Source organism: Schistocerca americana, chromosome X (genome assembly GCF_021461395.2).
Source record: "Schistocerca americana isolate TAMUIC-IGC-003095 chromosome X, iqSchAmer2.1, whole genome shotgun sequence".
NCBI lineage: Eukaryota > Metazoa > Arthropoda > Insecta > Orthoptera > Acrididae > Schistocerca > Schistocerca americana.
In genome coordinates, this window is record NC_060130.1 from 887,405,577 (window position 1) to 887,836,500 (window position 430,924).

Genomic DNA, 430,924 nt, shown 5'->3' on the forward strand with positions numbered 1-430,924 from the left:
GCTTAAAGCTCTTCCTTCAATATTCTTCTTATTTGTAAACTTCAAGAGAAACATGATGCACAGATGTCCGCATAAGTGTGTATTAAAAGCACTGATAGAGTCGAAAATTGTAGAACACACGGCTTCTGCGAGTGAAGCACCGTTGTGATTCTTTTGCCCGTTGCAGGTCACCAAATGATTCGAAATAGTAGACGGTATTTGCTTTTTTTATAACATATGGCACCCAGTGGGCGCTGGGAACCTCCAGCAACATCTAAATTCACAATACCACATTCATCAGTTTTCCACATAGTCTTCGACAGTGTATCCCACATAAACACACCACGGAATTTTGTAATGCTGATTTTTTTCTTAACAAATTTAAGTAGATAAGTGTTTGTGAGTGCACATCCTGGTAGACCTGCTAACGGGCTTTTTTTTCATTTGTGAATAGACCAAGTTCTTTCCAGTACGGTTTCAAGTATAGTCCTTTTCAATGTCTGCGGCTTCCATCATGTGCTTATGTCTACTTGCCTCTTCTAACTGCACTTGGGAATTTTGAACGTTCTTGACCAGCGAGGGACCCCACCGCCGAGAGAGCTTGAGACAGCTGGGTTGAGGAATGGAAGAAAACCATCTGACCTCTTTGATATTGGTGGAACTCGAGGTGGTTTAACCGATACTCTTCTTTTCTTCCCGCTCCTTTCTGTTTCAGAGCATTTTTAGCTGTATACATCGCTGTCAGGATACAGATCTTCAAACACTTTTGCTTCCCATTCTTTTTCTACATCTTCTTGTTCTTTAGCGCAAAACGTGTAGCGTTCATAGCTCGCTTGAAATTCTTCACTCCTAAACCCCACTCAATTTTCCCACTCATTGTTTTATCGATGCAAATTCTTCAATGCGTTGACCTATACCAATATCCTTAGACTTATCAGCTGAAATCTAGTCTGCAATGTGACAACTTGGGAGATCTTTACTTGCAGCGTACACAATGCTGTATTTCATACATGCTTCGTTGAGCAGATTAATCCCCTTATCACCTCGTGCCTAGTGTTTGAAGCTTTGTTCCTGGTCCACAGTAGTTATATCCCAGAATGTTTAATTCCACCGGTAGTTTGTCTAGAACACCACCACCTCCTCTTGTGCATTTTCTAGCATGCATGTTATGCTTCTGCGGTGGCTGTGGACTGCGCACCCCATTATATAGTAGATCTTTAGAATCTATCCAAATGATTTGTGCTCCAAGAAAACCAAGCCACTTGACCAACACTCTAGTTCCTCGATGTCTTATGACTCTCTTCACAAGAAACACATGCAGTTCAGAGCTTTTCTGCAACTCTTTGGTGTAGAAACAACCTCCAATTTCTTCACCTTTACTACCCTTCAAGATATAAGTTCTAAAGTTCGTTCTCTGCACCTTTGAAACTGTAAATATCCTTGTTGACCAGTTTCGTAAGTATGAGTCTTGTGTTTTGTGGTACATACGAAATCACTTACATTAAATTTCTGTTTGCGTGGATCCAGCGTTTTAATAAAAAAAAGTACACCGTATCCATGAGTTCATTATCAGGAACATCCATTGGTCTCATTTTTATTGTGCTATATTTGGTTCGATTATATTGTGAAATTATTACTGGGAGGATATCTGTCTATTTTTATGAGCCATGAAGATTAAAACGCATCCACATTTGACCTTTTATTGTTCTGGTCAGGCGTTCCACAATACTTGCCTTTAGGTGGGTGAATGTTGAGTAGTGATGTATTCTGTACCGCTGCATCTGCATCACAGTCTTGAAATACCTATAGTGAAAGTCTCCACCATGGTTGGTTTGGAGGTTGTCTGGGCATCGATGGGTCCCTGTCTGCAACAAACGCTCAAACACATATGCGATATTTCTCCCCATTTTTGCTTTAAGAGGTAATGACCAGAAAAATTTTGAGTGTGTATCAATAACCATTAAAATATGTTTGAATGCATTATTCTCATGTGAATATTCCCTCATATCTACAAATTGTGCCTGCCATATAAGCCATCCAAACCTTCAGTCATAAGATGCATATGAGGGTATTTTTTGCTTGCTGGTTTGTGCAGTTCTAGAACTACTGTCACCATACTTATTCGATGATACCTCTCTCTCTAAGCTCAGAGATTACTTATGTCAATAGTGGAAGCTATTTCTGGATGGAGTTCGCATAGCACTGTGAGACAAAGATGAGGAGCAAGCAAGGGGCTGACCAGCTATTCCTAAAACCAGGAAACGAGCAGAGCAACATCGCAATCCAGACATCAAGGCCGAGGCGTTGCCATGCACCGAGCAGTCCAATGCCAGAGACCCCTACAACCTTCGTAGACATATGTAGTGTGAGTGCAGGCAAAGTGTGTGTTTATTTCTCAGCCATGTGCATATGTTAATGCGTTGCTCAAATATATGTTGCAACTATTTCATAAAGTGTGCAAGCATAACTAAATCTTATTCCACAGGCTAACACAAGATACACATTTGCATTATGTTCACACTTTAACGTTTAGAACCAATGAACCACGTTTACTGTAATTCTAATTTTTGCTGTGACAGTGTGTACCATAAACGGTATAGTGACAGTGCTACAGACAACAGGTGTGTTGTTTGAACCACAATCAGACGTGGTAGTTTCAATAAATAATGCTAAGCTTGTAGTTAAATACAATCTGAGTCAGATTCAACAACGATTCAGTTCTTTTACGAAACAAATTGGTTTACTAGTTCAGTCAACGATAATGACACAATTTTGGAAACGGCAACGTCTTGGTATAACATTTGGATCATAGCCAAAATGCAGCAAGAGTCCACATCTGCTAATTATGAACAAGAGATTAACAGTTCCTTAAGCCTTTTGTACATTTGGTACTTTATCCAGGCGAGATCTATCGTACATTAAAGACAAAATTTGAGCTGTTGAACAACAGTCTAGTACGAATTCAATTAACCTCTCTAATGAAATACCGTAAGTGTATTAAGAATCATTACCAACCATACAGTTTTTATTGAGCAGACTGAAAAGCACACTTTTCAACACAATTCGTGATGAGATGAATGCAACCATCTGTGAATTGTTTGAAGGATTAAATGCTGCGAGTGCTCACTTAGATTTAAACACTCTATTGTTATGAATTACTGAGCATCTATCAAATGCTAGAAATGATGCTATTAATTTAATAACAGCTCTAGAAAGTAGTTTGAATACTTGTTTAAGCAGTGTATTGTTGCATCCAGACCAGTTCTTACAGATCCTACTACTTACTGAATGTAAGTTAGGCGCAACATCTACTATGATTTCCCCTGTAATTCTTATAATTTATATGCTTACTAAACATTAACTATAACACACTCTTTAATAACTGAAGATGAATTAACTGTTATCATTTCTATACCCATTACTACATCAAAGCATAATTTGGAGATGTATAAGATTTTACATATTCTGTCATGTGGCAGCAGGCTGGCCTTCTTGCCATATATTAGCTACAGGATTATTTACTGATCAGCAAGGATTGAAGGTATTTTTTACCTTTGAATGAGCATGGTCTGCAGATATGTAAACATAGTCATAAGTTAATTTGCCCAGAATTGGCAGTATTCTTATACAGCAGAGTGTACAACTGTGAGAAAGGATTTTTTATGGAAAAACGTCTAGAGATATTCTTTCGCCATCTTCCCGCTCACGTTTATATCTACGAAGGCATTTGGAGGGACTATTTTAGTATTTGGCTTGATACGCGTTGTCCATACTTTCTATTTGGTTCTTGGAAGCATATATACAGGATGGTCAGAAACAGCCTGAAAAGCCTGTCAGCGTGTTGCAGGGTAGGATGTGCTGAGAATTAATTGTTAAGAAAACAATTCGGTGCATTGCGCCGTTTCCTAGTTAATTAGCACTGAAGTTAGCTAGTCAAGACCTTTCACGTGGAAATCCAGTCGGCCTGCCAAAGACGGTGTAGGCAAACGTGTTGTTCATTTGTTTTCCTCAATCTGAACACGAGAACGATACAAAAATTGGTCATGAGACGGTTGTAAGAGTCGAACCCGAGCCAAAGGCTGAGCAGCCTAATGCGCTATCATCTACACTATGAGAACAATTGACACTAATTGTGTTAGCCTGATTGGCTAACTTCAATGCTAATTAACTCTGAAACGGCGTAACTTATCGATTTTTTTTCTTAACATTTATTTCTCAGCACAACCTACCCTGTAACGTCCTTACAAGCTTTTCAGTCTGTTTGTGATTACGCTGTAGAATTTGTCTCCCAGTCGTCCGTCCATTGATCGCGACCTCAATGGTGCAGCTGTGTGTTGCACTGTTAACTGATTGCAACGTTGAGACAGTGTTTCTTTCCCCTCACATAGATAGCATTCTTTTGGAAGCAATGTCATAGTTCAACTGATTCTGATCACAGTTCCATACAGAACCCATCTTCAGCAACACCTGTTTAAGCTCTTTGAATCATCTCTTCTTTGTCGTCTTTATCTTTTCCTGTTTGGAGGATAGTTATACGACGTGATGTTATCCTAGTATCCTTTTTCAAATTAGTAATAAGTCCAACTGATCCTATAAAGTTTGTACATTTGAAATTTCTGGCTACATCCAATGCTCAAAGTTTTTTTAATTTTTTTATTTTGTTCTGCCTTACGGCAGGTCGTGTCTTGGAGGAAGCCTCGTCAGATAGGTCCACCGCATGAGCGTCTAGGGAAGTGATTCCAGTGGTGGTTTCCCGTTGCCTTCCACTGGCTCAAAGTTGTAAATGCCAATAATATACGGAAGACCAGCTCACGCTAATCAGACCTCGCCATTACAAGCTGCTTGATGACACTGAAGTGCAGTGAATGATTTCCTTCGAAAACAGTATCGGCCGGCCGGAGTGGCCGTGCGGTTCTAGGCGCTACAGTCTGGAGCCGAGCGACCGCTACGGTCGCAGGTTCGAATCCTGCCTCGGGCATGGATGTGTGTGATGTCCTTAGGTTTAATGAGTTCTAAGTTCTAGGCGACTGATGACCTCAGAAGTTAAGTCACGTAGTGCTCAGAGCGATTTGAACCATTTGAACCAAAACAGCAACGCCTTCTTTTTTCTTTGCCACATAGTCCAGTACGCATTTAATGTTGCTTTTAGCCTTCATTTTAGGGTACATTTTCAGGAGCTTGTCAAATGCGTTGAATCCTCTGACATAATAATCATCAGCGTGTCCTCACCAAACATAGCGATGACGCTTTAGCCGCGCGGAATGGTCGCATGGTTCGCGGCGCAATGTCACGGATTGCGCGGCCCCTCCCGCCGGTGGTTCGAGCCCTCCCTCGGGCATGGATGTGTGTGCTGTTCTTAGCATAAGTTAGTTCAAGTTAGATTAAATAGTGTGCAAGTCTAGTAACCGATGACCTCAGCAGTTTGGTCCCTTAGGAATTCCCACACATCTGATCTGAACATTTTTGATGACAATTTCGACCTTAAGCTTCTTATCAGGAAAAGGCTCGAATTCGCTTTCACTGCTTCCATCGATTCTTCTCGAACTTGCCATATTACTAACGCTTGCAGTGACGTGTTCCTCATCATCATTACAGCATCGAAATTATGCATTAGTGTTACTACAGTATCCGTTTTTAACCGATGATAATATTTTTGCGTTATAATAGATACCAGAAACCATGCGAATGATTCATCTTCTACACAAATACCACCTTCACGAAGAAGAGTTTCACATAATTTCATCTCAACCAATCGTACTACATTAGCAGGGTTGCTTACCAGTTACCGACACATCTGATGCTTCACGACACAGATACACTATGTGATCAAAAGTATCCGGACACCTGGGTGAAAATGACTTTACAAGTTCGCGGCGCCCTCCATCGGCGATGCTGGAATTCAGTATGGTGTTGGCCCACCCTTAGCCTTGATGACAGCTTCCACCCTCGCAGGCATACGTTCTATCAGGTGTTGGAAGGTTTCTTGGGGAATGACAGCCCATTCTTCACGGAGTGCTGCACTGAGGAGAGATATCGATGTCGGTCCGTGACGCCTGACACGAAGTCGGTGTTGCAAGGCATCCCATAGTTGTTCTATAGGATTCAGGTCAGGACTCTGTGCAGGCCAGTCCATTACAGTGTATTTATTGTTGTGTAACCAGTCCGCCACAGGCCGTGCATTGTGAACAGATGGTCGATCGAGTTGAAAGATGCAATTGCCATCCCCGAATTGTTCTTCAATAGTGGGAGGCAAGAAGGTGCTTAAAACATCAATGTAGGCGCGTGCTGTGATAGTGCCACGCAAAACAACAAGGGGTGCAAGCCACCTCCATGAAAACATGACCACACCATAACACCACCGCCTCCGAATTTTACTGTTGGCACTACACACGCTGGCAGATGACGTTCACCGGACATTCGCCATACCCACACCCCGCCATCAGATCGCAACATTGTGTACCGTGATTCGTCACTCCAAACAATGTTTTTCCATTGTTCAATCGTCCAATGTTTACGCTCCTTACACCAAGCGAGGCGTCGTTTGGCATTTACCGGCGTGATTTGTGGCTTATGAGCAGCCGCTCGACCATGAAATCCAAGTTTTCTCACCTCCCGCCTAACTGTCATAGTACTTGCAGTAGATCCTGATGCAGTCTGGAATTCCTGTGTGATGGTCTGGATACATGTCTACCTATTACACATTACGACCCTCTTCAACTGTCGGCGGTCTCTGTCAGTCAACAGACGAGGTTGGCCTGTACGCTTCTGTGCTGTACGTGTCCCTCCACGCTTCCACTTCACTATCACATCGGAAACAGTTGACCTAGAGATGTTTAGGAGCGTGGAGATCTCGCATACAGACGTATGACATCGCCTGGCCACGTTTGAAATCCGTGAGTTCTGCTCTCTCACGACGTTTTATGACTACTGAGGTCGCTGATATGGAGTACCTGACAGTAGGTGGCAGCACAATGCACCTAATACGAAAAACGTATGTTTTTGGGGATGTTCAGATACTTTTGATCACATAGTGTAACTTCACAAAACGCAACTTCACTTACGAATACACGCTGCAGCATCTCTACTGGTCTCGACTGACGTAGCGATAGGCAAACGTCGAGTTTGGCGTGGCCTACTCACCGGCCTCTAATGGACGACTGCAGAGCTTTGCAGATAAACGAATGTCACTGGTGCAATAAGGGATAGTGAAATGATCCGTCACGGGACTGTGTTGTAATTGTGTTTGTTCTAGCCCAAACACAGGGTGTCCCACTCGAAAGAGGCCTCACAAACAAACGTTTGATTAAATTACACTTAAAGGCTTTGCATAAAAATCAGAAATGAATGAACATGTTATATCCTGTTCATCGGGAAATAATGATGAATCACAAAAGGTGCTGGAACTGACTGCCCTCGAGTTACATGCGCAGTTTAATACGACGCTGCAGGTCCTCGAATGGTGCTGCCAGAGCTTCTGGTGTCACTACCCGGATTTCACGGACAATGTTCTCGCGTAAATCTTCCAAGTTGTGTGGTTTGTTCCTGTAGACCTTGTCCTTCAGGCCCCCCAGAGGAAGAAGTCTACATCTACATCTACATGGTTACTCTGCAATTCACACTTAAGTGTCTGGCAGAGGGTTCATTGAACTATTTTCATACTACTTCTCTCCTATTCCACTCTCGAATGGCGCGTGGGAAAAAGGAATACCTAAATCTTTCCGTTCGATCTCTGATTCTCTATTTTATTATGATGATCATTTCTCCCTACGTAGGTGAGTGTCAACAAAATATTTTCGCATTCGGAAGAGAAAGTTGGTGATTGAAATTTCATAAATACACTCCTGGAAATTGAAATAAGAACACCGTGAATTCATTGTCCCAGGAAGGGGAAACTTTATTGACACATTCCTGGGGTCAGATACATCACATGATCACACTGACAGAACCACAGGCACATAGACACAGGCAACAGAGCATGCACAATGTCGGCACTAGTACAGTGTATATCCACCTTTCGCAGCAATGCAGGCTGCTATTCTCCCATCGAGACGATCGTAGAGATGCTGGATGTAGTCCTGTGGAACGGCTTGCCATGCCATTTCCACCTGGCGCCTCAGCTGGACCAGCGTTCGTGCTGGACGTGCAGACCGCGTGAGACGACGCTTCATCCAGTCCCAAACATGCTCAATGGGGGACAGATCCAGAGATCTTGCTGGCCAGGGTAGTTGACTTACACCTTCTAGAGCACGTTGGGTGGCACGGGATACATGCGGATGTGCATTGTCCTGTTGGAACAGCAAGTTCCCTTGCCGGTCTAGGAATGGTAGAACGATGGGTTCGATGATGGTTTGGATGTACCGTGCACTATTCAGTGTCCCCTCGACGATCACCAGTGGTGTACGGCCAGTGTAGGAGATCGCTCCCCACACCATGATGCCGGGTGTTGGCCCTGTGTGCCTCGGTCGTATGCAGTCCTGATTGTAGCGCTCACCTGCACGGCGCCAAACACGCATACGACCATCATTGGCACCAAGGCAGAAGCGACTCTCATCGCTGAAGACAACATGTCTCCATTCGTCCCTCCATTCACGCCTGTCGCGACACCACTGGAGGCGGGCTGCACGATGTTGGGGCGTGAGCGGAAGACGGCCTAACGGTGTGCGGGACCGTAGCCCAGCTTCATGGAGACGGTTGCGAATGGTCCTCGCCGATACCCCAGGAGCAACAGTGTCCCTAATTTGCTGGGAAGTGGCGGTGCGGTCCCCTACGGCACTGCGTAGGATCCTACGGTCTTGGCGTGCATCCGTGCGTCGCTGTGGTCCGGTCCCAGGTCGACGGGCACGTGCACCTTCCGCCGACCACTGGCGACAACATCGATGTACTGTGGAGACCTCACGCCCCACGTGTTGAGCAATTCGGCGGTACGTCCACCCGGCCTCCCGCATGCCCACTATACGCCCTCGCTCAAAGTCCGTCAACTGCACATACGGTTCACGTCCACGCTGTCGCGGCGTGCTACCAGTGTTAAAGACTGCGATGGAGCTCCGTATGCCACGGCAAACTGGCTGACACTGACGGCGGCGGTGCACAAATGCTGCGCAGCTAGCGCCATTCGACGGCCAACACCGCGATTCCTGGTGTGTCCGCTGTGCCGTGCGTGTGATCATTGCTTGTACAGCCCTCTCGCAGTGTCCGGAGCAAGTATGGTGGGTCTGACACACCGGTTTCAATGTGTTCTTTTTTCTATTTCCAGGAGTGTATATCTCGCCGCAAAGAAAACCACCTTTGTTTCAGTGACTGCCACCCCAACTCGCGTATCATATCAGTGACACTCTCACCCCTGTTGTGCGATAACACGAAACGAGCTGCCCTTCTTTGCACTTTTTCGATGTCCTCTGTCAATCCTACCTGGTAAGGATCCCACACCGCGCAGCAATATTCCAGCAGAGGAATATTTAGGCTGCCTCTTTAGTGGGTTTGTAGCATCTTCTAAGTGTTCTGCCAACAAAGCGCAGTCAGGTGGTGTTAAATCAGCTGACGTTGGGCTCACAGTCCTTACGAAATCACTCTGCTGGGCAAAAATGATTCGACTCCAGCCATGGTCACACTATTCTGCCGAGGAGTTCCTTGAAAAATTAAGCTGATTCGTATGTTACATTATTGATTGCGTTTACTTGAGGTTATGGTTTGACTTCTTTGGATTCATAAACATTTTATTTTATCTGTTATTACTTTTATGTTGTAATTGTATGCACTGACATGTTCCATGACCTTGAAGATTTGCTCCTCAATTTGGTCCAACAGAACTAGATGAGTAAATAAAAATAAATAAATAAAATCATGTAGCACGTTGCGCCATCTTGTTGGTACCAACGAGGGTAAGTTCTTCATTGTCCAACTGCTCCACAAATTCCCGAAACATTTCGATGTAATCTGCACTTGTGACAGTAGACTCGAAAGAAATTATTCTGGTGATGCAACACTGTGATACTGCACAGAACACTCCAATCTTTTGTGAATGCAGGGTTTGCTGCACCAGTGGACGTGGTTTTCATTACACCACTAACATGTATTCTGAGAGTTCACATAGCTAGAGAGTTGGACCCATGCCTCATCACTGAACCATGTGTATTGCAATATTCCTGGCCTCTGAGTAAAAAATTGCTGAAATCACACTTTAAATGTGATGCGTTTGTCTTTGTAATTGACATTCAGTTCCTGAACAACTGCAAAACCTGTATCAATATTTTTTTTTCCGATAATGGCGGATATACACCGCCGTGAAGGTCCAGTACCATTCTACTGCCATCCATCTTGTTCACTAACTCTTGTATGCGGCATTTAGACGGTATATGCTGGTCACCAAAGTTTTCAACAAACATTCGCTGACATGTCAAATTCAATATTGTAATCTAATATTGTTTCAAAAGATACACGCACTCTTCGACGGAATAGGGATACATTGTCACTTACCACCGAACACTGAGCACCAGCCACAGCGACGGGTGGAAACACACTGTTGCATCAAACGACGTTGCATAGTGCAGTTTTGCCACGTCCAACGTCACAAATTGCATGGTGCAATTTCAGCCGAATTACTATACATTTTTGTGGGGCCTCTTTCGAGTGGGACACCCTGTACTTTCCGTGGGAGTAAGGTATCAAGTCAATTGCTTGCATCTTGTAAATTTGCCCTTCAAAAGGCAGGCCAGTTGCTGCAGCCTGGCAGTTCTGGAGCGAGCTATTTTCATCCTGACTCCTGATGTATGAACACAGCAGGGGTAGCAGTCTCACGAAATGACAACAATGAGAAAATTAAAGAAATTAGAACTACCACAGACGTTTACCATCATTCTTCCCATGTGCCACTCGCGAATGGAACAAGGAATGAGGGAAACGGCAGTGGTAACAGATGCTCCTTCTGTCACATACAGTAAGGTGGCTTGTGGAGTGTACATGCAGATGTGATGTACAGGTTTTTTTGTGTAATATTGGATCACAGGCATTCGAGATCAGTTATGGGTTGCTTGGGCCTTGGAATGTGAGGTTTCTCAGTGTGACGCATGTGTAGTGGATGGAGATTACTAGCTGTTATTCTATCCTATTTTCTTGCAAGTATCTCAGGATTGGAACATAATACTATATCGGATTTACGTGATTTTGGCTCATCATATAAAGTCTAGTGACCGATTTTAACCGCTGCAAAACACTTTTTATTTATAAAGGTTACAAGTTTATAATTTCTTTCTGGACTTGTTAACTGCGATTTAAATAATAGAATGTATACCGCAGAGACAGGCTGGACAGTGAAGGGGGAGGCGTGTTTATAGCTATAAGAAGTGCAATAGTATCGAAGGAAATTGACGGAGATCCGAAATGTGAAATGATTTGGGTGAAGGTCACGGTTAAAGCAGGCTCAGACATGGTAATTCGATGTCTCTATAGGCCCCCTGGCTCAGCAGCTGTTATGGCTGAGCACCTGAAGGATAATTTGGAAAATATTTCTAGTAGATTTCCCCACCATGTTATAGCTCTGGGTGGCGATTTTAATTTGCCGGATATGGACTGGGAGACTCAAACGTTCATAACGGGTGGCAGGGACAAAGAATTCAGTGAAATTTTTTTAAGTGCTTTATCTGAAAACTACCTTGAGCAGTTAAACAGAGGACCGACTCGTGGCGATAACATATTGGGCCTTCTGTTGACAAACAGACCCGAACTATTTGAAACAGTTAACGCAGAACAGGGAATCAGCGATCATAAAGCGGTTACAGCATCGATGAGTTCAGCCGTAAATAGAAATATTAAAAAAGGTAGGAAGATTTTTCTGTTTAGCAAAAGTGACAAAAAGCAGATTATAGAGTACCTGACGGTTCGACACAAAAGTTTTGTCTCAAGTACAGATAGTGTTGAGGATCAGTGGACAAAGTTCAAAACCATCGTACAATATGCGTTAGATGAGTATGTGCCAAGCAAGATCGTAAGAGATGGAAAAGAGCCACCGTGGTACAACAACCGAGTTAGAAAACTGCTGCGGAAGCTAAGGGAACTTCACAGCAAATATAAACATAGCCAAAGCCTTGCAGACAAACAAAAATTACGCGAAGCGAAATGTAATGTGAGGAGGGCTATGCGAGAGGCGTTCAATGAATTCGAACGTAAAGTTCTGTGTACTGACTTGGCAGAAAATCCAAGGAAATTTTGGTCTTATGTCAAAGCGGTAGGTGGATCAAAACAAAATGTCCAGACACTCTGTGACCAAGTTGGTACTGAAACAGAGGATGACAGACTAAAGGCCGAAATACTAAATGTCTTTTCCAAAGCTGTTTCACAGAGGAAGACTGCACTGTAGTTCCTTTTCTAGATTGTCGTACAGATGACAAAATGGTAGATATCGAAATAGACGACAGAGGGATAGAAAAACAATTAAAATCGCTCAAAAGAAGAAAGGCCGCTGGACCTGATGGGATACCAGTTCGATTTTACACAGAGTACGCGAAGGAATTTGCCCCCCTTCTTGCAGCGGTGTACCATAGGTCTCTAGAAGAGCGTAGCGTTCCAAAGGATTGGAAAAGGGCACAGGTCATCCCCGTTTTCAAGAAGGGACGTCGAACAGATGTGCAGAACTATAGACCTATATCTCTAACGTCGATCAGTTGTAGAATTTTGGAACACGTATTATGTTCGAGTATAATGACTTTTCTGGAGACTAGAAATCTACTCTGTAGGAATCAGCATGGGTTTCGAAAAGGACGGTCGTGTGAAACCCAGCTCGCGCTATTCGTCCACGAGACTCAGAGGGCCATAGACACGGGTTCACAGGTAGATACCGTGTTTCTTGACTTCCGCAAGGCGTTCGATACAGTTCCCCACAGTCGTTTAATGAACAAAGTAAGAGCATATGGACTATCAGACCAATTGTGTGATTGGATTGAAGAATTCCTAGATAACGGAACGCAGCATGTTATTCTTAATGGAGAGAAAAAAAATGGTTCAAATGGCTCTGAGCACTATGGGACTTAACATCTGAGGTCATCAGTCCCCTAGAACTTAGATCTACTTAAACCTAACTAACCTAAGGACATCACACACATCCATGCCCGAGCCAGGATTCGAACCTGCGACCGTAGCGGTCGCGCGGTTCCGGACTGAAGCGCCTAGAACCGCTCGACCAAAGCGGCCGGCAATGGAGAGAAGTCTTCCGAAGTAAGAGTGATTTCAGGTGTGCCGCAGGGGAGTGTCATAGGACCGTTGCTATTCACAATATACATAAATGACCTTGTGGATGACATCGGGAGTTCACTGAGGCTTTTTGCAGATGATGCTGCGGTGTATCGAGAGTTTGTAACAATGGAAAATTGTACTGAAATGCAGGAGGATCTGCAGCGAATTGACGCATGGTGCAGGGAATGGCAATTGAATCTCAATGTAGACAAGTGTAATGTGCTGCGAATACATAGAAAGATAGATCCCTTATCATTTAGCTACAAAATAGCAGGTCAGCAAGTGGAAGCAGTTAATTCCATAAATTATCTGGGAGTACGCATTAGGAGTGATTTAAAATGGAATGATCATATAAAGTTGATCGTCGGTAAAGCAGATGCCAGACTGAGATTCATTGGAAGAATCCTAAGGAAATGCAATTCGAAAACAAAGGAAGTAGGTTACAGTACGCTTGTTCGCCCACTGCTTGAATATTGCTCACCAGTGAGGGATCCGTACCAGAAAGGGTTGATAGAAGAGATAGAGAAGATCCAACGGAGAGCAGCGCGCTCCGTTACAGGATCATTTAGTAATCGCGAAAGCGTTACGGAGATGATAGATAAACTCCAGTGGAAGACTCTGCAGGAGAGACGCTCAGTAGCTCGGTACGGGCTTTTGTCAAAGTTTCGAGAACATACCTTCACCGAAGAGTCAAGCAGTGTATTGCTCCCTCCTACGTATATCTCGCGAAGAGACCATGAGGATAAAATCAGAGAGATTAGAGCCCACACAGAAGCATACCGACAATCCTTCTTTCCACGAACAATACGAGACTGCAATAGAAGGGAGAGCCGATAGAGGTACTCAAGGTACCCTCCGCCACACACCGTCAGGTGGCTTGCGGAGTGTGGATGTAGATGTAGATGTAGAATGTAGCTGGAGTTGTCTATCATAAATATTCTAGACGATCCATTGAATGTCTTTGGTCTTAAACTGTTTGTTTCCTAAAATATTTCATTACCAGTGTCACTAGTTATTTCATTAAACTGTAGCGGACAGCCAAATTCACAAAGCAGACTTAAAGTGTCTCCCACACCACACGATAAATTGTTCAAGTTGTTAATGTGCATTAACACACTTCCCAATCAAACTTTACAGTCCTACTCACAGAAAACTTTTATCTCATGATGGACTCGTGAAGTATTGAAAGTCCCAAAACTTCCACTATGCATTCACTATCCTCTCAAAAATCAGTCACAAAAACGTTACCGAAACTCGCAATCGTGAGACCGAAGTGGTTACTGTGGTTTGCGCATTAAACACTGGTAAGTGTAACTGGTGGGAATTCCACCCCAGTCGTTCTTGGTGCAGTGCATTAGTTGGAAGATATTTTTTAGTACTCACAGCACTTCAAAATTTTCCACATCGCCTCGTACTGAACGTCATTGTTTGGTTGACATTTCCTGTATGCCGTTTCTTCTGCTGTCCTCTTGCCTCCTTGTAGTCATGATCTGACGTATGGAGCAGAATCCAGAAAATCAAGCGGTGGTCCCACTCATTTTATAAAAACAAGATTACTTGCACGTTCTAAATGAATATGAATACTGTTTTTTTCTTTGTTAACTCTTTATCCATGTCACTTGATCGCCTTTCGCACTCAGAGGTGGAAACTGCAACTGCAAGATAATTTGCATTAACAGTTTCAAATCAAAGGGCATCACATTTGTCTCTATGCAGGGTGGTCGGAAACAGTCAAAAAACTTTTAAGGGTGTTGCAGGGCAGGTAATGCTGAGAAATAATTGTTAAGAAAAAAATCGATACCTTTCGCTGTTTCCAAGTTAATGCGTTGAAGTTGTGCATGCACGGAAATTAAAGCGGCCGCCAGATACAATTATTGTCAGTTGTTCTCATAGATGATAGATGATAGATCACGAGACTGCTCAGCCTGTGGCTCGTGTTCGATCGCTACTACCGTCCTATGTCCAATTTTTTTATCGTTCTCTTGATCGGTTTTAGGAAACCAAACGCAGAACACGTTTGGTAACACTGTCACCGTCGGGCCAATTGACTCTGCATCCGTAAGGGCCTGATTGGCTAACTTCAATCCTAATTAGCTTGGAAACGGCGCAAGGCATCGATTTTGTTTCTTAACCATTATTTTCTCAGCTCAGCCTAACATGTAACACCTTTACAAGATTTTCATACTGTTTCTGAGCACCTTGTATATTCCCCGAATCCATGTATGTATTTCCTCTTGTCTGTTAACTGCATCATACAGATTGCTTATCCTTCTGTCACCTTTAGTAATGTATGTTTCTTCAGGCCAATGAGCCGCAGTCACAGTTTTCAAGTCTTCGTACAGTGCTTCCAATTATTCATCGGATTTGACGTCTAAAGATGTAAGGTGTGAAGCTTGGCTCACATTTTGCACTAACCGCTCCTTTAGATTTTCTGCCAGGCTCCTCAAGAATTGTCCACTGTGAATTTCATTTACTTCGCTATTACATTGTAGAGTTTTGTCTTTCAATTACTGAGATTTCTCTGTACTGTTAGCTTGCTTGAAATATGGACCTGAATAATTTATCTTTGATTCTGCAAAACGTATTGTGCGCTTAATTGCACTGTCTGTATCTGGGAGTGTGACCTCTCGTTACTGTAGACACAAGGATAATTCGGAAAATTCTGTTAGAGTATCTTACAGTAGACCTTTATTTTTAATAAACCCATTACTAGTCAGAATTTTGCATAGACCATTGTACTTGCTACTTTCCTTGCCATCTCTTTTGCGAGAATCTGCAGATCGTGCAAAGTGCTTTACTAAGAGCCTGTAACTCTCTCACACTGCTCTGACATTTCTTAAGCTCGAAGCTGCCCATCCTATGATGAATATATTTCCAACCTTGGATAATGCCTGTCCTAAAGCAGCTACACATTCTTCAAGTTATAGCTGACTTTTTGGAGGCAAGCTGCTTGTAGTAAACAATTTACCAAAAAAAAAATGAAAATTGGCAACACCCTCCACTACTCTCGGCGTATCATTAATAGCTAAGTCCAAAATTGTATGATTTGAGCATTGTCAATGTGAAGAAATAGTTGTTTTTTTTTCATTTGTGTGACAACACTTTTTTCCTTACCAAGCATTATGGAGGCCCCATCACAGGAAAACCCCACTACATCTGCTTTAAGGGGAGTTACATTTAGATAATGTGAATCGAAATTCTTTAGCAGAGCTTCTTTTGTTGAAAATGTTGTTGTGTCAATTAACTCTATAAAATCCCAAAATAATGTTTGCACTGGCCCATTAATGCGATTGGCCCATCTCAAACAACTTACAAGGAGAGATTTATTACTTATAGTAGTAGATTCATTTATATATAAGTGGGTGAAATAGGTGATGAAAGGTGTTTTGAAAGCATTGTACATGGGCAGGGAAGGGGGAAGAAAGGTGTTGCAAACGGCTTGCGGCGACAATGGTCGAGCGGTCGGGGCTTGTAAGTGGGCATCCAGGACTGCCGTTAAATGATAGAACAGGAAATTATGAAAAATAAAGAGACTATATTTCGATGTACGGTATATAAGGGGCGCGCCTAGGGTCGGAAGTTGCCAGGTTTAGGCCAGTCTAGAAGGTCGAACAACTAAATAAGTGGGCAACGGAAGGGGAGGCGGTTCATGTTAACTGATGTTGGTGGCCGGTCATGGAACGCAGAGCCAAAGCTCTGTCTCCCAAGAAAGACGTCTGTTCTGCTCGAGGTCCGGATCACAAAAGAGAGAGGCAACTGCGTTCTGCACTGCAGAATCCTCCAGAGTCCACGCACGTGACCTGTATCCCATGCACACTATTGAGTGAAGCCGATGGCGTGAATTCGCTAGCAGTTTCAGCAGAGGGCTCAAGGTGTCTCTTGTCAGCAGCTTTTACTGGACAGAACTGCCTCGGTTGTGAAAGACACGCAACTTGTGTCACGTAGCTACAGCGGAAGTTGCTCTGGGAGAAAACTCATAATGATTTGACTGGGCCTTTGAAACAAATGTTTTGAACCAATTTCCTAACGTATTACTTTACTGACTGCCACCCTGTACAGTATGTCACTATTAAGGAAATTCTGAAGGAAGAACTAAGGAAACGTATTTGGTTTCTCAGTATGAGATAAAAAAATTCGTGCTTCATCAGTTTTGGGAATTCAACCACTAATGGAACGAAATAGTTAATGAATATATTTTTGAAGATAAATCGTTAGTGATAACCTACTAAAATATTTTAAGGCTCCATCTATGAAAATTGGTATTTGATTTCTTCTTTAGAATTTTAAAAATACGTGTTTCACTATTTTTGGAAATATGACCCATTAAGGGGTGAAATAGAGGCTGAAAAGTTTTATGAAAGTATTTCATTATCAGAACAGAATCGCTCCTTGGTTAGAAGTACCTTCGGAAAAAACAATCTTCTATGACCTTAATTAGCCGGAAAAGTTTAGAATGTGTTACAGGTTGTGAAGTAAATCAGAGAAAGCGTTTTAACAGTCACCACAACAAATCTGTGTTGTTAGAATTGCACAGAAAAAGAAACAGATCTTTAATACATTGCGGAAAAGAAATCACAACAACACGAAGGAGTTGTGCGACACAAACGAAAGTTAGTAGGTTTGTTTCTACACCTGAAATATGGTGTCTATTCAAATTTCTTGCCAGTCACATAAGACAGGTACTAGTTGCGCCACTATGAGAATGCGAATAAGGTTTGCTTTAAATTCGCGCTGTAACGGTCGTGAACGTCGGTTACCTTTGAGATTAAATTTGGTGAGTTGATGTTAGTCAAGAATGCTTTTGAGGTGACAAAGATGGCATTATCAACACCTCACTGAGTATGAACTACGTCGTGTAATAGGCCTATGAGAAACTGGATGTTCCTTCTACGACACTGCAGAAAGACTTTTCAGGAATGTAACCACTGGCGGCGATGGTCACGAGAATGTATGGTGGCAACAAGATGGGACTCTGGGTGGCTACGTGGCTTTACAGGTAGGGACGATCGTCGTGTTCGGCGTATCCCTGCATTTGCAGCAGTAATTGAGCAGTATTGGGCATCACAGTGACACAACGAACTTGTAAAAATCGACTACTTCGAGGACAGCTCCGAGCCTGACAGCCTGCAGTGTGCATTCCACTGACCCCAAGCAACCTCCATTTGCTACTTCAGTGGTGTCAAACGACAGCTCATTGGAAGGCAAGGCGAATATCTTTTGTGTTTTCTGATTAAAGTTGTTTCTGTGTCGGTGCCAGTGATGGCCATGTGTCGGTTAGAAGGAAGCCAGTTGAGGGCCTGCAACCAACCTGTGTGCGACGTGGCTGCATTGGACCTATACTGGAATTATGATCTGGGGTACAATTTCGTATGACAATAGGAGCACTCTCTTGGTTATCCCAAGCACCCGGAATGCAAATCTGTACGTCAATCTGTTGATTCGGCCTGTTGCGCTGACATTCATGAACAGCACTCCAGGAGGTGTTTTCCAACTGGGTAACGCTCGCCCACATATCGCTGTTGTAACACAACGTGCTCTACAGAGTATCTACCGGGTGATCAAAAAGTCAGTATAAATTTGAAAACTGAATACATCACGGAATAATGTAGATAGAGAGGTACAAATTGACACACATGGGGTTTTATTACAACCAAGAAAATACAAACGTTCAAAAAATGTCCGACAGATGGCGCTTCATCTGACCAGAATAGCAATAATTAGCATAACGAAGTAAGACAAAGCAAAGATGATGTTCTTTACAGGAAATGCTCAATATGTCCACCATCATTCGTCAACAATAGCTGTAGTCGAGGAATTATGTTGTGAACAGCACTGTAAAGCATGTCCGGAGTTATGATGAGGCATTGGCGTCGGATGTTGTCTTTCAGCATCCCTAGAGATGTCAGTCGATCACGATACACTTGCGACTTCAGGTAACCCCAAAGCTAATAATCGCTCGGACTGAGGTCTGGGGACCTGGGAGGCCAAGCATGACGAAAGTGGCGGCTGAGCACACGATCATCACCAAACGACGCGAGCAAGAGATCTTTCGCGCGTCTGGCAATATGGGGTGGAGCGCCATCCTGCATAAACATCGTACGTTCCAGCATATGTTTATCAGCCAGGCTAGGGATGATGCGATCCTGTTACATATCGGCGTATCTCTCACCTGTCACGGTAGCAGTTTTGCTGTCCAGCGCATTTTGTCAGACATTTTGTGAACTTCGTTTTTTTTTGTTCTAATAAAACCCCATGTCATTCCAAGCATGTGTGTCAATTTTTACCTCTCTATCTACATTATTCCGTGGTTTATTAAGTTTTCAAATTTATACTGACTTTTTGATCACCCTGTACATACTGACTTGGGCCTCTCGATCAACTGATCTGTCTTAAATCGAACTCATATGGGACATCACCGGGCGACAGCTCCAGCGTCATCCACAACCAGCATTAGCCATCCCTGCAACAGGCATTGAACTCCATACCACAAACTAATATCTGGCACCTGAACAGCGCAATGCATGCACGTTTGCATGCTTGCATTCAACATTCTGGTGGTTACACCGGTTATTAATATACCAGCGTTTCATATTTAAAACGGTTTATCTCACAATTTCATTCACCTGTGATCTTGCAATGTTGATCAGTTAAATGTGATACATAGACAAAGAAATTTCATTATTCTACATTAATTATTTTTTGGTGTTGCGATTTTTTTCCCTCTGTGTACATTACTTTTTCAGTATGCGTCATATATGTTTATAAATTATTTTGTTGCAATTGCTACACAAATTAATCAGTATTGATAACAAAATAGATACCACGTTTAAGTCCGATTCCATACACAGGAATATCTATTTGACGTGGGAAAGTGATGGTAATAACTAGGGACCCCCTTATCCGATTATTCTCTTTCTTTTTTTTGTTGACTCGCTACATAAAACTAAATTAAATCCGTTAGAAAACTTTAATTACGCAAAGAATGACAGCAACCATGAAAGAGTCACTGACTTTTTTGTAATGTGTAGATTCGCACATGAGCGATGGGCAGAAAAACATACGACTTCGGTTGAAGAAAAACAGAAAAAAACTGTGCAGAACATGCAAATCAACTGGATTACAAATAGACTGCTAAGGGAACAATGATATGTAAACAAACCTTTGTAATATTGTCTACGTTCGCCCAGAATGAGTGTGAAGTTCAATTGTTGCATTGCAGGGGTATGTCAAGTAAATGCACTCAAAAGTTAATTACTTTAGAAAAACGTTTGTAGACACATCTTAGTGACAACAAATGGCTGTAAATTAGCCAGAAGGAGCAAAATATGATCATTTTATGTGAGGAACATGTTTCCAGGGATATTCACTTGTAAAGGGTGGGACTGTTAATTTACAATACAAACTGCAAAGGTTATGGATTGCAGGTGTTCATCCAGTCAAATAGAATAATACAAACCAATATCACTAGGAGGGACATTGACCCTACTATTGCAATGAAAATCAAGTATTGTAAAGAACTGGAAAAAGGTAAATTTATCAGAGGTACCATTAGAACTACCATTAAGACATATAGTGACTAGACAGGCGATCAAAGGGTGGCAAGAAAAAGACTAGAAGATGATGTGGAGCAGGTGACTGATGAACAGCAAAAGGAAAAGGATGGTGAGAGACGAGTCCAACACTTAATCCTAACTATAGCAATAGTTATAGCTTACTGTTGCTCGCATTGCCCATGTTGTAGACACATACATAAATTTTTACAGACTCTTTTGGCGATAAAAAATTGTTGACAGTCAGTATTTGCTGAGGGTACTGTAGTTAATATAACCGAGATTACTCGATTAAGAAGAACAGATGACATACTCATTAATGACAGACATACTCATGAAGAAGATTAAGTGCACGTAAAAGATAGAAGGTAAAAAAAAAAGTAAATGTAGATATCATGCACCTAGATTATGAGAAACATTGTCTAAAACCAGATGCATTTGTAAATTATAAAGTGCTCATAGATCATTTTGGGTGAGGGGGATGGGGGGGGGGTGACTTTTCAATGTTCCTGCAATAAAACTGAAGAAGTCTGCACACAATACAAGGAGGACAACTGAGTTTCTGATATGTATCTGGCAACAGTTACTGTCTTGAGTTGTCTGGCTGTTAAAGAAGAAGAAACAGTGTAGAGATTGTGTCTAGTAGCTACGAGTAATAGTTAATAGTTTCTGTATGTGAGAATACAGGACGGAACAAGCACTGTCTCGCACTTGTCACCTTGTGTGATTAAAGTATCTGACTGCATAAATTGCAATGCGTAATAGTTAACATTTTCTTTCTGTAAGAATATAAAGAAGAACAAGTCCTTTCTCACACTTGTCTCAAATTGAGGTTAAAGTATTTGATTTTGTATTGTTTGAATGAGATGTAGGCAGAGTTCTCTGATAGCGAAAGGCAGAACTTAGGAACCAGGTCTAGGGGTATGGCAGAAGAAAAAAAAATAGTGTGAAAATTGATCAATAGATGGAGCTGTACGTGTCAGAATACGTAAATGAAAACACCTGTCATACGCACGACCAACTGAATTTGGCATAAACACGCTGGGTATACGGGTTTTGCTCCTTTCGCGTCTGCAATGTTCGCCAATGCAGGATCGCGCTCTGCTTGTAAAGCTGTATTACAAGAATGATGACTATGCACACGTCGCTCTGCAGAAGTTCTGGACATTGAATGGTTTGAAAAAAAGTGTTAGTCCAATGACTGCCGTGGGTCTGGAGAAAGTAATTCGGAAATTCCAAAAGATGTCAGTGGAAGCAGTGGCCACAGCAATGCAAGAGGAGGAGACGAATGGTGATGTGCAAACGTGTAGTGCATGCAGAATTGCCCGAACATTGGACATACCCGTGACTATGGTGAGTAAAATCCTATGAAACATCCTTCTTTGCTATCCATTCAAAATTACCCATGTGCATGAGTTGCTTCCTGTTGACCTACCAGCAAGAGAGAACCTTGCTTTAGAATTTCTTACTAGCATGCAAGTGGACAAGAACTGGCCATGGAAGCCCACTTCCATCTGACAGGGTATGTCAATACACAGAATTGTCGAATATAGGCAACGGAAAATCCACTCGCAAATCAACCAGTACCACTTCATACTGAAAAGGTCACTGTGTGGTGTGGGTTTACGGCATCATTTATCATAGGGCCATATTTTTTCGTAGAGACAGGTGCTTCCGGTCCTGTTATCTGTACCATCACTGGTAAACGCTATGAGTGTCTTTTGGGCAACCACGTCATTCCAGCTCACCAACAGCGTGGATGGGATCATTTTTATGCAAGATAGTGCACCTCCGCACATTGCAAATCCAGTTAAGCAGCTGCTGAAGCACCATTTCGGAAATGTTAGAATTATCAGCCGCCATTTTCCAACAGCCTGGCCTTCCCGATCACCTGATCGTAATCAGTGTGACTTCTGGCTGTGGGGCTAGCTGAAAGAGGTGTTCAGTGTTCCGATTCCAAACTTAGCTGCACTGAAGGCACGCATTGTGCAACACATTCTGAACGTGGCCCCAGAAACAGTTCGATCAGTTGTGGAACATGCTGCTTCTCGATTTCAACTTGTTGCAGAAAACAATAGACAGCATACTGAACATGTTTTGCACCAGTCACACGGAAATTAATAATCCGATCAGATATTGATTGATGCTTTTTATACGGTTTTTGGCGTCAGGACAATTAAAAACCGATGCGATTGATGGTACTTAATCGGTTTTTGGCATCAGGCCAACTAAAAACCAATTTTTCCCATCCGATGTGGTATGACCACGCTGTGGTGAATGGGCTTACGTAACTAACAGTATCACACCTGTACATCATGCACACTGAGTAGTACAGTTTGTTTAACGTCAAACGTACACCTTACCCATTGTTGTATGGTTCATTTGTTATTTGTAGTCGACCACTATTAAATTGCGATGCTTACAGTGCCATCTATTGTTACATTTTGTAACTATTTATTTTTCTTCTGCCATACGTTTTCCCCCTTCTCCGATAATATTCCGTTGCAATTTAGCGTCATTCTGACCAGTGGTATTATTTCTACAGCAATTTGAAAGTTTAACTTTAATTATAATCATCCTGTACTCTGTACTCTTCCAATCACATGTTACATATGACCTTCTCAACTGGGGACACAGCTCATACATTACCAAAATTCTGAAAAAAATAGGAAACAGCGTCAGCGTTACATGTAGAGTACGAAACTGGTCCCACACAGTACTGTCGACCTCTCTTCAAAAGGCTATCTTTATTGACTATTGTAGACATGGAGGTAAGAATAAAGGGAGATGGCGCTACGTATCCCAGCCGTACTACGTTTTTAAGCCATAGGGGCGTGGCTCGCTGCCATGACACTCTGACCAAAACATTGGCAGTGTGCTATAGTGCTGTGTGTATTTACAGTCGCTAATTGCACCATATACGTATGTAACGTCATCAAATTGGTTGTTTCAAAGTTTTTGTTTAAAATAAATTCTCGCAAAGGCGAAATCTCATGTTTCTTCCAATTAAAAATAGTTTTTAGTGCAATATTACGAATAGCTGGTATATGCCAGTCTTCGATGTAAACGATACAATTTTGTTAATTTAGTAATAAAAGTGAATCATAAACTTGTGTTCTTTCTTTAGTTAATCTTACGATCGTCAGATACAACAATCCGATTGGACGAATCAGTTGCAGATTTTCGACAAGTGACAATGTCTTTTCCTCTTTTCTTGACATACAAACCAATACTTTTCGATTGTTTGACTTCAGAATGATGTATTGTAGCAGCTATTTACTAATGTGTAACAGTCTGGTTGCTGTTCTGACCACCACACATATCTAAAGAGCTAACCAAATGCTCTGTTTTTGTTGTTAATTATTTAAACAATGAAGAAGCAGATAAATAAGTCTGATAAAATAACTCAGTGTGAGTTAATGTTTAGCCAACAACTTGTCACATTGTGCACAACTTTATTCTGTTGTCTAATGGAACAGAACTGTGGAGAATCGCAAGAAATATAAATTAGGAGTTTGTTAGCCACAAAAAAAGATACTTTCAGTTTGGATAACATTGACCCTGAGGACGAAAACAAAACTCTTTGCCATACAATTCATGTACACATCAACAAATGCCCACATTTCTTCTCTTAAGTGGTATGCAGCAGCTCTTGTATGAGCCTAGTGCACTTTTTTTTGCTAACTAACAAATCAATTGCGGCAGCAGCACTTGCTACCTGACAAGTTTGTTAGCCAAGGCTGTATGGCAGTGTTCCAATTTCCATCTGTTATGGGAGTAATTTTAATACTAGTAAGGAGTTATTGTTTACTTACCTTAGGTTCCAATTTCTTATTTTGGTATTACAGAAATTTCTTAATAGGGAAATAGTGTCCCATGTTTTTAGGTAACTTAGGTATAAACCATTTTACATTGAGCTTCATTTACGTCGTTCCATATTTTATAATTTTCAGTCTTTTAAATCCAGTCCTTTCTTGTCATGCTGGCAGGTATTTATTGTGGTACAAAATGAAATGATGAAGGAATTAAGACAGAGCTCATGGACCAAAACCTTATATCAGAGTTTGAGAAGTGTGGAATGTCTCAATAAGTAAGCGGAAGCTTCATTGCTTACCACTGACAAAGTTTTGTTAACATTGAAACTAGGTTTTGCTTTTGAAATCATTGTCCTAATAAAAGTGTTGGGTATATATTCCTTATTCATTCATAAAAAGTGTGGTAACTGGGAATGAAATAAAGTATAAACATTAGGTACTATATTCAGAATTGTATTCCAGCAAAAAAGCTTTTCTTGATCTGTTGTTATCCACTTTATGTCGAGTTGCCTGTTATTGGTATACAGAAAAATTTTACAATGTGACTGTTTTCAGTTGACTGTCTTTTTTAAAAGATTGTGGAATTTAAAAATAACACAGTTTTAGGTAAAAAAACATTTTTATATTTTATTTATAAAATTATATTTATTTTATTTTATTTTTATAATATTTATAAAGTATTATTATACTATTATATACACATCACGACTTAAATGTACTAAAAAATGTGTGTCCATTATGAAACAAGATTTCATCAAACAATAGAACTGAAACTATTACGGATGGAACTATGAAACTAAACCGTTTGTGGCAAACACTCTCTTGAACCTAGGAGTTTTCCAAACCTAACTGAAAACAGTATTATTGAAACCAAGCATCAAAAACCCAGAAGCATGAGCACTGTTACACAAGACCCTATTTAGATACTGGTAATAACACTGTGCTTACCTGATATTCCTCTGAAAAACCTTCGAAGTGCTCAGCAGTATAGTGCCACAAAAACAAGGTTAATCAAACGAACTTCAGAGAGATAGTAGAACGGTAATTAGGCTACTAACAAACAGACACAAAACATGACATGTTGCAACACTTCTGCAAAACAACACTACTTGATTTCGATATCAGAATCACAAAAAAAGTTAAGTTCTCGCAGGTAGCCACAATTGCATCCTGCATTCCCTCATAAATGAAGACTCCACTGTTAATGCATCGAGACTGATCGATCTTCACCAAAGTTCGTGAACTGACAAAGTTATCACAAGTCAATAAACTAACTCCTATGGATTGTATAATGTTGTATGGTGGCTCAAATGACACTTACAAAAATGAAACTCCTATTGCTTGTTGAGAATGGAAGATATGTCTCAGTCTCCTGACTCATGCAAATGTAATACTATTTAGCATTTCACATAGATATGATTTATCACAGTGGTCCTGCATAACCAGGAAAGTAGTCCACAAACATAAGAAAATATGCAATCCTTTACAAAATACGTCTTACTACAGATATAAATGTTGTGGGCTGTAGTTTCCGTTCAACACATGGGTTACATTTCAATGGATTAGGGGAGAGACTGCTAGCAAATTTAGTGCTCAATGAAGTAGAAAATAACCGATAATGCACACCTGCGAACACTAATATCTCTCTTCGATTTTTTGAGGGTAAACTACTGCCAGAGTAGATCACGAAAAAATTTAATTTGTAATGACCAACAAGCAAAAACCGTAACATACTGCACAATGATGGGAATGCATTTCAATGTGCCAAAAATGAGACAATTCCATTTCTCATTAATATGCTGTCGCTTGCGATGGCAACTTAATTAACAACGCTGGCTAGAACAAACTATAGTATACTCTGCCAAACAATGACTAAATAGTTCAAAAAGAAATGTGTGTCCATTTTGGAAGCACACAGATCACAAGTTATTGCAAAACTAGTATTGCATACTGGTATGGTGGTGTATGAATCAGATGCAAACACTCTACATATAAAGTATTTATAAATGTTTGTTTGTGGAAGGTATACTTGAAAGGTATTACACACACATGAAATTATGATTGTCTGACTCCATCACACACTGGGAACAAATTTTCATAAACTGAATATGCAAGTACTATTAGTTTCAAGATACAGACAACACAAACTTTTGTAGCTGGTTATAAAAACACAGACATAACAGAAATGAAGAATGTGCATCATTTATTAAATACAATAAGGTGACATTTTCGGTTTGCCTCAAGATAATGACTGCTTGATACTAGATACGTCAAACACTCGATCTCTGTGTATAAATATCAGTTACTGACCTTTAAAGAGTACCAGTTTTGTATAAGTTGTCCTGATTTTATTTTCATGTAATGCTTCAGTTATTCTCTTGGCAGCATGTTTTTATAGTGTCAGGAGGTAACAAACTGGAAAGCAGTGGGGTTGTTATTCCAACCACCACGACTTCGATGGCACTAAGAAACATTTCCAAGTGGTTCTGATAACATTTGTACAGAGGTAGGAACTTCTGTAGAGGAGCATGAGTTGGTGTTCCCACTAATTTGCTATACATGTGTAAAACACTGGATATAAACACCAGGAATCCAACAAATCCTGTCTTTCTATTTGTGTCAACGACTTTGATTGCTTGACGATTTGGACTGACAGTGAGTTCCTTTATGTATCTCTGTGCCTTTAAGAGAAATCCCTCTATAGCACTAAAATTTTCTGTATCTAATGCCTGCTTGAAACCACTTTGTAAAAGTGTTTTGGAATTGCAGACATCAAAGAGACAGTTGAAAATGCGTATAAATTTTACTGCTGTAGATGCCTGTTCAAAACCCGGGAGTGTCATATCACAACAGCACTGTATGGCATCTGTCAAGTAATTGCTAAGCAGCTGAGTAGCCAGTTTCACCTTCATTTTATTTTTTTTAAAAATTAAGGTGACTGACAGTAATCTTGTTGCCGAGGTGGAGCCCTTCCTTGACCTGCAATTTGTGTAATAGTTCCAAAAAGTACCAAGAAATGACACCACCTTGCCCATTCCAAAGAAATTTTTATCTCCTAAAGCATTGCTCACAAGTTTCAGCATATGTGGAGGGTCCTGGAAAAATGACGTCTCATGATCATTCCCTTCAACTGAAAAAGTACTTCTCAAAGTTTTACAATTGAGATCGAGCCTAAATATCTAGACATTTACAAATTGCTAACTGAACCATCACATGTGAGTGAAACAACTTTCACACCACTTGAATTGGCAAGATCAACGCACTGTCTAACTAACTCGGCTTTTTGCTCGCCAGTTATACCAGCATTCAAGAAATATCAAACTGGGAGCTTCCAGGAAGCATTAATAGCCACAAGTATGAGCACAAATGCTTCTTTGGCAATGGGCAAGTTATCTGTGTCTACAGATAACCCCATGTCGATATAACCATAATAGCATGTATCATCAAATTCTACATGTTGCCTGAAGCCAATTTCATCAACTACCAAGCTACATAGAGTCGGAAACTTTGTTTTGGGGTGATAAGCTTCTGCCTTAATTACCTTAAACGCCTCGGATGTGAATCCAGGTGCTCCACCTACACATTAGTACCACTTCGATAACGTTCTGGGGTGTGGCAAACATGTATTAAAACAGCGCCTAACATATTTATATGCCCTGTGGGGATAAAAATGCAGCGTCAAGGCAAAGGAGCACAGTTCTGGGCTGTATGTCCTAGGTACAGCTTGTACACTAGCTTTCACAGTTTTCCGCTGCAGCAAGTCTCTCTGCATTCCAGGTATACTTTCATCCACAAGATGCTTGTATTTCTGTACCTTAACGACAGCACTCAAAGAAGCCACTTAATTCTTAAGTCGTCTCTTAGACTGCTGAAGAATTTTTAGTTGTTTTTTGTACTGTTCAGTTACTGTTAAGAGTCGTTCACAGTTCTTCTTCAGTTCAGCACTTTTAGAGGATGCCTGACTAAGTTCTAGTGGTCCTGCTGTGTACGTAGGAACAGGAGCAGGAACTACCTCAGCCTGCACTCTGCTGACGGTAGCCAAAACTGAAGATGGAAAGGAAGAGCTCTCATTCCGCACTGGTGGCTTTCTTTTCTTGTCTCCCTAAAGAAAATAAACAGCTGGGAAACATTAAAGGGACCACACCGTGGTTCAGGTCGAAAAAAAATTGATTTTCGGTTTTCATCATATTTCGATAGATTAAGGTTTTATTTAAGTACTCTGATTAGGATTTTGCTGAAAAAAACTTTTTTCGAAGGTGTAAAGAGCATTTTCCTACCACTTGTGTTTATGTGCCATGTCCACTTTTCTACTTTTCTGCATATATTTTAGGCCTTTATATCTCCTACATTACACGTTAGGGATTATTTTTTTACTCCCGAGTGTGTTGGCTATCCTTGGAAAGCGACGGTCGGTATTCTTTTGTTTCTGCAGTTTGTAAACAATATGCTTTCAAACAAGCGGTTAGTTTTGTTCAAGTGTGATTGCGAGTAGTTGTTATAATTACGTTTGCAGTGCTTGTTTACGTGTGTTTTGCTGTGTTTATCGAAGATGACGAAATGTAAAAGCATTTTCAAGAAACGACAATTTAGAGGAAACAAGTTGAGAAAGCTTTCTGTACAAGAGGTTGTGTCGCCTGGTAACGATGTTTCTAATTGTAATTCTTCACCAAGTGCATCATCAAAGATGCTCTCACCATTGCAAGAGAGTTACAACGAATTTACTGTAAGTGACAAGGGGTGCAGTAACATTATTTTAAATCTGAGAATATTATCAGACATAATTTCCAAATTTGTACAATGTAGACAGTGTGGTGGGTCACAGAGTGTGAAAATTTGTGAGAGCGCCAGTGGGACAAAAGACCTAGGAATTGCTTTGGATCTAATTTGCACTAAATGCTCAGCTGTGATTTCATTTATGAGTTCTTCAAAACTAGATTCAAGTGGCCCTTATGAAATCGATACTAGATTAGTTTATGCCTTACGACCCAATGGCAAGGGCATGGCTGCAGCGAGAACATTTTGTTCAGTGATGAACTTACTTCAACCATCAAATAAATTTGAAAAACTGACTGCAATATTAGAGAAAGCTGTATGTGAGGTCAGTGAGGAAAGCATGAAACTGGCTGCTAGGGAAGCAGTTGAAGAAAGTGATGGAAGTTCGGATATTGCAGTTGCATTTGACGGAAGTTGGCAGAAAAGAGGACATACTTCTCTGAATGGAGAAGTGACTGACAGGAGTGTAGACACCGATAAAGTGTTAGATGTGGAGATAATGCCTAAATATTGCAAATGTTGTAAAGTCAATGAACATAAAGAACACAACTGTGTGGCTAATTTTAGGGGAACAAGTGGTGGGATGGAAGTTCATGGAGTACAACAAATATTTCATCACTCTGTAGAAACAAGAGGCATATGGTGCACCAAATATTTGGGTGATGGTGACAGTAAGGCATACAACAATGTGGTGAACTCTAAGCCATATGGAGATGCCATTATTAGCAAAATAGAATGTGCAGGCCATGTTTTTACGTTTGGGAACAAGGCTGAGAAAACTAACCGTTGATACGAGAGGAAAAAAATTCGAAGATTGAAAACTGTTGACCGGACAGGGTCGGTTAACTAAAACCGAAATAGAAAGCTTGTAGGTATACAATGGGCAGGCGATTAGGAGAAATAAAGAAAACCTGGAGGCAATGAAGAGAGATGTTTGGGACATATTCTTCCATGAGTCCTCTATTGATGATAAGCCATGTCATGGATTGTGTCCATCAGGAGAAAATTCGTGGTGCAAATACAATAGGGCTCAGGTAACTGGAGAATCTTATTCTCACCAGTATTCTGTTCCTGCTGCTGTTATTACAGCAATTAAACCTATTTTCAGAGACTTGGCTCATACTGAACTAAGGAAATGTATGCATGGGCAGATACAGAACCCAAATGAATGTTTCAACAGCATAATTCGAAACTGCCTTCCTAAAACTGTATTTGTAGGCATGCATACAAAGAAACTAGGAGTTCATGATGCTGTTATTTCATTCAGTTGTGGTAATATTCGAAAGTGTTGTGTACCAAAACAGCTGGGAATTAATCCTGGTGAAAATACGATTGCTGGGCTGCATCTAATATGGCCAAGAAAGCAAGACAAACATCCAGGAAGGTGAAAAAGAAACTGGAAAACCCGCTAGAGGCCAAAGAAGGGCCATCATATGCAGCAGGACAGTTTTAATTAACTGTAAATAACAAATTTCAAAGGTTTCTTCTTTAAAGTCAATTTCCCGCCAACTAAAATTTTCAGTACATATGCCCCATTATATCAGAAACTATCATAGGTAAATGAAATGACATTTTCAGAGACTCTGCATAACATAAAAAGCCACCTCTGGTACTACATTCATTAATATTCACCCATTAGGAAGTTCACAAAAAATATTTTCTGCAGAAAAACTTAATATTTTTTGTTAATAAATTTAAAAAAGTTTTTCTTAAAAACTATAAAATGGATAAAGTAGATTTTAGTACAGTTGACTCTATTAGCATCATGTAACATACAGTAAAAATATTAAGGTACTGCATCAAATAGTTTTTTTCCGAAATGGGTCAAATACTTGTCTAATTTAACATGGGTTATATAGGTAGAGTGTGGTCCCTTTAAGATCTGTGTTTTTTAATAGATGGTTGAAGGTGTTACAGTCTTTGTCATGAACAGCACGCTACAGCCCACTAAATACTCCTATTCTTAGTCCTTTCCAGAAATATAAGTTCTATTTTTCAGCATCTATTTATCTTATTCATAAAATACTCATTACTCTGTCAAAAACCATTGTTGCATTCAGCAGAAAATTTGAGATTTCTCCCATGCGCAAAGCTACAATTAATACACACTTAATGAAAAAATGTAAACTCTGAACATGTAAAATATTTATACTGGGGTGTCTTGTTTAACTATCACATTGTATCGCTATGGGTACTTTCAGTAAACAAGCTCTTAATATAACTTGTCCAACAGTTAATGATATAAAATTGTGTGTTATATCGAAATTTGCGTTAGTGGTTGGTGTATATTCAATGTTCCACGGTAGTGGATAATGTTAACAAGAAGGTAGTCTTCTTTCTTGGCTCTACAGCTCATGGTGAGCCTTGGCCTCTTCTACAATTTCCTTCCATTTCTCTTGATCCTTTGCCAATACTCTCCAGTTTCTATATCCCATCTTCCTAAAATCTTCGATTACTCCATCTTCCCACCTGGCTCTTGGTCGACCACGTCCTCTCTACCCTCCTGGCTTTCCTTGTAGTATTCTTTTCGGTTCTTCTGTATCATTCATGTGAGTCACATGTCCCGTCCACCTCAGTATGGATGATTTCACTATTCTTCTGATGGGTTGTTCTTTGTATATGATATACAACTCATGGTTGTACCTTCTCCTCCATCTTCCTCTTTCACAGATTGGGCTGATAATTCGTCTAAGCACCTTTCTTTCAAATACATCCAGTGTTTCAATATATTTAGTGGTCAATGTCCAGGCTTCAGAGGCATATGTAAGCACTGGTCATATAAGTGATTTATAGATAGTTAATTTAGTAGTATGAGTCAGAAGCCTTGAGGATAGAAGTTTTGTTGGGGCAAAATAGGCTCTATTGGCTAGTATTAATCTCTGCTTAATTTCATAGGAGGTATCACTTAGATGCATAACTATTGAGCCCAGGTACTTGAAATGTTCAACTCTCTCAAACGTATAATTGCCCATTGTTATTGCATTTGGCATATTTTCTCAATATGCCATATATTTTGTTTTTTGTTCATTAACAATTAACCCCATCTTCCTAGTCTGTTCGAGAGGTGTAAATGTCTTTTCCATTGCTTTTTGGGTTCTTGCTATTATATCTACGTCATCCGTGTTGGCCAGTATCTGCACTGATTTATAGAAGATCGTTCCCCTATCCAGAAGGTTTGCATTTCTCATCACCTTCTCCAGGGTGGCATTAAAGAGAAGACATGCCAATGCATCCCCTTGCTGCACTGCGCTTTTAATACTCAATGTATTGGACATCATTCCTCCTATTCTTACACTACCTTGTGTTTCGCTCATTGTCATTCTCGCCAGCCTTACCAACTTAATCGAGATTCCCAGTTCATCTAGAGCTTGATATAACTGCTCTCTATTTATGCTAATCATAAGCTGCTTTGAAATCTATAAAGAGGTGCTGCGTGCCAACCCTGTATTCGTTTGTTTTTTTCCAGGATTTGTCTTAAGGTGAATATTTGATCTATAGTTGACTTCCCGGGAAGGAATCCGCATTCGTACGGCCCCATTTCCCTCTGTATGATTGGGAGTATTCTGTCAAATAGTATATTAGAGAATATTTTGTATCCCAAATTAAGTAGTGTGATCCCTCTGTAATTGCCACACTCCATCTTATCTCCTTTCTTATATATGGGACATACGATACCCTCTTTCCATTGTTGGGGCATTTTCTCCTCTTCCCGTATTCTGATGACCATTTTCACAAGGCTTCGTTCCAGCTCTCTGCCTCCTTGCTTAAACAGTTCTGCTTGAATACCATCTGTCCCTGCCGCCTTGTCATTTTTCAATTTCTTCATGGCAGTTTTCACTTCTTCTGTATTTGGTGGAATAGTGTTGTTGTCTGGGTCCTCTTCCCCATTCGTTTCTGTTGGATTCCGTGGTATAGTTATCCTAGGGTTGAGGAGACTATCAAAATACCTGCACCATCTTTTGCATATTCCCTTCTCTTCACTTATTATATTCCCTGTCTCACATTTTATTAAGCTTGTTTTACGACCAAAAGGCTTCTGTGCCGCATTCACATCTCTATAGAATTTTCTTATCTCATTTTTGCTTCTCATGAGCTCCATTTCTTTGACACTTGCTTTCATTCATTCCCTCTTTTTTCTTTGGTGAGTCCTCATTTCAATCCTCCGGTTTTTTTTGTATTTTTCTACTATCCTCCTCATACAGTGTGATCGCAGTGTCCTTCTATATGTTTTGCTCTTTTCTTCAGTTACTATTTCGCATTCAGTATCAAACCATGATGGTCTTACTTGTCTTGTCCGAATTGCAAGTATCTCTCTTGCCGATGTCTCCACCGCCTTTTTTATCGCTTCCCACTGATCTTCGATATTATTATATTCTCCAGCGTTTTCCAGAATCCGAGTTATCTTCTCCTGATACTGTTCTCTAACTTCCACTGTTTCTAAAGTTGTTATATTATATTTCTGTGCCCTGGGTCGGGCTACTTTCGCTGTGTTAGATATCCTTGCCCTCACCGGTGCCCATACCAGAAAATGATCTGTAACTATGTTTGGGCCTCTGAGACTCCTCACGTCCCATAGGTCCGATTTGTGTCTCAAATCTAATGACACAAGGTCGATCTGGTTTACTGTCTTTCCATTGGTGAGTTCCATGTTCCCTTATGTATTTCTTTATGTGAGAACTGTGTTGATCCAATTACCATATTTCTAGATGTTGCACTCCAAGGCTCATAAATACATCATGGTTGTGATACGTACAGTAACATTTCAGTTATGTTACACTACTGTGAAACACTGTTCAATGACACCAGTATTTATGGAAATACATTGATTGATAAATCTACACAGTGTCCTGTTCAGGCCTATACATTACGCCAGTTAAATTAATATTCGCTTTTAATTTGGTACATGATGAAGACAGAAAGTGAGTTACTCAACACTTCACTTATCGGCGATCTGTACGTATTATACTGAAACGTGAACTTGAAATCTAAGAATTTAAATCTTTGAAATAACATACCTTTTGCAAATGTTTTGGGTGTGTAGAAAAAACAAATGGTACAGCATTTTCTGTACTGTTGAAAGAGAAGTTTGGTCAATGTCCTCTTCTCGAAATGCTTAGAACATATAGTGCTCTATTTAGACGCATGCCAATTCTTCCTCCTCATGGCATTCTCCCACAGAGCTTTCCGATTTTCATCTTTAGGAAATATAAAATCATAACCCCCCCCCATGAACCATGGACCTTGTCGTTGGTGGGGAGGCTTCCATGCCTCAGCGATACAGATAGCTGTACCGTAGGTGCAACCACAACGGAGGGGTATCTGTTGAGGGGCCAGACAAACACGTGGTTCCTGAAGAGGGGCAGCAGCCTTTTCAGTAGTTGCAGGGGCAACAGTTTGGATGATTGAGTGATCTGGCCTTGTAACACTAACCAAAACGGCCTTGCTGTGCTGGTACTATGAACGGCTGAAAGCAAGGGGAAACTACAGCTATATTTTTTCCCGAGGGCATGCAGCTTTACTTTATGGTTAAATGACGATGGCGTCCTCTTGGGTAAAATATTCCGGAGGTAAAATAGTCCCCCATTCGGATCTCCGGGTGGGGACTACTCAATAGGACGTCGTTATCATGAGAAAGAAAACTGGCGTTCTATGGATCGGAGCGTGGAATGTCAGATCCCTTAATTGGGCTGGTATTTCAGAAAATTTAGAAAGGGAAATGGATAGGTTAAAGTTAGATATAGTGGGAATTAGTGAAGTTCGGTAGCAGGAGAAACAAGACTTTTGGTCAGGCGAATACAGGATTATAAATACAAAATCAAATAGTGGTAATGCAGGAGTAGGTTTAATAATGAATAAAAAAACAGGAGTGCGGGTAAGCTACTACAAACAGCATAGTGAACGCATTATTGTGGCCAAGATAGGCACAAAGCCCACGCATACTACAGTAGTACAAGTTTATATGCCAACTAGCTCTGCAGATGATGAAGAAATTGAAGAAACGTATGATGAAATAAAAGAAATTATTCAGATAGTGAAGGGAGACGAAAATTTAATAGTCATGGGTGACTGGAATTCAGTAGTGGGAAAAGGGAGAGAAGGAAACGTAGTAGGTCAATATGAATTGGGGGGAAGAAATGAAAGAGGAAGCCGCCTGGTAGAATTTTGCACAGAGTACAACTTAATCATAGCTAACACTTGGTTCAAGAATCATAAAAGAAGGCTGTATTCATGGAAGAATCCTGGAGATACTAAAAGGTATCAGATAGATTATATAATGGTAAGACAGAGATTTAGGAACCAGGTTTTAAATTGTAAGACGTTGCCAGGGGCAGATGTGGACTCTAATCACGATGTATTGGTTATGAACTGTAGATTAAAACTGAAGAAAGTGCAAAAAGGTGGGAATTTAAGGAGATGGGACCTGGATAAACTGAAAGAACCAAGGATTGTACAGAGCTACAGGGAGAGCATAAGGGAACAATTGACAGGAATGGGGGAAAGAAATACAGTAGAAGAAGAATGGGAAGCTTTGAGGGATGAAGTAGTGAAGGCAGCAGAGGATCAAGTAGGGAAAAAGACAAGGGCTACTAGAAATCCTTGGGTAACAGAAGAAATATTGAATTTTATTGATGAAAGGAGAAAATATAAAAATGCAGTAAATGAAGCAGCCAAAAAGGAATACAAACGTCTAAAAAATGGGATCGACAGGAAGTGCAAAATGGCTAAACAGGGATGGCTAGAGGACAAATGTAAGGATGTAGAGGCTTATCTCACAAGGGGTAAGATAGATACAGTCTACAGGAAAATTAAAGAGACCTTTGGAGAAAAGAGAACCACTTGTATGAATATCAAGAGCTCAGATGGAAATCCAGTTCTAAGCGAAGAAGGGAAAGCAGAAAGGTGGAAGGAGTATATAGAGGGTCTATATAAGGGCGATGTTCTTGAGGACAATATTATGGAAATGGAAGAGGATGTAGATGAAGATGAAATGGGAGATATGATATTGTGTGAAGAGTTTGACAGGGCACTGAAAGACCTGAGTCGAAACAAGGCCCCGGGAGTATACAACATTCCATTAGAACTACTGACAGCCTTGGGAGAGCCAATCCTGACAAAACTCTACCATCTGGTGAGCAAGATATATGAGACAGGCGAAATACCCTCAGACTTCAAGAAGAATATAATAATTCCAATCCCAAAGAAAGCAGGTGTTGACAGATGTGAAAATTAACGAACTATAAGTTTAATAAGTCACAGCTGCAAAATACTAACGCGAATTCTTTACAGACGAATGGAGAAACTAGTAGTAACTGACCTCAGGGAAGATCAGTTTGGATTCCATAGAAATACTGGAACACGTGAGGCAATACTGACCCTACGACTTATCTTAGAAGAAAGATTAAGGAAAGGCAAACCTACGTTTCTAGCATTTGTAGACTTAGAGAAAGCTTTTGACAATGTTGACTGGAATACTCTCTTTCAAATTCTGAAGGTGGCAAGGGTGAAATACAGGGAGCGAAAGGCTATTTACAATTTGTACAGAAACCTAAGGGCAGTTATAAGAGTCGAGGGACACAAAACGGAAGCAGTGGTTGGGAAGGGAGTGAGACAGGGTTGTAGCCTATCCCCGATGTTATACAATCTGTATATTGAGCAAGCAGCAAAGGAAACAAAAGAAAAATTTGGAATAGGTATTAAAATCGATGGAGAAGAAATAAAAACTTTGAGGTTCGCCGATGACATTGTAATTCTGTCAGAGACAGCAAAGGATTTGGAAGAACATTTGAACGGAATGGATAGTGTCTTGAAAGGTGGATATAAGATGAACATCAACAAAAGCAAAACGAGGATAATGGAATGTAGTCGAATTAAGTCGGGTGATGCTGAGGGAATTAGATTAGGAAATGGGACACTTAAAGTAGTAAAGGAGTTTTGCTATTTGGGGAGCAAAATAATTGATGATGGTCGAAGTAGAGAGGATATAAAATGTATACTGGCAATGGCAAGGAAAGCGTTTCTGAAGAAGAGAAATTTGTTAACATCGAGTATAGATTTAAGTGTCAGGAAGTCGTTTCAGAAAGTATTTGTATGGAGTGTAGCCATGTATGGAAGTGAAACATGGACGATAAATAGTTTGGACAAGAAGAGAATAGAATCTTTTGAAATGTGGTGCTACAGAAGAATGCTGAAGATTAGATGGGCAGATCACATAACTAATGAGGAGGTATTGAACAGAATTGGGGAGAAGAGAAATTTGTGGCTCAACTTGACTAGAAGAAGGGATCGCTTGGTAGGACACATTCTGAGACATCAAGGGATCACCAATTTAGTATTGGAGGGCAGCGTGGAGGGTAAAAAACGTAGAGGGAGACCAAGAGATGAATACACTAAGCAGATTCAGAAGGATGTAGGCTGCAGTAGCTACTGGGAGATGAAGAAGCTTGCACAGGATAGAGTAACATGGAGAGCTGCATCAAACCAGTCTCAGGACTGACAACAACAACAACAACAACAACAACAACAAAATCATAAAAGAGAAAAGTACGCTATAGTACAAGTAAAGATGTTGTACACGTTCTTTCACAATGAAGTTGTAAAATCACACTTAGCAAGACAACTTACACATGAACTGTTATTCCCTTCGATTTCGCGTCACAATCAAAACGATTCGTACACCTGAACACCACACAAGTCACCATAATAGCGCAAAATCCTTCCAAAAACGAGCGACAAGCCTATGCACACAAGCTTAGAGCACCAATGTTTTGGTCGGATTAAGGCTACCCTCAGCTTCACATATCTTCGCAGCAGTGACGTCACGGCGTCTCCCTTTATTCTTATCTCCATGGTTGTAGAGCTACACATAATACGTCTGTGTACTATTTGTGAAGATCAGCGGCAGATGAAAACTGACAAGCGTAGTGTAAGTAGTCTCTTTAGTAGATGTGTTGCATCTTCTAATTGTTCTGCCAATAAAATACAGTCTTTGGTCGACTTCTCGGTAACATATTCCATATGACCATTCCAAATTATATGGATGTGACCATTCCAAATAGTATGGTCCGTAATTGTAATCCCTAGATATTTAGCTGAATTGACAGCCTTTAGATTTATGTGATTTGTCATGTAACTAAAATTGAATGAAATCGTTCTAGTACTCATACAGAGGACCTAATGCTTTTTGTTATTTAGAGTCAATTGCCCTGTTCCACACCATACAGTTATCTTGTCTAAATCATTTTACAATTGGTTTTGGTCTCCTGATAAGTTTACCAAATGACGGCATCATCTGCAAACAATCCAAGAGGGCTCCTCAGGTTGTCTCCTAAATAATTTATTTGGTTAGGAACAGCAGGGAGACCGAAACACTACCTTAGAGAACACTTGATATCACTTCTGTTTTACTCGATGACTTTACAGTTAGAACGAGCTGTAACGAACTGTGACCTTTCTGGCAGGAAATCACGAATACAGTAGCACAACTGAAACGATACTCCAAAGGCATGCTATTTGATTAGAAGCAGCTTGTGAGAAATGGTGTCAAAAAATCTAGAAGTATGGAATCAATTCCAGATTCCTTGTTGATAGCACTCATTACTTCTGTTTCACAAGAACGATATTTCGTGAATATGTGCTGACTATACGTCGATAGATCTTTTTCTTCTAGGTAATTCATAATGTTCGATCACAGCATATATTCCAAAATCCTACTGCAATTCAACATCAGCGATATGTATCTGTAATTCAGCGAATTACACTCCTGGAAATTGAAATAAGAACACCGTGAATTCATTGTCCCAGGAAGGGGAAACTTTATTGACACATTCCTGGGGTCAGATACATCACATGATCACACTGACAGAACCACAGGCACATAGACACAGGCAACAGAGCATGCACAATGTCGGCACTAGTACAGTGTATATCCACCTTTCGCAGCAATGCAGGCTGCTATTCTCCCATGGAGACGATCGTAGAGATGCTGGATGTAGTCCTGTGGAACGGCTTGCCATGCCATTTCCACCTGGCGCCTCAGTTGGACCAGCGTTCGTGCTGGACGTGCAGACCGCGTGAGACGACGCTTCATCCAGTCCCAAACATGCTCAATGGGGGACAGATCCGGAGATCTTGCTGGGCAGGGTAGTTGACTTACACCTTCTAGAGCACGTTGGGTGGCACGGGATACATGCGGACGTGCATTGTCCTGTTGGAACAGCAAGTTCCCTTGCCGGTCTAGGAATGGTAGAACGATGGGTTCGATGACGGTTTGGATGTACCGTGCACTATTCAGTGTCCCCTCGACGATCACCAGTGGTGTACGGCCAGTGTAGGAGATCGCTCCCCACACCATGATGCCGGGTGTTGGCCCTGTGTGCCTCGGTCGTATGCAGTCCTGATTGTGGCGCTCACCTGCACGGCGCCAAACACGCATACGACCATCATTGGCACCAAGGCAGAAGCGACTCTCATCGCTGAAGACGACACGTCTCCATTCGTCCCTCCATTCACGCCTGTCGCGACACCACTGGAGGCGGGCTGCACGATGTTGGGGCGTGAGCGGAAGACGGCCTAGCGGTGTGCGGGACCGTAGCCCAGCTTTATGGAGACGGTTGCGAATGGTCCTCGCCGATACCCCAGGAGCAACAGTGTCCCTAATTTGCTGGGAAGTGGCGGTGCGGTCCCCTACGGCACTGCGTAGGATCCTACGGTCTTGGCGTGCATCCGTGCGTCGCTGCAGTCCGGTCCCAGGTCGACGGGCACGTGCACCTTCCGCCGACCACTGGCGACAACATCGATGTACTGTGGAGACCTCACGCCCCACGTGTTGAACAATTCGGCGGTACGTCCACCCGGCCTCCCGCATGCCCACTATACGCCCTCGCTCAAAGTCCGTCAACTGCACATACAGTTCACGTCCACACTGTCGCGGCATGCTACCAGTGTTAAAGACTGCGATGGAGCTCCGTATGCCACGGCAAACTGGCTGACACTGACGGCGGCGGTGCACAAATGCTGCGCAGCTAGCGCCATTCGACGGCCAACACCGCGGTTCCTGGTGTGTCCGCTGTGCCGTGCGTGTGATCATTGCTTGTACAGCCCTCTCGCAGTGTCCGGAGCAAGTATGGTGGGTCTGACACACTGGTGTCAATGTGTTCTTTTTTCCATTTCCAGGAGTGTATTTCTGTTTCTTTTGTTGTGTAATGGTGTGACATGTTCAACTTTCCAGTCATTAGGTTTGGACTTCACATTGAGCCACCAGTTGTATATGATTGTTAAGCATAGAGCTGTTACATCAGCATACTCTGAAAGGAAGCTATATGAGATACAGACCATGATACAAAAGTCAGAGTATATTATCAGAATTAAGGAACTAGGAATGATAGTAGAGTTTATAAATGGCCAAAGCAAAATTCATAACGAATGTTCTTGAGAAAGGTCTTCTGAGACAAAGCTGAGAACTGAAAGAATCCAAAAAGTGTTGTTTAGACATTTCATAGTACCAACATTTATTTAATCAAGATAAATGTGTCAAACAATATTAAGAAAGCAATACTTCATCTCTCTATATTGTTTTCTTTAACTACTGAATAACATCAAAGAACTGTGTTTTTAATCAATAGAGCTGACAATTTCACTAAAAGAAACGGTATGTTTAATGAAAACCGTTTAATCTCTTTAGATTTCCATACAGTGTAGGCTATTTCTTTTGCCAGGTAAGATAAAACCTTTTTTTCTTCGTTATCCTAGCCCTTATGCTACATTCCCAATGTGTCACATAAACTAAGCAAGTAATACAGTAAAGCTTCAGAAAACACAAAGCCAAAGTCCTCTACGATAGCATGAAGGAGTGCCTCTAGAATAGCTTAACTGCCCAATATTAGCGGACGACGACACTGCCTGTCCATGACCGTCAACTTCAAAACTTTTTCCTAAGTTTCCTTTGATGATGATGTCCTGGTGTGTTCTGTGGTGCCATTGATGGTTTGTCTGCAAGCTGCCATTTGAAATGCATTGTGTTAATCACAGAAAGCTCGCTTTCATGGCCACTATTTGTGGTAAATGCTGTTTGATGTGTTTGTATGCGTAGTGTATTAACTTTTAGTCGGCATAAACAGTAGAAGTCGGTAGATGTCAGAAGGGTTCGACCAACAGTCATTTATTTTTTAGACACAGCCAATATTAGGTACGGTAACTGACCAAACTGTGTGAGGTAGTCAGAGTCGTCTGCTTTGTTGTTTTGCACTTCACTGTTCTGGGTGCTTTGCTTTTGTGTGTGTGTGTGTGTGTGTGTGTGTGTGTGTGCAATATGTTATCAAAATGAGTGCTAAAGTACGTGGCACTTCTCAGGAGTCTCCTGCAATGTCTGTTGGTAGGCCCACTGTTAGAACGAAATCAGTACTACGTAACAACGCTGAAAAAATTATTTTGCTTGTGACTGAATGCTGCAGAAGGGCAGCAGAAAGAATAACTTCGCTTCATCTAGAAATCTTCCTTGGGAGCTGGTACATACACAGGACAAGGCATGCATAGCATTGGATTGTTCAAACAGTTTCCAAGAATCATCCTGGCAAATCACTGAAAACGCATGGGAAGAATTGATAAGTTTCCATTTTAGATATTTTGTTTGGGATCGCTTTGAAAGAGCCCTCTATTTTTTTGCGCGTATTGTACCTTTCATTACTGCTGTTTTTCTTTGTATGGAAACACATGTTATTGTATTATTTCGAAGCACATTCAAATACCATACAGCTCCACAGTCGACGACATTATCGTTAGTACATCACATCAGACGTAAATAAGGAAGAATTAGGCAAGTAAACATAAGATCATTACAGTGAAAGTGAATGACCACATGATCTGAAATGTTTTAAAAAAGTGTGGATGCCTTGTCTCAGTGGTAACACCGGTTCCCGTCAGATCACTGAAGTTAAGCGCTGTCAGGCTTGGCTAGCACTTACTGTCCAGCTCTGCCGTACTGTTCGCAAGTGGGATGCACTCAGCCCTTGCCAGGCTAACTGAGGAGCTACTTCATTGAGAAGTAGCGGCACCGTCTCGAAAACACAGTGGACAGGAGAGCGGTGTGCTGACCACATGCCACTCCATATCTGCATGCAGTGAAGCCCAAGGGCTGAGGACGGCTCAGCGCTGGGCGGTACCATTGGGCCTCCAAGGCCTGTTCAGTCGGCGCTTGTTAGTTTTGTGGCAGCTTCAATAAATGTAAAAAATAACTTGCCATTTATTGCAGCATAAATTTTGTATCTATTTCAAACTGTTTCCTTTCCTTGCGATAAGTGTACTTAATTGCTTTGTTTAGAATCTTTATTAACAATGTTAAGGCATAAGACAATTTCGGTTTCGTTTAAAACAGCATTTGCAGTGATTTTTACCTCTGTGCGTGACCTCTGGTCTCACGGAAATATCAAGTGTAGTTTGTAATGTGAGCACTGAAGAGGGTAGGCATGCCTAATCCCCACCACATGGCTCCTCACACCACGTTAGTCTGTGTAGTGGCTGGGCATGCTTCCTCTCCTCCCTGCTTATCCTTATGAACGTCAGCTATCTTACAGTTAACACACTGTATGTGTTTTCGCTAGAAAATAAATATCAATGTTTTGAAATGTTGTTTCACTTCTCAGCACATTAGCGGACAATACTGATCAGGAACATATGTTATGAAGTTTGCTTTGGCTATTAAGAAAATTTATCGTTGTTAGTTCCTCAGTTTCGATGCTATATTCTGACGTTTTGTACCACGAATGTCATTACCTCCGTTTCACCATTCAGTACTGGGCTAAGCGAATTGACATGATGACAATGTGAATACATCTTGATGTAGCAATGCCGTGGTGTGACGTGTCGTGACAGCTAGTGTGAATTGGCCTTAAATACCAAGCGAGGTAGCGCACTGGTTATTATACTAGTCTCACGCTCCAAAGGGCGACGATTCAAATTCGTGTCTGGCAATCCAGATTTAGGTTTCCTGTGATTTGTCTAAATCACTCCAGGGCACAGCCAGATTGACGCCGCATCTAATGACCTTGATGTCGATGGGAAGGTAAACCCTAATCTTCTCTTTTTGCTCACATAAATTTTCTTTATGAGATGCTAGGTGAACCAGACGGCTGGCATAATTATTAACAGATAGATTTGGAAATATGTAATTATCTTTTGAGGCTCAGACTCCTCATATAACATAGAAAAATACTTGTATGAAGAGAACACTGTCTCCACATGAGAGGCTGGCAGTGACGTTAAGATTCATGGCAACAGGAAGAAGCTACAAGGCTCTAGAATTTTCAAATGCAGTTTTGAAACAAGCTTTGAGTGAAATCATACCCAACAGTTGTGGAAGCTCTTTACTCTGTCCTGAAGGAGGATTTCTTGAAGGCAAGTAATGTGTCTCAGTTCTGTAATATATCAATTGTGAGAAAGTACAGATAACGTTTGTACGCTTTTATACAAGTTTGGAACTTAGTATTTCCTAAGAAATTTTAGGTGTGGTCAATGAACTACAGTTTAGATTGTTTTGGAGTCCCAATTTCAAATTCGCTGCCTGAAGTCTACAAACAGCCTATTATAAATCGTTGGGACAGAATATGAAAGTCTGTTGTGAACTCTAGACAGGGATTTTTAGTCTGTCTGGAATGTTTTACTTCTAGTACTGTGGTAATGAATAATAAAGTTCACCTCTAAATCACTTTTGTTACGAACCACATAATATATTAGGATTTCGTTGCTTTGCTGAGCTCTTTGTGGTAAACAGTCAGCAACGATTTTTTTTATCATTTCCCTGTTTGCCATAGTGTCAACCACTAGTATTTTTCCTATTAAAAAATTATAATCACCGCCTTCTTATCTCTTTCTCTGAATTCCTTGCTCTTAATTTTTTTCAAAAACGTGTGTTACATTTCAATAAATTCAATGCTGGTAATGAACAGATGTGCGTATGTCATTTTAAAATTCACTGTGCACACATAGACTAGAAACTCCAGACTGAAGAAACAGCCACCTCAAACGCGTTAAGTGCGCCATATTTGCAGTGATCTTCTGTTCATATGCTACAGTTTATCTGCGCAGATCACTTTGGTGACCACAGTTTTGAGCAGTTTTGCTCACTGCAACTTCCACGTTTGTGGACATCTTATATCTGCATAACGAGCGAGCTGTCTCTGCAGATGTTATGTGCGCAGTCATTTGCGAAGGCAGAGTGTTGCGTATGGACAGCCCTTAAGAGAGCACGATTAGGTCAACTACTTATGTTTGCAGTCAACGCCACTGCCACCCCTCCCGTTCCCTCTAGCATCAAAACTTCCTTCTCGAGAAACTGTGACACTGGCGTGCTGTTCGATCCCGCCTCGTTCCATTAATATCAAATGTAAATTGCGCGATTTGTAATACATTGTGGAGTTTTTTGACGTTCCGTTCCGTCAAGTGTGAATCGATATAAATACAGTTCAAAGATGTTTATGTGTCGCTGTAGTTCTGTGTGGAAGTATGGCATTGGTGTAGAGCGGTGATGTAACTTGTATCTAGAGACAGCACCTCTATGGCCGATCAGGTGAGCCGATCGGTTGTGCTCGGCTGGACTCGGATGTACAGGTCATAGCGGATTCCTGGTAGCAGATAGCGAAAGCTTAAATTCGCCTTTAGGACAAGGAGATGTTTCATTCACTCTGCGTGGAATTCAAAACTCGAATTTTTAATCCCATGTAAGATGTGACAATCTTCACAATGCGTCGAAGTGCCTAAGCCGCTTATGCAGCTCCCACAACTGAAAACGTAGTTAAGTTTCTCTCCCCAAACTAAAAGTAACTTTTCATCAGAAAAGTGTTCCAGTTCTTATAATCTTAACTGACTAATTATGTAAGTTTGTGAGCATAGAGAACTACGCAGATACGTTGGTCTGAATCCTGTGTTTATCACCGATGTCTGCACAAACATCATTGGCACCGGTTTCCTTCATTAACCTGGAGCTGTATTTGATCTTTAAATACAGAGCTTTATGTACTTCTCTCGAGAAGTTCATATCCAACTACGGCAGTTCACGAGTAGCTACATATTTTATGTATCATTTGTTTTAGCGGATTGAATTTGCCAATAGGGCAAAGACTATTGTAATTATATTTAACAATTCTGGAGGTGGGGAAGTATTTATTAATATAGTGGACTGGATTGGACATTCACATACAGGTGACAGGTTTTGTGATATATGAGTCAAGAATTTTTATTCATCATTGATCATTTTACAATGAAACAGGCTTCATCATGTTGTATAATATAGGTTGTAGTAATAAATAGGGATATATAATAACAAAATAAACTAATGGCAATTTACTGTAGTATATACAGGGTGTTTCAGAAATGACCGGTATATTTGAAATGGCAATAAAAACTCGTCTCATGTGCCAGAGTTTACACCTCTATCCATACAAAATTCAAATGCGGCAACCCCTCAGCGCCGCTACCATTGCTGCACGAGAGACATTCGCTAACGATATAGTGCACAGGATTGATGACGGCGATATGCGTGTGGGCAGCATTTGGTTTACTGACGAAGCTTATTTTTACCTGGACGGCTTCGTCAAGAAACAGAACTGGCGCATATGGGGAACCGAAAAGCCCCATGTTGCAGTCACATCGTCCCTGCATCCTCAAAAAGTACTGGTCTGGGCCGCCATTTCTTCCAAAGGAATCATTGGCCCATTTTTCAGATCCGAAACGATTACTGCATCACGCTATCTGGACTTTCTTCGTGAATTTGTGGCGGTACAAACTGCCTTAGACGACACTGCGAACACCTCGTGGTTTATGCAAGATGGTGCCCGGCCACATCGCACGGCCGACGTCTTTAATTTCCTGAATGAATATTTCGATGATCGTGTGATTGCTTTGGGCTATCTGAAACATACAGGAGGCGGCGTTGATTGGCCTCCCTATTCGCCAGACATGAACCCCTGTGACTTCTTTATGTGGGGACACTTGAAAGACCAGGTGTACCGCCAGAATCCAGAAACAATTGAACAGCTGAAGCAGTACATCTCATCTGCATGTGAAGCCATTCCGCCAGACACGTTGTCAAAGGTTTCGGGTAATTTCATTCAGAGACTACGCCATATTATTGCTACGCATGGTGGATATGTGGAAAATATCGTACTATAGAGTTTCCCAGACCGCAGCGCCATCTGTTGTTGAGAATTGTAACTACTGTAATTTCGAAAGTTTGTCTGCCTGAAAATGTACTGTTGTCCCAAGCATATTGCAACAAACGGTGTATTTCTATCGCTGCTCGTTTAGTTTTTATTGCCGTTTCAAATATACCGGTCATTTTTGAAACACCCTGTATGTTAAGCACCACAACACAAAAATACGCTATAGGAAGATTTATAAGAGCTAGTGCCCATAAGTTATCCTATGATGTAGTATGATACAAACGCTGTGCAATAAAATTGGATAGAATATACAGGACATAATTATACAAAACATAAACACACGATACAATGCTACAGTAGACTATGGGAAAATTTGTTAAATGCTAATATCGTCCTCAGGCATCTCAAAGAATTCTTTAATATGGTAAAATGGGTGATCTGATAACCAGCTGCACCATTTAATTAAAAAAAAATTGACCCATAGACTGAACATAGATTGGTAATTTGTTGAAAATTTTGAGTGGGTTCCTTTGTGAGAATTTTCAGTTGTTGCTGATCTGTGCCTTGGTATATCTAAATTAGCCTTAGCTCTGGTGATGTGTTCATGAGTTTCTTCCATAGCAGCAAATTCTGAAATATTATTTTTAACATAGAGCACAAACATTAATTATTATAAATTTATAATTGTGAGTATTCTGAGCCTAGAAAATTGGAGGCTGACAGCACTTCATGCGCCCTGTTTCACACGTTATACATATCACTTTTTTTTGTATCTTTAATATGCTAGTTTGCTTCACAAGACTATTTTAGATCTACACAATACCAGTGTTTCTGTACTTTTTATAAGTGTGATAAAATTTTCTACGTCACTACTACTGAGACTATATATATATATATATATATATATATATATATATATTCTCGTTAAAGGTACACTCTGTTGCAGGAATTCATGATTATCACATTAAGACTACTTTAGTGCAACAGTGTGAGTTTAGAAAAGGAAAAAAACTGCCTCTGCTGTCTGATTGCCATTAGTGTTTTCCTGACAAATAAAAAGTAAATGAAGATTGTCACTGCTAATGACAGTGAGTTAAAAAAGTAAAGCAAATTGTCAAAGCACATTTTTTTATGTGGAGTACCGTTATAAATATATGTTGTTGTAAACGTTTAAAGGTCTCAGAAATGAGGTATTTAAATTGCACATACAGCAAATGAGAGATTTTGTGTTAGATTCTTCGTACGCTACTGGCTACTAAAACTGCTATACCACGAAGATGACGTGCTACAGACGCGAAATGTAACCGACAGGAAGAAGATGCTGTGATATGCAAATGATTAGCTTTTCAGAGCATTCGCACAAGGTTGGCGCCGGTGGCGACACCTACAACGTGCTGACATGAGGAAAGTTTCCAACCGATTTCTCATACACAAACAGCAGTTGACCGCCGTTACCTGGTGAAACGTTGTTGTGATGCCTCGTGTAAAGGAGGAAAAATGCGTGCCATCACGTTTCCGACTTTGATAAAGGTCGGATTGTAGCCTATCGCGATTGCGGTTTATCGTATCGCGACATTGCTGCTCCCGTTGGTCGAGATCCAATGACTGTTAGCAGAATATGGAGTCGGTGGGTTCAGGAGGGAAATACGGAACGCCGTGCTGGATCCCAACGGCTGCGTATCACTAGCAGTCGAGATGACAGGCATCTTATCCGCATGGCTGTAACGGATCGTGGAGCCACGTCTCGATCCCTAAGTCAACAGATGTGGACGTTTTGAAGACAACAACCATCTGCACGAATCGTTCGACGACGATTGCAACAGAATGGACTATCAGCTCGGAGGCCATGGCTGCGCTTACCCTTGACGCTGCATCACAGACAGGAGCGCCTGCGATGATGAACTCTACGACGCACCTGGGTGCATGAATGGCAAAACGTCATTTTTTCGGATGAATCCAGGTTCTGTTTACAGCATCATGATGGTCGCATCCGTGTTTGGCGGCATCGCAGTGAACGTACATTGGAAGCTTGTATTCGTCATCGCCATACTGGCGTATCACCCGGGGTGATGGTATGGGGTGCCATTGTTTACACGTCTCAGTCACCTCTTGTTGGCATTGACGCACTTTGAACAGTGGACGTTAAATTTCAGATGTGTTACGACCCATGGCTCTACCCTTCATTCTATCCCTGTGAAACCCTACATTTCAGCAGGATAATGCACGACCGCATGTTGCAGGTGCTGTACGGGCCTTTCTGGATACAGAAAATGTTCGACTGCTGCCCTGGCCAGCACATTCTCCAGATCTCTTACCAATTGAAAACGTCTGGTCAGTGGTGTCCGAACAACTGGCTCGTCACGATCCGCCAGTCACTACTCTTGATGAACTGTGGTATCGTGTTGGAGCTGCATGGGCAGCTGTACCTGTACAGGTCATCAGTCCCCTAGAACTTAGAACTAACCTTAGGATGTCACACACATCCATGTCCGAGGCAGGATTCGAACCTGCGGCCGTAGCGGTCGCGCGGTTCCAGACTGAAGCTCCTAGAACCGCTCGGCACCCCGGCCGGCCAAGCTCTGTTTGACTCAATGCCCAGGCGTATCAAGGCCGTTATTACGGCCAGAGGTGGTTGCTCTGGGTACTGATTTCTCAGAATCTATGCACCCAAATTGCGAGAAAATGTAATCACATGTCAGTTCTAGTATAATATATTTGTCCAATGAATACCTGTTTATCATCTGCATTTCTTCTTGGTGTAGCAATTTTAATGGCCAGGAGTGAATAAATATTTTTTCCATCAGTTTAGATTTTGATGAAATTTTGTATATGGTACACACATGAGAAGCCTAATATTTGGTATGTGGGAAGAAGAACGTTGTGGCAACATCATTCTTTCCATAATTTTAGCGGATAGTAAAGCGTGAGACATTCAAGCTTACAAGTCAGGAAGAATGATCTTGGAATGTAATCTAGTAACGTCATACAGGTTTAGGGGAAACCTGTATTCCTCAGCTTCTCAAATGATTTTCATTCTCTTAAAGTAATGAAAAAAGTTTGAAAGTGTTGTTAATTTTTACGAACATTTTGATTATCGTGCTTGTATCTTGGACATTTTGATGATATAAGCTTTTATTACTACCCTATGTTGAAGTGCTCAAATTGCAACTATATTCTTCTATTTTCCAAATGAAAGTTGTACTAAGATAAACAAACGCACACTAACCTGAACACGTGACCAGTACATAGCAAGCTGGAGCCAATGAGCATTCGCTTTCTGTCATAGCGCAAGGGGCTGCAAATCCGAGCCTAGCCGAGCGCAACCGATCGGCTCACACGATCGGCATTCGGCACAAACATTTGCTGTCCCTAGACAAAAGTGGTGATGTAGAGGTACTCTGTTACAATCACTTTGAAACTGTACAAGGTGTGTGTGCGTTTGTTTATTCAAGTGACGAATTTGCCGGCGCACAATTGGTTCATTATTTTCGTACAAAATGGCACAAAATTCGTGTTTACATAGAAATGAAATACGGGAAAATCATAGAACTAACAATAGTGAAGGAAAGGCACCATTCCTTATTGGGGTCGCTGGGGGAACGGCGAGCGGCAAAGTGAGTCCTAGTGACACACTAATCTTTTGATCAATAAATAGAATATTTGCTTTCTATGTGTATTGTTTAAAATTATGTTAGGTCAGTAATGAAGTACTGGTTGGTATTTCAAAGCTGTAGTGAATTACGAACACTGTACAAGAAGACAGTGTGCTATTTGAGAAAACAATATAAGCTTTTAAATTGTTTTTAACGTTCGCTCTCAGTCTGCGGTATCTCGTGTAGCAGTTTCACCCTGAATTCCATTTCTTTGGCAGAGTGGTGCTGATGGACTATGGAATTGGTAAGGAAGGTCGTTTTCATTTGCCCCTTCGCGTTTGATTTCTGCATATCAAATAGTGCTTGCAACTCGTGGTCGTTTGGTTGCCGTGTAATAGAACTGCAACTAACTAAAGCAAAATCCATGCATAAGATTGGAAATGGACCCAGATATCAGCAACATAACCGTAGCCTGACAGCGCGTTATGTAGCCACAGACTCAGTTCATCACCATGTAAATTATGTAGTGATTGACTGCAAAATCAACAAACAAATATTTTTCTTTGTTGATTATAGAGTAATATCATGTGTGTGTCAAAATCAGTTGTGATAAATATATGTATATTCAGGAGTGACATGTAGCAAAAGTTACACGACTTGCGGAAGTTCTACTTCTACGTCTGCGTTCATTAATGTGTAAGGGCAAACCATATATTTTATATGCGTCCATCTGAATTACTTGTTTTGCCGTCCCCCTTTTGCTTTCTGTTTTAACTTCCCGCATTTTTACGCCATTTTCCACTTTAAATCACCATTTTATCGCCTGTTTTTTCTTGTTTCTTTCTTCTTCCTTTTTTTAACAAAAAGTCTGTAGGCTGTAGAGCAGCGTAGTAAGCTGCTGCCAGCCCGCCCCCTTCGGGGGGGGGGGGGGGGGAAATTGAAAATCAATAAAGAAAAGAAAAAAAAAATTACTTGTTACGTGATCAAAAGAGAAATGTCTTTCGTCGATGAGATTATACTGTAAACATTTTGTTGAAAGAGCTCAGAGCAGTTGTATATTTCATTTTTTAATATTGATCATATGAGAGAATTGATTTGTAGAGCATTAGATATTAACTAATGATCGAGTTTTGGAAATTAGAGTATTATACTCTCTGCAGTGGCTGATAGGAGTGAATATAAACGGGAAATGCTTTCATGATCGCTGTAGCACCATAATGTGAAAGATAGCCGTCAGTTGTGCTCTGTTATGAAATTTGTCATTCCATGGTGTGTGTGTGTGTGTGTGTGTGTGTGTGTGTGTGTGTGTGTGTGTGTGAGATCATTGGATGCATACACTGAAACATATGTCCGTTCTATACCTGATGTGAGCTATTGAAGCTTATACTACGTTATTGTGGTGGTGGAATGACGAAATTGAGTTCTCACACACAGACAAATTTTATCCTTGTAGGAAATGGGCAGAATCATACGTTAATTTCAATATTTTCGCCCCCTTTACTTGAGGCACATCTGCTTGTTAAATGAATCTTTTCCCATTGGCATTTAACTTTGTATCTTGACGAATCATCAGACTTTAAAATAGGTTACTGAATGGAGTTTTTCAGTCAGTCACATTATATGAAGTTTCATTCAAAATCTCAGTACACCAGCTAAGTCCCCATTTTCTATAGGGATGTGATGTTAATACCTCCTCTTAAATCAGGAAACAGCTGCATATACTGTAGTGATTATGCTAACTTTGATTACCTGTTTGGGTAAGGATTGGTGACTTCTTAACTACCACCTTATGCATGTTCTTGATGCCTGAAAACTAACTTTGGTTCTGTTAAGAAAACATCATTTTACATTGACAAACTAATCAAAATGAAAGAATTGCTGAACATATTTCTGTTCCAGAATAAACTGCATTGAGCTTTTGGTAGCTCGTTCTTTACTTCCACTCATTGCCATAAACAAGATTCTGGGGGAAGATCTCCATTCAGCATATCGTGATATGTTGATTCGATAGTTTACTATCATTTGTTTGTACAAATAATTGTTTGTCTCAAGGAAATAAGTATTTTTGTTTTTTAATTACAGTATGAGGTTCAAGGTAATACTGCATAGAGCAACAGTTTATCGGATTGTAATAAACTCAAATGTTGCAGTTATCAGCACTTACAATGTGTGGGATTCCTGTAGGGAAACAGAATATTTTCTTAAAACAATTTGAGTCTTTTGTAAATTGTTTTCCTTATAATAAGAACTATTATTAGTTTGTGTGGCTTAATGTTAAATTTGTTACTGAAAATAACAGGACTGATTTGCACACTCAGTGAACACAGGTCACCGTCAAGTCTCTCACTGAGATTAATTTCATTGACAAGACCATAAGCCACAGCATAACCGTAAAGCAGATTTTAAATGATTTTTCTGACAATGACGGGCATTTATTTATCAAAGGTTTTTCCCTACATAACAGTTAGTCAATTTCTGTGATATCACTTACAAAGATCTTAAGTTTCCAAAATTATTTACAGGACATCAATTGGGGTCCAGTCTACAATTTTGAAAATGTAGACAAGTCGAATCTTTTTTATAGGATTTTCATTTCCTTGTTTCAATAAATCTTTCCCAAAAATATAAATGTTTTTATAAACTACTTCGCTCCCACTAATAAATGTTTGGTTACTCAAGGCATCGAAACTCCATGGAAAGGAAAGTGATAGCCGTTTACCTCATTTAGAGACTGCTGAGTATGTGAGAGAAAAGCACTCTACAGAGTATACTGAAACATTCTAAAAAGCTTCAGAGAAAGGCAAAGAGCATGACTATTAAGTTTGAGATTGATACTTCCAATAATAAAATTAAGACCATATGGGGTATAATAAAAAGAGCGATAGGAAGAATTTAAGTGAAGTCGGACCTAATGGGATCGTTTTAAATAAATCTGAAGTAGTAGCAGAGATTTTCAACACTCATTTCCCGTAAACTGCATCCCAAATTGGATTTAGGGGCTCTGTTGATGAGGCAGTGGGAGGGCACCAAAAAGTGGGTCTCGCAAATACCAACCTTAGTCAAATATCTCCTGTCACTGAAAATGAAGAGAGGATAATCAAGGAAATGGACAAATAAAATCTCCGCTGATACTGACGAAATATCCATCAGAATTGTGTTATTACCCGATAAGTGATAGACTGTGCCATATTTTTAATGAATCGTTGCAACAAGAAGTATGCTGTTATTAAAACACTTTATAAACAGGGTGGTAAAGTCAAATTTTCCTTTTAATATGCTTCTAAAAAATTCTAGAAACAATTGTCCATAGAAGGCGAGCTAGGTAACCACCTCAACTCCAGTAATTCATTGAACAAAAGCCAAATTGAACAGACCTTATTCTCATTTACCACCCAAGTCTTGGACTCTGTTAATAAAGGTGTAAGTGGGACAGCTGTCAACTGTGGAATCTCACAGGGCTTTGTGTTTGGGTAGCTCATGGTAGTAAACCCTATTAATGACCTTCTAGTGTGTACCAACTTCAAGACTCATTTTGCAGTTGTCAGTGGTGAAAGTTAGTTATTTTCATGTTCCATGTATTATTTGCATGATAAATTGTAACGAAGTGAAATGACTCATTTAACATACAAATCGCAACTTAATTTTTAAATATGGGTAATTTATTTAAATACTGACAGATGTGACTTAGTAATTTCTACCCACCACCTTTTACACATGACAAGTAATAGAAATTCTTCAGCAGAATAGAAGGCGCTGTCGGGGAGAAACTTTTTTTTTTTTAGTTTGTTTTCAAATATTACTTTGCCATCTGTCAGACACTTTATCACTGCATAAGTTATCAAAAATTTTAGTTGCAGCATTGTGCTCCTCTTTTTGTGCTAAAGACAATGTTAACATGGAGTAATGGATGTAATTTTCCTTCTGGTATTGTAATTATGTACATCATTGTTCGTTTTCAACTACAGTGGATTGTTCACAACAAATTTTGTGAGTGAATACATATACTGTGAAGCAGTAGTCATAATGCCCAACTCAAAATGATCACGGGTATGCACCACATATTACTCTTACAGCACATTTTTGAGCAATGAAGACTGTCTTTCTTAAAGATGAGTTACCCCAGAACATAACTGCATATGACATTATTGAATGAAAAATGAAATATTTCAGCTTAGTGAGTAGTCTCTTCCCAAGATTTGCAATGATTCTGAGTAGCAATGTGGCTGAACTACTTTGTTTTAGGAGTTCCAAGATGTATTTTTTTTCCAGTTCAAATTCTCATCCAATAAGAATTTGGAAGTTTCCACCCTATCTATTATTTTCTCGTGTGTTACACTTCTCATTGGAGCAGTATCCCTACTTGTGCAGAAGTGAATATGTTGCCATTTTAAAATTGAGGGTGAGATCATTTGCAGAAAATCAGTCAATGATACTTTTAAGAAAATTGTTTACTATTTCTTCTGTTTCTGTATGTGTGCATGGATTGATTACATTACTACTGTCATATGCAAAAAGAGCTAATTCTGACCAAGCAAGGTGGCACAGTGGTTGGCACACTGGGCTCGCATTTGGTTGAAACTCATATCTGACAATCTTGATTTAGGTTTTCCATGATTTCTCTGGAGTGCTTCAGGCAAACGCCAGGATGGTCCCTTTGAAAGGGCATGGCCGACTTCCTTCCCTAATCCGATGGGACTGATGAACTCACTGTTTGGTCCCCTCCTTCATATCAGCCAACTAACCAATTAATTCTGCTTGTTGTTTATTAGATGTCAGATTCCACCTGTCTGCTTTGACCCATGGCATCATCAAAAGGTGGACACCACTACTTTCAGCGTATCCAATATGATGACAATGACGTCACTTCATACACACACCAAAAAATGTGAAAAATATAAAAATTACACAGTAATGTCTCACTCCAAAAATAAAATGAAACTGGACAACTGTCAAAAACTGTGCGATTAGGATGGGGAAGAGGTAAATATACAACAATTTAAAAAAACGCAGAACGCTCCCAAAACAAACAATATATAAAAAACAAAATTACAGTATTTCGCTACACCAACAAAAAGACAAGAATTGGACATTTCCCGTGACCTATATAGCTCAACTGCAGATCTCGATTCCAAAAATCCAACACTTACAACTACGAAAAGTAGAACCAAAACCCAAACATAGGGCATCACTAAATCAGTTAAAACACCTACCACAAATGCGCAAAACATCACAATTACTATAGAATAAACCCAAAACAAAAATTACTTACTGAAACCAGCAGCCTTCAATATCATCTAGGTTGCTGACGCACACACACACACACACACACACACACACACACACACACACACACACACACGCCCCAACAACAACAACAACAACAAAAAAGAACTTCTAAACCACACACAAACTACCACCCATAAACTAACCCCAAACCACCCTCATCACCCTCCCACCTCAAAGAAAAACCAGAAACAAACAAAAAACACAAAAATAAACCAAAATCAATCATGCCTTACAAAACAACAAAAACTGGTCCTCTACAACATAATCTCAAAACAATCCCCCCCCCCCCCCCCACTCCCCTCCCACAAACTGCCCCATTAACTCCATAACCAATACCCCCTCCCCCAACACCCAGACAAACCCAACCCTCTTAACTCACCACACCCTCGGCCTGTACATCCTCCTCACAGCCCTCAAAAAAATGCGAAAAATACAATAATCTTCGAGGACACTCTTCTGCCAGCAATACTCAACTAAATGACATTGCAGATGGGAAGAGTGCCTCTTCCTCCTCCCTATAACTGATTTGGGGGGGGGGGGGGGATATGATGGATTTTGGTCCAAAAATATTCAATTTTTCGAAAGTATTATTTTCTTGATCTACACGGTTTAATCTATGTTGTGTGTGAATTTTATCGTGAGAGCACCTGCAGAAATGTTTTTAAATTGTTAAATTGATTAACTCTGCACTGGTGGCCACTATCACCTTTTCCAACATTTGCTAATCTGCTTGCTTCAACGGAATTTTTGTCAGTGTAAAGGCTATTTTCTTTCGATGTCTTTGGATGAAATCTGTATCTCTGGCTGACATTTCGATATTTGCCTGAAAACTTTCTTGCATGTGGTTTATTTACATTTTGACAATACTAACACACATTAGTAGGTGGAAGGTTGAATTCGCAAACCTTTACATGGAAGTCTACATTAATGCATAATGGGTGGTGGAAAAAACTGTGTTTAGGGGGAAAAAAGGGCCACTTGAAATGAAGAACATAAGCTATCAGCATACAGGGAAGGAGGTAATTTATTGTGTGGTTTTCTGAACATGCCTCCATCTTGTGCAAGGTTTGAAAAAATAAATGAAGAAATGTCTGATGCTATATGCGATACTGTCAAAGTATCTATGAAAAAAGTTGTGGAGGAATTGGTGGAAGTAAACCAAAAAGAAATAATCCTGGGGTAGATATTCATGACAGTGAATCTCTTACAAATGCTACTGAACTGTGTGTTTCTGTAGATGAGACCTGCAAAGGGGTCACACATCTCTGTATGGAGATGCATCTGTTATTGGTATTGTCTCAGGTAAAGTTTTAGATGTAGAAATTATGTCTAAATACTGCCACCAGTGTGCAACAAGGAAAATGTTCAACAATGGAGACAGTGAGAAACTGTGGCAAGAAAAGCATGCAGTAGCATGCTCTAAAAATTATAGTGGCTCAAGTGGGGGCATGGAGGTTGCTGCAGTTGTGAGGATGTTCTACAGATCTTAGGACCAGTGTGCTGTTAGATATACTACATACCTTGGTGATGGGGACTCCTCTTCGTTCAAAGCTGTAAGAGATAAAAATCTGTACAATACAACAATAGAAAAGTTGGAATGTGTTGGCCACATCCAAAAGTGGCTTCGTGGTAGGCATCATTCCTTGCTGAAAGAGAGGAGAAAGGTGAAGTACTTGAGGATGGAAAACCACTAGTAGGAAAAGGCAGGCTTACTCAGAAAGAAATTGATTCTCTTCAGTTATTTTATGGGAGAGCTATCAGGAGTAGCACACACAATTTAGAGGCAGTGAGCCATGCTGTGTGGGCAATTTTTTTCCACAATCTATCCACTGACTAAACACCATGCACAATCTATGTCTGAAAGACGATTGGTGTTAGTTCAACAACAGAAATGAGACGTATTTACATAAACACTCGTTACCAGAACCTGTTATGAATGCAATTAAGCCCATGTTCAGGTTTCTTGCAAAACCTAATTTATTGAGAAAGTGTCTTCATGAAGAGACACAAAATGCAAAAATAATTTAATTTGGATTAGATGCTCAAAAAGGACATTCTGTGGACTTGAAGTACTCAAAATAGGTGTCTATGGTGCAGTTCTATGTTGCAATAACGGAAATAATGACAGAATTGAAGTGCTGAAGAGAATTCGTGTCGATCCTGGTTTGTTTACAACAAAAGCATTTTACACCATTGACGAGAGCAGGGTCAAGATAGCTTACAGATCATAGTCTTACCTGCAAATACAGGCCATGCAGATTCGAAGAGGAGAGAAACTAGGGGGATGAGGCGTATCAGTATGGAGGATTTTAAAATTGAGATAAGCTAATTACATGTAGAAGTATGAGGAGAAAATCTTTGAACCTCATTTTCTCTGTTTTACAATATTAGAAACCTTTTTTCAAAAAGTATGTTCGCTAATGCTATCAAATTTTCAGGAACTGTTCGCAGCTTGTAGCTGTCTCCCTGGAACTAAAAAATATGAGATCCTGCAATTGCATTCTGATTTGTAGTTGATTGTATGTGGGGAAAAAAGTTAATTTTGGATGTGCAAAATTAAAAACTCTGTTAATGGTACAGTTTGTACCTTAAATTAATAACGGTAGTTCAGTGGTCTTATAACCTTCTCAGGACAGTACAATGAAATTTTCAGATTAATTGCATGATTAGAATTTGAGTTGTGGCTTTTTATAAAAAGACAATGGAAAAAATTAAAAAATTCAGATTTCTGGCAAAATATTAATCATGCATATCTTATTGTATTTTTCCATTAAAATGCAACTCTTTTGCTTTACACATGCAAAATTTTAGATTTGTACATTAATAAACATGGCTTTAATGATTGTTTAAATAAATGCTTACATTTTGCATTACACTCCCCCCCCCCCCCTTAATTGCCCCCAAAAACCCCTCTATCCTGATAGCAAAAGTCTCAGTTTCATAATCTTTATACTCAATATTGTGATTAACTACTAAATGACCATAACCCCTCTTCCCCAAATCCCCACAGGAAAAAATGCATCAAAAACTATAGAGCTACCCTCCTCAATACATTCCTCAATCAAACCCACCAATTCCTTCTTAGTACAACCCTCCAAACCCCTAAAAACACAATCAGCATACCCACCTCCGAAATAACAGCACCCTACACCCACTAACCAACCTGAGAACTATCCCTCCCATACTTCCCCTTACCAAACTGTGATTCATTAATCTCAGCAACCACCCCCAGCCCATCGAACTTCCCTTTTCACTTAACGTACTCGGAACAAACTGCTCGACAAAATGGAAACCAATCCAACACTCAACTCTCACTTATACAAGTCTCATGCGCACAAAAACTGATAAGAGGACCGATAACAAAAATGATAAGTGAGCAAAAAAACACTCTCTCATGGCCACCCTGATTTCTCGAACCAGGTACTGTGTCCACCGCCAGATATTATCCCGCTGACATTGCCACGTACATGCAACCTGAGTCCAAGACACCAAAACTCTTGTAAGCCTCATATTATTGCCACAAATGTTGCACCTAAAATATTCCGCAATATAATTTAAAAGTAGGCATCATATCTTCACCAATCTCTACACGCAATGATGTGCTAGTGAATTTCCCCGTCATACCCATACTTTAAAAGAAAAAAAAAAGGCAAAAAAATTACACTTCTTTCTCCACAACAAACACCAAACCAAGAAGACCTAACAAAAAAAACTTAATAATTCACTGGAAACACTTCCAAACTACATTACTGCACCAACTACGTACACTCAAAGTGATGTTAGCACTATCATAACCAAACCTCAAATTAACCCAATACATGGTACACTCAACACATACACATACACCAACACAATAACGCGACATCTACAACACAACCAACTCAAAAACTCCATGTCATAGTGATGTCTCACACACACCGCCCACCATTACGTCACTGGTCAAAGCAGATGGGTGAAATCGGATGCTTCCATTGACGCAGATCATTTACATATATGATCATCAATAGTGGACCTAAGACTGAGCCTCGGAGGATTCCGTACATGATGTCTCCCCAGTCAGGCTAATGTCCATGGACTACATATGTTGAATTACAGAGTACAGCTTCATGCAATCTTTTGGTTAGATATGACATTATCCACTGGTTGGCTATACAGTCAATCCTATAAAAATTCAATTTATCAGAGAATATTGTGATTCACACAGTCAAATGCTTTAGATAGGTCAGTGCAAATACCAACTGGCACTATTTTATTAGTTAGTGCTTGTAAAATTTGATGAATGAACATGTAAATGATGTTCTCATTGGAACAACTCTTCTAAAATCCAAACTGTGATATGCAGGGGATATTATTGTTATTCAGGTAAAGTACTATTGTAGAATACATCACATTGTCTAAAATTTTGGAAAATGTCAGCAGTGAAACAGATCAGTAATTAGGGACATCTCTCCCATCACAGAAGAAATGATAAACAAAGTTATTAAGAGTATTATTGACTTGTTTTCTGCAAATGGTCTCACCCTCAGTTTTAAAAAGACACAACATATTCAACTGTGCACATCTAGGGGTATGGCACCAATGATAACTGCAACACATGGCGAGGAAATTATAAACAGTGTGGAAACTTCAAAATTCTTGTGTGTCCATGTTGATGAGAATTTAAATTGGAAGAAGCACATTTTGGAACTCCTAAAACAACTTAGTTTAGCCACATTTGCACTTAGAATCATTGCAAATCTTGAAGAGAGACAAAGTGGAAAATTGACATACTTTGCAAACATGTCCTCACTCAGTAATGTTGTATGAAGTAATGTTCTGGTGTAACTCATCTCTATGAAAGTAAGTCTTCATTGCTGAAAAAGTGCTGTAAGAATATTATGTAGTGCTCACCTACGATGATATTGCCAGCATCTGTTTAAGGAGTTGGGCATTGTGACTACTGTTTTAAAGTATATTTACTGCATTGTGAAGTTCGTTGTAAATAATCCACTACAGTTCAAAAAGAACAATGTTGTACATCACTATGTTACCAGAAGGAAAAATGACATTCATTATTCCACATCAAGGTTGTCTTCAGCACAAAAAGGGGTGGACAGTGCTGCAACAAAATTTTTTGATCACTTAGCCAGTGACATAAAATGTCTGGCAGCACATTAAAATTTGAAAAGAAACTTGAGTTTCTTTCTGGGAAAAAACCTTATGAATGTCCAGGATGTAACCATATGTACAAATTAATTTGTGATGTGAATTTAAAATGGCTTGTTTCACATCATTACAATCTGTTGTGCAAAGTGATCCATGGAATATGAAAGTAACTAACTCATCTTTCTTATGGAGGGGTCTGACAATGGCGTATTTCAGTTTCTCGGGAAAAATGTGTTTAGTTAGTGATGCACCATATATTTCGGATGAGACAGGACATGTTATATGGGAACAAATGTTTAGTAGTCTATTGGAAACACTATCAAAATCAGATGACCGCTATGGTTAACAATGTTGCCAGCAATAACCTTCAGAAAATTGCAAATGCTGTCTATAGTGAAGTTGTCACACTATCTGAATGCAGGCAACCACATTTTATTCATATCCAAGTGAGCTGGAAATTACAGGAATTGTTTAACATTAAATGTAATGATCAGAACCTCATATGTATGGAATCTTCAGAGTTTCTGGGTGTACATCTTGATGGTGTTATCTTTTGGGTTAATTCTCCTCATGCCCTAACACCATTCAGGAAGCAAAAGAGAATAATCAGAACAATAATAAAAAATAGAAGTTCATTTAAGCCTTTGTTAGAGATTTAAATATTCTTCCTCTTTCTTGCATTTACATTTTAGAAATTGTGTTTGTAATAAAATGTGTGATGAAGAAGGAGAATGTGTCTATTGAAAACACAACTCCCATTAGAAAAAGAAATGTGTGTGTAACTTGGACGAATAACGAGAATAATCTATCATTTGCAGTTAAATGAAACTTCCTGGCAAATTAAAACTGTGTGATGGACTGAGACTCGAACTCGGGATCTTTGCCTTTCACAGGCGAGTGCTCTACCAACTGAGCTACCCAAGCATGACTCACGCCCCGTCCTCGCAGCTTTACTTCTGACAGTACCTCGTCTCATACCTTACAAACTTTACAGAAGCTCTCGGGGTGTGAGTCATGCTTGGGTAGCTCAGTTGGTAGAGCACTTGCCTGCAAAAGGCGAAGGTCCCGAGTTCGAGTCTCGGTCCGGCACACAGTTTTAATCTGCCAGGAAGTTTCATATCAGCGCACACTCTGCTGCAGAGTGAAACTCTCATTTGCTGTTAAATGTTCAGCAATATAATTATCATGAAAGTTGTTTGCTGATTTGGAATGGTTAAATAGAAATAACATAATGCCAGCACACATTTGAATGTGGCCCACACAATTATTTAAATTCAACAAAAGTTAATGCTATTTACTAGAATCCATTGTCAGCTAAGAATTTGTGTTTATTGGTTGTTCTCAATTTATCAGAGTTTCAGTTTTTGTTTAAATATCTGTTAACCCCCTCATATTTTTCCATATTGTTTTCATTATTTTATTAGCATTGTGTCAGTTGTCTTTTGTATTGTACTGTGCTCGTGTTGACCAAACTGTTCTTCATTTTATATTTCTTATATCCCATGTACCTTGTAATGTCATTTGAAATAATCTTTGTAAAATGTGTTTTTTGGGTTTTTGTCCATCCTAACAAACAACTCTCTAACTGTATACATGTGGTTTGAGACAGATAAATAAATACCAGTTCTCTAAGTTTACCCAACAGTGTTTTGTGAGGATTGTAACCTCTGTCTTCAAGATGTTGCAGTTTATGCTCTTAGACATTGTGCTGTCCTTCAATATACCAAGAGGAAATACTGTCTGAAGTTGGTCTGCATTTTTTTCCCCCTCTCCAATCATACCGCTCCTTTACTTTTCCTATAGACTAAAGCAGTGTCATAAAAGTTTGCTCCTACCCTAGTCCAATATGAGAATTGTTTGTGCATGTTGAAACCATTAGCAATCCAATTACATTTGCTTTGGGTACACCCAGTGTTATTTTAGTTTCTGTAGAACATCGGCAAACTAGTGTAACATACTGGATTTCATCAGGCAAAACAGAGCAAGGTGGGGCAGTGGTTGGCACACTGGACTTGCATTCGGGAGGATGACTGTTCAAACCTGTGTCCAGCCAACCTGATTTAGGTTTTCTTTGATTTCCCTAAATTGCTTCAGGCAAATTCTGGAATGGTTTCTTAGAAAGTGCATGGCCAGCTTCCTTCCTCATGCTTCCATAATCCAATGGGATCGATGACCCTGCTGTTTGGTCACATCCCCCAAATAAACTGACCAACCATCAGTCAAAAATTCCTCAAGAGAGCATCACATATACATTGATGAACCAAAACATTACTGCTGGTCCGCTTCTGGAATACATTACAGCAACTGTTGTGTGTGACCTTGATTTGACTTTTCCTTGGTAGGTTTCTGGAGGTGTGGGGAACCAAATGATTACACCCAGGTCACACAGTTCCTAGAAATTAGAGGCCTATGATAATGTGGACACAGAACTGGTGCGACCCACATTTGTTACATTGGGTCCAGATCAGGCAAATTTGGTAGTCGAGACATCGTGAGTTCATTATTGTGCTTCTCAAACCACTATAGCAAGATTTTCGCCTTTGATATCGACAGTTATGCCACTGGAAGATGCCATTGTTGTCTGGGAAGACATCAAACATAAATGGGTGCAGGTGGCTTGCTATAATGTTCACACAATCCACTACGATAATGATTGGATGTTGTTGTTTGGTCAACAAGAGAACATGTTGGGGTCACCTGCTGAGAAGCCCGATATTCAATAGTGTGCGCTGAATGCTGTTCTCCAAAGCATTTGTGCCCACACAAGTATCATACTCTGTCATCAGATCTGCCACATATTGCCACCTATGCTGCTTTACATAATGGAGAAGCCACCTACATCCATGTTTTTTGATGAGGTATGGACATCCAGTGCCGTGTTGCTTGATAGAAATTTTACCAACAAACCACTTTCCGTGTAGTCTCTCAACACTAGCACACGAATAGCTGACGAGCTGCACCATTTCAAATATGCTCATTTGCAGGCACTCGGCCATAATAATCAGCCCCTTGTCAAACTTACTTTGACAGTGTTTTTCCTCATCTGCAGCCCATATTGTTGCTACAATGATTTCCCAGTCATATCTGCCCCACTTATATAGGTTTCTTGGTATTTTGGACAAAGGTATCATATGAAAACACACAATGCTCTGTTGTTCACTATTTCATTGCTTTTGATATGACACAGTCCCAAAGTAAGTGATGTATTCACTGTCTACATTCCACCGCTGACAGTGGTGTACTGAGTCGTCTAAAATGTCCATTTCCTGTAGGTCACCCTGTGTATCTCTGACTGCCTCCAAAGTAAACTGAAGACACTGAGTAACACTCTAATTGTCAGCATGTGACTGTGTATAAACCAGCTGACATACTTCAGCACCACAGTTAGATAACCAGTTGACCATCTCCAGTGTCTTTGATTTGTAGCTTTGATCCAGTATGGAGCAGATTAGGTGTACAGTCATGACTCTGGATATCCTTGGTTAGTGTCACTGTTATGGCTGTGTGGTGACATGGAGTGAAGCATGCTACAATACTTTGGTGTAACCAACCGTCCTAGTTCTACTAGGTGGTCATCTTAAGACCCGCCATAAATCTCTTGGAGGCTCATTCTGATTGTCCCTTGATGGTCAGATTGTATAAAAGTGGGATACTCCAAACTAAGACAAACAAAAAAGGTAAATCTGCCAACAGCATAAATGTTGGTTTGAACAACGCAGTGCTTTACTAGGCATGATCAATTTGGGGGGGTACACTATTACTTTCCTCGGACCGATGAACTGACTTACTTAGCTAGTTTAATGTGGAATCCAAACCACTTGGAAATTTTCACATGGTCAGAGGAGAAAGAAGTGATGAGTGACAGATTGACCTTGAAATCCTTAGATCCATAATCTGGTACTTTACCACTGATTCACCGAGGAATGTGACAGATATAAAGAGTATTATCTGAAAAACACAATGCTCCCATATGTCACACACAGTACGTGATCAAAAGTATCCATACACCTAGCTGAAAATGACTGATAAGTTCGTTGCACCCTCCATCAGTAATGCTGAAATTGTGTTGGCCCACCCTTAGCCTTGATGACAGCTTCCACTCTTGCAGGCATACATTCAATCAGGTGCTGGAAGGTTTCTTTGGGAATGGCAGTCCATTCTTCACGGAGTGCTGCACTGAGGAGAGGTATCGATGACGGTCGGTGAGGCCTGGCACGAAGTTGGCGTTCCAAAACGTCTCAAAGGTGTTCTATAGGATTCAGGTCGGGAGTCTGTGCAGGTCAGTCCATTACAGGAATGTTATTGTTGTGTAACCACTCCGCCACAGGCCGTGCATTAAGAACAGGTGCGCGATCATGTTGAAAGATGCAATCGCCATCCCCAAATTGCTCTTCAACAGTGGGAAGGAAGAAGGTGCTTAAAACATCAGTGTAGGCCTGTGCTGTGATACTGCCACACAAAACAACAAGGGGTGCCAGTCCTCTACATGAAAAACACGACCACACCATAACACCACTGCCTCTGAATTTTACTGTTGGAGCTACACACGCTGGCAGATGACATTCACCGAGCATTCGGCATACCCACACCCTGCCATCGGATCGCCATGTTGTGTACCGTGATTCATCACTCCGCACAATGCTCTTCCTCTGTTCAATTGTCCAATGTTTACACTCCTTATACCAGTCGAGGTGTCATTTGGCACTTACCGGCAAGATGTGTGGCTTACGAGCAGCCGCTCGACCATGAGATCCAAGTGTTCTCACCTCCCGTCTAACTGTCATAGTACTTGCAGTGGATCCTGATGCTGTTTGGAATTCCTGTGTGATGGTCTGGATAGATATCTGCCTATTACACATTATGACTCTCTTCAACTGTCGGCGGTCTCTGTCAATCAAGAGACGAGATCGGGCTGTACGCTTTTATGCTGTAGGTGTCCCTTTACATTTCCAGTTCACTATCACATTGGGAACAGTGGACCTCAGGATGTTTAGGAGTGTGGAAATCTTGCGTACAGACGTTTGACACAAGTGACACCCAATCACCTGACCACGTTTGAATTCCATGTGTTCTCCAGAGTGCTCCATTCTGCTCTATCATGATGTCTAATGACTACTGAGGTCGCTGATATTGAGTACCTAGCAGTAGGTGGCAGCACATTGCACCTAATATGAAAAGCATATGTTTTTGGAGGTGTCTGGATACTTTTGATCACATAGTGTATGACTTGCAAACTTGTGCTAGGGTTTTCAACTGTCCCTCTTCATTTTTCTGTAATCACTCTTGCCACAAGTTCGTGTAAGAAAGGTAGTTTTGCATGTTGGTTTTATACAATGTTATGTTGAAATTGACAACATTATTTATTCTGCTGTGTGGAACTGTATTATTATGATCTTTTTCTGGTTAGGTGATGGTCAGTTTGAAGGAAACCAATAAAGAATTGTAGTGGAAATTTCATTTGTAATTTATTCTGTTGGTGCATCTCTGTTGATGTCGGTAATGCATGAGTCATCATCAAAGAAATTTTTTTCTCCTTATGACTGTATTATCAGAAGAACTAGTGGCCCCAGTATTGAACCCTGTACAGAACAATAATGATTATTTTACACTTGGAAAATAGTTCTTTGTGTAAGCTGTTGATGTTGTGATTTCAGAGCATTATTCTGGTTCCAGTCTACAAAGTTGGAAGCCAGAGTCTAAATATCACATTATCTATCATACACACTTCTTTCATTTTTTGTGGACTGGTGTGCTAACATGTCACTTGGTATGAGAATATTTATTCTCTATACTTCATTACACACCCTGTAACTGCGCACAGTTCTCCATACTATTACTTTTGTATTCAGCCCTGTGATTGGTTTGCAGCAGTATGCAGTTCCACACTTACTGTAACAACACCTAACAATAATATTTCTTGATAGATGTAAGTAATAGTTCCTGATTGAAAATGATGTAAATCCAAGCACTACTACTTCATTATGCATGCTGCAAAGGCCACTAAAGTCATGTGGTGGTGGAAACCACCAGTTCATCAGCTGATACACTATTCAACACAAGGCTAAGTCGGTCCAGGTAAACGGCTGCAGTGGTTGTTGTAAACTTGTAGAGATAAGTTGGATAATAACAACCGAGAGTGTCCTGGGCTGCCTCATACTTGTCACAACAGAAGGTAATGTAACTGTCATGTGATATTGTTGACTTTGCCACAGCTGGTGCACTTGCCAAATGTGGGTAATTTGACACATATCAGTATATGAGTATATTCCATTTCCACATTTGGTGAGGTTACTATAGCTCTCTGCGCTTCAACTATTATCTAGGGCTACTACTTGCTCGGACTGTGTGAGGGAGGACAACAAGGTAGAAGCAGCCAGGAGCTGGGTGATATCATGAAGGAAGGCTCCTGAGGGGCTCCGAGATTGCCAGTGATGATGGTGGTGGCATTGGATCCGGAGCGTCTTGCTTAGGTTCAGAGATTTCGAGGAGTGGAGCATCCTGTGGGACGTGGCAGGTCCTGTGGTCAACTATCAGTTAAACTGTATCAGTGTTCATGGGTGTGTCCCTCAGCTCTTGGGAAGAGATGACACTCTGACCTCAGAGTAATGAAACCTACAATGTAGTTGTGATGGTGGTGACGGTGTACTCCAGATGAGGAAGGATACTAACTAGAGTGCCAAAATCGGAGTTGGTTGCACTACCGTTGTAGCATCCCAGGTGTTGGTGGCTACACCACCATCTAGTTCCCCTGCTGTTTAGCCATGGACCCAAGATCAACTCCACATTCCACTGACGTGTGTGCCTCCACTGGGACACCTACTTGAAACACTGTTGCTGTGTCTGCTTCATGTTCCGATGGTGGACACATGAGATCCAGGTGCATCTTGTGATAGCGTGAGAGCTTTGCTGGGATTCAGTGGTTGATTAATGTGGAATAGAAAGAACATAGGAAGGTGTTTAGTGCTTAACCTAATTTTAACAGACTCTAATGTTTTTGACATGTGAACTTTCAGTGTTTCCATCAAGCCCATTTGAGGTAGGATGAAAAGGGAATGTGGCAAGATGTGGGGTGTAAAACCTTTCGAAATCAGTTGCTATAAATTGGTGACCGTTGTCTGTCACCATTATGTGGGATGCATCCTCAGTTGCGAAGATCTGCCCCAGACTCCCACCATGGTCGATGTTGTTATCTGCTGGAGGCAAATGACATATAGGAGGTGGGAGAGGAACTCCACGACAGTTAACCACATGGACCCCATGAAAGAATCCATGAAATCAGTGTGAACTAGATATCACTGCTGTGTCAGCACTGGCCATGGAGAGAATGAATGGGTGGTGTCAACTGATATGCCTGACAAACCCTGTCTAACCACTTGTGCAGCAACATCATCCATACAAGGTTAGTAGATGTGGCAGGCCAGTTGCTTCACCCTGGAAATCCCCCAGTGGAATTGATGCAGGAGTTGGAGCACCCGATGTTGCAGGGAGGATGGCACCACCACCTGGTAATGTTCACTATCTTCTGTATGGAGTATCACACTTCGCTGAACCTGAAGTTTGTGCTGCTGATAAAAGATGAAGGCCAAGCAGCTCTTCACAGGGAGTTTGGTAGTCCAACCTGACCAGACTGAATGTAAGACCCTGTGAAGAAGCAGATCGTGTCTAGAAGTTGTAGAAATGTCCTAGGGATTTATAGAGGACTCATTGAGCAATAGCTCAAGTTGGCTGTCCAACTGAAAACGAACTGTCTCCTCGTGGTAAAATTCAGGATCCAAAGTGCCAGAGGGTGAGAAAGTGCATCTGCATTAGAATGATGAGTAGAAGTGCAATAGTGACTGGGGTACTAAAAGTTTGTAAAAGAGAGACCCATTGATGAAGATGAAGTTCCATGTGCTCTGGTAGTTTAGCATTAGGATGGTTTGTGGTGAAGGTGAGATTTGTGACCATACAAAAAAAAGTGAAATTTATGGGCACCTAAGATCTACTTCTAGATAAGTACTCTGCAAGCCACCATATGGTGCAGTGTGAAGGATACCCTGTACCATTATGTGTCATTTCTGTTCCTATTCAACTTGCAAATAGGGCAAGGGAAAATGACTGTCTATATGCCTTTGTATGAATCCTAATTTCTCATATCTTAGCTTTGTAGCCCTTACGTAAAATGTATGTTGGCAACAGTAGAATCAGTCTGCAGTCAGCTTCAAATGTCGGTTCTCTAAATTTTCTCAATAGTGTTCTTCGTAAAGATCATCACCTTCCCTCCAAGGATTCCCATTTGAGTTCCCAAAGCATCTCCGTAATACCGGCATGTTGTTCTTACCTATCGGGAACAAATCTAGCTGTCCGCCTGTGAATTGCTTCATTGTCTTCCTTTAATCCAACGTGGTGCACATAGCACTCACTTGAGCAGTAGTCAAAAATAGGTTGCACTAGTGCTTTATATATGGTCTCCTTTACATGTGAACCACACTTTCCCAAATTTCTTGCAGTAAACCGAAGTCAACCATTCACCTTCCCTACTGCAGTCCTTAGATGCTCATTCCATTTCATATCGCTTTGCAACATCATGCCCAGATATTTAAACAACGTGACTGTGTCAACTGCCATTCATCACACCAACTAGAAATTTTGTCTGGGTCATCTTGTATCCTCCTACTCACTGAACATAGACACTTTACCATACACCATAGTATCAACAGCAGACAACCACAGATTGTTGCTGCTACACTCCTGATGATACCCTTGGCTCTGATGAACACTCGTCATCAAGGACAACATACTGGGTTCTGTTACTTCACAAATCTTCAAGCCAGTCAAGTGTCTGGGAACCGGTTCCTGGATATGCTCATACCTTTGTTAACAGGTTGCAGTGGGGAACTATATCAAATGCTTTTCAAAATCTGGAAATAGGTAATCTGCCTGTTGCCCTTTATCCATAGTTCACAGTACATCATGTGAGGAAAGGGCTAGCAGAGTTTCACATTCATGATGTGTTCTAGAACTGTACTGATTCGTGGAACGTAGCTTTTTGATCTCAAGAAAATTTAGTATATTGGAACTTGGAATATGTTAAATAATTGTGTAGCAAACTGATGTTAAGTATACTGGTCTGTAATTTTGCAGTTCTATTCTTTTACTCTTATTATATGTAGGAGTCACCTGCGCTTTTTCCAGTCACTTGGGACTTTGCTCTGGGTGAGATATTCCTGATAAATGCAAGCTAAGTAAGGGGCCAATGCTGTAGAGCACTCTCTGCAAAACCAAATTGGAATTCCGTCTGGACCTGATGACTTATTTGTTTTCAGCTCTTTCAGTTGTTTGTCTATGCAAGAGATACCTCATACTCTGTTGTCCATATGAGGCTCTGCGTTATGGTCAGACAACAGTATGTTTGTGTGATTATCCTGAGTGAATGATGTGTTAAACATAAAATTTAAAACATTGGCTTTCCTTTTGCTATCTTGTACTGGCACACCAGACTGGTCAATGAATGACTGGATGGTAGCCTTAGACCTGCTTAGCGATTTTTTACATAGGACCAGATTTTTCTCGGGTTCTCAGCTAGATCTTTTTCTGAGGTATGACTGTGATAGTTGTTGTATACTTTGTTCATAGATCTTTTTACAGAGTCACAAATCTCTACAAACCTATGCCTGCTGTCAGACAAACACTTCCTTTTCAACCGAGCGAGGTGGCGCAGTGGTAGCACACTGGACTCGCATTCGGGAGGACGACGGTTCAATCCCTCGTCCGGCCATCCTGATTTAGGTTTTCCGTGATTTCCCTAAATCGGTCCAGGCAAATGCTGGGATGGTTCCTTTGAAAGGGCACGGCCGACTTCCTTCCCCATCCTTCTCTTATCCGATGAGACCGATGACCTCGCTGTTTGGTCTCTTCCCCCAAAACAACCCAACCCAACTTCCTTTTCAATCTGTGAACAGTGTTCTTGAATTGGAGGATGTGTCTTCGACATAAATGCAATATGGCCTCTTCATCCCATCCTCTGACTTATCCCTAATGCTGTTTAGGGTCGTATCTGTTGCCAAAAACAGTGACAAGTGGGGCTGTAAGACAGGAAGCAGTGTGCTGATTAGAGGGCTGTTTTTATCTTCTGAAAAGCCAAATGTTACTCTTCTGGCTAATGAAGAGACTTCCTTTTTATAGGGATGATTTAGTGAGTAGGCTATGGAGAATGTCTGGGGAATAAATCACACATAGTAATTCACTTTTCCTAGAAATACTTGAAGGTGATTTATAGGTGTAGCCATAGGCATAGTATTAAAAGGCCCTACATATTCTTTGGTCATCTGAAGGCCCTGTTTGCTTAGAATCTAGCGTAAATAAGTAACTGCTGCTTGAAAGAGGGTGCATTTATAAGAGTTACTCTTAAGGCCTGTGTGTGCAAGGTCCGTAAAAACTGGATGTAGATTGCACAAATGTTTCCTATCATGTGACCAGTAACCAGTGTTTTGTTAAGATAATTCACACAAGGAACTTCTGTAATATGGCCGGGATGCTGGCTTCACCAAAAAGCAGCCTGTTATAGTAATCCAGTCCAAATGGTGTTTCAAACCTAAAATATTCGTCAAGTTTTCATCAAGAGGCAACTGAAAATATGGATCCACTAGACCAACTTTAGAAAAGAGTTTTCCTTCTGAAACTTCAAAAAAAGTTCATCTGGTTGAGGCAAGGGATAAGAATCAATGTCTGCCTGAGTATTAGTAGTTTTCTGAAAGTCTCCACACAAGTGAAGACCATCACTAATGGTGGAGCCCCGGAAACAGGGGACAATACTTGTTCTAATCCATGTAGTTCAGTCTTGACCTTATCCTTAATTGCTGACAGAAACAGGCAAACTATGCAAAATCTCAAATTTGATACTGGCTCAAGATCGTGTGGGCTTGAAAGTCAGTCACCTTCCCCCAACCTGACTCAAACAGCAGTGCAAATAGCATAAAAGTGTAATGGTGGCTTTACATGGTACTGACAAGCCTATGGAGTGCACTTCATGATGTAATGAAAAAGCCAAGGCAGAATAGTGTCGAGGTCAATAGTGTTCTTGGTTGATGGATCTGTCAAACCAAAAATAATGTTTGAGACATCTGATCATAAGTGACTGTCAGTTGCATATGACCTACGAGTGGCACCTCATGGTGGCTCGCAACTTCGACTGCACGAGGGAGTTAGCACCCACACTAAAGTACATAGACAGATTAATGACTGAGACGGAGATGCTAGTATTAAAAAAAAGTTAGTGGAATGTCATACATAGTTGCATGTAGCAAACTTTTATGTGGTGCCAGTACATGATCAGTGCCTGCGATATTATTCATTTTGAGTTGGCTGTGACTGATGCCTGATACCTGTCATGCTATGGCATACTTCTGCAGTGTGATCTGTCAGTAAACACTTATCAAACTCATCCTCATAATGTGGACATTCTTATCTGGAATGCAAGGAAAAACAGTCTGGGCAACTTGAAAACAGTATATTGCTACAGTATCTCAAAAGCATGTGCAATTTGTTGCACTTGGCCAGGGAAGGGTTAGAATGTCGTTAAGCTAGTGTGCTAGTATGGGGATAACCTTATCTGGGGTAAGTGAATCACTGTGACATGTATTAAACTTTCTCCATGTGATTTACCGTATACAAGTGTGAATTTACGTTTTCTACTCATTCCCTGTAAATCTGCAGTCTCAGATTTATGAGTTACAGCGTCTGACTTGCGGTGGTGAAAAAATTCTAGTCTCTTTGCTACTACAGGCATTTTGTTGCAAAAGTGGTCTGATAGTAAAGAGAGTATGTCAGACAATGAATCGCAGATAGATTGGACAGTGAGGCCAGCTTTTGAACCATAAGAAAAGCAATAAACAAACAGAATGGAAACTAATTTTAGGATCTAACAAGAACAATGTGGTTTCACAACTGGTACATCGTGTATGGACATTAGTTTCAAATTTCGAAATGTTTTGGAAAAATGTAGGAAAATCAAAAAGAAATGGATTAGATTTCATAGATTTAGAAAAGGCGTATGATACCGTTCTGAGGGAATTGCTTTGGAAAGCATTACATATGGCAGATGTGTAGGATCCCATAATTAAAATAATACAAGATAAAAGCTGGTAATATACTTTAACAGAAATTTAGCACAGGAAAAAAAAAAAAAAAAACAATGGCTGTCCCACGATGCCAGTGCTATTCAGTGGTCTTATAAATGGGGTTAGAGATTGCAGATTGATCATACTGCACCATTTACTGTTTGCTGATGACCAAGCCATCATAAACACAACTGGGGAGTATGCAAATGTGTGCAATCAGCTAGCAATGGAATATAAAAACTGTCATTTGCAGATAAGTTATAAAAAAAAAGAGTGTCTTACTAATGATCTGGATGAACTGTACTTGGAGGGGAAATTAAAAAGGTCAAAAATTTTTGCTACCAAGTGTCCATTTTAGAGAAAGGGAGAAATTCAAATTTAGAAATTAATAAAAGAATTAATAGTGGAAGCAAGGTCATTGTGTTGCTCAGTTCAATCTTATGGACCTGGAAAGTGCTGAATAGAACAAAAAAGCTCATACTCAAGTTGATATTGGAGAGTATAGTACTTTTTGGGACATAGACCTAGACAACTAATCAAAAACATGTAGGAGAGGGGACTGAAGTGTTAAAGATGATGGAAATGTAAGAAGCAATATGTGACATGATGGATTGAAAAAAAGACATACAAGATGAATGTAGGAAACAAGAATAGCAAAACTGATACAGGGGTGGGAATTTCAGGCAAGAACATGACTACCGATGAGAACCCGGCTTCAAAATGTATAGATAACAATGAGATTTCGTGCAGAAGAAGATACACTAGATGGAAGTACATGGAGGAACATCTTGAAGAGGTGGTGTTGAGTACTTGTGTCAATAACTTCCAAGCATATTGTTATGTTGTAGAGATATCTCAGTATTGAGGAAAGGCTCAATTGAAAAATCCTGTGGGATTGTAGACAACGAAAAGCCCGCTGACCATCAGGACATTTGATATCACCTGTGTGAAGGTACAGTGTGATTCGTTTTAGATATACTTCCCAGTATTCTTGAGCCGAGACAAGTGGCTGAAATACTGTGATGGCTGGCCATACCTGTTGCTACTACAGCATTAAATTCAGTTCTTGATAAATGCTTTATAGTGGTTTAGCTGTCGCTGTGAAAGCTCAAGAAATTTTGCATCCGTAGTTGCACTTGGTAAATCAAAAATGGGACCACCTCATTGCCAATATTGTAATGCTCGCAAATAAACTTTCTATAACAACAGATCAAAATCGTCCATTATTCCACAAAACCAAAAAAACAACTGTACTTGATATAAATAATTCTAGCAATAGTTCCTGATTGAAATTAATATAAGCCCAAGCACTGCTAATTCATTATGCACGAATACATGTTGGTGGTAACTATGTGCTCATCAGCCAACACACTGTCTGACACAAGTCTAAGTTGTCCAGGTAAACAGCAGCACCTGTTGTAATTCGCGTATAAAGTCAGATAACAGCAACTGAGAGCGAGTCCACCAATGGGCAGCCTTACATTTGCCTGTTATGGATATTCATGTGACCGGCTTGGGATCATCAGCTTTCCCACCCCTGCTGTCCTCTCTGGACATGGGAAATGTTACACACATCAGTATGTGCATGTCTTCCATTTACACATCCAGTGGGATTACTAAACTCTTCATATCTGCACACCCCATGTCATCACAACCTGCTGCATATATGATATCGTTGATTGTCCCTGATGATTCCTTCCACTTTAATAGCTCCTTGAAAGATTGTTTCAGTGATGATATGTCATATGTCTTAAAATGCGCCCTTCAACTTTACTTCTGATTTTTTTGGATGTGCTTCCTGAGTGATCTAATCTCAGGAGAGATTGTGTTTTTAAACTCACATTATTCAGTACCTTGAACATTATAAAATGTTATTTACCATTCCGCAAAAGCAAAATAGGTTGGCTTATTCATTTGTCTTTTCTTCTCGATAAGTAGTCTCAGTGCCAGCATCACCTTTCTTGCTCATAATCTTCTTCAGAATCCAGTCTGGTAATTACCCAACATATCCTCCACATTATTTTCAACAGTCCTCTGTATTAAAATTGTCACCACATTGTCATAACAATGTCCATACTGCCAAGGATGCCTCTGCTAATGCCATTCTTTAAATCTGCATGCACATTTAATTTAATTTGCAATTTGTGTCACCTGCAGATATTTTCTTATTGTGAGCTAGATACTCAGTATCATTAATTCTTCTCATATGTTGCTTTTTTCCTGTGGTTTTAGCCACTAATATACCTGAGTATAGTTAGCTTGGTGGCTCATTAGTAAGTGCCAGGCAATGGACCCAAATGTCTGAGGTTTGACCATAGTCAGTTCTAGGATTTTTTATCTGACACTTACCTTTTTTTCCACCTCTAGCAATGTTTGTTTCTGTGAAAAATGCTCTTTTGCAACATAGTTCAGAGAGTGCATGTTAAACTGTGTAACTGACTGGGTAAGGTAGATCAAAGATCACAAGAAGGCAAGTGCATGCCATGTCCACAATGACCATGACTAGTAATGCAGTTTAGTGTTCCAATCAGGCTAAGTGCGACTTTACTTTATAGTTCATAATTTTTGTTTAATTTTTGTCAGATTATTATTATTATTATTATTATTGAGGAAGAGTGTGTGTTAGTTTGTGTTGTTTTCTATACAATTTTGAAAATTTTTAGTCTACAGTGTGTAAAAGGATCATGGAGAAGTTGGGGCAGGTTGATATGGACCAGAAGCAACGACAGGTTGTCACTATCAGCCAAGATAGCTTTTACCGAATTTTAACAGCAGAGGAAAAGGCAAAGGCTCAGAAGGGCTTGTACAATTTTGATCATCCAGGTATTTCCATTTACAAATTATGATAAGATGAACTTTTTGTAAGAAATAACCTGATTCATTTTGTTGTTACTGCACTAATATGTGCTTTCTTTTTTTAAGATGCTTTCGACAATGACTTGATCTTGCAAACTCTGCGTGATATACTGTCTGGAAAGAAGTGTGAAATACCAGAATATGACTACAAAACTAATTCAAGGTTGGTTTAAATTAGTATTTTTATATTTAGAAGAGATTAGTAAAATATTTTTCATATCTGCAATAATCCTGAATTGGTCCAGAACTGGTTCACATTATGAAATCAAATTTTTACACAAAACTAATAAATGTTCAGGTGCACATGGGCCATATATCTTTTAATATATATGTGGTACATCAATATATTTATACTATGTAACAAGAAACGTTGTTAACAAAATCCTTGATGTTCTTGACAGATTCACTATAAATTTTTACACACTACTGCAAAAATGTTCAAACGGATACAGGCTACATATTTTTTTAGTATATAGGGAATAAAAATGTGTTACCAAAAATTTTGAAAAGTTCTTGTCTGATTTATTTAAATGTTAACAATGTTAACAGTATATTCTAATATTTTTCCCACGTGGAATGTTTCCCCATATATATATATTTTCTAGTAGATACAGTGTATGGACGTCCAAATTTTATTAGAGTATCATGTGAAAATTTGAAGTAAATAGGTAAAGAACATTTTGAGATTTTTGCAAACATCCTTTCCTCCTCCTATGTTATGTTAAACAATATATATTGAAAAATATGTAGCCTCTGTTCATCTGAATATTGAGTTAAGTAGCATGTAAAAATTTAAAGTTATCAGTCTGGCACTTTTCAACATTTTTTTGTAACAATGTTAAACAATGCCTTGTCTTTATATTGTAGTATAGATATATCTATATACGTTTAAAATGTACAGCCTGTGCTTGTCCAATAGTTTATTAGAGTACTGTGTGAAAATGTGAAGTAAACTGGTCAAGATTGTTTGAGATTTTTACTAACAATGTTTCCTCTTCATGTAACATACAGATATTTATATACTGTGTGTATAAATAAACTGTAGGCTGTGTCCGACCAAATCTTTATTATAATATGTAAAAATTAGATGTAAATTGGTCTTGGTAACAACATTAAAGTAGGAGTTGTCTTCATTTAGAAGTGTAGATTTTATATATATGTATATTGGGATACCAAATTTATTAAAAAACGCATACCCTATGTCTGTCCAAACATTTATTTGAGTATTGTGTAAAAATTTGAAGGAAATCAGTTGAGCACTTTTAGAGATTTTTGGTAATATCGTTAAATTATGCCTTGTCTTTATGTAGTAGTATAGATATGGACAGTGTCTGTTCTACAGAGTAGTGCCCCCTATCCATTAATCCACTTGCTTGCTGCTGAACTGTATGCACAACAGTATCTGAACCCTTGTGAGTATACAGTTAGGTTGTGAGCAAGTGGATTAATGGATAGGGCACCACTCTGTAGTGTCGCATGTTGGGTGTGCTCGAATAGCCAAGACGGTTAAGACGACCACTCGAATAAAGCAGGAAATCTGGGTTTGACTCCCGGTCCTGCACAAATTTTTATCTGTAGCCATTGGGTTTGCTCAGTGTCCTGGTCTAGCACAAATTTTCATCTGTCACCATAGTGTTTGTTCAGTGCCCCAGTCAACTAAATGTAGGATATTTCTTTCGTCATATATTGCATACAGCTGCTGATCGAATCAGTGATGTATGTTATTTCGAACATGCATGTCTGAAAGCACAGACACCATCCATGTACAGTAAAATTACTATTAGCTAATCTTGTTACATGAATTGTCAGTTAACATGCAAAAATTTCTTTACTGTTCATAATTTTTTTTTTTAACATTTCCTTATAATGCACATTCATTCCTTGGCATTTAATTTTTATTATGTTACATGTATAACAACGTTTTTTATGTATATTGTACCTAATATTTGCATTTGAAGTTGTGTACTGTAGTATAGGAAGAGCTGTAAAATATCAAGAAGTTAAACAAGTCATCTATCTTACTCCTTTTACATTTTCATGCTCTATGTTTTCCATGTCTTCTTTCAAATCTTTGTCTGCTGCAGGGATACACTAAACACATTGCGGACAAATGGGAAAAGCATGCTTTAGGAATTGTACATAGCTACAAATGGAAATGAGAATCTGTTTTGTTGGCTCAGTTATGTCATATTTTTTGTATATTTACATGTGTTTCCAACAACCATCAATAAAAGCATTGATACTTCAAGAATTTAATCTCTCAACATTATGCAGCAGATATTATCATAAATTTTTTTGTGTTAAAACACTGCAGGTCTTTGCTATGTGACATACTTGTCATTGAATCTTAACTCTCTTAATTTACTTCAGTGCATGAAAATTGTACTTACTTCATGTGATCGAGCTTCTTTTGTAGGTTGCCATTATGCTCTGCTGATTTTCATCAGTCAGATTATCCTTCTTACTGCCTGTCCGTCAGAATGAAGCCTATAAAGTTTCCCTCACTTCTTAGCTTGAAAAGTACAGCCAAAAGCACAGCACTATGGCGTTATTCAACATGAAACTTGCAAAAATACTCGATGATTACTATGTTAAGTAAGTAGTGTACAGGCCCAATATGGGGGAAAAATCACGTCTTGATTTCATTTAATCCTGAAGTGCAGGTGACGGCAAGCAGCAGGGAAAAGGATTCCCGTACGATCCTGATACAGAGCTTCAACAATGTCCATGGCTCCCCAACCTAGATGGTATTCCCTTACAACAACATTTGGGTATCCGTACCACAATGAAGTCTCCTCCATTGTCTGAGCCCCCATACACTTGTCTGGGGCTCCTCCCATGACTAGGACCACATCCTTCCTCCCTTCTCCCCCACCCCCTCCCCCACTTTCATACATCCACAGCTCCCCTCCCACGGGTACAACCCTTATCTATGTCTTCCTAATCTGCACTTCCTTGACTGCGACACATCCCCCACTAGTCTGTTTACCCTAACCAATTTCCGTGATTTGTCAGCACCCACAACCAATTTGTGGATACACCCCCATCACCTGTGCCTTCACACCTCACCCATACCCCCATCCCTCACCTGTGCCCCACACGAAAGACAATTCCGATTCCAGTTACGTAGTATACAATCATATGCTATTAAGGGGAGTAAGTGAGGGGCAGTTGTGCATTGGCGAGGGGGGCCTAGGCGAGGGGTGGCTTAGGGAGGAGGGGGATTTGGCAAAAAGGGGGGGGGGCTTAGGTGAGAGGGCGGTGGGCTATGGGAGATGGGGGCTTAGGTGACAGGAGTCTTAGATGAGGATCGAGTTGGGGTATAGGCGAGAGGGGTGGCACAGGCAAGGGAGGGTGTGAAAGGGGGGGGGCATAAGCTAAGGGAATAAGGGAACATAAGAAATGACAAGACTCTAAAAGTATTGTTAAATCGTGTACTTATGACATTTCTGTGCAGCTTGGAACTGACAAATGTGCAAAACTGTGTGCACTTAGAGAGAATCTTGTGGAGGCAGAACACATTTGCTTAGATAGAATCTAATAAAATTGTGTTGTTATAGCAAAAACAATGAAGAAAAAAAGCAATGCCATTATGAAAAAAAAACCCTGGATTGAAACTCTCAAGCCTGTAGGAAATAATGCTGGAATCAGAAGGGCAGCAGTCAAATTACCACAAAACTGTCTTTGGCGTTTATAGGGGTCAACATGACCTAAAAAATAAAATTGTTGGATATGTTTATGCATCACTTGTACTGTTCCTATGTTTTAAAAGATAATTAAAAAAAAAAAACTCCAAAAGGCAAAAGCAAGCAGAGAGTTGTAAACAAACTTTCCAGAAATGAAATAACAGAACAGCTTTAGATGCTACACTCTAGAGAGATGTAGATAATCAAATGATGATTCAGTTCATTTGTTCTAGTCCTGTCCTAGCACCACTCATTCCCACCTTTCCTCATTCAACTTGACATCAATTGCTACTTTTTATTTCTTTTTTATGTGGTTTCTGTCACCTTTGTCCTTTCTTTTTACAGATGTGAAGATAAATTCATCACTATATATCCTGCAGATGTAGTTTTGTTTGAAGGAATCCTTGTATTTTATTTTCCTGAAATTCGAGAATTATTTCACATGAAATTGTTTGTTGACACGGACTCAGACACTAGATTGGCTCGTAGAGGTGAGTAGCTGATTAAAATGTAATGTGGTTGCACATGCATGTGGGGTCCCGAGATTTGCTCTTCTGAAATTTTTATTTCTGATATGGCTTCGTCTTTGAAAAATTACATACAAGTATGAATGAAATTTTCATCCTGCAACGTAGTGTGCACTGATTTTGAAACTTCCTGGTAGATTAAAACTGTGTGCCAGGCCGAGACTCGAACTCGGGACCTTTGCTTTTCGCAGGCAAGTGCTCTACCAACTGAGCTATGCAAGTACGACTCACGACCCGTCCTCACAATTTTACTTCCGCCAGTACCTCGTCTCCTATCTTCCAAACTTCACAGCACTACTGGAAGAAAGGATATTGCAGAGACATGGCTTAGCCACAGCCTGGGGGATGTTTCCAGAATGAAATTTTCACTCTGCAGGCAGTGTGTGCGCTGATTTTGAAACTTCCTGGCAGATTACGAGGCAGGAGATGAGGTACTAGTGGAAGTAAAATTGTGAGGACAGGTCGTGAGTCGTACTTGGGGAGCTCAGTTGGTAGATCACTTGCCCGTGAAAGGCAAAGGTCCCGAGTTCGAGTCTCGGTCCGGCACACAGTTTTAATCTGCCAGGAAGTTTCTACACACAAGTAGGAAAGTTGATATTAAATACTGTATCTACTTTCTTGTTTATTCTCTGTTTGTTTCTTACACTTATATCTAGTTTCTCTTAGTTTGCCTCACACTGTATTTTTTACAGTCTTTTCCCCTGTCAGTTTTTCAGTTGCAAACAATAAGGTGACATAAGTGCTAAATGATTTATTGTACAGGCTAGGGGAAAATTTATTATATTTTGTATTGCTTCTCTCCATCCATCCCTTCTAAGTTTCTGCAGTATTAAGTTTCCTCTTAATTTAAACTGTTTTCTGTCTCTGCTCTGTTTGTGTAGATCATATAATTTTTTCTGATATAACAACCATGATTTCCTGTATTTTGTAGATATACGTTGTCAACTGGTATACCTGGTCCACATTTATGACTTGTATTAATTGTTTATTATTTGTCAGTTCTGTTTGTTGATGTGTCTACTTGTGCCTAAGTGTTCATTCAGATGATTCTGAATGTGTCATCCATTTTGATGTATCATTTGTTGTGGTGTGACCTATTTTATTTACTCATGGTAGATTCACCGAGCAAGGTGAATTTACGGTAAAATACTAGACGGCATTTGAAAGGACCAGAGTACAAGTTCTAGTCCGACCATCCAGAATTTGGTTTGTTTTCAACGGTTTCTTTATATCACTTTGTCTTAATGACCATTTCGTCATTGGGGTGTTAATGCACAATATCTTTGTCTTTGAAAGAGAGTGAAAATCATAGTGTCTCATTTACTTAGTCGTGTTATGCATCTGTGGATTGATGTGAATTGCTGCATCATAAACCAGTCTTTCTTGATTCAAATGAAATATATTTGTCCATTCACTGTAACAGTGTTTCTGAATTGTCACAAGGAATTTTAGGCACTAAATCTTTTGTGCTATTTGTACTGTACATTGGCTTCCTTCAGTAATGCTTGTATGAAAATTTGTTAATGTACTGTTTGTTGCACGTTCACCGAATTATAATATCTGTTTCTCCCAGATAGTGTTTCCATCCATATTTACACCAAAAAATGTGAAGTCTTAGTCATATTAATATTAATAATTGGTATTAGACTATTTGGTGTGCAGAACTAACAGTGGTGTGCCGCACACCACCCAAAACAAAAAAGAGGGAGTCAATTTGCAGCGAGTAACTTAATAAGTTCTTGAAAAACATTATCACTTTAACAACAATGTTGGTTTTTCTGCCTCTTAACGCAGTCACTCATAACACTTGGCATCTCAGCAAGTACCACCTGTACTTTATGTGCATGAAGATCGTATATAAAAAATAAAGGGTGGACCAAAAGTTGAACCTCGTTGGACTGTATACATTCACTGTAATATTCTTGCCTTTGTTCATTGTTTAACTTATTCAGCACCAATTCTTATATACTTATGTTAACCTTGATTACCTGTTAAACATTGCGACCATAAAAATTGTAGATTTTTAGACTATTATCATGAGCTATACAATCAAATGCTTTGGACAGCTCACAGAACATACCACCTGATGATATTTGGGTGTTTCATGTTTGATATTTTGTGAGTAAGTGTATAAACGGATGGTATTTTCAATCCATTGCACCTCTGGAACTCAATTTGTTACATAGTAAGGAGACTGTTTCTCTTTACATGTAACTCTACTCTTGAGATAAATCACTTTCTTGAATAATGTGGGTAATATGTCTGCAAGGAAATTGATTGATAATTTTTAGATATTGCTCATTTATTTTTCTTAATATTTTTTAAAAAAGAAAAACAGTAACTTTATTAAATAAGAAACAGTACATTTGTTAATCTGTCACCAATAATTCTGTGTTGGCAATTCACCACATGTATCACTAAGAACATGAATTATGAGACTATTGAAAATACACTTCTCGGGTTTGCTGCACTCAGCAGCAGTGACAGCAGAAACCATCACCACCTGAAGCTGTCGAGTAGTTGTGTTGATGAAATATTGTGCAATTTACACAATACGATCTGGCAGCAAACCTGAGAAGTGTATTTGCGACAGATCTGTCGGAAAAGCCTGGAAAGTGACAATGACAGTACTGTTCAAAGATCCGTCAGTCCCATGTGACATTTTATTGTTTAGAACTGTTAAAAGTCTAGTTTCACTGAAGAATGCCTGTGTTACTCAGTTACTTACAAATTTTGTGAAATGACATTTTTAGTACATTTCCTTGCCTTTTCACTCGAACTATTTGATCTTGTATATGCTCCTACACATAGAAAATTGCTATTAATGGCACTTTATCTTGTGTGTTTGATGTTTTTCCTGGATCTCATTTTCCAGTACTTCACAGGATTTTAATGTTGTTTTAAACACATTATTTTTTGTCATCATATGTATGATAACTTTTCATAATATTTACAGTTCTAGTAACAAGGATGTAATATAGGCTCTAAACTTGCCCTGCCACTGATAAAAATTCCCCTTTTCTGTTTGCAATGTATTTTAATCCTTTTAGTTTGCATGATTTTTTCACTCCTTTCATTTATTGTGTAATTTGTGTGTGTGTGTGTTTTTAAGTGACTTACAAAAACTGACACACAATTATAATGGAATGTATTGAGTCCACTTAATTTCAGATAGGCTTGTCTTTCCTGATATACCGCATGCCATTTTACTGCACTGTATGCAGGTATCAGCAATAAGATTCACTGTTTTTGCCTAGATATGTCTTAGTTACCTGGTGCTACAGTCTGCATTTTCAGTAGTTGTCTGTCATGGTCAGATGGTGTACTAACAACAAGGTAAACATTATTGTTCTTTTTCCTTCTTAGCCTGAACACTGTATATGGGAGTGTTATCAACAAGAACTCTTTCTTTTTGTACACTAGTTTCAGGAGTCACAGTTGCCATAATATTTTCACTGTCAAATAACAGTGGCAGCTAATTTTTTTCTTCAGAATCTCTTAATGAATTTACATTGAATGACCACAAACTGTTAATCGCTTTCTCTTGTCTGACAATTAGCTCAATGATGAATTTATGTTTATCATAAATAGCCCCTAGTTTCTCAGTAATTATCTTTACACTATTGCAGTTACTGTGAAACTGTACACTTTGAACCTATAGTATCTGATTATTTTCTAGTGAATAGAAAACTCGCTTCCAGAAAACAGTTTGGAACAATATTTTTTAGTTTGACATGAAAATATTTTCTGTAGTGTTTTGGAGAGGTCTTGCTCAGTTGTGATACTGGTATACCTCTTTCATTAACAGTAAATTGAAACTGATTCACGGGAATGAAATGGTGTCAATGGGAATGAAATTGGTGAGAATCCAATGATGTAAAATGATTTTTTTTTAAAAGTGAAAACTCTCCAGAAATGCTTCATCTGCTATGTAATGAATATCATGCATGACAAATGAACATTTGTATGTGACAGGAACTCAAATCCAAATTTCCTGCTATTCTTGAGTTGTCACCATAACTATTTGCTATCTAAGCACAGATCCAGGCATCACACAAATTTTCATTGTCATTGATGTTTTTTTCTGTTACGGTTGAACACTGTACTACAGCCAGACGTTTTGGGAGAGCATGTGGATGTAGTGTTCAAAAGTAACAGAAGGAAACATCAGTGACCATGAAAATTGGAGTGTATTGTTGGAGGCGTGTGTAGATAGCCCCACAGTTAAGGAAATTGCTCACAGAAAGTGAGAAACCTTTGTTTAAGATTCAGTCTAACACAAAATTTCATTTGTTATGACATGTTCTTTAGTTGTAGGATGCTAAATGTGATCTTCCATGATGGTGAAACTCCTAGCATGGATGTTCTAAAAAAGAATTGTCTCCTGCTGCACCATGGTGCAAAAAATTGAAAGCAAAATAGGATCTCAAAGGTCTTGTATGGTCTTGGATACTGATCAGTGGAAATGTAGCTTGCAGGTGAGCAGCTTATTTCTCATTTGATATTGGTACATTTGTTATGGTGCAGGATCAGTTTTTATCATTCACAAGTCTTAATCTCCTTCTATATCAGTCCATATCTCAGATGGTGGGTCTTGAGATTTGTCACTGTTTATTTAAAAAGAAGCAGATACATTGTTTTGAGAGATGGATGTGGGTAGAGGTTTATGTTGTTATTCCCATACAAACAGAAATCGTGCAGTTTGTAGGTCAGTGGAGGTATGTTGATTGTCATGTTAGTCAAATTAATGTAGAGCATTTTTAGCTGCTTGAGCAGAGTTATTATGAATTTGGACGACTCTGTCACATTGAGGTCCCCATGTTTGCTAGATTGAGTGAATGGGGCCATCTAAAATGATTTCATACACCTTACCATTTTGTAGATAGTTTTCGTCACTTAACTCTTTCTTCAACTTTGGAAATTGTTTGTAAATTCAAAAACTACCCAGCTGCCGCTCAGTTTGGGCCCATGTTACATTGTAGGTCTGGCTGCACATGTCAACTCAAACACCAGAGGAAGGCAAAGGCACGCCACAGGCCAAGCCTAGGAAAGCACTGTGGTGTTCAAACCAACGATCATTGCGAGGACAGTTTTAATTAGATCTTACCAGTTGCTTCTGCATTTCCTCTGGTAACAATGATATGGCAGACCAAAGCCTTATAAAACCACCACCATACTCTGTAGTTGTGGGAAGACAATCTAGAATCTAGATTATTCATGTCCAGTTGTGGTCTTTGTGTAGAAACACGTCCTGCAGTAGATAACTTTGTAAAATTCAACTTGAACCACTTTGTTTTTTGTCAATTGTTAAACCAAGTTTTATTTGGATCCACTTCTTTGCACTTATCTGGTGCATTAATAAGGTTGCCAATAGCGGTTACTTAATGTATCTGACACATCTTTACTGCCTCTTAGTGAGTACACAGCTGTTTGTCATCATAGAAATAGTGGAGCCCTTGATGGAGGGTGGGCAACATGTTCACATTTTTTGAGACATTGTTGATGTGGGCAGAAATATCAGTGTACCCTTTAAATGATTATAAGTTGTCCGCATGAGTGTAGTACTTCCAGCCTTAAATTATGCAATAAATAGTGTGCTGTAGTATGTCAGAAGTCTATAACCACTTACAGCCCTCCAGTATGTACAGGGTGTACCTACTGCTCACGGGAAAAGACTGCCGACACCCTCACCCTCCTCTAGCAGTATTTGCAGCTTGTATGTTTAATTCCCATCACTGCCATTGGTTATGATTCATCAACTGAGCTGTATTAGGAATTTTTGTTTGTGCTTTTCTGCTTGTACTCTTTCAAGTTGGCAGAAGTTTATTTTTCTTCCACTGTCGTGTATGGCAGACACAATTTTCCCATGAACTCAGTACATTGTCATTACACTAGATATACCAGCTCTCGGTACCATAGAAATTGCACCAACTGACTGTTTGCTGTTAACAGAAATCTGTAAGGTCTTACATGAAAGTGGATATACTCTGCATTGTAATGAGCTCAGATGTTACAGTACAAATGGAAAACAGTGCTTTGCAAATAAATCAGATCACAAGGTCTGGGTGTCAGGTGTTTGTATCAGGCTGTTCATATTATTTGTCTGTTCCCAGCATGCAGTATATGAACTAAATATAACAGGCTGACCACCTGTATGGATTTTGTCAAAAGTGATTTGCATCTGAAACTTCTTGGCAAATTGAAACTGTGTGCCAGGTCTGGATTGGAACCCAAAACCTTATTGACTAAGCTATCTGGACATGATTTAGGACCCATCCTCAGAGCTGCACTTCTTCCTGTACCTCTGTCCTACTTTCCAAAGCCCACAGAAGTTTCCTCGCATATCTTATAAGACAAGCACTCCTAGAGTAATGGATGTCACAACCAGGGGATTGTTTCCAGAATGAATCTTTCATTGTGCAGTGGCGTGTGCACCGTTTTGACTCTTCCTAGAAGATTAAAACTGTGTGCTGAACTGTGGCTTGAACCTGAACCCTTGCCTTCTGCTGACAATACTCTTACCAATTGAGCTATTGAGACCCAGCTCACTGATCTCTCTCACAATGTCATTGCTGTACGTGATGAAATATTTGTATGTGCAAGTCCAACAAAAGGGACATAACTTTAATAGATACTCTCACATGTACTTGAATTGTAATTAAAGTGGAACCCTCACTTTAATTTGAACACAGTATAGTTCAGTCTGGCATGTTAAAATAAGTAAGAACTTGGAAAACCTGATTATAAGCAAGTCAATGGGAATGGAGATCTTTTTTTCATCTAGTGCACCAAAATAATCGTAACTATATTATACTTAATATCCTGGCATGGGAGGATACAGAAGCATCAGAGAATTTGAATTATGTTAAACTTCTTCAGGATTTTATGTTCATTATTATATTTTGCAGATTCTGTTTCCACTTTGATGCATAATGCCACGCTTTGTGTATGGTATTATCTCAATAGATAAGCAAACATGATTGTATATGAAAGTACAGCATGACAGTGTGAATTAAACTATTCGGTACATTGCAAATTTGCAAATAAGTCAGGGCAACTGATTTAAAGTGAGTAAGTATCGAGTATACCGCTGTACGGTTAACAAAATTTGGCAGACTGAGTATACGAAATCAAATTGAATTAAAATATATAAATTTGGGTTGTGGGAAAGGGAAACTAGTAAACTTTTAAGTGTGATAAGTATTTGGCATTGAAGTATTTGAATAATAATTGTATTATTATAAATTTTAATTTACTATTGTATTTAGATAATTAAAAGTATTAATTTCACAAATGTTGTGAAAGAATCATTGACTGTGGAATAAGAAATTTCACATCTAAAATTTGAAATAGTATTTACAAAATGCAATTTTCTCTACAAGAAATGTTGGTAGCGTTCTCCACCAGTTTGTTAACGTACCTGTGCACAGTACTGCATATTTTTGAATTACTTCTGTTGTTACTTGTGTGTGTTCTGTGGTAATGACTGTTTGCAGCTTTCCTAATGTTTGAGAATATTGTCTAACATTTTCTCATTAAACCACTATTGACTTGTACCCTAATTTTCTCGTTGTGTGCATGCCTTATCTTTGACTCATGAGTGTAATTGATGCCTCAGAAATTTGATATCTGACTTACACTGTATCTTGAATATATGTTCTACACGTCGTTAGTGATGAAGATTACATCACTAATCTCCTCCCCATTGCCATGAAGAAAGTTGTTATCTGAGTTGTAATCAGTGTGAGCCTAGTGACGTACCACTTTCTAATATTGCACTGCATACATTTCCTTTCAGAGATAACAGTCTTACAGATTTTTTGACTTCCTCAGTATCATGTTGTTAAGTGACAGCACTTTTTCTCCTGACGTGGATGGTCAAACTGTTCAGTGAGTGTCGACTTCATTGATGGTTTCATAAAATTTTCCTATTTACATTTCGTATTTACATTATTTACACACAGTACCTGTGAATTTCCTTTTTGTACCCCTCCAAGGCAGTTTATTGCACAGACTGTCAGCTCCTTCCTGACATCACATGTGCATCCCTGTAGTTGGTCAGTTGAGACATATGGGCAGGAAATAGTGTTCTAAGTAATGACATCTGTGACTAACTTTATTTTTGGTAGCTAGACAAGCGAAAGACTTTGCTTGAACTGTAATTAAAAAAAAAAAAAAAAAAAAAAACCACACATCATTCCATTCCTAAATTTCCTCTGCTCTGCAGTTACTTTTAGGCATTCTGTTTTAGCACAGTCACATGTGTCTTGCTCAAGAATGTGTGTATACTTTTCTTGATTTGGCAATGCTCTATTGACAGTTGACCGTGTATTATACTTCACATAAGATCAAAAGAAACAGTACAGAAGCAAAAGGCTGTAATCATTTTTGGAAGCTGCCATATTCCAAGCTTACAAAACCAGATATTCGTTGCTTTTCATATGATGTTACTAAATTAGTGCAGGACAAAGGTAGCATCTTCATCACCTATTCTTAACAAAACTGGTGCAGTGTATTCACCCCCCTCCCCCTGCGCTTTTCCTCTAATGGCATTCAGGTAAGTAAAACAATTGTTGCAGTAGTTATGGGCCACAAAGAACCTGTTAGTCAGTTGTCACCCAGCCAGGGGATGAAAAAGTGAATAATAATAATAATAATAATAATAATAAAAAAAGGCATGTGCAAACTGAGGTGGTCAGTATGTCTCATTCACCCATAACTTGTGGAAGATGAGAGGAAAATTGCTATAAAATAAACAAATGAGGCTGATGTCTGTGACAAGCAACCTAGTCATCTGTATTCTTATGCTACAGAGTTGAACTGTTTTTGATGACAATATTTGCAGAGTGAAGGGTTATCAAGGTGTGAATGTCGATGCAAATAGGTTTCCAGTGTTCCATGCTGCAAAATGTGTGTGAAAAATTATCTTAGAGAGAACACTGATAATTATTTTTCTCCCCATTGTGTTGCATTAATGATGTTGTACAGATATGAGAGAAATGGAGTAAATTAGAGCTGGAGGTAGCTTTTTTCTGGCTGGCAATATATAAAATAATTTCATTTTTAGATTGGCTTATTTCACAAAATTATGCCATTGGTAGTGAAGATAAGTTCGTTACAACATAACTGTATTAAATTGCTATCTGATACGCATGGAAACCAATTTTCTTTCTATTGCTTATATTAATCATTACTGTTTATTACATAATAAAACTTTTATGTACATGTTTTTTTTACAGTGCCAAGAGACATCAATGAACGAGGAAGAGATTTGGAACAGGTGTTGAATCAGTACATGAATTTCGTGAAACCTGCATTTGAAGAATTTTGTTCCCCTGTAAGCAAAAAAAAAAATTCTATTTTTGTGTTCATTTATTGATACACTTGATGCATTCCATTCAGCTAATTCGTGTTAGTCAGATACTTATGCCTGGTGTGTGTGTGTGTGTGTGTGTGTGTGTGTGTGTGTGTGTGTGTGTGTGTTTCAACCATAAGCTTGGCTTGCAGCAGTACGCCATACCTCTTTTCAGTCTGCCTTCCTCTTCATTTCTGCATGTATAATGCATATCACATCCTTCATAATCTGCCTAAAGTCAGTTAACAAGGTGAATTGGTATACTTGTGAAACCCAGCATGCTCTTTTCATTTGCAAGAACCAAAGGGCAGTAGATCATGGCACTCAGGTGCATGCTTTATTCCTTAACTTCCAGAATGTCTTCAGTACAAAGTAATACAAGTGTATTGCAGTTTCAAATACTTTGGCTTGTGTTCTTTCATAGAGGTACCTTTCTAGACAACGCTGTTGAAATTTTTTAAAACCTTGTACAGGTGTTAAATCTTCATAGCTTTTACAGCCAGTTACTAATTTTTTAGCCCATTTCTGTATTGTTGATTAGGCATTTGTTCCTTTTCTAAACACATTTTCCATGTAGTTTTAATTCTAAGATAGCTTTAGTGGAAAAAGGGTCAATGATGTGTACTGCTTAAATGAAAGTGCGTTATATGAATGCAGCATCAAGTTGCTTTCACAGTGTGAGGTGCTCTAGAGCAGAATAGTATGCTCCATTCTAAAAATATTTTCATGAATGTGATTATGCCAACATTGTATAGTCTGTCTGTAAACTCAAGAGCGAGCAGCGCTTTTGGTGGGGGAAGTGGCATTTTCCCGGAAGAACGCTGCCACTGGACTACAGGGGCACCCAAAATCTGTTGCCTGTTATCTGTCTAGCGGTGTAGATCGGCGTGCAGTGATATACGTCGTTTCAGTTCGTGGGATCGTAGTTGCCTGTGTCAGAGTTAACTTTGTGTACTTACTGATATACTTCGATAACCAGAAGTGATGGATAATAGTCTAGCATTGCAAGAAAATGAGTAGAATACTAAGAAGAGGAGGTATTTGTTGAGTAACGAGCGTTCGATCGCCTCTAATATTATTACAGCGTGTATTGAAGAGGTGACCCAAAAAGAACTTTTGGCTAATATTAACAGTCCCAATCAAAGGGCTTCAATTTATGCAAACGTCAGCATTACCCAATAGGACGCATAAGAAAGGAACGCAAAAATAAGCCGCATGGTTTACGGGAATCACCATGAAGGAAAACTAATAATTTTGGGAGGAAATCCATCGTTGTAGACAGTTTCAAAATCACGTAAAACCTTTGATGCTTATGGAACACTAAATCTCTCTCTCTCTCTCTCTCTCTCTCTCTCTCTCTCTCTCTCTCTCTCTCTCTCTGTCTGTCACTATTCACCTGATTCTAAGACATATTGCTCAAAACATGTGCGCACTAGCTATTCTAAACACTGGTGAAATTTCCTTCGAAAAATGTACACAGATTGTGGACTTCTAAGCAAAAAGCTTGAGTGTACGTTCACACTGCCTGCGACGCGACGCGGCGCATAATGGTCAAAGCGATGCAATGCGATGGAGCGTTCACATTGCGCGCGCGATCTGCTCAGCAATTGAGCAGTCTCGGCACGATGTCATGTTTCCTCAACCCAGTAAATTCTTTTTTATTAAAAAACAGTGCTCTGAGAATTCAATGCAGTCGTGAATGGGTGCATGAAATCTACAAGGAGAGGAGGGCTTTAGGAGAATTTCATCATTTGTGCAGTGACTTGAGAAAAGATGAGGATAAATTTTGGAGTTATTTCAGAGTGAGTACAGAGACATTTGATTATATAGTGTCGTCTGTTTCAAATAGATTACAGAAGCAAAACACAAATTTCAGAATGGCTATTACCCCTGAAGAGAAAGTTATGATCACCATCAGGTAAGTACACAATATTAAGTTTACAGCAATCATTTTATTATGAAAAATTTACAAATTGTGATAGATTCAAACTTCCTTTTAATAAATTTTGACGTAGTTGACAATGAGAACTAAAATACATCACAGTTCACTCACTTAAGTATCAAAGTTTTCAGAATCTTGGTGGCTTGAAATAACAATGTCATCAGGTTGAATTTCAGAAATGACTATTTCATTCTGCAGATTTCCAGCAATTAAGATTTCAACTGGATTTTCAGGTGCATAGGGTGACATCAACGAATGTGCCATGGAATTGGTTGATTGTTCCAGTTCTTCCAAAAGAACCTGCTGAATTTTTATCCTGGCTCTCAACTGAGCTGCTGGTGATAGTTTTCGCATTGCTGGCAGCAAACTCACTACAAAATGATAGCTGTCATCTTGCGTTTCTGATTTCTACATTTGTCGCTCAATTAGCTTCAACTTTTGCTTCTCTATATTTAGCAACTCAGAGTTTGTCGATTTCTTGGATCTCTTGTTTTGGTTTGTGTGTAGGATGGGTGAGGGAGGAGGCATCGAAACGCTACCCTCTGAACTTACAGACAGTTGGTTGGTTTCATCAGGTGATTCAGGTGATACACACTCTCTCTCTCTCTCTCTCTCTCTCTCTCTCTCTCTCTCTGTAAAAGCTGGTGAAAATGGTACGTCGTCATGTGCATTGTCATGTTGCGCTGCTGTTCTTTTACTGTGATGAACATTAGTCTTCGTCTTCCGTGGTGTCATTATGTCAGTCAGGAAGGTCATTAGCTCGTACCACAGCCAATTGGATTGACTTCAGAGCGGAAAGTGTCACGTAGGTTCTTCCATTTATACTTCAGTACCTCGCCTGAAAATATAGACGTGAAAATATGTGTAAATAATTAAGTACACTCTATACTTAATACATTTTTTGTCCTTAGCACATTAACTGCAAATCCTACGGAGATCCTACACATCCTTCAATTACGCTCATTTCATTCTTTTTCAGATATTTGTTGGTTGGGATGTCTTTCCATGCACTGTCACAGTCGTTTCGGATGGGTCTAACTATAGTCGCACAATGTGTGCATGAAACATGCGCCACAATATGTGAAATTCTGAGCCCTGTACACCTACCTTCTCCTACAATACCACTGCTTCAAACCGCTGCAAAACACATGTATACCAACTGGAGTTTTCCGAATTGTGTGGGGCCATTGATGGTAAGCATGTTCGGGTTAAATGTCCCCCTCATTCTTGGACAATGTATTACAATTACAAAAAATATTTTTTGCTTGCTTTACTAGCTGTAGCCGATGCTAACTGCAGATTAATAGCAGTTGACATTGGAGGCTATGGCAAGCAATCAGATTGTGGCACATTTAGAGCAAGTAACTTGTACAATAATATTTTGAATGAAACTGAAAGCTGGCTTCCACCGAAAGAACTACCAGGTACTTCAGTAAAAGCCCCATTAGTGTTGGTTGGAGATCAAGCCTTTTCATTACTGGAAAACTTAATGCGCCCTTTCGCTGGACTGTCACTGACTGAGGAAGAGAGGTTATTTAACAGGAGGCTATCGAGGGCTAGAACGGCGGTGGAACGCACTTTCGGAATTATGGCCAGCAAGTGGCGTCTTCTCCGAAATGGAATTGAAACTTCTGTAGAACATGCAGACATTGTTATTCAGTTCATCTGTGTCTTGTACAATATAATAATCGATAAATATGGGCCTCACATTTCCCTTCAATTGTCTATTGACCAGGACATAACAGAACACAGTGCTTTAGCAGCATGCTTCCAAAATGACGGAGGAAACAGTAGTGCTTCAAGAAGAGCGAGGAGTGTCAGAGAGGCCTTCAAAAAGTATGTCAGCAGTCATTAATGCAAATATATTTCATGTCGAAATTATCAAATACTGTAACCACTGTGACCGTCATTTCATTATCAAAATACTGTAATAGTATCTATACACAATTAAAATTAGAAAATAAATGAAGTTGTTTGTGTTACTTATTTCTTGGAGTCTTGTAGCTATTTATTTTACTTTTTTGTACTTACTGTCTGTTCCACAATCTTCAGCTATTTCATTCCATGCTTGACGAACAAAATCCCTATTGTGGTAATATTTATTTTTCTGGTCCCACAACACGGGGCGTTCACTCGCATTGTTAATTAGTCTTTCGACGTCCGACGCAAGCGCAAACAAGCAATCGCTCCAAACACTCGTGCGAAACGCAAACTTGGTTGCGACCACAGCGGAGTAATCGCATCGCACCGCATCACATCGCTCGGCCTAGCCTGCAGTCTAAACGGGCACCGCTCTGTTGCCACTGTTAAACCAAGCCTGCCCATTGTCACGCGATTTGAGTGCTTCATCGCTCCACTCGGCTTGCATCGTATCACATCGCGGGCAGTGTAAATTTAGCCTGACATACGAAGTGCGTTTGCATATTAATTTTTATTTTTTGGTAAGATCTTTATTTGTTAATCTACAGCAATGTAATCCTCTTCAGAATATTCTGCATTACATAATATACACTTATGCCAGTGCTTGTTCTAATTCCCGAAACACTTTAGGAACTGATCCTTCGGGTTAGTTTGTAGGTCTCTTAACTGTGCATTTTTGATCCAATCCGTGATTGTAAAACCACTGTCCTTAAAGGCCTGCTTTGAAATGTTTATACCACTTGTCTGCCCTTGGTGTACCCATAAGAGGCTCACCAAAAGCAATATTTAACATTTCTAAAAATTTCATACACTTTATTCCATTCTTATAGCAGAATTTAATACAGATTCTCTAATTTATTTTTATACAAAACAAATAAACGTTCATGCTACCAAAACACATGTAACCTTTCTGACAGCTGACAACAGAGTGAATACCCAATATTGATAACATTGTACACATACTTTTGAGGCATGTTTACAAAGACAGTGACAAAAAGTTAGTGCAAATCGGACTAATGCAACACACAAAATCATAAATTTCTGCTTACTTTTTAAACACTCTTCGTGTTGCAAGAATTATTAAGTTTCAATGCAGCCCTTCAAAGAAAACTTCTACCTTTTAGTAGAAAAACAAAGTAAGAACAAGCCTTAAATTCTACAGACTGATTACATTATATGGGGTTCGTTTTACGAATAGCAATGGAGGAACATACATTCACATGAACAGGCATTTGGTTCTATGTTTGTAGTAGAATCCTGACTTCCGTTCTTATGTTAATATTATTTACTCTATAATGTTGTGTTTCGGAAGAAGCTATCTTTTTTTTTTTGTGCTCCTTATGGTCTTATTGCATTTGTACAAAAATAAACGCAGCCGAGATGTTATCTATCTGTATGTGGCGTCGCCACAGATTCAAAGCGCGCGCCACGGCAGGGCCGGTACTACGCTGTGAAACAGCCTGTAAAAGCGCCTTGTGACGTAGCTGGGTTGGCAGAGTGTGGACTCACTCGCTCACTCTTCACGTTACCGACAGACTATAATGGTAACTGAATTCATCAAATTCAAGCAACACAAATATATTAAATTGTTGAATCATTTCAGCAAACTGATACTTGAGGAATAGTATTGGTCAAATTCTTCATTTGTTGTACATGGTATCAACAGCTGCTGTATAAATTGTTCCCTAATACTGGTACCATGTATGAAACTACTGAAATGCATTTTTTTGTCACATTACATATTTCATTTTATTAAGTTAAAACACTGCCAGTGGAAGGATTGTCTCCTCCATTTCTTACTTATGGTGGGGATACTATGTCTGCATGGATGTTTCAGTAGACTTTCCACCCTAGTGCAGTACATGGAAAAATTAAAGAAAATGGGAAAGCAGGCCGGTGAACAGTGAAACAGTACAGAGCTGACAATGAAGTTCAGTAGTAAAGTAATATTTTTCGGGTGACCAGTAAAGCATCATCGGTAGCTGGGAGTGTGGGGAAGGACCTTCTTCCTGCTCCTTGCCCCATGCAGATATTCTTCTGATTGCCTACTGTGGGTGTGCTACAAAAATACTTTATATACATTACCATTTCAGATGTTAAATTATTAGATTTTCTACCACAGAAAGAGGAGGTTTTCTCCTTGTTGACTTACTTTTCTGTAAACTTGAAAGAGAGTTGCTGACAAATATTGCTTTCTAGTATTTTTTTAAGCTAATTAAGCATCTGGTTTGGCAGGTGGCATGTTAAAACTATTTGCTAGGTGAGGTGTAGAACCACATTTGATTCCCAATTTAGAACCCCATTTTAACTGATCTCGAATGATAAACACAGAATATACTCTAAGACTGAAATAATCACTTCTTAATAATGCAACTGTTTTCAACTTGCACATGGTAACTTTAATATACTTGTATGTTTATTGTTCTCATGAATGTACTTTTATCTTTTTTCAGACAAAGAAGTATGCAGATGTCATTATCCCCCGTGGAGCTGATAACACTGGTAAGTACTTTGTAATTTTTTATAAAATAATTCATTTTATTAAATTTTTACTTTTACAAAGCAGGAATTAAATTATTGTAGTGAGCTGTGTTTCTGTTTTACTGTAGTTAATACTTTTTCTATTTATGATTTTTAATGGATAATGGTACTCATTTAAAATTACCACTTCTTTTGGAGGACATTGTTTCTAGGAAGCTGAAACTCATTAGTTAAGAAAATTTTGTAAAACATGCATTGAAAGTTGCTCATTTTGACATATTCAGATATTTTTTGAGTACATATCATATGAAAGTATAATAGTAAGTAATGAATTGTGTGAAGCATGTGAAGGAGATTTATATGCAAGACTTCCTCTTCAGCACCAGGTTGATAGCTGTACTGCAATTTTCTCTCTCTCTTATGTGTAATAGTTACACAACCTCTGAAGTAAAGAAAGTTACTGATTTAGTATTTTTTGTTGAAATAACTAGTGAGTCATAGACTCCATGTTTAATATTGCACAACCATTTTGTCATGATGAATAACATCACCAGAAGTTTCTGTTCTGCACGTAATTGGTTTGATGATTGCCTGAAGGAAGATAATGTGAAGTTACAAGTTACATGTGTTTGAGTGTTGTTGTATTTAAGCTGTGTTGGATACACAAGAAATTAAAAGAATTTATGAAAATATTGATACTCTTATATTATGTAATAATCCTCTTATTTTTCATTGTTGTGAAGGTTATGAATTTAATTTTTATCAGAGAAAGTACTGTATCTTCCCGAAACTACTATAATAACTATAGAACCCATTTCTTCCTGAAGTCTATTCCCAGAATTTGTCATTGTTAGCATTTGATTTTTTGAAAAGATAACATCTGTATTGGTTATTTGTGTGGTATTCAGTTTTTAACACAGGCACGAACATATTCTTTTTATGAGGATTTAATTTGGCTTCACCAGTGTCTTTGTGGTGAAAATTCTTGTGCACAGATTCGCTGTAATTAACAGGACATATTTCCCAATAATACACGAGTCCATCAACTTTAGACTGTCTTTTCAGTTAGAGCATGTTGTGCGTTATAAGATGTATGCATGCATTTCTAGTTAGAAGAAATATTTTAAATTTGTTCTTAATGCATGTTTTTGTGAATATGATTCTGGCATAACTTGTCTTTTTAAGTATTTATATTTTTCATCACGTTTTGAATTCGACTTCTCACTTAGTTGCAGCTTTTTCAGTTAACTTTTTTGGATTTGCTGATTTGTGCTATTTCTTGTTCTTAATTGCTTTTTGTAGCCACTTAATGCTTTAAATTCCAGCATTGACAGTAATGATTTCTGCTTTTGTAATCATAAGTGGGTTATGTATTGGCATGACCATTTCTGCATGCATACCACTTATGGTTTTGGTGGTCGTTAGTGGCTACAACAGCAGCACGTGTGTTTGTAGTGTCTTAAATAAAGACTTGTCTTCATCTTTTCGTTTGAAAAAAAGATGAGGTACTGATGTGCTTTCCAGCCAGTTTTCTTTGTGTCAGCATAAATGTTGTTGTAATCACCATTTTCACTATTATATGATGTGTATTCAAACATATGTAGCAGAATTTGTATTTTATAAAATGTCTATAATTCAGTTAGACTGCTTGACTCCTTTAAATGGTCAGTTGTTGACCACATTAGAACGTACCTAATGAGTGAGATTCAAATTAAAGCTGTGTATCCACAGTTGTCAACTGCTTTGTGTAACTGTGGTTGTAAATTCCCTCCATGAAAAATAACAATAATGGATTTCTGGGAAAGTTGAATTAAAGTTTTAATAAGTATTTCCCTCTCTCCCTGTGTATGAGTGTGTATATCTGGGGAAGGGGGGGCCAGTGGTGTAATTTGTGGAAGGGGAAGGATGGTTGTTCAGCAAGTAAATTGCAGCAGATTGTGGCAGATAATGTTATCATTATTTTATAAGCAAGTGCATATAAAGTACTGTATAACCATTTTGTGTGCTATGTAACTGTTGGTGCATCAAAGTTGAAAGACACGGTGTAGTAATGGACCTACTTTTTACAGGTGTTACGGTGATATCTAGGTCCATGTACATCATTATCATCAACTGCTTGTCACTTACACTAATTCAATAAGATGATGATAACAGTACACAGCTATTGAATATTGAAAGTTCCAGGGTATAATCAAGTACTGGCATGGTCAGAAAGCTATGTTAAACATTGTTTACCATTGCCTTCTGCATTTCTTACATGGCCTAACATTTACACAACCACTGTAGCAGACCTTTTGCTGAGCTAAGGATTCAAAATCTGAATGTTTGTAATGTTGTTAGCCAGGTCACAGCAATTTGCAAGATTGTAGAATAGATCTGTGGTGCTTATAAAACCCTAAAACCCACTTGTAACAAACTCTCAGGTCCATCAAACGTATTAACAGTAGAATAACAGGTTCAAATGTTCATATGAAATAAACTTTTCTGAAACGTGATTTATTTCATTATATTCAAAAACAGAAAATTATTCTGATTTGTACATAAATCTCTGGCAATCCAACACTTTTGAGGTCAGTGATAAGTTTTTTAACTGCAAAATTTGACCTTTAACCACTAAAACTCTGTTTTTATTTTCTCCATGTTATTATTTTTCTTTTTACCTCTTAATCATCATTTATATCATTTCACTCCCCTTTCATTTCACTGACAAACTTTTAAAAAGTTTCACAGGCTGCCTAATTAACTTGAATATGGTGTCAACAAAAATCTCTTGAAAATACCACCAGATTCAGTTTTCATAGCAGATTTTAACAACATTCTTCCCAATTTTTTTTATTTAAATAAGGAAATTGTTTCATTTTGTGCTCTTTATTCTTTTGGAAACATGTTTGTTTTGTTAGAATACATTTGGGAGCCATGATATCGTCCAATTGATTTCATCTGTTTTCTATCACACATTTAGAACAGGCAGACATGAATAAAATAAATAAATAAAAATGAATTAGGTGCTTCACATGATTGCCTACCAGCCTTTTAAGAGCAGCATTTGCTTGTGTTGTATTTTGAGAGCAAAATGTTGAGTAAGTGTGTGGAATTAGTTTTTTTCCCCGATACTGTCGTAGTCAAAATGCCTGGATTCCTAATAAGCACACAATTTGAACTAATTGTAGACATATGATGCGGTAAGTTCATTTTGTCACGTCAGTAATTTTTTATGTGCCTTCTTTCTGAAGTGTGGCTACCACTACTCCGCGTACTTTACTGTTAGTTCCCTTTGCATGGTTATCAATCTTTATTTTGTATGCTGGAATGGAGAACTATATTTTGTGTACAGCTGTGTAATTTGCTGTTTTGCTTGTACTTTAGTAGTTCATGTTCTGATCCTTGTTTATTATCTTATTCTTATGCTCTATTTGTATCATTGAAATGTTTTGATTTGCATTGTTTGATGCCAAGGGAAGAACTGTAGGTTTTGTCTTTTCTTGCCAACTACTAATTAATTAGTGGACCAGCCTATCTGTTAAGCACTTTTTGTTTCTGCAACTCTTTAGTTTCTTTTATGAAGTAATCAGGGTTAGAAATTTTGGCCATTTCCTTGAAGAAAAAAAAGTGTTAAATATTTTGTAGCCCTCTGAGAAGTGTATAAAAACTGAAAAGTGCATTAAGGAAATTCATTTAATGTTCCATTAGTAAATTGAGAAGAATCTCTTCTCTTGTCTTTTTTTATCATAATCAGCTGGCTTTCAAAAGCAGTGCTCTTCCAATTGAGTGACATGACCATTCTCTGTGGACAGACTTAAAGCTTCAGGTAGCTACTGGCTCCTCTCTGCTCATTCCAAATATATCTTTAGCATATATTCCACCTATAATTAAACAACACAATCCCTGAATTTACACAGTTTTTGTGCCCTCACTGTTTTCTAAATGTTTTATAAGTAATGGACAATGTTTCGCAGAGTATGTTTAAAGCTGTTGTAAAAATAAATCTATCACATGTTTTCGTTATCTCTTGAAATAAACCACTGAACACGTATGTTAGAGATGTCTTAATTAGGTAAAGAAGCATTAATAATCTTGACTTTTCTATGACAATGTTTTTGTTTCTTTTTGGCTATAAATATGTTGACTTATGTGATGCATATCTTGTTGACATTATGGTTGAAAGCTCGGACTATAGCTTTTCTATTTGCCTCATGTGCTTCATTTAGTTGCGGTGGTTATGGGAGGCTAGAACCAGAATTTTAGTAACTATAGCCACTGCATTAATTGAAAGCATCAACAAAAATAATTTAAAGTTTCAATAGGCATTTCTTAAGACTTTATTATTAGAGAATTTATCAGTTAATGTAATAATGGGATGAATGCATTTGGCAGTTCCTTTAAATTGTAGGAAAATTTCTCAAGCTGGACTGAAAATTAAATGCTGACTAATTCCATCATTTCCAATGTTAAAATTGTTGAAACATAAAACTTCATTGAGCTTAAAGAATCAAATAGTGTAGGTTGTATGTGTTTGATTTAAGGGTATATATTTTTAAGTGCAAAAACATTTCAGAGCTGTTTTTTTTTTCCTACCGTGGTGGTAACAAGAAAGTAGCAGGCTGTCACAAAAACCACTTCAGATGAGATGTTCAGTATTCAATAATTTGTATTTTTACATAATTTTGCTTTTTGTGTGTGCTTTTATGTGAGAAAATTTCTTTGGGTAGCAAAATGTCAACAAGGAGTAACTACTGGTATGTACCCAAGTAGAGAAAACAATAAATAACTGTTATAATTGTTTTAAAATTTCATCTTGGGAAGTATTGCAGTTGTTTTATTGATCATATATTGTTTATATAATGTGTGTGCAAGTGTGACTGTGCGTGTTTCTTCTAGCTGTCACCACTTCTCAATTGCTAAAGTACAGTTTTTAATAAATGTAGTTAGAAAAGAAATGTGTTATTTACAGTTTTTGCAAGGTTTTGTCACAGTGTTACTCTAGAAATGTCAAATAATTCTAGCAGCAGGAATTTATTCATTACACAGTAATGTTTAAAGTGAAGGTATGTATCTACAGTTGACATGTTGTCTGTGTGGTCAGACAGTGAACATTCAGGAGAAATACGGTGCCAGACTTCACACAGGATCATTAAAATTTCTACTTGTTTGTAATTACTGAGAAATATGATACATCAAGGAAGATGAAAATAGATATCTAAGCTCTGAAAATGAAGCCAGACACATCTTGTTAGTTGTATATTATACACATGTTCCCCCACATACACTGAAAGTCATATAAGCACCAGCTTCTTGATTAATGGTAAATTTATTACCGATAGTGAATTGGAGAGGTGCTACCCATGGAAAATTGTAGCAGAACTCAATACAACAGATGATATATAACTATTTTAAACAAACTAAGGCCAAATGTGCTTACTCCAGTTCACATAGTGCTATGAACCAATAATTGTATTAAAAAATACACTGAGCCTTTTGTTGTAAAAGATAATCTCATTAACATAGGTACAGTTCACCAACGAAATTAACACATTCTGCTCAAAAAACAGCATTACAATATCACACGTCTTTAGGTGGATTTTTTAAAAATGTAAAGTACGTAACTGTAGTAAGGGAATTTGAGGACGGAATCTCTTCTGAAACAGTGGTGCCAAAAGAATATTCTTGTGAAACTATGCGATTTATTCCTTAAAATTGATTATACTTTCACAAATGCCAGAATCTCATGCTGTTTGAGTCTTCTTGAAAAGGAAAGTTCAGAATTTGCTCATGATTACTAACCATTGGCTGATACAGTTAACAACCGTAACAGCTACTAGCCGTATTTATCCAAACATCACAACACTATGACTGGGTGATCAAAGTAAATAATCTCAGATGCCAAATGGATAAATGACTCATAACTATAGTGACACTGTTTGATAACAATGGATCGTATGAGTAAAATGAGAATATATTTTATTCTCAGAATTTCAGAGAACGTTCTCAGGTTCGCATGAATAAAGCAAGTCAGAGAATTTACTTCTCCTGAGAATGTTCTGAGCTTGAGTAAAAGGGTGGGGGAAACTGCTCAACGCAAAGAACATTCTCCACTTTCGAATGAATAAAGTGAGAGAAATTTCTCACAAGAGGAAAATATTGTCCATTCTCTGAAATGAGCTCTGTAGCATACTTCGAGCAGAGTAAGTTCTGTTAAGGTTAAGTTTTACTGAGTTTGTTTAGTAAAAATGGCAGAATTTGTGTTGCTCGGAACACAAAAAAGATATATGTAGCCTGAAGAAATACTGAAGAGAGAAACTGCAGAAGATTACAGGTTTAAAGTTTATACAGGTTTCACAGTAAAAATATTATTTGGCTGGTGAATTCTTTTCTTGAAAATTGTGAAAGAATGGGTGCCAGCCTTTCAAGCCAAGTGAAAATGATAACATTTTTGTGCTGTTTTAGCAGACTGGTGTAGAAGAATAATTATTAGGTATACACCAGACAACTGTGTCACAAAAATTTTCAGATATTGTTCATCATATTTTCTCACAGCTTAAATTTTATACTTTGTTATAATAGAAATATGTAAGTGAACCACAAAAATTAATAACAGTTTTATGACAAACCTAGAGATCCATTTCTCATAATGAAACAGCTTGGGCAACTGCTTAATTACTTGATGCACGAGCATCATATGTAACCAAAATTATCACATCTTAGAAAACTCTGATGAGGTCCTGGTTTGGAATAGATGAAAGTGTGATGTATTCTTAAGATTTATTTTGTGTAATGTGGTCACGTGACTTCTGGAAGATCTGCAAAATATCCAGCTATGACAGCTATAATCTCTTAATTGGAAACACAATATTTTCTAGTCACAAGATTCTTTAGGCATGAAAATAGGTGGAAATTGATGTTCGATATGTGGTTATTGGTTGGCTGATCCAACTATTAATACTTCAGTTTCCAAAAGACTAGATAGGTGCATTTTCCTTGTGCGGGATGCATTTTTCCAGTTCTTTGCTCTTATATTTTTTCATACAGTTTTTACAAAAGACTTGGACAATGCTATAGTTTTGCCTTGTGAATGGTAATCAGTAAGAAGAGTCCTTTTTTGTGTCCCAGAAAACAGATAACAATTTTTTCAGGTATATTAAATAAACTTGGCTTTTTTGGTTCAAGCCCACCAGTCTACACTCAATGAGTTTATTGCAAGCACACTGGACAAGAAAATTTGGGTAACCCATGAGACATTGTTTTAATATTGCCAGAACACTGCCTCCAGCTCTGAAAGTGCCTCAATTCACTGAGTAACTGTGTCCATGTGTTTATTTGGATATGCAGTATTCAGCTGAAACCACTCGTTGATGATCAGATCTAGAGCTATTGAACTGTGAGGATTTCAATTGCTACATTGCACCCACTGTTCCATATAGTCCCAGACACTTTCTGTGGGATTGTGCTCGGGTGATTTAGTGGGCCAGTTCAGCTGTGATAAGGTTCCCGTGTATTTGTCAAACTGGGAATGTAGCATCTAGCCCTGTTAATATGATTGCCAAGTTAGAAGATGGGATTGATCACAGCAAACTCATCGTGTAGATGTAGATGACAGGGCAACACTTAGACACTGAGAATGTTGAAATAATTTTCCAGTTCATTTTCGTGGTAATCTCAACCAGACACCTTTCATCATTTGAAAAGAGGCAAAATTGACTCATTACACCACGCTACACACCTTCAGTTGACTACTGTTCAGTATCTTTGTTGTTTAACCCATTGAAGACAGTGTTATTTGCTGTTGTGATAAATGGCCTTTTGTGAGGGTCCAAAGTTCAAATGTCCATTGTATGCAGTTTCCTTTGAGCATTTGCTTGAAAACTGGTTGAGATAGACCTGCATTCACTGGCAGCAGCATTTCCTGTTAGGTCGATTGTGATCGACAAGGTGTGACACTAATCTCTGGTCCCTTTCGGTTAGGATCTTTGTATGATCATTGTTCTTATGCCTTGTTCCATGGCATTGAGAGGTACGTCATTACATGTAAGACATGTTGGACAGTATGCATTGGTACATCATTGACGGTGTGGTCACGGTCATCTCCAAACACGATAGCTCCTGTCTGCTCTTCTGTCACACCTCCCTGTAGACCCATTGTACTGGACTGATTACATACAACCGACTAGCAGATTTCACTGCCATAATTGATGTCTGCAGTGGAGGGTCACGTGGTCACCTGCTGCTACTGTTACACTGTCTACAGAGTTCTGTTTTCTGGGGCTGGAAGTTTTATCGTGGTGGTAATCTAGTAAAATTACTGTACTCTGTCTGACAACAGTGTTTCAGACTTCCTCAGTGTGTTTGACCAATACTGGTAGTTAAATATTTCCATCTATTATGTAATGGAAATTCTTATTCTTGAAGGTGTGATTAAAGCAAAAGTGTATGCATTAGAGAACATACAGAAGGTGACACCACTAACAACACATTCATTGTGGCTCTCATTTAGAGATTCTCTATTGAAAGAAATGAATGTATTTTTTGTAATACTGAACATGACTGAATTCAAAGACTGTTTCACTGATGATCGGATAGGCCTACCCCGTTCTTCAAGGATGTTTCCTCTCACCTCTGAGTTCCCTAGATATTTTATATTTTATATGCCTCATTCAGTTTCTCATGTTAAGTTTCATGTTTACTAGAAGCAGCAATGTGAAAATTGTTATTGAATATATTGGTAACAAATTGAAATAACTTTAGATACCAGGTATAAATGTGGTTGTAGCTGAGAGCAAAGTCTGTTTCAAAGGTGTGATTCACTGTAAGTGCTATAATCCAAAGAGGCTCAGAAACTGTGCTCTTCAAATTTTTTGCCTCTTTGATCAACAAATTGGTCATGCGTTTCCTCACATTCCATATTATGGCAAGATAACAACTGAATGTTTTATCATCCTAATTTCCCATCTACATTTTGAATAGTGATCAATTTGGCAAAAGTTCTGAAAGTATGTACCAGTGGTTCAAGCTGTAGCAGCCATACAATCTTTCGACTTGCTCGGGAACTGCATAAAATGGAAATGCACAACATGGACAGTTATACCAATTAGGAAGGATTTTTCAACAGGTACAAAACAGAAATAACTGCAGCAATATGAATTGTGTGCCTTTCAATCTAATGTGCATGCGATGAATCTATCCTTCCATGAAAAGAGGTTAGTGAAAATGCTGTGCACATTTTTTGACCCTGAAACCCAACTGTCTACTGGTTGCAGAAAGAAATTATTCTACAAGGTGTACAACTTTGCTTCCACCGTTTTTTCCCCAACATTTGTGGATTTGTGAGGTAGCCATACAGTTGGTAGAAGCAAGTACGCAGATGGGTTATAGAAGTTAAAGTTGTGAATTTCTACAGAGTTGGAAAAGGAAGAAGCTTCTCTTTTATAATGAAATGTCAGCACTCAGCTTGTGGGTAATGCTAGGAACAGAAAGAGAGAAGTACAGTATTCCATAGTTTCGGAGAGGTGTAATGGGAAGATACATTTTATAATGCCAAATGAAAAGAATTCAGGGTTTGTGGTTTGTTGTGGAAAAAATAAAGAGGGGAAGAAGGGAGACTTCTCTACTGTGATGAGACAAGTAAGATTAAGCATGGATTCCACTGTGGAAACTGCTCCAAGAGACACCTCATGGAAAAAAGCGTAATGGAATAAAACCAAGTTAGTGTTACCTGTAACCCACAACAAATAATAAAATCTTCAGGTGAACTTGTGTATGTTACTTCAGCAGCAGTAAGCAGTCCATGGGAGTGAAAAGTGATAACTGTCAAAAATCAAGGAACAGACTTTTTGTAAACCTTTAATAACTTTGGATGAGGTGCTGTTGGTGTTAAATGCTTCAAAACAAAGATTTTTGTGACTGCAAAGTATTCCAGTTAAAAATTTGTTAGAAACACAAACAACATAATTTCAAAAATACATATAAACGAAACTATATGCAGACCAAGTTGACATGACACAACTTGTACCAATACAACTAAAACAAAACATCATTGATATCATCCTTGTCTCAGTACAAATACCTGAACTTGTCCACATCAAAGTGGTTTCACGAAACTGCAAAGTCAAGATAAATCATGAAAAAAATGTAACGCAAAGCTGCAGTTTATCATTTCAGCTTCTTGACATAATTGTCAAAGAAACAGGAACATAAGAAATAAATAATTGAACCAGAAGTAAAAATACAATGGGAATGGGAACCATGGATCATCTGTATCAACTTGTTAAGAAAATGAACATCAAGACTTAGAATCTCATAGATAATTCGTTCATTAAAGACAGAGCATTACTTCAAATTAAGAATGGATTAAGAAATCACTTTTGATTTTTCAAAGAAACCATACCAGCAGCTGCCCTGAGGGTTTGGGGAAACTGCAGAGAACCTGAATCTGGGTAACTAGATGAATTTTTGAATGCTTCGCATCCTGAATGATTCTCGTTCTCTGACTACTGTGTCAGCTGATTCAGTCCTGCTTAAAAATGTAGGTGTAAAAATATAAATGGGCTGGACTGTTTGCTTAACACAGAATTCAGCATAAGGAATGTAATATCAAATTGCTGAATGCTTAACTCAGTGAATATACAGTACAAAATTTGACAGAGTTGCTCTTTAAATAGGAAAATCATATTTGACAATTGGACCAGAGATCATGTCAAGGAGTAATATGACACACATGAAGAAAGCTTTCTTCAATAAAAAAGATTTTGTGCTGCCAGAAATTGGTGTGGAACTGAGGAAGAACTTTGTGAACTGCTTGAAGTGCATCATTGTATGGAAATGAAAGAGAGACAAGGATAAAAAAAGAGAAGAAACATGCTGGTACGTGAGGAAGTTAAAAATCAAGTGGAAAAACAAAGATAAACTGCTTTTGACAAGGAAGGTAATGAAACCAGAAAGGTTGGACATGTATACAGGGTGTATCATAATAAATGGTGTAAACACATACAGTTAAAAGTACACAATACTAGAAGCAAAAAAGTCTCAATAAACATAGGGTCGAAAATGCATACCTTAAGAGCTACAAGCAATTTTTCATCTTCGATACTGTGAAGCAAATCTCTTCTACTGCAAGCTCTTTGCTTTCCATATTTTGGGAAGTGGTAATATGGACCAAAACAAGAAAAAATGTCCAGTAAACATGTGCATGCCTTAAAAGTTATGAGCACTTCTTCATTACAAGAGTAGTGTTCCAAAGTACTGCAGATGAACAGGTGCTCATAGCTCTTAAGGTATGCATTTTAGAGCACATGTTTACTGGACATTTTGCTTGCAGTCGAAGAGATTTGCTTCACGGTATCGAAGATGAAAAATTGCTTGTAGCTCGGTATGCATTTTCCACCCTATGCTTACTGAGAATTTTTGTTTCAAGTATCATGTACTTTCAACTGTATGTGTTTACGCCATTAATTATGAAACACCCCCTATAGGGCATGACAAGCAGTAGAGAAAGGAAAATTTTAAAGAGCAAAAAGAAAGAACTATGTAACACAGTTTATTGATAGCTATTGTTGCAGAGAAGAAACGGGAATAGAAGACATTGTGAAACCTATCAAAATAATAATCATTATCCATAAAAATAAAATATCACACTTCTAGGCAGGAAAATTTACTGTGAAATGTTACACAATAGTTTTAATCTATAAAAAAAGAACTGCAAAACTATGTTTAAAGTGCTCGAATGTGCTGCAGGATTACACAGGTATTACAACTTTATATTTGTGAGCAAGCTGTTTTTACATTAATTTTGGGCCAACTTTATTCACACACTGATCCACTTGGTAAAAAATGCAGATTTTTCTTAATTGTTGTTGACTTTTACTTGCAACATACTTTTTAAAGAGAGATAGATGTGTAAATAAGGCCCTGTATAAGAAAATATTGAATATGACATTCACTGGAGAAAGTGTCATCTGCTACTTAACTTAAATTTTTTAGTTCAGTGTAACTGAAAATTTTAAAACATTTATGGAATCAGATGGAAGAATTCATTAAAACCACATACTTTCTCAACATTTTAAAATATGAGGGGCGTTCAGTAAATAATGCAACACTTCTTTTTTCTCAGCCAATTTTGGTTGAAAAATGTGGAATTTGTTGTGGGAACATTATGTAATATTCTCTCTTCAGCCTCTTTAGTTTCATGAAGTTCCAGTTGGTGGCGTTCCTGTACGTAGCCTCGAGAATGGTGTCTGTAACAGAGGTGCATTCCAAGCAGAGAGCTGTCATTGAGTTTCTTCCGGTACCTCGCCGATGTTCGTAGACACTTGGAGAATGTCTGTGGAGACGTGGCACTGGCAGTTAACAAAAGCAAGGTGTGTCATTAGGCGAGGCGGCTGTTCCCATCACATCGAGGTCGTGCACACTTGTCCAGTCTCTTGCGTGCTGGCCATCCACACACAGCTGTTACTACACTCATTTGAGGTGATCAATAGATCACGATCAAATACCTCTCTGCTCAGCTGGACATATCTGTTGGTAGTGCTGATACACCCATCCAGCAGTTGAGGTACTCAAAGGTGTGCACACTGGGTTCCTCATTACCTAACAGAAGACCACAAAGAGCAACAAAGGACCATCTGCGTGGGGTTGCTTGCGTGTTATGAGGCTGATCGTGACAACTTTTGTCGAACATTGTCACTGGCAATGGAACACGGGTTCGTCACTTCAAATCAGAAACAAAATGGCAATCCGTGGAGTGGTGCTACACCACCTCTCCTCCGAAGAAAAAGTTCAAAGCCGGAGCCTCAACCAGTAAAGTTGTGACAACAGTCTTCTGGAACTCTGAAGGGGTTATTCTGTTTGATGTCCTCCCTCACGGTGCAATGACCAACTCTGAAATGTATTGTACTACCCTCAGGAAGTTGAAGAAATGGCTTCAGTCTGTTCGTCGGCACAGAAATGCAAATGAACTTGTCCTCCATGACAATGCAAGTAAGGCCTCACGTCTGTGCACCTGAGAGGCACTCATAAAACTTCATTGGACTGTTCATCATCATCCATTGTACAGCCCATATCTCTCACCTTCAGACTTCTATCTGTTTGGACCAATAAAAGATGCACCATTGGGAGCAGTATGTGGAGGACGGGGAGGTTATTGATACAGCAGGAGGTTGGCTCTGATGTCAAACAATAGCATGGTACCATGCGGGCATATGGGCCCCCTCAGTGAGGTGGCAAAAGGCCATCACATTGAATGGAGATTATGTTGAAAAATTGGGTTTCATAGCCAAAAGATTGAGGAATAATAGAGACGTGTTGCTCCCCCACTATTACAAGATATATCACAGTTGACGAGTTCCGGAATAACCCGCAGACGCGCGCGCGTGTGTGTGTTTAAAAAAAAACTATGTGGCCTATGTTCCTCAGACATTTATTAGAGTACTGTGTAAAAATTTGAAGTAAATCGATCAAGAACGTTTTTAGATATTCGGTAACACTGTTAAACCATGACTTGTTTTTATAGAGTCGTTTAGATCAAATTATTTCCAGCAGATTTCCAGTATCAAAGGAGACAAATTTGACAATGCTAATGTATTTAATGCAAGTTCTTAGCTGAATGTATGGTTTCTAACATGATGTATTTTCTCTGGGGGTTATTCAGTAGCGAGGAACATTTGCATGCTGGTGTGTTTTCAGAGTTAATTACTGGTGCTATAGGATTGTCAGACTTGACAGTATTGAGTTCTGTTGTTATATAACAATATAATTAATTAAATACAGTTTTTGTCATAGCATTCTTTTAACAGAAAAGCAGATTTATTAAGCATTGAATTCTACCTAAATCATTATTTTTGAGTTTTATGTAGCTCTTCTCAGAAAAGAACTGTGCAGTATTAGCTATATAGTCTCCCTCAGATATGATGACTGATGGGTTGCCCGTTTGCCGAATCATTGTTGCACATTTCTCTTTAAGTTTGTTTTTTAACTGTAAGTAGTTTAGTTTGTGCATAATTTACAGTGGTGTGGAATTATTCTTTCAATATAATTTTGTTAATACTTCATGCTTTTACGATTTGCCAGTATGTGCTGACATTTAGGCACTGTTTAAGAGTCTTGAAGCTGTGTTTTAGGACTTTGCTTAGTAAATCTGATTCTTTCTCTTGAATTTGATTTTAGCTTTGTTAATTACCCTCTCATAAAATCTGTGTGATTTAGGCACAGCAGTATCATTAGCTTTAAGACAATTCAAATGGGTAATTGCTACTCTCTCTCTCTTAATCTAAAGTAAATTAAATTGTGAATATTACTGGTTACAACTGCAGTGAATTCTTCAATTCATTTCCAATGGGCGCTATATGTCAGCAAGCTGTAGATGAGAGTTTTAAACAGTTTGCTGACTTCATGTTTTTGTTTATACTGACGCTGGAATTCCTTTTGGAGCCATATCTTTTCCTCCTCCTTTTGACTATCTTTTTCACAGACAAATGTGACAGTTGTATATAATTGCTGTATGTCTTCCATTACATGTCATAATATATTTATATGATGAAAACTTATGTATTTTTAATGCATTCACATGCTTTAATATGTGTATTAATGTATGACACTAGTATGGTTCGTTAGTTGTTGAAAGCATTTCTTCACTAATGCCAAACTTATTTTTGAAAAGTCCCCTACTTCACGTATCTTATTTACTGTTGCTTCTTGGGAGAAAACAGTTCTTTCATGTCTTCTGCTGTTGAGTGTCACGTTTGGCAAAGTATTCATTTTTACCACTCCTCTTGTTCTAACTAGGAAACCAAGAAACACACAGTTGTAAAACAGCTATGGTTTATTAGGTCACAGAGTGACAACAACAAAAATACACTGCATGTAGTTACAAGTAATGAATACATTTGACAACAGAGAGCCCGGAAGCTTGTCTGTGGCCTTATAAAGATGCTGTCTCTGTCTGGTGTCAATGGAGTTGTGCTATGCGTGCGTGGCGGAGCATGTGACTGTGGCTGGTGACTGGGCTGCCCCTGGCGACTACTTCGGGTATCGGTGGGAGTGCCATTTGAATGTCGGGACACACTACACTTGCTGTAATGGCCCGATTCAGGTCCGCTGTAGGCGATAGGTGTAGTAACGAGTAGGTTACTACACTACTCCGTACTTGTAGGGGGAAGGACAGGTGCCACCGTTTGCGTTACTGTGACTGCACAGACGTCCTTCTTGTCCATTGCAGCATTTGGGTCAGCACCCAAAGTTGCAAGAAGTTTGTGATCCACAAGGACCAGTGCGTATGGACGAAAGCAATTGGGATGTGGTCACCCCCACCACCCGCGGATCCCAGGGTGACTAGTGGCCAGGACCGGTGACAGAGGGGCAGGAATCATATGGATGTCAGAGTACACAGCGAGGGGCATCAGTACAGGCAGTGCTGCGGTACGGGCAGTGACAGTGGCAGACTGGAGAGGAGAGGCTCTGGCGATGAACACACAGCTTCCTTCCCCACTGACGGTGGCGCCAGCTCAGCACAAACGATGAGTGATCTCTGTCTTGCAACTTTTGAATAGCCAATGTCTGATGGCTGCAGTTAGCTCATATTGTCCCACATTAAGATTAAGTCTGTGCCTAACTGGTGACAGCAGTATGCATGTCCTCTGAAAATGTTTGAATTTGGTGGAGGTGGCATTATAGAGTATGGACACTTATTAGCAATGAATTTACGGAAATTTGAACTATAGGTAATGTAATCCTCTAAGACAGCAACATCGGTGAGATGCTGAACTTTAGGCATATTGAACACTTTTGTGCATAGAATGAGATAGTTTGTGATGTGAAAATTATTCTGTACTGTAAAAGGTAAGCTAGAATGCAGCTATTGAGTATTTAGTATTAGGTCTGATTACAATAGGAAAGCTTTGGGCATAGGTAAAAAAATTGAAGTATGGTCAGTTATTGCCACCTTTAACTGGGATTGAGGTTGAGTCTCAGTCTTTGTGTTAGTTACCTGACAATTCTCTAGGTGTACCACAATGTGTGTATGCTCTTAATTTCTTTAGTCTCGTAACTGAGTTTCACGTTCATATGATAGTGCCAAAAACTGGATGTATCTTTAGTATGGCACATGGACAATAGGTGTCAGCAAAACTTTTTCTTGTTGCATATTAATCCAGATTGCATTACATTCAGTATTGTTAATATGGTTGTTCTGATTACTGTTTTTGCTCGTTGTAAAATATGTACTAATCCCCTTCATTTCCAGTAACTAGAATTAGTTTAATCTACTGAGCCACCTAGTTGAGGGCATATAGTTTTTTATTGGTAATGCAATGTGTAATGGTTCTGTGGGAAACTGATATTAAGTGTTTCAGAATGACATGGTGGGGCGGAAGATGCTAATTTACAATTGAGTGGTTGGAGCTGAAAATAAAAGTAAACGTTAGGGATGGCACATTCTGCTCTACAGTTGCTGAAACTGTCAATGCTTTTTCCAAGTGGCATGAATGGAACTGTCAGACACAAATTGGGTTTTGTTAGTATTTTATATAACTGTTTCCACAGATTCCATAAGAGGAGGAGAATGAGAATCGTAAGAAGTTTTTGCAAGCAAATTTGCTGACAAATCTTTGAGTGTAAATGAGATGAACATACGCACAATATATGTCGTGATTGAAGACAGGTGTGTGTGTGTGTGTGGTGGTTTTTTTTCCCACCCACTATAAGCGGTGGATTGAGAGTCGTTAATAATGTTATCATGTTCAACAAAATGAAAAATTAAAATGGGCAGTGATATTTGACTTCAATCTTAACAGCTGAAGACCAGTTTATATAGGGATATGTTTTTAGATATTGAGCAAACCCTGTAAATTCAAATGTTTTTGAACACCAGAAAGTTACGGCTACAATGATGCGGTGTCACAAATGTGATATAGACATATTGTAGATAATCAAGAACAGTTTCTCTTGTATGTTCGTGAAGACAACCACTCCCCTCTCCTCCCTACCATCTGTAACAGTACACTATACACCCTGTCTTCAGCACAAGAATTTTATTTGAGAAGTTAAAATGTGTTTTTTGGTATTACAGTTGTAGTCCTGAAAATACCATTTCAATCTGTTCCCAAAAAGTGATTCACTAGATAATTGCTCAAGACATCACAATTTCTAAGAATCTTAAATCTGCATAACTTGGCAACGCTGTTGATCATAGGGATAACAAATAAGTAGTCTCCATTTGTTGAAAAGTAGAGAAAACATGAATGTGATGCAGATCTGCAACAGAGATAGTCAAATGTTGGATGACCTTTGACATGAAATGAATGTGGCATTTTTCTACTTGGGCTTTATTTATTTTTTACATTTCTTTGTTCCAGAACTAGTTTTATCTTTTTAAGTCATTACTGAGTTAGAAAAAGGTGAAATTTTCATATATATGGCACCTTTTGCCAGCTGAACACTCAATAATGACTTAAAAAGTGGAAGCTAGTTGCATAATGAAGATAAACTTTAAATAAATACAGCCTAAGTGGAAAAATACTGCATTAATTTATTCTCTGTTGGTCTATTGTGGACAGGGGACATTGGCTAGTTAAGTAATTGTCAACTTCAATGAAATTTACCAACAGCTGTATAATTTAAGATGTTATTTTATCTTATGCCATCTTCAGATCCCATATGCATATCTCCAAATACACGAAAATGTCATATACAGCCATGAATCACTGGGTGTCGTGAATTCAGTCATTACAGTAGTGATTCATTCGTAGATTTGTGGCTGTGTTAGCCACTATGAAGATGATGATTGACTGTAATCGTTATCGCTTAATGTAGCAATGTCGTAGAAGTAGTGTATTCTATGGTATGTAGTGTTCAGTGTGTCGGTAGCAAAGGCAACTGCAAGAAGAGACTTCTGACTTTTCAGTTAGTCTTCTTGTAATGTCTCCATATGGCATTCTAACTGAGGAGAAAGTAGCAATATAGGCACTATGAAATAACCACACTACTTCATTTTTCTCTGTGACAGAACATGTTTTTGAAAGAGCATCTATGTAACACAAACCAGCAAGACAATAGTTAAGAATTGACAGTTTCGAGATTGTGCTGTAATATAAGAGACGTATCCTGCTAGAGTAATTTTTCTTTAAAGCATGAGCTGCTATGGACTACATTTATTTCAATTGTTTCTCCTTTCTTTTCTTCCACATTTCTCAATGTGTGTCTCTTCTTTCTTCTTTGCAAGTGACTCCAATCTTCTTCTTCATTTTTGAGGGAAATCTTTGTAGTTCAGTAATTTACTGATACGTGACAGCCCGTTCTACTCCAGGTGTTATCCAATCCAGCTAGAATGTGTTTATCAGTTCTTTAATTACAGTTACCTATGGAAGATAGTTGTATTAGTTAATGCCCTGTCTGTGTAGATTAACTGAGTAGTACTATTTTCAATCTTCTTTTGCACTGAGGGAATATGATGTTTTCTTCTTAATAACTACTATCAAAATGAGCTGACAGTTGATTGCATTATGCCATATACATATTATTGTCTCTGTGCTTCCAAAGGTCTTCTTGTGCAGCAGTAAAATGTAAAAATAGTATGAGTTTATCTTTGAGGTTTTAATCAATTTCCATATTTTCCATTTTGTGTACATCACAGTTATAGCTCTTGATTATGTCTTAATCTTTGTCTTTTATGTGCAATACTGCAACTGAATCTTTTTCTTGTCTTCTTTACAGAAGTGAATCATTTAATTGAGTGTTGTGGATAATTAGCTTTAAATTGGTGCAAAAAACAATGCATTATACTGTGAAATGGCCACCATGCAGCATGCTTGTGCAGTTTGTGCATTAACTCTTTGCAGTATGCACAACCTTAGGAAATTAATGGACCACTGTGCAAACTATTTCATGGCTGTTAGTTCGTGGGAAATAAAACAAAAAAGTTCAGTCTTTTTAATTACTAAAAATTATGTACAACTTGGATTTATTCACCAATATATTATGTTGCACTGGTGTGAGTGCTTAAAAGTGATACAGGCATCACTGGAATAACAGGGTGTACTTTCAGCATAGTTGAGGTAATCCAAATGTAATTTGAGTTTTCGTAGGAAAATAGTTGTGCTCCAGTGCTTTTGTCAAGTAGTATGTTAGTTCTTAGGCATCCTCAGACATTACCCATTTCTCAGTCCAGTAATGGTGTAGCACTTTCATTTCTGTAATATTTAAGTTACAACAAAACTTAATGCTCAAAGTTACTGGCAAGAAATAAACTTTTCTGGCAATTTGATAAAAAGATATGATGAACATTAGAATTTGCCACAAAGTAGCATAAAAGTTATGCATAATTTTATTTTGTAACTTGTAAACTGAACAGTAACAGATAGTATCATTGCCAGTGACCAGTATATGTGGAAAGTTATCTGATAATGAGCTGAAAATGACGTGTTTTTGGTTGAATTGCTCTCAAACTAAGGAAGAGCATTTACTGGCATTAGAAATTATATTTTTCAGTAAATGAAGTGCTTGAGTTCCACATGTTTCAAACAGCAGGACTCTAGGAATGCTGTTTTTGGTATGTTCAGTAACTTTGTGTAGTTTTCTATATTCTCGGTTTTCATGCAAATCTTATCCAGAGAAGTAATTAGGTAGCAGCTTGCTGTGTGAAATAATTTTTCTCTCTGGTAAAAACATCATTGTTTAGTGGTGATATCTCCTGCACTAAAACTAACTACTAAAATTTGTGACCACTTAAAAATTTTACTAAAATGTTTAGTTTTAAAATAACATCATTTAACTACTATATTTGTGTTTGGCTTTTTAGAAACTGCAGATAGTTTTGTTTTTAAATGGGTGAGATAAATAATTGGAAGCTAACATTGTACACAACATGTGTAATATTGGTTGGTCATGAATGATGGATGAGCATTTATGATGAAAAATATTAACTCAGAGCACACATTTTCTGGCAAAGTTGTTATGAAAATGTTAATCACACATATCTTGATTCTGTCAGTTGAAATATGTAGGATCAGTTAGAATTCTGGCAATGCCTGTGTGTGCACGCTCTAACTTCAGATTATCAATTATGGCACAGATGTTACTTCTTGTGGAAATAACTGTAAACATTACTTACTCAAAATGGGATTTTCAAATTCTAAAATGCTTTTCCATCAATACATATTTTCCCTGCATTTGCTGTCTTGTAAGTTAATGTGGGTTTTATCACAGCTGTATGTATTGCATCACACTTCACTGAACTGGTACATCAGATATATAATTTGTACTTTTGTCTGTTACATTTTAGATAAAATAACACTTTTCACCATATTATCAGTTAGCTTACAGATGCATGATTGCCACTTTTAATGTTGTGAATCTCCAGTTTGTGGTGCATGGCTACCCTGCTCCCCAGATCTAATGGGCTGCTTGTGCTGTTTTTGCGTTACAGTTGCCATTGACCTGATAGTTCACCACATCTGGGATATATTACATGGCGTGGTGAACCGAAGATGGGCTAGCTCTAGCTCAAGCTCAGAAAACCTTAGCAGGTAGATTTGCTGCATGATTTGAACATTCCAGGGCATATAACATATGAACCTTTGGCAGTGTCCATGTATAATGGTATCCAGCCATGCACTCAATAATATTTAAAAATGCTTTGGTTCTGCCACACGGACTTGGTATTTTACTGTGCCACAAAATTATTATAGTCAATAAAAGTTCTCAAAATAAATTATTTTTCAAGGATGTCACTTAACTGTTTGTTCAGTGTTACAAATGCATGTCTAGTGTGGCAGACACTATTCCTAACCTTATGTGAGGCAAGAATGTAAAATTGGGCTATACTAAGCAAAAAAGAAAAAAAAAAGAAAAAAAAGGGAATTGTACAAGATGCACAAGATTTGATCATGAATCTTGATCTATATGGTTCTCAGTATTCATTTCTTGCCTCATATAGACCTGCTGGGTGCTTTACTTTAGACTAAAAGTTATTTAATAAATCATTGAATAGTATTTCATCAACAAACTAGAAGCACATTATTGACTTTTGTCTTTTTGTTGTCTTATTTGTATTATTTAATTAAATATTCATATTTAATTACTGTGTCGTGGAACTGTGTCATTCTGTATATATTCCAGAAGCATAAAGCAAGTAAAGTTTTTGTATTAATGTGTATTTCTTGCACAAAAATACTTTTATTTGTTGTTCATGTTTAGTTACTCTTGTAGTATGGTACATAATTTAATTTTTGATGCTGCAGGAATATTATCAGGTAAACTAAACTATTTTAAATAGTAAGGCTGTGAAATGGTATCAGTATTTTACTGTGACTGATGAAATGTTACTTTGATAGCATATCTTGGAGAAAAGGTAATTTCAAGTTGTTTCAGAAGGTCAGCTGTATGTGTTATTATATGTACATTTGTAAAACGGAATGCTTTGAACGGTCCTCTTCCTGTACACTTGGGAACTATCCACTGATTATGTTGTGCAGGAGGGAAATATTGTTCTCAAGGACTGCCTCTCTTTCCATAAAAGTGTGAAAATGAAATGTTTATTAATTTCACTATTGTACTGTAGTATTGATATGAGAGGTTATCTGCAGGATTTCTTTGATGGGAAAAATCACATCTTGGATATGACTCTGTGAAAATCAGAATGATTTTCACTTGTAACATTTATTTCCTTTCTGAGATCTGTATGTTCTATATGATTCGTACCTGTTGTTTAAAATTGATGACACCATTATCTATACATAGATAATGCCAAACATTTACACTCTGCGAGTGTTTTGTGACAGTCTTCCTTTTAATAAATATGAACAATATCATAATTTGAGCCAGTTGCTAAGCACTAATAAGAACATGAAGAAAACCTTCTGTATATCGTCAAATCCTTCTTACATTGTGAGTTTATTAATGTTTACTGTTCTGCTTTCAGTCATAACGGTTTATTATTATTCAGATGCACATTAGTCAATTCATTCCGTGTTATGATATTTGTAATTGTGTGTGCCTGAAAATAACATTAGTATGGACATGTAGTAATACAATAGATGTCTGTTAAACTCCAAAGCCTACCTGAACGAGGTTTGCAATTTGTGTGTAGCAGAGGGAGATTAGTCATGTGTAAATAAATTGTAATCCATTGAGTGCACTATATTTGTGTGATTCATTATGAACTGTTTATAAGCTATCTAGTTTGTGTTTTGGATGTTATTGACACTAGGGGAAGAAGAAAAAATCAGAAACAGAAAATATTTGGTCCTAAGAAGTAAAAATTGCGCACCTCTAAATTCACTTAGCAATTACTGAAAAAAAAATCATACAGATTCTGCTACATTGTCTGTTTCTCTAAGTTATAAGTATTTGTGTAGGGAGGAAAAAAATACAAAGCTATAAAAGTTATTTTGCTGCAATAACTGCCTGTATCATCAGTATCTCATGGTTTTCACAATTTAAATGGTGCTCAGAATGCTGCAGAGATTTTTTAGAAACTTAAGGATCCTTCAGCTGTTATATCAGTGCTGAAGAAACAAATCAGAGCTGCAGTTCTTGTCACCATAACTTAAACAAATATTTGTGAGTATTCAGTATTTTTTATTGAGGTTTTGACATTCCACTTGTGAGACTGAGTTTTGATTTGGATGTACTTAAAATGTGGCTTTGTATTTTGAATAAACAAGTAAGAGCAAAATCTCATTTTTAATTTCCTTCCTGCCATCCCTGACTATGTGCTCAATAAACTCTGTCCATGAACTGTCTTTCTCCATCTTCCTGTACTCGTTCTGCTATTCCTTTTATTCCTTCTGTATTGTTTTTTTGTTGTGGTTTCCTTCCAGTGTTTGATCATTACGCACATGAAAGCGTTTTTTGCCCTCTATATGAAAGGCATAATTTGAGTATCTGACTGTGTGTGAAATGTTGCATGTCAAAAATACCAGCAACTTTTTTATATAATAGTTATATTACAGGTAGCAAATAAAAAGTAGTAATTTATTGGTTGTTGTTGGTATGATGAGTTAATGGTTTAAAATGTTGACTGAGAAACAGAGAGATTTTTCTTGAGGGGGGGGGGGGGGGAGGCAAAAATGTATGTGGAGACTCCTTAGTTAATTGGTATGAGCCCTATAATTTCATTTCATTGTATGGTGACAGCCATAGTAGGTCCTAAATGGTGGGGTAGGTCATAAAGTATACAATCTCCCATGCCTCTGAAAGTTATGTTTTATTAAGGGTACAATTTATTCAAGTTGTTGGAGAGGACTAAAATGTTGAAGTGGGTGCTTATGGCTATAATAGCTTCATATGATAAAACAATGGAAATATTGATAAATGATAATTGAATGCAATCATCTATTGTTAACAATGTTGTTTGTAATAGCAGTACTTTAGCATTACTATGTATGATGATGTAGAATGTGGGAGGTGGAAGGAGGAGAGAAAATGGATGAAGCAGAGCCAGTACAATGGACTGTAGAGAATATTCATTGAAAAAAGAGAGATAATTGGGAGATGGGGAGGGAGAGAACATCTTGTAACACATACTCTGTCTTTATTCCCTCTCTCAATTTATCATTGTGGTGCTTGCAGAGTGGTTGCATACTGGACTTGCATTTAGAAGAACCACTTATAAAATGCCACTCACTGACCTGTACCACACAAGGATAGTGTGGCGAACCTCCATCACCATAAGTTGAGACAAAATTGACTGTATTCTAGTTATGTGGTGGGTGCGTGTTTTATATGTTCAGCGATCTTGTTTTGATTGAATGATGATGTGAATAGTTCATAATGAAGTGCATACTATATTGCATGTGCAAATGCAAGAGCTTTCCAACATCAAACCAGAAATATTACAGATAGACAAAGAAGAAACTGTCTCGTTCACTATTGTTCCTATTAAAATTTGATTTGCTGTCTTCGTGTGAAGTGCTTAGTGTCCATTATACATTACTAACACCAGTTACCCAAGAGTAATTGTATGTATTAAAAGGCTTGCCACTTGTGCAGATTTGTACTAGTTCTTTTGGTGTAGAAGGAAAAGAATGGGTATTGATCCAGAATTGTGAAAAAATATTTTGTACCATCAGTTGAGGATGTGATAGCTCTGTGAAGGAGTTTTACAAGAAACAAATGTTCACCTCAGTAACTGGCAATAATGTATGTAATATAGCATGTTACAATCAAATTCTGATTTTGTGAAGGGTAGAACACCAAGAATCTTTTATATGTGAATGTCACCACAATAGATTTTGTGGTCACTTGTCTCACAAATCCTGTGTCTAGCCCGTTACACTTTTCTGTTTCCTACTTTTTGTTGTGACCTCATCCTCTCCATTCTGTGATAAAACCCTGGACTCACTGCCTGGAAGATGGCAGTTGAAATCTGTGTCTAGCCATCCAGATTTTTCTCCAGTTTCCTTAAATTGCTAAAGGCAAATGCCAGGATGATTCCTTGAAACGGCACTGTCGATGTTCTTCCCCATCCTTTCCCTATCTCTAATGACCTCCTCGGCAACAGGACATTGAACTGTAATCGTCCTTCCTGCCTTCATGTCACCTGTTTGAGTAATACAGTAGAAACACCCTTTGTACACTTCTCAATGGACAGACCCAAAAAAAGTGTAAATTGCAGGAAAGTGTAAAATACAGGACAGCATAGGAAACACAAGAAGTTGTAGATTTTGTGCTTGTTGTTCTCTTGTTTACGAAGACTGCCAACTTAAGTGTTCTAGCCAATATTGTGTTACAAGCTTTATTTGTAGTACTTTTATATTTATTATCATTAATGAATCTCACATTAGAAAACAAATGTCTTTTCAGAGTGGTTTCACGAGAGACTTTGTTTATGCCATTGCACACGATCAGAATGAAGAAGGAAATATGTGCTCGTGTTTGTGTGTGTCGAGATTTGGCCACTGCCTTTGCGATTATCCCTTTTCCACTGTGACACAGCTGGCTGCTGGCTTGTGATGTGTGGGTCATTGCTCTGATTCCTGCAGTTATTTATCTCTAAGCATTTGCAATTTCAGGAAGGTTCTGAGGCTTATTTATGTATGGAATATTGGAATTTACTGGAAAATTCAATGTATTTAGAATACACCTGAGGAAGGCAGGTCAGCTACAACTTTACATTAATGTGTGCACAGTACATATGTTTTCAGTGTGAAGTGTTTGCTCTTATTGACTAGCCTATTCTCATAACTAATATTTAATTCCAGATTCTACAAGACAATATTGGATAGGTTTACAGTGTGGTTGGGAAAAAGACCAGGAAATGTCTGTGAACCTACCAAGGGTGCTGCAGCACTTGCACATAATGGCATCATACCCTGTGATTCTGACAAGGGAACCTCCCCATCGCACCCCCTCAGATTTAGTTATAAGTTGGCACAGTGGATAGGCCTTGAAAAACTGAACACAGATCAATCGAGAAAACAGGAAGAAGTTGTGTGGAACTTGGAAAAAAATAAGCAAAATATACAAACTGAGTAGTCCGTGTGCAAGATAGGCAACATCAAGGATAGTGTGAGCCCAGGAGCGCCGTGGTCTCGTGGTTAGCGTGAGCAGCTGCGGAACGAGAGGTCCTTGGTTCAAGTCTTCCCTCGAGTGAAAAGTTTAATTTTTTATTTTCAGACAACTATTATCTGTCCGTTCGTCCGATGTGAGGTAGTATGGCGACGCTACACCTAAACAAACATCGTAACAAAACATATGTTTTCACAGAGCACAGGGAAAACTGTGCGACTGTGAAACTGTTGCATTCATTTGTTGCAGTTTATGTGACAAACTCTTATGTTTTCTTAACTTTTTTGGGAGTGATTATCATATCCACAAGAAAACCTAAATCGGACAAGGTAGAAGAGTCTTTTTACCCATTCGCCAAGTGTACAAGTTAGGTGGGTCGACAACATATTCCTGTCATGTGACGCACATGCCGTCACCAGTGTTGTATAGAATATAACAGACGTGTTTTCCTGTGGAGGAATCAGTTGACCTATGACCTTGCGATCAAATGTTTTCGGTTTCATTGGAGAGGCACGTCCTTTCGTCTACTAATCGCACGGTTTTGCGGTGCGGTCGCAAAACACAGACACTAAACTTATTACAGTGAACAGAGATGTCAATGAACGAACGGACAGATCATAACTTTGCGAAAATAAACCTTTCACTCGAGGGAAGACTTAAACCAAGGACCTCTCGTTCCGCAGCTGCTCGTGCTAACCACGGGACCACGGCGCTCCCGAGCTCACACTATCCTTGATGTTGCCTGTCTTGCACATGGACTACTCAGTTTGTATATTTTGCTTATTTTTTTCCAAGTTCCACACAACTTCTTCCTGTTTTGTCGATTGAACTGTGTTCAGTTTTTCAAGGCCTATGCACTGTGCCAACTTATAACTAAATCAGAGGGGGATGCGATGGGAGGTTTCCTTGTGAGGAACTTTGAGCATGTGTATTACTCGACAAAAGTGAACTGTAGATCTGGCTGTAGTGAGAACTAACTTAAACCTGTGACGAGATACAGCATATTCCAATTCAAAGTCGTGCACGTTAGCTCGCTGTGCAAGCATAAAAAGTGATCACAGAAAATATCAGTATGTGCAAGTGCGAGGGAATGTGTAAGTGAATGTTAACAAGTGAAAGTTAAATAAGTCAATGATGTGTAAATTAACGGAAGGAGGTACACCTTACTGAGTAGAACAAGATTTAGATATCTGTTCCAAATTGGAAGAAACAAAATGCACACAGTAAATATTTCATTACTGATATGGGTTTATGTATTATTAGGCAAAATTTTCTTTGAACAGTACCAGGAGTTTGCATAATCTTCACAGCCTTTGTCACGCAGAATTGCATTTCTGGGCTAGCAAAGAAGCTATGAGACAACTTGTTCCAGCTGTGGAATTTGGTTATAAAAGAGTCGTTATGTCTGATTGAGAGGCCATACTTGTGAAAAGGGCATATTACATTAATTTTTACACAGAAATAAAGCATCAGAATTAAAGCAACCAGTAGTTTATTTAGAAGAAATGTGGCTTCATATACATTACACTGTGAATAAATATTGGCTAAGAGGCACTGTGTGAAAGGTACTGCTGACAAAAATGCCAATCATTTTATCGTTGTGGTTCATATAGGCAAGTGATAGTTTTATTCTATGTTCACTTCTCTTATATAACAGCAAAACTTCGAGATATCATACAGAAATGGACGGAAAAGTTTTTTTAATACATATAGAGAAGAAAAACCAAACTCCTCTAACCTTCTATTTATTCCATTGGCAACATTTTGCAAAAAAATGATTCCCTTGCAACTGCTGCCATGCTATCTAGTCCTCAGTTCCGTAGAACTGCAAAAACTGTAAGATCTGGTTAAGCCTCTCACTTCAAAGCCAGAAAAAAAGGCCAATGCTTTTGCTGCTAATCAATAAAAGTTGTGTGTCACGTAGCTTTGTCCAAGCCATTCAATCTGATGCTACTTAGGTGGGGTATGCATCAGTCTTGCTGCTTTTATGTTCAAGCAGCTTTTAATTTGGCCTCACGAGATTGAGTGGACCTCGTTCCAGACCTTTACACTGTGCAAAATCTGGGGTTGTCACAGGGTATTGAACCCAGGACCTCCACACCACCAGTCAAAAATGCCGATTGCTAGAACAAGAGAGCTACTTACTTTAAATGTTGTGACATTAGCTTTTGATCCTGTGGAATTAGAACACTAGAAAAGTCGTAGGTCATGTTAAAAAAGTGTGCTGTAGTTACTGGAGAAGAGATACTTGGAAGATTTGAGGAAACAGAAAATGTAATAAAATTAGTCAGAATGGATACAAACAAAGTCAACATTATCAAGGAAACAAATTGATAAACACAGCTGAAAATTATAGTGATATTGCCAGGGAAGGTAGTCTTATGGATACTGCCACTTGCCATTGAAGTGTCATAAGCAGCATAGGTGAGATATACTATACATTTTGTTTCCATTTTTGTTCTAAATGGGCATGTCACTCAATGGCACATACAGACTTGTAGAATATGACAGTGCTCCACCTGTAAGACTACTAGAATGTATACGATTATTACATCTACTACCTGCTTTTTGGGCATAAACATGACTGAGTTTACCATGGCCATGTATTAAGTTTACTCTGCCTTTCTCCTTTGTCGTAATACAAAGGTGTTACCTGGCATTTGCAGTTTCGTGGAGATGGTGGTTAATAAGCAGTATACAGAGTGCCACAGGTTTACATATCTGTTATTTCCAATTCATACAGTGAAACAAATCTTAAAAACAAGCTTATTAAAGGTTGTATGAAATACTCTCGGTGTTTGTAACCTTTCCAATCAGAATAATATAGCATTCGATGGCCTACATCAGAACAATGGTCAGTCATCATGCTACCAAAATCCAAGTGGTCCTTGTCCGAAACAGTTTTAGCTCTGTGTATCACTGTATTTAAAATCATTTTAGGCTGGTCTTTGAAACGTCTGGGTACTGAGATACACTGATGTGACAATAGTCATGTGATACCTCTTAATACTATGTCAGACCTCCTCCTGCCCAGTGCAGTGCAGCAACTCAATGTGGCATGGACTCAACAGGTCGTTACAAGTCCCTTACAGAAATAATGAGCCATGCTACCTCTGTAGCTGTCCATAATTGCAAAAGTGTCTCCGATGCAAGATTTTGTGCATGAACTGACCTTTTGATTGTATCCCATGAATGTTCAATGGGATTCATGTCAGGTGATCTGGGTGTCCAAGTCATTGGCTCGAATTGTCAAGAATGTTCTTCAAACCAATTGTGGTTGCATATAAATTGCATCATTATTTGGAAACATGAGGTCCATGAATGGCTGCAAATGATCTCCTAGTAGTCGAACATTACTGTTTCCAGTCAATGATCGGTTCAGTTGGACCAGAGGAGCCAGTCTATTCAATGTTAACACAGCCCACACCATTATGGAGCCACCACCAGCTTGCACACTGCCTTGTTGGCAACTTGTGTCTGTGGCTTCTTAGGATCTCTGTCACACTCAAACGCTACCATCAGCTCTTACTAACTGAATTAAGGGCTCATGTAACCAGGCCACAGTTTTCCAGTCACCTAGGGTCCAATAGATATGGTCACAGGCCCAGGAGAGATTCTGCAGGCGATGTTATGTTGTTAGCAAAGCCACTCGCGTTGGCCGTCTGCAGTCATAGCCCATTAACACCAAATTTCACTGCACTGTCCTAATAGATACATTCATAGTATGTCTCACATTGATTTCTGATGTTATTTCATGGAATAATGTTTGTTTGTTAGCACTGACAATTCTACTCAAATACTGCTGCTGTTGATTCTTAAGTGCAAGCCGTTGACCACTGCATTGTCTGTGGTGAGAAGTAATGCCAGAAATTTGGTATTCTCACTACACTATTGACCCTGTGAATCTTGGAATATTAAATTCCCTTATGATTTCCAAATGGAATGTCCCATGCATCTAGCTTCTACCACCATTCCACATTCAAAGTATGTTAATTCCCATTGTGCGACTATAATCACATTGGGAACCTTTTCACATGAATCGCCTGAGTGCAAATGGCAGCTTCACCTATGCACTGCTCCTCTATACCTTGTGTACGCAATAGTACAAGCTGTACAACTTTGCGTCTGCCATTTCTTCCTAAACATTTGATGGTTTAATGAAACAAATTGATTACACATGTATCATTCAAAGTATTTTGCACCGTTGGCCACATTCTCCCATCTTTCGGGCAGTGTACGAATCTCGTGTCAAAAAAATTGTTCATCTTTTGAAGCGATCCACGAATCGATCCAATTTGTGACTTCTTCATGAGATCGGAAGTGTTGGTCAGCCAGGCCATGTGCCATTGGTCTAAACAGGTGATAGCCAGAGGGAGCAATGTCTGGAGAATATGGCGGGTGGGGTAGGACTTCCCATTTTAACGTTTCCAAGTATGTTTTGACTACTTTTCAACGTGGGGTTGAGCTTTGTTGTGCTGCAAAATCACTTTATCGTGCCTCTCGCTGTATTGTGGCCGTTTGTCTTTTAATGCTCTGCTCAAACACATTAATTGCATTCAATAATGAGCACCTGTGATTGTTTCACTTGGTTTTAACACCTCATAGTACACGACGCTGAGCTGGTCCCACCAAATGCAGAGCATGATCTTGGAGCCGTGCATATTCGGTTTGGCTGTCTATGTGGAAGCCTGACCAGGATATCCCCATGATTTTTTGTATTTAGGATTATCATAATGAACCCATTTTTCATCACTGGTCACAATACGATGCAAAAATCCCTTCTGTTTTTGCCTCTGAAGCAACTGTTCACAAACACACAAACGCCGTTCAATGTCTCTTGGTTTCAGCTCACATGGGACCTAATTTCCTTCTTTCTGAATCATGCCCATAGCCTTGAGACATTTTGAAATGGCTGGCTGCATCACTCCCACTAATCGTGCCAATTCTTCTTGAGTTTGATGCGAGTCTTCACTCAGCAATGTCTCCAATTCTGCATCTTCGAAAACATTCGTTCGTCCACCACTATGCCGGTCTATGACGTTAAAGTCACTGTTCTTGAAGTGTTGAAACCACTCATGACACGTTCTTTCACCAATGGCATCCTTACCTTATGTACTAGAGAGCATTCGGTGAGACTCAGCTGCTGTTTTCTTTATATTGAAACAAAACAGTAACACCTCCCACAAATGACAAGAATTAGGCTCGAAACTGACATTTTCAGTCAAGAATGACTTTATGATGCACACACAAATCAACTAACGTTTGAATGAGGTTATGTTGAATGAGGTGCAAGCTAACTGCCTGATGTCTGCGATCTGTTTCTTTCAACCGCTACTTACCGTTGCTGCCACCTATCGGCAAATGGCGGAAGCAAAGTTGTACACCTTGCATCACCATCCGTATATGTGCATATCACTATTCCATGACTTTTGTCATTTCAGTGTATTGTGTAATCAGGATTTTGTTAATGTAATGATAGTTGATAATTTGCCTTGTTAGCATTTTGTATAATGAAATCGCAACACGTGTCTTAGTTCTTTGATTTTGTGTGTGTGTTTATTCCCATCTAATAACCACTGACATCTGTTGGCCCCAAGGTTTTTTCCTTACCAGACATGGTTAGTACATTTTATTCCCCTCATTTTCTTAATCTCTGTTTGCTTCTTTGTCAGTTCTCGTGTTTATTGCTGTATTGAAGGGTTCAATAATCTAGTTATTTGTACTTTTACTGTGGCCAATTCTAAAAACTTGTGGTCCACCTATGCAAGGATACCTTGAAACCTAATGAATGTGGAAATTTTAATGTACACAGCCTATTGAACATTTGCAGAAGCTCCAAACTGGAGGATGAGGATTTTTCTTCCTTTACCTCAATGGCTCCAATTTTATGGTGCCAGTGAATTGTATTTCATACTTCCCTGCCTACTACATTCCTCAAGGAATGAAGTGCCCAGAGAATACATGGGAGCTGGATTTGTTGGCAGAGCTAAGAAAGAGCAAAGATGTCCTCCTCAAAAATTTGTTCTAACACATTTGGTGTCACCTGGACACCTTGGAGCCATATAAGATTTTATATTACATTATCATTTATAATAATTAGAAATATAGATGTCATTATTCAATAAAGCTTTCAAATAACATCAGCACAAGTGAAACCAAAGTTGATTGTTTTATTCAATACTGGACCCCAGACATATTCATTTTACCTCATTGAGGTTTTGTTTATTTAGCCAACATTTATTACTTGTCAGAAGTTCTTAATCGTTTAACATGCTTCCTACCTGTTAATAATCCCCATATTTCTTTTGACATAATATATTTTTTGACCAATAAACTCACATACACAATTTTAATAACATCAGGGGATAATTGGTTCACAAGTTTGCAATGTTGACACAAGCCAGTGTTTAAAAGTTTGTTGATGTTTTCACCATATTGCACCATTATGTGGTTCTGACATTAGGTTTTTTGTTGACGGTTGACCTCTGGTTTATGATCATTATTTTATTTTTTGTGGTGTTACTATTATCAATGGTTTTGATTTACAACTCACCACATTTGTGAAGAATTCTAAATGTTCTGTCTGTGACTTGTGGAGCATTCACATAGTTATGAGGATTCAAGTACTTATGCACCTTTTTTTAAAATTAGGTTGTTGTGTCATGAATAGTTATAGAAAACTTTATGAATTGGAGGATAACTTTTCCTGTAACTCATTTATTTTGTCAGTAATTCCATGTTTTGGAGGTTACTGTTCTTCCTTTATCTATTCTTTAGAATAGTCATATGTTCTGAAAGCAACTTTACTTCATCCAAGTACTGTAGCTCATACATGATCAACCACTCAGTTAGTCATATTTTCTGATTGGGATGGTTTGAGAAGATGTTTCTGGAGGTGTCAGTCTGTGTGAGAGTAATTTTCTGTGAAGTCGTCCCCCCCCCCCCCCCCCCCCCCCAAAAAAAAAAAAAAAACCTCCATCAGGTTTTGGAGTACCTATACGTCTAAAAATGGAATCTGTTCTGGTTTTCCAGTCTGTATTCTGTACTGTGTATAGCAATTTATACAGTTAAATGAAAATTCAGAGCACTCATTTCGTTCACGAGGCCATTATATGAAATTTTTATCTGTGTAACCAAAACTAGTATCTTTAAACTTCCTGGCAGGTTAAAACTGTCTGCTGGAGCAAAACTCCATTGTTGAACCTTGCCTTTTGTGTACAGTGCTCTTCCTGATTGAGCAATCTAGGCACAATTTGTGATCTACCCTCTCAGATTGAATTCTCCCAGTATCTCTTTCCCATTCTTTGAAGCATCATAGAAGTTTTTCTGTATGCATTGTGGGGCTAACATAACAAAACAGTGTGCATGCCATGTCAGAGTGAAAGATTCATTGTGGAAACAGTTCCTAAAATATGGCTAGGTCATTCCTCTGCGATATCCTGTCTTCCTGGAGTGCTAGACCCACAGGGTATGTGGGAGAAACTTCTGTGAAGCTTGGAAAGTAGTATAGTAATACTGGCATAATTGAAGCTGTGTTCATAAAAAGCAAGGTTTCAGTTGAGGATGTTGGTCTGACAAATTGTTTTAGATGTAATTCTGCTAAGTTTTTAAACAGTACATACCCCAGTACAGAGTGAAAGATTTGTTCTGGAAATATTTTGTGCTTAGTTGTCTGAAGGGTTAATTAGCCAAAAACAATCAAGTAGAAATTCATATCATGACTGGGTTCCTGTAACCATGCCATCAGTTTTCTCACAGAATTTGTTGCCTTATTGAAAGTAAATTGTGATGAGGCAGTGTCTGATTTGATATGTTCTTGTGTGAAAAAGTGCTATGACATCACCTGTTTCATGGGGCTCTAGTTTGTAAGTGGACAACATTAAAAGAGATGGTAATAAGCAGTTCAGCTGCTCTTGCCTATAGTAAAGTGTTCAAAATATTTATATTTCAAATCAATTAAAAACATAACATTTAAAAATCTTTCTCCATAGCCTCTGACGTTCTCTCTCTGAGTAAGAAATGAAACAGGAAGAAAGTTATGCTTTAGTCCATGGCATGTGTCGCAAAAATCATATGTCACCAAGAAAGTAAACAACAGCTGAGAAATCCTGCATTATATTATCAGAGACATTAGTGCTGTGTAAATGATGTGAGACTGCAGTTAAAAAATTGTCTGATAGCACATGTGTACACTGTCACATTTTGAAGGTATGAGAACCACCCAGAAAATAAAGAATGTTTTGCCATACCAAGATACTCTTTCACAGTAATACAGAAACTGAATTACACATTTTGGCACATACTTTGTCTACTTTTTGACATAGTTACCTTGGACATTAATGCACTAATCGTACCTTGGCACCAGTTTGCGTATACCCTCTCCATACCATGTGACCACCTGGCTATTCAACCAGGTCATGACAGCGTTATTCAAGTCCTCGTTATTTGCAAAGTGTTTACCAACAAGGTGCTTCCTCGGTTTTGGAAACAGGAAAGAGTCTGACAGTGCCAGGGTCCAGACTGTAAGCAGGATGCTCAAACATGTCCCACTGGAATGTCTCGTGCAGCCAGCCTGGATGGCCGAGCAGTTCTAGGCGCTACAGTCTGGAATTGCGCGACTGCTACGGTCACAGGTTCGAATCCTGCCTCGGGCATGGATGTGTGTGATGTCCTTAGGTTAGTTAGGTTTAAGTAGTTCTAAGTTCTAGGGGACTGATGACCTCAGAAGTTAAGTCCCATAGTGTTCATAGCCATTTGAACCATTTTGTCTCATGCAGCAAAGCTTGTGTCTGTCGGGCAGTAAGTGGACATGCATTGTTGTGCAACAGAACAATTCCATGTTAGAGCTCGCCTCTTCGAAGATTCTGGATAGTCTGGCAAAGACTTCAAGGGTAATACAGTATGTATCACTATTGATTGTTGTGTTGGGTGGCTTCTGAGGCGACTGGGGATGACACCACTCCATAAACTGTTGCTCCATTGTGGGGATGGTATGAGAAACCCATGTTTTGTCTCCTTTAAAAATCTGGTCAATGAATGCATTGGCGTCCCATTCGTAACACTCCAAGAACACTAATGCAATACCCATTCTTGTAGTTTTTTGGGAATCTGTGAGCATGTATGGCACCCACAGTGATTTTATTACACCTTCACCATAAGTAGTAACAAGTCTGCAGTGAATGTACAGGGTCTAATATTTCCCCCAGCAGAAAATTAATATTATCTCACACCTCACAGTTGGCAGGATTAAAAAATGGCACAGCCATGGTCACAGATATCTCTGCTCTTACCATGTGATGAGATCTGACTTACAACCACATGAGGCAACTGTCCATATCACACTGAACACTAGAAATCAATGAGTGGCTGCCACAAGACAGGTGCACAGACTGTATGTATATATGGTGATCTTTGGATGTTATATGTGCTGAAGTATTTGAGAAGATATTTACTCTTGTACTGTGTAAGGATGAAAGGTATGAAATCCAATGAGAATAAATTTCACTAGTCACTTAAAATATTTTTAATAATACAGTTTATGCAGATGATGAAAGGAGTTTGTGGTTACATGATCATTTGACGCATTTGGTTGCATGCTCTTGGAATTGATAGTCTATTGGGACATGTGACTGAAGAGATGTAGCTTGGTATGGCATGCTGAAAAGTTGGGTCTTCTTTTTGTAACATTAGTTTTATATGTGTAATGGTGAGTGAAGTTGGCGAAGGTCTTAGTGATGAAGTGCACACTTGATGTTAACATAGATAACATATCATTCAAAAAATAATACCTAGATTTCATAAAATACTGCATACAAAATGAAGGAAATGCTTTGATCAATGTTGTAACCATAGTGTCAAGACCATATTTAGTGTGTTGTACAGCAGCAAAGAAAATATGCTGACAACTCATGAATTATTTCCATGACAGTTCTTTGCCCCTTGTGCAATGGAACATTTCCTTTCATCATCAATAATGGATGAATAAATCCACCCTGGATTCTCTCCTCTAGTAGTTGAGTACATATCTGACTGCAATGTGGTGGGCCCAGTTCAATTCCCAGTGCTGCCAGTGTTTTTTCTTGGTGGGAAGACTGGAACAGGATCTACTCAGTATTGTGGTGCCAGCTGAGGAGCTACTAGAATGAATAGTGTCCCCAAGGCATGGGAAGCCAGCAGTGGTCTGGAGTGCAGTGTGCTGACCTCATGCCCAACCATACTGCATAAGAACGATGCCACATGGCAGAGGATGACACAGTGGCTGGTTGGCATTGTGCAGGCCTCTGGGCATGGTTGTGGATTTTAGTGTGTGTGTGTGTGTGTGTGTGTGTGTGTGTGTGTGTGTAGTTTAGCCTTGTATGGAAGTGAAACGTTGATGATAAATAGTTCAGATGAAAGCAGAATAGAAGCTTTTGAAATGTGTTGCAGAATAATGCTGATGATAAGGTGGGTAGGTCATGTAACCAATGAGGAGGTACTGTATAGAATTGGGGGTGACAAGAAATTTGTGCCATAACTTGGCTGAAAGAAGGGACTGGTTGATAGGACATGTTCTGGGACATCAGGGGATCACCAATTTAAGGGATCACCTATTTAGTATTGGTTGGAAGTTTGGGGGGGGGGGGGGGGGTGGGAATTGTAGGGGGAGACAAAGAGATGAATGCAATAAGTAGGTTCAATTGGATGTAATTTGCAGTAGTTATTCACAGGTGACGATGCTTGCACAGGACAGAATAGTGTGGAGAGCTGCTTCAAACCATTCTTCAGACTGAAGACCACAATAAAAATAATAAATAAACTGAAGCTGTTGCTACCATTGTTGATACACTAGAATAGAAAGTGTCACATTGTGTGCTTAGTGCAAAAAGTAAATGTGAATTTATGATTTTATCTTTTTTTCTTAAACATTGTAGCCGACTTGTGAATTGTTTCTTTTGCACAGTTGGGACAATAAGTATTAGAGAAAAGCATCAAATTTTCAAAATTTTACTAGTAGAGCACATTAAGTATTTTGTATGAAATCAACACCGATGAAGAGCACATGCGTATTATACAAATTCTAAGTTTCGTATCTTATCTTTCACAGATATTTAAATCAGTCCTTTTCCTTATGTATCAATGCATATTATAAAACTGGAGGAGAGAGTGAGAGTGTTTCAACCAGACTTGGTACACATGTCACTTACTTTGTGGAAATCATTGATGTGGTGGTAAGAACTAGCTACCTATTAAAGGGGTGGGGGGTGAAAAAGTAAAGTAGCCCATAACATGTGACTACCCATAGTTTAGTCATCCAGTATTTGAGAATGAGAGCACTTGCAACAAGCTTTACACATAATTTCAAACCTTTGCAGAATTTTTTCTTGCCACTGAACTCCCCACAAAACATAAAAGGAAAAAAGTTTATTATTTACTACATTTTTGCTCTTCATATAGTAAAACTGCTGCAGGAACCATGGTGTTTTAATGTATTACTTCTGTACTACTAACTGTATCTGCGACACATTTTGGAGACAGCATTCACATATATCACTGAATGTACCAGAAAAATTGTACCATTGTATGACACACAGTTCAGGAGATATAATGTCATAAACACTAAGATGCATGAAAAACAGCTGTATCATGGAAGAGGTTTAAATTTATTACTTCATTGCTACTAATTCTATACACAGCACTTTACAGAGGGAGTAAAGTATGATGATGTATGTCACATAGTGCAGGAGATGCGTCATAAACACTGTGGTGTAAGAAAAGCTGCCACATAATGCATGATGTATTTCTGTTCACACCACGTTTCATGTACAGTAACCACGTATATCACTGGATGTATCTGCAAAATTATGTCATTGTACAGTATATAATTAAGAAGACATGGTGCATAAACATTGAGCTGCGTGAAAATGAAACTGCAGGGCAAAGTTCACTAGAGATACAGCTTAAATACGTGTAGAAACACATGTGAAATATGTCTAAAATATATTTGAAAAGAACGTATATGGGTAAAGCCATGGGTGAAAAAGCTCATCCTAAACACCGGGAATGATTCCAATCAAATCTGGTACACGTATTAGTTACAGTCTGGAAAGAAATACTGTGTGTGTAAGAACCACTAACCTCTTTTTGGGGTGAGCATGGTAATGTGGAGAGAGAAGAGGTGAGGGAGGAGATGGACAGACAGTGGGAGGGGGAAATGGTCAGAGGGGGGGGGGGGGGAGGGAGCGGAGGAGATGGACAGAGACAGGGGGAGGAAGAAATAGGGGAGGAGGAATTGGATAGAAAAAGGGAAAGATGAGGAGATGGGCAGAGAGAGTGGGGTGGAGGAGATGAACAGAGAGGGGATGGAGGAGGAGATGAACAGAGAGGGGATGAAGGAGGAGATAGACAGAAAGAGGGTATAAGAGGAGGGGGGGGGGGGGAGAGTAGAAGCTGGACTAATAGAAGCTTAAAATAAATAATGCTGGGTACTCAGCTAAAGAGAGAGAGTGTGTGTGTGTGTGTGTGTGTGTGTGTGTGTGTGTGTGTGTGTGTGTGGTGGTTGACAGCTGAATATTAATCTGAAGTTTGGGGCTATTGCTCTTATATAACTTGTTGCCTGTGTAAAGCTAGGGCATCCAGTCTGGTACACTGAATTAGCATCAGACTCTTTCCCTTTTTCCAGGTTGTTAGGGAGAAGTCAGACATGCAATACTGAAGATGCATGTGACAATGCTAGTAATACATACATATTCACACACAAAGATGTGAATGTGTATATGTTAACTGTTGTTAATAACATACGCAATACACTCAAATGTTTGCTGACAGATAGGTAATAAATTTCTCAACATCCATACCTTTGTAAGCCATTGCATACACTTTTTCACTCCACATTAGCTTCTGCAGGTCAAATTTCTGCACAGATAATAAAAAAATGAGGTTGACTTAGTTTGAGAGGTACTCCTTTAATATTTCTCTTTTTTGTGATCCTCCACAGGAGTCCTACAATAATTACTGTCAATGATAGCTTGTGCATAATGAAATATTGGCTGAGGTTAGTGTGTGTCTGTTACGGGTAGTGTTTGACATCACGAAAGGCATATGACACCGTGTTGGGTGGCTGTGAGTCTTATGCCAAATCTCACTCCAGATAGGGTGCAGTACTTCATTCATTCAGTTTAGCTGAGGTAGATACATGGAATGAAATGTGCAAAAAATGTAGAACCATCCAGTAACACAAAATACCTGAAAGAAAACTTGTACAATACACTAAGAGGGAAAAAACTACATGAGCACCAAAATTGTAAGTACATAGAACTTAAAAATACAAAAAGCTGCATTTTCAGTCTCTTTTTCATCTCATTCAGGATGATAATCTCTGACTGAAGGAAGAAGGAAAATTATTGCTTGCTGTCCTGTCAAAAACAAATGTTTTAGAACCAAAGCACAAAAACAAATCTATTAGAATCAAAGCACAAACTCTTATTGGGGAAAGAAATCAGCTGTGCCCTTTTCAAAGGAATCATACTGGTATTTGCCTTTAGGAATGTAGGGAAACAACAGAAAAAGTAAATCTGGATGGCCACATGGTGATTTGAATTTTCATCCTACTGAATATGACTGGATACACCTAACAGCTTAATGAATGCTCACCTGTACTGACGGTCTGTGAGACCAGTGCCAGCTTTCGCATTTCACCCATGTTAGCTTCATTACTTAAATCTCCTCACAACAAAAAAGAAGAGAAGATTAAGGTTTAATGTACCATCGATAATCAGGTCATTAGTGATGAAGCATAAGGTTGAGTTGGTGAAGGAAATCAGTCGTTTCCTTTTCAAAGGAATCATCCTGCCATTTGCTGTATGTGATTTATGGAAATCACTGGAATCCTAAACCAAAACAACCTGGGGGGATTTGAGCAAACGTCCCCTATAATATGAGTCCAGTGTCTTCTGCACCACCTCGCTTATTTCCTCATAACAATGGAGGAATTCCACTTGCAAACACCCTTTCCTTTAATCTGATTGCTTAAAAATAGTGTGGTCCATAGTACAAAGTTTGAGGCACATTTGAACACTTCCTTAACTCATTGTCAAATACAAGACTAAATGACAGTCCACATACTTCTATTATTTGTATACACTTTGCAAGTGTTAGTTCTCAGTGAGACAATGACACTACCACATGTTCTGTATTATCCAGTGCAACAAAAATAGTTTCAATTTCATAGATGTGGAGTAGTATGGTTGTTCAGTTTACTTTTCAAGGAGGGCACAGTTTTTTTTTCTGCTAGCTTCAGGATCCTACTTATAACAACACAATGTCTTTACTTGTTCAAAAAATGATTACGATGTCACAGTGGTTACCTCTTTGACTGACAAAACTATATTGTCAATCGAGCAGCACCTTTTCCAGTGGCCTTTGTACTAGTACTAAGAGTTCTAATGCATTTTAATTGGCAATATTGCTCAAGTTGTCCACTGGCTAAGAACATTTGACAACCCCTATGTTTGTAGCATGGTATTTTGTCACCAGACGGCACATATGTGACAGAATGTACCAGTACTGCGAGCTCCCAGATGGCACAGTATTTTTGTCAGTTTCATCCTAAATGTGGGAAGACTTTCATGTGGACTTTATTTGTTCACTCATATAAAACATTTACAGGTATTTTTACATTGATTCACATAAAGTTTTTAGGCAGTGGAGTGTTTTAACAGCTTACAAGTATTATCCTATATATTTTAAAATAAATATATATATAAATACTAAACTACAGTAAGGAAACTTCATTTACTAAAAGCCAATAAGATTTTGTTCTGGAAATTTAAAGCAATGCCCAATGAATGATCAGAGCATTGGACTTGCAGGTATTATGTACAAATAACCAACCATTTAGATTTTCTATTGTTCCCATAAGTTGATTGTGGTGAATGTTGAGATGACTTGTTTTTAAGAGGATGTAGATAACTTCCTTCACCATCTTTGTCATGTCTGAGCTTGTTGCTCATCTCTAATTACCTCATTGTCAACAGAACGTTAAACTGTTATTTTCCCTCCTTGCCATAAATTTCTTCTACCAGCATACTCAGTCTGCATCCAAATGTTATTTCTATCTCTCTATACCGTGAGGAATACTGTGTTAAACTGGGTAGCAAAAATACTTGTAAAAATTGCAAGGGATTTGCATACCTTTGTAAAGTATTTCATTATCTGTACTTCTGCTCCTGTTACTACTACATGCTTACTTAAACAATTTATGAAATTTACACTGGTCAACCCATTAAGTTCTGTTATGTTCTGGATCTGACATCCCCAACTGTAGCCTAACTCACCCCACCCCCACCTCTGCTGCCACTCCACTCTTCTCACAAACATACCGTCTTGACTAATGTCACCGTTATTTGTCTGTACAAATTCCATATTGTAATACAAGGTGAATTTTACTCTTCCAACTTATGTTGTTTCCATTTCTGTTCATAATTTCAGCAGATTTCCACATATTCCCTGCCTCATATAAAGACTGACTTTAAAACTACATATTTTTTCCTGAATTATTTTAAATCTGTTGCCATTTCTGAAACTAATTCCTTCTGATAGATGACTAAGTATGACAAGCTCTCTTTTCTATGAGGTCTTTGCTCCAATAAATGCTTTTCATTTCAGGTATAAGTTATTTTTTTCATGCCATACAGTAGTTCCATGAACAGATAGATTGTGGGCTATTGTACTAACTTTAACATCTTTATGGTCCATATCAATAAATGCTGTCTAGTTATGCATACTTAAAAATTTCCTCTTCATGCACACTGTCAACCTCCACATTGCTGCAAATCGACTGCCATGTGCTGCTACTCATATTATTTTCTCTTCCACTGTGTCACCATCCAGGGAGCATGGCTGTTCTTTCGTCACCAGGTAACCCCATCTGTGTGCCCAACAGCAAATTGCAGTTGCACACCTTGCATGAATTTGTCCCATAAGCCCATCATTAATGCTGTGGGTTTTTTGGTTGGCTGATGTCATAAGTGTAACCACTAGGTTGATTTGTTTTTTGTGTGGTGGGCTTCACCCTCTCACTGTTATTGATCCATATTCATCTTTTTTGTATCGCCTAGGGCATGTTGTCTTGTCATTATGCCATAGCAGTCCCTTTTTCCACTGCCACCTCTGTTATTCACTAGTGACTTCATTTATTTAACTTGCATGCCCCTCAAGGGACACCATGTGGGTGTCTCACTGACATATTGATGTGTGCAAAGCTGTGTTTACAATCAGTGGTTGTTGCTGCATGAGTTTGTAGTAAAGGAACCTGCTCTGGTGATTCTGAGGTCTTGTATGAATCTACTTGAATTTGCATCAGGCTGTAGCCAGCCTCTTACCCTCTGTGTAAAACTCTTCCCTTGTCCATGCAGGTAAGTGTCACATTGCTGATAAAACAGAAGTAATTAAGACTTTTGCAACAGGGCTGGAGCTGTGGCAGCTCTAAATTCTGTGAGGATTCCTTGATGTCATATCCTCTTTTTCTATGGCAACATTGTTATTTTGTATGGCACAGTGGTTAAAGCACTAAACTCGCATTTGGGAGGACAACTATTAAAATCTAAATCTGGTCAGCCAGATTTAGGTTTTCTGTGATTTACCTAAATTGGCTGAGGCAAATGCTGGAATGGTTCTTTTGATAGGGCAGTGCCAGTCTCCTTCCCCATCTCTGAAAACAATCCAAGCTTGTACTCCACCTCTAATGCCCTCAATGCCAATGGCATGTTAAGCCCTAATTTTCATTCCTTTTTGGCTATTTTTTGAACAAACACTAACACAGAGTGTAGCCATTTGCATTTTGTTGTCCCCGTTGGTATAATGATACCTGTTGTCTGGACTCAGAGGTACTGGCAGAGAAAATTGAAATGACCAGCTTGGATTATCTTTTACAAATGGGGAACACAATCTGCAACATGTCTGAAGAATTGGCTGTGGAACTCTAATTTAGAACCGAGTGGAAGGCCTGAAACAGAAATTTCAACTATTCTGTGACAACCTAATAATAATTTCATAAACTTGGGCTGTAGGCTTGAAAAAATAGGATTTCCCAACTTGCCATCTGTTTTAAATTGTATAACTCTTTGCCTAGTCAGGATGAACATGCTACAGGTGACTCTAAAATACACGTATCAGATTCCAAACAATGATCCTGATTCATCTATGGAATTAACTGTAAACTTTAATGAAAGCTCGAGTTCATAAGTGTGTACACTACAAAGTCATAAACTAATAGTTGGAAAGATTTTAACCTCTGTACAATTTTTGTAAACAGAAAATTACAACATTGGAAGTGGAATCACAGAACTGACTGCATGTGAAATTTCTCTAAAACATTTTTCTATGATTTTAAAGTGCATTGCGAAAACTTTTCAGTAACTTCTATAGCAGGGGCCTATTGCACTGAACTATTTATCATTTTTTATTGATATCAACATGTGAAAAAGTGACTACATTAGTTATTGGTGACACACCTGAAATTCTCAGTTCTTCTTTAAACTGTTCAGTCACAAAGGAAAATCAAGGAAAACTGATGCTGTCCAAACAGATAATTCAGATACTCACCCATTACAGAACTATATTGCATTTGTTGATAACAAACACATATGACTTCTTTGGAATGTTCCCATACAGACTGAGATCAGTGATTGTGTTGCATTGTAGTAACAGTGATCACCAATGTATGAAATCATACAAAAATTAACATAAAGTTTACATGTTCAGTAAATTAAGTAAGCAGGCAATTTCTCAAATGAAATCTAGAATAATTTAATTGATGCAAAGAACAGGTAGAGAAACTATGGATCACAATTAGCACTTTGAGATTCAACCACTTTGAAAAATTTTGGGCCCCAAAATCCAGCTACTTATGCCATTATTTAAAATGTTACTGGCATGTCAGTGTTTGATATAGCTTAAAGAGCAATACACATTAAATAAGAAAAAATGCTCCAAAGTGTATTTTTTATCATTATTTTAGTTTTGTGATAAGCTACCAGTTTTACAGTGACAGAAAGTACAACTTGTGTGAGGTGAGTTCTTGAGCAATCTCTCAAAAAATTTGCTTTTGTACAGAAAAGCTGGAAAGTTTCTGGCTTGCAGAGAAGTATGTTGCAATAAGGATAATATCAGCTTGTGTCCTTTCTACTTGCTGTGCCAGTAGAGTGTTTCATCTTCTCTGAGCAAATCTTTCAGACCCATGCTGGATGCTGCTTCATCTCTGTTGCAGGAATTTTTTCTGAAAGTGTTGTCCTACAAGCCTATGGCTGATAGTTGCACTAGGAACAATTTCGTGGTGTGCCTTTTTGAAAGAGTCCTTCACTAATTTTGTCAGACTGTTTCCACTCATTTTTCTTCCAATCCAAAATCATTCAATTCTTCTTCTAGTTTCCAAATTTTCTTACTCAATATTTGGGGCAGAATTATGAAAAACATAGAAACATAACAAGTGCATGCAAGAATATCATGGTAAAGCAAGCACACAATGGCTCAGTCATTTGCAAAGCAGCTATTAAGTTTGCTTCTGCTTCTATCAAAATAATTCAACTATAAACTGACAGCAGAGGGCAGCAACTTTCAAGGCATGGGTAGTGACATGTTCATACCTTCTTGTCATATGAAAGCACTCCAGTTTTCCAGTGATTGGTGGCTCACAGGTTGTGAACAATGCCACCCCAAAACACTCTTGAGTGTGGTCATTTAAATGCAGTGCCATGGCCCAAGTTGCACTTGGAGTTTGTCACAAAAGTGTTAAGTGAATAGCTGATAAAGCTCTGGAAAACAAAGTAGAAATCAGAGTAGTCATAGTTGTCAGAAATCCATTATTGTATGCAAGCAATATTTGGTAGTGTCTTCAGAAACAATGCCTGTTCTACAGTAGGTGCAAAGCAGTGCATACCAGCACAGATAGCCAAGTGTTAATAAAAGTTTGGCTTCCAAAGGGCAATGCACAAATTTTTAAGTAATTGCTACGGCAGAATCCTATTGCAGGAAACTTGAACATTTTATCCTTTGTTATTCATGTCAACACCCAAAAAAGATATAACCAGGCAGTTATTGTTGACAAAACCAAAATTCCGAATTCTTCTCTACTCTGTTGTGTCACAAAGGAAAATCAAGAAAAGCTGATGCATTCAATTGAGGTGCTATTCCAAAGATTGATGATATAGATATCAATATTAATGATGTTGAACAACTGTTAAAATCACTTAAAATGTACAAGATCTCCACAGGTGGCAGAGTTCCTGTTAGGTTAAATATGGAGTAGAAAATTGATGACCTTTGTGCCAACCAACATGGATTCTGAGAACAGAAATCATGTGGATATACTGAGTGAGGTGGCGCAGTGGTTAGCACACTGGACTAGCATTTGGGAGGACAACGGTTCAATCCCGCATCCGGGCATCCTGATTTACGTTTTCCGTGATTTCCCTAAATCGCTCCAGGCAAATGCTGGGATGGTTCCTTTGAAATGACACAGCCGGCTTTCTTCCCCGTCTTTCCCTAATCCGATGAGACTGTCTGGTCTCCTCCCCCAACCAACCCAACCCAACCCCTCATGTGGATATGAACTCAAATATGATATGAGCAAAGCTATCAATGGGTGTAACTGATTGTGTTTTATGTGTGCTGATTCCCAAGAACCTTCTGATTCAGTGACATATGATAAAGAAAACATGTTTATTTTAAATGTGGAGTCACATTTAAGATTGTTTAGAGAACTTCTTGACAAACAGAATACAGCACATTATCCTAGTTGGAGAACTAGCCGTAGACCAAGTTGTAATATTAGGTTTTAAGTGGGAACTATGATGAAGGTGCTACTGTTTGTGTTATATGTGACTGACCTACTATCATATTAGCTGAAATATCAGACTTTTTGCAGATGGTACAATTGTTGTTGTTGTGATCTTCAGTCCAGAGACTGGTTTGATGCAGCTCTACATGCTACTCTATCCTGTGCAAGATTTTTCATCTCCCAATACCTACTGCAACCTACATCCTTCTGAATCTGCTTAGTGTATTCACCTCTTGGTCTCCCTCTACAATTTTTACCCTCCACGCTGCCCTCCAATACTAAATTGGTGATTCCTTGATGCCTCAGAACATGTTCTACCATCCGATCCCTTCTTCTAGTCAAGTTGTACCACAAATTTCTCTTCTCCCCATTTCTGTTCAATACCTCCTCATTAGTTATGTGATCTACCCATATAATCTTCAGCATTCTTCTGTAGCACCGCATTTTGAAAGCCTCTATTCTCTTCTTGTCCAAACTATTTATCGTCCTTGTTTCACTTCCATACATGGCTACACTACATAAAAATACTTTCAGAAACGACTTCCTGACACTTGAATCTATACTCGATGTTAACAAATTTCTCTTCTTCAGAAACGCTTTCCTTGCCATTGCCAGTCTATACTTTATATCCTATCTACTTCGACCATCATCAATTATTTTGCTCCCCAAATAGCAAGACTCATTTACTACTTTAAGTGTCTCATTTCCTAATATAATTCCCTCAGCATTACCTGATTTAATTAGGCTACATTCCATTATCCCTGTTTTGCTTTTGTTGATGTTCATATGGAACAATTATCAATGAGGAAATGTTATCAGGTAAAACTGTAGTTATATCAAGTTATGCCTTGACAAAAAATCATCCAGATATTAAGATAACCAGATGGGCAGAAGGAAAAATGAAATTGTAGTTGCCTTCAAGTTTGCAGTAAACAAATCATAACTGAATTAAATCATGAGATGCAGATTCTTAGGAGTAACACTTTGTATGTAATGTGGAATGATCGCATATGAGGAATCTGCAATTTGGCTATGGGGGATATCAGTCATCAGTCACTACATTCATTCACAACATGTTGCTGAAGTATTTAGAACCAATATCGAGTTGCGTAGCCCAGTCAACAAAGACCAAAAAAAAGGTTGATTGCAGGGGGGGGGGGGGGGGGGGGGAATTCATGCACTCACAAATTTTGGTACAATGGTGAGAGGGAGTGCCATGAACAACATACTAAAAATTCTGACTGAGTGTGAGTGAGGGGATGGGGAGCATTTAAAGATCAGTTTTTATGTTTTTCTTGAGTAAAAGTTAAACTACATTAAATTTCCTGCAAAAAAGGCCCTCTTCCGTTTTTCTTGAAGACTAATAGTTTCTGTGTTGCGTGGGATGGAAGCATTGCAGATCATTACACACACAACATGGCCATTTTACTATCATAACTATGAATGCACCATTTGATGTCAGCATGGAGTCTACCTTCAGTGTTTGTGTAGTTATTGAGACGCCAACATCAGTCAAGTGAATTTTATGTGTTGTTGTGCTGTATTTTTGTGTTAGGGTCACATACGAGCCCAAGGTGTGGTTTGTGCAACAGCATTGTACATAAAGTACCTTGCATTATTTTAAAATAAATGTCATGTATAGTTGTTAAAATACTGATCAAGGTATTAACCTCCATTATTGACCATTTATTATTAATTTTATAAAATTTTCAACCATCAGAATGGCTTATTCATGCTGCGGCATTTTGTCAGAAGAAATTTTTAAAAATATTGAACGATGATACAGAAACGGACAATATAAACTACAGTGACTTCAATGAGTCTGAAGAAACTTGTGTTGGTGGTTAGGATGATGATGTCAAGGGTGAGTTTAAGGGAGAGTTTAATTATAAAAGTGAAAAACCAGTCTCTAGGAAAGTTGTCTTTGGAGAGAATGGCCACAAGTGGTTCAGAAACCCTTTCTACTGAGCTAGTATGAGAACAAGGAATTAAAATTTGGTACACTGCTAATAAGGAACAAAAAATGAGGAGCTTAATGTTTCAAATGAAAATAATAATTTCAGATTACTTTTTCAGATGAAATCAAGTGCCAGTAAGAAGGGGTGTACAACATGTTTTTACAAATACAGAAAAGGGCAAACAAAGTGTGTGATTTGTTCTTGCAGTTTGTGTACAGAACCCTGACAAGTGATCTATGGTGAATGCAAAAATAACAGAGCCCGACTATCACAGAATTGTTTAAATGAACATAGATAAAGTATTTTGTGTCAGTTTATTTTTGAAGTTAAAAAGTATGTACCTTTTATACATTCGGTTAGTTTTGATTTGAGAGAAGGAGAGCTTAAACGTATGGGTTGAGTTTATAGCAGTTTCTGACAAAGAAACTACAGTAAACAGATTACAGATGTATAAGCTCATAAATGCTGGAGAAAAGTGTTTATATAACTCTATAGATCATTGAAAATAATGAAAAAAACATCAAAATAAAAAAAGTTGAAATACATTAATTTACTTCATATTTAAATGGGTCACCAACGATCCAACAGTGTGATTCATGCCATAAAAGTCTACTTGTGTATTACTATGGTTAAAAATAGGGTTTCAATGGTATAAAATTGATGTTAAGTGAAATGGATTAAGGACAAATATTAAATGTGTATACCACATCTAAGTGCAATAGAAACCTATTAAGGGATACATTGTGTTCTAGGGATGGACCAGCATAGAAAGTCAGCGTTTGAGGCTATAAGCATGAGGGAAAGTAGGTTGCCAGATTGTAGTCACGCACTTCCCTCCTTTGTAGGTCAGCGAACTGAAAAGCGAGCAGGCGAGTCCCCATTCTGTCTCCCCCACTATGTCACAAAAAACAACTACAGGGTGTTTCACAAAGTTATACCAACCCATCCACAGCACCCCTTATTTATCACTGGCAACACAACACAGAGACATGCTCTGGGTGTGTTTATTTTCCACAGTGTGTGTTAACAGTACATGGAATACAGATATGGGTTTTTAATAATACTAATGCAAGAAATGCATATGGACAGAATCTACATAAATCTCGGCACGCTGTTCTACACTGCTAGAGGGGAAATTGATTCTTAGTCATCCTGTAAGGCAGTTGTAATGTTCTTCTGGGTAAGGTGACTTCCCCCACCGTGAGCACTGCTTTTCAGTTTACAAACAGACTATATCTCCCCAGCATTTCCTGCCCAGTTCTCATACTTGAGTAAACAAAATAACTTCATTGAGCTCATGCTTATACAGTGGAGTGCTTATTTGCAGTTGTTACGAAGAAGATGTTCCTATAAACAATGGCTGAGAAGTGTTTAATTTGTAAGTGTGATGTTGTCAGTGACCTTTTCTGTTGTTTATCATTCACAGTGTATTGCAAAGCCATGTAACTATGTTATAGGCACTTTGTGGTGAATTAATGGATGACCAAAAAGTTACTGCACTTCTCTCACCACCAATAGTGTTACTGGTAGACTGCATAAATCTTTTCCATTAAGGAATTGTTGAGACTTGTAGAGTAGCCTTCACTGATAGGAGCCACTTACCACACATCCACAACATATTTGGCAAGGCAGATGTGAGTAAGTTTGATGTGAAGTATCATGTTCAAGTCTAGAACAGTAATATGCTGTAATACATTAGGTTGAAATATCTGAAGTTCCATAATACGTAGGTGACCTACTTCTGTTGAAGAGGGAGCCAGTTTAAGCCTCTTGGCCTCATCAGATGTTGGGAGAGCTGAGCCTGGGGTGAAGCATTTGATATCCCTAATGCTGCCAAAAGTATTCCATTCACTGACAGTGGAGACAATAGAATTGACGTTGTCGAATACATATTGACACAATGTTACACTTCAGGTATTATCTTCCGTGTGGTAGATGGCTGACAGCTCCAGCTGTTGAGCTTTTTGTGTTACATAACAACTCACTTAACAACTACAAATAAGTACTCACTTAAACTACAAATAACTCCACTATATAAGAACTAGCTCAGTAAACTTATTTAGTCTGCTCATATAAGAGAACTGGACAGGAAATGTTGGGAGGGTATAGTCTGTTTGTAAGCTGAAAAGTGAGTAGCACTTGTGATGGAGGAAGATGCCCTTCCTGGAAGAATGCTAGAGCTGCCATACAGGATGACTATGAATCAATTTTGCCTGTAGCTTGTTAATATTATTAGTAACTCATACCTGTATTCCATGTAATTTTAACACATTCTCTGGAAAATAAACACTTCCAGGACATGTCTGCGCAGTGCGTCACCGGTGATTCATAAAATGCACTGTGGAAGGGTTGGTATAACTTTGTCAGACACCATGTAGTTGCTTCTTGTGATGTAATGGTGTAGAAAGTTTGGAGAATCACCTGCTCACTCTTCACTTTGCAGACCAAAGAAGGGGGAAGTACATAGCCACAATTTTGTGACCTGCTTTCCCTCATGCTTCTACTCTCTCCCGTGGCCCCCTCCACTCTGTTACACACCCAGAACGTGATTTATCCCCTCGTACAGCTACACATTTAATATTTATTATTAACCCAGTTCATTTAACAATAAACATTTTTACCTATGGTTTTTTCATCCTTTGCAATGAAGAAATTATTAACTGTAGAGAAAAAATGGATAGGTCCTTTTTTGTAGGAAATTTAATGTAGTTTAATTTTATAATGGTAAAGATTTTTGCTAGCAGCCATAATTTTTGAGTTATTCAAGAATGACATAAAAAAGTGACCTTCAAATGCCTCCCTAACACCATGCTCACACCCAATCAGTCAGGATCTTTAGTGTGTTGTGCATGGCACTCCTTTCCACCACTTACATAAATTTGTGACTACATGAATTTTTTTCCCTAATTTTCCTTCACTGACTGGACTACCCCAACAGGAAATATCAACTGTATATAAAAATGACATTGTCAGTTGTCATATCCATGTTCGGCTAGTGGGATACAGCAGCAGAATTTTTGCAAAATTTGAACTGTTAGGTACATAAAGAAAAATGTTTTGATCTCCAAAAAGTATGCATATTAAATTCTAGAAACAATTTTTCAGTCTAAAAAACTGCTAGTATTCTTAAACACAACACATATTGGTCCCTTAGGAACTGCGAAAAGAGGATAACACTAATAACAGTTGACATAGAGCCATATAAAAATAGATTTTTCCCAGATTCCTTCAGTGAATGGAATGAGAGGAATGTTTCATATATTATACAATAAAAGTGCTCTCTACTGTGCATGATCTGCAGGGGATTGACATAGATGTATGTTGCACTTGATACTTTAAAATACCCTATGTAATGCATGCTTGTTATTTTTTCCTTTGAGTGAAACAAAGTGAGCAAAGTGAAGCTTTAATCTCCATCACCCAAGGGCCGCAAGTTGTGTGTTCACTACACAAACTTGTTTGGGTGTCTGTCATGTGGAAACTGACTTCAAAACCTTCCATGACACAGTCCTTCAAAAAAAATTTCATTAAACTTGCCATATCAAATTTCAATAAATTACCGAGCTTTCAGTGACTACCTCCATCATCATTGTCATGGGGAGTAAGTCTGACTCTCATTAAACTGGCGAGGGTCCTACTTTTATACGCAAAGGATGGCATCTGATTGGATCGATTACGTAATGATGACATCATGGAGGTGGTGTATAATGAGGTGACTCTGTCCATATATTATTAATATGTCCGCCGCTCGTGGTCTCGCGGTAGCGTTCTCGCTTCCCGAGCACGGGGTCCCGGGTTCGATTCCTGGCGGGGTCAGGGATTTTCACCTGCCTCGAGATGACTGGGTGATTGTGTTGTCCTCATCATTTCATCATCATCCAGGAAAGTGGCGAAATTGGACTGAGCAAAGATTGGATAATTGTACGGGCGCTGATAACCACGCAGTTGAGCGCCCCACAAACCAAACATCATCATCATCGTCATCCATATATTATGTCTGTGTGTTCTATCCAGTGATGCTTACAGTGCCAACACTTGTATTAGGTTGTAAACTATAGCAAGTGTCTGTCTGTGCCCTTTCTTTCTCAAGTACACACTTACATGCATAACTATCTTTGTTAGTTGGTATCTCTAATATCTATTGAAGTTTTTATCACATAGCATAATGCCCACTGCTTCTCTGATCAGCAAGTCCCAATAGTTTGAAGCGTGGGCCAGAATTCTAGTGTATTCAAACATAATCTTGTGTTTACTTAACAGGTTGTGCTCAGCCACCACTGATTTTTCCCCACATGACTTGCTGCCACAATCGTTAGGAATACTGGTATTATAAATCCCTGGCACACTCATTTGAGACTTCTATAACATGTTGCAACGTTTCCTTATTTCCCTGTGTGGGCAAAACACTGGTCTGATTCCGTGCCTGCTTAGGACTCTACCTATCTTATTGGTTGTCGCTCTGCAGAATGGAACCCACTCTATGTGTTTGGCCCTCATGGCTTTGTTGAATAGCATTGCATCTAGGTTTTCTTGAAAGCATTGACCTAACATCATGGACATAATATCTATTCCTTCTGAAAACTGTAATCAGATCATTCATCTCGGAGCTGAGGTGCTTCTTTTCCAAAATAGTTATGACTCTGAGTATCAAGGTGCTTGGCATTTCTCTCATCTGAGCAGGATTGTGAAAGATATGCCCATTGAGGTACATGTCTGTATGGATACATTTCCAATATACAGAATGGCCAAGTCATCCATCTATTTTTTGTTCAACCAACATACACTCCTGGAAATTGAAATAAGAACACCGTGAATTCATTGTCCCAGGAAGGGGAAACTTTATTGACACATTCCTGGGGTCAGATACTTCACATGATCACACTGACAGAACCACAGGCACATAGACACAGGCAACAGAGCATGCACAATGTCGGCACTAGTACAGTGTATATCCACCTTTCGCAGCAATGCAGGCTGCTATTCTCCCATGGAGACGATCGTAGAGATGCTGGATGTAGTCCTGTGGAACGGCTTGCCATGCCATTTCCACCTGGCGCCTCAGTTGGACCAGCGTTCGTGCTGGACGTGCAGACCGCGTGAGACGACGCTTCATCCAGTCCCAAACATGCTCAGTGGGGGACAGATCCGGAGATCTTGCTGGCCAGGGTAGTTGACTTACACCTTCTAGAGCACGTTGGGTGGCACGGGATACATGCGGACGTACATTGTCCTGTTGGAACAGCAAGTTCCCTTGCCGGTCTAGGAATGGTAGAACGATGGGTTCGATGACGGTTTGGATGTACCGTGCACTATTCAGTGTCCCCTCGACGATCACCAGTGGTGTACGGCCAGTGTAGGAGATCGCTCCCCACACCATGATGCTGGGTGTTGGCCCTGTGTGCCTCGGTCGTATGCAGTCCTGATTGTGGCGCTCACCTGCACGGCGCCAAACACGCATACGACCATCATTGGCACCAAGGCAGAAGCGACTCTCATCGCTGAAGACGACACGTCTCCATTCGTCCCTCCATTCACGCCTGTCGCGACACCACTGGAGGCGGGCTGCACGATGTTGGGGCGTGAGTGGAAGACGGCCTAACGGTGTGCGGGACCGTAGCCCAGCTTCATGGAGACGGTTGCGAATGGTCCTCGCCGATACCCCAGGAGCAACAGTGTCCCTAATTTGCTGGGAAGTGGCGGTGCGGTCCCCTACGGCACTGCGTAGGATCCTACGGTCTTGGCGTGCATCCGTGCGTCGCTGCGGTCCGGTCCCAGGTCGACGGGCACGTGCACCTTCCGCCGACCACTGGCGACAACATCGATGTACTGTGGAGACCTCATGCCCCACGTGTTGAGCAATTCGGCGGTACGTCCACCCGGCCTCCCGCATGCCCACTATACGCCCTCGCTCAAAGTCCGTCAACTGCACATACGGTTCACGTCCACGCTGTCGCGGCATGCTACCAGTGTTAAAGACTGCGATGGAGCTCCGTATGCCACGGCAAACTGGCTGACACTGACGGTGGCGGTGCACAAATGCTGCGCAGCTAGCGCCATTCGACGGCCAACACTGTGGTTCCTGGTGTGTCCGCTGTGCCGTGCGTGTGATCATTGCTTGTACAGCCCTCTCGCAGTGTCCAGAGCAAGTATGGTGGGTCTGACACACCGGTGTCAATGTGTTCTTTTTTCCATTTCCAGGAGTGTATCTAAAAAAGACAACCTTCTGACCTTCTCCATCTCTACAGTAAATCGTATGTTTGGATGCATGCTGTTCATGTGGTAGATCAATGGCTACAGTGCTTCCTAGTCATGTGGTCAAATTAAAAACATATCATTGACATATCTGAAGAAGCAGGATGGATGAAAGGGGAGACGCGGGGTGGGGGGGAGGGGGATGGGACGGCTTACTATTCAATGCTTGCTTGTTCTTCAAAATCCTCCATGGAAAATTTTGCTGTGGCCGGTGACTGTGCCGAACCTGTGGCATTTGCATCAGTCACTTCGTAATAATTTCCACCATACAAAAAATACATGGTCACTAGGGTGCTTCAAAATAATTCTAAGATTTCAGGAGGGAAATGAGCTGCCAGTAGTCTTAACATTTCTTCTACTAGTAGTTTTTTAAACAAGGAGATAATGTAAAGGCTAACCATGACTTCACCAGGCATGTCTTCATCTGGTTACAAACATTTTAGAATTTTTAATCTGGTGTCTGCAGTGGCCGACTATAGGTGACAATAATTCTGATAAACACTTAGCGACCCTGTATATGGAAGAGCTGACAGTGCTCATGATCGTCCTGAGTGCAACACCATCCTTGTGGACTTGGGCAGAGCATATAACCTGGGTAACCTAGGTGCTTTTGGCCTCAAATTCTTCACAAATTTGTCGGAGTTCTTTAATAGCTCTCCTGTCTTCTGGCTCTGTGTGGGCAAGGGAGCCTGTTTAAGAATCCGCTGAATGAAATCCTCCAATAATAGACACACTTTATTATGTTAATCAGTTGTACTGAGGATAACAATGGCATTTCCCTTGTCAACTGATAAGACAACTAATTCTTCACCTTTGGCCTACAACATCAATCCTTGTCTCTAAAACATGCTAATATTTGACTTTGGGACTTGGCTGTTGCTAAAATCATTTGTAGCAAACCGTACATCATCTGCTGCTTCCTGAGGAAGATGCCACACTGCTTGTTCAATCCTGCTGAAAATCTTTTCCGCTGGTAGTGTTTGTGGAGCTGGAGCAAAATTCAGGTCTTTAATCAACACTGAGATGGTGGCTTCATCAGTTTTCCTGTTGGAGAAATTGATTACAGTGTGGTGAATGCCACTGGACCCAGCAGTTCCTTCATCATGGTTAAGGTGCTCAAATTATTGGACTCTTTTGCTGTTGGCTTGTTCAAATATTTTCATTGATTTCAGCCAAAGTCATGTCTACTCATTCATGGTCCCTTGGTTGAAGAACTGTTGACAGAAATAGATGGCAACTATACAAGGAGCAAACGCTGACATCAAGTTTGTACCTCATTTGGTGTTGTTGTTGTTGTTGTTGTTGTGGTCTTCAGTCCTGAGACTGATTTGATGCAGCTCTCCATGCTACTCTATCCTGTGCAAGCTTCTTCATCTCCCCGTACCTACTGCAACCTACATCCTTCTGGATCTGCTTAGTGTATTCATCTGTTGGTCTCCCTCTATGATTTTTAAACCTCACGCTGTCCTCCAATATTAAATTGGTGGTCCCTTGATGCCTCAGAACATGTCCTACCAACTGATCTCTTCTTCTAGTCAAGTTGTGCCACAAACTCCTCTTCTCCCCAATTCTGTTCAATACCTCCTCATTAGTTATGTGGTCTACCCATCTAATCTTCAGCATTCTTCTGTAGCACCACATTTTGAAAGCTTCTATTCTCTTCTTGTCCAAACTATTTATCATCCATGTTTGACTTCCATACATGGCTTCACTCCATACAAATACTTTCAGAAACGACTTCCTGACACTTAAATATATACTTGATGTTAACAAATTTCTCTTCTTCAGAAATGCTTTCCTTGCCATTGCCAGTCTACATTTTATATCCTCTCTACTTCAACCATCATCAATTATTTTGCTCCCCAAATAGCAAAACTCCTTTACTACTTAAGTGTCTCATTTCCTAATCTAATTCCCTCATCATCACCCGACTTAATTTGACTACACTCCATTATCCTCGTTTTGCTTATGTTTGATGTTCATCTTATATCCTCCTTTCAAGACACTGTCCATTCTGTTCAACTGCTCTTCCAAGTCCTTTGCTGTCTCTGACAGAATTTCAATGTCATCGGTGAACCTCAAAGTTTTTATTTCTTCTCCATGGATTTTAATACCTACTCCAAATTTTTCTTTTGTTTCCTTTACTGCTTGCTCAATATACAGATTGAATAACATTGGGGATAGGCTACAACCCTGTCTCACTCCCTTCCCAACCACTGCTTCCCTTTGATGTGCCTTGACTCTTATAACTGCCATCTGGTTTCTGTACAAATTGTAAATAGTCTTTCGCTCCCTGTATTTTACCCCTGCCACCTTCAGAATTTGAAAGAGAGTATTCCAGTCAACATTGTCAAAAGCTTCCTCTAAGTCTACAAATGCTAGAAATGTAGGTTTGCCTTTCTTTAATCTTTCTTCTAAGATAAGTCATAGGGTTAGTATTGCCTCACGTGTTCCAATATTTCTATGGAATCCAAACTGATCTTTCCCAAATTCGGCTTCTACCAGTTTTTCCATTGTTCTGTAAAGATTTCATGTTAGTATTTTGCAGCTGTGACTTATTAAACTGATAGTTCGGTAATTTTCACATCTGTCAACACCTGCTTTCTTTGGGATTGGAATTATTATATTCTTCTTGAAGTCTGAGGGTATTTTGCCTGTCTCATACATCTTGCTCACCAGATGGTAGAGTTTTGTCAGGACTGGCTATCCCAAGGCTGTCAGTAGTTCTAATGGAATGTTGTCTACTCCCAGAATCTTCTTTCAACTCAGGTCTTTGAGTGCTTTGTCAAATTCTTCATGCAGTATCATATCTCCCATTTCATCTTCATCTACATCCTCTTCCATTTCCATAATATTGTCCTTAAGTACATCGCCCTTGTATAGATGCTCTATATACTCCTTCCACCTTTCTGCTTTCCCTTCTTTGCTTAGAACTGGGTTTCCATCTGAGCTCGTGATATTCATACAAGTAGTTCTCTTTTCTCCAAAGGCCTCTTTAATTTTCCTGTAGGCAGTATCTATCTTACCCCTAGTGAGATAAGCCTCTACATCCTTGCATTTGTCCTCTAGCCATCCCTGCTTAGCCATTTTGCACCTCCTTCATTTGATGTATCTTCTCCTTAATGATGGCATGGCTCATCTTCCATAAAATGTTGTTCTATGCAGCAGTTCTTATTGATGGTTGACAACTGCAAACTGTGGTATGGCCTTGTCATGACAGCATTATAGAAAAGTCAGATTATTCAGCAGCTGTCAATGTTCCAGGTGCAGCTTCTCCAGCTGCCAAACACTGAGCTCTTTATCTTTAATGTAGAGGAAACTTATATGGCTACAAAGTCATTTGCAATGGACTCCTTGGATAACAAGTCCTCGGTAAACTTGCCATGTGAAATTTCAATAAAGTCCTGAGCTTTCAGTGACTAACTCCATCATCGTCATGGGATCTGGAGGCCTCTGACTGTCATGAAACTGTTGAGGCTCCTACTTTTATATGCAAAGGATATCATCTGGTTAGCTGGATTATATCGTGATGACATCACAGAGATGGTGCGTAATGAGGTGACACCCTATACATCCATAGATTATGTTTGTGCTCTCTATCCAACATTGTTTGCAGCAACATGACTCATATCAGGTGGTAAACTATGAGAAGTAATCCTCTGTCTTCTTTCTTTATCAGGTGCGTGCTTCCATGCATTGCTAAGTGCTTAGCTGGTGTCTCTATTGAAACTTTTATCACATAGCCTGATTTGCACTGCTTCTCTAATCACATATTACATACGTTTTTAACAGAGTCAGACCCGAAAATTTCTTATGGCTACTTCCAGAATATTAAAAATACTTCATACTATCAGGTCTGCAAACTATCACATGGGTGCCGTTGTTCTCAAGTTGTCTTTAAAAGGTTACAACATTTGTTGATTTCAGTACACAAACCATTCAAGCTACACTGGCTGCACTCCAGCAATGAACTCTCATTGAAAGCCAGAGGCATTTTCTATTTTGCGTCACATATATCTGGGCGAGTATGAAATAAGCTGCCCAGTTAAATGCTGATTGATTTTTATTAGTTAAATGCCAAATGATACTCTTAACTCACAAATGATGTGTGTTAATGGATTAAAAAAGTGTGACTTTGGTCATACATGTTTCCTTTATTTTCATGATCATCACTGTATTGTACAGATTGTCAGCAGAGATGGGAATGCCCATTGTTGTCCTGTGCTACTTGCCCTTTGGTAATTTTGTTTATACCAGTTTTTTAGTTGCTTTTCATTGCAATGGATTGTTTTCATTCACATATGTTTCTCTTGTGCTTTACAAAGGAGATAATTAATTATTCCTTTTGATGTTAATAAACTGTGTAAAAGAAAAGAACCATTGTTCACTAGTGCAATTAGGATTTCTTACAAGGGAAACTCCCTAGCGCAGCCCCCCCCCCCCCCTCCCCCTCAGATTTAGTGGTAAGGTGGCTCAATGGATAGCCTGTCAAAAATTGCACACAAATCAAACATGAAAACAGGACGAAGGTGCACTGAACTGTGCAAAAAAGCAAAATAAAAATGGTGAATGATCCAAGCTTAACAAGTGCAAAATTGAAGTAATTTGAACAGCAGCGGCATCGTGGTTGAGTGTTGGTGCTATTGGACTGCCAGTCGGGTGAGCCATATTCAAAATTCCCTTGTATGATTTATTTTTATTTATTTCTTTATTTTTCACAACATTATAAATTGTTTGTCTAGTCATAGAAATGTTTGCTCTCTTTCTGTAGTCTTGGCAGTTGTCATACTATACATAGGTTATAGTATATGAGTCATGTGGTATGACTACATTACCGTCAAAGTAAATGTGGTGAGTAGTGAGAGCAGGCAAGATACCACAAAGACCCCTCACAGAGATGGAAACAACAAATAAACACATGTGAACTATGTTACAAAAAAGGAATTTGAGACTCCAAACTTCCAAAACTGGAACACAACTTCAAAAACATTAAAAACATATGTTTTGACAGAGCACAGAGAAACTGTGTAATTATGAAACTGTTGCGTTCATTTGTTGCAGCTTATGTGACAAACCATTATGTTTTTATCATTTCCTTGGGAGTGATCACATTCACATTCGTATGAACACCTAAATTGGGCGAGGAAGCATTTCTCACTCACCTACCAGACATACAAATTAGGTGTGTCGATAAGAGATTCGTGCCATACGACACACATACTGTTACTAATGCCATGTATGATGTACCAGACATGTTTCCTGGTAGAGGGTTCAGTTGACTTGTCATCTCGTCATCAAATGTTTGCAGCTTCCATTCGAAAGCAGCTTCCTTTCGACTGCTAATAGAGCAGTTGCACAAAATCAGCTGTCATTATAGGCCCCTACACCTCGCTGTTGCAAATGGATGTTACACCACAACACAGACACAAATTTGAATACAGAGAACAGCCAATGCTGGTGCTGCTGATTTGGGCTGCTCAATATTGCACTGTTTCTATTTTCCTTTTTTTTTTCACAGTTCAATACACCTTGTTCCTGTTTTCATGCTTGATCTGTGTTCATTTTTTGATGGGCTGTCCACTGGGGCCTCATACCATTAAATCTGAGGGGGGGGGGGGGGGGGGGTTTATCATGGGGAGTTTCCCTCATTAGATACAGAAAAACTGTATATGTGAGGAAGCACAAGAAATGACCCTGCTCTACTTCAATCATATAAAAATTGTTGAAATATGTTAAAAAAGTTGATCTCTGTGTGTTTTCAAAAATGAATTTTTCACACAAAAGAGTTAAATGTATATGGAATGTAGTAAAACAAGTCAGAAGTCAATAAATCATACTGAACTCATATTTGGGAGGATGGCAGCTCGAAGCCATATCCAGCCATCCACATTCCACTTTCCTGTGATTCCCCAGTAAATGCCAGGATGGTTCCTTTGAAAGGGCATGTCTTTCCCCCATCTGGACTTGTGCTGCATCTCAAGTGACCTCGCCATCAATTTATTTATTTGCACGTCAAGTTCCGTAGGACCAAATTGAGGAGCAAATCTCCAAGGTCATGGAACATGTCAGTACATAAACTTACAACATAAAAGTAATAACAGATAAAAATAAATGTTCATGAACCTTAAAAAAAGTCAGTCCATAAGTTTAAGTAAACGCTATCAGCAATACAATAAGAATCGGCTTAATTTTTCAAGGAACTCCTCAACAGAATAGAAGGAGTGACCCATGAGGAAACTCTTTAGTTTTGATTTGAAAGCGCGTGGATTACTGCTAAGATTTTTGAATTTGAGTGGCAGCTTATTGAAAATGGATGCAGCAGTATACTGCACACCTTTTTGCACAAGAGTTAAGGAAGTCCGATCCAAATCGAGGTTTGATTTCTGCCGAGTGTTAATCAAGTGGAAGCTGCTTATTCTTGGAAATAAAATAATATTGGTAACTAGAAATGACAATAAGGAATAAACATATTGTGAGGCCAATGTCAGAATACCCAGACTTGTGAACAGAGATTGACAAGAGGTTCGTGAACTCACACCACTTATTGCCCGAACCGCCCATTTCTGAGCTAAAAATATCCTTCTAGAATGGGAAGAGTTACCCCAAAACATAATACCATACGACATAAGTGAATGAAAATAAGCAAAGTAGACTAATTTACGTGTCAAAGTATCACTCTCTTTTGATATTGTTCGAATAGTGAAAATGGCAGTATTAAGTCTTTGAACAAGATACTGAACGTGGGCTTTCCACGGCAGCGTACTATCTATCTGAACACCTAGAAATTTGAACTGTTAAACCTTACTGTTCATTTCTTTCTTCACTAGGCCTCGTAACAAGATAATATCAATAATAATCAAAACTGAAATGTAATAAATGGCAATTGATAGGTGCCATGTATTTTCAATACCCAATTGTTAAACTTGATCGAGAAAATAGTTGAGTAGAAAAATTAGTATGGTTTTTAAAGGCAGCAATTTGCATAAAATTTAGTCTTCTGGAAGTCTTGTCTAGTTACTCATCTGATAATAAGCAAATTGTAAGCTATCCTAAAAATCTTACACTGATTGATTACATTTGCCTTGGAATTCTGTGGAACTGTTCACACAAATAAGTACCATCACTTCTTAAATATTTAAGGCATCATTAACTAAGGGAATTTCTCCCACGTAGAGTAAATATAAAGGTATGGTGAAAATTTCGTGGCTTGCCCATGATAGACTATTTCTTCATAAAAAATACCCTTGTTTTTTTAATGTAGTCTCCTTTTCGTTCAGCACATTATTCCATCATTTTACCAATGAGTATATTCCATTGTTGAAGTGTGATTCTGCAAGGGTTGCAAAATACCCATTTATGGCAGCTATAACCTCTTTCTACGACTTGAACCATTTTATGCCCACAACATTCCTTTAGAAATGTGTATGAGTGAAAAACATAATCTGATGAATAAGGAGTATGTTCAAACAATTCATAGTTAAAATCTTTCCATTTTACCAACTGTCAGGTTATCTTTTTGAGCAAGTACATTGTGCTGATGAAATATGATTACTTTTCTTCTGAAATCTAGGTCTCTTCCCTCATATTTTTTTCATCCTGTTGTTCCAAAAGGTCTTTCAAAAGACTTGGGTAATATTTGACAGTTATTGTTGTATACTTAAGCCTGTCTGGAAAACTTCCATGATGCACGCATTAATTATGGAAATGTCTAAATATATTAGTTATCTCACATGGGAAGAAAATAAGAATTTTATCAAACTTGCTTTGGAAAGTACATTTTGGAAACTGTACACTATCCACTAAGGAGCTATTAAACCTATATTATCTGCTACTAACAGAAAGGAAAGGTATTAACACACAGACATTGAAACCACGAAGAAATCAACACTTAGGGAATAGCCTGATAATTTTCTGTCCATTTCTCTGTTTTGGGGGCACAAGGACTTATTTACTGTATGTGAAGTCAGGAATTAAGAGGGATAGGTTGTTGTAAAACAAGTCCTGAGGCAATAAAGCTCAGCTGAGAATACAGACAGTGTGGTTCAAGTAGGCGTCTACAACTACATGTTTTGGTTGTCACAAACATTTATTTCAGTACACACACCATTCCAGAGTGAGAGATTCATTGGGAAGAAAGGTCAGAGATAAACACTGTAATAAGATTAATACTATTAGAAATGGATCACTACCTCTGTTTTACATAAATGAGTGTGTATCACAGAAAGCAATTAGTCTGAAGATCACAATTTAATATCCTGAAAAATTACTCAAGTAGATATCCTGGGGATCATTTTTATGACAGCTATGTGGTATGAGTAAGTTTACAGACTATTTATCCACAGTTCTATTTCTGTGTGGTTGTATTCTGACCAATTGTAGATGAGTACATTTTTCATTTTAAGAAATCCTTTAGTAATAGAAGTAAGAAAGTAACTCTTTCACATTATATAAGCTACTGTTTTCTGAATAAAATCTGTTCTACAGAATAATAGTAAGTAATATAAGCTACAACTTTCTAAATAAAAACTCTCCTATAGAACAGTAGTAATTGCAAGCAAGAAAAGCATTATACAGGGTGAGTCAGGAGGAAAGGTACAAGTTTTGATGCATAATAGTATTAGTGTATCTGAACAAAAAATGTCAGTTGGGCATATGCCCTTTTCCGAATGGTTTCTGAGATATAACACATTTAATGTACATTCTGTTTTATTTTCTGTATTTTCAAACATTGTCATTGTTTACAATGTAACACAGTACTGTAGAGGAAGTTGAGTCATACAATTTGATTGGGACATTTGTGGTCTCGTAAATCGGGAGTCTATCTGTAATTGGCCTACAAAATCTACCTAAGTTACAGCGCACGCTCGTTGTGCAAGATTTTGAATATTCTCCCACTCTCTTCACAAAATCTATTTGTCCTAGAGAAAAAAATGAAAAGGTCTTTTTTTGTAGGAAATCTGACATAGTTTAATTTTGTGCTGCAACACACTATTGTTGGAGGGAGTGGTTTTCGAGTTACTGAAGAGAAAATGTACAAAAGTGATATTAAATGTGTTCTATCTCAGAAACCATTCAGAATAAGGCAAATAGCCATATAAAGTTTTTTGTTCAGAATTATTAATACTGTCACCCCTCAAAGCATGGACCTTTCCTCCCGACTCACCCTGTATGTCACTATGTACATGATCAAAGATTTTGGTAGCGACATTATTCTCCCTGTTCTGAGCTAAAGTCACTCTTAACAGAGAGTAAAGAAGGTCAGTTTTTTCTTATACTGTTGTAATTATGGATGTCATTATCCTTTCTGAACTTTGGAAGGCACTTGTATCAACTTGGAAGAGAATATTTGTAATGTGATGCTGGAGTTAAATACTAAACTCCACAAACAGGTGTGTATATGATCACACATCATTCTTGCTGCACACTTTTGAGTGATGTTGCCTTAAAGAGTTACCGAAATTGTAATTCCATAGCAAATTATTAATAGCAAATTATTAGTGAAAGAAAATAAGCAAAGTATATTTACTAGTTGACCCAGAAGTAGTCCACTGCAACCATGGCTGAAACATTGGTTTCATGAGTAGTAGTTTGTTATAATAGGATGCAGTACCATACCTAGAAGACTATTATGTCAACTGACTCTGGCCACAGAAGCATACACAATTTTAAAAGTATATTAGTGCTTAGTTTATGTTTTTCACAAAAGTGAGGGGACTTAGTATCTAAAAAGGATCCATAGTACATTACTCTGTGTGTGTGTGTGTGTGTGTGTGTGTGTGTGTGTGTGTGAATATAAAGAATGTTTCTGTGATGATATGATCTTTCAAGACGCTGGAGAAGAGCAAATATATCAATTTAAGGTAGGGAATCCTGGTTGAGAAATGACTTAGTTGATTCTGTTGAAAGTTCTGTTATTAATGTGCTCAACGTGTGTAAGGTGCTACATTCACAGCAGTCGTTCAAAGTGGTGTTCCCCAGCACCTACACAGGTATGATATTCTTGCAAAAAGTTCTGTTGTACCAGTTTTAACAACCCAGTGCTCAAAAAATGTCCCAGATAGCAATAATTTTTGTGAGGTGATCCTCTTCAGCCTCAACAAGAGTTTCTTAGACAAGAATTTTCACATGAACCTGTGAGGAGAAGTCAAGTCGAATCAGATCATAAGAAGAAGCTGGCTATGAAATGGGACTGTGTTCATGATCAGTGTATGCAAAGTGAGTTGGGGCTCCATCATATTGGAATCAGAAACATGCAAGAAGATCACTTCCAAAAATACAAAACATACATCTCTTCAAAAACACTGCATGCCAGTGTAAGTAAGTGAGAAAATATGAGGCTGTTAACCGATCATTGACTATACCCAGAAGTTCACTGCAAATCTATTTGGAACACTGTTCACAATTACTGGATGTGAACTCTAAATGATCTATAACGACTTTGAAGCACTCTCTCTCTGGTGAAATGGGCTCCATTCGAGGAAAGTATATATGATGGAAAGTGAGGATAAACTCTTCTATGATGCAGCACTCATTAACTCAACACAATTCAAGGTATACAGTCATCAGAAGTTCAAGCTTGCACTTTCAGTGAATGGTAGAGGAGTAGCTGCTGTTCTTGCACTACTTTAGACTTACTGTTGTGCACAGTACCCAATTCACATGCAACTGTTTGAGTACTGACTGAAGGGTCCTCATCCACATGAGGGACCATTCTTCTGAACTGGGAGTTAGTACAGTTCTTTGTCCACCTTGGTCATTGTGTTGTAGTACCACTTGCCCTGTCTTCCTTATCTGTAAGTCTTTGGAACATGTCAGATGTCTCCCATGTAGATACTTCCTCTGATATGATCTGTCAGCTTCCTTACATTTGCTCATGTGCACATCAAAACCACGTCTTCTGGTGGTGTAACTGGGTGCAATGCTTTTCAGTTGGGCTACTGGACTTTTGCTTGAGTTTCTTGGCCACAACATACATTATGTACAGAGACATGATTTGTCAGCCCTCTCATATTAGTAACTATGTTTTGTTACACCATATTAACAGCAATGTGTAGGGTTTAATATTCAAGTGGCAAAGTTATCTTTCAAGATGTTTGGCTTCTTCAATTTGGACTCAGTCATTTACAGACCATATTTCCCTGTCCCAAATTGATACATTTGCTCTTCTCTCTTATCCATGCACATTTGTATCATCATCACAGAAATACCTTCATACAATGAAAATTCTGAAGACACTACTGTAGTTATAAATTCTTGAGCATACATTACTTATTTCTTACTGGTGTTGTACTCTTTTATATGCAAAACTTAACGTGCTGTTTTTTCTGAATGTTCATTTGCCAAAAAAGGCAATAATTATTTTATTTTGGTTGACTGATTTTAACAACCATATCATCCATAAGAAGAACTGATTCTATTTGTTGGAAAAGATAGATTGCTTCTTACCATAAAGATAACACACTAAGTTGCAGACAGGCACAATTAAAAGACACTTGCACATGAGCTTCAGACATAGCCTTCATCGGAAAAAGAGAAACATACACCATTCATTCACACAAGCAAGCACATCTTAAGCACACACTACTGGTAACTCCAGTGGTATGGACTAGAATGCAATTATCACATACATGGGATGGTAGCAGTAATCTGAAGGGGGCAGAGAAGGTGAAGGGGAAGGGATAGCAGTGTACGGGTGGGGGAAGAGAGGAGCACTGTCTGGTGGAGTGTGCAGGCACTAGACAGCATCAGGAGGTTGTGGGGCAGAAAGTTGGGGAAGACAGAGCAAAAAAGGAGAGGTACAGGGAAAAATGGGTGTGTGAATTGGCAGAAGGTAGCAAACAAAGAGTGTAGGAGACATGTACAGGGCTATTACAAATGATTGAAGCGATTTCATAAATTCACTGTAGCTCCATTCATTGACATATGGTCACGATACACTACAGATACATAGAAAAACTCATAAAGTTTTGTTCGGCTGAAGCCACACTTCAGGTTTCTGCCGCCAGAGCGCTCGAGAGCGCAGTGAGACAAAATGGCGACAGGAGCCGAGAAAGCGTATGTCGTGCTTGAAATGCACTCACATCAGTCAATCATAACAGTGCAACAACACTTCAGGACGAAGTTCAACAAAGACCCACCAACTACTAACTCCATTCGGCGATGGTATGCGCAGTTTAAAGTTTCTGGATGCCTCTGTAAGGGGAAATCAACGGGTCGGCCTGCAGTGAGCGAAGAAAAGGTTGCACGCGTGAGGGCAAGTTTCACGCGTAGCCCGCGGAAGTCGACGAATAAAGCGAGCAGGGAGTTAAACGTACCACAGCCGACGGTTTGGAAAATCTTATGGAAAAGGCTAAAGCAGAAGCATTTCTTAAACAGGAGATTGGAAAACCGATGGATCGGTCGTGGTGGAGATCATGATCAACAATTCATGTCATGGCCTCCACGCTCTCCCTACTTAACCCCATGCGATTTCTTTCTGTGGGGTTATGTGAAAGATTCAGTGTTTAAACCTCCTCTACCAAGAAACGTGCCAGAACTGCGAGCTCGAATCAACGATGCTTTCGAACTCATTGATGGGGACATGCTGCGCCGAGTGTGGGAGGAACTTGATTATTGGCTTGATGTCTGCCGAATCACTAAAGGGGCACATATCGAACATTTGTGCATGCCTAAAAAAACTTTTTGAGTTTTTGTATGTGTGTGCAAAGCATTGTGAAAATATCTCAAATAATAAAGTTATTGTAGAGCTGTGAAATCGCTTCAATCATTTGTAATAACCCTGTATTTGGAGGAAATGATAGGACAGAGGGGGTGGAAACTGTTGGGTGGAGGGTGTGGAGACAGTGCGTTACCATAGGTTGAGGCCGGGATAATTATGGGAGCAGAGAATGTGTTGTAAGGATGACTTCCATCTGTCCAGTTCAGAAAAGCTGGTGGTGGGGGGGAGGATCCAGATGGTTCGGCTAGTGAAGTAACCATTGAAATCAAGGCTGTTATGTACAGTTGCATGTTGTGCCACAGGATGGTCTACTTTGCTCTTGGTCACAGCTTGGCAGTGGTCATTCATCCTGTTGGACAGCTGGTTGATAGTCATGCCAATATAAAAAAGCTGATCAATGATTGCAGCAGAGCTAGTAAATGACACAGCTGCTTTCACAGGCGGCCTGGGCCCTGATGGGGCAGGATAAATCTGTGACAAGACTAGAATAGGGAGCGCTGGGTGAGTGGATTGGGTGATTCTTGCACCTGGATCTTCTGCAGAAATATGATCCTTTTGGAAAGGGGATCCATCCCTATGCCACTCCCAATCCCAGCCCATTGCCACAATGATCATATCCCTGTGGAAGACCGAGGTGCAAGACTTGCCCAATCCACCCATTCAGGTCTTCCTCTTCCAGTCCTGTCACAGGTTTATCTTACACCATTAGCATTTGGGCCACGTGTGAAAGCATCCATGTCATTTACGAGCTCTGCTTCAATCATTGCACAGTTTTTTTTTATTGGTATGACTACCAACCAGCTGTCCATCAAGATGAACGACCACTGCCAAACTTTGGCCAAGAGCAAAGCAGACCATCTTGTGGCACAGCATGCAGCTGAACATAACATCATTGATTTCCATGGCTGCTTCACAACCTGAGCCATCTGGATCCTGCCCTCCACCACCAATTTTTCTGAACTGTGCAGATGGGAGTTATCCTTACACATTTGCTATTCCTATAATTGTTCCGGCCTCGTTCTATGGATCTGTGGTAACATACTGTGCCCACACTCTTCACCCAACAATTTCCACCCCCTCTGTCCTATTATCACCTCCTCCACATTCCCATCTCCTACACTCTTTATTTGTCACCCTCTGCCAATTTCCCCACCCACCTTTCCCCACACCTCTCCTTTTTCACTCTGTTTTCCCCACCTCCCTGCCCCATAACCTCACAACACTGCACCTGTTGGCATTCTAGTCCCTGCACACTCTGCCAGATGGCACTACTCTCTTCCTCCCACACATACACTACCATCCCTTCCCCTTCCACTTCCCATCCCCTCCAGCCTGGTGCTACCACCCCATGTGATAGTTGCATTCTGGCCTGAGCTGCCATAGTTTGTGGTCATGTGTGCATGAGGTGTGCCTGCTTGTGTGAAGGAATGGGGTGTGTTTCTCTTTTTTCAACAAAGGCTGTGACTGAAAGCTTATGTGTAAGTGCCTTTAATTGTGCCTGTCAGCAGCTTAGTGTGTTATCTGTACAGTAAGTAGCAATCTATCTTTTCCTACATTGTTGACATTCCTACCTGGAGTTTCCATTGGTTCTAGAGGGAAACATTCCTTATGGGAAAAATATATCTAAAAACAAAGATGATGTGACTTACCAAACGAAAGTGCTGGCAGGTCGATAGACACACAAACAAACACAAACATACACACAAAATTCAAGCTTTTGCAACCAACGGTTGCTTCGTCAGGAAAGAGGGAAGGAGAGGGAAAGATGAAAGGATGTGGGTTTTAAGGGAGAGGGTAAGGAGTCATTCCAATCCCGGGAGCAGAAAGACTTACCTTAGCGGGAAAAAAGGACAGGTATACACTTGCACACACACACATATCCATCCGCACATACACAGACAGGGTCTGCTTGTGTCTGTGTATGTGCGGATGGATATGTGTGTGTGTGCGAGTGTATACCTGTCCTTTTTTCCCACTAAGTTAAGTCTTTCTGCTCCCGGGATTGGAATGACTCCTTACCCTCTCCCTTAAAACCCACATCCTTTCGTCTTTCCCTCTCCTTCCCTCTTTCCTGACGAAGCAACTGTTGGTTGCGAAATCTTGAATTTTGTGTGTATGTTTGTGTTTGTTTGTGTGTCTATCGACCTGCCAGCACTTTCGTTTGGTAAGTCACATCATCTTTGTATATATATAGAGGGTGCATTGTGAGCAGTTGTTGTTCAAAAGATATGTGGCGTGAATGGTGAAGAAGATGAAGGTTTATATATGGAGTAAGGAGAAGGAGGAGGTTTATAGGAACACATGAACTTCAAGTAAGTCTACAGGTGCAAGGGGGACTAGTGCAAACTTGGACATCATGTTCAAATTTACAACTACTCCTGCAGGTTTCACATTAATTACAAACTTTCGCTAACACTACTTGAGTTCCTAGGAACTGTTACAGTTCACACTTATTCTCCAATGCAGACTACTTACAAAATTATAATTTAGATATCTTTAATATTCACATATGTCTCTGAATTTTTTGACATGAAACAGTTTCTGATTAGATGTTAGGAGTTATAACAGATGGCACAGTTCATTCTAGTCAATTTTCCAAGACATTAGTGATATCCAAGATGCTGGGAACCACAAGTTTTCAAAATAAGTTCACAGGTGTGCTACACAGGTAAAGTTGCTATAGAAGAGTAACTGTTCAGACACAGCAGCTCAAATCTTTGTCTGACTCTTCAGATTTAGATTTTCCATGGTTTCTCCAATTTCTTTGGAAAAGGAATGAGTGATTTATTACCTCATCCTGGATTAGTTTGATTTGCTGCTCAGTCCGTAATGACCTATTTGTTGGATGGGCTGTAAGCTCTAATCTTCCTTCTCATACCAATCTCTTCATAGTTGGTGTCCTGATGCAGTGCTGCTCAATATCATTGGTGCAGTCTCTTCTCCATCTCTACTTTCCTGATAATGCCCTCTCCTTAGAAAATGGAAATAGTAGCCAGTGACAGGCATAAAATTTATTGAAATAAAAGTGCAACTTTGGTTTTCTGCTGAAGGATACTACTGTTGAAATACACAATGTGTTGTGTTTCTTGAAGTTTTCCCAGGAGATCCAATATTCCATCATCTGTGAGGCATACATCTGGCATATTATTAATTCTTTTACTGATATTTTGGATGACGATCTTACAGTCATTCACCTTGAGAATGACTGTAAGGGTGTCAGCGGAAATATTGGAACAAGAATTGATAATATGCCAGATGCACTTTTTCTGGAGGCAGCTGGTGTCCTATTATATGAATTCATATAATCAATTTGTCTTCTTGGGCAGTGAATCCACAACCTTCTGTGCTGATGCACATTTATGTTTGAAATCCGGTGGGAATCTAAAAATTAGCATGCGTAGAAGACATGGCCAGGGACTGCAGATAGTAGTGCTAGGTGGGAATATGTGTCGAGCAGGGAGCATGCTGAGATATTCCATGCGTTTGCAATAACCCTGTGTCTAGGTGGTACAGTTGTTAAAGCAACTGGCTAGTAAGCAGGAGATCCAGGTTCGAGTCCCAGTCCAACGCACATTTTCACTTGTTGGCGCTGAGTCCATATAAAATCCTGATGCAGCTGATATCATTAGTTCCTTTCCTTCTCTTTCCTTTCTTTTCTTCCCCCCTCCCTCTTCCCCCTTCCCTCCCTTCCACCTTCAGTTTACATAGTTGGTATCTTCTCAAAAATTACTGAATGGATACAAACCATTGACCATAATGTTTACTGAAGGTCAGCTAAACTTTTCAGTTGGGAGTCTCAAACCACTAAAAAAAATTTTTCTATAATTTTTCATGGTAATTGGCAGTTTACTTTGATTTAAACAACAACATTAGGCTTACCTTTTTTTTGGGTCTAATCCAGGATATATTTTTGAAATTACTTAGAAGTCTGAATAGTTTATTGAAACATTAAATTTGATTTATTAGGTTGTGTTTTTCACTGGAAGCAGTATAAAAAAAAATCAACTTTTCTGCAAGTTAACAATATTCCACTCACTGCAAAAGATACTGACTCGAAATTTGACCAGTTTCACCTGACACTTTAACAAAAATTAAAAGTTTAACTCGAATTCCGTCCTCCACACTGAAATACCTTGTAACAACCAGAACAATTATTTTCACCTCTGTTCGAGCTACTCATTTTTACTGTTACATAATTAATGTTTTCCAAAGAATGCAACAGATTATCAAATATAAATGGTGAAATAACGCAAACAATAATTACTTTAGTTTCGTTTCCATCAGATGAACATTTTGGATCACATAACTTTTTAACCTGTTTAGATTTTCAGTCTGATGTTTTGAAACTGAGTTTGTGTGTTACAGTGTGGCATGAAAATGTAGCTTCTTTAGGAACACACTCCAGATCAGCATCTTTGACATTCCAAAAAAATCTTTTATGTTTGCATTAATAGTACTTCTACGTTTACCTGTTTTCATGTGGTCTTTAATATCAACCTTCCTTTATGTGCAACACAAAATTCTCCAGTACATAGTGTGCAATAAACATGTTCATCGTCACTGCCAGTACACAATTTCAAAAATTTATATTCCTGTTGCACATTAACATTAAAAACACAGTTTCTTTTAGCCATTGCTAAATAATGGGGCAGAAAACAAGTAGAGGTAAAATGATCGAAAATGTTTAGACAAGTTAATTCTCACCCAAAAACAACAGAAACTCTTTGCCCCTGTTGTGTTGTGACATGACTAAGTGAAAAGTTGTAACAGAACAGGTAGCCATGCCTAGCTATTGATGTCAGTGATTGCTCCAAGGTAGGCTGAGAGAGGCACAGCCCTAACAGAATGTTTAAAAACATGATATTGAACATATAGGTCTAAAATAAAGCAAAATCCTCGCCAGTTGTAAAATTCTCAAACCCCAGACATATTCGCAACCCCAGACATTACCCAGGACAGCACTAACAGTCTAGGACTGCCTGGGCCAATCCCAAACATGTGGTGAGTCTAAACAAACACCATTTTCAGTAACATGGCCAATGTACTTGCATGAATAAAAGTTAATCTACCACTTTTTTATTGCATACTTGCAAAATTTTGAGTACTGGTTGTAACATTTGGAGTTCACATGCCTGAAGTTCACATGAGGACAATAACATGAAGATTGGTTTACAAATTTTGTGATAAGGTCTAGACTTTTGGTGTTGTAGTTGTTCACTGAACTGCCTGGGGTACTGCATCTTGCCACACCTAATAGTAGGTATTTCCTCTTGTGGGCAGAGAGACAGTGCAAGTGTGTGTGGATGCGTGTGGGTGGAGGGTGGGATTGGGAATCACACTCATCACTATACTGAGAGAAATTCCTTAGGACAGTTTGTATGGCCCATTGGTATCTCACATCCATGACACACCTTACCCAGTGGTTTCATTATGTACAGAACAATTCTTGTACTGAGCAAGAAATCTCATGGGCTCTTGATTTAATTCTTGAGCACACTGATGCAATTGTTACATCTAGTGCTTTGAATGCTGCACATATTCATTATAGTTATTTCTGGGTCCTTTGGCATTCTTTTGAGGAATTTGACATAGATTGCAAATTCATCCAATAATTAAATAAATCAGTCAATAAATACATAAATTCATGTGGTTATATCCCTAATGGTACGATGTGGTGAGCAGGCCACAGTGGCTGAGCGGTTCTAGGCACTTCAGTCCGGAACCACACAGCTGCTACAGCCCCAGTTTCGAATCCTGCCTCGGGCATGGATGTGTGTGATGTCCTTAGGTTAGTTAGGTTTAAGTAGTTCTAAGTTTAGCGGACTGATGATCTCAGATGTCAAGTTCCATAGTGCTTAGAGCCATTTGAACCATTTTTTGAATGATGTGGTGGGGGTTGTATACAAAAATGGCGTATTCCATGTAGCGATTCTCACCCTAATGAGTCCTTTTGATTTAGTGTTGTAGTTATTCCATCAGTGTGGAGTATTTACTCAAAGGAACTATTTGTCTGTGAATTGTGTACACTGGTCTGAATCTTTTGGAGCAGAAGGTACATAGCTGTTTCTGTGTCACACAACAGGTCACTTCCATGGTCACTTAGAAAAATTGAGGGTATTTCATACCACAATGTTTATTTTTTCCCACAAATGTTCAGGCAACTGTTCATGTAACTTGCTATAGCATGAGATCTGCTACTACATATTTTCTTAAAACTGTCTGGAAAGTGAGAATGTAGCATTTACACTTAGTGATTTTTAAGGATCCTATGATATACATTATCCGATCAAAAGTATACAGACATCTATAAGTGGACATTAATATGGGGTGTCTATGGTTTTGCTTTATGACAGCTTGAACTCCACTGGGAACTCTTTCGCTGAGGTGTCTGAATGTCTTTGGAGGAATGACAGCCCATTCTTACTCAAGAGTGAAAACCATAGAAGGTAGTGATGTTGGATGCTGGGGTCTGGAGCAAAGATGACATTCTGACTCATCCCAAATACATTCCATCAAGTTCATGTTAGGACTCTGGGCAGGCCAGATCATTTCACGAATGTTATTGTTCACAAACCATTTCCTCACAGATGCTGCTGTATGACAGGTTGGTATTTCATGTTGATACAAATAACTGTCATCATCTATAAAATGTTCCTTTACTGTACGCAGTACAAAATGCTGTAAAATGTGTTCATAATCTTCTGCACGTAGCGTTTTCTTAAATGCAGTAAGGGAACCACACCCTAACCATGAAAAACACCTCCATTCTGTAACACCACCTCCTACATAGTTCACTTTTGCCACTACACAAGATGGCAAGGTAACATTCTCCAGGAATTCACCAAACCCAAACCCAAACTCTTCCATCAAATTTCCACAGGGTATAGTGTAATTCATCACTCAAAGTTACTCATTTCCAGTCCTCCACTGTCCAGTGGCATCACTCATTTGACTTTTAACAATAACCCTCCACAATGCTTGACAGTCCCTATCTGTCGGTACATGAGTTCTGCTTGGTCTTGGTTTAACTGTAGTTGTTCCTTTGCATTTCTGTTTTACAATCACATCATCAACAATCAACTTGGGCAGTTTTAGAATGGGTGAAATGTCCATGATGGTTTTTGTTACTTAACTAACATACAGCGACTAGTTGATGTTTGAAGTCACTGAGCTCTCCTGATCAACCTATTCTGTTGTTGCTGCTTCTCTACTGACAATCAGATAGTGTACACTTCACATTTGTTGAAAGATGGTTTGAATATTGTGGACATGTTTGCTTGTAACATTTCTCACTCTATCCCATGTGTCATACTTCACAGGGTAACACAATTAAAGGATCACTTTTTCAAAAACCCCATAATTGTCCCCCACTGCAATGCAGGAGTTTGAAATTTGGCCCAAAGGTGCCTATAACCGTCTTCTGTGATGGTACAAAAGCATGCTACCCTGTGATGACACACTATGGCTCAGAGATGCTTTAAACAGCAAGGTGTCGCCACATGGGATAGAAAGGCCACAGCTCAGAAGATCGAGTGAGGTGTAAGGTGGGATAATGAAGTTACATTGGCACCAAATACCAGCACAAGTTTGCCCATCACCACTGTGGATCTGTCACACAAAAGGGAGGTCATCAGACCCCCTCTTAATGACATTTCACCCCTTCTTTTGATGCAAGTAGGGCTCTGGGGGTGGCATAAAGGGCATCAATGAAACTACCCCTTCCACTGTAGCATTGATTCCCACATGTTTTGCAGTCAAATATGACAGTTCACTGTGTGATAAGCAACAGACAAGGTTTTTGACAATCTTTGACATTGCTGATGCCTCCTGGACATTTCAACACTTCTGTAAGGACAATGTAGGTCTGCAACCCTATTGAACACAAGTGCACCCCTTTGGAGTGTAATGTGACCACAATTTTTGCTCTGGTATAAAGAGTGGAACCACTAGTGTCTGTTCAAAGCCATTTGAGAGAATCTGAATGTGATCCAAAGCAGCAAAGGGTGTTTATGCTTTTTCCGCCCTCCTGCTTTGCGCCCTCCTGTGGCATGGTCATCAGGGAGTGCGACATTGACAAATGTGTGAATAAAATAGCAAAGAGTCCATGTAAGACCCCTAATTCAGCAACAGTCTCAGTGTCATCTGCACACCTCTGTGAGCAATTGAAAAATGTGCCTGTACAGAAACAATCCGTGACAGATTCCTAGGCACCTGCAGGCTGGAAACCACTCAAGACATTTTACCTGAGTGGTGGTACACTGCTTCTGTAGCACATGTTTGTGGGCAAGTGGAATCTAAGGGGTGTCAAGGGATTTCCTCTCTCCAGGTGCCTAGGAATCCATCATGGGCTGTCTCTGTACAGGTGCATTTTTAAAGTGCTCAGTAAAAGTGCGCATGTAGCACCAGGGTGTTGCCAAAGTGGAGGGTCTTAGAGGGACTCTTTGCTGTTTGATTCATGCATGTTTCAATATCACAGCCCCCCCCCCCCCCCCCCCACAATCCCACGATAGGTAAGCACAAAACAGGAGGACTACAAAAGCATAAATACCTTTTGCTGCTTCAGGTCATGTTGAAATATCATCAGATGGTTTTGAAAAATCTGTAGCGGTTTCACCCTGTACGTAGAGTGAAAATTGTGGTTGTACTATATTCCAAAGTGGTATGATCATGTTTAGTGGGGTTGCAGGTCCATTATGTCCTTCGAGGAAGGTTGAATTGTCTGGGGCAGGGTGTGTCAGCAGTGTCAAAGGCTGTCAAGAACTTCGCCCTGTTGTTCGTCACATTGCAAACTGCCATTCTTGACAGTGAAATGTGTAGTAAACAACTCCCCCGGGGTGGTTTCATTGACGTCCTTATATGACACCTCCTGGGGCCTTTCCATGTTGATTCTGAGTGGCAGGTGTCTGAAATGTTTTTCTCAGCCATCGATAAGAAAACTGCATGATTTTAACACTAGGCATCGCGGTTCTGACCTCCATCACAGAGGCCTCAAAGGGAAGGTGGAATGTGATGCTCTCAATATACTTCAGCTTATCTCCTCACAAGTGGAGACAGCTTAGGTCTAGAATGAAACTTTCACTCTGCAGCGAAGAGTACTCTGGTTTGTAACTTTGTGACAGATTAAAAATGTTTGCCAGGCCAAGATTTGGACCCAGAAATTTGCCTTTCATGAGGAGTGCTCTTACTGACTCAGCTATCCAGGCATCAAAAATCTAATTCTGTCAGTACCTTTCCTGTGCTTTCCAAACTTCACAGAACCTGTCATGCATGCCTAGATGAATTAGTATTCTTGGAAGCAGTCTTCATCTCTGCGTAACTATCGAACCTGCATCCGTTTGAACCTGCTTGTTATAGTCGAGCCTCAGTCTCCCTCTGCAATTTTTATGCCACACACTTCCCACCAGTACCAAATTAAAGACTCCCTGATATCTGAGAATGTGCCCTATAACCCAGTCCCTTCTATTAGTTGAATTGCACCATAACTTCATTTACTCCTCAGTTTGATTCCCAAATATTCATCTAATATTCAGTGTTCTTTGTAGCATCACATTTCAAAAGCATCTATTCTCATCATGTCAGCACTGTTTATTGTCTATATTTCCAAAGGTCTCTTTAATTTTCATACAAATGGCACATATCTTTCCCATACCTGCTCTGCCATTTTGTGTATTATACCAGTCTCATTACCCGTTTGACTCATTACATTTTTATATCTCCTCTTTTCTTTAATTAAATTCTATATCTCACATTATCAGAGGATATCTACTGGGCCTTGTCTTTTTACCCATTTGATCCTCTGCTGCCTTTAATATTTCATCTCTCAGATCTGCCATTCGTCTTCTATTGTATTCTGCTCCCCTGTTTCAGTCATTCATTGTCTAATGCTCCTTTGAAACACATCCAGTGGTTCTTTCAATTTATTGAGGTCCCATCTTCTTAATTTCTTCAGTTTTTTCAGTTAATCTGCAGTCCACAACCAATAAATTGAGACCACATCTGCTCCTTGAAATGTATCGTAGCTTAAAATTTGATTTCAAATCATTCACTGTATGATTACGTAATCTATCTGAAACTTTCTGGTATCTCCAGGTCTCTACCATGTGTACAATTATCTTTCAAGATTCTTGAACTGTTGGTTAAATTGTGCTCTGTGCAAAATTCTACCAGCAGCTCTCCCTTTCATTGCTATTCCCCCGTCTGCATTCTCCTACTAATTTTCCATTCTTCCTTTCCCTACTACCGAATTTCAGTTGCAATTAAGATTTCATCTTCTTTAGCAATCTGATTGTTGGTTGTTTTTGGGGAAGGAGACCAGACAGCGTGGTCATCGGTCCATCGGATTAGGGAAGGATGGGGAAGGAAGTCGGCCGTGCCCTTTCTGAGGAACCATCCCGGCATTTACCTGGAGTGATTTAGGGAAATCACGGAAAACCTAAATCAGGATGGCCGGACGCGGGATTGAACCGTCGTCCTCCCGAATGCGAGTCCAGTGTCTAACCACTGCGCCACCTCGCTCGGTAGCAATCTGAATAATTTCTTTTATCTCACTGTACATTCTTTCAGTCTCTTCATCATTGCAGAGCTAGTAGGCCTGTATGCTTTGACTAATATGGTGGGTGTCAGCTTCGTGTCTTATCTCAGCTACACTAATGAGTTAACTGTGTCATTATCATGGAAAAATGGCTTAACCACAGCCAAGGCATGAAGCTTAGAAATTAGGAGACAGGTACAGGAAGAATTGAAGCAGTGAGGCTGAGTTGGGTATCGTGGCTGAGTAGCTTGGTTAGTAACAGCAAAGTTTCAGATTTGAGTCCCAGTACAACATGTACTTTGGTCCACATTGTTTTCCTCCTTGTGTAATTGTTTGACAGTTAATTGTGTGTTAAGAGGTGAGCTGAATGACTGGCAACTCTACTCATTCTTGTCCCAGATGTGTAGTTTTCAAAATCCCATTTGCCTGTCAGTGGGCTACCACGAATTTTGATGCATTGCCATGTGACGTATTGTGGCAACTACAAGTTCTCACATTCGTGACTACTTCCACTGTGTTGTATTGAATTTTAAATTAGTATACACAAAGTCACTGTAATTGACATATCATTGTGATATGGCATACTAATACTCAGTTCATATCTTATTCCATACAAGGATATGTATTCTACTTTTCCAATTGGTTGGCCAAATTTGATGTTACTTTGTGAACATTTGGCATGTGTTATCACAAAATCCATCATTTCAGTCCAGTTATCTAAAATATCAAATAGTGTCTTTATTCAGAAACATGTCCGATAATTTCTTTGAACACTACATAGGCGTCAGTGTATGTGCATATGGAGGGGCATGTGGTCAGCAAACCACTCTCCCGACCGTATGTCAGTTTACAAGACTGGAGCTGCTAGTTCTCAATCAAGTAGCTCCTCAATTTGCCTCACAAGGGCTGATTGCACACTGCTTGCCAACAGCGCTCGACAGACCGGATGGTCACCCATCCAAGTGTTAGCCCAGCCCGACAGCGCTTAACTTCGGTGATCTGATGGGGACCAGTGTTACCACTGCGGCAAGGCCGTTGGCCTACATCTGCACTGCTACTCTACAAATCATGCATAAGTGCTTGGCAGAGGGTTTCTCAGATTCACTTTCAGACTGTTTTCAAGATTGCACTCTTGAACAGTTTGGGGGGAAAAAAAGAACACTTAAATCTTACTGTGAGCTGTGATTTCTGTTATTTATTACATTTATCATTCCTCCGTGTTTAGGTGGGAGTTGAAAAAATGTTTTCACTTTCAGCAGAGAAAGATGGTAACTAGAATTTTGTGAAAACACATAGCTATAACAAAAAAGCACCTTCATTGTAATGATTGTCATTTCAACTCACCTATTCTATCAGTGACACTCTCCCCTATTACAAGATAATACAAAACAAACTCCTCTTCCTTGGACGTTTTCAATGTTCTCCAGCCGTTCTGTGTGGTAAGGATCTCATACCATGCAGGAATACTCCAGAAGAGGACAGACAAGTGTAGTGCGAGCAGACTCTTTAGCATATTTGTTGCATCTTCTAATTGTTCTGCCAGTGAAAAACAATCTTTGGTTTGTCTTCCCCATATCATTTTCTGTGTGATAGTTCCAGTTTAAATTGTTCTTTATTATTGTCCCTAGGTATTTAGTTGAATTGATAGACTAGATTTGTATGTTTTATCATTTAGCATAAATATAACAGATATCTTTTAGTACTCACATGGATGGCCTCACAAAATCAGTTGACACTTTTTGGATCAAACAGGTATATTGTCTAAATCATTTTACAATTAGTTTTGACTGTCTGACAACTTTACTAGATGGTAAATGACAATACAATCTGTGAACAGTCTCATAGGGCTGCCCAGATTGTCTCCTAACTTGCATATATACACTCCTGGAAATGGAAAAAAGAACACATTGACACCGGTGTGTCAGACCCACCATACTTGCTCCGGACACTGCGAGAGGGCTGTACAAGCAATGATCACACGCACGGCACAGCGGACACACCAGGAACCACGGTGTTGGCCGTCGAATGGCGCTAGCTGCGCAGCATTTGTGCACCGCCGCCGTCAGTGTCAGCCAGTTTGCCGTGGCATACGGAGCTCCATCGCAGTCTTTAACACTGGTAGCATGCCGCGACAGCGTGGACGTGAACCGTATGTGCAGTTGACGGACTTTGAGCGAGGGCGTATAGTGGGCATGCGGGAGGCCGGGTGGACGTACCGCCGAATTGCTCAACACGTGGGGCGTGAGGTCTCCACAGTACATTGATGTTGTCGTCAGTGGTCGGCGGAAGGTGCACGTGCCCGTCGACCAGGGACCGGACCGCAGCGACGCACGGATGCACGCCAAGACCGTAGGATCCTACGCAGTGCCGTAGGGGACCGCACCGCCACTTCCCAGCAAATTAGGGACACTGTTGCTCCTGGGGTATCGGCGAGGACCATTCGCAACCGTCTCCATAAAGCTGGGCTACGGTCCCGCACACCGTTAGGCTGTCTTCCGCTCACGCCCCAACATCGTGCAGCCCGCCTCCAGTGGTGTCGCGACAGGCGTGAATGGAGGGACGAATGGAGACGTGTCGTCTTCAGCGATGAGAGTCGCTTCTGCCTTGGTGCCAATGATGGTCGTATGCGTGTTTGGCGCCGTGCAGGTGAGCGCCACAATCAGGACTGCATACGACCGAGGCACACAGGGCCAACACCCGGCATCATGGTGTGGGGAGCGATCTCCTACACTGGCCGTACACCACTGGTGATCGTCGAGGGGACACTGAATAGTGCACGGTACATCCAAACCGTCATCGAACCCATCGTTCTACCATTCCTAGACCGGCAAGGGAACTTGCTGTTCCAACAGGACAATGCACGTCCGCATGTATCCCGTGCCACCCAACGTGCTCTAGAAGGTGTAAGTCAACTACGTCCCCCATTGAGCATGTTTGGGACTGGATGAAGCGTCGTCTCACGCGGTCTGCACGTCCAGCACGAACGCTGGTCCAACTGAGGCGCCAGGTGGAAATGGCATGGCAAGCCGTTCCACAGGACTACATCCAGCATCTCTACGATCGTCTCCATGGGAGAATAGCAGCCTGCATTGCTGCGAAAGCTGGATATATACTGTACTAGTGCCGACATTGTGCATGCTCTGTTGCCTGTGTCTATGTGCCTGTGGTTCTGTCAGTGTGATCATGTGATGTATCTGACCCCAGGAATGCGTCAATAAAGTTTCCCCTTCCTGGGACAATGAATTCACGGTGTTCTTATTTCAATTTCCAGGAGTGTAGATTAGAAACAGCAGAGGGCCTGTAACACTTCCTTTGGGAATGCAAGACAGTCTCACTTCATAACCTCCCATCAATTACTATAAACTGTGACCTTCCAGACAGTTGCATAACTGGGATAGTAAGACATGCAATTTGATTAGCAGCCACATGTAAGGAACAGTACCAAAAGCCTTTTGGAAATGTAGACATATGGAATCAACTCTAGATCCCCATCAGTAGCACTCATTGCACTATGTGTGAAGAGATCATTTCCTTAGAGGTATTTAATAATGATGGAACACAGTACACGTTTTGAAATCCTGCAAATTTATGTCAGTGATACAGGTCTATAATTCAGCATATTACTTCTATTTCTTGTGTGTTGATGTGACCTGAACAATTTTCTGGTCTTTAGATAAAAATCTTTCATCATGCAAGTGGTTGAACATGATTGCTAGAAACGGAATTGTTTCATCAGCGTACTCAAGAAGGAACCTAATCAGTACATATTCTGGATTGGAAGACTTGGTTTTGTTAAGTGACTTAAGTTGTTTCACTACACTGAGGGTATATACTTCTGAATCACTCATGTTGGCAGCTGTTCTTGATTTGAATTCTGGAATGTTTACTGCATATTCTTTTGTGAAGTGTCCATTTCTTTTTATGTTAAGTAACTGGAATAATTAGCACATGGAAAAAAAATAGATTTACAGCTGTTGAGATTATAGGAAACTTATGTTGACAGTAAAGGCCTCTCTAAGCACCATATCACAGTTTTCCTAAATTATACGTGATTCTCATCATATTAGTCAACAATTCCTGAGGGTATTTTCATTCTGTTGTTACAACTAGAAGAAAATGGATGGAGTGAAAATACCCTCAGGAATTATAAGCAACTATGGACAATAAGGTCACACAAATGAAGAATATTATTCAACAATTTGTAATCAGTACATAGCTAGTTCACATTTTTAGTATACACACCAGACTGCTATTTTTTACACACTTAAGAAAGTAATTGCTTTAATGTCACTTATGTTGGGGGGATATGGACAGATGCTTGAATTATCAGTTGTGTTTCCTGTCAGGGCTTGGCCATACAAAGTTCTATGGGTAACCATGGAAAACAAATATATCACTGAAAATACTATGAAATATTAATTACATAGGAATGACATGTCTGGATAACTGTGCGTATTAGGATGCCACTTTCAAGATTTGGGGAGACGCACCAGCCCCATATCAAATCTGTTCATCAAATTAATGATGACGGGCGGTATTCTGGCCAACCAATGAGGGCTGGTGTGCCGACCAGCCTGGGTATTGTTTTTAGGTGATTTCCTACATCTGACTACGTGAATACTGGGTTGGTACTCATGTTCTGCTTCAGTTACATGATTCACGAACACTTTAAAAACATTCTCACATTTTCACTTAGGATAGTGCAGATGGGGTACACAAATTATTCTGTCTGCTGAGGCAGGGTGCTGGGGTGGGGGGGGGGGGGGGGGAGGGGTGGCGGCAACAGGAAGGGCATCCATCACTCTCCACCACTAAAATTTTCAAATCCAGATTAACTTCCCAGCCCCAGAAAGGCAAGGAAAACGAAGAAGAAGATTCACTATGTAGGATTAAATTATTAGTCTATAGTTTTGAGACTGTAAACAGATTATTAACACTTTGGAGACTGAGGCCAAGCATAGTTTGGGACAGATTGCTGTGTTCAAATGACTGCACCCAAAATATGAAAAATAAATCTTGAAGCTTGGTCCTTTTTTTAGTATGTATAGCTCTAGAAGATGTATCAATTACACATGTGCCAGCAAAACTTTAAATAATGGCGCAATGACCAATCATTTTGGCGCAGTATTCCTCTAAGGTGCCAGTCTTCAAAATGTTAAAGAAGATGTATAAAAGAGAGTTGTTAAAAATAGTAATGCTATAAATTTATTGATGAGGCAGAGAGTTTAATGGGATAGGATCTATAGCTATCACAAACTGCCTGAATGATAATGTTTTATAACTCTGGCTGTTATTGGCTGAAGTAAAACTTCCCTTTATTTTGTTTCCATTACTGTACAGTTTTGGCTGTGGAGCCTCTTTCAAATGTAAATACATTCCATTCTTAGTGGTATACTGGGCCACTAGTGTACTAGATACACATGTTGCCATGAAGTATAATAGTGTGGCCTACCTTCTACAGTTACATTGTGATGTGTGAATAGATGAGTTTTTGAATTGACCCAAGTATGGTCATTCTGATGGATTGTACTTATGCATGTATGACATGGCTTCACAGCCATAACTGTACCATTATGGAAATGAAATTAAGGGGAGTTTTACTTTGTTGAATGAGAGCTAGTGTGGTAAAATGTTGTCATTCAAAGAAGGGCCTTCATTCTGTTATTCAGACAGGCAGCCAGTTATTCTACAGATAGTGGCTATATTTACATATCGTGTATGAACTTAAATTAAAGAGCTATATGAATTTTGGAAATTATTTGCTTACCACATGGCTACATAACATTGGATTACAACAGTTTATTAACTGGGGTTATGGCTTTTTACTATATAAATTGTTACTGGACATTTCAGGGGTGGTATTTTCACAGTTTTCTCAATTGAAAGTGTATGTGTGAGCTGAAAAGTAGACTGTGTATCTATCTCATAGTGCCACTGACAGGTGTCTTTAAGTAGAAGGGATATCTACCAGTAGCCATCATAAAGATGACATGGGCTTATTAAACAGCCAGCTGAGACACATAATGTGTCATACCTTTAAAAAAGCACCGGCTTGTAATGATATATGATACTTCACTTGAGAGAGAGAGAAAGAGGAGGAGAGAGAGGGGGGAGAGAGAGAGAGAGAGAGAGAGAGAGAGAGAGAGAGAGAGAGAGAGAGAGAGAGAGAGAGAATTTTGGTTCTAAACCAAAAAAACTACTGTCTTGAAGCATAGCATTTTGTTCAGGAGCCTCCCATGTGTGATGACGGTAGATGTGTTATGATGCACCCTTAGGCAAAAAATCATTCCACAGACTATTAAAAATTACTTTCCATTTAAAACTGGTAGAGGCATACAAATATTTAGGCACATTTTGACTACAATAAACAGTATTGTTAAAAGGTGTGCTCACTGGCTAACACGACAAAAACATAAACAAATAATAAAAGCATCTTCTCTCATTGTACTGCTAAACAGAAAATAAAATGGGAATGTGTAGGAATAAAATGTAACATTCTTCAATTTCCTGTACAAAATTACTTCACTGGGAAATATACGGTATTCAAGAAGGCCAATAAGTGTAGAACAAATTTTTCTGGTACGTTGCTTGGGGATGTTTTGAAATTGTGGTTATTTGCTGCAGTCTGCAAGATGGGACATCATTTTCATCTGTACATGTAAGACTTATACAACATTTCACATTCAGTTAGTAGTATTCTGACAAATTTGGCAAAGTACTTACTCTGAATTTTGATGATTCATATTATTATTTTCCAAAACTGTTGTGTCTACCTATACTAATCATCATTATAACAAAAAAAATTATACAGAGATCCACCATTCACATATCACTCTTTTATTCCAAATATTTCTTATGCTTTGATTTTATATGTAGTTTACAAAAAGTTACAAACAGAATTTCTTCGTGATCTAAAATGGACAATATGTACTCTGATTACACTTTATAATATGAATGCTTTACTGTTTACTTTTTTGTGTTGGACATAAGTACTGACTTGCTCCTTCTTTCTTCCAGTGGCCATTGACTTAATTGTGCAGCACATTCGAGACATACGTATCAACCGACGTGTTCCCAGCTCTTCAAGTCTCAATATTAAGAAGACTCAGACAACAGATGGTTATTTCACAAGACCTCACTGAAATTACTACAAAGACATTTTACAGACGTTATCTCTACTTGATCAACGTAATTAAGTTACAAATATTTTTGGTATTTTACATAACATATCATTCATTCTCCTTTTTTTTCATTTTGAGGAATTCCTCATTCAGATTATTTTAGAATCATTAAGTGTCTGTGTGTGTGTGTGTGTGTGTGTGTGTGTGTGTGTGTGTGAGAGAGAGAGAGAGAGAGAGAGAGAGAGAGAGAGAGAGAGAGAGAGAGAGATCTTGTGTATGTATTTGTCAAATAAGATCAAGATCTTGTAACATCTTACCATGTACATCTTCAAATCTTCAAGTCCTAAATGTGTACAAATTTTTGTTGTGGTTGAGAAGTTAGGAAGAAATGCCATTTTTTCCATTACATTCTTCGTTTGCCATGTTATTGCAAGTGCAATGAAAATAAGAATATATCAAACCAAAGATGATAGTTCCTTAATGTGTACTTACATTTTATTTATGCAATTCATTTACAACAACATCAGTAGCTGTTCTCTGCAAACCACTGTGTGCAGAATATACTTTTTATTGTATCATATGCACACTAATGGATGGAACATTGGAACAATAACTGTTTATTGCCTCTATTCAAGCTGTTATTAGTAAAAGTTTTTCTTCGTGATCCCTGTAATAACATTATGTCCTGGGTGGAGGATTCTGCTCTAAAATCAGCTCTTGGTGTTTCCTGACAACATTTTCATGAGACATTGTGCATTTTCATTTGAGGTCTATCAGTTCAGATTTTTCAGAAATCCAGACAATTCTATTTCTAATTACCCCACCAAGTGATGTGCACATTGCTAATTCTCTGGACTCATATTCAAGTGGAGGGTGTTGAAATCCCTATTTGACCATCCCAATTGTGGTTTTTCCATAGTTGCTTTACATTGCTTAAGGAAAATGCCAGTATGATCTTTTGATAAGTATTTGGTCAATTTATTTCTGTATCCTTGTCCAGTCTGACTGTTTACTCTGTCTCTAATGCTCTCCTGAGCAGGGTGTTAAATCTTAATCTACCTAGCTTCCTTCCCTCCATCTAATAACATCAGTCTTGACAGGATGTTAATAAACTTTTTTTTCCTCAAGTCAACGTACCTTTGACAATTAAAATGGTTCAAATGGCTCTGAGCACTATGCGACTTAACTTCTGAGGTCATCAGTCCCCTAGAACTTAGAACTACTTAAACCTAACTAACCTAAGGACATCAGAAACATCCATGCCCGAGACAGGATTCGAACCTGTGACCGTAGTGGTTGCGCGGTTCCAGACTGTAGTGCCTAGAACCGCTCGGCCACTCCGGCTGTTTTTGGCGATTCACACTGACCTTTGTACATTATTTCCCACTCTGTTCCAACATGGTATGGCCCCCACACATGTGAGCAGTATTTCAGTATATGCTGTTCAAATATTTTATAGCTAATCTCTTTTGCAAACAAACTGCATGTCTTCAGTATGCTACCACTTACACTGATCCTGTCATGTTTTTTACTTACCACTGTATCTTTGCTAATTCCAGATATTTAATGTGATGACTGACTGCAGTTGTGACTTATGAATTCATGTAATCAAAGTTTACTACAGTTTGTACAGTTTGATATATCACAAAGCAAACACATTTCAATGTTTAGAGTCAGTTACCCACTTCTGTATGGAACTGTAATCAATTCCAAACAGTGAAGGAGGGCTAGGATAGGGGGCAGCAGTTGTCTGACACCTCTCCTCTACAAAAAATGTACTTCAAAAACTGAACACACATCCTGCACTGCATCATACACTGATATATCAGTTCAACTCAGTATCCTAAGAAAGGCTACTGACTAGTAGCATGTGTACCCAGAATCATTTGTCTTGAAACCTCAAAACTATTTTGCCATCCACCATTAAATTAATATCAGTTGCGCCTCCCGCCCTTCACCCTATCACTTCATATCCTGACTGCACTCTTGTGTCCATAGCTGATAGGGTATTTGTGCAGTTTTTCTTGTCTAACATTTCCCTATAGATAACCAATTCTTTTTCTTTTTTTGTGCCTTTGTTTCAAATTGGCCCAGGGTTGGCATCGTTAATTTAAGAGGTGGCTGGATGCCCATTATGTACCACCCCTTTACTGCCCTGGATGGAATATGTATACCACAACACTCTCATGTAGTGTTATTCATGTGAAAGTGAGTGAAAGTTTTTGAAATGTTTGCGAATCATATAACTGAGGTACTTGGGTACAAGCCTGGTATTCACCTAATGGGACATGTAAAACTGTCTAAAAAGCACATGCAGACTGGCCAGCCCATTGACCCTCATCATATTCAGTCTGGGACTGGCACAACTGTCCATCCTGGAAGAGGCATTTCAAGATGCACAGCTACCTGGGCAGGTCTCCTCATAGATAATCACAAACTCTATAAAAATGAATCTCACATTTCAACTAATATTATCTATGAAGTCATTAAAAAATAACGTGAACTGTTATGGGTCACATCCAAAATCAGTTTTGTGTTCGTGGATGACCATGTCGAAGATAAGGTGATATTTTCTGTGTTTCAGGAAATCCTTAATCAAGTGTAAATTCAGCAAGATGTTTCATACAAATGTACCTTCTTCATTATGTATTAGTCCAAAGATGAATAAAAATCTTTTCAAATGTTGACTCTAGCAGTGGCCGTTAAGAGATCATGTATGAGCAGCATGAGTTGAGTTAAGCAACACATGAATGATATTTTTAGAAACCATGCTGATTCATCATGTGTGAACACAGAAGACATTCTTGATTAATGCTACAGGCAAATCTGATTGATGTAAGGTGAGCTGTATCAATTCTGTTGCCTTTTTTCTAGACTGCTGAGATCTCTGCTCTCGTCCAATTGCTAGAAACAGTTTTCTGCTCACAGGGTCTGGAGTAAATTATATTCAGGAGAAGACATAATTCAAGGGAAAGTTTTATGTAGAACTTCACAAGGATTTTGTTATAATCTTAGTAAGTTTTAGGGAAATCTTGTATTATGAGTATCTTTGCTACTGAAATTGTTATGTCATCTCTGCAATGTGGATGGTGGCAGTCTTTCTTGATTTCATCTAATGTATAGCAAGTGTTACTAGTTTGTCACTGTGTGTGGTTTTTAAAATATTGAAGATAAATATTTTTATTAAAATGGTTTAATTCTATAATGTTATCAAATTAGATGTGCCATATCAACAGTCTAGATCAGTTTTAGAATAGCTTGGATAACTGAACTATTCAGAAAGAAGTAATCTGCAACTGAAACACTAGTTACATTCCATAATGTTGATAAATGACCTGTGTAGTGTAACAAGGATGAATTTAGTCATTGGATAGATTCAGTTATCTGACTTAAGTGTTGCAATACATAATCAATTAAACATATAGTTCTTTTAAAATTAGGTGTTTTGTTAATCTTTACAAAAAGTGAGAGAGTAGTCCTCTTCACACATACACACACTTTAAGTGCCTTAATGAACTTTGCAAAGGATTTTGTAAATTGTGCAGTGGGAGTTGTAAATTGTTCAGTGAGAGTTGTGAATGTGTGGTAAAATGTGTTGTTTCCTTAAGTGTGCTTGAAAAGTAAAGCTTATGAGTGGCGATAAGGTGAGCTGTAAAGCTGATTGATAGCAGTATTAACTATATTATGTAAATAAAAAGCCATATTTGCTGTGATGTATTAAAAATGAGCCAAAGAAGCAGAGTAGTATTTATTTGAATGTAACTACAGCCAAGTCCTGTAGAGTGAGACTAATTTCCATAAAATTGCCCAGAAATATAACAAATGTTCTGTTTTGTACATTCACTGGAAATACTCTTAGGAAAACTAGTAATGTACATTTCCTGAACTAATTATCTAGTTTGTAATCAAGTAGAATGATATTAAGATGTGCAATGTGAAAGTAACTTTGCTGTTAACGTCATTTTCTCGCTGTGATAATATCCTTCTGAGGTACTACCATATTAATGTAAAATCTGTTCTATAATGTTATGAATGCATCATGTACAATGCTTGAAACCTGTGCAATTGATAAGAAAATTTTTGGGATGTACATGAGTCACATTTTTGGTATTTATAGAATTATTTTGCTTTTCTTTAGATTATTTTTAAATATCTGGCAGCAGTTTTAAGTATAAACTGAGACATAGGGATCACATTCAATTTGAGGAAGCCACATTCATGCAACCCTCCTAAAAAGCATCTAAAGAATAGTAACATGAGAGCTTACTGTAGATTTTTGTGTTGTGTCAGGAAAATGAAGTTTTTGTAACAGTTTGTGTGCTGTTTGTCAATTTCATTGTGTATACCCCAATTTGTGATACTTTTATATATTGTTCCATCTTTTGATTTGAATATTGTGTTAATAATTTAATGTTTTCTAATGTTAATAAGTTTGATGTTAAATTTATTACTGTTTTGAGTTTTATTGGATTAAAATTATGAAATATGCTTGTTACAAGCTGGTTTGCATTTCACTATATTTTTCAATTAGTTGGCTCCTATTGTAGTACCTTTTGGGATGAGTCTACAAGGCATACATAACAGCAAGATAAAATAAGCATACAGACATAGATGAGATTAAGGAAGAATTTTTTTGCATAATTCTATATGAATGAGCAACTATGACCAGCTGTTTTATAAACATTAATTTAGTGCTTATTGAAAGCATGTTCAATTCTGAGTGTAGATACATATTCTCACATATTACTCATGTTCTTCAATTGTGCGTGCACAGGTATGGTCACGAATTACTCAGCATTTTTTTGACAGCTATACTGCAATACACTACATAATTACCATAGTTCAGCATATATTTTATTAACTGAACATGTTCGCCACAATTGAGTTATTGACAACAAATATCACTGTGGGCCTGATGTTTTAACATAATTTTGTTCCAGATAATTTAGTAGTTTAGGCTACTAACAGTACATTTATATTCACTGTAAGCAGTTGTTGACAATTATTTCCTCTTGTGTAAGTGCAAATTAAGCACAGTACCACTGTGTTGTCAGTAGCAGTAATCCACTACAGACAATATAACTGAATTAGGAATTATTGCATCTTAACACGATACTGAACTAGGCACCTGGAACTGTTGACATTACTTCAGAATTATTAATGTTATATGAAGAATAACCATGACAAACATTGTTCTGTCTCATATGCAAGATATATGAGACAGGTGAAGTGCCTTCAGACTTCAAGAACAATTTGTTAATTCAAAAATCAAAAAAGTCAGGTGCTGACAGGAGTGAATATTACCGAACCATCAATTTAATAAGACATGGCTGTAAACATATGGATTAAATGGTAGAAGCCAACCTGGAGGAAGATCATTGTGGGTCCTGGAGAAATATAAATACACACAATGCAATACTGACACTACAACATACCAGAAGATAGTTTGAAGAAAGGCAAACCAACATTTATATAATTTGTAGATTTAGAAAAAGGTTTTGGCACTTTCAACTGGAACTAACTATTTGGAATTCTGAAGTTATAAGGACTAAAATAAAGGGAGAAGAAACTTTCAACTGTAAACAATATCTCTTGAAAGACAATGAAGGAAGACTTCATTGTAATATATGGTGGTGCAAATGAAGTCGCACACAACGATGGTTTGCACGCTGTTAATGCCCTAAAATCTGCCCTAAACCATCTAAATGACTCAAACGTCATTGTTCTCGATATTCCACACAGGTATGACCTGCCTCAATTCTCGTGTGTAAACAGGGCAGTAGCATATACAAACAGTCAATATGCAGAAATTTGCAACCGTTACGCAAATGTACAAATGGTTAACGTGCAACATTTTAGTAGAGATCTTTACACCACTCATGGGCTTCACCTCAATCAGCGCAGAAAAAGTCACTTAGCGTCCATTATTTGTGAAATCGTCGTAAATGCCAGGAACAACGTATACTCAAAACACACTCATTCGAAGAATGAGTGCTCCACAGCACAAGAAGACTGCAGGAATGGGTATAGACAGACGACATTGGACAAATGGCTGCTGAAAACACCAGGTAAAGCTGATTCTTCCCAGGCTCCCAGTACATGGAAACAGACCAACCTCAATAAATGGATAGTGAAAAATACCAAACTCACTCTGTCAACTGATATTTATTTTTTAGGGATAAATGTATAAGTGGTTCTGGTAGGGTGATACGTCCATCAAGCCTTCAACAATCCAAACTCACTTTCAAATTAATTCAGCAGAACTTTCAAAGTCTTGGCAATAAGCACAACGAGTTGTATACCATTGCAGCAATTGATAACCCTGATGTTTTAGTTATAAGTGAACACTGGTACACAGATGAGATAATTAGTGTATGTAAGCCACTTTCCATGAACTTTTGCTCTGCCTTCAGTAGAAAAGAGAAACGTGGTGGTGGGGTAGCTATCTTTGCAGCCAGTGGTAGTAATTATAGTATAATAGATGTAAGTGCTTTCAGCATTGAGGGTGTAATCGAACTAGCAGCAATTAATTATAAGCGAGGGAAAGAGAACTTAATTATTATAGGCCTATAGAGACCTCCATCTGGTAGCGTAGATAGTTTCTTTGATGTTCTTAATGACCTGCTTGTTGTCATTGACAGTAAACACTGCAATAAAAATGGCTGGGTTAACATAATACTAACTGGAGATATAAACATTGACTTGCTGTCCAATGACTCTGTATCTAAAAAACTAATGCTAATACTAGCTCAATTTAACTTAACATTTCTGATAAACGAGCCCTCTAGAGAGGTCAATAGTGTAAAATCATGCATTGACAACATTATAACTAACATGTCCCACTTTACATGCAGTGCATCAGTTCTGAAGCTTGCCATTTCTGAACACCACGCAGTACAGGTATTGATAGAAGCTGAAAATCTTCATGTCAATAGAAAAGAGAAACAATATGTGAAAAAAAGAATGACCAATGATGACAATGTTAAAGATTTCAACAGTTTGCTAAAAAGCTTACAATGGGGTGAAAAAAACAGCATTGCTTTCAGTGAGTTTTCATCAGATTTTTATTATTGCTTCAATGTCTCGTGTCCATAAATGACCTTTACAGTAAATGACTGCAAAAAGATACAAAAAATAACTGGATAAATCATGAAGTAAAAACAGCAAGAGAGAAACTTAGACTTATCCAATATGCAATGATAAATAATAACAATAATAATAGACTAAAGGTAGAATTTAAGAACTATCAGGATTACTATAAAGATCTTCTGTTAGAAACTAAAAGTAAATATGTAGCCACAATGTTAAGAAACTCTAATAACACAGGTTTAGCTGTTTGGAAAGTAATAAATAGCTTTAGGATATTGTAAGGACAGATCAACAAGTGATTTTACTATAAACCATAAAGGGCATATCATGAAATGTCAATGTCAGATTGCAAATGTTTTTAATGAGTACTTTTCTTCTGTTGGAAAATCTGTCAATGACCATTTTAAGAATCTTCAGCATAGATATAGGGGCATTCCAATCAAACAAAGCATATACTTGGCCCCAACCAATAACAAGGAAGTCAAAAACACAGTAATGTCATTAAAAATACAAAATCAGCAGGCTATGATGGATTGTCTATCAGTACACTGAAAAGATGCATAGACAACATATCTGATGCCATGGCCACAGCAGTAAATGATGTAATTGCATCAGGTTGTTTCCCAGATAGTCTAAAGACAGCACAAGTAACCCTGATTCACAAGAAAGGTGATAAATCTAAAATTGAAAACTACCGCCCCATCTCAATCTTACCTGCATTTTCTAAGGTAGTTGAGAAAGTTATTTATACTAGACTAATAACATTCCTGAGTCAACACAATTTAATATTTGAAAATCAGAATGGCTTTATGAAAAACAAGTCAACATCAGTAGCAGCAGCACAATTAATAGACAAAATAATAACAGCCATAGAGAACAAGGAGTATGTAACTGGAGTGTTCCTTGATCTAGAAAAAGCTTTTGATTGTGTCAACATCACCATATTACTTGACAAGCTGTGGAACCTGGGTATCAGAGGAACTGGCTATGAGCTAATAAAATCGTATATGAGCAATAGAAAACAATTTGTCTTGCTTAAAACAAACAGTGGGTCTTACAAATCTAAAATTACAGACATCAAATATGGAGTGCCTCAAGGTTCTGTCTTGGGACCCCTTCTTTTCTTGATTTATGTTAATGATATACAGTATTGTTCTCCTAACTGTACAAAAATATTGTATGCAGATGACACATCAATAGTGTGTAAACACAAAGACTATGAGAGTCTGGAGGTACAGTGCAACAGTGTAACTAATGAAATAGTCAAGTATTTTAATGAAAGCCATCTAAATGTAAGTGCTTCAAAGACTGCAATGATGGAATTTAAGACAAGGAAACAAATAGAATTTGACATGAAATTATCCATAGGAAATGCCATTGTAAAAAAGGAAAAATGGACAAAGTTCTTGGGAATTACAATCCAGGACAGCCTCAAATGGGACATGCATATTGATTCCTTAGCATGTAAGCTGTCGAAGAATGTGTTTGCTATAAATATGATTAGCAAATATTGTAAGGACATGGGTGTACTAAAAACTGCTTATCATGCCCTATTCTCATCAAACTTAAACTATGCTGTAGAAATATGGGGTGCAACAACTCAAGCCAACCTAAGTACATTATTAATACTACAGAAAAAAGTTATCAGAATTATTTGTGGTGCCAAACCTCGAGAATCATGTCAGAATCTGTTCCCAAAATTAGGTGTGCTTACCATTATAGGTGTGTACATATTGAAATTATATTGCTTGTGAAAACAAAAATCCAAATTTCAACTGTGACCTGCACCAGTATGATACAAGCCAAAAGTTCAGATACCATGTAAATAGCCACAGAACAGCTTTATATGAAAAAAATGCACTTCATACTGGGCTGAAGCTAGCCAATGCCCTACCAAAAAGTCTCACAATCCTTCCTACTAACAAATTAAAAGATCAGCTAAAAAGAATTCTAATTGAAAACCCTTTTTATTCCCTAGACGAGTATTATATCTGTATGAAAAGTGCTTCATAAGTATGTCAAGCTCATAGTTTTAAGTAACCTACAACTAATATAATGTTGATAGAAACAATATTTGTAATATCATTATTGTATACTACCAGACGTAAAATCCATCAAAATGTAAAATTTATTAATACAAACAAATCTTTAGTTTGTAATTTATAAACTGACGTATTCAGAAGAATAATCTGTATGATGTCCTGAAACTGTATTATTTCTAGGGATTGTATTTGATTATTCGATGTTGAATAAATATTATTATTATTATTATTATATACAACTTGAACTGAAAAAGCAATGCTGTTTTAAGAACTGAAGGAAATGAAACAGAGGCAGCAACATAGAAGGGAATGAGACAGGTTTGTAGCCTATTACCCGTTTCATTCCAACTGTAGATTGAGTAAGCAGTATAGGAAACCAAGGGGAATTTGGAAAATCAGTTAAAGTTAAGGGAGAAGCATTTAAAACTTGTAAGGTGGATATGAGTTTGAAAAACTAAGAGGTGGATGGCAAAGGTTTATGTTAAAAACAACAAAAACACACTGTAACCAGTCACTAAATTTTGTCAGTACCAGTCTTTACATGTTTCAGACACATAGATCTGTCTTCTTATGATGATATTGAGCTTTGGTTTGTCAACATAGTTCTTATGAAATATACTCATATTAAAATGTTCATTTTGTGATACAAATAATGTGCAACATATTTGGGGAGCTCAGTTTTATTGTATTGATGGAATAATAAAGACCTACATAGACTTTCAGCCATACTCAAACAAAACTATTGAAACAATTGTTTACCATGTACATTGCATTAACTGTTTACTGGTATATGAGACTGGCATCTCCCTGTTGTATAATCTGTCTGTATGGAATGGAAATTTTTATGGTGACTAGAAAGTAGTTTTCTGTGAGCTTGCTACGGAGAGATGTTGGCTGCAATGCTGTGACGAAATTGCTGCATGACTGCCATGACGCTGCTGTACAGCAGGCTGAGCACCCGCTTGTGCAAAAGGAAGTCTATGTGGTTGAATGCTGTCTCCGGCACACGTTCGATTGACACAACATTCTGTAACTCCTGCGCCAGCCGCATCACACCCTGCCAACACAGACCACCAAACATGTACATCATCGGTGTACTTCAGCTCCACTCATGTTGGTGAAACACATTCTGAAAATAATTTACAGTCTGGCACAATCTCTATAAGTGATCAGCACAGCTGACTACCATGTGGAGGACCTGGATTCAATTCCTCATACTGCAAGGGGTTTTTCTTGATGGGATGACTGGAATGGGGTGCACTCAGCGTTGTGACGCCCACTGAGGAGCTACTTGACTGAGTAGTAGCGGTTCCAAGTTCAAGAAACCTGAAAACGATTGGAGAGCAGTGTGCCAACCACGTGCCTCTCCATACTGTATTTGATGATGCCATTGGCAGAGAATGACATGGCGGTTGGTGAGGCCTGAACTTTAAATTTTTTACAATAAGTTCAACTGCAATATAAAATTACCAGTTTTGGTCGTCACTGGCCACCTTCAGGTCAGAAGACAGATGTAGTGGTTCTCACCCACCAGTGCAGAAACAGCATTGTAAAATCCACAATGGTGGGTGTAAACCACGGCAACTGCCTTATGATCTACAAATGACCAGTGACTGCTGAAACTGGTAATTCCATTTTGGAATTTATGCCACTGTGCTGGACGATAAATTATTTTCAAAACAATCAATCATTGGTTTCTCCTGTTCAATAAATGTCATTCTTTCTTAAATACTCTTTGATATTCAAGCAAATAGCATAACTCTCACAGACCATTGAAAGTATATGTGAATGATTGATTGTACCTAAAAGTAGCATATACTGCCATCACATGATTCCCTCTGAAAGGCATATATATATATATATATATATATATATATATATATATATATATATATATATATATATATAAAAAATAGAGAGTGCTGGCAGGTCGATAGGCACACAAACATACACATGAAATTCAAGCTTTCGCAACAAACTGTTGCCTCATCAGGAAAGAGGGAAGGAGAGGGAAAGACGAAAGGATGTGGGTTTTAAGGGAGAGGGTAAGGAGTCATTCCAATCCCGGGAGCGGAAAGACTTACCTTAGGGGGAAAAAAGGGGTATACACTCGCACACACACACATATCCATCCGCACATACACAGACACAAGCAGACATTTGTGTCAAATATATATATACGTTTATTAGAGCATTCAATGCTATTTATCTTCACTGCACCACACTCAAGAATTTCCAATGGTCCATGCACCTCCACATAAACTGTGTACAGTCACACGCTGCTATTGTTAATTCACCAGTAGCGTGGCTTTTGCTCATTTGCACATGCTTGAAGATGGTTGTTGCACAATAGTAGTTGGAAAAGTGCTGGAGGAGTCAGATTGCCCATCAGAGCACTGTGATAAAAGTTTTATTGTGATGATGATAAGTAATTAATTGTCAGTGGGTATACAAGTATGTCACAGAACAGAGCAGGTGAAACACTTCTGTGTTTATTTTGAAACAATTTATGCAGTAAATGACATACATTTGTGAATACCTGCCAGGGTCTTGCCTATGCCATGTCCATCAAACTGTGATTTGATACACAGAGATTAATCGTGAAGATATTACATTGTGTGACACGTGATGATCGCAAACTTATTATTGAGATATCTGAAGTTGAACTGAGTGGTTATCATGGTGGACAAAATGTTATTATGGTCACTAGACTTTTGTGACCTGACTGAGAGAGATATGTTTGTGTGTATATGACACTAGCAGGCGAACAGTGCATCCAAGTGGAATAACATTTCTGAATAGAAATCAAACTCTGCCAGACCTGTGCTACTTAGAATAGTAGAGTAATACTCATTCCCTCTGTGTTGAACCATTGCCTTGTATTTGAACAGTACAGCAGTAGTTAGCACACTGGACTCGCATTCAGTAGGGCAAAATTTCAAATCTGCATCCAGACACCCAGATTTAGGTTTTTTGTGACTTTCCTAAGTCGCTCCACACAAATGCCAGGATGATTCCTTTGAAAGGGCATGGCACATTCCTTTCCCCCATCCTTGAAACAATCTGAGCTTGTGCTCCATCTCTAATGACCTCGTTGTTGATGGGATTTTATATCATAGTATTCCTTCACACATTGAATGGTACACCATTAGCATCAGTAGCATCACAAGGAAAGAAGCAGCTGACCGTAAAACAAACAACAGGTTGGTGACTTAACCCGCCGTCATTAAGCATTCTTGTTGCCTACCTGTGCAGTTCAGAGCAAGAACGTGATTGATTTTGCATATACAGGTTATAAAAAACTAAGTCTATAAAATTTTAGAATTCTTAGAGGAGATTAAAAGCAACAATATCATTATGTGACAAAAATGTTACTGTGGCACCACTTCTGTGCTAGGGGCCCTGAAAGTTTTGACACTAGTGATATACAAAGATTGCATTCAAACTGCCGTGAGCTGGGAAATTATTTTATAGATCAGGTTACCTTCCATTCAGAAGGCTGTTGCAGGCAGCGACTGTTATATTGACTTGTAAATAATAGATTTCAGCTATCAGTTGTCCTTTTTAAATTTTATTGGCAGATCTAGATTTCAGCTAGAAACTAGCCATTCTCAATGCTAAGAAAGGATTTCTTTTCGAACAATATCACTAAACTTCATCATGTCATCAATGATAATAATGCAATCAGCAGCATCATCATATTTTTGTCAAAGGGTGATGTGTGAGTACATTACTAAATTTAAATATGGATGAATAGTCAGCTATTATCAATGTAGTTCCTTGTGTCACAGAAAGATAGCACATTCTACATCTACATTACTACTCTATAATTCACATCTAAGTGCTTGGCAGAGGCTTCACAGAACCACTTGCAGACTATTTCTCAACCATTCCACTCTCAAATAGCACATGTGAAAAATGAACATCTAAATCTTTCTGTGTGAGCTCTGATTTCTCTTGTTTTATTACAATGGTCATTTCTCCTTATATAGGTGGGACTCAACAAAACATTTTCTCATTCAGAGAAGAAATTGACAATTGAAATTTTATGAAAAGATCATACTGCAACAAAAAAATGACTTTGGTTTAATGATTGCCATCCCAGCTTATGTGTCATATCCATGACACTCTCTCCTCTGTTTTTGATAATACAAATTGAGGTGTCCTCCTTTTAATATTCAGGGAATAATGCTGTCAGAGCATGTGAACAGATGAGAAATAAATGACTGATAGCTGGAAATAGACTGTGGCATGAGGAGACAGGGTTCTAGGCATGTAAAAATAGTCTATAGTTTTGGGAACACAAATAAATGAATAATTGAAAGATTGAAAATCATTTGAGCATTGTGTACTTGAACTGAAGCTACTGCAAAAAATCATTATTTGCATCTACAGGGCATCTAGTGGAAATATGTATGTTTTAAAAACAATCTGGAGCTGTTTTTTTGATCCATTATGGATCGTGGGACGACGACTGGCATGAACTTCTTGATGCAATAATTTACCAACAGCCGTATGTATTGTAGAAATTTATTTTATTTTATGAACTTCTATGTGCTACCAGTTTCGGCATTACATTGATGCCATCTTCCGGCCCCACTCATCATAGTCGGAGCCATCCGTGAATGAATCGTCCTCTTGTTTTCTCTAATGTATCGTACCTGCTGTGTTTACTGGATGATGCTGTGTCAAGTTGTGCAGATAAATTATTATTATTGTCAGTAGACAAATGATAAATTTGAAAACTTCTCATTTTCACATGTAAATTTCAGCTCAGTCACTTCCAGACCAGATTTCCATTTCTTAAATTGCAACATTTTTTATTCATCATTCCTGAATGTACTTGTTAGCATCACAGAAAAACATCACTTTATTTGTTAAATTCACTATATGCTGCAGAGTTTGAATGCCGGACCTTGCCAAAAATAAATCATCAAAAAAGGCAAAATAAATTTTATGTTTTCAAGAAAGTCGTTCATTAGTGCTGACCCAGATCCTAGTAGGAATCGCAACTACAATTGCTTAGTAGTGGAAAGGCATTAGGACCAGATGGAATACCTATAAAATTCTGCAAAGATTATGTGAAAGAAGTCACCCCCCCCCCTCCCCTCCATTCTGGCAGTAGTTTACTGTAGATTGCTTGAGCAATGAAGGGTATGTTGTGACTGGAAAAAAGTGCAGGTCATTCCCAGTTTCGAGAAGGGATACAAGACAGATGCACATAATTATGGTCTTATATCGTTGACGTTAGACTGTTGTAGAATTATGGAGCATGTTTTATGCCCAAGAATTGTGACGTTCTTGGAGAAAGAAAATCTCCTCTATAAAGATCATCATGGATTCCGCAACCACGTAAAATGTGAACTTCAGCTCATGTGTTCCTCCATGAAATCCATAGCACAGTAGATGATGACATTCAGGTTGATGCTGTGTTCCTTGACATCAAGAAGGCATTTGACACCATCCCAAACTGCTGTTTAGAGAAAAAAGAAAATAAAAAAAGGAATATACAGAATATCGGGACAAATTTGCGACTGAATTCAAGACTTTCTGCAGACAAAACTCAACACACCACTCTTACCCGAACAATATCGACATACGTGAAGGTAATGTGTGGAGTACCCCTACGAGGTGTAATAGGACCGTTACTGTTTACAATATACATAAATGATCTAGTAGAATGCGTTGAGTTCTCAGATGATGCGGTTGTCTGTAAGAAAGTAACAACGCCAGAAACAGTATCGATTTGCAGAATGGCCTGCAGTGAATTGGTGAATGGCGCAGGCTTTGGCAGTTGACTCTGAACGTACAGAGTGCACCATATTGCTCATATACATGAAAAGAAATCCACTACTATACAAGTACACTACTGATGACAAATTGCTGGAAACAGTATAGAAGTAGTGCCTTAAAATATATAGGAGTAACTATCCAGAGCGGCCCTTAGTGGAATGACTAAGTAAAACAAATAACAGGAAAAGCAGATACCAGACTAAGAGTCATAAGAATAATCTTAAGAAAATACAGCTCATCGACGAAGGCAGTGGCTTACAAGGCGCTTTTTCGACCGATTCTTGAGTATTGTTCATCAATCTGAGATCCATACCATGTAGGACTGTTAGAAGAGATAGAGAAGGTCCAGCGAAGAGTGGCGCGTTTTGCCACAGGTTCTTTTAGTCGGGACGAGAGCGTAACAGAGATTAGCAGGAACTCCAGTGGCAGGCATTACAAGTGAGGCGTTGTGCATCACGGAGAGGTTTCCTATTGAAATTTCGAGTTACCACTTTCTGGGAAGAGTCGGACACATATTACTTCCTCCCCCATACGTCTCACGAAATTACCACTACAAGAAAATTCGAAAAATTAGAGCTAATACATATGCTTAACGATAATTATGAATGGTGCTATGGAGGCTTAGATTTGGATCCCCCAGGGACTGTCTGCGATCAAATGATATAGCTGTGATGGGATTTCGCAGCGTGGCGAATGCTCGTGTAGACATTTTGGTTGCTGAGACGACCCTCACTAACTACAACTTGAGGCCATTGAACCATGGAGTGCTCGCAAGGAACACAAGCAAAACACGCAGCATAAGAAGGAAGAGTAGGGTCTATCATCCCGTCGACGACGAGGTCATTACAGACTGAAAACAAGCAAGGCTTGGGGAGAGATGTGGAAGGAAATTTGCCACGCCCTTTCGATGGAACTATCCCAGCATTCGCTTTGAGAGATTTAGGGAAAATATAAATCTGGATGACAGAAAGGTGATTTGAACCGCCATCCTCCAGAATAAATATTCAATGTTTTAGCACTAAAATCTATTTGATTAGATGCCACGATCCATACAGATTGCGGTCTCAACCAGGACTGCTTCACTAAATACTGATTTCGATATGCAATACCGTTTCATTCCTTTGCAAATTTAATCGTTTCTTACACGCAGTGGCGATTCGTGGGTATTCATTCTGAGCGTTCACAAATTTTTAGATTCAGATAAATTTGAGAGCATCTGCTGTATATCAGTTATGCTTATCAACAAATTTACACAACTAAAGCCACTGCCAATAACAATGATAATAACAATAAGATGCATAACTTATCTGACAAAAGAAAAAAAAATGTTTTTGTGGATTTTTTTTTGTTTTGTATATAATTAAGTGCAGTTTAGGGCAATAACGAAATAATATGTAAGCTTTCGCGACTCTCGATTTCACATTTCTGTGTAAGTGGGAGTTCTCGTGCTCTTCCATTTTTTCAGACAATGTACAAGATACGAGCTGCAAATCAGATATTCTTACGCTGCCTCCATCCAACAACTTGTGCTAACTGTAGACTTCCTTATTAAATGTTCGCTTGTGGTCAAATTTATTTAATTTCGTCATTCTCTCGTTCAAAGGATCTGTTGTTGGCGGCCCTAGTTCCTTTGCGGCTAACTTTTTCTGGTACGATAATTTACTTTTCTATTCCCAGTATCAGATTTTCACTCTGCAACGGAGCGTGCGCTGACATGAAACTTCTTGGCAGATTAAGGTTGTGCGCCAGACCGAGGCTATGGACCTTTGCCTTCTGTAGGCAACTGTTCTACCGATTGAGAAGACTCACGACCCGTCCTCACAGCTTGGCTTTTCTGATGTTCAACATTGCACACGAAAGCCGATTCCCGCACAGTAAACAACCAACTGCAGATACAAAGTGCCATTTGTGGAAATGATTAAACTCAAGTAATAATGTTTACTCACATGCGCATTTGACCAGAATACAAAAATGAGGATCTGAAATCCATAAGGGCCTAAAGCACACCGCCATGGATCCCACATTTAAGTGAATAACAGAGAAACCAGTGTTACAACTTTTTGTGAATTATTATGTATGCAATGTGGGCCTACAGCACAGATAAACCTGACTCACCATAAGATCAAAATATTTCAGAAGCATGAATAAATGCTACAGTCTCATAATTGAGGGTAGCTTGCTTTAGCCCCCTATGATTCCCAGCGCCTCAAATGGATTTCTGTATGATAAAATTCGTGAACAACAAAGTATAACTCATTCAGAAACTCACAAAATAGGTTTACTGTCAGTACAACTTAACATATACTGACGTCCGATCTAATTTTACTACTCTATATAGTGAGTGAATTAGCTTATTTGAGGAGTGTGCTATCTAGCAGGATTTATGCCGACAAAATTCTGCTACAGTGTGCTGCCACCTATTGGCCCTGACGTAAACTTCTAGTTTAGTGGCAAGGGTTAGCTGTGCATATTGTTCATCAAATTCGTATGTATGTGGCGCGTAGGGCAATTACGTCACGCGAGTTGCGCATGCGCGAAAGCTACTTAACCCCCTCATGGCCCCAAGGCTCGTTTAACTACAAATAAACAGTTTTAATGTGGGTGTTGACTATTCATCCTCCAGATATGCTATTCATGGACTTTTTATTATAACTGGATAAAATATTTGTGATTATATCACAGTTTGTAGTGCAACAATTTGAAATTTTTGCAGTGGGGTCGGAAAATACCCCAGGTATACATCAATGTGATTTTCAGTGTTTTTTATACGTTTTGTTTCGAAAATAAATCTTGGCAACAATGCGCCTTATAAACCGACATTCATTGTACATTGTTGTAAAAAAGGACAGAAAATACAGTCACGTGCGTTGTTACGACAAAATCACTGTTTGTAATTGAGTTTTGTGGAAGGAAGACGTGCTGTTATAGTTTATTCGTTATGGATGGTGATATACGTTTTGCAAGGGGTACGGTCTCGAGCAGATTAGCAGATTTACGGAAGAGTGGTAGTGTTTATGGATCAATTTTTGGAAACGAGGATGACAGTGATGTTGACGGAGATATGGTAGAGAAAGATATACACATACATGTTGGAGATGAAGTGGATATGAGTGACTGTGAAGAAGATGATAATGGTATTCAGGTAACGAGTGCATCTACTTTTGTGGCTATAAATGGACAGATAACATATAACACAGTACCATCTGATGTGCGCAAGCACGTTTCAGGGAATGTACTACATGAAACTGCACATATTTCATGTCACCTTAGACCACAATTATAGACAAGGGCAGATTGTCTCTGAATTTTTATCACCAATGACATGCAGAGTGTAATAGTAATGCATACCAATAATCAGGCAAAAGATAAATTCTGTATCCAACGCATGAATGCTGGACTGAACTTGATTCTGAAGAGCTGCAGGCATTCTTTGGTCTACTAATAATAGCTGGCTTGCATAAGGCATGTGGAAAGCCTTTGAATTTTGGTCAGACGAGTATAGCTTACCTATTTTTCGAGCCAAAACGAGCTTTTCAAGATTTCGTGATATTTTGATATGCCTCCAGTTCGATGATAAACTCACAAGGGAAGAAAGAAAAGCTGCTTCTGGATCAAAAGCTGAACCTGTAAGGGCTGTGTTTGAAATGTTTGTTGATGCATGCATTTCATCTTATGTCTCTGGACCTTATATTACAGTTGATGAGCATCTGTCTACTTTCAGGGGACGGTGTCCATTAAAGGTGTACATTCCTTCGAAACCTGGAAAGTATGGGATAAAAGTGTGGGCTATTGCAGATTTTGAGACCAATTATGTCATAAATGCACAAGTGTATACGGGGAAATCTGCTGATGGAAGGAAAATAAATCAAAGGAAACGAGTGGTACATGATTTAGTTGATCAACTGAAGGGAAGTGGTAGGAACATTACCATTGATAACTTTTTTACAAGTTTTAATTTGGGACAAGAACGTCTTGCTAATAAATCTACACTTGTGGGAACCCTTCGGGCCAATCAAAAAGAGATATCAAATGAAATGTTGCCATCAATGCAGAGCCGTCCGTTATTGAGCACTTTTGGGTATGTACAGACTACTGTTTTAGCTTTGTATGTTGCTACACAAAATAAATCAGCCATTTTGCTGTCTAGACTGCGCCAAACATTTTATGTAAGTGAGCATGAGCACTAAAAACTTAAATAATAATATTCTACAACTCAACAAAGTCAGGAGTTGATATAGTTGGTAAGATGACTACACATTATTCAGTGAAATGTGGAACAAGAAGGTGGCCACTTGCTGTATTTTTTGATATAGTATATTTAGCTTGTCTCAATGCTTACATTCTGTACTGTAAATTTTTACACGATATGAGAAGTTAAAATGCAAGAAGAGAATTCCTCTCAGGACTAGGAAAAGAACTAGTCAGACCTCACATTGAAAGACGAATCCTGTCGATCCAGTGCAGAACACAATGCATTGGTTCAGCAATAATATTTTGAGGCTTCAGAGATCTTCTAAAGGAAAAACAATACGATAATCGGGAAGCCAATGCCCCAAATCTGAAAAGAAAATGTTACGATTCCTAGCCAAGGTCAAAGGACAAGAAAGTGAATCAACAATGTGATGGGTGTCACAAAATTGTCTGCAAAGAACAAGCTAGGATAATTGTATTGTGTAATGATTGTTCACCATATGACACGGAGAGCGAGTAGGAGTGTATTTCCAATAAAATTCCATGTAAGTGATATTACACATAACATTAATAAATTACAGTATTCCAGAATGAGATTTTCTCTCTGCAGCGGAGTGTGTGCTGATATGAAACTTCCTTACAGATTAAAACTGTGTGACGGACCGAGACTCGAACTCGGCACCTTTGCCTTTCGCGGTCAATTTTAAATTGGCTAAATGCATTCAGAACAGGGAATGTGTCATGTAAAAAGAGAACTGACAGAAGCCTTACAACACCAAAAAATGTCGAACGAGCCAGAGCAGCAGTACTGCAATCTCTGAAACGCCCAGCTCGGAAACACTCACTTGCTCTTGGCATTTCAAGACGTTCTCTCCATTGGATTATTCACAATGAACTGAATTTCACCCATCTAAACTGTGAGTGGTCCAGCAATTTTCAGTACAGGATTATGTAACACGGAGAACGTCTTGTGGAGACATGCATGCAACCATACCCCGTGGCGCAAATGTTCTTTTCCGAGGAGGCACATTTTCTTCTCAGTGGGTGTGTAAAGAAGCAGAATATGCGGTTCTGGAGCGACACGAAACCCAGGCAAATTCACCAGAGACCCCTGTACTCAGACCACGTCACTGTGTGGTGCGCCATATCACGAGTAGGCATCATTGGCCCTTACTTTTTCCAGGAAAATCGTCGTGCTGTAACTGTGAATTCGGATCGTTACTTAACTATACTGCAAGGGTCTTTCCAGCCGGCTTTTGAGGAAATGCAATTACAGGATACCTGGTTTCAACAAGACGGTGCCACTGCACACACAGCGGACATTACCATGAACTTTTTAAGGCAAACGTTTCGTAGAAGGCTTATCTCTTGGATGGAGGATCTCAAATGGTTCAAATGGCTCTGAGCACTATGGGACTTAACACCTGTGGTCATCAGTCCCCTAGAACTTAGAACTACTTAAACCTAACTAACCTAAGGACATCACACACATCCATGCCCGAGGCAGGATTCGAACCTGCGACCGTAGCAGCCGCGCGGTTCCGGACTGCGCGCCTAGAACCGCTAGACCACCGCGGCCGGCGGAGGATCTCAGCTGACCAGCACGATCATCAGACTTAGCCCAGTGCGATTTTTTTTTCTTTGAGCATACCTGAAGTCAAAGGTGTATTGCAACCGTTCCAACACCCTGGAAGTCCTTCAGAACAATACTAAGGCTGAAATTGCAAGAAGAGTGCATGCGAATTTCAGAAAACGACTGCGGCAGTGTGTGGTTTGTGAAGATAGACATTTGCCAAATACACTGTTTAAACCACGCAATTAGGTACTTCCGTTATTGTCAAATATGAGGAAAATAAGAATGTAAGTTTCTAAGTGTCCATTATTTTTTACCTCATTCCCAAATCAGCAATTTGCTGAGCTCCACCCTGTATTACTGCAATACTGGCCATTAAAATTGCTACACCAAGAAGAAATGCAGATGATAAATGGGTATTCATTGGACAAATATATTATACTAGAACTGACATGTGATTACATTTTCACGCAATTTGGGTGCATAGATCCTGAGAAATCAGTACCCAGAACAACCACCTCTGGCCGTAATAACGGCCTTGATACGCCTGGGTATTGAGTCAAACAGAGCTTCGATGGCGTGTACAGGTACAGCTGCCCATGCAGCTTCAACACGATACCACAGTTCATCAAGAGTAGTGACTGGCGTATTGTGACGAGCCAGTTTCTCGGCCACCATTGACCAGACGTTTTCAATTGGTGAGAGATCTGGAGAATGTGCTGGCCAGGGCAGCAGTCGAACATTTTCTGTATCCAGGAAGGCCCGTACAGGACCTGCAACATGCGGTCGTGCATTATCCTGCTGAAATGTAGGGTTTCGCAGTGATCGAATGAAGGGTAGAGCCACGGGTCGTAACACATCTGAAATGTAACGTCCACTGTTCAAAGTGCCGTCAATGCGAACAAGAGGTGACCGAGACGTGTAACCAAAGGCACCCCATACCATCACGCCGGGTGATACGCCAGTATGGCGATGACGAATACGCGCTTCCAATGCGCGTTTACCGCGATGTCGCCAAACACGGATGCGACCATCATGATGCTGTAAACAGAACCTGGATTCATCCGAAAAATGATGTTTTGCCATTTGTGCAAAAGGTTCGTCGTTGAGTACACCATCGCAGGCGCTCCTGTCTGTGATGCGACGTCAAGGGTAACAGCAGCCATGGTCTTCGAGCTGATAGTCCATTCTGCTGCAAACGTCGTCGAACTGTTCGTGCAGATGGTTGTTGTCTTGCAAACGTCCCCATCTGTTGACTCATGGTCGAGACATGGCTGCACAATCCGTTGCAGCCATGCGGATAAGATGCCTGTCATCTCGACTGCTAGTGATACGAGGCCGTTGGGATCCAGCACGGCGTTCCGTATTACCCTCCTGAACCCACCGATTCCATATTCTGCTAACAGTCATTGGATCTCGACCAACGCGAGCAGCAATGTCGCGATACCATAAACCGCAATCGCGATTGGCTACAATCCGACCTTTATCAAAGTCGGAAACTTGATGGTACGCACTTCTCCTCCTTATACGAGGCATCACAACAACGTTTCACCAGGCAACGCCGGTCAACTGCTGTTTGTGTATGAGAAATCGTTTGGAAACTTTCCTCATGTCAGCACGTTTTAGGTGCCGCCACCGGCGCCAACCTTGTGTGAATGCTCTGAAAAGCTAATCATTTGCATATCACAGCATCTTCTTCCTGTCGGTTAAATTTCGCGTCTGTAGTACGTGATCTTCGTGGTGTAGCAATTTTAATGGCCAGTAGTGTATTTGATGACGTCAGTGTACCAACGGATATCCTCTTTCATTTTGCTTTATGTTATGTCTTTATGTATTTGGTAAATATGTAGGCTAAATAACCCAGTATGGCAACTAAGGAGGTAAAAATCACGCATCTTGGAGAACAGAAGTTTCTCCGAAAAATCAGCGCTTGAACGTGGGCCAGAAACTTTTGAAGCAAGCGAGTCAGTCGGAAATATGAAAGTCAAGCGAGAAACAAAGACTGAAAGACTACCTTAGGGTGCAGCTCGTAGTCGTTGTCGGCGTAGTATAGAGCGAGCGGGGCGTCTATTCTCTGCAGGTGGTAAGCAGGTGGCCTCGTCAATCCGTAGCGGCGCAAGTTTTCCTCTGGGCCGCGGTCCATGGCTTCAAACCGACCTGTAGACAAACACAGCTTGTTGGTTTTAAGGAAGCCTAATCGTCTAGAAACTTGCAATAATGACATAAAGGATGAAGTAAAATTCTTAGCATTGTGCAAACTTCCAGCTCCAAGTCCTTGTTTTGAGTCGACTGGACGGCTTGATCTAGAGAGTTGAAGGGTCCTGTAACCAGTTACATTGCAACTCGCTAGACTTTCACCGTTGGGTTGGAACTTGTAGGTTCCCGAGGTGTGCACTACACATGAGAGGCTGTTACCAAGGTAGCTGACACTCTCTCTCTCTCTCTCTCTCTCTCTCTCTCTCTCTCTCCCTGTGTGTGTGTGTGTGTGTGTGTGTGTGGTGCACGCAGTTTTTTTTTAATATAGAGTTGGTAACACGGTGCGCTCCACATAACGATAGTTGTAAAAAAATCTGCAGTATTAGTTCTCTTCTCTATCTATACAAATTGAAGTTTTGGCTAACAGATGGATTGATTCACGAGGAAGATTCGTGTACATAATCTGCAAATAATTTTTGGAAACTGGCTCAACAATGGTGATTAAAGTCCGCTGACGCTGTGCAAACGATGGCATTACCATCTAGTGGTGCACTGCGAATTGGGCCTAGTGATCTAGTGTGAACCTGAAAACTGAAAGGTCATAGAGTCGAATCTGCATCAGACCAGGAAGTTTTCATTGTATTTTAACCTAGCGTTCACCTCTTAATGGTGTGGACATTTACCAGAAGCGAAACCCTTATCGGATTCCATGTTAAACTGTATGTCTAATTTTCGGAGAGCTGGATCCAGGGGAGGTAGCTCAGCATGTTTGGTCAGAGGTTAGCTGCCCTCTGTAATAAAAACAAGTGATGGAATGGATTGATAACGAACCTTAACGGATGTCAGGGGACGTCCGCCCCGAACAAATGCAACGAACAACACCGAACAAAGTAAGATAAAAAAAAAAGCTGCATACTGTGAGATTGGTAACTGGAAGGTAATGGGAACGAATTCTGGTCAGACCACGGATTTTTGTCTCTGTTTTTTAACATACCAATCACCTCTTAATGACATGGAGATTCGCCATAACATGTTTCGTATTCCACATTAAACTGTAGAGCGCCTCTTCCAAGTGGGATAACTCACTAGGGAGGCACAAGTCTTCGAAGTGAAATCCAGTCGAAAGACCTGCACCAGGACATTATTATTAGTTCTACCAGTATCTATATGTATATAAAGTACATACATGGTCCTTCTATACATAATATAAATTAAAGTGTCCCATGGCCCTTTCTTCCTATTTATGAATGATAATCTTAGGAACTACTGTAGGGATTTTGACGATGTAGTCATTAATATATACACTGATTCACAAGGAAGGTCGATGCATATACATAATTTACAAATATTTGGTGAAAATTGGCTGAACTGTGGTGAATTACAGTCCACCACCGCGTTTTTTCTGTCTGCATGTGAAGGTTAATTTCGGGAACTACTGTAGGGGTTATGACAATTGCTGTGTGGGGGAGGGGAGCATAGACTGTGGGGACTTCCCCATCGACAGGTTGAGTGGCTGTGGAGGCTTTGATGCGAGGCTCGCCTTGCGTTGTTAGTGGACTGTGGTCTGGCAATCTACCCATGCCTTTAGGTGCCACAGTATGCCAGCATGTGGTGGGTGCTGCTTAAATCGTTTAATTTATATGAAAGTGATAATAAGTCACCTAATGTTGTTCCCTGATTTTTAATCATAACTGTATGCAGTAGCCTCTAAACAAAATTACCAATATGATAGACAATTTGTCTATCCATGTGAAGCGAGGCAGGTCGCTTACATAAGATAGAAAGAAATGTCGTGTCGCCCTTCCTTCCACCCCTCCCCAATTAAGATCCTAGTAATCAAGCGGTGAAGCATTTGCAGTAGATTGACAGAGTTTGAAACGCTCCTAAAAGGCAGTGGGATATCCCATAATTGTAGGTACAGAAAGCTGGTCAAAACCTTATATTGATACCAGTGAGATTTTTGGGTATATATATATATATATATATATATATATATATATATATATATATATATATATATATGTCAAAAGATTACGATAATGGGAAGTGGAGGTGCTGTATTTGTTGCAATAGACAAGAAAAGCTAATCTACCAAAAGAGAAATTGAAGTTGCATGTGAAATTGTTTCAGCAAGTATTAGTATCAAGGGTGGATATAAACCTGAAATAGGATATTTCTATCTACAACCAGACTCAGTCCAGTATGTAACCGAACGCTTAGAGAAAACCTCAGTTTGCTAGCATGTGTGTTCTACAGTCATACTGTTATCATTGAGACTTTAATCATCCACATATCGACTGGAAGAATTACAGTTTTTTGAGTGGTGGACGTGGCAAGACATCCTGTGAAACAATATTAAATGCCTTCTCTAAAAAGTACATAGAACAGATAGTTCATAAGTCCACTCACAATGGAAATGTATTTGGAGATAATGGCAACAGTAAGCCCAATAATGGGGCTATGAGAATTCTGGTGCAGTCTGTATTGTTGCCAGCTTTTCCCTATCTCCATCCTTCTGATGTCTCAGGCTCATTGCTCTATGTATAAAATGGCAGGAAATTCGAAATTAATGGTGGGATATTCGAAAATAGCCCCACTGTGCCACAGTGTTTCCCCTTCCCCTGTGATGTCACTGTGGAAGCAGGACAGTTGTCCTGAGTGTAAAATGGCTGTAACTTTAAAAAAAATCCGAAATGGAGCATTGTCCAGTTTGTGTAAAATTCAAACCTGGCGAACCAGTATGGGTGTCTTGAGAATATGAGCACAGTGCCATGACATCACAATTTAAGATGGCTGACCTGGGAACATGAGGACAGTTTCTATAATGTCACATTCCAAGATGACGATCAAAGATGGAGGAGCTGAGCATATGAGCACAACTTCCATGATTATCAGGTCACTTGTCCTAAGTTTAAAATCATTAGTTTAAAATGGTGACAATCTAAGTTTAAACAATCTCCCACATCCCTCCATTGTCACAACTGGCCACTGTAAGTTTGTAATCCAAGAGTCCACTTCTCCTAAGTTTAAAATGATGGGATATTCAATTGAATCCTCCTGTTCTAAGTTTAAAGCAGTGGGAAATTCAAAAATTCACTTGTCCTGAGATCATAATGACAAGACATTCAAAAAGACATTTAAAATGATGGGAAGCTCACAGATTGTCAGAACTAGACCACTTGGCTGAACTTCAAAACTGTGTAGCTCATATATGTAGGAAACGAGGGTTGGTATACTGCTGCAAAGTAGAATAATTTTATTGTACATATAAATATTCTTTAAAATTCTACCAGCCAAGCTCAGATGAGAGAAGGCTAGCTCGGGGTCAGTATGCCATTCAGAATGTCAACAAGACATACTGTCAATGTAACAGTTATCAGGGCACTGTATGTGTTATATGACAATATAGGGCAGCAATAAGAATAAGAATAAGAATCTTTATTAGTCGTTCAGTATTTTCTTATACAATGAGCTTTGTCAATAAATTCAGTTACAGTATAAAGATGGTTATATTCTCATAACAATGTACATATAAATCATATGAATGTTAGTGTAGTACAACAGCAAACATTTGGAATTTTATATAGTGTTAATTTCACAATGAAAAAGAAAACATTATACAAATTTATATTAAGTGGGGAGTATTCATGTTGATGACACTATGTCACTATCATATACATGTTGATAACACTATGGCATTATCCTAAGATATTGATACAAATATAGAGCACTCAAAATAGATCTATGCCTATATGTTAGATATTGTTTTTCCAAATTTCGGTCCTACTACAGGCAGAGGTACCTTTCTCTATGTTAAAACAGCAAATCTGCCACATTAAAATATTTATATTCATCAACTGAGTAAAATGCTTTACCTTTGAGCCATTGACCCAATGTTGTCTTAAATTTATTTTTAGATACTGTTTGTACAATTTTAGGGAGCATATTAAACAGTTCGAGGCCTACATATTTATAACTATTATGTATCTTGGACAATCTAGAGTATGGCAGATCAATTGTGTGGTTTCTTCTTGTATATTTATTTATTGAATAAAGATCACTCCACTGGCCAGGTACTGGGCACAGCACAGTCCATGTGTATGGACTGTGCTGTGCCCAGCTGCAAATCCCTGAGCCACGTGTCAAAAGATATCGACAGGAATAGGCAACACACGTCAACACTTTGCATGCATTGCATTGCCTGCTGGGGAGCCTAGTACAGAATGGCTGAACCGTGGCAGCTGACACACTGCATGATGTCATTGGTGGGCACCAGTGCATGTCGGAGCTCGCCAACTGTACTGTCACATCATCAGTTTGGAATGGTAGCAGATGCCAGTCCCCTATTGTTCGTATGGGCTGTGTCCTCCTCCACAATTGGCACATCCTATAAAGCTACACGATTTTACATTCAAACGCACTCTAATTTTAGAACTGGACTGTTTTTGGCCTCTTAGTTGTCTGTCATGAGACAGTAGAAACATTCTAATGTAGGAAATCCATTTCCAGCGCATGACATATATTCAGCTGGCAATGTTTTAGTGTACACACTTATGCATACACACACACACACACACACACAAAATATCATATAGGGGCTGCAATGATCACAAACTTTTTGATATATGACAATATTATTCTTTAACTAACATTGATTTTTCTTGCTGTATGCAAAATTTGTCAGTACCTGTTTGCCACATAGTTCTAATTGGACAGTATGGATAGTGCAAGTGAAGATCCGCTTAATAGCGCCCTGGTATAACTTTTACACCCAATACGACATCAGTTCTGTGTGACACAAGTCCTTTATAGGTTTTTGCAAGTATATAGCATCAAATTTTTACGAAATTCACGTCTGTTTATGGTTCATCAATTGTGGTATGTTTCCATCATTCTGACAGAATGATCGTTGGTTGGCGAAAGTATAACTCAAGGTACTGACGTCTACTGCCTTCATGCATTTTGCAATGTACAGTGTGATCTGAGTTTCGAATGTAGATGCGAAACAGTGCATGCAGTTTTATTGTCGCCCAGTTACCCAGTGACAATTACTTTTCAAGATCATCATCTAAAGACACATGTAGATTATAGGAAATAGAGATTTTTGATGTTTAAACGCGCGCGCGTGCGCGTGTGTGTTGTAGTATGCAACATTGCATGACTCACACTGTCATCTACAGTGTTCTACACCACAGTTGGAGATGTTTTGACATGGGTGTAATAGTGTAGAAACGTTTTTTTATTTATTTAAACAACTATGGTGGACGTGAGCAGACTGCAACATTAGTCGATGTGCAGTTGCGAGGTCACCATTATTGTGGATGGAACACATCTGACAGTAGCAGAGCTGACTTGTGTCACACCACAATCCAACTTGGGAGTGTCTGTAGCCACATGCTGCGAATCTGCAGAAACGCCTTCTCCACTAGCACAACAACAGCAGATGCCTTATGATGCATCAGATACTTCTGCGCTGCCTGCTGGGCGAAATGTGCACCTTATTCACATTCTGACGCTGTGATTATTGTTCTGCAAAAGCTGTACCACAGACCACAGCTGCACCACAAATAGTCGATGTAGCTATCATACTGATCACACAAATACAGGGCTGTTAGTATCTCCCAGTCAAACCAGTGCAAACAATGCCATCAGACAACGATTTTGGTAGGTAGTGCTGGACTATGAATTGGAAGGTCGTGGTGTTTGATTCCACATGAGACAGTCATAGGATTTTGATCTGTTATTTACCACCTCTTTCAACTCTGGCAACGTCTATTTGTGTACAGTCAAAGGCTGTAATTATAAATTGTACAATATCTTGGAGTTTGGACGTAGTTAATGGGAAAATGATTAAAACTAAAGGCAGACAGAAGACACATCTTCTTGGGTGTACACCAGCAACGCTTCACCCATATGATTCCATAGAAAACTAAAGTTTCTGCCATTTGAACAAACAAATGGCTGTTAAATGTAATACATTACAGAACATTTTTCTATACTTTACACAACATAGAGGCATATGGCATAGGGTGCACTAGAGATACTGTTTGTTAGTGTGTGAAAAATACCTATCTGTACCATCGAGTTAGAAATCATAGCTCAATATCGTATTCTTTAGTCAGGAAGACGCATATCACAGAGCATTTTATGAAACTGGGAAGATGGTTACCTAATCATAAATGTCCATATCATGTCATTTTTATTTAAACATTTACAGTGTTGCCGCCACAGTGTGTAGTAGGATATGGTTATCCTTTTATTTATTTGGATTTTTATTTCAGTTGTGCAAACGCCTGCAGTACCTCCCAAGAGTGCATTCCTGCACTGGGTGCCTAGGTTGATATCACGATCAGCTGCCCCTCCCCCTCCCCTACACCACAACATATACCTCCGACCACTGAACATAATTAGGTGGACACATAGCTATTACTAATTATTAGAAAGTGACTTTATTCCTGACACTGTAAGTTTAGCTGTAAGACACCACTTCTCATCACATCACTGGCGTATTTCTAAAGCTACACGGTTTTACACTTATCCATTTTCCAATTTTAAATTGGTTAGCAGTCTACTCTGCTGTGAGGAACATGATGTAACAACTGTGAGCGTTATTTTCAGAAATATACACGACATAGCTAGTGCCGCTCACTACCTAATGCTGTGCACAAACATTCCACTGGCGTTACTGTCCCTCTGACTTTCATGATTCGAATGCTAACCACTATTAACACTACGTGCGGCTGTCTGCAGAATGGAATATCGGTCAGGTGAACCTTAAATAAGGCTGAAAAAATCTTATGGCATGGTTGGAAAGACCTAAATGAAATTGTCCTTTTGTGTGCAGTGGAAGGAAGGCGCTTGAGACATTCTAAAATCATTCTCTTTGAAACATAAATCTCATACAAGACCGTGCCATCAATTTGGGAATATCGTTCCAGTGTTTAGAGCTCATATCGAGAAAGTATGAGAACAGACATCGAATTCACAGATGTGGTGATAGTATCTTAACAAGTCGACGCAGCCCATAGAAAAGTATAAGAAATGCTAGGAGGGACTTAAATTTCATTCACTGCAAGAATGACTAATTCTCACAAAACCATGTTGGGTAAAGAGATGTATATAGAGAAATCGCAAAACTAGATATTATCAACATGTATATGGATGCTCATGAAGAGAAAGGTCTAAGAGATAGAATTTCTGGTAAAGCTTTCCACAGTTTCATCCAACAGATGACCATAATCGACCTCTTCTCTGAAGCTTAATTTTTTATTGCATGTTAGGCACAGGCTTAGACCTATAGCTGTCAGTATGTCTGATGCCATTATGGTGATGATGATAATCAGCAATGTTGGACCTAACAGACACTGAACCATACGCATTGCATATTTACTACAGACATATAGTGTTCCTACATCAAGTGTTATTAGAACATACACGGTTCATGGGGAAATCTCATCTGTTTATTCTGTATATACACTCCTGGAAATTGAAATAAGAACACCGTGAATTCATTGTCCCAGGAAGGGGAAACTTTATTGACACATTCCTGGGGTCAGATACATCACATGATCACACTGACAGAACCACAGGCACATAGACACAGGCAACAGAGCATGCACAATGTCGGCACTAGTAAGTGTATATCCACCTTTCGCAGCAATGCAGGCTGCTATTCTCCCATGGAGACGATCGTAGAGATGCTGGATGTAGTCCTGTGGAACGGCTTGCCATGCCATTTCCACCTGGCGCCTCAGTTGGACCAGCGTTCGTGCTGGACGTGCAGACCGCGTGAGACGACGCTTCATCCAGTCCCAAACATGCTCAATGGGGGACAGATCCGGAGATCTTGCTGGCCAGGATAGTTGACTTACACCTTCTAGAGCACGTTGGGTGGCACGGGATACATGCGGACGTGCATTGTCCTGTTGGAACAGCAAGTTCCCTTGCCGGTCTAGGAATGGTAGAACGATGGGATCGATGACGGTTTGGATGTACCGTGCACTATTCAGTGTCCCCTCGACGATCACCAGTGGTGTACGGCCAGTGTAGGAGATCGCTCCCCACACCATGATGCCGGGTGTTGGCCCTGTGTGCCTCGGTCGTATGCAGTCCTGATTGTGGCGCTCACCTGCACGGCGCCAAACACGCATACGACCATCATTGGCACCAAGGCAGAAGCGACTCTCATCGCTGAAGACGACACGTCTCCATTCGTCCCTCCATTCACGCCTGTCGCGACACCACTGGAGGCGGGCTGCACGATGTTGGGGCGTGAGCGGAAGACGGCCTAACGGTGTGCGGGACCGTATCCCAGCTTCATGGAGATGGTTGCGAATGGTCCTCGCCGATACCCCAGGAGCAACAGTGTCCCTAATTTGCTGGGAAGTGGCGGTGCGGTCCCCTACGGCACTGCGTAGGATCCTACGGTCTTGGCGTGCATCCGTGCGTCGCTGCGGTCCGGTCCCAGGTCGACGGGCACGTGCACCTTCCGCCGACCACTGGCGACAACATCGATGTACTGTGGAGACCTCACGCCCCACGTGTTGAGCAATTCGGCGGTACGTCCACCCGGCCTCCCGCATGCCCACTATACGCCCTCGCTCAAAGTCCGTCAACTGCACATACGGTTCACGTCCACGCTGTCGCGGCATGCTACCAGTGTTAAAGACTGCGATGGAGTTCCGTATGCCACGGCAAACTGGCTGACACTGACGGCGGCGGTGCACAAATGCTGCGCAGCTAGCGCCATTCGACGGCCAACACCGCGGTTCCTGGTGTGTCCGCTGTGCCGTGCGTGTGATCATTGCTTGTACAGCCCTCTCGCAGTGTCCGGAGCAAGTATGGTGGGTCTGACACACCGGTGTCAATGTGTTCTTTTTCCCATTTCCAGGAGTGTACATATAAACAGAGTGTATGTATGTATCTATGTCCATGATCTCCTCCTAAAGATTGGCACCGATTTCAACAAAATTAGGCACGCAAATAGCAAACTTCATGAGTATAAGCACTATGAGGTTTATAACCTCCTAGGAACAACAGGAGCATAGATACAGAGAGAAACGAGTTATTCCAGCTGCTGGTATACTGGCTGTCCTGCATGACAGGTCTGTTGTTTGGGAACTATATTGCCCTGCCTTATCGACCAGTTTTGCAGGGTGGCCTACACAACAAGGGCAAGAAATGCTTTTCCAGCCCTCAACACGAAGGCTGCCCTGATCAGCCAAGGGGCTACCAACAGCGTCCTCAATGACAGTTCAGTGAACATAGTTGCGTATGGGCCTTCACAGAAGGTGCCCAGTTCATGAACCTATGCTGACTGCTGTTCATCACCGACAGAGGCTGGAATTTGTACGCCAGCACCACAACTGGATGTCCACAGAGTGTCGACAGGTGGCCTTTACAGATGAATCACGTTTTATGCTCCATTGGACAGATGGGTGTTGGCATGTATGGCGTGAAACGTTTGAAAGCAAACACCTTGTAAAAAGGGAGCTTATGGTCTGGAGAATGTTTCCATGGTATTCCCTGGATGATCCTGTCATTTTGGCAGGCACACTAGATCAACACAACTATGTATCTATTCTTGGGACCATGTCCATTCTTACATATAGTTTGTTTTTCCTCAGAATGATGGCATCTACCAGCATGACAATGCAACAGGTCACACAGCTCACAGTGTACATGCATGGTTTCAAAAGCACCAGGATGAGTTTACCATACTCCCCTGGTGAACAAACTCCCTGAATTTAAACCCAGTTGTGAATATGCCTTGATCAGGCAGCTCGTGCTGTGGATTCTCAGCTGAGAAATTTAGTGCAACTGGCGACAGCACTGGAGTCGGCATGGCACCGCATCCCTGTCGGTATCTTCCAGAACCTCACTGACTCTCTTCCAGCATGTCTCACAGCAGTCCGCATTGCAAAAGATGGTTATTGAGGCTTTTGACAGGTGGTCACATTAATGTGACTAGACTGGCATATTTAGAGTTGCGTTGTGAGACGTGCGATCTCTTTTGATATGCCTAGTAGCAGTGAAATGTATCCACTCTCCATACAGGAAGTACACGCATGGTGTACAAATAACAGTACAACTCACAAAAATAGTGTGTACACTATCACATACCTATACACACATTGTGCACTCACGCACATGGTGTGCAAAAAGCAAAGTACTGACTCACATACCCAATATGAAATCACACACAGATGTGCTCAGAGATATATACACCTATACACACACTAAGATCAGTGGGTCATACTAGTCCACACACACACACACACACACACACACATACACACACACACACACACACTTTATTGCCTAAGTGAGGAGTGTGTGAGCAGTAGGGTTTTGATCCTACCAGCACAATTGTCTCAGTTATCATCATGTCATGACAGGCCACTTCTCATTTGCGATACACTGCATATGTCATTGCCTTCATGATTGAATACTGACTTGTTGCACTATAGCAGAGCGGGAGCCACAGTGCTGCCAACACTGCCACTCAGGCACTTCAAGTATTCTTCAACCCTGAAAGCCATTGATGCCACAAGCTGCACGTGGTGACACATGTGTTTGTACAGTATGCATACATTTTTGAGCAGAGACCTACAAACTTCAATATGAGCGACACATTTGCCTCATCTTACATAAGGTAACACTATTGTTGGCGCATGATATCCCATAAGAATTAACCACTGCATATCCAAATGTGTCAAATGCATCTGTGTGGAACCTTATTACTTCATATGGACTGCAACCTTTCACCCAATGGATGAAGCTGTGGTAACTTTGGATCTGTGAAATGAGTTTTCGCAAAGTCATGTGGAACCGGCACATGTGAAGTTTGGATAGCTCTTGTATCCACATACCAACATAAAGATGGGTCGTGAACTCTACCAAGACCAATCCATCTCCAGAGTGACAAAGTTCTTGTTGAAGATTGTGGCCCATTTAAAATTTGGCCTGGTGATATACTCTGATGCACCATGATGCCTCTCCCAATGGATAACTAAGTGAATTCTCTGACATTTTGTATAGTTTTGCCGAAAGTTGCATTATTCAAAAGTTTGTAAAAATCTTTCTCGAATGTACACATCCCAAGTGTCCCCTTCTCAGTGTTTAAATCAATATATCCCTTTAACCATGAATGCAGCTTGAAGGAAATAGCGTGAACGACTCTATCCAGTTTCAATGCCAGCTTGAGACGTTGTTGGATATACGATAATGTAGCATGTACCTTGCTTTTCCCTCCAGCATTGTCGTCAGCTTGGGGTGAGAACTGTTCTCTGGAAATCAGTGCTCTGGACACAGTGGCAAATTACTGTGTACCTCTAGGAGGTGCCCCTTTCAGAATTTGCCAGCATGTTTGATATTTTACCTACTATGGTGCTTTTCTTATCAGACAGCTATCGGAACACTTCAGTATGTAGAGGGTGTTGCATGTCTTCTCTGTATAAGTCGTTTACACCTAAGCACATGATGTAATGTAAATCATCAGACGCATTGAACTTTTCATGCTTTTGTGGATTGTTTACCTTGCCGTACCTGACAAAGCAAACCGTAAATACCTCGTTCAAAAAACAACACATAAACATTGGTCAAGAGTTCACTGTTGACAAGTGTCTTTTTCAACATAGCGTGTCCACAAAAGCCCTGACATGGTATAGTTGTAGGCAGGATCCAGATCTTATATTTCTGGGCATACACTCTGGTATCTTTCGAAAATATCTCCAAGTAAGCACACATCTGTGTTCATATAAAGTTTCGGATATTCCTTTAAATTTATATCGCTCCCCACAGCCTGTCAGAGGACTGAGAACAAATTCAAAGTTAGTGTACATGGCAAAGACTACTAGCTCCTTGTATAGATAGTTCTTGAACTATACGATTTTATTCTGCTCAATAGGCATTTCAACACATACCAGGTCTTTGTTAGAGCAATCCACGAGATACTGCGTTAATCGTTAACTCATTGGAAACGAGTTCAGACACGTAGGGCCGAAATGCCAGTTATGACCACGTCTACTCCTTTGGGGGAGAGAAGGTGGGACATAATTTTCATTCAGCAGTTGTGTTGTTTCTTACACTTATAGATTAATAATAAATCTGTATGTTTTGCATGCCAACCAGCGACTCAACAAAAGTAAAGTTGTCCAACATCTTTGTGTGCAACCAAACCTTCCTCTGTCTTGCAATCCGTCATGCCTTATACAAGGATAGATATATGCAGATTCTGCTTCTCAAATTTACTGATGCCATGAAGGCTGATGGGAAAATAATACCATTGTGTTTATAATACATACTAAAATCCACGGAAGATGTGTGGCTTGCTTATCATTTCTTTTGCAAGTCAGAAGTGCAGTACTGGTCGTTATTTCAGACGTCAATAATGCTCTCTTTTTTAGTTATATTTTCTGGAAGGCAGATATGTAGGGACCACCCATGTATTGGGACTTTATGAAGAGCTTTGCCTGAATCTCTTTGTTGGAATTCAGAGAGCTGGGTCTGTATTGGCTTCAGGATAAACTCATCAAACCACTCAGCAACAAAGGTGCCCCATGGTATCTTGCCATTATCGCCTCGCTTATGTATGAAGACATTCTTCGAGACACCCTCCTTAGGTAGTAGAGTGAATTCGCAGCGTATCGTAGCGCTGCACTTAATGGAAGGATACCATGGATCATTTCAGATCTTGAAAAGTTTCCTTCCTAGAACTTGTAGGCACACATTCATGAAAATAATTGGATTGGCCATATTACAGATGCGAGTAAGCAAGAGCCTGTCTCCAAGTGCACCTCAAATCACTGAAAACGTAATTTTGTGCAGCTTACCTGCACATCCTCATCTTCACTGTCGGAATGGACGAAGGGGCTGCTGTTATCTGATAGCTGATTGCCACTAATGCTATGTAGACTTCAACCCGATGGCCCAGGTGTCGGCAGTAGTGGTGCAGCTACTCACAGCAAATGGTTCAAATAGCTCTAAGAACCGCTCGCCCACCGCGGTCGGCTTTTTCTGTGTAGATCCTGCAATAAATCTACCTCGAAAATGACTTCGAACATTGTACGTGATTCATATGACGTGAATTTGAAGGTAGTGTATGCAATGAGTGCAATAGGAAAAGGAAAAAAGGCTGCTCAAACGTTTTGTGATTTGACGGACCTTCCTCCTCCTCCCAGTAGGTTCAGCACGTGGATAAAAACACTTTTAGGTGCCTTGACTGTTGTGTCTAAAGCATCTACGAATGTGCAGTAGAAAAAACTGTGAGTATTAATGGAACCAGGGACATCGCTGTTCCACTTTATGGGACATGGCAACGTCGCGGACATCGTGCCTTGAATGGTGTAGTAAGTGCTACTTTTCTGGAGAATGGAAAAGTTGTTGTTGTTGAGTGCTTATCTAAGTACTGCCACACCTGCCATGGTAACACTGAAGGACATATTGAACATCAGTGTTCTAAGAATTGTGATGGTTATAGTGGAGGTATGGAGTGTGATGGAGCTCTACAAATATTTCAGAGGTCGGTGCCCGTTTATAACATTAGCAATACGAAGTACCTAGGCGATGGGGACTCTAAAGCTTTCAATAAAATTAATGAGTTCAATGTTTACGGTGATACCTTGGTAAAAAACCTGGTGTTGTGGACATGTGCAAAAGAGGATGGGTGCTAGATTGAGGAAACTATGAAGAGAAATGAAAGGAAAGTTGCTATCTGATAGAAAATCTCTGCCTGGCTGAGGCAAATTGACGGAAACTGAAATAGACCTTCTTCAGAGTTATTATGTACTGGCCATTAGACGAACTGCACCTCTGAATGATGTTACAGCAATGAGAAAAGCTGTATGGGCCAGTTGTTCACAGATGACCACCCTGTTCACGGACTTTTCCCTAAAGGAGCAGATTCTTGGTGTGGTTACCGAAAAGCAAAAGAAAGTGGTGAAATATACCATCATAAGCATTCTCTTCCTGAGCCTGTTATGAACGAAATAAAACCAATTTTAGAGACCTGAATGACCCTGTTTTGCTTAGTAAATGTCTTCATGGAGGCACTCAGAATACAAATGAAAGTTTCAACCATTGCATATGGGAAAGATTACCCAAGAATGTTTTTATAGGACTAAATACATTAAAAGTTGGTGTATTAGATGCAGTGGTATGTTTCAGTGACGGAGTGATAGGAAAGTTGAACGTCCTGAGAAATTTAGGCATTAATGTGGTTCTAATATGGGAGATCAATTGCTTGCGTGTGACAGACAATGGGTGCGTGAAGCTGAAAGATTCGCTCTTCAAACTACCAAAGAAGCAGGAAGTGCTAAAAGGATTGCCAAGAGGTAGCTTGAAGATAAAGAAATGCTGCAGGATGAAGACTATGCTTCAGGAATGTTCTGAGGCAGAGTTTAATTGGACTCGTATCTTTATTTGCAATTTTTCGCAAGTTGTATTTTTCAGAATTCAGGTACAAATATTTCCTAAAGTTTATAAAGCATTGCTCTAATTTCTTTTCTGTAACTTGCAGTAGTCCATACTTATGTAGTAGGCCTAAGCTTTATTGCAGTATCAACTGATTATAGAAAAAATAACATTTTTATTAGGAAAAAATTGTAAAAATTAAAATGTAAGATGTCATATTTTTTATCCTTGTAATATACATAATAGGTGGAATTAAATAGGTCTAGTACCTCAGCCATCGTGTCATGTATATATCTGGTAAGAATTTGGTCTCCTTCAAATGTAAAACATTGGATTAAATGGTACCTCAATTTGAGGAAGCATTTTGGAAATAAAATTGCATCAATTTCTTTGCAATTTTTTAATAACCCTAACCAGTTTAAAAAATATTCAAAATTCTTCTAATTTGTTTAGAAAGTGTGCTGCATCACCTGATATCAACAAAAAATCTGTAAAATATATAAATTATAAACAGTGCCTGAAATAAATAGGTGCTGATTTTTACATAATATTGAGCCATAAAAGTACCCTGCATCCTTAAGTAACTTTGCAACGACAAAAAAAGTTGGCATTAAAGTAATTCCGTTCATTACAAGAGTAATTTACAGAATTCATCTCCTCAGGACTAGCAGGTGCTATATTTTACTTTTAGTATTTATTTTCAGAGGGATAAACTGACCATAATTTAGCTATTGCTCTCATCCTGATGCTGTATAGTCACTGTTTGTTTGGTGGGTAATAGTAAGTATCAAAATAATATCGCAGATACGAAGTTCAGAGAACTATATTATTTATATGTGTTGTTGGTAAAAAACCGAACCCCATACCCACTCAAGGCTGTAGAATTAAGTATGCCATTGCCTTGAACAATAGTTTCAGTATGGCTTACACGTGGTTATAAGTGGTCAATATTGCTATCAGTAATGTGTTTTCCCATTGTAGCTATAAGTCCAACCGGGTAACACAAACAATCAAAATCTATGTCTATGGCTTACTGCAAATGTGAAAATTAAGATACACTTAGGAGTCAAGTTCACGCGGCGAGGTCACACGACCCAATTAACCATCCTAATAGTAACAGTTTAAATACAGAATTATATATGCCTTTTCTTTTACACCCTGTATATACTGCAAGGCACCTTGTAATGATTTTGCTTCACACAGTGAACGAAAAAAAGTATCTTATTTATTTTCAATGGCACATAAGCCGAGCAATGTTGTGTCACCTGTAGGATGGCGAAATAAGGAGGTGTTTGAGGGAGACCGATGATTGGTGGAGACAGCGAGGAGGCCAATCTTCGTGTTTAAAGGAAATGGTCGTCGATATTACAGTAGCACAAAAACGTGCAAACAAAAAAGTAAATTAGACAGTTACAGTAAAGATGTGTAACTCAAATGTATGTAAGAAAACATAATTTACTAGAATGATATCGATTGAAAAAGATGTTTGGAATCCAGTCGAGGAAGGTAAATGGAACAGCCAACAGCCCACGTTCATCATAGCGTGGCAGTACAATGGGACCCCAGACATGGAGTAGCTGTTGTGGAAGATGAACGAATTGGGTCGTGAGCATGAGTGCTTTGGTGTCTTTACACAAACTTTCTTAGCAATCTAACCGAGCAAAAGAGGCTCATGATAGAAGACAGTATATGTGTTGTGATTCGAGTGTGAGTCAGCTGTGCAATTGTGTGCACTTTCGAAAACTGTTTCTGAGTACATACATCATATGGAACATTTGCAGCGAGAATAGTGCTTTTGCACTTGCTGCGAAGCACTGTGAACTATCTCTTAGCAACAGTATAAAGCCTATAATACGCTAAGGAACTGCAAAAACGACTCATGGTAGGCGCCAACACCTCGTTGAATAGGCCTTTTTTGTGTATCCATGATCTACTGTTCAAATGAGATAATACAACTGTTGACTGAACACTGAATGCATTTTTGAATGATTAAAACCAGTACTACCTATCCGCTCACGATTATCCCAAATAGTTATCTGCCTCAAAACTCATCCTAAAGTTCCTTTCCAATATACAGAATAAAAGGATGTCAAACAGTATGGGATTTGAGGGGACACAGTATGCAGTAATAGCTGTCGTAGAGGGTGCTATGTCGTCCATATTGCCATCACATTGGGAAGAAATTCTTGTGCAGCAATTGTTCAGCTAATACACAGTAACTGACTTAAAAGTAGAGGAACTCCAATTTCTATAAAACAGTTCCATATGAACACAACTAATTTTATTGCTGTAAAGGTGTCAACAGCTAAAACAAATACAGTCCACAAAACAAAACTGTTACGATATGCTCGGGTACTGTAGCGGTACCACCGTTTAAGATAGGAAAGTTAAATCTGGTGAAATATTTCTGAGCACACAAGTTACAGCCAGGCGTGGGCCTGTTGACAGTAAGTTACGCTACCAGCAGTTGCGAATTAGAATGGAGGCCACAGGGCCGTAGACCTGCTGAAAAGAGTAGATGCAGCGGTTTGCATGGCCAAAGTTACAGGTAGAAGGGGCCCACTGGACCAACCCGGGTGTTATGAATATATGACACGGAGTGGTGCGTTAGCAAAACAGAGGCGCACAGCCGCTAAAACAGAGGTTTTTTTTAACTTTATTGTTATTTTAACACCTGAACAATCAGGTAGGCTGGCAGCGGCATGCTACGCCGCTCTTCAGCCATAGTGGTGACAATAACAGTACAAGAACGGAGAATTTAAAATGAATAGAGTGATGGGCAAAAAATAGTGGTCACAGATACACAAAAAACACGGAGCCGTTCACACGCGACGAAAACGACACGGAAAACATGTTGACACGGCGCACATAGCACTGATGAATCCGACGGCACAAGTGAACGTAGAAGCGGGACGGCGGACACTAAAAACACAAAACGACGTCACACACACGAGACACAGATGGCGATGATCTCCGGCGCGCGAAAGTCCACGTAGCGTGTGCGAGTCCGGGGGCCTGCCAAGAGGGGAAGAAGGGTGAGGGCGGGTGGAGAGGGGAGAACAGAGATGCCAATGGCTGAGGAGATGGGAGGAGGAGTAGAAGGACAGGGGAGGGGAGGCCCGGGGGAGGAGTGGTGAGAAGGGGAGGAGGGATGGAGGGTGCCCAAAGGAACAGATACAGGAAGAGGGAGGGAGGATCAAAGTTGGTAGGAGGGGTATATGGAGGGCAGGAGGACATCATCAGGGAGGGGGAGCTGGCGGAAGCCACCTTGGGAAAGGGTAAGGTGGGTGGAGAGATGGAGACCGGGTGGGATGTGGGAATACAGGTGCGGCAGTGGGCGGGGGTGGGAGAGGATTGGGGAGACGAGCGCGTGAGGAGGATCGAGTTTACGGGAGGTGTACAGGATCCGTATCCTTTCAAAGAAAAGGAGGAGGTGGGGGAAGGGGATGAGATCGTACAGGAGCCGCGTAGGGGAGGGGAGACGGATGCGATAGGCGAGGCGCAGAGCATGGCGTTCAAGGATTTGGAGGGATTTGTAAAAAGTAGGGGGGGGGGGTGGAGATCCAAGCCGGATGGGCATAACAAAGGATAGGGCGGATGAGTGATTTATAGGTGTGGAGGATGGTGGAGGGGTCCAGACCCCACGTACGACCGGAGAGGAGCTTGAGGAGACTGAGTCGGGAGCGTGCCTTGGCTTGGATTGTCCGGAGGTGGGGAGTCCAGGAGAGGCGACGGTCGAGGGTGACGCCAAGGTACTTAAGGGTGGGAGTGAGGGCGGTAGGACGGCCATAGATGGTGATATAGAAATCAAGGAGGCTGAAGGAAGGGGTGGTTTTGCCTACAATGATCGCCTGGGTTTTGGAGGGATCTAAAACAGAGGCGCACAGCCGCGTATAAATAGGCGCCAGTTCACTAACAACAAGACAATCAAGTGTGACAGCACTCCTGGATGGCGGGGCGTGTCACACTACCGGCTACACGCAGCAGCAGATGGGGCGACAGCGTTCCAGTCCACTCCAGGTCGCTGGTTCGATCCTCTTAGGCCAACGCAGGGTCTGCAGCCATACAGCAGCGGTCCATGCCATGGCTCGCTACCGCGGGCAGTCTTGTTGGCTCCCAACACACACTGGAGGCATCCCAAGGCGAGGGCCGCAGATTTGGCTGTCGGATTGCAGGCGCCTGTTGTCGCCGCGATCCGAACCACGACGGCGAAGAAGCTCGCATCGGGCCACCTTGCGGCTTCCCGCGAGTGGCGCTGAGACAACGGGGACTGAGGCGCTGAGTCGGCTGCTGGTGCAGCCTGACGTTGTCACAACTCTGCGGCCGTACAAGGCCGACACACAGCAGTGCACTGTATGTGTCGATGAGGCAGCCGTTTCGTGCCAAGCTTATTTCGCAGACAGCGAAGTGGTGTCCTCAGCACTGTGGGACTCAGTGACACAGACCGAGAGGAACGGGGGCACTGTAGCTGGAAATAATAAATCACTTGGGAAACTCGGACGTGTTTTAATAGGGCGCATCCTGACACTCCATCCACGTCCAACATACCTTCTACAGTACCTTCAGTTAAGTACATCTCACACCAGTGGTATAGTAACACACACTGACAATAGCGACAACACCACATGTAGCTAACTTTTAGCAGTGTGTTTCTTCCCTTCCTATTGTAACGATTTTACTTATTGACCTTTTTGATTCTCTGTGATTGCTTACAATACTGCATATTGTTTTATATATTTGCTATAACACTTTTGTCTGTTAGAATTGCCGAGATGCTTCTGACCTGTATAAACAAATAAGAGCAAATCTTTGTAGTTATGCAGTAGTTGCATGGCAGCCTTTGGGCCTTCGGAATTTGGCCGAAGTAGCTACAGTTCTTGTCCCATTGATACCATAGTTATTTTTTACATTTTATTGTTTGTTGATGCATTGCAAGCATAACACAAATATAGCCGAGGTATGCCGAAAGTGGTTACACACTGAGTCACAGGCGGGTATACGACAAACATTTATTTATTTACTTAAACTGCGAATATTAGGACCATCAGGCCCTCTCTTACACCTAACCAGGTGTTCTACATAATTTACTTTGCATATATTACAGTAAGCATGTTACACTAAATTTCTAAAAATAGAAATTGTAAGAGTACAGATAAGAAAAACGTACACATATTTGATATTTGTACATGGTAAATACAACAATAATTAGAGATTACAATAAGATAGGTTTTTAATTATAAGTGCCAGCAGCAATGGGCATGGAGAAAGGAATGGACGAGAAAGGGAAAGATGAATGTGATATCACAGTTCAAGAATATAAGAGAGCAGAAGGTGGGTGACTCATTGGGAGAAGAAATGAAAAAGAAGCATAACTGGGAGAAGAGGGGTGCATTGGCTTTGCTTTCTGACAGAGGGGAAGTTGGGCTGTATACGTCAGTTTTGGTGAAGCGCTCTGACGATGACAGGATTTCCTCCACTTTTTGTTAAAAGTAGCAGTACTTCGAATTGTACGAAGAGTGCAAGGCAGGTGTTCCAGAGGCTGACAGCAGAGGCAGTGAAGGAGTTTGCCAATGTTTTTGTTTTACGTATTGGCACAGGTAGGGCAGGTGAGACCCTGCGCTTATATTATGATTGAACGAAAGATGTTTAAACTCTGAGGCGAAGTACTGGGGTGCTTGCGCACTAAGGAACATGTGCGGTTAGACATAGCATGTGGTAGTCCTATAACTTGTCTGGCCACAACCACCCTACTTGGATGTATAAAGCTCTGACTTATCAACGAATGTTGCAGATGTAACGTCACAAGCATTCACGGTTAGTTCTAACCATCTCATGCTTTCAGTACTTGTACCATGTTTAATCACATCACAATAGCGGTGGAATAGTTCGGACTATGCTTCTTTGCCATGAAGTGGGATATATTCCATGTACGAGAGAAAAATTAAATATGTGTGTTAAGACAGATGTTAAGCTATTAGATACGTTCTTGAGCGTGATTATGCTAATACAGTCGTTGTCTATTGCTTAAGAAACTCTCGTTATTGCTTTACTTGTTGTATTTATTATTACGTGTTTTAGATGGAAAGTCTCTCTCTCTCTCTCTCTCTATCTCTCTCTCTCTCTCTCTCTCTCTCTCTCTCTCTCTCTCACACACACACACACACACACACACACACACATAAATATAAAAAAAACCCCACACACACTCTCACAAAGAACGACACATTTAAACACAACAAAACACATACACACTCACACACAAAAGAAATGAATATATCAAACCACACACACAACATAAAAAGGACGAAAGATAAACACACAGCGACAAAAAATGGTTCAAATGGCTCTCAGCACTATGGGACTTAACATCTTAGGTCATCAGTCCCCTAGAACCTAGAACTACTTAAACCTAACCAACCTAAGGACATCACACACATCCATGCCCGAGGCAGGATTCGAACCTGCGACCGTAGCAGTCGCGCGGTTCTAGACTGTAGCGTCTAGAACCGCTCGGCCACCTCGGCCGGCACGCACAGCGACAGTTGGCAACACTACACACAGTAAACAGACACATGTTGAACACAAAATGCAAAGTGCAAGTGATGCGTGCGACGTGTTGAAACAAATTTGAATGAAGGACAGTCGGAAATCGGCCAACTGGAGCATGAAAACTAATGAACACAAGTCCAGGACTACACACATGGGCTAACAGCGCTAGAAATCGTAACGCCGAACGATAATTTCACATCACAAAATTTGTGCTGCAAAATTTATTCTAACCTAAAACAAAAGAGAAAACATGACAGAATTTAACATAGTAACAAAAAAAAAATGGCTCTAAGCACTATGGGACTTAACATCTGAGGTCATCAGTCCCCTAGACTTAGAAGTACTTAAACCTAACTAACCTAAAGTCATCACACACATCCACGACCGAGGAAGGATTCGAACCTGCGACCGTAGCAGCAGCGTGGTTCCGGACGGATGCGCCTAGAACCGCTCGGCCACAGCGACCGGCAACATAGTAACATATTGTAACTACCACATACTACATTTAGTATATGTATGAAAAGAGGCATGTATTACAGGCCACTGAAGTTGCTTCGCAAATAACAGAAGCGCAACACGTATGGCAATAAGCAAACTGTTTTCAATTAGTTGCATAGACGGAATTTACCTCCACGAATTTTGAAGCAACTACGGAACAACGGGGAACAGAAACAATGAAGAAATATATTGTCTTCGATTATGTGGGTATAAACAGATCTATTTTTCGTCTGTAAACAACACCTGACGCCAATACTGGAACATCCATTCTCCATGATTTCTTGCCCATCTCTAATGGAGTCCGTGGCAGTGCGGTGTACAATGGGGTGCACCATTTGGTGCTTGTCATGGTTATTGGGAATGGAGATTCGTATCACGCAATTGTATCCTAACAGTTTAATGCGATGGATGACGTCTTCGAACACCGAATTCGGTTCTGGGGCACTCAGGCCCACGTTTCCTTTGCCTAGAAAATCGTTGATATCGATCATTCTGTGCACCTGTCGAAAGTGGGCGTCCTGGATGGTGTAACCTGCCAATTGGAACTGATTCCCCAGCAGCAGTATATCACTTTGACACCAGTGTACATCTCAAGCAGCCTTCCTGGTTGAAAAGCCTTCTGTGTATAACGTTAAAAGATGCCCATTGTTTATTGACTGATCAAAAGGTTTAAACTTTCGCAACTGGTTCTTCGGTCGGACGCTCTTTCGTCCTGTAACATTGACGTTTCGTAGCCGTGAGCATCTTATTGAACAAAGCAGTTCTTAACATCCTCTAATTTCCCTGAACGCAAAATCGTCTGAAGTCTCACAAATATTAACTGAATTTAGTCCGTGGTTCTATAAAAAGAAAACTCGCAACAGGAATATAAGTGCTGGACTTCAGGTCGACCGATCAAGGAAACGATCTTTGCTAAATGATTCCCAGTATCTTTCCCTTACAGGGTACATGGAGATTGGTGATCGTAGGAGGACGGAAGGAGTGCTGGTATTCACTCTGGGGAGAAGTTTAACGAACTAAACTGATTAGTGTTACAGGAGGCTCTAAAATATTTCTGTTTGCTGATGACACTAGCTTGGTAGTAAAAGATGTTGTGTGCAACGTTGGTACTGTTTCAAACGGTGCAATTCATAACATAAGTTCATTGCTTGTAGAAAATAAACCAACGCTAAATCGCAGTAAGACTCAGTTTTTACAATTTCTAACACACAATTCAACAAAACCCGACGTTTTAATTTCACAGAATGGGCATATGATTAGTGAAGTTGAACAGTTCAAATTTCTAGGTGTTCAGATAAATAGTAAGCTGTCGTGGAAAGCTCTCGTTCAGGATCTTGTTCAAAGACTTAATACTGCCATCTTAACTATTCGAACGGTATCTGAAGTACGTGGTCGTTAGACACGAAAAGTAGTCTACTTTGCTTATTTTCATTTGCTTATGATGCATGGTATTATATTTTGGGATAACTCTTCACATTCTCGAAGGATATTTTTGGCTCATTGCCAGAAACGGGCGGTTCGGACAATAAGTGGTGTAAGTTCACGAAACTCTTGTCGATCCCTGTTCATTAGCATGGGTATTCTGACATTGGCCTCTCAATATTTATATTCTTTACTGTCGTTTCTTGTTAACAATATCAGCGTATTCCGAAGAATTAGCAGCTTTCACTCAGTTAATACTTCCTTGACTCTTGTGCAGAAAGGTGTGAAGTATACTGCTGCATTCATTTTCGATAAGCTACTTCAAAATTTCAAAAATCTGAGCAGAAATCCATGCGCTTTCAAATCGGAACTGAAGAGTTTTCTCATTGGTCACTCCTTCTGTTCTGTCGAGAAGTTCCTTCAAAATTAAGCTGATTCCCGTGTTATTTTGTTGATTTTGTTTACATAAGCTTACAGCTTGTTTTTTTGGGTTCATAAACATTTCATTTTGTCTGTTATTATTTTTATTTTGTACTTTCATGTATTGACACGTTCCATGACCTTGGAGATTTGATCCTCGATTTGGTCCTGCGGAACTAGACGTGTAAAATAAAAAACAAATATATAAATAAAATCCTGTCGTATTGCTGTTTCCAGTCTAACTATATGATCGGTTATGGATTGTCCCTTCCGGCCGGCCGGAGTGGCCGAGCGGTTCTAGGCGCTACAGTCTGGCACCGCGCAACCGCTACGGTCGCAGGTTCGAATCCTGCCTCGGGCATGGATGTGTGTGATGTCTTTAGGTTAGTTAGGATTGAGTAGTTCTAAGTTCCAGGGGACTGATGACCTCAGAAGTTAAGTCCCATAGTGCTCAGAGCCATTTGAACCATTTGTCCCTTCCGGAAATCCCAGCAATAGAGGAATAGAAGGGCCCATTATTCGAGAACCCAGCATAATGATTGTTAGTACAACTGTGGAAGCACTGATGCAGTCTGTATTGTTACCAGGTTTCCAATGACGCCGTTAATGACGTTATCACGTGCTGTTTCCAGATTTCCCTCTCTTCCCCTTCCCCATCCGCTGACATCATAGGCCAAATGCAATTTGACAGAGAGCTGCAGGTGATAGTGAAGGTACACAGCTGCCAGTTGGATTTTTGAAGAGCTCACGTTGATAACTGGTCTAAAAGGCAGTGACTAGGAAGTGCCAGGGTCATATGAAAGTGGTCACTATCACAAAATCGTTGTGTAGTGACTATTGTGGTGAAGCCACAAGATTGAGGGAAGAGATCGTAAGGTCGATTGTCGAAAAGGTGCCATAGGTGGTACTGAATTGAGGGGAGACACACAAAGGTTGGAAAGAAACTGGTCATTCAGAAGGCCCCTATCAGATGAAGTGATAATTCTCCATAGGGGTCGTGTGCAATGAAATCCCCAAGCAGGAGATAGGAGGAAAGGAGGGGGAGGGAGGAGAGGACTGTAGGATTAAGGTGATGTAGATAAGTACCCTGCACGGAGGTATATGAACGTTACAAATGATGATCACAGGAGTCGTTTGCAGTTGCACTGCTATTACTTCCTACGTGGTATGGAGGGGACTCCTCTCACTGGTGACATCTTTATAAACCAACGTATTTACCCCTCCAGATGCTCTTTGGAGCTAGTGTGATTCTGAAAGAGTGAACAGTTAATCTCGAAGAGCTGGAGAACGGTCATCAGCGAAGCGTGTTTCTTGGAGGGTGACATAGCTCACAGAACAAGAAGAAATCAATTGTTGCAGTTGTGGCAAGTGACAGTAATATCCACTGGAGTTCCATCATATCATCACACTGATAGTGTCTTGGTTAGATGTGAAGGGACTGGGAGGATAGGTCACATCCAAGGATCACTGTCTCTCACCAGTTGAGGTGGAGCAACATCAATAAGTGCACCAACATGGGGAGGGGAGAGGGGAGGAGAGATTTGGAGCCTCTGAAGTTATAAGAGACGCACTCTCCTGAGAGTTTTTCTTCTTCTCTTCCACAGCTATTGGCGGTTGAGATTATTGAAATGGCTTATACGTTGCGGATGGAGGCATGGAAGAAGAGCGGGCAGTCCTGGGACCCACAGGACCTACTGACTCGTGTCAGTTCTCCGATCTGTGCATTTCATGGGAGATGATTCCCGAGAGGGTAGACACCAGAGGAGGAGGATACTTCTCTGGAGCTGGGCAGCATAGGGAGAGTATCAGGCTGTGCCTATTTCTTGATAACAATTTAATATTATATGATTATCATTCAAGCACCAGGAGAGACTACACCAAGACAGATATGTAAATACTTACATTCTTCCATATTTTCCCCAATTTTAAGTATTAGTCACCCAGTTTTTCGTATTTTTCCATATTTTTTCCGTGTATTTCACAGTTTTACATATTTTTTAAAAATTTTCGTATTTTACATATTTTTCATAATTTTACTTATTTGTCCACATGCTTTCGATTTTTCCAGTTTTATAAAATCATGTAAAGTTCTCGATCAATCTCAATGCAACATGTGCATCAATTAATCATCATTGTTAAGTCACCACTTCATTACTTGCGCGTGTGTGATGTTATAGTGTGCGTGTTACAAACGAACAAAACGGTAGAAATAATGATGTCATGACACACACCCCTGGAAATGGAAAAAAGAACACATTGACACCGGTGTGTCAGACCCACCATACTTGCTCCGGACACTGCGAGAGGGCTGTACAAGCAATGATCACACGCACGGCACAGCGGACACACCAGGAACCGCGGTGTTGGCCGTCGAATGGCGCTAGCTGCGCAGCATTTGTGCACCGCCGCCGTCAGTGTCAGCCAGTTTGCCGTGGCATACGGAGCTCCATCGCAGTCTTTAACACTGGTACCATGCCGCGACAGCGTGGACGTGAACCGTATGTGCAGTTGACGGACTTTGAGCGAGGGCGTATAGTGGGCATGCGGGGGCCGGGTGGACGTACCGCCGAATTGCTCAACACGTGGGGCGTGAGGTCTCCACAGTACATCGATGTTGTCGCCAGTGGTCGGCGGAAGGTGCACGTGCCCGTCGACCTGGGACCGGACCACAGCGACGCACGGATGCACGCCAAGACCGTAGGATCCTACGCAGTGCCGTAGGGGACCGCACCGCCACTTCCCAGCAAATTAGGGACACTGTTGCTCCTGGGGTATCGGCGAGGACCATTCGTAACCATCTCCATGAAGCTGGGCTACGGTCCCGCACACCGTTAGGCCGTCTTCCGCTCACGCCCCAACATCGTGCAGCCCGCCTCCAGTGGTGTCGCGACAGGCGTGAATGGAGGGACGAATGGAGATGTGTCGTCTTCAGCGATGAGAGTCGCTTCTGCCTTGGTGCCAATGATGGTCGTATGCGTGTTTGGCACCGTGCAGGTGAGCGCCACAATCAGGACTGCATACGACCGAGGCACACAGGGCCAACACCCGGCATCATGGTGTGGGGAGCGATCTCCTACACTGGCCGTACGCCACTGGTGATCGTCGAGGGGACACTGAATAGTGCACGGTACATCCAAACCGTCATCGAACCCATCGTTCTACCATACCTAGACCGGCAAGGGAACTTGCTGTTCCAACAGGACAATGCACGTCCGCATGTATCCCGTGCCACCCAACGTGCTCTAGAAGGTGTAAGTCAACTACCCTGGCCAGCAAGATCTCCGGATCTGTCCCCCATTGAGCATGTTTGGGACTGGATGAAGCGTCGTCTCACGCGGTCTGCACGTCCAGCACGAATGCTGGTCCAACTGAGGCGCCAGGTGGAAATGGCATGGCAAGCCGTTCCACAGGACTACATCCAGCATCTCTACGATCGTCTCCATGGGAGAATAGCAGCCTGCATTGCTGCGAAAGGTGGATATACACTGTACTAGTGCCGACATTGTGCATGCTCTGTTGCCTGTGTCTATGTGCCTGTGGTTCTGTCAGTGTGATCATGTGATGTATCTGACCCCAGGAATGTGTCAATAAAGTTTCCCCTTCCTGGGACAATGAATTCACGGTGTTCTTATTTCAATTTCCAGGTGTGTATTAACGACATCACAGCAAGTTTTATAACTACAGTTTTACCGATTTCCAACGAAACCTGCTGTATTTGTAAGAAATATAAGGGCCACACACTGAGGCCATGGTGCTTCTTCCTCAGGGCTAGGCACTTGATTTATGCAAAGAATGCCATTCCGACAACACGTATGAGCTACGTGGGGCCTTGCGGTAGTGGACGCAGCGTTCAGTTAAGGCAGTTTCAGGATTTGAGACTAAATGGTGTTGATTCAGGCACATGCTGTATTATGATTTGCTGAGAACTCGTTGGAAATGGTATGGATAGAGTACTCGTCGTCGTAAAATCCGTCACACACTGCTATAACTCAGGACACGCTCTTAGGTAGCAATCCTCCTCGTTGAAGTCCTCGGACGTTCGTGTACATTTGCATAACACCCTTACCTCATCATCGAGTGTTATGTATCTGGGTCGACCTTCTAGTGCATGGTGTGTGAAACTCCCGGTTTCGCTAAGGCGCTGATGTAATCGGCTAAATATGCGCCTGTCGGGCTGCCTGCGGAGAGGAAAGGCTTCTTCATACAATTGTGCAGCCTCAAGGGCACTGCCATTCGCTTTGCCACATATGAAGTGCATTCAGCGTACTCTTCATTGGTGTAACCTCTGTCCATGGTGCCTTCACGTTCGTAACTAATTGTGAGGCCTGTACGGCACAATGCACAGAGGGGGAAAGGGAAGTTGTTGCGCATGTGTAAACAAACAGATAGTCTATCCAAAATCTTGAGATACCGCGGTATCCAGGGGCGTTTACAGTTCGTTCCCAAGTCGAATTAATGCGATGCCTCAGCAACGGTTGGTTTCCGGACTTACGTTTACTGGATGTTTTTAGCTACTTTTGGCCTGTACTTTCCATGTGTGAATCACTTCTCAAACAGCCTGTATGTCGAAAAGTATGTAAAATAGTGGAAAATACGGAAAAATACATAAACTATGGAAAAAATACGTAAAATTGTGGTAATTACGGATATATATGAAAAAATGCGTGAAAAAAATACGTACAACTGGGAAAAAGATGGAAGAATGTTAGTACTTACTTTCTGCCGGCGTGTGGTCTCCGCTGGTTCCTTAACTGAAGAAAATCACGTAATATTAAACTGTTCTTAGCAAAGAGACTTCGAGTGACGTGAATTACGTAATTTGTTATTAACAGACACAGCTTGATCCTCCCCCTATGGTTCCAGCTCCAGAGTGAAGCCATCCACTAAAGTGCTCCAGATATAAAAGATGAAGATGGGAAGGGGGTGCTTGAATATCAACCGTCCAGTCTTCGTATTAGTCCATGGGTGGTGGAAAGGGGAGTGGAGGGGAGTAGTTAGGGGCTCCCCTGGATGACACTGATCATTTGTCTGTGGTTCCTCGGGGGAGGTGACCTTCATTACAAGTCGGCGAAGTGTGCATCCTGACAATGGAAGTCCTTATCAGTGACCTCGAGATAAGGCCGTTATCTTGGCTTGGATGCCCACTGATAATCCATTGCTCATCAGTAACCGTGTTATCATATCAGTGGAAGTGATGCAACGTCTGATGTTTGTTGTCCCAGAGGGAACCTTTTTACACTACTTTCGCATAGTTGTTCATCTGCCCACATCATTACGTCCTGGTGGAAAATTAGTCCCTATACCCTGTTGTGGTTGTTGTGGGGTGTGATGGTAACAAGTAAATCACCAAGCTAGTTACAAGAGAGTAGCGCCAAGGACTGGGTACTATTTGCCATTTTAATTAAGATGGAACCAGTTCGTAATTCCCAAATGAAGAGTATTCATCAAATACGTTTACAACATTCTCCACGCACACACACACACACACACACACACACACACACACAAAATTGATTTAGTGGAAAGACAGGACTCTCCAACTGTTCTTGTGCAAACCAGGAAATGAGCAGAATAAATGTCTGCAAATGTCTGCAAGTTGCTTGGATTTGTGATCCTCCTATCGTGTAATCAAGGAGAGGAAGTTTCTGCGATGGTAACGACCAGCATTGAATTGCGGTCTGTCTGAAGAGACTATTGGAGCCTCGAAGTCACTGGCCGGTAGTTTTGGTCGTTTCATGACGCCAAATGTCTGTCATGATGCCACCTGCTGCCTATTCCGAACAAGGGCTTTACGCAGGGGCGCCACCCAGCCAGAGCCCAGTGCATAGGCCACCTGTCTTGATGAGCAGTACCAGTACCTGGAGTCCCAGTGCCAGAGAAGCACTTGCTCATTGGCTTACGCAGGAAGGTGAGAGCTCGGGCATCGACATTGCAATCCTTGCATCCCTGCGTGGTCAGGGAGGTACCACTGTAGAGGTACCTACAAACCCCCCCCCCCCCCCCCCCCCCCCCCCGCGTCCGCCCCCCAGACTGGCTACCGTGCTGAGTATTGGGGGACCTTCCCACATCGCTCGCACATGCTGTAAAAGTTTGGAAAAGGAGGTAGTCAAACACGGGTATGGGGACAAAATAATTTAAGCGAAAAATGTGTAAAGTAGGGGAACAAAGTGGGAAAAGCAACAGCTAACGTCCTACGAGTGTTAGTTGTGAACAGGTAATCTGTCCGAGAGGAAAAATACACTATGTGATCAAAAGTATCCGGGAGATGTCGTGAGAGAGCAGAATGGGGCACTCAGCGGAACTCAAGGACTTCGAACGTGGTCAGGTGATTGGGTGTCACTTGTGTCATACGTCTGTACGTGAGATTTCCATACTCCGAAACATCCCTAGGTCCACTGTTTTTGGTGTGATAGCGAAATGGAAAAGTGAAAGGACACGTACAGCACAAAAGCGTACAGGTCGACCTTGTCTGTTGACTTACAGAGACCACCGACAGTTGAAGAAAGTCGTAATCTATCCAGACTATCACACAGGAATTCCAAACTGCATCAGGATCCACTGTAAGTACTATGAGAGTTAGGCGGGAGGTGAGAAAACCTGGATTTCGTAGTCGGGCGGCTGCTCATAAGCCACACATCACGCCGGTAGATGCCAAACGACGCCTCGCTTGGTGTAAGGAGCCTAAATTGGAGGATTGAACAGTGGAAAAACGTTGTGTGGAGTGACGTATCACGGTACATAATGTGGCGATCTGATGGTAAGGTGTGGGTATGGGGAATGACCGGTGAACGTCATCTGCCAGCGTGTGTAGTGCCAACAGTAAAATCCGGAGGCGGTGGTGTTATGGTGTGGTCGTGTTTTTCATGGAAGGGGCTTGGACCCCTTGTTGTTTTGCGTGGCACTATCATAGCAAAGACATACATTGATGTTTTAAGCACGTTCTTGGATGGGGACTGCATCTTTCAACACGATCGAGCACCTGCTCATCATGCATGCCTGTGGCGGAGTGGTTGCATGACAATAATATTCCTCTAACGAACTGGCCTGCTCAGAGTCCTGACCTGAATCCTATAAAACACCTTTGGGATGTTTTGGAACGCCGACTTCGTGCCAAATCACCGACCGACATCGTTACCTCTCGTCAGTGCAGCACTCCTTGAAGTATGGGCTGCCATTCCCCAACAAACCTTCCAGAATCTGATTGAACGTATGCCTGCGAGAGTGGAATCTGTGGTCAAGGACAAGGGTTGGCCAACACCATTTTGAATTCCAGCATTACGGATGGCGGGCGCCAAGAACTTGTAAGTCATTTTTAGCCAGGTGTCCGGATACTTTTGATCACATAGTGTAGGAGCAAAGGTACGGTCAGAGAATAAAACTGCATCACAGGACAGGAATAAGCACCGCAATGACCTGGAGCCTCAAGCTCGCTACGCACATATTCATAGAAGAGTTGTGAGGCCCCACGTGATGAAAGGGGGGGGGGGGGGGCATAAATCGGGTTGCACATAGACAGTGATATCAATAAACTTTAGAATATTATTCGATTACAGAATCGATAGCGTTCATACCACTCGCCATTTATATCCGCACTCAGCTTATAACTACGTACCTGATCTAAACGGAAAGGGTGACGGAAGCTCGGCTGCATAATAGTAAAGTTAATCATATTCGAAGTCCAGTTACCCATGGAAGAGCAGATGGAACGACGTTACAACCCTATTGGGTGTGGTAGAAGATACTTTGAGTACCACTATCAGTTCGCCTATCTCTTTCTTTTTCTATTTCGTTCCAAATGTTGTGTGGGAAGAAATATTGTCCTGCATGAGCTCCAGTTTCTCTGATTTTTCCACCGCGTTCATTTTGCAAGATGTATGTGGAGTAATGATATGTTGCCTGTGTCTGGTTTTCCGTACAAATACTTTTTTGCTGTCGATCTCTTTAATTTGTTCCAAATACAAACTCATATGTGCATTACGGATGTTCCATTTTCAGTCCCCAACTGTTTACGTCCAATACCTTAAATTTATTCAAATTGGGGTTCAACGGCCAGTTCCCGCATCAACTGCCGATTATCTGCAGGTCATCATGCACATCAAACCGCACTTAACGACACACACACACACACACACACACACACACACACATACAATCGCGCGCGCGCGCGCGCGCCGGCCTCGGTGACCGTGCGGTTCTAGGCGCTTTAGTCCAGAACCGCGAGACTGCTACGGTCGCAGGTTCGAATCCTGCCTCGGGCATGGATGTCTGTGATGTCCTTAGGTTAGTTAGGTTTAAGTAGTTCTAAGTTCTAGGGGACTGATGACTGATGACCTCAGATGTTAAGTCTCATAGTGCTCAGAGCCATTTGAACCATTTGAACACACACACACACACACACACACACACACACACACACACACACACACATTTCCATGGTCTTCAGTTCAAAAACTGGTTTCATGCAGTTCTCCATGCTACTCCATCCTGTGCAAGCCTCTTCATCTCCCAGTTACTACTGCAACCTACATCCTTCTGAATCTGCTTTCTGTATTCACTTCTTGGTTTCCCTCTGCGATTTTTACCCTCCACGCTCCCCTCCAGTACTAAACTGGTGATCCCTTGATGCCTCAGAGTGTGTCTTACCAACCGATCGCTTCCTCTAGTCAACCTGTGCCACATATTTCTTTTCTTTCCAGTTCTATTCTGTACCTCCTCATTAATTACATGATCTGTCCATCTAATCTTCAGTATTTTTCTGTAGTACCCCATTTCAAGACCTTGTATTCTCTTCTTGTCTAGACTTTATCTTCCATGTTTCACTTCTATACAAGGCTACACTCCACACAAATACTTTCAGAAAACATTTCCTGACACTTAAATCTATACTCGATGTTAACACATTTCTCTTCTTCAGAAACGCTTTCCTTGCCTTTGCCAGCCAACATTTTATATCCTCTCTTCTTCGACTATCATCAATTATTTTGCTGCCCAAGTAGCGAAACTCATCTACTACTTTAAGTGTCTCATTTCCTAATCTGATTCCCTCAGCATCACCTAATCTAATTCGACTACATTCCATTATCCTCGTTCTGATTTTGTTGATTTTAATCTTAAATCATCCATTCAAAACACTGTCCATTCCGTTCAACTGCTCTTCCAAGTTCTTTGCTGTCTCTGACAGAATTACAACGTCGTCAGCAAACGTCAAAGTTTTTATTTCTTTTCCCTTGATTTTGATTCTTGCTTCAAATTTTTCTTTTGTTTCCTTGGCTGATTGCTCTATATACAGATCGATTAACATCGGGGACAGGCTACAACCGTGTCTCACTCCCTTCTCAATCACTGCTTTCCTTTCATGCTCCTCAACTCTTATAACTGCCACCTGGTTACTGTACAAATTGTAAATAGCCTTTTGTTCCCTGTATTTGACCCCTGCCATCTTTAGAATTTGAAAGAGAGTATTCCAGTCAACATTGACAAAAGTTTTCTCTAAGTTTATAAATGCTATAAACGTACATTTGCTTTTCTTTCCTTAACCTATCCTCCATGGGAAGTCGTAGGGTCAGTATTACCTCGCGCGTTCCCAGATTTCTCTGGAATCCAAACTGATCCTTCCCGAGGTCGGCCTCTAGCAGTTTTTCCATTCTTCTCTAAAGGATTCGTGTTAGTATGGCTTATTAAACCGATAGTTCGGTAATTTTCACACCTGTCAGCACCTGCTTTCTTTGAAACTGGAATTATTATATTCTTCTTCTTGAAGTCTGCGGGTATTTCGCCTTGCTCACCAGATGGAAGAGTTTTGTCATCGTTGGCTCTCCCAAGGCTATCAGTAGCTCTAACGGAATGTTGTCTCCTCCCGGTGCCTTATTTGGACTCTGATCTTTCAGTGTTCTGTCAAATTCTTCAAGCAGTATCATGTGTCCCATCCCATTTTCCTCTACGTCCTCTTCCATTTCCGTAATATTGCCCTCAAGTGCATCTTCCTTGTATAGACACTCTATATACTCCTTCCACGTTTCTGCTTTGCCTTCTTTGCTTAGGACTGGTTTTTCACCTGAGCTTTTGATACCCAAACAGGTGGTTCTCTTTTCTACAAAGGTCTCTTTAATTTTCCTCTAGGCGGCATCTATCTCATCTCTAGTGATATATGCTTCTATATTCCTACATTTGTCCTCCAGCCATTCCTGCTTAGCCAATTTGTACTTCCTGTCATTCTCATTTTTGAGACGTTTGTGTTCCCTTTCGCCTCCTACATTGACTGCATTTTTATATTTTCTCCTTTCATCAATTAAATTCATTCTACTGTACTCCTTTCCTCTGTTCTTGTCACTCGATCCCGAATGCTCCCTCGAAACTCTCTACAAACTCTGGTTCATTCAGTTTATCCAGGTCCCATCTCCTTAAATTCCTACCTTTTTGCAGTTTCTTCAATTTTAATCTACAATTCATAACCAATAAATTGTGGCCAGAGTCCACATCTGCCCCTGGATATGTTAGTATATATTATACCAGACTAAATTAATAAGTTATATTCTTGTCAGTGCGATACCTAATTTAGTTCTGTAATTTTTTTGACACTGAACATACGATATGAAATAGAATACCTGCAGTAAGATAATAGAAGATATATTGCCGGTCACAAATTATATAAGTTATTAAGAACTTGAGGAGGCAAGAGAAAAGGTAAACAATTGATTCAGTGTGGAATTAATCTCTTTAAAAAATTAGGTGACGTAATTTAGGTGTGATGCGTATTTGTACTACGGTGTCAGTACAGAAGCTGTGAGAGGAAAACATTGCCACTTACCTGACTTAATAATCTGTGCGAAGTGAGCAATAGTGTCCACAGACACGCCAGCAAACATGTGCGACAGGTAGAATGGCAGAGCCGACTGAAACGTGACAAGAAATGAGACATATAGTGTGACTCAGCACATGGTAAAATATAAAATTTTAAGGCCTGTGAAGAGGATAAAGAAGACTTGAAAAATACAAGAAATAGTTTATTAACTACTATAGTAAAATTACTTTAGGAAACTGATTTTGTCTCATTTTCCGCATACACTGACGCAAAAGGAATCGCAACACGAAGGAGTTGTGTGACATAAACGATAGTTGAAAGTTGAAAAAAAAGTGGCTCTGAGCACTATGGGACCTAACTTCTGAGGTCATCAGTCCCCTAGACTTACAACTACTTAAACCTAACTAACCTAAGGACATCACATATATCCATGCCCGAGGCAGGATTCGAACCTGCGACTGTAGCGGTCGCGCAGTTCCAGACTGTAGCGCCTAGAACCGCTCGGCCACCCCGGCCGGCGAAAGTTGAAAGATGGTGTCTATTCAAACTTCGTTACGTTCGCATAAGAGAGGCGCTAGTAGCGCCAGTATGAGGATGCAAGTCAACTAAACTACTAAACTCTTCCCGAACAGGCCATGAAGGCCCAACGGTACCGACCGGCCGCCGTGTCATCCTCAGACCACAGGAATCACTGGATGCGGATATGGAGGGGCATGTGGTTAGCACACCGCTCTCCCGGCCGTATGTCAGTTTCCGAGACCGGCGCCGCTACTTCTCAATCAAGTAGCTCCTCAGTTTGCCTCACAAGGGCTGAGTGGACCCCGCTTGCCAAAAGCGCTCGGCAGACCGTATGGTCACCCATCCAAGTGCCAGCCCAGACCGACAGCGCTTAATTTCAGTGATCTGACAGGAACCGGTGTTACCACTGCAGCAAGGCCGTTGGCGAGGGTGCAAGTCAGGTTTGCTTTAATTACACGCTGTAACAATCGTGAGCATTAGTTACCTTCGAGACTGAACTGATTTTAGCCAAGAATGCCTTTAGGAAGACAAAGACGCCATTATCGATATCTCACTGAGTTTCAAGGAGATAATGAAATGTAGCTACGAGAAGCTGGATATTCCTTTTGCAGTATTGCAGAAAGACTTGGCAGGAATTTAGACACTGTATATTATTGCTGGCAACTGTGATCACGAGAACGTATAGTCACCAGAAGACCGAGCTCTGGACGGCCACGTGGCACCACCGAAAGGGAAAATCATCGTGTTCGGGGTATAGGTCTGGCGCATTGTACTACATCTGCAGCAGCAATTTGAGCAGCAGCTACACCACAGTGTTTCACTGAGGAAGACCGCACTGTAGTTCCTTCTCTAGATTGTCGCCCAGACGACAAAATGGTAGATATCGAAATAGACGACAGAGGGATAGAGAAACAATTAAAATCGCTCAAAAGAGGAAAGGCCGCTGGACCTGATGGGATACCAGTCCGATTTTACACAGAGTACGCGAAGGAACTTGCCCCCCTTCTTGCAGCGGTGTACCGTAGGTCTCTAGTAGAGCGTAGCGTTCCAAAGGGTTGGAAAAGGGCACAGGTCATCCCCGTTTTCAAGAAGGGACGTCGAACAGATCTGCAGAACTATAGACCTATATCTCTAACGTCAATCAGTTCTAGAATTTTGGAACACGTATTATGTTCGAGTATAATGACTTTTCTGGAGACTAGAAATCTACTCTGTAGGGATCAGAACGGGTTTCGAAAAAGACGATCGTGTGAAACCCAGCTCGCGCTATTCGTCCACGAGACTCAGAGGGCCATAGACACGGGTTCCCAGGTAGATGCCGTGTTTCTTGACTTCCGCTAGGCGTTCGATACATTTCCCCACAGTCGTTTAATGAGCAAAGTAAGAGCATATGGACTATCAGACCAATTGTGTGATTGGATTGAAGAGTTCCTAGATAACAGAACGCAGCGTGTCATTCTCAGTGGAGAGAAGTCTTCCGAAGTAAGAGTGATTTCAGGTGTGCCGCAGGGGAGTGTCGTAGGACCGTTGCTATTCACAATATACATAAATGATCCTGTGGATGACATCGGAAGTTCACTGAGGCTTTTTGCGGATGATGCTGTGGTATACCGAGAGGTTGTAACAATGGAAAATTGTACTGAAATGCAGGAGGATCTGCAACGAATTGACGCATGGTGCAGGGAATGGCAATTGAATCTTAATGTAGACAAGTGTAATGTGCTGCGAATACATAGAAAGAATGATCCCTTATCATTTAGCTACAATATAGCAGGTCAGCAACTGGAAGCAGTTAATTCCATAAATTATCTGGGAGTACGCATTAGGAGTGATTTAAAATTGAATGATCATATAAAGTTGATCGTCGGTAAAGCAGATGCCAGACTGAGATTCATTGGAAGAATCCTAAGCAAATGCAATCCGAAAACAATGGAAGTAGGTTACAGTACGCTTGTTCGCCCACTGCTTGAATACTGCTCAGCAGTGTGGGATCCGTACCAGATAGGGTTGATAGAAGAGGTAGAGAAGATCCAACGGAGAAAGCGCGCTTCGTTACAGGATCATTTAGTAATCGCGAAAGCGTTACTGAGATGATAGATAAACTCTAGTGGAAGACTCTGCAGGAGAGACGCTCAGTAGCTCGGTACGGGCTTTTGTTGAAGTTTCGAGAACATACCTTCACCGAGGAGTCAAGCAGTATATTGCTCCCTCCTACGTATATCTCGCGAAGAGATCATGAGTATAAAATCAGAGAGATTAGAGCCCACACAGTGGCATACCGACAATTCTTCTTCCCACGAACAATACGAGGCTGGAACAGAAGGGAGAACCGATAGAGGTACTCAAGGTACCCTCCGCCACACACCGTCAGGTGGCTTGCGGAGTATGGATGTAGATGTAGATGTAGACACAACGAAATTTTAAGGACACCTCCGAGACAAACGTCCTGTTAGCGTTCATTCCACTGACCCAAACCACCGCCATTTTCGACCCCAGTGGTGTCAAGCGAGAGCTCATTGGATAAGGTCTGTTGTGATTTCTGATGGAAGTTGGTTCTGCCTCTGTGCAAATGAGGGCCGTGTGTTGGCTAGAAGGAGGTCAGTTTAGGGCCTGCAACCAACCCGTCTGCGTGCTAAACACACGGGACCTACACCTGGAGTTATGGTTTGGAGTGCCATTTCGTATGACAGAAGGCGCACTCTCGTGGTTATCCCACACACCCTGACTGCAAATCTGTACGTAAGTCTGGTGATTCGATCTGTTCTGCTGCCATTCATGAACATTATTCCAGGAGGTGTTTTCCAACTGGATAACGCTCGACCACATACCACTTTTACAATCCAACATGCTCTGCGGAGTGTTGGCATGTTTTCAGGCCTGCTAGATCACCAGATCTGTCTCCAACTGAGCGCATATGGTACATCATCGGACGACAACGCCAGCGTCATCCACAAAGAGCAATAACCGTCCCTGTATTGACCGCCCACGTGCAACAGGCATGGAACTCCATCCCACAAACCGACATTCAGCACTTTTACAACACAATGCATGCACGTTTTCATGCTTCCATTCAACATTCTGGCGGTTGGACCGTTTACAATTGTACCAGCACGCCACATCTGAATGGCTTGTCTCGCGGTCACATTAACCTGTGATCTTGCAAGTTTAGTTGCTTAAGTATGTTACCCAGACAAATGAATTCCGAAAATTTTGTTACTCAACTTTAATTACTTTTTTGTGTTGCGATTTTTTTTCCATCAGTGTATATTTGAAACTGTACTGTTTTGATTAACATACAAGACCTTTTAAATTTTGCCACGTCGTTTAGGCTCAAGCCAAGACAATATGTAATGAGTCAGTACATATGCTGTGTGTGTCAAATACAGTACAAAGATCACCCGTATTCCTTATTCTTGTGCGATTGTGCATTTAGGTTCTGGGTGTAGAGTATGAGGGAACTCACTGCCATTTCATATTTCCACTTAATGTTAAACATAAAAGATTTGATTTGGCGTCTCAGATGGCAAGAGTCAGAGACAAATTGAAAGGTTTGGAGTTCACTTTCCAGTCGGTCCAAGGATTTTTTCTGATACTTATCACTTCACTTCTACCAACGGTCACTCTGTGTGAAAAATGGAAAGTTGTACCTTGGTTCAGAGTCTATGTAAAATTGTAGGTCCCAGTATAACTGGCTGATTAAGTCAGTTTAAAGGTTGGAGGAAATTCAGGGCGTATCACACCCAATAGTCCCATGCTTAGTTAAGCATTAAGGTGATTAAGCAAACCTCTGGAGCTGAAGAAACCCTTAGCTTACCTTACCTGAAATATAATGATGGTACAAACTGACTTGTTACACCATGATTTGCCACTGAGCCAGGAGGCGAAACGTTCGCTTACTGCAGCGCCTCGTCACCGCCCGACCTGAACAGAAGTGGCATAACATACGGCTGCTAGTAGGAGCCCACCAAGATAGAAAGTCCTCAACAGGCTATAGGCTGCACTGAACAGCTTAACCTGGTCAGTCATAGACAAAATGGAAATGGAAAGGACCGTATGGCGTCAGTGGCCCCAGTCGGGAATCAGGTGGCGCAGTGGCTAGCACACAGGACTCGCATTCGGGAGGACGACGGTTCAATCCCGTGTCCGGCCATCCTGATTTAGGTTTTCCGTGGTTTCCCTAAATCGCTCCAGGCAAATGCCCGGATGGTTCCTTTGAAAGGGCACGGCCGGCTTCCTTCCCTAATCCGATGAGACCGATGACCTCGCTGTCTGGTCTCCTCTCTCAATCAACCGAACCGAACCGAACCAGTCGGGATTCGAACCCAGGCCCTCCTGCGTGGCATTCCAACGCGCTGACCGTTCAACTATTGGGGGGCGGACAGTCATAGACATTGCACTAGTGACTGACAGAACACAGCATACTCCCATTCCTATATAAGTATAGTCATTTTACCAATCAAACGTGAATCTAATACTATGAGCCAATGAAACTAACTGATGGGCCAACTCATAGGTGGTAATTGTAACCTGGAACGAAACGTGTGGCGGCCACAACAACAACTATAGTTGACAGAGTGACAAAGTATTTATGGAAGTAACAATAACATGTAATCAAAATTAAAAAAATAAGATACTAGCATAATATGACACTAATCTACCAACATGTAATGTAAGAATTACGCCTTCAATAGTAGTTTAAAAACATAAATTAAAAGCCACAGAGGATAACAGAAAAAATAGTATGCACACAATACCAATGCGCATATGAAGTGAGAAAAGCACTAACGTTTAAGACATACGACAACACAATTACAAAATTCATACTACTATGAATGGCTATGCCTGAACACTATGTCCGCAAAATTATGACATATTGTGTCAGATGTGAAATACGACGTTCGTAAGAAAAAAAAAAAAAAAAAAAGCTTTGTGTTCCGCCTAACGGCAGGTCTTGTCATGGGGAAGCCTCGTCAGAGAGGTCCACCACATGAGCGTCTATGGAAGTGATTCCAGTAGTGGTGTCCCGTTGCCTTCCACAACACCACACCCAGTCCCTGAGCGGAGAAAATCTCCGACCCAGCCGGGAATCGAACCCGGACCCCTTGGGGTGACAGGCCGCCCCGCTGACCCCCCCCCCCCCTTTTTTTACTCATTTTGTTCCATATAGTTCGTTGAGTTTCGTCTGGGCGGACGTCGTTGGTTCCTTAACTCAGTATTTTTTTTTTTATTACAGAGAGCACGCAACCCTCTGACCGAACACGCTGAGCTACCGTGCCGGCGATCCATTCAGCTATCGCTGCGGACATGCAAAAGAAAGGGTCAGCTAAATAAGCGATTGAATTTAGCCCAATTGGCATTTTCCAGATTTGTAAGCCGGCAGCCGTGTGATTGGGACCGTGAGCACATGGAGGATGTAGTGGGACAGTTTAAAGATCATATTAGTGCTCCACATCAAGATAAACTACGTAGGTTACATAGTAAGGAGCACCAGAGTGTTCATCAGGATGTCACTGAGTGTGGTTTTTAATTTTATCCTAGGATGCACAATGGAAATGAGCGTACGGCATTGTGGGCCGGAAGTCCCCCATTCGGAGAAGTTCGGCCGCCGAGGGCAAGTATTTATTGCATTCGACGCCACATTGGGCGACTTGCGCGTCGGAGATGGGGATGGAATGATGATGAGGACAACACAACACCCAGTCCCTGAGCGGAGAAAATCTCCTGCCCCAGCCGGGAATCGAACCCGGGCCCCTTGGGGTAGCATTCCGCCTCGCTGACCACTCAGCTAACGGGGCCGGACTAGAATGCACAACCTTTCTGATATTAGTTTTAAGGAGTAAGAAATACCTTTTTTATAGAAAGGACTGTCATACAACATCAATGATGTGATCAATCAACGACAGATTAATTCGTTGATTTCCCACATCGTCTCTGCGCTAGATGGTGTCAACCTAACTACGGCTCAACGCAGTGAAGTAGCTACTTGCGTTATTAAGGTAATTGGGGGTGGCCGTACAGACTACAATGGGTCTGGTTTAGTCAAGGAACGACTTTACAGTGACAAGGATGTTTCGGACCGTATTAACATAAAAACTCGATGAACATAAAGCGCTAATTGTTCAATCGGGCAATGGAAAAACAGCCGTTAGCTTAAGTGAAGATTAGTATGTGAATAAAGTGCATTCCTTCTTTGTAGATAACGGAATTGTTAGGTCTAATATAGATCCTACGAATAGATATTTGGCTACTTTAAAAAAGACCCTTAATAGAACCACTACCTTTCCAAATCCGTTCAAAAAGAAAAACATTGTTCCTACGAAACCAGTAGCACCAAGACTCCGAGCTTTGATTAAGCTACATAGAAACGACTTACCATCTGGTCCGATTGTTAACGCACGTAGTGGGGTTGGTCAAATACTGAGAAGTTGATTGCAAAGTACCTCGACAGCATTACCGCCACCCAATTTGCTTCAACATCCACAATAGGACACTTAATTGAAAAACTTTCTAGTTTAACCATCTCCCCAGGACCTCATCTGGTCTCCCTGGATGTCAAGAACGTGTATAACAGTATTCCAGCAAATCAGGGGCAGGATATTGTGAATTAGAATTTAAGAGCGCACAGCGGAAAATTCAGCAACGAAATCAATGATGTGCTCAAGTCGTTGGATTTGGTTCTAAGGTTCAATTACTTCAGATTTGGGGACGATATATTTTTACGAAAAACAAGGTCTTGCAATGGGGTCTCCCTAGTCACACTGTCTTGTCAATATACACTCCTGGAAATTGAAATAAGAACACCGTGAATTCATTGTCCCAGGGAGGGGAAACTTTATTGACACATTCCTGGGGTCAGATACATCACATGATCACACTGACAGAACCACAGGCACATAGACACAGGCAACAGAGCATGCACAATGTCGGCACTAGTACAGTGTATATCCACCTTTCGCAGCAATGCAGGCTGCCATTCTCCCATGGAGACGATCGTAGAGATGCTGGATGTAGTCCTGTGGAACGGCTTGCCATGCCATTTCCACCTGGCGCCTCAGTTGGACCAGCGTTCGTGCTGGACGTGCAGACCGCGTGAGACGACGCTTCATCCAGTCCCAAACATGCTCAATGGGGGACAGATCCGGAGGTCTTGCTGGCCAGGGTAGTTGACTTACACCTTCTAGAGCACGTTGGTTGGCACGGGATAAATGCGGACGTGCATTGTCCTGTTGGAACAGCAAGTTCCCTTGCCGGTCTAGGAATGGTAGAACGATGGGTTCGATGATGGTTTGGATGTACCGTGCACTATTCAGTGTCCCCTCGACGATCACCAGTGGTGTACGGCCAGTGTAGGAGATCGCTCCCCACACCATGATGCCAGGTGTTGGCCCTGTGTGCCTCGGTCGTATGCAGTCCTGATTGTGGCGCTCACCTGCACGGCGCCAAACACGCATACGACCATCATTGGCACTAAGGCAGAAGCGACTCTCATCGCTGAAGACGACACGTCTCCATTCGTCCCTCCATTCACGCCTGTCGCGACACCACTGGAGGCGGGCTGCACGATGTTGGGGCGTGAGCGGAAGACGGCCTAACGGTGTGCGGGACCGTAGCCCAGCTTCATGGAGACGGTTGCGAATGGTCCTCGCCGATACCCCAGGAGCAACAGTGTCCCTAATTTGCTGGGAAGTGGCGGTGCGGTCCCCTACGGCACTGCGTAGGATCCTACGGTCTTGGCGTGCATCCGTGCGTCGCTGCGGTCCGGTCCCAGGTCGACGGGCACGTGCACCTTCCGCCGACCACTGGCGACAACATCGATGTACTGTGGAGACCTCACGCCCCACGTGTTGAGCAATTCGGCGGTACGTCCACCCGGCCTCCCACATGCCCACTATACGCCCTCGCTCAAAGTCCGTCAACTGCACATACGGTTCACGTCCACGCTGTCGCGGCATGCTACCAGTGTTAAAGAGTGCGATGGAGCTCCGTATGCCACGGCAAACTGGCTGACACTGACGGCGGCGGTGCACAAATGCTGCGCAGCTAGCGCCATTCGACGGCCAACACCGCGGTTCCTGGTGTGTCCGCTGTGCCGTGCGTGTGATCATTGCTTGTACAGCCCTCTCGCAGTGTCCGGAGCAAGTATGGTGGGGCTGACACACCGGTGTCAATGTGTTCTTTTTTCCATTTCCAGGAGTGTATTCATGACAGTTTTTGAGTAGGGTGCTATGACTCAGTTTCCAATACACACTAGCAAGATCGTAGCCTGGTATAGGTACGTACACATCGTTGTCCTTCTTTTCAGTGGGGCACGCGAGGAATGTTGTCAGTTCGTGGACGAGTTAAATGGCGTACACGAAAGCACTCAATTTACTGCTCAGGACAATGAGGGAGGGGGGGGGGGGGGGGGGGGGGGAAACCATATCTGGATCTTAAGATTACCTTATGTGGTACTAAAGTTGGATTCGATATTTACAGAAAGACAATTACCACTGACACAGTGATTCATAGCTGCTCCAACTACCGTATCAAGTACAAAATGTCGACCTTCAGGTCGTTTCTATAAAGGTTCTATAGGTTCTATAAGTTCCATAGTGTCCCGTTGTCAAAGGAAGCCTTTGATAGAGAGTTTCGAATCGTATACTACATAGCCTACAAAAATGGCTATGACAGTGAGGTTTCCAATGGTATTAATCGGGGTATCCTCAGAGAATTAAAAAAAAAAAAAAAAAACCCAAAGGATAGCACCCTTATCAATGCCGATAGTCGGAAGGCCGCTGGTGTGGCGGATCATACAATTCCATATTTCGGCTATATTTCTGAAGAGATCGGCAGAAAGTTGAGGTCTAAAAATATTGATCCGGCTTTCTTCATTCCCAGTAACGTTGGTACAAAGTATAGGCACAGAGAACATGCCACTTGTTCCTAGCACCAGGTTTGAAGAACATCTTCAGGTTTCTAGCTCAAAATCTGCCTTGAGTACCTACCTCCGTGAGCGGAGGCATTCCGTCACAGATCTCACTAGTAACTGAAGAATTTTACATCGAGAAAACACGTGCCACACTTTAAGTATCCTGGAGGAGATAGAAATTATGAGATCCATTAGGCGTTTTCCACACCAAACCGTGAATGGACAAACTGAGTTGAGACACTGAGTTTGGCAAATTTCGACTAAGTAAGTTGACGTAACACTCTGTACTTTCTTCACTTTGTTCTCTTTGTTCCTCCTCGCCCTTCCCATTTTCCTCCCCCTCCCCTCCTCACCTCACTTCCCCCCAATTATGCATCCACCTTATTATCTTATATTTTCAACGTCTTCCTTTCAAGTATGTTTTAAAATTTTTATGCCGGCCGGAGTGGCCGAGCGGTTAAAGGCGCTACAGTCTGGAACCGCACGACCACTACGGTCGCAGGTTCGAATCCTGCCTCGGGCATGGATGTGTGTGATGTCCTTAGGTTAGTTGGGTTTAAGTAGTTCTAAGTTCTAGGGGACTTATGACCACAGCAGTTGAGTCTCATAGTGCTCAGAGCCATTTTTTAAAATTTTTATAAATTTCCGCAAGTTTTATTTACTCGTAATAAGTATCAAAATTCACTACAGTCTTGGATCCTTTTAACTGTCAAAGTGAAAAAGTCTTAAAACATTTTTACGAAACAATTATATTTTTTAGAATTTTAAAGTAGTAATCGTGCTTAAGGTTTTTTTTTTTTAAGTTTTAAGATTTTTTCAGTGGACTCTGCCGGCAGATCTGTTTCGTTGCCATAATATATGCACATGACGTTCATCTTTTACCCTCAAGCTTTAGCGTAACTTACGGGCGTTGTTAACAAAAAATATGTCAATTGTCACTATCATATTGATATTCTACAGATTGTTTTTCAAAAAAGCTTTTGTACTTTCTATCCCAATATTCCTTTTTCTAATTCACCATTTGTGTAATCCCCAAAAGACCATGAATCATTTGGTCGAGCCCGCGCATCATCAACACATGCTCGAACCCCCAGTGAGGACAGCTCAACCCGATAGGTCCCACTGCACCCCAAAGAAGTCACCGCAGGAACAGCAGCTCCGCTGCTTAAACTGCCTTTACACCTGGCATATGTAGCCAGAGTTAAAGAATAATAATAATAAAAAAACATGCTCGAACCGTCCACAGGCAAGTTGTTTACTTTCTTGCCGTCAGTATGACAGCACGCGGCGGCGTCCCTTGTGCGCCTTTCCGTATAGATCGGAGAATCGGTAACTGCGCTTTTCAGGTTCTGCTTTTCCGTCAATAGCTATTTACTGGACAATTTTGTCTAGGTGGACAATTTTGTCTAGGTAGAACATCCGTCCATTTTGTGGCAACCACTTCTTGGTTTTTCATTCTGGCTCAAAATTGGATCTTAATAGTTTTATTTTCTCCTTACCGATGGATCACTATGGTATTATTTGCTTACGACCCTTCCACTATATTGAAATCCGGCTGCTTTATTCTACGACATACCGCCTTTTAGCGGTGTTTTGTTCTGATGGGCAACGAATGGTGAGTAAAAAGGTTTCGAGCTTTTCCGCTCTAATGTTTTAGTCATGTGAGTACTAACATTTTGATATTCTCATGCAAAATGTTTTAATTTTTTATAAAAAAAGTTAAAATCTTAAAGTAATTTACCATACCAGTGTATATCTCAGGGTTGTTATTCCTTCTGGATTTATTGTTGTTCACCTGAACATCTGTAGAACCGGTAGTGATCCAATAATAAAGGACTAAATACAGCTGAAGCGGTTATTAATTCCCAAGATGACTACTCATAGCTCTTGTTACCCTACGCACAAGGTCGTCTGCAAAATTGATTTGCTGGAAACTGCAGTTCGGCAGTAGGCATTCATTGTGTGTCAGCACGTAGCTGTGTGGTGACGATGGAACTGTTAGGGTGGGAACACACACTCAGTTACAGGCCTCTGAATCTGTATTTTGCCAATAATCACCATCACTACATGCTTGTCACGACCAGAAAACAGTTGACTGATGGGGCCCAACCACTACCCCAAGGGAGGTAAGTCGTCCTGCTTGACCCGAACGAAATCGCTCTTTTGGTTCTCCCACGTTCCTTAACATGTCCATTTTCTGTGTTGTTACAGCTGATTTCGGTATTTAGTGGACTACCTGTACTGAATAAGCTTTTCTATAGCTTACCAACTGTACAATCTGCAAATGGGAATCTCAAGGATAAAGGGTTTAGGAAAGGCACAAAAGGGCTACACCCTTTACATCTCCTCCCAGTCGTCGAGAGGGTTCGTTATTCACCTAACCATTTACACTCAGGCTTTACTGGCAATTGGATCACAAATCTTCCAATATCACCACAATCCGTATGCTGCTGTAAGTATGCTTCAGAAAGTTTATCTTGCTTACACACAGTTTTAGTGGAGAGTTCCTCTAGCTGCCGGAATCTTTGCACTTTGGTGTCCAGAATGCAGTGGCAAAATATGTAGTGGCTAAAGAACAAGCCGCTTTGTATGTATTGAGGGGAATCACATCCGACAAAATCCAACCTAATTTTTTATTGACGTGCATAGAGAACATTAAGTCGCTTAATCAAAGACAAATTCAATTCCAAAAATCATGTTTACTCTTACAGGATTGTAGAACTTTGTATCGCAAGTAACAAAACGAATGGGATATTTCAGCCTCTTTTATCCGTGTACCTAGCTGCTAAATAGCTGTTGACTTTATTCACAATAACACAAATATGGGTACGAAGTCCTTGGATAAAATATCCTCAGCAAAATTTGACGTGGCAAGTTTATCGAAAACTTTTTCTCCGACAGCACAAGTGGTTATAATTTGAAAAATGCTTGCTGAGTGAGGAGGTGCAATTGTAACACAATGTAATTGCATTTGGCAGCTCAGTAGTTTAAGTCCCCAACCAGCCATCTAGATTTAGCTTTTCAAAAATGGTTCAAATGACTCTGAGCACTATGGGACTTAACTACTGTGGTCATCAGTCCCCTAGAACTTAGAACTACTTAAACCTAACTAACCTAAGGACATCACACACATCCATGCCCGAGGCAGGATTCGAACCTGCGACCGTAGCAGTCGCGCGGTTCCGGACTGCGCGCCTAGAACCGCTAGACCACCGCGGCCGGCTTTAGCTTTTCCATGACTTGCCTAAATTGCTGAAGTCTTAATGCCAGGAATGTTCGCTTCAAATATACACTGCTGGTTTCCTCCCCAGTTGGAGCGTGTGTTCAGTTTCAAGTGATTTCGTCATCGACGGGACGTTAAACACTAATCCACCTTTTATTTCTTCGAAAATTATTAAGCCTGAAAAACACTTCAACCTTAATGGTGTAGGACGCCGAAGCTACATTCACCATTCACAGGAAGTGACTGTTTACTGAGGTTTATCTTTAGTGTGTCTGCCATAACCGTGGATACAAAACCCAGTTGGCTCACACCGTCAAACACCGCCCAACAATTCTGAAATTTTCTCGGATATTCAGCCAGGCGTCGAAGTCCAAGTGATGAAGTATTTCAGCAAACTGACTTGCTGCCATCTTTAGGTGGGCCTGATGACTACTTGTCTTCCACTGTGCACCATGTCATACATCATCTCTCATTCCTCGTGGGTCCATAGTGTCTGGGCAGGTCTCTACTACTGTGGTGACTGGGGGAAGTACACTGCTGAGACCTGAACTGCGGTCCTCAGTCTGTGCGTCGACGCTACTGAACTCACTGAAGAGGTGCTTCTACGTGGCGTGCTTTAATCTCTTTTTTTGTCGTGGCCTGATTGGGACTTCCTCCATGCCACAGACCGCGGTCGTGCCTTGACCACGCTCAAGGCTTCCTCTCAGGCCTTACTTAGTTAGAAAGCACTGTCTTTATTTATTAGTTCGTCATGTAATCGGATCTCTACAGATTTTTTGAAAATTCACTCCCAAAATCTGTTGGCCTACTTTTTGGGAGAATATTCCTGAGCCGGCCGGAGTAGCCGAGTGGTTCTAGGCGCTACAGTCTGGAACAGCGCCACCGCTACGGTCGCAGGTTCGAATCCTGCCTCGGGCATGGATGTGTGTGATGTCCCTAGGTTAGTTAGGTTTAAGTAGTTCTAAGTTCTAGGGGACCGATGACCTCAGAAGTTAAGTCTCATAGTGCTCAGAGCAATTTGAACCAATATTCCTGAAATATAACGTAAAGTATGTATTTTTCTCGCCGTCCAAGACGAAACCGTTTATGAGGTCTCAAGGGCGACCTCTTAAAGCCAAGAGTTTAGCACATCCTATGCCAATATGGAAAAATCTACGCAGGTCAGACGATCCAGAGCGTCATGGCAAGGTGTGCATACCACGGACGTCACGCACATAAAGAATAACCCAACAATTCGGCTATCGCAGACGACTGCATTTCCACACGTCATATTATGAATTATGAGGGCACCTGTTGTTAAAACAGGCCAACAGATTCTGGTACTGTGTTTTAAAAGAATCTGTAGAGATCTGATTACGTGATGAACTAATAAATAAGGACAGTAGTTCCCAACTAAGTAAAAGTGCAGTTCCAATGTGGTGGCTGTAACGACACTACCGCCCCATTGGAGTCGCACCCTAAGGCCTGGCACCTCGCCTTGAGCGTGCTCAAAGCACAACCTATTCGCGCCACACCAACCGAAGAGCTGGACTTTCGCATGTCGGTTGAAGTATTCTGTCGATGCTGAACTCTTCTGACACGTGGCTGAAGATCTGGAAGACTTCCTCTTCCTCGCCTTCACTTGGTAGGTTTTCTTCCTCTGTGTTTCTTCTTAGTGTTAGGCTTCTGGTTTTCGAGGCTGCCCTGCGTCGTGAGCAAATTATTTGTATGAAGATTGCTGCATGCATTTTTTTCAGCTGGTTTTGTTCCACGTATTCCATGTAGGTTTTTTGATCAGTTGTGCTCTGCGTCTTCTGGCCAGCACAAGGTAGGTCGCCAGAGTGGATGGTGGCCGAGGCTTCTTATTAAAGGATTCTGCGCGGCTTCGGCTTTTTTTTTTTTTTTTATAGAAGGCGATGGCCTCCTGTTCGAACTTCCTGTGCAGCGGCAGGATGTCGGCGACCACCCGGGTGTCCTCCGTAGGGAAGTCGTTTTGCAGTGTCGGTTTTGTGGTGTCTGGAGACGCTCGAGTTTGGTTTGTGCCGTGTTGTCCCACACTACAGCCGTGTATTCGAGTAGTGGTCGAACTTCGGACTTGTATAGTGTGAGGTCAACGTGGGCAGGCAGCGCCGAAGTGGGATTTAGCAGTGAGTAGAGCAGCCGGAGTCTGCCCAATGCTTTGCCCCTGATATTCTCGATGTGGGGCCGCCACGTCAGGTGGCGGTCCAGGATGACGCCTAGGTATTTCGCTGTCCCACTCCACGGTACTGGGATGCCCCAGACGGAGACTGTAGGCGCCGGCCGCGCTGGTCTAGCGGTTCTAGGCGCTCAGTCCGGAACCGCGCGACTGCTACGGTCGCAGGTTCGAATCCTGCCTCGGGCATGGATGTGTGTGATGTCCTTAGGCTAGTTAGGTTTAGGTAGTTCTAAGTTCTAGGGGACTGATGACCACAGATGTTAAGTCCCATAGTGCTCAGAGCCATTTGAGACTGTAGGCACGTCCCTGAAGTGGCGCGTGACTTCTCACCGTCCGAAGAGCTGGAACAAGACGACGTACAAGGGCCATCACTGTAGCAGGTAGGGTACTGCCAGCGTACCTGTCCCGCGACCGCGTCTGGGCACAGCAGACCCGTGATCGACAGCGGGAGGGAGGTGTTATATGAGGCAGTGCGGGGCGGATGTTAAACAGTCATCAGGAATGCCTGAAACCGGAAACAAGGCAGTTTTCTGAAATGTCACAGTACTTGGAGGACGCCATCTGGCTTAATACCCGAGAACATAACACAGCTAGCTCTTTATTCCCATGGTGTAATAAGTGCTGTCGACAAGGTATCTCAGATCGATTCCATATTCCTAGATTTCCAGAAGGCTTTTGATACCGTTCCTCAGAAGCGACTGTTAATCAAATTGCGCGCATGTGGAGTATCGTCTCAGTTGTGTGGCTGGATTCGTGACTTCCTCTCAGAGAGGTCGCAGTTAGTAGTGATAGACGGTAAACCGCCCAGTAGAACAGAAGTGATAACTGGCGTTCCGCAAGGTAGTGTCATAGGCCCTCTGCTGTTCCTGATTTATATAAATGATCTAGGCGATAATCTGAGCCGCCCCCTTAGATTGTTTGTAGATGACGCTGTAACTTACTGTCTAGTAAAATCATCAGACGATCAATTCCAATTACAAAATGATCTAGAGAGAATTTCTGTATGGTGCGAAAAGTGGCAATTAGCACTAAACACAGAAAAATGTAATGTATTGCGAATACATAGAAAGAAGGATCCTTTATTGTATGGTTATATGATAGCGGAACAAACACTGGTAGCAGTTACATCTGTAAAATATCTGGGAGTATGCGTGCGGAACGATTTGAAGTGGAATGATCATATAAAATTAATTGTTGGTAAGGCGGGTGTCAGGTTGAGATTCATTGGGAGAGTCCTTAGAAAATGTAGTCCATCAACAGAGGAGGCGGCTTACAAAACACTCGTTCGACCTATAATTGAATATTGCTCATCAGTGTGGGATCCGTACCAGGTCGGGTTGACAGAAGAGACAGAGAAGATCCAAAGATGAGCTGCGCGTTTCGTCACAGGGTTATTTAGTAAGCGTGATAGCGTTACGGAGATGTTTATCAAACTCAAGTGGCAGACTCTGCAAGAGAGACGCTCTGCATCGCGGTGTAGCTTGCTGTCCAGGTTTCGAGAGGGTGCGTTTCTGGATGAGATAGCGAATATATTGCTTCCCCTACTTATACCCCCTAGGAGATCACGAATGTAAAATTAGAGAGATTCGAGCGCTCACGGAGGCTTTCCAGCAGTCGTTCTGCCCGCGAACCATACGTGACTTGTACAGGAAAGGGAGGTAATGACAGTGGCAAGTAAAGTGCCCTTCGCCACACACCGTTGGGTGGCTTGCGAGTATAAATGTAGATGTAGAAAAGTACGAGGTCATCCACATGGGTACTAAAAGAAATCCGATAAATTTTGGGTATACGATAAATCGCACAAATCTAAGGGCTGTCAACTCCACTAAATTCCTAGGAATTACGATTACGAGCAATTTAAATTGGAAAGACCACATAGATAATATTGTGGGGAAGGCGAAACAAAGACTGCGCTTTGTTGGCCGAACACTTAGAAGATGCGACTAACCCACTAAAGAAGCAGCCTACATTACACTTGTCCGTCCTCTGCTGAAATACAGCTGTGCAGTATGGGATCCTTGCCAGGTAAGATTGACGGAGGAACAATCTGAAAGTACTGAAATCCATTTAGATCGCATTAAAAGAACGAGTTTCGGAACATGGCTGTTGACAGGCACCATGCTATCGTCATTTGTGAACATATACTGATCCCCCCCCCCCCCCCCAAAATGAGCTGCACCCACTGTGGTGTCACCGCCAGACACCACACTTGCTAGGTGGTAGCCTTTAAATCGGTCGCGGTCCGGTAGTATACGTCGGACCCGCGTGTCGCCACTATCAGTGATTGCAGACCGAGCGCCGCCACACGGCAGGTCTAGAGAGACGTCCTAGCACTCGCCCCAGTTGTACAGCCGACTTTGCTAGCGATGGTTCACTGACAAATTACGCTCTCATTTGCCGAGACGATAGTTAGCATAGCCTTCAGCTACATCATTTGCTACGACCTAGCAAGGTGCCATTATCATTTGCTATTTATCTTGTGATGCATGTACCGTCAGACCGATGTTCACCAATTATAGATTAAAGTTAAGTATTCCAGAAGCTACGTACTTTTTTTACTAGACTCAACTCCTTTAACTGTTCCAGACCTCACGCCAGCCTGCGTGAGCTTAAACGCGTGCCTTTCGGCTACCTCACAGTGGCTTGGGTGTCTTGCCAAGTCACAACACCCACAATAAGGCAGATTGCGATCACTGTTGCCAGAAAGGTATATGGTATCACACATACGAAATGTTCGAAGGGACAATATTTATTACAATACAAACCCACAAAATGTACGTGTTGGTGCCGGCCGGGGTGGCCGAGCGGTTTTAGACGCTACAGTCTGGAACCGCGCGGCCGCTACGGTCGCAGGTTCGAATCCCGCCTCGGGCATGGATGTTTGTAATGTCTTTAGGTTAGTTAAGCTTAAGTAGTTCTAAGTTCTAGGGGACTGATGACCTCAGAAGTTAAGTCCCATAGTGCTCAGAGCCATTTGAACCATTTGTACGTGTTGGTTTAGTATCAGGCCCTGATTGTAGTGAGTACGGAAATCCAGACATCACGACATAGAGTTGTTCAGGTCTCGGCTGTAGTCCTGTGATACTCCATCCCATGCCAATTGAACCTGAGTGCACAGTTTCTGCAGGTGGAGTCCCCTATGATACGCTCCACGGTACCCCATACATTCTCGATTGGATAGAGATTTGGCTATGCACCTGGCCATGGCAGAGTATTCGGAGCTGCAAAATATGCTCGGGAGGTGGCAGCGGTATGAGGACGAGCCTTGCCCTACTGAAATAAAGCACGGGCAAAGGCTTTCATGTACAGCCGAGCTACCACTTGCAGGACACCCACAGTGTACCATGCCACTGTCACAGAGCCCATTGCAACCAGTAACGATGAACAAGAACCAAACCATATGGTTCTACACATTATCATCCCAGGCTGGGAGGACCTTTGATGGGAGACACAAACTGCTCTTCCCGGAATTCTCCGCGGCGCCTCCAGACACAGACCCAGTGCTCCTTGAATCCACGGCAGAAGTGAAACTCGTCACTAAATAAGACCCGCTGCCAGTCTTCAGGGCCCCATGTCTGTCGTTTCCGACACAAAGCGAGTCAGGCGCAATGTTGCAGGGATGCGAGTGGTATGCGTTGTAACATCCGGCATGCGGCGAGGCGAGCAATCGCTTGCCAATGGCACTAGCACTTGCGGGATGTTGCATAGAAGGCAGAACAGCCTACTGAATGGCCTCTATCATTGTCAGTGGGTCCGGTCACACGTGGTATACAATCCGTTGGTGCTCCCTCCTTGGGGCGCATGTTTGGCGTCCCGATCCTACATTACGAGGGCAGTTCAATAAGTAATGCAGCACTTTTTTTTCTGAAACAGGGGTTGTTTTATTCAGCATTGAAATACACCAGGTTATTCCCCAATCTTTTAGCTACACAACACTATTTTTCAACGAAATCTCCATTCAATGCTACGGCCTTACGCCACCTTGAAATGAGGGCCTGTATGCCTGCACGGTACCATTCCACTGGTCGATGTCGGAGCCAACGTCGTACTGCATCAATAACTTCTTCATCATCTGCGTAGTGCCTCCCACGGATTGCGTCCTTCATTGGGCCAAACATATGGAAATCCGACGGTGCGACATCGGGGCTGTAGGGTGCATGAGGAAGAACAGTCAACTGAAGTTTTGTGAGCTCCTCTCGGGTGCGAAGACTTGTGTGAGGTCTTGCGTTGTCATGAAGAAGGAGAAGTTCGTTCAGATTTTTGTGCCTACGAACACGCTGAAGTCGTTTCTTCAATTTCTGAAGAGTAGCACAATACACTTCAGGGTTGATCGTTTGACCATGGGGAAGGACATCGAACAGAATAACCCCTTCAGCGTCCCAGAAGACTGTAACCATGACTTTACCGGCTGAGGGTATGGCTTTAAACTTTTTCTTGGTAGGGGAGTGGGTGTGGCGCCAGTCCATTGATTGCCGTTTTGTTTCAGGTTCGAAGTGATGAACCCATATTTCATCGCCTGTAACAATCTTTGACAAGAAATTGTCACCCTCAGCCACATGACGAGCAAGCAATTCCGCACAGATGGTTCTCCTTTGCTCTTTATGGTGTTCGCTTAGACAACGAGGGACCCAGCGGGAACAAACCTTTGAATATCCCAACTGGTGAACAATTGTGACAGCACTACCAACAGAGATGTCAAGTTGAGCACTGAGTTGTTTGATGGTGATCCGTCGATCATCTCGAACGAGTGTGTTCGCACGCTCCGCCATTGCAGGAGTCACAGCTGTGCACGGGCGGCCCGCACGCGGGAGATCAGACACTCTTGCTTGACCTTGCGGCGATGATGACACACGCTTTGCCCAACGACTCACCGTGCTTTTGTCCACTGCCAGATCACCGTAGACATTCTGCAAGCGCCTATGAATATCTGAGATGCCCTGGTTTTCCGCCAAGAGAAACTCGATCACTGCCCGTTGTTTGCAACGCACATCCGTTACAGACGCCATTTTAACAGCTCCGTACAGCGCTGCCACCTGTCGGAAGTCAATGAAACTATACGAGACGAAGCGGGAATGTTTGAAAATATTCCACAAGAAATTTCCGGTTTTTTTCAACCAAAATTGGCCGAGATAAAAAATGTGTTGCATTACTTATTGAACTGCCCTCGTACATTGTGCACGCATGCTTTCCTGTACGCATTGCCGCCAACAACGGGCAGCGAGGTTGTGTGTATGACTGGTGTGGTGTGCAGTACGACGATAGGCCCACGCAGTCTTCCGCAGACACAAAATTCGGTGCCTCTCGTATTCACCTAATTCGGCAACCCGCTGTCGAACGTGTCACACGGGCATAGCGGTCGTTCAGGGGATGGTCTAGTGAGGCTACCCTCTGTCCTATGTCAACTGATGGACGCGACGTCACAACCCCAGCCATGCTTCATGAGTATGCGGCCGACTGTTCAATCAGTAATCAGTGGCATAACTGATTGTGTGTAACATACCCATCCCATTGCACTGGTTCGATCAGATCCTTCTTGGCACATCTCATTTATGAGGATCAGTGTACACCAATGCATGTTGCATTTTCTCATTTTTCCACATTTTCGTTCCATTTAAGTCGCTCACCGTTTCTTCATTTCATTTGGGTGCCAAAAGCCCGTTGTAGTGGGAGGGAGAGGGCAGGGGATTGCCGTGATTTCCCCACCTTGTTATGCCCCTGATGTGTCCTCAGAATCAGCATTAGCCACATGAATCCTTCTCATACTTATGAGTTACTACTTGTGAACCTAAGCTATTCGAGAGCCTCACTTTTGGTTTCCAAACACCTCATTAGTTGGATTAGTGTGGCGAACATAGGCCCAGGCATTCTTACCTTCCACCCAGGACGATCAGTGGGTCGCAAAACAGACAGAACTATCATCTGCCTGCGGCTGCTTCAGAAAGAATCATTTCATAGAGAGAAATATCAGGTCTAAGATCCTCTAAAATCTTGAAAGGGGATATAATCATTGGCCAGACCAAGGCAGACTGTTGGCAGCACCAACAAAACTTTTGCTTTGCTGGTTTGAATTATTTTGCGATTATCGTAACTTTTCAAGACAAGGTACCGAGAAAACGTGATCTCTGATGTGACAGACATATGCCTAAAAAGTTCCCTTGCTTCATTTCATAAAGACGAGTTGACGTAAATGAAATTTTGCAGATCATTGATTCAGTTATTGTTCATTAACAAGCTAAGATCTCTGTACAATGACATCGTAAATTTGCAAATTAGTAGTTGGTAACTATAGAGAACTGAGAGTGCAAACGAATTGGGTGACTCTACAGGTTGTGGTATTTGCAAGTGCTGCGTCAAATAACACTTCGTATCAAATTGTGTTAACTCCCAGAAATCCTCGAATTCCAGCATGTCCTTACTATGGTCAACGGATTCATCTTCAGTGTCAAACCTGTCTAGTGCAGTTTTAAAATTTGTCTGAATGTTATCCAGTTAGCTTAATTTCGTCTCAAACAATTCCATGTCATGGCTGTCTACAGCTTCCCAATGCGCGCGTAAACGATCATTGCAGCATCTCTGTTTGACCAATCCTGTCCTTTCACAAGAATTCATAATTGGAATGGGCAAATGGTTATAGGGAGCCAGCATCTGCACATAACGGGGGATGTCAGCTCACCGTGGCAGTCCATCTAGGAGCAGACGTCCTTGTCACCTTCCAGCTATTTGTACACACATCAAAAAAAGTTTTGTGTCACCCCGGTTGCCAGAACTACTGAAGACAGACGTTGACTGTGGATGTTGTATCACAGACACAGTCCCTTTGACTGTTCAGAGATGTCACTGAACCCGCCGAAAGATGTAAACAACCATGCATGAGCAGTGTCTATCAGACGAAAGGGGTCCGACAGCCGATCAGTTCCAGTCATTTCACCAGGAAGGAGGTAACGGCTCGTGTTGTCTGGAGTTCAACCACGCCTAGACGGTCAATACCGCGGTTCGATTGCGTCCGCATTGTTACTTTGTGCCAGGAAGGGCTCTCAACAAGGGAAGTGTCCAGGCATCTCGGACTGAACCAAAGCGATGTTGTTCGGCCATGGAGTAGATACAGAGAGACAGGAATTGTCGATGACATGCCTCGCTCAGACTTCCCAAGGGCTACTACTGCAGTTGATGACCCCTACCTATAGATTATGGCTCGGAGGAACCCTGACAGCAACGCCACTGTCTTTTCTTGCAGCCACAGGACGTCGTGTTACGACTCAAACTGTGCGCAATAGGCTGCATGACGCGAAACTTCATTCCCGATGTCCATGGCGAGGTCCATCATTGCAACCACGACACCATCCAGCGCGCTACAGATGGGCCCAGCAACATGCCAAATGGATCGCTCAGGGTTGGCATCACGTTCTCTTTCACCGATGAGTCTCATATATGCCTTCAACCAGACAATCGTCGGAGACGTGTTTGGAGGTGACCCGGTCAGGCTGAATGCATTAGACACACTGTACAGGTCCAGCCTTAGACACACTGTACAGCGAGTGCAGCAAGGTGGAGGTTCCCTGCTGTTTTGGGGTGGCATTATCTGGGACCGACGTACGCCGCTGGTGGTCATGGAAAGCGCCGTAACGGCTGTACGATGCGCGAATACCATCCTCCGACCGATAGTGCAACCATATCGGCTGCATATTGGCGAGGCATTCGTCTTCATGGACGACAATTCGCGCCCCCATCGTGCACATCTTGTGAATGACTTCCTTCAGGATAATGACATCGCTCGACTAGAGCGGCCAGCATGTTCTCCACACATGAAGCCTATCGAATATGCCTGGGATAGATTGAAAAGGGCTGTTTATGGACGACGTGACCCACCAACCACTCTGAGGGATCTATGCCGAATCGCCGTTGAGGAGTGGGACAATCTGGACCAACAGTGCCTTGATGAACTTGTGGATAGTATGCCACGACGAATACAGGCATGCATCAATGCAAGAGGACGTGTTACAATGTATTGGAGGTACCGGTGTGTACAGCAATCTGAACCACCACCTCTGAAGGTCTCGCTGTATGGTGGTATAACATGCAGTGTGTGGTTTTCATGGGCAATATAAAGGGTGTAAATGATGTTTATGTTGATCTCTATTCCAATATTCTGTACAGGTTTCGGAACCGAGGTGATGTAAATGTTTTTATGTATGTATATAGCTGTAAACAAAGCTCTAAGACCTGAACAGGCCTTAGAAGTCTCGATACTGCTAAGAAACGGAACTGAAGGCAAAAGTAAGTGCAATCCATTCGTGCAAAGATCTTCAGTTTAATAGCTGGGATTTTAAAGTGTTCACGCGGTTATCAACACAAAATCAAATGAGGTACTGCAAGAGTAGGTCTAGTGAGGAATAATAAAAGAGGAGTGCAGGTAAATTACTATGAACAGCATTGTGAATGCATCATCGTTTCAAAGATAAACACAGCTGTAGTACCAGTACATACGCCGGCTAGTTCCGCAAATGAACAAATTGAAAGAATGTTTGATGAACTAAAAGAAGTTATTCAGATCGTTAAGGAAGACGAAAATAAAATTGTTATGATGGACTGGAATGCAGTAGTAGGAAAAGAAGGTAAACGCAATTTAATCTTTGTCAACATTTGACCTAAGAATCATAAAACAAGGTTGTGTACATAATGATTCAGATGGATTACATACTGGTAAGTCAGACATTTCGAAACCACATTTTAAACTGAAAGACATTTACGAGGGCAGCTGCGGGCTATGACCGTAATTTATTGGTTATAAACTGCACATTAAAACTGAAGAAATGTCAGTGAGGCAGGAAATTAAAGAGATAAGACCTGGATGAACTGAAAGAAATAGAGGCTTTTAAGAGCTTCAAAACGAGAATTAGGCAACGACTGCCTGATATAAGGGAAAAGTATACAGAGGAAGGCAAATGGGTGGCTTTGAGAGATGAGAAACTGAAGGCAACAGAGGATAAAACAGTAAGAAATACAAGCCTGGATAACACATGAGATATTGATATTGATGAAATGGGAAAATATAAGAATGCAGCAAATGAAGCAAACAAAAAGAAATGCAGACGTCTAAGAAATGAAGTTGATAGTAAGTGCAAGATGGCAAAGATGGAATGTCTAGAGCGGAAAATCAAAGGTGTAGAATCATGCATCATGACTATGGAAAAGATAGATCCTACCTGTAAGGAAATTAAAGATACATTTGGAGATAAAAACAGCAGCTGTATGAATATAACAAACTCAGATGACAAACCAGGACTATACACAAAAAGAACACTGAAAGCTGAATGGACTGTACAAAAGAAACTAACTTGAAGACAATATTACGAAAAAGGAAATTTAAGTAGATGTAGATGAGGCAGGAGAGATGCGTAATATAGCTTGGCCAGTTCTGGCACAGAAGCAATGTAGATAGGCAACCAACACTACAAGCTAAAGGGCAACTGCAATGCAGAGACAAACACACAGCCTGCAAGATGCTGCAGATTTAATGACCACCAAACCCATCCCTCCTCTCTGATATCACAGCGGACCTATCCCAACTGTTCTAAGCATAGAATGGTACGAAAGTCAAACAGTAATGAAACTGTACAATTTCAAGGACACTCTGCATAGTTGCCAGATTTCTGATGACATCATCACTGTTGTCACCATGCACTGCTGCCAATTTTGCCCCCTCCAACAACTCAACTCCTCTAATATACGTCAACTGCCCTATGTATAAAATGGCAGGAAATTCAAATAACAGTCGGAAATTCAAAATAGCCTGGGTTCTCCCCCACTCTTGTGATGTCACAACTCAGAGCCCAATCATCCTAAGGGTAAATTTGTGGGAAATTCAAAACTGGGTAACTGTCCCATTGGTGGGAAATCCAAGATGGTGAGCCTGGAGATACGTGCACAGACCTATGATGTCACTGATCAAGCACGTTTATATGAAGTTAGAAGGTGAATCATGACCATAAAAATACGACATATCTATGTGACGTAAAAGCAACTACGTCGCATGTGATTAGTTGTAGTTTTCAACCGTATCTGGATTGAGGGTGAGTTCCCGTCGCAATGGCGGGAAAGCATCGTAATCCCCATGTTGAAACCTGGCAAGAACCCACTGGAGGTGGACAGCTACCGCCCCAGTAGCATCACCAACGTTCTTTGCAAGTTGCTCGAACGCATGGTGAGCTGGAGGTTGAGTTGGCTACTGGAGTCTCGGGGCCTTCTGGCTCCGTCTAAGGGTGGGCTCCATAAGGGCCGCTCTGCCGCCGATAATCTGGTGTGCCTGGAGTCTGCCATTCGTACGGCCTTTGCCCGCCGTCAGCATCTGATCGCCATCTTTTTTGACATGCGGAAGGCATACGATACAACATGGCGACATCACATCCTCTCTACGCTTCATGGTTGGGGTCTTAGGGGACCGCTCCCGATTTCCATACAAAATTTTCTGTCACTTTGCTCCTTCTGCGTGCAAGTTGCGGCCTCCCATAGTTCCTCCCGAGTTCAGGAGAAAGGGGTACCGTAAAGATCTGTCTTAAGTGTCTGCCTCTTTTTAATTGCAATTAATGGGCTCGCTGCAGTGGGAACGTCTGTCTCAGCTTCCTTGTATGCTGACGACTTCTGCCTATACTTTAGCTCCACTGGCATTGCAGCTGCTGAACGGCAGCTGCAGGGTGCTATCCCAAAGGCGCAGTCTTGGGCTGTAGCGGATGGCTTCCAGTTTTCGCTTGCCAACACCTGCGTTATGCATTTCTGCCGGCGACGCACTGTTCACCCTGAGCCACGGCTTTATCTTGACGGCGAACCTCTTGCTGTGGTGGAGACGCATCGGTTTTTGGGATTGGTTTTTGATACCCGGTTGACTTGGCTCCCTCATATTCGGCAGATGAAACAGATGTGCTGGCGCCACCTTAACGCTCTTCGTTGCTTGAGTCACACCAGCTGGGGTGCCGATCGGTGTACCCTTCTACTGCTGTACCAGGCGTTAATTCAGTCCCTTCTAGATTATGGGAGCCTGGCTTACGGTTCGGCATCACCTACCGCATTGCAGTTGCTTGACCCCATCCTTTATAGCAGGATACGACTCGCCACTGGAGCTTTCCGGACAAGCCCTGTCAACAGCATACTTGCGGAGTCAGGTGTCCCTCCATTGCGGTTCCGGCGCCAACGACTACTGGCCGCTTATGCTACACACGTTTGTAGCTTGCCCGGGCATCCCAATTATCGTATCCTGTTCCCTCAGTCGGTCGTCCAGCTTCCGAAACGGCGGCCCCGGTCAGGGTATATGATCGCGGTTCGCGTCAGAGCTCTTCTCTCTGTGCTTGAGGTTTTCCCTCTTCCACCTCTTTTGCGGTCCCCTCTGCGTGTACCCCCGTGGTGCGTGCCCCGCCCATGCCTTCGGCTCGATTTGGCACAGGGTCCAAAGGACTCAGTCCCTCATGAGGCCCTCCGCCGCCGCTTTCTTTCAATCCTTGCCGCGTCTCAAGGCTCTGGCGTCGTCTATACTGACGGTTCGATGGTTGCTGGTCTTGTCGGTTATGCTCTTATTCCGGGGGATTATTATGAACAAAACTCATTGCCGACGGGCTGCAGAGTTTTCACTGCCGAGCTGGTCGCCATCTCTCGCGCCCTAGAGTATATCCACTCCTGCTCAGATGAGTCATTCGTTATCTGTAGTGACTTCCTGAGCGGTTTACGAGCTATCGACCAGTGTTTCCCTCGCTCTCGTCTGGTGATGGCTATCCAGGAGTCCCTCCATACTCTTGCCCGTTGCGGCCGCTCTGAGGTCTTTGTGTGGACCCCAGGTCACGTCGGCATCTCGAGAAATGAACGTGTTGTCACGCTGGCCAAACAGGCTGTCGGTGCACCAGTTTTGGAGATTGGCCTTTCGGAGAGTGACCTCAGTTCAGTTTTGTGGCAGAAGGTACTTCGCACCTGGGATGAAGAATGACGCACCCTGCTTTCACCCAACAAACTTCGGGCCATCAAGGAGGCTACCGGTCGTGGTGCTCCTCCTTGCGGCTCTCTCGCAAGGATTCTGTTGTCCTCTGCCGGCTGCACATTGGCCACACCTGGATAACACACAGCTATTTATTGCGCCGCGAGGACCCACCTTTATGTCACTGCGGGTCAGCTTTGACGGTGGTCCACATCTTGTTGGACTGCCCACTTTTAACTCCGCTCAGGCAGATGTTTGCGCTGCGTGATACGCTTCCTGCACTTTTATCAGATGACGTTGCGATGGCAGATTTAGTTTTGAATTTTATTCGTGCAGGGGGTTTTTATCGCTTGATCTAAGTGTTTGTCTTTTTTGTGTTGATTCTGGCCTTTGGCCTACGATTTTAGACTGGGATTTTTAGTGCGTTTCATCGTGGTTGGCTTTTCCTTTTTTGTGTCTATGGTCGGCCAACCACTGTCACACTCGGTGTGATTTTAATTCCTTTTTTCTGGTCTCTGTCTGTTTCTTTCTTGTCCTGTGTCGTCTCTTGTCATCTCCATTGTTTGTTCTTATTCTCTGTGGGCGTTTCAAGTTCGTGGAAAAAGGGACCAATGGCCCTAGTAGTCTGGTCCCTTCAATCCCACAAACCAACCAACCAATCGGTTGTTGATGGCTTTTTCATGCACGACATTTCACGATGAAGAAATTCTGCTACCATCTGCAGGAGAGTGCAGTACGGTCTGATGAATGGATACAGAACACAGTGGTCCAGAGTGAGTGCCCCAGAGATGGCAAAGAGTAGATGACACAAGAGACTGCCAAATAATGAACACATGCTCGCAAAGTGCCACAATGCGCCATGGCACAGTGCAACGTGCTACTGCCGCCAGCCATCCACCAATCTTGTGGCCATAGTATCAGGTGCCCTCTGCCATCCCAATGCCCAGCCTACGGTCGTCAGCAGTGCAGTCAGGTGCCCAGCAGCAGCAGCTCTAGGCAGCAAGTCACCCTGGTGAGATGCACCACCTGCTCACATCTGTTACCTACACAAGCTGTTCTAGCCCGGAGCATTTGGGATTATTAATTTTGTATTTTATTTCATGCATAACTTTATCCATATCTTTGACTAGCTTCCACACACATACTCAAGTGGAATTTGCATATGTACATACAGTTTAGCAACGAGTTTCCCATCAGTTTTGTTACAGGCAGCTGCACCTCCACCAATGTCTTCGCCCACACTTGGACCATCACAAGTAGCTGCATCACTGACACCTGGATCCTTAACCTTGAGACATGAACCACCATCATCAGCCTTAACATATGGACGCGGTTTCTATAGGTTCAGTCTTCTGCCTGTTCTGATAGTGAGGATGGCATTAACGATCAGCGATGCCACACAGAATTGCTATCCTCAGTGATTAGAGGTGCACTTGTGGGTAGGATGTCATTTGCCTGCATCGATAATATGGTCAGGTATTACGAACCTATCCTTTTCCTAAACATGTGCCTACTCGTTATGGAAAGGGGAATTTTTCCAACATGTGGTAGCCCACCATTAAGTGTACCACTATACTATGCTGTGAGTTGATTCTCCTGCCTAAGGGTGGTGTCTCTAAAAACACCATAATTAATTAGCAGGGCGATAATGGCGTGATATTATGTGGCAGCCTAAATGCTGAGTGGTTTGAGAAATATACCCTGAATACATTACAGGCCAGGTCTCTGAATTTCAAGAAAGGGATTTTGTGGAAACGCTAGGTAGAGTGCTGTATTTGGGTGTTTACGGGCCTGAGATTGATTCTGATATGTGGGTGGGTTACCTTATATCCCACTTCCAAATGATATAGCTGATAGAAAGACGTTATTAACGTCAAAAACTACGATGATATTGCGTCGCTTCTGGCTTGAGTCTCTAGGGCATCAATAAATTTGAAAGCAGAATTCCATAAATCTAGTCATGTATACAGCCTGGGTGTATGCAAGTCAGTCGATGATGATGATAATGTGCAGAATGACACTAAGTGCGAGTCACTGGATCTCTTCATTTTATCAGATTTTCTGGCCAGTGTGAGATGCATAATCTCCTAGGGCGAAAAACAACACTTTTATTGGATCAAAAACATGTCCTACCTTTTATCCCCTCCAACTGAGTAAATGGATCATAAACGACATTTTGTTCCAGGTACCTGAAATCGTTTATTATGAGTAAGTGATTAACAGAGCATGTGGTAGATTGCTCTATGCAGGACTCGGTACATGTATAGATGCCCACTGAGGCGAATAAGTTTAAGAATTTTCTCCACGAGGAGTGAGTACCCTTTGCTGTACACGCTGACTAAGTGCCTTCTGGCTCCTTCTGTGACAGTGAGTCCGCTGTCTCACATACTATTCTCACAGAATGGCGTGTATCTTCTGAGAGAGTGTATCAAGTTGTATGTGCACATACCCGAGTAATTATCATTTTGGATCATATATCAGGAAAGATTCAGAAAGATGATTGCCAGGCAGAATACCGTGCTGCAGTCGGCAACACCTATATAAGACAACAAGAGTCTGCCGCAGTTGTTAGATAGGTTACTGCTGCTACAATGCCAAGTTATCAAGATTTAAGTGAGTCTGAATGTGGTGTTATAGTCGGCGGATGAGCGATGGGACACAACATCTCCGAGGTAGCGATGAAGTGGGGATTTTACCGTACGGGCATTTTCCTAATACTATTTTAACGAGATCGTATCATTTTTTGCCCTCAAATCTGGTCCATTCGTCTGGACTATGCATACCTTTGATGATCCTAGTAGTACGCCTCTGATTTTGTTGGGAATATTTCATCAGTCTCACACCGTAAGCACTCCAAACAAACCTCTAGGAGCGTAATGCCTGCAAGGTGTGTTTTTAGCAAGCTTACACGTGTTCACAAGATTTCTAAATCATTCTGATGACGACTGAAAACTGCAAACGTTCAGTAGCGTTCGAGATGTGTTTAGGCAAGAAAAATTTGTTTGCTATGTCGATGTGGCTCCCTCAACAAGGTCATTACAGGTGCCGGCCGGGTTGGCCGAGCGGTTCTAGGCGCTACAGTCGGATCCACGCGACCGCTAGGTCGCAGGTTCGAATCCTGCCTTGGGCATGGATGTGTGTGATGTCCTTAGGTTAGTTAAGTTTAAGTAGTTCTAAGTTCTAGGGGACTGATGACCTCAGATGTTAAGTCCCATAGTGCTCAGAGCCATTTGAACAATTTTTTTCATTACAGGTTTATACCCTCGTCGATGGGAGCTAATGATGCCAATGTAGGTGTTACGTTAAATTCCTATGGTCCTTCATATAAACAGAAAGTGACACTTACACAAATGCACCTAAAACTCCATTGATGCTTACAATAACTGCACAGTGTTCGGAATATGCATGGCTAGTGAATCGCAAAGAGAGGCAGAAAGATCAAGGATGAAGGTATGTAAGCATCAGGATGGAGGTCAACCGAAACGAAGAAAGAAGAGGAAATGGAAATACACAATGTTTCACATACTTACAGCAAATCATTAAATTTTTGCATCGAAATCATCGAATTCAGTCTCAAAATCAATCAGCAAGATGCTACAGGGAAATGGTGCACTTCACTTCACTTATTCGCTTCTTCATTTGACAGGCTCCAACGTCAATAGGGAATGCAACTTGATTTTTCAGTCTTATGTCGAAATCACTGAATTTTACGTTTGATGGGTTCTTCAGCGATTTGGAACCAACTTAACGCAACTGCGGTCCACATAGTCACACTTCTAAGATCATAGTTGATAGGTTAGCAGCAGTAGCATGAAAGCTTCCTACCTAAGTGTAGTAAATAGTTCTAGGTGTGACAGAGTAACCCATTTGATTGGTGAAAGTCCTGTCTTGCTATGTACCAGACGAATGGTGGTAAGTGTCACAGGTCTGCTATCGAAGATAAGTGGTGACACCGTTAATCCAGTTGGTGTTGCAGGAGACACGCAGTGAGTTAATCATTAGACATACAGGGTGTTTCAAAAATGACCGGTATATTTGAAACGGCAATAAAAACTAAAGGAGCAGCGATAGAAATACACCGTTTGTTGCAATATACTTGGGGCAACAGTACATTTTCAGGCAGACAAACTTTCGAAATTACAGTAGTTACAATTTTCAACAACAGATGGCGCTGCGGTCTGGGAAACTCTATAGTACGATATTTTCCACATATCCACCATGCGTAGCAATAATATGGCGTAGTCTCTGAATGAAATTACCGAAACCTTTGACAACGTGTCTGGCGGAATGGCTTCACATGCAGATGAGATGTACTGCTTCAGCTGTTCAATTGTTTCTGGATTCTGGCGGTACACCTGGTCTTTCAAGTGTCCCCACAGAAAGAAGTCACAGGGGTTCATGTCTGGCGAATAGGGAGGCCAATCCACGCCGCCTCCTGAATGTTTCGGATAGCCCAAAGCAATCACACGATCATCGAAATATTCATTCAGGAAGTTAAAGACGTCGGCCGTGCGATGTGGCCGGGCACCATCTTGCATAAACCACGAGGTGTTCGCAGTGTCGTCTAAGGCAGTTTGTACCGCCACAAATTCACGAAGAATGTCCAGATAGCGTGATGCAGTAATGGTTTCGGATCTGAAAAATGGGCCAATGATTCCTTTGGAAGAAATGGCGGCCCAGACCAGTACTTTTTGAGGATGTAGGGACGATGGGACTGCAACATGGGGCTTTTCGGTTCCCCATATGCGCCAGTTCTGTTTATTGACGAAGCCGTCCAGGTAAAAATAAGCTTCGTCAGTAAACCAAATGCTGCCCACATGCATATCGCCGTCATCAATCCTGTGCACTATATCGTTAGCGAATGTCTCTCGTGCAGCAATGGTAGCGGCGCTGAGGGGTTGCCGCGTTTGAATTTTGTATGGATAGAGGTGTAAACTCTGGCGCATGAGACGATTCGTGGACGTTGGCGTAATTTGGGCCGCAGCTGCAACACGGCGAACGGAAACCCGAGGCCGCTGTTGGATCACCTGCTGCACTAGCTGCGCGTTGCCCTCTGTGGTTGCCGTACGCAGTCGCCCTACCTTTCCAGCACGTTCATCCGTCACGTTCCCAGTCCGTTGAAATTTTTCAAACAGATCCTTTATTGTATCGCTTTTCGGTCCTTTGGTTACATTAAACCTCCGTTAAAAACTTCGTCTTGTTGCAACAACACTGTGTTCTAGGCGGTGGAATTCCAACACCAGAAAAATCCTCTGTTCTAAGGAATAAACCATGTTGTCTACAGCACACGCTTACAGCGGAAAGACGACGTACAGAATGGCGCACCCACAGACTGCATTGTCTTCTATATCATTCGCATCACTTGCAGCGCCATCTGTTGTTGAAAATTGTAACTACTGTAATTTCGAAAGTTTGTCCGCCTGAAAATGTACTGTTGTCCCAAGCATATTGCAACAAACGGTGTATTTCTATCGCTGCTCGTTTAGTTTTTATTGCCGTTTCAAATATACCGGTCATTTTTGAAACACCCTGTAGATGTCCCATGTTTCCACAGGGTTTCTAATTCGTTTCTGAAGACTGCAGGTGCGTTTTTCACCTGGTCATACTTTAATTTTTTAAACAATCACATCCCAAACACTTTTTTCTCTCTTTCACTAATGAACTGGTTAGTCCAACATCAGCTGAAAAAAATGTGTGAATTCTGAGTCTCTCTTTCTCTCTCTCTCTCTCTGACATTACATCAGCTGTACTATTAAATTTCACGCCCGTGTCCAATGTACGTAGTCCTATGAACATAGCTGGGCAAGGTAGCACAGTGGTTAGCACACTGGATTTGCATAATGATTCAAATTCATGTCCGACTATTCTGATTTGGGTTTTCTATGGTTTACCTAAATAGCTGCTGGCAAATGCCAGGACGTTTCTTTTCAATGGGCATGGCTGATTTCCTTCCCCATCGTTGAAACAATCTGAGCTTGTCATCGTAACTGCCGTCTGTGTCACGTCTGCTGTGCAGCGAGCTACGTTAATTTAAGTATTAACTGTATTTTTCTTACTTGTCACTTCTTCTTCCGTGTGTTTTTGCTTTTAGGAAGCTTTAATTGTCGAGTGCTAGTAATAGTGTTCCATAGATTTCGTGTTTATTTTGAATTCAGTCAGAGAGAGTCCCTTTAGTCAGCCACAGTGCCAATAGTGCTAGTGTTTGTTTTGAATACAGTCCAGAGACAGATAGTGCTACTTTCCTTGTTTTCTACAAGAAGTGTCTATGAACAACAGTTTAGTCAACTATCAGCCGCCTTTAGTGAATTAGTAGTCTAGTTAAAAGTTGATTAACTCTCTACAGTAAATTGATTTCTTAGGATGGATAGGATGTGTGGCTGCTGTGTACGGACGCAGGAGGAGCTGGCCACTGTTCGCGAACAGCTGAACGTGTTGATGGCCGCGGTCAGCCGTCTTCAGACTGCTGCCTCGGAGTGTAGCGGCAGTGGGGAGTCTGGTGCGTCGCATGGTACACCCCAGGTGTTACGTGCTTCACCCACGGTCCCTGCTGTCGAGACATCTTCGCGGGTACCCGGCGCGGTTCGGCCACCCTCTCCCCCCATGGGAGTGGCGGGTTCAACGGTGTTCGCGGTGCACGAGGCGGAGGGTCAATGTGGAGGATGGCCGTGTGGCGTTGCCCGCTGTGCCTGTGAGTGGACATGTGGCCGCTCCTTCAGCAAGGTCCGAGCAGGCACGCGGGGGGAGGGGTTTATTAGTGATTGGGAGCTCCAACGTTAGGCGGGTGATGGAGCCCCTTAGGGAAATAGCGGAAACGTCGGGGAAGAAGGCCAGTGTTCACTCTGTCTGCTTGTCGGGGGGTCTCATCTGAGATGTGGAGGAGGCCCTGCCGGCGGCGCCGTCTGCGTTCAGAGGCCATCTTCAGTTCGTACAGGCAGTTGGCGGAATTGGTGAAGGCGGAAAGCCTCGCTCGTGGGGTGGAATCTGAGCTAACTATTTGTAATATCGTTCCCAGAACCGATCGCGGTCCTCTGGTTTGGAGCCGAGTGGAAGGCTTAAACCAGAGGCTCAGACGATTCTGCGGACATCTGGGGTGCAAATTTCTCGACCTCCACTATTGGGTGGAGAAATGTAGGGTGCCCCTGAATAGGTCAGGCGTACACTACAGACAGGAAGCGGCTACAAGGGTAGCGGAGTACGTGTGGAGTGCACATGTGGGTTTTTTAGGTTAGAGTAGGGCTTCCCAAACTTTTCAGCTGGCGGACCTCTTCTTCAGTCAAAAATCCATGGCGGACCTCTAGTCAGTCAAGAGCACAGTCACTTTAAAATTCAGAGCGAAACCCATGGGAACTGAAAGCTTCTTAATACAGGTGCTATGTTCCCAATGATCACCCCCTCCCCCCCCACCCCCCACCCCCACGGAAGTATCAATAGTATTTGGTTTAGAGATGAATGAAAACATCTTGAAATTAACGATCCAGTTTGAATTCCCACTGTATCCAGACACTTACTAGTGGATTTACTCCCTTTGTTCAACACACTATAGCCTGATTAAAATTACTTGGTAATTGACATTTCACACGTTGGAGCTACCTTCCTCCAAGAGCAATCAACGTCACGTCCAAACTGTTCGCTGTTGACAAGCTGCCGCTTGTGGTCTGTTCACTTACACTGTTTTGGCTACTGTTGTACAAGGAGCATGCATATTTCGTAACAGTCGTGTGTGTGTGTGTGTGTGTGTGTGTGTGTGTGTGTGTGTGTGTGTGTGGTTTTTCGTGAAATCCGAAAAAAAATGTTCAAATGTATGTAAAGTCTATGGGACCTAACTGCTGATGTCATCAGTCCCTAGTCTTACACACTATTAACCTAACTTTAACTTCCGCTAAGGACAAAACACACACACACACACACATGCCCGAGGGAGGACTCGAACCTCCGGCGGGAGCGACCGTGCAATCCACTACGGCATGGCGCCTCATACTGCGCGGCCATTCCGCGCGGCTGTGAAGAAAAGAGGTAGACCCTTGATTCGGGATACAAACACATCACGAAAGAAAAGAGGCCAAAGAATTGCCTTTAAAGGACTAGTGTGACATCTGTTGTGCAATGTGTTGGAATACATTCACCCAGTTTACATGCGTTTCCAAAACCGGATTTCGTAAGCCGATGATCCATTTCCGCTTTTGGTTGGTCAGGTAAACACTTCAAAATCGATTCTGGAAATCTGCTTTCATGAAGACGTTTTCCAGTTACACAATCGATTTTCGTGCCCATGTAAACAGCTCGGAAAGTCTAGTTATTTTTACGTCTTTGGGTATCTACTGAACGGCAGCAGTCAGTCCATAGCCAGCAGCTAGCAGGCGGCGTTGCAACAGTGTACTGTGTTGGTAGCTGGCAACTGGCAGGCGGCGTGGCAACAGTTTAGCCACAGCTGACAACTTCAACTACTACTTGGACACTATATCGTGGCAGTCAGCCTCGACAGTAAACAAATTAGGAAAAGAAACAAACAGACTCTTATTTCTATATGAGAAGACAAAGCATTTCACAGAAAGTAAGACTTTTCTTCTCAAAGGAAACAATTCTGGCAGAGGTGGTTTACCTATTATAAGGTGGCACGTGAAGAGTCCTCATTTGTTTACGCTCGCAGCCAGTTGCCACAATATAGTGTCAAAGTAATAGTAAGTAATTGTAATTGAAGTATAGGCAGGCCGTATTTGTAACTGAGAGGACGGAATATATTATAAAGAAAATAAATTACCTTTAGAGATCATTTTAATTTTCGTAACAAAAATATCAATGCCAACAGAATTCAATTAATAATTATTTTGTAAATGATAGAAGACAGAAACAAAATTCCTACAGAGTTATAGTTCAGCTACGTTCACTGAGCATCTACGAAGAAAAATGCTTTCTTCTTTACTATAGATGAGTCTGTAGAAATAATAATGGAATCCTAATGTGATGGTTGAGGGTGCTTCTGCTAACACAATTTTGAAAAGTTGGGTTCAACTCTTGACAACTGGAGACGGATGTCTGGTTACGCATCTAGACACCTTCGGTACTTAGTTTTGTGGGCAGCATAGATTGAGAATCCAGATTCACACGTGTATGTTGTGGCAAACGGAGGAAGTGACCGTTTTGCCTTTTCAACAAGGAGGTAGTATTTTTTGTTATCCAAACGCATCCAAAAGTGTGAGTAAACGTCAATGTCAAAACTTGATTTCAAGGTAGGGTCTGTGGCTATTTCTATCAACAACTCATATTCATGTGATGATAGAATGTTCAGCTTTTTGGATATAGTGAATGGGTTGACCACCCATTCGTGTTTCTGCAGCTTCTCATCTTCAGCTGTTGGGAAATAATGCTCCAACAATGACATCAAGCTTCCGAAATGTTCCAGGATTTGATGAAACAAATTCCTTCCAAGCACCAATGTTTTGTTTTTCAAAAGGAAGAAGAGGAAAACACTCGACCTCCCCCTCCTCGACACTCTCTCCCCAAAAATTGATTTTCCTCTTGAATGCTCGAACTTTGTCGATAGCAGTGACCTTTGTTTCACTTTGCCCTTGGAGTGAAATATTCATTTCGTTCATTTTGGAGAAAATATCTGACAAATAGGCAAGTATACACTGCCAATTTTCGTCATTAATAAGGTCTGCTAATTTGGTGTTATGCTCCAAAAGGAAAGCTAAGACTTCCAATCTTAATTCGTACAACCGAGAGAGTGCATTCCCACATTAGAGCCACCTCACTTCTGTGTGGAAAAGCAGGGAACGATGAAGGTTTCCCATATCTTCACACAGTATTGTGAAAAGTCTTGACTTCAATGGCCTTGATTTTATGTAGTTAATGATTTGAATGGGTTCGTTTAAAACTTTCTTGAATGAAACAGGCATTTGTTTCGTAGCTAAAGCGTATCTGTGGAGAGCATAATGACTACTGCTGCAATTCTTAGCGTTTTCTTTTATTTTCGTTATTGCTCCGACTGTAGGACCCGTCATAGCTTTTGCACCATCTGTGCACACATCTATGCAATTAGACCATGAAACTTCGTTAGCCCTTAAAAAATCATCCAATAGACGGAATATTTCAGCACCTGTTGTGTTGGCAGGTAGTGGTCTGCATAATAAGAGGTCCTCCTCAAAACATCCACATTATTCATAACGGACAAAGGCCAATAAAATCACTAATCCTGCAACATCTGTGGATTCATCTATCTGTAGAGAAAATGAGTCAGGTTGGATGCGAGAAACAAGAGTGTCTTTCACATAATTTGACATGTCAACAATGCGTCTCTTGACAGCATTGTTTGAAAATGGCACCGAAGATACAATCCTTACTGCCTTTTCGTCTAGCATGCAAGAAACAATATCATTAACACACGGCTGTATGAGATTTTCTGCAATGGTATGAACTTTGCCTGTTTTTGCCACTCGATAACTAACCAAGAAAGAAGCTTTTAATGAATTTTCATTAATTGTTTTTGCATGAGTATCCATGCAATGCTGAGAAGCAGCTAGTTCAGCACTCTTCCTTTTGAAAAAATCGATGTCTTTAGCCTGGAAATCCTGGTGAGTACCTTCAAAATGACGGGGCAATTTAACTGGAACCGTGGAACTGTTCGGAAGGACTCGCGCAAAAATTACACACTGAGCTTTACCCTCCTTTATCTCCATAAAGCCCATTTCTAAATAGCTTTCGTTGTACTTACGCTTCTTGGTTATTCCACTTTCACAGGATATTGCAACCAATGAAGTACTTGCAGCGTTTTCACATAAGAAATCCGGCTATGGAGCTTCTTGTGATTGTTCTTCCTTTGGTCGTCCTCCCTCCTCATTCATTTCAGCTGGAAACTTTCCTTGTTGTGAAGGTGATGGAGAAACTCCACCCTTCTTCAGTGATCCTGACTTCAGCCACCGATCCATGTTAGAAGTAATAAACTGGTCAAAAATCGACTTATGAAATAGGTAGTGCACTGACAAAGCAAGTTTAACGTTTAATGATGCCTAGGGTCTCATACGTGCCAGCGAGCGCTGTGATTGGTCAACAAAGCTCGCCCCGCTCATGCGTAAAAGGTTTCAGCGCATCTAGCGCCGTGAGCCGGCGCACAAACGACCCCCGTATTGTTGCGAAACAGTCGATTAGAGAAGCCGCATTCTCCGGCACTAAACTGTGTGTGCGTTCTCACTTAGGAACCGCAAAGGCTACTTGGGAATACGACCTGAAGTAAAAGAACACATGTTTTTCACACACACACAAAAAAAAAAGTGATGAATTTGATTTTCACATTTTTATTCAATAATTTTACTCATTAGTTTACACGATTTGGTGAAAGGTGGCCGCGGACCCCCTAGAGAGAGCCGGCGGACCCCTAAGGGGTCCGTGGACCACACGTTGGGAAGCCCTGGGTTAGAGAATTCCCTCCGTAGGCCCGACAAGACGCCTCCTGAGACGCGGCAAGGTAGGAGTAGGCAAAATGCAACAGGGAATAACAGTATTAATCTGCTAATAGTAAACTGCAGGAGCGTCTACAGAAAGGTCCCAGAACTGCTCTCATTAATAAACGGTCACAGTGCCCACATAGTACTAGGGACAGAAAGTTGGATGAAACCAGATGTAAACAGTAATGAAATTCTAAACTCTGATTGGAATGTATACCGCAGGGACAGGATGGACAGTGAAGGGGGATGCGTGTTTATAGCGATAAGAAGTGCAATAGTATCGAAGGAAATTGACCGAGATCCGAAATGTGAAATAATTTGGGTGAAGGTCACGGTTAAAGCAGGCTCAGACATGGTATTTGGATGCCTCCATAGGCTCCCTGGCTCAGCGATAAGAAGTGCAATAGTATCGAAGGAAATTGACGGAGAACTGAAATGTGAAATAATTTGGGTGAAGGTCACGGTTAAAGCAGGCTCAGACATGGTAATTGGATGCCTCTATAGGCCCCCTGGCTCAGCAGCTGTTGTGGCTCAGCACCTGAAGGATAACTTGGAAAATATTTCGAGTAGATTTCCCCACCATGTTATAGTTCTGGGTGGAGATTTTAATTTGCCGGATATAGACTTAGAGACTCAAACGTTCATAACGGGTGGCAGGGACGAAGAATCCAGTGAAATTTTTTTAAGTGCTTTATCTGAAAACTACCTTGAGCAGTTAAACAGAGAACCGACTCGTGGCGATAACATATCAGACCTTCTGGTGACAAACAGACCCGAACTATTTGAAACAGTTAACGCAGAACAGGGAATCAGCGATCATAAAGCGGTTACTGCATCGATGATTTCAGCCGTAAATAGAAATATTTAAAAAAGTAGGAAGATTTTTCTGTTTAGCAAAAGTGACAAAAAGCAGTTTTCAGAGTACCTGATGGCTCAACACAAAAGTTTTGTCTCAAGTACAGATAGTGTTGGGGATCAGTGGACAAAGTTCAAAACCATCGTACAATATGACTTAGATGAATATGTGCAAAGCAAGATCGTAAGAGATGGAAAAGAGCCACCGTGGTACAACAACCGAGTTAGAAAACTGCTGCAGAAGCAAAGGGAACTTCACAGCAAACATAAACATAGCCAAAGCCTTGCAGACAAACAAAAATTATGCGAAGCGAAATCTAGTGTGAGGAGGGCTATGCGAGAGGCGTTCAATGAATTCCAAAGTAAAGTTCTATGTACTGACTTGGCAGAAAATCCTAAGAAATTTTGGTCTTATGTCAAAGCGGTAGGTGGATCAAAAGAAAATGTCCAGACACTCTGTGACCAAAATGGTACTGAAACAGAGGATGACATACTAAAGGCCGAAATACTAAATGTCTTTTTCCAAAGCTGTTTCACAGAGGAAGACTCCACTGTAGTTCCTTCTCTAGATTGTCGCACAGATGACAAAATGGTAAATATCGAAATAGACGACAGAGGGATAGAGAAACAATTAAAATCGCTCAAAAGAGGAAAGGCCGCTGGACCTGATGGGATACCAGTTCGATTTTACACAGAGTACGCGAAGGAACTTGCCCCCCTTCTTGCAGCGGTGTACCATAGGTCTCTAGAAGAGCGTAGCGTTCCAAAGGATTGGAAAAGGGCACAGGTCATCCCCGTTTTCAAGAAGGGACGTCGAACAGAGCTGCAGAACTATAGACCTATACCTCTAATGTCGATCAGTTCTAGAATTTTGGAACACGTATTATGTTCGAGTATAATGACTTTTCTGGAGACTAGAAATCTACTCTGTAGGAATCAGCATGGGTTTCGAAAAAGACGATCGTGTGAAACCCAGCTCGCTCTATTCGTCCACGAGACTCCGAGGGCCATAGAGATGGGTTCCCAGGTAGATGCCAAGTTTCTTGACTTCCGCAAGGCGTTCGATACAGTTCCCCACAGTCGTTTAATGAGCAAAGTAAGAGCATATGGACTATCAGACCAATTGTGTGATTAGATTGAAGAGTTCCTAGATAACAGAACGCAGCATGTCATTCTCACCCCCCCAGGGGGTCCACAACTCTTTTGTGGATACGTGCGTAGCGAGCACGGGACCCCGAGCTAATGTGGCCTTCCTTCCTTTCTGGGCTGCATACCTTCCCCTTCTGCATCCTTCCCTATTCCCCATCTTCACCCCTCCTCCCCTCACCTCTGGCTCTTTCCTTCCCTTTCTCCCCCTCTGGGAGTATGGTTTGTGCCTACGTCCGGAGACGGATGCTCGTAAATGTAACGCATTCTTCGCCTTCTCTGCTTGTATGTCTTCATCCTTCCTTTGTCCTTCTCTTTTCCTTACCTCTTCTCTTTACCCTTTTATCTGCTGCGGCGTTTGAGACCTCTCTTCTTTCCTTTCCCTTTCTTTGTTGTTCCCTTTCTCTTTCTTCCTCCCTGTGCGTGTCTGAAGGCCGACCCACACATTTTTGTGTGTAGCCGGTGACGGGGTAACGCGTAATTCCCCGCCCCAGGTAGACAGGTAGGACACGTACGTACCCCCTGATAACGGCCAGGCCCAGGGAGGGGTGATTACCCGAGCTGATACCTTCCGAAAGTGCCGATTGGTCCCTCCGTCCGTTTGTCGGGAGGTGTGACCTGAGGTGTGAACAATCACCTAAGGCGGGAGTGCCCTCAGAGAGGACCCCCACAAGGGAGGAGCGCGCCATCGGAGACGCCGGTAATCATGGGGGATTCTTCCGCAACTGGAGATTTAGCAGAACCCGATGAAGGGTGAGCCATAGAGTGGGCAGGCGAAAGTGGTGAGGTTGAATGGGCGATCTTTGCGCTGGCCGATCTGACGACCGTGGCACTAAAGGTGAGGTCGCAAGTCTGCGTGGCCGCCTCCTTTGTTGGCCGAGGAGAAGCAAGGACAGTGCTGTATTTTCCTGTCTGAGGCACGGTGGGCTGTCGACTGGCGAATAATTTTCGAGCAGCAAAGGTCGACACCTTTTCCTTCACTCTGATTTCCTGGATGAGCTTTTCGTCTTTAAAAACGGGGCAATCTCGAGAGGAAGCAGCGTGGTCACCCATACAGTTGATGCAGCGAGGGGATGGAGGTGAACAAGCACCCTCATGGGCATCCTTGCCACACGTAACACATTTGGCCGGATTGGAACAGGACTGGCTGGTGTGATTGAACCGCTGACACCGATAGCAACGCGTAGGGTTTGGGACGTAAGGGCGAACGGAAATTATCTCATAGCCTGGTTTGATTTTCGATGGGAGTTGAACTTTGTCAAATGTCAAGAAGACAGTGCGGGTTGGCGTGTCCCATCTACAGCACCACCTGGCGGAAATCGCCCTCGACCGTCTTCTGTGTCACCGAGGCACACTGCTGGCGGCCGATCAACCGGCCGACCGCTGGTGGCAGGAGCTGCTCCTGAACAACCTATGGATCAGGATCTTCTGCCTTCGGCTGAATGCCATTCCATGCTGTCGGTCGCAAGCTCTGAGCAGTCGTTGAGTTGACAGCAACCTTGGTCACATTCCTCCATTTTCTGTTCACCCTATGTCCATTATCCACTGGAATATCAGCGGCATTCGAGCCAATCGGGATGAATTGTCGATCCTTTTACGATCCTACTCGCCGGTCATCTTCTGTCTTCGGGAAACAAAGCTGCGTCCCCATGACCGCTTTGTTCTCCCCCATTTTCAATCTCCCCTCTGTTGAAGGCACTCCAGCCCATGGAGGACTCATGATTCTTCTCCATGACACTCTCCATTATCACCCAATCCACTTAAACACTTCCTTCCAAGCTGTCGCTGTCCGTCTCTTTCCCTTTCTGGATATACCTTTTCTCTTTGTACTGTATACATTCCATCGTCCACACCAATGGCACAAGCTAATCTCCTTCATCTTCTTGGTCAGCTTCCACCCCCCTATTTGCTGGTTGGGGACTTCAATGCCCACCACCCACTTTGGGGATCTCCACATCCTTGTCCACGTGGCTCACTGTTGCTAGACGTCTTCCACCAAGCGGATCTAGTTTGTCTCAACACTGGGGTCCCTACATTTTTGTCTGCCTCCACGACAAATTTCTCTCATTTGGACCTTTCGGTCGGTACTGTTCCCCTAGCTCGGCGCTTCGAATGGTTCGCCCTTGATGATACACACTCGAGTGACCACTTTCCATGTGTCCTTAGACTGCAGCCTCAACTGCCATATATGCGCCCGCGACGCTGGAAGTTTGCCCAAGCCGATTGGACACTTTTTTCGTCTCTAGCAACATTCGATGACCGTCACTTTCCCAGCGTCGACGATGAGGTCACACATATTACCGACGTTATTCTTACAGCTGCGGAACGTTCAATACCACGCACCCCCGAATTGCCCCGGCGCCCCCCAGTTCCTTGGTGGAACGAGGCGTGCCGTGACGCAATACGTGAGCGGCGACGTGCTCTTCGCGTTTTCCGCCACCACCCTACTTTGGCCAACTGTATCCGCTATAAGCAGTTCCGTGCGCGATGCCGTCGCGTCATCCGCGATAGCAAGAAGGCAAGCTGGAAATTCTTTATTAGCTCATTTAACACCTTGACTCCCTCCTCGGAAGTTTGGAGTCGACTTCGACGGTTATCAGGCACGCCTAGTTTCTCCCCGGTCTCTGGGCTCACTGTCGCGCATGATACATTAGTGGACCCCGTCGCAATTTCTAACTCATTGGGTCAGCACTTTGCTGAGATTTCGAGCTCTTCAAATTACCCGCCAGCGTTTCTCCCGAAGAAACGTGCAGCGGAAGTGCGACCTCTTGCTTTCTCCTCTCAAAATCGCGAAAGCTACAATACTGTTTTCTCCATGCGGGAACTCCAGCATGCACTCTCTTCTTCTCGCTCCTTCGCCCCAGGACCGGATGGTATTCACGTCCAAATGTTGCTGCATTTATCAACCCATAGTCTGCGTTACCTCCTTCGCCTTTATAATCGAATTTGGACCGACAGTACTTTTCCCAGACGATGGCGGGAAGCTATCGTCGTTCCTGTTCCGAAACCTGGAAAGGACAAACATCTCCCCTCTAGCTATCGCCCCATTTCTCTCACGAGTAGTGTATGTAAGGTTTTGGAGCGTATGGTGAATTGCCGTTTAGCTTGGTGGCTGGAGTCCCGCAGTCTTTTAACACCTGCCCAATGCGGATTCCGAAAGCATCGTTCTGCAGTTGACCATCTTGTTGCTCTCTCCACTTATATCATGAACAATTTTCTCCTGAAACGCCAAACAGTAGCAATATTTTTTGATCTGGAGAGAGCATACGATACCTGTTGGAGGACAGGCATCCTCCGCACACTGTTCTCTTGGGGCTTTCGAGGTCGGCTGCCCCTTTTTCTTCGCGAATTTATGGCAGAGCGCACATTTAGAGTGCGGGTGAACACTACTCTCTCCCGTACTTTCTCCCAAGAAAACGGGGTACCCCAGGGCTCCGTGCTGAGTGTTGTACTGTTTGCCATTGCCATAAATCCAATTATGGATTGTCTCCTTCCTGATGTCTCGGACTACCTCTTTGTGGACGATTTTGCGATCTACTACAGCTCTCAACGGACCAGCCTTCTTGAACGACGTCTTCAAGGATGTCTCGATCGCCTCCACTCTTGGAGCATCGAAACCGGCTTCCGTTTTTCTCCCAGTAAGACCGTTCGTGTTAATTTTTGGCGACGTATGGAGTTTCTTCCACCCTCCTTACATCTAGGACCTGTCAACCTTCCGTTTTCCGACGTCGCTAAATTCTTGGATCTTATGTTTGACAGAAAACTGTGCTGGTCCTCCCACGTTTCCTATCTTTCGGCTCGCTGTCTGCGATCCCTCAACACCCTCCGTGTCCTGAATGGTACCTCCTGGGGAGCGGACCGAGTGCTCCTTCTCCGCCTCTATCGCGCCTTAGTGCGCTCGAAATTGGACTATGGAAGCATAGTCTACTCCTCTGCTCGGCCGTCTATTCTTCGGCGTCTCGACTCTATCCACCACCGTGGATTACGTTTAGTGTCTGGAGCTTTTTACACCAGCCCTGTGGAAAGCCTTTATGCTGAGACTGCTGAACCTCCGCTGTCCAACCGGCGAGCAGTCCTTCTGAGTCGTTATGCTAGCTATCTGTCTTCCATGCCTGCTAATCCAGCCCATGACATTTTTTTCGACGCCTCCTTTGATGTAGGGTATGCAGTCCGCCCCTCCTCCCTACTACCACCGGGAGTCCGCTTCCGTCAACTGCTCCATTCTCTTTCCTTCCGCTTTCCTAAAACCTTCTTGACAACTTTGGGTACAGCACCGCCTTGGCTCCGTCCCCGGATCTGCCTGCTCCGTGACCTTTGTCAGTTTCCCAATGATGGTACCCCTTCACTTGTTTATCGTCGGGCATTTTCTGCTCTATGTGCACAAATGAAGGAAGCCACATTTATTTACACTGATGGCTCAAAAACATCGTTTGGTGTAGGGAGTGCCTATATTGTTGGCGACACCCCAAATCAATTTCGGCTTCCCGACCAGTGTTCGGTTTATACTGCGGAGCTTTACGCTGTTCTCCAGGCTGTCCACTACATCCGCCGCCATCAGCGGATACAGTATGTTATCTGTTCAGATTCTCTCAGCTCTCTCCTCAGTCTCCAAGCTCTTTACCCTGTCCACCCTCTGGTCCACCGGATTCAGGACTGTCTGCGCTTGCTCCATCTGGGGGGCGTCTCGGTGGCGTTCCTCTGGCTCCCGGGACACGTTGGTATCTATGGAAATGAGGCGGCCGATATAGCGGCCAAGGCTGCAGTCTCTCTTCTTCGGCCAACTATTCAATCGATTCCCTTCGCCGATCTACGGAGCGTTTTATGTCGTCGTGTTGTTCTTTTATGGCACGCACATTGGTCGACACTTCCCCATAATAAATTGCGGGACGTGAAAGCTCTTCCTTGTGCTTGGACCTCTTCCTCCCGAACGCGTCGACGGGAGGAGGTAATTTTAGCTAGACTCCGGATAGGGCACTGTCTTTTTAGCCATCGACATCTTTTAAGCGGCGATCCTCCCCCACTCTGTCCCCACTGCTCTCATCTGTGGACGGTAAGACACCTTTTAATTGAGTGCCCCTATTTTACTCCGTTACGCGCCCGTCTACAGCTGTCGCCTGATATATCGTCAATTTTAGCAGATGACACGCCTCGGCCGATCGCGTTCTCGAGTTTATTAGTGCCAGTGAAATGACGTCAGTCATTTGAAGCTTTTTTTGGGGACAACCAACCCCTTTCTGTAGTGGATTTTTAAGCCTTCCTTCTGCTTTTAGTTCCTCCAATTTTTTGAGTTTCGTTCCCATTGCTGCTGGTTTCCATATACGGTTTTTTACTGTTTCCTAAGTCACGGACCGGGCGCTAATGACCATAGCAGTTTTGCGCCCTAAAACAAAAAAAAATGTCATTCTGAATGGAGTCGTTTAATGAGCAAAGTAAGAGCATATGGACTATCAGACCAATTGTGTGATTGGATTGAAGAGTTCCTAGATAACAGAACGCAGTGTGTCATTCTCAGTGGAGAGAACTCTTCCGAAGTAATAGTGATTTCAGGTGCGCCGCAGGGGAGTGTCGTAGGACCGTTGCTATTCACAATATACATAAATGACCTTGTGGATGACATCTGAAGTTCACTGAGGCTTTTTGCGGATGATGCTGTGGTATATCGAGAGGTTGTAACAATGGAAAATTGTACTGAAATGCAGGAGGATCTGCAGCGAATTGACGCATGGTGCAGGGAATGTCAATTGAATCTCAATGTAGACAAATGTAATGTGCTGCGAACACATAGAAAGAAAGACCCCTTATCATTTAGCTACAATATAGCAGGTCAGCAACTGGAAACAGTTAATTCCATAAATTATCTGATAGTACGCATTAGGAGTGATTTAAAAAGGAGTGATCATATAAAGTTGATCGTCGGTAAAGCAGATGCCAGACTGAGATTCATTGGAAGAATCCTAAGGAAATGCAATCCAAAAACAAAGGAAGTAGGTTACAGCATGCTTGTTCGCCCACTGCTTGCATATTGCTCGCCAGTGTGGGATCCGTACCAGGTGGGGTTGATAGAAGAGATAGAGAAGATCCAACGGAGAGCAGCGCGCTTCGTTACAGGATCATTTAGTTATCGCGAAAGCGTTACGGAGATGATAGATAAACTCCAGTGGAAGGATAAACTCCAGTGGAAGACTCTGCAGGAGAGACGCTCAGTAGCTCGGTACGGGCTTTTGTTGAAGTTTCGAGAACATACCTTCACCGAGGAGTCAAGCAGTATATTGCTCCCTCCTACGTATATCTCGCGAAGAGACCATGAGGATAAAATCAGAGAGATTAGAGCCCACACAGAGGCATACCGACAATCCTTCTTTCCGGGAACAATACGAGACTGGAATAGAAGGGAGAACCGATAGAGGTACTCAAGGTACCCTCCGCCACACACCGTCAGGTGGCTTGCGGAGTATGGATGTAGATGTAGATGTAGCTTGTGCTCCATCCTTAATGACCTCAGTGTCGATGGGACATTAAATTCTAACCTTCCTTCTTCTTCTTCTTCCTCGTCGATATAGAGGCAACTTGAACTGTAAAATTTCTCTCCAGGTGTAGTCGCATGCTTTTGCACCTATTATGAAATGGACGTCTGAGGCAGTCAGTTTGAGAGTTCTCTACACAAAACTGTGTAACATTTATATGTTTTGGGAGGCATTATGTTAGAATTCTTGCTGAAGCATGGTGTATTTTGTTATGATTTTACTGTAACATGTAGCATTTTGTTACAATTTTACTGTAAAATGGAGTATTTTGTTATAACTTCGTTCCAACTCTTAAGTTTCTCTCTCTTTGACATTGCAGCAGTGGAACTGTTAAGTTTTGTCTCAAGTACAAAAACGTGCTGCATATTTTTGACATAGCAATAATTGGACTATACAGTCATGGTCTTCCACATCAAGAACTATTCCAATAGATATGTGTGAATGCTGTACTTGAGCAGTTAATGGCTTAAACTTGAGCTGCAGTTCTTCTACATGCTCCTGACCATAGGTAAATGTTTCGAGTTCGTCTTTGCGATATGTCACGACTGCCTCTTTATCTAGATTACTGAATATGTGAACCATTATAGGCCATTTGTACTTCAGTAAACTTAACTGCGTATTTTATTCAACATATCTGAGTTTTTTTATGAAATTAAACATAGTAGGGTATGGCAAAACTGACAGAAATCGACCTCAGCGAAGATTAGAATGGATTCTGGAGAAATAGAGGAACACGCGAGGCAATACTAACTTTACGACTTATCTTAGAAGATAAGTTAAGGAAAGGCAAACCTACGTTTATAGTATTTGCAGAATTAAAAAGAGCTTTTGAAAATTTTGACCGGAATTTTCTCTTTGAAATTCTGAAGGTAGCGGGCGGAAAATACAGGGAACGAAAGGCTACTTACAATTTATGCAGAAACCAGAAGACAGTTATAAGGGTCAAGGGGCACGAAAGGGAAGCAGTGGTTGAGAAGAGAGTGTGACAGTGTTGCAGCCTATCCCCTATGTTATTGACTCTGTCACTGAGCAAGTAGTAAAGGAAACGAAAGAAAATTTGGAGTCCGCATTAAAGTTCAGGGAGAAGAAATAAAAACTTTGAGGTTTGCTGCTGACATTGTAATTCTGTCATAGACAGCAAGGGACTTGGGAGAACGGTTGAACGGAATGGACAATGTCTTAAAAGGAGGATATAAGACGAATATTAACAAAAGCAAAAGAAGGATAATGGAATGTTATCGAATTAAATCAGGTGTTGCTGAGGGGATTAAATTAGGAAATGAGATACTTTAAGTAGTAGATGAGTTTTGCTATTTGCGCAGAAAAATAGCTGATGATGGCCAAAGTAGAGTCGATATAAAATGTAGACTGGCAATGGGAAGAACTGTGTTTAGGAATAGGGGAAATTTGTTAACATCGAATACAGATTTAAGCGTTAGGAAATATTTTCTGAAAGTATTTGTATGGTGTGTAGCCATGTATGATAGCGAAACATGGACGGTAAACAGTTTAGACAAGAAGAGAATAGAAGCTTTTGAGATGTGGTGCTACAGAAAAACGCTGAAGATTACATGGATAGATCATGTAATTAATGAGGAGGTACTAAATCTGACAGAAAGAAGGAATTGGTTGACAGGACACATTCTGAAGCATCAAGGGATCCCCAGTCTAGTATTGGAGGAAAGAGGGGGGGGGAGGGGTAGAAATCGTAGAGGGAGACCAAGAGATGAATGTAGTAACCTGATTCAGAAGGGTGTAAATCACAGTATTTGTTTAGAGTTGAAGAGACTTGAACAGGATAGAGTGGCATGGAGAGCTGAATCAAACCAGTCTTCAGACTGAAGACCAAAACAACAGTCAGATGTAAAAGTAAGTACACATCTACAAGTAATTCAGCACCATTGCCAAGAAGTGGTGCCGATGAATCGTTCTTACTGTATAATGAAGCACGATACATATGCATTTCGTAGCAAAGTATTCTGATGGCTAAGCTCTGTGAGTGCATGCCATGCTTTCCATAAAATCTATATACGTAAGGGTGCCACCTAAGACACTTGTCCACAGCACACTGGGTGGCTAGGCTAGCACACATCAAGTGTCTGAATATAGATGCCTATAAGTTAGTGCACTGCATGGTATTCTTGTTTTTGATGTATATTTTCACTGCTCTTCGGTCGTCATCAAACATATTATGTGATAATACAATAACACTGTCAGAGTTGAGTCAAACATTGCAGTTATTTGTGCTGAATTCTGGCGTAATTGGTTCCATTCATACTCTGATAGCACTACTTTCATGTCATTAAACTGTGGATTTCACAAAATTATCCCCGCATTGAATTCTCAATCTCATGACATGTCTACAACAACACTGTCACTTCGATTCTGTTTGTCCATTGCAGAAAATAGCAACCAATTCATAGGTGCACTATGCAATGCTAGTGGTTGAATGAGTGGTGCAGTTGTTGCTGATAGTGGAAACTCAAAGTCTGGACACAATCCTGTGTCCTACTTCGATATGTCAGGCGCTGCATTAGGGAGTCTTTGTGAGTGCTCAGTTGATTTCTGCTCGAATACATCAGGGAGCCATTGCATTGTGGGAGAAATAATAAATAAAAACCGTGAAAACACATGCACAATCAGAATGAGATTTTCACTCTGCAGCGGAGTGTGCGCTGATATGAAACTTCCTGGCATATTAAAACTGTGTGCCGGACTGAGACTCGAACTCGGGACGTTTGCCTTTTGCGGGCAAGTGCTCTACCATCTTAGCTACTCGAGCACGACTCATGCTCCGTCCTCACAGCCTTACTTAGAGCACTTACCAGCGAAAGGCAAAAGTCCCGACTTCTAGTCTCAGTCCGGCACACAGTTTTAATCTGCGAGTTACATACCCAACCATTCAGATAATAATAATAATAACAAACATTGAGAGGGGGGGTTCAGCATACAGTTGAGTGCATGAGTTAATTTTCTCTGTTTCTCTCTCTCTGATGACACTTCCTTATGGTAAGCCTTTCACTAGGGTATACTGAACGTGTACGCTGAGTTCGCCTGATGAGCAGCTGGTGCGGAGGAATAGTGGGAGCAGGTGATTGCAGTACCATGGAAACTGGAACAAATAGTTTGGGCTGCATTGTTATTCCCATGTCTGCCATCTAGGAGCGCCCTCTTTGATTCTTATGTCATTGATGACATTCCGGATCGCCGTCTACGACCGTGACATCGTAGGTCTGCCGTCTTGGATTTCCATCAGGAATTTTAAACTTTGTGGCCATTTTGGATTCTGCACTTAGCACAAGTGGCCTAGTTCCACTGTGACATTATAGGGAAAACCCCGACAGGACAGGTGAAAACTGACAGCCATGCCAATTGGGGCCAACTGTGGAATGTTTGTGAGCTCCAAACAGATTGTACAGTTGTTCCACCATGTATCACGATGGAAAAACACAGTAGGATACGACTGTATTGGAGCTAAGAGGTCTATGGTAAAAGTAGCGAACACTTGTGAATGCTATGATGTTGCTCCTATTAATAACTTCCACATCAGCACGATTGGTATGTTTATGACATAGAACTTGTACCGAACTGTTGTGGCGTGTCTGTGGTCTACCCTAAATCTCTCGTGGAACCCTACTGCTTACAGATTTTCAGTGTATTTTGCTATAACATAGTGGGTATTGGGTTTATTGTTATAATCCTCGCTGTGTCATAGGATTCTTTATTATAATTTCACTGTAAGTGCAACATTTTGCTACAATTTCACTGTGATATCGGGTATTTTGTTACAATTTCACTGTAACATCTAGATGTATAGTGTTAAGTGTAATGTAGTCTCCACTATGCAGCACATAAATTGTTCAGTTTTCCGTTATATTCCTACTACATATAAAATATTCAGTCTCAGCCTCATCCAATATATTTCAGAGCGGAATTCATATAATGGAACTCCCACAACCTTAAACATCTCTAAGTTTGATTACTGTCAGAAAAGTTTTACTAAAACCATACGTATTTCAGTATCCTACAACATAGCACGCCTTTAGAATTTCTCCAGGTCTGCACAGATGGTTGTTTCACATCACATCTCCTAACATCCGCTACTATAACCAGTAAAAGGCCTCTGTTACAAGTTGGGGTTGGGTTGTGGGTTGTTTTTGGGGAAGACCAGACAGCGAGGTCATCGGTCTCATCGGATTAGGGAAGGACGGGGAAGGAAGTCGGCCGTGCCCTTTCAAAGGAACCATACCGGCATGTGCCTGGAGCGATTTAGGGAAATCACGGAAAACCTAAATCAGGATGGCCAGACGCGGGATTGAACCGTCGTCCTCCCGAATGCGAGTCCAGTGTGCTAGCCACTGCGCCACCTCGCTCGGTCTCTGTTACAAGTGCCCTTGTTGGAAAAATCGTACTGGTATTCATAAAAATTATTTTGAAATTCGATGGGAGCATGTAATCTTCCAAATTGAAGCCCCACTACCCTACCAATCAATTACAAACAGGAAAACCATTAGCATATTGCTCACAACTACAGATTCCTCAACTGTCAGTATTGACAAATACGCTGGAAATATTACATGTGTTACATATAACATAAAACAATTATGTGAGGAATCGCTTAAAAACACTTGAAACACAGTAATAGCCTGAAAATTAGATTGTTTTCCGTTTATGGGAAGAACAACTGGAGTTTAACATTTTGTCTACACTGATATCAAATTTCCGTCACAACAAGACCTACCTACTGCAAAAATTCGTGTTAGTTAAAGGATAATACTATCATCTCAAAGATCTTTATGAATTATTATAGCGTATTTTCCCACTCAGTAACCCTTATAACTGACTGTGGTACAAGACTCAAATCTTTCTACTGTGGTTTGAGGAGGACTCACATTGATATCTTAGCCATCACATTCGTGTAAGCTGAATGCATCCAAGATGTTATTGGACAGCGGCACTGCAGCTTCAGTTTATTTATGGTAATTGTGTGTTGACATATGATACCAGATACCTCCAGAAAAATCCTCTGTAACGCAGCTTTACCAGCACGCTTGATCTGGCGACAATCCTAATTCGTTATGTGTAGTGCTTTGTACGTCATAACAGAAGAACCTCACTATTATGACGATCCATAACCTTGCTTAGCAAAACATTTCTCAAACAAGCATCATTTTTAGGGACTACACCTGCACCCTGCAGAAATTAATTAGAATCCTGTGGACACATGCGATGTCTGTGTCTACAGACTAACTCACTGCAAGTCTTCTGCAACTCTTCCAAATGGGGATACGACATAACAAGTTATCTTTGATCACTTTGATCACAAACCTGTGGCACTTATATATCTACTCTTCTTCTAGTATGTAGCGAGACGGGGCTGTCACCAAACAAAGGCGTTACTCTGTCACATCTAGAACTATCTGCAACACTTATAGGTATGAGACTTTCAGACTACTTCGAGGTAAACTACAAACTGTGATCTTCGAAATGCGACTATGTGTACCGCTATTGCTTTAGGTTAGATTCAAACTGCTCAAAAATCTATTCAACGTAAAAGTCCATGATTTCGATATAAAATTGAAAAATCTAGTAGCATTCCCTATTGATATTGGAATCTGTCAAATAAAGAAGCGAATGGGTGATGTGGTGTCACCGCCAGACACCACACTTGCTAGGTGGTAGCCTTTAAATCGGCCACGGTCCGTTAGTATACGTCGGACCTGCGTGTCGCCACTATCAGTGATTGCAGACCGAGCGCCGCCACACGGCAGGTCTAGAGAGACTTCCTAGCACTCGCCCCAGTTGTACAGCCGACTTTGCTAGCGATGGTTCACTGACAAATTACGCTCTCATTTGACGAGACGATAGTTAGCATAGCCTTCAGCTACGTCATTTGCTACGACCTAGCAAGGCGCCATTACCCGTTACTATTGATGCTGTAAAACATGTACCGTCAAGAGCGATGTTCACCAACTATGAGTTAAAGTTAAGTATTCCAGTAGTTACGTACGTTCTTTGCTCCTATAAATTCCTTGTCCTGTTCCAGACCTCACGCCAGCCTGCGTGAGCTTAAACGCGTGCCTTTCGGCTTCCTCATAGTGGCTTGGCTGTCTTGCCAAGCCACAACAGGTGATGCGAAGTACACCATATCTCTGAAGCATCCGATTGATTCTGAGACTGAGTTCAATGAATGAGACTCAAAAATTGACTGATTTGCTGGAGTTAAACAACAATGCACTTGTTTCAGTATGAAATTCAGTGATTTTATCATGAAACACAATGATTTTGATGCAAATTCACTTACTTCGACGTAAAATTAACTGATTTGCTGTGTATGTGCAGTATACTGTGTGTGTCTGTTTATTCTTCTATCGTTTTGGATGCCAGCATACAGTGGTTGGTTGTCATAACGGCTGCGCCAATTCGTGCAGAACAATGCGGTTCCGCTCAGTTCTAAAATTCGGTCGTGCTGAACACCTTAGAAATGCATCTGAAAGCGATGCATTCCAGATGGATAAGGGGCTAGAAACTGTCCAGTTCTAAAATTAGAGTAGTTTTGAGTACAAGATCATGTAGCTGCCATGGTAGGGCACATAGTCTGTATTGGACAATAGATATGTACCTGCATTCCAGACTGCAGCTATAGACATACCAGCACTGGCAGGGTTCTGCCTCTTGACCAAGTATTCAGATATCCATAATGTCATCCTGTGCCTGCTAATGGGTTGGAGCGGCAGTGAGACAGTGCTAAGTCATCAATTGGACAAGGTCGTACATGGTGATATGGAGCTGCAAGCCAGCCTCTGTCCATTCAGGAGAGGTGCCCACAAACTTTACCGGACTGAGCGGTGATGGTGTATGATCTGTGCAAGGACTGGTGCGGCATGTTTAAACAAATAAAATGCAGTGCGCATACCTCTCCTATTCCTGCCCACCACACACAACAATAAAAGTGTTTGACAATAACTAAAGTTGCACTGGTGAGCTACAAAGTTTTAAAGTTAGCACAAGTAGTCAAGTTCAGACAAAAAAATGGTTCAAATGGCTCTGAGTACTATGGGACTCAACTGCTGAGGTCATAAGTCCCCTGGAACTTAGAACTACTTAAACCTAACTAACCGAAGGACAACACACACATCCATGCCCGAGGCGGGATTCGAACCTGCGACCGTAGCGGTCGCGCGGTTCCAGACTGTAGCGCCAGAACCGCTCGGCCACCAGCGGCCGGGAAGTTCAGACAACCAGAGGGCTTCCGATAATTTTACACCTAGGGTAAGTGGATTTTTGAGTTTCTAGCTAAGGGTGGATGATGATTGTTAACTATAGCGCAAGCAGACTTAAACGTATGGTAAGTCAGCACCTGGGTTTCAAGTTTAGTATAGCTAAGGTGGGGTAATATGTTAAACTGTAATGTTACAAGGGTGAGGGAATTATTGAAATGTGCAGGTTGCACTGTGTCTAAACTTGAGGCAAATGAACTGTAAAGCCAGTGAAAAACACATGATTTGGGGATTTCCGTCATCTTACACTTAACATAGGATTATAAACTTAGAGCATATGGAAACTGATAATCATGCTGACTGTCCCAGCATCCTCATGTCCACCATTTTGGACTAAAGTGATCTGACAACCATGTAGACTATTGTAGTACGCCCAGGTCACCACTTTGGATCGCCAACTTGGATTGTGACATCACAAAGCCTGTCCTCTTAAATCCATGTCACCGTATCGCCTCCTTATGTCATAGGAGTAGTTCTAGCATGCCCAGATCACTATCTTGAATTGCCAATCTTGGATTATAATGTTATAAGACTTTTCTAGTATGCCCAGGTCGCCACCTTGAATTGTGAAATCATAGAGACTGTCCTAGTTGCTCAGGTTGCCACCTTGAATTTTTGAATTTTGCACCAACAGAACAATTTCCTATCTTCAATTTTTTGAATTTGCTACCAATTTACGTTCAAGCAACTGCCATACTCCCACAGAGACATCAGATAAGGATAATCCTCTAGTACAACTGAACTATCCTGAATTTCCCGCCATTTTATACATAGGGCATCTGGCTATGTCAGAAGTGTGGGGTTGTAGGAAGGGGGAATTCTGGGAACAGAGCAAGATGCCATAGGGGCAGGGGGAGGAGGGAAATCTGTCAACAGTAGAGAGGATTCCAGAACCCTCCTTGCCCCATTCCTACAGATGTCTCGATACTTTTGATCAAATTGTGTACATGTTGGTATTGGTGGCTTCTGTATATACACCACCTCTGGATGGTAAGGCTACTCTTCGGTTGTTACTGTCCTAAATGAATTGACTACTTATTTGCACAGTCATGCATCGTCTAACAGCTGTTAAAATATGAGCCAGTCATAAATACATTATTGCCCATGGATGTTGACTCCAGTGGAGGTGGTTTTCCCTGAGCTGAGTTACTCATGTTAGCCTGTATGCGGTAGCACATAAAAAGCCCACTCCTTCATGATCTTGGCAATGTTATGGCCTCAAATAAACATGATAATAGTGCACATCTTTCCATCCTATGCTCGACTGTGACGCCGGCGGCTAGTACATGACCTGACGACACCTTGTCATTTTTTATGTCCAGCTGTTCATTTTTGCGTGACGGCAAGAGTGTTCTCTCTAGAAAACATAAGGTGTCTAATATGATAACTCATGGTAACTAGAAGGATGGTGACTCAATAGTGCAGGGTCTTTCAAAAAAGATTCATTTGATTTCACAAGACTGTATCTTCTGCATGAAAGAAGATGAAAAACTGGCGTATTTTTTAACTTACAGATACAAAGTTTGATCTTCAAAAGAACCACTGGATTTAAAATGGATACATATTTCATATACACTCCTGGAAATTGAAATAAGAACACCGTGAATTCATTGTCCCAGGAAGGGGAAACTTTATTGACACATTCCTGGGGTCAGATACATCACATGATCACACTGACAGAACCACAGGCACATAGACACAGGCAACAGAGCATGCACAATGTCGGCACTAGTACAGTGTATATCCACCTTTCGCAGCAATGCAGGCTGCTATTCTCCCATGGAGACGATCGTAGAGATGCTGGATGTAGTCCTGTGGAACGGCTTGCCATGCCATTTCCACCTGGCGCCTCAGTTGGACCAGCGTTCGTGCTGGACGTGCAGACCGCGTGAGACGACGCTTCATCCAGTCCCAAACATGCTCAATGGGGGACAGATCCGGAGATCTTGCTGGCCAGGGTAGTTGACTTACACCTTCTAGAGCACGTTGGGTGGCACGGGATACATGCGGACGTGCATTGTCCTGTTGGAACAGCAAGTTCCCTTGCCGGTCTAGGAATGGTAGAACGATGGGTTCGATGACGGTTTGGATGTACCGTGCACTATTCAGTGTCCCCTCGACGATCACCAGTGGTGTACGGCCAGTGTAGGAGATCGCTCCCCACACCATGATGCCGGGTGTTGGCCCTGTGTGCCTCGGTCGTATGCAGTTCTGATTGTGGCGCTCACCTGCACGGCGCCAAACACGCATACGACCATCATTGGCACCAAGGCAGAAGCGACTCTCATCGCTGAAGACGACACGTCTCCATTCGTCCCTCCATTCACGCCTGTCGCGACACCACTGGAGGCGGGCTGCACGATGTTGGGGCGTGAGCGGAAGACGGCCTAACGGTGTGCGGGACCGTAGCACAGCTTCATGGAGACGGTTGCGAATGGTCCTCGCCGATACCCCAGGAGCAACAGTGTCCCTAATTTGCTGGGAAGTGGCGGTGCGGTCCCCTACGGCATTGCGTAGGATCCTACGGTCTTGGCGTGCATCCGTGCGTCGCTGCGGTCCGGTCCCAGGTCGACGGGCACGTGCACCTTCCGCCGACCACTGGCGACAACATCGATGTACTGTGGAGACCTCACGCCCCACGTGTTGAGCAATTCGGCGGTACGTCCACCCGGCCTCCCGCATGCCCACTATACGCCCTCGCTCAAAGTCCGTCAACTGCACATACGGTTCACGTCCACGCTGTCGCGGCATGCTACCAGTGTTAAAGACTGCGATGGAGCTCCGTATGCCACGGCAAACTGGCTGACACTGACGGCGGCGGTGCACAAATGCTGCGCAGCTAGCGCCATTCGACGGCCAACACCGCGGTTCCTGGTGTGTCCGCTGTGCCGTGCGTGTGATCATTGCTTGTACAGCCCTCTCGCAGTGTCCGGAGCAAGTATGGTGGGTCTGACACACCGGTGTCAATGTGTTCTTTTTTCCATTTCCAGGAGTGTACATGCTCATAAAATCTTGTGATACTTTTTACAATTACGTTTAGGATAAAATTTTCATTATAGTTTCAGATACGTTCAATGTACCGTCCGGTGGACACATGATAAACAGCCAGACGAAATTCGAGCTCATCGAACACCTTTTCGAGTGTGCTTGGAAGTACTGCATTCACTGGTGTTGCTGCCTGGCTTCGCAGTTCAGCAAGAGTTCTTCAAAGCGAGGCTCAAATATGGAGTTTCTAAATCGCCACCCCCAGAAAAAGAATATACCATGAGAACAGATGACTTCGAAAACCAATAATGCAATGTGTCTTTACCGCAAAAAATTACGTTTTGGCGGTTCACTTTTAGACTTAAATGGAACATAGTTTCATCAGGGAACACTGAATGTGAAAGGTGCTCAGAGAGCCAAAGTGATTAAGGCAACCGCTTATGACAAGCAGGAAATCCGGGTTCAGGTCCCTGTCCGGTGCAAATTTGTTACGAGCAGCTGATACCGAAACATATTCATAATATGTAAGTCCACTTCATAAAGGTAGTTCTTCTCTTCCATCCCCATGCCTGGAATGAATTTCCATAGTTGTACATGTTGTTATTGTAGCAAGTGAATCCTGTATGTCTCGAAACACTCACAAAACACGTCAGACAGACACAAAAGGAATGGATAACATTCAGCTGGCACGACGGGTGTATTTCTGTGGATGGTATGCAAAAGTGTTTAATACGCTCTATGTGGATTTCTCCTTTCACAAACAACCAGTGTGTTGAAACCGCTGGCGTCATCGGCGAATTCTTTCAGTTGCAGGAGTTCCGTACTATAACAGCTCAAACACTGAGAGCCAGGACCGCAGCACAGCAACCAAAACCTGGCCACAGTTACCAGCCAATACCCTGCCAGCTCAGCAGCATCAGCAGACACGGCTTCCACAACCAGTGCTTCCAAGTGAGGATCGTCATTTGGACTTCTGTCGCATGAGCTACCGGCCTACCGATTACGCCACACTAGGCAACTGACTTCGCTCCAGATGTTTCGATGTGGCCTCGATACATGGGGGTCTTTCGCAACTGTCAGAACGTGGAAGCAGGATTTAAACCAGCAGGATCAGCCCATCAACAAGTCGTCACAGCTGGGCCATCTGATGATGAATGACAATGCCTTTACCAGGCAGCGAAGCAGCGACCGCTGCGTGAATTGCCAACAAAGGCATAAAGACATCGCTTTGCTACCGCACCACCACTCTGCAGCCGTCAACCGCCATTCGCCAGCATGCTGTGGTTGCAGGGAAGTCGTTACCATCCACGTGATAAACGCATACGTCGGCATGCCCGTACCGGCGTACTTGGTCTGAGCATCACCTCCTGTAGTCTGCAGTCTGTCGGTTTCAGATGTGCTGAACCGTATGTGTTCGTGTTCATCGATAAAGTGTTGTGTCAACTGACTGGATGCCTTCTTCGCCTGCTCCATCACCAGCCCCAGCAGAGAACCACTCGCCCTCTCCTACCATGCAGTAAATCCCTGTTTCAGTACTCTCGACAAACGCACGCTGCACAGTTGTAATTGAGCTATACCTATTGAAAAGGAGAGCGCAAAAGTCTTCCGTTGCGCTGTTACCGCCATCCCGAATCGATGCACACTAGAAAATGAAGCAGCGAACGAGCGAGCTAGCTATCTGCACCATGGAGACTCCTACTGGGGACCGTATGAAGCGACAACATTTTCAACTGGCATCAAGGTAAACCTCTAGTTTCGATGCATAAGCTGAAGCACACCTCAGGTTTTTAACTTCATTCATGTAGATGATATTGCCTTGTGAAATGGGATGAATCTTTTCCCTGCATATTAAAAGATATACTAGTATGTTGCTAGCCAATATCCTTGACACAGTGGTAACACCGGTTCCCGTCAGCTCACCGAAGATAAGCGCTGCCGGGCTGGGCTAGCACGTGGATGGGTGCCCATCCGGCTTGCCGAGCGCTGTTGGCAAGTAGGGTGCAATCGGCCCTTGTGAGGCAAATTGAGGAGCTACTTGATTGAGAAGTAAACTGACATATGGCTGTGAGAACGGTGTGCTGACCTCATGCCCCTCCATATCTGCATCCAGTGAGGCCTGTGGGCTGAGGATGACATGGCGGCTTTAGATATTATACAACAACTTTTCATTTATACAACTCTTTTTTGTTACTTTGAACAGTGAATAAGGAATTGCATGGTCACGTACTACTAGTATTAATGCATATGCCGCAGTGCCTTTGAGGTAATTTTCTAATGATTCAAGTTCTATACATCTATCAGCCCTGATTTCACAGTTTCATTCTGCTTTGAGGACTCTGTTACGACAATGGGTGACAATCTTAAATTTCTGCAATCTGAGCAAGCATTAGAATTCATCTTTACAGTTTATAGTTTACAGTTGTTGAATTCACTTGAATCAAGTTTCATGTTCCCCTTCCTATCAGTGTGCAGCACTAGTATAATGAATCGAGGTGTTTCTATTTGAATAGCTGTTTTAAAGGCCCATGTTGCTCTAGATGTAGTTGGTAATATGGGATATTCAACGAGCTCCCATGAATCGAATGTTAACAACAGGTGAATATTAGCATTCAATACCCTTAGAAACTTCAATGATCCTCACCACTTACGGAAATATAAGGCTTTTTCCATACAAATTTCTCAAGCACAATTTGATTTTTTTCAGTATTAGTCTGTTCCTGAACAATGAATTATTATCCATTGGACTCTTTACTAGAATTAGTTCTTATTTTGCATTCATAATCTTAAGCAATATATGCATGCTAAAGTGCTTCTTGTCACTTATCGATCCATCTATGAACGATCCCGCATTTTGTAAACCAATCAACTCCGAATTTGATGCGGAAAAATATGTTTTAAGGGTTGATGTAATTACAGCATTCCTTGCACGGTCAGTTTCAAAACCATAGAGCTCATATCTTACTTCATGAAACAGGAATGCCAAAAGTATTATGTGTAGGTTGTGGGGTCGAAGTAGGGTCTCCATACTTTTTCACAAATTTTCCATCCAAGTTTAGACAGCCAAATATTCCTGGCATATAATTCATTTGTGACATTGAACTGGGGCTGTTAAATCGTGTGACGCCATTGTGTAGTTTCAAACCTATAGGTTTAAGGCACTTCTAATTCTCCTATATTACCACATGCTTCTGCTGTGAAGTGATGTACTGATTGCTGTGCGCATCAGTTTTATACGTTAGACCCATACTCCTCCTCCTGCTTCAAGTGTAGATCTATTAAGATTTCTTCACCTCAAAAGTCGACTAGATGCGTGTCTTGGTCTACAACATTCAACTTGAGATGGTCTAATTTCTAGACAAACACTGGAAGGTGTATGCCATGGACGGCCACTCAATGATTTTCTATCCTGGGCAACTGTAAGAAAGCACCTATAGACTGTGTGAATCAATTTCTCCTTGAGATATGAATTCGTTGCAACATTACACTTGACACGGATTATGTAACTAGCGGTATATCCACTGGTTGAGGTGACCTATAAAGAATGTAGCAACCAGTCGCTGAAACATAATTTATTTATCTTGTTGCAAATCGATTTCGACTGATATCAGTCATCATCGTTGCATTTTTCTAACCGATACATGCCATAAGTATAAGTACTGTCCTTAGCAGATTTCTGTCATGATCGCTGCACAGAAAGAGAACCTTACGGAGCCCAATTTTCAAGACTTATAAAATGTTTGAGATTTATGTCCCAAAATTTGACCCCTTGACAACCCTAGTAGTGGTCTTATTGAACCTTCAAGGTTAAAGTCTACCACCTGTTCTGTTGTTTCTATTTCCATTTTAAATCAGTTGAAGTTTATATGTAACTCAAACACTTTTACACATTATTTTATAAACGCACTTACATCATCAATATTGTATGAGCCAAGGGGTATTTCCAGAACATTACCATTTTGTAGATATAGTTTTATTGCCTCAGTGATAGGAATGCAGTTCTATGTTCACAACCCAATCAATGCAATACTCCATTACCCCTTGCTTACATCGGTTGGTGGAAACTAGTTCACAAATAGTTCTGAAGATCATTGCTTTAAAGTCAGAGCGTATGACATCACATCTAAACCTCAACTGATGCAGTGGTGTGCGTGGAGGCTTATTATCAAGAATGTCAGTGATCTGTGAAGAATATCTGTCTATTTATATGACCTGCATGGGTTAAAATAATCCCCATATGGGTTTTTATCCGTCCATTCAATTGTTCCATGATACTTAAATGTGCGTGAATGACGAGAAGGGCTGTATTTTGTACCACTCCGGTATTGTCTTCAAATATTTGTTATAAAACTCACCACCATGATCAGTTTGAAAGTTTACAGGACACCGATTCATCCCTGTCCGCAGCAGTTGGCTGGGGGGGGGGGGGGAGGTGGGTGGGAGAGGAGCCTATGTGTTTGCAACGTCCCGTTTGTGAGTTGTAATGAGCTTTTAATAACGGGAAGCGACTTATATTGATTTACTGTGTGCATTTTCGTTTAAGTTCTTAACGTTTTGCGTGTTTGTGTAGCTAGTAGTCACAGTTTCGCATTCTGATGACTGTGTAATGTATATTTCCGCCATTTGTATCGCGACACGCGGTTCTTTTCGTGTGTACAGCCAGTTACAGTTGTAGAACTCGTAAGTTGGTCGGCAGCGCATCGATCCGCAGCGGCAGTGTGTTGGTACCCATAGTTCCGCGCTTTGAAACTTTCTAGTCTGTAGTTTCGCCGTGTTTCATATGGATAGGGATTCTAATTGCTTCATTCAGATGCGAGCTGAGTTGGTGACCCTTCTCTCACAGCTCGAGGTGTTGCTGGCATTCGACATGCAGCTTGGGGCTGTTGCCAATGGGCACCACTGTGTGGGGCCGTATGTGGAGATACAAGATACATTCAGCACATCCCACCTACTCCCCGACTGGGCCGCAACTGCGACCACACTGATTACCACCCATTTTGAGGATGTGCCCTCATCCGTGGTCAAGAGAGAGATGGTTTCAGGGAAGTGGCAGGCAAGGAAAGACTTTCTGGGGGACCCATCGAAAGGCCTCGCTGGTCCGTCTGAAAAGCAGGTATCATGTGCTATATGTGATTAATAAAGATCCTAGGTGTGGTCGCCTGCCCTTTTCCAGAAGAAACGCCGGTCGGAGTGGCCGAGCGGTTCTAGGCGCTACAGTCTGGAACCGCGCGACCGCTACGGTCGCAGGTTCGAATCCTGCCTCGGGCATGGATGTGTGTGATGTTCTTAGGTTAGTTAGGTTTAAGTAGTTCTAAGTTCTAGGGGACTGATGACCTCAGAAGTTAAGTCCCATAGTACTCAGAGCCATTTGAACCAGAAGAAACCTCTCGACCTTTTCCAGAGGAAACCTCTCGGCCTGCAAGACCTGGCATTCACAGAAGGTTGGATCATTAGTAGCTGTGAACTCCAATGTTAGGTGCATAATGGAGCCTCTTAGGGATATGGCTGCCAACGAGGGGGAGCAATCCAGTGAGCCCTTTGTGTGAAGTCATTCGAATGCCATGAAGAACACAGGGTGCAGCCAACGGCAGGTTGTGGCTCATGTTGGTACTAACGATTTGTGCTGCTTTGGATCGGAAGAAATTATCTCTGGTTCTGAGCAGTCATCTGAAGTGGTAAAGAGTGCCAGCCTTGTTTGTGAGATAAAGGCATAGTTCACCATCTGTAGGACTGTCGACAGCGCCAATTGCAGACCTTTGGTGCAGAGCTGAGGGGACGGTCTCATCAGAGGTTCATAGAGTTATGCAGCACATTCCTCAACTTACGCCCTAAGATGGTGGAGTTTTGGGTTCTCGTTAATGGCAGGGATTAGGATGGGCTACACAGGTAGCAGGGACTGCGTGGAATGGACTAGGGGTTTTTAGATTAGAGGGTCTCGGGAAAGTACTGAATGGACTTCAGTTCCGAAGGATGCAGGACGAACACAGGACGAGGGCAGACATAATGACAATCAGTACTGTAGTTGTAAACTGTTGTAGCTGTGTTGGGAAAGAACCAGAGTTCCAAGCACTAATAGAAAGCACCAAAACTCAAATCTTTATTGGTACCGAAAAACGGCTAAAGCTGGAGATAAGTTCAGCCGAAATTTTGATAAAGGCCCTAACGGTATTCAGAATGGGAAGATTAAACACGGTTGGTTGCAACGTGTTTGTTGCTGACTGACGACTCCATGGAGTGCTGTGTGCACAACGACGATATATGTGAAATTAAAAGGAAAGTCAGCGTTGGCCGTAATATTGATGGCTTATTGATAGCAAAATCGATTTTCAATCACATAGTGATCATCTTCAGTGCTGTGGTGTACAAATTAAACTCATAGGCACTGGTATCAAGTTATCAGTAACCAAATCTAAAAAACGACCACAATAACTGACTTAGTTATTGTGATCGTTTCTCAGATTTGGTTACTGATAACTTGATACCAGTGCCTATGAGTTTAATTTGTACACCACAGCACGGAAGATGATCACTATGCGATTGAAAATCGTGTTTGTTACTGCTATAAGTAGTTGGTCTTGTAGCGAAATTTAAGCAGATAGACCCTGTGAGTTAGTACAGGTAGAGGTTTTACAATAATAAATTAGTAATTGATCCTTTTACCGACGGCCTGACTCAGACATTTGAGTTGCTCAAAAGCTCAAAGAAAACTTGAGTACCGTATCACATTGATACCCCATTCATACAGTTATAATTGACTGTGACTTCAATCTACCCTCGATATACTGGCGAAAATACGTGTTCAGAGAACGCGGTAAGTGTAAAACATCGTCAAAATTGTACTAAATACTTTCTCCGAAAATTGTTCATAGAAGGTAGTTCAGAAGCTCACTCGAATCGTAAATTGTTGGAAAAACATACTCGACTTGTTAGCAACAAATAATCCCGAGCAAATAAGGAGGATCATGATGGATACCGGCATTAGTGACCACAAGATCGTTGTGACGAGATTGATCTTTGCATCACCAAAATAGACCAAAAGTAAAAGCAAAATATTTCTATTTAAAAAAGCACATTCCTAAGAAACAGTTTCCACTCATTCCAGACTTTATAAGTGTAGACCGGATGTGGCTTGAATTCAGAGAAACAGCAACAGCAGAAATTAAGAGATTTATACCGAATAAGTTAATAAAAGATGATACGGATCCTCCATGGTACACAAAGCAAGTCAGACCACTGTTGCAGGAACAACGAAAAAAACATGTAAAATTTAAAAGAGCACCAAACCTGCAAGACTGGCGATGTTTTAATAAAGTCGAAACCTAGTACGGACTTCAATGCGAGATGCTTCCAGCAGCTTCCACAACGAAACTGTGTCTCGAAATTTGGAAGAAAATCCAAAGAAATTCTCGTCATATGTAAATTACTCCAGCGACAAGACACAGTCAGTACCTTAACTGTGCGATACCAACGGTAATATTGCTGATGACAGCACCATTACAGCGGAATTAGTAAAAATAGCTTCCCGAAAACTCTTCGCCAAAGAAGACGAAGTAAATATTCCAAAATTCGAATCAAGAACAACTGCCAATACGCGTAACTTAGAAGTAAATAACCTCCATTTAGCGCGAAGCAGCTGAAATCGCGTAATAAAGGCAAGTCTCCCTGACCAGAAGTAAACCAGTTAGTCCTTTCCGATTATGGTGATAAAATAGTCCCATACTTTGCAATCATATGCAACCGCTCATTAGACAAAAGATCCATACCTAAAGACTGGAAAGTTGCACAGTTCACAACAGTACTAAAAAAAAAAAAGTCAAATCTAAAGTCTGTCAGTTACTAAGTACCTACGAATTGGAACGATCACATAGATAATACTGTGGAGAAGACAAACAAAAGACTGAGTTTTACTGGCAGAACACTTAGAAGCCACAACAGGTCTGCTATAGAGGCTGCCTGCACTACGCTTGTCCATCCTCCGCTAGAGTATTGCTGTGTGGTATGGGATCCTTACTACATAGGATTGACGGAGATCAGCGAAAAACTGCAAAGAAGGGCAGCTCCTTTTGTGTTATATCGAAGTACGGAAGCTAGTGTCATGGATATGATAACCGAGATGGGGTGTCAATAATTAAAACAAATGTCTTTTTTGTTGATGCATGATCTTTTCAGCAACTTCCTCCTTTGAATGTGAAAATACTTTATTGCCACAAGCCTACATAGAGAGAAAATACCACTGTAATAAAATAAATCAGAGCTCATATGTAAAGATCTGAGTGTTCATTTTTTCTATACGCTGTTAAAGAGTGGAATGGTAGAAGAATTTCACGGTGGTTCGAAGAACCCTCTGCCAGGCACTTTAATGTGAACTGAAGAGTAGTCATGCGATGTAGATGTAGATGTACATTCTAAATGTAGATCTAGATGAACTGGTCCATCCCTATCCAACTTCCTTGCCAGTCTTTGTGTCACAGGTAAGGTTCAAGCAAATTTGGAATGTGTATAAATGACGATTAAAATATATTTTAACCCTCATTTGCTCGTGAATATTGATTTGTATCTACAGGATCTACCTGCCGTAAATCAATCATAACATGTTTACTTGTGAATGTTTTGCTAGCCAGTTTTTTGATTTCTTGAACTACCATCCCCACAGTTATTCAATATTTATTTATTTATTTATTTATTTAGCGTATGGCTCATAACATCACAGTAAAAATTACAGAAACAACACGATTTAAAAAGAATCACATATGTATAAACAGAGCAATAAATAACAGTTTGTATATAAGAACACCGCCAATTGTAAATTTACACTCACAGAAGAGCAATCACAAGCAGGCGTCCAGCTTAGATAATAAATAGTCGATTGCCTCTTGGGTCGCCATGAGGAAATCCTGTTGGTCACCCTCGTATGCCCTTAGTGGGCATTCCTGCACGATGTGTTTGACCGTCTGTCTCTCAGCGCCACAGTCGCAAGCGGCCGAAGGAAGTTTACCCCATCTGTGTAAGGAGTCGGCGCATCTCCCACAGTTGGTTCTGATGCGATTAAGAGTTGATCAAACTTTGCGAGGGCAATCAAATCCTTTTGGTTTACTAAAGATGCGTGGCATACTGTGGCAGTTTACTGCTGTTCTGCTCTCCCATTCCTCTTTCCATCGGTCGTTTATTTTAAAGTTGGTTTGGTGCAGAGCCTGTGCGGTCTTTAGTGGAGGATGCCTAGATCGGAGTCGGTTTCCTTGGATGTCGTGAGTATCTTCATGGATTTGTAATTGAGGGTTGGTCATGATTTTTTGAAATTCTCTAACCAGAGCGTGTTCACGGCGCAGTTTAGGTGGGGCTATGTTACTGAGAACGGGCAGCCACACTGTAGGAGTTGGCCTGATTGTGCCTGATATAATGCGCTTTGTTGCATTAAGTTGGCTATCTACCATGTGTGTGTGTTTGCTGTTGAGCCACACTGGGGCACAGTATTCTGCCACTGAATACACCAAGCCAAGTGCGGATGTTCTTAAGGTAGATGCTGTGGAGCCTTAAGTGGTGCCACAGAGCTTCTGCAATATGTTGTTGCGTGTTTTAAGTTTCGCTGCAGTTTTCGTCAGGTGTTCTTTGAATGTTAGTGTCCTATCTAGGGTAACCCCAAGATACTTTGGATGTTTGTTGTGATTTAGTAATTTCCCGTCTAGATAGACTTGTAGTTCTCTGTTGGCCATTTTGTTGTTCAAATGGAAGGCAGATACTTCCGTCTTTGTAGCACTAGGTTGTAGCCTCCATTTTCTAAAGTACTCACTGAGAATCCCTAGGTCACTCGTAAGGATATCTTCGGCAGTTTCTATATTTTTGTGGGCTGTTGCTAGAGCCCAGTCGTCAGCATAACCAAATTTGCGCGATCTGGTTGCAGGCATGTCAGCGATGTAAAGGCTGAAAAGAAGGGGCGCAAGGACAGAGCCTTGTGGGAGTCCATTATTGAGTTTCATCTGTTTACTTCTCTCATTCCCCATTATTAATTGGAAGGTTCTATTTGACAACATATCATCAATGAGGTTGGTTATCTTCTTGCAGGGAACGGCACAGATTAATTTGTACACGAGCCCCGGTTTCCGAACTGTATCATAGGCTGCTGTTAGGTCTATGAATGCTGCAGCTACTTTATGTTTCTTCTGGAACCCCGCCTCTATATATGTTGTCAGTGATAGGACTTGATCTGTACAGCAGCGATATAGACGGAATCCTGCTTGTTCGATAGGGATTTTTTTGAGTATAGTCTGGCCTATTCTGTTGAGGAGCAGTCTTTCTAGTAATTTATAGACCATACTGAGAAGGGCAATGGGGCGGTAACTCTCTGGTCTATCGCCTGGTTTACCAGGTTTCAGGACTGCGATGATCTTTGCTCGTTTAAGTGAGGGAGGAATGCTACCCACTTGGAGAATGTCCGTAAAGAACTTAGCCGGCCATTGTTTTGTGTAGGCTCCGACATGTATGAGGAACTCAGGGTGGATACCATCGAAACGCGGAGCTTTGCCTGATTTCACCTTCTTCAGGGCATTGGTAACCTCCTCGATGCGAATATCTGATGAATATTCTGAGTCCATTGCACGGATCCTTTTTAATGTTTTTAAGTCTTTCTTCACTTTTGTTGTGTGCTTTCTATTTCGTGGGGCTCTAGACGCAGAAACTATGCGGAATGCAACCTTGTTGGGAGATATTTCGTCCTTTCTATGTTCAGGTGGATTTGCGCCTCCAAGTTTACGCAGTAGGGACCAGGCTTGTCGGCTTGACTTTGAAAAGTCTAGATTTTCAACAGTATTCTCCCATTTTTGCCGTCTAATAAAGTCGATGTTATGTAATAGTTCATCCGCTATTTCCCGGTCCACATTCTTGAGGAACTCCACGTACAGGTAATCGCATATCCCTGTCCAACCGGGAATGTATTTTTTGCGGTACCCTCTTGGGATCGCTGTTTTCGCAGAGCTAATGACCACTCCCACAAACTTCTCATAGCTCTTGCTGGTTGGAGGGATCCAGCTCAAGGTATAATCAAGTTGTACAGAGAATTTTGTCCAGTCAGCTTTTGTAAAATTCCACCTTGGTCGAGGGTAAGACCTTATTATCGGGATGGATATACCGATATTAATAAGCACAGGGCGGTGCTGGCTATGAGGGAAGTCCGTCAGGACCCTTCTAGAGGCGGTCAGTGGTTTATCGTTTGTATCCCTCAAAACAAAGCACAGATCCGGGTTATAGTCGCAGTTCCATGCGGCTGATCTGAATGTCCCTCGGTCCTTGGCATCAAAGACCAGATATGTATTTTGTCCCTCGGACCAATCGGTCAGCATGTCTCCATTGCTATCATTCGTACTATATTTCCACATTTCGTGGTGACTATTATAGTCCCCAACGTATACGCTTGGGTGTGGGTTATTCAATAATATGTCTTTCTCGAAGCTCTGAAAAGACTGATATGATTTTAGTCATGTGAGCTGTATTAGCAGTGGCTGCTGATGCTATGAGCACTGTAACCATCCCACGTGTATTAGTTCATTAGGATTGTCATTTTATATTGCAGAGATCGATTGTTCATTTTATAGTGCTGAATGTAGATACTTGTTCCGGTGCTATGTCTTTCAGCTAACGTGGGTTTAATAAAATTTTTGTATTTCGTATAGTTCGCGTTTTCATTCGTCCACTTTGGGTGTTGTTTTCCTATATAAATTAGTCATATGTAATATTTGTGGCACAACTTGACCAGAAGAAGGGATAGGTTGGTAGGACATGTTCTGAGGCATCAAGGGATCGCCAATTTAGTATTGGAGGGCAGAGTGGAGGGTAAAAATCGTAGAGGGAGACCAAGAGATGAATACACTAAACAGATACAGAAGGATGTAGGTTGCAGAATGTACTGGGAGATGAAGAAGCTTGCAAAGGATAGAGTAGCATGGAGAGCTGCATCAAACCAATCTCAGGACTGAAGACCACAACAACAACAACATGTAATATTTCAGCATATTTTTTTCTCTCTTTCAGTAAGTACTTGTTGAGGTTTGACGTTTTTAAGAATATTTGATTCACTAAACCTGGCATGCTTCCAAGTTCTCTATTGCCAAGCTGTACTGCATGACTGGTTAACCTTACAGGTGACGTACCCAGCATACATGATTGTTCCCTGCTGACTCTATACATTCTGTCTATCTCAGTATCTCCATGACGATTAGTGAAATTGCTAGTAGTAAATCATGCTCCTCTCCTCCTCCTCCTCCTCCTTCTTCTTCTCTTCCTCCATCTGTCTTATGGTGTGTGTGTGTGTGTGTGTGTGTGTGTGTGTGTTTCAGTTATAGATTTAAATGTTTTCAGAAGAGAATCAGCTCATTCTAACTGCCCTAGCCTTAGGAATCGTAATTTCTGTCGAGTAGCCTTTCACGCCTCGATAAATATCCATTTCATCGACGTTCTGTTATATAATAAACAGGCTTTGAGATAGTATACAACTTTTATTCTATCGGATTTGTCATATGGGATGTTTTTTCCGATTTTGCCGACCTTTACAGTCAACCTGTAGATTGACTTCAAAATGGCTCTAATATTGCCTGCATGTTCAGATTTCATATCCGATACATTTGTCAAAGCTGTTTTATCGATCGTTTATATCCTTGATACTTTTGCTGATGGTTTCTTCTCAAGCTTTCATATCTCTGATACTTTTATGAATGCTTTCCTCTTGGGCAGTTATAGCCCTGATTCTTTTGTGGACATCTTCAGGATGGAGTATTTTCATATCTTCTTTGAGTTCCACAGTTCTTGCAGCTAACATATGGTCTTCCACATACCCTCGAATCCTACATTTCACAGTTGCTCAATCATCGTGTAATTTGCGTTAATTTGCTGATCACCCCTTTCAGAATTCTTGTTAAGCATTCCATTAATGCTTTTTAATTTACATAGTACAGCTTTTAAGATTTTCATTGCTTTTTTCAGTTTTGCTACTATGACATTTAAGACTTTTGTTGATAGATTCAATTTTTTATTCTATGTACAAACGAATGTTTGGCTCGTGCATCAACTCCTCAGAATGAATACATGACATGGTTGTCAATTTGTCCATAGAGTAATGAGTAATATTTTATCTTTATATATAAATGCAAGTTTAGTTTAAAAATCGATTACTCGATCTGTTTATGTATCAAATTCTTCTATGGTGTTCCATAGTTTCCCAATGCTCGTTTCATGTTTTGTATCAACATTCTCAATATTTTGTGTACATCTATAAGAATATTCAGTAATTTAGCTCTCAATGCTGTGAATATTTTCTTGTGAGGATGCACCATACGAACATATTTGTCCATGGGATGTAATATCTAGACACAGTTATGTAATTGTACATTGTCCTTTATGAAGAAACTCCTGGAAATTTCGTATATATTGCTCGTCATTAACTTTTCTTGTTTTATCAATAACCAAACCCCCTGCTGAGTGTGATTTAACTCTACATATGGTTATAAATTCGTTGAATGACTTGTCATTTCCAAGATGTGCTTGAGGAACATGTTATAAACTTGTTTTGTCACGTTTGAAACAGTTAACAAGGTTTTCGTTGTCCCTTTACGACTATTTTAAAATCCTAGAGTATGTTTCACTCGAATAGAAGATGTCTACCCCTATACAACGACAATCCTGGTTTTCAACTTCGTCAAATTTTAACAAAGTGTTCAACTTTACTTTTTCTGGCCGTGGGGTATCGCTGACTTTGCTCAATGTCATGTATGTTACCCCATCAGTGCCAGACAATATATCCTGCAATAGCTAGTATTAGGGTTGAAATAACGTTCTTGGAAATACATGCACATGCTCAGTGTTATTTCCATCTGGTTGTGTTAGCAATGACGTAATGAGATTCATCTTGCTGCACTCTAAGGTACCTGCAATTATCGATCATATATTGTCGGGAAGGAGTGTTCTAGCCTTTTTCTTCAGATTTCCAGTAGTACTGCAGGATCAGTCAGTTACTATGAAGTCATTATGACGATGGTGTTTTGTCCCTTCAGCCATGGTGCTGACTATACGTTTACATCAGCACACTAAGGATTTTGTACAGAAAACATATGTATATGTGGTCCTTATACTTTTTATTTACAAACCCTTACATATAGCTGGATATATGAACATTCTTAAATAAGAATGTAGTTCACTGCGTGTGTGAGAAGGTGAGTTCACACATGTTGCCACATATTGATGCACAGCTCCATGCGAAGCTGACAACACTATATTCATTATATGTAATAACGAAGGCGCACCAAGTTTCAAGATAATGCGGTAAATTTTAAAAGGAACAGAATTAAAGGCAGACAGTTCAGAGACCGCCATCTACTGTCAGTTCAGTTTGGAAAATTCTGGAATCCAAAATTTAAGAGCTATCAGGCTATCAGGCTATTTTATAGAACATAAATAAAGTACAGAAATACTTATAGAAAAATTGGGATCGTTGTTAGTCTTCAACTGACAACAACATAAATACACTATGGCCATTAAAAATGCTACACCAAGAAGAAATGCAGATGATAAACGGGTATTCATTGGACAAATATATTATACTAGAACTGACTTGTGATTACATTTTCACGCAATTTGGAGCATAGATCTTGAGAAATCAGTACCCAGAACAACCACCTCTGGCCATAATAACGGCCTTGATACGCCTGGGCATTGAGTCAAACAGAGCTTGGATGGCGTGTACAGGTACAGCTACCCATGCAGCTTCAACACGATACCACAGTTCATCAAGAGTAGTGACTGGCGTACTGTGACGAGCCAGTTGCTCGGCCACCATTGACCAGATGTTTTCAGTTGGTGAGAGACCTGGAGAATGTGCTTGCCAGGGCAACAGTCGAACATTTTCTGTATCCACAAAGGGCCGTACAGGACCTGCAACATGCGGTCGTGCATTATCCTGCTGAGATGTAGGGTTTCTCAGGGATCGAATTAAGGGTAGAGTCACGGGTCGTAACACATCTGAAATGTAACGTCCACCGTTCAAAGTGCCGTCAGTGCGAACAAGAGGTGACCGAGACGTGTAACCAATGACACCCCATACCATCACGCCGGGTGATACGCCAGTATGGCGATGACGAATACACGCTTCCAATGTGCGTTAACCGCGATGTCGCCAAACACGGATGCGACCATGATGATGCTGTAAACAGTACATGTATTCATTCGAAAAAATGACGTTTTGCCATTCATGCACCCAGGTTCGTCGTTGAGTTCACCATCGCAGGCGCTCCTGTCTGTGATGCAGCGTCAAGGGTAACGGCAGCCATGGTCTCCGAGCTGATAGTCCATGTTGCTGCAAACGTCGTCGAACTGTTCGTGCAGATGGTTGTTGTCTTGCAAACGTCCCCATCTGTTGACTCAGGGATCGAGACGTGGCTACACGATCCGTTACAGCCATGCGGATAAGATGCCTGTCATCTCGACTGCTAGTGATACGAGGCCTTTGGGTTCCAGCACGGCGTTCCGTATTACCCTCCTGAACCCACCGTTTCCATATCCTGCTAACAGTCATTGGATCTCGACCAACGCGAGCAGCAATGTCGCGATACGATAAACCGCAATCGCGATAGGCTACAATCCGACCTCCTTACACGAGGCATCACAACAACGTTTCACCAGGCAACGCCGGTCAACTGCTGTTTGTGTATGAGAAATCGATTGTAAACTTTCCTCATGTCAGCAAGTTGTAGGTGTCGCCACCGGCGCCAACATTTTGTGAATGCTCTGAGAAGCTAATCATTTGTCTTCCTGTCGGTTAAATTTCGCGTTTGTAGCACGTCATCTTCGTGGTGTAGCAATTTTAATGGCCAGTAGTGTAATTTTGTAGTCATGAATGGTGCTGGCTGGGCACTGCTACCAACACTCCAAACAGTTTCGGAACAAAATGTTCCCTTCGCCGCCCGCCGGAGCGTATATAAGTAACGAGGTGTCTGCCTCTTACGAACTGGCAGCTTCCCCTGTGCGTGGAAACACGCGAAGGTAGTTGCCATTCCTAAACCTGGTAAGCATACTAGACTCGCGCACAATTGTAGGCTGACAAGCCTACAGCCAGCTCTTTCTAAGCTTTTCGAAAGGCTGTGTAGACAAGTGAAGGATGAGCGCCTCCTTCCGAATGAGCACTTCGGTTTCCGGAGGGGGCACTCAACCCAACAAGAGCGACATAGGTTGGTCGAGCAGCCAATGGGAGCGCTGGACTGTAGAGAGTACCTAGTGGAGGTAGTTTTGAAGTGTCCAAGGCATTCGGCAGCGTGTGGCATAACGGCCTCCCGTACAAGCTTCTTGTAGTGGGGGTACCGGTGTCACACGTCTGCCTGCTCGAAACCTACCTAAATGACCGCACTTTTCACGTACGAGCACACGGAATTCTACGGAAAGACGAATACGGGCGAGAGTGCCGCAGGGGTCTGTTCTCAGCCCTCTGCTGCTGTGTACTCTATACTGTAAGCGTCTGACATGCCGAAAACTGCAAGTGTCGAGTTGCGCTTTATGCAAACGACATAGCGCTCTTTGTGCGCAGTCTCTGCGCACACATAATGAGATGACGTGTGCAAAAAGTGTGCGATAACCTTGGATCTTAGGCGACTCAAGATGAATGCGCCTAAAAGCCAAGCCCTGGTCGTTACCAGGTAAAAGCTCCCTGAAGATTTAGTAACGCCTCGTATCACGGGAGGCCCCATCAGATGATCACGAACCAGGAAATACCTTGGCGCGACCTGAGATCGGCACATGACCTGGGGACCTCGCGTCCGCGAAGTAAGAGGGAGAGCGTTGGGTCGCCTACGCACGCTTTACCCAATTTTAAACCCAACAACGACGTTACGCACCCAATCTGGATTAACACTATATTTGGCACTTATTAGGTCCGTTATAGAGTAGGCTTCTATGGTATGGGGCAATGCTGCCCACATCCGCATTGAAAAACTACAGAAATTGCAGAACAAAGCTCTCCGCCTTGCTCTGCACTTACCCAGACACTTCCCCAGTAGGGAGCTTCATGAGCAGGCTGGCGTTCCCACGTTAAAGGACTTCATCGAACAGATCACTCGCCAGTTCTATGAAGAGGCGCAGCAATCTGAAAACCCATTAATAGCCAGTCTGGTCAGCCAGATACATTGGCGCCCAACCACAAGGTGACCGGACCTAATGCGTGAATAAAACTCATAATAAGAGAAATAGTGTAACAAAACCAGAATGATACCTTGAGCAGACATATCAAAAAGAGAAGAATTTTAAAAAAACCGAACGAATAGAGCAGTTAAGTAGGAAAAGGACTAAAAGTGCGAGAGCTACAAAAGAAAAGAGATCCAGAGATCTCCTAAAGTCAGTCAGTCAGTCAGCTGTTCGCGTCCGTTTAAGCCTCGGATGGCGTTAGTAATGGCTGACGTTATTGATTTTCGGTCGATTGATATGCTGCGTATATGTTGTGAAACTGTGTAAAAGTTAACCTACTTGGATTCAGAATATATCTGGAAAACCCGTGTTTCATTCTCCAGATTCTATTTAGTATGCTGCCCGCTATATTATAGAAAACAGCGGTAAGTTATTCTCCACTTTTAAGGCAAGCAGTTAACTTTTCCTGAATGGGAACAAAGAGTAGAAATCGTTCAGAACTGTTTCGGGTGCTGAGAACAATAGAACAAGCTTTAATGATTTGCTTACTTATTCTTGTGCATGTGCAACAATGCTTCGTTAAACAACAATAGACTTTTATCGTCGTGGTTCCTGACCCCTTAGTATTATACTTAGACAATGAACAATATGTTCTCCATCGCTCTCTGGATGGCCGCGTAAACAGTTTTCAGACCATTGTAAAAATCTATGGTATCCCAGACTCGCATAAGACTACCAAACATTTCAGTTTACAACCTAGAGAACAAAATACAATAATTATTACCCATCGCTCCATTCGCTGTCTTAAAAAGTCAAATTTATATGTGTACAAGTAGTGAAAAGCATTTTTCCTCTTTAAGAGATGAAAATAAAAGCCCACTGATGATGCTGAAAGTGCAGTGGAACTTGTCTGGGAAATAGAAGAAAAGATAAAATTATGTTTTGCTCAAGGTAGATCCCCTGCAAATACAAATCTATTAAATTGTTATCAGTATATGCATTTGTACATGGTACTCACCTTATTTAAACCTTGAGGATCCCACCCATAAAGAGTTTGAATGAGATTCAGGCAGAGATCCTGCGTAGGTTTGTCGTCCCCACAAGTCTTCTGCAACAGCGAGCAAGATTCTTTGGTCGTTGGCGGAACTCTGTATATGCGCGCTCTCTGGAGGAGGCTCTGTGGGCACAAATAAGGTAGCGCTACGTTTAATATTTACACATTTTAGGTTTTGACGACGTAATGTTTCATGTCATAGTTGAACCATTATCTACGAGTCTATAACAATATGACGAAAACAGCGGCTGGACCACGATACTTACGCCAGCAATCCCTGACTGCACTCTGGCATTGAACTTCCAGGAAAGACGCACGTTAGCAACTACAATTTGAACCTGCTATTGCAAGTTTCAACAATGTTGACTGTTAAAACTGGCGGATGAACATCCGTGGTCGTGTTCTGCGCTGTTGCAATTGTATTCAGCCGTGCAAGAACACATATATTTCTGATACTTAATTGAATAGTGTTTGAAAGCAGACTTTAGTGATTTTATCAGCTGCACTTCGTGCCTTGGTATCGTCCCCCTGAATGGACACGCTATTTAGCTGGTTCCATGAAATCAGATACGATAACGTTCTGTGAAAGAAGGATGAAGATCGGGATGCTCAGTTACTAAAAACGTTTTGTGTTTAGTGAATGACAGAAGAGAACGTCCCGTGCACCTACAAAAACATTCAGTATACAATGCCAAGGTGAAAAGTTCTTGGCTTGACAAATTTGTCTATAAAGTGATAGTATTCATAAATTGTTTCATCGTGATCAATAACGTGGACTGCGGAATAATTTAGTTTGTATGGCTATTTGAATTTGTCATGATTTGTTCTTATGAATAAACTGTCACAAAATTCTTTGTTTTTAATGGTTCCTCGCTAATGAAAATTGATCCAAAGTTGATGAAGATACAGGAGACTACTCCTTGATTTTCAATTGTTAAGGAATATGTGACTGAATTAAAACGTATCTGCTCTTCTCGTGAAGATAAACCATGCGGATGACGACCCAATCTTGCACGGCTGCTACTATAGGTGAAACGCATTTATCGCGAATCTCTTGCCCAACGTAAAGTCCCGAGCGACTGGAGAAAAGCGCAGGTGACGCCTGTATATAAGAAGGGTAGATGGACGGATCCTCAAAATTACAGACCAATATCCTTAACATCAGTTTGTTGCAGGATTCTCGAACACATTCTCAGTTCGAATATAATGAATTTCCTTGAGACAGGGAAGTTGCTGTCCATGCATCAGCACGGCTTTAGAAAGCATCGTTCCTGCGAAACGCAAGTCGCCCTTTTTTCACATGATATCTTGCGAACCATGGATGAAGGGTATCAGACGGATGCCATATTCCTTGACTTCCGGAAAGCGTTTGACTCGGTGCCCCACTGCAGACTCCTAACTAAGGTACGAGCATAAGGGATTGGTTCCCAAGTATGTGAGTGGCTCGAAGACTTCTTAAGTAATAGAACCCAGTACGTTGTCCTCGATGGTGAGTGTTCATCGGAGGTGAGGGTATCATCTGGAGTGCCCCGAGGAAGTGTGGTAGGTCCGCTGTTGTTTTCTATCTACATAAATGATCTTTTGGATAGGGTGGATAGCAATGTGCGCCTGTTTGCTGATGATGTTGTGGTGTACGGGAAGATCTCGTCGTTGAATGACTGTAGGAGGATACAAGATGACTTGGACAGGATTTGTGATTGGTGTAAAGAATAGCAGCTAACTCTAAATATAGATAAATGTAAATTAATGCAGATAAATAGGAAAAAGAATCCCGTAATGTTTGAATACTCCATTAGTAGTTTACCGCTTGACACAGTCACGTCGATTAAATATTTGGGCGTAACACTGCAGAGTGATATGAAGTGGGACAAGCATGTAATGGCAGTTGTGGGGAAGGCGGATAGTCGTCTTCTGTTCATTGGTAGAATTTTGGGAAGATGTGGTTCATCTGTAAAGCAGACCGCTTATAAAACACTAATACGACCTATTCTTGAGTACTGCTCGAGCGTTTGGGATCCCTATCAGGTCGGATTGAGGGATGACATAGAAGCAATTCAGAGGCGGGCTGCTAGATTTGTTATGGTAGGTTTGATCATCACGCGAGTGTTACGGAAATGCTTCAGGAACTCGGGTGGGAGTCTCTGGAGGAAGGGAGGCGTTCTTTTCGTGAATCGCTACTGAGGAAATTTAGAGAACCAGCATTTGAGGCTGACTGCAGTACAATTTTACTGCCGCCAACTTATATTTCGCGGAAAGACCACAAAGATAAGATAAGAGAGATTAGGGCTCGTACAGAGGCATATAGGCAGTCATTTTTCCCTCGTTCTGTTTGGGAGTGGAACAGGGAGAGAAGATGCTAGTTGTGGCACTATATGGTGGATTGCGGAGTATGTATGTAGATGTAGATGTAGAACGCTGATGAAATGCTTAGGATGGTATTGTACGATGGGTGCTTAAAGCTAACGCCTTAGGAGTGTCACAAGAAAGGAAATCGTATACAGATTGTAAAGGATACCTGTTTACAACGTACCCGAGTGATGTAGGGGAAATCAAGACGAACAGTTTTATATGAGACACTTGGAATTTATCTAACCGGAAAACAATCTCAAACTGGCCTATAATAGCCATCTAAGCTATAGCACATGCATACTACGCGATATTTAGAATATCTTTTCGCCTTCCTACGCCACTGGCTTAGGCGGTCACATTTTTTATTTTTTTTTATTTTGTTGACATTAGAAATATAGTTTCCCATGACGAAAATGAAAGAAAAAAGAGTTCTGTAAGTTGTGTGAAAACTAATTGCCTTTACAAGTCCACCTAAATCCAACCCTCACAAGCAAAGCAGTCTCTCAGTAAGACGGCTAGAGAAACAAAACGACTGAATTGTTTTATAATGAATAATTCCAGGTAAGATGCTCATAATGTTTCTTCTTAACTACAAGCTTATTTCGGCTATAGCGCCATTGTTAAGTAAAAATGTAGATGTTACATTTAATGAGTCTACTTACTTTTATAAAAGTTTATAAAAGTTGCACATAAAGGGCAGTATACGTATATACTTAAATCTAGTTGGGATAGGTACCTATATTGCATCAGCGACTAAGCTGTCGACTGTCTATTTGTTGCTACCTTGTTATATTCATGTAAGTTCCATTTTTATCTAATATTTTTGTTAAATACTTTGGACGGCTAGTTTGACAGTTTCTCGTTTATGCTTTATGTTTACAGGGTAATCTTCGCTATTCAGTGATGTAAGTAGGCTGTTTATGTTTTCTTATTGGCAACGTTACGTAGCGCTCTGTATGAAAATCACTGGCTGTGCTGTGTGCAGTCTGTGGCTAGTTTGCATTGTTGTCTGCCATTGTAGTGTTGGGCAGCTGGATGTGAACAGCGCGTAGCGTTGCGCAGTTGGAGTGGTATATGTGGGGAGAGAGATGGCGGAGTTTTCTAATTTGTCATGAACTGCTATATATATTATGACTATTAAGGTAAATACATTGTTTGTTCTCTATTAGAATCTTTCATTTGCTAACTATGCCTATCAGTAGTTAGTTCCTTCCGTAGTTTGAATCTTTTATTTAGCTGGCAGTAGTGGCGCTCGCTGTATTGCAGTAGTTCGAGTAACCAAGATTTTTGTGAGGTAAGTGATTTGTGAAACGTATAGGTTAATGTTAGTCAGGGCCATTCTTTTGTAGGGATTTCTGAAAGTCAGATTGCGTTGCGCTAAAAATATTGTGTGTCAGGTTAAGCACAGTCTGTATACATTTTTTCACAGCTCATTTCGGAAATTATGAAAGAAATTGGCAAGGTGCACCGAATTTTGAAATGGAACCGCCGAAACGACGTAACAATGACCGATATCCGACTCGCCGACATGATGACTTTGACTATAAGCTGTTCATTACTACACGTAAATTCAAAACATTTAAGAATTCTGGCAACGACATTCATGCACAAGCATGGCTCCATCAATTCTCTCATTGTTTTCCTCCCAACTGGTCGTTAGAACACAGATTAGAATTTATGTGTGGCTACTTGGAGAATGAACCAGCTGTAAGAATGCGATCGGTCATTCACGATTGCCACAATGAAGGAGATTTTTATCATGCCTTCCTCTCAGCATATTGGTCTCAAGCTACACAAGACCGAGTAAAACATAGCATCATGATGATGAAACACTTTGAAAAATCTGAATTTTCCAGTCTTGTCAAATACACTCCTGGAAATTGAAATAAGAACACCGTGAATTCATTGTCCCAGGAAGGGGAAACTTTATTGACACATTCCTGGGGTCAGATACATCACATGATCACACTGACAGAACCACAGGCACATAGACACAGGCAACAGAGCATGCACAATGTCGGCACTAGTACAGTGTATATCCACCTTTCGCAGCAATGCAGGCTGCTATTCTCCCATGGAGACGATCGTAGAGATGCTGGATGTAGTCCTGTGGAACGGCTTGCCATGCCATTTCCACCTGGCGCCTCAGTTGGACCAGCGTTCGTGCTGGACGTGCAGACCGCGTGAGACGACGCTTCATCCAGTCCCAAACATGCTCAATGGGGGACAGATCCGGAGATCTTGCTGGCCAGGGTAGTTGACTTACACCTTCTAGAGCACGTTGGGTGGCACGGGATACATGCGGACGTGCATTGTCTGTTGGAACAGCAAGTTCCCTTGCCGGTCTAGGAATGGTAGAACGATGGGTTCGATGACGGTTTGGATGTACCGTGCACTATTCAGTGTCCCCTCGACGATCACCAGTGGTGTACGGCCAGTGTAGGAGAAGGCTCCCCATACCATGATGCCGTGTGTTGGCCCTGTGTGCCTTGGTCGTATGCAGTCCTGATTGTGGCGCTCACCTGCACGGCGCCAAACACGCATACGACCATCATTGGCACCAAGGCAGAAGCGACTCTCATCGCTGAAGACGACACGTCTCCATTCGTCCCTCCATTCACGCCTGTCGCGACACCACTGGAGGCGGGCTGCACGATGTTGGGGCGTGAGCGGAAGACGGCCTAACGGTGTGCGGGACCGTAGCCCAGCTTCATGGAGACGGTTGCGAATGGTCCTCGCCGATACCCCAGGAGCAACAGTGTCCCTAATTTGCTGGGAAGTGGCGGTGCGGTCCCCTATGGCACTGCGTAGGATCCTACGGTCTTGGCGTGCATCCGTGCGTCGCTGCGGTCCGGTCCCAGGTCGACGGGCACGTGCACCTTCCGCCGACCACTGGCGACAACATCGATGTACTGTGGAGACCTCACGCCCCACGTGTTGAGCAATTCGGCGGTACGTCCACCCGGCCTCCCGCATGACCACTATACGCCCTCGCTCAAAGTCCGTCAACTGCACATACGGTTCACGTCCACGCTGTCGCGGCATGCTATCAGTGTTAAAGACTGCGATGGAGCTCCGTATGCCACGGCAAACTGGCTGACACTGACGGCGGCGGTGCAGAAATGCTGCGCAGCTAGCGCCATTCGACGGCCAACACCGCGGTTCCTGGTGTGTCCGCTGTGCCGTGCGTGTGATAATTGCTTGTACAGCTCTCTCGCAGTGTCCGGAGCAAGTATGGTGGGTCTGACACACCGGTGTCAATGTGTTCGTTTTTCCATTTCCAGGAGTGTATTTTGAAGACATGTTGCATAAGAATCAGTATCTTTCAAACCCATACAGCCCCTCAGAACTCATCCGCATTTGCTTACTCAAATTGCCTGAACATTTATGACATATTATTTTGGCAGGGCGTTGCAAAGAAGACATTGAAGCTTTTGAAGGACTCTTACAAGAATTAGTAATTGACACAGACAGTCGCGGGATGCGAAAACAGGAAAACAATCACTACAGGTCACATCCGTCACAATTCCGTGACGACAGAAGCAATAACTGGACACGACAAGCCTATTCTTACATCGTAAATCGTGACCAAAACAGACACCACCCGTATGAGAACCAATGGCAGAGTAATAATTACAGGGAAAGATCACCTCTCCGCGGTAATGACTATCACGGAGACAATCAGAGAAACAGACAATATGGGAACCAAAATAATTATTATTACGGGAGACAGAATAACTTTAGACTCAGGGAGAAATTCTCCACCACGTGACCGACAAGAAAGAAACTATGGAATCTACCGACATAACGACAGACGGTATGATCGTAACGACAGACCTGAACTGCATCAGAACTGGCGGGATTTAAACAGGGCAGGGTCCTCTCGTCACGGTGAATTTGTAGAAGTTAGGTCTCCAAATCCCAATAACGGCGCGCGCCAACAAAGAGACAGCCAATGACTCGCACAGCAGGCAGCCGCGTGCGCCCGCTGGCTCTGAGAAAAATAACATAAGACGCTAGCCATGAGAAAAATTTTAGCATTCTTTACCGATGTATACAACATGATAATTGCTTTGAAGTTGAAACTCTGTGCACTAGGAAGAGTAAAGGTTTACACCACATTTCACATGTAAAACCGTTTATTGAAAGATAATCTGCTTTCTAACTTTGTCTTTGCCATAAAACTTTTCACTTCACATTTCTAGTATGCTTTGTCAGACTTAAGAAACTGCTAACATGCAACAATGTTTGCAGTTAAATATCCAGTCTAGAACCTAGGGAACATTTTTAAACAGAAATTACGAATGCATTGTTATAGTGAACAGACGTCACAGTGTTATTGTGTGTGTACATTCTTGCTTGTTAGTTGCACGATTACGTAACGACTATAAGGCTCTCATACGTAGAACATTTACCAGTACTGCTAATGAGATTTTAATGCAACATTTTGGTTTACTTGAAATTTGGTGTATCATGAGGTAAGTACATTGGCTTCTGCAGAACTTAGCTTTCGGAGGACGATAACTACGACACTTCCACAGAGATTATCTTACAGCAAGACGCACATTTAGCGCTACAGGACACGTATTTGAGTGATTAATTTCGCACTTAAAACATGCATTTTTTTAAAGATATTTGAAGTACAATGATACAAGGGTTTTCCGTGATATATTTCATTCCATTGCTGTAATCTGTAACACCAGAGGGTATAATTACATTAATCCTCAGGGGGGTACACGCTTACTTTGTGTACCATGTGTTTGGCAAGCACAAGGAGCCCTAGCTAATATGGTATTTGCTTATACAACTTTACACATCGGTACCATATTTCTCTAACACACAAATTACACAGCTATCTGATCATGTAACTGAGAGATAAACAATTTTTTTTTTACTACATCAGTGACAGATGTTTACGTAATTACACAGTTGGATAACTTCACACTTATGAAATTGTATTTTGTCTGTACTTTGTGAAATGCTCATATTTTTCCTTAACCATTGTGATACTATGAGAGCTTTGAATGATGTATTTGGTAAGGGAGAATGATTTTTAAAGTAAGTTTGAGATTAATGACACTACTGACATGAGCAGAGAATTTTTTTTAGGTTTTGACACTATTGCAGGAAGCTACGACGATTTTGAGATTTGGCTGAGGTTTTATGATGTTATTATTACGATGATGATGTGTATTATGCTGTTGCCATATGTTTATGATCAATAAGCTGATGCTATATGAGTTATTTGATTATGCTACATATCTGTTATGATGAAATATTGAAGAAGTGTCGACGAATATTTATATGTGTAATAAGGTAAGGAGTAATGAATAGTGGTTAGGGACTCTGACTTGTGAAAAAGGATGTTGGAAACCAAGAATCGTACTTTAAGAGTTATGAAATGTGTGTAAATGCGTGAATGTATCACAATGCCAACGAAAATTTTTTTTGGACACTGTTATATTCATAAGATTTTGTATCTACACATTTGCAACGCAAATTCTCGACTTCTGAAATTTTTTATATGAGACTGCCACTGTAGCGGAAACTGCTGTCGTGAATATTTCGGTAAGAAAGTTAAGTGACCACCTGCACGTAATGCGTCGTGGGCACCCAGCTGTGTCAGACGCCTGGAGAAAAAGCCATTAGTGCGTGCCTTTTTCAGAGGCAAAGGTAGAAAAGAAAAAAAAAGGGAGGCCATTATCCTCGCTATTGACATTCCTTTGTAGAAAGCATCACAAAAACGACATGGTCGAACTTGAAAACATATGATTACACTGTGGAGCTCTTAATTTATGATATTTACTGAAATGCCTAATGAAATGACGAGAAATATTTTTATGTTTATACACCTGATTATGACTACTGACTCTCTAGTTGAGAGATTTTTCTACTAACTTATGAAATGCCTCATGACTACTGAATGATGTTTCATGCCTTCCTTTGTACATATTTGCTCATTTTCTTTACTATCAAGTTTCTAGCTGCACTGCAGCATTGGTTAAAATAAAATTTTATAGATGTACTAATATAAATATTTTCTGTCTACAGATCGAGTAAATAATAATTTTTTAAAAAAAATGAGGGAGCACAAAAAGACATTTACCTTCACAGGAACTGCATTCATAATTTTCTTTTCAAGTACTTGGTAATTTCTTTTGTAGAAATAGTTGTGGTGCACCACTTTAATTACATAGACATTAAGATGCGATTATACATTTCCCTTGTCTGCATTGTTATCTTTAGTGTAATATTTTTTCTGCTTGAGCTATGTCATGTTTAGGTATAAGTTATTTCATTTTCTGCTGCTGTTTGCCAGGCATAGTGTTACTGATTTTGACTTTGTATTATTCTGTTAAGCCAGTTTTACTAATGATTTATTTTTATTGTTTGCTGTGCATTGCCTTATATTAGTTGTAATATTGCTGCTTGCTTTGGCATTTGTATTTTTTATCATTGCTGTTTGTGTTAATTTGTTATGTGCTGCTGCATTGCCTCATCCCTTAGTTTAGCATCTGAGCTCAGTAGATTTAAGTTAGCTTAAGAGGGGGTAGACTATATAAGAAACTAACTATGATGAATTGGAAGAAATGCATTGAGAAGATATAAGAAAATGGTTTGGCCAAAAAAAAAGTAGTGTACAGTGGAGAAAAACTATTTTGAAAGAGGATGTGAACAGAATACAGAAAGCAGGCTTAGATAGTACTTTTGGGAATAATGATGAACAAAGGGAGATCTTCATGCAAAATACTGCAGTAAAACAAACCCTGTCCTTTCCTTTTGTGTCATCCCTCTATATGTTTGTGTACCCTTGTGTATTTGTGTTTCTCCTGTCTTTATGTGTTTAGCTGATGAGAGCTATGTTGTAGAATTTTTCTAATACTATGTTATTTACTTTGTAAAGATGTTGAGACATTATTTATTCTGTTTTGTTGCTCATGTGTGAAGTCGATGTTTCAATAATTATTCTGATCTTTTATGTATGTACTTATGTCATAATTCCTGTAACACTGATGTATATGTTATTTCGATTCTTTTGTAAAGCCCATATTACTACAAATGTTATCTGTATTATTATGTTTTTAATGATGTTTTCTGTATCTTTGTAATTGTATTCTTATGTTATAAAATTGTAATTGACACCAGTTCATCAAATTAAGTAACTTGTAAGTTCCATTTCACTGCACACGTTTCTGTTGGTCATAGTATATGGACAATATGTGAGAAGTAGGGACTGATAGTGTTTGCACGTGTGTTAATAATTCAGCAAGGGACTGGATAACAGCATTGCTGGTTCTAAGGACATGTCAAACAAATTTTTTGTGAGTGGACAAGTGGTGGTTTATGGACTTGCTATATTCTCCGCAAGACTCTTCGATGGTGATTGTGCACCTGCACAGTCGCAACAGATCGCAACAGATGGCTGCTGGCCATCTCTACAAGGACTACAGTGGGTCTGCATCTTTGATGACCCACCAATACTATTATTTCTACAAGGACTACAGTGAGTCTGCATCTTTGATGGCCCACAAATACCATTATTTCTACAAGGACTGCAGTGGGTCTGCACCTCTGGTGACCCACCAATACCATACTCTCTACCAGGACTACAGTGGGTCTGCTCTGTGATGACCTAACTACCAATATTCTTCAAAACGTCGACTGACTCTGCTGTGGATTTGCTCTGTTGTGGACCAATACCTGTCTGCATGTCAAGAGTCAGCACTGTCTTTCCATTGGAAGGACAACACTACTTCTTCAAGACTGCGTGGAAATCCACTACTTCTGTGTGCATTCTCTTTTACTGTTCAGACTTTGAAAAAAAAAGAAAAACACTGTAATTTTACTGTGATGAATCAGGACTGTCTTTATAGACTGTGAGAAAATGTTAGCTTTTGACCAACATTGTATCAATAAGTGTGTGCATTTGATATCTTTGTTATTGTAATTATGAAAAATTTTATCAAATCATTATTGGCCACTGCCCAAAACAATTTGTAAAATTTTTTGTGGGGAGCATGGGGGCTATGTAAGTAGGCTGTTTATGTTTTCTTATTGGCAACGTTACGTAGCGCTCTGTATGAAAATCACTGGCTGTGCTGTGTGCAGTCTGTGGCTAGTTTGCATTGTTGTCTGCCATTGTAGTGTTGGGCAGCTGGATGTGAACAGCGTGTAGCGTTGCGCAGTTGGAGGTGAGCCGCCAGCAGTGGTGGATGTGGGGAGAGAGATGGCGGAGTTTTGTAATTTGTTATGAACTGCTATATATATTATGACTATTAAGGTAAATACATTGTTTGTTCTCTATTAAAATCTTTCATTTGCTAACTATGCCTATCAGTAGTTAGTGCCTTCCGTAGTTTGAATCTTTTATTTTGCTGGCAGTAGTGGCGCTCGCTGTATTGCAGTAGTTCGAGTAACCAAGATTTTTGTGAGGTAAGTGATTTGTGAAACGTATAGGTTAATGTTAGTCAGGGCCATTCTTTTGTAGGGATTTCTGAAAGTCAGATTGCGTTGCGCTAAAAATATTGTGTGTCAGGTTAAGCACATGTTTACAGGGTAATCTTCGCTATTCAGTGATGTTAGTTGCATTTCACTGATATTATAATTTTAATATTATTTGTATCTATGGTTTTTTATTTTTTATTTACTATATTTTTTATCCGTTATCATTTTCCAAAAGTCAGTAAAATTTTCTAAATAATTTATACCTTCGCGATCGATTTGTTCATTAAGGATATCGTTTGCATAGTTTTTTGTATGTATGTATATTTCTGATTCTTCCAAGGTGTTCATGGTATGTCCTTTTGGTATTCTTTGTAGAACTAGCTAGCATTTTCGAGATGTTCTGCTCTGTGGTTTTGGTTTTTGAGATGCAGGTAAAAGCTTGACTGACTGCTGTCACAATTTCTTGTGTGTTCTTTGAATCTAGTGCTAAATTGTATATCGGTTAAAGGGCACGAAATATTAGCATTCACGAAAATGTTATATACAAATAGAACTTACGTGATTATAGCAATTTGGCAACAAGCAGATAGTCGGCAGTTTACTCATTGATACAATATGGGCATCTATTCCAAGTAGATGTAAGTATGTATGTAAACTGACTTTTATGTACATTTTTTATAAACGTAAGTAGACTCGACAAGTGTAACATCTACAGCAAGGGCCCCCATAGCGCCCCCCCCCCCCCCTCTCCCAACCCATCTCACAGGGAAGGAAAAAAGAAATTGATATCAAGTGTTTTTCTTTTAAAAAATGATTTAAAAGTCTGTGTTACGCAGGTCTGTAACATGGTTGAAACTGGAAATTTATTAGGGCTACTTACAGGTCGCCTTTTGCCTTACAGAACATTAAAAATATTGCACTCTTCCCGCTTTGTCCCCAGCCCCCTCTTCTATAAACTACCGCAGGGGCGCTCTTGATCTACAAGTTTCCTTGAGAATGGCGCTGTAGCCGAAACAAGCTTTTAGTACAGAAGAAACATTGCTAACTAAATTATTAGCTGCTTACCTGGAGTTTTTCATTATAAAAAGTCATATTATGACGTATTCTATGCTGCGGACCCGACCAAAAAATATTGATTTAATTGTTATTTGAAACAATTAAAATTCACAAAGCTATGAGGTCAAATTTCACAAACATCAGTTTTACAATTTGTAAGTGAAATAACAAGGTGCGTTTTATACTCAAGCGGATTTTATTGAAAAAAGGTAATGAGTTTCAGACGGTTAATTCTGATGAAGCTGGTGACGTAAGAGGGCGATAGGATGTTGAAAATATCGCTCGGCGCAAATTGCTACAATAGGTGGCTTTTGCAGACCAATCTGAGGTTGTCTGCTAGCTTGGTAGATCACAAGTGTCCTATATCAACTTTTTCGTCTGGGTGTCCCTACACCACTGCGGTACGTTGTAAATGATCATCATTTCCACCACATATTTTAAATGACGAAGTAACTACTAGAAAACTTAGCACACGAATTTCTCAGCAAATTACCCCATTTTAAAACAACTGCAACCGACTTCTTGCGCCGATTATGTACTGTGGGTGAGTCGTAGGTACACCATTCCAAGCCAGAACAATACCACAGTCAACGTATTTCGTAGAAACAGGCTTGTGCCGATCTAGGTATCGGTTCACTGGGGGAGGGGGAGGGGGACGGGGGGAAGAGCACAACTCGTTACAGTCTCCCTGGAATACATCTTGTCATCACCCCCATTTTTAACATGCCACATACCTATGATTTTTGTGATACTAGTGAAATATATAGCACGCCTTATAACAATAATAATTTGATTACAAAACTAACTAAAATATTTTAATGCAATAATAATTTGTTAACGTCAGTGCTCAATAAATAGCTTTAGCTTAACTTTTAATAAATTTCAGTTGAGAAAAACCACAGTGCTTCAAAACCATTCGTCCCAAAATTTGACAAATACAAGTGTCATGCACTTGAGTTAGGTACTACATTAGAAGAAGCTCGCTCAACTCTGACAGCATCATAATTTACCGGAGACAAAGTCTAAAAGTACACTTATCGTTATTAGCATTTCATTTAGCACTAGGATTGTGAATTCAAGACTGCAGACTATTTCTATTCGGGTGTGGAATCTGTCTACATTATTTCTCTTTTTTTTTCCTTTTTGGAGGGTCTTTCACTTTCTGTGTTGCCTTACTTTGCTTCCTGTGGTTTGTCGATTCTGTCTATGGACTCAGGAAATCTGCCAGTTTCTTTGTTGCTAGCAGGTATGGTCGCTCTACCTGGCTGTAATGACAAGTCCATGCAAGTGGGAAAGCCATCGAGTAAGTGATTGGAAAGCATCCTGTGATAAACATAGCTTGTTATTTCTAGAAGTCTTTATCACTTTCAAGACAATACAGAAAAATGAGTGTACAGGGTAAACGACTGTCTGTATGCATACGTTAAGCACGAATTTATCTGGCTTTATCATCATGTTCATTTTCCGGACTACACGCAGAAGATATTAAGTAAGATAAAGTGTTTCTTAATAGAAAATTTATCTGTGATTCGCAATGCCTCTCTTATAGCTTCTGCCATTGAGGATCGATGAGTGTCCTTATGGCACTTCTGTGCTTCTTAAAGAAGTACGTGACTTGGTCTTTTTTCATTTTCAACCAACAGCTATCGTTGTGCTTAAGCATTAGTTGGTCACAGAAATCTATAAAAATCTATAATTTTACGTTGTTCAGTCTTGCACTGAGCGATTCGTTATTTCACAATATTATCGAAAGCTGTTTTTTTTTTTTAGTACAATTTCCTTGTCTTTCTGGCACCGATTTTAGTTTTCACTCCTTCAGTAGTTTCATTTACTTCAATTTTTATTCTTAAATCTCTTCCTGCATTTCTTCTCTAACCTTAGAAATTTTTTGGTCAACACTTCTTTGCAATTACTATTTTAGTTCCTCAATGGTTTGTTCCATTTCATCCTTAAGACTGCCACATGTTTCTTAAAATCTTTTAGCCCAAGATTTAATGTGAGCTATTTCAATCCATTCTGCCCTGCTTTTAATTTTCTTGTAACATTACTATTCAGATAATTTATCGCATATATCAAACAAGTCAGTAAATTTGCTTACACACTAGAATCGAATTTAGTTTCCATTGTCATCCCTTGTTCCACATTCGCTATTACAGATTCATTTCCGTCATTTCTATATCAAAAAAGTCAAAATCATAATCTTTCTAGTTCATTTGAACTTTGTGGTCCATTTATGATATTATTATAATGCTGTTGTAATGAGAGAAACAGTCTGTTGGTGAACTTCGTAGTGAAACAGAAGTACTGAATAGTGTCAAACGTGAAATCTATGATTTTAGCCCAATTAGAAACCTTTGAAGCTGATGAAAAAAATATATACATATCCTATATCCCAGAGAGAGATGGGAAGTTAGAGGACGAACTAGAACAACTGAAGAAGGTATGGGAAAATATATTTCAGCTAGATGAAGGAGACATAATAAACAAATACAGCATGATGAAATGAATATAGGGGCTTTGGTTTAGATTAAGACCCATGAAAAATCCAAAGAGATAAATTCAGAGATTTACGTCACCAGCTTCGTCAGAAATAACCGTCTGAAACTCGTTACTTTTTTTTCAAGAAAATCCGTAAAACTGATGTTTGTGAAAGTTTACCTCGGTGCTTTGTGAATTTTAACAGTCTAAAATTAACACTTAAATCAATATTTTTTGGTCATAATATGACTTTTTACAATGAAAAATTCCAGGTAAGTAGCTAATAATTTTCTGAAGCTGCTCTCAGCTGTGGCCAGAACAAGCAACGCCATCCGCATAGCACGCCCTCTCCCCTGCGGTGTCACTGGGCGGTGATGCCGCTGCTAGTGGGCGACACTGCAACGCCACGAGCTGGTGCCGCCGAACATGTCATCTTCCACAAGGCCACCCGCCAATGCCCAAGGGGTGATGGTGCGACCACATCCTGACAGCATAGACCTAACGCTGTTAAGTAATGTAGCGTCGAGTCCCACGGGCGTTACAGTACATGGGATGATACTATTGCATACTGTGGTGATTAGATGGGAGCATAGGGGAACGAGACGCATTGCTAAGGATGTGGAATCAGCCAGACGAGTGTCATTTGCATCTTACATCGACATACCAAGCGACCATGAAGCACAAATGTATGGTGCAGTATCACAGGACATTCCACTCTGAGATCTTCCTTCATCTGAAGGCTGTTAAATGGACGTATATATGTGTATGCATACACTGACCCCCTCCTTATTGGTCAAGTCCTTATGCTCTTAGAACCATTGCGAGTATCAATGGTACACAGTGCACTGGTCGTTAGGAAAAAAGAGACCACCCCATCCAGTCGCAGTGCCACTGTGAAGTGTGAGAGTGCACGCACTGCAGTCCTGTTAGATGTGGTTGCAATTGTACCTGCTGTTTGGCATGAGTCCCTTTCTGCCTGTTATTCAGTGTAGCCATCATCTGCTGTGTAGTTGACAGTGGTCGAACACCTCCTCTCCTTTTGGCACAGAGCCTGTAGTTCAGAGTGCTACCCATGCATGTAAAATTGAGCTGTGAGCAATATCAAACTCTTGGTCTACACTCATCGCACTTGGTCTTTCTTCCAGTTTCCCGATGATTCTTCCCCATGTGAAGTCATCCCTATATTGGTTCAAATGGCTCTGAGCACTATGGGACTTAACTGCTGAGGTCATCAGTCCCCTAGAACTTAGAACTACTTAAACCTAACTAACCTAAGGACATCACACACATCCATGACCGAGGCAGGATTCGAACCTGCGACCGTAGCGGTCGCGCGGTTCCAGACTGTAGCGCCTAGAACCGCTCGGCCACACCGGCCGGCTCATGCCTATATTGCCCCAGACCATGTTGTAATTAAGAACACCACCAAAGTGCTGGTTGATTGACACATGTTGTCTTTTCCCAGTACTTCAACTGCCTCGTTTTGTGGGACCAGCCCCATTTGTCACTGTGTCTCACTGACCTCACACCATGTGACATCCAGCTTTCTGTGCATGGCTGGGAGTCATAAGACATGTTTTCGCATTTTCATTCATTTCCAACAAGTAGTTAATATATTATGCTTCTTTATCTCTCTCGCCCTCAAGTTTTGCAGAGCAGTTTATTTTGGTTTCACATCATTTTAATTAATTATATTGAGCTTGAGGTGTGTGGGTGAGGGATATAAAAGGTGGGAGCGTGAGTTAATGAATAAGTATTTACGGGATTGCCTGCAATATCTGAAAAGCCAGTAAGATGGACTTGAAATAATTTGAAACAGCCATAATATTACTAAATGTGTATTGAAACTTAATGTTTAAAAATCACTCAGAGGAACAAAAACTGGTGCACTGATAAAGATGTGTAGTGAAAGAACTCAAAGAACTGAAAACGTTACTAGTGAGTGTACGTTGCTCCAAATTGTGAAATACCGTATCCACTGAGATTAAACTGAAAACCTTTTTTGTATATTTCAAATAACTTCCGGGAATTTAGCCAGGTAACACTTTCAGCGACCGCCGATATTTCGGCGGGAGAACACCCCGCCATTTTCAAGGCAAACTGCAACGGACAGGCGGCGTACATGCAAATTTAATACCTCGGTTCTCCGACAGAAGCAGGAAAGATTACACACACACACACACACACACACACACACTGAACACTAGTACCACCAAAGATGACCAAAGTCAGAGCTATCGATAGTGAGACTATGAATTCGCAGGTGAGGCAGTATTGACTCTGTTCCTCTGTTTTTTGGCAAGGGAGAGCTGGATTCCAAACAGAGTTTAAACAGAAACCTCCATCCCTGTTAACGAGGTTGCTCGCTAATTTAATCTCAACTGCCTCCCTAATGACACTGTCCCAATAGCTGGACGTGCATGCCAATATCTCGGTGTTATTACATAACATGGGGTGACCAGTATCCAAGCAATGTTCGGCAATAGCAGATCTATTTGGCTGCTGTAATCGTGTGTGCCGTTTATGCTCAGTACATCTGTCCTCCACGGTCCTGATAGTTTGACCAATATATGCCATGCCGCAGCTACAAGGAATACGATATACACCCGTGATAAATCTCACAGAGAAATCTTTTGACGACGCAACCTTATCCGTGCTAGGGAAGGGTTTAAATTTTGCACCCACTCCGAAGAATTTGCCGGTAGTTGATTTTATTATTTCAATTGAACAGGCAGTTTGCAAACTACCTCCTGACGCTGCAGAGGAAGTTAGGAGGGAGGCATGCCGTGTTTTGACTAGGGCTCGTCCACCCAAGAGTAATGTAACAGCAGCAGAGAGGGCTGCTTTACGCTCTCTCAAAGTTGATCCCAGTATTGTTATTTTACCTGCTGACAAGGGCAATGCCACCGTTGTTTTAAATAAACATGATTATGTACAAAAGATGCAGCGTTTATTATCTGATTCAGCGTATCGCAGAATCGATGCTGACCCCACGAAAAGTGTTGAGAGAAAGACCAACAGCCTCCTGAAGAAAAGTGGTTTGTCGCAGGACACAATCAAGAGGCTTAACACCTATAGTGCCGTTTCCCCTAGGTTATATGGCCTTCCAAAGGTTCATAAGGAAGGGGTTCCTTTCCGTCCTATAGTGAGTAACATCGGCGCTCCGACATATCGTGTATCCAAGCATTTTGCTTCTCTGTTGAGTCCACAAGTAGGACGGTGTGAACATCATATCAGGAACTCAGCTGATTTTTTACGTCGTTTGGAGGGACTGAGGCTGAATGACTCTGATATTTTAGTGAGTTTCGATGTGGTCTCTCTCTTCACTCGTGTTCCTCTGTCTGCTTCTTTGCGCTTAATTGAAGCCAGGTTTCGTGCTGATTTAACTAATCTGTTTAGGCATGTGTTGACGTCCACTTACTTTTTATTTAATGACCAGTATTACGAGCAGACAGATGGAGTTGCGATGGGTAGTCCGTTGTCTCCTGTGATCGCAAATTTATTTATGGAAGACTTCGAGGAACGTGCATTGGAGTCGGCGCCTTTAAAACCCGCCTGTTTCTTTAGATACGTTGACGATACCTTCGTTGTTTGGCCTCACGGTAGGGAGAATTTGAATGTCTTTCTAGAACATCTGAACTCGATCCACCCGAACATTCGTTTTACGATGGAGGTGGAAGAGGATGGTTGCCTTCCCTTTCTCGACGTGTTGGTTAGGAGGAAGGATGTTGGATCATTGGGACATGCAGTCTACAGGAAACGTACTCACACCGACTTGTACTTACAAGCTAATAGTTGTCACCATTCGGCTCAGCGTGAAGGGGTACTTCGTACCTTGGTACACAGGGCACATGTCGTTTCTGACGCTGAGACTTTGCCAGCTGAGCTGTCCCATCTTGAAGTTACATTTCGTCAAAATGGTTATAGTGATAGACAGATTGAACGTGCGTTGCGCTATCGACCAACTGTACATCGGGTGATTGATGATAATTCTGAGTCAACACCTAAGTCTACTGCCTTTTTGCCTTACGTAGGAAACACGTCCAATAAGATCGGTCGTATTTTACGGAAATACGATGTGAAATGTGTTTTCCGACCTCCATCTAAAATTAGAGCACTTTTGAGTTCCGTTAAGGATGATCTTGGACTGCGTAAGGTGGGTGTATATCGTATTCCTTGTAGCTGCGGCATGGCATATATTGGTCAAACTATCAGGACCGTGGAGGACAGATGTACTGAGCATAAACGGCACACACGATTAAAGCAGCCAAATAGATCTGCTATTGCCGAACATTGCTCGGATACTGGTCACGCCATGTTATATAATAACACCGAGATATTGGCATGCACGTCCAGATATTGGGACAGTGTCATTAGGGAGGCAGTTGAGAGAGATTAAATTAGCGAGCAACCTCGTTAACAGGGATGGAGGTATCTGTTTAAACTCTGTTTGGAATCCGGCTCTCTCCCTTGCCAAAAAACAGAGGAACAGAGTCAATACTGCCTCACCTGCGAATTCATAGTCTCACTATCGATAGCTCTGACTTTGGTCATCTTTGGTGGCACTAGTGTTCAGTGTGTGTGTGTGTGTGTGTGTTATCTTTCCTGCTTCTGTCGGAGAAGCGAGGTATTAAATTTGCATGTACGCCGCCTGTCCGTTGCAGTTTGCCTTGAAAATGGCGGGGTGCTCTCCCGCCGAAATATCGGCGGTCGCTGAAAGTGTTACCTGGCTGAATTCCCGGAAGCTATTTGAAAGTTGTATACGCCAGGAGAAACTCAGGTCTCACTTTTTTGTATAATTCCTTTACTTAATATTCAACAGCAAAGCCCCTTTCGGTAATACACTGAAGCGCCAAGGAAACTGGCATAGGCATGCGTATTCAAATACAGAGATATGTGAACAGGCAGAATTCGGTGCTGCAGCTGGCAACTCCTATATAAGAGAACAAGTGACTGGCGGAGTTGCTAGATCGGTTACTGTTGCTACAATGGCAGGTTATCAAGATTTAAGTGAGTTTGAACGTGGTGTTGTAGTCTGCCCACGAGCTACGGGTCACGGTATCTCCGAGGTAGCAAAATGGTTCAAATGGCTCTGAGCACTATGGGACTTAACATCTATGGTCATCAGTCCCCTAGAACTTAGAACTACTTAAACCTAACTAACCTAAGGACATCACACACATCCATGCCCGAGGCAGGATTCGAACCTGCGACCGTAGCAGTCGCGCGGCTCCGGACTGAGCGCCTAGAACCGCTAGACCACCGCGGCCGGCCCGAGGTAGCAGTGAAGTGGGTATTTTCCCGCATGACCATTTCACGAGAGTACCGTGAATGTCGAGAATCCGGTAAAACATCAAATCTCCGACATCGCTGCGGCCGAAAAAGCTCCTGCGAGAACGGGGCCAACGACGACCGAAGAAAATCGGTCAACGTGACAAAAGTGCCACCCTTCCGCAAATTGCTGCAGATTTCAGTCCTGGTCCATCAAAAAGTGTCAACGAAACAACATCGACATGGGCTTTCGGAGCCGAAGGCCAACTCGTGTACCTTTGATGAGTATACGACACAAAGCTTTACGCCTCGCCTGGCTTCTTCAACACCAACATTCGACTGTTGATGACTGCAAACATGTTGAAACTTCCTGGCTGATTAAAACTGTGTGCCCGACCGAGACTCGAACTCGGGACCTTTGCCTTTCGCGGGCAAGTGCTCTACCACTGAGCTACCGAAGCACGACTCACGCCCCGTACTCACAGCTTTACTTCTGCCAGTACCTCGTCTCCTACCTTCCAAACTTTACAGAAGCTCTCCTGCGAACCTTGCAGAACTAGCACTCCTGAATGAAAGGATATTGCGGAGACATGGCTTAGCCACAGCCTGGGGGATGTTTCCAGAATGAGGAGAGATGAGAGCTTCTGTAAAGTTTGGAAGGTAGGAGACGAGGTACTGGCAGAAGTAAAGCTGTGAGTACCGGCCGTGAGTCGTGCTTCGGTAGCTCAGTGGTAGAGCACTTGCCCGCGAAAATCAAAGGTCCCGAGTTCGAGTCTCGGTCGGGCACACAGTTTTAATCTGCCAGGAAGTTTCATATCAGCGCACACTCCGCTGCAGAGTGAAAATCTCATTCTGCAAACATGTTGTCTCGTCCGACGAGTCTCATTTCAAATTGTATCGAGTGGATGGGCGAATAAGGGTATGGAGACAACCTCACGAATCCATGGACCCTGCATGTAAACAGGGCACTGTTCAAGTTGTCAGAGGCTCTGTAGTGGTGTGGGACGTGTGCAGCTGGAATGATATGGGGCGCCTGATACATCTGGATACGACTCTGACTGGTGACACATACGTAAGCATCCTGTCTGATCACCTCCGACGTTTCATGTCCATTGCCCATTCCAACGGACTTGGGCAATTCCAACAGGACAATGCGACCCACCACACGACAAGAATTGCTACAGAGTGGCTCCAGGAACACTCTTCTGAGTTTAAACCCTTCCGTTGGTCAGCAAACTCCCCAGACATGAACATTATTGAGCATATCTGGGATGCCTTGCAACGTTATGTTCAGAAGAGATCTCCAGCCCCTCGTACTCTTACGGCACACAGATATCAGTCGAGTACATGCCACGTCGTGTTGCGGAACTCCCGAGTGCTTGCAGGGGCCCTACACGATATTAGGCACATGTACCAGTTTCTTTGGCTCTTCAGTGTATGTATACACATATATTTCCATTTAACAGCCTTCAGATGAAGAAATATCTTACAGTAAATGTCCTATGATGCTGCATACATTTGTGCTCCATGGTCGTTGGGTATGTCGATGTAAAATGCAAATGACAATCAGCTGGCTGATCCTACATCCTTGGCAATGCGACTCGTGCCACTATGCTCCCATCTAATCGCCGCAGTATGCAATAGTATCATCCGATGTACTATAACGCCCATGGGACTCGACGCTACGTTACGTAACAGCGATGGGTCTTTACGGTCAGGATCTGGTCGCCCCATCACCCCTTGGGCACTGGCGAGTGGCCTTGTGGAAGATGACATGTTCGGCGGCACCAGCTCGTGGCGTGCAGTGTCGCCCACTAGCAGCGGCATCACCGCCCAGCGACACTGCAGGGCAGAGGCCGTGTTACGCGGATGGAGTTGCTTGCTCTGGCCACAGCTGATATCAGCTTCAGAAAATTGGTGGCCACAGAACGCCTGACAGTACTGTAGATTGCATTCAAGGGAGGAACTATGAGCTCTGCACAAAATTCGTGAAGTTGTGAGGTGTCATATTCCAGACAGCCAACAGGAGAACAGCTGGCAGCATCGAAGTCTGCTCGCATTGCTCCATCAAAGATCGTTGGCAGCTAGACGAATTGGACATATTGACAGAGGTGACAAAAGCCATGGGTTACCTCCTAAAAACGTCTCGGACCACCTGTTGCGTAGTGCAGCAAATCGACGTGACATGGACTCAAGAAGTCGTTGAAAGTCCCCCGCAGGAAAACTGAACCATGCTGCCTCTATAGCCAGGCATAACTGCGAAGAGGTTGCCGGTGCAGGATTTTGTGCACGAACTGACTTTTCGATTATGTCCCATAAATGTTCGATTGGATTAATGTTGGGCGGTTTGGGTGGCTAAATCATTTGCTGGAATTGGCCACAATGTTGTTCAAACCAATCACGAACACTGTGATCTGGTGACATGGCGTATTGTCATCCATAAAAATTCCGTCGTTGTCTGGGAACATTAAGTCTATGAATGACTGAAAATGGTCTCCAAGTAGTTGAGCATAGCCATTTCCAGTCAATGATCGATTCATATCGACCAGAGGATCCAGTCTATTCCACATAAAGTAGCCCACACCATTATGGAGCCATAGTGCCATGTTGACAACTTGGGTCCGTGGCTTCATGGGGTCTGCAACACACTCGAAACCTACCATCAGCTCTTATCAGCTGCTGTCTGGAATCATCTGACCAGGTCACGGTCTTCCAGTCGTCTAGGATCCAACTGATATGATCACGAGCCCAGGAGAGGCTCTGCAGGCAATGTCGTGCTATTAGCAAAGGCGGTCATGTCCATCATTGCTGCCATAGCCCCCTGTCCTAACGTATACGTTCGTCGTACGTCCCACAATGATTTTTGTGGTTATTTTACGTAGTATTCCTTGATTGTTATGACTGACAGCTCTATGCAAGAAGCCTGCTCTTGGTCGTTCAGTGGAATCCACCAGCCACTGCGTTGTCTGTGGTGAAAGGTAATGCCTGAAATCTGGTATTCTTGGCACACTCTTGACACAGTGAATCTCGGGATATTGAATTCCCTAACGATTTCCGAAATGAAATGTGCCATGCATCTATTTCCAACTACTATTCCGCGTTCAAAGTCTGTTAGTTCCTGTTGTGCGGCCATAATGACGTCAGGAACCTTTTCACATGAATCACCTGAATAAAACTGAGAGCTCCGCCAATGCACTGCCCTTTCATACCTTACGTACGTGACACTAACACCATCTGTGTACGTCCATGTCGCTATCCCATGAGTTTTGGCACTTCAGCGTACCATTCGTAGGTGCAACCTCCAGGCTGGATGGCCCGAACCTAAATAGATGCCAGGCCAACACAGGTGCATCGCCTGGGCTTTTTGGCTGCATATTTGCATACTTCCAGTGGAACCGGGGGACTATTTTTACAGGATCAGCCCAAAGGCTTTGCCTCTGTGAGGTAGCCATGATATCACTTGGTCTGCTTTTCTTGTCTGGTTAACTTCGCAAGACCCCTAGTTACAGTTGAAAGGTATCTCAACTGCCTTTCAGGAGCGATGGCAGAGGTATTTTGCAGAGTCAGTATACTAAATAGTTCTACATCTACATCTACGTGGATACTGTGCAAATCGCATTTAAGTGCCTGGCAGAGGGTTCATCGAACCACCTTCACAATTCTCTATTATTCCAATCTCGTACGGGGTGGCGCAGTGGTTAGACACTGGACTCGCATTCGGGAGGACGACGGTTCAATCCCGCGTCCGGCCATCCTGATTTAGGTTTTCCGTGATTTCCCTAAATCACTCCAGGCAAATGCCGGGATGGTTCCTCTGAAAGGGTACGGCCGACTTCCTTCTCAATCCTTCCCTAATCCGATGAGACCGATGACCACGCTGTCTGGTCTCCTTCCCCAAACCAACCAACCAACCAACCAATCTCGTATAGCGCGCGGAAAGAATGAACACTTATGTCTTACCGTACGAGCCCTGATTCCCCTTATTTTATCGTGGTCAACAAAATATTTTCGCATTCGGAGGAGAAAGTTGGTGATTGTAATTTTGTAAGAAGATTCCGTCGCAACGTAAAACGCCTTTCTTTTAATGATTTCCAGCCGAAATCCTGTGTAATTTCTGTGACACTCTCTCCCACATTTCGCGATAATACAAAACCTGCTGCCTTTCTTTGAACTTTTTCGATGTACTCCGTCAGTCCTACTTGGTAAGGATCCCACACAGCGCAGCAGTATTCCAAAAGAGGACGGACAAGCGTAGTGCAGGCAGTCTCCTTAGTAGGTCTGTTACATTTTCTGTGCCCTGCCAATAAAACGCAGCCTTTGGTTAGCCTTCCCCATAACATTTTCTATGTGTTCTTTCCAATTTAAGTTGTTCGTAATAGTAATACCTAGGTATTTAGCTGAATTTACAGCTTTTAGATTAGACTGATTTATCGTGTATAGTTCTTCTTGGGTCCGAGTTACGCCTTCTTACTCCACTCCGCATAATCAGCACAATGATGACATTCTTTCTCTGTGATGTCAGTCTGCTGCACTGGCACTTTGGATACCCAGCTCTTACAGAGTGTAGCAGTTAGCTCTGCCTTGCGGTTGCAACAGCAGGGGTCCTACCTTGTTGACATTCTGCTCGTGTTGCATACTGACTTGCTTCGGTTGCCTCTTGCATTACCACATAACAGTACTTTCATCTGTTCATATATCTCTTTAATCGTGATTATAAATGCGCATTGCAGTCGATGGTTAAACAATTTAAGCACATGTTTTTGTCAAGTGCAAAAAAATGTTTCATTAAGAAAAGTATTTATTTTGTCGACCATACGTCGCCAGTCATTCTAAGTAAAACGTTTAGTTTCTTTAAAGTGTGAAACTTCCTGGCAGATTAGAACTGTGTGCCGGACCCAGACTCGAACTCGGGACCTTTGTCTTTCGCGGGCAAGTGCTCTACCAATCTGCCAGGAAGTTTCATATCAGCGCACACTCCGCTGCAGAGTGAAAATCTCATTCTGGAAACATCCCCCAGGCTGTGGCTAAGCCATGTCTCCGCAGTATCCTTTCTTTCAGGAGTGCTAGTTCTGCAAGGTTCGCAGGAGACCTTCTGTAAAGTTTGGAAGGTAGGAGACGAGGTACTGGCAGAAGTAAAGCTGTGAGGAGGTGCCGTGAGTCGTGCGTGGGTAGCTCAGTTAGTAGAGCAGTTGCCCGCGAAAGGCAAAGGTCCCGAGTTCGAGTCTCGGTCCGGCACACAGTTTTAATCTGCCAGGAAGTTTCATATCAGCGCACACTCCGCTGCAGAGTGAAAATCTCATTCTGTTCTTTAAAGTGTATTCCATTTAATTGCATTCTCCGTATGTATAGACACATTTTTCAGACAGCAGGTGCTTTATTTTTAAGAAACATTAAGGCATCTCCAGGCAAAGACAGGTCAGGTATTTTTTTTTCAACTCTCTGAAAGTTAATGCAGTAGTTTCTTTTTTCCATAAATGGGGCTGTTTATCATTGTAAAGTAAGAATGACCAACGTTTCTGTTTCGGCTTTGAGAAGCAAGCAGCACTGGGGAGGGTTTAATTGGAAAACTGTCTGACAGAACTGTAGTTACTTCTAGAAAGACTGGAGACGGGCCGCGTGGGGTAACCGTGCGATCTAGGGCGCCTTGCCACGGTTCGTGCGGTTCCCGCGGTCGCGGGTTCGAGCCCTCCCTCGGGCATGGGAGTGTGTAGTGTCCTTAGCGTAAGCTAGTTTAAGTTCGAGTAAGTAGTGTGTAGGCCTAGGGACCAATGACCTCAGCAGTTTGGTCCCATAGGATCTTACCAAAAATTTCTAAACTTTTAAAGTAGTTTACCTAAGCCGCATCTAATGCGCCAGAAGCTAACATACGTTTTAGTTCCATAAACAAAAATCATAGCTGACCCTATAACTATGTTGTACATGAAATGAGGTCTTACCTTAGTAGCGTAGGCCTGTTTTGCTGCATGTAACGACAGAGCCTGGCATGTGAGTTCTGCTCGGCGGTGTTAAAGCCACAATAGCCTACTCTGGGCGTATTGCTTTCCAGTTTTAGTACATTTCTCGGATTCTTTTGCGAAAGGTTTCAACGTCAATATTAACAAGCACTATATTACTGTAATAATTATTCCAGGCACTACTGAATACAGTTATGACAAGTATATGGTTCCATTAAGAAAACCATACTTGTTTCAATATCTTACTTGATATTAGAGTTCAGAGCGTTGTCCATACAAAAAATTATGTGCCGCGCAACACACTAGCAATTGCAGAAAACCTTGTTTAGGTATCTGGAGCCGTTCATGAAATAAAACGGATGCTACGTCTTATATGGCGTGAAAGGTCTCAGTCTTGCCTTACGGAGGTGGTCCGGAAGGGGTTTGCTGAGTCAGTACAATGAATAGTTATTCTTGTATCCGACTTACACCTCCTTCTCCACTCTACATGGTCAACATCATATATGGAGTGATTCAGTTACTCCTACCGATGTCTTTTTATGCAACCCGCAATGTAACATACGACGTTAAAAACCATGTGAGATATTTACGTGTTCTCTCGCTCAATACGTACAAACTATAAGTCCTACAGAGAAAATGAACATGACCTTTTCATGGGAAATTTAATGCAGCTAAATTTTGTACTGGGATAGATTTCCGCTAGAGGCTGTAATTTTCCGGTTATTCCAGAAAAACGTCCAAAAGTGACCTTCAAATGCATCCCCAATCCCACACTCAGCCCCCACCAGTCACAACTGATGTTTTGTGTAAATTTTACCTAATAATTTTGCGAACGATAACAGCATAAAACAAACAATTACATCATTGTAGTCGTCGTGCCTTCTGACTACGAAACTACTGTGCTTGTAAGGATTAAGTTTGGATCGAGTTGTGAGAGTAATTAGTTTTGGCATAACGTTAAGAACAGTGTTTTTTTTCATTATCCTCGCAGGAACGCTTAAATTAGTAATGTTAACGAAATAGCCGACTATGCTGGTGGCGTAATATCCCAATCAATAGACACCAAAAGAGAACAAATATCGGGAATAGTTCGTGTATAGTGGTAGGAGGAAGTGCCATGAACAACGTTCTAGAAATCCTGACTGGTATTGGATGAGTGTAGGGTACAAAACTTAGCTACATTAAATTTCCTACGAAAAGGTCCCATTAATTTTTTCTGTAGGACTAATAGTTTGCACGTAACGAGTGAGAGAATATGGAATATATGGTGTCCCATTTATCTTGATCACCCTAAATAACTGTTTGTCCAGATGCAAATTACAAAATGTTTCAAGCAAATGTTCTTTAGCCGTCAGGGGGACATCAATCAGCATGTTTGCCTTCGTTGTAGCTTTGTTTTTTACAAAGATATGAACGGCGGTATGACTTTTTTGAATGGCACCCTGTATTTTTTATTCAGTGATTCATTTCCTCTCCTAAAGACCTATTCAAAAATATATCACAGTGTGCCAGTCACTGAAAGGCAATGTTATTAATTACATAACAAAAGATTGACTTTGAGCCCGGGATCACAAACTCGTCCACTTGCTGGAGTTGTCAGAAAACAAATTCAAAATGGCTCTGAGCACTATGGAACTTAACTGCTGAGGTCATCAGTCCCCTAGAACTTAGAACTACTTAAACCTAACTAACCTAAGGACATCACACACATCCATGACCGAGGCAGGATTCGAACTTGCGACCGTGGCGGTCGCGCGGGTCCAGACTGTAGCGCCTAGAACCGCTCGGCCACCGGCCGGCCGGCCAGAAAACAAATGAAAACCAAGTAAAAACATAACACAAAATTGACTTTACTGTCCTGTACCATTGCCCAGGAGTAGAACATTCAAAGGTGCTCAAAGTGGTGACCCTGGACACCGATACATTAATGCTCTCGTGGAATGAAAGAATTATTTACTGACTCCAGTGATGCCTGCTGAAGAGAATTACAAGCAAGCACGATGCGTTCCTGCATTTCCTCTGGGGTTGCTGGAATATCGCGATGGACAACGTTTTTAATGCATCCCCAAAGAATAGAGTCCAGAGGATTTAAATCAGGAGACCAAGTAACTGTTCCTCCTCGACCAATCCATCTGGAAGGATACCTTCGGTTCAGAATACGACGTGCACGCAAGGCATTAGGTGCTGGACATCCTTTGTGTTGATAACACATAAGTTATGAAATAAGGGCCAATAATTGTAGTACCAAGTATCCCCCACCAGACGTTAACTCTCCACTGATGCTGATGTTCCACCTGTCTAAGCCATCGTGGGTTGTCGATGGACCAGTAATGCATGTTCCCTGTATTTACCTGTCCTTTGTTTGAGAAGGAACATTCATCGGTAAATAGAACATTGGAGAAGAAGTTCTGGTTGGTGAGGATTTGCTGCTGTGCCCACTGATAGAACTGTACACGATTCTGGAAATCATTCCCATGCAATTCTTGATGTAGGTGTACATGGTAAGGATGGAACCGGTGACGTGTAAGAATACGATGTACACTGGTTTTAGGAATGTCAATGTAGTGTTCAAGCTGTCGTGTGCTCACATGTGGATTCATAGCAACGGAAGCGACAACAGTAACTTCGGCAGCTTCGTCTGTGCGAGTGCTACGACGATTGCGTTGTTGTGGGTTGAAATTTCCCGTTTGCTGAAGCAACAAGACGAGAAAACATCCATCGGGAAGGTGGATTCTTGTCAGGATATCGCTCTCTGTACAGTTCCGCTGCCTGCATAGCATTTCGCCTACCTTCAACAATAACAATAAAAGAAACGTTTGTAGGAAGGACAGTCTTTACTGTGTGCCTACTCTACACAACAGTATTTAAGAGGACTAAACTACTCTACTAAATGTACCCGTACATAAGAAAACAATATTGCAATTACTGTTCTGCCAACTTACATTCCCTATAGATGAGTGGCCTTTCTACCTTCTCTTGGTTGACGGAATGACGGGTGTACATTCTACTTATGTTTACATTTGTCCTCTGTCAACGTCAGCACGTGGATGTGTTCCATTATCCCGAGTACCTGCACTAAGCGCTGGGACCGTCAACGTCAGCGTTGTGTTATGTAAATAATCCCGTTGTGTTGCAGTCAATAGTACACTGTGATACATTTTTGAATAGGTCTTTAGGAGAGGAAATGAGTTACCGAATAAAAAATACAGGGTGCCATTTAAATTCAATTTCAGATTTGAGTGAACTCTTATGGGACTCAACTGCTTAGGTCATCAGTCCCTAAGCTTACACACTACTTGACCTAAATTATCCTAAGGACAAACACACACACCCAAGCCCGAAGGAGGACTCGAACCTCCGCCGGGATCAGACGCACAGTCCATGACTGCAGCGCCTTAGACAGCTCGGCTAATCCTGCGCGGCGGTGCCATTTAAAAACTTCATTCCGCTGTTCATATCTTTGTAAAATATATATATATATATATATATATATATATATATATATATATATATATAAGCTACAAGGAAGGCAATTATGCTGATTGCTGTCTCCCTGACGACTACAGAACATTTGCTTGCAACGTTTTGTTATTTGCATCTGGACAAACAGTTATTTAGGGTGGTCAAGATAAATGGGACACCCTATATATATGAACAGCGGAATGAAGTTTTTAAATGGCACCGCCGCGCAGGATTAGCCGAGCTGTCTAAGGCGCTGCAGTCATGGACTGTGCGGCTGGTCCCGGCGGAGGTTCGAGTCCTCCTTCGGGCTTGGGTGTTTGTGTTTGTCCTTAGGACAGCACGTTGAAAGGCATCAAATATATGCTCAATAATGTTCATGTCTGGGAACTTTGCTGGCCAGCGGAAATATTTATACTGAGAAGAGTACTCCTGGAGCCACCCTGTAGCAGTTCTCGACGTGTGTGGTGTAGCACTGTCCTGCTGGAATTGAACAAGCCCGTCGGAATTCACAATGTACATGAATGGATGCAGGTGATCAGACAGGATACTTACGTATCTGTGAACTGTGAGAGTCGTATCTAGACGTAGCAGGGGTCCCATATCACTCCAGGTGCACACGCCCCACACCATTACAGAGCCTCCACCAGCTTGAACAGTCCCCTATTGGTATGCAAGGTCTATGGATTCATGAGCTTGTCTCCATACCCGTACTCCATACTCCACTCGATACAATTTGAAACGAGAATCGTCCGATCAGGCAACATGTTTCTAGTCATCAACAGTCCAATGTTTTCATTTATCAACAGTCCAATGTCAGTGTTGACGGGCCCAGGCGAGGCTTAAAGCTTTGTGTTGTGTAGTCATCAAGAGTACACGAGTGGGCCTTCGGCTCCGAAAGCCCATATTGATGATGTTTGGTTGAACGGTTCGCACGCTGATACTTGTTGATGGCCCAGGATTGAAATCTGCAGCAATTTGCTGAAGGGTTGCACTTCTGTCGCGTTGAACGATTGTCTTCGGTCGTCGTTGGTCCCATTCTTGCAGGATCTTTTCCGCAGCAGCATTGTCAGAGCTTTGATGTTTTACCGGATTCCTGATATTCACGGTACACTCGTGAAATGGTCGTATGGGAAAATCCCCACTCATCGTTACCTTGGAGATGCTGTGTCCCATCGTTCGTGCGCCAACTATAACAAGAAGTTGAAACTCACTTAAATCTTGATAACCTCCCATTGTAGCAGCAGTAACCGATCTAACAAATGCGCCAGACACATGTATTAACCAGGGGTTGCCAATCGTAGCCCCGTATTCTGCGTGTTAACATATCTCTGTACTTGAATAAGTGCCTATACCAGTTTCTTTTGCACATCAGTGTGTTCATAGGAAGTGTCGAATACTCTGAGAGGTAGTAGTACTTACCGAAACAACAATAAAAATAATTCCAATAAACATGGGTCCGGAAACGCATACTTTCAGGGATAAACACATGTTTATAGGGAGGGCTGCGCCATGCTTGGTTGTGGATATTAGCCCAGTCGTTGGCACTCCATCAAATGTGTCGATAGGGTATTATGATGTCTTACTCACAGTACTCTACTTACCATTAGGTGGTCTGCAGTCAGTTGTGTGGTTTGAGTTCTGTTGTAGACAACGTTACTCTTCATCATGTTTGTGCGGCTTATTACACAGCACTGTTAACACTGGGTGCGTATTATGGTGTTGTACCTTCTTCCAAACGCGGATTCACTTACGTGTTTATTGTTATTGCGCTGTTTGTAGCTAAAAATGATGTAGTACATTTTCACACTTCCATCACTTGTTAGCAACGGAAGCCTACTACTCGACAAATGAAATGGCAAGATATTGTGCTATGGTTTAGGAAAGAGATGTAGCCTGCGAGCCCGTGCGCTCTATGCTGAAAAATATCTACAGTGCCGAGTGCCCTGTGATAAGTTCAGCAGACTTTTCCAGCGTCTGAGGGTCACAGGTACCCTTGTGCCTCGGGAGACTGACAGTGGAAGGCCCCATACAGTCTGTAAACTTGACATGGATGAGCATGTGCTACATTTGGTGGAAGAGACCCCTGTTACCAGTATGCAACGATTAGCAGCAGCAGAAGGCGTGTTGCACTCTCTTCCGTCCTGATAGCTGAGTGGTCAGCGTGACAGACTGCCGTCCAACGGGCCCGGGTTCGATTCCCGGCTGGGTTGGAGATTTTCTCCACTCAGGTGTTGTGCTGTCTTCATCATCATTTCATCCCCATCCGGCGCGCAAGTCACCCGATGTGGCGTCGAATGTAATAAGATCTCCACCAAGGCGGCCTCCCGGCCAATGACGCTAAACGTTCATTTCCATGTGTGTGTGTGGGGGGGGGGGGGGGGGGAGAGTAATTCATGAACATTTTCTGTACACATATTATCGACAGCGCATTTAGGCCCTAAGGCCACAAGCCCATCATAGCAGATGGCGGTTCTGTCAATAGCTGTTGCAGAAGTGTGCCACAGATCCACTGGCTACATCCAAGATTTTAATTACTGATAGAGCAGGGGTCGTAAGATATGATTTGTGAATTTTCGTAACTAGCATGTTGTAAGGGCAGATGCAAATCCCCAAGCAATCCATAAAAGAGGGCATCAACACCGATTCTCAATCAATGTATTGACAGGTGTACTTGGCGATAGATTGATATGGCTATGTGTGCTACCACCACCTGCATTTTCTGGACTTTCTCATTAATGTATTGCCTACATTGCTGGAGGCTGTGCCATTGCAGCAACGAATACAAATTTGGTTCATGCGTGATGGCGCACCAGGACACTTTAACCACGACATGCACAAACATCTGAAGCAGCCATTTCAGGACCAATGGGTAGGTTGGGTGGGCTCCACACCTTGCCCTGCTCGTTCCCCAGACCTCAATTCCATACGCTTTTGGTTACAGGGACGTATGAAGGAATTGGTCTATACCACGCCAATCAATGACGCGTGCACACTACTCGGTCGCATCCTCAATGCATGCCAGCAGGTATACTTCGAAAAGTGCGTCATTCCTTACGCTATAGCGCAGAGGGGTGAATTGTCAAGAATGGAAGCCGTGATTAACACCCCCTGTAAACACATGTTTATCACAGAAAGTATGCATATCCGGAACCATGTCTACTGGACTTATCTCAGAAAGTATTGTAATGCCACTTCCACGGACGAGAAATGAAATTCAAAAAATAGCTCCAAAATTCCCAAAGATTTCCCCAAAACAAGTTCCAAATTCCATGAAAAATGAACAAGCAAACAAATTTCCAGTTAACACTATTATTTGGATATTAACCAGTAACTGAATCAGGAATCTAATACTTAGTAATTTATTAACATACGAAAGAAAGATAGGATTCCAGTAAAATCAAACTCAAAATTCAAAATCATAGTAAATCGCAAAATCATTATAATTAAAATTCGCAAAGTAGAACCAACGTTCCCAAAGAATACTTCGTGTGAGTACTCTTTGAGATTCATGAGTAACGGCTAAGGATAATTCAATCCATTGTCACTATGTTACGAGAGTTAGCCGAAGCAGGTCATAGTTTTGAATGCTCGTATATGTAGGCGCCATTAGATTGTTTTTTTTTTATAATTGATTGTTGCGATCTACTACAACGCAGTGAAACGATACTTTGACTTCAAACATTACATTATTTAGAATTCAGATGGAGGACTTGCATATATTAGACAGAAGTGACTTTTAATTAGATAACCTGAAGTTAACACTATTTAGGAAGTGAACACAGACAGACAATTTCATTCGTAATAACTAATGGACTATGGAACTTGGCGATAGTTACGAAGCATATAATTTATAATTCCCCCCAACACCTGGGAAAGCTTCTTCCTCACGGCTCTATTAGGAAGTGACTAATATTGTGTAATAAACCAGCATATCGTGTCAATTCACGCATTTATAATTCAAGTTTTACAATATTATTTGTAGAGATAACGTGCTGCGATATTATTTGACTGAAGCGCTCGGCGCTTATATAGAAACTCCTTGACGTTAGGAATTAATAACACTGTTACGACTGATTATAGATTTGAGGTTACAACCAGTCTATATGGAATTTGGTGTCGCTGGAACTAATTTGAACTTATCATTAATATTTAAACAGCAACTGATAAACCATCGATTATAAACGATTTAATTACGACATTTGGTGAAGTAAATATCTCGCTCAAGTCGCGAGTTCAGCTCATCAATGTTCTGTTTGTAACGCCGATACCGATACATAACAAATAACACTCTCATTGCTCTACCGCTGAGTGTTAGCCAAGACCGAAGATCTGAAAGGACGTTACGGTATGCATTTCTGGACCCATGTTTATTGGCCTTATTTTTCTTGTTTCGATGGGTACTACCATCTCTCAAAGTATTCTACAGTTTCTATGAGCACCCTGTATATGTAGGGTGAACATTAATAAAACCGACAAATTGCAGGGCAGATTTCTGACTGGAAATGGAGAAAGAAAGATCCTATGAACATGTTTTCTGCAGAATCTAGTCCGCCAAATCTAGCGTATGCACAGTCCGACGCCTCCCTGCACGTTCATCTGTCTGAAAGGACTCATGATCACACAAACGCCCAAAAAGGGTTAGCAATGTTGTGTGATGCGGTTGGTGTCTGGGAGGGTACTTGTTTTGGTATAGCCGGGATGCCTCTCAACCGTTTCCATCTGCTTGGCCGTACACGAACACCATCTCGGCTTGTTCCCGACATGAATACGGGACCATTCCGCTGCTTACACTAGGCTGCGTCAGTTACACAGCCTCCAGCACACAAGGAACACAAAGCACGTGGACAGTGGAATTGTCATTCGTCAGCGCCATCTACAGTAGTAACGATGCATTTCTGAACACATGTTCATAGGACCTTTTTTGCTCTATTTCCAATCATGAATTCGCACCTCTAGTTAGTCGGTTTTACTAATGTTCACGCTGTATATGGTGCCACTCCTAAGGGTCGTCAGGCGCGTTTTCTCTTGTGTTTTCGAGGATATTTTGAATTTAGTTTTTGCAACGTGTTGATAGATTGAGACCAGACATATACTGCTCATCACGTTTCATGCGATGCCTAGTGTCAATGGAAAGCGTCGGATTATTTCTCTTTAGAAGCAAAATTATTTTTGAAGTGGAGTTTTACGTGCCCATTCGATATGCGATCCTAAATTAATTAAACTAGTGTGATATTTGCTTCACCGACACGGGACAGTAAAACAGGAAAAGTAACCAGTAGTCCAGCAACGACTGAGTAGCTCTGCTGCATGGCGCTGTCATACAGCAGGATGCAGGGCGGCACAAGTCGCTGCTTGAGTACTGGAGCACGTGACTAGTTATCATATATGAAAACAATTGCGTTGCAAACAGTATAAGTTTTTGTGTCCCTGTTAAGACATATTGAGGAAGCAAATATCGCACTAGACTAACTGGGGACCCTTTATCGAATGGGCACGTGATCTTACGCTTTATAAATAATGTTGTTTGCAGCAGGGAAGAGACGGACGTTTTCCGCTGACATTGGGCGTTGCATGAAACCTGATGACCAGTATTTGTTAGGCCTGACGCCATCTACACATTGCAAAACCTAAACTGCAAATATCTGCCGAAACACCAGAGAAAATGCGCCTGATGACTGCTAGGGGAGACACCCAGTATATATGAAAAAAATTGAGTTGTAAACAGCATAGTGCACATTCTTTCGATTTTTATGAACTACAAATTGTCGATTGTCGTAGGCCAATATTTCCGCACTTCTTTTCTGATAACCTGTATCACTGCTATCAGAGCTCTATGCCCATTTTACAGAAAAATAACAGAAAAAACTGATTTTCCCCAAACAGAGTTAACAAAATTAGAACTGTTTTGTATCGCATGTCTTCATTTTTTTTAACTGGATAGTTGTGTTGCCGTTTATATTAATAATGAAAACTTGTTAAACTAACTTTCGCGGAAATGCTGTCGACAGATAAGAATACATCGTTAGAGTACCTGGATGTGGCGCCAGTCAGCGAGCAGAAAATGGCTGAAGGGCACCCTGAACGTGTGGACGTAGGCGACTGGCGCCAGCAGCGAGCCGAGCGCCAGCTTGCGCGCGTACTGCGGCCGCGAGGCCAGCATGGCGAGCAGCGCCGTGTTGCCCATGGAGTGGCCCACTGCCTGCAGCTGGCGCCAGCCCGTCACCGCCAGCACGTGGTCTATGGTCGCGGGCAGGTCCCACACGGCCATCTCGTGCCAGCTGTCACACAAAAGTTTTTTTCTAATAAGCGACGAGTGCAACTGAAGGACAGCAGCGCCGGCTTTGCAAAACTGTAAGAGGGTCACAGCTTCGGAGCCAAAACGGCTGCCAGGTGCCGAGCCTCAATACAGATCTGCCGAAAGAATCGAGTACGTACAGAGGTTATCACTATCTGGTCACTTCACTGTTTCTACTAGTAGTGTTCTATTTTTACACTAAATTTGTTGCTTTTATTGTTGCCTTCAGGCTGAAGAATGGTTTGATGTAGCTCTCCTATGCAAGATTCTTCGTACACTGTCCAGTCACATTAATGTAACCACTTGTCAAAACCGTGAATAACCAGCTTTTGCAGCGAAGACAGCAGCGAGACGTGCAGGAAGAGTCAACGATGTTCTGGAAGATACTGATAGGGATGTGCAGCCATTCTACCTTCAATGCTGTGGTCACCTTTGGTAGATTTCGTGGCTGAGGACCCATGGCCCAAACAGCACAATCAAGGTGGTCTCACAGATACCCAATTGGGTATAAATCCGGAGAGTTTTGTGGTCTTGGGGGGGGGGGGAGGGTAGAAGGGGTATGAGGCTCTTTGAACCACTGAACCACGCAACTGCACTGCGAGCTGTGTGACAGGTTGCGTTGTCCTGCTGGTAAATGCCATTGTACCCAGGACAAACAAACGGTGGACATGGTCCCCAAGGGTAGATGCATACTTGTGTTGATCCATTGTGCCTTCCAAATGACGAAATTACCCAGAAAATGCCACAAGAACATTCCCCAGACCATAACGCTTCCTCCTCCAGCCTTGACCCTTGTGATGATTGTTGGAGGGCGTTTGCTTTCAGCCTGATAAATGTGGTAGATCTGGAAATACCAACTGTCTTCACTCAGTGGAGGTCCAGTTGCGGTACTGGCGTTCAAATTCGAAGGTTCGTTGCCGATGAACAGCTGTCAGGATGGGTGCGTGAACCAGGTGCCTGCTGTGGAAGCGCTTACGCAGCAACCTACGCTGAACAGACATTGAGGAGACTCTGTTGGTAGCCCCTTGGTTCATCTGGATGGTCAGTTGCTTAACTGTTGCACATATGTTCATTCGTGCACATCTCCACAGCTGTTATTCACCTCTCTCATCTATGGCCTGTGGTGCACCACAGTTGCGTCAGCGCCGGTTTTGGATAGCGCCATTTTGCCATGCACGGTATACTTTAACCACAGTGGCACGTGAACAGTTTACAAACTTAGCCGTTTCGGAAATGCACCCACCCTTGTCCCGAAAGCCAATGATAATGCCCTTTTCAGTATAAGATAAATCATTCCATTTCCGCAATACGACAACAAATGCACTGTTTTCGGCCCTGCACTGCACTTGTCCTAACGAGCAACCCTTGGCTCATGAGTGGGCAGGTTGATCGGCAAGCGCTATTCCTGCAATATATGAATTCGGAATGAAAAGAGAACTGAATTAAGTGGACTGGCATGGCACACAGAATGCGTCCAATGGAGGTCGGTTTCACAGATCTTCACGACACGTTTTATATACCCTCGACGGCTAGTGCTGGCACCGGCTGTCTGTCAGTTGTTATTGCACGTTGTCATCGAACATAGGCGGTGTTCACATTAATGTGACTGGACCGTGTAGCCAGCCAGGGTGGCTGAGCGGTTCTAGGCGCTACAGTCTGGAACCGCGCGACCTCTACGGTCGCAGGTTAGAATCCTGCCTCGGGCATTGGTGTGTGTGATGTCCTTAGGTTAGTTAGGTTTAAGTAGTTCTAAGTTCTAGGGGACTGATGACCTCAGAAGTTAAGTACCATAGTGCTCAGAGTCATTTGGACCAATTTTTGGACCGTGTGTGTATGTAACTACTGCAATCTATATCCATCTGAGCACATCGGTTTGTTTTTCTTCAACCTATCTTTTAATGTAAGTCATAAGGTAAATATTGCCTGACATGTTCCTATATTCTCTGGAGCATCAACTGACCTTCCTCGAGCTTGGCTTCTACCAGTCTCTCCATTCATCTGTAACTAATTCATGTCAGTGTTTTGTAATCATGACTTAATAAACTGTTGGTTCAGTAACATTGACAAGTATCACAGCTGGCACATGCCTTCTCTGTTGTTGGAGGCATCACATTCCTTTTGAATTCTACATGTATTAATTTACATACATCGTACATATTAAGTGGACTAGTTTCGGTAACAAACAAACAAAATTTCAAGAAATTAAAAATACTTTCTTTGAATAGGTGTGAACTATGGCATATTACTTCGTAACTAAATTGCATGTTACCAAAGATTTGTGCTCTGAACTGAGGCCCTATTAGTTTCCATTCTAGCTTCCAATTTTTTTCAGATCTTCCGAGTTTATTTTAGTATATGTGACCCTCCAATACAGTTCTACTTGTAAATACTCTATGAGTTTATGGTCTGGCGACTGAGGTGGTGTCTGAATAACATTGTGAAGGTTATAAAGAAAACACCCTTTTACAAAATATTGAGTGTGCTTCTGGTCATTATCTTGGAAATATTTGAATGTGGATCTAAATCCCAACATTTCCACATTGCTATGCTAATTTTGCTTCAAGGCAGTGTATAGTAAAGAAACGGAAACAGAAGGAATCGAAAAAGATGAGCAGGAATACATAGAAAAGGAATAGAAAATGTTCTGGCATAACCACAACTGCTGCAATGAAGATGAATAAAGCAAGAGAATGGAAGGCGGTGAGACAACACCAGCCAATGGTGCGCTGATTAAAACCGCACCATGACAGGAGAGGCCTCTACAAGAAGGCAATATAAGTGGCGCTCCTGCCAACCTCAGCCACTCAGTATTCGGACAGTATTTGCATGACCTAGCAGAGAGTACTAGTATTAGCATGGCCTAGCAGAGAGTAATACAATAGCAATGATGTTTGATCCATATTAGTTGCTTGCACAAACAATGTATATAACAAAGGACACTTATTTGAATGCCACCTGTCACTTGTGACCACTTGTAAATACAAGTGAAGTATTGTCATTCTTCCTATTTGTAATAAAAAGTATTAATGTGATTTTGCTTGAATTGTTGTATAGCATTCTGAAAAGGCAGCATCCTTTAGGCATCCTACATGAGACGAATGGGTAGGACCCCACAGAAACAGGAACAAGTAATAAACACAGTGGAACAGCAGTATTGGAATTCACTCATAATTAATCAAAATTATCAGATTTGATCCGAAAGGTGAAATCGGCCCTGTCGCATTTTTTACACACTTAAGAAGCAATTGACCTACTAGTCGCACTGAAGAGTAAAATACTATCATTGTGACAACAAAGCTAACAGAAGATGCAGAAGTGAAGCGATTGCTCAGAAGCAATGACAGTAAACAGCTATGAATATTTTGAGGCGACATGAACATTTTGAGGCACATTTTGGGAAACGACTGTTCAGAAGAAAAACATAATGAAATAAAGGGGACACTAGTAGACAGACCAAAATACTGATGAAAGAAACTAAGCAGAGCAAACTCTTGATGACGAAAGATGGATGAAGCAAAGATAAGGTGGGAAATCAGAACAATACTGAAGATTCGCAGCTATCTCAAACACATGAAATGTGCGCCGAAGGAGAAGAGTAGAATGTTTCTGCCGGTTCTGGCGCACTAATGCAGTGTTAAAATAAATTCTGTATTTTATATATAAAACAACCGATTTAAAAAAAATTTAAAACTGAGCCAAAAAAATTCAGTATATTTAATTAACTAAACTGATTTTATTATGTTAGCTAAATACCTACTCTCTACAATAACACAACTAAATACAATAAAGAACTGATTTCTAACTACATTATTTTATTTCCAGTGTGATTGTAGCACAATAATATGAATTAGTTAATAAAAGTAAGTTATTTTTTAAAAAATCACATTGTGAAGATAAGTAAATTAATTAAAATGTATTAGATTTTTAAGAAATCGCATTATGAAGGTAAGTAAATAAATAAAAATGTATTCGATAATAAAAGTAAATTACTTTTAAAAATTGACATTGTGAACTCTATATCATGAAATTCATTATTTCTATTTTTAAGTCTTTTCATTCCTTTATAATTCAATTTCATTTGAATTTTTTTAATTATTTCAAAATCCAAATCATCAATTAATTTAGAAAATCTATTTGGTAAAACAACTTTAAAATCATTATTGAGTTCTAAACAAAGTTGTTCTCCAAATCTAGTAATTAAATATTTGCAGTTCATTATATTATATAAAACACTTATACCTAGCTCTCTTACTTTTCTAATTTCTTTAGAAATACTTAAATTATTTAGCTTCTTGATTAAAGTAGTTTCCATTTATATAGAAAATTTTTTATTAGTTTTACAAAAGTAAATTTGTAGTTTATATTAAAAATATTTTTAAAAAGCTGTAATTTTGAACTTTTGGCTACATGAGTCATTGAAATTTATTATTATTTATTTTTTATAAGTCTAATAAAAATTATTTCGTATAAATGGAAAACCAAAGCGAAATGAAAACTAAAATGAAGGAAATGTATGTACTAATTATGGTATGTGAAGAAGATATTGATGGTCCTATATGTTTAATTAATGAAAATAATAATCAGTTTGTTAAAACAAATTGCAAACATATTTTTCATACAGAATCTATTGATGAATGGTTAAAGGAAAATGAAAATTGTCCACTTTGTAGAAGTATTGTTAAAAATAAAGAACCAGAAAAAATTGAAGTAATTGATATTAATGCTATCTTTGAAGCATTATCTTTTGATGAACCAGCATATTATTATGGTTATATTTTTCATTAATTATATATTTCAATTTTAAAAATTATAAAAATAATAGATATTATAAAAATTTGCTTATTCACAATTTAACATATTTTTTTATATATAAATGGAGCAAGATCAACAAGAATCTTCTGTGAAAACTAAATTTTGTAAATATTGTAGTACAGAGAAATCAATTGATAATTTTACTTTACAGATATATACAAAAGATGGTTATACAACTATATGTAGATCATGTATAAATAAATATCATGTACAAAACTACAAAAAAAATCCTTGTGTATATGGAAAAATGTTCCTAAATATTATTTCAAAGAACATTTACGACGAAATCTAAGGGAAGAACATTCAAAACTATTAATACCAATGGATAATGATCAAAAATCTACATCTACATTAAATAATGAAGAAGTTGTAACTGAAGAAACATCTACAATTACAAAGAGATCTAAAAGTTGTCAAGAAATTAAAGATTTAAATTGCTTTTACATCAGTCCTTCACATAAAGATAAACATAATAATAAATGTAAGAAATGTACTGTAGATTATATTAAGAATAAGAACGCTAAACAAGAAGCATATTGAACTTTATGATTAATTATTTATTAAATAATAATAATTCTTTTTGATTAATTAAATAAATCAATAAAACTAATTCTTTAAAAACTAATTTATTGGTAAAGTTACTGATTGTTAAATTAAATAGTAAACTAATTCATTTAAAAGCTAATTGTTAAAATAATTAATAAACTAATTAACATTTTGATTAATTATCTATTAAATAATAATACTTATACAACTATTAAATGATTATCACTTATTAAAAAAATTTTTTCGAATCTAATGAATTTATTTTGTAATAAATAAAAGAACAAAGTGGAAAGTTACAGTGCTGCTCCACTAGAAAAATTCTCTGTTGATATACTTCACGAAATTTGTAAAATAAACAATTTACGAGGGTATTCCAATTTACATAAAGCTGATTTAATTATATTTATTATTAAAAATAATAGAAATATTGGTAGAAATAGCACCTGAAGTATGTGAACATAATAGAAATGTTGTTAAAAATACTACATCTGAATGCAGTTCTAAGACTGATGCCACTGTTGCTGAATTAAGTGAAAATGATACAAATATTGCTAAAAATAATGATAGATCTGAAGTACATGAAAACTATAAAAATTATATAACTGAGGTAAGAAAAAATTATACAAATATTGTTAAAATTTATATACCAGAAGAAGTAAGTGAAAATCGAACAACTATTGTTAACAGTAATAATAACTGTGAAGTAAGTGAAATTTTTTGGAAAATGTTACCATATTATGATATTTATGATATTTTTATAACTAAAGAAGATAAACCATTAAAAATAATATTTCCACTTTGTACAAATATAATTGTAAAACCGTAACCAAGAGACAGAAAAACAATTAAAGAATCCTTAGTTAAAAAAAGCATATGTAAATATATTACGAAGTATGAATTATGAAAATAGTGTAGATACACATGATCCTAATCTTTTCTTAACTGCAGTAAAAACAAAAATTTTTTAATTTGTTAAAGACTATTTGAAACTACATTATGGTTTAAAGATAAATTTTAATTGGCACTGTGAATATAAACTACACACAAATGAAATAAATGAAAAAGTTCATGAATTTGGACAACAAACACGAAACTATAGTATTTTAACAGAAAAAGATGTTATTAAAAATTTAAACAAGGTAAAAGAGTTATTCTAGAAATCATATACAATTTTCAAGCACAAGGATGAGGATGGTCATTATATAGAAATTTTGGTTTACAACTAACAATAATAAATATATTCCACTAAAAGGTTCATCTTATACTGATTTACCTAAAACAATAAAAAACAAAAAAGCTTGTATTAATGTAACAAGTAATGATCAAAAATGTTTAATATGGGCTATAAAATCAGCTTTGTTTCCTGTAGATAGAGATGCTGAAAGAAAAACAAAATATAAAAATGTTGGTCTCGATCTACATAAAAAACTCGAAAATATTGAATTTCCTGTATTAGTTGATCACATTCAGAAAATAGAAAATATAATTAATGTATCTAGTAATGTTTACTCATTTCATGATGAAGATGAAAAATAAGTGTATGCATTAAAAATTACAAAGTCTAAAAAGGAAAAACATGTAAATTTACTTTATTTCAAGAAATACAATAATCCACATCTACATCTACATTTACATTTATACTTTGCAAGCCACCCAGCGGTGTGTGGCGGAGGGCACTTTATGTTCTACTGTTTTTATCTTCCTTCCCTGTTCCAGTCGCGTGTGGTACGTGGGAAGAACGACTGCCTGAAAGCCTCCGTGCGCGCTCGAATCTCTCTAATTTTACATTTGTGGTCTCCTTGGGAGGTATGAGTAGGGGAAAGCAATATATTTGTACCTCATCCAGAAACGTACCCTGTCGAAACCTGGACAGCAAGCTACACCGAGATGCAGAGCGCCTCTCTTGCAGAGTCAGCCACTTGAGTTTGCTAAACATCTCCATAATGCTATCATGCTTACCAAATAACTCAGTGACGAAATGCATCGCTCTTCTTTGGATCTTCTCTATCTCCTCGATCAACCCGACCTGGCACGGATCCCACACTGATGAGTATAGGTCAAACAAGTGTTCTGTAAGCCACCTTCTTTGTTGATGGACTACATTTTCTAAGGACTCTCCCAATGAATCTCAACCTGGCAACTGCCTTACCAACTATTAATTTTATATGATCATTCCACTTCAAATCGTTCTGTACGCATACTCCCAGATATTTTACAGAAGTAACTGCTACCAGTGTTTGTTCCACAATCATATAATCATAGAATAAAGGATCCTTCTTTATATGTATTCGCAATACATTACATTTGTCTACGTTAAGGGTCAGTTGCTACTCCCTTGAACCAAGAGCCTATCCACTGCAGCCCTTCCTGCATTTTGCTGCAATTTTCTAATGCTGCAACTTCTCTGTATACTACAGCATCATCCGCAAAAAACTGCATGGAAGTTCTGACACTATCTACTAGGTCATTTATATATATTGTGAAAAGCAATGGTCCCATATAACTCCCATGTTGCACACCAGAGGTTATTTTAATGTCTGTAGATGTCTCTTCATTGAGAACAACATGCTGTGTTCTGTTTGCTAAAAACTCTACAATCCAGCCACACAGCTGGTCTTATATTCCGTAGGCTATTACTTTGTTTATCAGGCGACAGTACGGAACTGTATCTAATGCCTTCTGGAAGTCAAGGAAAATAGCATCTACCTGGGAGCCTGTATCTGCTATCTTCTGGGTCTCATGAACAAATAAAGCGAGTTGGGTCTCACATGTTCACTGTTTCCAGAATCCATGTCGATTCCTACAAAGTAGATTCTGGGTTTCCAGAAATGGCATGATATGCGAGCAAAAAACATGTTCTAAAATTATACAAGAGATCGTCGTCAGAAATATAGGCCTATAGTTTTGCGCATCTGCTCGAACAACCGTCTTGAAAACTGGAACTACCTGAGCTCTTTTCTAATCATTTGGAACCTTCCATTCCTCTAGAGACTTTAGGTACATGGCTTTTAGAAGGGGGGCACCATTGTGACATAATAAAATAGTCAAATCAAGATACATGTTAAAGAAAGGTTTATTTGTGATTTATGTTTACTACATTTCAATAGTAAAGAAAAATTAGATAATTGTACAACATTAGATATCATACAACAATATACACAAAAACTTCCATTTGTTGCGTATGCTGTTTTTGAAAGATTACTTTTAAATATGGATAATTGTGAACCAAATCCAGAAAAACACATACAATGAACTATCGAGAACATTAACTGAGTGGATTTTGTTATTATATTAAATATATAAGTGGAAATTATAAAGATCCTGTTGTTTATAGAGGACCCAATTGCTATAAAAAATTTATTGAATGTATAAATTAAGAAGTTGAAGAAATTGGAAAATTAATTTTGTAATTGAAGAATTGTGAAACTGAAGAAATTTACATAATTTAAATATAATTATACGAAAAATAAAAAAAGTTTGTCATCATGATAATCTAACTGGAAAATATATTACTCCATTATGCAATAATTACTAATTAAAACTAAAACAACCATATTTTGTACTCACTTATTTACATAATTTATCAGGTTAAAATTCTTATCTTTTCGTAAAAGAACTTGGTTATGATAATAAACAAATAGAACAAAAAACAAACAATTAAAAAGAAGTTCATTAGTTTTGTTAAACATAAAAAAATTTTAAATTAGGTTTGTTGATACATTTAGATTTATGGCTTCTTCACTTAATAAACTTTAACCAAATGTAAAGAAAAATCAATTGAAAAATATTAAAAAATATTTTTCTCCAGAATAATTTAATTAAGTATTTAGAAATGGAGTTTATCTATATGAATATGTGGTTCCTTGGAAAAAATTTGATGGAACGCTATTACCAACAAAAGAAAAATTTTACAGTAAATTAAATGATTGTAACATAACTGTTGAAAATTATAAACAAGCTAAATTAGTTTGGGAAAAATTCAATTAAAAGATCTTGGTGAATATCATAATTTGTATCTGATGTATTATTATTAAGTAATGTATTTGGAATTTTAGAAAAACATGTATACAAACATACAATCGAGATGCTTCTTGGTATTTTACAGCTCCCAGTTTATCTTTTGATGCAACGATAAAAATGACTGAACAAAAACTTGAATTATTATATGATTATGATAGGCTTTTAATGGTTGAAAAGGGAATAAGAGGAGGAATTTGACGATGTTGTAAACGATATGTAAAAGCAAATAATAAATATTTAAAAGATTTTAATAACAATTAGATATCAAATTGTATAACGAATATCGATGCAAATAATTTATATGGTTATCCTGTGAACCAATATGTACCATATGGTAGATTTCAATGGGATGAATCAAATAATTTTAATTGTACAAAAATAAATGAAATTTCAAACAATTGTGAAAATCGTTATATATTTGATGTAGTTTTAGAACAGTCAAAAAAATTACATGATTTACATAAAGATTTGCCGTTTGCTGCTGAATCAAAACTACTTACAGGTACAAATGAAAGTGAGGTAATAACAACTTCAGAAAAGAAAGATAATTATGTAGTACATTATAGAAATCTTAAAGAATATTTATCTTTAGGAATGTAACTTAACAAATTCCTAAGGTTTTTAAATTTAAACAAAGTAATTGCTCGCTTTATTTATCTAAAAAATTAATGTATGATTTTCACTATTGAATTATGAAACCTAAATATGTAGGAAATATTTAATTATGTTATCAAGCTACAGATACTTGTATTTATAATATTAAAAAAAATTCTATGAATATATAAAATCAAAGATTTATTATTTTGATACAAGTGATTATCCAACAGGTAATATATATAACATTCCACAAGTAAAGCGAAAAGTTTTTGGTAAAGTGAAAGATGAATGTAACAGAAAAGTAGTTCAAGAATTTTGTGGTTTAAGAGCGGAAATGTTATAAGGTTGGTGAAAATATAGAAAAAATCTAAAGGAATTAAGAAATATGTTGTTATAAACAAAATAAGCTTAGAATATTTTAAAGATGGTTTTTTAGCAATATAGAACAATATATAAAATATAATTTAATTGAAAGTGAAAGACAAGAAATCTGTAGAATTAAAGTAAATAAAAAAGGACTAAGTCCTCATGATAATGATAGATACAAATTGGAAAATAAGATAGATAATTACCAGCATGTCATTATAAATAATTAAAAATATAATAAAATTACTTCCATATAAAAATAATACAATTATTTCTATATAAAATTAATAAAATTATTTCAATATGAAATTAATTATTTTTAAAATAAAGGTTTTTCTTTATCACTGGCAACTTTTCACAAAGATCAAATATAATTTTACAAAGATTGAATAAAACAAAGATTATTGTACAGAAAATTTACAAAAATTGAATAACTTAAACAATGAGATAATTAAAAATAAGATGATAGAATAAAAATGAAAGATTAAATAATTCAATAAAAAGATGAAATAATTAAAGTACATGATGATCGAATTCCCAATTTGATGGAAATAGTTGATATTTACAATCGAAATTTATTTTAAATTTCCAGAATCCATTTCAACTAAATCAGCTTGCCATAAATCATCTATATTGAAGAAACAACATTCTTCTTTTAAAATTATTTCTAATTGGTTTATGTAATTGTATTTCAACGAATGTTATTATTAAAACCTTCACGATCTACAACCTTTTTTTAACGAATTTATTCCTTTTTAGTTTTACAGATTGTATAAATATCTTCAATTCTTTGTCTTCCATTTTTAGTAGTTACTCTATGTGGATTAAGTGTTTCAGTAAATGTTTTACACTTCAAACAGTAAATGTGATTGTCATCTGAGGAATGATTTTCAGTTATATATAATAAAATCGTTATATATTAAAAAATTTAAATTTTAATTATTTCACCAAATAGAAATAAATTTATATCTACAGGAATAGTTTTAACAGAAACTTTCAATTTCACAGTTATAAAATTTAATTAAATGTATCATCATTGTTTGATTATTATTATTTATTTGGTATAAAATAATAGCTACACTTACTGTTATATCAAAATCATGATTGTTTGAATCTCTATTTACATTTTTACCAACAATAAAAATTTTTTTAAGTATGAAATCATATTCAAAATAAATATTTTTTGTCCATCACATCTTATAAAAGAAAATTTAATTATTTGTATATCATAAACTTCACCCTTAAGATTTCTTAAATGTTCAAAGTATGGAGTTAACTCAATTTTTGAGAATTAATCCGGAAAAGCTTTTTCTATTTCCTTTTTTGTAAAGAAATTTTTTAAAGTGTTGCGAATCTGATTAATTTATTCTTTAAATCGAGTATTTTTAACATAGTAATTAAATTCTGTTAAAACGCTTGTACATTCTGGTTTCGTAACAAAATTTGATAGTTCATTAAAAAAATAACATTTGTTAACTACATCTTTTACATCAATTGGATCATTTACATTGACAAGTCTTCTATTTTTAAAACCAATATAGCTTTTAATTACTTTAACAATATAATTAAAAATATAATTGAATGATTTTTGAAATTATTTAATTGCAATAGTTATCTTTGGATCTATTATTGATTGTAGTTGTTTAATACTATCTTCAATTTCTTCAATTTTTTTAAATTGAATGTTGTTGTATTAGTTATGTTTAAATCTATAAATGAATGAAGCTTTTTAATAATATTTTCAATTTTTTCTACATTGAATGTAGATGTATTTGTATTTGTTCATTTTGTTTAGTCAGATATATCCTACTTGCAAGAATGTCCATTTATTAGACCTAAAACATCATTAAAATTATAGTTGTCACATTCAATTTCTAAACAAATTACATAAATGACCACATATTACTTCATCAAAATTTGTATTTTTCTGTATTGTAGTATAGTTCAAGTATTGCTAAATACTTATCTAATTGTTTTGGTATACTAAAAACCAAACCTATAAAAACAAATTTTTATCATTATTTTTATAGTAAAACGTCTAATGAGTACCAAGATTATCAGATGTACCATTCCACATTCAATTTTTAATGGTTAATTTAATAATTCATCAATCATGTTTGTACCATGAAAGTTTTTAATTAATAATTGTGTAGTAAGTTTTTTTAATATCAAAATTACTTAATGCATTAGGATATTTATCGATTACTTTTTGAAATTTCTTTGTTTTCTTATTACAATACCAACTTTAGTTTACCATTTCTAACTTTGTCGTTTCTGTTCTTCTAATTCTTAATTATTTTTCTTTATGTTTAATACTGCACTTGCAATTCCTGCAGATCCACCAGCTATGAACCAATTGTTGCTAAAAAGGTAATGCAGCTAATAATAATGGTAAAAATCTACCTTCATGTTGTGCTATTCCTTTACCATCTTTTTTTTCAATAAATATTCAATAATTTGTTTTACAACAGGAATACATAATGTAATAAGTAAATTTCCACTAGCCTTTTATCGCTTTCATGTTTTTTGGTTCAGTTAAAAATCGTTCAATTTATTTAATTGTTATTATTTATCGTTATTTAATAGATTTTGGTTTTGTTTTGCCGATAGGTAGCAAAGTATAATCAATGGTAAAATTATTCATTTATATAGTTAAAAAACAGATAAAGATTTTTGTATAGTTTAAAAACTTTTGTAGTTTAAGAATGTATAAAGATTTTTTATATACATTAAAATTTATAAAGTTTTTTATATAGTTTGAAAATGTATAAAGATTTTTATATAGTTTAAAAATGAATAAAGATTTAAATATAGTTAGAAATTTATAAAGATTTTGTAAATAGTTTAAACACTTATTAAGATTTTTATAATCCCAACAAATTTCATTAATATAAACAATTATTCCCAAACCTTACTTTCTTTCTCCATACATATTCGTCCAACAGGTGTTGGCACTTCTTCACCAAATGAAGTATCATTTTCATACCTTCATTCTTTGGCAGCTAATTGAAGTTCTTTATCAGCTATATACCTTTTTTCTAAATCTTTATTAAGCCTATAAGCAATATCATATTTTTGAATAGGCTTCATCTAATGGATTTAAACCTTTATCAACTTTAGGTAATCTTTCTTGTAATTTTTTACCTGGACCACAATAATTATAATCTCGAGAACGCACTTGAAATTGTCATTTGTTAATTAAAGTATTACCTAATCTTTTTCCATATTTATCACTTTTCCAAATTGTATGGAGAAGATTTTTTAAAAATCTAGTCAAATATGGAATTCCTTTTGGTTTATCAATTATAAAACCACTATATTTATTTCTTAACATTTGTGGAATACTTACTTTTTCATTATAAAAATTATTAATTCCAGCTAATTCTTCATCATGAAATACTGCCAATCTATCAATTAATTGTGTAACATCATTTAACCAAACATATTCAATTGATTTATCTTTATATTTTTAACTAAACCTACACCTATTTTTTGTTTTTAAGGAGAACTAAAATCTGAAGAATGTACAGTTTGTCTTCTTAAATTTGGAAAATACTCATTAAGAATTTGTATCATTAAATATAAATATCTGTTACCTTTACTTGATCTTATTTCATTTGGATTATTATCAGAATATAATGTTCCCGAATTTAATATTATATCTGCATCATTTGATAAATCTATACCATCAAACTTTTCATTTGAATCATCTATAGCAATTTGTTTTTCAGTTAAAAGTTTCATTAATCCATCTGTACCTCATATGTTTTTTCACCAATTTTTAACTTATCACCATAGAATTCTACAGGTAAATTACCTACATATTTAAATATTCCAACAGATTTTAATTCAAATACTTTGTCTTCACTATGAGTAAGATACTTCAACATTCTTTCACTGACATTTATTTTTTAGTTTCATTTAAATTTCTTCTTTTAATTTCATTTATATTTTTAATTTTCTTCTCTTCTTTTGATTTTATCGAAATAGATCTTTAATTTGTGATTCAATTAAAGTGTAATCATATTTTCCTGCAATATCATCAGACCAATATGTTAATTTTTTAATTGGTGATAAATGTTCAAAATCTTCTTTATCATGTTGATAAGTAACCATTTGTTTTTCAACTTCTCTATTTTCTTCAATTGCTTTTAAAACATTATCACCTAAACCTATAATACCTTGTTTTTCTTTTTCAATAGCATCAATGACAGGTTGATCTTCCTCTTTATGTATCTCATATATTGTTCTTGGTTGTTTTTTCCCAAGTTTAAATTTTTCTTTTAGTTCTTCAGTTATCTTTATATATTTTTTAACTTGTTTAACAACTTTTTCATCTTCCTTTGCAAACATTTATAAATGAATAAAAAACATTAATTATGTTTATGTTAGTATTTATGTTTATGTTTATATTTAATGTTTTTATTTAATTTTTAATGGTTATATTTATTGTTTATGTTGTTAATAAATTTTTAACATTTCATGTTTGTTGTTAAAGAATGTTGTATTTTACTTCTCAACTTACCTTTATTTAGTTTTCTAGACGTATTTATTGTTAGAAACCAAATTCATCATTCCAATATTTACTACACAATTCCTTAAAATTACCTAACTTTATATATCCACCAATAAATTAGTGATAAATGTGATTTAATTATTGTTAAAGTTGTATCATCTTGTCTAAAAATATTTAAAATATTTAAATTGTCTCTGACTAAGTGTTTAGGTATTTTTGAATAAGATAAATCCAATTTTTAACTTTGTGTCTTCCTTAAGTAAGATATTATCATACAATATCTTGATTTTATAGAATAAAATCATTATAAACAACAACTGAATTATTTTCACATTCACCTAATGGAATAATTACTTCATTATTTTCAATAAAACTAACAATGTTTCATTCATTTTATCTTTAATTTTTTTCATTGTATTATAAATTCTTGATACTCTGATTGTTCTAAACTTTTGATTAAACATACAAGTGTTTAATTTTGTTCCAATATAACCATCCTGGAGTGAAAATATAATTATCGATCATTAATATTGGTTTTCCACAACCACTTGGTTCAATTATTGCACAACTTATAGAATTTGTTAAAAGTCACCATGATTGTTCTTTAAATTTTTTGTGGAATTCTTACTTTAGGTTCCCAATATGTCTTGTTCATTTATTAATAATTTTTTCATTAATTTATATTGTTTATTTATTTATATTATTTCATTTATTTAATTTTTTAATGTATTAATAAATTTTGCATTTATTGTTAGTTTTTCAGTAGTAAGTCAGTAGATTATTTCAACTCAGTAATAAACCTTCTATACTTAGAAAAAGATTAACTTTTCCAATACATGATAGTTATACTAATATTTCATTACTTGGTTTTTATTCCACTTTTTAACAAACAATATTAAACTTCATTCTGTTGGAGAAAGAATAGAAATTCCTATAGGTCAATATAGTTTTAAAAAATTTAAAAAAATTATACATTGAAAAAACCTGATGTACATATTATGCAGATGAAATTCTAAACAGAGTTGTTATTGAAAGTGATATATAACAGGATATGGATACAGCAGATGGTGTTGAAAATTTAGTTGGTTTTGATAATCAAGTTGTTTTAGCTAACGAAAAAGCCATAGCTAAAAACGTTCCTGAAATATTTCCTTACTGAATTAATAAATATAAATTTTAATCTTGCTGGAGAAATGTATGTAAAACATAATTATCATTTTCATACAAAAACTAAAATTATTGCTTCATTTAAACATAATACACAATTTGGTGGACCAATAATTTCTGAACCAAATTATCCAGTAAATGTTCTATTTTTAATACAATTGAAGATTTAGAAGTTACTATAAATGATGAATATGATAATTTAATTGACTAATGGTGCTAGTGTAATAGACAAATTAAATAATGTTAATAAATTTTTTTCTTAGTAAATCATGAGTAAAATTGAAAGTTATCAGTTTTTTTCATTTCCTGTTAATGAAAAAACTAAAAATAACTTAAATTTTCCAAACTAAGATACAGAAATTGATACAAATATTAGTGATGTTGGGTACATCCAAATCATGTACAATTATATATGAATTTTAGTATTATTGGAAATGATAGTACAGATTATCCAACTTATGAAGGAAAATCAAATAAAAAATTTATTGACAATTATGTAACTAAATTGTTTGACTTCATTGCAACAAAAAAAGGAAATTATATATTTTCTATAATTGAACATCCTTTTATTTCATCAACAGTTTTATTACATATAACTTCATATTTTACTGATAAAATAAATTTAGATCGATATAGTCTAAATAGAGGAAAAATAAATAGTAAAACAAATGAAGTACTTTATCCATTATCATTGCCTGGAGGATTTTTTAAAGATTATAAAGAAATTATGTTTGGAGGAAACGAAGTTCATCTTCTGGAGATGGAATTTTATGTTGGTTTGATAAAAATGGTGCTGGTGTTGAAATAAAAGATACACTTCCTCAAGAAGGAAAAATAGCTATGGAATCTATGGAAATTCATGTACCAGTTGTTAAATGTGAACCAAATTACGACCTTAAACAACGTGAAAATATTTTAAAAATTCTAAAATTCTTGCTTTTTTTTATGAACTTCAAGCAGAAGAAGTTGCTGGATTATGTGGTAAAAACAATTTTGAACTAGATACAAAAATTACCATAATTCTATAGAATCTGAAATGTCATATTTTGTTTTTGTTGTATTTCAAACAAATCGTAAAAATAATCAATTAGTTGATTCATCATTATTTGATCACGTTAAATTGCAGAACACATATTTAAAAAATAGTAAAAATGATGTTTTTCCTCAAGAATTGTGGAATATTAATCCACTAAATAATTTTCTAAAATCATATCATGCATTTCTAGATTTTAAAAGAATTAATTTACTATAATCAGATATTGATATTGATCCATTTAGTTTTATAACTAATTATCCAATTTATGTAATCAATATGACACGTAGAAAAAAAAGTGTTATAACTACACAAAAAACCAATATGAAACTTTGAGCAACTTTTAAAGATAAAATTCCAAATGATACACTTGTTTATGTAATTATGTATGGTAAAAAGAATCTTACATATGATGCACAACATAGATTACTTACTGAAAATTTTTAATTATTAACATTTGCTTCTATATAAATGAATGAGAGACTTTTAAAAATTATAAAAGTGTTAACTTCATGCTTACATATATTTCCGAAACATTTTAAGAAAGATAGAAAAAATAAAAACTGAAAATTTTAATATAATTTACTTTTCTTAGCTAATACATTTTAAATTACTTACTTACTTTCACAATGTGATTTTTTATAAAAATTTACTTTTGTTAACTAACACATTTTAATTAATTTACTCATCTTTAAAATGTGATTTTTTAAAATAATGTACTTTTGGTAACTAATAGATTTTAATTAATTGACTTATTTTCAGAATATGGTTTTTTAAGAGAATAACTTACTTTTATTAACTAATACATGTTCTTACGCTACAATCACATAGTATATTAATTAATGTCATTAGAAATCAGTTGTTTATTTTTTTGTTGTGTTGTTGTAGAAAATACGTATTTAGTTAACGTTATATAATTAGTTTAGTTAATTAAATATACTGAATTTTTTTGGCACAGTTTTAAATTTCTTAAAAATCAGTTGTTTTATATATAAAATACAGAATTTATTTTAATGTTACGTTAGTGCACCAGAGCCGGCAAAAACAGTCTTATGAGAAGAGATGGAATGTATTTGATGGTTTGAAAAAAATGACAGAAAGAAGACAGACATGCTAAGAGCCTCGTTAAGCAGCATAGGTAGTCAAAAATTGTCAGTGATGTACTGTAACTAATATTGCGATATTCCACTCACAAAACACACACACACACTCTTTTAACTAACATTGTTAATGCAAAGAGTCTTTTGTGTATAGATAATAGGGTGCATATGGATTCCCAAGACGAAATTGGCGTTTATGCTCAAGTGTAAGATGAGTAGTGTTTTGTGATATTCCACTCACAAAACACACACACACACCTTTTTAACTAACATTGTTAATGCAAAGAGTCTTGTGTGTATAGAAAATATGGTGAATAGGGATTCCCAAGACGAATTTAGCGTTTATGCTCAAGTTTAAGATGAGTAGTAAAACTTACAGTGGGCACTTACGCCACCCATTCAAAGGCTGTCCAGTCAGCCAAGGCCCCCCCCCCCCACCTAGCTGGTCTGCCCCAACACGTTTCGCCTTTATGGTGTATGATATTATAGTTGTCAGTCCACACTCCAGATGTGTCAGCTCCACCTTCTCACCACTACCTGTTATCTCTGACCTCTACTGCCACCCCACACACTGTCCTTTTCTCTAAAGTTTTCCATGGTGGAAACTGCGACATAAATGAGCACAGGTGGGGTCCACCATGCAGTCACAATGTGCCCACACACAGTCAGATGAGTCGGGGACCCACTCGGTTGGGGGGGGGGGGGGGGTGGGTGATGGTTGGCAAACTTGTCAGCCTATGAATGGATGGCTTCAGGCACAAGTTGTTTTTTCTTCACATATTTATCACGTCAAGAGCTAAGAGCAACACAGGGAGCAAGGATTATAAAAAGCCATTCACAAGTTGACCAGTCCACCAACCCATCACCCCCCCCCCCCAATTTGAGTGGGTCGCCGACCCATGTGATGGTGTGTGGGCAAAATGCGATTGCGTGGCGGACCCCAGTCACAGGGCAGCTTTCACCAAGCCAAAACAGAAGGGAAAATGCTAGAGTATGGAGTGGTGGGTAGCAGTCAGGACTAGCACTGCTTTAGTGCACTGGTGGAGCTGGCACACCCAGCCCATGGACCCACCCACTGTAAAATCTCCCACACAAAGGTGAGTGCATCAGGACACATGTGCTTGGCAGGGGAGTACGTCACCTGGTTGGAATGTGAATGGGTGGCTTAACAGTCTGCATAGGTGCAGGTTGGGACTGCCTCTCCACCAAGAAGAGAGCTGAACGTAGACTGAATATCAACAGTGCACAGAGGGCATGCATATGGGGACACTGTCAAATACAAAGTCAGTGGCAGGCGAGAATGCAAGCCAGCTGATGATTTTGTCAACAATACCACATGTGCTCCAGCACAGGGACGAACTGTGTAATCAACCTTGCCACAACAGATCATGAGGTATATACCACCATAACTACAAACTAGAATGCTTCTCTGTGTGAGTGGTAGTGCAACGTAAAGTGTATTCTGACTCACGTTTTGTTAACTTTCCTTCTATTTTTTTCAGCAGACAATTAAAAATAACAAGTGTCGATGTAGAGCATGTTAAAGTGAAACCTAATGATGACTGAGACTTGCCGGCCAGAGTGGCCGAGAGGTTCTAGGTGCTTCAGTCTGGAACTGCATGACCACTACATTCGCAGGTTTGAATTCTGCCTCGGGCATGGATGTGTGTGATGTCCTTAGGTTAGTTAGGTTTAAGTAGTTCTAAGTTCTAAGTCCCATAGTGCTCCGAGCCATGTTTTTGACTCAGACTTAATATGATGCAGCTGCAAAGAATAATAGGTTTATACTTTCAATACATTTAGTTGAATATTTGTACAATTGAATTATTATTGGACTAATGTTTCATATCAGTTGCTTAGTAGTTAGTCTTGTTTTTTTGTTCATTAGCTACTACTATGTTTAAATCAAGGGACACTGAATTTCGCATGTTGGATGGAGTTATTTGATGGATGCATATATGCAGAACGTTTGTTAACGTATTATATGATCAATGCCAATGCCAATAATATTATAGTAATAGTACATGAATATGGGATAAATCAAAATTTCGTGTTAGTTTCTGGGCTTTCAAATTTCATAACCTGAAGGGTTTTTCTTTGTTTTTCAAATTCTTGCTAAATTTGAAAAAAAAGATTGGTGTTAGATAGCTTTGTCCTTTGAGGTCTTTTTGTGACCAATATGGCAAGTGGAACTGCGTTTGGAGTGTATTTGTCAGAAGCATTAAGGGAGCCTGAGTGCCAAGCATATAAGAATATGAGCAAATAAGTAGAAAACCATGATTGTGTAGAAATTAATTCGTTTTAGTTGGTGAGTAGTTCTGAGAGACAAATTTTGCAGCATTTTCTGTTACACCATAGTATTATAATTTTCTTAAAATAAAACTGTGAATTACCCAATCAGACCCCTTAGACAGATCACAAAATACACCAGTAGCTTGTAATTTATTGTCTACATGAATTCTCGCTGCATGTCTAAACTTCCTTCTCATTATCTGAATTCTTCAGAAACCCGAGGTGTGACTTGGACAATATATTATTTTTTGTGAGATGGTTAAGAAGCCGATTGTATATTACGTTTGGTAAAATTTTCCAGAATACTGCTAAATGTAAAATGGACAGAAATTTGATTATATTTTTGTGGTAAGTTCTTATGGAACCAAACTGCTGAGGTCATTGGTCTCTAGGCTTACACACTACTTGATCAAACATAAACTAACATACACTAAGAACAACACAGATACCCATGCCCATGGGAGAACCCCAACCTCTGACGGGGGGAGACGTGCGACCCGTGACAAGGCACCCGAGACCACGAGGCTACCCCACGCGGCAAATTTGATGATATTTCTTTATCTCCTTTAATATACAAAGGCTTAACTTCAGTATTCTAATCATTTGGGAACTATTTCACTGATAAATTTCAGTTCCATAAATAGGTTAATATGTTACTAACCTCAGAAGAACAGTCTTTAATTAATTAACTGTCAGTTAGCACTCTGTACATTGAATCAAGCACCTAACTCAATTTATCTTCAATTCAAGCGATCACTGCTACGTCATCAGCGAACTACATCATGCCTGATTTTGCAATTAACATCCAGCTCTCAAATCGAAATAGTTGTATTTCTCTCATTACCTCCTCAATATCGTAATTAAATGTCACTATTGGCAATGAACAACTGAGTTACATATTTTCTAATATTGGCCTCTTGAACAGTTTCACCAAAGAAGGTGGCGCAATGGTAAGACACTAGCATTCAGGAGGACAGCAGTTCAACTCCCTGCCTAGTCATCCACAAATAGGGTTTCGTGACTCCCCTAAATCTCCCAAGACGATTACTGGGACGATTTTTTAAAAGGTCATTCAGAATTAGTTTCTCGTGACTTCCCCAAACCCCTCAAGACGATCACTGGGACGAATTTTTTAAATGGGCATGGCCTATTTCACCCCCGTTCATCCGAATAGGAGCAAGTTCTCCTTATCTAATAAAACTGTAGCGACGACACAATATATCCAAAAATTACCTTCCTTTCTTCTTTGCCGCTTCGTCAGTGCTGACTACTCCATACTGCTTACCATAAAGAGACTTCAATACACTTCTGTTCCTGCTGATACCACACTGCCTAAGAAAAGATAACATTTAACACCATTTCATTTAATCAGACATCTTTTTCTCGTAACTAGTATAAGGGCAAATGGCAAAAACACCATTTTTGCAAGTTAATCCCTGAACATTAAAGATTTAACAACAACCAGTATGAATCGAATTATTTGTGTTTCAGTAACTACTCAATAACAGTATTACTTCAATAATGTAGTTACTTTAAATACAGCTCATCCTTACTCAGAATCAACTGCAGATTCATTCACTCATTGCAAATAATTTTCTTCTTCACAGGTTAAAAAGATTTTATGTATCACTGTTAAAGAAGATTCGCATACGTAGCCAAGATCGTTAATGCATCACAGCGCGGTGCTGCGCAACACTGAGATAGTTGGTTTGGATCCTGGTCTTAAATGAAACTGTTATAAACAGTAGTTTCTGGCAGGAGAGGATGTATTGTGGGATCTAAATTGCTAAAAAATATTTCAACCATCCTCAGGACTTGCATAGTTTGTTTTTCATCGGAAATCTCTTTTTCTCTTTTGACAACAGAAAAACGATACGTACAACCAATCTAATGAAGGTAAAACACTAGCTGGTCAAAAATATCCACACATCCCTAACTAATACGAAATTGACCACTAGATGTCACGAAAAGCAGAGCAGCCGGTATAAAAAGGAGGCGGGGAATAGTGTGTTATCAGAAAAGAAGCAATAACGAAAGAATTGGTTGATTAGAAGAGTTCAGACTTCGAAAGTGGGCTAATTACTGTATGCCACCTGAATAACTAATCCTTCACGAATATTTCAACCATTATAAACTCCAGGCCCCACTACCTTCTGTGATTTCGTATCCCGACGAATAGTGGACGCCATTCCTTCACAGATATTCAGACACCTCAGATTTCAAGCCGTCATCAAGGCGAATGGTGGACACTCCTCACATTTGTTTCCACTAATAGGTGTCCAGGTACTTTTGATCAGGTAGTGTACCCGCATTCTCAGTGCACTACAGTAGAGTGTGCTGTGTCATCAATCATGAACAGGACAATATGGCATTTGGACACAGTTTAATCTGTCAACATGCCTTGGAGGCCATTTTATTCATATATCATGGACACATTGTCACTTCACGGGGGGGGGGGGGGGGAGGGGGGGCAGATAATTAGCACGGGAAGTGCCCACCAAACTGACGTTCACCACAGTGACGGTATTCATTCAGCCTCTATCGTCAGACATAAAACATTGAATATTTGCCCTATAGTCACTGCCTGATGTCAAATACACTGGTTAATGGCCGCTACCTACAAATTATGTCTGGTAATTATCCCTGGGAGAATGCAACAGAAATGCGTGTTGCCCTTTTGGAGGCAGCTACGATGGCTATACACGACTATCCCCATACAATCAATTTGGCGTCCATCACAAGCAACACTACAAACCCACAGGCAGATTCATGTACAGATAAGTTAGGCAAGGGAACACCTGGAATTGAAACTGTATCAATGGTGCCAGGTTCTCTTCACCAAAGAGTGCATAATTTTTCTGACACCTGACGATCGTGGTAAAAGAGGGTAGAGATACTAGCGCACATCTCAGGTATGTAACTCCATGGGTTCAGCAGGGAGGTGGGTCAGCTATTTTTTGGGTTGGTATCGTGAAAGAATGTCTGACGCATCTCATCTCTGAAACTTCCTGGCAGATTAAAACTGTGTGCCGGACCGAGCCTCGAACTTTGCACCTTTGTCTTCCACGGGCAAGTGCTCTACCGACTGAGCTACCCAAACACGACTCACGACCCTTCCTTACAGCTTCAGTTCTGCCAGTAGGAGACGAGGTACTGGCAGAACTGGAGCTGTGAGGACGGGTCGTGAGTCATGTTTGGGTAGTTCAGTCTGTAGAGCACTTTCCTGCGAAAGGCAGAGGTCCCGATTTCGAGTCTCGGTCTGGCACACAGTTTTAATCTTCCAGGAAGTTTCATATTAGCGCACACTCCGCTGCAGAGAGAAAATTTCATTCTGGCACCCCATCTCTAACGAAGATAAAGGGAGAGTGTAGCAGTATCGGTACAAAATCCTCCAACCTATTGTCTTGTCCTCTAGTCAACAGTCCACCAATTGTTCGTCCTTTGTTGAGCAGATGGTTCCTGATCACTATCATTGTGTCAATTTCCTCTCCAAACACGACTGTGTAAATATCGGTAGTTCGAGACATCAGCCAATGAAGGAGGTTGCTTACTGATAGTATCAGTTTGATCACAGCTAATATTAGTTAGTATTAGTGTAACTAGTACCAGTTTGTAGTGTCCATGCATTGGGACTTCATCCCGACACCACACAAACCACTGATTCTGCATGGTGGCCAGTATGGTGAAGAAGGCAGCGTATAATACGGGCATATATGTGCACCACTGCCACTATCTACACGGGATGAAACTAGTACACAAGCTTTGAGTATACTCAACAGCAACAGATTACATGATGTAGTAATCGACTCTGAGGCTCAGAATGAATAATCTAGCAGCCAAGAAAAGGTTCATATAAACCATTAATAACAGAAATCAAAATGACTAGTTACGATGTACAGAAGATTAAGCTAAGGCTAGTGTTAGAGCTTAAGACAAGCAGGAGCTTAGTGGCAGATTAATAATGGCAAACTTACCCCATGTGGTAAGCAATCTACCCCCACATAAGATGGGACAAACAGGTTGGAAACCTCCACCCTCATGTATTCCAATACTAAGAACAATAAAAAAATCCCACCAGAAAGCAAGAGAAACATCACCTACCTAGTTACAACCCACATCAAATCTCTACAGAACATAGGTAAACTCTATCAAACGCTCGAAGTGCTGAACGAATACAAAATCAAGTTAACAGTACTACAACATACGCAGTTTACAGAGGAGAGTACAGCAGAGCGCAAAGCACGCCGTATCTTCAAGGGAAAACCGGATGAAAGAGTAATAAACACAATCCCGCGCTTGGGGACTGGGTTCACTGCACAACACAAGACGGCTGAAAATATTTTAGAGTTCACTTTACCCAACGAAACGATTTCCTCACTATCCGCCAGGTCTTGTAACGTACTATACACAATAGTAAACTTCCACACACCCACAAACGACGCCAACTAAAAAGATGTGGAAGACCTACAAGGAAGGCCAAAACCTGGAAGAGCCCACAGCACATTCTTGGCGAATACCAGATAGTTCATGCAGCGATTGAACAGCGATACCACAAGAAAATACACAATGTCAAGGATTTGCGAGAAGACAATATAGACATTGATCACTATCTCTCACTTGTCGAGACTAACCTGCGGTCCTTAAGAAGAATACCAAATCGCCAAAGCAGCCATAAGGTATCCAGGTTCAGCACCCTGCGACTGTATGATGAAGACTGTGACTTTCAAGGCACCTAAGGAAATAAACATAGAAGGATGGCCTTCCCTACAAAAGGTTTTGGTTGATGCCGTCCAAGAAATTGTCTCCACCTCATCCAATCCTGTGGTGGATTACAGAATGCGATCAGGCCATAGAAGAAAGACATTTAGCTTGAACCAGCGTAAGAATGAATCCAATTATGAAGCCTTCTTCATCCAAAGAAAAACAACAGAAAACATAATGTGCAGAGCAAAGAGAAGTTATTTCAGGACCCTGGTGCAACAGGCAGACAAGAACTTTCGGAGAAATAGCTCAAGAAATCGGTACAACGGACCCAAGAAGCAGACGACCAAGCACACATCTCCTACTATACTTTTCCACTGGACCGATAAGAAGCACCAGCTGAATAACAAGAAATACACCAACGTCCTTGTGAACTATTTCAAGAAGATCTTCAACACAACAGAACCTAAACAAGGGCTCGTCTTCCATGAGTCTTGCACCAGGAACCCTGATTCTCAACCACACACCAGAGTAGAAACAGAGGATATCATCAAGGGTCTCAAGAACAAAAAGACCTGTTTTGAAGATGACGTCGTAGCAGAAATGTGGAAACACACAGATGAACAGTCCTTGCAGGGTATCGATCAGATCACATGGGATATACGGACAACAGAGATCCTGCCAGAAGTATGGACGCCTGTTGTAATTCATCCGTTGCACAAGACAGGAAATAAGGCAGGCCTCAGCATTTACAGAATTATCTCCTTATTACTGATTACCTACAAGATCTTCTCAGCAGCCCGCTGACTATGCTCACTAGCCAGGTAGGCCAACGATTACATTAACACCAGGTGACGTCTGCATCAACAGATTCTGCTCAGAATATATATAAAATGTTGAGGCAGTCCTCACCTACAATAGCCGAGGTGGGTATTCCTAGGCTATTGTCCTAGTAGGTTTCCAGAAGGCATGTGAGTCTGTAGATAGCGGAAACCTTTTCTTCAGATTACAGGAACTTGGCGTGGATGAGAAGACCCTTAAACTAGTCCAGGCCACCCTGAAGAACACAACTTCCAAGGGTAACTTTAGAGGTGAGCTGTCCATGAGTTTCCCCACCAGAACAGGAGTCAGAGGAGGCCACGATCTCCTGCATTCTATTCAACTGCGTCCAAGAGATAATCACCAAAGAATGGACGACAATGCTACCACTAGGAGCTGGACTGAAGCTAAGGTACAAGAAAGATAACCTCGACATACTATGCCTAGCTTTTGCCAGTGACCTTATGTTACTAGTCCGCGGCGCTCTGTCACGCCAAGAGGCCCGTGTTAGATTCCCAGCTGGGTCGGAGGTTTTCTCCGCTCAGGGACTGGGTGTTGTGTTGTCCTCATTATCATTTCATCATCACCAGTGGAAGGCAACGGGAAACCACCACTGGAATCACTTCCCTAGAAGCTCATGCGGTGGACCTCTCTGACGAGGCATCCCCCATGACAAGACCTGCCGTAAGGCAGAACACAAAGTTTAGTTTATCTTCCTAGCGAACAATATATAAGACCTGGAGAATAGTGAGGAAATCCTTTCATTAGGTGAACTCTACAATATGTTTAAGTATATACAGGAGGCTTCTTACAACTTACAGGGCCTTTACAGAACAGCACTTAAGATCAGTTTCAAGATCAACATCCAGAGGTTTGAATTCATGTCCAACATCAAGAAAGCTCCCTCTACAATTCCATTAGAAGACATCATCACAAGATAAGTATCTGCAGTCAAGTACCCAGGAGAGTGGCACTCTGCAAACCAGTACGAGAAAATGGCCATAGATACCAGATGCACGAAGTTACAAGGGAGACGTAGCTACTCATCCAAGTGCCTCTACAAGAAACTCAGGCACCGACGCTACAACTCAATAGTAAAACTCTGTTCTGTATGCCTTGCCTGCCTCGTCTTGGTCAAGAAGGGCCCACACAGGTTTACCGACAGTGGTAGCAAACATTATACATGAGAAATTCGCTTCCGAAAGATATGGAATCGTGTATTTGCACAATCTGATTTCCCTTAAACTGTTGCAAGGCTTTGAATAGAACATGTATGGGTGGCAGAGACATCGTCTCCAAATGGTAAAACGTATTAGTTTCTCTGTTTGTAGAGAGTGCTGCTGCTCCGCAACTGTATACTGTAGGAGGCGTTCCAAAACAGACAAGCTGGAGGCATAATTACAGAAACCAGTACCCGTATGTTACAAGTATTGAGCCTGGCCGTTGAGACACTTGCCCCACTGTGACATAAGGCGGTGAATAGCTGTATCTTAAAATTCCCGGGGCTGCGATGTTAACCAGTTCAGCGTGTATAGCTCGACGTCGTCGTCCGAGGTGAATCGTTTGCCCCTCAGAGCCTTTTTAAGGGGACCAAAAATGCCGTAATCACAGGGAGAGAGGTGCGGACTGTGTGGAGGGTGGCCAAGAACCTCCCATTTGAATTTCTGTAAGAGTGCCGCGACTGTGTTGGCCGTATGAGGCTTTGCATTGTCATGGAGCAGAATGACACCACGGGTGACATTACCTGGTCGTTTTGATCTGATCGCTTGGCGAAGGGTGGTCATGATTTGTGAGTAACGCTGGGCATTCGCTGTTGTCCTGTGCTGTAGCAAGTGTCAGAATGGGGCCGTCTTCATCAAAGAAGAGGGCAAACGATTTACTTAAGACGACGACGTCCAGGTGCACGTGCGTAACTGGTGAACATCGCAGCACCAGGAATTTTATGAGACAGGTATTCACCGCCTTGTGTCACAGTGGGACAAGTGTCTCAACAGCCAGGGTCAATACTTCTAACATACAGGTACTGGTATCTATAATTATGCCTCCAGCTCGTTTCTTTTTGAACGTCCCTAATAAATTAATCAATAGCTGCTCTAGATGCTAATATGTTCTGTATTGTAGTCCACGAGTGGTTTCTGTTTTTATACTTAAGCCATTCTCTAGTGGTGAAAACTTCACACCTGCGTAATATCCATTAGAGAATGGCCTAAATACAAAAACCGAAAATGGCCGTGGACTATAATAAAGAACATACTAGCAGCTGGAGCGGTTATTTATTAAGTGATAAATACTGCCGTTAGATGGTCCAAATATGTCTATGAGAAATTTACGCACATGTTGCATTCGAAGAATACGATGTGGAATGATCGCACGCTCGCGCTATGCAGATGATCAACGCTGAACGATTTGGACTAAGGCAAGCTTGATAAACGCACGTTTTTGCTCTTTCGAGAGCACTAACTGCCAAAGCAGCTGCATATAGCAGGTTTCACAAATAATAACGGCAGCATAATGGCAGCAATCATGTAACTCGTTTGTAACTCATTAACAGCATCAGCTCTCTGTGTGGTCTGCATTTTAACTGCAGTCACTGCAGCTATCGTTCGCTAATTTGGCAGTAAGCAACGTCTTAACGGCGCCCAGCCTGGAACCACCGCATACTACTGGTGTCAATGGCCCCGCAAATGGGCGGTGCACACAGGACTGGGCATAGTATAGGCTGCTCAGCTTGGACGGTTGCTGTTAAATAGTATCGTCCTTGGTTCCTGGGTGTGCTCAAAACAACCCTGTCGACATATCTCTTTTCTGTAATGGTGATGATACTAGCAATGGGAGAGAGTGCACACTGGCCCAATCTGAATTTTGCCATATCTCCGTGAAGGTCAAATCACCCCTCCTCCTCCCCGCTGCCACACTACTCTAGGCCACTTGGAAGATGTAAAAAAGGTACGAAATTATAAAAATGGGTGCTCTTGTTGATCTTGAACGCTCACCCAGCTTGTACATTTGCTAGAACGATTCTCTGTTAGTTTAATGTCACGTTCAGCCATGCCAACTCTACACATGTCATGCCCCCCTATGGTTTGTGACCCAAATGGCTGCCTTTACCCCACCACCAATTCAAAATTGTTGTGGCACTGCAGTCGCTTACCTCCAACAATTATCCAAGAATGCTTGCAAAAGGATTCTTCATTCCTGTTCTGTTCATTGCAGTGAAAGGATAATCATCATGAAGTGTAAGCAGTAGAGATCTGCCACCACCAGACACGATAAAAGAAGGAAAGTGACACACAAAATTGAATGTAGGTATTAACAAATTCCTCATTGTTCATTATTATTTTTCATTGTACTCGTACATGTATCTTTTCGCAAATACTTACATTTTTTTCCATAGTATTGGAACAGAAATCAACACTGCCTGTTAGATCAGGAGAGACAATTTTTCGACTTTCTATTACACTATATGATCAAAACTATCCGGACACCGCCAAAACATACGTTTTTCATATTAGGTGCATTGTGTTGCCACCTACTGCCAGGTACTCCATATCAGCGACCTCAGTAGTCATTAGACATCGTGAGACCGCAGAATGGGGCGCTCCGCGGAACTCACAGACTTCGAACGTGGTCAGGTGGTTGGGTGTCACTTGTGTCATACGTCTGTCTGTACGCGAGATTTACACACTCCTAAAAATCCCTAGGTCCACTGTTTCCGATGTGATAGTGAAGTGGAAACGTGAAGGGACACATACAGCAAAAAAGCGTACAGGCCGACCTCATCTGTTGACTGACAGAGACCGCCGACAGCTGAAGAGGGTCGTAACGTGTAATGCCGAACGACGACTTGCTTGGTGTATGAAGCATAAACATTGAACGAATGAACAGTGAAAAAACGTTGTGTGGTGTGACGAATCACGAAACACAATGTGGCGATCCGATGGCAGGGTGTGGGTATGGCGAATGCCCGCTGAACGTCATCTGCCAGCGCGTGTAGTGCCAACAACAAAATACGGAGGCGGTGGTGTTATGGTGTGGTCGTGTTTTTCATGGACGGGGCTTGCACCCCTTGTTGTTTTGCGTGGCACTATCACAGCACTGGCCTACATTGGTGTTTTAAGCACCTTCTTGATTCCCACAGTTGAAGAGCAATTCGGGGATGACGATTGCAGCTTTCAACACGATCGAGCACCGGTTCATAATGCACGGCCTGTGGCAGAATGGTTACACGACAATAAAATGCATGTAATGGATTGGCCTGCCCAAAGTCCTGACCTGAATCCTATAGGACACCTTTGGGATGTTTTGGAAAGCCGACTTCGTGCCAGGCCTCAGCGACCGACATCGATACCTCTCCACAGTGCAGCACTCTGTGAACAATGGGCTGCCGTTCCCCAAGAAACCTTCCAGCACCTGACTGAACGTATGCCTGCTAGAGTGGAGGGCGTCAGGAACTTATAAGTCACTTTCAGCCAGGTGTCCGGATACTTTTGATCACATAGTGTACTTGCACTGCCACCGCTCAGCGAGCAGAAATCAACCCTTGATATTTCTGACGAGGACCCACGGCTGTTCCAGTTTCCAATGTCTGCATCACCATCATAACTTGTCGAACCGCAACTTCATGGTTCTAATGTACTACTATTCGTCATGACTTATAATTTGACTGCCAGTGGATCGGAACCCGTAAATATAGATACAGAGCCAGATACTGACTGCCATGTAGTAATATACATCTTTTCTCTGGTGGAGTGCCATGAGCTACATGGTAAGATGAATGCTCAGATGGCGACAGAGTAAGACCCATACCTCCTTCTCCAGACATTCACGCTCATCGAGAGGTATGGAGCTGCAACACTCAAGGTAGCACCTGGGGACTCTTGAGTGTATTTACACCATCAAACTTTTTGAACATACGTATTACTCTTCCTATAGCTTTGTTTGCAATACAGGGTGAATTTGGAGACGGTAAGAAACAATTATTTGGGAAACATGCAGTGGGTTTGATGTAGAAAAAAAGAATGATCGATTTTTTAACCATTGTGATTAACAGTGTATGAAAAATATGTATTACAAAACTTCTAAAAATTGTTTTATTTGCGCACCCATCTTGTAATTTAGAACAATGTAGAAAGTTGTGCACAGCTTATAGCTCAGTGAGTAAGGTAACTGGACATGATTATACAAAACATAGAGTAGTCTCATTGCTATCCTCACCCAATCACTATAACTTGTAATCCAGGAAGAAAAGCGGCAGGAAATTCAGAACATTTAACATAGTTTGCCTATTTAAAAAATAACTGTAGCATTGTCGTCACAGTGCACATAATCCCAGCGTCAATCGACGGCTGGAATTTGAGGCGAAACAATCTTTGTCAGTGTATGCTTGAGTATGTTAATGTTAACATTGTAATATCTCAGAATGATCAAATGAACATGTTAGGCAAAATATACGATCTTCAGAGAGAAGTAAGTGGCGCTGAATAATAAAATTAGAAAGCTAAAAACTGGTCATAATATGCAAATGTATGTCACAATTAAGAGTTACAAGTCTCAACTTCATCAGAGCAATATTTTGGTTAAAATCGACGTTTTAATGAAAAATTTAAGCCGCTAAATAGTAGACACAGAAAGATGAAAATTCGATTTAGCCTCAGTTTCACGTAAGAACATTAAATACGTACATCAATACGCTATCTTTATTAGTTTTCAAATTATTTACTAGTAACCAAATTTGGAACGAAAATGTCTTTATTCGTGGTAGATTGTGATTTGCATTTGTAATAGAAAGTTCTCATTGCAGCACTCTATTACATTCATGAAATAATACAGCTGTACTAGGTTTCGAGACTGCATTGTAAATAACAGTGGTTACAAGGAATCTTAAACAGGCAGTTCAAAGGTCATGTTTTACTGTCAGTTCCATTCTAAAAATTCTAGCTGTCAAAGTTTAAATGCGGTCCAACTAAAACTTTTCAGTAACTAAAGCAAACTTAACTCTATTTACATGAATATTAAGAAGACTGTAAATTGTTAAACGACAGAGCTCTTGATTAATACATGCCCGAGAAAAGGACCATTTAGATACTGCAATAGGTGCCTAGAGCGATTGATAGCAGATGTTCTATTTGGCGGCCCGCTGCGCGCCTGTATAAATACAGACAGAGAGGCAGTGGCACACTTCGCACCGAGACACCACTGTCCGCGTCCGCGTCAGTCAAACGCCATCATGCATTGTACCTCGGGTAACGTCATAGCTTGATACACTTGAATGTGTTTTCGGTAAAATTAGGAAGTGAGCTCGCGAGGACTGTACACTGTCCTGGCTCGGTTAAATTTCATGCAAGTAACTGTTTGCTGCCGTCCGTAATGTTGACAAAACCGCGTGGCAAGTGGCGAGATTATTTTCCACTTTTAAGGCGAGCAATTAACTTGTGGTGATTATGAGTCAGGATGATAGACCATTTTACTTGCAACTTCCCTTGGAGGTCGCCTCTGATCTGTTACTTTTATTTATAGTCACAATTCCTGATCCCGCTGAGTAAACACCAAGAGGGAAAATTTTCTTTCACTGCGCAGAAAGAGTACTGTGGACTTGCTGACTGTAAATTATGGTCAGTATATTCTCCATCGCTCTCTGGCTGACCTTAAAAATAGTTTTCAGGCTCTTGTAGACAGCAAAGGTAGGTGGAACGCACTGACAGACAATTTAGGAGTCTTTTCATAACGACATAACGACCATTGGATTTTACCTGCGCCCCCCCACCCCCCGCCCCATACGGTCATATGGTTCATCAGCCGGTAAACTGAACTGTGAAAGTGATCGGTGCAAAGCAGGGGACTCGATAGGCACTAACAGGATACCGAAATGAAATATATCGAAACCATTGGGAGGACAGTGTTGAGGTTTGCTCGCGAGTGTAGAAACTAAACTGTGAATGTTAGCCACAGTAGACTTGAACGCGACGGAAGGAGATAAGAGGACGGCCCTACACCGGGGCTAGAAGCAGACGGTGCATCATTGCGGAGCTGCGTGAACCTGCAAGTTAGCAGCAAGCTACTCCGCGCTCTCACCGATGCCCAGGCCTTCCTGGAGCTACTGCAGAAGTCAGAAGTTGAAATTAACGAGAATGCTTCTGTCAAAGTACGAGGGCAGTTCAATAAGTAATGCAACACATTTTTTTTCTCGGCCAATTTTGGTTGAAAAAACCGGAAATTTCTTGTGGAATATTTTCAAACATTCCCGCTTCGTCTCGTATAGTTTCATTGACTTCCGACAGGTGGCAGCGCTGTACGGAGCTGTTAAAATGGCGTCTGTAATGGATGTGCGTTGCAAACAACGGGCAGTGATCGAGTTTCTTTTGGCGGAAAACCAGGGCATCTCAGATATTCATAGGCGCTTGCAGAATGTCTACAGTGATCTGGCAGTGGACAAAAGCACAGTGAGTCGTTGGGCAAAGCGTGTGTCATCATCGCCGCAAGGTCAAGCAAGACTGTCTGATCTCCCGCGTGCGGGCCGGCCGTGCACAGCTGTGACTCCTGCAATGGCGGAGCGTGCGAACACACTCGTTCGAGATGATTGACGGATCACCATCAAACAACTCAGTGCTCAACTTGACATCTCTGTTGGTAGTGCTGTCACAATTGTTCACCAGTTGGGATATTCAAAGGTTTGTTCCCGCTGGGTCCCTCGTTGTCTAACCGAACACCATAAAGAGCAAAGGAGAACCATCTGTGCGGAATTGCTTGCTCGTCATGTGGCTGAGGGTGACAATTTCTTGTCAAAGATTGTTACAGGCGATGAAACATGGGTTCATCACTTCGAACCTGAAACAAAACGGCAATCAATGGAGTGGCGCCACACCCACTCCCCAACCAAGAAAAAGTTTAAAGCCGGTAAAGTCATGGTTACAGTCTTCTGGGACGCTGAAGGGGTTATTCTGTTCGATGTCCTTCCCCATGGTCAAACGATCAACTCTGAAGTGTATTGTGCTACTCTTCAGAAATTGAAGAGACGACTTCAGCGTGTTCGTAGGCACAAAAATCTGAACGAACTTCTCCTTCTTCATGACAACGCAAGACCTCACACAAGTCTTCGCACCCGAGAGGAGCTCACTAAACTTCAATGGACTGTTCTTCCCCATGCACCCTACAGCCCCGACCTCGCACCGTCGGATTTCCATATGTTTGGCCCAATGAAGGACGCAATCCGTGGGAGGCACTACGCAGATGATGAAGAAGTTATTGATGCAGTACGACGTTGGCTCCGACATCGACCAGTGGAATGGTACCGTGCAGGCATACAGGCCCTCATTTCAAGGTGGCGTAAGGCCGTAGCATTGAATGGAGATTACGTTGAAAAATAGTGTTGTGTAGCTAAAAGATTGGGGAATAACCTGGTGTATTTCAATGCTGAATAAAACAACCCCTGTTTCAGAAAAAAAATGTGTTGCATTACTTATTGAACTGCCCTCGTAATAAATCCAGAATCTGAAGGTGATTTGTCAACAGTATTACTGCGAAATTAGAACCAATTTCTGATGATGATATAATTGAAGATGAAGTCAAAAAAATTGTAATTACAGAGTTATCAAATAATGTAACTGAGATAAATATTTCTGAAATTCATCCAATTCAGGAACTGCTAGAAACTCCTTTAACACCGGTTGAAATACCAAGTGGCGACATAGAGAAACCAAACTGGATGCAGTTACTATTTTCAAAACTTGAATCTTGTCATAAAGAACTGAACAACAAGATGGAATCCAGTAGTAAACAGTTAAGTAGTAATTAAAAAGTAAATGTTGAAATGAACTCAAAACTGAATAGTTTAAACAATGAAATTGATTCTAACCACAATGATCTGCAAGTCTAATTAGGGCAACAGCTTACTAAACTGCCGGTAGCGTTCTCGCTTCCCACGCCCGGGTTCCCGGGTTCGATTCCCGGCGGGGTCAGGGATTTTCTCTGCCTCGTGATGACTGGGTGTTGTGTGCTGTCCTTAGGTTAGTTAGGTTTAAGTAGTTGTAAGTTCTAGGGGACTGATGACCATAGATGTTAAGTCCCATAGTGCTCAGAGCCATTTGAACCATTTTTTACCAAACTGCATAGTATTTTCAAAACCGAAACTGGTAAAGTTCGTAAAGATTTCAAAGACACAGATGATCTTAGGAAAGGGAGGTTGTCAGAAAGAATGGGCAATGAATGCAAACTTTGCTCTAATCGGTTTGAGGAAGTAACAAATAAAGTAAACGCTTGACAGAAGGATATTAAGAAAGTAAAATCTGATTGCGTGAAACTGTATAAGGAAGTTGATAAAAAAATTTCTGACAGAGTGGAGGCAGTAGAATTACAAATAGAAAATCTAAATACTATTATTACTAACATAGAAAATAGGGTAACCTCTGGTAGCTCTTGTTAATACTACTGTAGAGCATTTTGCTTCAGTTGGCGCAGATTTTATCGGATGGCGTCAGTTTTTACGTTTTGATCCAGACAAAAAAATTCACCTGTTAGAGTCCTGGAATGATTTTAAGGATGCTTTACCAAATGCATTGTCAAAACATGAGACAATTTTTTTGATAAGGAGTCATATATCAGGAGATACTTTGCGATGGTCAGCTGACGTAATGATTAGATGAACAACTCTTTCTGAATTTAAAACTGCCTTTCGTAATGAGTACTGGTCACACAACAAACAAAACGATGTTTGAGAGAATTTTGGAGTGGTAAAAAGTTTACTCCAGATCACGAATCAGTTATCAAGTTCTCTAGAAAGTGGGTTTCACGGTTGTCACATCTGACGGAAAAAAAATTAAACCAGTAATGATGATCATGGGACTAGAAGGTAAGCTGCCTTGGTTTTGGCAGAAAAGAATCATTTCCGCACCTAGAAATAACGTGGATAGTTTTATAGAGTATCTCGAGCGAGTGGAAAGGGTAGCTGCTGTTGAGTAGCAGGTGCGGAACAATACTAGGTAATAACACACTGAGGCTCCAAACAAACTGGTAAAAGCATGCGTATTCAAATACAGAGATTTGTAAAAAGGCAGAATACGGAGCTGCGATCGGCAACGCCTATATAAGACAAGTGTCTAGCGCAGTTGTTAGATCGGTTACTGCTGCTACTATGGCAGGTTATCAAGATTTCAGTGTCCTTCAACGTGGTGTTATAGTCGGCGCAAGAGCGATGGGACGCAGGATCTCCGAGGTAGCGATGAACTGGGGATTTTCCAGTACGACCATTTTACGGGACCAATGACGACTGAAGAGAATCGTTCAACGTGACAGAAGCGCAACCCTTCCACAAACTGCTGCAGATTTCAATGCTGGGCCACCAGCAAGTGTCAGCGAAACATAATCGATATGGGCTTTCGGAGGTGACGGCCCACTCGCGTGTCCTTGATGACTGCACGACTCATAGCTTTACGCCTTGCCTGGGCCCGTCAACACCGACATTGGACTGTTGATGACTGGAAACATGTTGCCTGATCGGACGAGTCTCGTTTCAAATTGTATCGAGCGGATGGATGTGTACGGGTATGGAGACAACCTCATAAATCCATGGACCCTGCATGTCATCAGGGGACTGCGCAAGCTGGTGGAGGCTCTGTAATGGTGTGGGGCGTGTGCAGCTGGAGTGATATGCGACTCCTCATACGTCTAGATTCGACTCTGACAGGTGACACGTACGTAAGCATCCTGTCTGATCACCTGCATTCATTCATGTCATTGTGCATTCCGACGGACTTGGGCAATTCCAGCAGGACATTGCGACACCACACACGTCCAGAATTCTACAGAGTGAATTGAAAATATCTGGGATGCCTTGCAATGTGTTGTTTAGAAGAGATCTCCGGAAGGCATATTCCGGGAGGGGGAAATGTTCAAGCGCCTATATATATTGGGAGAATTCTTGGGTGCGCTTGAATCAAATATTTGTTAATAAATGCACATTAAGCTTTCTACCGTTTATGCTGTTGGTTCGATACAATTTATCGCATTAGTTTTCCCATTACTGGCTCGAAGCCTTTCACAATTGGTGGGCATATGCTGGAGCTTGTCTCCTGATTCTTAGTAAGTCGATGAGAGTTCGACACATCTATTAAGCGTGGCAAGAATGCCTACCTATTTGGTAACAGTATACTTCATAGGTAACAAAATCAGAGCTACTTGAATCTAACCCATCTCAAAAGAGCCCATTCACATCCATCTACAGTATACAATTTGAGTGCACGTGTTCTGCTACAAACCACAGGATATCTTTGTTACCTTTGAATATCTTAATCGGTACATACAATTTGAGTGTATTAAAGAAAATAGTGTGAAAAAAAATTGCACCTGAATTTCCAGAATGAGGGATCCGTAGTATTCAGAGTTGTGTGTCTAGCACTGTATCTGTTTCCTCTGAAGTTCATCAGCCACACGTCGTAGCCGTCATCTGCAAGTAGGTACCCTGCAACAGCAACCAGTTTACTGGATAAGATTTCGGGGAAACTTAAGTTTTCTACACTTTGAGAATGATTTTAATGGTTGTGTGATAGTTCAAGCAACACTTAATAACAAACATTGTTCCATTACACTTTTATAACAACTGGTATTGTCAAATATTTTATTGAATTATAGCCACACTGGGGAAGGATCATAAATACTTCAATGGTAAAATGATGACAATGAGTGCCCTAAAGTGTCTTTAGAAACTTGCTTATGTTTTCCGGAACACAACACCCGTGGAGATGTGATGCTGTTGGCATTTGAACAAATACATTCTGAATAAAGAATATACTCTTGTGGAACCTCAACAAAACGTCAGTCAGTTGCCCCAAGAAACTTTGTGTCTGTGAGGAAAAACCGAATTAATGTTTGAACAACTGACCTTATGCTATTGTAAACGTAATTAGCCCAACTCAGCTATTTTGTGTGTGCATGTGACAGTTTCTTGTGGGAGCCGCCAGATCCTATCCTAGACCTAATGCTGGTGGATCCGCCTCCAGATGTCGCCCCAGATGTAATGTGGGTGGATCCACCTCTGAACCGTACCCAGATGTAACGTGGGTAGATCCATCATTGGACGTAATCCCAGATGGATCCATTTGTGAATCCTATGTTAAACCTATTCCAGGCAGTGTGGGCTCCGTGAGAATTCGACACATGCACCCATAAAATAGAATAAATTGAGTATGCGTTTTTACAACAGGATAAAGCCAGTTCCTCAAACACAGTTTCCATCTGTTACATGTATTCTGGATCATTTAGCATGAACCAGGTATCAACTCATGCTGAAATAACTATATTAGTACTTGGTGTATCCTCCACAGTCGGCAATACAGGCACTGACTCCAGCATCCAAGTGATCATACAGATGGAGAATACTGTCCTCGGATAAGTTACGCCACATCCGCTTGACCTGTTCATGTCGTTCTGTAAGATTATAGACAAGTCCAGAGATTGTGCTGACCAGGGAAATTACTGCACGTCTTGCAGTGTACATTGACTTTCATGGGCAGTTTGGGGGCGAGCATTATCGTGTTGCAACAACGCATCACCTTCCTGTTGTAAGAACGGCAAAAGAATACGTCTAATAACATTTTCCACATACCGAATGCTGGTTAGCGTTTCCTCCAGAGCCACCAAAGGTGAACAAGAGCTGTAGCTTATCGCACCCCAGACCATAAGGCCTGGGGTGGGACCAACGTGTCTTAGACGAATGCATTCTATGAGAGAGGGCTCACCTGGCCTACGTGTACGAGCAAACGACTATCACTGTATTGCAACCAACTTACCCTTTGAATCATCATTCTTTGCGTTCTTTTGGCGACCACCGTTCGAGTCAGCAGATGAATCTACACTGAAACGAGGTCACTGGAATACAAATCTGTGCCCATTTCCCACTGAAATGAGTCTGCAGTAACTGGGGAGCAAAAACTTTCGACCTTCCTGTGGCAATGACTGCCTCTTAATGCAAGTGTTTCGGCGACTTTAAAATAAGTTTCTTGTTAGCAGATGCAAAACGGTCTCTCCTGGATCAAGAGCTGTAATTCTTCCAAGTGCGAACGGCTCCACTGCAATAGGGAAGCCCCTATGAGAACCATTGATTAGCTATGGTTGCCCCTGCCCTTCCCTCTCGGCAGTGGTAATTCACCCGCGAGGTCAGGGAGAGCGTGGGACGGAGCTCAGCTCTGCGGTTCCTCCACGTGAATATCAGTGTCCTCGCAACGGTAAAATCACCTTTGGAAAGGGAGAGTGCCCGCCGATCCAATAGCTATGCAGCCACTTTCTTTGAATTCGACCAATTACTTGTGTGAACAGTAGCTTGAACGGATTGAGAGAATGGCTTAGTCAGTTTCTGATGGTGTGCAGTAGCATGTGGCTAAGGTTCCGAGTCCACTGTTGACAGCTTCCGAATGATTTCGGGTTCAAATTCAGCTTTTCGGTCACAGATAGGCTTACCAGAACATTTACTCGTACTTGAATCTTTGGTCTGCATTTGTGTGAACGCGTCACACTAGGCAACTGGCTTCTTAAGGCCCGATACAAAAGAAATAGCGAACACTAAAGGTTGCATAGCTTTGAAAGCTTGTTTAGCTTCACCGTAGGGTATATATCTCGTAAGTTTCAACTCCTGAATTTTCTTTTCCTCCTTATAAACCCCACACTTCCTGCTCCATACTGGGTGATCTCCAGAGCATTTTATACATTTTGGAGGAAGTGTACAAGAATTGGCCGATTCGTGAGCTGGGCCTCCACAGTTCCCAAACGTAGCCCTTGCTTTACAGGCGATAATGGGATGACCAAATCTTTGATATTTGAAGCACAGCACTGGGTTGGGAACGAAGATCGAACCTTACGACAGATATAGCCTGCAAAAATATTTTCATGGTAATTCCGGAGGATTGAACTTTAGAATAAACGTTGCAGTTTTTTCCAATGTACCACTGACTCCTCGCATATAGTTCTGCCCTTCCATACTCCAATATTTTTCCATTCTTCTCGCAACTTCTCAGGGTTCATCTCCATTATATTGTAGCAGGCAACCATGCCTTCACATAAGTTAAGGGTGCTATGCAACCGGCCGCAACATGATAGTCACCTAAGCCCTTCCATCCCAGAAGCTTAAATACTTGGTCCGACATGGTAGTTTCAATTAGAAGTCCTCCATAACGAAGTTGTTCAACACTTTTTAAAGAACCAGCAATACCTTCCAATGCCTTGTGAATACAGAAAGGGGAGATTAAAGGTTACCCTACTCTCTTGATTACAATGAAAGTGTTACGGCAAACTACTGCCCTGTTAGTATAATTCTGAAACTTTTTTTTCAGGTGGACTCGCCAACTGAGCTCTCTTTGTTGCGTGGGTGTAGGTACTCCCTGACAGTACACCCTTCCTGTCAGGAGAAGATTGGAACTGAGGTCGCTCCATAGCGATCCCACGAAGCACTAGGGAAACAAATGTCGATCTAGACAGAGCCCCATCTCCCTGAGCAAGTCATGTGACCCAGAGATTGGCCGCTAGAGTCTGTTTCACCTCAGCACCCATTCACCTCAACACTCATTCACCTCATCAGCAGGTAGCACAAACGAGGTTGACGTCTTTTTCTTTTTAAAGAGGCATGAACCTTCCTCATGGTCCAGGTGGTGAGACTGAGGCCTCTGGTCTCTGAAACGCACAATGTTCCACTGTTGCACCTAACGATGGTCCCTGAAGTACGCCCAGAAGTTACAGTAGAAGAGGTACGTCGGCGCCAGCCAGTTCCCAGATCAGGAAAACTGGGGTCGCCCTAGCCATACCCAACCACTGCTGGAGGAGCTCGTAGGGTAAAACACAGCCCTCCCTCCCCTAAGTTGCGGGACACTCTTCGTCAGGCCCCTCCGTCGAGACCTGTCAGGTTTGGGTGACCATGACAGTAGCTATGCTACCGCTGGCATAGCCCTTAGCGTCGCTGAGTCATGCAAACTCTCCCACCTGTCAGTAAAACTGCCTACCATAAAGCGGTGTCCCCCATGATGGTCTAGCTTAAAGGGATGCAGGTGGTCCGCAGTAATATTCACGTAGTCCATAGCTGTCCTTGTGCCTTTGAGTACTAAACAGGTACCATGGAAGCCCAGGTGAATTTCTCTCATAAGCTATGGAAGTGGTATGTGATGACAGCACATTATATAGTTCGTTCTTTTCTGAAAGAGTGTCTGCAGCTCGTGACCTAGGGGCTAGCGTTGCTGCCTCTGGATGACGGGGTCCAGGGTTCGATTCCCGGCCGGGAAATTTTCTCTGCCCGTGGACTGGGTGTTTGTGTTGTCCTCATCATTTCATCATCATCATTTGTTAGAGTGACTAGACTGGATTGTGAAAAGAAAATGGACTGTGTAAAATTTGGGACTTTGTACGGGCGCTGATGACCGTGCAGTTGAGCTCCCCACAAACCAAACACCATCATCTAAAAGAGTTCTTCAATATGGCCGACTCGACTGTGCCCTGCATCCCCCCTCCTTTCTTTCAAAATACTGCCCCTGCCGGCCTGCGTCCGAGGCACAGTCCACGTTTCGAGCAGCCGTTCATTTGAACGAGTTCCAACAAGACCACAGACCTGGGATAACAATAAACGTGTTTCACTCGATCAAGCAAGACGCTTCCAGAGTTCACAGTCCAGTTTCGATGTTCTCACGCATATTACAGTCGTAACTGACGATATCGTTGGGTCAAAACTGGAGCACCGTGAAGCCCCGTGTTCAACAATGTTCACTGAACGGTATGCTCGTAAACACCAGCTTTGGTCGTCAGATCTGCCTCAGATAGCCACCTATCCTGTTTTACAGAGCGCGCACGCCTCCGACCTTCATGTTCTGTGATGATGTATGACAGGACGTAGCCAAAGAGAGAGGGGGGGGGGGGACACCATGGGGTCCAGACCCCTCTTATCACTAAACTGAAATTACACATGAACTACTTGCTATGGAGTGAAATTGAAAGATGTAAGAGGCGAGCAAAAAGTTTCTGTTTGAGGGACTTACTGCAGCGTATATGCAACATGGCGCTACTCCGATGCCGGTATGTAAGCACCGACATGTGGGTGAGGAATTATTATGGCATTCGTGTCTTTCCGACTTGCATGTGATAAACATGGAAACGTTACCTATGGCGAAGTTATTACCCAATGTATCCAAATCGGACCAACGTGCTGGTTTTCTTTTCTAGGCTGCCGAAGGACTAGTAGACACGCAGCGGAGAACGAAGAATGTGTATGGAACAGGAAATGTGTATCGAAAAGCATCGTTCTGAAATGACTGACAAGGGGTGCCTCTACTTCATGATAACGCACTTTCCCATATCGCAAATGTCGTAACGCAGAAGTTACGACAACTCCAGTGGGAGACACTCGAGCACCCGCCCTATAGTCCCGATCTCTCCGCATGCGATTATCACGCCTTGGCCCCTTCAGAAAAGCCTTGGCGGGTCACAATTCCTGTCCTATGTGCAGCAGGCAGTTACGGACTTTTTTTTTCGTTTAAACAATACAGAGTAGCCCACCACCTGGGTTACTAAGGTGGGCCGTGTGCTACTTAAGACAAGTAACAAGTCAGGCAGCATGTAGGTCTCTTAGCCGTCATGGCTTCTCACAAGTTAAATTAGCTTGGCAAGCACCCATTCCGTTGCCCGTCCCTGCCACGAGGAGGCGGACCTATTTCTAATATTTCTGCCCTGGTTGTTGCTCTGCGTGTTGGTGCACTATATAACACAGTAAGTGATGTTTGAATTCAGCATAATTAATAAAAGCAATATAATTATACAAAATTATTGGCAGAGAAATTTCTAGAATATATGATGTCAACTAAATCCAAGTTCTCACTCATGCGATTCCAGAATGCAAGGCTGTTTATGTGCCCTAAGGTTTAACAGAAATAGATTATATGAGATTGTCAATGAAATTAAAATTCACATGAAACATAAAAGCAGTATGAATATATACATACGATAATGTAACTTTAAGATAAAGTTTCAAAGCTATTAGAAATAACTGAAGCCCAAATTCTTGCATAGACAATTTTAGATACAGGAAGTATTCAAGTAGCTAAAGTTAAACATAACAAAATTCCTCTATTCAAAATTTTAAAATTTTACAGATTTAATTTAGAGATAAGATAGCATTACAGATCAGCAATGGTTAGAGACAAGAGGTTACCAAAGTTAGGATAATTAAAAAAAATTGTACTACATACAAAAGAAAATAAATGTAGACAATGAATTTTTGAAATGTATGGTGTCACCTGAAACCAAGTTCTCACTCATGCGATTCCAGAGTACAGAGGATGTGTATGTGCCTTAAAGTGGAACACAGATTTCTCTACATTAGATTATAAATGAGGTTTCAAATTTCGCATAAATAATAAAAACAATATGAATACTAACATATGATAATCTCGCATGGACAAGTATAGATACAAAAATATTCAGGTAGCTAGAAGTTGAACATACTCAATTCCTCTATGCATAATTTAAAAAGTTAATTTGAAGATGAGATATCATTGCAATACCAACAATTGTTTGAGACAATAGGTTACCAAAGTGCAAACAACATGCTGAAAGTCATTGAATAAAACTAGAAGTAAATAAACACAATAAATGGTTCAGTATTACGTTGGAGAAGAAATCATAGGAATTCCATATGCGTAAAATCATAAGAATTCCATATGCGTAATATATCTTCAAAGTTTGAATGCACTAGAAAGATCCTTATTAGAATATCAAACGTTAAGTCTCGTAGAGATATAGAATCTAACGATTCAAATGTGAAATTACTTAAGTTAATTGCAACTAAATCTAGTCCATCTGGCAAGTCAAGTAACAAGGTTGTGAGACAAGAGAGGGAACCTGCATTATATGTCAAATAATACGTCAAATGATATGTAAGCCAAAAAAGGGAATCTGCATTATATGTCAAATGATATGCATCAATCAATCTTATGACTATGCCACTATACGTTTGACCCTTCTACAACTTCTGTGTCAATATTAGTCGGTATCTGTTCCAGTATACGTGTCAGAGTCGGAACTTGTATCTTCCCATATGTTGTGTTGTGGCACTGTTTCTATGTGTTTTCTTGTTCTGGCAGTAGGATGCTGATTTTTATACATTTCAAGCAAGGACTTCATCACGCAGCAGGACACGATGTTTTACGAAACGGGTATCTTCAGCCTGGTGCGACGGTGGGATGATTGCCTCATTGCCCACGGCGATTTTGCCTGCGTGACGTACCGATTCTGAATTGTAAGGCCTTCGAACGGAAAGTTTTTATCGACTTTTATATGTTTGATTTTCAATCATAGGACGATACGCACTACCGATAGTCAGCAAGGCCATCGACACATTTATGCTAACGTTCTATCGATAGCGCTCTCGGCGAAAGCCTATTAATGTATGTGCTGCCATTTATTGTTTTTGCGTGTGTGCTGTTCGTTTTTAATTTCGGATAAATTTGTAACGAGAAAGAAAAGTAGAACTTCTTTTGATTCGTCCACTAGTGTTACGATAAGTTAAAAGCACGGACTCACTACCATAATAGTGCAATTACCTATCTACAGCAGTTTAATGTCAGCACTGGCGTTGTTATTTGGAGACTGGCAGAACTTTGGAGTTGCGATATTTCAATATTTCACAAGGCAGCGGAGCGGTAAACATCAATACAAATAACATTAAATTCAAATCAGTGCATAAAACTACATTTTGGCTGTGTCGCCAAAATATCGCATTTACGACAAAAATATCGTCCAAACTGTCTTGGTTGCATTTGTTAAAAAAAAAAAAAAGAGCTCAAAATTCTATCATTATTAGCCCAAATGACAAAATATGACCCAACCTGCTCACCCGGGGAGTACTCAATAATGAAAACCGGTTCCGATACGGAACGATGGGAGACGTTCGTGAAGAGCGGAAGGAATATGTGATGATAGCACATTCTATAGTTCGTTCTTCTCTAAAAGAGTTCTTCAGTATGTCTGACTCGACTGTGCCCTGCACCCCCCCCCCCTTTCTTTCCAAATATATTTATGCTCTTGTAATACTATAATAACGGAAGCCACGAATTCTCTGCACATTAAATATTAAAATATGCATGCATCCATGTACTATCAAATGACGAAACATGCACAATTAAGGGAGAAACATGCAATATCAGAATTCCATCTTTTATTGTGACTCATTTTATTGTCCACACATCAAAAAAAGTTTGCATCACCCCGGTTTCCAGAACTCCTGAAGATAGACGTTGACTGGATATTGTATCACAGACAGTCCCTTTGACTGTTCAGAGATGTCACTAAACCCGCCCAAAGATGTAAACGACCATGCATGAGCAGTGCCTATTAGACGAAGGTGTCCGACAGCCGATCAGTTCCAGTCATTCCACCAGGAAGGAGGTACACGGCACGTGTTGTCTGTAGTTCAACCATGCCTAGACGGTCAATACCGCGGTTCGACAAGGAGCAGATACAGAGAGACAGGAACTGTCGATGACATGCCTCACTCAGGCCGCCCAAGGGCTACTACTCCAGTGGATGACCGCAACCTACGGACTATGGCTCGGAGGAACCCTGACAGCAACGCCACCATGTTGATTAATGCTTTTCGTGCAGCCACAGGACGTCGTGTTACGACTCAGACTGTGTGCAATAGACTGCATGATGCGCAACTTCACTCCCGATTTCCATGGCGAGGTCCACCTTTGCAACTACGACACCATGCAGAGCGGTACAGCTGGGCCCAACAACATGCCGAATGGACCACTCAGGATTGGCATCAAGTTCCCTTCCGATGAGTGTCGCATATGCCTTCAACCAGACAATCGTTGGATACGTGTTTGGAGGCAATCTGGTCAGGCTGAACGACGTACGCCGCTGGTGGTCATGGAAGGCGCCGTAACGGCTGTACGATACGTGAATGCCATCCTCCGACCGATAGTGAAACCATATCGGTAGCATATTGGCGAGGCATTCGTCTTCATGGACGACAATTCGCGCCCCCATCGTGTACATCTCGTGAATGACTTCCTTCAGGAAAATAACATGGCTTGACTAGAGTGGCCAGCATGTTCTCCAGACTTGAACCCTATCTAACATGCCTGGGTTACATTGAAACAGGCTGTTTATGGACGACGTGACCCACGAACCACTCCGTGGAATCTACGCCGAATTGCCGTTAAGGAGTGGGACAATCTGGAGCAATCTTGATGAACTTGTGGATAGTATGCCAGGACGAATACAGGTTTGCATCAATGCAAGAGGACGTGCTACTGGATATTAGAGGTACCGGTGTGTACAGCAGTCTGGACCAACACCTCTGAAGGTCTTGCTGTATGGTGGTACAACATGCAATGTGTGGTTTCCATGAGCAATAAAAAGGGCGGAAATGATGTTCATGTTGATCTCTATTCCAGTTTTCTTTACAGGTCGCGGAACTCTAGGAACCGAGGTGATGCAAAACTTTCTTGATGTTGTGTGTATTTTAAAACAACAGACAACAACCAGTTTTTCCAAATTCTCCTCCGACCAGGGTAGATCTGGGCCTAGATTTGTCTGGATTCAGGAGGCGAAGTGGTTCGAATCCATCCACGGGCAACACTGAAAATCATTTCCTGTGGTTTCCCATATTCATTTTATCAAATGCTGGGAACGTTCCCTTATTATAGGCCACAGCCAATTCTTTCTGAAGTCCTTTCTTTCCTGAGAGGTTCCAATTCCCATAAAGATGCAGCCTCTCTGCTTAAATGAAAAGAGCTGCATCAAAGGCGAGCTTAACATCTCTCCAGACTCCCGGCACTAAATCACATATTTACATTAGAAGGCGGCTATCGATTGTCATTTTGTACTATGTATCTGTCCATGAAGTTAATTCACTTGTGGAACGGCGATATGTCTTCAAATTTTACTAAAAGAGCGACGTTCTACTGTGAAAAAAGGTATTCTTTGGAACAATGAGTTCAAAAGTCACATTCCTAACGAATTTGTAAATAAACGTCATATAAACGACAGCGTATGTTGCACATCACAGAGGAGTTTATTAGGAACAAAGACTGTATAGAACGCATACATTAGAAGTCTAGTTGAAATAAATGCGTGAAGCAATTTTGAGATCCCAAAACTGTAGCTCATAGTATCTGAGCATTACGTTCGTTTAATAAATAAATTTGGTTGCTATAGTTTTAAGCTGACTATTGAGATTTTGACAGCTAAGAAAACTGAAGAATTTTAGTGAAAAGGTCCTTTAATAAAATTTGAGTCAGAATTGAGAAACCTGGGATGTTTCTATGTGCTGGAAAAATTCTAACTTGGTTTCAGATAAGTCGTAAATATTTAGTAGGAGAAATACAGCTGTTATGAAAAGAGATTTGAACCCATTTAACTCTATAAGTTATTTAAGCCAACGTTAACATTCTCGTGCTCTTCAATAGTGAAACTTATATTAGAAGATTGAGCTGTGTTTGTTAACAAAAGAGACAATACATTATATTGGAATTTTACGTCGTTTGGCAATAGAGTGAAGTTAACAATATTGCCAAATAAAGATATACACTGAAGTGCCAAAGAAACTGGTATAGGCATGCGTATTCAAATATATATACACTCCTGGAAATTGAAATAAGAACACCGTGAATTCATTGTCCCAGGAAGGGGAAACTTTATTGACACATTCCTGGGGTCAGATACATCACATGATCACACTGACAGAACCACAGGCACATAGACACAGGCAACAGGGCATGCACAATGTCGGCACTAGTACAGTGTATATCCACCTTTCGCAGCAATGCGGGCTGCTATTCTCCCATGGAGACGATCGTAGAGATGCTGGATGTAGTCCTGTGGAACGGCTTGCCATGCCATTTCCACCTGGCGCCTCAGTTGGACCAGCGTTCGTGCTGGACGTGCAGACCACGTGAGACGACGCTTCATCCAGTCCCGAACATACTCAATGGGGGACAGATCCGGAGATCTTGCTGGCCAGGGTAGTTGACTTACACCTTCTAGAGCACGTTGGGTGGCACAGGATACATGCGGACGTGCATTGTCCTGTTGGAACAGCAAGTTCCCTTGCCGGTCTAGGAATGGTAGAACGATGGGTTCGATGACGGTTTGGATGTACCGTGCACTATTCAGTGTCACCTCGACGATCACCAGTGGTGTACGGCCAGTGTAGGAGATCGCTCCCCACACCATGATGCCGGGTGTTGGCCCTGTGTGCCTCGGTCGTATGCAGTCCTGATTGTGGCGCTCACCTGCACGGCGCCAAACACGCATACGACCATCATTGGCACCAAGGCAGAAGCGACTCTCATCGCTGAAGACGACACGTCCCCATTCGTCCCTCCATTCACGCCTGTCGCGACACCACTGGAGGCGGGCTGCACGATGTTGGGGCGTGAGCGGAAGACGGCCTAACGGTGTGCGGGACCGTAGCCCAGCTTCATGGAGACGGTTGCGAATGGTCCTCGCCGATACCCCAGGAGCAACAGTGTCCCTAATTTGCTGGGAAGTGGCGGTGCGGTCCCCTACGGCACTGCGTAGGATCCTACGGTCTTGGCGTGCATCCGTGCGTCGCTGCGGTCCGGTCCCAGGTCGACGGGCACGTGCACCTTCCGCCGACCACTGGCGACAATATCGATGTACTGTGGAGACCTCACGCCCCACGTGTTGAGCAATTCGGCGGTACGTCCACCCGGCCTCCCGCATGCCCACTATACGCCCTCGCTCAAAGTCCGTCAACTGCACATACTGTTCACGTCCACGCTGTCGCGGCATGCTACCAGTGTTAAAGACTGCGATTGAGCTCCGTATGCCACGGCAAACTGGCTGACACTGACGGCGGCGGTGCACGCAGCTAGCGCCATTCGACGGCCAACACCGCGGTTCCTGGTGTGTCCGCTGTGCCGTCGTGTGATCATTGCTTGTACAGCACTCTCGCAGTGTCCGGAGCAAGTATGGTGGGTCTGACACACCGGTGTCAATGTGTTCTTTTTTCCATTTCCAGGAGTATATATATATATATATATATATATATATATATATATATATATATATATATATGGGCAGAATACGACGCTGCAGTCGGCAACACCTATATAAGACACCAAGTGCCTGGAGCAATTGTTAGATCGGTTACTGCTGCTACAATGGCAGGTTATCAACATTTAAGTGAGTTTGAACGTGGTATTACAGTCGGCGTACGAGCAATGGCACACAGCATCTCCGAGGTAGCGATGAAGTGTGCCATGAATATCAGGAATTCGGCAAAACATTAAAACTCCGACATCACTGCGGCCGGAAAAAGATCCTGCAAGAATGGTATCAACAACAACTGAAGAGAATCGTTCAACGTGACAGAAGAGCAGCCCTTCCACAAATTGCTGCAGATTTCAATGCTGGGCTATAACCAGTGTAAGCGTGGGACCCATTCAACGAGACATCATCGATATGGGCTTTCGGAGCCAAAGGCCCACTTTTGTACCCTCGATGACTGCACGACGCAAAGCTTTACGCCTCGCCTGGGCCCGTCACCATCGACATTCGATTGTTGATGACTGGAAACATGTTGTCTGGTCGGTCGAGTCTCGTTTCAAATTGTATGGAGCGGATGGACGTCTACGAGTGTGGAGACAACCTCATGAATCCATGGACCCTTCATGTCAGCAGGGGACTGTTCTAGCTGGTGGAGGCTCTATAAAGGTGTGGGGCACGTGCAGTTGGAGTGATATGGGACCCCTGATACATCTAGATACGACTCTGACAGGTGACACATACATAAGCAGCCTGTCTGATCACCTGCATGTATTCATGTCCACTGTGGATTTCGACGGACTTGGACAGTTGAAGCAGGACAATGCTACATCCTACACGTCCAGAATTGTTACAGAGTGGCTCCAGGTACACTCTTCTGAATTTAAATATTTCCGCTGGCCCCTGAACTCCCCAGACATGAACATTATTGAGCATATCTGTGATTCCTTGCAACGTGCTGCTCAGAAGAGATCTCCAGCCCCTCGTACTCTTACGGAGTTATGGACAGCCCTGCAGGATTAATGGTGTCAATTCCCTCCAGCACTACTTCAGACATTAGTCGAGTCCATGCCACGTCATGTTGCGGCACATCTGCGTGCTTGCGGGGGCCCTACACGATATTAGGCAGGTTTACCAGTTTCTTTGACTCTCCAGCGTATTTAATTGCGCATTTGGGTATCCCTTTTTTTAAGAAAGCTTTTCTTGCTTAATTTTCTTGACCAAATTCTATTTGTATGAAAGTCTCACGAAAGCAAGTTATGTACATAAAATTAATAAATAAATAAGTGTGGCCGGCCAATGTGGACGAGCGGTTCTAGGCGCTTCAGTCCGGAAGTGCGCTGCTTCTACGGTCGCAGCTTCGAATCCTACCTCGGGCATGGATGTGTGTGATGTCCTTAGGTTAGTTCGGTTTAAGTGGTTCTAAGTCTAGTGACCTGATGACCTCAGATGTTAAGTCCCATAGTGCCATTTGAACCATTTGAAATAAATGTGTTTTCAGAGTAAAACGAAAAACACGAGCCTTTTTAAGTCCTCCTTTAACAAATCGAACTCCCCCCCCTTTTTCACAAAATCCTGGCTACATCTCGCCGCCTACTCATCGTCCTTTAACAACTTCCATGTGCGCTCACGACTGTAGCATGCGAACAGCCGTCTAGCTATGCCGTTTCCTAGATGTTCGTTCGCAGCCGCTGGACCATAACGATCAGTCCTATTTCGGAGTTCCTTATGGCACTGGATTTCCATATTTTCGAATCGTGATATCTGTAGAATGATTCCACATCTACAAACACGGTGACTATTATTGAACTATATGAAAAGAAACGTATATTAGTTACAAACTAAGGTGTGCACACCCGTTATTGAACATGTAAACGTGACTACCGATATTCCGATTTAGGTTATGACACGTTCGGTATGTCTGCCGTCATTGGCAATGATGTGGCGCAGACGAATAGCGAAATTCTGCATGACCCACCGAAGTGTCGAAACATCGATGGTGTCTATGACCTCCTGAATGGCTGTTTTCGGCTCAGAAATGGTTTTGGGGTTATGGCTGTACACCTTGCCTTTAATATAGCCCCACGAAAAGGAGTCGCATGTGTTCAGATCTGCAGAATATGGTGGCCAATCGAGGCCCATGCCAATGGCCTCTGGGTAGCCGAGAGCCAGAATGCGGTCCCCAAAGTGCTCCTCCAGGACATTAAACAGTCTCCTGCTTCGATGGGATCGAGCTCCGGCTTGCATGAACCACATCTTGTCGAAATAATGGTCACTTTAGATAATTGGGATGAAATCATCTTCCAAAACCTTCACGTACCGCTCGGTAGTCACCATGACATCAAGGAATATCGGGCCGATTATTCCGTGACTGGACATTGCAGACCACACAGTCACCCATTGAGGGTGAAGAGAATTCTCTATCACGAAGTGTGGATTCTCGGGCCCCCAAATGGGCCAATTTTGTTTATTTATGGACCCATCCAAATGAAAGAGGGCTTCGTTGCTAAACCAAAGGCGCATGCGCGTACTAATTACTATCATACCCCGCGGCCAACCGCACAGATGGAGGCCCTAACGAAAACTGTTCAGAAGTTATGACGATTTTATTTCATATAGTTCAATAATTGTCACCCTGTAGATACAGCGCAAGCCACCATACGGTGGGTGGCTGAGGGTACCCTGTAGCGCTACTTCCTTGCATGTTTCACTAACAAACAGAGCGAGGGAAAAACGACTGTCTATGAGCCCTAATTTCTTGAATTTTATCTTCGTGGTCCTTGCGCGGAATGTATGTTGGTGGCAGTAGAATCATTCGGCAGTCAGCTTCAGCTGCCGGTTCTCTAAATTTTGCCGGCCGAAGTGGCCGTGCGGTTAAAGGCGCTGCAGTCTGGAACCGCAAGACCGTTACGGTCGCAGGTTCGAATCCTGCCTCGGGCATGGATGTTTGTGATGTCCTTAGGTTAGTTAGGTTTAACTAGTTCTAAGTTCTAGGGGACTAATGACCTCAGCAGTTGAGTCCCATAGTGCTCAGAGCCATTTGAACCATTTCTTCTCTAAATTTTCTCAATAGTGTTCCTCCAAAATCCCCTCCAGAGATCTTAATTTGAGTTCTCGTTACGTGTTGTTCTAACCTAAAGGTAACAAATTTAGCAGCCCGCCTCTGAATTGCTTAGGTGTACTCCTTCAATCAGACCTGGTATGGATCCCAAACACTGGAGCAGTATTCAAGAAGAGGTCGCACCAGTGTCCTATATGCGGTCTTCTTTACAGATGAACTACACTTTCCTAAAAATCCTCCCAATGAACCGCAGCCGACCATTCGCCTTCCCTACCACACTCCTCATACGCTCGTTCCTTTTTATATCGCTTTGCAACGTAACGTCCAGATGTTTAAAAGACGTCATTGTAACAAGCAGTACCCTGCAAACGCTGTATCCGAAAATTACTGGTTTGTTTTTCGTACTCATTCATATTAATTTATATTTTCTCACATTCAGAGCTAGCTGCCATTCAACACAGCAACTAAAAATTTTGTCTAAATCATCTTATATGTTCCTACAATCACTCAACTTCGACAGGTTACCGTACACCACAGCATCATGAGCAAACAGCCGCAGATTGCTGCCCACCCCGTCCGCCAAATCATTTACGTATGCAGAGAACAACAGCGGTCCTATCACACTTCCCTGGGGCATTCCTGACGATTACTTTGTCTTTGGTGAACACTCGCCGCCATTCTTCTCTGGTCTGCCAGGAGGCATTCAGTGTCACAGTAGACCATAGTCATAATGCCTTGGCTCATCATTCCATAGGTTGCGTGCAGATGGCTGAGGAAACACTATTTTCCGTCTAGGGGGTACAGCAGCTATAACTCTCTTTTTTTATTCACCCTGCTGCATTTGGATATTCTGGTACATCGCATATTTTTTCTATACAGTCCACAGGATTTTGCAATTACATATAAATTTTTGTGTCTGTACACTAGTTACTTCAAGAGCCGAATTTTTTTCGGCCTTTTCTTCTTTCGGTCACTTGGGTGTGATACAATCCAACCCTTTCTGCATCTGAAGTTATTTCGCTAATAAGCTATGACTTTACTCTGGGACTTACCACTGGACAACCTACCCTGTCATCGACTCGTTTAGAGTCTAAATATTCTTTATCTTTGTACATTCTATTCAGGTTCTACATTAGAGTTTCAGCAAAAGCCTACTTCTTCCTCAATATTTCCTGTATCAACTGAAATATCGCTGCGAAATTTGTTATGACCATTTCTGGCTGTGAAAAGTTATTTAATTCCAAAGTTTAATTATTAATCCTGACTTTTTTGCCAACAGTTACGACTTTTACAGCACACTCTATCTTTCCTTCGCTCTTATACGCGGGCTTCTGAAGCTTTAGATTCCGAACGTTATTTTCAAAGCTACCTTTCCACTCGCTCACAATTTAGAATTTGACATCGTTAAGAAAATAATTACTTTCAGAAAGCATAATGTCGGTCTATGTTATGCAGTCAGCAACTCGATGAAGCTTCTTTCTTCATTTTACTTCTGCCTGGCTTGGTGCAGCACTGTCACCTTCCACGCTCGCCCAAAATGGTCCACTATGTGTAAAGTATTGCACACCTTGAAGTCGCTTGGCACTTATATTGTCATTTAGAGCTCGCGTTTGCTGACTTAGTTGGTGCTGAAACCGCTACACTGGTTCCCTGCCGGCCGCGGTGGTCTCGCGGTTCTAGGCGCTCAGTCCGGAGCCGCGCAACTGCTACGGCGCAGGTTCGAATCCTGCCTCGGGCATGGATGTGTGTGATGTCCTTAGGTTAGTTAGGTTTAAGGAGTTCTAAGTTCTAGGGGACTGATGACCTCAGATGTTAAGTCCCATAGTGCTCAGAGCCTGGTTCCCTTAGGCGCGGATCTAAGGTTCAGTTTTGGGTGGGTGTTACTTTTAACGACCTACAGATGCTTAATATTTTAACAATAGTAACAATATATTAACATCGCATTATAACATTTTATTTAAAGTGCTTACATCAGTGCTTACTAGATTGTTTCACAAAAACTTCCAAGAAATTACAGTTCAGCTAAATACATAAACTGAAAAGAATTTGTCCAAAAGTTTGAGAAGTACCTGTGTCATGCAGTTATTTTAAGTACCATAATAGCGACAGACTATCATTACTTCATAATTTATGCGTTATAAAATCGAATTTAACGCTCACTGTTGCCAATATTTCACCTAGCTCTAAGATGATAAACAGAGATCTACAGACTGCGGGTATGAAAACAAAAAAAAATGTAGTGGACTGATATATCTTTCTGTCGTTTCCAGCTACGTTCGGGAAAGGCAGTTTTAGTATCGTCTCCGGATTCTGTCATCGATATCGAGATGGATGATGGCCGTTCGGAGCTGTGTAATTTCTCGAGCGTAGCGTGGGAGCCGTGGTCGGCGTGGACACCGCGTAAGGTGGAAGGACCCTCTGAGGGCGTAGGAAGCGAGGCAAGTGAGCGCGCGTTTCCAGGTCAGTTTTATTTGCATATCTGAAACTGTCCTTTTGCCTGACGTTACTATCCACACACAGTGACACACTTGTTCTCAGTTCCTCCTCTCGGTTTGCCATTCAGGTTTTGTTCGTACGCTGTTAACGATTCTAGGCCTAATGCATTGAATTCCTCTCTGCTTTGTCCTTTCGGATTTGTGTTCGGCTTGTCGTCATCTACTCGGTATTTTTCGGTCGCTTACCGTTTTCTCTGAAACCGTTTACAGGCACTCTCAACCTCAGTAGTGCGTTATTAAATGAATCTTTCTATTACACGAGTGTACCGAGAATATCAGGAATCCAGTACAACATCAAATCTCCGACATCGCTGCGGTCGCAAAAAGATCCTGCAAGAACGGGACCAACGACGACTGAATAGAATCGTTCAACGTGACAGAAGTACAACCCTTCCGCAAATTGCTGCAGATGTCAATGCCATATCCCCTTAGCAGCAGCAAGTGTCAGCGTGCGAACCATTCAACGAAACATCATCGATGTCGACTTTTGGAGCTGAAAGCCCACTCGTGTACCCTTGATGACTGCACGACACGAAGCTTTACGCCTCGCCTGGCCCATCAACACCAACATTGGATTGTTGATGACTGGAAACATGTTCCGTCGTCGGACGAGTCTCGTTTCGAATTGTATCGAGCGGATGGACGTGTTCGGGTATGGAGACAACGTCACAATTCCATGGACCCTAAAGGTGTGGGGCACGTGCAGATGGAGTGATAGGGGACTCCTGATACGTCTAGACACGACTCTGACAGGTGACAGTTACGTAAGCATGCTGTCTAATCACCTGCATCCATTCGTGTCCAATGTGCATCCCGACGGACTTGAGCAATTCCAGCAGGTCAATGCCACCATCCACACGTCCAGGATTGCTACAGAGTGGCTACAGGAACACTCTTCTGATTTTAAACACTTCCGCTGGCCACCAAACTCCCCAGACATGAAGATTATTGAGCATATCAGGGATGCCTTGCAACGTGCTGTTCAGAAGAGATCTCCACTCCCTCGTACTCTTACGGATTTATGGACAGCCCTGCAGGATTCAGGTACATCTACATCTACATCTACATCCATACTCCTCAAGGCACCTGACGGTGTGTGGCGGAGGGTACTTTGAGTACCTCTATCGGTTCTCCCCTCTATTCCAGTCTCGTACTGTTCGTGAAAAGAAAGATTGTCGATATGCCTCTGTGTGGGCTCTAATCTCTCTGATTTTATCCTTATGGTCTCTTCGCGAGATATACGTAGGAGGGGGCAATATAGTGCTTGACTCCTCGGTGAAGGTATTTTCTCGAAACTGCAACAAAAGCCCGTACCGAGCTACTGAGCGTCTCTCCTGCAGTCTTCCACTGGAGTTTATTTACCGTCTCCATAACGCTTTCGCGATTACTGAATGATCCTGTAACGAAGCGCGCTGCTCTCCGTTCGACCTTTTCTATCTCTTCTATCAACCCTATCTGGTGCGGGTCCCACACTGGTGAGCAATATTCAAGGAGTGGGCGAACAAGTGTACTGTAACCTACTTCCGTTGTTTTCGGATTCAATTTCCTTAGGATTCTTCCAATGAATCTCAGTGTGCCATCTGCTTTACCGACGATCAACTTTATATGATCATTCCATTTTAAATCACTCCTAATGCCTACTCCCAGATAATTTATGGAATTAACTGCTTCCAGTTGCTGACTTGCTATATTGTAGCTAAATGATAAGGGATCTTTCTCTCTATGTATTCGCAACATATTACACTTGTCTACATTGAGATTCAATTGCCATTCCCTGCACCACGCGTCAATTCGTTGCAGATCCTCCCGGATTTTTCATTGTTACAACCTCTCGATATACTACAGCATCATCCACAAAAAGCCTCAGTGAACTTCCGATGTTGTCCACAAGGTCATTCATGTATATTGTGAATAGAAACGGTCCTACGACACTCCCCTCCGGCACACCTGAAATCACTCTTGCTTCGGAAGACCATGGTGTCAATTCGCTCCAGCACTACTGCAGATATTAGTCGAGTCCATGCCACGTCGTGTTGCGGCACTTCTGCATGTTCGCGGGGGCCCTACACTATATTAGGCGGGTGTACCAGTTTCTTTGCCTCATTAGTGTATAAACTGCGAGCACAAAGTTCAGCCCTCCCTTGGCTTCATACGTACCGAGCGCGGCGCCGGGCCCCCTTAGCAGCCAGAGGTCAGAGGCGCAGAAGAGTCCGTGCAGCAGCAGCGCCGGCTGCCCGCCAGGGCGCCCACCGACCAGCCGGTCCAGCCTCACTACATACCCGTCCGCGGTGCGCACTTCGTGAGCCTCCACGGCGTACCCGGCCGCCTTTGCCATCTCCTCCTGCAACATGTAACCAGATTATCGAGCCTCTAATGGCTGCTGCATACCGGCACCAATATCGGCACCTGTGTGGGCGACTTCCACAATAACTGCACTACTGGCCATTAAAATTGCTACACCAAGAAGAAATGCAGATGATAAAAGGGTATTCATTGGACAAATATATTATACTAGAACTGACATGTGACTACATTTGCACGCAATTTGGGTGCATAGATCCTGAGAAATCAGTACCCAGAACAACCACCTCTGGCCGTGATAACGGCCTTGATACGCCTGGGCATTGAGTCAGACAGAGCTTGGATGGTGTGTACAGGTACAGCTGCCCATACAGCTTCAACACGATACCACGGTTCATCAAGAGTAGTAACTGGCGTACTGTGACAAGCCAGTTGCTCGGCCGCCATTAACCAGACGTTTTCAGTTAATGAGAGATCTAAAGAATGTGCTGGCCAGGGCAGCACTCGAACATTTTATGCTTCCAGAAAGGCACTTACAGGACCTCCAACATGTGGTCGTGCATTATCATGCTGAAATGAAGGGTTTCGCAGGGATCGAATGAAGGTTAGAACCACGGGTCGTAACAGATCTGAAATGTAATGTCCACTGTTCAAAGTGCCGTCAATGCGAACAAGAGGTGACCGAGACGTGTAACCAATGGCACCCTATACCATCACGCCGGGTGATACGCCAGTATGGCGATGACGAATACACGCTTCCAATATGCGTTCACTGCGATGTCGCCAAACACGGATGCGACCATCATGATTCTGTAAACAGAACCTGGATTCATCCGAAAAAATGACGTTTTGCCATTCGTGCACCCAGGTTCGTTGTTGAGTACACCATCGCAGGCGCTCCTGTCTGTGATGCAGCGTCAAGGGTAACCGCAGCCATGGTCTCCGAGATGATAGTCCATGCTGCTGCAAACGTGTCGAACTGTTCGTGCAGATGATTGTTGTCTTGCAAACGTCCCCATCTGTTGACTCAGGGATCGAGACGTGGCTGCACGATCCGTTACAGCCATGCGGATAAGATGCCTGTCATCTCGACTGCTAGTGATGCAAGGCCGTTGGGATCCAGCACGGCGATCCGTATTACCCTCCTGAACCCACCGATTCCATATTCTGCTAACAGTCATTGGATCTCGACCAACGCGAGCAGCAATGTCGCCATACGATAAACCGCAATCGCGATAGGCTACAATCCGACCTTTATCAAAGTCGGTAACGTGATGGTACGCATTTCTCCTCCTTACACGAGGCATCACAACAACGTTTCACCAGGCAACGCCGGTCAACTGCTGTTTGTGTATGAGAAATCGATTGGAAACTTTCCTCATGTCGGCGCGTTGTAGGTGTCGCCACCGGCGCCAACCTTGTGTGAATGCTCTGAAACGCTAATCATTTGCATAGCACAGCATCTTCTTCCTGTCAGCTAAATTTCGCGTCTGTAGCACGTCATCTTCGTGGTGTAGCAATTTTAATGGCCAGTAGTGTATTAAGCACACCACCAGTCTGTGGTATCATCAGTCGCAGGGTATGGTGCGAGAGTTTGCACTCGTAGATTTCAGCTTTTGAAGCTAGCCTCATTATTCAGATAAGTTCAACGAAGGCTGATACTAAGATTAACTGGCGTCTATGCACTATAATGCATTGTTAATAATTGTAGGAATATGCCTATTGTACTTGGAAATCAGGAAAATGGAAGCTCTTTATTGGTTAAAGAAAGGCAGTCAAATCAAAATACGAAGGATACTTGAAACTGAGGCCAATACATAAACGTTTAACAAGATCGCATATCACAACTGTGACGAAATAAGTGGTACAACTCATACGTAGGCAGGAGATTACACAATTTCCTCCCTAACATCAAAGATGAGATTCCTTAACCCATCGAGTGGACTGATGCAAATCTCTGCATCACCTTCTCTACCACTGCACCAGGAATTCTGTCATCCGCCACAGCAACGATTGCGATCAAGAAGACCAGCAAGTGTTACTGCAGGATAACTCATCGCGGATGGTTTTGCTCTAAATGAAAGCTGGAAGCATGAATGGTCAACAAAAACTCTGGGAACAAGAGCCCATCACCTTGATCCCACAAAGAAGCCAAAAGGTTTTGACCTACCGAGGAAACTTTGGTGCCGCCTCAACAGGTTAAGGACTGGACAAGGTGGTTGTAGCTACTTCAGGTACAAATGGGGCTGGATCAGTTCATCAATGTGTGAGTGTAATCAATAAGAGCAGACAATTGAACATTTAGTCCAACACTGTCCACTTCATTCATACCCTGGAATTCCCGATGACTTGTTTACTCTCACACCCAGCTTAATTAACTGGTTGAAAAACACGGTCTTAAAGGTTTAATCTTGTCTTATATCATATGTATATTGTTAAAATCATTTGCCTTATGTCAAATGTATATTGTATAAAATCACCATACAATTAAATAAATAAATACATTATCTGACCTGTCATGGCCCGTATACCATGTATCTATACAAAATCAAAAAACAAATGAATGATAGTTGCTCCTGTGGCAGTGTGGGCACGCCAGTACTCACATTGTGGCCCTGTGAACTCTATGAAGAAGCTGCAGGTAATGGCCGGCAGGTATTTAGGATGTTGGATCCCAAAATCAGCAGTGAGGAAGGAGTCAACCTGGCGCATCTTGAAAGACACTGCAGCATTCAACCAGGCGTCAACATGCTACCATCCCAGCTAGACAACATACACTACATATAAACGTAGGCTTCTGCGGCCATTGTCACAGTCAATAAAAAATTTTCTGGGTTTGTGATCGCATTGTCAATATTATTTATTCACGAATGTACCAGTACAGGACACCATGAACATCTTAGAGGTACGCATGGCACACGATATCTGCGAGCTCGTGCGCCTCTGTTTAACGACCACCTATTTCAGGTGGAAAGAGGGATTCTATGTGCCCCCCCCCCCCCCTCACACCTATTGCAGCAGACATCTTCATGGAAGTATTTGAAGAAACAGCGCTCCAGTCTGTACCATTACGCCCAGAATGTTGGCTCCGATATGCTGATGATACCTTCAAAATGGTTCAAATGGCTCTGAGCACTATGGGACTCAACTGCTGTGGTCATCAGTCCCCTAGAACTTAGAACTAATTAAACCTAACTAACCTAAGGACATCACACACATCCATGCCCGAGGCAGGATTCGAACCTGCGACCGTAGCAGCAGCGCGGCTCCGGAATGGAGCGCCTAGAACCGCACGACCACCGCGGCCGGCGATGATACCTTCGTTAACTGGCCACATGGAGAGGAAGAGCTACGGAATTACCACCAACACCTCAACCACCAGCACAACAGATTCCAATTTACAATGGAGATAGAAAAGGACGTAGTGCTGCCTTTCCTCGACGTGGAAGTTTACAGTAAGTCTGATGGTGAACTAGGCCGTAGAGTATATAGGAAGCCAACCAGTACTGACAGGTACCTACAGGCCCCACGCAGAAGAAATCTGCCCTGCACACTTTAACCAAGAGGGCCCACAGGTGCCGGCCAGTGTGGCCGTGCGGTTCTAGGCGCTTCAGTCTGGAACCGCGTGACCGCTACGGTCGCAGATTTGAACCCTGCCTCGGGCATGGATGTGTGTGATATCCTTAGGTTAGTTAGGTTTAAGTAGTTCTAAGTTCTAGGGGACTAATGACCACAGATGTTAAGTCCCATAGTGCTCAGAGCCATTTGAATCATTTGACGGGCCCACAGGATCAGCGATATGGAACATCTAAAGGGTGAACTACAAAATTTCATGTCCATTTCTGGTGCCATTGGTTATGGGATGAAACTAAATAGATAAAACTATGGCGACAAAGAATGAAGGCAATAGAGGGGAGCAGAAAGAAGCACAAAACATCGATCTATTACCATATGTTGAAGGTGTCACTGAACGGGTGGGCAAAATTCTCCACCGAGTAGGCATCAAGCCGATTTTCCGAAGCAGCAACAGAATAAAAGATGTTCTTCGCGCAACGAAAGATGCAGTTGATAAACTGCGTGCTGCTGGAGTTTATGAATGTTCAGGTGGGAATGTGGCGAGACGAGGCGATCCATCAGCACACAGATGTCAGAACACGGAAGATATATCCGACTAAGACAACACTCCAATTCAGCAGTGGCAGAACACCAGGACGAGTGCAGCAAACAGATTTTGGTGAAGCTCGCGTACTGGCGGAACAGCCTCCTACTTTCAGGAGAAAGATTAGAGAGGCAATAGAAACAGCCAAGTGACCGGCCCACATGAACAGAGAAGACGTGTATCGACTTCCGATGTCTTGGCTGCCAGCAATAAGTTGAAGGACGACGGCTCACTTGCAGTAATATACACAGCCGCGCGGGAGACCGCAGCGGCCTCAGGGACACAGAGTAGGGGCAAGCCTCAGCCGACGCTAGAAAGCAGGAAAATAACGCCACGTCACAACTGCCCCTGATTTTCCGTTCGCCGATTTCCACTATTCACAAGCACTAATACAAACACCAATCAAAACGTCGGTTCAAAAATGGTTCAAATGGCTCTAAGCACTATGGGACTTAACATCTGAGGTCATCAGTCCCTAGACTTAGAACTACTGAAACCTAACTAACCTAAGGACGTCACACACATCCATGCCCGAAGCAGGATTCGAACCTGCGACCGCAGCAGCAGCGCGGTTCCGGACTAGAATCGCCGGGCCACAGTGGCCGGCCAAAACGTCGGGTTTCCACCAATGAAAAGAAATAATAAAAACACCAATAAAAAACTTCTAACATCTTTCCCCTATATCCTTAACAGCATATCAAAAGTAGATAACAACCACGTCTGCAGCTATATAAGAAACAAAGTTTTCTCATTCGGCAGTAAACAAAAAAACCCTGAAGATGGTCACTTGCAACAGTGACCGAAACGTTGGTAGTTTTACCTCTTGACAATGCGGTCACAAACACAGAAAATTTTTATTGGCAGCTTCCACTATAGATGGAGAGAAGCGAAAAAATTTTCAAATGTGTGTGAAATCTTATGGGACTTAACTGCTGTCATCAGTCCCTAAGCTTACACACTACTTAACCTAAATTATCCTAAGGACAAACACACACACCCAAGCCCGAGGGAGGACTCGAACCTACGCCGAGTAGTATTAGTAGCTGGGTAACTGGTTACACGTTTTATCGCAGTTTTGTGATTGTAGAAAATAGTTGTAGTTTTAGCATTGTTGCAGTATTATCATCTTTTATTAAGTACCAGAAATGAATAACTATTATATACATATATGATTATCCACGAAAATGTGTACTATTGGCGAATTTTAGCTCCTCAGATAATAGGCTGTAGCTCTGTAGAATAAATAAAATAAAATGAGTGAGAACGTGTCTGACGACTAAATATCTGGTGATCGGGGATGGCCGAATCTCCATACAGAGCAGATCGGCCAAGCTCCCAACCACATCCATCTGTCGACTATATCGTGTTTCGTGGGTACCCCAGAACAATGCCAGCGATTAGTGAGGCAGGGAGCAAAGAAACAGATCTGCTCGTCGCTCCCTCCCGTCCTCGGCAGCCTGGGCGACTCGTTGCCACATGACAAACTACGAAAATTTTGACGTGACAATGTATCACCCCTAGAAATTCTCGTGTAAAAAAAAACTGCGTCCGTACTGAGAGAAAAAAGTGGAATTAGTTCTCGTTGATGCTCACAGACTACGCCTCTCGAAGAGCAGCAAAGGACCCACCAGTCTTCACATTCCCATTAACATCGCAGGCTCTCACTTAATCACACATGTCCGCAGCTCGTGGTCGTGCGGTAGCGTTCTCGCTTCCCACGCCCGGGTTTCCGGGTTCGATTCCCGGCGGGGTCAGGGATTTTCTCTGCCTCGTGATGACTGCGTGTTGTGTGCTGTCCTTAGGTTAGTTAGGTTTAAGTAGTTCTAAGTTCTAGGGGACTGATGACCATAGATGTTAAGTCCCATAGTGCTCAGAGCCATTACTTAATCACACCATGTGCAGAAGTTCGGAATTTAACAGAGGAGATTGGCGCAAAGTGTGGTGATCGGACTAGACGACACCTTCTCCTCCCATCGCCCGCCAAATACTGAGGATGATAATTTCCTCTACCATCACGATTCAAACCACGTGTTCCCTCGTTGAGCGGCATCACAAAAGCGTGCACTAGCAACAATGGGCACAGAGGATGGTCTTTCTAATGGTTCAAACGGCTCTAAGCACGATGGGACTTAACAAATGCCGGCCGAAGTGGCCGTGCGGTTAAAGGCGCTGCAGTCTGGAACCGCAAGACCGCTACGGTAGCAGGTTCGAATCCTGCCTCGGGCATGGATGTTTGTGATGTCCTTAGGTTAGTTAGGTTTAACTAGTTCTAAGTTCTAGGGGACTAATGACCTCAGCAGTTGAGTCCCATAGTGCTCAGAGCCATTTGAACCATTTGAACTTAACAAATGGTTCAAATGGCTCTGAGCACTATGGGACTTAACTTCTGAGGTCATCAGTCCCCTAGGCTTTTTGAACTACTTAAACCTAACTAACCTAAGTAACCTAAGGACACCACACACATCCATGCCCGAGGCAGGATTCGAACCTGCGACCGTAGCAGACGCGCGGTTCCGGACTGAAGCGCCTAGAACCGCTCTGCCACAGGGGCCGGAATGGTCTTTCAACACAAAAACTTATTGTACTACTAAAATATTCGCCGTCTCCTTGTGCAATACGACATTTGCATCCAGTATCATCACTAAATCATTCAACAACTATAGCTAAAACACGTCGCTGGCTTATGGTGACACTAACCCATCCACCATTTCCATGGGAATGTACGCTTTTTCGTCCAATTTCAATGATGAAGTCTTCTCGGGTTCTCACCCGAGTCAAGACGTCGTTCTGCAGCAAGGTCTAAACAAGTTTCCTACTCGTCATCCTCAGGCAGAGTGTCAGATTCATGTCCAGTTGGCGTCTTTACAGCCGCTGGACCGCAGGGTTCTCTGCCTCGTCTGCAACGGCTGAGCCAATCGCTCGCCTCCAGTTGAAAGGGTACAGTACCGCCCGACATTGAAAATAAGTACAACATACTTCATTATTTTTGTCAGAACAACACATTTTTTTGTAAAATAACTCAATTTCAATTAATACAGCGAAGCCGGATACCAGTGTGGGAAAGAATGACAATTTATTTATTTAATTGATCACATGTGCACTCCCACAAAGTAAATCCCTACATCCAGTTTGTTGAGATCTGTGAAATGAATGAATGTATGGTCGTCTGCTAACCGCAGATAGTGAATGTGAATATATGATCATCTTTGAGACGATCCTTTGGCCACCTGTGGTGGGACCAAAGAGATGAAATTTACCTGAGCTTTGAGCGCCTGAAATGTGGCTGACCAATACGGTAGCAAGGTGCTCCCCCACTTCAGCAGAGGTGCGAGAGGACCTCAAGAACGGCCATGTTTCAGCACTCTGCCGCTGGATCTTGTGCTGTTAAGACCTGTCTTAGTTGTGCTCCGTAAAAGACAAAAGAGTGGAGACATGGTATGCCGGCCGAGGTGGCCGCGCGGTTCTGGCGCTGCAGTCTGGAACCACGAGACCGCTACGGTCGCAGGTTCGAATCCTGCCTCGGGCATGGATGTGTGTGATGTCCTTAGGTTAGTTAGGTTTAACTAGTTTTAAGTTCTAGGGGACTAATGACCTCAGCAGTTGAGTCCCATAGTGCTCAGAGCCGTTTGAACCATTTTTTGAGACATGGTATGCATGTGGAATATTTAAGAGTAGTTTGAAATAATAATTTCTCTATTTCAGGAACTTTTGTGGGGAGAATTAAATGTCAGGCAGGTAATATTAATGGGATCGTAGTAATCTTCGGAAGTGACCAACGGTCACAATGAAACCACGTGTAGCAATAAGTCGAAATACTTCCGTGTGCTTAAGTTAAGCTGAATTACTAGCGTGTGTACAATAAGTTGAGATATTTAAGAAATAGCGTGTGTACCATAAGTTGAAATATTTAAGAAATGGCGTGTGCAGGACTTGAAATTAGAGACGAGTACTTCCACGTGGTGAGTACTGTGTGAGTCTCAATCTGTGTATGAGACAAAGGATAAAGAGAAGTACTCGTCCATGGTATCAGTTGAGGACTCGCATGTGTGATGAATACGTTCTTAATATTACTTTGCGTGATATGATTCCGTGTGACGCTAGATTCAAACTCTGAGAGAGAAGCAAGGTGAGTCGGCCGTCTATCCAGCAACGCCACTTGGCTTGCATTGCACAGGAAGACGTGCATATATCTCCAGAGTTCATAGTAGGAAAGTAGAATTACGAAGTGGGGCAGTGTCGTGTGAAACTGGGATAAATATTAATTGAAGTGGGAAAGCTGAAAGTGATAATGTTGTGACTATTCCCTGTGTAGTATTTCATATTGTAGTGTGGTGTATGTCATGTAATTTGGGTATGTGTGGTTTGCATGGGAGAGTAGCGAGGTAGTTTCGAAAGATTAGTGGGTTATGCGTGTTCCTTTTGTACTGCTCGATCTGGAGGAAAGTTTCGTGATGATGATTGTGAGAGTCGAAGTGTGAGGTATAATAAAAGATCCACCATCCTATCCAGAAAGTGCACTGTAGCGTTAAATAATTACGAGACCATAAGGTAGAGAATCACCAATGTAAAGCCATGCCCACTGGGCGGAATCTCTCATGTGTTATTGTTGTAGGTTATAGAATTTGTGTGTTTAGGTTATAGAATTTATCGGAATAAATAAGTTAGTGAAAAGAAAAAGATTGGTGGACTTTTCCTTCGAATTGTATGTTGTCATGATGTCCCGAATTTATAATGTGTGCGCCATTCATATTCAGTGCGGTGGCCACGTGTTGATAAAAGCCGTTAAATAAAAGACAAAAAGAAAATGTGGTATTGCCAGTGCGTAGTGAACAGTCAGAGTTCTGTAAATTACTGATAGTCAGATACGTGTTTCCGTTGCGTATTATTCATACAGGAGGATAATTTGTAACTTAATTGAGAGTACGAGAGTTCAAATTACTCGATAAATAAGAATGAATCCACTCGCTTGGCAGACCACTCATCTTGCAGGCCTGACTGCTTGATGCCACAGTATGAGCAAGGCATGTGGGTGCCTCTCACAGTATGGGTGTCGCTGACGGTGGCGAGAGGACTCCCAGCGAGTTAGAGGAGCCTGGAACCTCGTCCTGGTGTTGCCTGTCTGTTCTATCCGCTGCGTTCGCCTCTTTATCATCACAGTGCTCTTGACGTATTCTTGCTAGCGCTACGTCCAATACAGATCTCAGTTGGAAATCCTGTTCCGGTCGACAATACGGGATGTAGTGCTAACAAGAATACATCAAGAGCGCTCTGATGTGAAAGCGGCGAGTGGATGAAATAGACGGGCAGCACCAGAACTCGACGCCAGGGCTCCCGACGCGCAGGTAGTCCTCCCACCTCCGTCTACGATTGTCCAGCACCACCATTCGCGAAGCCCCTTCCGGAGGCGCGCGATTGGCCCCACCATTGCAGACGAGGCAAAGGAGCCTGCGGTCCAGAGGCTATATAGATATGAACCGGACATGAACCCGACATTTAGGCTAAGCGCAAATTGAGACGCGTATAGCACGTGTGACGTGACACGACACTACAGCGCGACACGCACGTGCCGCACGGGTCGCGCGGGTCCAGCGCATATTGCGACGCGTACATCATACTTCGCACGCGCCGGCTAGCGACGCTCTGAGCTGACAGAACCGAAGCGCCCAACCTGTTATCTTTCTCAGACGATTTTACAGAAAGTATTCACTGAAAATATTTGATTTTTGCCTTACTTCTAGCGTTACATGTCAGCTTCGTCGCGAAGTGCCCATCATCTCGCTAATGACCATTATTATTGTGATGTGCACATTTTAGTAACACACAACGCAAAACTCAAAAAGTTTGCAACGAAAATTTGGGGGCGCTATGATTTTGCGTTTGGTGCGTATTACATCATATGTTGCTACGTATGTAATTTAGCTAACATGTTGAATTTTTGTTTAGACTTGGGAGGAGGTCTCAATCTGGTTCCGATCTCGAGAAAATGTATCCTATTTAGGGCGCTCACTTCCGATCTCAAGTTCGCGAGAACGAAATACTCGCAACATCTCTCATATCTCCTAAACCGCTCGAGACATCGAAACGAAAGTTTGGCGAATGATAGCACACAAGGAGAAGAGTGTTTTGCCGATTCTTAAACATACGGAACTCTCTTATCTATGGCGATATATCAGTACTTATACTTCCCTTTTTATTTATTTCACTCCAGTGACTGTAATTTTTTAAGAGTTATCGACAGCTAGAGAAACAAGAGCTTCCTAGTATGAAAATAAACATGAAAGTTCTTCTTTTATGTTACTGCAAACCGACACTATGATGTTTTTCGTAAGCTATTGAGCTCGGTGATTGCCTATTACTTGTTTAATGAGGCACTCCGTTTCGGAACTCTGTGCCGTGAGATGAGTTTGGCAAATTTCACTGTGACAAAAGAAGTACAATTACACTAGTCACCAAGAGAAATGTGGCCATTACCCATAAACGGTGATGTTTCTTCGAATGATAAAAGGTTCACAACTAACACGAAAATAGATTGCCAAGGATTTTATTCCTTCTCTTGATCTGAGCAGTATTAAAATAATGACGAGCGTTCCTTCAGGCGAAATGATAGGCACATGCCAGATACTGGTTACTCACCTAGGGCTTGCCAAACTGACAATGTGTGATCGCGAATAAAATAGTTGTTATTGAGAAAAATAAACAATTGATCTGTCGCACAACGCAATGGTCACTATATTGTCAGCAACAGAGGATAATGCGCGCGACAGGAATGCACAAACTAGCCATGTGTTTCTTGTGAGCTGGAGTACGAAAAACATTGTCATGAAAGTAGAACTGCCTTTGTCAGCAGTACATTTCAAAAAATTCTTTTAGGATATTCCTACTTTCGTAATAATACCGACTATTTTCTTCATTTGTGTGGCCTGTTGTATAATTAGTTTATTAATGCTGATAATGTGCTTGCAACAACTGAAATGCTTTTTCTCATCACGGCGAACCAGTTAAAACATAGTTATATGTGACTGGTTTTCGACTGTTTCTAGCTTGCAGTGGAAATGTGATGTTCACATGCATGTAATACAGTGTGTCCTAATACATTATTACATCCATATCCAAGTAATCACAGTGAGACTTCTATACTTCAGATCTTGGACGCTTTTTACCAGGAGCACAAAGGGATCACACCTGTGGAGATTATCCCTTTCTAAATTTTTGTAACAGATCGTACAGATACGCCAGCATACTAGGCAGCGAGAAGATAACCTTGTTTTACTTTCATGCCTTGCTTTTTAATAACATTATTTTGTAGTATGCCTTGCTTCCTTAACACTACCCTCTGTCCCTTCTTGCTATCTGAAAACATCACGAAGGCATATGATAAAATTGCGACGGCCAACGGCTCACCAGTTACTGAAGTATACGTTTCTCTTGACAGAAGAAAAACAAAACAAAACTATGCAGATATAAATAACAGAAAAGTATAACGTGCTAACGAAGAAAGTTGGAGCGTTTAAATGGCGAAAAACGAAACACTACCCAAAGGCAATAAAATTCAGTACACAGTAAGGCAAAATTTATCGTATTGGCAATACTACCACTGCTATTATGCGCCGTTCCGATGTGAGCATATTGGCTGGGCTACTTTTCCGCTCCCCTCTTCAAATTTCCCACGATGCTAGCGAGGCAAGCGCGACGCGCGGCGCGAGAAACTGTGCCTCAACCACAACGCCGCGCGACCTGGCGCAGGCGCGTGTCGCGTCCCAGTCGCGTCGCGTCGCCATTTGCGCGCTCCCGTTTGAAACTGTGGAGTTACAAAAATGCGCGCTGCGCTGCGTCGCGCCCCTAGGCTAGGCGCAAATTGAGTCGCGTATAGCACGTGTGACTTGACGTGACACTACAGCGCGACACGCACGTGCCGCACGAGTCGCGCGGGTGCAGCGCATATTGCGACGCGTACACCACACTTCGCACGCGCCGACTGGCAACGCTCTGAGCTGACAGAACCGAAGCGCGCGCAACCTGTTATCTTCCTCAAACGATTTTACAAAAACTATTCACTGAAAATATATGATTTTTGCCTTACTTGTAGCGTTATATGTCAGCTTCGTGCCCATCACCTCGCTAATGACCATTCTTATTGTGATGTACACATTTTAGTAAGACACTACGCAAAACTCAAAAAGTTTGCAACGAAAATTAGGGGTCGCTATGATTTTGCGTTTGGTGCGTATTACACCATATGTTGCTGCGTATGAAATTTAGCTAACATGCTGAATTTTTGTTTAGACTTGGGAGGAGATCTCTATCTGCCTCCGATCTCGAGAAAATGGATCCCCTGTAGCGCGCTCACTTCCGATCTCACGCCCGCGAGAATGAAATACTCGCAACATCTCTCGTATCTCCTAAACCGCTCGAGACATCGAAACGAAAGTTTGGCGAATGATAGCACACAAGGAGGAGAGTGTTTTGCCAATTATTAAACACACGGAACTTTCTTATCTATGGCGATATATCACTACTTATACTTCTTTTTTTATTTATTTCACTCCAGTGACTGTAATTTTTTAAGAGTTATCGTCAGCTAGCGAAACAAGAGCTTCCTAGTATGAAAATAAACATGAAATTTCTTCTTTTATGTTACTGCAAACCGATACTACGAGGTTTTTCGTAAGCTATTGAGCTCTGTAATTGCCAATTACTTGTTTAATGAGGCCCTACGTTTCGGAATTCTGTCTCAATAGCTGCTGTGAGATGAGTTTGGCAAATTACATTGTGACAAAGGAGGTACAATTAAACCAGTCACCAAGAGAAATGTGGCCTTTACTCATAAATGGTGATGCTTCTTCGAATGCGAAAAGGTTAACAACTCACACAAAAACAGATTGGCAATTCTGTTGGAATTTTGGTGGAATCCTCGTAACCCACCGTATTTTTAAGTAGTTCTAAGTTCTAGGGGCTGATGACCATGGATTTTAAGTCCAAAAATGGTTCAAATGGCTCTGAGCACTATGGGACTCAACTGCTGAGGTCATTAGTCCCCTAGAACTTAGAACTAGTTAAACCTAACTAACCTAAGGACATCACAAACAACCATGCCCGAGGCAGGATTCGAACCTGCGACCGTAGCGGTCTTGCGGTTCCAGACTGCAGCGCCTTTAACCGCACGGCCACTTCGGCCGGCGATTTTAAGTCCCTTAGTGCTCAGAGCCATTTTGTTGTGTTGTCCTAGACGAGTATAGCGCTCGTGTTCCCGAATGCGCGTTGCTATTGGCCTGCCAGTATCGCCGGTGTATGCCTCTCCACATTCGCACTCCACCTTGTAAACGCCTGCAGTGTGTAATGCATCCACCTTGTCCTTAGTGGAGCCTAGCACGTCCTGGATCCTACGACCACTATAAAAGACAGGCTGCAATCCAATGCGGCGAAGGTGTTTGCCTACTCAGCCACTAACGTTTTAGATGTAAGGTAAGCGCACTGTCGGCTGCAGTTTGTCTATTTCTTGCTTATCTTTCTTGCTTGTGTTCGTCGACAAGGCTGTGTTTTTCGACTTATGGCTGTAGCCATTGGCTAGAAACGTTGTGCGTAACCTTTTAAGCTCAGGTGTGATGTTTTGAGCATCACTTAGGCGTTGCGCATGGATTGCCAAAGAACGGATGACAGAGTTCTTCCGCGGTGGGTGGTGGTAGGATTGGGCGTGCAGGTACCTGTCTGTATGTTTAGGCTTGCGATATACTCTGTGCCCCAGTGTGCCCTCCGTTCTCCTGTACACTTCGACGTCTAGAAATGGGATAGGACCATTCTTTTCTACTTCCAGCGTGAACTGTATCTTCCCGTGCATATTGTTCAAATCTTCGTGGAACTTATGTAGCTCACCATGAGGCCATATAGCGAATGTGTCGTCCATGTATCTGAACCAGCAACGTGGGCGTAAGGGAGCTGAACCGAGGGCCGTTGCTTCAAAGGCTTCCATGAATACGTCAGCTGCCAGCGGAGATAGGGGAGACCCCATTGCTACGCCGTCTGTCTGCTCGTAGTATTTTCCTTGCCATTTGAAGTACGTTGAAGTCAGGCACAGCTCAACCAGGTCGCATATGTCTGGCGGGACATGCTCTTGAAGGATGCGGATAGTTTCATCTACCGGCACGTTCGTAAATAGTGATTTCACGTCAAAGCTGTCCATGATGTCCGTAGGTAAAATTGTTTCTCCCTTTAGGCGTTCTATAAAGTGCATCGAGTTCTTCACATAAGAGTCTGTCTTGCCAACTAGACGTCTTAGTTTGCTGGCCAGGTACTTTGCCAAATTGTAAGTAGGCGAGTTGATCCCATTCACTATCGGCCTCAAAGGACAACTTTCCTTATGTATCTTTGGAACACCGTAAATTCTAGGAGAGACTGGTACTCTGGGAATAAGACCCTTGGCTGTGTCAGCGTCAATTCTCGAGTCCTTAATCGCGGCATGCGTTTATCGAATTATCTTCGCCGTAGGGTCCGCCCTTAGTTCTTTGTAGATGGGATCATTTAATAATTCTTTCATCTTGTCATCGAAATACTTAAACACCCTAACAACATGAACAGGGAGGATGGACTCAGGCTTGCCCCATCTCGGCTGCCAGCAATCAGAGCCCAACAGACCGCACTGTCAACACGAGGCACGGGCACTACCGGCGAGTAACTGCCGCCGCGCGGCCGACGTCCAGCAGTTGGTAAACAGCAGCAAACTTCTCATTCGACGGTGGCCACCAATCATGGTACATAACACAAGAGCCAATAGACAACAGAGGTCACGTTCTCCCTCCACATCAATAACCTATTAAAATAAAGATCCCTCTCCTTCTTCCTTAAGTGACCAATGAAACTAACGGTACCTTTTTAAAATTAGGACGTAATGCCATGCGCAGTGAACTCTAACAACAAAATATAAAGGACACTCCATAGCTAGAACGTACCATTACACCCAGAAGAAGGCCGCTGCAATCGTGGCCGAAACGTTGGTTTTTCTCCAGCAGCAGTAGTTTTTACATTATGACGCGGTACTATACCCAGAAAATTTTTATGTCGGAGAGCTACTTCTCCACTAGTATCGAACTCTCAGAAGGCAAAGACAGATGAAAAAAAATATTCCTTGGGGGTAGCGCAAACCTGCAAACCTATACAGGAACCGCCCCTGCATCTAGTACCTAATGCATTACAACATAGGGGCTGATGACCTTAGCAGTTAAGTCCCATAAGATTTCACACACATTTGAACATATTGCATTACAACATTTCTTCGGCGATTTACATTATGTCGACTGACTTTGGCCGCGGAAGCCTACGCAATTATAAGTAGCTCACCGTTTATCACTTTTGAATTGCCTGGGCTCCAAACGCCGAACGCAGCGGAGTCGGACGGAATGTGCCGACGGCGACAGGGGGTTGGACTGTGGCTGCAAACGTGGACTCGGGTGTCTCAGGCGGGGTGCGGGGGCAACGCTTGGCAACACTGTACTCGTATGCGGCCCTTGTGTGTATAAACACCTCACCCGGGCCATCCTGCCAGTCACAGGAAGAGGGCCCGAACTCTTCCGAAGGGAAACTGAACTATCGGATCTTCGAATAAAGCGGGATTCTCGCGCCACCTTACCAGTTTAGGTGTAGCTGCGAGCGAACTATTTCCTATACGTTGTGTTAGCTATTTTAGCGTGGGCTAGAGTGAATTTTGAGGCTCAAGTGACAAGTGAATACGTGAAATAATGAATCAGGTAATTTCATTGCTCTCTGAACCCTTTAGTTCACGGAAGTTTGAAGAAAAATTAGAAATCAAGAAGCTAGGTAGGCCGACTACTGCTTTAACAATATCGCAAACCGTTAAAACGAAAAGTCGCCAATTCAATAGGAAATTTAACTCTGAATTGTACAACAAGCATGAATGGCTGCGCGGTTGTGACACGAAAAATGCCTTACGTTGTTTTCCTTGTTTATTATTTGGAGGAGGTCTTTCATGGTCTAAACACGGAGTCTGTGACATTCAACACCTCCGTGACAAAATTAGAAAACACAACTTTCTTCAGTCCATGTAAAAAACGTTTTGAATATGGCAAGTCTGGGCAATGTATATATAGCTACCCAATTAGACAGTGGGTACAGAAGGTCCGTGGCATTACACAACCAAAAAGTTACCTATAATAGCTACATATTGAATCCAATTATTAACTGTATTCGTTTCTGTGGTGCGTTGGAACTTGCCCTTACAGGACGTGATGAGACTGAATCATCTTCCAATCCTAGTGTTTTTCGTTCCTTGATTAATTTTAGTGCAGAATTAGACTCTGTATTAAAATCGCATTTAGAGAAAGCTACGGTTTTCAATGGAGCCTCAAAAACCATCCAGAACGAACTCCTCCAGTGCATACTTCAAGTCTGCCAAGAGGAAATTAGAAAAGAAATTAAGGGTGTTGAGTTTTTGGCCATAATAACTGACGAAAGCAGTGACGTAGCCGATGTTTTCCAGATGGTTATAGTATATAGGTACATCATTAACGGAAAACCAGTTGAAAGATTTTGGGACTTCCTAGCACCAGAAAAGCATGATGCCCAGTCTTTGGCAACGTCCATCATCGAACAGATAGATAATCATTTGGGGAACTCCACACATAAGCTAATAGCGCAAACATATGATGCAGCAGTCATGAGTGGTTCGTCACGTGGCATGCAGGCTCTTGTTAACGAAAAGTTTCCCAATGCTTCATACATTCATTGTTATGCCCACCAGTTGAATCTCATTATTCTTAAAGCAGCTTCCATTAACAAAAATGTGCGAATATTCTTCACTAAACTTCAGGGACTTTGCAGCTTCTTTTCAGCATCTCCTCAAAGAACAGCAGTTCTCGACGAAATAGTACGAAAACGACTGCCACGTTCAGTCCTACTCGTTGGAATTTTCAGTCAAAGACGTCAATACCATTTCCGAATATAGGGAAGATATTATCACGTGCATGAATAATATGAGCCAGGGCGAAAAACTGTGTAATGAGAACACAATCCTGCAAGCCTGTGGCTTGGTAACAATTTTGAAGGATGAAAAGTTCATTTTCTGGCTTTCATTTTTTCATAAAATCATGATCCATGTTGAAATTTTGTATAACCAGCTACAAAAAAGTGATACTGACCCAACTTACGCACAAAATCAGCTGACAGCTTTTGAGCGTGAAATTGCGATCATTAGGAGAGGAGTGAGTGAAAATTCAACAGGTTTACACGAGTACCATAAAAGAGGGAGAACTGAAGATGGCGCAGCGATGTGTAATCTACTGCAGGGGGCAAAAGAAGTATGTGATGTCATAAGTTACGAGGCAAAAGAAAGATTCAAGTTCACTAGACACCTAATTGCAGCCTCTCTCTTTCTACCAGAGAAATTCGCAACTTACTCTTCCAGTTTTCCAGAAACTTCTTTCAGAGCTACTATTGAATGCTACTTTTTTTTGGAAGCAAAGAAACTTCAAACAGAACTCTCTGTTATTTATGGAAGAGAGGAGTTCAAAAGCATGTTTGGAGCTTTGAGCTTTCTGGATTACATAACAGACAATAATCTTTGTGATATACTGAGCGAGTCTGTGGAGCTCCTGAAAGCGATAATTACAATTACAATGAATACATCAGAAGCAGAACGTTGTTTTTCTGCGCTGAAACGCATCAAAACCTTCTTGCGGAATATGATGGACCAAGAAAGACTATCAGCACTCGCAATGCTCTCTATTGAACGAGACCTCGTTTTAGGAATTACAGACTTCAATCAAACAGTGATTGAAAGATTTGCAAATGTGAAGGAAAGAAGAATAGAAATCCTTGTAAGTAGGCTGTTTATGTTTTCTCTATGTAAGTAGGCTGTTTATGTTTTCTTATTGGAAACGTTACGTAGCGCTCAATATGAAAATCACTGGCTGTGCTGTGTGCAGTCTGTGGCTAGTTTGCATTGTTGTCTGCCATTGTAGTGTCGGGCAGCGGCAGCTGGATATGAACAGCGCGTAGCGTTGCGCAGTTGGAGGTGAGCCGCCAGCAGTGGTGGATGTGGGGAGAGAGATGGCAGAGATTTGTAATTTGTCATGAACTGCTATATTTATATATGATGATATCAAGGTAAATACATTGTTTGTTCTCTATTAATATCTTTCATTTGCTAACTATCCCTATCAGTAGTTAGTGCCTTCAGTAGTTTGAATCTTTTATTTAGCTGGCAGTAGTGGCGCTCGCTGTATTGCAGTAGCTTGAGCAGCGAAGATTTTTGTGAGGTAAGTGATTTGTGAAACGTATAGGTTAATGTTAGTCAGGGCCATTCTTTCGTAGGGATTTTTTGAAAGTCAGATTGCGTTGCGCTAAAAAATATTGTGTGTCAGTTTAAGCACAGTCATGTATAAATTTTTCTAAGGGGACGTTTTATATGTCGACCCTTAGCCGAGGATACCTCACTGGAATCTTCTGATTTTTTCTTGCAGTTTGTGTAATTGGTGTAGCTATTGTTTATTGGTAGCGCGTAATCATAGAGAGAATTTCCTTTGTAGTTGTAGTTTTTCATTGTTGTACAGTAAAACAGTTGTGGCATGCATGTAGGTCTGCACCAAGTATTTCGCAGCTGCAATTAACTAGATATTATTTTCAGTGCTATGTTAATGTGTTCTCTTATTTTTGATCTTCAAATTGTGTTTTTCTGTGTTGTCGTGTGAAATACTGTGACAATAATGGCGTGTGAAAAACGTAATACTAGGCTCCAAAGTAAACTGAGAAATGACAGTGAAAATGAAAGCAGTGTGTTAGCGCCACCGAGTAATGAATTAACTGATGTTCAAAGTAGTAATTTGGTAATTGTGCATAGGGAAATGGAGCGGGCGGCAAACAATGGCGTGGACAGTGAAACAATTAGTGAAGAGGGAAGCATTATCGATCGATCGGTCGGCAACAGCTCGCCTCAGGAATCCGAAATGACAGGACACAATTTTGCAAATACTGTAGATTCAGGTTTTGCGTCCTCACCGTTTTCTCAAATGAGTCAAGACACATTTTCCGCTTGTCAAAATGTGAATGTTGCCGGTGTAAATTCACTGCCGAAAAGCACTGACGAACATGTTTCAGACACCAGTGCATTGTTATTACAATTAATGCAAGAAATGGGACAAAAGCTTCAAAAGTTAGACACAATGGAACAAAATCAGAGACAAACACAGCAAAAGCTTCAAAAGTTAGACACAATGGAACAAAATCTTCAAAAGTTAGACACAATGGAACAATACCAGAGACAAACACAGCAACAGTTAGACGCAATGGAACAAAATCTTCAAAAGTTAGACACCACGCTTGAACAAACACGTGAAGATTTAACTACTGAGTTACATAAAATCGAATCGAAATGTCAAAAAGTCTGTAATGACGTAAAAACATAAATTTGTGAGCATTTCCAACCTATTTTTTCGCGTCATGAAAATGCATTACAGAATCACGAAGCAGCCATAAAAGAACTGCAAACTATTGTTCATGAAAATCACGACACCCTGCAAGCTAAAATTGACTCAGTTGCATCTACCGATTCGGTTACGCAACTTGCAAAAACTCAGGAAAACTTAAAGGACACAGTAGATACTCTGAAACTTGGTTCAGAAAAACATACAGAGGAAATAATTTCATTATCGGATAAAGTAGCCGAACTTTCAGACCAGTTCACTAACTTATCTACAAAGGTAGATGATGATCTGAATAACACAACACCTGTAGCCTTCACTGACACTGAAGAGTATGTAGAAATTAGAAAATTCAAACAAAATCAAAATCAAATCAATACACAGTACAAAAGAGAAATACGGGAAGTGCAAGATCAGTTGGCACAAGTAGTACAAGAATTACGTATTTCAGAGGATACTCGCGCCCCAATACGGGAAGAGGGACACAGAAATACGGAACAGCCACAAAATAGTAACACAGGGCATTTCGGAAGTTATGAAAGAAATTGGCAATGTGCACCGAATTTTGAGATGGAACGGCCGACACGACCTAACAATGACCGATATGCGACTCGCCGACATGATGATTTTGACTATAAGCTGTTCATTACTACACGTAAATTCAAAACATTTAAGAATTCTGGCAACGACATTCATCCACAAGCATGGCTCCATCAATTCTCGCATTGTTTTCCTCCCAACTGGTCGTTAGAACACAGATTAGAATTCATGTGTGGCTACTTGGAGAATGAACCAGCTGTAAGAATGTGATCGGTAATTCACGATTGCCACAGTGAAGGAGAGTTTTACCATGCCTTCCTCTCAGCATATTGGTCTCAAGCCACACAAGACCGAGTAAAACATAGCATCATAATGATGAAACGTTTCGAACAATCTGAATTTTCCAGTCTTATGAAATATTTTGAAGACATGTTGCATAAGAATTAGTATCTTTCAAACCCATACAGCCCCTCAGAACTCATCCGCATTTGCTTAATCAAACTGCCTGAACATTTACGACATATTATTTTGGCAGGACGTTGCAAAGACGACATTGAAGCATTTCAGGGACTCTTACAAGAATTAGAAATTGACACTGACAATCGCGGAACGCGAAACCAGGAACACAACAATTACAGGTCACATCTGTCGCAATTCCGTGATGAAAGAAGTAATATCTTGACACGACAAGGCTATTCTCACAACACAAATCGTGACCAAAACAGACACCACCCGTATGACAACCGTTGGCAGAATAGTAATAACTACAGGGAAAGATCACCTCTCCGTGGTAATGACTATCACAGAGACAATAAGAGAAACAGACAATATGGGAACCAAAATAAATACTATCAAGGGAGACAGAATAACTTTAGACGCAACGGACCAGCGCGCAGTTACGATTCAGGGAGAAATTCTCCACCATGTGACCGACAAGAAAAAAACTATGGAATCTACCAACATGACGACAGACGATATGATCATAACGACAGACCTGAATTGCATCAGAACTGGCGGGATTCAAACAGAGCAGGGCCCTCTCGTCACGGTGAATTTGTAGAAGTTAGGTCTCCAAATCCCAATAACGACGCGCGCCAACAAAGAGACAATAGGCAATGACTCACACCGCTGGCAGCAACAAAACGTACTTATGAAACTGATGACGCAGCTGCCGTAGCTAGTAATTACGTAAAACTGGAAGACATTAGGGACATCTTACTCCAGGAACACGACGTAAAACTTAACAACATTGCATATCCTGTGATTCACATTACTGTAAATGACGTAAAATTTACGGCAGTACTTGACTCTGGCAGTCCCATCTCAGTAATTAGTGCAACAGCCTTTAGCAAATGCAACAAATCGAACGATTGCCCCACACTTCCGTTACGTAAGATTAAATTACAAGGTGCAATCTTTGGAAAAAGTGTAGATGTACGTCAACAAACCAACTTAGAATTCTTTTGTCAAAGCCACAGCTTCTCTATGAACTTTCTTATTGTTCCATTATTGTCGACGGAAATTATACTGGGAGTAGACTTTTTGAATGAATACAAAGCAATCTTAAACTTTCACGATGCTGAAATAACTTTAGAAAAAGAAGGTAAGTCAGTAGCTTTGAAATTTGAAGATTGGCTCTCAAACCATGACGAAGAAATTAATCGGCTTTACCTCCTGTTAGACAACAGTTCCGAATTTTCGACGGAACTTGACGCTAACAATCATTCTGCAAGTACTGACAGGGATGATATCGACAGCGCATTTGACACTAATAAGTTAATTCAGAATAAAATTCAAACAATTGAGAATTGTAATGACACTGATAGGCAGGACCTTTTTGAGGTTTTACAAGCACATTCCACAGTTTTTACTCACAAAACAGTAACAATCAAGGGATTTCAATACCAATTTCTTGTTCGTGAGCATACTAAATTTTGTGTTAGACCATACGTAATTCCAGCACATTATAGGGACCGTGTTAGAACAGAAATACAATCTATGCTTGACGAGGGCATTATTGAGCCTGCAGTAAGCTCATACAACAATCCGTTACATGTTGTTGAGAAGAAAAATGGATCGATCAGGCTTGTCTTAGATTCGAGACAAATCAATACTATCATTATTCCTGAAACAGACAGGCCGCAGACGATGGAAGAACTTCTTCAAAATTTTAATGGTGTAAAAGTGTTGTCTTCCATTGATCTCAGATCCAGCTTTTATCAGATCGAACTTCATCCAGAATGTAGAAAATACACAGCTTTCCTTTGTTTCGGCGTTTGTTATCAGTTTCGGAAACTTCCCTTTGGTTTGAACATTTCTTCAGCAGCATTCATTCGCGGGCTAAATTCCATATTACCTGAGTTCTTAAAACGTCACACCACCTTATATGTGGACGATATTCTAATAGCAGAAGCTTCATGGGAACTACATAATCGCATCCTCAACAGTTTGTTACGTATTTTTGCAGAATCTGGAATTACAGTTAACTTGGAAAAGTCTGAATTCGGTTGGTCAAAGGTGAGGTTTTTGGGACATATTATTTCTTCTGAAGGCATTCAGCCGGATCCTGAAAAGTTAGAAGCAATCAGAGCCATTCCAGTTCCATCCACAAAAAGACAAGTCCGCAGTTTTCTAGGTCTCGTAAATTTTTACCGTCGTTTTCTGAATATGCCAATTCTTGTTACACCAAAACTTTGTTCTCTCACTGGAAAAAATACTATTTGGAACTGGGACGAACAAGCACAGTTGGAATTCAATTCTTTGAAAGAATCGCTACTTAACGCGCCAATACTAGCTCATCCAGATCTGTCACAAGATTTCTGCCTTAGCACGGATTCTTCTAAAGTCGGTCTTGGTGCCCATTTATTTCAAGAAGCCATAGAAAGTGACACTACCGTTCAGAAAACCATTGCTTTTGCTAGCTGAGTGCTAACAAAATCTGAAAAAAATTATTCCGTTACTGAATTAGAAGCTTTAGCTATCGTTTGGGCATTTAACAAATTCCGTTTCTTTCTTTCTGGTAAGCACGTAAAAGTATACAGTGATCATCGTGCATTACAATTTCTTATGTCTTCAAAATTAAATCATGACAGGTTAAAACGTTGGGCATTGTTTCTGCAAGAATTCCGCTTCACAATAGTCTACATTCCCGGCAAGGAGAACATTGTTGCGGACGCACTGTCACGCGCACCGGCTGGGCTTGAGAAAAGTAACAAAGAAGGCAACCTCGAGAAAAATTTCAGTATTCTTTACATTCAGAAAGTCGCCTTTGAAAACTTCATCACCACATCTTTAAAAGACATTGCTCATGAACAAGATAAAGATCCGATTTGGAGAGACATCAAAAGTAAATGGCATGAAAAGACACACACTCAGATTCGGCATTATTACCTGGTTAGAAACAACATACTCTTCAAACGCTGCACTGTTGATGACAAGCTATGGTTACTTTGCATTCCAGACGATTTTGTTAATAAGCTCATTTGGTACATTCATTTCAGCTACGCACATTTTGGCCCACGAAAATGTTATCATATTCTTCGAACGACTTGTTATTTTAACAATATGGAAAAGAGAATTCGAAGAGTCTTGTCTATTTGTAAACTTTGTCAAAAGGCGAAACCAACTACTATCTCCCATAGTGCTCCGCTGTTTCCTATCATTCCTTCTAAATTAAAAGAATTTGCTGCTGTTGATCTCTTGGGACCGCTTGTCAGAACATCTAATGGATTTTCGTACGTTCTAGTCGTTGTTGAACTTACTTCAAAATTTGTTTCTTTCACACCGTTACGTAAAGCCACTGGACGGTCTGTATCCAACGCCTTTGTTAAAAATTTCTTACGTGAAGTTGGACACGTTAGTAAAGTCATTTCAGATAACGGACCGCAATTCAGATCTGCTGTTTGGTCACGCATGCTTCGCAACCATAAAATCAAACCTGTTTTTATTTCATTGTACTCACCACATTGTAACCCGTCTGAACGGATTATGAAAGAAATCAATAAGCTTTGCAGACTTTATTGTCACAGAAAGCATCAGCATTGGGACAGATATTTACACTTATTTCAAAATGTGCTGAATGAAATGCCTCATGATTCCACTGCTTTACCACCTACTCTTGTACTAAAGAATGAAGAACCACCGAACAGAATCAGAGAGCTTGTACCTTTCCCAAATACACGTAAACTTCGACACAAAGACATAATTGATTTGGCTCTTAAAAATATAAAATCTGCAGCAGACAAAAGGAGAAAACTACACGGTAAAGCAAATGCAAAGAAATTGTATATTGGTCAGAAAGTTCTCATTAAAGCTCATTCATTGTCACATAAGAAGAAACACTTGAGTCACAAATTCTTTCTAGTTTACAATGGACCTTACAGAATCCGACGTATACCACATGATAATTGCGTTGAAGTTGAAACTCTGCGTACTAGGAAGAGTAAAGGTTTACACCACATTTCACATGTAAAACCGTTTATTGAAAGATAATCTGCTTTTTAACTTTGTCTTTGCCATAAAACTTTTCACTTCACATTTCTAGTATGCTTTGTCAGATTTAGAATCTGTTAACATGTAACAATGTTTGAAGTTAAATATCCAATCAAGAACCAAGAGAGCTTATTTAAACAGAAATGACGAATGCATTGTTATAGTGAACAGACGTCACAGTGTTATTGTGTGTGTACATTCTTGCTTGTTTGTTGCACGATTACGTAACGACTATAAGGCTCACATACTTAGAACATTTACCAGTACTGCTAATGAGATTTTAATGCAACATTTTGGTTTATTTGAAAATACATTATGGATTCAAGGTGCTTTCTGAGAGATACCAGGTGACACAGTGGTTAGTTTATTTGACAGCTACATGACTATATCACGACGCTACTAATGTATGACACAATTTACCTTGTTGCTTTTGCGGTGTATCTGTTTTATATCTGCACAGTTTTCTGAATTCTTCTGGGAAGAAAAACATGTTTTAGTAGTAACTTTTGTGGTATAGCAACAATGAGACAGCCTTTTTCGTGGCATAACAATACGTTACTGTACAGTACTTTCTTCATCACGCCAATAAGCATAATAACTACGATATCTATACTCAAAGCATTTCACTTTTGTTTATCATGAGGTAAGTACATTGACTTCTGCAGAACTTAGCTTTCGGAGGACGATAAATACGACACTTCCACAGAGATTATGTTACAAGACGCACAGTTTAGCGCTACAGTACACGTATTTGAGTGATCAATTTTATACTTAAAACATTTATTTTTAAAGATTTTTGAATTACAAAGAAAGTTTTCTGTGATATATTTCATTCCATTGTTGTAATCTGTAACACCTGAGGGTATAATTACATTAATCCTCAGGGGGGTACACGCTTACTTTGTGTACCATGTGTGTGGCAACCACAAGGAACCTTAGCTAATATGGTATTTGCTTATACAACTTTACACATCGGTACCATATTTCTCTAACACACAAATTACACAGCTATCTGATCATTTAACTGAGAGAGACAAACATTTATTTTACTATATCAGTGACAGATGTTTACGTAATTACACAGTTGGATAACTTCACACTTATAAAACTGTATTTTGTCTGTACTTTGTAAACTGTTCATATTTTTTCGGAATCATTGTGATACTATGAGAGCTTTGAATGATGTATTTGGTATGAGATCATGATTTTTAAAGTACGTTTGAGGCAGATGACACTTTTGACATGAGCAGAGAATTTTTTTAATTATTGGAGGAAGCTACGACGATTTTGAGATTTGACTGAGGTGTTATGATGTTATTTTTACGACGACGATGTGTATTATGCTGCTGAGGTATGTTTATGATTAATAGGCTGAGGCTATATGAGTTATTTGATTATGCTTCATATTTATAATGACGAAATATTGACGAGTGTCGATGGATACGTATATGTGTAATAAGGTAAGGAGTAATGAATAGTGGGTAGGGACTCTTGACTTGTGAAACAGGATGTTGGAAACCAAGAATCGTACTTTAAGAGTTATGAAATGTGTGTGTATATGCGTGAATGTATTACAATGCAGACGAAAATTTTTTTGGACACTGTTATATCAATAGCATTTTGTTTCTACAGATTTGTAACGCAAATTCTTAACCTGTGAATTTTTTTATATGAGACTGCCACTGTAGCGGAAACTGCTGTCGTAAATATTTCCGTAAGAAAATTAAGTGACCACCTGCACGTAATGCGTCGTGGGCACCCAGCTGTGTCAGACGCCTGGAGAAAAAGCCATTAGCGCGTGCCTTTTCAGAGCACAGGAAGAAAAAAAAGGGAGGCCATTACTTGGAAAGATACTTACATCTGCAAACCTGATAATGACAAATGTCTTTCTACGAGAGTTGAGAGCTACTGACTTGCGAAATGCCACATAGCTATTGAATGATATTTTTACGCTTTGCTTTTCATAGTTGCTTATTTCATTTGATATCTGGTTTCCAGCTGTGTTGTAGCATTGCTTTTATAAAATGAAATGCATTTGCTAATGTGAACACTTTCTGTCAACAGATCTATTAAATAATTATTTTATGATCCACATTCTCTAAAAAAGGAGCACTTGGAAAGGAAAGAACAATAAGAAGGAACTAGTAACAGTAACACATAATTTTCTTTTCAAGTACATGGTAATATTTTTTTTACAATAAGTTGTTGTGGTGCACCACTTTAATTTACATAGACATTAAGATGTGAATATACACTTCCCTTATCTGCATTGTTGTTTTTACTGTAATATCTTTTCTGCTTGAGCTTTGTCATGTATAGATATAAGTTTTATATTTTTTATATTTTTTATATTTGCTGCTGCTGTTTGCCAGGCATAGTGCTACTGAATTTTAAATTGTGTTACTCTGTTAAGCTAGTTTTACTACTGACTTATTTTTCTTGTTACTGTACATTGCCTCATATTAGTTGTAATGTTGAATTGCTTGGTAATTTAGATTTACTGTAGCTTGCTTTGCGATTTTCCATTTTTTTTATTGCTGTTTGTATTAATTGTTTTATGTGCTGCTGCATTGCCTCGTCCCTTAGTTTAGCATCTGAGCTCAGTAGATTTAAGTTAGCTTAAGAGGGGGTAGACTATATAAGAAACTAACTATGATGAACTGGAAGAAGTGCA

At 41.0% G+C, this 430,924-nt stretch overlaps 2 protein-coding genes and 1 pseudogene across 5 annotated transcripts; 1 reads left to right on the top strand and 2 right to left on the bottom strand.

Annotated features, from left to right (window-relative positions):
- The first annotated feature begins 49,839 nt into the window (after positions 1 to 49,839).
- Positions 49,840 to 183,756, top strand: LOC124555147 (uridine-cytidine kinase). Of its 4 annotated transcripts, none has more exons than XM_047128964.1 (7): positions 49,840 to 49,918; positions 75,277 to 75,436; positions 75,536 to 75,632; positions 79,501 to 79,646; positions 88,922 to 89,019; positions 95,353 to 95,401; positions 179,158 to 183,756. In XM_047128964.1, the coding sequence occupies exons 2-7, from the start codon at positions 75,298 to 75,300 to the stop codon at positions 179,280 to 179,282; spliced, it is 654 nt and encodes a 217-aa protein (XP_046984920.1). In that variant the 5' UTR covers positions 49,840 to 49,918; positions 75,277 to 75,297; the 3' UTR covers positions 179,283 to 183,756. The 4 variants fall into 4 exon arrangements, with proteins under 4 accessions (XP_046984920.1, XP_046984917.1, XP_046984918.1 ...); XM_047128961.1 differs by having other exon boundaries at positions 49,886 to 50,105; XM_047128962.1 differs by lacking the exon at positions 179,158 to 183,756 and adding an exon at positions 115,785 to 118,024 and having other exon boundaries at positions 49,887 to 50,105.
- Positions 173,063 to 173,180, bottom strand: LOC124557403 (annotated as a pseudogene).
- A 5,187-nt stretch (positions 183,757 to 188,943) lies between the features above and the next one.
- LOC124556373 (lipase 1-like) lies at positions 188,944 to 403,684 on the bottom strand. The gene is made up of 7 exons (XM_047130337.1): positions 403,492 to 403,684; positions 384,079 to 384,193; positions 346,509 to 346,755; positions 311,427 to 311,585; positions 236,254 to 236,338; positions 201,964 to 202,106; positions 188,944 to 189,449 (listed from the first exon to the last, which is right to left on the bottom strand). Exons 1-7 carry the CDS (start codon positions 403,682 to 403,684, stop codon positions 189,270 to 189,272), a joined length of 1,122 nt encoding a protein of 373 aa, XP_046986293.1. The 3' UTR covers positions 188,944 to 189,269.
- Between the last annotated feature and the right edge of the window lie 27,240 nt (positions 403,685 to 430,924).

Bases quoted from the DNA above. Each gene is read 5' to 3' on its own strand.
- LOC124555147 (XM_047128961.1), top strand. From the start codon at position 49,989: ATGGCACAAAATTCGTGTTTACATAGAAATGAAATACGGGAAAATCAT. The intron at 75,437-75,535 runs GTATTTCCATTT...TCTTTTTTTAAG, and splicing joins GTACAATTTTGATCATCCAG to ATGCTTTCGACAATGACTTG. The intron at 79,647-88,921 runs GTGAGTAGCTGA...TTTTTTTTACAG, and splicing joins CACTAGATTGGCTCGTAGAG to TGCCAAGAGACATCAATGAA.
- LOC124556373 (XM_047130337.1), bottom strand. From the start codon at position 403,684: ATGTTGCAGGAGGAGATGGCAAAGGCGGCCGGGTACGCCGTGGAGGCT. The intron at 202,107-236,253 runs GTAAGTGGCAAT...GTTTGTCTACAG, and splicing joins CGCACAGATTATTAAGTCAG to GTCGGTTTGAAGCCATGGAC. The intron at 189,450-201,963 runs GTAGTCTTTCAG...CTGTGTTGGCAG, and splicing joins ACTACGAGCTGCACCCTAAG to GGTGTGATGCGGCTGGCGCA.